We start from the raw sequence: 503,828 nt of genomic DNA, 5'->3' as shown, positions 1-503,828 counted from the left end.
GTTCGACCCCCCACCCTAGTGTAGACCAGGCCTTAGTCTGTATCCACAAAAAGAACAGGAGTACTTGCGGCACCTGTGATTAATTTAAGCAAGAGTGTTGTCAAGCTTAAGATGAACAACAGTATTGCCAGTGTTAGGCTTAAAACTTCCAGAAGCTTTATAAAGTAAGCTTTGCAAAATAATCTTTAAAACAAAACAAAACAAAAAAAACCAAGCATTGCAAAATTAAGCTGTAACTTGTGGTCAAAAGACACTTAACAACCAAACAACATTTTATGTTGACTCTTATATGGTATAATAGGTCATGCCCCCGGGTACGGCTTATTAAAACCACCTTTGGAAATTGTGGTTAAAAGACGCTGCAGCCAAAAAACTGATTCCTATGTGGGTTTGATGGGCTAGGCATTTAGGCATAGGTCATCAAGATAACCTTACCCACAATCAAGCCAATAGCCCATTTAGAGATAAGTTACCTACAAAACTAAGAAAAACCACAGTCAAGACAGTGGGCTATGTAAAAGTAAGCTATCTCCTTAAGTATAACTTATAAATTAAAACAATAATTGGCTACAAAAAAAATAAGTAAGCATAAATTATACAGCCAACGCAATAACACTAAATTTGGCCTAACCTAATAGGTTAACCTGCTTCAAAACACGGCGGGTAAATAAAATTGAATGTGTAGAACCTCAGGTGGGGGTGGTGTGTGTGTCTTGGTCTAGGATGTTGTTCTCTTTGACCGTCTCACCCACACCCCCTGAACCGAGAAAACCTGAATCACACCGACTATCTGTACCTGGCCAGTGCAAAGAGCGGTTGACTAAAGGGTAACGTTTTAAAGTAAAGGGTAAGGTTTTAAAGTAAAATAGTCTGGTTGCATGCAAAATAAGGTAACAAAGTAAAAAAGCCTAGGTTGCTCAAGCTGTTTTAATCTCAAATTGTACTAACACTATAGTATTAAAAAATAACAGTGTCGAAATAATTTAATCTCAAATTATATTAGTACTGCAGTATTAAAAAGAGTAGTAAAAGTTTAATACTAGTGTTAAATTGTTTAAAAATAGTAAAAAGTTGTTAATCAATTTATAATATCTTTGTTTGTACTTATAATTATTAAGGGCAAAAATAAAACTAGTAAGGTTAATAGTTAATAAGTAATAATAGCTTTGCATGTACTCATGCCTGTCATCAGTAAAAACTGGCAATGTTAAAAACATGCTTTTATAGTAATAAGTAGCTAATGCATAACATTACCTGTACTTGTGCTTGTTTGCAATATAATTTGTCATTTATATTAATCCTTATTCAATGCTGGTCTTTAATTTTTCTTTTCGTATTCTGTCTGTGTTGCATTTATAGCCATAAGTCATTAAAGGCCTATCTTAAAAAATAATCAGTAGTTTTAATTTCTTTATACGAACACCACTTAACCGCATTACATCTGTGTTGGGTGGTGGGAAGTAGCGATCACCCAAAGCCTCATTTGGGCCCTGATGTGTGTCCCCCTCTTCCTATATCTCTGCAGCACCTTAGAGACTAACAAATTTATTTGAGCATAAGCTTTGATGGGCTACAGCCCACTTCATCGGATACATAGAATGGAACATATAGTGAGGATATATATATACATACAGAGAACATGAAAAGGTGGGAGTTGCCCAACCAACTCTAAGAGGCTAATGAATTAAGATGAACTGTTGTCAGCAGGAGAAAAAAAACGTTTGTAGTGATAATCAAGATAGCCCATTTAAGACAGTTTGACAAGAAGCTGTGAGGATACTTAACATGGGGAAATAGATTCAATGTGTGTAATGGCTCAGCCATTCCCAGTCTCTATTTAAGCCTAAATTGATAGTGTCTAATTTGCATATCAATTCAAGTTCAGCAGTTTATCTTTGGAGTCTGTTTTTGAAGCTTTTCTGTTGCAAGATTGCCACCTTTACATCTGTTACTGAATGGCCAGAGAGGTTGAAGTGCTCTCCTACTGGTTTTTTAATGTTATGATTCCTGATGTCAGATTTGTGTCCATTTATTCTTTTGCTTAGAGACTGTCCAGTTTGGCCAATGTACATGGCAGGAGGGGCATTGGTGGCACATGATGGCATATATCACATTGGTAGATGTGCAAGTGAACGAGCCCCTGATGGTGTGGCTGATGCGATTAGGTCCTATGATGGTTTCACTTGAATAGATATATGAACAGAGTTGGCATCAGGCTTTGTCGCAAGGATAGGTTCCTGGGTTAGTGTTTTTGTTCTGTGGTGTGTGGTTACTGGTGAGTATTTGCTTCAGGTTGGGGGGCTGTCTGTAAGCGAGGACAGGTCTGTCTCCCAAGATCTGTGAGAGTGAGGGATCATCTTTCAGGATAGGTTGTAGATCTTTGATGATGCGCTGGAGAGGTTTTAGTTGGGGGCTGAAGGTAACGGCTAGTGGCAGTCTGTTATTTTCTTTGTTGGGCCTGTCTTGTAGTAGGTGACTTCTGGGTACTCTTCTGGCTCTGTCAATCTGTTTTTTCACTTCAGCAGGTGGGTATTGTAGTTTTAAGAATGCTTGATAGAGATCTTGTAGGTGTTTGTCTCTGTCTGAGGGATTGGAGCAAATGCGGTTGTATCTTAGAGCTTGGCTGTAGACTATGGATTGTGTAGTGTGTCCTGGATGGCATGTAGGTAAGTATAGCGGTCAATAGGTTTCCGGTATAGGGTGGTGTTTATGTGACCATTGCTTATTAGCACAGTAGTGTCAAGGAAATGGACTGCTTGTGTGGATTGGTCTAGGCTGAGGCTGATGGTGGGATGGAAATTGTTGAAATCATGGTGGAATTCCTCATGGGCTTCTTTTCCATGGGTCCAGATGATGAAGATGTCATCAATGTAGCGCAAGTAGAGAGGGGGCATTAGGGGACGAGAGCTAAGGAAGCAATAGGACAGTATTTTTTTAATCATATAAAAGTACCACAGTAGGAGGTAGGGAACATACCTTTTAACTTTCAAAGGCCCAAACATGGCCCACAACATGTGACAAAAATCGAGAATGAGGATGACTTGTGGAAGAAACTTAAAATGCTGTGGAACTGCTCACCTTAGTGTAAATAATTGTGGTATGTATGAGTAACAGTGCCTGACTGCACAGGGTAGGAAAAGATTAATAATAGAGACCAGAGCTGCTGCAACCAATTAAAGCCTCAGTCCTGCAAAGATTTATGCATCTGCTTAACTTTATCCCCTGTGAATAGTTCTGTTGCAGTGAATGGGACTACTTACAGTGGTCCAGACCCTCAAAGCAATTAAGGTACCCAACTCCCACTGATTTCAATGGGAGTATAAAATTAAACATGTGCATCAATCTTTGCAGGACTGGAGCCTGCTATTGCATCTAACACTATAATTCTTTTCTAGGACCTCAATTCCACGAGTCTTTATTTCTGATGTAAATAATTTCCAATAATAAAAGGGGTGGGGGTGCCCAGTTTGTGTGGAACATATGCAAGTTTGGGACTAGATTGACTGATGTCTTCAAAATGGGCAACAGCTGAGATGTTTATTTGGGAGAATTTGTTCAAATGTAATTAAGACTATTTTCTTCTTTTATTTGAACGCTGAGCACATGCAAAATGCAATTTGTGATTGACCCTCCTGGCATGTGTTTGTAAAATGATTTTTTTTTTAAAAGGTGAATTGCCTCTCCAATAGCAGTGGAGTTTTAAGACCATTGAAAAGAGACTGGTGAGTGGAGGGTGCTGAAATTTCTGATATGCGCTTTACAAATATTTTGCCGAAAAATGCAGAACTTTCCCAAATGTAAACTAACAGCCAATGTAAAATTTAACTAGGTTTCACCAATTCATCGTAAGTACAAGAATTTTGCTGAAATTTTGAAATTAATTTTTTAAAGGGTTCCTCCCCCCCCCCCCAGTTTTGGTAATATAACAACAGATCAAACAGCTGGGATACCAGCCTTACTCCTGGATTACTGCAGGGAAACAAGTAGAATGACCAACCTCTTGTTAGTCTTAAAGGGACTGAAGTGAAAGGTGTATTTCACAACGAGTGTATCATACGGATTTCCTGGTTCTAACATAAAAACTGTGAAATGAGAGTATGAAAGTATAAGACTAATGTAGAACTGTTGCACCCATTTTAACAAACAGAAGTAAATTCAAGGGTCTGAGCATTACTTCTGATGTCACAATCCTGCCATCCAATAACTGTGCATAACTGTCTTGATATTAAGTGAAATGGGTCTATACTTTTGGAACACTCAGGATCAATTGGCAAACCCACCACTCAATCAAATTGCTCCTTATGATGCATTTCTGCCATGGTGCTTACAGTAAACTGCCTAATGACAGTGATCAAGCAGGTGGCCTGTTGGGGACTGATTAATTATCTCTTATATAAAAGCCTGTAAATTATAAACATGTGTAGCTTGTGAAACCCTCCTCTTCTTCTAACGCCACTCATTGTGTGCTATGCCCATGTGCTACATCTTGTCTTTATCTGGGCTGTGCACTCTCCAGGACAGGGCCTGGTTCTTTTATAATATGTTTGTCCAGAGCCCAGCACAATGGGTCACCAATCTTGATTGAGGGCAACTGGCTGCTAGAATAATACAAATGATAACAACTATGAGAGGCAGTGGAATTTTCAGTTTCGCTGCTGGGGTCACAGATTCAGCCCTTTCAGATCAGACATTGCACTCTGATGAGAGTCTCTCTTTCCTCTCTGCAATTTTATTCTTGGGTTCTGTGGTTGTTTTAATGGCATGTTTAATGCAAAGAGCCATAAATGCGGAAGGAGAACAGATGCCATGGAAACAAAATGCTTGATTATTTTTTAAATGGTAAGTAAATTGGCCCCCAACCTCCCTGCTTTTCTACTAAACAATATCCTGCCAATAATTCAGTAAACTCACAGGAGGACTGAAGGCAAAGGGGCGTTTTGTAAATGATTTTAAGCAAAACATGTTTTTCTCACTGAAATATCCTGATCAAGGCATAACTCAAGAGAGAACACAGGCCAACAGGGTTAAGTCTATACACATTTCACATCAATACGATGACATGAAAGCTTTGTCCTTGAACTTACAGCCCTTACACACCCAAAATGCCCCTCCACACCATGAATCTTGTAAGGGATGTGAGAGCACAGCTCCCCCTGGCTATTTTCTCATGAAAGCACTTGTGGTCTGTCAGAGTTGCTGAGCACTAGCGACTCCTGTTTACTCTAATGGCCGCTACCTTTCCCCCCAGTTGTGTGATGCTCATTAAGACAAGAATGATCAAGCGGGGGGCAAGATTTACATTTTCTATAAGAAAATAAGGCCAAGATTTTCAACAATGAGAGCCCAAAATGAGGCTCCTACATCCATATTTATGAAGGGTATGCCTACATTGCAGGTAGGCACCTGCAGCTGGCCTGTGCCAGCTGACTTGGGCTCTCAGGGCTCGGGCTAAGGATTTACAACCGTACTTAAGCTCATTAGTTTTTATAGTGTGGTTATTTGGGACCTTAGACATTGGACACTGACCAAAAGAGTGGTGCTTCAGATGAGGTGGTCACTGACTCATTGACAAGGAGGCCAGGGCTGGAAAGCACACAGAAAGGCTGGGTCTGAGGTGAGAAGGTCTCCAACTTGACTGGGGGAGTCCTGAGCTGAAAACTGCCTCTAGGGCAGTTTAATTGAACTCATGGAGATGGCATCTGAGTAAGGGAGAAGGGAAGCTTCCTGAATACCAGCCCCAAGCTGGAGGTCTCTAGCTGAGCTGTCCTTTATCAAGCACTTTGGGGAAAGGAAAGGAAATTACCCAGTGTGGTTCAAGAGCCAGAGGCCGTTCCCTAAGTGAGAGGTGTTGGAGACAACGTCTCATAGGTGCACATAAGGACCACTTACCAGAGCTATTTAATAACATTTATTTTTCCTCCTTTTTCCTGGGTTGCATCAACTGTAAACAAACTCATTGTCCCATTTGTCTGCAGTTGGTGCATCCCAGGAAAAATGGGAAAGCGATGCAATTTTTGTCCCAGTGAAGATATCCCGTGTGGAAAGTGGGGTTCTGCTCTCTTCCAGGGGCTGTGAACCTGGGTGTGCTGCAGCTGTGTTACAAGGTGAAACTCCCGCTGTGCAGAAAGCCAGCCCATGGCCTCGGCCTCGCTTGAGTCCCCTGGGGGGTGGGCAGCTGAACCGTAAGTGTGGAGATCGTAGGAACGCCCAGGGGGACATGTTTCTCCCACTTATGTGCATGCTGCACAGGCATTTTAAAGCTCCTCACGCTGGCAGAGGTAGCTTCAAAACACATAGGCTGGCCCCGGCACATGGTAACTGAAGGGAAGGGGATGTGCAGGTCTCTGACTGATGCTGAGGTATGTAAAGTGGACTGGTTGTGTGACACATAATGCCTGTTCATCACCCAGCACACAGGAACACCGACTCACACCTGGGTATGTTGCTATTTCAGTCCATCATGCAGTGTGAGGGAATCACACAAATGGCCCAGCCCTTTGACCAGCACCTGTGCCTTCTTGGCCTTCCACCACATTCATGCTAGCCGCTGAGCCATGTGCCTTTGCTCTCGGTGTTGGTTGTGGTCGGAACACGACACCCACTCCGTCCCATGTCAGAACAGAGTGCAGCCAGCTGTGCTCCGGGGAGTATAGTAGACATAGGGTTTGAACCCTATTGCTGCTATTCTGCCAATTCTCTGCTCTGCCAGCATTGCATTGCACCCAGCTATATAACTAAGTATCCTGGCAAACGCATATTTTCTTGCAGCGAATGGGCCTGCAGTAGCAGAAGCCGGAACTTTTAAGATATTGCCATGTCAATTTCCCCTTGCCAGGTCTGGGCACACTGGGATCCAAGGGACTCCAGCTTTAGACAGAGATACTGCAGTGTTTGCTGCCTACTTTGATGGGGACAATAGCCCACAGGACACATGCTTTCTTGTGTGTGCTCATTTCCCCCACCCCTTGCTTGCTAGCCCATTCTGGGAGGATGTTGGCCATAGCATACATTGTTTTCCTATGAGTGCAGTCTAGTCATGCATGTTTCTAGTACCTACTTAGCCCTTAGTTTTGTAATTGACCTTAATAAATGTGTTTACTCCATTTCCCTTCATCATGTGCTTTCCAGGTCTAGGGAACAGTAATTAAGGAGAACAATGGCACATACGTAACTGCTATAAACCCCAACTACACAATGCACTGGCTGCTGGAGTTCTGGATTGTCTTCCTCTTTAGTTGTTTAGCACCGGCAACGTGCTCCGCACAGCGCAGAGTGAGACTCCAGCCCTGCCCTGCGACACTGACAATCTATGAGCTCGTTACTCAGGCCGTAAAGTTACGCGGCTTCCAGCCACCCAAATGCTTTTAGTTGTTATGAGCGAATGCCAGCAAAATAAAAGGCCTGTCTATCACTTCACTTCCCTAAATTGCCATCGGCAGCCCTGCCTCCATTTGGAACATGCCTTGAATGAGTATTGCACAAACCCTACTGCTGGCAAGCAAAAACAAGGCACCGCTCATAACAGCGGTGTCATCAGAGGTTTACATTGCACTAGCTGAAGCACATTTGTTTGGATCAGTTTTCACAATATATTAACCAGGATTGCAATAGCCACAGGAGCTAAAGTTAGCTGGGTGCTGATTTGCTGAATTACCACAAATGTCATCATAATCTCACGCTCCAGTAATATGGCTCCAACACAAACATCTGAAAATCAAATGGTTGAAAGCATGCAAGTTATATTTGCGATGTTTCCTAGATCACACTAGAGCAGGGCTTACCTGAGCTGGCTTTGGACCCTGCCACTGCTTCAGTTTCCCCTTCTTCCGCACATAATCAACCTCCACATGGTGTTTTCAGAGTCTGGTTTAGTGGCATCAAGTTCTAAATATAACAGGTCTTCCCCCCAGACTCCTGCTGGGTCACAAACCTTACAAGGTCCCAGGTGAGGCTTTCCTCCTGGACACCTGCTCTTCCCCATCCACCCTGGATAGCTGCTGCCTGCTCCCCACAGGCTTGCACTCCCCCAAACTCATGCAACCTGCCTGAGCCTGCAGGCACTTTATAATCTGTAGCCCTGTAAGACATCTGAGTCTCACTCCCACTACCTCAGTGGTAGCTAAATGAGGCACCATCCTTAACGGGCCAGCCTTGGAACAGGTGCACTGAGACGTGCGTGTGCTCCAGAAGCAGAGCCCTGTCACAAGCCCCCATTGCATTCGTCCCCACTGGGGACAAGCCATACAGAACAAATGAGTTCTCATATCGTTCAGGGACTGGACGGCGCTGGAACTGTTTGTTTCCCTGCACACTAATCGCCAGTGTCAGTGTGACTGGGGTCTCGGTGGGGGCCAACTGTGGTCACTCAGTTAAGGAGAACTGCAAAGAATGGGACAGACAATCCCCATAAAGCTGGTGGATATTCCAATACTTAGATTTACCAAGCCAGCATAAAACAGCTTCTTTATTACCTTACCGGTTACTCAGAAGTCCAAACAACGCAGTCCCCTTAAAGTGATCCAGCCTCAGGCCTCCATCCAGGTACCCACGTCAAATATGATGATTTCTGAAAATCTTATTTCATCCTATAAAAGAGAAGGTTCTACCGATCCCAAAGGATCGCACACATTACCTCGCAGGTCAATGAATGTTTCAGATCTTACCCAAATACACGCTACAGCCAAGTCTTATTAACTAAACTAAAATGTATTAAAAAACAAAAGAGAGAGTATGGTTAAAAGATCAATATACATACAGACATGAGTTCAATCCATTGAGGTTCAGATTCAAAGCAGAGATGTTGAGCTTCGTAGTTGCAAAGAGTTCCTTTAGTTCATAGGTTATAGTCCAATGTCCAAATCTCATATTCAGGGTGTACCAGCATAACTGGGACCTCAGTCTTGTGACTCAAACTTCCCCTGATGAAGTTTAAGCAGATCTGATATGACAGAATCAGGACCCAAGGATGTTTTATACAATTTCATGTCTTTTGACAAGTTGTAGTTCAAAAGGTAATTAGCATGACTTTGAAGGAGGTCCATAACTGGTGCTTAGCCTTAGAATTAACATAAGGCAATTTGCTTGTTCCTCCACCATTCACAGATTATTTGCTATACATTTCAAAGAGAGATGAATACAGAGATATCCCATGTTTACAATTAATTTAAATGATAGGATGTTCTTTTGACCTCTGACTTGGGCTCGCAGGGCGCAGGCTTCAGGGCTGTAAAAGGGTGGTGTAAACGTTCAGGCTGGAACCTGGGCTCTGGGATCCACCCACCTTGTGGGGTCTCAGAGCTTGGGGTCCAGACCAGCCTGAACATCTACACTGCAGTTTTCCAGCCCTGTAGCTTGAGCCCCATGAGCCCAGGCCAGCAGTGGGTGTTTAACTGCAGTGTAGACATACCCTCAGTACCATCCGGGACAAGTGTGTACTGCAACAGTGCTGATAACATTCGTCCCGCTGCTTCCAGGAAAGCCCCAGCTCCTCATTGAGCCATAAGAAAGAGGAAGAGTTCCAGGGATGCAAAACATGAATCTGTCCCGGAGGAGACCAGGACCGGAGCCAGGCTTGGAGACAGGGGCGGCTCTAGAAATCACACTGCCCCAAGCAGCGCGGTGTGCTGCGCCGCCCTTCCCCGGTCCTGCGGCGGGTCCCTTCTTCCCGCGGCTCCGGTTGAGCTCCCGCTGCGGCAGGTCGACCGGAGCCCGGGACGAGTGGACTGCGGGAGGTCCAGCCGAGCCGCGGGACGAGCGCCCCCTCCGCAGTCATGCCTGCGGCAGGTCCACTCGTCCCGGGCTCCGGTCGACCTGGCGCAGCCATGACGGCGGCAGGTCCGCCGGCCCAGACTCCTCCCTAGGGACGCCCCCTACATTTTGCCGCCCTAGGCACCAGCTTGTTTTGCTGGTGCCTAGAGCCGCCCTTGCTTGGAGATAGTCACTATAAGAGCACTGTTATTTTGCAGTGGGACTGGGATTTTCAGAGAATTTAAAGGGAGGCAGGGCCCAGCTCCTATTGCCTTTCTGTGGGAGCTGAGCACCTAATTACTGGAGGCCCCCGGGGAAATCCCAACCTCATTTTTTCACCAATTCATCCTCTGCCTTTTTGTTTTTTCCTCCTTGAAAATGCACAAAACACAGACAATCTTCTCTAACACTGGCTTGCAAAACCCACTACCAGCATGAAACTTCACCTTTGCTTAGCCATGGCAGACATCTTTCAGTAGAACAGGAGAGATCTTGGAGAACAATTGCCAGTAGGACACAATATACCAATCTGATCCAAGCAGGAGAAGAGTGAAACATGGAACACCGTATGGTCCTGTCAGAACTGTTGGGTGCCCTTCCAGACGAGGACACAGACACACACCCCAGGACAGTGCCCTTTGTGAGTCTGGTGACAAAACCCAGGGTCAGATCCAGGACAGCACTTTCCATGTGTCTATCCCTACAGCACTCAAGCACATGCTTAACTTCAGGCATATGCTTGTTGCCATTGCTACTGTGCTGTTTGGACTGGGGACACTTTCCAGAATTGGGACCAAGGCAGGCAGCAAATAAAGGCCAAATTCAAGAAAACGTAGCCAGGTAGTCATGCGACTGGAGGACTGATCAAAGGAAGGGTAGACAGGACACTGCAGCCAGATCCTCTGCTCACAGGGAGGAACTCCTCAGGCACCATGGTGTTGAGCATAAAAACTAGATTGATCAGACAGAATTCTGCAAGGCAGAGCGGCCTCTGCTAACATTTCAGAAGCGAGGAAAGGAATTGAAGTGGAAGGCTGGCTGCCCTTGGGACAAGGATACACACCAATGGAAGAGATGAAAAATAAAAACAAGGGGCACAGCAAATAAATAACAAAGCCAGTGGAGAGGCACCTGGACTATTACCGGAAGGGTTGACATGACCTAAGGAAGGCCGGCTGGTCAGTAACAGTGGCCTAAGAAGGAGCACACAGAGATGGGTTTAGAACTCGGCTAATAGATTACTAAACATCTAGGAATAATCGCTCAAATTAAACATTCCGTTTGCTTCCATCGTCTCTGCTTACTGCCAATATACTAGTCAGCACGTCGACAGACAGGAATGCTCACAAAACCAGCGAGATTTAGCGGACTCATATATTTTAACTCAGTTTTGGATTTGATGGAAAAAAGAGATCATCAGTTAGTTCCCACTCCTGTTTACATTTTTTTTCCATTGCAATTTTCCCCAGTATCTTGCAAAAGAAGAGGAACTACATCCTCAAGGAAACACAGTCAAAATGGCATCCATTAACCCTCAGAACAACATTGGTCAGCCAATCAGAGGATGAGGATCAATACTCTGTGACCAGTCACAATCAACCAACCCAACTCTAAGTTAAAACACGTAACTCAAATGTTTGCACCCTTGTTTTAATAAGTGACAACATATGACACAAACATTGCCAACATTTAGCTCAAATATTGTGGAAAATGTCACAAAACTGCTGCCAGCCTGAGTTCAAAACCAGGCAATTTCTAACAGTGCATCTCTTCCCCAGGAATACTTCACCCAGCTCTGTACTGTACAGTCTGCTGCTGCCATTTGTCAGAGTAAGGGCTTGGCTACACTTGCAACTTGCAGCGCTGGTAGGGGCTTTCCAGCGCTGCAATTAGTAACCGTCCACACCTGCAAGGCACATCCAGCACTGCAACTCCCTGGCTGCAGCGCTGGCTGTACACCTGGCCAGGTTGGGGTGTAGCGATTGCAGCGCTGGTGATCCAGCGCTGCTCATCAAGTGTGGACACACACCAGCACTTTTATTGGCCTCCAGGGAATAAGGAGATATCCCAGAAAGCTTTTAACTAAATTACTCTCTTTGTTTTGTTATGCAGCCTCTCTTTGTTTTGTTGTGAACTCCGATCGGAGCTCCGTTGAACTGCTTATCTAAAAAACAAACACTGATCACAGCAAACAGGAGCTATCTGTACATGGCTGTGAATGATCAAATGAGAGGCAGGGAGTGAATGTTTGCTTGACAGAGAAACAGCGTTGGAGGCAGGCTGTTTGCAATTAAGACCAAGGGTTCGCGAACATTTTGTGATTTTTCAATCCAGGAAGCTAAACTGTTGGCTCCAAAAATCCACTCTCTCTCTCTTCCCCGCTCCCTGTCACAGTACACCACAGGGAGTGAGTGAAACAGCGGGGAGTCCGTGTTGGAGGCAGGCTATTTGCAATTAAGAGTTAAGACTAAGGGGTCGGAAACATGTTCTGATTTTTCAATGCAGGAAGCTAAACACACAGTGTTGGCTCCAAAAATCCCCTCTCTCTCTCCCCCCGCTCCCTGTCACACTAGACCCCACTCCACCCCCCTCTTTTGAAAAGCACGTTGTTGCCACTTGAATGCTGGGATAGCTGCCCATAATGCAGCACTCCCAACAGCGCTGCAAATGTTGCAAATGTGGCCACACACCAGCGCTGGTAGCTGTGAGTGTGGCCACACACCAGCGCTGCTCCTACACAACTGGATGACCAGCGCTGCAAACTAAGTGTAGCCAAGCCCTAAGAAGCATAAAGGGAGGGAGTTGGATTCTGCTGGTGCTGGTGATTCTTTGAGAACTATAGCACCCCTTGCAGCCACTCCCTCTCATACTAACCAAGAAGTGCTTGGGGGCTTGAGGGCAGGACCCTGGCGACATGTTTGTGAGGCTGGCAGGCCTGGTGTCAGCTCATACCAAGGCTCCTAGGTCTCACTGAACACTGACAACTGCATAGCTGGAAACCAGTCTGGCTCACCTGTGTGTTAGCATTGTGAAAATAGACATTAGGTTTGTAAGAATGTGTTGAGTGCTTGGACTTTAGGAAATGCTTGTGAGTTGCAGCCTGCATTAATTTGACTTATAATATCTGCAGCCTGTGTTATAAGGTAATATTTAAGTGTTTGCTTTGTAATTATGAAAGAGCTTGCTATGAGACTGGAAACCCACCCAGTCAGGAGAGAAGCATTACCAAGTCTGAAACACTAGCTTACTACACGAGGTGTCATCTCCTGCCCAACAAAAGAAGGTGAATAAACACCGGATGAGCCATTGTAAAACATCAGTGGACAAAAGACCTTGTTGATTACTCCCCCCACACCCAGGAAGCGGGGACAAACCCTCATCCCATCCCAGTTTGAACTCTGGGAGAAGGGAATAAAAATCTCTGACCAGACGGCACTGTATCACTGTGCTGCTCGGAATTCAGAGAGGGCAAATATTTCTAAGCATATGCAAGGGATCCCCGAGCTGCTTCGCTTGGGTTAGCCCTGAAGGAGTTACAGTGTTTGCCCATTACAGCAGCTTCTATTACTTTTTGAAACCTAAGATGTAATTTATTTGCATTTACCTGCTTTAACCTTGTAAATAATTTATGTGCGTTTTCCTGCTTTAAGCTTGTAAATAAGTCTCATGTCTTTATCCTGGTTAATAAATCTTTAGTTAGTTTATTACAGGCTTGGCTACAGGCTTTTGTCTTTGGTGAGAGATCTAGGGTACAACTGACCGAGGGTACGTGGCTGGTCCTTTGGGACTGGGCATAACCTGAATATTGTGATTTTTGGTGTAAGGGACCCTCTATCACAAAGGCAGGCTTGCTTGGGTGGCAAGATAGACTGGAGTGCCCAAGGGGACTGTCTGTGACCCTATGTCAAGGCTGTTACAGTGCTTGAGGAGTTCACACTTGATACTTGGTTGGTGAAATCTAAGTATAGAGCTCACAGCCGTTTCGGGGTTTGCGCCCTGATCTGTAGCCGTGTGCCCTGAGATTGGCACCCAGTTCTTGAGCCGCTCCGGACAGTGTGACTACACTGCACCAGACAGTGAGCCTGCCAGGCTAGTGCCCAGACTCACACTAGCTGTGTAGATGTTGGGGATGGGGATGGGGTTCCGAAGTCTGGGGGTGAGCTTGAGAGCCCAAGCTCCAGCCCAAGCCACGACATCAAAGCACCATCTATGTAGCTATTTTCAGAGCTCTGGCTCAAGCCCCGTTAAGCACAAACCTGTGGACCCGGGCTGGGAAATTTCCTCCCAGCCACAGTGTAGACAGACCCTGGCATGCCTCCAGCTAATGGCGTTGTAGTGATGCAGGCAGCTGCTACGGCAAATGCTCCAGTTAGTGAATTCCTAGGCGTGAGAGCCTTGGAGCCTGACCAGATTGCTGGTGCAGTGTGTGCGTCTCTCATTGTTCCTGTGGCAATGAGTGACCCAGTTAGGCTTAGCCCCTGCTGTCTGAGCTGCTTTTCTGCTACTATCTCATACCTTGAGACCAGCTGTGTATACACACACACACACACCTTTCAGCCTGCACCGGGTGCTCCACAGCCAGGGGGCTGACCCCAGACTGTAGCCTCAGTGAGTGATACAGCTTGCTCCAAGGTTATTGCTTTTGGGCACTGATTGCTGCTGCTGACCTTCCGCCCATCCCAGCTGCATGAAAATCAGCTTCTCTTTCCGTCGTGAATGTGCCCGTTGTATGGTAGTTTTCAGTGTAATTATTGTCCCTCTTAGTCAGCAAAGTTTGTGAAGCTGGACGTTTGCCCTGTCCGAGTCAGACAATGAGGCCTTGTCTACACTAAGGAACTGGAGGAAACAATTCCCACCAGTGCTCCCACTAACTCAGCTGGTCTGGTGGGAATTATTGTCTAAACTTCCCTAGTGTAGACTAAGGCAAACCATGGCCGGTTGGAATTGATTGGCACATATCTCAGCGCTGGGATATACAAAATCTAGAGGGCCTGGGTACAGCAGAGAGCCTTAATTCTTTTCCCCCATAAAATTTGAATTATGCTAGTTACAATCAAGTTGGGCAGCAGCTTTAAAGCACGGTCTCATCACCCGCGGAGGAGAGGGAGGCTTTTTGTTGTTGTTTTGCTTTCCTTAATATGGGCATACTGCTCTCCTTTGCAAAGTGCTTTGAGATCTACTGACAGGAAGCATTGTATAAAAGCTAGGTATTATACATTATTAATTATTATGATTATTGCACAACCCTTGCAATATGCTACCCCTATCCTACATACCTGGCAGCAAAAGCCTATTTCTGAACTCAGATTATAACAGTGTTAGATCCCATCTATATTACAACACTCCGCATCAGAGAATCCATTTGGAATGCAGGTCCCCTCCCCCTGCAACCAGTTAAATCATCTTATAAATATATATGAACCTGTGTTTGAACTGTGTTCCTGAACTGTGCCAACACCGGCCCATTCAAGCTTAGATTGGCCTGTCTCAACCTGGCCCAGGACCCATCTCTAGACAGCACCAGTTGTAAGTGGAACCAATCACTAGATCCCACTTGATCCTAAGCCAACTGGGTCTAGGCAGAGCCAGGTCACTGTGCCAAGACCTGGGCCTCTAAGGGTACATCTACACAGCAACTAGACACCCATGGCTGGCCCGTGCCAGCCAACGTGGGCTCAGAGGGCTCGGGCTGCGGGGCTGTTTCATTGCTGTGTAGACTTCGAGGCTCAGGCTGGAACCTGGGTTCTAGAACCGTGCGAGGTGGGAGAGTCCCAGAGCTCAGGCTGCAGCCTGAGCCTGGAAGTCTACACAGCAGCGAAACAGCCTGAGTCCTGCAAGCCCGAGTCCAGCTGCTAGATTTTTCTGTGCTGTGTAGATGTGCCCTAAGGGTACATCTACATTTGAGCTGGGAGGAGTGATTCCCAGCTCACATAGACATGCCCACGCTAGCAAAATAGCAGTGCGTCTGCAGCGGCACCGGCTGCTGCTTGGACTAGCCACCACCCTAAGTACAATCCTGCGCATCCCCCTGGGTACGTATTCAGGCAACTAGCCCAAGCCGCCACCCATGCCACTGCCTCCACATTGCTATGTTTAGATACTAGCTCCAGCAGAGCTAGCATGGGCATGCCTATGCAAGATGAGAATCACACCTCCCAGCTCAAATGTAGACCTACCCTAAGGCACACGCCCAAGTACATATCTCATGTCTGCCGTGGGACATGAGGTGCTGCAGCCCAGCTACCCAATCCCCAGATCCAGTGCCTCGGTCCTCCCAAGCCCCTTGTTGCTTATACACACTTCCTCAGAAGTCCACCTCTGAGCTTCTTGCCTAACCCCCCCTTCAGGGGCAAGAAGACAGGTGAGCAAGGAGCACATGCTTATCCAGGGACTTCCTTAACCACAGTCACTTTACTCTTGAAATCACCAGAGTTACAGGTCTTTGCAAAATAACAGTCCTAAGAGGCAACCCCCCTTCACTGAATCTTGAGTTCAGCCCTTCCATGAGTCTGAGATCTGGTCAGCATTTCAGGCTAGGCAGAGTTTCTCCTGCCTTGTCTCTCTCCTACCTGCTATCCTGGCATGTGGCAGTGGATGGCTTCCCTTCAGAGAGAGCATTCGCCCTTAAACATAGTTTCCAGCCCTATTGGTCATGTTCCCAGGCAGAGGAACTCTCTCCCCTTCCCCCAGCCAGACTTCTGTGCACAGAGCTCATTCTTCTTGTGCACAGGTAGGTAGCTGAGAGACAATCAAGGTCAATGGCTCTTTCATTGCAAATCTTCTCTGAGGTGTCCCACTCCCCTTCTGGATAGGGCTGTGTCTGGAATAGACAGTCTTGGCAGGGCCAGGCTGGTTTTACAGCACAGAATACAAACTGGCAAGTTGGCACACAAAATGGAAGACTCAAAACAAGATCTGGGAACATTACACACCACCCCCTGGGCACGTCTAAGATAAGGTGACCATTTTTTTTCAAATTTAAAACCAGGACATTTAAAATAGCTCAGCCAGCATGAGTAATAGTCGCTGTCGTAGAATATAAATTGAAAAAATATTGCGGAGTATGCTTATCTTTTTTTTTCTTTAAGTGAAAGAATACAATAAAATGTACTTCTTTTATTTATATTATATATTATGAAAGTAATTTTGCGAAAAAAATATTTGATATGGGTAGATTAGTACATAATTGTATACTTAGGATTTTGGGATCCAAGTAATAAAGAAACAAGTGTAGCAGTAAAACAAAATGGTTTTAATAAAAAATGGTACAAAAGTACTTAATCTACATTCCTAATTTTGCTTCTTATATTTTTGTGAAGAGTGGATTGATTTTAATAATAATTTGTTTTCCTGGATGTTTTTATAAAATTCCATGCAAGTTTGGTTAAAATTATATTTAGTAATTAGCAAACATTTCAAAGTTTCAACATGTACTTGAGTGTTATCACTGGACCAGATATTGTTCATCTAAGAAAAAAGACGTTCGCAGGTGCATTGGTTCCTGGTAAACAGAGACAATATTCTACTAATTTGCCAATATTTTTGTAGGAAACATCATTTTCACTGAAGGCTTTGAATATTTCAATCCATCTGTTCGATAGTGGTACAGAATTTTGTCTCCAGTGGGTAATTTTTTCATCTGTAATGTAGCGCAGGACAAAGCAGGTTTCATCAAACAGTTCATCTTCTACTAAATTGATTTCAGAAAAATACTGAAGAATGTAATCACTGCAAACTTGAATGTTGTCATGGGTGAGTTTAGTGTTTAACAAAACCCAATTGAATTTTTCGGTATGCTTAATAGGTCCTTCCCATTCCTCTAGATATTGAATACATGTGTCATAAAATTCTACCACTTTTTCTTTGAAAATAGCAGGTTTTAATATGCCTTCTTCCTCAAGCTGCTTCAAATTTTGCCGCACCTGTAACGGCAAGAAAATGTTGGCTTTTCTGTCAGCTAATTTTGTTTTTAAGTCACTGTAAATATTGCTAGTTTCTATAATAGAAATCTCCTGTCCTTCTATTTTCAAAATAGCATTGTGGAACATTGATGACACGTTATGCAAAAAGTAAAGCCAAGACTCTGTCTCTGAATTATCAAAATAATTTGTGATAATTGTGGGGCTCTTCTCGTTTGAGGCAAAATATGATTTATGGGCAGGATATATTTGTAGGACGCTCCAATCGCGGTCGTAACACCAACCATCATGTGACACTGTATCCCAAGACTTTCTTATATTCGATGTCCACGAATTCACAAAATTCTTTCAATTCATTAACGCGCACTGTATATATATAAAAGTATGAATAAAACTTGGTGATGAAAGTTTGCACATCAATTGGTACACAGTCGCCTGTAGTTTGTATAGCATTGTTCAAAATATGAGCGGCACAACCAATTCCCACAAGCTCTCTTCCACCCAAATTTGATTTCAGCTTGGTAAATGTTATTTTTCCCACTTCTTCGCATTCCTTCAAAGTTAGTATTGGTGTTGTCAGCACAAAATCCAAGTACCTTGGTATCTAAACGATACTTTTTTAACACTTCCAAAATATAATCAGTAACTATGTCAGATGTTTCGCCTGGCAAATCTCTTACTTCCAAAATTTTGACGTGTATTCCAGACTGGTATGAAAAATATCTTCTTATTATGGGAATCAACTTTACTTCCTTGTGGTTTGATGCATCTGAATAAATAGAAATAAAATTTGCAGCATCTAAATCCTCTTCCAATAACTGTTTCGCATAAGACACCAGCACATCGGTAACTATTGCCTCGCATTTTGTTCTAGAACATGTAAACCTGGCATCAAAACATGTTTTAATCAGTTTGCAGGTACAATCCATTGATCGGAATGAGTGATTATGCATTACTGTGTGGTACGCCCATAAACCTTCAGCTGCAGCTAGTTTTCTTTCAGCATCTTCAAATTGTTTTTTTCTTAAAATATGATGTCACACTCGTAATTGCAATTGCTGCAGACACGGCCCGTTTATGTTTGACTGTTTGTATGTGGTTTTCAATGTCGGTTTTTCCACTGTTTGCAATAGAAAATATACTTCTGCATTTTACACATTCCACCTCACTATTGTCATTATTAGTACTTGCTTTGATGAATGTATATTTCGATTTTAACTTGTCATTGAAGACGCACTTTCGTCGTTTTGGCGCCATGGGTGTCCAAAAATAAACAATTATTACAAACTTCGTCGGATGTCGGTCTTGGTCCGAGGGGGTGAAGTCACCGGTCCAGGATCGAGGGGGGCGAAGGCGTCGATCCTGGTCCAAGGGGGCGAAGTCATCGGGTCCTGGCGAATCAGCGAGTTGCGCCGTGAAAACGGCGGAGTGAAAAGCTCGAGTAACCGAGAGAGCGCGGAGCTCTGAGGGCCAGTGTCACGGTCCGAAGATGCCAGATCACTGGTGCCTGTCTTGTGCTGCGGAGGGCCTTTTATAGTCCGAAGCTAACACCGAATTGGTCGATTTTGGCGGGCTCTGTGTGATGACATCATCATCGAGTTCCCACGGTTGGGCTGTATGTAATGCGCGGGAGTATTATCGAAGAGTCGCCGCGGCCACAATATAGTGAGAGTGCGTGTGCTGAATGCTGAGTATTGCCGAGATCCAACGACAAGAACTGTGGTAAAATAAAACTAAAACTAGGATAAATTAATAAAATTGATTTAGGCTGGTTTATCAAGGATTGATTTGATGTACTCAATCTTTTGATAAATTAATAATTTTTGATTTTGTAGTCCTAAACTGTACTGGTTACATCTCACGACTAACCAGACCACTGTCCAAAAAATCAGTACTGTACTGGTAAAACCAGTACGTATGGTCACTTTAGGTGAGGGGGAAAACTGCCACCCATCAGTGGGGTGGCAGTGGGGATGCAGGCCCATTCACTCCACTGCGTCCCGGCCCGGGGTCCTAGGCAGCGGCTACCACGGCTGACGGTCAGTGGGGATCCTGACCGCAACACACTGACATGGGTATGGGTTGATCTGCAGCCTGACTAGGGTCGGCTGCCCCCGGGCCACTTCCAATTTCCCCCTCTGGGCCTACCTGGTCCGCGGCGTCCACTCCTGGGAAGTCCCACAGCATGGGCTCCTCGCAGCCCGGGTGGGGGGTAGATCCAGCAGTTCCTCGGGGAAGTCCGGCCAGTGCTGCTCCGGGGGTTCCTCGGGGTAACAACAGTGGAGAGGGGAAGTCTCCGGTGGCTCCTCGTCGTAGGTGGCACGGGGAAGCTCTGGCGGGTCCTCCCGGTAGCGAGTGAGGGGAAGCTCCGGCCAGTCCGGGCAACTGCTCTGGGCCCCAGTGGCTTCCCAGTCACGAGCTCCCTCGGGCAGGTCTGCTCCCAGCGGTGCCTGGGCTCTGACTGAGCTCGGATGGCCGGCTTTTATACTTCTGGGTCGCCGCCTGACCCTCTGAGGGGCGGGCTCACTGTTCTGTAGCCCCGCCCCTTCCGGTGTCCGGGGCTCAACCCTCCCAGGGGAGGAGGGGAGCCACACCGGCCCGTTACAGAGTAGTTAACCATTTGATAGCTTTCATCACCATACAGTTTTTGGCAGGTTTCCACACCCCATCCCCATTTCTGGCGCCGTCAGCCCCTTTGACCATGCCCCTTGCTACGATACTTCTGGGGGTACCTTGGTTCAGGGGACAATTAGCTCAGTGTTAATGGCTCTAGCCTGCAGTCAGACCAAGTAACGGTAGAGAGTCTGTTTGCCCGGGACCCTCAATCAGGGCAGGGCGTCAATCAAGAAAGGGCTCTGGCCTACAGTCAGGCAGGCAGAGCAGCAGGAGGTCCATTTGCCTGGCCCTTGATCAGGGTAGGGCAGCAGTCAAGTAGGGGGGCTCTGGCCTACAGTCCAGCAGAGCTGTCACAGTCCAGGAGAGGTTAGCTCTCTGGTGGGAGAGTCAGCACAACCGTCTGGCATCCGGATTCAGGCGGGTGCCAGACCAATTCAGGCCTCCTGACAACCAGGTGGGGAGGCTGCCGCTCCTGACGTTGGGGTGGTAGGGTTAGAGGAACCCAGGCCCTCTCGTTCCACTGCGTCCCAGCTCAGGGCCCTAACAGCGGTGGAGTGGTCCGCCACTGGGTCAGCAGGGAAAGTCCAACCATAACACACTGGCTGGCTTGTAGTCAATAACACATCTGAACCCAGTTCAGCTTCCCTGGGCTCCTTCCTACACGCCAATTCCATGTGTGCATGGGTTCCAGGGTTGTTGTTCGCTTGGACCATGAAAAAGTTCAAGGAGCTGAGATTAGAGAAAAATCACATAAAATGTAAAAGGGCGTAAAGCCAATAGGGCTATCTATCTATCTATCTATCTATCTCCATACACCACATCTCTCTCTCTCATCTCAGGAAAGATGCTTTGAGCCTGTTTTTTAGATAAGAATAAGGCAGTTAAAGGGGTGGGTAGTGAGGGGAGGAGGAGGAGAGGGCTATTGATTAAAAATCTTGGATTGATAGGTTTGGTTCAGAGAAATTAATTCTATGACGCAGCTGTAGAACAGTTTCTGATTGGTCCGCCCGAGAGGCGGAGATAACCATGCTGGCGGCTGTGAGCCTCTTTTCCCAGAGGCAGCCACAAGGGTAAGTTCTCTCTTCCCCCGTGTCCCCTCCCTGCAGCTTTCTATACTGTCCTTCTCTCACTAACCAAAAACGATCTCTTGCTGTTTTCTATACTCTCCCTCTCACAAGCCTGGTCTACACTACTCATTTATTTCGGAATTAGCCGAGTTAATTTGGAGAAAAAAAAATCATTCCTTCCACATGACCAAACTGGTTTCTTCGATTTAAAGGGCTCTTTAATCCAATTTCTGTACTCCACCTCGGCAAGTAGAGTAGCGCTTAAATCGAGATCGCAATCCCGGATTAAAAGTAGTGTGGATGCAATTCGAAGTTATTGGCTTCCGGGAAGTATCCCAGAATGTTTCCTTGTGACTGCTGTGGACAACACTCTCAACTCTGATGCACTAGCCAGGTGGGCAGGAAAAGCCCCAGGAACTTTTGAATTTCATTTCCTGTTTGGTCACCAGCAGCACAGGTGACCAGCAGCACAGTCCACTATCATAGGCAATCATGCAGAGAGCACCATCACAAGAGACCACGCAGTCCCGGATTCGCAGATGAGCTCCAGAATGGTCCGAATGGGAGGTACTGGATTTCATCGAATGTTGGGGAGAAAAATCTGTTATGGCAGAACTACGTTAAAAAGAAAAGAACGCAAATACGTACGCTAAAGTCTCCAGGGCCATGACGGAAAGAGGCTACTCCAGGGACACAGAGCAGTGTTGTACAAAAATCAGGGAGCTCAGGCAAGCGTACCAAAATGCCAGGGAGGCAAATGGGCGCTGTGGGTCACAGCCGCATACATGCCACTTCTACCGTGAGCTGCATGCAGTTATGGGGGTGACGACACCACTACCCCACCACTGTCCGTGGATATCTCCAAGGAGGAAGTTGAACGGAGCGAGGAGGATGAGTTATTGGAGGACGAAGAGGAGGAGGAGGAGGACAGTGCACAGGCGGTAAGTGGGGAATCCATTTTCATCCCTAGCCAGGAACTATTCTTAATGCAGGAGCCAATAGCCCCCACCCCCACGTCCATGATCCTGGAGAAGGTACTTCTGGCGAGTGAGCCTGATCGGAGCCATGCGGTGGCGGGGTGGGGGGTGGGTAAAACACAGCCACGTTGGGCTGTTTGCGTTTAGTTTAAAGGGCTCATCCCTGCTCAGAGCCTCATCAGAGCCACGCAGTGGGTGCGAGTCTGTGTGTGTGTGTTGTGTGAAGCAATCATCCCAGAGAGCCTGCAGGACCTCCTTTTATACTGCAAACCTACCAGGCATTGCTTGCTATGAGAAAGGGGGCCCAGCAGTTTGAAAGTATTGAAATGAATGCGGAAGAAACAGAACCCCGTGTGCCCCTAGGGCTTACCATGGCTGGCTGCAAGCTGAATTCTGTTGCCCGGCTGTGTGTGATGTGCTGTGTACTATGAATTGCCTGTTTCACTGAGAAACAGTGTGTCCTTTGTTCTCTGAAATGTATCTTTTAAAATACTACTCTTCCTTTTTCTCCTCCTGCAGGTGCAAATGTTTCAACGCAGCCCCAATCTACTCCATCCAAGAGGCTGGTCCAGATTAGAAGGCAGAAAAAAGGAACTCGGGACGACATATTCGCCGAGCTCATGCAGTCCTCCAGCGCTGATAGGGCCCCGCTGAATGCGTGGTGGTAAACAATTGCGCAGTCACATAATGCATTACAGGAACACGAAGAGAGGAGGGACGCGCGCGATGAGAGCAGGCAGGACACTATGGTCGAGCTCATGGGGGAGCAAACTGACATGCTGCCCTGTATGGTGGATCTAATGCAGGAAAGGCAGAAAGATCACAGATTGCCGCTGCTGCCCCTGTATAACTGCCCTCCCTCCTCCCCAAGTTCCATAGCCTCCTCACCCAGACGCCCAAGAACACGATGGGGGAGGTCTAAGGGGACTCACACACTCAACCCCAGAGGCTCACCCAAGCAGCAGAAAGTTGGCATATGTGAACTTTTGATTTGGTTTCTGGACTTCTCCTTCCCTTCTTCTCCACCCCCATAACCCAACCCCTCCTCCCCCCATTTACCTTCTAATTTCTCTCCATGTGTTGTGCAATGAATACTAAAGAATGTTTTTTAAACAATTGTGACTTTATTTCCTTTCATATATATAGGGGGCGGGTAACTTCAAGATAAACAAACACAAGTGTCACACTGTACCCTGGCCAATCATGAAACTGTCTTTCAAAGCTTCTCTGATGCACAGCACACCCTGCTGCACTCTTCTAATCGCCTTGTTCTCTGGCTGTGTGAAATTGGCCACCAGGCAAGTTGCCTCAACCTCCCATTCCGCCATAAACGTCTCCCCCTTACTCTCACAGATATTGTGGAGCACACAACAAGCAGCAATTACAATTGGAGTATTGGTTGTGCTGAGATCTAACCAAGTCAGTAAACTGCGCCAGCGCTCTTTCAAACGTCCAAAAGCACATTCGACCACCATCCTGCATTTGCTTAGCCTATAGTTGAACTGCTCCTTACTACTGTCCAGGGTGCCTGTGTACGACTTCATGAGCCATGGCATTAAGGGGTAGGCTGGGTCCCCCAGGATAACTATAGGCATTTCCACATCCCCAACAGTAATTTTCTTGTCTGGGAAGTAAGTCCTTCCTGCAGCTGTTCCAACAGACCAGAGTTCCTGAAGTTGCAGTGTCATGCACTTTCCGGCCATCTCACCTTGATGTCAGTGAAATGTCCTTTGTGATCCACCAGTGCTTGCAGCACCATGGAAACGTACCCTTACAGTTTACATATTGGCCGCCCGGTGTGCCGGGCCAAGATAGGATATGCGTTCTGTCTATCGCCCCACTGCAGTTAGGGAACCCCAGCGCATTAAAGCCATCCACAATGGTCTGCACATTTTCCAAAGTCACTACCCTTGATAGCAACTGGTCAATGATTGCATTGGCTACTTGCAGCACAGCAGCCCCTATGGTAGATTTGCCCACTCCAAACTGATTCCTGACTGACTGGTAGCTGTTGGGCATTGCAAGCTTCCACAGTGCTATGGCCACGCACTTCTCAACTGTGAGGGCTGCTCTCATTTTGCTGTCTGTGCTTCAGGGCAGGGAACAGCAAGTCACAAAGTTCCCTGAAAGTGGCCCTACGAAAGTTACGCAGCCACTGGGAATCATCCCAGATCTGCAAAACTATGTGGTCCCACCAGTCTGTGCTTGTTTCCTGGGCCCAAAATTGGCGTTCCACGGCATGAACCTGGCCCAACACCACCATGATCTCCCAATCGCTGCATGCTGTGCTTCTAGGAACAGAGGTGTCCATGTCCTCATCAGTACAGTAATCGCTCTGTCGTCGCTTCCTCGCCCATTTTGCAGAAACTTCACATACTGCTGGATAATGCGTGAGGCATTTACAATGGTCAAGACTGCAGCAGAGATCTGAGTGGGCTACATACTTGCCGCGCGCTATGGTGCCTGCATGGGTAATCCTGGAAAAATGGCATGAAACGTAGGAGAGCTGTTCGGTTCAAGATGGCTGATAAAAGGCGGGAAATGGTTTCCTTCTGTAGCTTTCAGTGGAGCCCAGCACCGACAACATGGAGAAATTTGCTACTGATGCAAGAATGGGAGAGCAGAGTTTGCAGCGGAAGCTGTGCTGCTCGGTTGACGATTATTCTGCCAGGTGAGTTCTTTCACCCGACCTTCTCAACCTTCCTTTATATTTCCTATTCTATTTAATTAGCCTTTGGTTTTTTAAATTGAGTTCAATTTTTTTTACTCTTATAATTTTTTAGTCCCAACAAAATAACCTTTTACCACGTTCTTACAAACTCCTCTCTCTGTTGCTTTCTCTAGTTTCCTCTTTCTTCTATTTAAGATAACCTTTCTTTCCTTTTTCCTCTAAGCCTAAGCAATCTTTCTTTTTAAAACTCCTTTCTTTAAGGCCTCTGTAGCGAGATGGCATAGTCTCCTGTCCTGACAGACAGGGAGGGATCCGTGAACGCCCCCCTGGTGGGTAGAACGGGGACTTGCATGGCCTCCCCGCTGGAAGCAGAGGGGTGGGACAGGAAGCGGAACTATAAAAGGCTGGTCCTCCAGCTCAGTCGGGGGAGGGCTGCCTGAGGAGCAGGACGTCTCTTCCCCGTTGCGTGAGCCCAGACCTAACGGAGACCGCTCTCCTGACAGAGACCCAGAGGTGCTGACAAAGCTGCCAGATGCCAGGATCTCCGAGGAGCTGGGGGGGCTGCCACTAGCTGTCTATCCCAGCGAAGCGAACAACAACCCTGGAACCCATGTACACACGGAATGGGTGTGTCGGATGGAGCCAAGGGAAGCAGAATTAGGTTTGGCTGTGTTATTGACTACAAGCCAGCCAGCGTGTGGCGGCTGGACTTTCCCCGCTGACCCAGTGGCGGACAACTCCACTGCTGTTAGGGTCCTGGGCTGGGATGCAGTGGAATGGGAGGACCTGAGTTCCTCTGCCCCTACCACCTCAACGTCAGGAGTGGCAGCCTCCCCCCTGGTTGTCAGGAGGCCTGAATTGGTCTGGCACCCACCTGAATCCAGATGCCAGATGGTTGTCCTGACATTCCCACCAGAGAGCTAACCTCCCCTAGACTGCGACAGCTTTGCCGGACTGTAGGCCAGAGCCCCCCTACTTGACTGCTGCCCTACCTGATCAAGGGCCAGGCAAATGGACCTCCTGCTGCTCTGCCTGCCTGACTGTAGGCCAGATCCCTTCTCGACTGACGCCCTGCCCTGATTGAGGGCCCCGGGCAAACAGACTCTCTACCGTTACTTGGCCTGACTGCAGGCTAGAGCCATTAACACTGAGCTAATTTTCCCCTGAACCACCGTACCCGGAAGTATCATAGCAAGGGGTGTGGTCTCCCACCCAGATGGACGGACGGTGGGGCCTGGGGGGGGGACTGCAAACCCTTTACAGCCTCTCTTTCTACTCATTCGTACTTTTTCTCTAAATATGTCAAAACACAAGCACACAACCTTCCCCCGGCCAAACACAGAAAAATAATACAAAATAAATTTTCAAAATGGCCGACAGCATCAAAAACGTACACGACTGGAAATGGGGACGGAGGGCAGGACGTAAATGCAACACGGTGCATGGAAACCTGTCCAAAAGTACATGATGATGAAAGCTATCGAGCAGTTAACTACTCACATGGCTGGGCAGGGCAGGCAGCCAGTTGGGAAGAAGCCATGTGTTCCACCTTGCTCCAGGTGGGCTCTGATGCACCAAGCCCCCAGAGAAGGGAGGCTGGCTTTTCCCAGACCTAGGGCAGCTGGGCAGCTTCAATGAGCTGGCTCTCCGCAGTGCACATTGTTCTTATCCTATGGACCAATGTCCATAGGCTGCAGCAGGCTGGAGGCTGGTTCTTGAAGGCCTCCAGGATGAAGATGGTCTGAGAAGCCAGGCATCGGACTGAGGACTTGCTGTCCTGTTGCAAGCCTTTGAGGTCTAAGATTGAAAGGAAGGAAATGGAGGTCAGAGCCATGGCACTCTGGAGAGCCCCGGCAGGCCAAGCCAGCTCTGTACCTCTCGGCCCACAACAAGGAGGCAGCAGGCCAGGTGGCAGGAGGCAGGGGACTAGCGGGAACAACCAGCAACCCTCACTAAACATCCCCGCCGCCCTCCACAGCTGGGGGAGCCTCCAGAAACAGGCAAGAAGTCCCAATGAACCCCATTCACTCACTATTTCTAGGACTGCCTCCTCCCTGCAGTATCTGAGAGCCTCATCCCTGCCTGTATTTACCCTCCCCCTTCCCCCCCCAATGCATAGATGGGCACTTAGGCCTAGAGAGGGGGAGAGTCACAAAAGGGGCTTGGGCATTGTTAGGCGCCGCCTAACTTCAGGTGCTCTGCTGCCCTCCAGGAAATGCCGAGGAGGGAGCTCAGCCATTCTCTAGCTCCGGTTGGGAGGCCCAGCTGTGAATCTGCTCTGGGAGTGAGGAGTCTGAGCTATGTCACCCACCCTTCCCTTTTCCCGAACAAATGTGGTGGAGATGCTGCTCTGCCCTGTGCTGCCCAGGAGTCCGGACACGCAGCAGGGAGGTAGGTGACCGGACGTCACTTCAGCCTCATTTGGAGCAGTGGCTTGACCCCAGGTGTCCCACATGGAGGTGACTGCTCCAAACACTGGGCTAGTGAGTGCAAGGGGGGAGGCAGCACCCCACTTTGGCTGTGTTTGTGGGGGGCAATCATCTGCGAAGGCCAGCCAGCTCAGGCCCAGTTTGGGGATCTACCAGGCCACAGCTCTGAGGTCAGGGCTAAGTGCCTGGGCACATGCCAACCAGCAGACACGACAGGGTGAGGGGGCAGCTGATCAGGGGGTTGGGGATTGACATTTTGCATCCCCTTGTGGCTCTCGCCTGTGACCACGTTGCTGGCGTCGGAGATTGAACCCACCCTGCAGCCCTGGGCCATTCATCCCCCTAGTGCTCAGTACTCAAAGCGGGACCACTCACTGTCGCAGATGGCGTCCAGCTTGTCCTGGCTCCCCTGGTCCAGCTTCCGGGCAGTGAGCCCTACACACACAAACAGCTCATCACATCCCCGCGTCCCCAGCAAGGGTGTTAAAGAGCCTGACACCCTCCAAGTACCGCGGCTTTCCCCCGCCCCTCACTGGCCAGGACACGCTCCTGAATCCCCAGGGGAAAGGGTGAGTCCCCAGAGATGGCTACAGGGCTGGTTGCCAAAGGAGAGCACAGCGCCTTGAAGGTCCACTACCAAGAGCCCATGGTGGGGTGGGGGTGGAGAATGGGGACTGCATGAGGAGCAGTGGGCTTAGAGGGGTCCCATCAGCCGATCAGGGCAGTTTGGGGTGAGCCTGCTCCTGTGGGTTTCTGACACCCCTTCGCCTTCATTAGGGAATCAGGAGCCCAGGGATCACTTCTTGCTGCTGGCAGGGACTGAGGAGAGCCTGGGACCAGATCCAACCCCTCTGCTAAAGGGACCCCTCTGCTCTGTGGTTACCTAGGAACCTGATGGCTGCTTCCCTAACTGGAGTCTGTGGGTTCTGCAGGAAGGCCATGGTCTGGCCCAGGAAGTCATCAGCTCTCTCCTTGTAGTGGATCATCTAGGAGCCAGAACAAAGGAGCACAAGATTATTAAAGGCCTTTCCATCCCACAGGCCAGCTTGCAGGTGTGTGGAGCGCACGTCCTGTTTTTTCCCCTCCTTCCTGTGCTGGGAGGATCACGCAGAGGGACCACACCCATGGCCAGGTGTGGTCCCGGGGCTGGGGCTCAGTGTGGGCACAGAGCCAGGCAATTGGGGGTGCCCTATCCACTGATTCCTCCACTTCTGCTAGCGAGGGCTGTGCAGTGAATGGCCAGAGGGCTCCCTCACCAGGCAGTCACAGCTTCGCCAGGTTTCCTTGTGCTGGATGAGGCCACTGAGCTGGTGCCACCTCAGGAATTGGGCGGCACTGCTGAGGGTGTCCCAACACACCTGCAAAACAAGAGGGGCCGGGGTGAGCCGGACACAGTTATGGGAGCTGGAAGCCACTAGCCTAGTTACCGGAGGCCAGGGAGGCCGTGCGTGCTGAACGCTTCCCTGCCCTGGCTGCTCACGGAAGGGCGGCGGTGTGGCTAAGGCAATGGCTGGAGACCTGACTCAATTCCCAGCTCTCTGTGCAGGAACTCAGGCAAGTTGCTTAGGCCCAGGGCTGCAAAGGGATTTAGGTGCCTAATGCCCATGGGGGTTGAATATTTTGAGGCTGCGCCTCAGTTCCCACCTCATGGGGTGAATTCATTCGTGCTGGTGGCATTTGTGTCCCCTGTGATGGGGGCCTTGAGCACTAGCATGTGCAGAGGCATGGGGGGGAGGGGCTTGGGCATGTCATGGCTAGTACGGGCTGTCCGGGCCACTTGGCTAAGGGCACATTGGGTCCTGTGCACCATCTGGAGGCTGAGTAGCCCTGCTCCTGGTAGGGATATGGCCAGGGTTGTGCTCTTCCCACCAGCACAGCCAGGGGAGTGTGCGGAGGCCAGTGGCTGTAGGAGTGGTGAGGTGACCACTCGCCCCACCCAATCTCTCAGCCTGGCTGCAGGGGGGTGTTGAGCTCAGAGGATGCAGAGAAGACTCAGCAGTTGGGTGGGGTGCCATGGTCATGGCACTACTGGACTCAACATTCAAGTGATTTTGAGTGCCTGATTGTCACAGCTCTGAGCACCTGCCCTCTACCGGCCAGACCCTTTAAAGGGGGGTGTCACATGTTGCCCCCCCCAAACAAATGGTCGCTCTGTAACTATCTCAGATGCAGACTCCACCCGTGGCCTCACCTGGGACACGTTGGGACGCTCATCATGCACAAGGAGGAGCAGTGGGACCAGGCTCTGGAGCACATGCTCCTTCATCTGCCTCCGGTTGGGCCCCCTTACAAGCTCCAGCAGGTCTTTAAAAAGGGTGATGGAGAGCACCTGGAGCTTGCTGGTCACCTGCAAGAGATGATATAGGGAGGGGAGGAGACACTGTGACAGTCATTCTCATCCAGCGGGCAAGCGCACACTGTGCCAGAGATGTCTGCCCTGCAGGGGGTATTGGTAACTCACCCCCAGCCATACAGCCACAGCTGGGGCCAGAGTCTCATGGGCATAGCGCCATTGAAGGCAATAGAGATGCAGATTTCCACCAGCTGAGGGGCTGGCCTGGTAACTTCTTGGCCAGGGAGAGCAGTAAGCTGGGGTGAGACTGCCCCTGGGCTCTCACAGCCAGCTCTGGGTGCACTGACATCAGCACCCGCCTGTGTCAGCCAAGGGGAAACATTCAGGGTGGAGCAGCGCCAGGACAGGGGCGGCAGAGAGGGAGCGATGAGGAAAGATTCAAAGAGCGAAGGGGGGGTGTAGTTTGTCCACCCGCTTTGCAGGCCCAGCTCACACTGGTGTTGACCCACAGCAGCCCTCTAGCCGGGCCAAGGAGGCCAGGCATAGGGGGCAAATTCCTACCATTGGTGTTTGTTTGGGCCATGCTCAGGGACCTGGGGTGAATTTAACCAGGGCCAAGGGGTGGTAAATGTGCAGGAGCTCCCAGATAGGGGGCCTTGGATGCCATGACTGGAAGCCACCCAGCCTCCAGGGGTTTGGGGTGGGGTGAGGGGTCAGCTCAGATGGTCAGCTGGGCAGCTGAGCCCAGATGGTCAGATGGTCAGCTGAGCTGGTCAGCTGGGCAGGCTCTGTACAAAACACGTGGGAGGGGTATGGGGCATCAGGGCTGCACTGCAGTGGGCACAGGCAGATGTTGAACTGGCACCTCTCTGGTCTTCCTCCAGTTGTTGAGGCCTGTTTGCCTTCCCTGGTGATGGGTGTAGTAAGTGCAGGCCATGATAAAGGCCCAGTATGAGGCCTGAGGCCTGAACTAAAGTAATGAACAAGACTTTGCTAACATAAAGCAAAGGTAAGCTGTGAGCCAGAGGCAGGCCCTGCTCACAGAAGCTGGCAAGGAAAGGGCTGATACGTACCTAAAAGGTACTGAACATTCACATACTTGCACATTCCACACAGATAACAAAGAACAGGCTGGCCCATCCCAATGACAGGGGCAAAAGGGTAAAATGATGGATAGAGTTGTTTTGATCGAACCAACATGTACAAGGTAGAAGTTGGCACCTAAATACGTAGAAAGGTTGTACAATTCTACGTGGAGTGGTTGTACCTCATAGGTCAGGTGTGATGTGTAACTTGTTTGTGTCTGTGTATAAGAATGCATCCTGGGGCGGTGCCTTTGTCCGCCGAGGGGCAGTGGAAAGTCCCGCCACTGAGCCGGGTCCATTGCCAAGAGGCACTTTCTCGTAGTATGCCCTGAATTAGGCTAAGAAACCTACAGGGAAGTGCAATTGTGTCCGAGGTCGCAATAAACCTAGCCGACGTGGCTTTGCATCTTACTGGACTCTGTGGTTATTGGGGGTTGTCGTCGGGTCTGCTGTGTCAGCTATCTGCAGAGCTGGGGTAGCACACAGAGGGAACACACGACGCAGCCGAGTGATATCAACAAGGAGAAAGCAGAGCACCACACCGTAGCACTCTGACAACACATTTCTGACAACAATGGGCGTTGTGTTCATTAACACTATTTGGATATAACCCCTGCCCCATAAAGAACCTGTTCTGTTCCCGGCCTGAGAGGTTTGGTTTAAAGGGCTCACCCCAGGGCGAGATCCTGCATCCTTGGTCCAGGCTGCCCTGTCCCTTTGGCCAGCTGGGGATCCAGGAGACCCTGGGAACAGCTTTAGCCAGGCCTGTGCCACTACTAAATAAAGAGCACGGTCCCAGCAGAATTCGGGAGGGCTGAGAGTAGGATTTACCATTATGAGAGCTGGGAGTCCTCCAGGAGCCCCCACTGGGGCATTACCCTGGAAGGCAGTAATGGATGGGCCCTTTCTCCTGCCCGCTTGCTGGATCTCGCCACCCAGTGTGGGACTGAACATCAGTCTGGTGAATGCACAGAAGGGGGCTAGTTTGTGGGTACAAAAGATCTGAGGAGAACTTTCCCCTCCTTTGACGCTGCCCTGCCATGAGAACGAAGAGGAGAGGAAAGGGCGGTAGCTGTAGAACCTACAGACAGAGCCATTTCCTTATGGAGCTGACAGGCCAGCTGTAGGATTCCTGGCCAGGGAAAGGAGGGGCAGATTTTCACCAAGGTACCATCACTTGTCACCCTGGAAGCCAGCAAGAGCATTGCAGCACCCTGTGCTGCAGAGGCCCCCTCGCTGCATGCAGGCTCAGGAATGCACGTCCTTCCCCAAGGGGAGCCTCGTCCCCAGGCTGCCCTCATCCTTGTCAGTAGGCCTGCGGGACACCAGGGTTCCCATCCTTTCTGCCATGTGCTCTCATGGAGAGTGAGAGGAAGGCGGGAATAGGCTCATGATTTATGACAATCCGTTTTCTGGCTAGGACCATAGCACAGGCCCTGCTAGCCCACCCCCTAGCCCCCACTCACATGTCTGCAGTTTGATGGGATCTCCTGTGAGCTGCCAGGCCTTACATCATGAAACAATGGCAGGAGTTGCGCAGCCACTTGCACAGCCGCGCAGCTGGCGCTCTGCCTGTCCATGCCGGCGAGGAGGTGTTTCAGCACGGCGATGGCCTTGCGGATGAGGTCTCTGTCTACCTCCTGGAGTCGCTCCAGGACATCTGGCAGCAGATGCTGGAGTTTCCCCACCTGTGTGAAACAAGGAGCTGCTTTACGAAACACCCCCCAGTGACCCAACAAGCCATTTCCAAAACAATGTCTGCCTCCTGCAGACAGAGGCATGGGAGCTAGGGGTGCTGGGGGTGCTGCAGCACTCCCAGGTTTTACGCAGGGCTCTGCTCCTGGCCCCACACACAGGGTCCCAGCTGCCGGCCCTGTGCCAACCCCCAGCTATGGCCCCAGCCTTGGTCCCCTTGCCCCATCCACCCCCCGCCCCCGCCTCCTGGAGCCATGGCCCTGCTCCTGACCAAAGCTCTAGTGGTGGAGGGGTGTGTGGACAGGGGTAAGGGGGTGTGTGTGCAGCACCTCCACTATAAAAAGTCTTCCAGCGCCCCTGCCTCCAGAGACATATTACAGCCTCAAAGCCTTTGCACAGCCAGCTAAGATCACGGGCAGTGGGTCCGCAACCTGCAACATAAGCAGCTGCTTCCTTGTACTCCAGATCTCAGGGGATGGTTTTATTAGCAGATATCATCCGTGGAAAGTTCTCTACACAACACGTTGACCCCAAATAAATCAAGTGTATTATTGTTCGAATAGCACCTCGAGGGCCTGTCTGCAATGAGGGCTTGTGCTGGGGCTTTCCAGGCACAGGAAGAGACGGTCCCTGCCCTGGAGCTTACAGGCTAGACACACGAAGGCAGGATTTCTATCCCCATTGTACAGACATGGAACTCGGGCACAGAGAGGTTATGGGACTCGCCCACAGTCACTTAGGAGTCTGGCAGAGCCAGGAACCGAACCTGGGTTCTCCTGAATCCTGGTCCTTACAGCCCAGCCTAGGGAGGGAGTCGATTTTGCACACTAGTTCTAGGGTTAGGCTGTTACTAAAAGCCAGATTCAGTCATTTCTGTGTTTGGTTTTTCAACCTTTCAAAGACAGCCCCACAAAATCTCAACCGGCATCAGGGAAAAAATAGGTCATATACAGGCTAACTGGTTCCGGAAAGGAAAATGAACCACAAGCAAGTGAAAACCAGGCTGAAGTGCATGGAACGATGGGAATGGTGTATAACAAAGAGAATTACAGTCACGCCCTCTCCATGTCTGATCTAGTCATAGTCCGGGTTTAATAAACCGGACTGACCCCCCTATTCTCAGGCAAAGTAAATTATCATTAACGAGAGTTGCCTTCAGATTGTCTCCTCTTTACCAGGCTGTCAGATCTGTGTATTTAAGTCCCAAGGGCTTTCTCTGCCTTCACTATATTGTGGGTATCAAACTTGTTATGAGATCTTAGCAGCAAAAGGCCCTTCCAGAGCTCTTCAGAGGAGCGAGTGCTGCAGGACAGAGCCGTGACGTCAACAGTTAAAACCTATGAGGCTTTAAAAGGGGATTTGTAGGAAAAAATGGTTTCTAATTGTAGTGAAATGGCTCTATCCAAGCGTCCCTGATCACTGGGGTCGCCAGCATTCCCTGGGGGTCTAGAGTCTGCAGCTCTGCTGCTACTCTAGTGCTAGGGTTCTTTGGATCACAGAGACCCCAGACACAATCAGGCCCAGCTGTGCCAGATGCTCCACACACCTAGAGACGCACCCTGCAGGAGCCAGGCCCTGCCCTGCAGAACAGCAGACAAAGGCCAGGCAGGGGCTTGCCCAAGGGCACCCCGCAGGTCAGTGGCAGAGCCAGGAATAGAAGCCAGGGCTCCTGACTCCAGGCCAGGGCCATACCCCCAGGGAAGGTTTCAATGACCCCAGCCCTGCAGCAGCTCCCTGCGGTTCTGGGTTTATCCCCCAGCCCTCCTCCCCTCTCACCTTCTCTGGGTGAAGGGCCAGATTGAGGAGGCCTTTGAGCGCCAACCAGCGCACCACGGTCTTGGGGTCTCTCAGCAGCCCGCTCATCTCCTCCACGATGGCGTCTTCCAGCTCGCTGCCAAGGTCAGGGCACTTGAGGAGCTAACACACCAACAGCAAATCAAGCTAGAGAACGGGGCTGGCCTCTCGCGACTCATCTCTGCCACGGGGCCCTAAGCTCCACTGGCCAAGGCCCGGCATGGGCTGCATGCAGGGCATCGCGATTGGTCACCGTGTGGGCCCCACTGAAAGCCCACTGAAGCCGTGTGGGCTTCTAGCGCGACGGCCCCTCGAGGCTCCAGCTGAGATCAAGGCCTGCCCTGCTCCCTCACTAAGGCTCAGCTGCACACGGAGCAGTGGTGTGTGTGCGGGGGAGGGGGGGGTCTGCAGCCTTGTGCTCCAAAGGGTCGCCCGGTCTGCAGGGGGCAGGTGAACTGGCCATGAATGGGCAGGCGGCTGCCCGGCCTGCACATGGCACACGGATGTCAGAGGGGGCTCGAGGGCCGAGGTCACACAAGGGACCATTCTATGGAACTGAGTCTTGGGGAACAAGAGACACCTGACCCTGGGCCTTGCTCCAGCCCCGTGACACCAGCTGGGACAGGTAACAATGCCCAGACTGAGTGACTCCACCCCTAGGGTTGTAGGAGCTTTCCCTGCCCCTGCTCACCCACCCACCCCCAGGGCCTTCAGGGCCACCCCTCTCCTGGCCATAGGCATGAGCGGCAAGTTCCATTGGCCCATTGGCCCCAGATCCGCGCCGCACCCTCCCCCCTCCTCCCCGCGCCGGCCCCCCCACCCCTGGCCCGCACCCCCCTCTGGCCCCCAACCTCCGTCCCAGAGCCTGCACCCCCTCCCTCCACACCCCCTCCTGTCCCCAAACTCCCGCCCAGAGCCAGCATCCCCACCCACACCAGCACAACCACCCACAGAACCAAACCACACCCTGCACCCCAGGCCCCCACCCCCCCCCCAAAAACCACCCACAGAAATAGGCAGGGTGGGGGCCCAGTTTATGGGGGCAGAGTTTGGGGCAGGTTCTGCTGAGCACCACCAAAATTTCTACAAATCTGCCATCCCTGGCCATAGGTCAGCCCCATGCCCCAGTCACCGCTGGGCCGGGCGCTTCACGACCCTCACCCGCTGGTGAGGCTCACCTGAATGAAGAGCACCACGGCCGGGACGTACCGCCTATCGTCCCGATCGTTGAGGATGGCCATGACATGGTGGAAAATCCAGTTTCGCTCCTCGACATTGAGCGAAACCATGGCCCTGGCATAGGAAACACAAACACCACATCATCAAGGTGGGCAAGGACTGGTCCTCCATTTACGAATCTAACCAGACCAGTGCCACAGGACAGGGGATCCCGGGCGACTAGTCACGCGCAGCTGGCACAGACTAGTTCCTGCTGGCTTAAAATGCCCAGCGGCTTATGTGCTAGAGACCCAAACCCTTAATCACTCGACAGGGAGCCCTTCCATGAGGCCAGCTCTGAGCACGTAGTGCTGGGGCTTCAAGAGAACTGCAAACAAAGAAGGGTGTTGGTGGGGTCGGTGGTCTTCCTCATGTGCCCAGATATTGGGTGATGAGAGACAGAAGGGTGGGTGAGAGAATATCTTAGATTCACCCAAGACAAGCGCTGGAGCTTTCTGTGTTAGCTTCTCTCTCACCCACAGTCACTGGGCCAACCAAAGACATTCCCTCCCCCACCTTGTTTCTCTCATGTGCTGGGTCTGACAGGGCTACACCAACGCGGCGGAAAGACATGGCGGAGGCTGTCTTTGCCCAGCCATGCCTGCCAGAGCCATGCAGGAAGCGGTTTACGCCAGGCAGCGCAGGGTGGAGAAGTAGCCGACTGACCCCTTGGCCAACAGCACAGAGGCTGCGGCCTGTTCCATGCAGGCGATTGGGAGCCGCGTCTCACCCAGCAGGGAAGGCAATGTGGCCGTGTCCTGGGCCAGGAGGAGCTGCTGCTGTGATCGGTTCTGGGCAGCACTCACCGGGCAAGCAGGCAGACACCTTTGTGGTGCGTGTCGGAGCTCATGAGCAGGTCCCAGCGGCCATGCTTCATCATGAAGGTGGCCTGCTCCTTGTAGCCAGCGCATAGAAGCAAAGCTTCCATGGCCTTCACCGCGAACCTGTGTGCAGAGCGAGCCTCTTGTTACTGAGTGAGCCCAGGCCAGGCCCTGCTGCGTGCCTGCGGGCGACGCTGCAGAACCCAGGCTGGGTGTCGGGCTGGCGGTACCTGACGGGGCTGAGGGGTGCGGCCGTGTCCTCCTGGTTATGCTCCCTCTCCTGCGAAGCAGTGTGCTGCACTGTGTGGGTGACGTGGAAGAGCAGCGCGACGAGAGCTGAGGGAAGAGCTCCTTCACTTCCTGCCTGCAGGCCTGCTCCTGCAGGATCACATATAGGGCTCTTGTGGCCTGCAGATAAGAACAGGAGACAGACATTGCTGCAGGGATTTCATCCTTCCCACGCTCCCCCCGGGCACCTCGCGGGGGGGGCTGGGCTGGGCTGGGGGCTAAGGCCTGGGATGCTGGGTTCAATTCCTAGCCTGTGAGACCTTGGCTAGAACCACACAAGGGACTTCGGCCCAGCGTGGCCATGCCCAGCTTCATGTGCCCTGCTGCCCAGTGGACTCACAGCCCTGGGTTAAGTGCCCAGGCTCCGTATATGCTCCAGAGAGAGAGTCAGTTGGGCCAATTGTTAAAGCGGGTGAAAGGGATGGCCTGGGTAATTTCAGGCCTGTCAGCCTGACATCGATCCCAGGCAAGATAATGGAGCAGCTGGTATAAGATTCAATTAATAAAGAATTAAAGAGGATAATTTATTTAATGCAAATCAACAATTTTTGATGAGATTACAAGTTTGGTAGATAAAGGAAATGGTATTGACATAATGTATGTAGACTTCTGTAAGGCGCTTGAGTTGGCGCTGCACTCCAGTTTGATCGGAAACCTAGAAGATACAAAAGTAACGTGGCACACTTGAATTGGATTATAAAGTGGCTGATAGGTCTCAAAATGTAATTGTAAACTGGGAATCAGCATTGCACAGGTGTGTTTCCAGGATGGTCCTTGCAGGGATCAGGTCTTGGCCCTAAGCGATTTAACATTTTCATCAATGACCTGGAAGAAAACATCAAATCGTCACTGATAAAGTTTGCAGATGACACAAGAATTGGGTGAGTGGTAAATAATGAAGAGGATAAGTCACTGATACAGAGCGATCTGAATCACTTGGTAAACTGGGGAGCAATCAAACAGTATGTGTTTTAATATGGCTCATTGTAAATGAATACATCTAGGAACAGGATGAGGACTCTATCCTGGGAAGCAGAGACTCTGTAAAGGACTTGGGAGTCCTGGTGGATAATCAGCTCATGTGATCCTGGGATAAATAAACAGAAGAATCTAGAGTGGGAGTATTTGGCACTGGTGTGACAACTGCTGGGATCCTGGGTCCAGTTCCAGTGCCCCAATGCAAAAAGAATGTTGATGAATTGCAGAGGGTTCAGAGAAGAGCCATGAGAATGATTAAAGGACTAGAAACCATGTCTTATAGTGATAGGGTGACCAGACAGGACAGGGGTTGGGGGTAATAGGAGCCTATATAAGGAAAAGACCCTAAAATCAGGACTGTCCCTATAAAAATCAGGACCTCTGGTGAGAGATATAGTGAGAGACTCAAGAAGCTCGATCTATTCATCTTAACAAAGAGAGGGTTGAGGGGTGACTTGATTACAGTCTATAGGTATCTCCCTGGGAAACAAATATTTAGTAATTGGCTTTTCAGTCTTGCAGAGAAAGGTCTATCATGATCCAGTGGCTGGAAGTTGAAGGTAGACATTCAGACTGGAAATAAGGCATAAACGTCACAGTGAGAGTAATTAATCATTGGAAGAATTTACCCAGGGTGGTGATAGATTCTCCATCACTGACTGTTTTTGAACCACGACGGGATGTTTTTCTTCAAAGACCTGCTCTAGGAATGATCTGGGGGCAGTTCTCTGGCTTGTGTCAGGCAGGATCTGTCTAGATGATCGCAGAGGTCCCTTCTGGCCTTGAACTCTATGAAGCTAAGAGTGAGGAGCTGCCTAAACCAACCAATAGGAAATGCGGCGGAGAGGGATGTGGCCTAAGCCCCACCCCTAAAGGGAATTTGGTATCTATCTCTACTTGGGAACACTTAAATAGTCATTGGAGCAGAGTTTTGACCCCAGGTCTCCCAGTTGGGTACCCTAACCACTGGGCTAGAGACAGTGGTGTAGTCGAAAATATGAAGGTCCTGGAATGCCACTAAAATACTGATTTTCTTCAATATGAATTATAGAAATTCACATTTTATTTGTCTACTGTTTATTTGATCCAGAGGCGAGTGACAAAGGTGATTAGAGGGATGGAACACAAGCCATAAGAAAAAAAGGCTGAAGGAACTGGCTATGTTTTGTTTGGAAAGGAGGAGATTAAGGGGGGACTAGATAATGGTCTTCAGATACTTGGAAGGCTGCCATAAAAAAAGATAGAGAAAAGTTGTTCTCTCTTGCTACGGAGGGCAGGACAAGAGGTGATGGGGTCAAACTACAGCACAGCAGATGTAGATTAAGCCTCAGGAAAAACTTCCTAACTGTAAGAAGAGTAGGACGATGGGAAAGATGCCTAGGGAGCTTGTGGAAACTCTTTCGCTGGAGGTTTTCAGAAAGAGGCTGGAGCCATCTGTCCAGGGTGGGTTAGAAACAAGAAGTCCTGCATTGTTGCAGGGGGCTGGACGAGCTGACTTTGCGATCCCTTCTCACCCTGTTATTCTATGAGTGCTGCTGAATAGCACCAGGAGAGCGTTTCGGCGTGTTCCGGCTCGAATATAGCACTGGCTAAAGTCACACTCTCTCTCTCTTTGGCCCAATGACTATACCCCGTGGGAGACTGAGAGACCCCCTCAGGCCATGATGGGGACACACAGCACTCCTTCCCTTGCTGCAGGGGCTGGTACTTACGGCCAAGGAGGCGACGCCGGCCGGTCTCTGAGAGAGCTGATGCCGTCGTGGAGCCTGCCCCTGCAGCCTGCTGACCAGCTCCCTAAGGATCTTTTCTGTGCTCTTGGGCTGGGATGTCAGCATCTTCCACATCTCCGCAGCAACACTGCAAAGGGAGAGAGCCAGTGGCACCCGATCAGAGCCCTGCCAGCCTCCTGCACCCCTCAGCACTGGCACGCCTGCTGGGTCTCCCCTCACCGGCCGACCCTTTGTTGCCCTCCTGCTCCTGCAAGGACCCCGTTGGCTGGTGCAGGCTACATGGAGCCAGGTCTGAGTGTCAGCCACAGGAGAGGCCGAGGGATGCCGTACAGGGTTTTGCAGATTGGCCTGTGTCCAGGGCAAGCCAGCCTGCAAAACCCTCCAGGAGAAGCAGCAGCTCTGCAGGGAGCAGGAGATCTCTGGAGGGTTCTGCACTCCCCTGTCTCTGGCAGCGGGACCAGTCCGGGGGACCCAGAGTGCAAGTGGTGGTAGCCGCAGCCCCGTACCTGTCACATGACAGTGAGCAGCCCAGCAGGGTTCCGACCACCTCCTCGCTGAACTGGGAACCCAGCAGGAGAAGGGCCCTGAGCAGCTCCTGCCGGGCAAGTGGCTCGCTGATGGAGTCCAGGTGCTTATGAATGCTCCTCACAGCCTCTGACACCTGGAAGGAAAATGGGGAGGTGGGGCCTTGGCTTCCTCGCACGGCTATTGATTGGGAGCCAAGGACCTGCTGCACCTGAGAGCCATCTGCCCTCCCAGAACCTCTTCACCAGCCCCAGGCCTAGAACACAGCACCAGTTCCCAGCCTATCGATTCATAGACTGCAAGGCCACAAGCGGTCATGGTGATCACCTAGACCAGGGGTAGGCAACCTATGGCATGTGTGCTGAAGGTGGCACGTGAGCTGATTTTCAGTGGCACTCACACTGCCGGGGCCTGGCCACGGTCCAGGAGATCTGCATTTTAATTTCATTTTAAATGAAGCTTCTTAAAAATTTAAAAAAACGTATTTACTTTATATACAACAATATTTAGTTATTTATTATAGACTTATAGAAAGAGATTTTCTACAAACATTAAAATGTATGACTGACACGTGAAACCTTAAATTAGAGTGAATAAAGGAAGACTCGGCACACCACTTCTGAAAGGTTGTTGACCCCTGACCTAGACTGACCCCCTGCATTTCACAGTTCAGAGAACTGCCCCCCAATAATGCCTAGCACCCAGAGACAGAGTCTCCCACGGATGGGCTCCCCCAGCACGGTGTTCTCACTGCAGCTCTTACCCTCACCAAGCCTAGGCCGGGAACCTCCAGGATCTTATGCAGCATGTTCCTGGCCGTCACTGCGTCATGGACGCTGGAGTCTCTCACGCCGTCGATAGCAACGAGGAGGAAGTCCATGCTCTCGGATGGGTTGAAGTACTTCCCAAACAGCTGAAACAAACTGCTAGTGAAACCCCTTTTGCTGCCCAGCGCGGATCTGGTCAGTGGCCAAGCAGCCAGGGCTGGCCCGGCCAGGAGTGCAGGCAAACCCCATTCTACTGGGACAGGCCTGGCTTACTGCACCTGGGCAGCACAGTACCCAGCCAGCAATTGGAAGCTGTCATGCATGGCAGAGGCCAGCGTGGCAGTGCACGGGGGCACAATACTGCGCAGCACGGATACACTCTCTAGTGCTCAGCAGGGGCTGGTGCTCGTACGCAGATGCAATGATGCCTTTTATTGCATTAATCTCTGAGGAAGCTCCCAGCAAACCTGACAAAGAGCTGGGATCAGGTTTGGATGAGCCCCAGTGCATCTTGCGGTGTGTCATGTAGGCAGGTATATTGGGCTGCATTAGTAGAAGCATTGCCTGCAGATGGAGGGAAGTGATTATTCCCCTCTATTGGGCACTGGTGAGGTCACATCTGGAGTATTGCGTCCAGTTTTGGGCCCCATACAAGAGAAAGGATGTGGACAAATCAGAGAGAGTCCAGCAGAGGGCAAGGAAAATGATGCGGGGGCTGGGGCACATGACTTGATAGCAGCCTTCACTACCTGCAGGGGGGTTCCAAAGAGGATGGAGCTCGGCTGTTCTCAGTGGTGGCAGATGAGAGAACAAGGAGCAATGGTCTCAAGTTGCAGTGGGGGAGGTTTAGGTTGGATATTAGGAAACACTATTTCACTAGGAGGGTGGTGAAGCACTGGAATGGGTTACCTAGGAAGGTGGTGGAATCTCCATCCTTAGAGGTTTTTAAGGTCAGGCTTGACAAAGCCCTGGCTGGGATGATTTAGTTGGGTTGGTCCTGCTTTGAGTAAGGGGTTGGACTAGATAATTTCCTGAGGTCTATTATTCTTTGAGGTGGAGTGGGCCATAGGCAGGTCTCTGTCCCAGCTGGATGGGGTTAGTCACATCCTGGGTCTGTCCCTTCCCCCTGACTCCTAGGGTGTTAATTTCTGACTCCTGATAACTCTGGGCACAACAATCCCAGGAAGCACTGACTGTAGTTACCGATGTGATATTGCTGATGTTGGTGACCCAGAAGGCTCTCTCAGTTTGACTGTCCTTGAGGATCTGCCGATACTCTGCGCCGTGCTTCACCAGCATTTTGGCTGACCCAGGAGGAAACAGACAACAGGCAATATAAATCAGACCTTCGGTTAGCAAACGGGAGTTTTGCAAGGAAGTTTAGAGAGGGTGTGTGAGAGACAAGTACATCTAACAAACATACTGTAAACTCAGGCCAATAACCTGTTCCCCCATCCCTCCCCCAAACTAAACAAACTAACCTCCTGGAAGAGTATTAATAAACCACGCAGAAGGGCAGCAGCAGCGTGGGGCTCTCCAGTTGATTGCACTGAATGCAGCATGTACAATTACCAGCCCTGTGGGTAGGTAGCATTTGTGGGCATTTGGCCCAGGAGCTACTGGCCCTCGGAGACCAGGAGACCAGAGGGGCTGAACTGGTGGAGCCAAGGGAGACAGTGAGGTACATAGAGGAGACTTTTAGGGATGCAGTAGAGTAGTCCCACTCCCAGTCTGACAGCCTCTGTGCTGCTGAGGAGGGTGAAAGTTTCGGGGAAGGAGAACATCGAGCTGGGGCAGAGGGAGATGATCCCATAGTTGGGACCCACCTTCCAGATGAAGTCATGATGTCCTCTCACACTGAGGCTACCCCTCCTGAGGTGGGAATCCCACTTACAAAGAGAAGCCAGGAAATAGTAATGGGGGATTCAATCAATAGACACATAAACAGTTGGGTTTGTGATGACTGGGAGAACCGCATGGTAAATTGCCTGCCTGGTGCAAAGGTTGCAGCTATCACGAGACATCCAGACAGACTTATGTGCAGTGCTGTGGTATGTAACCTAGCGTTTAAATCGGCCTCTGTATGAGATAGCTAATGTGAGTGAATTTTAAAAAGTCTCCAGATGTGATCCCTGGTAAGCCTGACTTCAGTACCAGGCAAATTGTTGAAACTATAGGAAAGAACAGAATTATCAGATGCGTCGGTGAACACAATTTGTTGAGGCAGAGCCAACATGCCTTTTATAAAGGGAAATCATGCCTCACCAGTCTACTAGAATTCTTTGAAGGGGTCAACAAGGATGTGGAGAAGGGTGATCCAATGGATATAGTGTACTTGGACTTTCAGAAAGCCTTTGACAGGGTCCCTCACCAAAGGCTCTTAACCTAAGGAAGCTATCATGGGATAAGAGGGGAGGTTCTCTCATGAGTCAGTGGTTAAAAGATAGGAAGCAAAGGACAGGAATAAATGGCCCGTTTTCACAGTGGAGAGAGGTAAATAACGTGGTCCCCCAAGGATCTGTGTTGAGACCAGTGTAGTTCAACATAGTCATAAATGATCCAGAAAAAGGGGTAACCAGTGAGGTGGCAAAATTTGCAGATGATACAAAATGACTCAAGATAGTTAAATCCAAAGCAGCCTGCGAAGAGCTACAAAGGGATCTAAAAAAATGAGGACTGGGCAAGAAAATGGCAGATGAAATTCAATATTGATAAATGCAAAGTAATGCACATTGGAAATCATAATCCCAACTATACATACAAAATTATGGGGTTGAAATGACCACTCAAGAAAGAGATTTTGGAGTTATCGTAAATAGTTCTCTGAAAACATCCAGTCAATGTGCAGCGGCAGTTAAAAAAGCAAACAGAATGTTGGGAACCATTAGGAAAAGGATAGATAATAAAACAGAAAAATATCATAATGGTTCTATACAGTGGTGAGCTGGAGCCGTTTCCCACAGGTTCCCAAGAACCGGTTGCTAAAATTAGACCTCCGTGGAGAACCGGTTGTTAAAGGGCCAGGGGGTGGGCAAAGAACTCCGGTCCGTGGGCGGGACCATCCTGTTGCTCCCAGGATTCCCAGCTGGGGAGGCTGAGGTTCCCCTGGACCCTCCCCCGCTTCCCCCCAGCTGCAGCGTGGCCAGCTGCCGGCGCCAGCTGGGCAGCTCAGCTGAGCTCGGGAGTCGTCCTGCTGCCGCTTTTTGAGTAGCCCGGCAAGTGGGGTGGGAGAGGGGGCTGCTGCAAGCTCCAGGGCTAGCCAGAGGGGAGGGAAGGGTAAGGGGCAAGTGGGGCAATTGGCCCAGGCCCTGCAGGGGCCCCTGGCCCCACGAGGATGTCTCCCCCGGGCTCTCCCCCGCTTCCCCCACCCCGCAGAGCCGCAGCATGGCCAGCAGCTGGGCAGCTCAGCTGAGCTCTGGGCTGCCGGCAAGGTAAGGGGACGGGGGGCTGCGAGCTCTGGGGCTGCAAGGTGGGGCAAGTAGGGCAATTTGCCCCGGCCCCTCGGCCCCACGAGGATGTCTCCCCCGGGCTCTCCCCCGCTTCCCCCACCCCGCAGAGCCGCAGCATGGCCAGCAGCTGTGCAGCTCAGCTGAGCTCTGGGCTGCTGGCAAGGTAAGGGGACGGGGGGCTGCGAGCTCCGGGGCTGCAGGGTGGGGCAAGTAGGGAAATTTGCCCCGGCCCCTCGGCCCCACGAGGATGTCTCCCCCGGGCTCTCCCCCGCTTCCCCCACCTCGCAGAGCCGCAGCATGGCCAGCAGCTGTGCAGCTCAGCTGAGCTCTGGGCTGCCAGCAAGGTAAGGGGCGGGGGGCTGCGAGCTCCGGGGCGGCAAGTGGGGCAATTTGCCACGGCCCCCTGGCCCCACGAGGATGTCTCCTCCCGGCCCCACGAGGATGTCTCCTCCCGGCCCCCTGCAGAGCTTCAGCGTGGCCAGCAGCTGGGCAGCTCAGCTGAGCTCCTGAGTCGTCCTGCTGCTTTGAGATGCCGGCAAGGTAAGGTACGGGGGAGACTACGAGCTCCAGGGCTGCGGGGGGGAGGGCAAGTGGGGCAATTTGCCCCAGGCCCTGCAGGGGCCCCCAGTCTCTCCTCTGCTTCCCTCCCTTAAATCAGAACTTTTTATAGGGAACCGGTTGTTAAGATTTTGGCAGCTCATCACTGGTTCTATATAAATCTATGATGCGCCGAAACCTTGAATACTGCCTGCAGTTCTGGTCGCCCCATCTCAAAACAGATATACCAGAATTGTAAAAGGTGCAGAGAAGGGCAACAAAAATGATTAGGGGGATGGAACAGCTTCCATATGAGGAGAGATAAAAAAGATGGGGGACAAGGGTACACTTCAAACACTGTATCGCCATAGCTGCACTGGCGCTGTAGCGTTTAAGTGAAGATGCTCCTATGCAAAGAAGCTCTTAATCCACCTCTCCGAGAGGCGCTGGCTAGGTGAGTGGGAGAGGTGCTCCTGCCGACAGGGGTGTGGATTTTTCACACCCCTGAGCAATATAGTTATAACAATATAGGTCTGTAGTAGAGACCTGGGACTATTTCGTTTAGACAAGAGATGACTAAGGGGGGATATGATAGAAGTCTATAAAATCATGACTGGTATGAAGAAAGTGACTAGGGAAGTGTTATTTACTCCTGCACATAACAGGAGAACTAGGGGTCACTTTATGAAATGAATAGGCAGCAAGTTAAAAACAAACAAAAGAAGGTATCTGTGCACACAATGCACAGGCAACCTGTGGAAATTGTTGCCGTGGGATGTTGTGAAGGCTAAAAGTATAATTGGATTCAAGATAATCAGGGCATGTAACCCCATACTCTGCATGTCCCTAAACCTCTGACTACCAGAAACTGGGACTGCATGTCAGGGGATGGATCACTCAGAATTTCCCTCTTCAGTTCATTCCTCTGAAACATGAAGCACTGGCCACTATCTGAAGACACAATATTGGGCTAGATGAACCATTGGTCTGACTCAGTATGTCCATTCTTATGTGAGTTATGAAGAGTAGAATACGGATAGAGGAAGCTAAAGACATCGGGGGAAACTCCATGGCTTGCAGGACTAAGGAGGGTTTCTTTAAAAAAAGTGAATTAGGAACAAAAGAAATCGTAGCAGTGGTGTAGGCTCATTACTAGATGGAGACTGTTTAAAAGGTTGCAGAAAAGGTGGAAGTGTTCAATAAATATGTTTTTCATGTTGGAAACCCCATGTCAGTGTATTTAGGAAGGACAAGGGTCTCCAGTGCTCTTACATTTTAGCAGCTGCATGAAGGAGAAGAGGTGGTGAAGTCCCTCCACAGCCGATTGCCAGATCTCCTGCTCCTGCTCCACACAGCACAGAGTGAGACACCCCACCAGCTGGCCCAGGACTCTGAACTCCTCCACTTCCTGACGGAGAGAAGGAGCAAAGGGAGTCACTCGCCCCTGCAGACCTAGCGCAGTGAGTCCCCCTGGCATTGCCCTAGCAGTGGGTTAGAACAGGGGGAGGCAGAGGCCACCGCAGAGAGACTGGGGACAATGAGAGCAGGAGGAGCTGTGGGGCCCATCACCAGGGGCTGAGGAAAGCTCAGCAGGGACGGAGAAATCTGGGCAGCAAAGTCAGCAAACGTTACCCCCGAGTGGGGACCCAGGTAACGAATGAACTAACGTCCAGTCTCCATCTCAAGGGCAAGTTCCTAATCCCAGCCCCTTCTCCCATCCCCCTCCCTTCTTTGACCTCAGGCCCAGGAGCTTGGAGTCACCTTGGACTCCTCTGCTCTGCCTCCTGCCTCTCTCACTCCATCCTGGAGCTCCCCAGAGCCCTCCCTTTCCGCGCCGCCCCCAGCCTGCCTGCTCTCTCCTGCCGGCTCTCTCCTGCAGCCTTGTCCTCTCGTCTCCCCCTCCTGCAGCCCCTGCACTGGCTCCCTGCTCTTCCCCACCTGGCACCAAGCCCCTTGCCCTCCTCTCCCGGGGTCTGCACAGCCTCCCCACTCCCACTCCCCAGTTCTCTGGCGCCTTTGGCCCCGCCCATCCCTTTCACTGTGTCCCCTCCCACCTCCCTCCTTCTGTTCTGCTGCCCCAGCCTCTGGGGGCACATCATCCGAGCGCCCCCGTCCAGCTGCCGGAGGGGAGGCCCTTCCATAGGGGGGATGGAGCATCTGGAGCAGCTCAATGGCCCTGAGCATGCAGAGCAAGGGGCGTTCATCTGGCAGCCTGGCAGAAGCTGATGCCAAGGCATCCCACAGGCGTCTGACAAAGGGGGTGAACAGACACCTGGGTTCGGAGGCTGCTGTCAGGGCAATCCTGTGTAAATGCATTGACCCTGCAGAGCAGACTTTGGTGCTAGGGAACAGCGGGAGAGTCCTTGGAGACAGAATGATGGAACTCGACCCAAAGCCCACTGGAGTCAGAGGAAAGACCCATCGACATCAGGGCTCGTTAGATTGGACTCCTACTGAGGATCTTGCTGAGTCACTATTCTAGGCCTGCATTTTCCATGCCAGGGCATGCTGCACCGCAAGGCTGTTCAGTGTAGTTAGGAGGTGGCCAGGGTCACAGGCTGCTCACCTGGAATTTGCACTGAGACCCCATGAATTCCATCAGCCACCTGATCCTTCCCACTGCCCTCAGCCGCTCATGTACCTCCCTGGATGTGGTCCAGGGGAGCAGGACCTGAGAGAAACAAATTGGGACAAATTGCTAAGGAGAAGTACCAAAAAATAGTCCAAGCACATAGGGAGAAAATCAGCAAGGCAAAGGCAAAAATGAGTTCTAACTGTCAAGGGACATAAAAGACAATCAGAAGCAGCTCTATAAATGCATTAGGAGCAAGAGAAAGACAAAGGAAAGTGTGGGGCTACTACTCAGCAGGGAAGGAGAGCAAAGAATGGATGACACAGACAAAGCCAAGGTGTTTAATGCCTTTTTTGCTTTAGTTTTCACTAAAAGGTTAATGACGACTAGATGCTTAACACAATATTAACAACAAGGGGCAGGAATACAGGCTAGACTAGGGAGAGAACAGGTAAAAGACAATTGAGGTCAGTTAGATGTATTCAAGTTGGCAGAGCCTCATGATATTCACCCTAGATGGAGCTAGGCAAAGAAATCGCTGAACCTTTAGGAGGGTTGAGGTCCCAAAGGACTGGAGAAGGGCAGACACAGAACCTGTCTTCAGAAAGGGGAACAAGGAGGCCCCAAGGAATTATAGACCTGTCAGCCTAACTTTGGTACCCAGAAAGATACTGAACAAGTTATTAAACAGTTTGTAAGAATCTAGAGGAGATAATAGGGTAATAACAAATAGCACCATGCCAAACCAATCTAATTTCCTTCTTTGACAGGGTTACTTGCCTAGTGGATGGAGGCAGGCAGTATATGATGATGTATATGAAGTTTAGTAAGGCTTTTGACACAGTCCCACAAGACATTCTCCTAAGCAAACTAAGCCAGTCTGATCCAGATGAGATTACTATAAGGTGGGCTTTCCAACTGATGGAAAGATCGTACTCAAAGAGGAGTTTTCACTGACTCGCTGGCAAAGTGGGAGGGTGTCTCAAGTGAGGTCCCCCAGGGGTGTGCCTGGTCCAGTACTAATCAATATTTTCATTAAGAACTTGGTTAACGGAAAAGAGAGGATGCTTGTAAAGTTTGCGGATGACACCAAGCTGGGAGCGGTTGCAAGCACTTTGGAGGACAGATTAGAATTCAAAATCAGCTTGCTAAATTGGAGAGTTGGTCTGAAGTCAACAAGATAAAATTCAGTCAAAACAAATGTGACGTAACACACTTAGGAAGGAAAAATGCATAAAAACAAAGTGGGGGATAACCGGCTAGGTGGCAGTACTGCAGAAAAGGATCTGGGGCTTATCATGGATCTCACACTGAATATGAATCAACAGTGTGATGCTGTTGTGAAAAAGGGAAATGCCATTCTGAATTGTGTTAGCTTGGAGCTCTGTGTCCAGTTGCAGGCACCACGCTTTAAGAAAGATGTGAACAAACTGGGGCCAGTCCAGAGGACAGCGACAAAAATGATCAGCAGTTTAGAAAACCTGACCTGTGAAGAAAGGTTGAAGGAATTGGGCATGTTTCATCTTGAGAAGATGGAGGGGGCACCTGTAACAGTCTTCAAATACGTTAAGGGCTGTTATACAGAGGATGGTGACAAATTGTTCTCCATGTCCCTGGAGGTAGGACAAGTAATGAGCTTAATCTGCAGCAAGGGAGATTTAAGTTAAATATTAGGGAAAAGTCTAAGGGTGGCTAAGCACTGGGACAGGTGTCCTAGGGAAGTGGTGGACTCCCCATCATGGAGGTTTTAAAAAACAGGCTGGACAAACACTCAACAGGGACAGTCTAGGAATGCTTGGCCCTACCTCAGTGCAGGGGGTGGAGTAGATGACCTCTTGAGATCCCTTCCAGCCCTGCACTTCTGTGATTCCCTCTTCCCAGGTTCTGGGATCGAGGAGACCGAATCTCTGTTAAGGACATTTCCCTCTTTTGGGAGCACAAACCACCCACAGAATCTACTTCCTGTGGCCCCAGAACTAGAATGTTGGGGGAATCTAGCTCCGGGCTTTGGCCAGGTTGGTGGGGCCCATGGTGAACACAAAGGAATGCCAGGTTCACATGAGGGCTCAGTGGAGAACACAGCAGATCCCGCCCATGCTCCTCCACCCCCACCCCATACAGACTTTTTCAGATATAGTGGGGGCACTTGGCCCTCCAGCCCAAGAACCTTTGTAGAGAACGTACTCTGAGGAGCCGAAGGCACGGGGGTGTCCCATGCTTGGGATTAAACAGAGCCTTGGTCCCTGAGCCCCACCCCAGCTACAGGACTAGTCCCCTTCCTGCCCCCACGCCTCCAGACCTTCAAGATGATTTGCAGCACCAGAAGGTTGGGCTCCTGATCCTCGCACACCAAGGCCTTCAGCATCTCATCCATGGTTTTCAAAGTCTGCATGCAGAGCAGAGGAGAAACCAGAGCAAGTGGAGTTACCCAGCCAGGTGATGAACCAATGCCCTGGCGTGTGACACCCCCCAGGTCATAGCAGCCCCTGGTATTACAGCTCACCCACTCACTTGTATCCGCAGGGGACCTACTACAAACTCCTCTTGGCAACAGGGCCCCACCTGTCTTTGCTCTCCCCAAAAAGCCCACTGCACACAGTCTATCCCACTGGGAGAGTCAGACAGGACTCCACATTTGGAGGGCAGATTTCCAGCCAAGTTTCGGCTCCCCTGGCCTATGTGCACCTGAAGCAGCCGATCTCAGGCCTGTGCCCCCAGCCACGCATGGGGGATGAATGTGCTTGTGAAGGGAGTGTCTGTTCCCCACTAATTGTCAGTGCATGTGAAGGATAAATGCCTACTACTGCTACCCTAGGAGGGAGTTACTCCTTTATCTGGGCCTGTGCTTTGGGGCCTGTGCTTTGGTGCTGCAGGTCCTGAGCTGAAGTCCTGTCGGGGAGCTGTGATCATTACACTCTTATGCCAGTGCCAGGTAACCCAGGGGACAGTACACGAGCGAGTGGCAGGATTCCCACTCAGTTTGGGACAGCTCAACATGGCCGGTTTGGGGCTTACTTTGGTGTAGAGAGCAGCCTCCACCTCCTCCATGGTGTGTGCTGGAGGCAGGAGAAGATGCTGGAGAAGCAGGTGGCGAGCAGGCTGGGTTGTGTCAGGATCCGCACCGGTAGCTTCATTTTGCTAAGAGAAGAGACACATGCGGATTTGGGGTCTGAGGCGGGACTGATGTGCTAATATTGCCCTCAGGCTCCCAGGACATGGAAACACCTGCGGGGGCTCCAGCTGGCGGGTGGCAGATGAGAACAGGCCAGGGGGTGGTGGAAGGAGTTGGTGCTGCCTTCTCCCATACCAGCAGGCAGGGACTTAGTGTAGCCTGCAGCTGTCTGCTGTGACCCCACCAGCACTCACCGGCTGGGGCAGAGATCGCTGCGCTTCACCGAGAAACAACATCCTGCAAATGGCATGGACGGGAGACTAGAGCCTGCTGGCACCAGCGCCTCTGAACCCAGCGGCCACAGTGCAGAGGAGCCTGCCAGTCCTGCCCGCTGGGGCAAGAGACCCTCCACCACAGCCGTCTGCACTGCGGCTGCACAGTCCAGGCCAGCACCGAGATGCTGCATCAACCCGCAGCCGGGCAGAACCGAAGCAGAGATCTAAGCCCTGCCCCTGCCCATTGCTCTCAGCCTGCTGGACAGGGCACACAGCTGTGTGCAGGGGGGCAGGAAGGTGGGGACAGCCCAGACAGCATTAACCTCTTCACCCCCACTGCCAGAGCATGGCCCCAGCACATGCAATGAGGTGCCAGGTGACTACTTGAGCTGCCCCTGCAGCCGCGCCCCTCGTGGCAGGCGGCAGCCAGTGAGGAACAGCTACGCCCACTGCTGACGCAAATCCCTCCCCCTCTGACCCCCGCAGAGACGCGATCATGGCCAATGCCGTCGCCTGCCCCATTGTCAGGAAGCCAGTGTGCAGTGGGGAGAGCTGCTCCAGCTCCTGCCCCGCCTCCTCTTCCCATTCCTGGGGAACCTATTGAGCCAACAGCGAGAGCCCAGCTCCAGCCCGCAGCATCCATCACCTTCCAGACACCTGATGGACAGGGGAAGCTCAGAGCAGGGCGCTAGTGGCACTGAGAGAGAGCCCCCCATGGCACAGGCAGTGCCAAGTGCCAGGGCTCAGCCTGCCCAGCCTCTCAGCCACTGGGAGTCGCTGAGCTGCCAGTGTGACGCAGCTGGCACAGCTGGCACCGACTCCAGTTGCTCCGCTCCAGCAGCACCTAACTGCCCCTCTCCCCCCAGAGGGGACTGGTCCTGCCTCCCATGCCCCCTCTACCATATCTTCATAAGGCCACGTGGAGAGGTCACCAGGCACCGAAGGATCCTCCACCACCTACCCACTGGTGCCAGTCCACATGCACCAGCACCATCATCTGGTGCCACATTTCCTGGGGGAATCAGAAGATGGGGTAGGAGCAGAGGGGGAAATGCCCTGGAAAACTGGCCATGCCAAGAGGCTGGCGTGTCTGGCTGCATGTAGCACTGGCTGGGGCTGGGCCGGGCAGGCTGGGTACCTCAGCTTCATGATGGCGAGCATAGCTTGCTGACGCATCACGCCGGTCAGGGAGTCGACGGACTCGTGATCAATCAGCTCCTGAGGAGACAATGTGGGGAAATGCCAGCTGGGCTCCAAGCTCCTGCAAGGCTCCGACAGGGGATCAAAGCGCAGGGCCTGCAACACGTGGGCTCGGCAGCCAGGTCGTCCTACTGCAGGCTTGATGGTGTGCAGGGCTCCAGCCGGGGAGCGCAGTGCAGGGCCTGTGCTCAGTGTCCCAGTGTCACGCGCCAGTGCTCTGCAAAGGCTCCATCAGCATTAGCACCCAAGGACTCCACCTGAGATCAGGCCCCCTTGTGCCCGGTGCTGCACACACACAGTGAGAGCCAGTCCCTGCCCCAGAGAGCTCACGAGCTAACTAGACGAGACAAGGCATGGGAGGGAAATTGAGGCACAGAGGGGGAAGTGACTTGCCCAAGGTCTTACTGCAGAACTGGGAGTAGAACCCCGGTGTGTTGAGCCCCAGCCCACTGGACCACCCACCAGCCCACGCTGTCCCACGTTCAGGGAAGGGAGGTTAGCTCTGGAAAGCTTTCTGCAGCGCTGGAGAGCAAAGACTTTCCAAATCTACGGAGCAGATTTGTTGCTAGTTCCCTAGTGGGCACTGACTGCGGAGTGTTGGGGCTCTGGGCAGGGAGACTGGCGTACACAGAGCGACCCGGTGACTTGGGAAGCTGGGTGCAAGGGAACAATCTACGTTTCAATACAGTTATATGTTTAGGAACAAAGACGGCAGGTCACACCCACAGCATGGGGGGTCCTAACCTGGGAAGCGGTGACTCTGGAAAAGACTTGGCAGTCATGGTAATCAGCTGCCCATGAGCGCCCAGTGTGAAGTTGGGGCCAAAAGGGCTAATGCCATCCCAGGATGTACAAACAGGGCAATCTCCAGTTGTTAGAGAGGTTATTTTCCCTCTGTATTTGGCACTGGTGCGACCGCTGCTGGGATCCTGTGTCCAGGTCCGGTGCCCACAATTCAAGGAGAATGTTGATAAATTGGAGGGGGGTTAGAGAACAGCCCCAAGAGTGACTGAAGGACTGGGAAACATGCCTGATAGTGAGAGACTCAAGGAGCTCAATCAGTTCAGCTTAACAAAGAGAAAGTTACAGGGTGACTTGATGACAGTCTGTAAGTACCTACAGGGGAAGCAAATACTGGATAATGGGCTCTTCAGTCTGACTCGATCCAATGATTGGCAGCTGAAGTTCGACAAATCTGCAAAGATCTCCAGGACAATCACTAAACCCGCCAAGTAACACAGCCCCAGTGTGTGTTTTACTCACCTTTATCTTCTCCACTAGCAGGGCTTTGTTCATAAAAGCAGGCAGGCTTCTGAGGGTGCTGATGGAATCCAAGAACTTGAGTTTCTTGGCCTCGTCCTACGCCCGCAGAGATTAGACACAAACAGGAAGGTTAGCGTGGAAAGGAGCTGCCAGTGGGAGAGATGTCAGAAAGCTTCCCCCCAGTGCTGCTCAGGCTTTGATATGCCAAATGGCAGAAGGCCATTCATCCGGCAACAGGAGTGACTATCTGGGGAGGGCAGGGCAGCTCTGTATGATACCGACCAGAGAGGAGCAGATCTCACGGGGTAGGTGTCCAGAGAGGAACTGCAACATGGCAGCTAAGCAGCCAGACAGTGTTAGCAGGGGCTTGACAGAGTGGGAGGAACATCTGGGTGGGATACCCTGACACCCCAATATTCACCACTGTCATGTCATTAGGATATGTTTTGTACAAAGTACATATTGTAAGGTATTGTAAAAGTCTTTATCTGCTAGACATTAATGTCTCATTGGATTGTATGTGCTATCGCTGTATGTGCAGTTATGAAGTTCAGCTATGTATGTGTTCCTGAAACACGTTGTGAGGTTCAAAACAACCTTTCAGGTACAACAGTAAAAATGCCAAACAATGGCTTCTTGAGGAAATGCACACAAACAGCATAGAAACCTCTTCGAGATAACGCTACACAGTGGGAACTGTTGGACCCAGGTCACAGCAAAAGAGTTTTCCAGCAGGTGGGAAGAGGAGATAAAAGGGGAACAATGACATCGGGGGGACCTCACGCCCCTGCAATAAGACACCTGGAAACACCTGAGGGACAAAGATTGAACTATGAGAAGTGATGGTCTCAGGCTGGAGAGAGATTCCTAACCTGTGTAAGAAAACCTGGGAAATCCAAGCTGCACAGCAAAGAATCTTAAGAATCTGCCAGCCTGAGAATTTGCTAGTGTAGATCCTATCTATCTAGTGTGGAAAGCTTAGTTTGTATGTTGTGTTTATTTACTAAGGTAATCTGCCTTGTTCTGTTTGCTATCTCTTAGAACCACTTAAAATCTACCTCTTGTAGTTAAGAATCTTATTTCTTGTTTGTACCATAACCCAGTTTGTACAATTAGTAACTGGGGGGAGGGGCAAAGAGTTGGGCATGCCTCTCTCCACATCAAGGGAGGAGGCAAATTTCATAAAACCTTTGGGTCTGTACTCCAAAGGAGGTGGGCACCAGAGTACTGGGACAAGCCCTTCAGCTGAGTCTTCCCAGAGCTGATCTCAGGGTCTGTGTCTTTCTGCAGCTGGGCATGGCCCTGCCTGAGTGTATGGCTGAAAGTGGCTTGTGAGCCGAGCCCAGGGCCGCCCAGAGGATTCGGGGGGCTGGGGCAAAGCAATTTCAGGAGCCCTTCCATAAAAAAATAGTTGCAATACTATAGTGTCATGTATTTGGAAATGTAAAAATAACCAGTGAAATACATTCAAAAATAATTTTTAATAACTCTACCTCGATATAACGCTGTCCTGTGGAGCCAAAAGTCTTACCGCATTATAGGTGAAACCGTATTATATCGAACTTGCTTTGATCCACTGGAGTGCGAGCCCCACCCCGCAGAGCACTGCTTTACCGCTACATCCGAATTCGTGTTATATTGGGTAGTGTTATATCGGGGTAGAGGTATACACGAAATACATGATTTTAAAACATTCAATGCTTTAATGTGTGTGTCATAACTATAAAGGGAAGGGAACTGCCCTCCTGTGTACAATACTATAAAATCCATCCTCGGCAGAGACACTAAAATCCTTTTACCTGTAAAGTGTTAAGAAGCTCAGGTAACCTGGCTGACACCTGACCCAAAGGACCAATAAGGAGACAAGATACTTTCAAATCTTGGCGGCGGGGAGGAGGCTTTTGTTTGTGCCCTTTGTTTTGGTGGTGTTCGCTCTTTGGACTAAGAGGGACTGGACATCAATCCATGTTCTCCAAATCTTTCTGAACAAGTCTCTCATATTTCAAACTTGTAAGTAACAGCCAGGCAAGGCGTGTTAGGTTTAACTTTGTTTTCTCAACTTGTAAATGTTCCTTTTTGCTAAGAGGATTTACCTCTGTTTGCTGTAACTTTGAACCTAAGGCTAGAGGGGTTCCTCTGGGCTCTATGAATCTGATTACCCTGTAAAGTTATTTTCCATCCTGATTTTACAGAGATGAGTTTTACCTTTCTTTCTTTAATTAAAAGCCTTCTTTTAAAGAACCTGATTGATTTTTCCTTGTTTTAAGATCCAAGGGGATTGGATCTGGACTCACCAGGAATTGGTGAGGGAAAGGAGGGGGGATGGTTAAATTCTCCTTGTGTTAAGATCCAAGGGGTTGGATCGGTGTTCACCAGGGACTTGGTGAAGAAGTCTCTCAAGACTATCTAGGAAGGGAGTTAGTATTTAGGAGTGGTGGCAGCAAAACCAGATCTAAGCTGGTAGTTAAGCTTAGAGGTGTTCATGCAGGTCCCCACATCTGTACCCTAAAGTTCAGAGTGGGGAAGGAACCTTGACAGTATGTATACATTTGCAATTACATAATGGGCTGTCGCTGGGTGATGGTGATGGTTGGTGCCAATGGGCCGGCGCTGCCTGGGGGTGGCGCTGCTGTTGCCCAGGGCTGGGTGGGGAGCTGGGCTCAGGGCTGGGGGGGCCTGTCAGGAGGGTGTCCAGCTCAGAGGGGCTTACCATGCTGCTTACTCCCACCTCCCCACTCTCCCAGAGCCTCAGAGCGCGCGCCGCCCAGGAGCTTTCCTGGCCCCTGGACAGCACTGCAGCAGCCTGGCTCCATCGGGACCTGAGCTCACAGCCCCGCCCCCTTACCATGTGGTTCTGAGCAGGAGGTGCTCAGGCCATGCCTCATTACCACGCAGCTCTGAGTGGGAGGAGCTCAGCCCCGCCCCCTTACCAGGCAGCTCAAGCAGGAGGTGCTCAGGCCATGCCCCCTTACCATGCAGCTCAAGCAGGAGGTGCTCAGGCCCCGCCCCCTTACCATGCGGCTCTGAGCAGGAGGTGCTCAGGCCCTGCCCCCTTACCATGCAGCTCAAGCAGGAGGTGCTCAGGCCATGCCTCCTTACCATGCAGCTCAAGCAGGAGGCGCTCTGGCCCCGCCCCCTTACCACGTGGCTCCAAGTGGGAGGAGCTCAGGCCCCGCCCAAGCCACGCTGCTTTAGCTCTGTCCAGGGCCACTCCTGGAGGCGGTGCGCTGAGGTGCCGGGGGATGGGGGCAGGCGGAGGGAGCCTCCGGCATTCTCGTGGGGGCCTCTGCGTGGCCCGAGGCCTGGTGCAAATTGCCCCACTTTTTCCCCCCTCTGGGTGGCCCTGCCCAAGCCCAGCAAGACAAGGTAAAGGGGGCCCAGGCTGGCAGAACAGGCGGGCTCAGTGGTATCCCAATACATCAGGTGGCACCTCAAAGGGGCTGGAAATTGAAAGTAGACAAATTCAAACTGGAAATGTACGTTTTTAACTGAGAAAGTAATAGACCATTGGAACAACTGAGCAAGTGGCATGGTGGGTGACCTTTTGTAACTCAAGACAGGAGATTTTTAAGATGCTTTAGTTTAAACAGGAATTATTCGGGGGCTGGTCTCTGGCCTGTGTTATACAGGAGGTCACAGTGGTCCCATCTGGCCTTAGAATCCATGCGTCTCCCAGAGAAGGGCGGATGGTGCATGTGGACAGGGCACTAGCTGACAGGTCAGAGGAGGGCTCTTAGTACCTGTTCATTGCTCGTGAGAAAGGCTTCGATGTAATCCAGAGCCTCTTTCTCCTCCGAGTCTAGCCTCATCAAGCAGGCGTTACAGTAGGCTGGTGAATCTGATCAAAGACAGAGCGGTGGTAATACCTGGGTCTACCAAGCTGCAGGCTGGGTGACAGAGATCTTAGAGAAAACCCTTACCCCTCACTTCCGCCCCAGCAGGGGAGCAGCCCCGATGCACAGCAGGGTCTGGCACAGCGATTCCTGGATTCCTCACCTCTTTGCTGCCCAGCCCAGCAAAGATCCAGTCAGAGCCCTGGTTCCCAACAGCCACCCCACTTCCCCGCCCAGCATGCAGGCTCAGTCTGGGGATTTGGAGAGTGTCACATCTGGAAGGAGGGATGATGTCAGGCCATGAGTGGTGTCCCAACTCTCCAGGCCATTGCTGGAGGGGGCAGAGGGACTGGCAGTGAATTGGTCTGGTCCTCGTGTAGGAGAGGGAACAGTTGCCCAGTCTGTGTGAGAGATGGGGACCCAGAGCCTGCCCGTTCTGCTTGTTCTGACTGCCTCTCCTGCCACCAACAGCCAGCCAGAGCCATCGGGTGTAACCTGGGCAGGCACTGGGCTCCCATCGTCAACACTCCCCCCCAAATGCCCTGTGCTGGGACATGCAACAAAGGAGCCAGCAGATGGGGCTGCAACACCAGGGGGCATCTTATGCTCTGGCCGGTGCCCTGCAATCCTAGGCTTTAACAACCCACCCTGCACCAAGCAGCCCTTCGATGGGTGGAAAATATCTTCCAACCCTGCAGCGTGACAGATAAGGGTGGGCGATTCAGTCAGTCTCCACCCCATGCTTCGGCTGCCGTTTCTAATGCCCCAGTCAGCTCTAGAGGCTGCAGCTGCTGCCAGCAGGAGGGGCCATTCCCCCCTGCCGGGGTTTTCCTGTCTCTCCATCTCATGGCAGCTCAGAGCAATACAAGGTCTATGGAGTCTTCTCCCCCCAGTGACACCCTAGTCCTGCCACCCAACCCCCAGAGGGGCCAAGCCCCACCGCAATGCAGGGCCATGGCCCCGGCCATTTCTGCAGCCCCCTCCGCCCACGCAGGAGGTACCCACTCACCGGCATGGAAGGGCTGAGGCACACACAGCTCCTGCTTCTGCTGTGGGCGCTATTGCCAACACTTCCATTGGGGAGGTTTCGTCTCCTCCCAGGCACCGATGGGCTTTGAGGGGTCCTTGGGGGCTTCTTCAGCCATCCTGCAAGAAGCCAGGACAAGGCATTGCTTGTGAGTGACGAGAGGTGACTGCCCCGTTCAGCATCAGGGCCAGCCCAATTATTTCTGTTCCACCTGCGCCTACAGATGCCAGCTGAGATCAGGGCCCTGTTGCACCAGGTGCTGCAGACAATCGCTGGGCTGTAGGGCTCAGACTCTAACTAGCCAAGGCAGCCAGCAGAGAAACAAGTGAAGGGATGTGCTCAAAGTCACCCAGCCAGTCAGCAGGACAGGCAGGATTAGAACCCAGGTCTCCTTATGCCCAGCCAGCACCCCATCCCGCAGGCCAAACGGCCTCCCTGGGTCACTCCCACCTCTCCTTCTGCTGGTTCACAAGCTGCACAGCAGACAGGCTGGATCCAGCCACTCAGGATTCTTCCTGCCCAGGGAAATTACCCTAATCCCTTCCCCCAGGAATATTGGGGCCATGGCAGTTCCCAGGTGGGCAAGGCCAGGGGGGTGGGGCAGCTGGGGCGGGCTCGTGAGCAGCAGGAGTTGCTCACCCCCCCCCCCCCCGTGAAAGGGCAGGAGCAGAAGGTGGGAGAGCAGCAGAGAGGCTGGTACCTTCTCTTCCAACGTGCCCAACCTCAATTGCTTTTATCCTGACCACCCCCTGCAGGGCAGGGCCTGGCTGCTACCCCCACTGAACAGACAGGGAACTGTGGCACAGAGGGAATAAGGGACTTGCCCAAGGCTACGCAGACTATCTCTGGCAGAGCTGGGAAATGGCCATGGGTCTCCTGGGTCCCAGGCTGGCACCTTCTCTTCCAACCTCCTGCCCCCTTTGTCCCTGGTTCAGTGTGAGCTGTGAGAGCTCTCTGGGGCACAGGAGCTGGCTTGTGCCCAGATGGAACAACGTTGCCTATTGCACAGATCTCACTTTTCCCGAACATTGAAAATGCTGCTAAAACCATACCAGGGCCCGCCAGGATCCCTGCAGCTGGTCATTGCAAAGTTGTGAACTGTTCCCTGGCCTCCCAGAGTGGGGCAGTGGGAGAGGGTGGGGCTGGCCCAAGGCCCTGCTGGATGGCGGCTTATGTGTATGGGGTCCCAGTGCTACAAAGCTGTGTGCCAGGGGCCGCGCTTTCTGGGGGTTTCACGGATCATCTCTCCAAGGCCTGTGTGGCAGCAGCCGCTGGAGAGCATCCCAGGCCTGATTCCCCCCATGATGGGTGTCCTGAATGGCCCCTGCTCTGGGGGGCTCCATTCCTCACTCAATGTCTCCTGCTGACTCTACAGCAGCTGCACGGCAGGTGTCCTAATGCAGCCCTAGCCCTGTCCAGAGCTCAGGGGCACTGTCCTGGCATCGGACTGTCTTGGTAAATAGAACAATGGCTCCTGGCAACCTGAGAATGCCAGTTCCCCTGGCATCCTCAGTGCCATTCCCTATGGAAGTGATGGGGTCAGCAAAGGTGATGGAGGTGGTCAGGCCTAGCTCGCTAATGACATTCCAGGTGCAGGGGGCGAGGAGCAGAGCCAGGGAGGAGATTGGGGAGGCAGGAGTGGCACATTGTGATGTGGCGCAGGCGGGAACTAGCTTCCCACATCTGAACGCTCCGCAACACTGGCGGATTCAGATCCAAACCTAGATCAGGCTCCAAATTCACAGAGGGCCCCTCCCCCTGATCTGGAGCGGCTGAGACTCCAGCGCTCTGTGGAAGAGACCAACAAACGCCAAATCCTGGGGTGGGCTTCCCCCAGAGACAATCTTGTGCTGGGAAGGGAGATGCCTAGAGCCGGCAGCTCCACCACTCACGCTCCCAGCTGCCTGGGAATGAGCCAGGATCAGAGCATCGGATAGCACGCAAAGCCCGGATCAGCACCCCCAGGCCTGCAAGGGACCTGCACCATCTGGGGGTGGTTGATTTCACCAGAAAGGGAGCTTCCCACAGACTCTCCAGCTCCCTCACTTCTCATGCTTCTTCCCATTTGCCTTTCATCACTGCCACATGGACCAAGTTGGCCACCAGCTGCCTCCCTGTCTGGACACTTACCTGGCCCCATCATGGCAGTGGCTGAGCAGAGGTGGCCAATAGAAGATTCTCCTACCTGAGTCAGGAGGCAAAAGCCGGTGTGTATATGGTCCACCCACTTTCTGCTGCCGGTGGCAGAGCTGAAACGGCTGGCTCAGTGTTCCTCAGCAGCACGTGAAAGCACTCGCTCTGCCAGAGCCAAGCCTGGCAGTGAGGGGATGAGGCTGTGCCAGCCAGCAGGGGCATGTCACAATGGGCAGGTGAGTCACAAGCCAGCCAGTGTGTGACTCCCCAGCCATGGGATGCCCCAGCCCAGACTAGTTCTGGCCTCGCAGGGTTTAAGAGCCTGTCCTTCCCCACCAGGGTCATGGGAGGGACCTTCCACTACCACAGTCACAGACGTTCGGCTGGAAGGGACCGCTGGACTTGTCTAGTCCCAGCTCCTGCAGACCCCAAGCCAGAGCCCTCCCTGCGTCCATGCAGCTGAAGCCAGGAGGTTGCCGGATGGATCCCTGAGTGGGAGAATCACTTCCATCCCGGCTCCTCCTCCTCGTGACAGTACAGAACGGGGGTTCCCGAACTCTCTCCTCCTCCAGCTCCCAGCCCATGCTTTAAGAGCAGGCCCCCACCCAACTGAGTCTCAGGCCTTGCTAGCCACTCAGTGCCACAGCAGCCCCAGGAGATGATTGTTGCGGGGTCTCAGCCCAGGAAGGCAGTGACTCCTAGAAGCAGGGAAAGCAGCAGCACCATAGCTCAGGGAAGTCTGGCAATGCCAGTGGCTGGCTGGGGTCTGACAGCCCAGGCACCCAGAGCAGATTGTCAAAGGCCAAAACCCTCTCACCACCGGCTCTGTAGCTCCCCCTTGCTTTTGGTCTGTCTTAGGCACCATCCTGGCCCTCATCCCCATGGCATCAGAGCACTGCCCAACCTCGATTGCATTTAATCTAACTACCTGCAGGGCAGGGCCTGGCTGCTACCCCCCACTGAACAGACAGGGAACTGTGGCACAGAGGGAATAAGGGACTTGCCCGAGGCCACGCAGAATATCTGTGTCAGAGCTGGGAAATGACCATGGGTCTCCTGGGTCTCTTCCAACCTCCTGCCCGCTTTGTCCCTGGTTCAGTGTGAGCTGTGGGAGCTCTCTGGGGCACAGGAGCTGGCTGGTGCCCAGATGGAACAACGTTGCCTATTGCACAGATCTTGCTTTTCCCGAACATTGAATCTGCTGCTACAGCCATACCAGGGCCCACCATGATCCTTGCAGCTGGTCAGTGCTAAGTTATGAACTGTGCTAGGTAGGGAAGATGAAATAGATCTTCCATCACTAGCACAGCTCTGTGTTACTGTGGACTCACTGCGGCTCAACCCAACCAGCCCTCCTCACAAGGAGCCTGTAAATCCTCCAGCCCTGCTGTTCTCCTTTGTATTTCTGTAGTGCCCAGAGGGCTCAGTCCGGGATCAGGGCCCCGCGGTGCTAGACATTGTACAGACACAGCCCGATTCCCCCCACGCTGCATCTCCTGAATGGGGACTGGAGGGAGACCAGGACTGGAGTAGGACTAGGAACAAGGCTGGAGCAGGCTCAGACTCTTGCCTTTGTCAGGCAGGAGCAAGTTCCTGGCCCTGGAGTGATGTTGAGCAGACTGAGCTGCTGCTGTGAGACTGATATAGCTGCTCTGGGAGTCACAAGGCCAGTTCCTGGCTTGTGGATTGGCTGGAGCCCAGCACAGGAGGGACTCAGCCCCTTACAGATGGCTCCCAGGGCGCTTGGCTCCCGGCCCCCTGGGTACTGACATGCCAGGTGCCGGGGGCGAGGTTCAGCGCCAGGGAGGAGATTGGGGAGGCAGGCGCACTGAGGTGGAGCTGAGCAGGCAGGTGCTGAGGAGCTGCGGCTGGCTGGCCAGCAGAGAGGAGGAGCAGCAGCTCGGCTCTGGAGGGCCCAGCTGCAGTTCCACACTGGGCGCTGCCAGAGCCTGGCAGGTGGCTGGCTGAAGTGGCACGTTGTGCTATGGCGTGGGCAGGAGCTAGCTCCCCACATCTGAACGCTCCGCAGCACCGGCGGATTCAGATCCAAACCCGGATCTGGCTCCAAATTCACAGCTGGCCCCTCCCCCTGATCTGGAGCAGCTGAGACTCCAGTGCTCTGTGGAAGAGGCCAACAAATGCCAGCTCCTGGGGTGGGCTTACCCCCCGCCACAAGGCAATCTCATGCTGGGAAGGGAGATGCCCAGAGCTGGCAGCTCCAGCACTCACATTCCCAGCTTCCTGGGAATGAGCCAGGATTAGAGCCCTGGGTAGCGCGCAAAGCCCAGATCAGCACCCTCAGGCCTGCGAAGGACCCACACTGTCTGGGGGTGGTTGATTTCACAAGAGAGTGGGCTTCCCACAGACTCTCCAACTCCCTCACTGTGACAAAGTGGGACTGTTCTTAATGTTGCCTCTGAATACTGTAGGGGTGCCTCAGTTTCCCCTATGCATTTCTTAAGTCTCTAGGTGGTGGGATAAAGGCCAGTGTGCATAAATGGCTGACACTGTTTCCGTGCAGCTAATGGCCGGGCCCTTCCCTCCTGCAAGAGGATAGCTAAAGGTGTTGGAGAACAAAGGCATCAGGTGACTTCCTGGCTCAGGAAAGAGACAAAGGCCAGAGAGCAGGGGCTGGAGAGTTTCACTTTGGAGCTGGCTGGGGATGAGGAGTGAAATGCAGACGTGGGTGTCTGGCTCACTGCCCCCCAAAATGGACCCGGCTGAGGGGTCCTGTTCTCTGGACCTACAAGCTCTGTTTTAGACCGTGTTCCTGTCATCTAATAAACCTCTATTTTCCTGGCTGGCTAAGAGTCACGTCTGACTGCGAAGTGGGGGTGCAGGACCCTCTGGCTTCTCTAGGACCCTGCCTGGGCAGACTCACTGTGGGAAGCGCAAGGAGGGGCAGAGGATGCTGAATGCTCCAAGGTCAGACCCAGGAAGCTGGAAGCCCTGTGAGCTTCTGGCCCAGAAGAGCCTGCTCACAGAGAGGAGACTTCACCAGAGTCCTGACTGGCTTCAGGGAGCAGCTCCAGAGTATTGCCCAGGGACTCCATGACACACACCTCTTATGCTTCTTCCCATTTGCCTTTCATCACCCCCACATGGCCCATGTTGGCCACCAGCTACCTCCCTATCTGGACACTTACCTGGCCCCATCACAGCAGCAGCTGAGCATGCGGGTGTTGTTGTATTTAGCATCTCAACCCCATGGAGCAGGGACTTGCTCACCCTACTTTGCTCAGGCCCAGAGTGTCAGGGCCTCACCTGATCTCACTCAGAAGACTTACAGCAGAGTCCCAGCCCAATGCCTCATCTACCAGCCTGTGCTGCCTTCCCGTGCCGTGCCACCAGCCCCGCTAAACCCTCCTCCTTGTCTCCATCCCCTCTGGGCTTGACTGGTGCGACCCCTTCTGTTTAGCCGCCCAGACTCCCTCCTGTGCACATGCCGCTGCCCACTTCCTCACTGGCACCGGGCTAGACAGCCAGCACCAGGGCACTTGGCAGCCAGGAGCTCGCAGAAGGCTCGGTGTGGCTGGCGATGCAATGGAAAAGGAGGTGGGCAATAGAAGATTCTCCTACCTGGAGTCAGGAGGCAAAAGCCGGTGTGTATATGGTCCACCCACTTTCTGCTGCCGGTGGCAGAGCTGAAACGGCTGGCTCAGCGTTTCTCAGCAGCACGTGAAAGCACTCGCCTGCCAGAGCCAAGCCTGACAGTGAGGGGATGAGGCTGTGCCAGCCAGCAGGGGGCATGTCACAATGGGTAGGCGAGTCACAAGCCAGCCAGTGTGTGACTCCCCAGCCATGGGATGCCCCAGCCCAGACTGGTTCTGGCCTCGCAGGGTTAAGAGCCTGTCCTTCCCACCGGGGTCATGGGAGGGACCTGTGACGGGTTGGATCACAGAAACCCCCCCGGGAGCTGCCACCTGATGTGCCAAGACTACCTCTGCTCCTGTTTTCCCTGCCAGCTCAGGACTCCAGCACCCTGTCTTGCTAAGCCAGACACTCCCGTCTGCTCCAACAAAGACCCAGGGTCTGAATTACTTGCCCCAAAGCTGCAGGTTTACCTGAAAACAGCTCACAGAAGTGTGTTTGTCTTTAGCACTCAGATGCCCAACTCCCAATGGCGTCTAAACCCAAATAAATCCGTTTTACCTTGTATAAAGCTTATGCAGGGTAAACTCATAAATTGTTCACCCTCTATAACACTGATAGAGAGAGATGCGCAGTTCTTTGCTCCCCCAGGTATTAATACATACTCTGAGTTAATTAATAAGTAAAAAGTGATTTTATTAAACACAGAAAGTAGGTTTAAGTGGTTCCAAGTAGTAACAGACAGAACAAAGTAAGTCACCAAGCAAAATAAAATAAATGCGCAAATCTATGTCTAATCAAACACTGAATACTGATAAGATCCTCACCAGTTCCGGAAGGCACCCTTTTACAGACTAATCTCCTTTTAGCCTGGGTCCAGCAATCACTCACACCCCTTTGTTGCAGTTTCGTCCAAATATCCTGGGGGTGGGGAGGCTCTCTCTTTAGCCAGCTGAAGACAAAATGGAGGGGTCTCCCAGGGGTTTAAATAGACTTTCTCTTGTGGGTGGAGATCCCCCTCCTCACTCCTATGGAAAGTCCAGCTCCAAGATGGAGTCCTGGAGTCACCTGGGCAAGTCACATGTCCATGCATGACTCACAGTCTTTACAGGTAGAAGCCATTGTCCACGTGATATCGTGTATGTCTCCAGGAAGACTTCTTATGTGGACTGGAGCATTCCAAGAGGCATTGTTCCCCAAGTGCTTCCTGATCGGGTACTTAGCCTTGCGAATTCCTTCCTAAAGAAGCTGACCAAATGCCTCACAAAGCTTACTTAGAAATCAAGCAAGTATACAACCAATATTCTTAACCTCAAGTAGAAAATGATAGATGTGTACAAATAGGATGACTAGATATAGTAGACCATAACCTTTACAGAGATATGTTACATGGCACAGGCAGCACAAAACATATTCCAGCTATGTCCTATTTTCATAAAGACTTATGGGAGGTACCGTCACAGGACCTTCCGCTCCCCACAGTCACAGACGTTAGGCCAGAAGGGACCACTGGGCTCATCTAGTCCCAGCTCGTGCAGACCCCAGGCCAGAGCCCCTCCTTGTATCTATGCAGCTGGAGCCAGGGGGTTCCCCAGATCCCCGAGTGGGAGCATCAGTTCCATCCTGGCTCCTCCTCCTTGTGACAGCGCAGAATGGGGGTTCTTGAACTCTCCTTACCCCCAGCTCCCATTCCCAGCTCCCATTCCCAGCTCTTTGCACCTGCCCAAGCTGCTGGGTGCCTTGGCCATGGGATGTAAAACGGCCCCATCTCTGCTTCCCCTTCCACCACGGCAACAACGCACAAGCTGCTTTAAGAGCAGCCTCCTACCCTCCCCACCAGCTGAGTCTCAGGCCTTGCTAGCTGCTCAGTGCCTCGGCAGCCCCAGGAGATGATTGCTGCGGGGGTCTTGTGTGACATTATGAGTCTGATCTAATATCTCACTGAAGAAAAACAGGGCCAGAAAGAGTTAATTAACTCGCAGACTAACCTGACCCAGGGCTGAACTTTAGAAACTGGTTAGGAAGATGTGTAAATGAATAGAGCTTTGAAATGCAGGTCTGCATTGTTAGAGGTAGAAGGGTAGGTGTTTGCTCAGGTCTTGTGATGTAAGCAAACAAGACTTGTTTATTGCTATGGCTTTAATTTAAAGATCAAAAAAGGAATATTAACATTTAGGAAGATGCTTGAGTGAAATAGTATTATTTTCTATGTGTCTCTTTGAAGGTTGTGGTAACCCGTATCTGAACTATTTAATGGCTAAATTACCCTGTGTTAATTGCCAGGATGTTTGGGAGAAGGAGCATTAGGCCTATTGTTTTCTCAAGCCAAAAGGCTGCTGGAAATGTATAAGAACCCTAGGACATGATCCTACTTCATCTCAGATCTGCTTTGGGTTTCAAGAGGGGGGAACCTTAAGCCATAAGGATTGAGATCCCCAGACACTGACTGGAGTCACCCTGAATATGGACATTGGACCATAACCTATGGACTATTTCTAAAAGGACTTTTGGCAACTACAAGCTCACCTCTACTATGTATCTGAACCTCAAGAACTGAATTCAAGTCTGTATGTATATTGGTCTTTTAACCAACACTCTCTCGCTTTTCTTTTGTAATAAACTTTAGCTTAGTTAATAAGAATTGGCTATAGCGTGTATTTTAGGTAAGATCTAGTTATAATTGGACCTGGGTATGTGGCTGATCCTTTGAGATTGGAAGAACCTTTTCTTTTGTATGATGAGATAAGATTTTCAGTAATCATCATCATATCTGACGTGTGTGTCTGGATGGAGGCTTGAGGTTGGTCACTTTAAGGGAACTGCAGTGTTTGAACTTCTGAGTAACCAGTGGGGTATGGTAGAAGCTGTTCTGTGCTGGCTTGGTAAATCTAAGTATTGGAATAACCACCAGCTTCTGGGGTTTGTCTGCCCCGTTCTGTTTGCAGTTCACCCTAATTGAGTGACCTCAGCTGTCTCCCACGGGCAGCACTGTCACATCTTGGCCCAGGGGGAGGCAGTGACCAGGGGCGGCTCTAGCGTTTTGGCCGCCCCAAGCAGTCATGCGCGGGAGGCGCCCCGGAGCCGCGGGAGCAGCGGACCTCCCGCGGGCATGACTGCGGAGGGTCTGCTGGTCCCGCGGGGCTCGGCTGGACCCCCCGCGGCTGCGGACGGTTCGCGGACGCGGCGGCTCTGCTTGAGCTGCCGCAGTCATGCCTGCGGGAGGTCCAGCCGCGCCGCGGGAGGAGCGCCCCCTCCACAGTCATGCCTGCGGCAGGTCCGGTCATCCCGGGGCTCCGGTGGACCTCCCGCAGGCATGACTGCGGCAGGTCCGCCTGCTCAGCCTGCCGCTCACCCCTGCCGCAGGGGACGCCCCCTAGATTTGGCCGCCCTAGGCACCAGCTTGTTTTGCTGGTGCCTAGAGCCGCCCCTGGCAGTGACTCCTAGAAGCAGGGAGAGCAGCAGCACCATAGATCAGGGAGGTCTGGCAATGCCAGTGGCTGGCTGGGGTCTGACAGCCCAGGCACCCAGAGCAGACTGTCAAAGGCCAAACCCCTCTCACCACTGGCTCTGTAGCTCCCCCTTAGGCACCATTCCGTGCCTGTAGATCTTCCACCATAGGGGCATGTGCACCCAGGGCACTTGAGTCACAGACATTTGCCAGCAGTACCATGGAGCGATGCCTGCGCCCCCGCTCTCCCCATGTGCTCAGGCACGGGCATCAAAAGGGCACGTCCGCCACCTCCCTCTCCAGTCCTTCGCATCTGCGTGCAGCCAGGAGAACATCCCCATTTCTACTGAGGCCTCAGGGACAAGGTCTATGATGAACTGGCTGGGGTTGACCACCCTGCCCCCCCCGTCCCGCGTTGCACCCTTACGGCTCGCTGAGGATCCAAACTGACACTCATCGGTTTGAGCCCCTACCTAGCCAGGCCCTGTTCTCTCCCCCGAAGCAGTTGCTGGCCCTGAACCCCTGCAGGCAGCCATGACACACAGGCACTCAGGGCTCGAGAGAAGGGCTATCGCCGGCTGAATGACCCCTGCCTGCGTGGTGGGGATCGAGGCCACTTTGCCAGCAGGTGCCCCCCAAGTCCTGGGCTATGGTGAGTCTGGGGAGATGGGAGGATTCAGCCTCATGAGAGGAGATGTGGCTGGACAGAATGGCAGAATCGGGTCTCCGAGCAGACACTAGAAACTGCCTAACACCGGGCAGGGGTCTGGGGCTGGGAGATGTGTAGGGTACAGAGCACAGCACCCCTAATGCCAGGCAGGGGGGTTGGGGCTGGTTATGTGTCAGGTATGGTGTGCAGCACCCCCTAATACTGGGCAGCAGGGCTGGGAGATGCGGGGTGTAGGGTACAGAGCACAGCGCCTCTAATGCTGGGCAGCAGGGCTGGGAGATGCGGGGTGTAGGGTACAGAGCACAGCGCCTCTAATGCTGGGCAGCAGGGCTGGGAGATGCGGGGTGTAGGGTACAGAGCACAGCGCCTCTAATGCTGGGCAGCAGGGTTGGGAGATGCGGGGTGTAGGGTACAGAGCACAGCGCCTCTAATGCTGGGCAGCAGGGTTGGGAGATGCGGGGTGTAGGGTACAGAGCACAGCGCCTCTAATGCTGGGCAGCAGGGTTGGGAGATGCGGGGTGTAGGGTACAGAGCACAGCGCCTCTAATGCTGAGCAGCAGGGCTGGGAGATACGGGCTGTAGGGTACAGAGCACAGTGCCCGCTAACGCTGGGCCGGGGGGCTCAGGCTGAGGATGGGTAGGGTACCGAGTGCCACGGAGTGTGGGGGAGACAAGGCCCTGCACCTCAGGCTTCCTGTGATTCACCATGACTCTCAGCCAGCCAGTAAAACAGAAGGTTTATTTAGACGACAGGAACACAGTCCAAGACAGGTCTTGCAGGTTCAGACAACAGAATCCCCTCAGTTAGGTCCGTCTTATGGGGGGGCAGGAGGCCAGAGCCCCGTTGGGAGATCAGAGCCCCATCTGGACTCCTCTCCATTTTCCCAGCCAGCTCCAAACTGAAACTCCTCCAGCCTCTCACTTAGCCTCCCCGGCTCCTCTCCCACCCTTTGTCCAGTTCCCGGGCAGAGGTGTCACCTGCCCTCCAACCCCTTCCAGGGTTCTCATGTTACCTGCTCAGGTATCCTCCTCAAGGAAAGTCTCCCATCCCCAATGCAGACAGTCCCAGCAAAACTCCCTGCAACCTTCCCAGGCCAACACTCCCCACTCAGCATTCAAAGAACACATTAAGAACATTCCCAGTTCGACACACAGGGCACAGCACCCCCTAATGCAGGTGAGCTGGGGAGAGGCTGGAGAGCACATGGGCCTAGCCCCATGGGGGGATCAGCCTGTGCAATCAGCGGTGCCCAGGTATAGTGCTCGGGGCTGGATCCAGCTGTGCCATGGGCTAGCACTGCAGGCCTCCCTGTGCTGAGTGGAGGTGCGGGGCAGGTAGTAGATCCCTGGACCAGGCTTGTAATCCTGGGTCTCTTTCTGAACACCCCGGTTCAGGACTTCGGACGTTGGCTTCACATCTCCTCATCCTCCCACCAGGCCGTGCAACAACCACGACGTCTTCTCTCGCCTCACCAGCAACCAGAGCCAGGGCTCCGCGCTGGACAAGTAAGAGCCTCACGGGGGAAGGAGCGGGTGGGAAGGTGAATCCAGGGCCGGCTCTAGGTTTTTTGCCGCCTCAAGGAAAAAAGAATTTGGCTGCCCCCGTCCCAGCCCGGGGCTCTCCCTACATGCACCCCTTCTGCCCCAGCGTTGGGCTCTCCCTGTCCCCTACCCCACCCCATCCACACCCCTTCTGCACCAGCGCTGGGCTCTCCCCCCCCCGCACCTCTTGCTGCCCCAGCCCGGGGGTCTCCCCCACCCCCCCACCCCCCCCCCCCCCCCCACCCAGCCCCCCCAGCCCAGGGCTCTCCACCACCAGTGCTGACTCCACTCTCTCCTCCCTCGGCTCCAGCCGGCCTGGCGCTGGCAGGGTCGAGGGATGCAGTGGGGCTCCCGGGCTGTGCCTCAGCCCAGGGTCCCTCCAGCCAGGGCTCCCGCCTCCAGGACCGGCCGGGACCCAGGAGGGCAGAGCGTGGGGACCGCCCCGGCAGGGGGCTGAGGAACCAGGGCAGGGTAGCCCCAGAGAGCAGAGCCCCAGAGAGCGGGATGTGGGCCCCGCATGGCAGCGCCCTGCCCTCTACGTCCCTGCTGCTTCTGGCTGCCCTGCCGCAGTCCCTGGGTGGCTCGGGCCACTTCACTCAGCTCCGGCTGCGGCGCTGGGGGGTGGCCACCCTGTGGCACCTGCAGGTGGCTCCGTGCGCCCCGCAGGGCAGCCCCCAGCCTGAGTGTCCCCTGCTTGGAGCCCACCCGGCCCAGCCACAAGGTGCGGGTGCTGCTCCCCCAAGGCGCGAACCGCAGCGGCCCCAGGGCACCCCCTGCACACGATGCGCTGCTGCTGCCAGGGCCGGCTCTCGGCGGTTGCCGCCTGAAGCAGGAAAAAAGCTGTCCAGAATGCCGCCCTGAAAATGTGCCGCCCAAGCACTTGCTTGGTTTGCTGGTGCCTAGAGCCGGCCCTGGGTGAATCTCCAGGGAGCCCAGCCCCAAGAGCAGTGAATGGCAGACAGTGACTCCCATGGCTGGCGCCGGGAATGGCCCCAGAGCTGGCAGTCCCAGCTGGGCCTTCGATGCCCCCTCGACCATCCCCACCCTGCCCTAGGTCCCGGCAGTCCCAGCTGGGCTCTCACCCGCCCCCCTCTGCCCCCAGCCAAGGTAGGGTCTGCACGAGTCCCTGAGCCATTAGCACCAACAGGGTGTGACCTGCCCCCGGGGGGCCTGTCTGGGGAGCCAGCTTCCCCACAGCCACTGTCTGTGGTTTGCTTTGCTCTGGAGCGCAGGAGCTGGTCCAAGAGGTAACTATAGCAGGACCGCTTGGAAATAGTGACCATAATACAATTGCATTCAACATCCCTGTGGTGGGAAGAACACCTCAACTGCCCAACACTGTGGCATTTAATTTCAAAAGGGGGAACTATACAAAAATGAGGGGGTTAGTTAGACAAAAGTTAAAAGGTACAGTGACTAAAGTGAAATCCCTGCAAGTTGCATGGGCCCTTTTTAAAGACACCATAATAGAGGCCCAACTTCAATGTATATCCCAAATTAAGAAAAACAGTAAAAGAACTAAAAAAGAGCCACCGTGGCTTAACAACCATGTAAAAGAAGCAGTGAGAGATAAAAAGACTTCCTTTAAAAAGTGGAAGTCAAATCCTAGTGAGGCAAATAGAAAGGAGCACAAACACTGCCAACTTAAGTGCAAGAGTGTAATAAGAAAGCCAAAGAAGAGTTTGAAGAACGGCTAGCCAAAAACTCCAAAGGTAATAACAAAATGTTTTTTAAGTACATCAGAAGCAGGAAGCCTGCTAAACAACCAGTGGGGCCCCTGGACGATGGAGAGACAAAAGGAGCACTTAAAGACGATAAAGTCATTGCGAAGAAACTAAATGGATTCTTTGCTTCAGTCTTCACGGCTGAGGATGTTAGGGAGATTCCCAAACCTGAGCTGGCTTTTGTAGGTGACAAATCTGAGGAACTGTCACAGATTGAAGTGTCACTAGAGGAGGTTTTGGAATTAATTGATAAACTCAACATTAACAAGTCACCGGGACCAGATGGCATTCATCCAAGAGTTCTGAAAGAATTCAAATGTGAAGTTGCGGAACTATTATCTAAGGTTTGTAACCTGTCCTTTAAATCGGCATCGGTACCCAATGACTGGAAGTTAGCTAATGTAACGCCAATATTTAAAAAGGGCTCTAGAGGTGATCCCGGCAATTACAGACCGGTAAGTCTAACATCGGTACCGGGCAAATTAGTCAAAACAATAGTTAAGAATAAAATTGTCAGACACATAGGAAAACATAAACCGTTGAGCAGTAGTCAACATGGTTTCTGTAAAGGGAAATCGTGTCTTACTAATCTATTAGAGTTCTTTGAAGGGGTCAACAAACATGTGGACAAGGGGGATCCGGTGGACATAGTGTACTTAGATTTCCAGAAAGCCTTTGACAAGGTCCCTCACCAAAGGCTCTTACGTAAATTAAGCTGTCATGGGATAAAAGGGAAGGTCCTTTCATGGATTGAGAACTGGTTAAAAGACAGGGAACAAAGGGTAGGAATTAATGGTAAATTCTCAGAATGGAGAGGGGTAACTAGTGGTGTTCCCCAAGGGTCAGTCCTGGGACCAATCCTATTCAATTTATTCATAAATGATCTGGAGAAAGGGGTAAACAATGAGGTGGCAAAGTTTGCAGATGATACTAAACTGCTCAAGATAGTTAAGTCCAAAGCAGATTGTGAAGAACTTCAAAAAGATCTCACAAAACTAAGTGATTGGGCAACAAAATTTAATGTGGATAAATGTAAAGTAATGCACATTGGAAAAAATAACCCCAACTATACATACAACATGATGGGGGCTAATTTAGCTACAACGAGTCAGGAAAAAGATCTTGGAGTCATCGTGGATAGTTCTCTGAAGATGTCACGCAGTGTGCAAAGGCGGTCAAAAAGCAAACAGGATGTTAGGAATCATTAAAAGGGGATAGAAAACAAGACTGAGAATATATTATTTCCTTATATAAATCCATGGTACGCCCACATCTCGAATACTGTTTACAGATGTGGTCTCTCACCTCAAAAAGATATTCTAGCACTAGAAAAGGTTCAGAAAAGGGCAACTAAAATGATTAGGGGTTTAGAGAGGGTCCCATATGAGGAAAGATTAAAGAGGTTAGTTAGGACTCTTCAGCTTGGAAAAGAGAAGACTAAGGGGGGGATATGATAGAGGTATATAAAATCATGAGTGATGTTGAGAAAGTGGATAAGGAAAAGTTATTTACTTATTCCCATAATACAAGAACTAGGGGTCACCAAATGAAATTATTAGGCAGCAGGTTTAAAACAAATAAAAGGAAGTTCTTCTTCACGCAGCGCACAGTCAACTTGTGGAACTCCTTACCTGAGGAGGTTGTTAAGGCGAGGACTATAACAATGTTTAAAAGGGGACTGGATAAATTCATGGTGGCTAAGTCCATAAATGGCTATTAGCTAGGATGGGTAAGAATGGTGTCCCTAGCCTCTGTTCATCAGAGGATGGAGATGGATGGCAGGAGAGAGATCACTTGATCATAGCCTGTTAGGTTCACTCCCTCTGGGGCACCTGGCATTGGCCACTGTCGGTAGACAGATACTGGGCTAGATGGACCTTTGGTCTGACCCGGTACGGCCGTTCTTATGGTCTTATGGAGCCCCACTAGCAGGTCCTGGCAGCCTCACGGGGTGGGATCTGGCTTTGTCCTGGGTCACCCAGCCAGCGAACCCCTGCTGACACCCTTTCTCTCTCCCACGGAAGGGGCCTCATTAACCCCGTGGGCGGTGCCAGGAGTGCCTGGACGACCCCCCTGCAGTGCAGTTCCCTGGCGGAGGGACAGTCCAAGCCCATTCTCTGTGTGGATGCCACTGACGAGCTGCTCTTCTCCAGATCCAAAGGTGCGCGCTCGGGGCGGGCTGGCTGCTGAGCTCTGGGTGTGATCGCTGGGAGTGAGCCTGTTACCCCAGGAGTGCCTGAGCCGCCCTGAACTGCAGGGACAGGACACGAGCCTCCTGCTCGGACAGCGCCGGCCTGCCTGAGAGCCCCAAGCCCCACAACGGGCCGGTGCAGTTCTGGCTCCCCCCAGCAGAGGGCAGCCATGCTGCATGAGTCATTAGGCTGAACAGCTGTGTGGTGACATCCCTGAAGCCAGTTGTTGGGGCCTCTGCCCAGCCTCTAGTGGGCAGGTGTTTACCTGGCACTGATAGACCCTCCCTCCGTTGGCAGGTCCGGCGCAGGTGCCAGGGGCTGGGTGGCCCACGGGGACTGAGCTCCCCTCTCGCCCCTGGGAGCAGGGGGAGGCAGTGACGGGGGGAGCTGTGGGGTTCCTGTGCTGAGGACGGAAAGGTCCTGCAGTGTCATGTGCTCCTGCTTCCTCTCCCAGACTGGAGCTGCAAAATGTGGAACCTGGTGACGGGCCAGGAAATCGCCTCGCTGAAGGGCCACCCCAACAATGTGGTGTCCATCAAGTACTGCAACCACTCGGGGCTGGTCTTCACCGTCTCAACCTCCTACATCAAGGTGTGGGACCTCCGGGACTCAGCCAAGTGCGTCTGCACCCTCACGTAGGTACCTGGTGCACGGAGGCTGCTCTGGGGGCCTGACCAAGCTAACCGTGCTGCCCTGCCAGCGTCCTGCACCCAGGGCAGCATTGCAAAGGCCAGAGGACTGGGCCTGTCTGCAGGGCTGAGTCTAGGAATGCTGCAATGCTGGCTGCTCTAGGCTGGCCTGGCATGCGGAGGCTCTGTGGCTTGGTGCTCTGCTGGGATAGCCTGTCTCTAGGAGCAGTGTCTGTGAGTTTAGTTGTGATGGTTAGCGCCACTACTCAGGGTACCCACTAGGAGGCATAGAGCAAGGAGGTAAGTGTTATATCCTTGGGGGCAGCCGGTTTAGGAAGAAATCACTTGAGGCCAGACAGCAGACAGCTAACAAAACCACCATTTTATTTACAGACTCAGAGAACTCACCCAGCCGGCTGAAGCTGGTTGAGCTATCCCCTAATAATCTAACTCAGTTACCATAGGAACCAAAAACCATGACAACCAAATACACAACAGTAAGGGTCTATGTGAGCAGAAAGCCAAGTTGGCATTCGCCTTCACCCCACCCTGTGTGTGCTGGGTCTCTGAATCGCTGCACAGTGTGAGCGATGGGTTCAAGGAAAGACCCCGGCTAGTGACTCTAAGAATCCTCAACTACCACCACTGTTCCTGTCTGATAGAAGGCGGCTCATGCCCTGAATCAAGCAGAAGGATCCTTTCCTGAATCTCACTGCACTCCCGGCCTCGCTGGTATTTAACGGCAAGGCATTGCACTGCGATAAAGTAAAATAGAGCCCCTGACTCACCCAAAATGGTCTCTGGTTGTTCAGCAGACAGAGGGCATTTGGATCACCATGTCCAATCAATTCCCACATTCTGAGGAATGTTCCAGGCAGCCACAGCCAGAACCTGATTGACCTAGGGGGAAATCAGAAAACTGAAAGGGAGGAAATGGAGGTCAAGGAGCCTCTACTAGCTCTTTGGCGCAGCCCCAGCCTCCAATATCGCTGCAATTGTCTAGAGATCAAAGAACTGGTTGACGGGACCATGACCATTTATGCCTTCCAGCAGAACTCTGTTAAGGACTCTGGCTCCCTCCTCTCTGGGCTGGGAATGGAGAAAGGAAGGCTGTCACTGTGCTATCTTTAGCTGCCTGGGAAGTGCTCAGAGGCTGCAGTAGTGGGAGTCAGAGAGAAGGATGCACCAGAGGGTGTTATACATAGCCAGGCGTTTGCAATCCATGGGTGAGTCAGAGAGGTGACTCCATTACTCCTGTCAGCCATCATAGATTTAAATTAACAGACATGTCCTATCTCCTAGAACTGGAAGAGACCTTGAAAGGTTGTTGAGTCCAGCCCCCTGCCTTCACTAGCAGGACCAAGTACTGATTTTTGCCCCAGATCCCAAGGTGGTCCCCTCAAGAATTGAACACGCAACCCTGGATATAGCAGGCCAATGCTCAAACCACTGAGCTATCTCTCCTCCCACAGCACCTGCTAAGTCCTGCTGAACCCAGCTAGTGGCTGGGAAAGGATCCTGGGGCAGAAAGGCTGATCTACACCATGCATCTGACCCTGCATGATGTCCCAGGCAGGGGCAGCTGCGGTTCCTTGAACCACCCTGGGAGGCAGCTGGGCTTCATGATGTAAAGGCAGAATTGATGTTCCCATTTGGGCCCATGCATCCTCCCTCCCTGCCTCCACATCCCAGAGCAGTGGCTCCACCAATGAGACCGTCCTCTGGAGCGAAGGAGGTGCCGGAGCTGACTCCTCTCCGGACAGCATGGCTCCGCTGTGGCTATGAGCTCAAAGGACCGCTGATGACCCCTCTGTTGGCAGGCTGGTACCTGGATTCCTCCTTCTCTTACCCAGAATGAGCGACTGACTATTTCCATCCTCAGTGATGGTCTCGCAAACTCTTTTTTCCGTCACCACATGCCAGAGCCTCGGCGCCCTCCTCTCCCTCCCTGACCGCATCAGTACTGCAGCCTCTGGATCCTCCCTCCCACACCCCGCACTGTCTCCAGGCCACAGACTCCTCCGCACTTGGGATCTGAGGGCTGGGGGGCGGGGGGGAGGCAGCTTTTAATGAAGTGGCTCTAGGACTGGTAAAAGGAACTGGGTGAGAGTCCTGGAGACCAAAGCTCCCTGGTCTTCCACAGCTTGGCCTGGCAGGGACACTGGGCTGGCCTCACCTCTTCTCCCCAGGTACCTCAGCCCTAGCCTGGAGAGCCCACAGCTGGGCTTGAAAGGGGAGTTCACGTTTCCAAGGCCCATTTTCCATGGCCTCTCTGGAAGGTGGGTCCATGGTGGGGATGCCTGGCCACTGCACTGAGTCCTACCAAATTCATTTCAGGTATGGGTCACCACAAAGTTGCAACTTCTGGTACCTCCTAACCTGGGGCAAAAGGCTCCACAGACTATTGGTGGTTCCTCAAGCCATGTGCTTCTGTGGCATTCAGGCGTTTGGAAGTGATGGCCTTCTCCAGGAGAGGGATGAAGGACTGCATCCAATGGCCAGACCCTCAACTGGGGAAGCTCCATGGAAGGCAGCTGAGCTACTTTAAATTACACCCGCTGGGGGGTCTAATCTTTACTTCTTAACACCCATGGAAGGACATGGGCTGGATGGGATGTTCTACCAAAGCAAACCTCCTTGTGATGAGTGACCCATTCCATCTGTCCCCATTGCACTTGCCAGTCACATGGCCAGAAGCTCCAGGGATGACACGAGGAGTCCGGTGGCACCTTAAAGACTAACAGATTTATTTGCGCATAAACTTTCTTGGATAAAAAACCCACTTCTTCAGATGCATGGAGTGAAAATTACAGATGCAGACATAAATATACTGACACATGAAGAGAAGGGAGTTACCTTACAAGTGGAGAACCAGTGTTAACAAGGCCAATACAATCAAGGTGGATGTGGTCCACTCCCAATAATTGATGGGGAGGTATCAATTCCAGGAGAGGGGAAAGTTGCTTTTGTAATGAGCTAGCCACTTCCAGTCCCTATTCAAGCCCAAATTATGCTGTTAAATTTGCAAATGAATTTTAGTTCTGCAGTTTCTCTTTGAAGTCTGTTTCTAAAGTTTTTTGTGTTGAAGGATGGCTACTTTTAAATCTGTTATAGAATGTCCAGGGAGACTGAAGTGCTCTCCTACTGGCTTTTGTATGTTACTATTCCTGATATCCGATTTGTGTCCATTTATTCTTTTACATAGAGACTGTCCGGTTTGGCCAATGTACATGGCAGAGGGGCATTGCTGGCCCCTGATGGCATATATCGTCTTAATAGATGTGCAGGTGAATGAGTCCCTGATGGTGCGGCTGATGTGGTTGGGTCCTATGATGGTGTCGCTAGAGTAGATATGGGGGCAGAGTAGGCAACAAGGTTTGTTATAGGGAATGGTTCCTGGGTTAGTGTTTCTGTGTTGCGTGAGTATTTGCTTCAGGTTGGGGCTGTCTGTAAGTGAGGACTGGCCTGCCTGCCCTCCCGGGTCTATGAGAGTGAGGATCGTTTTCCAGGATGAGTTGTAGATCATTGATGATGTGCTGGAGGTTTTAGCTGGGGGGCTGCATGTGATGGCCAGTGGTGTTCTGATATTTTCCTTGTTGGGCCTGTCCTGTATCTATCTCTAGGGACACTTGTTTTCTGTTTCCCTGCTGCATGCTAGAGTTTGGGTTACCTGCCCTCCTTGGCAAGTGATGGGGTCTTGGCTTGTCCTACCAGGGATCCACAGGCATTTCCATTGCCTATCCAGCACTGTGATGACATCCTGGTCACTTCAGAGCATTACTGACTCCTAAGGCAAGGTGGACTGTGGTGAAACAAGGATCAATGGACCCAGGGAGGGACAGTTTAGGGGAGACAGGGATGGGAATGGGCTGGGGAATGGTTGCATAGAGCTGGCCCTGGGACAATGGAGTCAGGATGTGGGTGCATTGCCAGAGCTGAGGGATGGCGGCGGGAGAATCTGGGGCTGTGGTGTGGGTAGGGATTGAGGGGCATGGGCAGAGCTCAGGGGGTGGGGTGGACAGTTGGGGTGGAACCCAGGTTGGGATAGCAGTGGGTGATGGGTCGTGCTTTTGGGGAATCAGCAGAGCTGGGCTGAGAGAGCTGGTTGAGGTGATGCTTGCTCAGCCTGGTAACTGTCTCCCCCTTTCATTCTCTCTGGGCCTTGGGGATCAGGTGGTGTGAGAGGGGGGAGCACGGTGCATGTAGGGGAGGCCAGTACTGGGAAGAGAACGCTGGCTATTGCCAGTCTGGGGATCCTCTGCAATATCTGAGCATGCTGGCCAATTCACCAGGCCGGCGGGGAAGCAAATGGTGCTGGAATTCACATGGGGATGGATCCAGGATATGCTGAGGCATCCTTCTGGGCAGCTAACTGCCTGTGATGATCTGATCCTTTGGACGTGTGCCTGGGGCTCTTAGGCAATGTTTTCCTTGGGTCTAGTGATATTTAACCAATGCTTTGTGCAACAGCCTCTTTCGGAGAGGTTGGGCAATATCAGAGGCACGCATTCGGTACCAGCTTAGCAGCCTCCCTTGACTTGCATGGTCTTGCGCTGCTGCTGCTTTGACCCACAAAGGTCCTGTAGCCTGGCACCCCCTGCCCTAAGCACCCATGAGCCTGCCTGCTGCCCACGTCTCTGCAGTAAAACGCTCAGTCTATGAGCCAGCAGAGGGGCTTGACTAGAGATGGGCTCCAGCGATAAGGACTAGGCTGTGGATGGGGGGGCCTTCTTCTTGCTGGGTGGGGAAAGCATCATTACAAGAGGCCTGAAATTAAATGGTGGAGGTGGGGGGGCAGGGGGTGATTTCATGGGGTGTCCCCCAGGCTTTGCACAGCTGGATGCTGGGGGCTCAGCCTGGATCCCAGGGTGTGGGTGGCTGGAGCGTAGCTTCCTCCCTTACACGCTCCCACTGGTGCTAATTCGCCCCACACCCCAGTTGGCATTGTGACCAGAGAGACCCATGGACTGTGGAGACTGAACTGCCCTGGGACCTCAGTAGTGGGTCTCAGTGGCTCAGAGCTGAGGCACATCGATGCAGGCTGGTGTGGGGCTTCATTCACAAGGGCTCCCTCGCCACCTCTTCTCGCCAACCAATGCCAGGGATGGGGCTGGCCCTTGGGTTATGCTGAAGACAGGTTCCCACATGATTGGCTGATTATTTCCCACCCCCCTGCTCAAACATGTGCTCTCCCTGCACCTGCCTCCATGGATGGGGATGCTCCACTGATTCAGCACTGGACAGGGGCAGCCAGGACTTGGCCAGGCCTCTGGGAAGCCACTTACAACAAAAGAGCTGTTGGAGGCTACTTCCCTTCCAGGTAGGAGGCTGCAGAGAGAGATCCGCATGGGGCGAGTGACCCTGGAAGGCACAGGGTAGCTGGGTCCTGCAGAGGCTCACCCACTGGGCTCTGCGGCGCACCTAGGGCTGGGGTTGGGGTCCTCTACTCAACGATCAGCTTTATGGAGATGTTGTGAAGCCCAGTCATAGGCTCCCAGACTCAGGGTGAGCTGGGAATGGAGGGGAGATGAGTGGGCAGTGAGCATTGGCCTGCTACACCCAGGGTTCTGAGTTCAATCCTTGAGGAGGCCACTTATGGATCTGGGGCAAAATCAGTACTTGGTCCTGCTAGTGAAGGCAGGACTTGATGATTTTTTGGGGTCCCTTCCAGTTCTATGAGATAGGTATGTCTCCATATATTATGATTTAGAGGATCCTCTCCATCCCTGTGGCATCAAGGAGATCTGTCTGGAGCAGGACATCAGGAGGAGAAAGTAGACAGAATCATAGAATATCAGGGTTGGAAGGGACCTTACGAGGTCATCTGGTCCAACCCCCTACTCAAAGCAGGACCAATCCCCAGACAGATTTTTGCCCCCAATCCCTAAATGGCCCCCTCAAAGATTGAACTCACAATGCTGGGTTTAGCAAGCTAATGCTCAAACCACTGAGCTATCCCTCCCCCCTAACTGTAGAAATTCAGAGGAGGGTTTGGGGTGGGAGCTGGGAAGCCCGGCATTCTTGTGGCCAGGTTGGTTTGGGGAGTGAGCCAGAGCTCTGCAATCCCGGCCTGTGGCTGGAAGGTTGGGAAGGGGGAGCTGTCACAGCCATTTCATGTGGGTTTCCTTCCTCATCTCCTTGTGGCTGTTCACCCTGGAGTTATTAAGCAAGTTGCTGTGGTCTAGGGAAATAGCTGGCACTCACACCTTGTGCTGCAGCTTCAACCTACAAGGGACCTGACTCCCATCCTGTCCCTTCACAGCCTTGTGCCCAGCTGGCACCCATGCCCTGAATGCCTGGCTGCCCCCGCCCCCTCCGAGAAATGGCTTGGAGATGAAACCAGGAAAAGTTTCTGAGTCCAAATTCTAACCAGCCGTGACCCAGCTGGCCCAAATCAACCCAAACCATAAGAGGCTGGATGGGCAATTTGGCCTTGTGTGGCATGCTGCAGCAGAGCCAGCCCAGGCTTATTGTTCTGGCAGGTGGTGCTGTTATACACAGACCTAGAAATCCCTTTTCTTGGGGTGTGAGTGGCACACAGTCTTGGAAGACACGCTTAGGAAGTCCTGGTTAGCTTTGGGATGTGGGTTCTTTCATGGGGGAGCTGTTGCAAGCAGCAGGAGAGTTGTTTCTCTGCCTTGAATGTCTCTAACTGAGTCAGTTCTTGGGAGCGGTTGCTCCTGGGAAGTAGGCATTGGTGTCTGGCCTGAGGATTCTGATTGCGGTCTGACCCCCGCTGTCCCAGGACTGGTTTATACACAGCAACTAAACAAGCGGCACTAAGCCAGTACCCTGACTCCATATCACTGGCTTCCTACTGGAGGAGAAATCAACCTGTAGGGCCTGATACCTGCTCCTGCTCAGCAGAGGAGTGGCGTTATTAGTTAATTAGTTCGCTGCACTCAGGCCCCCACCGTGCCAGTTGCTGAGCGAACACAGTAAAACACAGTCCCTGCCTGTAACTGTGCGGACTCATCCCTGCGGCACCTCCTGTTGGTTGTCCTTGGGAATTAGCTCGATTTCCAGCCCGGAGCGCCCTCTGCAGGCCGGTGATCCACCTGCCACTTGGCCCCCCATGTCCCTCCTGGACCCGGTGCCCTGTTATGTGGGGCGCTGCCCTGTGGCAGTAACCCCTCAGTCTTAGGGTCTTCCCCCGCCCCGGGGAACCCCACCCATTATTCCCACCTCACTTCTGTATAAGGCTACTGCCAGTCATTGTCTAGCCCCAGGGGCAGACTGCAGTATCAGCCTACTCATCACTGGCAAGGTTGGGTTTGGACCTGCTGCCTTGCCTACCCCTGGGCTGCCCTCTGCAACCCCCAGTACTTATTGGCCTTTTGCTAGGCCGCAGCCTGGGGCTTTCCAGGCAGGAGCGCCCTGGCTCCTCTCCCTTTCCCCAGCCCTGCTCCACTCAGGTACCCTGTGTCTAGCTCCCTGCAGCCAGGCTCCCTCTCTCTGAATGCAGAGGGAGAGTATCTGAGCTTCTGGTTCCCAGCCTTTTTGTACAGGCCAGCTGTGGCCTGATGGGGTATGGCCCAGCTGCGGCCACTTCCTTTTACCACTGCAGCCCTCCCAGACAGGAGTAGGGGACCACCTCACTACACTGCCCTAAAGGGATCACTTAGCAGTGGGCGGGCTTCCGCCCACCCAGTTTCCCAGAAACCCAATAGATACACTGCCCTAAAGAACTTGCATTGAAATAGTCAGGCCAAAGGAAGGATTCCAGTCTCACTTTGAATTGAGACCAAGAGCCTTAAGTCCTCTTCAAGGTGCCATTTGCTGGGAACACAGGGCAGCTGAATATGGATGGAGTCCTGTAGCTGAAGGTTCAGATTTGCTGCCTTCTGGCTATAAGCCAACTGGCTCCCCCACCATCATCACTGACATAGGTGCCAACTTATATGGGCTCCCTGGGGCTTTAGCCCCAGGAATATTCCCAAGCAGGGGCTCTGCTCCACCAATGTTTTCTCCCCTGCTTGGAGCGCCCCCCCGCCGCCGCCAGGGCTGGAGCTTCCCCCCTCCCCTCCCCGCCCGGCCCCAGAGCTTCCCTGCCTGAACACAGCGTGTCTCTCTTCCTTGCCGCCCGCTGCCTAGCATAACAGCAGTGAGTGCAAGCTGCTGTTGCTGACTGTAGCATCTCGGAGGGGAGGGGGGGGGCCCTGCTCGGCAGCCCTCTCCTCCTCTCCTCCCCGCCCCGGAGGCTGGAGCTTCCCTGCCTGAAGCAGAGAGAGTGTCTCTCTCCCTTGCCTCTGCTGCTGCCGGCTGCTGCCTAAGGTAAGGTGACCATTTTTTTCAAATTTAAAACCAGGACATTTAAAATAGCTCAGCCAGCATGAGTAATAGTCGCTGTCGTAGAATATAAATTGAAAAATATTGCGGAGTATGCTTATCTTTTTTTTTCTTTAAGTGAAAGAATACAATAAAATGTACTTCTTTTATTTATATTATATATTATGAAAGTAATTTTGCGAAAAAAAACAAATATTTGATATGGGCAGATTAGTACATAATTATATACTTAGGATTTTGGGATCCAAGTAATAAAGAAACAAGTGTAGCAGTAAAACAAAATGGTTTTAATATAAAATGGTACAAAAGTACTTAATCTACATTCCTAATTTTGCTTCTTATATTTTTGTGAAGAGTGGATTGATTTTAATAATAATTCGTTTTCCTGGATGTTTTTATAAAATTCCATGCAAGTTTGGTTAAAATTATATTTAGTAATTAGCAAACATTTCAAAGTTTCAACATGTAATTGAGTTTTATCACTGGACCTGATATTGTTCATCAAAGAAAAAAGACGTTCGGCAGGTGCATTGGTTCCTGGTAAACAGAGACAATATTCTACCAATTTGCCAATATTTTTGTAGGAAACATCATTTTCACTGAAGGCTTTGAATATTTCAGCCCATCTGTTCGATACTGGTACAGAATTTTGTATCCAGTGAGTAATTTTTTCATCTGTAATGTAGCGCAGGAAAAAGCAGGTTTCATCAAACAGTTCATCTTCTGCTAAATTGATTTCAGAAAAATACTGAAGAATGTAATCACTGCAAACTTGAATGTTGTCATGGGTGAGTTTAGTGTTTAACAAAACCCAACTGAATTTTTTGGTATGCTTAATAGGTCCTTCCCATTCCTCTAGATATTGAATACGTGTCATAAAATTCTACCACTTTTTCTTTGAAAATAGCAGGTTTTAATATGCCTTCTTCCTCAAGCTGCTTCAAATTTTGTCGTACCTGTAACGGCAAGAAAACGTTTGCTTTTCTGTCAGCTAATTTTGTTTTTAAGTCACTGTAAATATTGCTAGTTTCTATAATAGAAATCTCCTGTCCTTCTGTTTTCAAAATAGCATTGTGGAACATTGATGACACGTTATGCAAAAAGTAAAGCCAAGACTCTGTCTCTGAATTATCAAAATAATTTGTGATAATTGTGGGGCTCTTCTCGATTGAGGCAAAATATGATTTTAAGGCAGGATATATTTGTAGGACGCGCTCAATCGCGTGTCGTAACGCCAACCATCGTGTGGCACTGTATCCCAAGACTTTCTTATATTCGATGTCCACGAATTCACAAAAAATTTTCAATGCATTAACGCGCACTGTATATATATAAAAGTATGAATAAAACTTGGTGATAAAAGTTTGCACATCAATTGGTACACGGTCGGCTGCAGTTTGTATAGCATTGTTCAAAATATGAGCAGCACAACCAATTCCCACAAGCTCTCTTCCACCCCAATTTAATTTCAGCTTGGTAAAAATGTTATTTTTCCCACTTCTTCGCATTCCTCCAAAGTTAGTATTGGTGTTGTCAGCACAAAATCCATGTACCTTGGTATCTAAACGATACTTTTTTAACACTTCCAAAATATAATCAGTAACTATGTCAGATGTTTCGCCTGGCAAATCTCTTACTTCCAAAATTTTGACGTGTATTCCATACTGGTATGAAAAATATCTTTTTATTATGGGAATCAACTTTACTTCCTTGTGGTTTGATGCATCCGAATAAATAGAAATAAAATTTGCAGCATCTAAATCCTCTTCCAATAACTGTTTCACATAAGGCACCAGCACATCAGTAACTATTGCCTCGCATTTTGTTCTAGAACATGTAAACCTGGCATCAAAACATGTTTTAATCAGTTTGCAGGTACAATCCATTGATCGGAATGAGTGATTATGCATTACTGTGTGGTACGCCCATAAACCTTCAGCTGCAGCTAGTTTTCTTTCAGCATCTTCAAATTGTTTTTTCTTAAAATATGATGTCATACTCATACTTGCAATTGCTGCAGACATGGCCCGTTTATGTTTGACTGTTTGTATGTGGTTTTCAATGTCAGTTTTTCCACTGTTTGCAATAGAAAATATACTTCTGCATTTTACACATTCCACCTCACTATTGTCATTATTAGTACTTGCTTTGATGAATGTATATTTCGATTTTAACTCGTCATTGAAGACGCACTTTCGTCGTTTTGGCGCCATGGGTGTCCAAAAATAAACAATTATTACAAACTTAGTCGGATGTCGGTCTTGGTCCGAGGGGGTGAAGTCACCGGTCCAGGATCGAGGGGGGCGAAGACGCCGGTCCTGGTCCAAAGGGGCGAAGGCGTCGATCCTGGTCCAAGGGGGCGAAGTCATCGGGTCCTGGCGAATCAGCGAGTTGCGCCGTGAAAACGGGCGGAGCCAGCTCGAGTAACCGAGAGAGCACGGAGCTCTGAGGGCCAGTGTCATGGTCCGAAGATGCCAGATCACTGGTGCCTGTCCTGTGCTGCGGAGGGCCTTTTATAGTCCGAAGCTAACACCGAATTGGTCGATTTTGGCGGGCTCTGTGTGATGACGTCATCATCGAGTTCCCACGGTCGGGCTGTATGTAATGCGCGGGAGTATTATTGAAGAGTCGCCGTGGCCACAATATAGTGAGAGTGCGTGTGCTGAATGCCAAGTATTGCCGAGATCCAACGACGAGAACCGTAGTGTAAAATAAAACTAAAACTAGGATAAATTAATAAAATTGATTTAGGCTGGTTTATCAAGGATTGATTTGATGTACTCAATCTTTTGATAAATTAATAATTTTTGATTTTGTAGTCCTAAACTGTACTGGTTACATCTCACGACTAACCAGACCAATGTCCAAAAAACCAGTACTGTACTGGTAAAACCAGTACGTATGGTCACTTTAGTCTAAGAGGCAATGCTGCCCCTCTCGCAAGCACAGAGTCTGAGTGCAGAAAAGAGACTTTTAATAGAAGGAAGGAAGTAACCCGGCATTAATTCAGGAAAACACCACGACCACAAGCAGGATTCATGAACATAAAACCATGGGCAAAACACCCTCCCCAGAGTAGATTCGGCAGTGTCTTTTGCCTCAGGTTATTGAGTTTTACCACCAAAAATTCCTTTAATGTGCCCCTCCCTTTTCCCTACACCACAACCCACTCACAGTTATTGTCCTTGGTCCGTGAAGTCCCAGAGTTCAGAGTTCACCTCCCACCCTGGCGGGGTGGGGGGAAAGGCACCTTGCTCGCTCTGCTGTCAGAACAAGTGCCTGGACATCAGCCTCCCCACTGACCACTCGCCTCTCCGCTCCGTCGGCCATCACCAATGCACACCATCACCTTCTGCTGCCACCTGCCTCCCTACTGTGACCTCAGTGGGTTGGTCTCTTGAGGTTCCACCCAGCTCTCAGTGATTTTCAGCTCTTGTGGGGGAACCTCACTGCTGAAGCAGGCTGGGCAGAAACTTTGTCCCACAGCAGATGATTTCAGCTCTCATGATCACTAAAAGCAAAAAGACTCCTAACGGAGCCTTAATTACCTCTATCTTTGAACAGTGGGGAGGGGCAGGACTCTTAGGCCATGTCTACACTACCACTTATGTTGGCAAAATGTATGTTGCTCAGAGGTGTGAATATTCTGCCCCTCTGAGCAACAGAAGTTTCACCAGCAAAAGTGGTAGTGTGCACAGTGCTATGTCAGCAGAAGAGCTTTTCCTGCTGACATAGCTACTGCTGCTTGGTGGGGCTGGTTTAATTATGCCAGCAGGAGAGCATAAAGTGGCTACACAAGAGATCTTACAAGGGTACAGCTGTGCCACTATCAGGTCTCTAGTGTAGACATAGCATTAGGCAGAGCCTACACCTCCAGGCAGGAACACCTATCCCCACCCCCTCTTACCTTTCACAAGCGTCTGGCATCTGAGTCCCCTGCTTTGCGAGCTCAGTTCAGCTAAGGGTGATCCCCTTAATCAGGACAGGCTATGTACAGTTATGCTGCCCTTTACCCATACAATAAGGATAACATTTCATGATCCCCGCACTCAAAAAGTGATTTGTAACCCAACACCAGCCAAAACTGGTTACTTTGGCAACACAGCTCAGTCTGCTCATACCTAGGCAGAGTGGGTGTGTTCATGTAAATACAGTCTGGTCCTGAAGCTTTCCCCACCCCCAGCTCATCACTAACTAGGGTGACCAGATGTCCTGATTTTATAGGGACAGTCCTGATTTTTGGATCTTTTTCTTATATAGGCGCCTATTATGCCTCCACCCCCCTGTCCCGATTTTTTACATTTGCTATCTGGTCACCCTATCACTAGCTGTCAAGGGAAAGCTCATTCAAACCTTGCTTACATCTATGTAGCCCCTTTGGAGTTTAGAGAGCATGGCCCCTTTGAATCTTTTTTCCTCACTCTCCCCCTCCCCCCTAGGAAAAAGGAGGGAAACTCCTGGGGGTGGCTCTGAAGCTGGGAGGGAAAGAGAGGCAGCAGCCTGCAGGCCCTTACAAAGGAAGCAGCAGAGAACCTGCCTGGAGCCTGGGAAGGCCAGGGCGGCTGATTGGGGACAGCCCAGGAGGAGCCCTGTGCCAGGGAGGAATCGCTCGAGAAGGAGAAGCCGGAGCTGGACCCAGTATCACTGCTGCCCAGAGCTGCATGGGGCTGTGAGCACTGGGGCTTGTGACTCTGCGTTGGGAACAAGGAGGGAGGCTGCTAGATAGTTATGTGGGGAGGTGGTCGCTCTGTGTGGCTTTGCAGAGAGCAGCAGAAGAGGGCACTGGAGGGGTTTGTTGGGGGAAAGTTCACTGGTGCCAGAGACGACCAGGAGCACCCAAGACTCCCCACTGGACTGGAACTTTGCTCAGGACTCCTGAACTCTGTGTGCAGACACATTGCTCAGTGTCTGCCCTTCCAGACTGCTCCCACTGGGCCCGTGGGGCCTTGGCTTGGATGCAGCCCTGTTTTACTGCTCCCCTTATATTTCCCCTTGTTATTTTTCTCCTCTCATCCCTCTGTAAATAAATACCTCCCTTTGTTATATCCATTGTACTTCTCCTGTAGGGGGGTGTTCGCTCTGGGGGGTTTGGAACAGCTGCCCCTAGGGTGGAAGGAAGTTTTCCTGCTGCATTCCTGTGTGCGCTCTCTCTTGGCCAGAGCTGCCTGCAGAGCAGACTCCATCTTGGCCACGAGGGCGCTAAAGTTGCATCTACATAGCCTAGGGAAACGAAACACGGGAGATGCTCAGCATTTCTCAGCCTATGGCCTTGTGCTAGCATGAACCATGTGCCTAGAAAGGTGCTAATGAAGTTTTAAATCTCAGTGTAGTCAGGGCCCAAGGCTTTCATTGTGGTTGACAACCATTTCTAGCACCGCTATGAGCCCTGCTGTGGAAAGGCTAAAATGACTCTTCCCATTGCTGGGACCTGGGAAGAATGTACATGGGTGCAACAAGATCCATTAGCAACAAGATGGATAAATAAATAAGGAGCCTTTACTAGGTCATTTGGAATAGGACAGGGACACCCAGCATCCAGAGGACGCCTCTATGTGATAGTGGATTGAAAGAGGCTATCATGAGGATTCCTCTGGGTACATATTACTGCTGTTCTGGATTTCCCCAGGAAGGTACTTCCCTTGTAGGGTGGGGTAGGAAAATTCTCTTGCTGTACTTTCCACCCCAGTCTCTCTCTGCAAGATGATGAAAATGCATGTAGTCCCATTCACAACACAGTTGGTGCTGGCCAGTTGCAGAAAGGAGTGTCATTGACAGAAAGCACCATTCATTTAACTGGAAAACCACCACAACAGAACACCTCAAACTAAGCCACTGGGAATCGTCCCACACCTGCAACACAATGCGGTCCCACCAGTCAGTGCTTGTTTCTCGGGCCCAAAATCGGCGTTCAATGGATAGAATCTGCCCCATTACCATCAGGATCTCCAAAGCGCCGGGGCCCGCGGTTTGAGAGAATTCTGTGTCTACGTCCTCATCACTGTCATCGCCGCACTGCCATATCCGCCTCTTACTCGCCTCGGTTCGAAGGTCCTGGTTCAGCATATACTGCACGAGAGTGCGCGAGGTGTTTAAAACATCCACGATTGCGGTATGGAGCTGAGCAGGGTCCATGCTTGCTGTGCTATGGCGTCTGCATGGTTCACCAAGCAAAAAAGGCGCGAAACGGTTGTCTGCCGCTTTCAGGGAGGGAGGGAGGGAGGGGTGAGGCTGTACCCAGAACCACCCGCGAAAATGATTTTTGCCCCATCAGGCACTGGGATCTCAACTCGGAAATGCCAAGGGGCGGGGGAGGCTGCGGGAACTATGGGATAGCTACCCACAGTGCAACGCTCCAGAAATCGACGCTAGCCTCGGACCATGGACGCACAACACCGATTTAATGTGTTTAGTGTGGCCGCGCGCACTCGATTTTATAAAATCTGTTTTACAAAACCGGTTTATGCAAATTCGGAATAGTCCCGTAGTGTAGACGTACCCTCAATGTACTGCTAACACAGGAATGCACAACACAGTTGGTGCTGGCCAGTTGCAGAAAGGAGTGTCATTGACAGAAAGCACCATTCATTTAACTGGAAAACCACCGCAACAGAACACCTCAAACTAAGCTCGTTTACCCAGGGCTACAAAGAAAGAGCATGGATAGTAGTGACACCCTGGACAGAGGAGCAAGCTTCGCTTCTGGGTCAGGGTAGACACTGCATTGCTTACATCAACTGTTACTGGCCTTCAGGAGCTGTCCCACAGTGCCCCACATTCACAATACAATCAGTCCAAGAGCTCCTGGTGAGGATGCATACGGCCGACACAAGAAGCCAAGCGTGCACACACCCAAGCGATGTAATAACCGCAGTGGCTATATGCCAGCATAAATTAGGTTGACAGTTTTGCAGTGTAGACATGGCCTAATTCTGACCTAGCTTTTTACAGTGATAGTTAATACAGAACCCCCGTTAAGGTTGTCAGTTTTGTGTAGTTATTTTAAAACAAATTATGGTTTTACTTTCTTAAAATAAATATTGAAGAGGGTGTTTAAAATAGTTTGCCATCAAATCCACAGCTGGCCTTCTCTGTAGCTCTGCACTCCCAGAGTGTGTGGAGATATGAAGGATCAGGAGGATGCCACATATTATCCATTAATGCTGTTTAATATTGATATTACAGCAATGCCCAGAGGCCTCTGTCAGGACTAAGGCCCCTTTGTTCCAGGCACTGGACAAACACATACAAGGGCACGTTCCTTGCCCAAGAAAGCTTACACCCTAGAGACAAGCGATGCGCTATGGACTGGAGAGGGGTGTGATCATTAGGTATGTTATAGACACATGTGCACTTCTGTTATTTGTTCTACTAGCCCCATCTTCCCCTCAAGCCATCACTGACCCCTAATAGGGATCCCCGGAGAGGGGTTGAAGGAGTCGAGGGGTTGAAGGAGTCGAGGGTAGGGGCCTCACAGGAATTCACGGTGGCTGCTCCATACATGAATGGGGTAGGAAAAGGAGCCACTGGAGTGAGGCTTTAACAAAGTTTGATAGCCACCAAAAATGGTACAATTGTTGTGTCTCTTATACAAACCCATCCTGCCATATAGTTAATTGACTGGGTTCCAACCCAAAATCAGGAACTTGAACTTCAGTTTGCTAAGGGTTCCCCCTTGTGGTAGGCGTTGAGAACTACATGACCGTTTAATGCTTTAAATCCCCTCCACAAAGCCTTGTTTTGTGAAATGTCAGCCAGTGAACATAATAAGCTGCGCCAAACATACGTGTTTGGTTGCAGTTGTTGCTCCAGGCTCAATTTTCCCTGCTCAGTACAAAACTTAAACAAATTTTAAAACATATTTTCCCTACTGTTCAGCTATGGTTATTTCCCATAACCTGCAGCACCACAAAAATATGTTCAGCTTTCTTCTTGAGCCCACTTATAGTTCATCTGCCAGCTGGCCACCTGCAGTGGTGCTCATGCAACCCAGAAAGATTTGCTTTCCTCAGTCCCAGTGAGAGCAGCACCCAGGCTTCTGGGACATATTGGGTAAGGTTAAAAACTCCTCCTGTGTGGAATCAACTCCCTGATCTTTGTTCCCCAAGAGATTTCACACCCTATGAACTCCCACCCTTCCCTTTTCCCAGCCCTGATTTAATCCCACCCGTTTTCCCATCCTCCCTAAATCCTGCTGCAATTCCTTTCCCCTCCCTTTTCTAGCCAGCTAGGTTGTCATGTCACATTCATCACCATGGTGCAGCCTTTGATAGTCTGGGTGTTAGGCCGTAGAGCACTGCTAAGGTACGTGGGCTCTGTTGCTCCCCCAGAATGCCCAGAGACCCTGTAGGCGCCTATCAGAAGTGACCCCATTTCCAAAGGTGCACAGCACTTAGCTGCTGGGTGCTGAGCTCCTTAGAAATTCTGGTGACTCCATTTTTTATGTGCCCAAATGGGAGCTGAGTGCTTTTGATTAAATCACAGTGTAGCAAGTCTCCCAATCACTCCAGAGATTAAACTGACCCTGCTCCTAGCCCCCTCAAACTTCAGGAGAGTTTGGATCAGACTCAGGTTCTGAATCTTTGTTCCTGACCCGTCATTTGTAATGGGCCAAAGCAAAACCCAGGATTCAAACCCCCTGGGCTGTCAGGAACATGGACCTTGGACTCTGCTGCTTCGCCTCAGCAGTAATTTAAATGGGAGAATGTAACAAAGACCGCAGCCCAGACTCTAGTTCAACTGGGTCTTTCGTTGGTTCACAGAGATTCCAGCTCACCCCGCTGGGTGGTGACTGGCCATCAGCCTGTCTGTGGGAGCAGGTGAAGTGAAACCCAGTGTGTCAGCCAAGCCCCAGAGCAGGACTCAGGGACAACTGTGTTAAATAGGGAGCACCTAAAAGAGGCTCAAGGGTGGAGGAACTACACTGACTTGTTGGAAGCCAGTAGCTTGTTCTCAAAATATTCCAAAGAGAAAGTTCTTGATGCCACTATTCCGATACAAAAATACTTAAAAAATGTTGCCATGTCCCCTTCTCCTTCCCTTTACAGACATAGTAACATCTGGCTATTATAGTCTTTTTCTCCATACGTAGTATAGATACTGCAAGTAGTCTCCTAAAGTCCAGTTGTCAAAGTGCCGGCCATGGAGTTTTACTACGCAGTTCACAGCCACCCTCAACTTCCACAGAGATTTCTCCTGCAGACACTAAACTTCCAGCATGTGACGATGCATCATCTCAAATCAGGGGCATCCTTCTGCTCCCATGAAGAGAGATGGATGCATATTGGAACCAGTAATCTCTTTGGACTGCATCTCTGGATTGAAGACGAGAGCAGCAGCTTTCTGCTCCATTTTATGCAGAACACATACATCCCAGATGGAAAGCTAGCTGCTAATATAGGATTTAATTAGGCAAAGTTTAATAATATAGTAGTATCTAGCTTTTAAATAGTGCTTTTCATTCATAGAACTCAAAAGTATCAATAGCTCCATTTTACAGATGTGGTAACTGAGGCACTGGGATGTAAAATTGCTCACCCAAGGTCTCCCAGCAGGCCAGTGGCAGAGCTGGGAATACAACCCAGGCTTCCTGCCTCCTAAAGGATTAGGCACCTTTACCCTAAGCTAAGCTTTTCATTGTGACTGTTACTGTGTTTTTGTTTTGAGTGAAAATTCATGCCACTTGCTGGGTTGACCTAGCAGTCACAAACTAAAGTTCATGATATGATAGTTGCTTGTCAGCCTAATGTGGGGAAAAATGGACCATGGCATTGCTGAAGGAAAGTGGCGGGGGGAGCAGACTGATTGGACAGGAGAAAGCTGAACCAGCTGAATAAAGAACTAGCTAGGCAGCAGCAATGCTAAGCAACGGAAATAAAGAAATGCTACAACAGGCAGTGGGAATTTGAGTTATATCATTATCTGTGAGTGCCATAGGCTCTCGAAGAGTTCTTGTAGTTTTCAATTGACCTAATGCCTTGGTGGTAATGGCATCTACTCTTTGGATTAAGGAGCATGAGTTCCAGTCAGATGTAGCCAGTAAGAGTAGAAGTGGCGCTGACATTCTCCTCACCCCACATTCCTGAGCAAGCAAAAACCCTGTGCACGAAGCCCTTGACTGGACTCCATATGATCTTGGGAGATGGAACGGAGGAGCAGGCACCCTAGGATGTCTTGGCATAGAACAAAAAACGCTACAGAGGTGTTAAGTGTTATTAGACACTATTCCCCACCAAGCTGGCAGCTTTGTCATGGAAATCCACCAGAAATTAATGCTGCTTAGAGCATTCTGCTACATGGGGATACAGAGAAGGCTGGGCCACCAATGGTAGCACAGCTCATGAGCAAGCCATGCTGTCAACCAGTTTAGATCGGAGCCATCGGCATTCCATGCAAACATGCCAGGATCCACAGCGCTGAGTTTGCCATTCCCAGCAGTTCCTTGGGATCAGCAATAGCCACTGAGCCCTGCTCCTCCCAGGGAAAACGTTAAACCTTCAGTTAGCCCTGGGGAGTTTTCTGACCGGTTCCTCTTCTGCCCAGAACTGGATTCTTTTGAAAAAGGGTTCTAAGCAAGTGTCACAGGACAGATGCCCAAAGTCCTAATGGGGAACTGCTCTTGGTCCATGGGAGATGTGTGTCAGTCAGTGTGCTGGGGAGAGGGATGATGATTATACTTTCATAGCACTATAGCTTTGCTTTAACTAAAGGGAAGACTGCAAAAGGAAGTGCTAGAGGTAGGATCCTGAGTAGAACAGCTCATTGCAGGAGTGCTGCCTACTGCCAATCCAGCCATTGAAAGGTCAAGCCCTGAGCATTGGCATAGAAGTGAACAGGATGGGAAGTTTGCCATGACAATGCTTTTTGACAGAAAAGAGCTTTGTTAACACAGCAGAAAGTTTTGCAAGGAAAAAAAAAAAAGCGCATCCATTTAAAAAAAATTCTTTTTCCTAAGAAAACCCAAACAATTCAAAGAATTTTTCTTTGCAAGGAAAAACATGTTTTGCAACCAGTTCTAGTAAATAATAATATAGAGCATGAAGACTGATCTTCCCATGGTTTGGGACTGTAGCTCCATGGGACTTCTTAGGCCCAGAAACTTACTTCCTCCAATTAAGTGAAAATTGTGAAGCTAATTTCTGAGTAACAAATAATGAATTCTAGTGGATTGCTGAATAATTTATTTTCATCCTACTCCACAGTCAAACTGGGGTTGTTTTTTTCTTTTCATCCAGAACTACTCCATAGTTTTTGCATTTACATGGTCACAGCCTTATTAAAATGACTGGGGACATTCAAATCCCTTCCAGTGTCAACCTTTGGCAAAGATGTGAGCTGTCATACTTAATATTAAATTAGTATTTCTTGCTGGAGTCTGTGATGGGGTTTTATGGGCTCTTTGGGTCTCAAGGAAAAACCCTTCTGGGCAGAGAGCACACATCATAAATTGACCCTGAAGAAGAAACACCAGTTTCCCTGCTTCCATGAGACTAGCCAGGGATAAAAACATGAAGTTTGTTAGATAGGGCTTGGAAGCTGCTCTCTGGACTTCTTCACTCCCACCCAAAAAGATGGCAGCAGCATATATAGCCTTAGTTTAGCAAGGGCCACCTGCCACAGATCCCTTAAATACAATCTTCAATCTATGCTGGTCCTGGACGAACCTGAAAGCAAGAATCTGGAGTTTTCTCTACACTGCTGTTGCTCCAAAAGGGTTCCTCTCTGAGCCCTAAAGACACCGCAGTACAGCCCATTAGAATGGCAGAGTTAGCACAGCCAAATGTAGCCTCATTTAGACATGATGGTTCTGCAGTCTGTACAAGAGTGGTACGAAGTGACTTAAAATGCCCTCAATCTGCAGGATGCTCAGGCCTGGAAGTAAATATGGAAAGCTACAGGGCTACGAACAGACAAAATGAACCAGCAGACAGACTCCAGCACACTGCAAGAGTGCAAGTAAATTGCAAGGAAAAGAAGTGTTGAACTTGGGGCTGAGGTGAGAAAGGAGCATAAAAACGGGAAAGGAGAGAAAACGAAAGCAAGTAAACAACAGATGAGACAGAAAAGAGCACTGAGATAAAATGCAGTAATAGTAAAAATTGATAAGACAGAAAAAGAGAAAAGTAAGAGACAGTACATCTTTCCAGTTTATTCATTTTCTTGTGTTTGATAAGTAGTGTGTGTTTTTAACTTGCATATATAAATGTAGTAGTCTTTGGGCTTCTGAAAAGCTGCTTTTGCTGCACTTAAATGCCATAAAATGTAGGCACTCCTCGCTGAGGATAGACTATTATTGCCGATGGTTTTGCTGCTGCAATGGAGAAGCCGGCCATTAATGCATCTATCCATGCCAGCAAGACAAAACAGTCAAAACAACTGAAAATAGACCCTAAAAAAGAGCATCAGCGTTCCGCCTGCTTATATTCTTGCTCTAGTCTCACAATCTCTCACCCCAAACCATTTGTTTTTAAATTGTTTTTGATGCAGTTGGAAAAAAATGCTCAAATGTGTACGTCAGTAACTGTGCCACTGCAGTAAAACACAACAGTAGAGAAGCAAAGCCTCCTTGGAAACTGTCTGATCAAATCTTGAAGACTCCCCACTAACAAAAAAACACTCCCCTCTTTTACATGAGAAGCTGATATTTGTTTTTGATTTATTGGAGAAGCAGAGAGATTAAAATTAAGCTCTTTGGGAGAGGGACTATCTTTTTGTTCTGTGTTTGTACAGCACCTGATCCATGACTGGCGCTCTCAGGCGTTAGCGCAATACATATAAAATAAATACAGAGTGCAAACTATATTTAGAAAGACTAAATATTTCTAGTTCTGCTTGATTGTGCAATTTCACCTGCCACCACCAAGACAATTAATACTTTATTATTCATCCCATTCTCCTTCCCTCCCTCCCTCCCAATAATAAAAGCTTCCAAAGCCAGTTCCTGGTTGAACTTGATTGGTTTATTTTAGTTTTACACTTCCTCTCTCTCACATACAGTCATTGAACAGTCCTGTACTGTTAGATTTCTACAAAAATATCAATTTTTCAAAAGCTGAAAAGAGGGAAAGATATATTTTTAATATATAAAAGGAAAAAAGCTAAATCTGACATTGCATTATATTCTTAAAAACATTTTGTCTATTTACAGACCTGTCTAAAAAACCAAACAAAATTTCCAGGACTCTTGGTCTAGTGAGAACGTGCTCCTTGCAGGGGTTTCTATTGTTCTCCTGATTCCAAAACCCACTCGCTACAAAAGTAACACATTCTTGCATTACTGACTCTTAAAAATAGTGGGCATAATTTCCAAAAGGTTTTTTCCAAACCAATTGATTTTGGGGCTGTGGGTGAGAGGGGATTTGACATTTTAAATGATAGTGAAATGCAAAGATGACATGTGAGGGTTAGGAAAAGCAAAGGCGAATGAGCTTTTCAAAGGGGCTTTGTTGCTAGGCAGAACCTGCCAAAACCTTTCTTGGCTGTGCCCCTATTGGTTCTTTTGACTTCGGGGTCTGTTCTTGGCTGACTTACTGATAGTTTTCTGGCATCAGGCAGGTCAGCTTTTATCTCAACAATATGCTTTTGTTACAGCAGGAATTCCTGATTGCTCACTGCCAAACAGTAAATGTATAGCTAGGCATTTTCCATCACCTTGCCCCTCAAGGCAGGAAGGGTTATTTTAAAAGAGTGTTTGAGTGACTTTAATGCTATCTGTGCCCTATGAAATGTGAAAGGCATATTTTTCTTAATGTACAGACATGGATTAATGCACACTTAATTTTAACACTTAAGTGAACAGCAGCCATTTTGGATCAAGAAGCGATAGGAGACAGAGAGGAAATTTAGTGGTTTTTTTGTGTGTGGCACCATCAGTGCAATGCTGATGGCTGTTTCACACAGCGAGGAGTTGAATTTAATGGCAAATCAAATTGTTTTGGGCAGAATGATAAGCAACTGCAGCCAATTTAAAATACCCAAGGCCAAATTCTCAGGTACATCAGTGTAAATCTGGTGTAACTCAACTGAGATCAATATAGTTACTCCAGATTAATACTGGTGTAAATGAGGTTCGGATCTAGCCTCTAATGTCTAAGGAGTAGGTGTAAACATGTATTTATAGGCTAGTTCCCTTTTCTAAGGCATTGAATGATATCTATAAGGCTTTGCATGACTCTCATACTAACCCATACCCTCTTCTTCAACCCTTTAGTGCAGGAAGGAGATTAGCATTTATGACACAAACTGAGGTTAAACTGTAAAATATGCAAAGGCAGTAGAAATGATACACACCTGTCCAACTGTTTTCAAACATGCCTTGTAGAATCCCAAGGTGAAGACACTTCCATTACACAGAGTCTGGAGCAACCTTATGCATACCCAGCTTAAGACCGCTCTCTTTGCTTTGCAGCCCAATAGAAAATTGTAACAAAGAAAAGGAAAGAACACAAGATATACATACCCAGTGACACAGCCATTCTAGACACAGGTCCAGAAGCTGCAGCTTACTGTATAGGGCATACTTCTGCACTAAATGTAGAGTTTGCCACTGCTTCTGAAGAGTGGAAGAACATCACTTACAGCGCATGCATGTGAATGTCAGACACACAGACACAGCCCTGGCGCTGGGAGAGATGAAAGCTCCTGCAATAGTGCATCATGGGGGGGCAGGGGCGCGAGCACTGGGGGCATGTGGAATCCCAATTGCTGCTGCTGAGGCATTAAGAGCAGGGATTACATTCCTAAATACAATTATGCAGGAAAGGCAAAATGCGCCGTTTCCCAGATTCGACACAATTTTCACAGCAGTGATTTTCACTTTTGAGGAGCACCTAAGAAGCCCCTGAAGTCCACCATAATTCCTATTATTTACAAACTAGATAGGAAAAAAAATCATTTATACACTCATTACCAAATCGTCTCTTCTAGACTGAAAATTTCATTCTTCAAGGAAACTAAGAAAACAAAAATTGTGTACAAAAATATAAATATCTTTACAGTCTGCAGGCCCTTCACTTCCAACAGCTTAACAGTGAAGAGTAACTACAGTTTATTGAATAAGTGGTGGCAGAAGAGAATAAAAAATACATCTTGTGATTCAAATACTGCCCTATTTCCCTGGTAATGAGCATTGTTTGTTTTTTTGCTATACACATCTTGCATAAATGCAATGAGAACCTCTGAGTACCTTTCCTGAATTCATTAAGAAATGGATGGTTTGGAAGGACCCGCGCGCGCACACACACACACTTTCATGTCCCAATAATCCTGAAAGGGTCACTGCCTGTAAATGTATTCGAGATGTATATGTCTTCAAGAACCACGAGGAAGGGAGGAAACAGGGAAGGAAAGAGAGGAGAATGGAGACAAATGACACTCAAACTACCTCAGCGATGCTTTTAAAGAGTTAGCAATTTGGTACCCAGATGGATTTCTCCTGTCTGAATCTGTTCGTTCTGGATGCTGTCTCATTCCCAGGATGCTCAAGGAAGAACATTGCAAGGTTTTATCTTTTTTAAATTAGCTAACTAAAAAAACCAACACTGGGGTGTTGCAATCATCACTATAAACATTTCCTTCTTCACCTTAAAATGGGAGTTTAAGATTTCATATGGAAATGATGTAGGTAGAAACTAACTAGAGAGAGTTGGAGCAGGAAGATAATTCTCACTCACTGAAGAATGGAAATTTTTGACATTAGCATTCTGGGAAATCTATCTTCAATCTCCCTTTCCTCCACCCAGGGCACCCAGTTTGAACAAGCTTGCTCCAATCTCATTTACACAAGCTCATTACATTTTGTGGGCTGTGCACAAACTGCAGATGTGAACACCCCTGCTTCTGCATAGATAGTTAATTTGGCTGGTAAAATGCTAGTACTCCTGATTTCTCCTCATCCAGAAATAACTGCATCTCTGTTAGGGTATGAATCTCTCAGTGGCCTGGGTCCATCAGACCTCTAGTTTCATAAACTCTTTGTGAAGGACCCACTGTTGGAAGGATACCATATGCCCAGCAATGGTAATACATCATCATCTTTCTTTCTGGGGGATAAACATCCAGAACACAGTAGTGAGGTAAAATTTATGTTAGCACAATTAAAGTTTCATAGCATTGATTTCTCAGCTTGGGGCCTGCCCTCAGTCAGAAGAGTGCACTGATACCATATTTTCTTTACAGAGATACAGGAACAAATGTCTGGAGACAAGGGAAGATGTTAAAACTCAAGATACCAATTCCTTTCATAGTCCAAATTGCTCCAGATTTTCCTTTCAGTCTCTGAAATATCCAAGCATTCATTTGCCTGCAGAATTTGAAGGCAAGGTCCCAATACTGTTCAATTTTGCAACCACAGATGCTAATGTGGGCATTATTTTGCTGTCCTGTCCTTCCAGCTCAGTTGAAGGTAATTTAGTTTTTAAACCAATGGGTGGCAGTTTTGCAACTACAGGTGCCAATACTGGCATTACCTTGGTACTCTGCCCTTCTGAGTCTAACGGAAGATTTGCAATTTTTAACCCAAGTGGTGCCAGTTTGGGCATAGGCCTCCACAGTGTGTCAGTGTTACCAGCTTCTAGATTAGTTTTCATCTGCAGGATTGGAGGAGACACATTGGTCTCTGCCTGGGGATCTAAGGTTTTATCACTTACGCCACCAGTTACTGAGAGGTTGGCAAGTGAGTCCTTCATTTCAGAGCCTATCACTATCTTTAAAATATCTGCTTGAGATGAAGGCTCTGCAGAGTTCCTCTCACCATCAGTAAGGTCATCATCTTCCAGGTGAAGCAGGAGGGGGCTTATGGAGCCACTACTCTCTCGAACTTCAGAAAGGCCCTTGAAACTGCTACCCAAATGACCAAACTGGAAGGAGGCTCCATCTGCAGTGGTCAGGTCACTGGCAGTTCCCCTCCGTGTTTCGGAGTCTTCTGGAGAAAACTCTGAGCTCAGGGTACCAGGCAGCTCTGACATGCCAGAAGTGTCATCGTTCAGCTGCTGATTGAGAAAGGCAATTTCATTGAGAAGTGAAGTGAGGGTTTCATCAGTGTCATCACTCTCCTCAATGCTGCCCAGTAACTCACTTGGGTCTAGTTCTGCTTCCTCTATTGCAGAGGCTACCTTCCTCAGTTCCATTTCTATCCTGGAGTCTTTGAGATCTTTAACCTGCAGCTTGCAGAATGGAGAATCCTTTGGCTTCAACCTTTCCCCTCCCTGATCAGTCTCTTTCCTCCTCCCCTGGCTTCCAAGAAACTCTCCAATGCAAGACTTTTTAGCAAAGGACTCTGAGGAGTCCTTCACACTGGGTACATTCCGAATCTGTGGAAAGCCGTTGTCTTTATTTTCAAGGAAAATTTGTGTGGGCCCTGTGGCACTTCTCCCATCTCCACAGCTGTCTCCAGGAGATGCCTTGTTTTTTTCTTCTGAAAGGATGTCCTCATTCCGCCTACTTTCATGAGATCCTGCTTTCAGAGACGGCTCAGATGTCTGGGCACCAGCACCTTGGGTTACATGAGAATTCTTGTTTCTATTCAGGTTTAAATTCACACCCCCTTCAGCAGCCAGTGATGTCACATTAACAATCTTTGGCATCATGAATGAATCTTCACTCTCTGCAAAACCAAACAAAGCAAAACCCATCAAGATCAATGGTGACTGAAGCTGGAGACAATCTGCCCCCTCCCACATCATCTTTCCCCCCAACAAATCACCCCTACAAAGAGTGTAAAGCATCTGCCCAAATACACAGTCTTGAGCTGTTTGTACCTTCTTTTTTTTCCCCTACAAACTGAACATTCAATCCACTCTGAAGAGTGAGTCATAAATAACATGAAATCCCATGATGTCTATTGTCTGCAGAATTTTTGTTTTTGTTTTTCAGTTGAGCATGTTTGATAGAGATTTTCCCCCCTAAGGCCAGCCCCTGCATACTCATCTTAGGATCTTTTCCCATCTGTCAGCTGACTACTAGTAGTAAGAGTTCTGTAGACAAAATTCAGCCCTCAGGTACACCTGTGTAACCCTGTATCTTCAAGCTATGTCCCTCAATGCCATGTGTGCAATTCCTCCTGCTTTCAGTTGATTGACACAAGCAAAACTGATTGGAATTTAGCAAACAATTCTTCTGGTGATACACAACACAGAAAATTCTCACACACTGTCCCTTAGCTGTGCTTGCTCTCCAGAAGCAGAAGTAAAAGCAATACGTTTATTTATTTGCCCTGAAGTCAGTAGCTATAACTACTACAGAGAAGGCCTGTGAAGAAGTGTCACTTCCACATTACTTTTCAGAATAATTATTAGTTCATTCTAATTATTAGTGGAATTACTGCCATCATTCACTAAGCTAAGTTTATCAGCCTCTCCTTTTCCAGAGCTTCTTCAGAGAAGAGGAATTTTCTAAAGTGGATTGGTGAAAGCCATGTAATGGTCACTGCCATCAAGAAATACCACTGTATTTTCACAATAATTTATTGTACACTTGAAAATTATGTTTCCTGCATGTTTTGTCTCTCACCATGATCCTGCATATTTCAGGGACCCTATATACTCACTTACTGGTAGCATGTGCTTTGGATTCCAAAACAGGTCCCAAACACGGTAGTCAGATTTTCCCCAGCCCTACATCTGAAACTAACCTTTTCCTTTCCTCCTTAGCTCCATATGCCCTATTATACAGGTATCTCCAGTAAGATGGTGAGTGGCCTCTTCTTGGAGTTCTATGCACTGGATCAGGAAGCTCTACTAATATAAACATCCACTATCTTCTGCTTAAACCCCATGCACAATACTTCTGTCAAATGTTTCAGCTTTAATAGTGTCAGACATGAGAGTTCCAAGATGGCTCAAACCTTAAGTGCTGCTGAATAGGAGGTTAAATAAATGCCCCCTCCATCCCTGCACATAATTTTACTGACAGCTACAAAACTGTGAAGGTGAGATGCAATGTTATTTACTATCCTGAGGAAAAGCTGAACCTAAATATTTGCAAAGAGAGCTTTTCATACTCCCAAACATAAGGATTTGTAAATGAAGAACTTACCTGAAGCAGCTTCTGTAGCTGTTCCTACAGCGGGGGGCACTGGGTTACTGGCAATGGTTGACAACGTAATGGGAATGGCTGAGTTAGTGAGGATGCCTTTCACTTGGACAGGAACTGTTGAGCCTGGTAGCTGAATCATCACGGATGCAATACCTTATTTGGGAAGAAAAGCAATTCTTTTTTAGATACTGGCTCAAAAACAGAAAATACAGCACTTAGCTCCATGCTGTATCTGATACTATACTACCATCTGAAAGCGGTCTAAGAAATGGTTATCTGATTGTTCTATTTCTAATACAGATCAGCCTGATACTCTCCCTTCTACACATTTCAGATATTTTTCCTCTCTCTTTCCTTTGGAAATACTAACATTCAACAATAGATTCCATTTACCTGATGATAAAAACAAATAGCTCAATTGACTTGATTAACATTTTGACTGCATAATCAAGTATCTCTGTGTTATATAACAGATATATTTCAGTAAGGATCCACCACACTCAGTGAAGTTGTGAGAATACAGAAAGAATTATATAAAGGACACTACTGGTGAGGCACACACCTTCTTACAGGAAAAATTATTATTTTATAAACAGAAGTGCATAAATGAACAGAGATACAGATTCAATATCAATTCTCATCTCCCAATAAACCTGCTATCATGCGACTTTACCTGGCTGTGTTGTCACTGTGTTACTGGCAACTTGAGGCTTTAGCTCAGCTTGCAGGAGTGTGGAAGGAACAGCGGCTACCTGTCCTGGCATCAGGGGGCTCTTCAGTGTAAGCACCTGCCCTTGTGGAGTCATTACTAGGCTGGCAGTAGTTAATGTAATAGGAGAGGATGTGGTCTCGACTGTATAAAAACACCAATATAAATCATACACTGTAAGTGATATTTCTGACACTGCGTGCCAAAAGGCCTTTAACCAATACAAACTTACTAGCTGACAGCAGTTCTCTTTTGGGTGAATATCAATGCTGGTGTCCTCAGCCCACTTTGTTCAATTTGGACAATTTTCTTGGCTACAATCAGCTAGTAACAGGCAAACTCAGATTACCTTAATTTCCACATGTGCAGACCTCAGTCCCCACATAGCCAATCGCAGAAGAAGTTAATGTGTTTTAAACTGCCAGACCTTCTTAGACTGTACCATAAAACGTACAATATACATAACATCCACAAACATTCTTGTTTTAATACTTCACCTTTACTTTGTACTAAATTAATAAATTTATAGCAAGATGGCTACACAAAGCAGGCTGCTATTCCCCCCCCCCCCCCCAAGATGTCCAATTATACATTTTTTCCCTTTGCAACTAGACCAAACAGATATCTTTCCTAGCCTACCAGCGGCCTGGCCTCCTTTCCTGGCGAGTATTAGTGGCTTCCCCCGCCTATTTGTCACAATCATTTGTCCCAGCTCTTTGGAGGAAGTGGAGGATTCTTCTTGCTGTCTGCTGGGCTTGGGGGACACAACAAGCTCCTCTGGCTCAACTTGTTTCCTCTTCTTTTGTGCTTCTACTGCTTTCTGTTTGGCATAAATGTATTCTAGCTTCTTCAGGACCACCTCTTCTGTCTTACCTACAGAAAGATTAGCAGAGACAGAGAGTCAGCATGTTCTCAGATTCTATTTGCTTCCAGGACTTGGAATGGAACCATGCAGATCCAGCAGGTTAGTCCCAATGCAAATTTTTTTTTGGCGGGGAGGGGCAGTAAACCTCCTTCAATCTCCAAAGAACAGTCTAGAGCACACCACAGAAACAAGAAAACGTATCAACATTTACCCAAAATTTCCTTTCTTCAAGGAGAAACATTAGATCTTAAAATAGGTCTTCAGCCTGTCTGCACCTTTGATAGACAAAACTCAGACCTAACAATCAATGGCTCAGGGATATATGTCCCTCCCTGACGGACAGGTTGCCAGTTGAGAACTTTCACAGCTACAATGAAAACTGTGTTGTCCTTAACTATGAATACGCAGACAGCTGGGCATGAAAACATTATTTACTTAGCTATGAATGGGGATCCCTCATCTTACCCAAAGTTGTTCAGAGCTGTAGATCTTACTATTCAAAGAAAGGAAATTTTAGAGTAAGCTCATATAAATTTTAATATTACTCAGAACAGTAAGATCAACAGACTGTACAAAGGGATTTTATCAACAATGTGTATGTATGGCGAGAATTTAGCTTAATATATGATTAAAACTGACATAACTCTACACAGAAAGACAAAGTGGTGAGGTAATATCTTTTATTGGACAACTTCTGTTGGTGAGAAACACAAGCTTTTGAGCCACACAGAGCAGATCGACACAGCTACAACTACACTACATGTAACTGTACACAGGCTGTTTCCCAAATGACAGAGGTACTATATAATCAATACCATCCTTCCAACTACAGCAGCAGGGGAGGCTTATCTCCCAGCTTTGAAGCATATTATAAAGGACCAGGAGGGTGTCTTGCAGATTTCTTCTTAAGAACAGTATGTCTCCATCTAGAGGCATGGACTGCATTTACGGAATGTGACCAGAGTTCACTAAAAGACAAATTCTTTGCCTCATGTGGCTCAAGTATATGCCACCTGATCCACCTAGACATGTAAGATTCTGAAAAACAATCACTCACTCTCCTCCCTGCTTACACCCAAAAGATAGACTGCAAATACTGAGCCTGATTGCTTTAACGTTTTAAGATTTGTCTAGATACTTTTTTTGTGCTAGGTGGACATCCCATGTGCCACAGCTTTTCCACGAGACACAATGGTTTGGGACAGAAGGACTTTAGTCCTATCACCCATAACTTATGAAATATGAAGTTGACTTTACATGCCTAGATGAATATCAGGATCATCCTGAGAACCAGGTCAGCATGGAATATGCAATACTTGTATTCTCAGGACAGTGCTAATTCCATATCCCATCTGGCTGATGCAGCTAGTACCATAAAAGCCAGCAGACAGAGTGATAGTATAGAAACAGATCCCTTGGAAGGTTGAAAGGATGTCATGAAAGGAATTAGCACCAGACTGATGTCCAAAGTTGAAGCCCTGTGTTGCTGTTGAGGATATAGGAGAAAGGCTCTGTGGACAAAACTCTATTTCTGGAGAAAGTGAAATATTCTTCTCTCTGGATATCCCCGGTGCATTGGATACTAAGATCCTAAAGCTCTGCAGCAGGAAGGTATGGCCACACTTCCTTTACCTGTGGAGGTGAAACAAAAGTAGCGGGTCTCTTCAGCAGGAGGGTTGTTTCCCTGAGCCAGTGATTGACAGGTCTGAATTCTGTCCTCAAAGCTGCATATGAGCTGAAGATCCACTTTAGAATCTTTGGCCCTTACTGCTTGAAGAAATAAATACTTCCTTTTCTATGTTTATGACACTGTACCTTTTATTATCACAGATACACCCCAATTCCCAAATCAGTCGTCTTCTTTCTTAGAATCCATGGGCCAGATTCTCAAAGATATTTAATGGGAGTTAGGCACCTATGTACCTTTGAGGAGCTGACCCTAAATCTCAAATCTGCACATTCTACCACCTCTGTATACATCCACTAATGGCCACCCCACTCCCTCAAGTACTTTCTTTCACTATTCCAACCACTATGTCCCCATAAACTACCTCACCTGAAAGTGTGGATACTTTACGGATCAGAATGTCTTGTTTGCGAGTCAGTAAGTTCTTCTGCCCAATCAGTTTATCTGCCTGATCAGTCAACCCCTGGATCTCTTCGTAGGCCTAAAGCATGTCAGAATACCAGTTTAGAGACCAAGCTAATGCATACTACGCAGAAATAAGTAGTTCTCCTTTCCCAGTCAAAAAGGCATTTTGAAAGTCTCCCTACAGACATTTTCCATCATTATTTTAAGAAATCAGGAGACAGAAGAAGAAAGTTCAGTCACCACATGTTGTAATGTTTCTCTGAATGCAATTGAAATAGGATGAATCTTGGTTTCTTCCACTTCATGTTTATGCACATCTAGTGTCACATCTAGTCTAACCTGTATAACAAAAGCTACTGAACTGCCCCAAAATAATTCCTAGATCATGTATTTCAGAAAAACACCCACTCTTGATGTAAAAATTGTCAGTGATGGAAAATCCATCACATTTCTTGGTAAATTGTTCCAGTGATTAATTACTCTCGCTGTTAAAATTTATACTGTATTTCCAGTCTGAATGTGTCTTACTTCACCTTCCAGTCACTGGATCATGATATACATTTCTCTGCTAGACCCAATATTAAATATTTGTACTGTGCAGGTACTTTACACTCATCAAGTCACCCCTTAACCTTTTCTTTGTTAAATTAAATGGATTGAGCTTTCTTTAGTCTATCACTATAAAGCATATTTTCTAATCCTTTAATCATTTTCCTGGCTCCCCTCTGAACCCTGTCCAATTTATCAACATCCTTCTTGAACTGTGGACACCAGAACTGGACACACTATTCCAGCAGCACTTTCGCTGGTGCCAAATACAGAGGTAAAATAACCTCGCTACCCTATTTCAGATTTCCCATTTATGCATCCAAAGATTACATTAGCTCTTTTGGCCACAGTATCACACTGGGAGCTAATGTTCAGCAGATTATCTACCATGACTTCCAAATCTTTTCCAGTCACTGCTTCCCAGGACAGAGTTCCCCATCCTGTAAGTATGGCCTACATTCTTTGTTACTAGATGTAAACATTTACATTTAGCACTATCATATTGCATATTGTTTGCTTGCGCCCAGTTTGCCAAGTGATCCAGATCACTCTGTAGCAGTGACATGTCCTTTTCATTATTTACCACTCCCCAATTTTTGTCTTACCTGCAATCCTCATCAGTGATGATTTTATGTTTTCCTCCAGATCATTAATAAAAATGTTAAACAACACAGGGCTAAGAACCCATCCCCACAGGATCCCCCTAGAAACACAGCCATTTGATGATGAGTCCCTACTTACAATTACATTTTGATTCCTATCAGTTAGCCAGCTTTTAATTCATTTAATGTATGCCATGTTCATTTTACATCTCTCTCATTTTTTTAATCAAAATGTCATGTAGTACCAAATCAAATGCCTTTACAGAAGCGTACATATATTACAACAACACTCTATCAACCAAAACATCAAAAAAAGATATCAAGTGAGTGTGACAGGATCTATTTTCCATACATCTATGTCTAGCAAGTAGTTGACACAGCCCTAGGAATGCAATGTACAGATGAGCATAATTATTTACGGCTCTTCATTATGTGCGTTTTTTTTCCTTTCATTTACAGTTTTGTATCTAAATGCTATGCTGAAATAAAATATTTCACCAAGGGCTCTCTCTTCTTACATTAGGGAGATTTATCTTCATTATAGATCAAAACTGTCTGGTTGTACAATTTAAAATTGCCAAGGCACACTGGCAGTTACTTTCCAGAGTTAAATTCACAACCCTAAAATTTTGCTCTTGAATTAACCCATTTCTCCCCATTGTGAAATAATTGCACTCAGGAGAACAGAATTTCTACTCTCACCACTAAAATATTTTTCATATCACTATACTGTTTTTCAAAGACCTGATGTCAGTTTTGCCCCACATTAAAGGAATTTTTCTCCAGATGAGCTTGGGCTGTAAAATGCCTACCTGTTTGAGGATGTAGCACTTGGAGACCTTCGGAAGGCTATGCAGTCCCAGAGCTCTTTTCAGCTTTTCAAAAAGATCCCTCATTTCATTGCGACGTCGGCGTTCATTTGCTGTGTGTGTTTGGCGGTAATGAGCAAAGGCCTCTGCCTCATTCTTCTGTTTTCTGTTCCAGAACTGGGGTTTCTGTTGGAAAAGAAACCATGTGACTATTTCAAATCAAAAACTAACTCAAGGGGAAAAAAATGCAAGCCTGATTTACAGAGTCATTAAGACACATTTCTATGTAAGTCACATCACTATTGAATAAAACTCTGCTGTTTAGCTAGAAGATCTTAATGAAATCTGAAGATTCTTGAAAGCATAAAACACTACAGGATATGTGGAATATAATGAAAGGGGGCCAGAATATCAGAGTCACCAATGAAGGTGAAGGTCCAGCAACCCTGCAGAGTGTCTGGTCAGGCTCAACTGGACCCTGACCGAGCCGGTCAGCTTCAGGTGGGGAGTGCGGCGGGGGTGCCCCCTCTCGGGCCAGCTGTATGCCCTGGCGATCAAGCACTTCCTCTGTCTCCTCCGCAGGAGGTTGACGGGGTTGGTGCTTCGGGAGCCGGAGCTGCCGCTGGTCCTATCGGCATACGCCGACGATGTGCTCCTCGTGGTCCAGGACCCGGGCGACTTGGCGCGGGTGGAGGCCTGCCAGGCCGTGTACTTGGCGGCCTCCTCCGCCCGGGTCAACTGGGTCAAGAGCTCTGGCCTGGTGGTCGGGGACAGGTGGCAGGCGAGCTCCCTCCCACCCACGCTTCAGGCCATCCGGTGGAGCGCGGGTCCGCTGCTCTATCTCGGCGTTTACCTTTCTGCCACGCATCCGTCTCCGCCGGAGAACTGGCACAGTTTGCAGGGCAGGGTGGCGGAGCGGCTCCGGAAATGGACAGGACTCCTCCGGTGCCTTTCCCTCCGAGGGAGGGCACTGGTGCTCAATCAACTGGTCCTGTCCATGCTCTGGTACTGGCTCAACACCCTGGTCCCGGCCCTAGTGTTCTTGGCCGACCTCCGGAAGGTGGTTCTGGAGTTCTTTTGGCCAGGACTGCACTGGGTCCCTGCAGGGGTGCTCCACCTGCCCCTGGAGGAGGGAGGACAGGGCCTGAAGTGCCTACGCACTCAGGTCCACGTCTTCCGCCTCCAGGCACTGCAGAGACTCCTTTATGGTGCGGGTAGTCCGGCGTGGAGAGCCCTGGCGCACGCCTTCCTGCGACGCTTCCGAGGGCTCCAATACGACCAGCAGCTCCTTTATCTCAATCCGAGGGGTCTTCCGTGAGACCTCTCCGGGCTGCCGGTCTTCTACCAGGACCTCCTCCTGACCTGGAAGCTGTTCTCCGCGACCAGGTCCGTGGCAGCCACCGAGGGGGCGGATCTCCTCGCGGAGCCCCTGCTACACAACCCCCAGCTCCGTGTGCAGGTGGCGGAGTCCCCCGTGGTGCGCCAGAGGTTGGTCCTGGAGGAAGCTACCAGAGTCGGAGACCTCCTGGACTACGACCAGGGAGACTGGCTGGATCCCCTGATGCTCGCTTGGCATATGGGGCTCTCCAGACCTTGTACTCCCTGGCGCGTACTGCAGGAGGTGAAGGTCGCTTTGCCGCCCGCTGCTCGGGCCTACCTCGACCGGGTCCTGCGTGAGGCACACCCCGCCCACCCCCCACCCCGAGCCCTCCAGACCTTTTCATCGGGCCCCTGCCCCGTGGACCCGACCAGCCCCCCGGCCCCTTCTCCGCCAGCCGGCTGCGCTATCTGCAGCTGGTCCGTTTCCAAACCGCGCCAAAGAAGCATCTCTACACGCTCGTGCTCCACACCCTTCACTTCCTCACCCTCGTGTCCCGCCCCGACACCAAGTGGCGGGACCTCCTGCCACCTCTGGAGGGTGAGGAGCCCTGGTGGGCCAGACTCTACTCCACTCTGGTCCCGAGGCCCGCCGGGGATATCAGTTGGCAGCTCCTCCATGGGGCCGTGAGCATGGGTGTGTACTTGGCGCGGTTTACCCCGTCCCGGACACCTGCCCATTCTGCAGTGTGAGGGAGACCCTGGTGCACGTTTACTTAGAGTGCGCCAGGTTGCAGCCCCTATACCGGCTCCTCACCAATATCCTGTTGCATTTCTGGCTGCACTTTTCCCCTCACCTCCTTCTCCATGCACTCCCTATCCGTGGCCCCACAAAGTCGCGGGACCTCCTGGTCAACCTCCTCCTCGCCCTGGCTAAAATGGCCATCTACGCGACCAGGGAGAGGCGGTTGGCCAATGGAGACTCCTGCGACTGTGGGGCTTGTTTCCGATCCTTAGTCCGTTCACGTCTACGGGCGGAGTTCCTCTGGGCGGCGTCCGCTGGCTCCCTTGACGCCTTCGAGGAGCAGTGGGCGCTGTCCGGGGTTCTCTGCTCGGTGTCCCCGTCAGGCTCCCTTCTTATGACCCTTTGACCGTACTCCTGTCCCTGTTCTTTTATTAGTTGTCCCCCACAATTAGTGGGTTTCTGAGGACCTGCAGATCCTCCCCTTAGGCTGGGGGGGGGGGGATATCCCGGAAACCCAATAGATACAGCATTATAGACAGACAGTGATCCCATTACTGTTGAACTGATTCGGCAAAAATGTTTTTATTCCCTTCAAACAAACCAAATTAACTGTTCTTCTCCAATCAAAGGTTATATGTTACTACACAGCCAAATTATTATATAAAGCCAATTATTTTTCTAAAAATAAAAAAAACCCTTTCCACTCAAAGGCATTCAGAAGATAACAGCTTTTCATGTATGGATACATTATATATCTTCACATAAGACAGACTGTGCACTTAAGACAGGCTTGACTTTAATATTATATAACACACTTGTAACCTCCTCTCTCCAAAACCTAACTTTTGTCTAACCTCTCAAAAAACCAGTAAACTTTGAAAACCATCAAACAAAACACATTAATTTTCCTTGCAGTTAAGCCAATTTCATTCATATTTAAGTGAGTGAATATGGAGGGAAGGGGACAAGAAGGCACTTTAGATAAGATTGTGGGGGGAAGTTAATAAGCAAATTAAAATTTAAGATACTAATCACTTCATTCTATGATTACAACTAAATTAAAAATGTATCACAAAGCAGTCTCTGATTAAATCAGCTGCCATCCATCATGCTCAGGCATGAATTACTCCTCTCCTCACTCTAGGCTGGTAGGTCTGTTATTTTGTTACTCTGACAGGTGCAGTATGTATTCTATTATTTTAACCTGTGAAGCAATACTGTACTCCTTACAGGCCTCTTCAAGCAATAGGAAGTTAGTCTAAATTTTTGAGGTGATTTTGAGTCTATGAAAAGACTCTTTTTGAGTTTGATGGTCTTTGGATCAAAAGATCTTTGTGAGATCACATTAATTTTGCCAAAGTGTAGGCCATTTAAACTAAGCTATCATTTCCAGCAATCCAGTTTCCTTTTGACAGCAGCAGTTGTGTTTATAAGCCCTATACTCCATTCCCAGACACAAAAACCATAATTCTCCATTTGATACATGATATGCATTTTCACTGCAAATTGCATGTGCCACAAACAGGAAATCTAAGACATCTTAAGAGTTAATAAGATGCAATGGCAGTGAAGGCAGTTATTTCTTACTGTTCAAATTTAAGCCCTGATCCAAAGGCCATTGAAGTCAATGGCAGTCTCTCTTTTAAAATGAATGGGCTTTGGAATTAGGCTCCTACCCAGTTTGACACTAAGAGGAAAAAGAAGAGTAAACATATACCTTAGTAGACTTGTCTGCCACCTTCTCATCCGAATGATTATGAATACGGTGCCTGGAAGAGATGCATGAAATTTTTCCCAACATCGCTCATTTCATGTATTCTATTCTCATTAACTACATTCTCAACAGCCTTAGAATTATCCATGCTTATCCCTTGAAATGAATTTTCCTTGCAACTAGATGGAGGTGGTATACTGCTGCCAGTGCTGCTCCAAGAGTGGGCTCCATTCTGGACACCACAGACTTTAGACAAATCTGTTTCAAAACTGTAAAATTACCTTGTAGGGCAAAATGGCAAGCTTATACTTCTCCATGTGTCAACAAAGATAATAAAATCTGCCAATGTCTGCCAGTAGCAATCTCAGTAATGCATAGGCTACAGGTGGACTATAGAGCAAAAAAACAGTATTTCTGGCTTATTACTACTATCTTATGACATAAAAATATGGACCCCAAATATCTACTCTTAAGATTTTTTTAAACATTAGAAATATTCACATTTAGTAAAATCGTATCTTCACTTCCCTGTTTTTACTGAAAGATTTTGGCAATGTTTAGAGAATGGTCACATCACTGTCTGAGGCTGAAACATAAGCCGTACCTCTCAAAAGAGGAAAGGAAATGTTTTGAGATGTGCGATACCACCATCCAGGTTCTTCAAAGATCTTGCCAAAATCCTTCAGCAAACAGAGGGAATTCAGAGTCTGATATTCCTAATGTAGCAAACCAAAAGAAATAAAGGAAAACATCTGAGGCCACCTTTATACACCGTAAATGAGCTTTTTTTGGTCTGTGCCTTTCATTTAAAAGTAACAGCAGCAACAAAGAATGAACAAACCAAGGTGGATTTTAAAAGTAGATAAAACAGTCTGTCACTAAGGTGCTGGTCTCTCAACGAAGTCAACAATGCCCTGCTCTGTTCTTTCTGTAGGAATGGAGCCTAAGACAACAAAATGCCACAGCCTGAAACTAACGGGCAATCCCTCAGATACAGCAGTATATCTATTAGTGAGGACAGAGGATCAGCAGAAAGGGGGCTGCAAAAAAACAAACTAACAATCTCAGACATTTCTGCTTATTTTCAGTAACTAATTAGACAGACCATTGGCCCTGTTAAGATAAAGTGCTCATAAGACAGATATCCTAATGGCCATATTGATTAAAATGAAAAACAAACAGAGAGGCCACAATTCTTCAATAAGATCTGACAGAAATGGACCCCTGAGTCAGTAAATGCGGAGTCCCACTGCGCTGAGAGATCTGACTATAGAATTGGGGTCTTACAATTTCTTAAAACCTCTTGTTTAACCAGTTCATTTTCATGCCAATTCACTGGTAAAACAGAACTTTAGTTCTCTTGGTTGGTACAAAAGATGCTTACTTTTGTTTGGAAGATCCGATAGTGGAAGCTGTGGCCTTCAGACGAGCAATGTTAATCTTCTCTGAAAGCTCCTCCACGGTCTCAATGTCCACAGGCTCATCATTCTCACTGTACTCACAGTCATTCTGAAATAGTTAATTTTTTAAAAAAGCAAGCATGAAGTCTGCACCTTAACTCAGGCCAAACATTTTGTTTCACTCCAAACTCAAGATAGATTGCAATATAACGTTAGGAAACAAAGCTTTGAAGATTGCTGGAAATACCAAAGATTACTGTAACTGGCAGAGACTAGAGAGACACTGTTTGTTTACTTTGTGAATTTAACAGCACTTAATGCATAGTCAGTTTTACTCATTGATGATCCACTGCTCTTCTTTCTCATGCCACTAGCATGTTATCACCAATCTCGTACACTGCTGCAGAAGCAGCTTGTGCCTGTGGTCTTCTCCATGCCAGGCAAGAGGATGTTTAACCAGTGACAGAGGCAGTAAAAATGAAACCGAATAGTTATCAGGCAGGCACATTAAGAAAATAAGGAGGGTAGGAACATGGGTGGGCTCCAACTATGTCTGGTACATACTGGAAAACCCTCCAAAATAAATATCAAACACTGAGAAGAAAAAGACATAATAATGTTTTTAAACAACATACTATTTAAAAGGTGCTTTGTCAGAAAACTTGAATTTTTTGAAATTTGTCTATTTAAAAAATTCAAATTGCCAGTGTCCCTTTAAAATGTGCTAGGATGAAAATTAAAGGACACGGAAGTCTGCTGGTGCTGTCAGGCACAGAGAAGCTCACTACTGAAGGATTTATGGCTGACCTGGAAGAACGCTTCCTCAGCTCTCGTCCACTCACGCCCCTTCTCTACCTACGTTACACTGATGACATCTTCATCATCTGGACCCATGAGAAGGAGACTCTGGAAAAATTCCACCACGATTTCAACAGCTTCCACCCCATCAACCTCAGCCTGGACCAATCTACACGGGAGGTCCACTTCCTAGACACCACGGTGCAAATAAGTGATGATCACATTCACATCACCCTATACCGAAAACCTACCGACCGCTATGCCTACCTTCATGCCTCCAGCTTCCATCCCGGGCACACCACATGATCCATTGTCTACAGCCAAGCACTGAGGTACAACAGTATCTGCTCTAACCCCTCAGACAGAGACCAACACCTACAAAATCTCCACCAAGCATTCTCAAAACTACAATATCCGCACAAGGAAATAAGGAAACAGATCAACAGAGCCAGACGTGTACCCAGAAGCCTCTTACTGCAAGACAAACCCAAGAAAGAAACCAACAGGACTCCACTGGCCATCACATACAGTCCCCAGTTAAAACCCCTCCAGCGCATCATCAGGGATTTACAACCCATCCTGGACAACGATCCCACACTTTCACAGGCCTTGGGTGGCAGGCCAGTCCTCGCCCACAGACAACCTGCCAACCTGAAGCATATTCTCACCAGTAACTGCACACTGCACCATAGTAACTCTAACTCAGGAACCAATCCATGCAACAAACCTCGATGCCAACTCTGCCCACACATCTACACTACCAGCGACACCATCACAGGACCTAACCAGATCAGCCACACCATCACCGGTTCATTCACCTGCATGTCCACCAATGTAATATATGCCATCATATGCCAGCAATGCCCCTCTGCTATGTACATCGGCCAAACTGGACAGTCTCTATGGAAAAGGATAAATGGACACAAATCAGATATTAGGAACGGCAATATACAAAAACCTGTAGGAGAACACTTCAACCTTCCTGGCCACACAATAGCAGATCTTAAGGTGGCCATCCTGCAGCAAAAAAACCTTCAGGACCAGACTTCAAAGAGAAACTGCTGAGCTTCAGTTCATCTGCAAATTTGACACCATCAGCTCAGGATTAAACAAAGACTGTGAATGGCTTGCCAACTACAGAACCAGTTTCTCCTCTCTTGGTTTTCACACCTCAGCTGCTAGAAGAGGGCCTCATCCTCCCTGACTGAACTAACCTCGTTATCTATAGCCTGCTTCTTGCTTGCTTATATATACCTGCCCCTGGAAATTTCCACTACATGCATCCGACGAAGTGGGTATTCACCCACGAAAGCTCATGAACGTCTGTTAGTCTATAAGGTGCCACAAGACTCTTTGCTGCTTTTACTGAAGGATTGTGGAAGTAAATGCGTAGCAGGGTCACCCTTCACCCTCCAAGAAGAGACTGTGTTCATGTTATAGGTAAAAGTTCTCAAAGCACCTAAGTGTCTAAGGTGCTTAAGTCCCATTGAAAAATCAATTAGGTTCACTTTAAAATGTTTTCCTACAGCTGTTTTTAATAATGACAATCACCATGGACGATGTGATGTTAAAAAATACTCTCAATAATATGGTCATCTCCAAATGTCCTCAGTGACCTTAAAAAAAAAAACCCGAGAACACCAGCTACAGAGATGAAAATCTTTGGCCCAATGGTTAAAGGGCTGGAATAGTGAAGTTTGATGTGGCAGCCACGTAATTAGTGACATATAAAAACAAACAAACAATTTGCAAAATACAAAAAAAAAAAGTCTTTATTTTTTGTATTTATGATCAATAGTCTACTTATACACTATAACACTCTTTCTCTTAATGGGATAAACTATAATCATGCCTCCATTCTAAACTTTATTTCACTCAAATGCACTGAACCACCCCTAGCTCACTCTCTCTTCCTGCTCTTCTCTTCTGTCTCCTTTCCTTCTGTCTGCCCTTTCCTTCTTTATGCTGAGATGCTTCCTCTCTTCTGTGAACTGTATACTTACCTGAAACCAACGAAGACATTTAATCACAAAAAATAGCAGTCCACAGATGGAATAAAAGAATAGAATACAATATTATTACAATATAAAAGTGAGGCCTGTAATAACTAGTTCTCACTTTTTACGTCACCATCTTGCTACTTATTATTCACTTCTTATTACTCAGAATATGCAGAGCTACACATCTGCTTTAAGAAATTCTTGCTACTGATAGGTAGGAAAGAAAATTAAAATGTTGTACTAAATCTCAAGATATTGGCAATTGGCCATGGATGAAGCTAAACTGTGCATTTAATCAGCAAACTTGAGATGCAGCAGCAGAAAGCAACCACACCATCATTTATTAATTACACTACCCCTTGATGCTTGCAGCGTAATACTTCCAATTGTCAATCATAGAATTTCTGTCAGTGAAACCTCAGATTATGTGGATTTAAAAAGTGATTCAATTTATAAAAGGAAAAATAAAAATTTCTTAGCTGATAATTTCCCTTCTACTAGCAGCATCTCCCACAGTTCTGTGATGCCTGGGCTTTGCCTCCTTTCTGCAGACACCAGAGGCTGTTCAGCACTATTTCTAGGCTATGGTACTTGGACATGCCCCCTCATGCAGTCCCATCACAAGAGTTGTCCCAAAGTTGAATAAAAAACTCTCAACGGGTCATTACTGTACCAAGGAGGATCGAACTGTAGGAGACATTGAGGGTAGAAAGGAATTTAACAACAATTTTTTCCCACTTCTGCAGCCCAGCTTCTCTCACATGGGAAGCACCAAACAGTCAAACTATGGAGTAGGGAGCAAAGAAGGGGGGGGGGGGGAACAACCAGAAGAAACGGAACCCCCGTATCTCCCCTCCAGTACAAAATGTGTCTGAACAGATCACCACAATATGCAACACCCTCCTACCAATGGATGCCCTCCACAGAAGACCGAAAACCTACTTTGTAGAGTTTGATAAATATATTCTATGAAGACTAAGATGGTGCTCTGCATATTTTCTCAGTTGCTTTCTACTCACAATGCCATTAGGAACCTTGTAGAGGGAGCCTGGATTCCCTCTGGGATTATGTCCTCAATGCCTAGTATGCCAACCAGCACACTATTTTAATGTCTTATCTGCAGCAATTTTGGGGTCCTAAACATGTAATGAACATAACAAGATTGTGATGGGATGTCCACCTCATAACAGTACATAACTTAGTACCAGGAAGCAGAGAGCAACAAGGGCTGCAGGAAGGAACTCTGCAGTCACTCCCTAGAGAGGAGGGGAGTTGGCAAGAGACCAGGAGGAGTTCTAGGGCACAGTAAACCCTGGGATCCTGCCTGGGAATACAGACTCTGGCAAGAACCAGAGTAAGGGTCAAGGAGCTGCAGGGAGCAGAGGAAGTTTCAATGGTAGCCCAGAGGGAAGCCAGAAAATAGGGAAGAAAGTAGGAAGAAGCCCAGGGAAACAGCAACATGGTCTGACACTGGGTAGACTATGGTTGCTAGAGATAGGGTCCCCCTGGGCTGCAGTCCACAGTAGAGGATAGGCCCGGGTTCCCCATCAACCTCTGGGGAAGAGACACAGTTTGGGCAGTGGCTCAGAAGACTGCCTGAGACAATTCATCCAGTGGGACTTTGATATCCTGGAGGGAGAAAACTACAGTGACCTGGCCAGAGGGCCATGCTGCGAAGAAGGAGCACCTCAAGCCATGCAGAGGGAATAACCTGACTCCAGAGAGACAGAGTGCGAGACAATGGGGCGAGAAACCGAAGGAGGAGACACCTGACTAGTCGAAAGCTAATCTCCAGATTAGCCACAGTATCAAAGCTCTGTGCCCGGCAGAGCAAGGGTTGGCTGGTAGCAGCCTCTGACGCTTTTGAAAAGCTGTAATCACCCCTTAGACTTGGCTCAATACCTGCAGGGTTTCTCTGATGCTCTGGTGGAGCCCACAAAGTGACCTTTATAGAAGTACTCAACTGGGAGGACCCACAGAGTTAGAGCCTCAATACTCCAGTGACTCCTCAGCTAGGGAGAGGAGATTTAAATTGAAATGAACTCACTACTGCGTGAAAAATGAATAAACATTACAGTTAAAAAAAATGGGGTTAGGAGACACTGAACCACCAACGTGGTCCACTTGCCAGATAAAGAATTTCTGATGGGCTTCACAAGAAGATATTGTTAAGTGACATAGCTTACCAACAGTGCTGAACCACCTATGGTATCTTCAGAGAGGAGGCACAGCCCATCCGGAACAGAACTGTGGGAGACCCTGGGCTGCAGAAAAGAAAAAAGAAAACTAACCCTGTTTAACATATACAGTTATTAAAAGATACACTGGTAATGAACTGATATTTTTTGCACATGCAACAAAGGTCTAAAATAATTTAGGTATAAACAATTTGGGGCGGGGGGAGGGGGAAGGACCTCTTCCCCATAATGGAGCTGCAATTAATGCTCTAGATGGCCCTCTGCTCCCGCATCCCTTCTCCTGACATGGATGGTGAATGCAAACTGACTACCCTCCTGGCTACTAAAATATTTTCTACAGCTTTCCCAATGTCTACATAAAGAACATCACTGTGATTCTAGATGGCAAGGAGACAGCTGGGTTCTCCAAAACAAGCAGCAAGGACGTATTTAGGCACAACTGTTATGCTGAAGGGAAATGTCTTCAAAATGGGATGCAAGGATCAAGAAAACCAGCACAAGAAACTTAACCTTTGTAGCGGGGATACATCTTACAGAATGTGGTGCACGAAAATCTCAACTTGCAATTTGATTAAGGGTAGCCAGAATGGTTCAATGACAGTCTTAACAGATATTAATGAGGTGACATATAATGAAAGTTTAGCTTATGTACTGAACTGTTTTTCAAGAATCATCTGATTAATGTACATTGGCAGAGATTAATGGTTACAGTAAAGAATCATGAAATTAGAGGGGAAATGAATACAAAACAGGTTTAACAGGCAGAACACTGGCCAGTTCTAATGTGTTTTAAACATCTAGGACTGACCAGTTTCCCCAAAGGGAGAGAGAGAGGAAAAGAAAAGTGTGTCTGGCGTACTGCATCAGAGAAGAACAAGTCTCTGTGGCTACTAGGAAGTACAATCAGATAGGAATTCTTAGGTTTACTTAGTTACAGCATACAATAGCTCCATCACCATGGGAACCTCCATCCCTCATCCCATTTTCTGCCCTCCTTACTTTGCTGCTACATCCTCCTACCTGAGTCACATGGAGAAGAAGCTGAACAAAGATTCCCTGGCAATGAAGCCTAAAAGCTGCTCCACTCTAAGAGAAACAGAACAGGAGCACCCTGAGAGTCACTGACGGCTGAGGGTTCTGATGGTGGAGATAGGGAAGGACTACAAGAGAGCTCTCTCATTTGAGAGGGAGACAATAAAAAGAAGAGTAGAGAGAGGGGTTAGATTGTTGAGGGAGAACACTTGAGAGAGTATGGAGAAGGACAGAGAGGGAAACAGCCCAGTTTTATCTGCTTTTACCTCTCACTTTAGAATTTTAAAAGACAAGTACATTCAGTCTAAGAACAAAAAGAAAGTGTAGTCATAGACTGAAGTTTTTCAAGTTGGAACAGAGTAAAATAAACAGAATACCCTGATTATGTTTTGCATTTCCCCGCCCCCCAGACACAGTGAAAGTTATAGCAAGGATCCAAAACAGTAGTGCCTCTTATCCCACAAAAACCCTATAACCAATAAAACATGAAGGTGAGTGAGGAGTGCAGACACATACTAGTGGGCTGACTGCATGGTACTTTTCAAGAAAGTTAAAAAGTTTAAAAAGAATTAAACTACTTTAATTCTACCCTTCCTTATCATCTTAGCGCTATTTGTCTCTGCAAAAAGCATGCAAAAACATGCACTATGTAACACGTTGGTTTTGCTCTTTTCATGTACGTGTTCTGACAGCTTGATCTGAGCATATGAAGTTTATATATGGAAACATACTGTGTTGATGACACTTAGATAACTGGATGCTACATGAAATAATATGCCCCTATTCTATGAAGTCCTAAGCATCTTTCTTTGAGGAGCGGGGTACTCAGCATCTGGCAGGACTGGGCTTTTACTGAATAGTGGAAAATGAATGCTTTCAGTATTCTATTTGTAACGTGTGTGCACGCATGGCCATAAATGGGGCCCTACCAAATTCATGGCCATGAAAAAACTTGTCACAGATCATGAAATCTGGTCTCCCCCCATGAACTCTGGTTTTTTGTGTGCTTTTATCCTATACTATACAGATTTCATGGGAGACCAGCATTTCTCAAATTGGGGGTCCTGACCCAAATGGGAGTTGCAGGGAGGTCACAAGGTTATTTTAGGGGGTGGTCATGGTATTGCCACCCTTACTTCTGCACTGCCTTCAGAGCTTGGCAGGCGGAGAACAGTAGCTGTTGGCCAGGTGCCCAGCTGTGAAGGCAGTGCCCTGCCAGCAGCAGCGCAGAAGTAAGGGTGGCAATGCCATACCACGTCACCTTTACTTCTGCACTGCTGCCTTCAATGCTGGGCAGCTGGAGAGTGGCAGTTGCTGACTGATTCAACCTGATTGGCTCAGTGGATATGGGGAAAGAGGTGGATGTGATATATCTTGACTTTAGCAAAGCTTTTGATATGGTCTCTCACAGTATTCTTGCCAGCAAGTTAAAAAACTATGGATTGGCTAAACGGACTATACGGTGGATAAAAAGCTAGCTAGATTGTCGGGCTCAATGGGTAGTGATCAATGGCTTGATGTCTAGTTGGCAGCCGGTATCAAGCGGAGTGCCCCAGGAGTCGGTCCTGTGGCTGATTTTGTTCAACATCTATATCAATGATCTGGATGATGGGAGTAATTGCACCCTCAGCAAGTTTGCAGATGACACTAAGCTGCAGGGAGAGGTAGATATGCTGGAGGGTAGAGATAGGGTCCAGAGTGACCTAGACAAATTGGAGGACTGGGCCAAAAGAAATCTGATGAGGTTCAACAAGGATAAGTGAAGAGGCCTGCATCTAGGATGGAAGAATCCATGCACCGCTACAAGCTGGGGACCGACTGGCTAAGCAGCAGTTCTGCAGAAAAGAACTTGGGGATTACAGTGGACGAGAAGATGGATATAAGTCAGCAGTGTGCCCTCGTTGCCAAGAAGGTCAACGGCCTATTGGGCTGTATTAGTAGGAGCACTGCCAGCAGCTCGAGGGAAGTGATTATTCCCCTCTATTTTGGCACTGGTGGGGCCACACCTGGAGTCCTGCTGGTGAGGCCATACCTGGAGTCCAGTTTTGAGAATCTCAGACAGCTCAAAGCCTCTGCAAATTGCACCTTTTTTAAAGTTCAAGCCCTACAAAGATGAATCAGGGAAAAGAAAAATACAAACACAACTAAAAATCTGGAGATTTAAATCCACAACTACTGAATCATACCGTGAAAAAGAAAGCAGAAAAAGGAAATGATGATAGAGATGATTGGAGGATCACTTCTCTCATTGATTTGAAACCTCTTTACCCAAATCTCTCTCACAAAGGATTCTCTGTCCAGCCCTTGGTAAAGAATATATAGAGGTGAAAAAATCTTAAAATTTCAGATATTTTCCTGCTTGATCATTAAAATACACCAAGTCAATCCCTATAAACAAACAAATGCTAATAAGGCTCCAAAAAGTGAAAAGCAAAGATGTATTAAGTAAGAAAGCAAATGCATACGATGCTTAGCAGATTTGTTTACAGTGTCTGGTCCCAATACTGTAGCCCTTACTCATGTGAGCAATCACATTCACCTCAGTGGATGTAAAGGTTGCAGGATTAGATTCAATAATGTGACTTGTCTGTGAAGACCGAGGCAAAACAGTAGTGGACTGTTTTGAGCACGATATCAAAGAGTGGCCTAATCTGATGACAGTTTGTGAACAAAATTGTGAAAAAATAGATGGCACTGTCACAGCCAAAGTTCTCAACATTGGACTTAAGACAAAATGTTGAACACATGCTGAGTACTCTGAAGCCTGTTTCTGTAGCCTTGAACAAAATGCAGATAAACAGCTGTTTTGTTGCTGATGCTGTAGAAATTTGGGAGGAACCAAGTGAGATCTTAAAAAGAGAAATATGCAATGACAGAGTTAAATTACAAGCATTAAAAAGACGAATGGGACAAGCACTATCTCCAGCTCATTTTCTTGCAAATATTCTCAATACTCAGTACCAGGGTCAAATCTTAACTGCTGAAGAAGAGGAGTTGGCTATGACATGGACATCCAGCAATCATCCTTCCATAATGTCAGCTACAATAAACTTCAGAGCTAAGTGTGAACCATTCAAGAAATATATGTTTGCTGATGCTGTTTGAAAGAAAGTCACACCAGTGAACTGGTGGAAGTCACTTAAGCACTTGGATTCAGAAACTGTTGAAGTGATAATCTCACTTTTAACAGCAGTAGTTTCTTCTGCCGGTGTAGAAAGAATATTTTCTTTCTTTGGACTAATTGATTCCAAATTGAGAAATCGTTTGGGACCTGAAAAGGCAGGAAAGCTTGTTTCTCTTTTCCAAATTATGTACAAACATAGAAATGAAGGTGAAGACGACTGAGTTAGCTGAAGAAGCCAATATTTTAAGTTTCTCATGTTGACCTGGCTGACATAGTTGATTTAATTTTTTTAAAAATATTTAATTTATTTTAGTTAAAAACAATTTTAACAAAAACAAACCTGATTTTAAAAAGACTTGAATGTCTAACTAAACTCAAAAATTCACATGCTTGTTTTGTTAAAATATTATATGTTTGCTGTTGAAGAAAAATCCAGAATACATAACATTGTTGTTTTAGTTAAATAGAACAATTTAAATGTCTGTCTGGTGACGTTCTCCTCCTAATACAGCATGGCAAGAAAATCCTCCAAATATTAATGATTAACCTGCTGAATTGGAGATATTTATGAAGTCTTTGGGAGGTGAACTATCTGCTTCAATTACCTTTGGTAAATGAAATAACCAAAACAATCATTTATTTTTTGATATAGCTGTAAAACTAATCTGAAAAGTTTTCAAAATAACTCACTTTAAAAAATGTATAGTATTTACCTTCTAAAAATGAAACCTACATCTCTAAGTTGCGAAGAATATGTATTGAGGTTACAACAACCAACAAGAATGCACTTTTATGTATAAATCCATGATTAAATCGAGTCTTCCTTTAAATCATAATTTAAATCAATTTGATTTAAATCAAATCCATCCTGATCCAACAACTATGCAGTTAAACTGGGATTCTAGTTTTTGTGGCCTCTGATAAAAATGAAAGGTCTTTATTTGCACAGATAAACCAGTAAGTTTATATGATTTTTTCCCAAGATGTTGCTACAGGAGTACAGTTAAGGTAGTTTGGATACCTTGTTCATGAAGTGCAACTTTAACTCTGCATTTCATAGATATCCAGTATTTGAGGTTTATTAACATTCTTGAAAGGTAATATGCCTGCAAACCACTCATGTGAATGTGCCTGCAACCTTAACTTCCCTTCAATACACTGTGTATGAAACTTTCCTTAAAGAAAAATAATAGTTGTTCCAGAGAACTAGGCAGCAAAGGAAGCTTGGGGATGGGAGGCCTTCCCTCCCCTTTTCATGACATCTACAGAAAGGAGGCCTCACTAATGCACACCTCCTAAGGATTTCAGGAGGGTAGTTTATTACCTGCGAGCATTAGGAGTTGCACAAGAGAAGGGTTCCATCTGGATAAGCATATCAATCCTTTAGTGAGGCTTGTCAAGGGCTCAAAAGAGCTTGTTGAAGACACTTCTAATGCCATCCGCCCCAGCAGACTCCCCCCCCCCCCCCAAAAAAAAAGAAGAAAGAAAAAAAAGAGGCCTTGGAGCTTGAAAGGCAGGATATGTCGGGGAAGGGGGGAGTGCAAGGACCAGAAGAGAAGCTCAGAACTGCAAGGGAAGGTGGTGAGGAAGTGAGGGAAGCATGAGTACTCCCTCTGCCCCTCTAAACACTTCAAACCTTTTACTAAGCACACTCTAATTACGTGGATCCCCCTGCTCCTGGCAGCCCATCCATGCCCCCAGCAAGAGAACAGTTACATACCCTATTGTAACTGTGGTTCTCTGAGATGCTGTAATTAATCTGGATCCCACTGACACTAGTACCTCATGTGCACAAGAGTGGAGTATTTTGTACAGTAGTGTCTGCTGGGACTGTGCATGCACCTTGTACCTCATTGTGCTCCCATGCAAAGGCACAAATCACAGGGAGTCTGACCCTCCTTCAGTTCCTTCACAATTTAAGATGCATGTTAGCAGAGGTCTCAAAAAAAGCAGAGATGATGGGCAGATTGTGGAATCCGCATTGATGACATCATCTCAAAGAACTTGTTATTGTACTAGTAACTGTTCTTTCTTTCTCCAATAAGTTTGGATGGGTGTCCCCCTGTAAATGACTGGCAGGCAGTGTCCACTCTGGATAGTGAGAAGGAGGCGCATCAGCTCCTATTTTATCAAACAACAACAGAGCAAGGCTCTGGAAATGTCTATACTAGGTAGCTTCTTCTCTCTCAGCACTGAGTGTTGTTTCAAGAACGCCACTGATGGGTTTGATTGATTGGATTTAGGCATAACTGTGAGACCACCTTAAGGTCAAACTCAAGGTGTGATCTCAGGACTACCTTATTCCTATGAAAAGATGCATGAGGAGGTCTGGCCATAAGGGCTTGGAGCTCACTGATATTCTGTGCTGAGGAGACCGCAACCAGGAAAACCATCGTAACCATCTAAAGTGACGTTATCAAACAATCAGAGGCTCCATGAATTTAAAGAGAATGATGCTGATCCCAAGTAGGAGCCAGAGCTCTAAGAGGTAGGTAAGTATACAGGAAAACCTTGAGTAATCTGGATACTGTGGGATGTGAAAAGATAGAGCCATTGGTGAAATCTAGCATGCAGCATCAAGTGTGTGCATACCAACATATGGCTTAGTAGTCCCAGATGTGCGCACAGTTGTTGCGTTTGAGTTTAGGTCCTTTACTATCAACTGAAGGGACCAGAACCTGTTCTCTGGCAGGTAAGCTCTCACTGACCAGGAGTCCTAGGAACTCTATCTTCTGCAATGATGTTAGACCATTTCTTGTAATTCACTAGAAATCCTTGTTGGGAGAACAGGGAGAGGATGTACTCTGCTGCTGGGACCTGCTTCTCGTTAGCAAGTCATCCATGTACAGATAGATGTGGACTCCTTTTCTCCTTAAATGTGCTGCCACTAGCGTCAAACATTTTGTAAACACCTTCAGTACTAGAGAGAGACCGAAGCATAGAACCCTGTACTGGTAATGAGGGGGCCCCATCATGAATCTTAGGTACCTCCTGCCAGCCTCCATCCCAAACCCCGCTTTGCCTCCATCATTTATAATGGTGTTAAATATATAAAAAAACTGTTTTTAGTTTATAAGGAGGGGTCACACTCAGAGGCTTTCTATGCGGAAGGGGTCACCAGTACAGAAGTTTGAGAACCACTGGGGTAAAGAGTGGAACTGGATGGGGTAGCCCTGGGTGATGATCTCTAGATAATCTCATTCATCTGTCCAATGTTATGGCAGACCAAGCCCAGTGGAACAGGGTGAAGCAGCTTTCGAAGGGACTGGATTTTTTGCAGCTCGTGACAGTCCTGTCAAATTTGTTGACTTGTCAGGGGAGTGGTTGTATGTGTCACTGTCCAAAAGGAAAGCAGGCGACCCCTGCTGTATCTTGACATGATACTCAGGCTGCCTGGAATGGTAGGATGATGTCTCTTGTCTTGACTGGGATTAAGGATGGTATAGTTTGTGGTACAAGCCTGGCTTGTAAAACGTAGGGAGCATGGGGTGGCTTCAGATTCTTTTAAGGAGCACAGTGCTGTCAGTTTGCTTGCTCAATTAACTCCATGCCTTCAAATCTAGGTCCTTGATCAACTCCCTATGTATGCCAATGCTTGAAGACAATACTCTGTGCATGTTTACTGCTGTGGGTCACGGATCTGGCTGCAGTGTGAAAGGCAACCACTGCTGCCTGTAAGATCTTGGCCACGAACGTACCATGCTTAATTATTTCTCTAAAACAATGAGGAGTCCTTGTGGCACTTTAGAGACTAACACGTTTATTTGGGCATAAGCTTTCGTGAGCTAAAACCCACTTCATCAGATGCATGGAGTGGAACATACAGTAGGGAGGTATAACTACACAGCATATAAAAAGATGGGAGTTGCCTTACCAAGTGTGTGTGTGGGGGGGGTCAGTGCTAACGAGCCAATTCTATTTAAGTTGGAAGTAAGCAATTCTCAAGAGTTGACAAGGAGTTGAAATCACTTTTGTAATGCTAATGAGGCCAATGTAAACAAGGTGACCCATTTCAAAAGTTGACAAGAAGGTATGAGTATTTGAACTCCTCCCTGTTGTCATGTGTGAACTTCAATTAAAAAGATGTCACCCTGTCGCAGGTTAAAGAGTCATACTTGGCCAGTGGGACCTGGCAATTTGCCTCTCAAAGTTGTAGGGAGACGGAGGAATAAGATTTCTTTCCAAATCGGTTGAGTCTTTTGGGTTCCCTGTCTTTAGAGGTACTCTTGTTCAATTTAGATTTTTCCTGTACTACCAACACAACCAAGGAGCCCAGACTTGGGCTGAGCATAGAAGAACTCAAAGCTAGTTCAAGGGTACCATTTTTCTACTCATTTTACCATAGGTGGTATAGCGGTTGATGTCTGCCAGGAGGCTTTAACAGAGTCCAAGCAGTCTCTGATTTATGGGACAAGTGATTCTAAACAGACCAGCAATTGTCAAAATATTGATCAACACATTACATTTCCCAGATATGATAGAGTTTCTGTTGTTCTCATAAGGAGCTCCCGGAATGACTTGTTGTCATCCAGTGCCAGTATTGGTGCCAAGGACACAGCTTCATCAGCCAACAACGATGAGAATTCCTTTGGCGGTGAAGTAGAATGCTGGTATGGCTCAGCCCCCATGTCTGGTTCTTCCTGGTGGTCCTCCCTGTCTAGCATAGGTGATCTGACCAGACAAGCTGATGGGGAAAGTGATATTTCTTAAATGGGAGACCTGCTCCTAGCAGTTTGAGATTACAGACTCAGTAAGCCCAACATGTGGCCACAGTGACATGCCTTAGCAAGACAGCTGGCTAGCAAGGTATTGACTAGTCCAATGCTGTTGCTGTAAGGATGCTGATCAAATCGCGTAGGGAGGGCTGGCAGGCCTCTCCATGACACTGATCACAGATCATAGAGGAGAGTATTTCTGCTAAGATGGTGAGAACATATGCCCCAGTGATGAAGAGGAGGAGTAAGACCTCCTCTAGAGACACCACTGAAGTCTGTATCGGTGCTGGTAGGTGCCTCAGTGTTGAAGATAGTCCTGGCTCTTCTTCTAGAGGCAATGATACAGAAGGGTGCCATGCCAGATCTGGGGTCAGTGCTAGAGGAGTCTTCCTCTGCACCACAGGCTGCTCCATATCACCAGCTCTCTATGTGGGTCTTGGTGGATTTGTCTTCAGAGGCTTTACATGGTCTGTCCCTGTGTGAAGGGCCAGAGTTCCACCTGGACTCATTACCCGTATTTGGCACAGCCTAACTTCAGTATCAGCTTTAGCGCCATGTTTGCGATGCCAGTGGAGTGTCGGTGTTAATGCCATATCTTTTCTCAACGCCATCTTCTGTGTTGGTCTTTGGGGTAGCCTGCCCATTAGACAGGGTACAGCATGAAGTTAGTTTGTCCTGTCGGGACTCTGCAGCCTGCGTTCATAGGATCTGAAGAGACCTTCATAGATCATTCCAAGAGATGAAGCTTCAACCATGAGTTACATTATTTATGTGTTATTGCAGAGAAAGATAGGCATACTTAACATCTACTTGGTATAATGGCCTCTTCTAAACAGAAGAGATACCTGCTTTGTCCATCTTTCAAAGGAATTTGTCCATCAAAGGACAGACAGGACTTGAACCACGCAAGTTTCAATCAGCCATGTTGAGGAGCTCTTTTGGAGGGGTGTATGGGGATGGGGGCGATATCTGACCATCAGTAATCAGTCCAGATAAGTTGAGGAGGTTCAAGGTGGTTGTATATCAGTAGATCAGAGGACTTCTGAAGATGCTGAAAAAAGCATTAAGAGTTTTAGCCGGAGTAAAAAACTAGGGAGCCAGGTTCCATTTCGCTGCCATGGATAGCAAGAAAGAACTGAGGCAGAGTCACAGCCACTCCATGCTTTATGCACTTGTATGGGCACAGGAAGCAGAGAGCACATGCATGGCCCTGACAGACACTGCTATTCAAAAGACACTGATTTCGCAAATGAGGTACATGCGCTCCCATGTTGGGATCCACATTAACACATACTTGAAGAACTTTTGTTTCCCCTATATCCACATGGCTTCCCTCCCATGAATTCTAGCCAGAAAACTGTTTCCTCCTTGACCCTCACCTGAGATTCACACCTGGAGGGGAGATTATTAGCAAAGAGATGCAGGGTGGCAAGGGGGACACACAGGATCACCTCACTGGTGCAAGAAAAGAAGGCAGAAAAACACCCTCTCCTCCCTGTCTCATTCACCAAACCTACGGTCTGTCAGAGGGGAATCACACTGCTGGGATCTACAGGGTCTTCCTAGGATGGTGAAGGGAAGAAAGCTCTAGCAAATCCCCTATGAATTACTCCTGAGCTCTCCCACAACTACAAACCACTAGGTGCCTGGTGTGGGGCTCATGGGGGAAGAATGGATCTCTGGAAGGTGAGAGTGTACGAAGATATGGTGGAGCAAGTGACTTACTGAAGAGCATAGAGAGCTGTCAGTTGCAGTGGTCCAGATACAGAGTGCGCACTCCAGTGCAAGTTTAGACATATAAGATGGGAAAGCAGAGGGGAAGCACTAACACTTCCCTTCCTTCTCCATCCAGCATACCTCTTGTGGTTTGCAGCAGCAGGGTTCCCCATTGATGAACTATAGGTGGACTTAACCAGAGGTCCTCATGAGTTCTGCAGGGAGGGGAGGACCGGATGTGCGCTTTGCACACAGGCATTCTCCTGATCACCTCCTTAGTTCAATGGTAAGGAAGAAACCCCAAAAGACCCCTATGAGGTTTCCTGGACTCCTTCTGAGAGGGCAGGTCTACACTAACAGTTAAATTGATCTAACTTATGTTGCTCGGGTGTGAAAGCATCTCCTGCTGACATAGCTTATGTTTCTCGCTGAAGTGGAGTAATTATACTGACAGGAGAGCACTCTCCCATTGGCATAGCACTTCTTCACCAGATGCGCTACAGTGACGCAGCTGCACTGATGTAGCGCTGTAGCGTAGACTTGCTCTCAGCCTTTGACGGAAACATTCCCTTTGTTCCTCCAATTGACAAGCCTCCCTAGTGACCAGATTACAGAAGTAGATCTCACAGGGTAAGAAAAAAGGGTAGATATTTATTTATTTATTTACAGTTTAGTAAGTTTAATTCTCAGTAGGCATTTACCATGCTAAACTAAGCTTACTGGAGCAGACAGTCTCAAGCAAGATAACTAATGAAAAATGTTAAGAGCTTTTGTAATTTGACAATAATAGACTAAAACCTGGTTACGACCACCAGATATCAGCTAGGGGAGTCCAGTAAACAGTTTTATTTCTCTCTTTCTCTTTTTTTTTAAATAATAAAAAGGCTTTTTTTAATGGAAGGCTTCTGAAACTGTGTTTAAGAGTTCTGTGTCTTGGGTATCATGATCCAAGAACTCACTGCCCAAGTCATTTCAAATTTTATAGAATTGCCCCCAGATCTAACATATAAATCTGGAAGCAGATATTACTTTGTTGCAGTGTTCTTTGGGGAAAAGAACACAAAATCAGGCTTATATTTAAAACTCAGTTGTAACCTCAATTATGGAGTGATGGCCGTCACATCATAATAAAACAGTAAAGACGACTTTGGAAAATGATATAGCACAACTATATCATAATGAAGCTAAATATCTGGATACTAGCTCTTTTTTGGTTTTAATTCCTCCACAACTTCCCCATAAAACACAACAAAAAATAAAATCAAAATAAACAAAAACACCCACTCCTCCACATACCCACTTCATGGGGGGGGAATATCTCAGTGGTTTGAGCATTGGCCTGCTAAACCCAGGGTTGTGAGTTCAATCCTTGAGGAGGCCACTTAGGGATCTGGGGCAAAAATTGGTCCTGCTAGTGAAGGCAGGGGGCTGAACTCAATGACCTTTCAAGGTCCCTTCCAGTTCTAGGAGATTGGTATATCTCCAATTATTACCTTTATATATCAGTACATCTCTGAAAAACAATGTCAGGTTTGGTTTTAGGGATATTTTAATATATATGCAAGTAATTTGAATGAAAGCTGAAAACAAGATCTCCAGCCTTGTACAATAAACTAAACTTGGAGGCAAAATGAGAAAGGAGAAAAAAATTAAAATTAAACTCTAATGAATCTGGATAGTTTAGGTGACACATGCCAAATGAAACACTCATTGAGTTTAGCAATCAGGAAAGTCCTGTACTGTCAATTGAAGAGACCATTGGCAAATCACTGAAATCATCATGTTCTAGTGCACAGCAGCGGTACAAAAGGATACTAGGCTGTATTAACAGTTTGAGGGATGCTGTTACAGTACAGTGCACTTGTAAGACCACCTCAGGAACACTATAATGCAGTATTGAGCACCGTTCCACAGGGAGGGTATTACAAGATTTAGTGTAGGACAATACAAATGAAAGATAATGTGCGTGACAAATCAAATAATGAAGAGATGTAAAAGGAGCTTGGATTATTCTCACAGTAAGACAAAAAAATATTTTAAAAGGTTTGATAAAATTCACAGATACTATTTATAACCTAGTAAGAGTACAAAAGTACTAAGCCATCTAAACAACTGGGAAACTTGGGCAGAACTCTTTCATGGAGATGAAATAACATCCTAGGGAAGACAACACTAAAGGAGGAGTTCAAAAGACACCTAACACTTGTTTCTAGAATGGACCAAGGGATATTGTGCAGGAGGTCAGACTGGATGATTATAATGGTCCCTTCTGACCTCAGAGTCTATGATTCTATATGGTGGAAAGGCAGTAAGACGAAATTAAAATGGAATTCGAAAGTCTGGCATGTTGGGCCAGATGTTTTTTTCACTATACTAAAATTTCTTATGTTCTAAGGCAGGGGTAGGCAACCTATGGCACGCGTGCCGAAGGCGGCACTCGAGCTGATTTTCAGTGGCATTCACACTGCCCAGGTCCTGGCCACTGGTCCGGGGGACTCTGCATTTAATTTAATTTTAAATGAAGCTTCTTAAACATTTTAAAAACCATATTTAGTTTACATACAACAATAGCTTAGTTATATATTATAGACTTACAGAAAGATACATTTTAACATTTTTAGAAGGTATTACTGGCACGTGAATCCTTAAATTACAGTGAATAAATGAAGACTCGACACACCACTTCTGAAAGGTTGCCGACCCCTGTTCTAAGGTGACAAACAGAATTAGCCTGAACCTATATACTGCAAGAAGGCAATGAGTATGGCCCTACTAAATTCATGGCCATGAAAAATGTGACATAGACTGTAAAATCAGACCTCCCCTGCGAAATCTAGCTATTAGAGACTGGGAGCAGGGCTGGGGGCGCCCCAGCCAGGGGCTCCTACCGTTCACCAGGCTCCAGCTGCTAGTCTGCTGGGCTGAGGAGGGACAGGACTTCCTCTTCCTCTGCAAGGCTGCTCTCAGGGGGAGATCAGACCCACCTTCAGGTACCTCCCCCCACAGCTGCAGGAAGCTCTGTGGCTGCTGCCAGCTCTGAAGGCTCCCAGCAGCACAGGGGAGATCAGACCCACCTCCACCTCTGGGAATCTCCCCCGACTGCAGGAAGTACCGTGGCTGCTGCCTTCAGCAGCACAGAAAGAGGGTGGCAATTCCATGACCCCCCTACAACAGCGTTGCAACCCCCCACGACCTCCTTTTGGGTCAGGACCCCCCCCCATTACAACACTGTGAAATTTCAGATGTAAACATCTGAAAATGCTAAATTGACGAATTTTTTAATCCTCTGGCCATAAAATTGATCAAAATTTGGTAGAGCCCTAGCAATGAGCAATATTCGTACCAGAGCTCTGCCAATTCATCCCAATCCTTATCTGTGAAACAGACAACTCTATTTCCAGTCCTGTGAATTTCTCAAATAGAAGAAATGCCACTAATAGTGCCAAGTTGTATCAGGAGTTTGCATAACTAGAATGAAACCAAAAATATTCTCACTTGAGACCCGTATTCAGGTCTTCTGAAGTAACAGAAGACCAGTACATTAACTACCAGTGAGCCTTCTAGGCGCCTATTGTGCCTGGACACATGATTAGTTTGTGGAATTTTTAAGTCATTTATCTTTAAAAAATTCGGAGAATTTTTAGTTTTAAAAAGAGAGATACTCACCAATTTTTCCACATCCACTTCCTCTTCACTCTGGAAATCAGAAGCTCCATCCAGCATCTCATCAGCAGAATCATCAGTTTTTTCATCATCATCTTCCTCCTCCTCTTCCACATCATCAGTGGTAATATCAACAGCAGGAGTATAACCCTTTTTGTGGTGTTTGGATTCTTGTGATCTCTGTTCTGGGGTCATGAAATAACCTTTAACAGATTTCTCAACTTTGTTCTCTCTCTCGGTGTTACTTTTGTTGTCTAAATCAGTTGTCTTACTAGATATTGTGTTCAAAGAACTGTTGACATGAATTGAGTTATCCTTAGCATTTTCACTTGCTTTCTGAAAACCAGTGGTGCCTTGTTCTTGGTTAGGAGCATTAAGTTTTTCCTGGATATCTAGATTTTTTTTACACTCATCTGTACTTTCCACATGCATCTCCCCTGAATTATTACCATGTTCCTTGGTATAAATGATCTCAGATTTATTTTCCTGTTCCTCCATTATATTCTCTGTCTCTATAGAGTCCTCACATTCCTTCCTTTTGACATCAGGCTGTGCAGTGCTCTCCTGGAGCTCTTTTTGGTTCTCAAGTGGTTGAGTCCCTTCCTGATGCTTGTCTTTGCTTTCCAGCTGTGCATAAATCTCTTGCTTTTCCTGTGGACTCTTTGACTGTGCAGCATTCACCTTCTCTTCCTCTTTTTTCTGTGGCTGTGCATTTCCCTCCCGTTCAGTATCTGGACTCTCTGCTTCTACAGTGCTCGTGTACTCCTCTACATGGCTCTTTAACAGTGCCATCTCTTCCTGCTCCCTGGGACTCTCTGGATATGCAGTATTTGCAGGAGCAACTACTGCTTGACCTAGTAATTCTGAAATAGTCCCTGAGTTATCTGAAACTTCCTCCAATACTTCTTCAGAATGTACAGATTCCTCTTTCTTTTCAGTGATCACTTTGTTTTTCTCACTGATTGGCTTCTCACTGATGTATGAGTGATCTGATGATATGACATCGGCAGAAACATCATGCTGGAAGCTCGGAATGTCGTCTGCGTAATCCTCCAGCATCTCTGGATCCTTCTCAGCCATCTCTGAGGCAGTGAAGTTTCTGTCAGATAGGATCACATCAGCTGCAGACTCCTCAGTACTATTTGACTGATCTGATGGCAACTCATTTTCCTCTTGTTTGCTATCTGACACTGTTACCTCTGACTCCATGACTTCTACATCTTCTGAATGTGAAGCCTTCTCAGGCTCCTGCTGCTTAGTAGGACTAGACTCATCCTTTTGGCTTACATTCTGGGAATCTTTCTTTATCTGGAGGGATGCAACATGATGAAGAATAGAGTTTGGGACAGACTTCTGTCCTGGGAGCTGAAGCAAGGCAAAACTGCCAGACTGAAGGGGTATGAGATTGGCAGCATTAGTTGGTTGACCACCTGAGTTACACATTATTTTAGATTCAGAGCCTGCTTGACCTACAATGCTGCTTGCTCCTGGAGGAGAGATCCTCAGAGTCAGGGTGCCTGCTTGTGACACAAAACTGGGTACTGACGGAAGGATGGATGATGCTTGAGTGACCAAATTAGCCACAGGTGCAGACTTGGATCCAACCATTTGTACTGCTGGGTTTTTGGCAGGGGAAACCGAAGTAACAGAAGTGGAGGACATAGGTGATACAGGTGTCTCAGGAGGCTTAGAGGGCCCAGGGAACCGGATTCCTACAACAGAGCCTATGAGAGAGATGAACCACAATCAATATTTCCTAGAATCACTCCTCCAGATGCTAGTATTTGATATTATATAAATTAAAGCAGACAGAACTTCTTCCAAGGATTATAATATAATGAATTACGAAACCACAGAATTTCAATAAAATAATTAGTGCTGTATAAGAGGTATGCTACCATAAGATTTCCACAAATGACGCGTTCTTCCATATTTTGGCAGTTAATGCACAAGTTTCATCAATGTGTTGGAAAGGTGGTTATTGGACCTGGTGAAAAAAGTTTTAATAAAAACAATTCAAAATAAACTAACTTTCTTTCCTTTACAAATTTTGTCAGAAAATTTCAAAACAATTCAAATTTAAAATATTTCATTTAATTTTGGTGGTGGTGGGAAGGAACACTCACTTTTTTCTTTACTTGTCCCTCTTTCTCTTCTTTAAAATGTAAAATAGTGTAATTTTCCTCACCAAAACAAAATGAACAGTTCTGAAATTTGATGAAAAATTAATTTTTCACAATTTTTTTCATTTAATCTAAAAAGCCATTCTTTGTCAAAACAATTTTGGCTAGTGGCAAATGGTCAGATTTGTACTCACCAAAGCGATCAATCTGATTTCCTTAATATAATGCTGAGATAGTATATTGACCCTTTGCTAGACATAAAAAAAAGTCTTTACCTAGTGCACAAAATTCCTACATTTTGGGTAAAGGAAGTACTGACAACACTTTTTCAGTTTAAGACAAGTGATATTTCATCCTACATCACATCATATCTGAATGATTACACTTTACTCTCCCAACCTACACAAGCAAGACACATTATGGGCATTTTTTTCTTGGCAGTGTGGTAGTGAAATCTCAAAACACAAATAATCCTAGTGTCCTGTACTAGTTCTATGCAATTACTTTGACTTTCAGTGGAGAAAGGGGCACGTGACAAAGGAAAGCTGATCTGCTACAAGATTTACCCTCCAAACAATACACTGAAGAATCAGGAAAGAATGGCGAAGACTTTGTACCTGGATTGCGGAACATGACTGGCTGAATGTTGGATTGAGTGCCAGCAGTTCGGAGCTGATGCAGTGGAACAAGCTGGATGATCTGTCCATTGGGATGTCTAAATAGGTTTACCCCACCGGGGCTCCTGAGAGGCTGCAGGATCATCCTATGTCCCTGAGAAAGCTGCACATTATGGAGGGGTCGTAAAGCAGGAGAACCTTGATGTACTGGAATCAGCAGTAACCGGGGTCCCCCACGCTTCTCTGTTCCAGAAGACAGCCCTTGGGGGCTTGCAGTTGTAGTCTGAGAACCACCATCTTCTGAAAAGTTAGTACAAAAATAGGATTCACAATATGATTCATAATACTCCTTGACACAAACAATCACATAAATCATTTGGCTTTACTTGTACCAAAACAGGTAAGATGTTTTCAGACAGAAGTGTCATTCTTAAACTAACAAAAAACTATTTTATAACATGTAATTTCAACATCCTCCATTTATCCACCAAACACATATAGCATGGACCAGAGCAGTACAATCTTCTCCACTCTACTCTGTCAATAATCTTCTCAACCACACGGAAGAATCATGGACTGAGAGGGTAATTATCTGCTTCCGTGCCTAGTTCTTGGCCTTTTTACCAAGATTACAATGAGTATACCAATCAGAGTCAACTGCTGTAGTGGTGGTTTTGTGATAAGATATTTATCAGCTAGGAAAAGGACTGAAACCACCAACTCATTTCATATTACCCAGCAAACAATCATCACATGGCTACAGTTTCTGTTTACTAACAGCCTGACCTGAATTCAAAGCAGAAACTTAAGAAATGAAGGCTCCATACCCCATTCTGCTGAGATGCCTCGTCCCACTATTTTCTCTCTGATGGAACTGTACAGTTGCAGACTTATTCCAATTCTGATGCAACTGGTGTTTCGGGCAACAATTAGCCAGTACTGCCTGAACCTTACCTGGTCTTGGATTCAGTGAAGGACTTGTATTAATTCCAGAGAGTATAATAGGAACAGAACCAACAGATGAGGGTGGAGTGGTCACCATGGATGTGACTGCAGTTGTTGTCACCACAACAAGGGATGAGGTGGTGGTAGGAACATGATGATTAATGGTTGGTGTAGTTACTACAGATTTAGGAAATGATATGGTCGCTACTGGTGTAGTCATTCCAGTTGCTTTTGTTATGTTTACAGTGGCTGTAGGGGTAGTGGGTGAGACAGTAGTACAGGCGCTGGTTTCAGATGTTTCAGAAGCACCAGTAATGGCAATGCCAGGAGGAGAGTGGGTAGATTCATTAGCTCTTGTATGGCCAGTAGTGGTCACAGTAGATGATGCCACAGTGGTAACACTTTCTAAAGCAACTGGAGAGGTGGTGGTAGTTGCAGTGATGGGAGGAGAGACAGTGCAGTAAACTGGAGATGGCCTTGTGGGAACCACTGGAGTGACGACCATTATTGGTGTAGGCCTGACATTGAACTTCTGTGGCCCTGTCAGGGGTTGAGGTGTGCTAACTCCAGGAATCTTCTGCTGCAGAGCTCCCACTTTACTCATCACAAACTGTGTGAACACACCACCAGGTGAGGGTCGAGCAGCTGCAAATAAAAACTTGCAGGTCAAAATCTCAACAGGTTCCCTCTTTGCCCTGCATGAGGTGCTGCAATAGTCAATTTAACAAAAATTAAGGCCTCAATGTTGTTAAAGAGCACCTTGTATATGAACTGAAACATTTCAAAACATGGCCATTCACTTTATTGTTGTCATGAACAGGCTTTATATTATTAAAAATTTATGTTTTATTCAAGATTTACAACTTTCTGCTGCATTTCTTCCTAGCCATGCAAAAGAACCAGTCTCTATGACATTACGATCTTTATTGTGACACTACAAATAGAGAATTACAATTTCATTACATGAAAAAAGGAACAGGAAATAACTGGCTCATAAGGGATTCTCTAATTCTTAAAATCTTCCCATAAAAGCTTCGCTGTGAGGTCTTCCTCCTTTCACTGCGTCTTGGTCTCCATCCCCTTACCACTGCATCCACTTGTTATGCCAGCCACTTATTTCTAAGTTGGGGTAGGGTTTGCCATGCCCCTCACATTGCAATCACCACCCTTCCAGCTGAGGACTGGATGGGACTCCCCTTTGACACAATGTTCAAGCAAGCAGAGGGAGTCACTATTAAGACACTCCCTCCCCTCATCCCTTGCTCTCCAGGGCTCAGAATGCTGACTCCATAGCACCAGGACCCTTATCAGTTGGGGAATAGAATCTGAACATCTAGTGTGACAAGGCAAGCCTAACTCTTAATTAAAAATATTATAATCTTATATGTATGTAGCACCTTTAGTCCAGAAAGATGCCAAAACAGTTTTTACACATTAGAAAAATTACTTCACCCACCATTGAAATGCAGCCACCTCTTCAAAATTGCATAGAAATACAATGCAAAAGTTTACTACAGGAAGGAGAAAACAGCACAACCAGTTTACCCCCTGCAGTGTATTTAGGTAGCAAGAACAAAACTAACCACAAATTGGAATTTTGCCAAAACACAAATTAACACCCCCTTCTCCTGGCTAGAGCTTCTTGGAATTGTTAATGACCAAGTTGTCGGGCTCCTAGATTTCACATCTTACCCAAAAGATAGCACTTACAGCACAGTATCCCTTCATGCCATGCTGGGGGTTCCATTTCAGTACTGACTCAGATAGAAGAGTGCCACACATGTCTTTCAGAAGTAGTTACTCACCTTGTGCAGTAACGGCCGTTCTTCAAGATGTGTGTCGCTATGGGTGCTCCACAGAAGGTGTGCTTGAGCCCCTGTGCTGCTGATCGGAGAACTTCGGTAGCAATGTCCATTTGACCTGCACATGCATTGCTTATTCTTGCGCCCTGCCACAAGGCTAACCACCACATGCAGGCTAACCCTCCTCAGTTCCTTCTCTACCTCAAAGTCATAGACAAGAATTATGAAGTAGAGGGGGAGGAGGGTGGGTTGCGGAGCAACCATAGGGACACACATCTTGAAGAACCATTGTTACTGCACAAGGTGAGTAACTTCTTCTTCAAGTAGTGTACCTATGGGTGCTCCACTGTAGGTGACTCTTGAGCAATATTCCTACTGGAGGGCTGGGGCTTTGGAGTCGGGTCAGTTACAAATGGCAGTACTGTGGAGCCGAAGATGGCATCGGAGGTGGAGTCCCCAGTGATCACATAGTGTTCCGTGAAGGCATGGACAGACGTCCTTCTCACCACTTTACACATTTCTGAGATACGGACATTCTTGAAGAAGGGAACAGATGAGGAGACCGATCTCGTGGAGTGTGTGTGAATACTATCTGGAGAGGTCATGTTGCAAACCAGATAACTGTCCTAGCCTGGTAAAAGGCTAGGGCTCTCCTGACATTTAGTGCATGCAATATAACCTCCCTGTTGTCGCAGTGAGGCTTGGAGTAAAAAATTGGAAGGTGAATCAACTCGTCCATGTGGCGCTGGAAGGTTACCTTAGGGATGAATTTTGTATTTGGCCTGAGCTTAACCTTGGTTCCAAAAGAATACGACCCCTCCGCTCCCTGTCCCCCTGACTGCCTGCCTCCTATCCACCCCCTCCCCCGACATGTCCCCTGGGACTCCGATGCCTATCCAACCGCCCCTGTTCCCTGTATCCCCCACCCCCGGGACCTCCTGCCCCTTATCCAACCCCCACCCCCCACCTTACCATGCAGCTCAGAGCACCAGGACTGGCAGCTGTAAGAAGTGCACCATAAGTAGCACATTCCTATGGGGAGCAATTTAATACACTACACCAGCCCTCCATACAGTTTCGGAACCCTGATATGGCCCTCAGGCCAAAACATTTGCCTACCCTTGCACTAGGTGGACCTGAAGAGAACTGAGAGATAGTCCCGATATTTTTTTGAGTCAGTACATAGTCTCAGATCTTTGGAAGAGCTGCAGATGTTGGGGAGATTTTTTGGGAAGTACAGCAAATCTGGAACCTGGACCATTTTTGCAGGTAAGTACGGCATGTTGAGGACTTTCTACTGTGTAGCAATGCCTCTTGTACCTCCTTCGAGCAGGAGCTCTCTATGCACTGGAACCATGAAGGAGCCATGCCCTGAGGCAAAGAATCCCAGGTTGGGATATAGAGTGCATCCTCTGTTCTGTGAGAGGAGGTACGGAGTGGCATGGAGAGAGATCAGTGGGCAAGTCACGAGTTGTGACAGGTAAGGGTACCAAGTCTATCTTGGCCAAGTGGGAGTGATCAGTATGACATGTGCTCCTTCTCTTTTTATTTTTAATAGGACTTTTGACAGCAAAGGAAACAGAGGAAAGGCACAGAGAAGGTCCCTGTCCCAGGGAAGGAGAGCATCACCCAGGTAGTGTTACCCTATCTCTACTCTGGAGCAGTAACACGGACATTTTCTTGTTCAGGTGAATGGCAAACAGGTCTGTGGTCGGTGTCCCCCACCGCCTGAATAGGTCTTATAGTACTGCTGGATTTATCTCTCATCCGTGGTCGTGTGAGAACATGCAACTGAGACTGTCCGCTATCGAGTTTTGTGTGCCCTGAAGGTAAGCCTCTGATAATGTAATGTCATGGGAAATGCACCAATTCCATACTCTTACTGCTTCTGCCCACAGGGAGGGAGGACTCCTGTGTGCGATACCTTGATCAGCAGGAGGAAACGGGCGCAGGCATTCCTGACCACCCTGAGCTCAAGGAGGTTGATGTAGAGGGATATCTCCATGGATGACCATTTGCCTTGTATTGTGAGGTCATTTAGATGTGCACCCCATTCTATGATGGAAGCACTGATGGTGAAGAACGACAGGGGATGGGGGTGAGGTTTGTGAAAAGGGGATCTCTTGGCAAACATTTTTGCAGGTAAGTACCAGTCCAAGGAGTTTTTGATCCTGGTGGGTCGTGACAGGGGTTTGTCTAGTCTGTCTCCATTTGGTCTGTAAATCGAGTCAAACCACATCTGGAGACATCACATACGAAGCCTGGCATGTGGTACTACCACTGTGCCCGCTGCCATATGCCCCAAGAGTCGTAGGCAGTGTCTCGCTGATGTTTGTGGGTTGTTTTGAATGGTCTGAGTGTGGCCAAAGAGACGAATCTGTGTTGAGGCAGGACACTCTGGCCTGTAACAAGTCGAGGTCGGTGCCTATGAATTCCAGGCGCTGCACTGGAGTGAGGGCTGACTTCTGGTCATTGATCTGTAGGCCCAGTTCCATGAACAAGTCTATTGTGGATTCGGTGACATGGTGAGCCTTTTGGAAGGACCGGGCTCTGAGGAGACAATTGTCCAGGTAGGGGAAAATCGTGATCCCTTGGGAGCATAGGTGCATGGACACTACTGAGAGGACCTCGGAGAATACTCTTTAGCCAGTGATAGCCCAAATGAGGAGTACTCTGTACTGTTAGGGGTCTTGTCCCAGGGTAAATCTGAGTAAGAGTCTGTGGGACGGTAGGACTGCAACATGGAAGTAGGTATCCTGAAGGTCAAGGGCCAAAAACTAGTCTCCCTGTTCCACGGCTGGAATAATCATAGCTAGAGTGACCATCTTGAATTTTTGAGCTTTGACAAACTTGTTGAGTGCTCTGAGGTCTAGTATGGGTCTCCAACTCCCTTCCTATTGGGTATTAGAAAATAGCGAGAGTAAAAACCTTTGCCTCGTAGACGTCAAGGTACTGGTTTCTAGGTCTCCTAACCGGAGGAGACAATCTATCTTGTCATAGTTAACTCTTATGAGAAGGGACCCTGAAAAGGACCACAGGGTAGGATGTTGTGGAATAGGGAGGGAGGTAAAGTAGATGGAATACCCATTGTGAACATTTCCAGGACCCATTGATCCAATGTTACATGTTCCCAGGTGCTGCAGAACGTTGCAAGACAAGCCAAATGGGTATGAAACGTTGGTCAGCTGTTGTGGGGAAATGGTCCGTTGATTCCTTGACCAACACATCAAAATTGGTGTTTGGAGGTGAATGGTTGTGACGTGGAAGGCTGTGGGCCAGATTGTTTACACCTGGGGAACCTAGATTTCTTCCTCTGAGGTCTGTAATAGCAGTGACTTGTGTACTGGGAGTTGCGTGGTTTGTGTGAGGCTGTGGACTGAATTTTCTCTTTTGTTCAGGCATGTAGATCCCTAACGAGCAGAGAGTGGCCCTAGAATCTTTAAGGGTATGAAGAGAGAAGTCCATCTTCACCGCAAACAGCTTGGTGCCTTCAAAGGGAAGGTGTTCAACTGCAACTTCTTTAGGGAAGTCCAAAAGGTGTAACCATGACGCATGTTGCATAACCACTGCTGTGGAGATGGACCGGGCCACTTTATCAGCTGCATCGAGGGCAGACTGTAGTGCTGTTTTGGCTACTAGCTAAGCCAAAATATTACGTCCTGGTTAGGGAGACAGAATTTCTCTATGACTCGGGAAGCTGATTGATAAAGTTGCTACGTTTCGAATAGTTGACATGGATGGCTTGATAATAAGCGATTTGGAACTGTAGGGTGGCCAAGGAATAGGATTTCCTCCCAAAGAAGTCCAAGCATTTCCAATCCTTGTCGTAGGGAGTGGACCTCATTGGTGGTGATGGCCCCAAGAGTTTACAGTGTCCATGATGATGGAATTGGGGGGAGGGTGGGAGAAGAGAAATTCTGTCTCCCTAACCAGGACGTAATTTTTTTTATCAGCCCGCTTACAAGTAGGCATCACCAATGCTGGGGTCTGCCATACGTTTTTTGCGGGGTCCAGGACAGCCTCATTAATGGGGTGGACTATTTTAGAGGATGAGTGTAGTGTGTCAACTAGTTTGTAATGGGTTTCCTTGACTTCCTCCAAGGGTATCTGCAGAGTATCTGTAACTTTCTCTGCCAAGTCCTGGAAAAGCTGGAAGCCACCAGCTAAGGAGGTGGAATGGAGCCCGGTGGTAGTGCCTATGGTTAGTGTACCAAGGTAGTGGTGGTGGGGCCATCTGAGGGTATGCTCAGGGGGCCTCTTGATAGTGGGCACCATAGGGAGCACGAGAGGAACAGTGGGAAATGGTCTTCTCTGGCTCACTGTCTGAGTCCACACTAGAGAGCAGAAGTGTGTGGCAGGTAGCAGCGAAAGCTCCCTGACTAGGAGAAGACTCAGTGCCAAGATCCCAGTGCCAAGAAGAGGAGATTCCAGTTGTCATGGATTCCCCGGGCAATGCTCTGGAACTGCTCCCTAAAAAGCCAGTCAGGACTCTGGTGAAGTCTCCTCTCTGTGAGCAGACTGTCTTCAGGGCAAGAAGCTCACATGGCTTCCACCTTCCTGGGTCTGAGCTTGGAGCATTCAGCATCCACTGACCCTCCATGCACTTCCCACAGTGAATCCGCCCAGGCAGGGTCCTGGGGAAGCCAGAGGGTCCTGCACCCCCACTTTGCAGTCAGATGTGACTCTTAGCCAGCCAGTAAAACAGAGGTTTATTAGATGACAGGAACACGGTCTAAAACAGAGCTTGTAGGTACAGAGAAGGACCCCTCAGCGGGGTCCATCCTGGGGGCAGCGAGCCAGACACCCATGTCTGCACTCACTCCTCATCCCCAGCTAGCTCCAAACTGAAACCCCCTCTAGCCCCTTCTCCTCTGCTGAGTTCCTTTCCCGGGCCAGGAGGTCACCTGACCTCTGTTCTCCCACACCTTTAGAATCCCCTTGCAAGCGGGGAAGGGCCCAGGCCATTAGGTGCCAGGAGACGGAGTGTCGGCCACAAACTGAGGCACCCACACAGTATTCAGAGGCAACATTAAGAACAGTCCCACTTCGTCACACCGGTACATCAGATACTGGAGGTCTCTCGAATGCCGGAATTCCAGTGGTTCTGACCAAACTGGTGCCGCTGGTGGTACTGAGGGAGTCTGGGATCTTGCCTGTACCACGTTAGTGCTGGACGTGGCGTTGATGACAGCGCCAATGGTACAGCGTGTACTGGCAGCATCTTCTTACTGGAGTGCTTGCTCCTACCTTTGTTTGTCTATACCGCTGACCCAGTGTCCGTGCCTTAAGCATGTTAATGATACCTGCCATTCCAGATCTTCATGAGCCGTGGGTACCAGGCTGGGATTATCTACGGACAGATGGTATCGATCATACCTAGCGTCCCTTTCGGGGCTCACTCTGGGGACTTCCCACTCTTTTTTTTGATGAATTACAAGAGGGGGTTGCAGCTGATTTCTTCGACCCACAGTCCTTGGATGTTGAGGGCTGTGGGGAAGACTCACATCTGCCAGGTGACTCTCGGTGCAAGTCTGGGGGAGTGGGGAGGGAGTTTGAGGGCTGCCTCCATGAAGATGCTCTTTTGTCTCAGCTTCCTGACCATTCGAGACACGGGTCTGACAGATACCACACTTCTGTGGAATGTGGCCTTCCCAGAGGCAGTGTATGCGCCGGGGAGTGCTTGTCTGCTACAGGGATGGCTTCTTTGCAGGAGAGGCACTTCCTGAAGCCCGATGAAATGGGCATACCCTGCTGGGGTAAGAGTCCCCAACAAAAAACAGGGGGAAATAAAGTATTTTTGTTCAGGAAGAAAAAATAAAGAGGAAAAAAAAAACTACAGCTAAGACTGGGGAGACTAACTACAGAAATGTTAAAGAAGCTAATGGTCACAAATGGACTGCTAATGGCTCCATCTCTAGCCGGGGCAATTGAGAAGGAACTCAGGGCAGGTTAGCCCACGCATGCTGGCTAGCCTCATGGCAGGGCACGAGGAAAAAGACTGCACATGTGTGGGTCTAATGGAGATTGCTACTGAAATCCTCCGATTAGCAGTGCAGGGAGGCAAGCACACCCAGAATGGAGCATCCATAGGGACACTACTCGAAGAACCTTTTGTTTACACTTTGGAAGGTCTCCCATCCAAGAACTGACAAGGACCAACCCTGCTTAGCTCGTGAAACCTAATGAGATTAGAGACCAGTGTGATATGGCTGCTCACATTTTGTTCTCTTATTCCAGATTTTGAACATCTTGTTTTTCATTGTGTCTCTTCATGTGTCTTTGCTCTTTTCATACATTACACTGACCTGACACCTGAAGTTCAAGTGTAATACCACCATTAGAAAAATAAAAATACAAGTGAAGAACCACAGACTAGACTCATCCTAATTCTTTTAACCCTTGGGTTTAAGAAATTCTCACCAATAAAGACAGATGATAAAGATAAGAAGGTTCAAATCAGAAACACCCAGTCAGAACAAAAATCCAACTTTAAACACTCAATTAGTGCTTTTCCATTCAATCTCCGTTGTCCTGACTTTTTTATTTAATCCTACCGCAGCACATTTTCAACCTTTGCAAACATAATTCTAACCTAAGATAAAATTTAGTGTTTTAGGTAAAGAGGTTATTTATTGCAGAGGCAGTTTAGGTAGGCAACTTTAAGAGCCAAAGACAGTGTGCGCTGTTGGACAGAAATCAACAGCAATGCTGTACACTCATTCTCTATTTTATGCTTCAGGCAACTTAAAATACAGTAAGTAAGTTCCAACCTACCTATCTGTCTCTGTGCTGGGACATGAGCTTTCAGAGTCGTCACAGTGGGGGTTGAAGTAGTGCTGATGGAGGATGTAGTTTGGGGAGTTGATGTGGTGGGCACCTGGACTGATGGTGTCCCGGAAGCAGCTGCCTTAGCATTGGATGCTACCTTGGAGATCACAGTACTGAGGGTTGAGAGATCAAGTACTGTGGGTCGCAGCCTGCCTGTGATATAAGCAGCTAGCCGATTGGCTGGATGTAATGCCCCCATCAGTCCCAAAAGGAGTTTGGCCTGAGGATAACTTTTACCATTAACCTGAAAGAAGTGGAAAAGGGAAATTCTGTGAAGAAGAAGGAAAAAAAAAAAACTTGCTAATTTACCACCTTTAAACAAGGTGTTTCATTCCATGGGATTTCCAAAAGTGCTTTTCAGAGTAACATTGCAATTCAGAATGGGCATTATTAATCTGCTTTCTGCTCAGGATAACTCCAAGCAATTATTTCACATCTCTTTATAACCCATAGATTTTAGATGCCATTCAGACTCTAGGAGGAAGGATATTCACAAAGAACCATAGAGTCTAAAGATACTGAAATGAAGTAGAATGAAGCTGGCACATAGTTTTCCTGCATTTTGACTTGTGTCTCAGTCTTGACTAAAGATGGATATTCAAACTATGTGAGGATGAAGCTTTGAATGTATCACTCTAACTAAACTAATTACCTTTGGTGGCAGTCCGGAGACGCAGAAGAAAGAATACTTACAGTGCCATGCACATTGGGACAAGTCTTTGAAAAGAGACTGCAAAACAATTTACTTTGACAATATTTTTCATTATTACTCTTGCTATTATTTGTTATTGTAATAGGATGTAAGACACTACTTGGTCCCATTTGAATAAGGCGCTAGCTCCAACTCAGCTTCTCCCTCCCATTGCACAGGAGTTAAAAGGAAGGGCTACAAGAGTGGTTGTTTGGGAGACAGATGGAGTAGAACATCTTCAAGAAGAATGGACTACACACCTGTGGTCACTGCACTGTGTCAAACTCTAAGCTGTAGAGCTTTATTGTTTATTTTCTGGCTATATTAAACTATTTTAATTTTCATGATGTCAACAGCACCCTCTAAGCTTCCACAATAAATCTCAAAGAGACCCTACAGACTAAAGTCAATATTTAAAAAAAAATGGACTGGTTATTTTCGATGCTCAGCTTGAGACACATTAGAGGGGACTGATTTCCAGAGAGATGAACATTCATCTTCTGAAAATCAGGTCTACTTAAGGTGTCCCAAAAATGGAAGTACCCAAGATCAGTAGTCACTCTTGAAAGTCTTATAATAATAATAGGAGATATTCCTATCTCCTAGAACTGGAAGGGACCTTGAAAGGTCATCAAGTCCAGCCCCCTGCCTTCATTAGCAGGACCAAGTACTGATTTTTGCCCCAGATCCCTAAGTGGCCCCCTCAAGGACTGAAATCACAACCCTGGGTTTAGCAGGCCAGTGCTCAAACCAAGACTGTTTTTGCTGATGAATTAATTAGAAAAGTTAAAAATGTATATATTTGTCCGGCTTCTCCTTATGCTGGCACTGTATTTGTATAACTTCATGCAAACACAGTTTGCTCTTTTTTCATTCATATGCTTTTCCTAACATGTTCTCACTGCTTTCTCTATCAAAGATATCGGTATTTAACAAGAGGTTTCACCTGACTTCATAGTTTATCCTCTCCTACTTGATCCTACAGTTAATTCATAATGCTGAATTTCTGATACCAATAATTTCCAAGAAACCAACTGATTTCAGATTCAGGACTATGACATCACTTCAAGATCAAAAACCTGGTCTGAAAGGGATTAGCAGACAGATAAGGATGCTAAGTTATTGCACGAAGCAATTAAGTTTGTTCAGTCTCCTTTTAAAGATCTTCCCCAGCGTGCATCTTTCTCTAAGTTTGTTTCTTCTGTGGCCCTGGGCACCCATTGATTAAAGACAGAGCCAAGTGCATCTGTTGTAAGTTTTCCAAACACAGTATCAGAAAGACCCTGATAAAGTTTTTGCATCTTGGCTATCCAACCCCCAGAACAAGCAACAGGACAATCTAAATGACTATGCTTCAGATTTCTAATCTGCATACAGAATGTTACTACTGACTAACTCCTGAAAATGACAAGCCTGTGTAACTGACTGAGGACTTAACCGCAACATCTCCCAGATAGTATGAAAGTCTATTTGATAGACAAAGGGCCAGGTAGTCAGTAAGTTCTTGTATCATGAAGGAGTTCAGGAACAGTGGAAGAAATGGAATCTAATCTCCACAGTAAAGGCAGAAGGACCCACCTGAATCAAGCCTGAGGGGCTCAAATTAGCTTTGCGTTTGTAGGCGACCAGCTTTCCCGCAGGAGAAAGCCCTGTATAAAAAGGCAAGCCTTTTTCCCCCTGCAACGTCTCCCGTAGTTTGTCCAAGGTATCTGCCCGCAAGAACTTTATGTTTTCTGATATTTTGCATGATGACACTGAACTATCAGGAATCTCCAAGACAGGCATCTCAGGCTTCTCACCCTTGTCCTGGCAGGAAGGCATTGAGATTTTCACTCTGGAGGAATAGATGGGAGGGTTCTTCTCATCCCGGGACTTGTGTTCTGAAGCCAATTCAATAATGAAGCTACCCACTTTGAGGGACTGTGGCATGTTACTGTTGATGTGTTGTGATAGGATGCTTAAGATCTTATTGCGATCCTCCTCCCAGTTGCAGTCAGAGATAATCTCGATAAGTTTGGCTGGCCCACCTGGAGTAGTGTGACGAACGTAGGAGGCGGAGGAGGATTCCCCCTCACTACGGGAAGACCACCAGCTTTCCTCTGAGAAAGAATTGAAATAGGTTTCTGCAATACTATGGAATTTTAATACCTGGACATTCAATATAGTTTTATTCTCCCCACCTCCACCCTTGTATTAGCAGCAGGGAAACAGAAGTCAAATAATAGCTCAGAGCACCACTCCCTACTTCACAGTGATACAAAAACCGATAAAACCTCAATGGAGAACTAACAATTCCAACCTCCTTATGGTTCATTCCATGCAGCCATACCACCTTGTATTGCAACCCCATCACATCTCACAAGCTAAACAAGGCTGGGTCAGTTCAGCACAGGGAGGCAAGGACTCCAAGGAACACCAACATGCAGCTGAGAGTGGTGTTGGTGACTCAGTAGGTGGTACTTTCCCCTGGGAGTCAGAAAAGAATCAATGTCCCATAATGGCATTAGGGAGCAAGCACAGTGCTGTCTTTTGTAGGAGACATAAAACAGAGGCTTGACCTTTTGTTGTCATTAGCGATTCAATGGCACTTTCTGAAAATGGTAAGGATGTTGAGCCCTGCGTCCTGGCCACGTTTAAATCTGGTAATTAATTTCTGCCTACCCAAATTCACTGGCATTTTCAAATGGATGTATTTTTTCCACTTCCCATCCTTAACTGTAAATAGCTGCCAGATTTCATGTCAAAGAAGGCTTATTCAGTGGTGGATGATGTGTTCTCTTTAGACTGTATAACATTTTTAAAGCTCGTAGCACCCTATAGGACACTCTGAGTTGAAAGATAACGTATAAATGCAAGATATTATTCCAGACGCTTATTTAATCTATTTCTTTATGGACTGGAAGTCTCAAATTCAGTTTTATATTATGCACTGAGAAAAGTCAGTTTATCTTAACCTTTCAATTCAAACTAATGGAGGTTTGCTGCAAAACGGTGCCAAGCATAATGGTGAAGGCATCCCCTTGCCCCATATAACTCTAGTTGGAAAATTCTACAAAGGACTCCACAAGCCTGACAGTGTAACGTGGGTGTCAGAGCCTTCTGTAACAAGAGTGTGGTAATAAAAAACCCCAAGCATCTTATGGTCACTTGTGAACACAAATCTACTGTGCAACAAAGCCTTGTACTACTAACCAAGCCATCATAATAACTGCCATTTTAAATTTTAGAGCAGCGCTTGGTCTAGACATTTAACCTGTTTTGCATTCCACTGTACTTGTACACAATTCCTGACAAATCAGGTGACTGAATCAAAAACATAAGATAATTTTATTAATAACTGTAATAACACAAGACCTGAAGTGTTGAAAATTACAAATAGAGTACTTTGGTACACCATTTAAAGGTACCATACCTGGTTAAATGGGTCTCAGATTGCCTTATGAAAGTTCTAGGCACATCACCTTCTTGGACTCTCCCTGCATGGTTTCATCAATATCTACAATATTTTTTACCAGAAACTTACAGGTAGCAAGCAGTTAAGTTTAGCTCAAAACTCAAATCTTACCTCCTGATTTATCAGTGTCTTTCTCCATCTCACAAAGTTCTTTTTTAAGGGTCTGGTGCTCAGGATCATGCTCCTGGGAGAAGAAGAGAGAATAAGTTGGGGCGGGGAGGTGAAGAAAGAGAAAAATTTTACTTTAAACGTGACATCACGTTTTCTTCAACATTAAAACATGTTTTAAAATAAACTAGTTCACCACTCCAGAGCTCAACATAGTAAAGAAACATATCCACTAGCATTTCCAAAAATACAGTTCCAATCTCATGATGGCACTATGAATGAATGGACATTTAAAGCACTACACATAATCCTACATCTGGCTGCAGGAAGGTTCCAGATAAGACAATTTCATATTGAATGTGTGGATAAATTTTTCAAGAACATTTACGTGATTTAGGAGCCTAAGTCCCGTCTTCAAAAACAACTTAGGTGTTTATGAAAATATTATCCAACATCTTAATGCATGAAATGGTCAATAGAGGAGTTTGTGGACAAAAGATGACATCTCACCTTTCCTGTACGATTATTTGAATTACAGATATACGGGTCCTTCTGCTGCTTTTTTTCCTCCCTTTTGCATTCATACGCTCGGACCCGGGCACAAGTCATCATCCTCTCAAAGTACAAGTAAACAGGATCCTTGTCCTCATCCCGAATCTGCAATTCAAACAGAACCACTTCACTCAAGATATATATCGGAGCTGTGAAACAGCTACATAGTCTAGTATCCTTTACCTCCAGCAGTGCTACAATAAACAGAAAAAATAGCAAGGGGCGCTCCTGCTTTAAAGGTGCATTTTCCTTCCTAGTACCAGACGACCTCCATCTAGGTTTTACTTCTGAATTAGGTTTTAAGTAAAAAATCTAGGTGCAAAGACAACTATTCTGCTTAACCTGGTAGATGATAAACAGAGAGATTTTGCTTTGAGGCAACCTGCTGAATTCTGGTTACATCTCTAGATGCTTCTCTACTAATATCACTGTGGAAGGTTTTATATTTCACATTTTCATGGGCTAAAACACAAAGCAGACTTTTCAATGCTTTGGCACTGGAAATCAAAATGTCTTCATGGTCCAAAACAAAAATCCATTAGCTCAGTGGTTTGAGCATTGGCCTGCTAAACCCAGGGTTATGAGTTCAATCCTTGAGGGGGCCATTATAGGGATCTGGGGCAAAAATCTGTCTGGGGATTGGTCCTGCTTTGAGCAGGGGGTTGGACTAGATGACCTCCTGAGGTCCCTTCCAACCCTGATAGTCTATGATAAGCTACGTTGAGTAGCTCAAGTATTTAAGGAAATGGTATGTTCTATATTTTGCAAAATAGCATGCATTATTGTGATTTTATACAAAAGGTTGCTAGAAATTCACAACCCCTTTCATCCATACTTGTACTGATGCAATAATGTGTTTATAAAAGACTGAAACTGATTTTTAAAATTGGGAAGAAAAAAAAAATCAATCCCACCTCATCAAAATTCTATTTACAAAAGTATCCAATTATGGACTTAAATCTCATATCAACCTACTTCAGATACTGATTTGTCCAGATTTTTAGGTGAAGACTGGTTTGTTTTCTTAACACAAAAGGAGGTTTTGCCCTCTTCCTTTGAAAATAGAGCATCTTCCTTTCCTTACTTACCACTGGGTTGGGTTTGGGAATATACACTCTCCCTGGTTTGACTCCATTGGAAGATTTGTTCTTACTGGAAGGCAAGACCTCTGGGGTAGGCAGCACCAAAGGTTTCATTGGTTCAATGACAGATGGTGTTGGGATGTAAATTGGTTCTGGATCTATCTCTCCTTCTACTTTTATCCATAATGGACAGTTCCTAATAGGCTGCTCTGGCTCTGTATCACAGATAGCTGAAAAATGAAAGAGGAAAAAATGTTTTTTTAAAACAGCTTATTTTTGCACTGAAAATGTCTAGTCTAATGCTACAGTAATTACAGAAATATCCATCTAAGTCTAAGCACTGCCTACATAGTTAACCACTCACATTCCCAGGAAATAGCACTAGTTATCTTTCTGGGCTCAAACTCTAGGCAAGAGTGACTGTGCTTGTCCACACCATGGAGAAGGGGAAAGGAACCAAGGTAAAAATTACATTAAACTTCATCTTAATTTACCAAATGCCAAAAGGAAGAGAGAATGCTGTCACTGTTTAAATATTAAACAAAAACAAAGAAAGTAGTTCTACACATTGTGCAATTTTCTTCGGTGTTGTGTAATAAAATCAAGACACCCAAGACTTTGTGATGTTTCTCTGTAGCGTGAGAATCATATTCATTCCATAAATCAAACTGACTGGAAAATGATGAGACAGTGCCATCAATATTTTAGAGTAGGAACAAAGTATATTCCACATCAATTTCAACCTCTCTTTAGTGGTTAATACATTACTGACAGATGTCATCTTATTTCCCTGAGTATACATTAGGGGCCAGCCCCTCAGCTGGTATAGAAGTCAGCATAGCTCCACTAACTTCAATGAAGCTAAGACAATTAACATCAGCTGAAGATATGGCCCTAGATGTTCAGTTGTTGTGAGAGGGATTAATGAAATATGGGGAAAAGCAAACAAGGAAGTGAATAATACTGAAGTCCCAAATTACATAATGATCAACCTGTTGTGACTCACCTCCTGGGCCTTTGAACTGATTTAGGAAGATAATCAAGTGACAGACTTTTTACAAGTACCTTGAACGATACCTGGCTATATCATAAACACATAAAAAGTTCCAAAAATGTCAACCATGAAGTTAAATGAATGGCAGATTTCTAAAATATCAATAAAAGTAAGAAACAAGATTTGCTTCTAGTTAGTTTCTGGAAAAGTAGGTGGAAGTTGCATGTACAGAAATCTCTTAGAACTCACCCTACTTTCTTGATTCAGCAATGTGCTTGCTATAAATTCAGCATAAAAATCTCATGAAAAAGCACATGGCTTTGAAATTGCTTTGAGTGATCACTCTGCCGCTAGTAATACTCACTGTATTCCACCTTCTTTCTCCTCCTCCTATCTTTCTGTTTCAGCTCATCTTCCTCCCCATCACCCTCTTCTTCCAACTCCTCCTCTTCCTGCTGATCTTCCCCTTGTGGCCCATAGAATATAAGGCTTCCACGCACAGCTTTCTTCAGGATTTTCTTGTGTTTGGATCCTCCCTTTACTAGTAACACCCTTCTTTTCAAGCAAGTGCAGCCAAACATACAGTCAGGCCTGCGACAATGGGTAGGCTGACGCTTTTCCAGTGCTAGACTAGCACAGATACAACCCAGACGGCAGAAATCATTGTTGCAAGGTGGTGCTCGCCTTCTGATTATTTTGTGGATAGGTTTATTTTTAAGAGAAGCCTAAAGTTTAAAAAAAAATATATACATATACATTTGAAATTCTACTGAGATAAAAAACATGCATGCATACATGATCTGCATACACAATCAATGCCACCACACAATTTACATGAGGTACAGAATTTGCAATTTAAACTGAATGATAGGACAAAGAATGGTGTCTTAAAGGTGATGGTCGGGCCCATCCCACCCTGTTTGACAGGTCTGGTTCTGCCTTTGAGCAAGCTGCCGTCAGGAGAAGACCAACTATAAGGAAGCTGCGGACTTGCCCTGCGCAGAAGAATTTGAAATTTACACTGAATGACAGGACAGAGGACAGCTGCACTAAAAGTTGCTGTGAGGTCATGTCAGCTGATGTTCTATAGTGGGTAATCCGGGAAGCAGAAGAGCTAAGACTCATACTTAATGATTAGGGCACTACCAAATTCATGGTCCATTTTGGTCAATTTCACTGTCATATGACTTTAAAAATAATAAATTTCATGATTTCAGCTATTTAAAGCTAAGATTTCACAGTATTGTAATTGTAGGGGTCCTGATCCAAAAAATGAGTTGTGGGGGGGAGGGGGAAGGGTCGCAAGGTTATTGTAGGGAGGGTTGAGGTACTGCTATGCTTACTTCTGCGCTGCTGCTGGCAGTGGCTCTGCCTTCAGAGCTGGGCAGCTGGAGAGCGATGGCTGCTGGCCGGGAGCCCAGCTCTGAAGGCAGAGCCACCGCCAGTAGCAGCGCAGAAGTAAGGATGGCATGGTATGGTATTGCCACTGTTACTTCTGCACTACTATCTGCAAAGCGGGACCCTCAGTCAGCAGCCACCACTCTCTAGCCACTCAGCTCTGAAGGAAGCAGCGCAGAAGTAACAGTGGCAATACTGTGACCCCTCTCAAATAACCTTGTGACCCCCCTGCAAATCCCTTTTGGGTCATGACCGCCAATTTGAGAAACGTTGGTCTCCCCCATGAAATCTGTATAGTATAGGGTAAAAAAATACAAAAGACCAGATTTCACGGGAGACCAGATTTTACAGTCTGTGCCGCATTTTTCCATGGCCGTGAACTTGGTAGGGCCCTATTAATAATACACCTAGGAATTGACATAAGCAGGACTTATTTTCAATTAATTACATTAAAGCAATGTCAATTTTGTGCAAAGTTAAAAAAAAAAATCAGGAAATGCCAAGTTACCATGTACCTGTATGTTTTATGGTACATGGTTAACAAAATTAACAGACTATATTAAAATACATATCAAAATTCTATGTTTATATAACATTGTTTGCACACTGAAAATTCCAGGACGTACAAAAGTTATGATTCCTAGAGCAACATTAATTTCTTTTCTTTCTTTTATATGTATCTTTTCCCATGCTAGGTGTCTTGCAACTGTCACTTCTACTGGGCAGACAGTAGGCTTTCACTGTATCCCAGGTGGGTAGTGCCTCTTGCCAATACCATTGACAAATCCAACACCATTATTGGCAATGTAGGTCCCAGAATAGCAGAAATACTATTAAACAAAAAGAGATGGCTTCTCTGGGTTAGAAATTCTTCTTGAAGAGGACAAAAGCGTCTTCACTGGGGAGTCCTGATTAAGAAAATTATATTGTATCAACAATTTTTAATTCAAATTATAGCTGTTGCTACAATAGAAACATGAGGCCAAGACAAGACAAGACAAGACAAGAAGTTAATAGTGTGGACGAGGGTGGGGACTGCCAATAGAACTATTCACTTTTGCTGGGTAACTGTTCTTCTGAAATGACAAATCCCTTCCTCCTTTACAGTACAAGTCAGTGAATTGAGTCAGGAGTTCAACTGTACTATTTCCAACTGTCTAAATTGCCTGGTACAGATAGACAATTAAGAAAACATTTTCTTGACTTTTTCTATAGAGCAATACATCTAACTGGTAAGAAAAAGTGATCCCTCACCCTGTATATTTTTATTAGCATCGTTATCTCTTTGTTAAACCTTAGCTACGAAGCACTGGAGTGCAGAAGTAGTAGGTATGATAGGGAAGGGAAGAGAGGCAATTACAGTAGCTTACCTGAGCAGTGAGCAGAGTTGCCAGGGATATGTCTGCTCGTTCTTCTGTGATGTAGGTCCGTGGTTTCCCATCCCACAATGCACAGTCCTCTAAGTCCATCAACTTCACCTGAGACTTAGACAAACCTGGTGGGCGAGTAGCCTGTTGTTGCTGGTGTGCCTGACGCAGACTGATCTGCTTTGGCAACATGTTTTCATCTAGAGCTGGCACCATAAAATTATCCACCTGATTAGCCATGTTGCTACTTGGCAGAGACTTAGTGACCTTCTCCCCTGGGACTGAAAAGCTGTGTTTCTGCTTTAATACAACAGGTGAAGGAAGTATGGGTTTGTAGGATGGTTTTACTCGGGTCTTTGAAGCTGTCTGTTTATTCTGAGTTTTCATCTTCCTAGAGGCAGAAGACACAGAGAGAGGCTTGAAAGTATAAGAGGTGGATGGAGTGCTGGTGGATTGCTTCTTTAGAACACTGTCTAGTGTTCGTACATAGCTAGTGCTCTTGGTTGGAAGCTGATAAACCACAGGAGAAGTGGAAGTGCTGGAAGAGAATCCCATGCTTGTTTCCATCAGCTTCCCTTCATTTTCCAGGTATTCATCCAGCTTGTCGCTGCAGAAAGCAGAGCGATTCTTCAAAGAGCCCTCTGAACCACTACCTGAATAAATATGGAATCCAAATACACAGGAAATAACTCCAGAGAAAGTACACTGCCAGTTCTCCTAATAAGTAGAGTCAACAGAGAACAGTAATTTCTTTACCTTTCCAAAGCTTCTATACAACATTTGGGTATGAAATGGGTGATCGTAGCACAGCATGCATGCCAAATATGGCCACTCAGTTCAGCAATGCACCTAGCAGCCACTGGAATCTTTGATATGGATGGGTGGCTCATAGAAGTTACAAGTCTCAGGGTGCAGTGTTCCATCTCACTCTGAATGGGCAACTATGAAGACCTTTCTGGAGCACTACAAACTAGGATATGTAGTCCAAGCTACACCTTTGCATTAAAAAAGATTAAAGTGGTTGCAATCTAACTACAGTTTATTTAAATTCAGTGTAGCCGTCTGGCTCCTGACAAGTTGCCAAAAGCAGCTTCCTGTTAGGCAAAGGTTGGGTTTCCCTCAACGTATGAAGTATCTACTCCCATTAAAATTGTAAACATATATACTGAAAAAAATTGCCTTTCTTCCCCCAAAAGACAGTCTAAAGCAGTACTGAAGATAAGAGTTCCCACACTTCTCCAAACAAGGGTTGCTTATATAGAGTCCAAAATGGATCAGTAATAAATCTATTTCAGTTAGCTTTTGCCTTTTCTCAGCAGTCATTTGTATAAAATAAAAAAAAAAATCACACTTTTATCCTATTTCAAAGTAGAATAAATCACAATGGGAAAATAAAATCTCTCTCCTCCCACAAAACCCTATTCAGACCTTTGAAATCTGTACCAATGAAATCACAGTAACCAGAGGTTCTTTACTCATGACCATTTCTGCTCCAAAAATTTCACTAATAATTAAAATAAAGCAGTAAGTAAACTGAAAGGATCTGGACAGAAAAAGGACCACATTTATCACATGGAAACACTCTTTTCTACCTCTTACCTTCATTTCTAGAAGCACCGTGAAACTTCCCTCGCCAGCCCTTGATCTTGGTGAAATCATTCGTTTTCCCTGTCCTGGAAACAAAGGGAAACCCAGCATCTGGAAAGAAAACAAGCCAGGCTCACCTTATCAACCCAGGTGCAAAAACAACATTACACATGAATGAATAATGATCCTCTACATGTGGAACAAAACCACTTCTAACTCAGCCCCCCAATAACATGGAAGTCTAACTGACTGACTACAGCACCCTAAAGCAAAAAGTAACAGAAAAAAAGGCTTAGAATGGACATTTGGGGCCTCAATTTCAGCGGTCAGGTCTATATGAAATATCACCAATACTGTACACACAAATGACTCCATGCGTACATGCAAACTGGAAATTTTCTTTGCGCTCATGGCTATATGCGTCCATTAGGGAAAACCCAATTTTATACACATACATGTGTGCGTGCACTAGGTAGGTGTACAGCTGCATGCCAATGCCATTACTGAAAATCAGAGCCTGACAGTCACATGGCAGACCCTTTGATCAAGAAGTACATAGTAATTTAACAGCAAGTTTATGATACGTGGCTTTCATATAAAGATTCCTCATTAAAAACAAAAAATTCCTATGCATTACCTTCTCGTCACTGATATTCAACTTTATTTAAAACATCTATTCCACATACACAACTAAACCCATCCCTTCCAACCCTCAACAATAATGCTGAAAGAATAAATAATGTATTCTGAAAGCACTGTTTACCTACCCGAACAGCCAGGAACAACTCTTGGGTAGTTCCACAAAGAGTAGTTTTTTGAGTAGGAAAGCGGGAGCTGCACACCCAAATATTTCAGGTCAATGCTCATTGTTGGGTCCACAGAATTCAACTTCAGTCCCACTGCAAGAAGCAAATACCAGTGAAAATCACATAGCCATGCAAACTATGTTAGCAAAAAGAAGCAGCAAATCTTTTAAGAAGATACATTTATCAACTTCTAAAGTAATTTTTTATTACTTGTATAAGAGTTTGCATTCATTCCGTGTTTTAACAGATTTGAAAACGGAAAAAAGAATGGCCAGGGGTTCCAGTTTCCCACCAGACTTCAACTCCTATGCAATTTACATACTACAGTATCTGAGATCATACCACCCTATTAAGATATGCTTGGGATGAGACAAAAAGGAAAAATCAGTTCCATCTCTCTGTCCTGGATAGAATGTAAAGATCCCTTTGCACTTTTTGAAAAAGAAGAAAGGGTTAACCCTCTGTTCTCCTGGGCAACTTTCCTTATCTCAAAAACAGGTGCTAATATCCAAAAGCTGGGTGTAAAATATTGCTTAATTTTTAACTGGACACGGTATTCCTTATTTCTTATTTTAAAACTGTTACTTACTGTTGTTGTCCACCACTGAACAGCTGTAGTGGGTGAAGTGGTTCCTGAATACTGTATTTATTTTATATCAATTTACTTACACACACTAACATGTTTTTTGGAAGAAAAAGTCCTATAAAATGGAATTAATGATTATGGCTATTGTATTTACATATTCAGTCACTGCACAATCAGTATCTTATTCATGGAATTCTCATTTTTTTGTAAAGTATTATGGAATACTGTTACTTTGAGAAGCACTGTATAAAAATAAACTTTCTTAGTGCTTGTCTACATTACCCGCTGTATCGAGAGGCAGCACTCGATCCAGCGGGGGTTGATTTATCACATTTAGTCTAGATGTGATAAATCGACTGCTGAGCGCTCTCCCGTCGACTCCAGTACTCCACCAAGGCAAGAGGGTCAGGTGGAGTCAATGGGAGAGCGTCAGCCGTCGACTTACTGCAGTAGACCAATGTACGTAAACTTCAGCTATGTTATTCACGTAGCTGAAGCTGCGTAACTTATATCGATCCACCCCAGTGTAGACCAGGCCTTAGTAAATGAGCAGAAAAACAAAGTGAAAGAAGTAACAATTGTACAGAATAAGTCAGCAGAGCAAGCTGCTAGGTACAAAGGAATTTCTAGACTCTAATCCCCTTCCATTCCCCATGTGCTTTTCCTTTAAGGAAGCTTGCAATGTTTGGGGTAAAATAAAGGTATACCAACCATCATATTCCCTTTCTCTCAATTTAAGCAGCAGAAGGGGGATACTAAGTGAACAAGTTGATCAATAACATGGTTCATCTGGAAATGTACAGCTGAACAATTTAGGATCTAGGTAATAAAAGTTATCCTTCGTATATGCATGATTATTTACATTTGAATATGTACATATTGTGCTGTGGAATTTTTTTTTCTGAGAAGCCCCAGACTGAACAAGTTTGTGGAAAAGTCCTCATCTCATCCCAGAATACATCAATTCATGTCAAAATTAAAATGACAAGAGATGAATTTTAAAACAAAAACAAACAACAACAAAACAGAACAGAGTTTTCTTCAAGCCTCCAAATTAAGGAATCCCAAGCACGATCTTTTCTTTATTTCATGTGTAACATTCATTTCCTCACATCCATGAAACTGACAATCTGCATGAATCCTGAAGATTATTCATTGGTGGGATTGGGGTAATACCAGAGAAAGAACAGTTACTCTCCCTACAGTAACTGTGGTTCTTTGAGATGTTGTAGTCAAGTGTGGACCCCACTGCAGTTGCACGTGTACCACATGCACACTATCTGAGTCCTTTGAATAGCAGTGTCCTTTAGGGCCATGCATGTGCCTGTGCCTTGTTGCATGCCTGTGTGAAAGCATAAAAGGCAATGGCCACCACCTTCCCTGAGTTCCCTCGCAACTTGAAGTCAATGACAGCTGAGGATTCCAAAAAGCAGGGATAAAGGATGGGTCATGAGATCCACACTGACTACAACATCTCAAAGAACCACAGTTGCAGTAGGGTAAGTAACCTTTCTCTCATCTTGAAGTTTGTGTGAGTGGATCCCACTATAGGTGACCAGCAAGCAATATCCTTTCAGGATGGTGGGAATAAGGCGTTTCAGCTGCATCCAATAATATATAGTAACTGAAGAATTGCTCTTCCAAACTTGGCATCATACCTGGTTGCTAAGCCCAAAGTAAAATGATTGACAAGGTCAGCGGTCCACATTGCTGCTTTGCAAATTTCGGATATCAACACATTCATGAAGCAAGAGAAAGATGTTGCTTGTGATCTGGTGGAGGGAGCCTTAATGTTGGATGGGAGAAGTACATCAGCCACCTGGTAACACAGTGAGTTGCACTGTGTTACCCATTTCTTAAGTCTCTGTGAAAAGGTGGCCTGACCTTTAGAATGCCTGGCTATTGCCAGAAATACCCTGGGAGACCATACAAACAGTTTGGTCCTGCAAAGACCTGGATACATCTAGCATATGCAACTTCTCTTCTTCCAGTGTGGAGTGTGGTTTTGGAAAGAAGATTGGTTTAGATTAAATTCTAAGACCACCTTGGGGATGAATTTTGGGTGAAGTTTTAGCACCACAATATCCCTATGGAATGTTGTATAGGAAGGTTCATCCATAAGTGCCTGGCACTAACTCACTCCTCTAGCCAAAATGATAGTCACTACGACGTCTGTCTTTGTAGTGAGGAAGTATAGGGAACATTCTGGAAGAGGTCTAAAGGGAGGCTTCATAAATCTAAGGAGGACTATGTTGAAGTCCCAGGCAGGAGTAGGTTCTGAGACTGGTTGGTAGGTATGTAATAGCCTTCTGAAAAACTTTGATAATGTTCAGTAAGAAAAGACCAAGCAAAACAGTTCAAGTAAATGGCAAGCTGAAAATTATGCAAGGTGGATCTTAATAGAACTGACTGAAAGGCTAGTCTGTTTAAGTGCAATAGATAGTCATGGATCATTAGTACTGCGGCCTGGACCAGGTCCAGGCTATGCTGGGCTGCCCATATAGAGAGGTTCTTCAATTGAGATGAGTAAGTCTTCCTGGGAAGTCTCTTCCTGCTTTATATCAGGATTTCCTGTAACTGTAGGGAGCAGCCTTGGTCTGTAATACTCAACCAGGCAACAACCACACTGTCAGATGCAATGACTTCGGGTCTGGATGGAGTACCTGGCCATGGTGCTGTGAGATCAGATCTGGCCAATCTGGGAGCTGGATAGGTAGCAGAATGGATATTTGTAAGAGGTCTGTCAACCAAAACCATCTCAGCTATTAACAAAAGATAGCTCAACAAAAAGATAGCTATGTCTTGTTTGATTTTGAGTGTTACCCTGGGATACAGAAGTTCTGGCATGCTTTCTTTCTGCAGTGATCCAGTAGTGACCCCCAGCTTGTGCCCGGTCTGGAACAAACCATCTGGCACTTGATGTTGGTGGCAAACAAGCTTATCATAGGGGTCCCCCAACAAAGGAATATCAGCTCTATAAAGGACCTGCACAGTGATCACTCGTGTGGTAAACAGATTACCTGCCAGGTTGTTGATGACACCCAAGAGGTGAAGAATGAACGGTTTATCATTTGTTGGTGTGACCCTGTCCAGAGCTTAATACTTTCCAGACAGAGGGGAGGCCAACTGTGCACTCCCTTGGTTGTTTACACAGTGCATCACATACATGTAATCTGCCAAGATCTGCACTGTATAGTTTTGAAGAAGAGATAGGAAGGCCATGCAGGATAGCCTGATGACTCTGAGCTCCAGGACACTGACATAGTGTCCTATGTCTTCGGGAATCAAGTCCCTTGTATTTGTAGACAGCTCAGGTGGACTCTCCAACCTGTCCCTGATACATCTGTGGTTAAAGTCATTATCAGGGAGGGAGCAAAGAACAGTACCCTTCCATGCACTTTTTTGGGTTCCTTCCACTATCTCAGTTCTGAGATGACATGATGAAATTACAACCTTCTTGTTCATCTGGTGTATTGTTGGGAAATAGATTCACCAGAGCCAGAGCTGAAGGGACTACTGGTGAAGTCTGGCAAGCAGCAAGACATACATGCTTGCTACATAGGGCCTAGCAGACCCAGACACATCCATACCATTGCAATCAGGAATAATTCTAACCTAAGTAATAGCAACTGCATCGACAGGAACCTGTCCTTTGGAAGATATGCTCTTGCTAACCTGAGTTGATCAATATTATTCTTATGAACTAAGTCTGTGATGGGATAAGATGATGTTTCGTAGTTCACCATGAGGCCTCGCTGAGAGAATAAAGACGACATATTTCAGGCTTGCTGCCATGTCCTGCTGGGATCTGCCCTGCCCCCCGTCCCGACTGATCATCCAGGTAAGGGTATACATGAATGTCTTTCCTTCTAAGATCTGCTGCTACTACCTTTGGACACTTCATGAAGATATTTGGTGCCATGGAGAGTTTGAATGGCAATACTTTCCACTTGTAATGCAGCCTCTAAGAAGGAAGTGGGTTAGCCAAAGAGTTGGGAAATGGGCATCCCCTAGAGCACCTGGGCCTCTTTCTTTGTGATTACTCTGGTTGTTAACTCCAGGAGTAAGATAATGTCCTCTGTCTCTGCTGGGGCTGGTACCTGTATGTTTTTCTATAGGGTGTCAGTATGTGGTCTTTGAGGAAATTGAATACTGTTCTCTGGCTGAAGTGCTCCATCACTGACTGCTCCCTCCTGGTTTTGGAATAAATGAATCTCACTACCCAAGGCAGTAAAGGGAAACTGAAGGAGGGCTGCTGCATCTCTGCCATTTATGCCCTCACACAGACACAAGAGGAAGCATCAGTGGCCACATCAGACACTTCTGTTCAAAAGTCTCTGATTCCATTCACATGGGCACCTACAGTGGGATCCACAGTGAAACATACTTGAAGAACCAGCCAAACTCAGGTCCCCACTGTGGTAGGCACAGTATTAAAACACAGTAGGAAACAATTCCTGCTCCAGAAAGCTTTACACATATACCTTCCTGGAGACTAGGATGTATCACTTGCTTATGCCTCAAGGACTTCAGATCTTCCAAGAGTTCTTTCTCCAACAAGCGTATTCTTGCTCGACAACCTGCTCAGAGAATGAAAGATATTATTGTGTATGAAATGAGACAGCACATGCTATGCAAAATTCTGATACACTGTTCATTTAAATAATTATCTCCCACTGTGTCCTTACACCACCTTTTATCAAGGCCAAACCACACAAATTCCACCCATCTTTAAAAGAAAAAAAAAAGTTGAGTGTTACCTGGATCACTTGTAGCTAGCAAGGAAGTCTGCAGATTCTGTGATTCTTCTCCTCCAACTCTATCAACAGCATGAATGTCAAGAGCTTCCTACATGCAAAAAGAGCCTCACATAAATGTAAAATGCTTTAAATTCAAGTGTTCATCTTGACACAAGCTAGACAGCCATATCATTAAAACAGGTTATTAGACTGGCCTAATAATAATGCTTTGCATAACTATGCACCAAACTCCAGATCCCAATCACTCATTCTCTCTGAGCCAGTGAGAACCAAAAGTGCTATAAAGGCAGCAAACGCAGACAGTGCTACAACTACAAACTTTTAAAATAACTTTTTCAGGGATTCCAAAGGAGAAATGTATTATTTTCAGCTTGTGACCACTGAGAAGCTAAGTTAAGCCACTGCTCCTTTTGAGCATATTACGTTTTATTGAGGACACTGAAGAAAGAGTGATTTACCTTGGATGCAAAGGACACAAAGAGGACTCCATCCACATCCTCAAGATCTGGCTTAACATCTGGAAGGATACTCCCTGATCCCAGGGAGGCATTCTTGCTTGTCATTACATTCTTCCCTATGTTTTTTGGGGGTCGTCCAGCCTTGGAGATCTTTAGCTTTCGTGGCCTTCCTCTTCTACTTGGGCCTGATGACATAGGATTTTGATTAGTACCAGTACCCTTCTGGGACATGGGGTTCCTTAGTACACCTTTTTTTCTTCCAGCAACGTCTTTGGCTGAAAAGGGGCCTCCTGTAGAGCTCCCAAGCTTGAAACTAGATGATTTAGATATGGTCCATGGTGCCTCTTTGATGGAACAGTACTTCTGTGGCACTTTGTTTCCAGAGAACTGTTTTTTCACAGCTACTTCCTCAGTTTCCATGACTGTGTCTAAGCAAGAGTCCTTATGATTTTCAAAACAAATAGGAAAGGAGTCCAATATTGCACTCACTGGGGATTTATCCTTCTTACAAGAGGAAAGCATGGTCTGTGGCAGCTCAGAGATCTTTACTGTGCTCTTGGTGACTGCACAGGGCTCTAAATAGACTACAGGCATCTTCCCACTATCCAATTTTAACATTTTGGCTTTGGCAACACCTGAAGGGTTGGCCAGCATTCGTTTGGTGGGCCTGATTCCTGCATCTTTTCTGTCCATCTCACTGTGTTTTCTCAGTTGTTTCTCTAATATGGGATCATCATCACTATTGGAATATTCATCTGTTTCCTCATCTGTCTCTTCCTGCTTCACAGTTATCCCTTCGATGCACACACTTGATCCATAATCATAGTCATCTATTGGCTCCTCTTTAATGACTACATTGAAGTGTCCATTTGGGTCCAATGGGGATGCTACCCGGGAGCTGCTTTCATAACTGCTAGCAATGGGACTGGAGAAAGTAAAGAAGAACTTTACCACACAGATTAAAGATACAAAATTCAAAAATCAAAAGATATCTTGTCATATCAATTGTATTTTCCTTCCCTAAAACAGATTCCTCAGTACTGCACAATAAATGGTTATCACAGTAGGAAGATACTACTTTAGCAAGTGTGAAAGCTGGGCAGCTGGAGTGCAGCAGCTACAGGCCAGGAGCCCAGCTCTGAAGGCAGAGCCACCACCAGCAGAAGTAAAGGGTGTCATGGTATAGTACTGCTACCCCTTACTTCTGTGCTACTGCTAGCGGGGCACTGCCTTCAGAGCTGGGCGCTTGGCCAACAGCCGCCGCTCTCCAGCCGCCGAGTTCTGAAGGCAGCGCAGAAGTAATGGTGGCAATACCGCAACCACCCTAAAATAACGTTGTGACTCCCCTGCAACTCCCTTTTGGGTCAGGACCCCCAATTTGAGAAACACTGGTCTCCCCTATGAAATGTATGATATAAGGTAAAAGCATACAAAAGACCAAATTTCACGGTCCATGATGCGTTTTTCATGGCCATGAATTTGGTAGGGCCCTACCTATAGGTAGGTGACCTAAAGTTTCACTCAACAACCCCTCAACACCAAGGACAAGATAAAAATCAGTGGGCTTTCTAGGCAGAAAAAGATTCATCTGACCTTCTGGGTTAAGATCCTTAGATATAAGATGGAACAAAACAAACACAACCATACCCTTTTTAGCTAACTGACTAGAAAACATTAAGAGTGAAGTACTCAGCCTCACTTCATCAGGTGAATCTGGAAGCCAGTTTCTCTAGTAGTTCCACAATACTAGTTGCTAGACTGTCATTAGATTGTAAACTCTGTGGGGCAGGGATCATAGAAAACTGAAGCAGGATTAGAGGAGCTCTGCCATAGTGGAGGCATCAAACCAGCAATAAGCAGATGATCAGCTGTCTTAAGTTTAAATGACTCAAAAGTCTTTATTTAGCAAGGTGGAGCAGGATAAACTTCTTACAACATTTAAATAATTTCAATTTGTTCCTTACTTTGTAAAATCGATTAGCCATATGTATATTAGATATTGATTTATCACAAGAACCAAAGGTTTCTGTTAAGAAGCTGGACCATGCAAGTTTGCCCACTTACCACCTTTTTGCGATGTTGGAATCCTTTGCTCAACAGTTTGAGATTATCCAATACCAGGTGTGTATATATATATCAGCTGACCACAAGACAGTATTGTTTTCTGTATTCAGACAATGTCCCACTTTAAGTGAGCCTCATGACATACTACTTTACCAAGAATTTTAAAGTCTAGTACAGTGGCTCTTAAACTTTTTTTTTTCCCCAAGGACCACTTGAAAATTGCTGAGGGTCTTGGCGGACCACTTAATGATCTTTCAAAATGTTGTTTGTACCGTTACTAACTATTGTAAAGCGCTCTGGATAAAAGTGCTATATAAAATAACTTAATAATTAACATTTTTTTGTTCTACAAATAAAAGCACACAACTCATATTTTAATATAAGTAGCCTCTCCCCCCCGTGGCAGCCCCCGAGCTGGGCTGGGAAGGGGGAGTGTCTCCCTTTCTCCCCCTCTGCAGCTGCCCCCGAGCTGGGGCTGGGAAGGAGGGGGTTCTCTCCCTGTCAGCCACAGCCCTGGAGCTGGAGAAAGTCGCCTCTTTCTCTGGCCCCCACAGCCCTGCACATACCAATTTCCCCCTACCCACTCTTCTCATCCCACTGCCCCCTCCCACCTACCCCCTATTCTCCCCAAAGCCATCACCTCACCTTACATGTGCATCTTCTCCAGGGTCCAGGCACCTAATTAGTGGAGCCATGCCTGCCCGGCTCCACTAATTAAGTGGGCAGCCCTTTATTCCCTCATGTGCAGCCGCCCAGGCACAAACCTTAGAAGGAACTATCTGCGGACCACCTGAATGGAGCTAGCAGACCAAGTTTGAGAACCTCTGGTCTAGTAGATTTTCAGGTTTCCCATACTAATATGGGAAACAGCACAATGCTAAACTTTAATTGGGATGGTAAAACCATTGAAAAGGAAAATTAATAGTTAACTGTTCCTTAAGATATTTAGCAGTAGCTGTTGTCCATAAAAATTATGAGTTACATAAACTGAATTAGATAAATCTCTCTTTTTAGGGAAGAAGAGAGGGAGGAAAGAATAAAATGAAAGGATTACGTTTTTTAAAAGGGTGAGATATTTGTGGACAAGGAAAGTCAGAAAAATCTAAAGTAAAAGGTATTTAAAAAAACTCACAATGCAGATAAACAGAGGAAAAGATTTAAGGGGATGGAAGGAGAGAGAAGCAAAAAACACACTTTCTGAACAATGCAAAAAGAGATACAACATAATCCAAAATAGGAATGGCAGAGGGCAGTAAAGCCACAAAGTAGAGAGACGGTACATCAAAAGCGCAGGACACAGAGTAAATTACATTTTGAAGTTTGTTAGATGAGAAGTTGATTGGCAATAGTTATGTACAGTAAAATACTCCTACATTATTGCTTTATTTCTTTAAAATTTATGGCCATGATTTTGGGGGGAGGGTGTTTTTGGGGAAGGGGAGGTATAGTGGCATCTGGGCTCATAGGCTTAGTACTTTAGTTAGTTGCTGTTGTGAAAATTTTTCAAGTCTTGAACACTTCATTCATGGAGATCTGAATATACACCACTTTTAATAGAGTAAAATTCTTCTTCCTAAAATGCACTTGATATAACTAAATTTTTTCCTCATTATAATAAAATTAAATTACAATCATATGGATACAATATCAAATCATAAAGCAGTGTGGTCCCCAACCTTTTCAGGGTCGCTCACCCCCCCTTACCCCTCTCCATGCTCTCCCCACCACTGGAGCTGGGCCAGGAGGCAGCAGGGTCAGGAACAGAGCACTGGGGTCAGAGGCTGCAACTGGGGGTGAGGCCAGAGCAGAGCGGGGTGGGGTGGTGCTCCCTCCCCGCCCCTTGTGGGGACTGGCCTGGGCTGCAATGTGCCCCCACCCCGAACATTCCTCCATTCCTCCCCTAGGGGAGCATGCCTCATAGTCTGGAGACCATTGCCATAAAGAAATGTACGGGACACATATTTGAGACTCTCAATGCCTTGGAAGAACGAGAGAATTCTTGTGCAAACATGAAATGCAGCAATAAATGAATTTCAAAAACACGATCAAAATTCTCCATAAGGATGGTTCATTAGGGTAACCTTCTAAAATAGGATTCCAATTCTTCTCAGAAAACAAAAATGTCTGCAAATATTTTCTTCTTGTGATTTTTTTTTAATATATCACACAACAATTAAAGTTAAAAAGGTACTGATGGTATCTGAATAGACTTCAAACATTTTATAATGTATCACCAGTGAGAGACTGATTAGAAAACCAAAGCCTTATTTATACTAAATCACTTTACAAACTGATTTAGATCCATTTTAACATACAAAACAGATACTAGGCCAGCCACAAAAAAGGAAATCAAAATGCTCTCCACCTCAAAACCAAAGATGTTGAGATGGTCAAGCTGCAAAAAAAATAAAAAAAAATAAAAAAAAATGTGGTTGTAAGGAGCCTAGCATGGGTGCTCCAACTGAAAACCAATGGAGGGAGGCTGGGCTACCTTAGAATGGTCATATGCAGCAGAGACCTGAGAGATGTATCAGTAGAATGGCTTTTGGAATGACTGTGGACAGAGGACAACCAAGGGGGAGATCAAGGACTCGGTATGTGGGCTGGATATCAACGGATCTCAGAGAGACCAATCTGCACAATAGCTTGGCATACGATCATGAGTTTTGGAAGAAAGCTATAAAGTCACCGACCCTGAATAGGGAAGTGGCAAGAAAGAAAGCTTTTGAAACTGATTTAAGTAAATTAGTGGTAACATCCTGCGGTATACTATATCAGTTTAAGTATACCTTATACCGGTTTAGCTTATGTTGATATGGAATCAACAATTTAAATCGCAGTAAGGCATTCTTAAAACAAAATAAGAGCATCCATAAGAGGGGGCTGCACTGATTTAATTGAATCAGTTTCTAAGCAGATTTAATTAAGTCACTACAACTTTCTCATGTAGACAAGGCCTGAGAAACAAGAAGTTTTTTTAAAAAGTGGAATTAATAGCTAGTTACAATGTTGTAAAATAGATCCTTCCTTACAGTGTACTTCCTTTGATTGTGAAACCAAGACTCCACTAAATTTAGCAAAATATGATACTCCTTGTATATTCTAGTAAATAAGAGAAATTATGAAGGTGTCCATCATGGCACCATAGTTAAGACTGAATTACATTTCACACTTAAAAGAAAATATTCAATCTCTGTTATGTATTAAAAAAAAATACACATCCTTTCCTTCCCAAATCACTCACTTTTTTAAGTACTGAGGAATTTTTTGAAAATTTACAAGGAAATCCATTAATTAGTTTGACTTAAAATTATGCCTTTTAAGAAATGCAACATCTTGGAATATATATATTACACACACACACACACACGTAAAGTCCTATCAGCCATAACACATGCCATTTCTGCACAGCCAACAATAAACTATGAAAAATGATCAACAGTGATTGATAGACAGTGTTTCCCCTTAACTGCAGATCATGAGAATGAGGAACAGATTTAATGGAAAAGGCAATGCAAGATCCTTGATACCTATAGAGCATAAAAAAAAGACAGAGTGGAGCCATTTCTTGAATGAGTTATGGAATATTTCCAGTTCTAAATTTTGGTTCCAGAAGTGAGAGAGTGAATGAAGATTGTCATTCCTGTGTAGAAGGCGGATACTAAAAACTTAAAGAAAATACCTGGACAACATTCTGAGAGTAGCACTAGGACTATGGTTACAAAAATACTATATATTTATACATATATAGCATCTTTAGTTTTTAATAGAAATGTACTAGCACAGAAGATAAAAGAAAAGAGGAAAACACTGTATATTCTAGTACAGTATCCCCTTTTGTATGAATTTTTAGTATGTTTTGGGTCTGAGGTGACAACTGTTCTGAAGAAGAAAGGAAAGTGTTTGATTTTCTCTTAAGACTTAGGACACCTTAAGTCGACAAATTTACATGATCTGTCATTGAAGGAGTACCTGTGTCGATCTTTGTCCTACAGAGCTGAAAAAAAAATTCCTGACTCCAAAAAACAAACAAGATATCTGGAAGAATTGCTTGTTGTTCATCTGTACATTTGATACAAAGTTTTTTTTTATCCCCGATGAAAGAGCTGAATTGAGGAAGCAAATTGTTCATTTTGAACAAATCCTTTGAGAATATCTCCACATCACTTTCTAACTAATTTTTGTCAAGTTGAAAAGAGCAAGAATGACAGAACCATAAGAAAGATCTTGTTGGTTTTAGGGAATTCAAATTTCTTAGATTTTTTTTTTTTGTGGGTGGCCATTTAGACCAAGATAAAGTAGTTTTGCCTAAAATTATGCAGGACATTCCTACAGCCCCAAAAAAGAAAGAACTCAGTAAAGCCCCTTGTGCCTACATGTGTCCAGCTGCAAGATTGGGGCTTCTTATAAACTTAACATTTTTCCAAAGACACCTGCTCCAAGTTCTAATCAAAATCTTTTGGGACTGACGGTGGCTCAGGCTAAAGAGGAAGGATCACTTTTGAGAACATTTTTCACAAGATTAGTTTTTTTTTTTTTTAATCTGAATTTCTGAAAGGTGATATTGAAAATAAAGCAACAAAAACATGACAATAAGAAACACATCTGACCAACACCTTTCCACTTTGGTCATAGGTGCTCTTAAAAATTAGAATTCTCTTACTCTAAAGAATTAGTTTGGATACAGGTCTCTTGACCTGGAGGTTCTCGTTAGGAGACTTCTGCCTTCTGTTTATGAATGCATGAGAAATTTAGGAGAAACTCTTATTTGTCCTGCCTTAAAACCGGAAAAAGTTGCAAAATAAAGATAGTAATAATCCCCTTGGTCCTCGCGTGATTCCAACATTCTCATGAGGTATTACTGCTGCAGGGTTCAGGTGGCCTTAGGGGGTTAGAAAACTACCACTTTTACAGTTATTCATTGCTGCCCAGATCAATGACCACCTTGAAGGGACTGAGGAACATCTTTCATAATTTCAGCTTTAGCAGAAGGAGCACTGATGTTTGGGAACCTCTCCTGGTTACAAAAGGCACTGTGTGTAGTAGGCGCTGCTGCAGTGGCTTTACAGCTATGCCACATGTGGGACAATTTTTTCCTTACTAGTGACTTTCACTATAGAATTACAGTTATTTTGATTGTTCACTGGCGAACTAGTGATATGAGCTATTGGCTACTCTCTGCTGCACTGATTGGCAGAGAACTGGCAGCAATCCCAGTAAGGTGGCAGCCTAGCCTCTGGCATGTATGCCAAGGAACCTGGGAGGAGAGAAAATCAGGTATATTTCATCCTGCAGGTGCCAACTATGTCAATAGTATGCTGGCACAGGCAGATTGACAGTATGTGTAGACCGTTCTGCTGCATTACTTAGGGAAACCAGTGAAAGGTACAGTAAAAAGCTGGACTTGACTAGGCTGCACTAACACACGCACATATAATGGGAATTGTTAGGAACACAGAGATCCACTTGGTACAGGTCATCTGGCAGTATGGGCTAAACTGCTTTGCTACATTGCTGAGAGAAGCCTGTGGAAGGTGTCAGAGGGTGGTACGCTAGGTAAGACCATATGAATACACACGCTTTATGGGAGTTGGAAGAAGAGTAGATTCAGCACACAAGTGCCTCAAACTGCCCTAAATGGAAGATCAGTAGGCTCGGATTACTAAAAATCTGATCTACTTAAAGTTCCTGGCAGTTTGAGATGAAATTTTCATCCTCTAAATCTCTTTGTTGTGGGGAACAGTGATTCCCCAGCTTCTCTCTCAAATAGTCACAGTAAATGAGTCAGAGTGCAGTACTGCAGCAGTCCAGCAGAACGAAGATGAAATCTCCAGATCAATGGATGTCCATGTATGAGAAAAAAGACCTTCTGTAAACCCAAAATGTTCTGGAACATCAGTTCAACCAAACTCTGGTTGTAAATCCATCTTCCCTCTCACCCCCACTGCCAAAAAACACACCATTTGACATTTTACTGGGAGTCCAGCCCAACCCAGTCCCCAATACACAAAAAAATGAAATGTACTCCTACCTTTCAGATACCTCTTGTTTTAACCTGGGCATATCACTATGAGGCAGGTCTGCATCCAGGAAATCCAGGAAGTCCCGTTCTGCATTAAAAGATTCTTTCTCCACATCAATGTCTGATGGATTCTGACCACTAAATGAAAAATCTAGATCTCTCTGCTGTGACTCTAATCCATCAGTTTCAGTATGTCGGCCACGATTGCTGGGAGAGCTGGAAACACTACCTCCTTCATGCTCTGAGCTACTATTTTGCTTCACATCACGCTGAGGTCTACTGTTCAGTCCATCATCTCTGAATCCTTTAGCAAAAGGGTTGTAATCTATCTTTAGCTGGGTAATCTGGATGTTCTGATAGGCTGTCACTGCAAAGAACTCTGTCTGTGGGAAGGTGAAGGTGTGTACATCAGGACCATTCAACTGGATAACCTCTGTGGCTTTGTCTGCAGGTACCAGGTGAAGCCGTGGCAGATAGCGGTGCATAGAATGCAATATGATATGACCTTCTTGGTCCAGAGTATTGTTGGTAAGCTTGAGTTTGTAGAAGGATACCGGCTGGTGCATCCAGTACTGACCAGTGGAGGGTGATTCTGGATGAATAAATACCCGTCCCAGAACATGGGGTTCTGCCTTCCCACTAGGCTCCCACCAACGACCATTCCATTTATAGCGGTGATTGTCCACAGGAGAGATATCCATGACTAGGATGTATTTCAGATTGGAATCTAGGCCTGTAATCCAGTACCGACAGTATGGGAACATACGCCTCCCCTGTTTGGTCAGAATCATCTCTGTGCTGCGATGGTAGAACTCATTCCACATGCTGTTGTTGTCCAGGGTGACAGTGATGCTACCTGAGGTACAATCAGCTGGAAGGCAAGTCTTTACTTTGGATTTTACTGGAGTTGACACACTACTGGTAAGAGTACAGGCATCCCGGTTTGCTACTAGAATTCCTTGATCAGCTTTACCATTTCCCTGCTGCTGTTTCAGGATGACAAAAAAAGCAGGTGCTGCACCAGACACTGTCCCACTGTCCCGGTTACCCAACACAATTTGTTGTTTCTCCATGATGATAACGGGCACTTCTGTAAATTCTTTCAAATTAACTGCAAATTTGAAACGGTTCTGACAGCCTTTCCCTTGTGTTCACCATCCTGGAAACAAACAAGTAGACCCAGTTAGCACTAATCAAATGCAATATACTCCTCCCTTTACTTGAAAGAACTGGGTCACTACAGAAACATTTTTTTATAATATATTTACACATATAAAATTACATTAAAAAGACGTGAAGGTTGCAAAGTCAAGCACCTAAATGTCAGAATTAATGTTGTGTGGGAAACTAATTTGCTCCTCTTTTGCATATGTACAGCTGTTAATTATATGATCACACACTATTTTTTTCCACAGGACCCAAAGCCTCATGCAATGCACAGGATGGACTGTACTCCTGGGATTAATCAGGGTTATGCAGTGAAGGAGACAGTTGTCTGTAAGACCCTGGCCTCAGTTTCTTGCAGAAATATGTGTAGTGAATGATGCAGGGAACTGCAGGAAGAAAAAGAATGGTCTCTTGGCAAAGATAGTTGAAAGCTACTCCTGAGAAGGAGATTCTACACCAGCCTCTACAAGAGAGTTGCTATGTAATGCTGGACAAGTAATTTAAAATCAGACGTTTCAAGGATGGTCACTGTTTCTCCTTTTTTAGGAGCTCAATGTGAGTCCCTGTTCTGTCTGATTTGCAGAAGTGCTGAGCACTCTCAGCTGCAACTGAAGTCAATGTGAGCAGTATTTTGACTATATAAAGTGGTTTTAGCGCTAACTATTCTCAAATATCAGGCTCTAATCATCTCAAATTGACCATCCAAAGTTAGTAGACACTTTAGATCTTACTCTCTGTGTGCCTCAGTTCTCCATCTGCAAAGTGGGGATAATACCATCCCTCACCTCACAAGAGTGTTTTGAAAATAAATTCATTGTTTGTGAAATCATATACTACTGTGATAAGTGCCACAGAAAAGCCAATGAAAAAATAAAAAATTTGGTCTTTAGAGCAGGGTTGGAAAAGTGTGCAGTCAATAAGGCATCGTTGTGTCAGAATTAATGACGACTCAAGATTGTGAAATTAGAATAGCGTGCAGTAAATAAAGTATGGATCCACATACTGACAATAAGGATAAAACAAAACATTGGGTATCTACTCATTAAGCAAGCACCATCTATCTTATGCACTGAATGAGGTGGCATCCTATAAAAAAAAATACTATTTGTTCATGTAACTAAAGATTGTATATGCACGGGGGGGCAAATTAAGGTCACACAGGCAACCTTAAACCTGACATTTCCTAATCTGAGTGCTTGATCTTGCAACATTAATGTTCTTTTCACATAGGAAATTACACACAAAAACCTATGATTTTAAAAAAGCAAACAAAAAAACCCCAACAGAACAGAAATATCGTTATGTAGAATCATACTGACTCCCACACATGGATTAGCAGCCAGTTGGGAACATTTAGATTCACCACACAGACCTCTGCCACGAGTGGTGAACAGATAACAGTAGGTTAACATCCTCTGGGTAGAACAGCCACGAAAGGGGGATGAGACACACTTTGCCAGTGTGTTGCACAGATATTTGAAAATGACAGAGGAATGGTGAATGACAGGAATCTTGGGTTTCATTCTAGGTTCTGAGGCAGAGTTTTGCCTAGTGGTGACAGATCCTTCTTCCCTGATCATCCACACTTGACCCCTTCTTGCTCTGTCCTTTTGCCTCCCTCTCCTCAGCTCCTTGTCTGATCTCATTCTCCCCTCTTCACTAACTCCCAGCTCAATCTACTCCCTCTGCCCTGTTGGTTCAGATACTCCCCCTTCTTCTTTTCAAGTCAAGATGAAAGCCTGAGTTCCAGCAAAAAGGATACTGAGAGAACGAGAGAGTCTACCTACTCTCACTTAGCACCCATTGCCACAGAAGTCCACAGCAGCCAGGAGTACACCTAGTGTAAACAGAATCTTCAGAGAACTTAGCTGCCAAACTAACATGTTGCTAACATGTTAGTTTGGCAGCTAAGTTCTCTGAAGATTCTGTGAGGCAAAAAGATTATTTTCCCCAAGAATTAGGCAAGCACAGACAATACTGAAAGGGATTTATTTATGGTACCGGGAAGACTGACAAGCAGCTTTAAAATATGGTGCCATAGTGGCCAGTTATATACTTTTTGTATTAATTTATTTGCATTTATTTGTACATCGAGACAGACACTGTTACAAACAAAAAGAGAACTTTTAACAAAGATAACAGTAGGAACAATACATACATATTAGACCCATCGTGATTACATCAATTATTTGTGACTACTTTCGGGGCAAAGAGGTGGGATGAGGGGTAGGCAGGGGTAGGGATGAGTGCTTACAGATATCCGGGGGCCTTGAGGGTGGTCAGCATTGTTCTTTCTTACTGATAAGCTGAACTAAGTTATCATATATTGACAGAAACTATGTCCTTGCTTCTCAGCAGTTTCTGTCTTTTCTGCTGGCTAAATTTTAACTTCTTCCTGACACTATTAAGTATATGCAAACTGAGATTGGGGAGGGTTATAACTTTGCCAAATTTGGATATTTTTTCCACACAAAAACAGGAAAAGGTACATCCCTTCACAAAGGCAAGCCCATAGCCAAACCTCAAGTCTCTGCTCCAAAGCAGAGAGAGATGGGGTGCTAGGTCTTCTCAATAAAAGATTTAAAAAAAAAAACCATGGAAAACCCCAACATTTTCCCCAATCTCATTCTTGGAAATGGCAGAACCATTTTTGCTGAAACCTTCCACAAAAATTCAGTCAAAGCAGGCAATCAGCATGGAAATTTTCAGCCAAAACTATTGAAGAGTGGCAAAGTTACAAGCAATTAAAAACAGGGGTCTTATGGTGGCAAGTGTCAGGCAACCTCAACTATAAGGCAGTGCTATCAGTTCTGCCTATAATAGTGTCACTGTAAGATTATGAGATAGTTATGCAAAAAATGAAAACAAGGACTCCCATCCTGCTGTAATTACTCCCACAGTTTTATATATATGTAAGAGACCCTATCTGCATATTCATGGTCTTTCTACTCCCCCCATTACGCAAATGTTGTATCACTTTAAAAAAGATTTTTTAAAAAAATTGAAAATCCACAAGTGGGCTTGTCAATTTGTATGCTCAATTCCACCCTATCATCACTTTGTAGATACCAATAGAGTTTTTTAAACTTTATTAAGGAACAAAACCTGAACTTCATCTTGATATGGTGTCATTCCTTTACTTTTAGTTCAGCTCATCTGCTTTTCATATTCTGGAGAACATATATTTGCAACTTTCATAGTCCACACTAAATATCAGAGTTTTTCACCCTTATATTAAATATGTAAGAAATGCAGTGTGGTAAAATACAATACTAACACAAAATTCATTCATTATGTACATGCATAGTCTAAAGGAACCAGAACAAGGGAGTGGAGTTGAGGTCAGTAGCACTAGGTCACTTGGGGAAAGTGATGTCTCTGCCAATACTTGCCCCAAATCCAAACATACTTTATATGAATTAGATATTTAAGAGCAGTTTCTTTAACTGTGGAACACCGATAACTGTTGTTTATGATCTGATTTCAAGGGTGGCAAATGCCAGAAAAGTGATTAAGTTATATCATTCCATATAACAGATCAACTCCTGGTGTTTCTGCTAGTGGAACTTTATAATTCAGAGCAACTCAGCATGTCCTGACTCTTCAACAAACCTCACGCCAATGAATGCAGGGATGCAGTCTCCAGGCAAGAATAACCAGCAGCTGACCTCAATCCACAGTAGGTGCATGAAACTGAATGAATTCCACTGTTTTTGAAGACTGATGAACTTGTACAAGGGGGAGCAAGACTTCCCCATACGCAATATAATGGGAAATTTCTCATTAATTGGGATGGCTGTGCCTGTGTTTCAAAAAGGGATTAACAAACTACAAGAAAATAAGTTCCAACGAAACTAAAAAAAAAGAGAGAACTAAGTGTACTAGTTCCAACATGTGTTATTCTTATTTATCAGAAAATATTCAAAACTATTCTCAGCTTCTGATTTAGCAATCTCCCCCTCTCCAACCATACATATTTAGTTAATTATATACACAAAAGCTAAATTGCTGTACTACTGGACTATCATTTCCATTTCTCCTACACAATCTACTAAAATGAAAACAGGAGATTTCACGTATGGTGAATTTCCCAAACTGCAAGGTCCCCAGACTTTTCATGGATCACCACCAGCATGCCCATGCTGATCATGTGAAGAAGCAGAGCTAGAAAAAAAAAAGACAGTCAACCCCAAACTGTTCATATTCTCCTTTCATAAGAGAAGTTTGTTTTATTTGTGTGTGTTAGCATGCAGTAGTAACAAAGTTACATTTAAGTCTGAGGATACATTTTCATCCTGGGTATGTTTTCAGATACTTAAGTTTCAAGTTCTTGTGGTTTTATGTTGGTTTTTTGAAAGTTGAGAGGGTGAAGAATGGATAGTATAGGAGTTTTGCATGTATTACAAAATTTCCAGATCCTTTCTGGGGCTTGAACACAAAACCAAATTGCTTTTCAAGTTTTGAGCAGTTGTGTCGTGAAAATTTGGCCCTGATTCTGCAATAAGATCTGTGAAGGCCGACCTCGTGAACACACAAAAAAGGATAGGGGCCACTGTAAACTGGGTTAAGATTCTTATACGGAAGATACTAGAGAAGTGCAAAGTCTTAAGGCCACTTATTTGAAATTCACATGCCAAATAAATAAATTTACTAATCTACAAACAGACAACAGGTGCTAAGATCCAGAATTCCTTATATATGCACACTGTGCACATGTTCAACCCATGCCACTATTTTAGGACACTTCTCACGACACATTCAAAATAATACTGTGCATTTTATCTGCATTCTCAATCACAAATCCCTCCCACTGTCCACAAAAGCAAATGACAGTGGGAGACTGGCAACGAGCTGGACGTCACAGGCCCAGTAATGGCAGGAGCTGAGAGTATTTCTCTCCAACTGCCAATGAGAGCCAGGGAGATGAGCCCAATGACAGCAGGCGATGTGCGCAGAGCGCTGCTGTTGAAGTCAGCGGGAACACTTGTGGCTGGCTGCCGCAGGGTGGCTGTGTCGGGCGGCGCCGCGCTGCAGCCCTGCGCACTCGGCAGCACCTCGCTCTGCGAGCCCCCGGCTGGCAGGACTGGCGCAGCAGGTGCCGGCCCCGCACGGAGCTCGGCGGGAGCAGGTGGCTTCTGGGCCGGGTGCCGGCTGAGCAGACGCTGCTTTCTGGGGCGGAGACTGGATGCCGGGAGGCCTCGGGGCGACGAGGCTGGGTTACCCGGCGGGCGGGCGGGCGCTCATCGGCTTCTACCAAGAGTCGCCGCGGCCAGTGAAGAAGCAGCGGCCCTAGCCCGGGTTTTTTTTCGGGACGGGGAAGCCCCGCAGACTCCGCCTCACTCGCGCCCAGCGCACAAGCGGGGCCCGGCAGACACCCCGCGCCGACCCCTACAGCCGCCGCCGATTGACCCCGTCATCAGCCGGGCCTGGAGGCCCTGCCCACCGGGGGGGGCGCGGCACGGGATGGGAGGCGCATCGCGCTGCGCTACAGCTGAGGCCGCAGCCGTGGGCCGAGAGGGCAGCTAGGGCCAGCCCCGGTGCTAGGCGCGCAGGGCCTGGCCCGCCCCCAGTCACTCGAAGGCGCTTCGCGCCTGGCAGCCCCCGCCTGGGCCGCGCCAAAGAGGATACGGTGCGAGGAGCCGCGCCACGTGCCCGCTACAGCACCGGGCCGGCGCTTCGCGCTGTGCCTGGGGTCTCGGGGAGATGCCCGCGCACGGGCCCTGCAGCCTCGTGGCTGTGCCTGGTGTTAATTTTCGCAGCTGACGCGGCCAGCAGGAGGCGCATGAGAGGCATGCGGACCTGCGCGCGCCACCTCCGAGGCGGGGCCCGGCAGTCCCGGTCCTGGCACCCCCACCCCCGCCCGTTCCCCGCAGTTACCGTGCGCCGGGGAGGGCGCCCCCTCCCTTCTCTTCACACGGACCGTGTGTCCACCAGCTGGGGGGAACGTGCGTGCGCACCCGCATGACGTAACGACGCTGCACTGCGCGCAGGCGCACTGGTGGCTAGCACTCCCCCTCCCTCCCGCCTGGCCGCCTATCCGTCACGTGCCAGGGTCGGGGTCCTCCCCGACATTGGGCCCGGGCCTACCCCGCCCACAGGCGAGGAAAGGGGAAGATTCTCGAAGAGACGCCGCTGTGTGGTCCCCGCACGCGCTGCGCCGTCCCCGGGGAAACGCTGCGATCGAAGCCCCGCAGCGGCACTGTCCGCCGCCCCTGCTGCTGGAGTCAGCGCGCTCACTCGAAGCCCCGGAGCTGGCTGCTCGCCCCAGCAGAGAGCGGCCGCAGGCCGGCCCCCTCCACCCGTAGGCGCGCTCCGAGAGCGAGGGGCCGCGCCCACGGGCTGCCTCTGCAAACGGGGCTCTGCTAGGTTTACACAAGCGCTGGCCCCTCTCCATACACAGAGTCTAAGCCTCCGGGGCACTCAAACTCGACTGTGTCCCTTGTAGAGCTCAGCCCGCTGGGTGCCCCACTGGCCTCCTGAGCATTTACTCCCACAGAGCTACCGTGAAGTCAGGCAAACCTGCAACAGCCAACCATCAAGCACTGTAAGGTCTGCCCTTCCGGGTGTATTGAAACACTGCTCCTCTTCAGGTCAATACAAATTTGTGTTAAGCTGTTTTGTACAGCCCTCCAACAACATATTTCATCTAGGGATCACTTCTCTTACAAACTATATTTAAAAAGGGGTGAGGAGCCAGCATAGCCCAGGCTGGATGCTCTTGGGCATGCTTTTCTAACAAAGATCCTGTAAAACGTTTTAAACTAAAAATCATTAGTGGTTAACTACTAATCTGATGGCAAATATTGCTTCTCACAATGGCTACTTTTGTATTTTATTTGTATTTGCAGGACGCACAATTGCTCATTACACACTGTAGGTATTAAAATTCCAGTCAATTCCTTATATTATGTATCTAAAAATTCTCCTAGACCGCCTCCAGGGTGGAGGTGCTTGGGCATCTAGAATAAACCAATATCAAATTTTGTGATCAGAAACAAGCCAAATACTTTTGAGCATAAACCCAGCAAAGGAGGGTTTATAGGTCTAATAGGTGAAAACCTGTTTAATGTCTGGAAACAAAAATCTCAGCATTAAAAGCTGGGGTTAATAAAATACACCTTGATATATTTTGTTTTGCAGATTTGCAGATATAATTTGAACAGCCCTAAAACAAGGAGTGTCAACCTGGTAATTTAACCTTAAAAACACTATGCGCACAGCTTGGGAGAAATGGTTATTATAGGGTGCCAAAAAAAGTCAAGGAAACCTAACTGATAGTTCAATGTCAAGCTACCAAAGCACCAGCAACCTAGAAATTTGAGTTGAATAAATGACTAATCATAACAACTAATGTTATCAAAGCATCTTTTTCAGTTTTGTTAGCATTATTTTCCTTTTGCCACTGAAATCCAATTTTCAATACTGAGAGTTAGCAGGCCTAATGTAATATTAGGGAAGGCCAGTCCTCCCATGACTGTTTCTAGGCAACAGAAGCTTATTCATATGTATTTGGGATAATCTCTGATAGTTTTGATTCCAAGAACATCAGAATAAAGAAACTGCACAAACCAATCCATTTTTTCAGGCACAATAGACACATGTGCATCAGATTTAAAAACATGGATAGTCTATCATTCTCTCCAGAACAGACAAAATATTTCCCCTTTGCTCTTTTAGATCAAAAAGCCAGGAACGGTAAAGTAAGACTTGAAAGTAAAATACTAGGAGGCAGCACTCTGAAGATTATTAGGCATTGGCCTGCTAAACCCAGGGTTGTGAGCTCAATCCTTGAGGGGGCCATTTAGGGATCTAGGGCAAAAATCTGTCTGGAGATTAGTCCTGCTCTGAGCAGAGGGATGGACTAGATAACCTCCTGAGGTCCCTTCCAACCCTGATAGTCTATGATTAAATCTATCACCACTGTACAAAAGAACCATTTAAGTACCTAACATCACTGCAAAAGTCAATGTGAAATACTGGTTCTACTACTAAAATGAAGCCCCCTTGTTCTACGATACTAAATTACTAACACATCTTCACCAGAAAAATACGCTGGGTTTGTTTGTTTCTAACATTACAAGAACCATGCAAATCACAAGGGGCTGCTGTTATTTATTTAGCATGGATCTGGTTCCACCGTCTTTGGAAAGGCTTCTAAGAATATTCTTAGAAGTTACTAGAACTTCTTTGCACAGAAGACCAGTTTCATCTAGAAAGCAGTGAAATGCATCAGTGGTTGTTTTCCAAATATCAAGTGGAAGTAGGATGGAAAACTGGAAAGTCAAGCAAGTATCCCAGTAGCCTTAATGTAAAGACATTCATTTAAACCATATATACGTTTAAAACTGGGTTAAGAGTCCTGCATGCCTCCTCTTGATTTTAATTCTTTTGCATTCTTTTGTTTTTTACTCATTTTCCTCTTTATTGTTTTCTCCCTTGGGTTTATTCTCCTGTTTTCTTTGAAGCTATATAATTTGCGTAAATAAATATATGCAGTTATAATGTTCCCTCCTAGATAGCAAAAAGATGTATCCAATCTAGTATAAAGGCTCTATTTAGTTGTAAATCATTCATTTATATCATGGATTTTGATCAACTTTTCCATTTGTTCTTCAGTTATCTGCTAAAGAAAGGTGTCTTCTCATTGGTTAATATAACCATTTAAACATGTTGATTTACAACCATTTAAACAATTTATATAGCTTTAATATTTTGATTCTTATTAATTGAGCATTAGTATATTAAAAATGGCAAATGATATATTGCTTATTTGCTAGATAATTAACTTTGTGCTCATGATTTGTGTCAAGCTGCATTAAGATAGTAATTGAAGTTTAATTAACAACAAAACACTACATACATTTTTATTAAACAAAACAAGCCCTTAATGTAGTACATGACCTATTGTGCCATACTTATAAAGCATGACCTCAAAAGTTAGAATTGGACGAAAAACACATTTCTTTATATAGAAAAGAAGCCTTTAATGCGGGGGGTGAGTAGGTGGGCTCACTGTGCAGCCTGTGGGGGGTGATAGGCAAGTGGTGGGTGAAGGAGGGGGGCTGAAGAGGCGGGCAGACAGTGGCAGGGGGTGAGGAGGCGAGGCGGGGGACTGAGGAGGCGAGTGGGCGGGCAGTGGTGGGGGGGCAGGTGAGTCGGCGGTGGGGGTGAGGGGCTGAGGAGGCGGGCAGTGGCAGGGGGTGAGGAGGCGATGTGGAGGGATAGGGGGCTGAGGAGGCAAGCGAGGAGTCAGTGGCTGACCTGGTCTGGCTCCCATCCCCTCTCCAAGGGTTGCAGCTGTCTGGAAGTGCCTGCCTTCCACACCTTCCTCATTCACACCTCATTCATTCAACAGGGCAATTGATTACAAAGTGTGGGGGGGATCTTATTCTACTTCTAGCAAAAAGAAATTTTTCTTTTACCTTAATTTTACTACCTTAGGGGCCCGCTATAACATATTACCAAGGTCCAATACCGTTGTTTCACTGGGGCACCGCTGGGGAAGGAGGGTTTGTTTCCACGGGGCGGGCAGTGCTGGGGAGTGGGGGAGTATTTCAGGGGCACTGGGCAGCACTGAGGGGGTGTTGTGTTTCGGGGGGGCTTGGTGGCCCGGGGGGGGGGGGTCGGCCCTCAGCTGTTTTCTTTGGAGTAATATGGTCCTCGCCGCTTTACGAGTTGTGCAGGCCTGCTTTAATGCAAAAAGAAGAGCATGGACTGGAGTCTTAGTTGACAATCCACACTGCAGTATTGGCTGATAATCAAATGAAGCACTCCTGTGTGAATTCAAAGTGGATTTGAGGTGCATTACAGTATATTGATCTCTTTAATGCAGACAAGAACCAAGAGTGTTCCATCCTATATAAGCACTAAAAAAAATTAACTAATGTAGCTATTTGGGTCAGATAATCTTTTGCCACTTTGGAGAACCTGTAACAACGAACAACATATTGCAAGTAAATTTTGTCACCTCTGGAACCTTTGGAATCCAGATATATTAACATCATAAGAATGGCCATACTGGGTCAGACCAATGGCCCATCTAGAGCAGTATCCTGTCTTCCAACAGTGGCTAATGCCAAGTGTTTCAAAGGGAATGAATGGAACAGGCAATCATGAAGTGATCCATCTGGTCGCCCACTGAAACTTTTGGCAAACATAGGCTAGGGACACAGAGCATGGGGTTATATCCCTGACCATCTTGGCTAATAGCCATTGATGGACCTATCCTCTATTAACTCATCTAGTTCTTTTTTGACTGTTATGGTTTTGGCCTTCACAACATCCCCTGACAAGGATTCCACAGGTTGACTATGCGTTGTATAAAGTACTTATTTTTGTTTGTTTTAAATGTGCTGCCTGTTAATTTCATTGGGTGACCCATGGTTGTGTTATGTGAAGGAGTAAATAACACATTCTATTCACTAATGTTTGGAGATATATTTGCAACATAAACTGATCTAAATTCATCCTTTGGTTATGCTCACAAAGCCACATGAACTTTGACAGGGTTATAAAGGTGTAACTCAGCGCACATCTTGGCCTATCATTGTTATCTGGTGAATCATATCAGAAACTGGCATAAGTAACTGATTATTGTATAGAAATTAGAGCAGGAAATCACCAGATTATAAACTCAGTCAAATTAATGTAACTGCAAAAGGTATAATTTAAATCTAAAATTAACTAGAAAGTCTTTTAGGCAAGCAAGAGGTTTCAGAAAATATTTTATATAGAAGTTATAGTTGTGTAATCAACTGTACAGAAAAGCAATTTAGAGGGAAGGGTCCATCGGTTTGGCAGGAGAAAGCCCAAGTCCTTCACTCTTGCTGTGTAGTAACAGGGATTTTTCAGGGGAAGAAAAAAGAAAAGGGTAATTTTTCACCAGTCCTAAATTCACTTAAAAGTATGAGATTAATTGCCCTGAAGTGAAAAATCATCTTTGTAGCCTCAGACCAACTACAATATGGCAGTGGCGATTTAAACTTTCTCATGCTGCCCTGTTATTTTACCTCAAATCTATAATGGAAGGACCAACTCTCTAAGAAAGTAGTGTAGTCTCCATGCTCGTTAAATATTTCCCCGCTACTTACAGATCAGTAGTGGACACATGTCTAATGGAGACTAAAATGAACTCACCAACTTATTCCACACACACTTCCATTTAGTGGTCTGAGGAGTAATATCTTTCAGTCTCTACCACTTCAGGCATTATCTGTATACTGATCTAGATGTGACAAGGCTTTGTACTCTGAGCCATGCAGTCCTCTCTTTAAAAATAAGAAACCACTCTATAGCCCCAATCCCTCAATTTACAATGTGCAGGCATACCTGCACAAAGCCCCACAGCAGTTCAGGTATCTACCTGGGCATTGCAGGATTAGGTCTTACAACAAACCAGTGTGCACAAACAAGTGGAAAAAATTGTAAGAAGTTAGTTTTCACTCAAAACAGTGGTGATTATTTTTAAGTATATAGATAAATAGAATGCTCTTTTAATTGTATTTTTTAAAAAGATATATCATTATGATAACATTTGCTGAAAATAATACAAAGTCATTCGTACACTCTCTATTCAGGGGGTCACCATAAGTCTGCTATATTTTTAACCACTCCTTACCCTCTCCATTCTGAAAGTTATAGAACAGGGGAATAAAGTAGGAAAAGGTCATGTTGTGCTTCCTGTCATAGCAACTGTAGCAGAAGGAAAATGAAACAGACAAGAATCATGCAGTTCTCATCAGTTTCACTCTCTTATTACAAGCATGCCAAAAATGTACTATGTGCAGGAGTTTTCTGCAGGGGGCACTCATCCAGAGGCATAAATGAAACTGAAAGAGAACAAGCCAGGAGTGAAAGAGACACAACAACAAAAACAAGTGAGATAAGACACAGACCAGAGAGAAGGCTCATTTGAATTCAGAACCAAGTATTCTCTCTCCAGGTTGTTAATGTCTAGCAACCACCTTGAGCCAACTAAATAAACAGTATAGACAAGCCCTATGGCCACCACTTTTTAGCTAGAGGGAGAGTTACCCTGACTTTTTAAGGGGTGAGAAAAATGGGAAGGATGGTCTTTTGACTAGTGCACCAAGTCAGGCGATCTGGATTCTATTTCCACCTCTGTCACAGACTCATTATGCATAACCGTAGGCACATTACTTGATTTCCATGTCTGTTTTCTCATCTTAAATTTGAGATAATGAGGTGTAATGTTTGCAAAGCATTTTGAGATCCCTGGATGGAAAGTGTTACAGAAGGAAAAAGGTATTAATACTATAAAAGCGTGTCAAAGTGGGACAGTATTCCACCAATTAAAAAAAAAAAAGTACAATTTTATAAGGGGCATGCTCTCCTTACCTTCTGTTGTATTCTTAACTCAAATTAGGTTAGTAATCCTTTCTCTACTTCTCTAGCCCTCCCATTTCCAAAATGGACTTTTCTGGAGGTAGTGGTTCTTGTGATGAACAAATGATACTTTTCTAGTGGACACAATTTTATTTAGGTCCCTTTCATGTATCTACCCCCGATTTTCTGTACTGTCTTTTTCGTCTCTGTTCCTTTTCAGATTATTCCCTCCTATTATCCCTCTTGCAACTTTATTCTTATCCCAAACCTCCATCATCCTTCTTACTCCCATCCCATTGCTACTCCCCCGCCCCCCGCTTCCTCAACTCACAGAAATAAAGAAAATGGAAAGGACTGCAATTTAAAAAAAAAAATCCACATGAATATAAGTATTTGGGATACATCATCTGACTGTAGCAGATTGTCCCGCTCTAATTTTCCAATTTATTGGAAAATGGAAGAGCACCCCTATCATCATGACCAGATTCTTGCTAACAGTCACACAACAACAAAAAAACAAAAACAAAAACCACCCACCCTTCAACCCCAAATCTGACTACCAATTTAACCCAGAATATGTCTTTTAAAAAGTCACAATGGTTTAATATCTAGACCCATCCCCCTTCTCTAGGAACCCTAATAAGGAAGAATGTGCCAATACCTCTGAGACTGAGAATTCCAATCACTGATCACGTTCTGAAAGAAAAATCCCCCTTGTTGGATTTTATCCCACAGTATAGGTCCAATAATGCTCCACCAACTTTGGATCCTGTCAACTACAGAACCTAGATCGCCTTGCCATTCTCCCTCTCCACCCCAAGCATCATAGGGCTCACATGAACCGTGGAGTCTGATACATTGAATACTGGTAACACTGCTAGTAAGCGCTGCCTTCACTGCTTCTAATAATCCCCAATAGGAAAGTATATCATAATTCCCAAGGGAGACAAAATTAAAGAAATATCTCTGATCAGGACTGTACAGCCAAGGGTGCATTCTCACAATGTGAAATTAGATTTTTTAAATATATCAACATTCTGCACTTTATGCTGCCATAACCTAACCTATGAAAATAAAGGAGCAAAGAATATACTAGAATGTGTGACACATGGAGCAGCAAAGTACTAAACAGAATATGCAAGGTAAAAAAAAAATCCATGCAACAAAAGGATGGAAATAGTGGCTATAGCTCAACAATAAATGTCAGAAGAAAAGTGTTTCAGCAACACAGATGAAAAGAGCAAGAATCACCATCTTAATGAAGAGTCCAGTTACATACAGGATGCCACATACACATACAACGTACAAGAGGAGATGTGGCCCTGTTATGCCTGAAACTAGAGATGTCCTTGTTCCCTGCCATGTGTGTGTGGTTTCAGTTCGCAGCAGCATGCCAGCTCGGTGATCTTCAGGACAGATTTCTGAGGGGGGCGTTCGCTGTTGACCATGGAGGCTTTGCACACTGACACACTGCTGTGGTTTCACCTGTTAGGGCTCCAGCAGCACCGGAGGCCCAAGGAGATCTGTATAGCTCAGACTGTGACCGAGATAAGCCAAAGGGACTGGTTTAAGCCCGAAGCTCCCTAGATCCTCAACTCGCCCCTCTCATCCGCAGCCCCGAACCCCGTGGAGATGAAGCCTCAGCGCTTCGCGCTCCCGCAGCCACCCAGCCCGTGCGGAGCAGGGCGCCCTGCGCTTCTCGGGGAGGCTGTAAACTCGGGGTCCCATCTGCTCGACGGGGACATCGACAGCAGCAAGGCGGCTCCTGGCGAGGTACCGGCCTCGCCGCAGCACAAACCCTTCAGACTCCCGCGCGCGCTTAGGATCGCTCCTTGCGCAGCCAGCGGAGAATCGCAGCCGCCTCCCGGAGCGGGGCTAGGTCAGGCCGCGCTCCCCGCGCTGGTGCCCGGATGCAGCCGGCGGCGGTGCGGCTACGGTCTGTCTCTCGACTCTGCCCCGAACTCCCTTCCGCCCCCCAGCAGCGGGGCTCGGTCACGTGGTCGCTCTCACGCCCCGCCCTGCGCCTGCTGTTCGCGTGCTCGCGGTATCCGTTTCCCGGGGGCTGAGGAGGGGTCCAACCTGCGCGGGAATCGCCGCTCCCTCACCGCGCCCCCTACCACCGCCCGGGGAGTCGCCCACCTCGCTCTCGCCTCAAAAGCGCCCCCGAGAATGGGAGGCCGAGCCGCCGCCGGCAGGCGCAGGGGAGAGCGATCCCGTGTGATTGGGCCGCTCAGCTCACGTGACACTCCTACCTCCTCGAATAAAACTTCAAAATGGGGGCGAAAATGCCGGGCGGATCCCATCGCGCGCTCCGAGTTCCTACCTGCTTCCCGCCGCCAGTTCCACGCGGCGCAGGGCCACACCGCAACCCACGAGCTCAGCTCTCAGCTCCTGAGGCCTTCGCGTGCCACGCGCAGCCTCTTCTCTCATTGGCTGTCGGCCTTGTCACGTGCTCTCACCCCCCTCGCCTGGTGGGCCCGCCCCCACACCGTGGGAGCTGAGCCTTCCGGCGCGAGGCAGCAGCCTGGAAGCAGGCGATGTTTGGCGCGCGCACTGAGGTGAGACAGGCCCCAGCAGGCAGGCAAAGCAAGCGGGCCTCGCGACGGCCGCACAAGCGCCCTCCTGATTGGCTGTGTGACCAGTACACGTATTTTCCGTTCCTTCTCTTGACCACGCCCTTCCTGCCCCTCCCTTGCGCGAGGGAAACACGCTGTTCTCGCGTGGGCCAAACAGAACTCGTTCCTCATTGGTTCCCTGTAGGGCTCACGTGATTCTCTCCTTCACCGGCATGTCCTGCCCCCAAATAACGTCCTAGCCCTGTCACGTGGTCGCCTGCCGGGTAAGGAGGGGGAGGCGAGACCAGGCTCGGTGTGAGACGAGCTGGCGGGAGCTGCCGAAGCCGTGGGCCGAGCCGATGGACCGGGCGTGCTGAGCAGGTGCCTTCATGTTCCAGGTACCTGAAGGCCTCAAGTCATCCCCCTCTGAGCCTCTCACCGTGCCTGGCATAGTAACCCCCCACTCTGCCCTTCCCTGGAGCGCCAGCCCCCTGGATCTACCCGAGCGCCACTCCCCCCCGAAAGCCCAACCTCTGCACTGCACCCCAGGAACGGGCACGACACCCCTGCTAAAGCTGCAGATGACAGAGGAGTCTCCTGGTGTCTCATTCACGTCCCCTGGGCTGGCACTTCCATGTAGATTTGTGGCACCTGAATTCGAGATGCTGCTTTACAGAACAGAGGGATGAACATTCCAGAAGACCAGCAGCCTGATCCGGGACTCTATTATCAATTGCAGAAACCAGTTTAAGGGAGTAAGGAATCAGGATGCTGATGCTGAGCAGTGGATAGACTGCCACAAAGCAGACTAGCTGGGGCTTTGCAAGAGAACGACAGCTTTATGTTGTACCTCACGTACATTTATCAGATATGTGATATTTCTGAGGAATCTCTTAACTTTTTAAAACCAGCACCCCATGGACACCTCTGGATTCCTTGGAGGAGCCTGAGAAAGAGATCCCTGCCAAGAACTGTGAGGAGAAGGAGAGAGGGGGAAGACATGAGCAGGGACTCCAGCCATGCCATGAGCTAGGTAGGGTCTATTTGCAACTCCACCACAGTCTAGCCCAGGGATCAGCAACCTCTGGCATGTGGCTCACCAGGGGAAGCACCCTGGCAGTCCGGGCCAGTTTGTTTACCTGCCACGTCGGCAGGTTTGGCTGATCGTGGCTCCCACTGACCGCGGTTCACCATCCCAGGCCAATGGGGGTGGCAGAAAGCCAGGGCCAGCACATCCCTCACCCGCGCCGCTTCCCGCCACCCTCATTGGCCTGGGATGGCGAGCTGCGGTTGGCCGAACCTGCCGACACAGCAAGTAAACAGACTGGCTCTTGTAATGGTCCTTATGTCTGGTTGTTTAAAGTCAGTAGAGAACTGTTCCACCTCTGCCATCCACCTTTGTGGCAGCTTTTCCCACTTTGCCTCACAGATATTATGCAGGACACAAAATGTAGCTATAACTAGGGCCCTACCAAATTCATGGTCCATTTTGGTCAATTTCATGGTCAGAGGATTTTAAAAATCATAAATTTCATGATTTCAGCTATTTAAATCTGAAATTTCAAGGTGTTGTAATTGTAGGGATCCTGACCCAAAAAGGAGTTGTGGGGGGGAGTTGCAAAGTTATTGTAGGGGGGTTGCTGTACTGCTAGCCTTACTTCTGCACTGCTGCTGGCGGTGGCACTGCCTTCAGAGCTGGGCAGCTGGAGAGCGGTGGCTGCTGGCTGGGAGCCCAGCTCTAAAGGCAGAGCTGCCATCAGCAGCAGTGCAGAAGTAAGGATGGCATGGTATGGTGTTGCCACCCTTACTTCTGTGCTGTTGCCTGCAGAACTGGACCCTCAATCAGCAGCCACCACGCTCTGCCTGCCTAGCTCTGAAGGCAGCAGCGCAGAAGTAAGGATGGCATGGTATGGTATTGTCACGCTTCTGTGCTGCTGCTGGTGGGGCGCTGCCTTCACAGCTGGGCACTTGGCCAACAGCTGCCGCTCTCCAGCCGCCCAGCTCTGAAGGCAACACAGAAGTAAAGGGGGCAACACTGTGACCCCCCCTAAAATAACCTTGCGGCCCCCCCTGCAACTCCTTCTTGGGCCAGGACCCTCATTTGAGAAACGCTGGTCTCCCCCATGAAATCTGTATAGTATGGGTAAAAGCACACAAAAGACCAAATTTCACAGGGGGAGACCAGATTTCACAGTCAGTGACACGTTTTTCATGGCCATGAATTTGGTAGGGCCTTGATATTTTTCTCAATGAGATCTAATCTTGTGAGTAAATCCTGGCAGCATCCCTTCAGTCTACCAAAAGCACATTCAATTGTCATTCTGCACCAGTTGAGCCAGTAGTTGAATCTTTCCTTCATGCTGTCAAGGTGGCTATTGTATGGCTTCATGAGCCAAAGGAGCAAGGGGTGGGCTCTCCCATTTCAAGATCACCAATGGTAATCTGCCAGTCAGAAAAGAATATTCCAGTTTACAGCTTTCTGAACAAGCCTGTGCGCTTAAAGATGTAAACAGCATGCACCTTCCCTGACCAGCCCACACCGATATCGGTGAAGCATCTACAGTGATCCTCCAATGCTTGCATAACCGTAGAAAAGTAGCCCTCTCTGTTGATGTACGTGGTGGCAAGGTGGGCTGGTACCAGTAGGGATATGCGTGCTATTGCCCCTCCTTAGTTCAGAAATCCCATTGCTGCAGATCCATCCACTATATCCTGCACATAGCTGAGTCACAGTCCTGTGTAGCTGGAGACAATGGCCCTACACACTTGCATAATAACAGCCCCCACTGTGGATTTCCCACTGACTGGTAGCAAACCAGCATTGCAAGTTTCCACAGTGCGACCACCACTTGCTTCTCCACTGTCAGTGTAGCTCTCATTCTGGTGTCCCTGTGCTGGAGGGCTGAGGCAAGCACACAGATCCAGGCATGTGGCCTTTTGCATCCAAAAGTTCTGCAACCACTGCTTGTCATCCCAAACCTGCATTATGATGTGATCATGTGACAAGTCAGCTACTCATTTCTCGGGACCAGATGCGGCGCTTCACCATCTGCAGCTGGTCCAACACCACCAGCAACCTTGACATTTTTTTCTGCTATGTCCCTCAGTAAACTTTCTTTGAAGACATTCTCGTGTCCCTGGCTATTGTGGCACTTCCTGTGGGTCTGAAAATACAGGATATTCATGCATCCTGTATTTGCCATGTTCATGAGAATAACACAGAGCTTTTTGTGCTCCATGCTTCTGTCAGACACCAAAAAGTGCCACGCAAGTCTGTGAGATTTTTTTTTTAAAGTGCAAAAATTGTGGGATATGGTTGGCATTATGGGATGGAGAAAGTTCCATGCTGGGAACTTGACCCCTAGCTCCCAGAAATCTCTGGGCAAGTAATTTCTATTCCACAAACACATTGTAAAAATTTCCCAAAAGGTGTGCCAGATTGTGTGGCATGGCACACTGGCATACCTACCCATCCATGGTGCACTTTATATTGACATAAGCAGTCCTGATGTGTTAGCACAGTGTTGACACAAGCAGCCAAGTATGCATACGCCCAAGTGATATACAAACTTTAGCAGCTGTACACTGATGCAACAGCATCAACCACATTTTGTAGTGTAGATGTGGCCTTAGGTGCCTAAATCACATAGGCATTATAGAAAAAATGTCCGTAGGTCTACACCAGAAAAACAACTGTTTCAGGGAATGTGGCTACAACAGAGCTTTCACATAAACCATTTCTAAACATGGTTGAAAGTTATAGTGTAGATTGGACCTTCACTGGGTTTTGCAATCAGGCTGCCATCCTGGAGGCTTCTTGGTGGGCTTTAGCCTGGTTAGAAAGTTTTGAAGGCTAAATTTTTAGAGGGTTTAACTATATCTACACTGTAAATTGAAACCTTGTTTGTAACCAGGTTAAGGGCTAAGCATGTTTTAACCAGCTCCTTGACACAATTGCATCTTTAATGTAAATGAGGCCCAGTTCCACAAGAGATAGATGTTAGATCCAATTTTAATTAACAAATTCTTTGGTTATCAAGAAGAATGGAGGAAATAGCACATGTATTAAATTTGCAGATGATACTAAATTGGGAGGAACTGCAAACACGAGAAAGGAAAGAGAAGTAATACAAAGGGACCTAAAAAGGTTAGAATTATGGACAGAAATATTTCAATTGGACAAATGCAAGCTAAGACATACAGGGGGAATAAAATAAGTCACAAATATTTATTGAGAAGGAGACACTTGGAAAGCAGCAACGCTGAAAAAAATTAGGGTCAATCATAGACAACATATTAGAAATGAGCTTGCAATGCAATATGGCTGCAAAAGAAGGCAACATGGTTTTGGTTTGTAAAGGCAGAAGAATCCCATCTCAGAGAAGGGAAGGTCTTTATACTGCTCTGGTGAAAAGGTTCCTAGAAAACTGCATTCAGTCCTGGGAACCTCAATTCTAGAAATTCAGAGATAAATTGATGTTTGCAGTGTTGGAGCCATGTTGGTCCCAGGATATTGGCGAGACAAGGTGAGCGAGGTCATATCTTTTATTGGACCAATAAAAGATATTTCCGTTGGTGAGAGACAAGCTTTTGAGCTTCAGATAGATTGAAGCCAGGGTGATGCCCAAAATAAGCTTGTACCAAAGCCCACAGTCCTCACCAACCCCTTCACTGCCCATTCCCACCCTTGTCCCCCTTCCCTCTGTAGGCTGATCAGATTTTCAAAGCAAAGTGCTAGGAAACGAGTGGGGTTGTCATGGAAAGGGTTTTGGTGGGGGACCAGGAAGGTTGATAGGACAATGGGACAAAAAAGTAGACCTCTTGTCCCATTCTCTGCTTTTTTGAACAAAGAACTGTACACATGTGACAGTAAAGGGAAAAGTAGGACAAAACTACATTAGAAATTAATACATAATTAATCAAATGTGAGAACACTAACAACTATTTGGGTTTCCTACCTTACACACAAAAGGGTTTTGTTGTGTTGTTCATAGACTCAACAATCCATAGTTCCCCAGAGCATTCCCTGTGGGAGTCTGCAAGGCTGTCAACGCTCTTTTATCCTGTGGGTTTCCCTGACCAGCTAGTAGAGATGGTCCCAGGCACTAGTGATGTGTGAGAAAGACGTCTCTCATTGCTGTGACATCACAAATCCTCTTTTGCCCGACTTGAGGTTCCCAATATAAACTCCAGCTTTTTCTGTTTTTGTAGAAATTAACTCACGTGGCCTAGCATGGTTGCCCAAGGAGAAGAAAGGATGCAAGGAGCCTTCCCCTTTCACAAGTGACCCTCTCCCCCTACCCTAGCACAGAGGTCAGGGACAACAGCAGTTCCTGAACTCCTCTGAGCACAGGGATTGCCCCCAGCTAGTGTTCCCTGTGGTGCTAGCCACCCTATAGAAGGCAAAGGGGAGACAGAACTACTTGGCCCCTCATACACTGGTCAAAAGTGGAGCTGGCTGCCCACAGAGGGGACCACATGTAGCACTACCAAGAGGGAGGGGATTAGTGAGTTCACTTCCCCTTTGTACTGGCTTGTTCCTGGAGGGACTGTGCCTACCTGAAGCACAAATCCTCTGGAAACTCCCTCTGTGGTGGCATGACTCAACAGGGCTCCTGCCGTGGGAGTCCCTAACACAGGGGTGAGGAACATACAGCCCGTGGGCCAGATCCATGCCACTGAGTCATTTCATCCAGCAACCCTTCACGCCATAGGCTGGAAGCCCCAAGTGTCGGTGCCCCCAGGCAGGGCTGGAGCCATGAGCACAGGGTTGCCAGGCCATTAAAAGTTGGGTCAGCTCCCGGAAATGACTGGTATGTCCCTGCAGCCGCTAGGCATGGGAGCGATCAGGGAAGCTCTGCACTACCCCTGCTGCCAGCACTGGCTCCGCAGCTCCCATTAGCCGGGAACTGTAGCAAATGGGAGCTGTGGGGGCGATACCTGTGGGTGCAGGCAGCATACACCATGCAGAGCCCCCCGTCCCCCTCCACCTAGGGGCTGGACATGGCGGGACCTTCTGGGAGTAGCACGGAGCCCTGGCAGAGAGGGAGCCTGCCTTAGCACCACTGACTGGGAACTGTCTGAGATAAGTGCCGCCCGCACCCCAAACACCTGGCCCCAGGTCAGAACCCCCTCCCACATCCTAACTGCCTCCCAGACCCCACACTCCAACCCCCAGCCCAGAGCCCCCTCCTGCACCCCAAACCTTTCATCCCCAGCCTCACTCCAGAGCCTGCATCCCCAGCCAGAGCCCTCACCCCCTCCCACACTCCAATCCCCTGCTCCAATCCCAGAGCCTAGGGGAAGCCCCAACCCTCCATGCCCGCTCCCCTGCGGGGCTGTGTGTGGCCTGCAACTGATTTTTTCTGTGGGTCAGTGGCCCCTGATAGAAAAAAAAGTTCCCCACCCCTGCCCTAACAGGCACAATCGTCCCTTATTATTTGACTAAACCTGACTGTTCCCTGAGGCAACAATAAAACAAATCTCCAAGCAGTGCCCACTATTTTTTGCCAGTCACCCCATTCCCAAAGGGACGCTTTACATCTCCATTGGGTTTGTCTTTTCCCCTTTTTCAGTTGTATTTAGCACTTTCCCCCACAGATCAGTTTTCCCCTTGTTCTCCAACTGACTTTCCCCAACTGCCATAGGACCTTCCAATCCCAATCGCCTGTCCTTTTTCCAGTAGAAGGGGCATCAGCCAAATATTCTGTTGCTTTCTGAAAAGCAAGAGAGAGGGATAATATACCACAGATATCCCATCATACTACCCTTTAGTTAACATAAATGATGAATCTTACATTTGTGGGTGAAACATTCTTTCCTTATCAGAATAAATAATAACGCAACTCTATAAAAATTCATGTTTGCTTGCAGGCATGTTACCTGCAGGGAGATCATTATTCCATGGTGACATGGAGAGAACTGGCTAAGATTCTGAGATCAATGAAAAATTGCCTAACCAGTAAAGTATTGCAATGACTTTCAATGCCTCATAGTCTGGAGGAATTCCAAGCCAATCATTCCGCTTTCACACCAGATGCCCTTTAAATTAAATCTGCTTCACTGTTGCCGTTTTTTAAAAATTGCTTTACCATTATTTTCTATACATAGACCGACGCACTCCAAAAAGCAATACATAAGTTTTCCTCGGCTTCGCCGCACCACCACCAGCAGTTCCCTGACAAGCACTGTCCTAAGAGCTGTGCACATTCCTATTCACACTGTGCCGCACAAACAGATGGGCAAATATACCGCTTTGTCTATTGAAAAAAGAGAAACAGGGCAAAGTGAGCTCTCAGTTATATTAGTGCATCTCCAATGAAATGGGTAGAATTACATCGGTGTCGGTGAGAGATTTTGTCTGTGAAAATCTGGGCTACAGGCATCTTCTTTCTCAGCTGCCCTGGATTTTTTGATCTGTACCTCGTCCTCTCACCATTCAGGAACTCATGAAAAGCATCTGAATATTTGTTTAGGATTATATGTGGCGGTGTCTTGTAATGTGTGAAAGATGCTGACATAAAATGGCTGGCTCCAAATGTGCTTTTTTTTTTTTTTTTTTAAACACTGGCTCCTGAGTCCTAGATCGTAATTGCCTTGACTGATTGTGCAGGCTTCCAGCATGCAGCTCTTTGCTGTTGTAAATACCACATGCATGCCACTGGGGGCATTCCCAGTGCCTGGCTGGCAGCTTTTCTTCTTTACAGCTATGGCTGCTTCTGCCTCTGAGCACTCTCTTCGTTGGTGTAGATGTAATTTTTCAGAAAAACTTTTGCAGCCCATTTATAGAAGCTTGGAGGCAGTTAACTTACTTTACTGGCATTTTGGTAGTAACCCAAGAGAATGGCTCTTTGAATGTTCCTCTGGTGACACATGCTTCCTGTAGCATCTTATGCAGACTGGTACATTTGGATGAGCCAGTCTTTGTTTGCAGCCAGGATGTGTGTTGAACACAATTTCAGCAGAGCCTGAGATTTCTGATCCTCACAGTGAGCTCTTTCTTTGTCAAAGGCGCACAGAGACAGCATTTCATTGTTTAAGGGCAGCAAAACAGGCAAAAATGTAAACATTTCCCTCACACTTTGCTTTTCTTCCAAAGGCAATGAGCAGACACACTGGAGAGCTAGTTTGAAGGAGCTATCAGTAAAATAATGTAGAAGTATTTATATTTGCATCTGTTAGCTTCTTTTTGCACTAAAATTGCCTACATACATATCAGTGTATATTATTTTCATGCTCCTAGCTGACCTCTGCTTGCAGTCAAAAACTGCTGGCTTGTTGCTAGAAATAATTGCTGTAAATGCTTTTTTTTGTGTGTGCTGATTTCTCAGATTTGTGAAAAATTATTTTACAGAAAATATTTTTAATTCTATAATATTCATATTTTAAAATAATAAGAGGTCTGGAGCCCTGCATCATACACCCACAGGGGTGATGTGGAGATAAATTAACAATTGTGAGGGACTCAGATGTTGTTTGTAGTGTTGCTGTAGCCGTGTTGGTCCCAAGATAGGAGGGAGACAAGGTGGGTGAGGTAATATCTTTTATTTGGCCAATCTCTGTTGGGGTGAAAGAGAGACATTTTTGAGCACCACAAAGACCTGAAGAAGAGCTCTGTGGAGCTTGAATACTTGTCTCTTTCACCAGTAGAAGATGGTCCAATAAAAGATATTACCTCATCCACCTACAAACATCCTGAAAGACAAATAACCAGCAAAAGCTGCAAAGAATAAAAAGTGACAGTTGTAGAATGTGTTTGGTAATTACTGCTTTTCCTTCCCTATTTCGGTGGTGACCATATAAATGAGTTCTTTAATAGTTTATATATGGCTGTCTCTCTAGGCTTTGCATGCAAAAAGGTTAATGCAAAACAGAATGGCAAATTCTGCTCTCTGTTACACCCTGTAGCTCCATAGAAGGCAATAGAGTAACAGAGCAGAATTCAAATTAATGCCATTGGAAATCTCCTTGATTGAACATTCCATGAATACGGAGAACAGGGTTTTCTCTCTAACAACAGATTATTACATCTTCTTCACAATTAATCTTGATACTTAACTCTCTCTCTATATATGTTAACAGTGTTATTGTTATTACTACTAGTCTCAAACAAACTTATTATACAGATTAAAGCATTCAGATGGTAAAACTGGCTTGGACAGCATGCACTCTACTATGTTGAACCAAGAAGTGGGCGATCTGTATAGACAAAACAGTACAATTAGATTAGTATGGGAAAGTTATTTGATCAGTCACAATGATGAACACTCCATCTGGTCTTGAACAGCCTCCCATCAGAACAGCTTAAAGGCCCTGATTTGAAAGCCCACTGAAGTCAATGGGAATCTTTCCATTTACTTTAATAGGCATTGGATCAGGCCCAATGAAAGCCATTTTTCCCCTCACTTATACTGGTGCTTCCTCACTGAAGTAACAAGGTTGCAGTTTACGTAACAGAGGAGAGCATGGCCCAGAGGAAGGTGTTCAGATTACACAGAAATTGTTAAATGGGATTTTAGGGATAGAAAGATTGGAAGGACAAAAACAAGCCTGAAGGCAGGTTCAAAAGCAAAACAACCTGTGGCAAATGTTGCGAAGGATTTTGCTTCTATATCTATGGACCATTAAATTAACATCTATTTTTTTAAAAGGCCCAATTTTAAATTCTTTTACAGGCATATTTGTGAGGAATGTAAATAATGAAATGTGAAAGATTTGAAAACTGGAGGCCAAATTCTGTTCTCAGTGAAATCAGTGCCACCCCACTGACTTCTGGTATATGAGAGGTTGTTAAGGTCAGGCTTGACAAAGCCCTGACTGGGATTATTTAGTTGGGGATTGGTCCTGCTTTGAGCAGGGGGTTGGGCTAGATGACCTCCTGAGGTCCCTTCCAACCCTGATATTCTGTGATTCTATGATGGGATAAACATTTAAATAATTTTTTTTTCTTCAGGGCATAAACCAACCACTAACAGCCTGGGATCATATTATGCCATAATTGTCGATTACAAGGTTTCTTGCACCCTCCTCTGAAGTATCTGTTATGACAATTCCCATGTTCCTAACCAAAGACAGAATTTGGCCCAAAATGTTTTAAAATTGAATTTCAGCAACTGTAAGTATGTATTCTTTGTGGATAAATACTTTAAAGTTTTATGCCAGAGTTTATGGCAGAGCAGGTTTAAGTCTCAGTTTTGAACCCCCTATGATCTCTGAAACCATGGGTTCAAAATCCCAGCAGGATTGACTGTGCCCGTAACCATCTCAGGAAGAAAGTTGGCATCATGCTGTTTACTCTTTGGGTGCATCTTCACTATAAAAAATGATGTGTTTTACCTCACGTTAGCTCACCAGACATAAACTAGTGAAGACAAGGCAGTTTGTAGCTTTCATACATTAGCAGGTTAAGGTAAAGACTCTGGGGGGAGTGAAGGATTTACCTTTACCTGTTAACTCATGTGAAAGTCATAAACTGCATTGTCTTCATCAAGATTATGTCTCATGTTAGTTACCACATATTAGTTACCACAAGGTAAGAACACACCTTTTTTTTCATAGTAAAGTCACATATTTGGTGATGCTTTGTTGCTGTGATCATTGACAAGAGGTTTACTGAGTAAAAACCATCATTGTATTTTTTAAATGAAAGCTCAGAGTCAGTGGGGACACTTGAATGTGCAGATTTTCTAATGCTAATAAAAATGAATCTAGCAACAGGCTAGACATAAGGGGTGGGTTCCATGAAGGGATTTAGGCTTCTAAGTCCCATTTTTTAGGCACCACTGTGATCCACAAAATTCCTGCTCGATTGTTGCCAAATTCTGTAGACATCTAAAGGTATGTCTACACCACAGCGGCACAGCTATGGTGCTTCAGCTGTGCTGCTGTAGTGTAGATGCCTCCTAAATCGATGGATGGGATATTTCCATTGCTGCAGGTAATCCACCTCACTGAGAGATGGTAGCTAGGTTGATGGGCAAATTCTTCCATTGACCTAGCTGTGTCCACAATGGGGGTTAGGTCAATCTAACTACATTTCACAGGGTTTGAAATTTTTCATAGCCCTGAGCAATGTACTAGGTAGACTTAAGTTTTAGGTGTAGACCAGGGATGTAGTTAGGTTGACAAACTCACACTGTAGATGCAGTGTAGACCCAACTAGTTCAACAGAAGAATTCTTCCATCAACCTAGCTTCTCTCAGAGAATTGAATTATCTACATCAACAGAAAAAAACTTTCCATCAATGTAGGAAGTATCTACACTACAGTGGAACAGCTGCAGTGCTGCAGCTGTGTCACTGTAGCATAGACATACCCTTAGTGTTTTCCTCTGTGCATGCACACTGCAACGTTGCTCTAGGCTCCTGGACACCTCTCTTGCCTAAGCAAGTCACAAACAGGGAAAGATAGGTGTTTGGCTGCCCAACCCAGTAGGCAGTCTCTGAGTATACCTACCAAATTGGGCCCCTCAGGCAAGTTCACACAAAACAGCTGTGGGAGGGAAGAGCACCCTTAGAACCTTTAGTCAAGTGGATAATGTACTCATCGAGGATGTGCTTCAAGTCTCCCCTCCTTCTGAGGAGGAGAAGGGATTTGAACAAGGCCCTACCACCTCTAAGGTGAGTGTCCTCATCACTAGGCTATGGAATAGTCTGATGTGAGAGCCCCCTCAATCTCTCCTATTGATGTTGTTCTACTTTAATTAAACAATGGAAAACTTAAATATTACCTGAGCCAGAAAAAAGAGTTAGAATGACTCTATAGCCTAGTTAGCCACTAAGCTAAAAAATATAAAGGAGTGCCGCTGCTGCCTCTTTTGTTTCAGGTCCTGCATGCAGCTTAGGTGGTCAAGCGCCCATCCTTCCACAGTTCATGGATCACCAGCAGAGGTGCCTCTGTGCAGCCCAGGCTTAGACTACCTTTAAGAGAAGGGTGGGGCTTAGCACACAGACCTCTGGTCGGTATCTCTTCGCCTAATGTGCTGGCTTTGTGAATCACATTCTTAGGTGCCTACTTCTCCCTACTCATTGTATAAGGAGCCTAGGTGCCTAACTCAGACTCTGTGGATCACAGTGTTGCTCCTGTGGTTTCTTAGGTGCATGAAAGCTAGGCGCTGTGGTGCTCAGCCTTGCAGCCCTAAGTTCCTTCGTGGATCCCATTCAAGGTCTGATTTTGAACTCACACCAGTTTTACAGTGATGTAATTCCGTTTACTTCACTGGAATTAAACCACTTTCATCCGTCAGCAGCTTACAACACAGTCTGCATGGATGGATTGCTACTAAAACTGGCCAAAGTGATCCCCTGCCTGTGCATTCTCTGGCTGCTGAGCATCATGCTTAGCAGCAGAGCAATGCGTACATACCTCAGAGGTCAAACCAGCAAGCCACACTCTTTGAATAATGGGTTACCACAAGGCTCTGTAGTCACTTGGACATTCTGCAGTGTTTACATGAGTGATATACCTGATAGTGCAGAAGTTTGCATATGCTGATGATTTGGCACTTGCAATTCAGACCCATAACTTTAAAGAACTTGACATGACCCTGACATCTGACCTTAAGATCATAGAGGAGTATTTTTAAACGTGGCAGCTGAGATCAAATCCAAGAAAATCAGAGCAAATTGACAACAGAATCACATAAAACACTTTAACTATTGAAACTGTGCATTATGACCCAAAGCCAACATATCTTGGTGCCATTCTTGACCACACACTCACCTTTCACGATCACCTCAAGAAAGGAGCCTCCAAAGCGAAGACTCGCATCAGTAGGATCCAAAAATTATCGAGAACAAGCTGGGGATCAATTGCCCTGGTGCTACAAACATCGGCCGTGGGGCTGGTGTTCTCAGTTGCAGAGTACAGTGCACCAATGTGGACGAGAAGCTGCAATACAGCTGAATCAGACCATGCGAATCATCATGGGAACTTTAAGATCAACATCTCTACTGTCTCCAGCTATCCATCAAGCTATAGCCACAGCACAAGATCTTAAACGCACTGAAGACTGTTGGGATGGTGCCAAATTGGTGTGGCCGTGCTGAATGAATGGTGTGAGCATAACTTGACATGACTTAAACATGGCTGAAGAACTGCAGAGGACCCTAGGAGCAGGGCCCCTTTAAGCAGAAGCAGATTTGACAAAAGACTGGCAAAGCCTGCATGTGCAATCGATATTGAACCTATCAATACATTTATAACACATGTATAAAGTTCCGGCATGGAGCACAGGCTGACCTGGTTATAGTGACCCTACAGCAAGGACACCACACAGAGAGCCAGAGTGAATGATTGATGAGTGAGGAAACGTGTTATGGTCTTTGTTCGATACCACCCCATACCCCGCAGCCCCTTCCAAAATATGAATCAGCTAAAATTAATAACTACATGCCCACTGGGCATGTTTTTGAGACATGTGACTCCTTTAAGGAAAAAGAGTATAAAATCAAGCAAAGTAAATTACTGGCAGAGAGAGAAAAGGGAGAGGAGATTCCTTAATTGACACTTGAAGAAGCTGCTAGACAGAGTAACCAAAATGCTGCTCTGTGGGCTTGAGTAGGACTGTGAGCCAGAGGGGTTTCCAGGCAGCCAAGGCCTTGCCTCAAGGGAATCCGAGACAGATCAGAGGGCTGAGAAGACCAGACCCGGAGGGAAGAAGTCATCCATAGACTTGGTAACCACCTTCTCTGTTTGCCAAGCAGGAACTGTGTGAGGCTAGGACAGGACCTGTTTTTGTATGTTTGTGAAAGAGACTCACTAAGAGGAATGTATAGCTCTTAATGTATAGTTCTTTAATGTCTAACATAGGAGTTATGTGCTTAATGTAATCCTTTACTGCTTGTGTAATTCCTTCTCAGTGTTAAGTTAATTACTCAATGCAAGTTAATTACTGTGGACCTTTTTCAGTAATCTGCTCCTTAGGGAGCCATTAAAGATCCATTCAGGGGTAGTAGCCCCTGGGGCCAACAAAGACTATCTGGAACTTCCCATCGGCAGGTTATGGACAACATTCCCCAACAACACCTGAAATCACGAAAACCACTATGGACTCCATGCGACCACCTCATGTCTTTGGATCTGGCCAGGGCATGGCAAAGTATCAGAACCTCATCCACCATTTCAAGCAAGCACATTATCACAGGCCCAACAAGCCACTCTCCCAGTTTCAACCTGCCACGTAGACTTTGGACCACACTGAACCTCATCCAAACAAACCATGGAATGTGTGGCTACTTTGTGCACAAGTGGAAAATCAAAGACTCTCCTTCGTGCGACTGCGGTGAGAACTTCCAAACCATCAAACACATCGTAATGCAGTGCCCCAAATAAGGATTCAGAGGTGATAGGGAGGATATCATCAGTGTCACAGAGGCAGCCTTGAAATGGCTTATGGACCTGCAACTGCATCTATAGAATGTTGCTTTGCTGATGCTATATGCGCACGTGAAACAGAATGGAATTACTACTGATTGACACTGATGTGATATCAAAATCAGGCCTCAGTGATACTAAATGAAGTTTGATTAGGTGAAAAAGCAAGAGGCTGATTCGATCCTTACAGGTCTCTTCATACAAGAGAAGTCAGAATGTGATTTCAGGGAAGACTATTTGAATGGTAGATTATGGGCTTGATTTCCTCTCTCACATATGTTGGTTTTACACCATTGTATCACTTCTGACGTCAGTGGAGCTACTCCTTATTTACAGCAGTGTGACAGGAGAATCAGCCGGCTGTAAAAGATCCTATTATATAAGTCACGCTTCAGTAACATAATGATTCTCTAGTGCAAGTACTATACACCCTGAGAAGAAGTCTCTATGGGCCAGATTATTTTCCTCAATTACGGTAGTGCAGCCTCACTGACTTCAAAATTGCAGAATTCAGCATACTAGGAATGTTTGCCTACGTATATTTAGTTAGAAAAAAAGAGAAAACTTTGAGCCAAATTCTCTGCTTGTGGAAATGGAGTTTTGCCCATTTGTGCCAACAGAAAACGTGGCTCACTGGCAGTGCAACAGTCCCAGGAAACTTTAGTGATGTCCCACATAGACTTCATCAATAGATGAATTTGATTCATTACCTGAAATATTTTCCAGCGTCAAATATTTCAGGTAACGAATTAAATTCTTCTCTCAGGTACACATGTGCAACCCAATGTATTAACTTCAATGGAGCTGCATTGGCATAACTGAGATCAGAATTTGGCATAATACCTTTAAAACCACACAGTGGCCTTCTGAGCACAGCTGAAGCCAGCATCTGACCCATTATATTTGAAGATGTTTAAATGACTCAGAGGCAAATATGTTTTTCTGGGAATTCACTTCAGATCCTTCATATATTTATTGTGTCCCCCTTATTCAAATTTGCACTTTTTATCTCAGTAACATATTACACCTTAGGCATACGCTCCATGATCACTGAAGAGCTATTACAGCACCTTCAGAGCTCAAATTGGTAAGTAAGCAGAGCATTAATGGTGGATTTAAACTCCGAATTAATGCTTTTTATTGTTCTGGGCATATTGCACATAGCTAGCCAAATTCTGCTTTCATTTGCACTGCTGTAGAGCCAGAGTAACTCGGATGAAATTGGTGAATTTCACTGTTGCTTTACTCTAGATTTACACCAGTATAACTGAGTAGAATTGGATCCCGTTGTGAAATGTGCTCCTCATTGTCACTTTATTGTACTAGAATGTGAAGAAAAATAAAGAACGTATCCACAGTGAAGGACTATATTTGGAAAGGTATATTGCACCCTGTATTTTTATCTCAATACTCTAAAATTAGAGGTTCTCAAACTTTTCCACAGGGTAGGCTAGATCTTAGTAAAGCAATTCTCCCATGTACATCTCCCTCCCATACACAAATGTGCAAACTACCTCCCCACCCTTTCATGTTTATGGAATATCCTTGTGGAAACTACAGCAGTTGCTTACATGGAGAAATAGTATTAGGAAAATACTTATTTAATAGGCCAGCTCCTTAGCTGATGTCAATGGAGCTCTGTCTATTTACACCAGCCCAGAATTTAGCCCAAACTATTTTGAGCTTCTTTTAACAATTAGAGACAAGGAGAGCCACCCTCATGTGACCAACCAGCTCTCTGCAAACCACCAGCAAGTGCTCCGTGAACCATCAATGCTCCACTAGGCAAAACCAGTTATAAATGTAATAATAGTCTGAACACAAGAGAAACACCACAGCAGTCTACTGTCCAGTTAATAACAAGGTAGCAATCAGAAACCATGTCTTATATGTCAGCTAAGTGTGCAGTGACATGCTGAATCCAGTGTATTAGTTATGTTAAAGTTACAGAATGTTTTCTTAAGAGCTCTCCGAGTTGTCTCAAGGCTTTCATAGCTGTCAGTTTTGTTTCTTTGGGGAAATGCTCTGAGCATTATTTAGCATCATGTGTATTTCCAGCAGGATTTTCCACATACAGACCAATCCCCTTCCTGCTCCTAATTCCCATTCATTCATATAGCAGATTGGCAACAGTCCCTAAAAAGGTTTAAAAAAAACTAGGCCAACCCCTTTAAATCCCTATCCTATTTCTGAGCACTTCAATTAGCAGGTGCAACACATTTCCTAAGATCAAATATTTCTTGTAGTAACTTCTCAGTTAGAAAACAGAAGCTTGCAAAAACAAACCCCCAAACATTTTCATCATTTTCATGTTACAGTTGGAAACATGCTAGTTGTAGCCATGTTTGGAAAGCTCTCAGAATAGTAGTCAGAGAAGCTCTGCTAGACACAGGAGAGCGGCAATGGTGTTTAAATACACAGCCCCTCTGCAATTTCAATGGTACTGTGGGCAGAGCAGAGAATATCCTATTTCCCCAGCCCATACAGATTTAGGAATGGAACATCTTATAGTCTCTCAAGATTGAGGCTATATGGAATAGGAGACTGTGCCAAAGCAGAATCACAGCCATTTTTCACATTTTACCACTGTCAGGCTCAAAGCCTACAGTCATTAAAGTCTTAATGCTCATTGACACTAAGGTCCTTTTACACTGAGAGAACAAGTAAATGAGAAGCAGGGCCATTTGTCTTTTCTGTTCTTTGATTGGATAACCGATTATTTTTTTTAAACGGGAGCATAATGAATGTTGACTAACGAATTATGATCAGTCCGTGAATGTGGGTCTCAGATAACGATGAGGAGCGTCATAGAAAAGCTTATAAACAAACTTCAGCAATGGACTCTTGAAACGCTGGCGATTGGCAAATGCTGGCAGTTGGCTGAAAACTGACACAAAATGAATAGTGTGAATAACAGCCAAATGGAGTTCAAATCATTTATTCAGGAATATATTTGCAAACATGCTTTTTCAATTATTTGACCAGCTCAAGATTTTAGCCAGGCAAAACAGTGGTTGATTTCAGTAGGAGCTTTTACCGAGTAAGGCCTGCAAGACTTGGCTAAGTGCATGCCAAAAAAAAAAAAAAAAGAGGGGGGGGGTGGCGATGGTGGGGAGAATGGTTCATTTGCATAGGTTAGTGGTTTATTCTCATATTGCAGACGTGACCGGCCACATCAATAAACATCTATTCTATCCCATCAAACTTGTGGCCCAAATTCTGACTTTAGTTACACTCATGCAGTTCTATCCAAGTCAATAGGACTGACGTCAGAGAGGTTGCAATGAGTGCAGGATCAGTCCCTATGTATAAACAAGCTGCACAAGAGATCATGGATGTGCTACAAGGCTCCATAGGCGCCTTTACTAGACACAATAGCACAATGTTTCAAAAAGGGGGCCTATTCTGGCCCAAGTGTTACAAGAAGGTACTGTAGGAAGAAGGTGAAAGAATCATCCCAGCTTGCCCAAAACTGTAGCTGCTAACATAAAATAAATGATCATGCATGGTGACAGGTTGAGGTTATTCCCCTTTGGTGAGATGACCCAGGGCTAAGAAATTCTGTTGAGATTTAGAAATAAATCAACATTTTAAATAACTGGGTTTTAATTATTTCCCAAAGGGGAAAGTGTCTAGGTAAACAGGCCCCAAATCTGGCCACCACCATAGTACATTTTCTCTTTCCTCCTTAAAGGGGCATATGCTTCCCCCTGTGCCGCATACAGGGACCTTCAGTAAGGGATGGGGGCATGCATACACAGAGGAGAAAGCAATTTATGCAGCAGCAGCATCCTCACCACATAGCTGCCTCTCTCCTCTTCATAGCCAGTATGCTATAGCTCCACAGACGGGAGAACCATGCAGCAGGGTATGGTCCCTGCTCCCAGGCAGAATTTACTTTGCAAAAAGCATTGTAAGTGCCACAGCCACTGAGTGGCCTGAGCAGACCTTATAAGGGGAGAGAAGAGTCATGGTCCCATTGCTGAGGCAGGTTTAGGGGTAGGAGGGAGTGCGATCAGGTTTAAATCTGCAGGCTGGATTCCTGTGGAGCTCCCATTTCTGTAAGAACAGGCAGTCCAACCTTCTGACTGCTCTGCTCTGCCACCAGAGGGAATGCTATGGTGAAGCTGCAGCCCAAGCAAAACTACCATTATAGAGGAGTCTGCGCTATTCTACTGGCTCCATGCAAGGAGGGGGAACAGTTGGTTCAGTTTTGAAGACAGTCAGCCTTCCAAAATGATGGCAGAAATGGCAAAATCAGAAGTACTCAGAGTCTTGCTGGGCGTGGTCCGGATCTCTCTGCCACGGAATTCAATGGCAAAGCTCCCAATGGCTTTAATGGGAGCAAGAACAAGCCAAGTATATGAAGCCCCTAACAATCTAACACCAAAATATTTGAGCAACCCGCAAGGCAATTGAGATTGGCTGGGATATCTCTGCTGTCCGTCCCAAAGATCCCCTGGACCCATTTGGGGCACAATCTTCTCTGATCAGGTACTCTCTGTATGGAAGGTCCTCCCTGAGTCTGTCCTTCTGAATCACTCAGCTGCTACTTTCAGAGCATGGGGCAAGGCCTGTCTTAAGGTATCAGTGCACCCGTGACTGTTTTTAGCCTCCTTCCTCTTTTGGCACCAGCTCTTCTTTGTCAGGAATCGTCCTGCAGCAGAGCCACAGCCAGAGCTAGAGCCAGTCTCCACAGCGGGCCTGCAGTAGGCTGCCTAACTGGCAGATTGGTTGGAAGAGTCCACAGGGGGGCTCCTAGCCCAGCAGCAGCAGGTCAGTGGCTGCTCAAAGCATTTTCCAATGGCTCCTGCACCTGCTTGTTCCTAGCCCTGCTCCTGCCTTGCCTCACTCTAGGTAACCCAGTTCTGCCCCTTGGCTCTGACTTCTGACCTCTGACCCTTGGCTCTGATTCCTGAACCGTAAAGCCTGACTCCTGCTCTGACCATTAGGAACAACTGCCAACATCCCAGTCACGGACATTCTTTATAGACCATCCCCCAGTGGGGCTCCCTCTGAGCTCCTTCCCAGTGGAGTTGGAAGGCTCAGGCGGCTGGGCTAGAACATCCGTTACTCCACCAGCTCTTGCCATCACAGACTGGGGCACCACAGCAGGGATGGTGGCAGTCTCAAGCCTGCAGTAGTGACACAGAGAGGTTCTGGAGTCTAAGAAGGCTGGAAGTTTCCTTCATCCCCATCCCACTCCCAGGAATCCCCCTGCCCTGAGCTCAGCTCCTCAGGCTTGGTGAGGAGAAAGATTTGGCTCATTGTGTTTTTATGTGAAGGGGAGGGGGGAAATCACATATGAGGCCAACCAATTTTATCAGTGCCTCATTTGAATGAGAAAGCCCTTAAAGAAAAACATCACCAGTTGTGAGATGGAGTGGACACAAGGCTGGGGCTCGGACACAGTACACGTTTTATTATTAAAAAAAGAATAAAAACGAATGAGATGCTTCCAGAAGTTAGATTCTATAGGTACATCTCCATTTCCCAAATGGCTGCAGGGAACGTGGCCTTCAGCTCTCACAATAAACATGTACATATCTGCACAGGTACTGTGGTAAAACAATACCCTTTGTTATGTGTTATTTGCTCACTTATAACCAGAGTTTTCTGTATACCAGTTAAACAGAGAAGAAAAATCCTACATTTCCTGGTCTATAAGATGGTGCAGTCTATTGTGTGGGACTTCTGGGAGGTAGCTTTAGGACATTGTTGTTTTGAGTTTCAAAACCCCAGCGCCAACTACACCAGACTTTGTTCTAAATTAGGACTTGAATGTGGCTCTGAATTTTGCTATCAGCACCTCTCCTACAACGGGTAAAATGGAAATCATAGTCGGCAAAGTTTGGGTATTCGTATTCCAGATCTGGATTTGAATTTTGCAGCTTGGTCCCATCTTTAGCACTTCATTTCAAAGTATAAACATTGAATTTTACAGCATTCGCTGTGAGGGGAGTGCAATGTGGAAGCTCAAGTTGCACGATACTGCAAAGTTCTTCAGGGCACAGGAAGTCAAATGAGCTAGATCCTGGTCTTGTAAACATTCAGACAACCGGGGTAAGGTGTACTGCATGCCTCTGGCAGTGCTGGGGACCACTATACAAAACACTTGCTCATTTACATTAAAATATTACATTATTTAAAAAAACAAGACACATGACTGTTTGCAGTTATAACGTATCTGACATGCTGATTTCGGGGGGGAGGAGAGAGCTGTAATATGTATCTCTCCCGCACTGGAAGGCTGCAGTGATAAACGGAATATGTTCCAATGTGGTTGATCTTTTGCAGATGCCTGAAGACCTCCTAAACAGCAAGGCCCCTGGTTCTCAAATTTTTTCATAGTGAGGACTGCTTTTTTTAGACAGATATCCCCTTATTGACATAGGTGCTAGAACTAGGGGTGCTGGGGGTGCAGCAGCACCGCCTGGCTTGAAGTGGTTTCCATCATATCCAGGGTTTACAGTTTGGTTCAATTGCTCTCAAGACCCCAACTATACAAATTGTCCCAGCACCCCTGCTTGTTGATCCCTTTGCCCCCAACAATTCCACACCTTTTCAGTGGCACCTACAGTGCTTGGTTACATGAAAAAGATCAGAAAGGGACAGTTAAGGGGGAAGATTAAAATAAAGCAATAAAGCAAATGCTGGATCCTGCTTCTGCTGAAGTCAATGCATGGTTACCGGCCTTCATTTTGTATCTGTGCTGTTTCTTTCCTCTCCACTTTATGTTGTTGAGGAGGGATTCTCCGCACTGCTGCCAGCCCGCACAAGGGCTCGATTTACTTCCCTGTGAAGTATGGTTCTATCCTCTTGCATGGTTGCCCCAACCAACTCATTTTACAACAGCTGCACATTTGATCAGGGCTGCGTTAATACCAAACAGAAGACAACTAAAGATACAAGGTGCACAGGGTGGAGAAAGGTGTTGGATTTTCGTTGGTTTCAGTTTAGTTGTTCAACAAAAGCATCTGGAAATTCTAAGAGAGCCTTGGGCGGGGCTACTTCTAGCAACAAGTGTCATTGCTTGAAAAACACTGGCTGTTTTATCACCGTATGTAAGCAGCTCCGTAGATCACAGATTGAGAACCACTGAGGTAGGCAACAGGTCTAGGCAGTACTGCTGAGTGAACACAAGGGGGCTTTTCTTCCCCTATGTCCTGAACCACAGCGTAAATATTCGCCAGTGTTTCCAGATCTACTGGTCCAAAGCTCACACAGCCAGAATTGAAAAAGCATCCAAAAAATAGCGAGCACTGATGGACTAGTATGTGCATTCAACTCTGTGGTGGCAGCCAATGAGAATTAGCCGAGCAAACAAACACTCATTGGTTGCTGTAACTTTGAACCCACTCCCATTGGATGCGATTGACCTTTAATCCTACCCCCCAAAAGTCAAAGGGGTTATTATGATTTGTGATCTTTCTGAGCTGTCCGCAACAGCAGCCCACACAGATGGTGCTAGCTACAGAAGTAGCCCTAATTATAGCTACCCATGCGGTTTAAAAACATCCTCCAACTGGCTTTAGAAAGCAGTGTGACATGGCAATCCAGCTGCACACACCCCATTGTAGAGAACTGGAGCGTCTTTTTCTTACAGGCTAACAACTTCTCTCTCCTTCTGACTCCAGCTCCTGCAGAAGGCTCCTGGCCTCCCCTTCAGCTGCATTGGGACGCCTTTCACTTCCAACGTCATTTCCAAGGCACAAGGGGCTCATGATGTAGCGATAGTCACTAGTGACAGCAGCAGCTGCTCCAGCAATGTTCTCTCCGCTATCCAAATTTCTAAATGAAGTGTACAGGGCAGGGTCGCTCCCAGAAGTCTCTTTGGCCTCCTCAATGTTGACATATAAAGGATCCTGACTGGACGAGAGCATGGACATTCTCCCCTGAATCATTTTCAGCTGTAATTTCAGCATTCCAAAGCTAGGGCGTAGCTTGGGCTCAGAATGCCAGCATCTGCACATGAGATCATAGCTGCAATGCAAACAGAGTAAAGAGAGCTGAAAAATATAGAGAGTCTGTGTGCGAAGTAACCCTGCCCATTAACCATGTGGCAATGCCACTAACAACAAAACAGGACCCAATTCTTCACTCAGTGACATGGTACAACCACCACTTTAGGGGTCAGTTGTGCCAACAAGCCATAATGGGGGTGGGGGCATGCAATTACACCCTATCCCAGTGGAAGTTCTGGGAATAATTCTGTTATACCACCCCAAAATCTCTGTGTATAGAGGCAATTCAAGCAGCCAGATCTGCAGAGGAGTCACCCACAGCCCTCAGTGAATATTCCTAGGATTTCTCTGGGGTGGGTTGAGTGGGAAAAAACAGGGTGATGGGGAGGGGAGAGTTCTAGTTTTGGTGTATTGGAGAGTTAACAAGGGCATTTGTCAAATCTGACTTCTGGATGCTTATTTTTTGGTTGAGCTAGATGTGTCACTAGAATGTTTTAGAAGCAGTTAGATGCTTTTTTGGGTAGTAAATTGACATAGCTACAATACCAACAAATAAAAAGCTCACATCCCTCTCCAGAACTCACTGACACAAAGGCCATTTGCTCAGGCTTGGCACAGGGTGAGAGGATTTGCCTTCAGTATGTTCAATAGTATCAAATTCCTAGTCTCCTCACATTTTCCAGAGTATTTTCACTTTGGTCAGAATGATTGTTGCCAAGAAGCAGGGTTTTCAGGAGTCGCACACACAAAAAAATCAAAATCAAAAGGCCAGTCCAACAAAGCTGATTTGGTAGAGCATCAGTCCGGCCATGCTGCTTGGCATGAATAGAACCCCGAATAAATGCAATGGTTAGTAATAGATTTTTATTCTCAGCAAGAGTTCTCAACCTTTTTCTTCCTGAGGCCCCCCTCAACATGCTATAAAAACTCCACGGCCCAGTGGGGGTGGAGAGGGGGAACTCAGGGCTCCAAGCCAGGGGACCCTTGGGCATAGGCATAGTTTAACTTCTATTTTGGGGGACAAGGGCTGGCAGCTGGCAGGGCTTGAGCTAGCTCCACACAGCGGGGTCCATGGAGGGAGCACCACCTCCAGCCCCTGACTCGCTCAGGAGCTGCTCCTAGCTTGGGCGGGCGGGCGGGGGGGGGGAGGGGCAGCTTCAGCCCCGCACCGCTCCTGGCTTCAGCGCTGGGGCCCAGGGCACCAGATTTCAGCCATAGGGCCCTGCAGGCCCCCTGAAAGGGCTCACTGACCCCCAGGGGGCCGCAGACCGCCGATTGAGAACTGCTGCTCTTTGTTCAATAGTGTGTGTATTATACTCTCAACAGTGGATCAGAGATTTTATTGTTCCAGATTCTAATCAAATGATAGATAAAACCGTGAGGAGGAAAAATAAAAAACCAAAACCAAAATAGAAGCCAGATTTTTAGGAGCGACAATTTCTGGTCAGAGTTCTAAAAGGTTCTATCTAAACTTTGTTATCTCAGCTCCTCGGGCATAATGGAACCAATCCACTATTCATGGGCTGCGGGTATGGAAGGCAGGGGGAGGCTGTGCCTCCCCAACAAGCCTTGCGTGGTCCTGCCCACGCTTCACCCCCAGGCCCCTTCCTGCTTCCTGGGCTGTGCCGCAGGGAGCTCTTCTCCCCCATGGACGGATCCCCAGGCGGGGGGGCTAATCGGGGCCGGCCTGCAATCCAGGACTAGGGGAGCGAGGCCATGCCACCCACTCACCCGCCTGGTGCTCCGGAGCTGGGGGGGGGGGGGAGTGCTGTGCCACCCACTCACCTGCCTGGTGCTCCGGAGCTGGGGGGGGCTGTGCCGTCCACTCACCTATCCGGTGCTTTGGGGCTGGGTGGGGGATGGGGGGCGTGCGCCGCCTACTCACCCGCCTGGCATTCCAGGGATGGGGGTACTCCGGCAGCCTGGAGATGGGGGTGGGGCTGGCTGCCGCACCGGGAGGTGGAGGGACTCTGGGCTCCGGCAAGAGGGGCGGGGCCTTGGGCAGAAGGCGTGGTCTGGGCCAGGGTCTAGCCTCCCCGAGCCTGGGGTTCACCTGCCACCCATGCTATTACTGTTACTATGACGGAATGCCAACTTGATTGGTAAAAGGCACCATCCCCATGTAACATGGGCATTATTATTCTAGTTCAAAGGGCTGTAAAGAAACAGACAAAGTCTTTATTGCTTGAATAACTGAGCTTAAAATGGCCTTGTCTGCTCTGGAAAAAATTACCAGGATTACTGTGTGTTCCCCCTAGAATGGCTGTGACACACTCCATCTCTGCATGCAAAACTCTATCAGTCATTTATCAGCCACGGTACCAGTCATGCTACATAGACTGCTTTTTCTGAGGTCAAGTATCAATTGAGCTTCAGTCATTACAGGCAAAGTTGTATGAGTGCCAGAGTGGATGAAGGTCAGAGTCAGGAGTGGAGCTATTAGCTCCGCTCCTGACTGTGGCTCAGCAGGAGAACCTCTTACACTTCACTGGCTGACAACCCCCCTCCCCACTCTGTCTCCCTCCATCCAGTCACTCCTCCATGCAGGCACTGTAGTTCTTGCACCAGGAGTGCTAGGTCATGTTAGAAGAGCAAAGAAAGTGAGGAGGGAAGATGAGGTCTATGAAATGGGATAAAGAGAGTCCATGGAGGTTCTTAAATAAAACCAGGGCTTTTGAACTGGGTCCTGAAATGGACAGGGAGCCAACAGAGTTGGAGGCTGGGGATCACATGGTTGCTCCTCTTTATTTAAATAAAACCGTGATCTACTATCCTGAGTTTGTGAACTTTTAGAAAAACCTGGTCCTAATCAAACTGACCAGGTGACCAAATTGATCACAACACTGACCACCCACTCCAGGGCTACTAAATATCCTCCTACAACCGGTACATGCTGAAGACATGGCACACACATGCTTCCCTACTCTCCAGAGAGCATCTTCTCACTTAGCGCAAGACATGCCTGGGAAACATCTGCTGCAGTGGTCACAGACAGATCTCCAGTGAGACCTACTCAGTACTTAATTTGTAATGAAAGTGGTGCCAGGGCTCAAACAATTTTTTTTACTTTCATAACTGTCACAGCAAGCCCAGAGGTGCCAGGGCTATGAACTGCCAAGCCCAGAGGTGCCAGGGCTCAGCCCTGGCACAAATGAAGCACTGGACCTACTGCACAGCCGACAAAGGGAGACGGCCAGGAAGGAGCTCTTCCTTCTTACAATGCAGCACAAGAGACCGAGGGCCAAACTCACAGAACTTAGTGCAGAGAGGCATACATCAAACCTCCCAGAGCTAGGCTGGCCCTTTTGTGCCAGGCAGGAGTCACCCTCCAGAGGGCAGGCAATGGTGGTATTGCCCCTTATTGTGGTGATTTTACTGGGAAAGGCACCTTTAGCTTACCCCAGATACTCCAAGGGTTAGATACTGTGGGGTGGCCAGGGTGATGATATAGTCTGAAAAGTGGGATCTTTTTGTCACATATCTGCTTCATGTGGATCAGAACCCACAGTTCTCAATCACGCCAAACTCTCCCTGACTTCAGTGCGCATTTTACTCAGGTAAGGAATAAAGAATCAGGTCTTATGTGTTTTATACTTAACTCAGCTCTGCTCAGCCTGGGAACAAAACAAGTTCGTAGTGTCATCAGCACAGCAGAACTCATTTAGCTGGAAAAAAGCCAGATCTCTTGTATTCTTTGTGCGTCACCCACCAAGCTGGCAACTAAATTCCTATTCCAGAATCTTTATTGTTGTGATCTTATAGTTCTGACAGTGAAAAGCAGCCCAAAACAAATAGACCTGTAAACTTGTAAACTGAGCAATCCGATATGGGGCTTACTGAGAAATAAAGAATACAGAATTGCATGATGGTATTTTTAACTCTTCTCACTGTAGCTAGACAGCACTTTAGTGAGCCTGTTACTAATTTTGCAGTGGAGCAGTTGGCTTCCATGGCATTACTCCTGATTTACACCAATCAGAAGCAGGCCCACATACTACACAAACACTCTGTACAAAAGAGTTGACCAAAGCCTGGTTACTCTGACTTGCTCGCTACTTTGCAGTGCCACATTCACTGTATATTTTGGCTTCATTGCCAGAGTCAAACCATGGGTTGACAAAAAGATATACAAATGCTAGGAAACAGTCAAAAAGTGATCTGCCATGAAGACGAAGGTGAATGACTTACTAACAAGAGCCAGATCATGCCCTTATGTGGAACAGCCAATGTGGGGGACAGACAACTCCGTGAAACAGGGACTCCTCCAGATCATTCTCTAGGCACCACTTTACAGATGGGGAAAGTGAGACAGAGAGGGGAAAGCCAACATTTTCAGAAGCGTCCCCTGCACTGGGCTGTGTGATGGAGTGGTCTGCCACAGAGGACATGGAGACCTTATAGGGCAGCAAGTGAAAGGGTTAAATGGAGAATATATTATTTGTACTAAGATGCTCAAGGAAAAATGGGAAAGTAGAAACCAACGGCTGGGAGTGCTCAGCATGGATGGCTTCTCATTTCCTCTTCTCAAATGCCTTTGTCCAGAATGAAAAGGCTTTTACCTTAGGAAATGCACTGGAGTAATCCTCTTGGAGCTGAGAAAGATGGCAGTGTTTGCTGCCAGCTTTGAGACTCCTTTTTGAGTCAGTTAGAGGACACTGATTGGTCAGCATGTATTAGGGGTGGAGCTAAGGAACTATAAAGACTGCTTCAGCCCCAAAGGATTCACTCCAGCTTGATAGCTCAATCTAGACAGAAGTCTGTTCCAGCACTGGGGGGCTTATGCCAGCAGCTATAGAGTGAAAGATCCAGATACACACATTCCATGTACTTTTATGAAGAGGGAACACTTCATCACCCAGCAATGCAGTGTGGAGATGGCCATTTGGAAGCTACAGCTGGTGCAGAATGTGGCTGCCTAGTGGCATTAGCTGCAGGGTCTGAGGATATTCCAAACACTGGCTTGGCTTCCTTGTTATTTCCAGCCGCAGTGTAAGATGTGGACACTTATCTATAAAGCCTTACATGGCTCAGGTTCTGGCTACCTGAGAGGCCCCCCTCTCTTCCTATATATTCTGCCAACTGCAGTTGAGGTCAGCAGAGATGCTTTTGATGACAGTGTCTAGCTTTGAAGGGAAAATGCAATAAAGGGTCCTCTGCTCTGAGATATGCTTCCCCCATCGTTATGCCAGATTATTAATCTCCTGACCTTCAGGGCATGGCATGCGGCCCATCTCTTTGCTTAGGCTTTGGCCTGGAGGAGGTGGGTGGCAGTGAGTTTCAAGGAACACGGGTATTGTTTCGCAAGGGGGGCAAAACTCTCTAGTGCTGACGCTGTCCAAGCTCTCAGGCCAATTTAGCTGTCAGTGTAACTACCCTGACTTCGGCAGAGTGACGCCAGCAGAGAAACTGGCCCCTTCATAGTGTGTAGCAACCCCCATGACTGTCTCTAGCAGGTGTCTTCAAATATTGAAAAGAAATAGCCGGTGAACAGAAGCCATGCCAGCTGTCTCCGACTCTCTCTGTCTCCATTAAGAGAGGATTCTCCATGGGGGTCAAAACAAAGCAAGGAACAAGTTACTCACATGTCTTCCAGGCACTCTGGGGGCTGTTTCAACCTGTTGCCACTGATGAGGTAGTTGTAGATTTCTGCATTTTCGATGCCAGCATAAGGGGTTTGTCCTCGTGTCACAATCTCCCACATTGTCACACCAAATGCCCACTGAAACAGAACAGCAAACAGAGCTAGCAAATCGTAGGTTCCCTGTTTGCCAGGGCAGGGGGCATTATTTTTTCCAACGGTTGCTGTGAGCTAATTAGCTTCTTGCGCTGCACCAGATTTGGGGCTATTGGGGGATGTGCAGAGTTTGGCCATGATGCCCAGGGCAGTGAAGGGAATGAGCCACTTTTGGCTTAGTATGTTCGGACCCGTATCTTTGGAAAATGCCAGGGGAAGTCTAACCAGCAGGATTTGCTGTGTGCAAAAAGACTGTTTCTCATAATCAGCGATACACGCAGCTGTGTCATCAGTCACTCATTGGGCGCACTCCGCAGCAAGGTCGAGGGCAGTACTCATGCAATATTGCAGTCAGGCTGTACAGCAGGGGTTCTCACACTTCATTGCTCCGCGACCCCCTTCTGACAACAAAAATTACTACATGACCCAAATCTGAGCCTGCGCAAGCATCACCGCTCTGGGCGGGGGAGGGGACCACAGCTGAAGCCCAAGGGCTTCAGGCCCAGGCAAGGGGCCTGTAGCCTGAGCCCCACCACCCAGGGCTGAGGCCCTCTAGCTTTGACCCTGGGCAGTGGGGCTTGGGCTTTGGCTCTGGGCCCCAGCAAGTTTAATGCCAGCCTTGGCAACCCCATTAAAATGGGGTCACGACCTACTTTGGGGTCCTGAACCACAGTTTGAGAACCACTGGGGAATCACCAGCCACCTCTTCAGAGGCAGCGTCAATAACTGGTAATTGGCAGTGCAGGTACACAGGTAAAGGAAGGAGCCAATGGGAAACCAGCTCAGAAGGCAGCAAGGGAGAGAGGAGGGAACCAGAAGGCAGACCTAGAGGAAAGGAAGAGGAGCTCCAGGTGCATGTGCTTGTCCTCACTTCCTTAGTGAAACGTAATAAAGAGGAGTATCTAAGGAGTGAGTGGCCTTTTAATCCACATAACAATATGGCAGGGATGTGTGGTATCATTCTCAACATAGCCCTCTGCTGGATGAAATAGCATTGCCAGAGCTACTCCAGTGGGTGTGTGTGAGATCATGTCACCTTCTGGTGGCAAGGAACAATGACAGAGAAAAAGGGAGAAGAACAAGGGTGAGAAAGGAAAGATGAAACTGGAGGAATAGAAAGGATGGGGTGGGGGAACGAGAGAGGCAGAGGGAAGTGAGGGGAGGAGGCCAGGGATGAGAAGTGACGAGGGGTGAAAGAAGAAGAGGGCCAGGAGAGAAGGATTCATCGCTTTCACATTTGCACCCCAAACTGCTCTGTTCAGCTTCAAAACATTTCCCAGATTCTCCAGTTCTGATATCATGGTCCAAGCCAGAAGGCAGGGATGCGCCCATCCCTTCACACAAGGCATCAACCATTCACATGGTCCTCTTCCGTCACCAAGGGCCTGATTCACTGTCCGGTGAAGTCAACGGAAAAATCCCCACTGGCTTCTAGGGGAGTTGGACCTGGCTCCAAACACCAGAGCAAAACTTACCACATCACTGTGTGTTGTGTAAAGATTGTCTGCAAGGCTTTCTAGAGCAAGCCACTTCACTGGCAGCTTGGAGGCACAGCCCTGACGGTAATAGTCTCCACTGTAGATTTTCTTAGAAAGCCCAAAGTCTGCAACGCACACGTTCATATTCTCATCCAACCTAAGGGAAAATGTGAATGAGTAAGAAGGAAACTACTGGCTACATTCAGACAGCTAGAAATATATCCAAGACTGGCCAGCTCAGGGCAGTTGTAATGAGGTAGAGCACGTTTCAGCCTTAGCTCACCAACTCAAACAGGGTCTGGAGTTGGTGGTGTCCCCAAGTTATCCCGTTTGGTGGCCGGTGTGAAATAGACTGGAGGTCTCAGTACAGTTCCTAGAGACTAACAAGGGAGTCACTACAACTCTGGAAGTGCGGGAGCAGAGCGACTTCCACTTAAAGGAGTCCAGAGAGAATCGCCTCCCCTCCCCACAGTGTTTGTGCAAAACTTAAGCTTCCGCTGCCTGGGCCAAATTTTCAAAGATATTTAAGTGCCTAAAGATGCAGACAGGTGCCTAGTGGGTTGGAAGTGGTTTTATTTAGATGTACACCAGTTTTACTGAAAAAGAGTTTGGTTCCTTCCCTTGCTCCATCCCAAGTAGCCAGGGGAGGAGGAGGGATGAGAAACAAAGCCCTCTCCTTCCTCGCAGCAGGCAAGTGGTTGGGAGAGAGAAACTGCAATGCTGCATCATGCACAGTTGTCAACAATTTAATTATTTCAAGAGAAATCCTCCACGTGGGCCAGGGTCCGCATGTCACCAGAGGGTTCCATGTGCACTCTGGGGAATCCTAGATTAGTTTTTACATCTTCATTATCAAGCCCTCAGAGCTGATACAGTTTTCTGGCAGTTCTAAAAGCTCCTCTCTCTTATCACAGCCCAAATCTACTCTCTGCTCCATATGTTGTATTGTGACCTCACAGCGATACCTGACAATGTCTCATCAAAATGACACAATGCTGCAAAAACATAACATGCGCCCCACCAAACATTAGCCCTGCAAAATACACACAGAACCCAAATAGGGTTCAGTTTGGGTGCTTTGCTGAATCTTAGGAGTCATCTGTGAGGATATGCCTCTCCTCTGATGGGAAATAACGGTGAGAGTGATTAACCATTTCAATAATTTACCAAGGGTTGTGGTAGAGTTTCCATTTGTAAATCAAGATTGGATGTTTTTCTAAAAGCTCCGCTTTTGGGGAAGTTCTCTGGCCTGTGTTACACAGAAGGTCAGACTAGATGATTACAATGGTCCCTGCTGGCCTTGGAATCTATGAATCCTTACACGGCTAACAGGTCCTAGCTTCCCCATATCTGTTGACACTTTCTTGGAGGAAAGGACTGTATCCACTTCCTGTGCTACTGCCACTTCCTGTGACTTCATGGGGCTTCTCTCCCCTTTCTCTCTTATCTCTCTCTTATGAAGGCTTTGCCTCCTTCTCTCCCTAGCCTTTGTTTGGTCTGAAAGCGCCTGGCCCACTTACATGCAGTTCCGAGTAGCAAGGTCCCTGTGTATGAAGTTTTTCGAGCTCAGGTATTCCATCCCACTGGCAATATCAATCATGAACTTGAGTAGTGTCTGAAGAGGCAAATTCTGCAAGAAAGCACAGTTCTAGATTGGTCCCTGGAACATTCCAGTCACTCAGGGCCAAACTGGGGCATTTACCCCCTGGTCTACACTGGGGGCGGTGGAGAGGCAGCTTGTCCTCAACGCAAGTGCGACAAAGTAAAGTCATTTCAGAACCTTGTGAGCCCGGAGTCACCAGTGAGATCAAAACCTTCTAGCCTCTTGCAGGTACCTTTGAGAAATAAAAACCTGCACCAGTGTAAATGTGATCTTCCCAAACCCACCCCATCCCAGGAGGGGTCATACAAAGAGAAAGACTTACAAAGGGGTTTTCTCCAATCCGGGACATCAGCAGAAAAGCATGGAGGTCTCCGTGCTTCATAAAGGGCAGGATGACCATGGGAATTGGGAGCCGACCTTTAGGGCGACTCCGCAGGCTGACTCCTGGGGTGAGAGAGCACACAGCAAAGAGCAGTTTGCAAACAGATCTATCCTGAGCAGGGCGTTACACTTGCCTCTCCCTCTTCTTAACAGTCTGGGGGAAACACCGTCACCCACATTTCTGGAGGGTTGAATTCCATGTGCCACCCTCCCGCTCAGGGCCTGACCCTATGAGGTGCAGAGACTCCTACCTCAGGGGGAATTGCAGGTGCTCAACACAACTCAGGAGGCACTCAGCTTCTTCCAGGCCTGGGCCCTAAAGTTCCTAGGATCCTTCCAAAGGGGGTGGTGACCTGCCCCACAGAGTACTCAGAGTTTTGCTTGCATTGCCCCATGTCCCACAATGCCTTAGAGCAAGGCAGGAAATGTCCTGCTGTCTTCTTCCTCACTGTTTAGGAGTTTCTAATCTGATGGATAACAAAAGGTTTATTTTTTACCTATTTTCCACTGACCCATCTAACATATCCCTTTCACAAGCCATTTCTCAGCCAGGCCATCTGTGGCTAATGTTGCCGAATGGATTTCCAAAAGCCAAGGAAGAACGGAGAAATGGTTTAAGAGAAATCAATTACAGCTGCATTAAAAATATGTGTGTGCATGCACACACTTCAATTCCCGGTAGGCCTGGAAAGGAGCAACATCCACATCCCGCAGAATGGCAAGGGACAATTGAACGCTGCGGCCCACCACTCCAGAAGGTGGCTGCATCTCAGTGCTGTTGCACAGTCTGCATACATTTATGTGTATAGTTTATTTAGCAGTTTGGGATCCGGCAAGACAGGAGGAACTACATTGTGCCATAGAACTCTGCTGCTGGCTCACCGATCAGTTTAGTAACGTGTGGGTGGTCAAACTCCTTCATGCAGGCAGCCTCTCGTAGGAATTCTTCAATGTCACTTGAGGTGAAGATATCCGCTGAAAGGCAGAAGCACGAGATTTTTCCTCAGTGACTCAGAGGAGCATTAAGAGACATGATTATCAGAAGCTTGCTTTGTGAGGCATAACACATTGTCTCAGACGCACAATTAGATAACATTTCACAACAAAGCCTAGCCTGCCACATTCTCCTGGGATGTGGGGGGAGAACAGAAGTTGGAACAGGGAGAGAGCCTCAAGCATACATCAGGGACATCTGGTGACTTCATTCTTGGCAGAGCAAAGACCTGTCGATTAGCAGCTCTTTTCTCAGCAACAGCTTTCATTGGAAGCCACAGAAATCATGAGTGGGGCTTAAAGACGTGGGAATTAATTAGCTAAAAGGAACTGAATTATAATGGGGGGGGGCGAGGTGATAGCCTGGCAGAAGGGATTAAAGATGTTGCCAACCAACTAGATAGTCTGGAATCCCAGTCCAAAATGGGGGAGACCATTTAATACATGACCTTGGTGACACAAAAGATCAATGCTTTTATATCTCTTAGCAGTATTGCTTCTTTTAATTTGCAGGAGCAATGATTTCTTTGGCACCAGCAGCCTTGGAGATCTTGGACCAAATTCAGCAGTGACATTAAAGGGCATGAAAGTTACTCATTGACCAGTTGCTAATCCAATCACAGCAGTATAAATCTGAAGCAGTTTCCTAGATTTTTCTGCTGTTATTCCAGATTGTGAAGTGAGCTAAGGGTTCAGTGCAGCATGTCATTTCCCCTTCCTTTATGTCACTGCTGAATTTGGTGGGAGTTCTTAAGACCTGCTGGGAGATCACATTCAGACCCAGAGGTTTACAAGCTGGTCAGAAAAATGCTTGTAAATGGCAAAGCAGTGTAACTTGCACTAATCTGGCATTCAATAAATGCAAAGTGAGTGTTGTTTGCAGTCTTGTATTCAGTGGGGACCAAACTCAGCTCCAAGCATAAGCAAGAATAACTTCTGTTTAAGTCAATGGCAGCTGCACCCATTTACACCACGTCTGACTGGCTCCAGGAGCGACAGGGATGGTGTGGCGCAGGCTAGTATGTGAGTGAGTGTATGTGAGAAAAGGTCCTGCTTTATTTTATCTGATTTATCTGGTAGTTGCTTTTCCAGCTACAACCCTACTTCCCAATCAACATGGAAGTTGGGCTTGTTTTGTACGTCCACTGAATGCCAAATCAATGGGCATTCTGCTATTTTGTCACTTACACCCGACACATAACTTATGTTACTATTTACTTCACCACGGAATTTGGCCCAGAGACTTTCATCCATTTACTTCAGGATATATTTGGATGGATTTGGCCCTTCATTGCTACCTGTGTAGGGCCAAGCAGACTTGACAGAATTGTCCATGCCATTGGACTTACTATGGTGCAGAATCAAGGAATTGAGTGGCATTTTCTGTACTTAGTAGCAATAATATTTACTATTTGCTTCTGCTGGTGCCCAGGATGTGCTAGGAGCTGTACAAACCATAAGGAGGCATGGTCCCTGCCCTGAAGAGCTTATATTTTTTAAAAGACGAAATGGACAGAGATGACGGGGAAAGAAAAGGGATTAACAAACAAGTGAGGTGGCTCAGTGGGAGCATGTGTGGTAAAATCAATGTTGACGGACATTTACCAATCAAAATCAAATCTTTCCAAGCCTAAATGTAATCTTTCCAAGTGATTTTATTTAAAGCATTTCAAGTGGCCCTGCTTTCACTCACCTTTCAACATCTTTACTGCAACCTTCTGGAAAGAGCCATCCTCCAGCTTCAGTAGCGCCTCCCTAACCGACCCAAACTCGCCTGTGGAATAACCAGAGCAGGAACTAAGGAGACAGCACTAGCACAGATGATTCACATCACGTTTACGCCAGGGATCATGGAAGGAGCAGCTGGGAGCTGAAGAGCTATATAAGAAATATAGCTACCAGCTCCATTTCTCCTACAGCAGCCTCATGAGCATGTGTGCGCGTGGGAGGCCAGAGCAGCATGACCAAGGTAAAGAAAATACCATGATGGAGGTATGCTAGGTAGGGGACAGTTTCAACTGGCAATCCTTTGCTGACTGAGGATGTGCAGAGCTGGAGGGAGGGTCATGGATCATACCTGAGGAGTATTTCTGGAAAGGGGATATTGCGAGGGGCATGGCTGAATCAGGCTTGGCTGGGGCTGAGGGGTCTCTCAGCTGAAGAACTAAGAAAGCTTTCATCTGAGGAAGCTCTCCAGGGTGACAGCTGTCAGAGATGACAACCCAATGATTGTGCCAGTGGGATTCATCAATAAACCAAGACACAATCAGGCCTTATCTCTGCAAATTCAGGGATTAACATCCACTGACTATAGCTGGCCTGACAATCTATTCAAGCACTTGTGTGTGGACAGGAGGCACATGTCAATCGATCGAGGGGGGTGTTTGCCCCAGTAAATTTCTCCAGTGGAAACAAGGCCCCAGTGTAGACAAAGTATGGCTGGCTACACCATGTTAAAGTTGTTTTGGTCTGAAGTGGTTTTAAATTATAACACAGATTTAAAACAAATATAATGTATCAGTTTGCATTAGTTTCAGTCTAGCTTTGATTTGCCTGATGGAATAAGTCCCAGCTGCTAAATCCACATGATTTCATAACCGCTTATCTTGTAGACGAATGCACTTGGTTTGAGGTATATTGTTTCAGATCGAAATGCTGCCAAGTAAGCAGGACTGGAGCAAGAGTGAAAAAATGGAGCAAGGTGGTTCTGGCATCTAGACCACAAGTGAAAGGACCTGATAGAAGTCAGCTTTTCCTGCTAGCTTTTCCCAGTGCTGTATGTGGTCATTCCACAATCACAATGCACAATAGAGCAAGTCACAGGACCCAAAGTGGCAGGGGGTAAAAGATGGTTGAAAGCCATCTTTATGGTGTCCCTAAGAGCAACCAAAGCATGTTACACAGCCGGGGATCACCAGAGTGCAAGGCACTCCACCCACTGCACCCATGCCCTCTCCTACCCCCACAACACCCCTGTGCTGAGAATTGGGGTTGGGGGCCTGGAGCAGATGGTGTGGAACTGGATGCACCAGGCCAATGCCAGCTAAGGATTCTCTCAGACTAAGGGAATGCCCAAGTGTCTTGTTAGGGCAACTTTCTAGCTCATGGAAGCAGCCCAGGAAGGTCAGAGGATCTGGCCAGATGGGTCAACAGTGGGATGATCCTCTGTACCTGTCAATGAAATCCAGACACAAGAGGCAGGCACATGTTGCTTCCACACCAATTTTACCCAAGTTCTATTGCCGAGCGGCATCAAGATCTGAGCCCTTTTCTTCTGCAGAAAGATCATCCTCCTACCATGAAACTGACTTTCAGAAGCACATTTTTTGGAGGCAGGGGAGGTGGGTGTGGGGGGGGCGGAACAGTCTCACTGGAGCAGGATTGAAGAGAATTGCTTTAAAGCTAATCTTAGAAATCTATTGTTTATGTCAAAACGAAAACCAGATCCCTTTTCCATTGCCTATGCCGCCTGATTTCGGTTTCCCTTTGGATTAATTGCCGGCCTTTTGATTAAATGCTTTATGTTTTTCTAGCGATTAATCTGAACTAAAACGCTAGAGCTGAACATCCTCAAATTCTGGTAAAATTCAGATCCAGCTGCAGACTTACCCCTATAATGCTCTAAACCCAAATCCTGCATTCAAACTGCCCCAGACTGAGAACATTTGAATCTGGATCCATATAATTTTTTTGGTCTTGAGTTGTTTTTTTTTGTAAAGTGCCTAATATTCTCTGTGCTGTCTTATTTCGTTTAAGACTCTAAAGCATATTGGAATACAATTTTTATAGAACTCCTTTCATATCCTTTAGTTGCACTATGTACATTTGTAAGTTGATGGGATGGCTGAAATTTAAGCAAATATTCCTTAGCTTAAAATACCTGGGAAGTTTGCATACCAGTGGACCAGGAGTACTGTGTAAAACCTTATGTGTGCGATAGCTATAAATAAGTCTTGTGACCTGATTAAAAAACTCTTAACAGCTGTAATGTAGATGAGGCCTAATCACATCCCCATAACAAAGCCAAAGCCTTGAATTGTTTTAACCCAGGAGATGGTTAGTGCCCATCTAAACTACAACGTTTAACCACATTTAACACAATCAAGGGACAAACGGGTTGTAACTGCTTCCACTGATTTGGTGATGGTTGAAATAGATGGGGCATTAATCAGAGTGTATTAGGTCTTGTTCAGGTTTTGGTACAGACTCACCCTTGCCTAGCATCCTTCCCAGAGTGAACTGCTGTTCCTGGATTAGAACATCCTTGAGTTTGGTCTTCAGCTCATCACTGATCCCTAAACTGTCCACTGGAAAAATGAAGGAAGGATCAAAAGAGAGATGCATAACAAAAAGGTTCTATGAGAACATGCAGTGAGTCCAGCCCTTTAGCACACTCCCATAATCCAGCCCTTCAGTCCTACTCCCACATTATATGTTGGTGACCTGGGAAAAGGGAGAGCTCCTCCCACATCCTTAAGCCTCATGCGAGACAAGAAGCCAATAACTTTCAGGCACGTGAAAATTGGTCTTTCAGTGCCAAAGAGGCAGTGATGGAAATGCTATGAAACACTGCTTTCGGGAACCACAAAAGCAAGTGGGATACAAGAGTACAGTAAATAACACTGAGGAACCAGACTTGCATCAGTTTCCCAGAGGGTGTTTGGGACCTCAGCTCGTATAAATCAGCCTATCTCCACCAGTTTACAATGGTTGAGGATCTGACCCTTAGCTGTTATTACACACAGTACAAGTCTCCCTGTGCCTGATGAGGATGGATAAGATAATACCCAATACATGATGGGCATTAGGGCAATAGAGCAATTTCTGACTCCACAAGAACAGACTCAAAGGAATGTGTGCAACCATCCCAGTCCAGCAATGCAGCACCACTCCAAGGAATCACCCCTTTGCACCCTTTTGAGCGTGGAGCAGATTAGTGGAAGATGGAATTTCTAATCCTGGATCTGACTCTTGCACAAATCACTTAACTGTGACTCAGTGCCTCATCTGTAAACAGCAGCCTAATATTTCTTCCTTTCCGCATACTGATTAATTAGTTCATGTTTGTACCACATTTTGAGGGGCTATTTTTAATGCTACAGACTGTTCTATTATTATTATTAGGACAGATTGATCTCCATTACACCACTGACATTAAATTCAATGGAGTCATACCAGTGTAACACTGGTGCAGGGGAATGGCGAATCAGACCCATTGAGCTTTGCACTGTAGTATGGAATGATAGCGGCCAGAAGATGTTCTCTTAGTGTAAACTCAAATGCTAGAAGCTATGTAACTAAGTAGGCTAACACACTAGCCTGTCACCTCTGTAGACTTTGTTTCAAATCCAACATGGTGGCCTAAACCTAGACTCCTGTGGACAGTCCATCCCTATTGACAGCCTTTTCCCAGAGATGGATTAGACAAAGGTGTAGCATTTAATAGCTATGAGAACGGTGTAGGGAAACATGCTCAGCACCTGCTCACACTACATCTGGAGCCTCATTCAAGTTAATCCCAGTTTTTCATCCTAAAGAGTGAGTTTTAGGGAAAGGTGAGCGAGATCAAGATATACGTGTGAATGGGACTTGTTGGAAAGAGTCACTCAGACCATTTTACCTACATGTTGCCTCAATCTGCTCTGGGCCTTCCCTGTTGAAAGACCTGGCTGCTCTGAAATGGACCACTGGCTCTCCCCTGCCGATCACAGTGCCAAAGACGTGTCTAGGAGGCAAACAGAAGCACAAAGTTACAATGAACAGGCCATTCCGTGCTACAGGGGTATCTCCACCCAAATCTATCAGACAATGCAATAGCTGCAAACAAGGAGCAGAAATGTTCAATCTGCCAACAAGTCTTCAGTATAAAAAACAGTGAATGAAAAACCCAGTGGAGAGGGAGCTGAAGACCACCATCTCCAGCATCCATAACCATGAAAATAATCTATCTTACCCAAACCGAGTTTCTTTTCTTCTTTTTCGAAGGAGAATGAGTGCCAGGGCAACAGCTGTAACCAGGGCAGTGAGAATGCCCAAAGCTACAGGGACCCAGGATGTCCCATAGTGTGGTTGTCTCTGGCCATCTAGGTGGAAGATAAGACACTGGTTAGAAAGTAGGAGACTACTGATGCTTGACAAACAAAAGCTGAATTAATCCACCTCATCAAGATATTTTTCCTCTACAAGTTAATAGAACAATCTTGCTGAACTTTGTGTGCCTTGGGGAATCTTATCAACACAGAGACTTGGCTTAAGCAACTACTGAACTGATCATCTAAAACCTGGTTGCTTAACTGAGATGAACTTCTAGCAAAGGTGAAGCAGACTTGTATCATGTGGGTGGACTCTATTCTTAGTTACACCCGTGGCAATTAAGTAAATTAAGTTGTTCCAAATTACCCTATTGAAAATGAGATCAGAATTTCATTCAGAATGTATTGGGGTGGATTCTTAAGAGAAGAGGTTGCTTAACAAGGGTGGTCTCGTGTACAGGTTTCATTCTGTTTTATCTCTGAAGTGAGTAGTCTTGTCCAGGCCAAGATATCTATACATGACGCCAAGCATACCTCACAGGCTTGGTGGCCTTCTGAAAGACAGTAGAGGAGCTTGGCATTAATTGTGACTGATGTTTTTTGTAAGCGAAATGGAGTAAGATGACTTTTTGAAAGTCCACCATGAGTCCATTCTTGGAGGAAACTAATCATAACATTGGTTCTAGCTTCTGTTTTGACAGTGCTCTTTGCTGCATGCTGTCCAGCAAAGGATGGATATGTACCCATTTCTGACTGAGAGCTGCCTCCAGAACAAATATCTTTGTGAATATACTTGGGGAAGGGGTGTGAGGCCAAAGGATAGGCCCTATATTGCAAATGTCCCTAGCCACAGGAGAACCTTAGAACCTGCTTGATCAGGAAGTGTATGGAGCAATGGAGTGACTTCAGCAACAAGATATGAGTGCTGATATATGGTCTCTAAATACCCATTGCTGTCTCAATTGGAATTGTGGTATTTTTACTAATTTATTCCAGTTCTTCAAATCCAGGATAACCTTAATGCTTCTCAACTATTTGGGAGTGGGAGAAGAATGTGGAACAGGTCCCTGGCATCTCTCCAGCCTTGGCACTGGCTTGATAAACTCCATCATCTGACTGTGGCTTTACCAGGTTCTGGGAGAGGGAGGCTGAGGGGAATGATCCGTGAGGGGTCTGAGGAATTTTATGGAATTCTTGCTGACTACTCCAATCACCATTGGTTGGAAAAAGTAGCAGTCCAATGGGCTGAGAACAGGAGGAACCTCTCTTCATGGGTCCCATCTGCTCTGATGGGTGCCGGGGGAAGAGAGTCCGGCATTCTTATAGCTGATGGAGCCTTGTCTGGTGAAGGCGTTTCTGGGCCTTCTGTATCGGTTGAATTGTATACCCCTGGTGTGGAATTTTTAATGGAGTGAAGAATAATTAATGTAACGAACTGGGGAAATGTAAGGAGACAGTGTAAACTCCTGAGCTGGAATAAATCCAGGAAACGGAGGCTAATACCCCTATGCTTTTATAAAAGCTATCAGAGCTTTAGTTGCACCGGTGTAAACGGAGATTTGCTGTCCATTTATCAGCACTCACATCTTCTTAATCACCTTCAGACCATCTCTGGAACCTAATGATAATGCCACATTGAGACAAAGGAGGGCAGTTCACAGCTCTCTCAAAGCTATTGTTTCAGTCTGTTTGAAGGTATCACTTTGGGTCACATGCAGGAAGTCTCCTTCAAAACCAGAAAGGCTAGAAACTTCCTTCCTTTTTTGTTTTGTTTTTGTTTTTTAAAGGAAAACTAAATTCTACAGAAACTTCTAGGATGAGCAGAGACATATTGGAATGGTGAATCACCATGTACCAACCCTGCCTGACCTCTGTGCATGATGGAAAGGATTAGTGCTGCAGAGTGACCATCCCCTTAGCTCTGACCCCTCATGAACCAAGGAGTGTCAATGGCACAATTTACCCATAGGGTTGGAGGGAAGAGAAGTGCGTGTCCTAGAGCTACTGGACCCCACTCCAGATGTTCCCAGTTACATCCCTTCTTCCTGTTGAACTAGAGGGAAGCATTGCAGCCTGAGTAAAGACAGCTAGAGTTGCCTCCTCACCAGAGGTGACGCATGTGGAGGGGGCATGTGGGGTCATGTCACCCCAGATTTGCTACTTGGCTTGTACTGAGCATGTTCACACTGACTGAGCATGCTCAGTAACACCGCTGAAGCTGGCTGCTCTGACTCCTCCCCCCTAATATTGGCTGACACGGATTGTGTCTGCTCCTCACCCTGCAGCCCATGTCTCTGTCTGTGGAAGGTGTCTTATTGACAGCACTGTGTGAGGCAGAATTATATATTTGCTAACATGAGCATTTAGATGCATTCTGGTGTTATGAGAGCACTGGTTTTTATTAGCTTTGCAGTTCTTTCACCCCAAGGATGTACAAAGAGTACATCCTAAGGGTCCCCCTGAGAACATGATCACAAACATTAGAGATAGAAAACCTGTTAGATCATTCTGCCCATGTCTCTGCAGAATTTCTGTCAGGTGCTTCTATCAAAGCAAGAGATTCCTATTGTAGAAAGCAGAGCTCCAACTGGCTCTCTGCAATATGACACAATTCAAAGTTTTTATAAGCTTAGCCGCCCCTAGCACAGCCCAGGGAGATGTTAATGACCCACTCTTGGCATTTTGCACACAGAGCACCCACGCAAAGTGTATCCAGTGCCAGCTAGCTATTTTTGGAAAGTCAGCCGCTTTTCTTTTCTCTCAGGCACAGGCCTGGAACAAAATGACATTAGTTCTGCAGTTCTATAGTTTAGGGCCTGTCAGCATTTCTATAAATAACCATATTTCCCTGCTTTTGTGCCTTTGGTCATGGGCCAACTCTCGGCCACAACAAGCATCAGTCCAGAGATTTTTTTATAAAAAAGGAAATTTTTGAGACAAAAACAAACAAAAACCTGTTTTGTTCTTTTATGGTGATCTTATTCCAATTTAAAAGGACATCATCCCCTGGAAATCTAGTCAGTGAATGAGAATAGGCTAAACACTGCTTCAGGCACAACACCTGCCCCAGAGGCCCCTGCCAGTTTCAGTGATTTTCCAGTCACATTTTCCAGTTCTTGAAGGTGATTTTCTCGTTGTGGCTGCCCTGGGAAAGACACGCAGGGGACGCTACCTAACACTCACCCTGTGCGGGGAGCCAGCCCTTCAGTCCCACCTAAGCCCTATGTTGAAGGCCTAGGCGCCGATCCTGTCATGACCGCTGCGTGGCACAGATGACCACCATTGCTGGCCTCGCTGCAAGCATGGGGCTTTAGAGGGCTACGTGGCTGGCTTAATCATCAAAAGCATCATTAGCAGCAACAGAGAGGGTGGTAGTTGGTGAAACCTAGCTGGGCTCTCCCCACCACTCCCCCCATACCTCAGTCCACCCTCTCACCCAGAGCACCAGGGCTCATGCTTCTCCCACAAACCTTAGTCACATGGGCTGGGGAAGAAAGAAACCACAAGTGAAGTTAGCCCCTTGAGAGCAAAGAGCCTCCTCTCCCCAACAGGAGCTGGGAGCAGCAACAGCAATTCTGAAGCTTTTGGAACCTTCAGGGAGACTCTCCCCACCACCTCACATCCTGATGCTGGACATTTTTCTTCCCTTCTGGTTGGTTGTTTGCTTCATCTCCCGGCTCCAACACAGTGTGAGTCTCTGCCCTCCATCTGTCCCCCTACGTATTGCCCTTCCTTTTCCCACAGCCAGGCCCCTATTAACCCCTCCCTTACCCATTCCCCAGCTCACACCAGGGTATATCATTAAAACAAGACAAAACAAATCCCAAACCAAATGGAAAAAATAAACATGGTGCAAACAGGACACGTGCCACCCATCATCCTGGCAGCACTGCTTTCATCCTTCGTCCAAAAGCCAAATACAAGTTCCTTTATCTGGAGCTCATGTCACAGACCTGGCAACATCTGGATTCATGCGAGGACATGGAACTGCAACCGCTTTAGTGGCACTAATGGATGATCTCCTCCTGTCAGTGGTTAGAAGCAGATATCCAGTCTCATTCTCCTGGACCTCTCTGCAGCATTCAATGCTTTTAACAATAAGATTGTGCTGTCTTGCATGAGAGAGTTGGCAGGGGTCCAAAGTAATGTACGAAATTAGTCTGAGTCCTTCTGGAGGGACATACCCAAAGAGTAGTGATGGAAAACTGCACTTCCATCACTTGTGGAGTCCTTGGAATCTCACAAGGATCGATTCTCTTCTCTGCTCCTTTTCACCATCTGCATGCAGCCATTAGGTGAATGGTTCAGATGATACAGACTCAAATGCCAGCAATATACAGATGACACACAGCTCTACCTATCCTTCACCACATCTCTACCTATCCTTTACCACATACAACCACACTGCTACTGCCACGGTGGACCAGTGCTTGGATGAGATCATCTCATGGATGAAGAACAGCTGGTTGAAGTGGAACCTGAGCAAGACACAGGTGATGCTGGTCAGAAGAGGCAAGTGCTTTGAAAATTTTGCATCCACAGTGCAGGCTCCACAAAATTGGCCTGTTTAGTCGGTAGTTTAGGAGTACTCTTGGATTCCTCACAGATGCTAAGCACTCACATAGCAGCATCTGTGCATAACACTTCCTTTCTTCTCCAGTTGGCTCGGAGACTCTATCACATCCTGGTGAACCATGACCTTGCCTCAATTATTCACACCTTCATCACCTCTCAGCTGCACTACAGCTATCTGATATACCTGGGCACAAAGCCTTCAGCATTTAGGAAGCGCTAACTAGTACAGAATGCTGCAGTGCATCTCCTCAGTGACACAGGCTTCTTCAGATCTGTACTCCATTCTCCACACTGGCTTCCCACAGAATTTCAAATCAAGTTCAAGGTCTTGGTCCTTATTTTCAAGGAGCTTCATGGCTTGGGCCCAGTTTCTGAAAGACCACCTGAAGTTCTGGGATAAAGACTGTGGTTGACAATTTCACTTCTCCGGCCCAATAGAACTCTCAATAATACGGGTAAAGCTCGTCTATGTAGGAGACAGAACTTTCTTGGGGGCCACCTCAGGATGGTAGAGTGAACTCCCCCAAAAACTAAGTGCAAATTGCATTTCTTTGACCTTGTCTTCTCTATTATAAATACATTGCAATCTGTATATTTTAAAAACAAAAACACCCACTCCCCCAAATCCTACCAAGATAAGATGCTCCATAGCACACATTTCTCCCCTGGTGGAGAGAATGATAGGACAAACAACTCATGACAGATGTTAGTCATGTTGCTTAATGCACGACTAGAAGGAGCTCAGATGCTACGGTCAGGAGAGCAATCTAAGAACTTAAATAAAATAGAATAGAAATCCTGATCACCTGTATATATGCCACATTCTTTCCTCCTGATCTTTGTCTGTCTTGTCTATTTAGACTGTAAGGCCCAGATTTTGAAAGGTATTTTTTGGGCTTTGCTCGGTCAGCATTGCAAGACCTAAGTGATTTAGTCCCACTTCCAAAAGTGAAGGCATTTAGGAGTCTAAATCTCACTGAAAATCAGTGGGGCCCCAATTCTGATTTGCAAATAAATAAATAAATAAATAAATAAATAATATCATCATCATCGGGCATGGAAGGCCATATGTCATCAGAATCAGTATGGAACGACGGATGGGAGAGGTAGGATTTCCCTTGGAATTCAGGATTTGCCCCAATATTATTAGTCTGTCACTTTCATGACCGCCAGAGCTACACAATTCATTATATTTTTAAATGAGACCCAGCCAAGAGTTGATTTTTAATGCAGGAAATGTGAAAAGTGACACTGAAACAGCATACGGGGTAAGGGTCAGTAAACACTACCACATTCAAAGCAAACACAGTAAAAAATAATTCACAAAGATGAAATAGGGCCTGATTGCCCACTGCCCTGCGCCTCCAAAATCATTTATGCAAAGTGCAACACAGGGGAAAAGTGCTTCCATATCTCAGCTCCAGAGTTTTACAGCCCTTTTGCACTCACTAGGCTAGATTCTCCCCTGCATTCCGATTGAGGGCCTTTGCCTAGGAGTAGAGGATCACACACGATGAAAGCAAATGGAGAGGACAGGTCCATCAATTATTATTAGGCAATATAGTCAGGGACACAACCCCATGCTCTGAATGTCCCTAAACCTCTAGCTGCCAAAACCTGGAACTGGGCAACAGGGGATGGATCTCTCGAAATTGCCCTGTTTTGTTCATTCCGTTTGATGCACCTGGCATTGGCCACTGTTGGACGACAGGAGACTGGGTGAGATGGACCACTGATCTGACCCAGCATGGTCATTCCTATGTTAGGCTCACTGTGCCCGAGCCTTCTCCCAGTTGAACCACTGTAACTCCACAGTGCCATGTCCTCAGCTGATATAAACTGGCATTGCTCCATTCCACTGACATGCTGATGTATACTAGCTGTAGACCTGGCCCACTGACTCCAGTGAAATAACCCCAGATTTCCTCCAGTATAAGGACGTGTCTACATGCAGAGTTGCTCCAGTTTAATATAAGGTGTGATTTTAAACTGATTTAGTTAAGTCTGTGCAAAAGGCTGTATGGGGACTCGGTTTAAACCTGGATGATTTTGGTTTAAACTAAACCCAGAGAAGAGACTCCACATGGGGGACTGCACTGGTTTCACTAAATCAGGGCAAATGTGTGTGGACACAGTCTAAGCGAGAAGAGAACAGGCCCTGGCCTTTATCTCTTGAATTGTATCTCCCTCTCCCCTCCATGTGCTACCCACTGCAGCATCAGCTAAAGAAGACAGCAGCAGGTGGGAATTGTTTTGCTCATGCCAGATCTTTAAAGGGTATTTGAATTCTGTTTTCTTCAATGAAATGTACTGTGTATGTAGCCATGCTGCTTGGTCAGCTGTGTGCACTGAAAGGCACTGGGTCAGCGAGATACGGTGGTACCAGCAGCAAGCGCTGTTTCCCAGCTTATGAGAGAACATTGCCAGAGCAAAAATAAACTAAAATCATCCTGCTACTCACCTACAACCTCCTGGGCTGCAACCACTAAGGTGTCACTCCAGGGTCCACAGCCAGCGGCGTTCAGTACGCACACTCGGATTATAAGGTCTTTCTGGGGATTCCATGTCGTCAGATTGGCTTTTGTCTCTTGCACTGTCATTTCCCCCTGAAAGCAGACAAGAACAAGTAGTAACCTGCACTCAAAGGAATCAGGGGAAAACTGTGCTTTTTTTATTATTATTAAAATAGATCATTGTGTCCAGACGTTAGAGCAAGTCCTGGAGTCAGGACTCCTGGGTTCGCCTCCTGTTTCTGTCACTGACTGGCTGTGTTACCTTAGGCTTCATCTCCTCTGTGTTTTAGCTTCCCCATCTCTAAAATGGCTAACACTAATATCTTTCTAGCTCATAAGAACGTTGCGAGGCTTAATTAATGAATGCTTTGAGGTCTTCAGATGAAAGTGGCTACAGAAATGTATTCTTCTGTCCTTTTCGAATACACAGTTCCTCCTGCTTCAAAGACATTCAGCTGCTGTAACACGCTGCAAAGCCACTGCCAGTTTAATCAGAAAAATTAATTCCGTTTGTTTTAATGTGTTGCCAAATTCCAGTCACCATCCAGCATTCGTAGCCAAGTTTCACTGAAGAGCACATGGCCAAGGTATTTGCTATAATTTTTAAGATAATTTTTACATGCATCACTTAGAATAGAGCCTTGAATCTTTTTGGCTACCAATATTGGGCCTGATTTTCCTCTCCCACTGATATAATTCAGGAAGAATTCCACCAAAGTCAGTGGACCTGTACTGGTGTGAAATTGGTGCATGTGTGATTCCCTCCCTTTGTCCATTATTGCAGGCTTGCTCATCATTACGGAGTCACTGGCAAAGCATTTGTATGGAAGTGGGAAACTCCCATAAAGAATCACATAAATTTCAAAAGCAGATACCAGGGATGTTCAAACTTAGGGTCCAGACCCTTGGCAGTGCCCTTTTAAACTCCCTTAATCACTGAATGAAATAAAGGATTTTAACCCCCTTTCACATAATTTGCAGTTGTTAATACTACTGTATCACTGGCAAACGGAAAAATAAACAAGCCACAGAAAATAGAAGGCCCAGATCCAACACACTGGCCAAACTGCTTGGTGCGGGACCTTAAGAGGGCAAGGGGGGTGGTTTTCCTTCACGCGTCTCTGATGCAGGGAGCAGCTGAGAACTGGTTTGGGCCTCGATGTGCATCAGAGTTCAGGGCTGCGCTAAGTTACTCTGGCCTGCTAGAGGTAGTTATGCTGCTGGGGATCACTAGTGCCCAGTGCATTCAGCCATGCACTGGCACATGCTGTCAGGGGGCAAGTGGGGAGAGGAGGGCTTGTAGTGGTGCACCCCAGCTGTCTCGGTAGAAAAGCTCTGGGGTGCAAAGTGGACATAGTGGGGGCCCAAGGAAATGTGGAAATATGGACATTGTAATCATATTTTGCACTTACACACCACTTTCCATTTTCAAATGCTTCAGGACTTGATTCTCCAGTGCCCTGTACCCATTGCTGTGATAGCTGAGCACAGTCCATCTTACATATAATAAGTGATCAATCCAAGGGACTGCTTGCCTTGCGATGCAGCCACTGTGTGTGATTACGCACGCGCGCGCACACACACACACACACACACACACACCCCCGATGCTGCAGATTGTGAACACCCAGAACTCCCATTAATTTCAAGTGACTGTGTTCACGGATTTACTGATGGTATTTAATTGATATGAATGGGAAAATGCAGAATTTGGCCAGATCCTCAGCTGATGTAAATCAGAGGGGAGCTCCGCTGAAACCAAGGGAGCAATGCTGATTTACACCAGCTGAGGATCCAGCCCAGCGACAACAGCACACAGGACAGGCAGCGTGGTCTAGGAGACTCAATTTGAACATTCCATAACTCTGTCCTGAAGGAGTCACTGTCAATCTCCTCAGGGTTGATGTCTGGATACGTTACCTGCGTGACGTTATCCTGACTCCACTCCAGCCTGTATCCCAGTAGATTTTCTTTCAGCATGTCCGGAGCCACTCCTTCCCACTCCAGAACCAGGCTAGTGTCTCTCTGGATGACGCAGATGTTTTGTGGAGTGCTGCCTGGAGCTGGAGACAAAGGATGATACCCAGTCAATTGCACTACAGAACAAGAACTTCTGTCCCCCAAGGCGCGGGAGTCACCAAAAGGCTCGGCTCACCCGCTCTCGGAGGAAAACCCAAAGGAGAGAGAACGGGGAGAAAAATAAAAGTCTCTGCAAGGTTCTTTTCTCTACGTTTGCTTTCAATTCTTCCACTGGGCAGTTTGGGGTTTGCCCCCACCCCCTCACTGCTACAGAAGAAGCAGGCGGTTAGCCCCCTCTCCCTTTCAGATCTCTACCCTACCCCCCACTCTTAAGGGCCACATGGCTCTCAGAGATCCACCAGAGCACAGGCACATGCAAACAGTAGCCCCATGCCTGCACACTGGCTCAACGTATCTTCCACCAGCACAAAGGGAGCTCCACAAGAAAGCCGTTAAGCCTGCTAGGCCTGCCCAGCTAATACAGCTATGAGGAGAGGGGGTGAGTTAGTTTCCATTCTGTTTTGCCGATCCATGTTGCCAGCCATTTTTCAACTGCAGAATTTTTATTACTGGGGATGATGTAAGAAGCGGAATGAATGGGCCAAATTCATCCCTGGTGTGATTCCATGAACTTACACCAGCAATGAGTCACCAGATGTACCATTGGCCCCGTATACTGATTTTATTTTCAGATCCGAAGCGCGGTTGTAGCTTTTACATTTGACTTATAAACTTGCATATATGATCTGGAAACTAGTGGGTGAGAATAAATATGGAACCACCTCCCCAAAATATCCTGTTTACAATCATTTTTCTGATAATAGCATCACTCACAGTAAGACAAGGAATAGGAGCAGGACTTTAGGAGACTTCAGAGTGGATTCCCAAAAGGATGACCTACAGGTTCCTTGTCTTTCTGACTCAGTGAGGAGTTCAATGAAATTTATCAATGGTTTGTCCCGAGCTTCCCCCCCGATCAGAACAGACTCGTTATATAGTAACACTTCTTTTAACTTTTCCAACCTCTGTCTGACATCTGCTTACCTATTTCCAGGGTCTGAAAATAAACCCAGTCTGTGAAAGGGGAGGGGCCCATCTCATTAGTGCACTGAACCCGCACACTATAATTGGTGGAGTGCTTTAATCCTGGTAAACCACAGGTAAAAGGAGGGACAGGGACAACTTCTGTAGAGCCTTCGTGATCTTCGGGTGACTCAGCAACCTGTTTCGTGAGGAAAAGCAGGCAGATATATTAGGATAAACAGAGTGAACAGCAAGACCATGCTGTACAATGGGGCATTTGTTTCATGCAAATGGCTAATTTCTGAACCAGTTCAGGACCAAGTAGCAACAAATGCTGAATCAGCAGTATAATACCATCTTCAAAGGGATGCTGTCAAATTAAAAATCATGGACTATCCCCTCCATTGACTTCAATGCAAGTACAATGATTTATCCCACCTGATGCTCTGGCCCCACATTTAAAAATGTTTCCTCACCTGCATTACAAATCACAATTGGATTATTAAAAGTGAAAGGCATTTTTTAAATCGAAATGTACTTTATGCTACTGACGCTGCGTGTTGACTTTTTGCATTTCTCTAAGCTTAGACAAAGAAAACAGACCAGTCAGCTCCCTTCTTTTTCATGGTCAGTTTCTAATCAATGTCACTTTCAGGATCTCTTGCATTAGCACAATGCTACAGCCTTTGGGTTGCAAACGCAGCAGAAAAAGCACTTTTCTTTCTAAACCAAAAAGCTTTCGACTGGAATTAAAAAGAAAAAGAATCTTGCCGTTATTTCTACAGGCCTTAGTTTCTCTAAAACTGAAGTTTTACCAGACCTGAATTTTGGATCCCATTTACCCTCACTGTGTCCCTTTTGTAGGCAAACAGGTTCAACACGAGCACTCCCTGAGGGCCTGAGAATAGTCGGACTCCACTGGGCAGCTCCAACTCAGCACATCTTACTCAAATGCATGCACCACGAGGCAGCAGCGAAGCTGGGGACCGAGCCCAGGACAAAGGGGAAACATCTTTGCTAACTTTATCTCCACTACGAATGTAACAGCCCTCCACCTCATTTTATCCATTAATTTATTTTGCTAATAATAATGACGCTCTGGCTGTGTACAGTATATAATAGGCTGACTTGTTGTTCCTGTTGCCAGTCAATGTCATCCTGAGCTGGGTGGGAGCTAGCAGACTTTTACGTTTAAATTCTGTCTTTCTGCTTATGCTTCTGGAGAGTCAGAGCAGCTGCATTCATTTCCCACCCCCGCCCTCTGAAACACCTCTTGCATTGAAGTGAGGAGAAGTGGCACTAGTTTAGCCTTTCCTATGAGAAGCTCCCTGCCCATCTGAGCCAAGGGTGCACTGATCCATAGTGTATCCAAGGTGCCCAAGAACCAGAGCCAATGCGCCCCCCTTTCTGCACCCTCCTAGCAGGAGGACAATCATTCATTCACGGGGAGCCAGAGGCATGCATTTTCACATGGAAATGTGGGTCAACAGCTCGCACAAAATCAGAGCTGTGGGGTGAGGAGGGAGGGAAAATGAAACACGAGCTCGCCGGTGCCAAAACCACTGCGGGAACCCCAGCTCCCTCGGTCTAAAGATTTCCTGTAACGGGCGTATTATTGTCCAGTTCACCGGATCTGAGATACAAACATGGGCATAGAAAGGGCTGGGAAGCTTAAGAAATGCTAAAGCCTGGTGAGCGGATGGAATCTGAGCTGTTTTGATTCTGCTCCCTTTCTGCCGCTCTCTCCCCCTCCAAAGCAGAGAGGAGGAGCTCAAACCCCAGAAAGATTAGCATTGTTGAGGCTGATGAGCATGCACACCAGGAAGAATGGGCTGTACCAACTGGGGCTAACTCAGCCTTGCAAAGCATAGGAAGAAATTCATTTTGAACTGCAAACAGCAGCAGCAACAAAATACTACCAGAGATACAGAAAGCTACGTACATCCAGGCATAATTTCTGCCGGGGCGGGAGGAGGGGGAGGGAAATGTCTCTGCAATGATGATTTATTTATTTATAAAAGGGAATAAGCATCAGAGCATGGACTCTCCTACTTCCTTGCCCCTCCCCAAAGGGGACAGGAGAGAAAGCAGGTTAGTAGATGCTTCATCTGTGCTCCAGGTTTATGTACGTGCTTCTAATCCCCTCCTCCCAATGAAAGTGTCTCAGCATCACACAGTGATTCCACTGAAGCTCACATCAAGCTGTGACAGGGGAGGGGAGTCAAAGGGGGCTGTGTGAACGCTGCCAAGTATTCATACCTGATAGATGCACAAACTGAGGGAATGAGCCTGGTTTGACTGGCCTGGGTTGTTGTAGGATTGATTGTGTCTCTCCGCTTGGCACATTGGCACCAAACATATGGCTCAGCTTCCAAGTAACACCAGGGCCAAATGTTGCAAACTTGGATACTTAAAGCTAGGCCCAGATGTAAGTGGGCTGATTGTCAGAGGTGCTGAGCGCCCAAAATTTCCATGGTCTTCAACTGGAGTGACAGGAGCTCAGCACCTCTGAAAATCAGGCCACCTGTTTCAGGGCCGAGATCCAGACGTAGGCTCCCAAGTTTGAAAGGGCTGGCCTACAAATCTAACACTCCCACAGAAGATTCGAGTGTGAAGGATGGCCTTGCTGCAAGATCAATCAGAGGGATCCCATTGTGCATGCAGGCCAGAGGAGAGTCCCGAGGGCCATACCTGAACTGTGCAAGAATGAAGCGGGGAGCGGCCATCAAATCCCGGGACCCAGGTCACGCTGGCATTGCTGCTGGTGACTCGGGTTACGGTCACGTTGAAAGGGGGGAGAGGCATGGCTACGGAAAAAGAACACGGAAACTCTTTAATATACACAGAACTGAGCAGAAGGTCACATGGAAATAGGCAGAGGATACAGTCTGGGGATTTGGGACTTGAGCACAGGCGGTGGTTGAAAATATTCTTTGGGGATGCTGAGCCTGCCCCACACTCACCCTGCAGCAGCAGCTGCTTTCCCACAGGGCTGAGCCCAGCTCCCTGCTCTGGCCCAATGGCGCTCACTGCTCACAGATCCAGAGGAGCCCACCACAGCATCACTTGATGCGCACATCTATGCACAAGTGGGGCCCTCCGCCCATCATGCTCCACTCTGCCTTCTTCCTGGCTATAGCACCACCAGCCATGGGGCTTTGCCTGCCGATCTGGGCAGGTGTGCAGGATGGCTCAGATAATAGATTTGGGACAGCTGAGCCCCCTCTAGTCCTAGCAACCCACTGCCTCTCATCTTGAGGCCACTGAAGTCAGGCCTTTGGAGATGACCCCTGAGAGCTGCCAGATGGGCTTGCTCACGCTATTCTAATTCCTGCTTATTCACTGTTTGGTTATTAAAGCTATATGCAAACACATGGCAGTTGTTCCAGACTTTTCTCTCAAACATTTTCAAATGGAACTTGAGCTGACAGTCCCAGGCTTATGGTTACTGGCCCACAAGGTGCCCTATTTTATGATAGGGAAACTGAGGCATGGAGCGGTTAAATGATTTGCCCAAGGTCAGACTCCAAGTTAGTGGCAAAGCTGGGAACAGAACCACACTCTCCAGACTAGTAGTTTAACATGACTGTCCTTCCCCGCATAACAACGCATGAATGGAGCTTCGCTTCCTAGTTCTTACTATGTCACTCTGCCCATTCACCTAAATCTTTTCATTGGCTTCCAGTCTTTTAATGCATTAATGCAAGCTCCTTGTCCTCACTTTGTCCCCTGCACTTTCTCTCCATCCATTTAATCCTAATCTCCCTCTCATTCCATTTGTCTTTCCCAAGCCTTGCCCTGTAGCATCCCCTTGTCCTCTTCTCCCACTACTGACTTTGTCTCTCCATTCATGCTGCATCTTACGCTTGAACCAAACACTAACTTCATGCCTGGCAAGTGCCTCTCTCACCTACAGATCCCTTCTTAAAATCTACATCTCCCTTGTTCTCCTATACAATCATCTCCATATCACCCTCTACTAGGGGTGATTTCATGTGTCCTGTTTCAAAGACTTTAAAGTCCTTAGGGCAGGGGCATATCTCAGACTATCAGCCAGAGACATCCAGGGCCAGCACAACCCATTAGGTAACCTAGGCGGTTGCCTAGGGTACTAACATTTGGGGGGCGGCGACCGCGGCAACCGGGTCTTCGGCCGCCCCAGTTGTCGTCGGTATTTCGGGGGCAGGACCTTCCGCCGCCTCTGTCGGGGGTGGCATTTTGGGGGTGGGACCTTCCGCCTCCTAGGGCGCCAAAAAAGCTGGCGGCGCTCCTGGAGACATCACCATTTCTCCCAGGCTGTGGCCACTGGCGAGAGGAGGAGGAAAGGTGATTTTAAATCACCTTTACACCTGCCCCATTCTCGGCCCTGCCAGAGTCCCATGGTACCACTTGCATCAGTTGAAGGAGCTTCAGGTCTACTCTTGTTTATGCTTGGCTGCAACAGCCCCCAAGAGGCCAACCTGCAGCTGAAGTGCAGCACACCCTAGTCCTGCCCAGCCCTCTCCCACATACCTCTGACACTGAGGGCTGTGAGAGAGGGTGCCATACACTGGAGCTGAATGTCTGCTTCTTTCCAATAGTGAGCAAGCCTTCATCATTCTATAACTAGCTACAGGTTCCAGGGCTGAGACAGGGCCTCCTGGAGAGAAGGGACTCTCTGGTGGTTAAGACCATGGACGGGGAATCAGGAGATCTCCGTTCAGTTCTCAGCCTTTCTATAGACTTCCTGTGTGAGCCAGAATAAATCGCTCACATCTCTGGGTTTTGGTTTCCCTGTGATAAAGGGGATGATAATTTTTCATGTCTCCCAGCCCTGTGTCCTGGCTATTTAGGTTGTAATCTCTTTGGGGCAAGAACTGTCTCTAGGCTTGTCTTCACTGCAAACTAAATCGAATTATAAGTCAAGTGTTGCCCCTAACTCGAGTCCTGTCCACACACACAAATCCTTAACTCCAGCATGGTGGTGCTTTTAACTCAAGTTGGCTGTTATTTCAGGGGGTACAGACTGAAACTCTAGTGAGCACAACTCTGTAGCATGGATGTAGGTAGCGCCACTCGAGTGACACTAGTCCTCCAATGCCTTCTCACAGTTCCCCTGTGTGTCCAGAAAGGACAAACAAGTTCTCCCACAATTACTGGGATAAAATTAATAAGAGCGGCTCAGTTTACTGCAGTGCTAAGAACCATGGACTATGTTCCAAAAAGTCCACAGGTAGCACCAGTGTGGACACAGCAGCCGGAGTGTTACTTGGCAGGGTGGCTGCTCTCTTGTGAGCTGAGCTAACTAGAGGGGAATAACTTGGAGTGTAGATAACTGAAGTTAAATCTGCAGTGAAGACATAGCTTCTTACTGTGTGTTTGTAGATTGCCTAGAACAATGGGTCCTTGAACTTCAGTGGGGCCTGTAGATGCTACAATAACCGCAATTTTCTGTTTAGAATGTACCTAGCACATTGGGAGCTCTATGGCGAACACATAATGACAATAATAGGAGGAAAGTGTTTGTAAATGTCCCATCAAAAATGTTTGTCCCTGGAGCCACAGATGAAAAGAGTCAGTAATAAACTGGGGAGAGACCCCAGAGTCCCCACCAGCCTCTATATCTGTGAAACTGTAAGACCCCAATCCTGCCCCTATACATGTGCTTTCCTCTACTCATTTGAGTAACCCATGGAAGCCAATGGGACTACTCACATTCTTAGAGTAAAGCATATGTGTGTTTGCCGAATCAGGGCTAAAGGAGCCCCCTCAATTCTGCTCTTCCTCCCACTGAAGCCATTGGAGTTTTGCCAGTGTCTCAATGGGAGCAAAATCAGATCTGTAGACACTGGACTTTTTTAAAGCCTCCCCGCTTCCTTCACTTTACTGCAACTTTCTTAGGCATATTTGTGAAGAATACCAGCTAGGACACATGTGGCTAAAGCACAGGACTGGAAGTCTAAAAATCTATGTTCTTTTTATGGGTCTCTCACCAATTTGTGTGACATTTAGTGAACATTTAACATCTCGTGCCTTGATCTCCTCATCTATAAAACGGGAACAATGCCTTCCTCACAGGGGTGTTGTGGGGATTCATGCATTGATTTCTGATTGTGAAGCATTTTGAGAACCTTGGCTAGGAGGTGCTACATTGTGGCAAAGTATAATTATTATGAAATATATGAGAACTCTAGATCCATTAAGGATATGTGCCAGTCTTTACCCAGCCTAATTATTTACATGGTAATTTACTGTTAAAGATGTACGTCAACTTTTTTTTTAAGTATATTTTTTTATTTATGGATTGTTTACAACTTGAAAACGTTATTTCAGATGAAGCTAGGAGGTGAATGTATAGCACAATAGCTTTGTGGAGTGAGCTACATAGGAAAAAGGCACTATTATTCTGGAATCCGAGTGTCCAACAGGGGAGCTGTTCCAGAAGAGCTATTGTGGGATACCTATTGTGCATTAGCTATTCCAGTTAATTTCCCCATGTAGACAAGCCCTTAAGCTGACAACACTAAATGCTTTCTAAGTCAGTCATAAATCACAACAGAACAAAGTGTTGCATTCTTGGCCTGGATCTTGCAGATACAAGTGTCAACATAAAGAAAAAAAACACCCCACGCAGGGTATGGTCTATAGTTGCATTTAAAGGGGTATTTTAACACATTAACTACAACAATCAGAAATTCTAGTATGGACTCAAACATCTGCTCTTAGTCGCATTCAACTTTAGGCTGCAGCCTGGAACAAATGTTTGTGACATGTCTATTCTAGAATTTAAACTGCGCACTTAACACATGTTCAAACACAACCAAAAACTCAAGGGCAGACAGGACCTAAAATGAAGGGGGAAAGCTGCCACTCCTGGGTCTCTATTGTTTCAGTTTGTCTGAAAAGAAAACATGACAAGGGCTCAGGGATTCACAGAATGACAGATATTCACAGAAGGGTTAGAAATTATTTATTTTAAATGAGATTTTAAAGGGTATAGAACACAGAAATCCATAAAATCAGTGTCAATCTGTTGATTTTAATGGCTCCTGGTGATCTCTGACTTTGGCCTCTCTCTTTTCAGCAGCTAATGAGAGGCCAGTGCATTGGCACAAGAGGAAAAGGCATCTTCAGCTCCAAAGAGACCCATCTATCTCCAGAAAGGGACTATTTCCCCATTTACACTTTAGATTATGTCTAGCCACATCTCTTGTGAACAACTCTGCTGCCCTGACTCTCTCCTTTAAGGGGAAAATCTGCTATCTGACATCATGTTTCCATTCCTGACCCAGTTGTGGTTTGTTTTCAATTGCCAATTTCATTGCTGGGGTATGGGCCCGCGTATCAAGCAGCACGCAGCCATTACAGCACAGTGTGTTGTTCCATCTGCTGAGGACTCCTCTCAGCTCGGTTCTAAGGCATGTCAGCAACAGCTTCTCCTCCCTTCTCCCCCACCCCCAATTCTTCTCCGCTGGGGCTCTCTCACCTTTAATCCGAACAGTGGCTGCCCGAGAAGAAGACAATCCCTTTACGTTGTGGGCTTCACAGGAGAAAACCGTGCTCTGGTTAATACCTGCATATTAGCCAAGGCAAGACAAAGAAAGCAACACAAACTGCTGTAGAGTCCAGCTTCAACCACAAGCAAAATCATGGTTACGTCTGACATCCAGCTCACGCTATATGTGCAACTGGGGGCAAAGCTGGGGACCAACCAATAGCAGGTGGATTTTAGTGTAATTAATGTGTCAATTGTTCATTATAAAAGGGAGAGGAATGTAGACGAGCCCATATCAGCACAACAAAGGAGAAAGAGGGACCTTGGGAAGAAGGAGATCAAAACGCTAGGCTGGCAGCTCTCTCATCAGGGTTGCCATCTCATTATTGTTAACCTCGGCCTTCTTCCCCACCCTGTGCCTCCTACTGTTTGTGGCACTCACTGTTTGGGAGCTCTTTGGGGCAAGGACCATGCCTGGAACAATGGGGCCCTGATCTTCATCAGGACCCTGGGGCACTATCACAATCCAAATAATAATAATCAGCTTCAAGCTAGGGTAGGAATCCAGTTTGGGCCATGAGTAAACAGAGTTTTGTACTGTCAATTTAGGGCCTAATTGTCCCTTGCCTTACACCGTAGGTTGCCATTAACTCCAGTGCAAAATGAGGATAAAGTGCACGTCAAATGCTACTAAATCAGAATGGAGGCATTTTACATCCCTTTGCACTGGGGTAAATGACTACACCAAGGGCAGGGCAAGGGAGGATTAGAACCTTTGTCCCCAATGACCCTTTGTCCACATCTCACACCCAAAATATAATGCAGTACTATTGGCAAGCTTCTCAGGGGAAGCCCGGGATTGATGCTTACAGATTAATCAGGATTGAGAGGCATTGGCAAAGCTGCCTGGAGAAGTGCATCCAGCACTTGCCCTTGCTACACATGGCCCTAGTCTGCTTTACAGGTTCTGTTCAAGCGAGGTCAATGACCACTGCAGCAGCTGTGCGTGCAAGTTAGGATGGAGATGCCATCTCAAAGCTGTGTGGAGTAGCTTGCATAGTGCCTGCCCTCGCTGTGCTTGACTCATCTTCACGGGGACTGAAACTGACAGGGATTGAAAAGGAGGAGGGATGGCAAAGGAGGCAGAGGAGGAAAGGAGAGACTACAATGAGCGATAGAGAGAATGGCACGTTTTAATACCTTCCACTGATCCCACCAAACCACGGCGAAAGACATTCCAGCTGGCAACAAAGCAGGCACTATTATTGTTATTATTTGGATTGCAGCAACAGCGCCCAAAACATGGCAGGCAATTTCCCAACACAGAGGGAAACATAGTCCCCGCCCAGAAGATTGTGAACCAAGCTCCCATCACACTCTGGTTTGGCAGCTGTGCTTTCCCAGTCCACCAGTCCTTCCCCTGTTCAATCAGGGGCCGATTGTTGACTTGGATCTCAAGACATTCGCTTTTTAGTTACCGCTTTATTATTATTTTCCTTAGTGATTTGATACTTTCTTCTGCCAACACAAGCATGTCCTCCTACCCCCACAGACCTGCTGTTTTGACATGCTTGGGAACTCCGACCACCTGGTGTCAGCATACACAGCTTCACACAGGGAAATCTATTTTCTGTTTCAAAGGCAAGACCAACGGGCAAAGGCCAGAGGACGCTGGGGAGTTAAATTTTGTAAGTAACCACTAGCTGGGTTGCAAGTCAAGAGGATTATTTTTTTAAGCCTCCTCATGGTTAAAAAAAAAAAGGTATTGAGTAATTCCCAGACTGCTCAGGGCTTTGGAGTGGAGCATTGCTTTGCCTGGCAGGGGGAGCTGTGTCCCAAGGGTGAGAGCAGACACTAGCTTGCTACCTCCACTGAGACTTTCCACAAGAACAGAAGGTGCTGGATCTCCAGTGTTAACCTTGTTCCGGCATAACGCAGAGCAACGCTGCCCTACGCAGGAAAAGCTGGCCTCTTGGTGTGTGCGTGTCTGGGGGGAGGAGGGGCAAACGAGGCCACCTGTGGTGAATGAAAGCACTAAGAATGGGCTGGAGACTGCTCTACCCCTGGTGTTCTGAGGACTAGACAGCCCTCTGCTGTGGCCCCAAGTCACTTTCCCTAAGAGATTAAAGCTCTGTGAGGTGCCATGAGATTGGGATCGTGGGTGTAGAGAGACCATTTCCTTGGCCTCTCTCCTTTCCTGATGGTTTGTCACTCACTCCTGCTTCCATTTCCAACTGACAGATTATACCACCCAGATATACATTTCCTTCTCAGAGCAGCACAAAACAGCAACCCAAAAGAGGGCACAGCAGAGAAAACCATCATGAATTTGCAGCCCTTATTTTGATTTGCATATAAATTAAGCACTATGCAAGGGTTAATATGACTGGCGGTTTGGATAGCCCAAGGCCTGGTCAATAGCATACAGACCCAAATTAATCCCTAGTGCAACTGCACTGATTTAAATGGATTTCACCAGGGATAAATTTGATGCATAGAACCTATTGTCCGTGAGGTGCTTGTTCAAATCTGGCCCAGGGCTGCGCTGATCACACAGTGTTACTTTCTGATGGCTAGCTGGTGCTCAATGTGAAGAGTGGATAGTAGCAGTCCAGTTCCTAGTGGACAGATGTTATTTTCTCTGTTGGACATAGGGTGACCAGATATCCCGATTTTATAGGAACAGTCCCGACCTTTGGGTCTTTTTCTTATATAGGCTCCTATTACCCCCGACCGCCGTCCCGATTTTTCATATTTGCTGTCTGGTCACCCTAGCTGGACCCCCTTGTGGGCCATCTCAGCAGAAAGGCCAAACTTCCCTTTCACCCTAGAGTTTTCCCTCCAGCTCAGAGCTCATGCGCACCAAGGGGGAGGCCTGTGGTACATCGGTCCCCACTGGACCTGTTCTGGGGAGGACAGAAGACTCTGGTCTCCAAGGCTGTCAGTCTGCCACCTTTAGCAGCAATCAATTCACTCTAAATTTTCCAGCAATGCAACTGGGTGACAAAGGTTAATTGGGCAGGTGTCCAGCATGCTGGGGTAGAGGGGAGCATGCAGCATGGTTGCAGGGATGAGAGGGGGTGGGCCAGTGTCCAGCAGGGCTACATAGGAGTGGGGGAAAAGCAGCATCTGGCATGGCTGTGGGGGGGGAAGAGGGTGACACGATACGTCCAGCAGGGCTGTAGGGGGGCGGGCACTGGCTGCAGGCATCTGGATTCATAAGACAAATATTACAAGCAGAATAATCTAATTAAACCAAGAACACACCCAAGAGGTGAAGCTACAGTAGAGGCCTCCAACGTGTCATTTTCCAGCAGCATGTGGCCAGCGCTGCAGGGCCTGTGCCTTGTATTCCTATGGAAGATGTCCTGGGGAACAATTACCCCTTTGGGTGACCTGTGCCATATCCTGGATATGTGTTTGTCCTAATCTCCAGCTTTTAGCATCACAGCGCGGCCAAGGCCCAGTCTCATATTACATGGGTCTCTGGGGTTGCTGCCTTGTCACGTGGCGGCGAGAGAGCTCTCCTTTCCTCTTCCCCTCGTTCTCCTTGCACTGCATGTGATGTTAATCTTGCAGGCAGCCTTACCTGACACATTTAGGATGGAGGGGGAGATGTCCGGAAGCCCCACTCTGGAGTCTCCCATCCACCAGACAATTGTCACTGGCTCAGGAGGGCCAATGGCAGCACAGGCCATATGGAATGGGGAGTTAGGGGACACAGACAAATCTTCCGGCTCCACAGTAAAGTAGGGTACACCTAGAAAGGCAAACATGAAGAAGGTGTAGTAGCAGAAGAGTTTCCCTCTGCCTCCACCAGGACATTCCCCACTTTCTTCCATTAGCACTAATACCGAGCGCTTATAGAGCAGTGAGCCACCCCCTGGAGATCTCAGAGCACTCTACAAACAGCCAGGGATACATTTTCAAAAGCACCTCAGGGCATTAAGGCCTCCAGCTCTCACTGAAAGTCAGTAGGACCTGAGCACCTGTTCCCTGAGGTGTTTTTGAAAGTCTCCCTGTGACTGAATGCACCCCTGTATTCACGCCCTACACACTACAGTACTATGATCATCTTTGGCCAAAATGTGCCTTGTGAGGTATTTTTTGAAAACTAATTACTCACTGGTAAATAATTTCATGGTGAAATGTACATAGCAACATTATGTGCAAAGTTAAGAAATCTCCCCGGTATGATGCTAAAGGCACATGTTCAAACTCATGTAGCTCTGGCAGAACTGGTCAGGCAGGCCTGTCTTAAACAAAGGGATGTGCCTTTACCTCAATTTGCATATAAGCTGTAAACAGACAGTGAGAGGGGGAAGAAGACAAAGAAAAGCTGTATTTCAGTATACATTGTTGAAAAGAAACAGCATGAAGCCCCCTTCCTCTGTCAGGCTCCATGTCGCCTTGCTCTCAGCTGGAAAGAACGTTAAATAGAAGTCACGCTCAGGAAAATGTTTTCAAAGGATGACTGAGCTATAAAAATCATGTGCAAAACCACCCCAAGTTCTCTCTCCTTAAACATCTTTCTCTGTTCACTTAAGAAGGCAAGAAAAGCAGCTGTTGGGACGAAAGGGCTCACAGAGTCATTTCAAAGTGACAAAGTGCTAGAGGAACCTTAGCTTTTCTTTTTAAAAAAGTCATGTTTACCACAGTGCACCTATCATGTTACCTCTCCAGGTATCACCTACTGTCGTATTTTACATAAGACAGACTCTGCTTTCTAAACTGGAACCAGTTTCAAAGTCATTTTGCTTTCTCAAATTCTTGGATAAAGAGTTTCTCAAAAGGCCAAATCCCCACTACAGGCAATAAGATTTCTGCCTGAATATAGACTATGAGATTTTGTCTTAGATTTTAGATAAATAAATGCATATGAACTCATTCAAGTTCACCCTGGCTAGATAATTCTAATAACCTATATCTGTGTAGTGTTTTCTCCTGAAGGATGTCAAAGCTCACCGAAACTGTATATACAGGGATCACACACTCACCACTCTACTGCAGCCACCTCTGGAGTGAAACATGTTAGCCGTTGTGAACCAACAACACTACACAACTGGGGATATTTTTATCTATAACATTTTTTCTCCAATTGAAGCTGTAGGAGAAATGTTACATTGACAAAACACCGGAATTGAGTCAGGACAGATAGCAGGATGAACACCCTATTATTGTGAAGACCGCTATGAAAGCTTTAATGACTATGAATGATTAGGACCCTGGTTTCACATTTCCATCCAAAACACAGTACCCCCAGCAGCACAATGCCCCCTAGGACTATGCAGGGACACTCATTCAGCTCTGGCCTAGAGAGACAAGTACCACCTACTAAAGAAACAGTACAACTTCTTGGTGAAAACTGGTTGTTTTTGCAGATCTCCTGTTCAAATACTAAGCAGCCTTAATGCTTGAGACCTAATATGATCATAGACTAAAGAGGTATGGCTGCAGGCTATATGGTGCCACCTATCCACTCTGGCTTGGATAACTATTGAACAAATGAGTAGAAGCTTTACATTTACCAGGCCAGATTGCTATGCAAAATGCATCAAAGATTATACACTTAACTTGAGTAAACTCTGCTCCAATCCAAAAAAACTTCCATTTGAAGCAACACTGGTCATGGAAATTCTAAAGGAAAGTGCTTCTCATGGAACTAAGAGAATGGTACTAAAACTATGGTCTGTGGATAAGCAATGGTCCATGGTGCTATTCCTGGTGACCTGCAGAATGAGCCATCTGAAGACCCAAGCAACGCAGGATTAGGAGGTTCGAGGGGATGTTTGTCCATGAGACAATCCCTCACTTATTTCCTGGCCTGCAGAATTAAAAACTGAGAACCCGTGAACTAATACTCACTCTTCCAGCGCAGCTGCCACCTCTATCACTTCCTATTCCTGCGCCGTAATTAGTTTACTGTGGCACTTTACAGTTCCTGTTACTGTCCCCAGCTGTGAAAAGACTGGAGAGCCTGGCGCAATCTCCTCTGACCAGTCCTACTAGTCTGATCCCAACATGAGAGAGCCCTAAAGGGAAGCTAGCACTCCTCCTCCTTACCTTCCACTATGAGCCACACTTGTTGTGATTCTTCCTTCTTCCCCTTGTTCTCAATCTGGCACCAGTACTTCCCAGAATCCGTCCGCTCAACGGATTTCAAACTGAAAAGAGTGAAAAACCATATTGATATTTTACATTTATAAAGCAACTTTCATCCCACAGAATCCTAATGCACTAAGAAAACTAGATACACACACAACACCACTGATATGTAGCCACCTCTGGGGAGGAGGGCAGTAGCTAACCAGCACAAAGCATGCGGCACAAGAGTGGATAGAGAACAGAGATACTTTGGGTCAAGCCCTATTTCTGTGAAAGGTGTTGGGGGATTTTTAGTACCCACACAGAGCAGAGACGCCCTCATCTGAAATATCTACAAACAGGAAACAGCATGGTACTTAATTCACCTATCTTGAAATATAAAGGGGCTACTTAACCCACTTGATTCTGAACTTGTGATTCCAGAGAGTCTACTTGAACTACTAAATCATCCCTAGCCAGCAGCTCCAATTCATACGCCTGCTGAGAATGCAAATGCTGTGCTTTTGTTAGGGACAGGATTGATTGCACAAACCCTCACACAAGGACTGATGGATCAGAACTGGCACTCCTTCACTCTGCCCCTACTCAGCATTGTTCTTATCCGAGGAACACTTCTAGCTAACTGATCTGTTCATACTACAAACCACCTAGGGCTAGTGTTTTCAGTGGAGCCATGCTGATATACACCAGCTGAGGATCTGACCCTGAGAGCCATGTCTGGTCTCACTCACACAGGTGCAGCTCCCACTGACTTCCAAGAGAGGTGGCCCATGCAAGTGAGGGCCGAACTGGGGCCTAAGTGGTATCAGAGTTTTAGACCTCAAGGGGGGAATTCTGCCCTCAGTTATAGGGCAGAATTTGCTCCAGGAGTTGAGGCTTCAGGGTCTCAGGTACCAAAGACCTCAGAGAACATGAGAGTGCCCTTTGATTATACAAATGCAAAATGCACCCTTGTAATGTTGCAGCCATGCATCTGCTGCCATGCAGGGACCCCGAGCAGATCTGATGCTCCCTTTTTTTTTATGCCAACAGTTGGTCTTGGTGATGGGGTGAATGTGCAGGGTGGAAGAGAGGAATGGGAGAGTGCTTGCTGAAATGCACAAAATGCTCCCACTACAGCCTGATTTTCAGAGCTGTACCTTCAGATGAAACCAGCTGTCCTGCCCATCCAGCCGCTTGTTCTGAAACACAGTGACTGTAGGAGAAAGTCATAAAACAGTGGGTGGTTGAAATGATCACTTTAGGAGGAAGAAGGAAACAGAAAAAGAAAATGGCCATATCTAGATCCAGCATCCAGAGTCAGCTCTGATGCTGTGGAGCTATTGTCAGTGGAGGAGTATGAGGGGTGAGAAAGGGCTATGGAGATCAGACCAGGAGAACAAGGGAGTGTGGGGAGACAAAAAAGTCCTTAATCTGGGGACGGGGAAGGGGTATATAATGGAGATGGTATATGATGCAGTGCTGCAGGGTGGATTACTGCACACAGATTTTTCCTACCAGAGGAAGGTTCATTGCAGCTTATTTGTCTATAATCAAGTCTCATGCTTCAAAGTTTCAGACAGTTCACTGCAGGGGTCAGGAGGAAGTTCCCCCCTCCCATGCACAATTGGCTAGATGTATTCTGTTTGAGGGATTTTTAGCATCAGAGATTGACCATAGCTGAAGATGGGACACTAGACGGGGTGGATGACTGCTGTGAAGTGGTACAGAGAATCCTGTGTCTAGATGCCTGGCTGGAGGGGTCTTGCTCAGATGCTCAGGGTCAGGCTGATTGCCAGGTTTGGGGTCGGGAAGGAATTTCCCCCTAGATCAGATTAATTTGGACTTTGAGGTTTTTGTTTTGCTGGCCTCTGCAGCATGATGCATAGTTCACTTGCTGGGATCATCTGGGCATATCCTACCTAATCACTTCCCTGCCATTGCAGGGACATTGGTGGCATCTTGGTCTCTCCTGTTCTCTGCTTGTGGCACACAGCAGCTTAGTCTCCTGAGAACTGAAATGCTTTAGCCTATTGGGCTCACTCAACATAGGGGCAACTGAGTGAAATGTGATGGCCTGTGTTATACAAGAAGTCAGACTAGATGATCTACTGGTCCCTTTTGAATGGATCTATGAAATCCCAGGGACTTGTCTAGGGTTGCCAACCCTACTGGTTTCACCGTGAGTCTCCCGGAATCGGGCTCTATCTCCCGGAGGCTACTGAAGCCAAACTGGGAAATTTTAGGCCACTAAAAGTCCAGTCCCGCGTGCCAACTCCACAGCTCCCATTGGCTGGCAACTGTGGCCAATGGGAGCTGTAGGGGCAGTGCCTGCAGGCAGGGGCAGTGCCCCCTGCCCCCCACCCAGGGGCTGCAGGGACGTGCCGCTTCTGGAGTGGTGCGGGGGCAGGGCAAGCAGGGTGCCTGCCTTAGCCCCATTGTGCTGCCGACTGGGAGCCGCCCAAGGTAAGTACTGCCCAGCCAGAGACTGCACCCCTCACCCCCTCCCACACCCCAACCCCCTGTCCCAGCCCTGAGCCCCCTCCTGTCCCCAAACTCCCACCCAGTGCCTGCACCCCCTCCTGCACCCCAATCCCCTGTCCCAGCCCAGAGCCCACTCCTGCACCCAAACTCCCTCCCAGAGCCCGCACCCTGCACCCTCTCCTGCACCCCAACCCTCTGCCCCAGGCTCAGCCTGGAGCGCCCTCCCACACTTGGAACCCCTCAGCCCCAGCTCAGAGCCCACACTCCCTCCCACACCCCAACCCCCTGCCCCAGCCCAGTGAAAGTAAGTGAGGGTGGTGGGGGAATGAGTGACAGAGGGAGGGGGGATGGAGTGGGGCAGGGCCTTAGAGAAGGGGCAGGGCCTCGGGGCAGGGGCAGGGTGTTTGGGTTTGCGTGATTAGACAGTTGGTAACCCTATTAGAGACAGGTATTAAACCCCAAAATATGTTAATCCAAAGGAGGCGAGGAGGCCTGTGTTTGCGAATGGGTGATCCTAGACTGAGCCTGGCAGTTCCAAGCACATTCTCCCTCAGAGCATGCTGTTTGTAACAAGCTCCCTGGATGCATGGGGGAGGGATAGCTCAGTGGTTTGAGCATTGGCTTGCTAAACCCAAGGTTGTGAGCCCAACCCTTGAGGGGGTCACTTAGGGATCTAGGGCAAAATCAGTACTTGGTCCTGCTAGTGAAGGCAGGGGGCTGGACTCAATGACCTTTCAGGGTCCTTTGCAGCTCTAGGAGATAGGTATATCTCCATATATTATATTATTATTATACATGGAGAAAGGAGTCTGAGATGGAGCATGGGCCCTTACTTAATCCAGTACTACTCCCAGGACACACGAGAGGCTACCTCCTGCTGAAGAAAACATATAAAAGACTGGCTCTACAGGCAGCTTTTTGGGCCTCTGACAAAAGCAGGCCTGATATAAATGCTGGAGTAAATGTGCTGGAATGACTAAGGGATGGTGTGTGTGACAAATCCTCCTCTCCAAACAGGATTGAAATCTGGTCCCAGGAGTCTAATTTTAATTAGGACATCTAACCCTTTTAGTCAGAGAGAGGGAGAGGAAGAGAATTAATGATTGCAAGAGAGAAAACTTATTTATCCAGGTCAGAATGTAAGCTTCCAGCTGCACTGCAGAGCTTATTAGAACAAACAAGGTGAAAGCATCCTACCATGCTGCTTTTTGTTTTGTTCGTTTTCCAGTGCTGGTAAAGGAGCTGGACTGAGAGCCCCGCATTGATTATCCAGATACAGCATGGACAGAACCAGCAAAAGCTTCCCCTGACTACGATCCTTGGCTCTGGCCAAGGAAGAATTTGATGAGGTAATTCAGTCTCAAGATCTATTCAGTCCTCTGCTGAGATTAGCGGCAAGGCTACCAACTGTGGTGGTGAAGAACTATTTACAGGTAACTGGGCTGAGACAACTAACCCATCTCTGTGACCACTGAAGAGACTTCAGATGGCAATGACCATTAGACACAAGTGACTGAGGTTGGATTTGAACTGGAGATTTACCACTTCCCTTTAATAATCCTTTGAGCCATTCTGTACCCATGATGTCATTCAGGTATGCATACAACACAGAATGGGAGAGAAGTTTTAAATTTCTTTTTAAAGGGAGAGGACAGAAATACAGCTAAATATCTCTTCACAATTTCAGCATAGATTCCACAGGACTGGATGGCGTAAAGAACTGCTGATAGGATAAGCAATACCTTTCACCTCTTGGTCACCTACCTATCACAGGCATTTCCAAAGTATCCATCACAGCAGTATCTAAGAGCCTTGTCAGATTCCCCCAGCTACAATCCAACCCTTCCTTAGTGACTTAAACACAGTGGATCAAATTCCACTCTCAGTTATGCCCAGGCAAAATATAATCACATGGTGGTCAGTGGGGTTCCACTGAGGTAACTGACAGCAGAATTTGGCCCTGTAGCTTCCATGATAGTCTATCTCTTCCACAGCTGTTGTACCTGAGGAAACTGATCCAGTGTTCTTCATCTACTGGAATGTACACCTGGTCTACACTCTGCACCACTGCTCCATCCTTGATCCACAACATCTCTGGGTCCTCCATTCCCTCGAGGCTGCAATTTAGTTTCACCGACTGACCCTGGGACACCTTTAATTTGATTGGAGATCCTGTCAATTTCATACCTAAAAAAAAAAAAAAATACTCCTCCTCCCCAGCCCCAAAAGAAGTGGGGGTTGGAGTACAGCAAATTAATCTAGGTTGGTGGTCTGTAAAGACATACCATACAAGAACACACTGCACAGTTTTCTAACTGCCTGGCCAGAGCCTTATGATGTTTGTTTCATGATTATAAGATGAGAACACTGACATTCCAATTACTTGAAAATGGCGGAAGCTTAATCTAGGGCTTCTTCAAAGTCAGTGCCAATTTGGATAGCAGCAGGATGAGCTTCCACACAGCAGCACCCTGTTACAGCTAGATAGGAATGCTGTGAGCTTCTTCACAGCAGTGCTCTGACAGTGGTGATGTGTGTGTTCCCTCAGAATGGTATCATGCTGCCCCCAAGTCCTCTCTCACTTTTCAGCTGCTATGGTATGCTCCTATGCTACTAATAAGTCATACTTCTGTTCCACTGTACGCATTTGTAAAGAATTGGGATTTTAGACTCAATCACAGCAGGTTACTCAGTGTTCCACTGCATTACAAAAGCTCCAATGCAATTTATAAACCCAGTGAAAGTAAAGCCTACTTTAAAGGATTCATATCAGAGGGAAAAAACTGTTCAGAACACATTTTTCCATAGTATGTGGTGGGAGAATACTTCAGCCAGCCACTCTGTATCTCCAGAAAAGAGACAAAGGGCCTGGAATAACTCTGCTGAAATCAGTGGAGTTACTGTGACTGACATTGGTGTAAAAGTGATCAGCATTTGGCCCAAAGTGCAGTTGTGTGTGGGTGGGAAGCACTCCCCTCAATGAGAAGTGAATGTGTGGAATATGTCACCTTGTAAAAACACAGAAACCAACTGGATAAGTACATTTTAAAAAGACAGGCATGTATATGAGGAATGGGGGGAGTAAAGGAGACATTGGATAAAGCAGGAAGGTGGAAGACAAAGGTAGAGTATTCAGTCCTGCTGAGGAAAGTAGCCTTTTCCTTTCCATTAGCACAGGGACTGGCAGACTAGAATAGACCAATGGCTCAGTCTAGTCTGGTATCCTACCCCTGGTAGTGGCCTATACCAGATCCTTCAGAGAAAGGTTAACCTGTCCACCACTATATTGCCCTCGACCAATCGTGCAGAATTATGACCCTATCTCTGCTCACGTGCAGTCTGCTCTATCACCAGATGACATTCCAGCCCACCACACCCCGATAGAAAAACACCATGAAGTAGGGTGACCAGATGTCCCAATTTTATAGGGACAGTCCCGATTTTGGGGTCTTTTTCTTATATAGGCTCCTATTACCTCTCACCCCCGTCCCGATTTTTCACACTTGCTGTCTGGTCACCCTACCATGAAGCCAAGATTGCCTTAATTAAGCATGCAGCTATGCTGTTCTCACTTTTTCATAGCACACATTGCATTTGAATACAGAAATAGTCTGGTGCCCCATTTCCCGTTTGCCATTACATGGCATCCCACTGGTAAAAGTGGCAAATGCTTCCATGGCATAGTGATATCAGAAAAATATTTTGTGTATTTTAAGCTGTGTTTTAGCAACTGTAAATAAAGATAACAAGCTGTTAATTTAGCAAATTTACTAAGAGCACTGAAACTAGTAAAGTGATCATTTAATTTTCAATGCAGCTTTGGTTGGGCAAACCAAACTGAGTGAGGATGATCTAACCTCAGATTACTTAACATGAAAGTGGCATAAATTACACGTCCCAGTGCGTCCCAGAAAGCATCCTCCTTCTCACCACGCAGAATACTGAAACAGAGCATTACAATTTCACAATACATCCATCTGTTTTATATAAACCTAATGTAGCCAGGTATCCAAATGCACACACAAATTGGCAGACACTCTTTCATAATAGGTGCCTTACTGAAACAGCAAATGACTTCGCTTGCTACAGTCTGCTTTGCAGTAAGGGTTAATCACAATGTACACAACAAGATATCTGGAATGCCTTTAAAGATTTCAGTTCCCAGCCAAACTGATTATGCAAGAAATTAAAGGACAGTGCTAACTATACTCTCTTTGGCTATTTTCAACAGCACTTCAGTGTAATGCACAAGTGGAGCTGAACTGAAAGGAAAGGGAAAATAATAACATGGGGATTTTTAACAGATACACATTTCTGTCCCCCATAAGATGCAGTTTAGCTGCAGCACCTTTTTCTGAAGAGACGGGAATGGTGCACACAGGTTGGCTTGGACTTTTTGTACATTTGAGAGGTTAAGATTAATGTTTACTTCCCAGTATTCCTCCTCCTACTCTCCCACTCTCCATTGTTACCTCATTACATTTGTGCAGGAAATAAAAACTAGCTATTTTGTTTTCCAAAATGTGATGACTGTAGAAGTAAAGATTTATAACTGATTAGGAAATGAAATCATATTAACGTCATGCTGCCCGTCAGACAGAACTGACAACAAAAGGAGTGCACCAGTTGTCTCTGTGCACAGTGTATTTTACTTGTCAATTTATCATCTCTGTACCTTTTGATTACTACTGACAGAAGTTTTTTGAAGTTGTTTTTGGAGTGGAGGGAGAAACAGATAACTGCAGACTTTTACCTACTAAGGCAAAAAGATCTTCCATTCCTTTGATGCCTGAGGTCCCCAATCTAGCAATCAAAATCTACAAGGCAAACCCTTGAAACCAACAGTGCTCCACCCATGTGGATCTAAATGTAGGATTGAGACCTAAATTCCCAGTGAAGTCAATAGGAAATGTGTATGTGGAAGGATTAGGCTATAAAATCAAACCTTTGTATGTCTACTTGTAGGTGAAACTAGGAAAATGTAGGCTAGAGGGAAAACAAACAAAAGCCATGTAAAAATGGATTATCACCTGGCCTTCCTATATAGCAATTTGAGCTCTGCAAATACAGGAACAATACATTTGCAAACATTCCCACTGACTCACTTAACTGGTATTCAGGATTCTATTTATTTGCCACCATCTAGGTCTTATTCACAAGAATATTCACAGCAAGCATAAGGTTCATAAATGTGAGTGTTGAATCAGTATTCCCACAAACATTTGCACTAGAAGTGCTCTCTTCACCATTTTGGAAAGCTCTTGTTATTAGTCACACATAGTCGAACATTGGTGGATAATTCACAAACAGAAAGGGGACGTCTTTATGTTTTTAAAGCTTATGGATAAGATTTTAAAATATGGATGCCTAAAGTTAGGCTCCTTAATCCATAGAAATGTAGGACTGGCAGGGATCTCAAGAGGTTATCTAGTCCACCCGCAAACAAACTGAGGCAGGATTATGTATACTTAGAGTCTTAGACCCTCCCCAAATACAGGCACATATATAAGCAACCTGAATTTCAAAAGAGCTGAGCGATCAGCAGATCCCATTGAAGTCAACGTCCACTACAATGGAAATCGTGTGAGGGAGATAGAAAACTTGAGGGCAACATTTTCAAATGTAGCTGCCTACTGTGGCTCCTCAACCCACATTTAGGCACAGATGGCCTGATCCATAAATGGTCTAATTGTCAGAGGTGTCGAGCATCACTTTTGAAAATTAGGCCACTTATTTAGGTGCCTAAATATGGATTGAGGACCCTCACTTTAAGCACTCTTTATGGCCCAAGTCATCCCATCAGGGGACAGAAACATTACCATGCCAATTGGGTGACCAATCACATGGTGCAAAGAGCAAATAAATGGTGCATCCCAACCATTTGGAGAACGTATACGCTAAAAATTGTTCACAAAAACTGTTATGCCATTGAAAATAGCACCTAAATTCATCAAAATCAAGACCTATTTACAGGCAATTGGACAACAATAAAAAAAAAGCTATGTTTTGTTTTGTTTTTAAATTAGTTTGATTAAAACAATTCATGCAGAGTAACTCACAATCATAGATTGCACAGGGAGACCACAGCCCTCCAAAAATCTAATCCTCACCTTCCCTCTCCTCCCCCATAATATATAGTGTTCTCCAGCCCAGTGCAACTTGTCTCAGCTCCAGCTGATTAGGACGTAGGTGAGGATCTGAGCAATACACTCAAGACTAGAAGAAGGCCTCGTCAAGTGTTGTGTACAGGTCTTGAAAGGGACTCTCCCCCCCTCCCCCCGTAAGGTGACCAGACAACAAGTATGAAAAATCGGGACAGGGGGTGGGGGGTAATAGGAGCCTATTTAAGAAAAAGACCCCAAAATCAGGACTGTCCCTATAAAATCGGGACATTTGGTCACCCTACCCCCGGGGAACCCCTTCCCCGCCCCGTCTCCTGCGCGCAGTCCGGACCCAGCAGTGGAGTTAGTGCAGTGTCAGCAGGAGCTTTACACACCTCTGAGGTGGGGCGGACCCAGCGCTCCGATCGGTACGAAATTGACGATCAGGGCAAAAGCCAAGAGCCGCTGGCTGGGCGCCCGGTTCAATAACAAGGCAGCAGCAAAGCAGCCGAGAACCTCTGGGCCAAACGTTTCCACGTTACCCCTCGGAAGATCAGCCCCTTACAGAGCCTGCCAGGGTCGGCGCTCAGCCTCCAGCCCGGGGCGAGCGGCAACTCTCCCTCCTGTGCCCCTGCAGCCTTACCTGCTTCAGCAGCGGCGTCCCGGAGCGCCAGAGCCCATAGTCCCGGCAGCAGCAACAGGAGCCCCGGGATCCCCATGCTCCGCTTCATCTCCATCTCTCCCGCATCTTCATCGTCAGCAGCCTCCCCCCCAGCTCCACGCTGGCGGCTGCTTCTTGCTCCGAGAGGAGGAGGAGGAAGGATCCCCCCTCCCCAAAGCGGAGCCTTTCCCAAGAAGCTCCCAGGGGAGGCTGCAGTGCAAACTTCTCACGCCGCTTCCCCTGGGCTCGCTCGGCGGGAGCGGGCCCTGCTGCTGCCCCGCGCCAGCCCGGGAAGAAGGAGTGTGTAGGGGAAGTTTCAGGAAGCCCCCAAAATCCCGATCGCTTTTTCCTCCCTCCTCCCAGAGCGGGTCACTCTACACGAGAGGGGATGCCAGGCAGGGCGGTCTCCCTCTGCTGGCCTCGGGCTGCATGGAGTCCCCGCAGCCACGGCTGCTTCTCTCGCTCTGGGCACCCTCTGCTGTTGCTGCTGCTAATTCCTTCGGCTCTTCTTATTCCTGTTCTTCCTCCTCTTCCTCCAGGAAATGGCGCTGTCAGGCAGTCACAGAGCTGGTTTGCACCCCCCCACTCCCCACACACCTACCTATGACATCACTCCTCATGAATATTTATAGAATCTATTTATTATCCAAGCTTCCTGAACTTTTAATAAAGTGGAAAATAACAGATCCGCAGAGTCAGTGTCTCCCTCAGGAAATTCCTGAGGGAAAGGGATATTCGAGGTTGCATCATTCAAAATGTAACCTACCTTCCTGGCAAGAGTTTATTTGCAAGATTCAGGTAATTCTTTATATGGCTTCCCCTCCCCTTCAGGAAATGCTTTGGTGCTATTTATTATTTTACATAAATGCCAGCAGGCCACTTCTCGGTTGAGCAACCCTACAATGCTTATAGGGTGGAGGAAAACCATTTTGTGGTTAGCGTGTCCACTACACAGGGGAAAAAAACATTTAGGAGAAGGAGATTAAAAGCAAAAAATATTCAAATTTGTGTGCTCATTAGGGTCCTAAGCCCATATATACACTCCTAAATAAGTGGCCTGATTTTCAGAGGTGCTGAGCACTCATACCTCTTAATTAAATCAGTGAGAGTCACTGGGGGCTTAGTCAGTGCATGTGAAAATCAGGCCACTAATTTTGGTGTCTAAGTATGGCTTTAGGAGACTAATTTTACTAGGTAACTTTGTCTGAAAGTTTTGGCCTTGGTTTCCTCCTGCAGAAGTTCCTCTGACTTGCACTCTCTGGGAGCGAGGGAATGGATTGTGCTGACACAAGCACAACTAGGCAGGTCAGACTCAAGCCCAGAAGATCTCCCAAATACTGAAGAGGCCTGGTCATCCACACCGTGCACTTGTGCTTCTGCACTGCTTTTGGGACCTGCATCTCCTCGTAGCAAAGCCCTCAACCTTCCCCTCTAGGAGTGCCTGCAGCAGTGAGGCACAGAAGGTAATGCTGACTAATGAGGCATTATGCTAGAGAGGTATTTCCCCACAAGGCTTATGGTGGGGAAATGATACCAAGGCCAACCTCCTCCCAATATGTGAAGCCTAGTCCCTGCATCTCGTCTGCAGAGGAGCTTTGGCACAGTTGGGGCATATTCTGTGTCCCCCAGTTCTGGTCGGCTTGATTAGGGTCCCCTTTGCTTGTCAAAATGTAAGGGATGATGTAGCCTATGAAAAGGGAACCGATTTTAGCTTCCAGTTTCCATGGAGCTATTTTTGTGAGGGGGAAAAGAATCCTGTAAAGGTTATAACAAATAGCCTGACACATAGGTGCTGGAACTAGGGATGCTGCCTCACCCCTGGCTTGAAGTGGTTTCCATCCTATCCAGGGTTTACAGTTTGGTTCAATGGCTCTCAGCAGCCCCACTATACAAATTGTTCTAGCACCCCTGCCCTGACACTGTACTTTCATCATAATCACCCTGCGAATCATAGCTGAAAGGCACCATAAGTATCATTATAGCACAGTGCAATTTTCAATTTGTAATCATAGTTAATATGTGTGGCACTTATATGGTGCCTTCCATCTCAGGCTTCCCCAGCAAGCATTTGTGAATTAAGTCCCTTGTGAGGAAGAGAGTTAATGCTATCCCCATTCTACAGATGAGGAAACTGAGGCACAACAGGATTACATAATTTATGTCAGTGTTTCCCAAGCCCCGGGCTCTGGTCTCTGCACTCATACTAATCCTCATCCATTTGCATTTCTGTTAGGAATCCCTAAGGTGTTGGAACAATGCCAAGTGGGGGTGCATGACTGGAATGAAAATGTGTTTTCTCTCCCTCCTCTGTTTCTACGATCTGAAATGAAAAGGCAAGGAGGAGACACTGACAAATCAGGTATATCAAATAGCTAGCAGGGAGCCATGGTGCTCTTGGAGGGTGAGGAATCTATGGCAGATCCTTTGTGGGGACTATGGTGCTCTTGTCAGTTCTTGGGCTATGATGCTCAGTGTATATGATTGCTAAAAGCATAAAGCATTTCCAGTATAATCACTGTAGCTAATCTCTATCTCTCCCTTAAATCCATATGTACAGATCTAGCTATATATGCTGTAGATTGATGCACACATTTATGTGGGTCATTGCTTATAGAAAGTAACTATAGACTCAAGGTTTAGCAGCCTCATGTGAAGAGTAATGGGCATTATATGAACTCTGTATTTCTACAGCATCTTTCATCTAAGGATTTCAACTGTTGAGGTTTACAAATGTCACAATATCCCTCTGAGTGGGTATAAATATTCCCAATTTAGAGAAGGGGGAATTGAGGCAGTGATAAATGAGAAATTCAGATATAGATAAATGAAGTGAGTTGATCAAAGTCACACAGAGAGTCAGTGGCATAGTTGAGGTCTGACTCATTTTTCCTGATTCCCAGTCCCATGCTGTAATTATTAGACAATGTTTCACATACAAGTGTGCTCAGGGCCAAGATAATTGAAACAAACTGCAGCTGAACAGAGAACAAGATGGAATAATAGAAAAACTGACACACAGAAAAAGAGATCTGCTGCCCAAGAGATTTATATGAGAGATAAACAATTGTACATAAAGATTTTTATCTGATGTGCTATCTTACACACAGCCCTGTCTCCTCATCTTGGCAGTGAGTTCAGGTAAAGGCAAGGAAACTATAGAGAATGCACGTAAGAACTGCTGGGTCCCTAAAAATGAGCCTACAGGAGCAGCTTTTTCTGCAAACGTGAGTATGTGATATGAACTTTTTGTTAAGGGCCATAGGCCTGACTCTCAGCTGGAATAATTCGGCATAGCTCTATTGAATTCAACAGAACTACTCTGACTTACACTAGCTGAGGATCTGGCCTCAGATCGTCTCAGAAGTCGGTTATATCCGCAATGATAAGGAGGGAGAACTATGTGAAAATTGGACTGAAATCCTGGATGCTTTGCCAGTTGGACTGCAGACTGCTGTGGGAAAACGTACGGGGGAGTGCTATATTACCATGAAGAAATCAAAAAGAACTGGTGACTTTAGAATGCTTTTAAGATTCAAAGGATCATGAACAAATGTTCCTTGCTTTTCAGCATCAATGATTTTGGGTACTGGTGCCCTTGTAGTATTGGCCCTAGACTACCAATGACAATGTTCATTACACATCAATTTATAAAGCACACACCACAATGACTCATAATTAATCTATCTCCTTCCTTCCTCTATTTTGATATTGTAGTGTTATGTTTCACCTGACCCATTGGATGCTTTATATGCATTTTGGCAAAGGCAGAAAGAGCTCAGCCCTACAAAGGGTCACGTGCATGTTGAAATTTTTTGAATTTAAAAATGTTGGTGAAAAATTTAGTGATGAAATTTTCATGATTCCCCCCCTCCCCTCCTTTTTTTGAGCAACTACAGAGCTGGTCAAAGTGTTGACAAATTTCTAAAAGTAAGGGGGAAATTTTTCTTTTAAATATTGGCCAGATTTTTTTGCTGTTTTTCAACCAGCTCTAATTACGAGGGTTGCTGAAAAATTAGCCTACAAAAGAAGAACAGGCCATCAAAAGACAAAGCAGCTTTGTCTTCATTACCATTGCAGCCTTTCTCTGATGGCTTCAAAATAAAGACCTCACTATAGTGTCACACAGTGTCCCTGTTGTATGTCAAAAGGGATCAAGTTCTGCAAAGACTACTAGATTACATCCATCTGTGTCGTTGCTGCCATTATCCCCCTGCAGTTGTATGCACATTCCCCGTGTTTTAAATGAGGTGGTCTCCAAACAGCTGACATAGTTCACACTCAGATGTGAATGTCCAGTTCTTTCCATTCTCTGACTCTAGCTTCAAAGGGCACAAGTTGTTCCCACAGTCGTTAGAAGACAGGCCTGTCATCCTGCATTAGTAAATTGAAGTGCTGGCAAGAGTGACAGTGAAGTGACATTCAAGTAGCAGGAGTAGCTCTGCTCTGTGGGGAAGGAGATCCAGGATGACTGTTCAGATGCTTCCTGAGCTGGCTGGGGATGGTTGAACCAGCATGTTCAGCCCCAGGTCAGAATGGGAGCTGCATCGGGCTTTTTGTTTTGTCAAATAGCATGAATGAGCTCTGAAGCTAGCCCAGCTGTGTGGGCCTGCTAAGCTAAGGTATAGCTTCCTCGATTATTCCCCAAAGCATGTTCAAAGTGGGGGGAGGAAAACTTGGTGGGAATCCTTAGGGCTTTTCAAGCCCTGCCAAAGATATAACCAAGGAGGTGAGGGACATTCTGATGGAGGTAGTGCACATACCTAGTGAACACATCACTGAAAAGATTAAATTCATTGGTTTGGCAACAGTTGTCTCCCATGTTCTGCCCAACCCATCAAAATAATGGATTTGTTACAGCTTGTTTATATCATATAACAACTTTGCACAGTAATAACCATGTCTAGGGACCCACTTATAATACGGCTGTCCCTTGACATAGTTGAAACACGGGTCAGTCTCAGTCTTGCACCTAAATATCCTTTTAACCATGTCCCCAAACTCACTGCGCTAGAGCCTTGGACGTGACTGAGGCTCTCACACAGTTCAGAGATGTAGGCTCCAGCTACGCTCCAAGACTGAACCACATTTTAACTGTGTTGGGGGTACTCGCACTGTAACCATGTTATCTGACATGGCTGTGATCGCAGGCTGAGAGCTATCTTTATCCACATCTGAGCCCCTTCCTTTCACGTAGTGTGTATGCCTCTATCATCCCTTTTCTGTCTCCTTTCGTGTTCCCTTCTCCCTCTCCTCTACCTCTCCATCACTTCTTCTAGTAGGAACTAATGCTGAAATGTGTCCAGTTCCTGTATTTGTGGAAGCTGCAGCCTCCTCCAGTTCTTAAGTCTTTCATATGCTCTCAGTTTAACTCTGTGCGTGTGTGTATGTAAAGGAGAAAGGGAATCATATTAAACAGTCTCAACTACTCCATCTAAAAATAATTAGAGATGAGCTCAAGCTATAGAGCTCAGATCTGACTCTTGATCTGGATTTAAAATCTCCCCCTGTTCTGAGTGGTGGTGGGGTATGCCGTTGTTCAGATCTGAGGTTTGGGTGGCTCATTATAGTGTGAATCTAGGTCTGAATTCTTCCTAGGTTTGAGGTTTATCACAACTGAGATTTTGGGTTGAGTCCATCTCTAAAAACTCCCCCAAACCTAGATCTGGCTCTTCAAAGCATTGGGGCAGATAACTCTATGCACTTTTTTTAAGGTAATAAACTAAAAGCATCAAATATGTTTCCTAACTTTTATAATTAGTACCCAGCTGTCAGAGTGGCAGGCACTTACATAAAATATTTAAGAAATAGATAAATTCCTGTAGACTGAGACAACCTTTTGATTGCAGTCACCATCATTTACGGATTAACTTTGTGTTGCATATGTGAAAGCAATCCCTATCTCTCTTGTGTTGAAATAAATGCAATATTACAAAACAGAATAATTAAACCAAAAGGATTTTTACATGATGCAACAGTCAATGCCATAAGAAATCACTGTATATGTATAGATACAGATCTGATCTACACATACCAAACAGACAGTACAGATTTCAAATTACAAGTAGATATATAAGAAACTGATTTGGGAGTAAGCATTTTTAACAGTCCCTTAGTGGACAATGCTTCTTATTTATTTGCCATGTGGTATTAAAACACCTTGTTTCTGAAAAATACCGTATTGCATTCTGATCTCCACTGTAAGCCACTGATAATCATGATGTCTGTGATCCACCCAACAACATTTCTAGGTCTTGTTCAGTGTTAGACGATCACTCATTGGATTTTGGATGCAGGGTTGCATTCTGAGATGATCCCCTCGCAGTTCCTGAGAACGGCCAGCCGCCTTTGATTCGTTCAGATCTTGGAGCTAGGAAATGTTTAAAAAATGCTGACTCCCCAGATGGGAAAGCAGGAATGCCACTGACAGAGCCTAGAGCCTTGTCTAGTGTTGCTAACCGCAGTTCAGCTCCACGAATAGTAGAGTACCCTGTTGTAGATGTGTCATGGGGTGCCACCGCTATTTTAACCAGTGTGTCATTTAGACCTGCTCTGAGCAGGATTAGATGACACGGGGCCAATCTGGCATTACACTAAGGCACCTTTACCATGGTCTGGCAGCATAAAGGGGCCTTATGGGGAGCAGAAACAGCACCCCAAGGATACCCCTGCAAAATGGGTCTCCTAGCCAGCATAGAACTAGCCTGATACAGCTGTGATCCCAGCCCCTGATGTTGGGGTCATGGAGTGGGATGCTGAGAATGGGGCAGGGGATGTAGCTTAGTAAACAGAGCTACAGCTGTTCTTTGTTTCCCAGGGCTCACAGAAGGCATGGGAAGCAGAGTTTAAGTTAGAGCAGCTCTGAAGTTGCTCTAACTTACGCTGAGGGCTGTGGCAACCCCCAAACAGCCCCAGAATATGGGGAGCACAAAGGTGACAAAAGACCACCATTGCCTTTTGGCCACCCCATTCCTGTGCCAGGTGTGGGAATGGAGTAACTGGGAAACGAGGTCACAATGCTAAAAATGGTGGTGCCAACCAGCACTCAGTCTACATTAGCACCCCTAACATTGCTAACTTTGAAGGGTGGAAATGGGGCTAGCAACAAGAGGAAATTTTATTGACAAGGCCCAGGAGCATGACAAGGCCCAGGAGGAAAGGTGGGATGGAGCATGTTCTTTCCTTTTACTGGTAATCTTCAGTATTTTGGGGCTTGACCCTTCAGCGAAAGTGCTGGGTGTGCAGCATCTTTAAGTATCAAGCCCTTTGTTTATACAAATGGACCATTAAACTTGTGCTGTGTAGATATAATTTCTTACCAGTACTAAATGGCTGTACCCAGGAGCGGCACCAGGGTTTCTGGTGCCCTAGGCAGAATTCGGGGGGGCGGCATTTTGTGCGCCCCCCACGGGGCGTGCGGGAGCTTCCAGTTCCACTCCCATCGCGCCGCCGAAGAAGGACCCTCCGCCGAAATGCCGCAGGCGACAGCAGCAGTCATTGAGCTGCTCAGTTGCCTGCCGCTGTTTTCCACGGCACATCGGCAAAAGGTCCTTCTTCGGCGGCACGACGGGAGCAGAACCAGAAGCTCCCTTGCGCCCCGTGGGGAGCGCACAAAATGCCGCCCCCCGAATCCTGGGCACCCTAGGCAATCGTCTAGGGTCGCCTAATGGAAGCGCCAGCCCTGGCTGTACCCAGAAAGCAAGGAAGACACTTTGATTAGGCAAGATCCAGCTCTCTAAGACCCTGGGAAGGAAGGATGAGAACTTAGGGAGCAGAACTGAAACAGCCGAAAGAAAGACAGGCATGGACAGAGAAGAACAGGAGACAGTGAAAGAGGGAGGGAGTAAATGAGAGAAGGAGGAGGGAAAGATAAGCCTGGTCTGGTGGTAATAGCAGGTGACTGGGAGTCTGCAGATTTGAATTCTGCTTCTGGCTCTGCCACTGACTTGTTGTGTGATCTTGGGCGAATCACTTAACCTCTCTGGGCCTCAGTTTCCTTTCTTAAAAGAGACTTGAGAGGCTAAATGCATCAGTGTTTGCAAAGCACTTTGAGATCCTCAGGTGAAAATTGATGTTGTGGTGCAAAGTATAATGACTGAAATGTGAGGGGAGGATGGAGATGGGAATGAGAGAGGAGACAGAAACAGGGGATGAAAGGAAAAGGGTGACTGATGAGCGGAAGAAGGGGAGGAAAGAGGAAAAAAGAGAGGGGACACCCAGTAATGGGGAAGTAATGGAAAGTGTGAGGAAGAGAAATGAGTAGCTGCTTGTCAGAGCGGATATATTTTCTTGCATTGGCAGTGAGGGGAATTAGAATTGGAGAGTTTGCCCTGTGGAGCTAGTGTGTGATGGCACAGTCTTGAAGTTAACAGTTTCCCTGCTGATAGCATCTCTGTCAAACAGCACTAGTGCAATGGAGCTGTCCTGGGGAGGGAGGAGCCATAGAACCATAAGGCCTGATCACAGAGCCGTCTCCAGGCAGGATGAGCGCCGGATGTAGAAGCGCCTCCCCTCGTGCCCTTCAGGCCTGTGCACAATTAACACTGGGAAGAAGCGGGCATCCTGGTAGGTGGGTGGGTTTTCATTGATGGCTAGCTGGCTAGAGTAAGAGCAACATTGTTCATCCTGGCAGCCACGGTCCGCAATGCTGCTGCTGCAGCTCCTCCCGAGGCCTGTCCTGTGGGAGCCATGAACCCGGCACAAAGAGAAGCGGCTGGTGTTGAGGGAGAGGCGTGAGTTTCCGCTGCCACTGTGGAAGGCGTAGCGGGAGAAGATGGAGGAGTTGCTGGAGGCCTGGTTGCAGCATTCACAGCCATGAGCTATTTCACTGTACCCACACATGGAGTAGCCGTTGTACACAGGGGAGTGTGTCAGGTCCAGGAGCATGGCCTCCGAGTAGCTGGGGATCAGCTGTCGGTTGGTACAGATGTGCCATTCCAGTTCAGTGCTGTCCTGAGTGTGATCCCGGGGCATGCGATACCTATACAGGGGCTCCTCTGCTATGCCAGGCACTGTGTACTCTAGGCCTAGGAGCTTCTCAACATGGTAGTGCACGTACGCAGTCCGATACTCTATGAGCACCCGCAGTGGCCAGGAAATCATCAAGACAGCTGCCACCCAGAAAGTATAGTGGGACACGTACCATGGGAGATGTTCTGGGTCCCCATAGGCCATCATAAGCTCTTTGAAGTCTATGTTTTTGAGCTGCATGCCTTCCCTGACCTCCATGTAGTCATCCAGCCCCTCAATCTCTGTGAAAAAGTGAGTCCTCTGGGTCAGGTAGGAGTTCTCTGACTCTGTGTTGGCAAAGCTGAAGCACTTGGTGAACTTCAGCTTCGTGGCTGTGTAGCATTCTAGGCCTAGCAGCTCCTTGGAGATGTCCTTGAATCCACAGTGAGAGTAGTCAAACTCAGCTTCAGCCACATGTGTGTTGACCCGCTCATGGTAGACCTGCGTGGTGGTATAAGCATCACCATTGCGGTACTGGGTCACCTGCCGGGTGCGTCGCACAAAGTGGTAGCAGATGGCCTTCCACCAGATACAGGGAGTGGCTTGCTGCATGCGGTTGATACGGTCATAGACGCTGTCCACATCTGCCTTGTACTGGAGTTTGCTTTTGGCATGGCAGTGCCAACATTCCACCAGGTAGGCCATGTACAATATGGTGAGGAAGGCTAGGGGGATGTAGACATAGCCATCAGAGCACGGGCTATCATGGTAGATCATAGACTTGCCTTTGAAGGAGCTATCAAAGCTGAGCTTGGTGACTCGGGCTAGCTGACACCAGGCCACAGCACCCACGCAGCCATACATAAGGATGGAAAGGAGGAGGCATTTCCAGTGGGATTCTCTGCACATGGAGGCACTCAAGGACTGCTTGACAGGGCGTTGCTGAGAAGCAAGAGAAAGAGTAGTTTATGTCAGTGGCGTCATTTTACATAATACATGACTCTTACTTTCAAGATTGTGTTTGGCTTAGCTGCTGAATGCCTTAGGGCTAGCTTGGGCCTATAGGCAGAGCCCTCAGTAAGGTGTGGTTTATAAACTGCAGTCACAGGAGTAGCCCCAGGAAGCACTGCGCCTCAGAAACCTCTCTCCAAGGCACAACACCTTCCCTTTTCTCTCCTTGCTTCACAATGGGAGTAACATGCGGCTGGCCTATACCAACAGGAAATCTACTGCAGACCTCTCTCCTTCTGGTCAAACTAAAATCGCAGCCTGTCTCTCTGACATCTCCTTGTGGAGGTCTAGCCTTCAGCTCAGGCCAAATATGACTAAACCAGATCTTTCTTCCAAAATTCTCCCCGCTACCTCCTTTCACAGTCTCCGAGGACACCACTATTCTTCCTATCACTCATGCCTATAGCCCAGATGTCATCTTCGATTCAGACTTCTGTCTAGGTCCTCATATCCAGGTTTGTACATTCTTTCTGCTTAACATCTCTAAGATATGGCCATTCCTATCCATACACACAGCTAAAACTCTCATCCAGTCTTCTTATCATCTCGCGTCCCAATTACTGCCACATCCTTTTCTCTGGCCTTGACAAAGGCAATTGTGCCCTTTTCATATCCATTCAGAAGGCAAAGATCATTTCCTACCCTGTCTCTTTGACCATGTCACCCCTCTCTTCGTATCCTTTCATGCACTCCCTCTTCTCTGTTGTATCAAACGCAAGTTGCTTGTCTTCACTTTCAGGCCCTTCATGACAGAGCCCTACCTAGGGTTTAATTTGTAATGAAAGAGGTGCTGTGGCTCAAGCAATTTTTTTACATTCACAACAGATGCAGCAACCCCAGAGGCACGGGGGCTATGAACTGCCAAGCCTAGAGGTGCCGGGGCTCAGCCCCGGCACAAATTAAGCACACTACCTGTCATCTCTTATTCAGTATGGAAAAGTCATCTCCTGCCTCTGACCAGCCCGAGACCAGCCTCCATCACCCATGTGTTACATTTCAAAAAAGCACCTTTTGTGCTTTCTCCCCTGTTGCCCCTCATGCCTGGGAGATGCTCTCTGTAGCCATCTGCAAACCCTTCCTTAAAACTTTACTGTGTTGTGATGCCTGCAAAAGACATGACAATGGTTAGGCTGCCGGTGTGCTGAGGCCAGCGTCGATCATGCTGACCAATACTGTCTCACTGTGTCCTTGTACTATCCTCATGTGTTAGGGGAAGAGCCAACGCTTCACCCATTCTCACCTCGCCCATGTGCTCAGGGGTGAGGATAAGCAGAGGCACAATACCTGCTCACTCCTGTGTGCCTAGGCCCCAGATCTAATAGCCCACACAGGGTTCTTATTCTCTGTTACACCCCTATAAGGACACATAGTCCAACTTCTGCCTTCATGTACATCCTGTGCAATCCCACTGAAATCAATAGAGTTGCACAGCGTATGAATGAAAAGACAATTTGGCTGCTGTCTCGGCCCTTACATTCTGCAACTGCTAAATTTCTGAATCCATGCTCTGTTGCTGAGAAGCCTCGGGAGCACTCTTCTTTAGTGGTTTTGCACCCACTCATTCTGGCCACGCCCCAGAGTCGGCAGAGACCTGCCAGAGCAGCATGAAGCCGGAGGAATGTAAACCAGAACCAGGGCCTGTGCCTCCAGCAGCATGGAGCTGACTCAGAGGTAAGAGCGACACCTACCAAATTATCAACACCATGTGTGCAGCAGTGTTGTCTTGGAGGTCTCCCATCCAGAAACTGACTAGATTCAACCATGTTTACTTTCAGTTCTGACAGAATCACAGTTCCAGGTGGCATGGTAACAAGCTGAAAACAATATTGGCTAGAAGCAAAAAAAAGGGCTTATGCTATGTAGCTAATGGTATATATATGAATAGTTCAAATCCAGGAGATCCCCCTGCTTTTGGGGCTCAAAAGGCAGGACACATATCACAAGTGTTTACAATTTACACTCGTACACTCCCACCTGTGTTCCGTGAGAGGACAGGATTAGCGTCCTCACCCTGATGATGTTGCAATGAATCTGTTGCATGTCATGCTGTGCTGGGCTGTAATAAGAAACAAATCAAGCCAAGTAGCCAGAAACTGTAGCAACTGAGCTGTCTCTTTATAAAGAGCAGCAGCAGCGAGAGTTCCAGTACCGGCTGGCTCCAGTGTATAGGCTGGGAGGAGCACACTCAGCAAGAGCCTTACACCTGATGTGTCTCTGTCCTGGCCTCCCTCTTGCTACTGATGCCATTTGACCCCACTCTATAGTAAGGGTGTTGCAGCAATAAAAACAGTGAAACACACCAAGACACATACACCATCTCTCTGCTTTTCCACCTCTGATGCAAAAATAGAACCAATTTATCTCCCAAGGGGCCCCCTCTAACTTTCCAAACTTCTTAACAGCTTCCAACAGATGCCATGTTTTTGTTTCCCCTTAATATTGGTTGCCTGAGGCCCACAACAGGCAAGATTCAGTTCTGGACCAGTGATGAGTTTAAGGTCCAATGCTTCATGATCCTGCAGAGCTAGAAATGGGAGCTTTATGCCATTTGAAAAAAGAGTTTGCCCTTTTCCCAGTGGGACAGCAACATTTGCTTTTAACGTTGCAAGGCTGAGGTTTGACTTTAAAGTCATTCATTTTTAAGCATGAAAGAGCTATTTTAGGTCATTTTTAGAGGTCTTTATTGCTTCCTTTGAGGCTGAGCCCTGTACAGTTGGACTCATGGGACTAGATTCTAATTTCATAGATTCTCATCTCACTCTGGTGTAAACTCAGAGTAATTCCAGTGATTTCAGTGGAATTACACCAGTGTAAATCTAGAGTATCTAAGATCAGAATGCTTCCAGGAGGAAATTATGACAACCACTGGCAGTGTAAAGGGACCAAATTTATAAAAATGTAATTTACATCCACTTTAAGGCCCTATTATGCTGCCATAGTGGTGTAAAGGGACCTTATTACAAATGTAAATCAGGCCCATTTTTCCTCATCTCCTTTAGGGAACTCTGAAGAGAGCAGTAAAATGGTTACAACCAGCACCCAGAACTCTGAATGATAACTGCAAAACAGCAGGAGCCATGTAGGTATATGATTGAGTCAAGATCCAACCACGGAGGGTATGTCTACACTGCAATGTAAGCCCAGGCTCTGACTCAGGTTCAAGCCTTAAGCCCCCTTCCATCTACACTCAGATCTCTCAGGCTTGGACCCAGGGTCCTAGGAGCCTGTGAAGTAGAGGGTCTGAGCCCAAGTCAAAGTAGGACCCAGGGTTTGAGCCCTATCATTTTGCAGTGTAGATGCAACCCCCCGCCACTCAGGTTCTTGGAGTCCACCAAAAGTCTCCACACTGCTGTGGGCAGACTTCATTTGTCCTCTCTCTCCCAAGAATAGTCAGTCGACTCCAGGGAAAAGGAAGCACCCCACCTTGTTCTAATACAACAGCTTAGCATTTTATTCTGACAGCCAACCTGCAAACAAACCATCGGAGGACCTACAGTGTTTGCCATGGATACTGACCAGAAGTCCTTTCCAAAGCATGCTGCATTGTGGTTACAGGAGCACAGATTTTGGTTAATCTATTGTGTGAGGCCATGAGAGATTAACCAAACAATTAATTTTATTAGTAAGAGTACCAGAAATGACCACGCATACCAGAAGACGGCAAAGAAGCTGGTGGTTCTGGAAATTTACCGTAGGGGTGATCAGTGCAGGGAATGGATTAAGTGGATCAAGACCAAATACCAGAAAACCAGAGATCACAAATGTGCCTATGGCAACTCACCAGCATTGTACCTATTTTATGATGAGTTTGACCCAGTGCTGGGGATTGCACTGAGCACTGGGCCATCAGCGGTGCACGATGATCTGGTCAGCTGGGATGATGTCCTGCTGGCCCCTGTAGCCAGCATGGGAATTGATGGGAGTCAGCAGTAGGCACTGAATGAGGCAAATGAAGTGACTCTGCTGATGAAACCAGTCCCAGAGGAGGTTTTGCTGCAGGAGCAACTCACCCTGGGGCCATACTCAGAGGAGCTTTTTGATGCTCTCCTGGCCCAGAGGAACAGCCCACTGTGGATCCGGCAGCAGAAATGGAAGAGGGAGAAGCTGCCCTGGAGCCAGGTAAGTTTCTGAGGCCTGGTCTACACTAGGACTTTAATTCGAATTTAGCAGCGTTAATTCGAATTAACCGTGCACCCGTCCACACCATGAAGCCATTTAATTCGACATAGAGGATTCTTTAGTTCGAATTCTGTACTCCTCCCCGACGAGGGGAGTAGCGATAAATTCGACATGGCTATGTCGAATTAGGCTAGGTGTGGATGCAAATCGAACTTAGTAGCTCCGGGAGCTATCCCACAGTGCACCACTCTGTTGACGCTCTGGACAGCAGTCCGAGCTTGGATGCTCTGACCAGCCACAGAGGAAAAGTCCCGGGAAAATTTGATTTCCTTTTCCTGTCTGGACAGTTAGAATCTCATTTCGTGGTTGGACATCGGGGCGAGCTCAGCAGCACCAGCAGCAATGCAGAGCTCTCCAGCAGAGGAGTTCATGTAATCTCTGAATAGAAAGAGGGACCCAGCATAGACTGACCGGGAACTCTTGGATCTGATCGGTGTGTGGGGCGAGGAGTCTGTGCTTTCGGAGCTGCGCTCCAAAACACGGAATGCAAAGACCTACGGGAAGGTCTCCAAAGCCATGAGAGACAGAGGATACAGGCGGGATGCAACGCAGTGCCGCGTGAAAATCAAGGACCCCAGACAAGGCTACCAAAAAATCAAAGCGGCAAACGGATGCTACGGAGTCTGCCACCACTGCCCCACCAGTGACCGTGGACTCTGACGATGGGACAGTGTCAACGGCCAGTTCTTCGGCGATGTTCACGGACGGGGAAGATGAGGAAGGGTTTGTGGAGGACGAGGCAGGCGACAGCCTTACAACGCTGGTTTCCCCGACAGCCAGGATCTCTTCATCACCCTCACGGAGATCCCCTACCAACCCTCCCCGACCGTTAACCCGGACCCTGAATCAGGGGAAGGAGCAGTCGGTAAGTGCTTTAAACATGTAAACTTTTATTCTTAATATAACAGGAATCTGAAGTATGTGTAAAGGAGGTCTCTCTATATATGGGGATAGAACAGAAATCATCCAGGGAGATCTCCACGAAGCTCTCCAGGAGGAAATCAAAAAGCCTCCACAGGAGGTTCCTGGGGAGAGCTGCCTTACTGGGTGCTCCGTGGTAGCACAATTTTCCATGCCAGGCTTTATTGAGGTTTTCTGGGAGCATTGCCTCCATAATACTGGCAGCATAGGCCCCTGCTTTGTGCTGGCTTTCATGCAGCATGCGCTCTCTATCTCCTTCAGTGACCCTCCTCAGGGCAATCTCGCTCGGCGACTCCTGCATCTAATTAGGAAAATTACCATAATGTTATGCCTGGTCCAAAGTATTTTTAAAAAATCTCCGGACAGACGGCGTAGCAGAGAGTCAGCACGCTGCTGCGTGACAAGCGTAACGGAAAGCCAAAGAATCAAATGGACGCTCATGGAGGGAGGGGGGGACTGAGGATGCAAGGTATCCCACAGTTCCTGCAGTCTCCGAAAAGCATTTGCATTCTTGGCTGATCTCCCAATACCTGTATGGTCAAACACATTGTCCGCGGCGGTTCAGGGCATAGCTCGTCAATGTACCCCCCTCTCCCACCTCCAGAAGGAAAAGGAAAAAAAATCGTCTCTTGACTCTTTTAAATGTCACCCTATGTGTACTGAATGCTGCTGGTAGACGCGATGCTGCGGCACTGTACTGATAACCATCTCTGCTGTCATGCAAAAGCAAATGAATGCTGCTGTGTAGCGCTGCTGAATCGCCTCTGTCCGCGGCATCTAGTACACATACGGTGACAGTGACAAAAGGCAAAACAGGCTCCATGGTTGCCACGCTATGGCGTCTGCCAGGGTAATCCAGGGAAAACGGGCTCGAAATGATTGTCTGCCGTTGCTTTCCCGGAGGAAGGAATGAATGACTACATGTACCCAGAACCACCCGCGACAATGAAATTTGCATCATCAGGCACTGGGATTTCAACCCGGAATTCCAAGGGTCGGGGGACACTGCGATGGGGTGGAACAGGGGCAGAGTTTATGCTTTCCGGATTGCCTGCAGCAGGAGTGCGCACGAGATAGGTGCTGTGCATGCTCTTGTTCACAGACACAGACTAGACTGTGTTCATTGTTCACAAAAATGTATCTTTGCAAGGAATTCACTCCCTTTTTCCCATCACACAGCTTGACTGTCTCCAGACCTGCCACAGCATCCCCCTCACAGAGGCTGGCAAAGATTAGGCGGCAAAAGAAAAAGACATGGGACGAGATGTTCGCTGAACTTATGGGCTGCTCCCGAGACGAGGCGGACCAGCAGAGCCAGTGGAGGGAGACCCTCTCTCTGTACCAGCGCTCACACAGTGAACAGGAGGAGAGGTGGTGTGAGGAAGACAAGCAGGCGACTCAAACGCTGCTTGGACTAATGAGGGAGCAAACGGACACGCTCCGGCGCCTTGTGCATGTTCTGCAGGACCGCAGGCAGGAGGACAGAGCCCCCCTGCAGTGTATCTGCAACAGCCCTCCCCCGCCACAAAGTCCCATACTCCCCTCACCCAAAATAACCAGAAGGAGGGGCGCCAGGGGCCGTGAAAACTGTCACTGCACCCCAGCAGAGTGCTCAAGTACCCAAAAGCTCTCATACCCTAAATTTTGAGAAGTCCTTTCCTTCCCGCCTCACCCAAGCCCCTGTCCCAGTTTCATCCCCTAACTGTCTAGTTGATAATAAAAAATACTTTTCTGTTAATTACTGTTTCCGTCATGTTCTTTTAGAGGAGACTGTGTTTTAAGGGGGGGAAGGGGGTTGGTAATTGGATAGGACAATCACCTTTACCAGGGTACAGACACGGGGGCAGGATCAGCAGCAGGTCACACACACAGTGTAGTCAGTAGGCACCCTGGTCGGTATGGGAGGTGGTTTGCAGGTTCTGTGTGGGTGGGGGGGTACGTGACTTTGTAGCGGGGGAGGGGGGTTACAGATCTCATGCAACGGTCCCTGTCCTGGACCACAGAGCCACGCAGCAGAGGAATCTGTATCCGTCCTCCCCCGCCACAAGGCCACATAGCCCCCGCACACAGAGTCCCAAAAAGGAGGGATGGCAGGCTCCGTTGAAACAACCAGTCTGGCACTGCAGACCGCTCTGGGAGCAGGAGCCTGTCATTCCTCGAGTTTAGAGGCGGTCTTTACATCACCACACACCCTACCCAGCACAGTCTGCGTCCCAGTTTCAACCCTTTAACGCAAAGTCATCAATAAAGAAACCTTTGTAAAGTTACAGTGGAACATGTATTTTATTTTTAAACGTGTGTTGGAAGTGGGGGAAGCGGGGTGGACGGGGTATGTAACTGCAGATGCTAGTCAACAGTAACTTGGTAAAGAAACAGGGGCAGGTTCAGCTTCTCTGTAAAGAAACTGAACAGTCACAGGTCACGCTGCTCGCTGCTCGCTGGTACTTGAAGAGTTCCTTGTCGCTGTGCAAGGCGCCTGCATAGGGCTTCACGAGCCAGGGCATTAGCGGGTAGGCTGGGTCCCCGAGGATCACTATAGGCATCTGCACATCCCCAAGAGTTATTTTGTGGTCCGGGAAGAAACTACCTTCCTGCAGGCGTCTAAACAGACCAGAGTTCCTGAAAACACGTGCGTCATGAACTTTGCCTGACCACCCGACGTTGATGTTGGTAAAACGTCCCCCATGGTCCACCAGTGCTCGCAGCACCATTGAAAAGTAGCCCTATTTCTCAGCAGCTGACTGTGGAAGAGGTGGACGATAAGGTGCAAGGAGTTGACAACGGCCATAACTGCAGCGGGTTCCATGCTCGCAGTGCTGTGGCGCCCGCGCTGTCACTGAGCAGAAAAGTGCACGAACAGATTGCCCGCAGGCGCTTTCGGGGAGGGAGGGAGGGCGTGATTGACGGTTCAATGATGACAGTTACCCAAAACCACCCACAACACATTTTTTCCCCCACCATGCATTGGGGGGAAATCCCAGAATTCCAATGGGCAGCGGGGAGTGCGGGAACTGTGGGATAGCTTGCCACAGTGCACCGCTTCCAAATTCGACGCTGGCCCCGTTACTGTGGACTCACACAGTCGAATTAGTGTATTTAGTGTGGATACACAAATTCGACTTCATAAGGTCGATTCCACAAATTTGACTTAAGTTGATTCGAAATAGTCTTGTAGTTTAGACATACCCTGACTCTATTTGTATATTTCTTACTGTAGGAATGAGATGGATTTTGGCTCTATGAACCAATCCAAACCCTGGGAAGCAGTATATATCTGCTAATGCATCCCCCCTCCCCACACTGTGGAATTCAAAATGGAGACAGGGAAACACAAACAGTAAAACAAACATGTAAAAGTGAGTTTTTACTGGGAAGCAGAGGCGGATTACAGTTTGTGGGGCCCTGGGCCAGGACAAAGGGGGCCCCTCCCCACCCGTTCCGCCTGCAGTCCCCCCCACCCCTCGGTGCTCCTGCCAGTGAGCAGGGTCAGGGGGCAGTGGCTTGCCCTGCTCTGACCCCCTGCCTGGCATTCCTGCCGGGGAGCAGGATCGGGGCACGGGACTTGCCCCCCTTTGCCTGCCTTCCCAGCACTCCCACTGTAGAGCAGGGTCGGGGCGAGGGGGCTTGCCCGGCTGTGTCTATGGAGCATCAGTGGTGTGAAGCAGCCCTCTACCAATACACTGAAATTCAGTCCTTGAAATTCCGAGATGATGTTTTCTGGGCTCCTGCACTGAGCTATTTGAGACAGTAACCCTCTGAGTCTCATCCTATTCCAAGAGGAAAGACAATCTGAAAGGCAAGCAGCAAGGCTCGGTCTGGCTGCGCAGCTTGAGGACAGGGTAGTGGTGCAGGAGCAGGCATTTGCTTCACAGTTCCTGGAACAGGAAAGGCGGTGAAGGGAGGACAACTGAGCACAACAGAGAGAACTCTTTGAGCAGCGGCTGTCTCAAATGGCCGCAAAAGTAAAGGCTCCACTGGCTTGCGTCCGCTTCATGGTATCCTGGCCTGCATTCCAGGAACAGCCTGGACAACTCCATGGCTGGGTGGGCCATGCAATTGAGCCCTATCAGCGGCTGGGCTGGGCAAATGTGCCCTGTGCAGTCTTCAGTGCTGAACCCCTCTGTGGATGCCTCCACACCCCTGCCCCAAAAATCAGGACTGTCCCTATAAAATCGGGACATCTGGTCACCCTATGAGTGTATCAGTTCAGGGGGCCTTTCAGTCACAGGTTCATTCAGGGGAAAATGGCTCACCACTGGCTTCACAATGATCGTGAAGAGCTCAGCAAGCCACAGAAATGTGGACAGCATTGATGACACTAGCATCCAAATAGGTCTATAGATATCATCTGCGGGATTTCAGTCTGCCTGTAAAGGAGTCCGGCCGAGGTCCGTCCCTCGGCGGGGCTGTGGGGTATCCCACCGCCTATTCTAGCTTGCTGTCCATCTGGGCTCTGCGCTAGTGGGGGACCGCGGACACACGGTTAGGGCCGCAGGCCCTTTAAGCCGGGGCTGAGCCAAGAGTTCTAGAGCAGCCCAGGCCCTAAGTCAGGGCGGGGCAGCAAGCAAATAGTCAAAGACTCAGGCCTTTAGGCAGGGCTGAGTCAGTAGTTCATAACAGGAGGTCCTAGCCTCTCCAGGCCAGGGAAAAGGGGGAGTCTGCCACCCAAGGAGTGAGTGACAGGGGGGATGCAGGCCCTCCCACTCCACTGCGTCCCAGCCCGGGGCCCTAGCAGCGGCAGAAACTCGCTGCTGTCAGTGGGGATCCTGGCCGCAACACACTGACATCGGCTTTGGCAGTGTTGCAGCCAGACTGGGGTCGACTGTCCCCAGGCTACTTCCACACTCCCCCTCGTAGGGTACCTGAGTCGTCGTAGCGTCGCCGGCGGTCTCAAACACCATCGGTTCCTCTGAGTAAGTAGCAGATGGTAGGCTCGGCTCCTCCTCGGGGTAGCTGGCAAAAGGCAGGCTCGGCTCCTCCTCGGGGTAGCTGGCAAGAGGCAGGCTCGGCTCCTCCTCGGGGTAGCGGCCAAGAAGCAGGCTCGGCCAGTCCTCCTCGGGGTAATGAGTGAGGGGTAGGCTCAGCCAGCCCGGTGCGACCTCAGGCTGGCTGCGGCCTTCTGCTGTCTCCCCAGAGGGGAGCTCGGTCGCAGACATCTGGCCTCTCCGGCGGCTGGTTCCCAACTGAGCTCTGCCGATGAGCTTTTATACTTCCGGGTCTGCGCTGTGATCTCTGAGGGGCGGGCGCAGGACCCAGTGACTCCGCCCACATTGGTGTTAGGGGAGGTCCGTCCCTCGGCGGGGCTGTGGGGTATCCCACCGCTTCGTTACACTGCCATATGCACATTCAGCCACCATTCTACACCTGCTAAGAGTGTAATTAAACCTTCTTTTGCCGGGGCATCTGAGATCAGAATATGGTTTCATAAGCCAAGGCAAAAGGGTGTACACAGCATCCCCCAGAATAACAGTGAGGATGGAACTTCATATGCAATAATGTCATGTGGTGGAAATCATGTCCCAGCCTGTCCATGAATATAGACTCTCTCAATCAGCAGAAAACCGTGGCATCATGAACTTTTCCAGTGCAGCCAACACTGATGTTCACAAATCGACCTCTGTGGTCCATGAGGGCCTGCATAACAATGGAACAGTACCCTTTGTGGTTTATGTACTCATATGCTCCATGATGAGGGCAAACTATGGGCACATGGGTCCCATCAGTGGCCCTGGCACAGTTTGGTAACCCCATTCTCTGAAAGCCAGCAATTACCTCAGGAATATCTTTTATACCTACCATCTTGTGGTAAACCACATGCCTGATTGCCTCAGAAACCTCCACTGGCACTTACCCACAGTCGACCTTCCAATACCAAACTGATTGGCCACAGACCTGTAGCAGGTTGGGGTAACCATCTTCCAGATGATTATAGCAAGCTGCTTGTGGACTGTCATGGCCAGGCTCATGCATGTATCTTTACGCTGTAAGGTTAGGGCAAGCTGCTCAGAAAGCTCCAGAAATACAGGGGGTTTTGTGTGAAAGTTCTGGACCCACTGCTGGTCATCCCAGGGCTGCATGACAATGTGATCCTACCCAGGGGCGGCTCTATATTTTTTGCCGCCCCAAGCACAGGGTCACACGGATTCGGCGGCGTTTCTGCGGGTGATCTCCCGGTCCCGTGCCTTCGGCATAGCCGCCTCCAAATTGCCGCTGAAACTGTGAGACTGGTGGACCTCCTGCAGGCATGCCGCCAAAGGCTGCCTGACTGCCGCCCTCACAGCAACTGGCAGGCCGTCCCCCATGGCTTGCCCCACCCAGGCACGCGCTTGCTGTGCTGGTGCCTGGAGCCGCCCCGATTGTGCTTGTTGCCTTGCTCTAGAAGTGCTGGTCTATGGAAGGGATATCAGTGGCTATACCGAGTGTCATAAGCAGCATCAGCCAGTTCAAGTTTGCTATGTCTGTGTCCTCCTCCTCCTCCTGCTCTGTCATTATCTCTGTCAGGTACCTTCCGTGGGTCAGAAAACACTGCTGAGCTGCCCACCAGTGCCTCACATTTTGGGAGGGCGCTAGGAAGCTTGAGATACAGTTGGTTGGATTCATGTCTGTGTACTCCAGTGTGGATGCCAGAGCTTCAGGTCTGGGCCTGGGTTAAAAAATTCTTAACCTAAATTTGGCAATCATTGTATATGCTCAAGCCCTGAGTTCTCAGACCCAGAGTCTGCTGACTCAAGTCCCACTAACCCTGGGCTTACATTGCAGTGCAGATGTACCCTGAGTGGTGGAACAGTCTTGTGAAACTCCCTCTAGAGCACCTATCTCTAAACCCTAATCCCATTATCACTCTGCTGTGCATTTCTGCAGGGCCCAGCAAAGCCCACAGCCCTAGGCTCTCCTGATATGTGGGAACTATGGTGGGAACCTCATGAAGAATCTCAGGTGTCTTTTCTATATTTTAAAATAAGTTTCTAGCCCTCTTTTTTGTGGGGGGACTGTAAACATCTATAAACCACTCTCTAGGCTTGGACTGAAGCAGCAGCTGGGCTTTCCTTCTACAGCAGAAGGCCATGATGGAACTTCAAATCCACACTCACCTGCACACACAGGCACTTTTTGTGTAAAATGAGGCAGTTATGTGTGAATCCTGGAGGAGATTTTCAAAGCAGTGCAGGGGCTCCAGCCATCTATTGTAATGGAAGATGTGTAGCTAAATCCCCTGCACAGCTTTGAAAATCTCAGCCCTCCTCAGTAGTCCCAACACCTCTCCAAATCCCCAGTCTGGGCTTGAGCACAATGCAAGGGTGGACTAGGATTGTTTAAGGCTGGCTATGATACCTGAATGCCTAATACCAGAATCACCAAAAAATGGCCGATATTCATGCTGTTTGGCAAGCTCATTTTGCCCATCCCTACAGCCTATCACTGTCCCTGTACCATTGCCCATACATGCCAATGCTTCCACAGCAGCTCAGCTGTAATCCCCAATCACGCCTCCATCTCTTCCCTTGATTGTCTACAATTCTGTTCTCAAGGGCCCACTCTCCACACACCAGCAGGTACAGAATGCTGCTGCCCTCTTCCCCACCTCCTCACAGGCACAAAGAAGTGCAGCTATATCACTCCCATCCTCAAACAGCTCCCCTGACTCCTCATTCACTTCAGAATCCAGTTCAAAATGGTCTGTGTGTTCAAAACCCTCCATGGAACTGCTCAGGGAACCTTGTCATTATTTCTCTCCTTTTGTTCACTGTCTTATTCCTTCTTTTTGTCCCAATTCTCTCTGCAGCTCCCTTGTATCTTTCTATCTCCTCAGCTGTTCATTTTATCTCAAATCCCAAATATATTTGCCCTGGCCTATACATTTTCATGTCTCCCTTCCTTTGGTATTACAATTATTTAATGTTGTAATTCTATTGGCATATGAGCATTTTGGCTCAGTTTGTATGAAAGATGCTAGATATAATAAAGAATAAAAAAAATAATAATAGTAATAAAGTATCACCCACTCTCAAAATCTAATAAAGAAACACCCTTCTTTCATACAAATTCATTAGATATTAAACTACAATCTATGAGCTTCATATGCTGTCATGGCTTGTTTACTATCTGTTGGTATCTTTGGACCATTGCTTTATGTGATAGATGTTATTTAATTTGTTCCTGTGGTTATTAGAAAATAGTCTGGAAAGTCACAATCTGCAGATTAAGAACTGGAACTTCTGGTACATGTACCAAACAGGTGTTTCTAGGTTGGCACTTGAAGAGATTACCAGAGGTGGGGCAGGTGTGTGAATCTACAATTACATTAATTTTCTGCTTCAGGACACACCTAGAGAATCCTGTGTGCAGTTTCATTTTTAAATCATAAAGTATCAAAGCCCTGACTTGATGGGCAGTTGCCTTCAAAGACTCTGTGGGGTGGAAGGTGCCAAAAATAAAGAGCAGCTATGGAAATGGTTTTGGTTTACCGGGCACACCCAGTGCTTCATGTTCCTTGCTGAACTGCAGCTACAGCATGTTAGTCTTTTTGCTTCTGCAGCAGTAACTTAGTACTTGCCCCAGCTCCACCCCTTTTTAAACAATATTTTGTGTTGTAACAAGCTTGGGGTCAGACTTTGGCTTTTACTCCTAGATACCAATGACGAGTGAAGGAAAAAGAGAGTCTGAATATACAAGCTGGCATATTCTTCCACTTGCCTATCAGGGATGGAGTGTACTCTGTTGGCTAGAGCAAGGAACTGGGTACCAGGGCACCTGGATTCTTTTCCTGATGTCTATTGTCCTTGAGTAAGTAGTTAGGAGCCTGTTAAGGTGTGCATTGTTACACTCATTCTGAATGTCTTCAGCAGAAATGTCTCTAGCATGGCCATGAATTCCAAAAGTATAGCTGTTGTCTCTTTAAAAGATACAGTCCAAAGATGAGATGGAAGTTAGAGGTTCAGGAAAAATATTTATTCCAGTCAGGAAGTGTCTTTGTAATTCTGCTTCCTGACAGTCTCATGAGAGGTAGAGTTTTAATGGAGCTGATCAATAGCCCAGAAGGATGCGCTCATTTTCATACGCTAGCTGAGTGGTCAGAATCATTGACTTCTGAGGAAAAAAGTCAAAATGTAGGATAATATTTTCAAAAGCTTTCACTGATTTTGAGATCCTCACTTTTTGGGTGCCCAACTTGAAACAGTTTGGGCCTGATTTTCAGAGGTGCTGAGGATCCACAGCTGCCATTGACTTCACTTTGGAGGTAGGAGCATGCAGCACCTCTGAAAACAAGGTCCACTGTGTGTCAAGTTTGTCATCCAAAATTAGCAGACAACTGAAAATGTTGGCTGATGTGAAAATGTTGACCAAATGACTACATGACAGGTCCCAGCTAACAATGAGCTAGGATTTTTATCATGTAAATAATAATCAAGGATATTCTCAATTATTCTTGGATATTTAAGGATATTCTTAGGCATCTAAAATATTTATGAATATTCCTGGTTTTGTAGGGATATTCTGGACCAGGGAGCTTCAGCCTCCATTAAAACTAAAAGCAGATTCATAGAGTTTAAGGCCAGAAGGGATCATTGGATCACCTAGACTAACCTCCTATATATCACAAGCCATTAAATTTCATCCAGTTACCTCTGTACTGAGCCCAATTGTGTTTGACTAAAGCATAACTTCCAAAAAGGCATCCAGCCTTAATTCAAAGACATCAAGTGATGGTGAATCCACCTCTTCTTCGTAATTTGTTCCAACAGTTAATCACCTTCACTGTTAACAATTGTGCATAATTTCTAACTGGAATGTGTCTGGCTTCATCTTCCAGCCATTAGTTCTCGTTACACCTTTCTCCTCTAGATTAAAGAGCCCTTTAGTATTGTCTCTCCATGAAGCTTCATATCCACTGTAATCAAATGCCTTTTCCATCTTCTTTTTGACAAGCAACCCAGATGGAGCTCTTTAAGTCTCTCACGGTAAGGCATTTTCTCCAGCTCTTGAATCATTCTTGTGGGTCTCCTCTGCCCCCTCTCCAGTACCTCAACATCATTCTTAAAATGAGGACACCAGACCTTTTCAGAATCACCGCTTTCCAGGATACAGTCGCCCACTCTGTAGGTATGGCCTTCACTCGTTGTTCCTAGATGTATGAGGAGGGGGTGTGCGCTCAGGGGAGGGGATGGAACTGGGTGGAGCAGGGGCAGGAAGAGGCAGGGCTAGGGTGGGAAGAGGTGGGGCTGGGCAGAAGGCGTGGAGTGGGGGCAGAGCCTGGGGAAGAGCAGGGGGTCGAGCACCCCCTGGCAACTCATAAAGATGGAGCCTATGTTTAACTGAATAACTTATTATTTACTTTCTGTTCTAAACTGTTATTTAATGTTGCTGTATGCTGTTTGACAGTAGTAGTGTTCTACTCCAGAAACAATTGCATTTTGGTGATGCATGAAGCAATCCCTCTCTGTATATCTTTTTCTAGCTAAGTGCAGCTTATAGAGAGAGGATAGCTAAGGTTGCAAGCAGCTTCCATTATAAGCCTTATATTTAGTCCAGTTGTAACTCTGGCTGGCAAAATAAATTTGACCTGAAATTACCATTCTTACTCTGAAGGCTGGAGAGACATTTTCTGCAAAATTCAAAGGAAATTGATCAAACTGGTTTTGAGTTATAGGTCATTAAATATGTTACCCTAACAATGATGACCTATGTTTATTTCTTTTTCTCTCTCTAGTTAAAAACCGCCTTGTTACTACCAATTCAAATTTTCCACATCTTAAATCTTGAGAACTCTTGCAGTGGGTCTATTTGCAGAAAATGTGCTGCAGGTAAATTCAATGACCCATTGCATTTCTTTTGTGGATAGTTTGGGGCCCAGTGCTGACTGTGCTGTACCTGACTCCAAGCCAGATCTGTTGGTTCCCCACTTTCAAAAGCATTAAAATTCACACTTAATTTAAAAAAATCACTGCAAAAGCATTCCTAAAATAGACCTCTGTCCCTTTTAAAAACTATGCATGCCTTTGATGGCTGACCTCAAGAGCTGTAATTTTGCTGAAGCAAACTGCTATCATGTCTAAAATGAAAGATTGAGGGAAAAGACATAGGGTAACCCAGACGTGGCCTGAATGGAAATAGCAAAAATGACAGGGAAACGGAGAAGAAAGGAGAGAGAGGGAAGTGAGCGAGAGGAGGGAGAAAGGATAACCCAGACGTGGGCAGAATGTAAATGGAACAAAGGCAGGGAAATAGCAAAGACAGACTGTGGAGAGAGCGAGCAACTAACCTACACAGGGAGAGACTGGAATATAGCACAGAGCTGGGGTGCAGGTAAGAATTAATTGGATGGCAATGAAGATTACACCACTAAAGCTTGATATACTGTAGTGATCCTCAACGTGTAGCTGTAACGTTGCATGTGGCCTTTCCAGGTACCACATATGGTTCCTGTGGAATTTGCTGGATAAGAGCTTTGAAAGAAAGAAAAAAAGAAACTCTTTCCTACAAATTCCATTTTAGCAGATGTGAGCAGTGGGGAGAGATTGTGGCAAATGGAGTCAGAGAGCCTCATAACAATCAGTCATGCTGGGATGCCTCTGCATTCCACTGTGATGTTTGCATCACAGCGTTGCAGAAATATGGATTGATTGTGTGGCCACATCCCCTTCCGAGCCTCATGCAAAGTCAGGACATCACTCCACAGTGCCTTTATGACGCCATTCAATGGTAAAACAACTCAACAACTCAGCAAGGCTAAGGATTAACTCATGTGGGCAGTGATCCAATGTTACTGTTTACATGGGGGAGCCCTTTTTTAATATACTGGATAAGAGGCAAATAAGTAAAAGATTGAGGAAACAAACAAAGGAAATCAGAGAAGAGGAAACAGAGCTAGATAGGGAACAAGCAAATAAAGGAAAATATGATGGGCTAAATTAATCCCAGGTGTAATTCTACTGACTTTAGTGGGTGTACATCTGGGATGAATGTGGCCCAGAGGATGAGGGCAGTGAGATGAGGAAAGGACACTGGATTACCAAACATTACGCTCTACAGCAGGATGGTGCGTGACATGCCTGGGTGGAGATGGATTTTTGCTATAATTCTGTGAGTCTTTTCACCTTGATCTAGAGAGAGCTGTGGAAATGCTTTACCTGAGAAGAGAAATGTTGTGCAAGGCTACCTGTTTGATGACCAGGGTGTTAATAAAATGATATTGTACAGCACAGTGGCACCGTACATGCAGCAAGGTGCTGCAGTATTCCAAAGTGTCCCACCCTTTAGAGAAATATTCTCAGCTTGCTTCAGTTGGGCTTTGGAAAAGAGAGACAGAAAACTCCCTGTGAAGCTGCCAATGAGAATTGCAGTACAATCCACTTTTCTTCTGACCATTTGGGAGTTGGCATAACTGTGGTCTAATGCTGTGGAGGTGGGGATGTCTAGAGAAGAAAGTTAACTGACTGTGAACCATTCAAAATCAGTGCACATGCTCCTTTTTCAATCTAGTTCCAGCTGAACCCCTATATCAGGTCTAATTTGACATCCTTATAACTAGAGAAGATCCTGAACCAAAATTCTAGCTCCCAACATCCCTGAATTAGGAAGCTGACCACTCCTGAATTTCAAGGTGTGGACCCATATGTCATGGCCTTCAGCCAACAGGAAGTGCTGAAAGCATAGCTGCCAAAGTGTATAGAGAGGAAAATATAAGGGGAGAATTTAATGGAAAGAGTCATATAGCATCCAGGAGGATTTCCCCACAGCACCTGTTTGTTATTGGGTATATGTTAAAAATGCACTGTTTGCTCTTCTGGGATGGAATTCCAATCAAAGTGAAATCTTTGTTCAATAACTCTCCTTTTAAAAGCTGTGGTGTCAAATGCTGCTCAGAAATGTTCTTTCCTTTGATCTAAAAAAAAAAAGTCTTCACACACTCCGTGCCTTTGTAGTGTCAGAAACCTAGAGGTATTTATTTCTGCAGAAGATTTAATCCTTATCACTCCCATCTGCTTCTTGTGCTCCTGAATCTCTTTTGGTTTTAAATCTCTGCAGCTTCTGTTTTCCTCTCATTAAATCAAGTTATCAGTCTGATTGTTTAGAGAGCGAAGGCCATGCAAAATGGAGGGGGGCAAATTCTCTCCTCAGTAATAGCCTGAAACAAGAGGGCAGGTTATAGTACCCAGCAGAGAGAGGCAGAGCTCTTCTGCTGATTGGTCCGAGTGGCAGGCTCTAGGACCTTCCATAAATGCACAAAGCTGTTCTACTGACTCACACTGGCCACCATCCCAGATGGGCCCTATTGACTTCAACCTATTTTATAAAAACATTTGAGCCTCCCTCTGAAGAAGAGGGAACCAGAGGCAGGGACAGAAGGAGCCTCCAACCCTGAAAACAGTCAAGTTAATGGGCAAGCTCTTGCGGGGTGCTTGTTTGTTTTTCAAATTAGAAGTAAAGGAAAACCCAGGAGAGAAGTAAATTTGGATCTTAGCCAGTGTATGTAATATATTAAGAACAGGTGGGAATGCCCCCTACTTCAACACCAATGCCATGAAGAAAATAATTTGGCCCAAAATCCATTTTTGAGTTTAAGGCATTCAGATTCTACAGTAGCGAGGGCCAAAAAATTAGGTAGCTGTCTAAGCAGAGGATCCTGATCAATAAGGTGACCGTGATTTTTCAGAATTTTATAAAAGGCCCACTTCTGTGGCAACTTTTTACATGGTCACAAAACATGAATGCACAGAAAAGTACCACCTTTTAAAATGTGTGCTGCTGCTGCTGCATTCTGACTCAGCAGCAACACAACTTGTATATTTCTAGGAGGAAGACTTTTTCCAGTAATTTTGTATTCCAAATGAGTTCATCATCCAGTGCTGAACAACTGTTAAAGCTACTCTTTTACTCAAAGTAGATGCTGATAGTGACGACACTCACTTAAATTTTCAGTCCAAATTCTGCTCATCAGACTCATCATTCCACGGGACTGTTTGTTATCTCTGATAAGGACAGAGCAAGTTTTATTATTTATATAGCACTGTGTCTTGAACATAGATTTTGCATTAAAAGAGATTTGATTGATGAAATGAAAAAACAAACAAACAGGAAATGTAAGATGATCTGAAAGAAATTCCTGAGACACCAGGATGTTATATGAAAAATGAGGACTGTACCAGTTAAACTGGGATGCATGGTCTCTACACCTGCCGGTGTCATGCATATCTGTTCAGGACTATCACTATAGCTTTCAAAGGAAGTAAAATTGGCTTGTGGGTTTCACAGGGGTGTGGAAAATACAACTGCAAGGCTCTGTGCCTCACCTTACCATCAATTCACTATCCTTAGACCAGTCATTTGACCTCTTGTGCCTCAATTTACCTAGACACTTAGAATAAAATAATAATAATAATAATCATAATAATCCCTTTCTACATCATGGGGATCCTGTAGGACTTAATTTGTGAATATAAAGCTTGGTGAAATCCTCAAAAGTAGTATTCTGTGGGACTGATCCACACCCCACTGAAGTCAATGTTAGTATGTGTATTCATTTCAGTGAGCTTTGGCTCAGGCCCTATAAGAATAATTGTTCTGTTTTCACATAGTTTTTATTCACACCTCTTCAGTTATTTCCTCTTTTTAACTGGACAGTTTTCAATTTTTACCCTATGTGATGACTCTCTGGTTAGACTCCACACGCACCTGTCTTGTGAATCCATGTAACAGCTTCCTCACAGTAATAACCTGTTTGTGGCAGCTAATGCTACTGTAAGGAAACTTCTATCACTGAAGTGTCTACAAGGGTCAGGCATCAGCTGTGGTAGCTTCCTCACAGTGCTAGCAGTGTGTGATCCTCACAGTAGTGTTTGGCCATTGTTACAGCATCAGTAATGCTGCCACAGAAAAGTGGGGTTTAAGGAGTACGTTTCCTTGCATCCACACCTTGTCAAATGTAGCAAGGACCCTGGCAGTGTGGTAATTATAACAGTGCCCCCGTTAATACCAGCTAGAATCTCTGCAGAGAATCTCTTGGAGAAAAGAGAACTGAAAGGTAAATATTGCCTCCCAAAGGAAGGTCACACAGACAAGTTCTGCCAAAGATTCTGACAGCATAGCACTTAGAGGACTTCAGCTGAGGCACATCCACGTAGCAGTTTAATTTTATCCAGTGTGTCCGAGCCAGGAGTCTTGGGTTTTGTTGTCACTGACTCATTGTGTCCTCAATTAATCTTGCTGTGACTGAATATACCCATCCATAAAATAGAACACACACCACCTGCCTCAAAGGGACATTGAGAATTCATGTTTGTGAAGTGATTTAAAATCACCATATTAAAGGCACCCGGAAAATGCAAATCATCAGCCTGGGAGCTGGCTATGAAGAGAAGGCCAGGCAGCTTGGGAGCAGTCATATCCTGCAATGGGGTCAGTTACAAACTTGTGGTAGCTATGGGACTCCAACCCACACCCCCAAAGCCACAGGACCTTGTGGTGGGGCCAGCAGACTGTTATAAACCATCTTTCTTTGGTGTTGAAATCCCAGTAGGGTAATAGGGTCCACTCTATTGTACACCTTGAGCATGGAGGTAGGATGTCATTCTCCCCCTCCTAGGACACACCTACTGTTACCCCGCTGTCTCATTTCATCCAAAGAACAGTCCTCTGGAGGTTTGCTTCCTGCACCTGGTACTTGTACTTCTGACCAGCCATTCAACCTCTTGCCAATTGGAAGGGTTTCTTCTCCTCTCTTTTGAGCTATTGGTGGGATCTCAGTGCTTCCACCAGTTTGTTGGGGATACACCAGTTCCTAGGGTGGCTGGTGGCGGGTTCCACATGGTCAGGGGCAAGTGCTGTAGGTGCACCAAGCATTAGGCTTTTCCAGCTCTAACCCCTAGAACACTGATGGCTTTGGTAACAGAGGATTTCTTTACTAGAGCTGCTGGAAATAGGCTGCAGATTACCTAGGCACCATTGCTTTAAGTTACAGCACAAAAGAGATGGTACTCTACAGGTCCTAATGCAGCCCCTAGGTGCAGTCCAGTGGTGTCAAAGTGGGGCTTCTCATGCCAGGAATAATCACCCCAGCCCTCCCCTTTCCTGCAGACAATCACACACTGGCCTGCACATCCTCCAGTCAGAGTCCAGTCCCCTTGTTCAGCACCTGTGGTCTCATTCAGGCCACTCCACATAGCTGCCCCAATCTGCAGGCTCTTTCTGGCTGGCCACAAGCTGTAGATACCACTAGTCCCTTTGCCTGCAACTGGCTGCTTCCCAGCTTGGTTCTCAGCCCTTCAGTCCCAGTTCCCAGGCTGCTTCCAGCCCACTGCTCTAGCTCCCATGCAGCCTCTGCTCCCTCCTCTCTGAACTCAGATGTCACTTCCCTTTCCTGTGCTTTAGAGATTATGGAGCCCTCAGAGGGCTGGAAGTTGAATTGGGGATTAACATAGTGCTCTGTAATGAGCCAGCAGGTATTATATTAGTACTCAGAACCACAACATTGTTGTGAGTTAGGTTGCTCTGCACATAACATACCTAATCGAAAAATCACAAAAGCAAAGGAATAAAATGTTAAGGCACCTAACAGGACACCCCCTCTACTCCTCCTCCCAGACATCCACGCACCAACGGAACCACCACCATACACCACAGACAACATGTCACAACCTTAACACTGCCCCAGTAGAGATGCCAGCCTTCCAGCACTCCCTTCCCCAAACCCATCACCAGCTTTCTGCCAGCCCTCACCCTGTACTATGTTCTGCATGTTTCTGGAACACCAGACTCTCTCATGTTTGGGGAACGGAGGGCTGGGATCCCTACTGGAGTGGAGTGAAGGTTGTGATGTATGTTGTCTGTGGTGTATAGTGATTGTTCCAATGGTGGGGTGTTGTATCTCTGGGTGGAAGAGGAGGAGTAGAAGGTGTGTACTGTTGGCTACCTTCACTTTTCATTTCCGTGCTTTTGTGGTTTTATGTTAGGTATGTTATGTACAGAACAACCTTGACTGATGCACAAAAGTGTGTATTAATTTCCCAGGGATATTGAGATTTAAAGTAGCCATTGCTCAATTACATAGTACCCAGACGACTTGGTGACTCCAGAACTGGATGACCACTGTGACAGAGCTCCTGGTCCAAGATGAACCAACAGCTACTGCTTGATAGAAGGTCCTGGTCATCATAAACTACCAGCTAACTCGGCTCATGGCCATGTAAACCAACAGTTTTAATATAAAACCACATTTTTCTTTTTAAATTAATAACATAATTACATAACCCAGAGACCTCACTGAACTGAAAAGTGAAGGTGAAAAGTGAAGGTACCCATCTTGGACCAGGAGCTCTGTCACAGTGGTCATCCAGTTCTGGAGTCACCAAGTCATCTGGGTACTATTTTTAAATTTACTTTCTACAGATTGACAGGTTTCAGAGTGGTAGCTGTGTTAATCTGTATCAGCAAAAACAATGAGGAGTCCTTGCGGCACCTTAGAGACTAACAACATTTATTTGGGCATAAGCTTTGGTGGGCTAAAACCCACTTCATCAGATGCATGGAGTGAAAAATACAGAGGCAGGTATAAATACATAGCACATGTATCTTTCCATCTTTTCATGTGCTGTGTATTTATACCTGCCTCTGTATTTTTCACTCCATGCATCTGATGAAGTGGGTTCTAGTCCACAAAAGCTTATGCCCAAATAAATGTGTTAGTCTCTAAGGTGCCACAAGGACTCCTCGTTTTTTCTACAGGTTGTAATTTTTAAGCTCGAAGGGCTCAGCACACTCTTTTGTGGACCAATTTTTCATTTATTAGAATTTGGAAACTAATTAACTGATTTTCTTGAAACTTCTAAGAAACTTCAAGTTTTCCTCAGAGATTATGTACATAAAATTTGGGGAAGATGCACTGGCTTGTTCATAAAAAGCAAAGTGCTTGAATTCCTTATTTAAGTGAACACAATGTTAGCTATGGCACTGCAACTGTGTTGTCATAATGACTCAACAAACCTTTCAATGGTTATTGTTTCAATTGTCGTCTAACATTTGTCAGTGTTAATGTGCTACAATATACTAGAAACTCACCTAAAGACTCGTGCTACTCACTAGATGCTACTTCAGAGCTTCTCAGTCTTTTTGCCTCCATTTTTTGCAACATCTCCTGATGAGATTAAAAAAAAAACGTAGCTACCATCTTTTGCAAAGAGGCAGAAGGAGATGGCAAGAAAAGCAATATCAGGCACAGATACAGAGTCTCAAATTGTACTGGCTGGAAGGATTAAAATAAGGAAACGATTGATACACTCTTATTCAGGGGACCCAAGGTGGGTCCCTTGCACTGAGGTAAGCAAAGGCAGCATGCTCTGCTCCCAGGGAAAAGATGTACCTTACACCACTTTCTAGCAAAAACTTCCACTGGCTTGAGAAGCAGCCTTTGTGAGCATCAGAGGGAGACTGGTCCAACTGTTCTCTGCCAGAGAAAGGTTAGCCACAGTATGAGGCCCCTGATGAAGCAGGGGAAAGTAAAGAGAAAAACAAGTAGCATTCATGGGGTTTCAAGCACGGAGAGAGCTTTCTCCATCTGAAGTGGTGGGAGAAGAGGGGTTAGCAGGGCATAATATTGTCTTCACTTTTATTTATTGTGATTCCATTTCTCCTTCAGGGATATATTCCAAGATCACTCATGAGTGGGGAAAACCAGGCCTTCCACAAGGGTCGTATTGATGTTGCATTGTTGGATATGGCCCAGTAAGAAAATTTACTGCTCCTTTGAGTATCCAATAAGTAGCAGTTATTCCTATCCATTGTCACACAGTGGTTACAATCAATTTGATTCAGTCCTATACCATTTAAATTCATGAGCCCGATCTTCAGCTGGTTTAAACTGGCCTAGATCCATTGAAGTCAATGTAGCTACTCCATTTACACCAGCTGAAGATTTGACCACATGTATTTAAGGACTTACCTTATATGTTTCTTTGAGTCTTAGGCTATGTCTACACTTAAAATGCAACAGCTACACAGCTGCAGCACTGTAATGCTTCAGTGTAGACAATTACTACAGTGACAGGAGGGGTTCTCCATCACTGTAGGTAATCCACCTCCCTGATGGGTGGTAGCTAATTCTTCCATCAACCTAGTGCTGTCTACACCAGGGATTAGGTTAGCTACACTACGCTGCTCTGGGGTGTGGATTTTTTCACACTCCTGAGAGATGTTGCTATGCCAATGTAACTTTTCCGTGTACACCAGCCCTTATTTTGTACTTTATATTTTAATGCTTGGAACAATGTGGAGAGTCAATTAGAAAGGCACAATGAACTTTAGTCCTAAAAAAACCAGACACATGAAGCAATGAAGATTGTTTATTACATTAATGAGGTTTTCAGGGGCTAGTGCAATTTTGATCATGTAGTTCCATCAGATGGTGTCTCATGTTTTTTTCTTCTGAGTGGTATCCATAGCAGAGCATTATTGAAAGGAAATCCAAACTGATAGAATTTCATAGGTACTAAAAAACACACTGCTAGGAGGAAGCCCACACTGCTAGAGTCCTGTGGCAGGACACTACTGTTAAAATGCACATGTTGCTGGAGTTATAGCTGCCATTTGAAGCTCAGACACAGGCAAGTGCAGTTTCTTGGTTGTTTTTTTTTCACTATCATAAACTTTTGGTGAGGAGGACAGAGTCCAGAGCCAACCCCAGAACACAGAGCATAGACACATGATTAGAAAACAAAGCAGGACAAAAATACAGGACATAAGAAAAGTTAAAAAAAAACAAAAAACCAGAAACTCTGAGAGAGGATGTGAAAAGACACAATGGCAAAGCTAGGACTAGCTGTTGACAGGATATGCAGTGCAAATATTCCATTGAACTACAAGAACTGTAAAGAAGGGTGTTCCATTTTCCTGCATTGCTGCTACGGTTGGCACTTTGAACTGCATTTACAGTGAGGTTATCCGTATCAATAAAGCAAGTTTATTCCTTGCATTATGTTTGCTTGGGGAATAGAGGTGGGGAGGGGAAGGGATCTTTCCTCTTCCGTCCTGATTCAAAAGCATTTGGATGAGTGAGGTGATTGGGCCAGCAGGTGGCAAATACACTTCAGTGTCAGAAAATGTAGAATTAGTATATGATTGTCAAGGTTCCTACCTCACTCTGAACTCTAGGGTACAGACGTGGGGTCCCGCATGAAAGCCCCTTAAGCATATTTCTACCAGCTTAGGTTAAAACCTGATACTCTGCCACCACCAAGAGCTTTAACAAGAAACAGGGAAAGGACCACTTGGAGTTCCTCTTCCCGCAAAATATCCCCCAAAGCTCTTACACCCCCTTTCCTGGATAGGCTTGAGAAATATCCCCCCAAGTCCCTACACCCCTTTCCCTGAGAAGACTTGGTAATCCCCTCACCAATTAGTCCTGGTGAACACAGATCCAAACCCTTGGATCTTAGGACACAGATAACCTGAAGCATATTCTCACCGGTAACTACACACCGCACCATAGTAACTCTAACTCAGGAACCAATCCATGCAACAAACCTCGATGCCAACTCTGCCCACATATCTACACCAGCGACACCATCACAGGACCTAACCAGATCAGCCACAACATCACCAGTTCATTCACCTGCACGTCCACCAATGTAATATACACCATCATATGCCAGCAATGCCCCTCTGCTATGTACATCGACCAAACTGGACAGTCCCTACATAAAAGGATTAATGGACACAAGTCAGATATCAGGAATGGCAATATACAAAAACCTGTAGGAGAAAACTTCAACCTCTCTGGACACACAATAGCAGATTTAAAGGTAGCCATCCTGCAGCAAAAAAACTTCAGGATCAGACTTCAAAGAGAAACTGCTGAGCTCCAGTTCATCTGCAAATTTGACACCATCAACTCAGAATTAAACAAAGACTGTGAATGGCTTGCCAACTACAAAAGCAGTTTCTCCTCCCTTGGTGTTCACAACTCAACTGCTAGAAGAGGGCCTCATCCTCCCTGATTGAACTAACCTGGGAATGGTTGGGTCATTACACCAATTGAATCTATTTCCCTATGTTAAGTTCTCCTCACACTTTCTATGGGCCATCTTAATTATCATTTCAAAAAGTTTTTTTCCTCCTGCTAACGATAGCTCATCTCAATTGATTAGACTCTGCCTGTTGGTATGCATACTTCCACCTTTTCATGTTCTCTGTATGTATAAATATCCCCTGTCTGTGTGTTCCATTCTATGCATCCGAAGAAGTGAGCTGTAGCTCACGAAAGCTCATGCTTAAATAAATTTGTTAGTCTTTAAGGTGCCACAAGTACTCCTGGTTTTTTTGAACTAACCTCGTTATCTCCAGCCTGATTCTTGCTTGTGTATATATATACTTGCCTGTGGAAATTTCCACTACATGCATCCGACAAGTGGGTATTCACCCATGAAAGCTCATGCTCCAATACGTCTGTTAGTCTATAAGGTGCCACAGGACTCTTTGCTGCTTGTGCTAATATGGGACAGTCTTCTGGCAAAGCAATCAGGTAAGGGAATTGGAGAGGTGGAAATCTCAGCCTAGTCTGTAGCAGCTGTGTTTATATAAATAAAACAAAAATGAACCAGTTACTAGGACACGTTAGCAAAGGGATAGAATATGAAACAAAGGGTGATGCTGTTGCTGTATGACGCTCTGGTGAGGCCCCTGCTAGTATCGTGGATGTTACTTTGGTAGATCTTGCCAGTGGGATTCAGAAGGGGCCAAGGAGGGAATGGTGCTTCTCTGGCATCATCACCCCCTGCCCCTGATCTGGGAACCCCCAAAAGCTCCTCTGCCAGAACTCTGTGGGGATGGCGCTTTTTGGAATTTTGGAGGGGGCAAAGATGAGAGACACCAACTGCTGTCTGCAAGATTGTTACCTACTGACCCTTGTGATACCTGATTGGGAGCAGCACGAATCTTCCCCCCTCCCTCAGCATTGTTTCTACTGAGCAGAGAAAGGAGAGAATGTAGCACAGCTCCTTCCTTTAAGTTTAGAAGGAGGAGGACAAGAGGGGAGCATGGAGGAAATGTCCCTCTGTGGGACTAAGGGGGTTCCCATCCCTGCATATTCTGGAGATCTACAGTGTTGGGGGGGCTGTACTCCCAGTTTACTCTACATGGCCCATAAACCTTTCTCCAAAAGGGAAGATTTGATGAAAATGCCATGAATTTCCTGGGCCTCTTGTCACCTTCCCTTGATTATGATTCAGTCCATAAACAGGGTACAAATTTAGAACATGAGAATATTAGGTCTAAATCTAAGTCATAAAGAAAGGTAAAGGGAGTTGATCCAATTCGTAGCATTTCCAAGGCTGTGAAATGGGATTATTAACATTAACACTATACGTGACTGAAAATTTAGGGCATTCAACCTAAAATTTATTAAATGACATAAATTAGGATACACAAGGGACTATGATAAGACAGGGAGAGAGTGGGCAAATAAATATTATAAGTGCATTTGAGATGCCTAGATTTATGTCAGAGAGGGGGGTATGGTGAAAAATCAGGATGCTGTGATTAAAATAAACCCCAAAATGGAAAATGTTGTATGGCCTTTTATGTGTGTGAGAGAAAAGAGTCACACAACATGCTGGCTGCTCTAGAGTGAGACAGAAGCTCACACATAAGCAATATTTTAAAAAGTTGCAATACCGTATTTTTAAAGGTAGCAATACTAAATGGTGCTGTCATGACCATAAATGGCACTCTTTGATGTTATAAGAAATAAGCTCTCCATGTACCTGCACTGGCACCAGGAGATGAATGAGATGACCTAAGCGGTCTCTTATCTGTAATGTTACAATCATGTCACACAGCCTTGAGTCTGTGGATTTCAGTAATGTCTGCTCATGGCTTCTTGTAGTTTTCTCTGTCACCTGGAGAGCTTAACTGATTACATTGTATCACACTCAATTAAAGTTTTTTAATACAAAGGACAAGTTAAAAGCAGCAATGGACAAGCACTATTTAAATCTGCAGGAATGGATGAGACAAATATTTCAAAATGCCAGTTACCTGCTGGTATCCTGATTCCTTGGCAATTATTTAGCTGTGGAAGGTTATAGATAACTTTTTATTCATGAAGTTTAACAGGCTAAAATAAAACTTCCAATTAAGCTTTTAAAATTAAGGTATTTAAGGCCAAATCCTGAACTGGTGTAAATTGGCATTGCTACTTTGAAATCAATGGAAATACATTGATTTGCACCAGGTATGGGTCTGGATCTCACAGTAATTTCCAATCTGGGAAACCTGGCCAGCCAGCAGTTAAAACATAACAATGGAGGAGGGTAGGTTAGAGCAGGAAAGGCAGTCAAGGAAGAAGAAGGAAAATATTTCTGGAGAATCCATGTAGCTATGGAAACACTTGCTGAAATATCTGGAAAATCATTTCTCCTTCCCTACCAAAACCTTTGTTAATGAGTCTGTGTTTCTTTTGCAACAGCTGATGGCATTACTAAACAATGCAGAGCGCCAACTCTAGGTCTTGCTTTAATTGTCAATACCATGCAGGTAAACCACAGAATATTGGTCTTAAGTCCTAGGGCTTGTTTCTACACTCATTGAAGTCAATGGTGAAGATCCACTGACTTAAATAATGCAGGATCAGGGTCACAGTAGGTAACTGAGAACACATTATTCTTCAAAGGGTCTGTTTTAAATGGTAATTGTTTAGACTCAGCTGTTTCAAACATCTATTGCTAGCTTGGGAACTTACCAGTTTTGTTTTGTCTTTTCAATTAAAAGCTTTTCTAGTCCCCGTTAAGATTTTCTTCCATGATTTATAAAGAAACCAGAACATACAAATTGTGTGAATAATAGATAAGCACCCATGTTATACCAGACACTTAAGAGGCTGTGGGGGACCTAAGAACATTACACAGAAACTGTCTGTGCAGGCAGAAGGGGGAGGAAAGGACTCATTACATAAGGCTAAAATAATGAGACAAGGAGTTAGTGTAAACTTAAACACAGAATGTTTGTATTGGACCAGAGGAAAAATTTAAGAGTGGGGATCATTTAAGCATGATGTAAGTGTGGAGATCAAGTACTCTCATCTTCAGAAATGTCCAGTAAGAGTCTAGACATTTTTGTGGTGGGATTAATACAGTGAAAACCCTCTCTGGTTCAGGAGCACAGACTGGCTAAATCAAGAATTCCTTCCCAGCTCTACCCAGTTATTGACCTCCTATTAGGCTGTAATTACATTGGGGAGTTCTAGTGATATCAGCAATTGTAGAATGATAATAGTTGAAGTTTACAGTTGTGAACTATGCCTCAAGTTTAAAAGTGACTCACTATGGGGATAAAATACTTGAAGTCACTGACTGATGACATTATTGTCCTGTAGTAACTTTTTCAACCTAAGCTGAAAGGTCAGTTTTATACTCTTTAGAAATGTTTGTTTTTTTTTGTTGGCGATGGTTTACTCTAAATATACCTGAACTTAATGTAGGGTTTGCTGAGGCTGCTTTATTTAAACTTACAAGATCATGTGGCCCTCTGAATCAGAGACAGAGCCTCAGCTATCCTGAATAAAAGTGGAAATGTTCCTTGATTGATAGTGTATGCCTCTCATATTAATTTCCTTTGGGGAGGAGGTAGCACTTAAATTTGTTAACTTCATACTACTTTAAAACTTCCTCTCCCTCCTATAATTCATGTCCCATAATGGGGATGACAAGTGTATGAAACTGCAGCAGAGCAAAGAAGTATACACCAAATGCTGCACTAAGTGTGACAAAAAAGCTTAACTATCTCTTTGCTCTAAATGTATTCTAACATAGGATGATGCTCTGGTGCTTATATTTACAATCATTGAGTCATGTGACTGTCTCAGCCAATGGGTTATGGGTCAATATGTTTTATGTCAAGCTTCAAATAGACAACACAAGTTGATTAGAGGTGATCATCCTGGAGGGCAATAGTACAAAGCTATTTTAAGTCACCTGAGGCCTCAGCCAATTGGATTGTTGCTTGGAAATTGAAAAGGGTGTGGGGGGAAAGTATGTTTTTGTAGGCCAAATCCTGAAATCCTTACTTAGGCAAAATTCCTATTGAACTCGGTGAGTTTTGCCATAATAAGAACTTCAGGATTTGGTTCTATATTATATTGCTAGATATTTAAACACAAAGCTTAAATGTTTCTATTTGAAACTTCCTGGTTTGCATTCCAAATACCCAGTACATTATATTGCATCACTGTAATGTTATAACAATAATCATGTGAGAGTGTAGTATGGGTTTTGATATTGTTTGATCTTTAGGAGTTTTTTAGAACTCATATTTTTAGTACTTGCCTAAAGGTGCGGTGTATTGTAATTGTGTAGAGGCCAATTAAAAATGCAAATGTTAGTGGTTAGGGTCAGCAGGCATTAAGAAACATAGATTATTAGGGGTGGAAGGGACCTCAGGAGATCATCTAGTCGAACCCCCTGCTCAAAGCAGGACCAATCCCCAAATGGCCCCCTCAAGGATTGAACTCTCAACCCGGGGTTTAGCAGGCCACTGCTCAAACCACTGAACTATCCCTTCCCTACCAGTACACCAGTGCTTGTTCTGCAGGGTATCCATGTTTCAGAGAGATCACAGCAAGAGACATTGAAACGTCTGGAGACAGTTTCATGATTCTGTCTGGAGACAGTGATTTGTTTAGGACAGTCTATAAATCTGCAGCAGCCAATGGTTAGGGGAAAAAAAAGAAACTGTAATGTCAGCCAGACAACCACAGAGCTATTCTTGTGACTCCCTTACAGGAGAAGCTGGGCGAGACTCCAATCCCTTCTCGGGACCTGGTGCTTGGGTCTGCAAAGGAGCACTGGGTGATCCTGCCTTGTCTTTTGGGGCGGGTGGTGGGGAAAGCACTGCCCCTTACTCAGCTCTCTCGTCCTGCAGGGTGTGGTGGAGGGTAAATCCGATGCTGTCATGGGGAGAACCCCAGCACCGTGGAGAGCTCCCGGAGCCTGCTGGGGGCATGGGAGGATATTCTCTACTGTGTAGGGTGGGATTAAATCTCCCTGCACCGGCTTGTCCACTGATACCGGCTGACTGGTTACTGCCTCAGTAAAGGGGCTGCAAGAAGCCAAGCGAGGCTGCATTACAATCACTTATTTTTTCTCTCCTTTGCATTACAAACCACATACAGGTCCCCAAATGCCCGTAAGCAGCGACAGCTCCTTCCGTTCGCTCCCTGAGACTGTTTTTCTTGCATCGAAATCCCCCCCCCTATTGCCGCTCGCCGTTTCATTTGTTTAATCCAATTCGGACGAAGAAACACCAAACCCCGCAAGTGATCGAGCCCTGCCCGCAGTCCGGGTTTTCCCGCCGAGTTCAGGAACCAAGACCAATTACCGATCACTTTTCCCTCGGGTTTGCATACACTACATACGTGTGTCTCCAGCCGCCCAGCTGGGGCTGTCACACACACGCATATATATCCACACAGCTACACCAATGATACCCCCACCCCAGCCCCCGGCACGGAAACGCCCTGGGTTGCTCACCTCCTCTCGAACATCTGCAGGTGCTGCTGTTCTTCCCCCTGGGCTGCTCGAAGTTGTTTCAGCAGCTGGTTCTGTTTCCACCTCCGAAGACATTCTTTGCCATTCCTGTCTCCCAGCCCCCCTCACCTCAAATAAACCCGGGGGCCGCAGGGTTTCCAAGTTCCTCCTCCCAGCAGGACAGTCGGATTTTACCAGTAAGGAAGCCCTGGGACGGCAGGTTTCTCCCCATCGCCAAAGCAGAGTCCTGCTCCTGCAGAATCCACACGATTCAGAGCCGGGTCCCCACACACGCATCAGCCGCCACAATCCGAATGAAGAGGGAGGGGAGGGGGAGTGTGTGTGTGTGTGTGTGTGTGTGTAAGTCACTCGCACTCCCTTGGCGTTGCAAGCACGGTCACTTTATCAGCCAAAGCCAGAAGCCGCATTTAGGGAAGTGCCTCCCAGCAACCTGCGTGAGAAGTCCGCCTGGCAATCCAGTACAGCCGCGGATTGTTAACCGGAGGGATCAAAAGCCAGGACAACGCAGGCCGCTCTCGGAGCTGGGGAGGTTGCTTTGCAGGCAGCCAGGGTCTCCTTTCCCTTCGGGGGGTGCAGCCTCCCCGCCTGCGCTCCCTGTCAGTGCATCGCCTCAGCGCGTGCAGCCCCGGAGTCTGCAGCGGAGCTAGTCCCCGCCAACTTCGGAGCGTCCTTTCCCAAGCCCACCCTTGGCTTCCTTGAGACTGGCCGTCCCGTTCCTCCTCGGGCCGCTGGCCGGCCAGCAGGAGGGGTGTCGCGCTTGGGCAGCCTCCCTGGTTTTAAAAACAACCTTCTGCATGTGTCGCCACCTGGATAAACAAGCCACAGCTCCTGTTTGCCGGGAGTACAGTGCGCGGGAATCTTCCCCGCGCCCAGAAATCCCAGTGTCCTGCTAGCGTCTCTGTGCACGGGGCCAGCCAGCCGCCAGTGACCCGGGAATATCCTGGGCCGCCTTGGTCCGAGCACAGCACAGCTCCAGCCTGTTTGGGTGAGTTGTTCCCTCCTGCCGCGAGGCTCTCAGCGCCGCGCGAGGGATTTGCTGTTTGGAGCGGTATTAACACGCCCCACGAAAGATCCCATGCCTAACTCTGGGATCACACACCTGCGCCCCCTACAATAACCAGCCCAGCCCTGGGCTTGTTCTCCGCCTTCTCCCCACGGCGGTGGCCTTGATTGTTCTACTGCACGAGCGCTTTCATTCAGCTGCACCACACTCCGGCGCCCATCACCTCTGCCTCCTTTCACCTGACATGCGAGCCTGCAAGGAAAGGCCCCTAGGCTCGCTTCTGCCTCCTCCCTTCCCCCACCACACACCTCACTGCTTCCTTAGCCTCTCTTGTTCGCATTAGTTTCCAACAGATCCCTGGTCCCCCATTCCCCTCCATACAACTGCAGCCTCCTGCAAACTGGCTGCCCCTGTCCATATTTCTTCCTGTTCCCTGCAGCCGGAGCTCAGGGCGTTCACTCCGTACAGTACTTCCCTCAGTCTGACCAGGGATGTCATGCTGCATCCCTGCATGTTTGCTATATGTTTCATTAGGCTCCGCGCCTGTGAGACTCATCTCCTGGGATCCCTTTCTCCCTTTGTGCCCTGGAGGTGTATATATTTTTTAAATGCCTTTTAAAGTCTCACAAGCAGGCAAGTGAGCAAACATAAAGCATCTCTATTGGCTTTAGTATCCCCACACCCAGTCCCGCCATATAATGTTACTTTTTTGAAGCTGGCTCCCTTTCTGATAAACTCCAGTCCAGTTTAAAGAAGTTGGGTCCATCAGGTTGTGTACCAGGGCCAGGAGAGTTCTGGAGCAGAGAGGGATGCTTGGTGGGTGAGTTCACTTGCACAACTGAAAGCAGTGAGTGGTGCTGGGATTTCCTAGAAGAGTTAGTCTGAATGACCTAAATGGGTTAAGGGTACTTGTTCATTCAGTGTGGGTCAAGCACTAGCTGTACACTCCTTGCATATCTAACAGGAGTCTGCTAGAAGGGCAAGTGTGAGGCACAGAACTGCTCCAGCTAACTCTGGAGACCGGGCTATGGAGTGTTGGTTCTGGAAAGGACCTCGAGAGGTCATCTAGTCCAGTCTGCTGCACTCAAGGCAGGACTAAGTATTATCTAGATCAGTGGTTCTTAACCTGGGGTGCGAGATGCCCTTTCTCCGGTGTGAGACATGCCAGATTTTTTTAGAAGGTAAATCATCAAAAACACAAATTAAGCACAGGCATGTAAGTACAACTACTTTTTCATCAAAGCTATGTATTTATTAACATTATAAATTTTTTAATGATTACTGCGTTAAATTTTAACTGCAAAATTAAAATAAATATATAATTCTCTCTTTTTCATTCTATAGTTTTGATATATCTAGGTTTAAATAACTGACCTACTTCAATGATTTTTATAAGGGGTGTGAGAACATATTTTTGAGAACCAAAGGCTGCAGTAAAGGTTAAGAACCACTGATTTAGACCATCCCTGACAGGTGTTTGTCCAACCTGCTTTTAAAAATCCCCAATGATGGAGATTCTAGAATCTCCCTAGGCAATTTATTCTAGTGCTTAACCACTCTGACAGTTAGGAAGTTTTTCCTAATGTCCAACCTAACCGCCTTGCTGCAATTTAAGCCCATTTGCTTCTTGTCATATCCTCAGAGGTTAAGAAGAATAATCTCCCTCCTTGTAACAACCTTTTATGTACTTGAAAATTATCATGTCCCCTCTCAGTCTTCTCTTCTCCAGACTAAACAAATCCATTTTTTTCAATCTTCCCTCATAGGTCATGTTTTCTAGACCTTTAATCATTTTTGTTGCTCTTCTCTGGACTTTCTCCAATTTGTCCACATCTTTCCTGAAATGTGGCACCCAGGACTGGACACAATACTCCAGTTGAGGCCTAATCAGCGTGGAGTAAAGTGGAAGAATTACTTCTCGTGTCTTGCTTACAACACTCCTGCTAATACATCCCAGAATGATGTTTGCTTTTTTTGCAACAATGTTACACTGTTGACTCATATTTAGCTTATGCTCCACTATGACCCCCAGATCCCTTACCGCAGTACTCCTTCCTAGGCAGTCATTTTCCATTTTGTATGTGTGCAACTGATTGTTTCTTCCTAAGTGGAGTACTTTGCATTTGTCCTTATTGAATTTCATCCAATTTACTTCAGAGCATTTCTCCAGTTTGTCCAGATCATTTTAAATTTTAATCCTTGTGATGTTGTAATGCTTTATAGAAATATGCGTATGAATGTAAATATGGCATAACTGGAATATGTTTTATGCTAGATATGCCATGTAACATATCTTTGCAAAGTTTATGTTCTTCTGCATGTATTCATCCTATTCGTATGCATGTTTCATTTTTATATCTGAAGTTATGAGCGTCGGCTCTATGCTTGTATTTAAAGTGTTTGCTGTAGAAAGCACCTAATGCAGATTTGATCAACATAGTATGAAGGGGTTATTAAAGTAAATGGAAGTACCTGGCGAACAATGGACCTTGATAGACACCAATCCACATCTGAGCTTTCCTGGGAACATCCCTGTAGAGAACTAAGTCATGCATAGACATGTGACTTGCCCATGTGACTCTAAGACTCCATCTTGTAGCAGGGATTCTAGACGGGGGAGGGAGGGGTTTCCACCCCAAGAGAGAAACTATATGAAGTCCTGGGAGACCCCCTCGATTTTGTCTTCAGCTGGCTCAAGAGGTAGCCTCTCCACCCACAAAGGGTACCTGAAAGAAACTGGAACAAAGGACAGTAACTACAGGGGTATGAGTGATTGCTGGACCCAGACTAGAAGACTAGTCTGTAAAAGAAGCTTACTGGAACATCTCTGAGGGTGAGATTTCATCTGTAATCACATTCTTACTGTATTAATTCACTTTGTTCTGTCTGTTATTACATGGAACCACTTAAATCCTACTTTTTGTATTTAATGAAATAATTTTCCTTATTAATTAACCCAGAGTATGTATTAATACCTGGGGGTCCGGGGGCAAACAGCTGTGCATATCTATCAGTGTTATAGAGGGTGAACAATTTATGAGTTTACCCAGTATAAGCTTTATACAGGGTAAAACAGATTTATTTGGGGTTTGGACCCCATTGGGAGTTGGGTATCTGAGTGCTGGAGACAGGAGCACTTCTTAAGCTGTTTTCAGTTAAGCCTACAGCTTTTGGGGGACGTAGTTCAGACCTGGGTCTGTGTTTGTAGCAGGCTAGTGTGTCTGGCTCAAACCAGGCAGGGCACTGAAGTCCCAAGCTGGCAGGGAAAACAGGCTCAGAGATAGTCTAAGCACATCAGGTGGCAGTACCAAAGGGATTTCTGTGATTCAACCCATCACAATCCTATCCTCCAAAGCACTTGCAACCCCTCCCAGCTTGGTATCGTCCACAAACTTTGTAAGTGTACTCTCTATGCCATTATCTAAATCATCGATGAAGATATTGAACAGAAGCAGTCCCAGAACCAATTCCTATGGGACCCAACTCGTTATGTCCTTCCAGCATGACTGTGAAGTAGCTCCATCTAGGTTGTATTTCCCTAGTTTGTTTATGAGAAGGTCATGGGAGACAGTATCAAAAGCTTTACTAAAGTCAAGATATACCACATCTACCACTTCCCCCCATCCACAAGGCTTGTTACCCTGTCAAAGAAAGTTATCAGGTTGGTTTGACATGATTTGTTCTTGACAAATCCATGCTGATTGTTAGTTATCACCTCATTATCTTCTAGGTGTTTGCAAATTGATTTCTTAATTATTTGCTCCATTATCTTTCCGGGTACAGAACCGAAGAAGACTGGTCTGTAATTCCCCGGGTTGTCCTTATTTCGCTTTTTATAGATGGGCACTATATTTGCTCTTTTCCAGTCTTCTGGACTGTCTCCCGTCTTCCATGACTTTTCAAAGATAATTGCTAATGGCTCAGATATCTCCTCAGTCAGCTCCTTGAGTATTCTAGGCTGCATTTCATCAGTCCCTGGTGATTTGAAGACTTGTTCTTTCTCTATTTTAGACTCTGATCCTACCTCATTTTCACTGGCATTCACTATGTTAGATGTCCAATCGCCACCAACCTTCTTGATGAAAACCAAAATAAAGAAGCATTAAGCACCTCTGCCATTTCCACACTTTCTGTTTTTGTCTTTTCCCCCCTCATTGAGTAACGGGCCTACTCTGTCCTTGGTCTTCCTCTTGCTTTGAATGTATTTGTAGAATATTTTCTTGTACACTTTATGTCCCTAGCTAATTTGATCTTGTTTTATGCCTTGGCCTTTCTAATTTTGTCCCTACATACTTGTGTTATTTGTTTCTATTCATCCTTTGTAATTTGATCGAGTTTTCACTTTTTGTAGAACTCTTTTTTGAGTTTTAGATCATTGAAGATCTCCTGGTTAAGCCACGGTGGTCTCTTGCCAGACTTCCTATCTTTCCTACGCAGTGGGATAATTTGCTCTTGTGCCCTTAATAATGTCTCTTTGAAAAACTGCCAACTGTCTTCAATTGTTTTTCCCTTTAGACTTGCTTCCCATGGGATTTTACCTACCAACTCCCTGAGTTTGCTAATGTCTACTTTCTGGAAATCCATTGTCTTTATTGTGCTGTTCTCCCTCCTACCATTCCTTAGAATCATGAACTCTACCATTTCATGATCACTTTCACCCAAGTTGCCTTCCGCTTTCAAATTCTCAACCAGTTCCTCCCTATTTGTCAAAATCAAATCTAGAACCCCCCAGTAGCTTTCTCCACCTTCTGAAATAAAAAAATGTCTCCAATTCATTCCAAGAACTTGTTGGGTAATCTGTGCCCCGCTGTGTTATTTTCCCAACAGATGTCTGGGTAGTTGAAGTCCCGCATCATCACCAAGTCCTGTGCTTTGGATGATTTTGTTAGTTGTTTAAAAAAAGCCTCATCCACCTCTTCTTCCTGGTTTGGTGGTCTCTAGTAGACCCCTACCATGACATCACCCTTGGTTTTTACCCCTTTTATTCTTAATCAGACTTTCAACAAGTCTGTCTCTTATTTCTATCTCAACATCAGTCCAAGTGTGTACATTTTTAATATATAAGGCAATACCTCCGCCCTTTTTTCTTTTCCTGTCCTTCCTGAGCAAGCTGTGCCCTTCTATACCAATCTTCCAGTCATGCGTATTATCCCACCAAGATGGGGAGGTCCACCTGGTTTCAGGTCTGATCAAAGCCCAGGGAAGTCAGGGGAAGGACTCTTCTTGAGGTCTATGGACTTTGGATCAGAGCTGCAGTGTACACACCCCTGACATACTTGAAAGGCATCAGCCCAGGTGGGCCAAGCGGCATAGGGGAGAGCTACCTCTGAGTTGAAAGCTGTCAGACTGGAAGGAAAAACAAGGACCTGGCTGAATTCTGAATATACGATATATATTCCCCCAACTTACTGAATATTCATTCACCTGTACTAAGCAAGAACCTACCCAATGAGGGTTGGGGCAGCCTTGGACAGTGGTATGAAGCATAGTAATTTGCTTTCATTTCCATAGATTCTCTCATATAGTTTTGCATGTTGAATAAACTTTGATTTGCTTAAATTAACCTGGCGGTTTCTAGGATTATTGCTGCCAGCTGACCACAAGGGCTGGTAACTGAAGGGATCGGGTGCAAAAGAAGTAGAGATTCTGCACCTAAGCCCAGGGTTCTTGGTCTGAGGCACAGACGTGGGCATCCTGGCATACTGTCAGTGCTCTGGCTGCAGTTGAAGCAAAGTATAGAAAAAGTCGAAAGACAAGAGAAGAACTGAGATTGGGGAGGAGGGGTGGAAGGAATGGCTGTTACTGTCCCTGATAATTAAGCTTCAGAAAGTGGTCACATCACACTTATTTCTTCAGTCTTGCTAGCTGCAAACTCAGTCCATCAGTTTGTTATCAAGGTTGTCTTCACAACCAGAAGGGACAGAAAAAAACCCCCAAAGCTTAAATTCTAGAGAAGACAGCAAAATCCATGCAAAGAAGCTCATTCTGCAATTCCATAAATCAGAGGATCAGTGTCACTGGCGCTATCTGCCTGAAGGGGCTATTTTTTCCCTTTATAAGCCTTTCTCTCTATTTTATCACACATTAAATATGCATAATTATGTATATAGTGCCAAAGTATGATAAGTGCTTTACAGGCAGATACACAAAACTCACATGCCCTACCCTAACGTTTGCCCCCTCTATCTGGGCTTGATGCCTAGACTCTTTCTCTTTATAAGGCTAGCATAACAAGGAACAAAATGCATTCTCAGTGACACCTCCTCTCTGGAGAGAAATAAGAAGTGGGTGCAGTCAGTATCTGCTGCTACTGTAAGGTCAGAATCAACCACTCAAGAGTGGGAACACAGAGCATGTGTTAATTAAAGTTTTGATGACCCTTCCTCCAAGATTAGCCAGAGGTTATTTCACAATTTAGTAGGTAGCATGTTGTTCTATACTTTAGTTAGAGAATTTTGGGGCTAAATTTGCAGAGCTATATCACTGTCTTAAGTCGCTTTGAGCATGCATGTTTGTTTTCTGCCTTTCAGATGAGACAGAAACAGCGTTCCTGACCACTTATGATTATTAGAGATCCTCTTCTAGAACTTCATCAAAAGAGAGGTGTGAAAGCTTCTGTCCTGATCCAGTTCCAATTTGGATAATTAAATTATGACTACTTAATTTTTTCCCTCCTCGGAATACTGGTGAGAACTTGTTGTGCACTGCTAAACAGCTACCACTTTCTGCCCCAGAGGTAGCTGCATTTCAGTAGGGGGCAGAGTAATTTCTATATGTGTGGTCTGTAAATTAACATATGTATACAGGTATATCGGGATCATCCTGGATGAGAGGTGCTATTATTACAAGTAGATTACATCACATTGTTTTACAAGTGTTGCATTAGCAGTCACAGGAACTGTAGGGCCTGATCTGCAGCCTGTTAAAGTCAGTGAGAGTCTTTCCATTAACTTCAACAGGCTTTGGATCGGGGCCTTAGTGTAGGGATGAGTATCTGGTCTTAATTACATGTTAAAGCAATTACTTTGGGTGACAGTGGAGCCGCCTTTAACCTTTGTCTCTTTATCAGAGCATAACCCAAAACATGTCTCTTACTATATGCAAAGACAGTAAAATTGCTGCAATGCTAACACTTGGGCCCAGAGCCTCAAAGGCATTTTGGCACCTAACTCCTATTGAAATCAATGTGAGTTAGGCACCTACATACCTTAATGCAATATCTGTTAATCAAATTGTGGATATGTCCAAAGAAAATCTGTCTGGATGATTTACAACAGGGGTCGGCAACCTTTCAGAAGTGGTGTGCCGAGTCTTCGTTTATTCATTCTAATTTAAGTTTTCGCGTGCCAGTAATACATTTTAACATTTTTAGAAGGTCTCTTTCTATAAGTCTATAATATATAACTAAACTATTGTTGTCAAGTATCAGAGGGGTAGCCGTGTTAGTCTGGATCTGTAAAAAGCAACGAAGAGTCCTGTGGCACCTTATAGACTAACAGATGTATTGGAGCATAAGCTTTCGTGGGTGAATACCCACTTCGTCAGACGTGTAAAGTAAACAAGGTTTTTTAAATGTTTAAGAAGCTTCATTTAAAATTAAATTAAAAAGCAGAGGCCCCCGGACCAGTGGCCAGGACCCGGGCAGTGTGTGTGCCACTGAAAATCAGCTTGCGTGCTGCCTTCGGCACACGTGCCAGAGGTTGCCTACCCCTGATTTACAAAATGAACTTTGATATTCTTTTTGTAAGTAAAAAGCAGAAGGGGGGCATCAATAATTTATCAGAACTTGAATTGCATCCTCTATTGCTTTTACCTTGCTGCCTCTTTGGAGCAAAAGAGGACAAGTGCAATATTCCCTCTTAGTCTGTAAAGACTTCCTATTTTCTCATGGGTTGGCACTGGGAAAGGATGCATCCATTATGAGGGATTTTCTGATCTCAATATTAACCATTCTGAATATTGAGGAGCTGTATAGTTGAAGGGATTGGTAATGGAATATGATCATTGGGTTGGTTGTTGTCATATGATGACTTTTCAATGAACTATGTAAAATGTGCCGGGGGAAGGGGGAGGGGCATGGCTCAGTCCAGTTTCTGGTGGACAGGTGTGTCCTTATCACAAATACCACTAACTGGAACCCTGTTGGAAATCTCAGTAGAGAGGCTTGGGATTTAATAGCAAATGTGACAGGATGTATTCTCTGTGTGGGTCCCATGAGGCCCTGAGTGGCTGCGCTGGGGCTGCCCAGGTAGGACTAAAGCCCACAATTGTATTTTCCCTGTCCATTCTGGAGGGGTGTGGAATGCGCCTCTCTCCTCTCCCATCTCCTGGCAGCTGCATCTCCCACCTCTTCGACCTTCCCCTCTTTGCAGTTCATATCAACTCTACTTTCTCTTTTCTCCTTTCCATCCCTGTGCCTCCCTTCCCACCTCTACAAATGTCTATCTCACCTCATTTTTTTTCCTGCCACTTCTTCCTTGGTTCTTGTGACAACTACTCCAACTCTGGTCCCTCCTTCATCTCCTCTCCTCTGGCCCTTCCTTTCCAAAACTCATCCACACTCTTCCACTTCCTTCCCCTGCTTCTCTTGCTCTCTCTGGAATGCCCACCCCAACTACATCACTAAAAAGATCCCCACCAGCCATGACCTCTTCCTCTCTCGCTCCCTCCATCTTGCACTCACAGAAACTTGGATCACCCCTTTTGACACTGCCTCTGAGCTGCTCTCACTAAGAGCAGCCTCTCCTCACATACTCCCTGCCGTGAGTAATCTCCAGAGGCACAATGTAGTGGGGAAGGGATACTCCTCTCCTAGTCCTGCTGCTTCCAATCCCTCCCTGTTCCTACTCCTTCAGACTATAGGTCCTCTCCCCTCTTTCAAGGTGTGCTGCTCACACTGCTGGAAAGGGAGAACATACCCTACAACAGAGATGGAAAGTGAACTATTCTCTCAGCTCCAGAAAGGGTGACCAGATGTCCCGATTTTATAGGGACAGTCCTGGTATTTGGGGCTTTTTCTTATATAGGCGCCTATTACCTCCCACCCCTTTTCCTGATTTTTCATATTTTCTATCTGATCACTCTAGCTCCAGGCAGGATAGAGTTACACAGGTGAGCTCGAATGAGGAAAGTCACTGCCCATGTGATACCTGCTCTCTGCAAAGAGGACTTTGTTCTCCACAGATGCCAACACATCACATTCCATGAGCATTAGACTCACATGTAGTGAAACCAAGTTGAAACTTATGGACATAGGAGTGTGACAAACATGATGCTATGGAATCATGGAATATTCAAAGACTATTGTGTTAATGGTATAAATATTATATGTATCTTTACGAGCTGGCTAGTGATTGTATTCCTGGCTAAATGGATAAGATAAAGAATGTTTTCTGCTGGAACTAAAGATAACGGAGGGCTGGTAATTAATGCAAATTCCCCATACTGAAACAATGCAGGTAATAAGCTTTTTTTTTTTTTTTAAAGTTTTGTTTCCCTTGGGGAATTGCATGCAGACTGGTTTGACCTGGTTCAAAGGCCTTGTCAGACAAAAGACTTGAAATTGTATAAAAACTGCCCTGACCTGAGGGGAGGGTTATTCTCACTCCATCTAAGAACTGGCAAGCATGAGATTGTCTAGCAGAATCAGGCCCTGCAAAAGCACCTGAAGTATTTTAGATCTTTCAGGATGCTATGTGGAAGATGACTGACCACCTGATAAGCTAAGCATGCATATAAGGTGATTATTGTTTTGAAGATGTGTTTTTGTTGACATTCTTTTGTTCTGAATAAACACAAAACTGGCTGGTCACTGGATAACCCTGTCATTGCCTCTGAGAAAACAGGACTGTAGGTGCTCAACTGCAATCAGAGTTGCTGAGGCAATCATAGTGAATTGCAGGAGTCTCCAGTGTAAGGTCTCCATCTGTGGGGGGAGAGGACTGTAGGATTCTGTCCCGAGAAAGGGGATGGCTGGAGGCCTGAGACTAGAGTTGGGGGCCCATATGGAAACAAAGAGGGGGCATGGGGTTAGAGGTATAGTTAACTCAGGGGCTGTGACAAGGGAGCTGGGAAGAGCCAAAAGCACAACTAAATAACAAATAGAGTAGTCAAGCCAAAAGTCTCACCAGAGGAGCAGCCAAAGGGGTAGATGAACTGCCAGTGGCTCAAGACTTGGGTGACCAGACAGCAAGTGTGAAAAATTTGGACAGGAGTGAGGGGTAATAGGTGCCTATAGAAGAAAAAGCCCCCAAAATCAGGATTGTCCCTATAAAATCAGGACATCTGGTCACCCTACTCAAGACACTAAAAACAAGTGGACTTCAGCAGTTATGGGTGAATATTCATCCTGTTTTGCATCTCTGGGGAGGGATGCTGAATTGTGGTTCATACCAGGTGCTGTTTGGCCAAACACCATCCCAGACTAAACTCAAAAGGCCAAATCTACCTTTAGACCTCAGCAGAGTTACATCAGGGATGACCTGGGCCCAAGGTTTCTGATCCAGAAAGAGCAATCTGGACAATGCCATCCAGTAGCCAAGCTGATAGCTTGGAGTGTTCCTAAGATTGTGCCCCAGGGAAGAAAGCAGGGCAGTTGCTGCTGCTTTTATTTTCTCAAAGGCAACATGCCAGCCCTCAGAGTATCCGCTGCCAAACAGACTTCAGTTTTAAAATAGAATCTCCCTCAGTAATAAGATGAGACTAAAAGTTACTGCTTAATTTAACTATTAACACACATAGCAATCAAGGCTCTAACAAAATTATGGAGAGCAACATGCGGTCAGAAGGACTGTACTCTCTCTGGTGCTCCTCGTTACACTGCTATAGGGAAAAGAGCCTTCTAATTTTAATTTTGTTTGTGTACTGGGTAATCTTTGCTAATTAACTTGAGGGAAGCATTGCTTGGCTATTCTCCAGTGTTATTGTTGTGTGAAGCTAATAGCAAAGAGAGGAGATGTACCTTGCACTCTGAAGGGGTCAAGAGTTGGTGTCAATCTGATTTCTGAAGGAAATCTGTAGGTAAAAACATCTGGTCCAACGCCTGTGAGTTTCCCTCTGGACACTATCTGCTCCATAGTTCCTGATGGATGCAGCTGTCATAATGAGTCACTAAGCTAGTCATAGCCAACCCACTGATGGCTTCGAAAATTAAGAACTGAGCTTTGAAGTGGCTCTGGTATTGGACAGGAGGCTAATGTAGCAAGCAGTGCACTGGAAAAATGTGCTCCCATCAATCAGTGTAGCTTGGTAGATGAATTACTGTGTTTTGAACTAGCTGGAGCTTCCCTGTGACTTTCATTTTCCTCCCCAGGCATAGTGCATGGCAATACTGCAGTCTGGATGTGATGAATATGTAGATCACCATGACTAGGTTTGCATCTACTCAGTGCAAGATGGAGAAGGGCATTTACTATTGCTATTTAGGTATCCCAGAGGCAACCAAGAACACAGTAGTATCCTGAGACTGTGTAACAGACATGAGAGTAGACACCCTTTAAGGTAATGGCAATTTTAAGCAATCTTCCTCTTCCAACCATCACCTCCATCTTGCCTGGGTTTCATTTTAGCCAGCTATTTTTTCATGCAACTGCTTATCTCTTCTCGGCCTAAAGGTCTGGGTGATGGCACTGTGTGCAGCTGACATAAAGAAGTACAGATGCGTATTTCCATGCGTATTGCTGGAGAAGGCTACAGCATCTCACGGTTTCCCCAAGGTGACTAACATATATGTAAACGGGAGGTGAGATCAGCTTGAGGCTTGTGGGACAACATGGGTGAGCAGACATGAGGAGGAGACACAGTTGCCCATCACAACCCTCTGAGTTCTCAAAAATGACTGAGCAAAGCCCATTTTGTGTGATTCCACAGTCAGTTTTGCGAGGTCACTTAAGTCAGCACTTCATGATCAGCAGTGTCAGTGGCTCTTGCCAGATCTAACAGCATTAGCGTAGTTGTACAGTATTAAATACTTTCTGATGGCTTGAGCCTAGTCACAATACAATATAGCCGTCACAAAGGGGATCTACATTCATTACTGAGCTTCCTGCGCTGAGAGTGTTGCAAAGGCAATGCAATTTTAGTGTGTGTGTGTGTGTGTGTGTGTGTGTGTGTCTCTTAAGCCACTCCATCTTACACTCTGAGTAACATTAATGGGTTATGGTGGGAGCAGCATTTAGACCTCTATCACCCTAATCAGCCGGAGAATGGATTTCTATGATGTGTGAGACAAAGTAACAGAAGGAGAATGGGAAGAATCCTGGAGTACCTCCAAAATGAAAAGTTCTTCAAGAGATCCCCAAGGATAATTTGATATAGGGAGCAAGCCCAGTGCATTAAACTATTTTAAGTTGTATGAAATGTCAGGCTTAGGCACTTTGACAGGATTCCTTTAAAAATCAGCCACAGTAGACTTAAATACATCCGATATATTACTCAGACTTTGGCAGACAGGTCCAACGGCAGTAGCAATGAGGGAAAACCTCCTGTGCACAAGAGGATGAAATTTAGAAGCATCTATTTCATTAGTGGTAGTTCGGGGTGTGTTGCCAGTAAAAAAATGTGACTCAACCCTCAGTTCACAGATTTTTCCTTTAGTCATTCTGTGTATTGATGAGGATGTGTTCGCCATCTGTACAAATGTAGAATTTCACCTACAGTTCTCTCCAAATCAAGTGCTTGACTTATGTACAGTATAAGAGAAGTAAATCCACTTTGATTACACCTTCCTGTTTGCAAGGGAGTCAGCCCTCAGGAGTCTCAGCTATAGGCTGATTTTGGAGGAAAACTCTTTCCTAAGTGGGAGTTATTTTGGGATTATGATGGGGATGGTGATAAGGCAATGAAGATACCTTAATTTGTTAAGAGTAAATTAAATCAACTTCTCCAGAAATATTATATTTTGTTTTTAAAGACTTGTATTATTTCAGAGTCTGTCCTCGTAGCCTGATAACATTATATACAGGAATCCAATAAAACAAACAACTAAGAGGAAATCCCACACTAATTCTCAGAAGCCAACATACTGCTTGGCAGATGCATTGCTAGATATGAGCAAATATTGTTTAAAAAAAATCCACACATCCCCATTCATATGTTTACATTAATTCACTTTGGCCATGGATTTTTTTTTTTTTGAAGTGAGTTAAGTAGAAATTTTACAGAAAACATCCCTGTCTTACATGGGCCTATAAATCCACAACAGTCTGTTTGGTGAGGTGTACCTGTTGGGATTAGTACAGTAGGCCTGAGTTCAAATCCCCATGAAGGCTGGAGATCTAAAACAAAAGCCATCCAGAACTCTGTAGGTGGATCTCTGGGTATATATGGACATGCACACTGGCTTTGCTTGCCTCTTAATTTGTCCCACTTGCAACAAAGCTGTCATTGACTCCAGCTATGCTCATATGGATGTGTGCGACAGGGAGTCTGCCCTACACTGGCCCTGATAGGGTTAAAACAGGCTGGAGGGCTGCAAGGAAAGAGCCAATTAGGGCAGCAGCTGGCCTAGGCAATCAGGGCCCAGCTGGCCTATATAAAAGGAAGCTGCAGGCCAAACCAACTGACTGTGCTACAGGAAGCCCAAAGATGGGGGACTAGTACTGTGAACAGGGCTAGGACTTGCAGGCCTGAGGCCCTGGGAATAGGGTGAAGGAGCCTGAAGCAGGTGCTGGTAGTGGGAAGCTGTTGTTTACAGGGTCCCTGGGCTGGGACCCAGAATTGTGGGTGAGGCTGGGTTCTCTTCCCCCACTTGCCACTGAAAAGGTGGCCAGGCTATGGACTGCCAAGTCACTGTGAGGAGCAACTAGGCTGTTGTGGAAGGAGTCCCCTGGAAGGTGGGAACCTGGATTGTGACACAGCTGGAGGACTGTGCCACAAAGCAGAGGCAGTGAGTCTGCAGGCAAAGATTAGGATGGGTGAACCCCTACCTCTGGAGAGTGTACCTGCTGACCAGAGCTAATTCCTGAAACAGCCAGCAGGAGGTGCCAGTGTGGTGAGACCCTGTAACAATGTGCATAACTTTAAGCATATGAGTAGTCCCTTTTGACTTCATGGGGGGCTACTCATTCTTTAAGTTACACACATACTTGTGTGCTTTGCTGGACTAGGTTATAAGTGTTCCCAGGGGGTTCATGTATGGCTTTTTCTGTGAAGTGCTGAGCACTCCTCTGCAGTCTTCAGTGCCTTCATTGTTACTGACTTCAATGGGAACTGATGGCACTCAGCACCTTGCAGGATTAACTCCACAGAGGAGAGGGCTGACTAGTGCTGCATAACTTCCATCTTTTTGGAGGAAGAACACCCCAACTGTGGCTGTATCCCCCAGCCAGCCCCCTTTCAGGCAGCCTGTCACTATTTTTACCATGTTGCAGCTCTGCGACAGACTATTGGTGGACATACTGTATATGTCCATTGCCTTCTCTTTTGTACAATCCTCCAAGCCTGTTTCCAAGAGATCTGTCATTCTACTCTCTTCCATGTCACTCAATGGAGGGGAAGCATATGGCCCTTAGGGACAGACTGTCATAGCCATCCCTTGATCAGAAGATGAATAGCTTCTACTACAAGGTGTTGAACTGGGGGCTTGTGGTGGGCTAGAACTGGGAATGAAGATGTTTATCCAGGTTTGTGACTGAAGGGAATGAGTCCATAAAGTCTAGTACAATGTCTTTCTTTAATTCTAAGTTAAAAAGCATTGAAGTTCACCTCTCAGGACTCCTGGAACTGGACTAGGGACATTTTGTTAGCCAGAATAATTTAACAATGCACAAAAGTAAGCTGGTACTTATAAATTATAGGACAAATATGAAGATGCATGGGCATGATTTATTGATAGAGCATAGACTATATATAGTATCTGACTGTATTATTAAAACTGATGATAAAAAAATAATGAGCGGGGAGGATACATACAACTCTGGCAGCTTTGACAGGAAGTCATCTTGTCTGGGAGAAAATTATAATTAAATACTGAGTATTTTTTTATACCTATCTGGCAGAAAATATTATGGACACTTCCCTATTTCATACCTACAGTACCTGTCATACCATACAGACCTCAGAACTTGTACAGAAGATTTGAGATAAATCAGAGATGAAAAATACTTATTCCTGTTAGATCACCTTATCCATCCCTTTTTCAGCATAGTATTGCTCTCTGCAGACTGTTAGCCATGCTTTGACCAGTCTATTCTAGAGATTAACTAAAGCCTTATAACAAACTAAAATGCAGCCTCCTGACTTCAAATGAACCTGGGCAGGGGTAGGCAACTGCCTGGGTCCTGCCCACTGGTCCGGGGGGCTCTGCATTTTAATTTAATTTTAAATAAAGCTTCTTAAACATTTTAAAAGCCTTATTTACTTTACATACAACAATAGTTTAGTTTTCTATTATAGACTTATAGAAAGAGACCTTTAAAAAAGTTAAAATGTATTACTAGCAGGCGAAACCTTAAAGTGAATAAATGAAGAGCCGGCACACCACTTCTGAAAGGTTGCCGACCCCCTGAACTAGGGGCATAATCCAAAACCAATTAAAGTCAATGGGTACAGATTTTGGTCCTAGAGGTCCAATACCAAGCAACTGAAAAAATTATTTCAAACTCCATCTACATGCCCCCCTACCCAAGCTGATTTATCTACTCCCCCATCCCCAGGACAGCAGAAACTGGGAACTACAAACTAAAGGTAAGAACCTGATTGTCCATTCAGTTTTACGCTGGTGTAACTAGGAAGGTTTCAAGGCAGTGCAGAATAAGGCCTTGTCTCCCAGGGTGCAACTGGGAGCATGCCTCCCAGCCTGGGTACACAGACATACACTAGCTCTGCTCAAGCTAGCACACTAAAACTAGCAGTGTGAACACCATGGCACAAGCAACAGCCCAACCCTCTGGGTTTATACTCCGGTAGCTAGCCTGTGCTGCAATGTCCAGGCTTCTAGAAGCAACATAGTTCTCTGTGAACGAGGATCATCTTTCACTCTCTTCTAGTTCCTTTAGCAAATGCAAAGCACAGCTCTGCCAGCAGAAGAGCTGCACTCTGATAGGGCAGCATCAGAGGAGCTCCAAAGATTCAGGGGTTTCCTTTCCTGGGAACCCACACAGGTAGTTAGGTGTTCCTAACATGATGGATAAATATAGCAGCTCCTAAGTACACTAGATGTAGCATTAACTGCTCAACATGCAAAGGCCAACAGCCATGTTGGCCTTAATCAGAATCAGGCAATGTTAGTTCCAGAAGCAGACTGTAGAAGGGTGTCAGATCCTTGGGTCAGAATCAAGATTGTGCCTGTGATCTCTCTGCCTAGCTGGTGGGTTGGACTGTGCATCTATAGGATATTTTCTGTGCTGGCCACTCTTTTATTTAAAAAAATACCCTCAAAGAACCACAATGGAGGGGTTCTTAACTTTGCCATTCCTAGAAGCAGCATGGCCTTTTGGAGGACTTTAATGGCTGAGGAGAAGGAAGTTCTCTGTTTAGTGTTTTTGGTGCACAACTGAATTTCTCCACTTTTGATATTTTAAGTTTATCATGATTACAAAGGTTGTAGAGCAGTTTTTAAACTAGGAGATGGGGGAAAGCCGACTGCTGCAGAGGAGCGTGTGGATCGGACACAGATTTCTCTTAGGGGAGAGTCTGATGATAGAGAATCTCCAGGTTATAGTCAGGAGCAGAGGAATGAGAAGTATAATGTAAGGGCCGGATCAGATGATAAACAGTCACATAAAAAAGAATCTGGCACATCAGAAAAAGGCAGGCTAATAAACAGGGACAAGTTTTTAAAGTGCTTGTACACAAATGCCAGAAGTCTAAATAATAAGATGGGTGAACTAGAGTGCCTTGTGATCAAGGAGGATATAGATATAATAGGCATCACAGAAACCTGGTGGACTGAGAGCAATCAATGGGACACAATCATTCCGGGGTACAAAATATATCGGAAGGACAGGACAGGCCGTGCAGGGGGAGGAGTGGCACTATATGTTAAAGAAAGTGTAGATTCAAATGAAGTAAAAATCTTAAGCGAATCCACAGGTTCCATAGAGTCTCTATGGATAGAAATTTCATGCTCTAGTAAAAATATAACAGTAGGGATCTATTATCAACCTCCTGACCAGGACAGTAATAGTGATGATGAAATGCTAAGGGAAATTAGAGAGGCTATCAAAATTAAGAACCCAATAATAGTGGGGGATTTCAATTATCCCCATATTGACTGGGAACATTTCACTTCAGGACGAAATGCAGAGATAAAATTTCTCGATACTTTAAATGACTGCTTCATGGAGCAGCTGGTACGGGAACCCACAAGGGGAGAGGCGACTCTAGATTTAATCCTGAGTGGAGCGCAGGAGCTGGTCCAAGAGGTAACTATAGCAGGACCGCTTGGAAATAGTGACCATAATACAATAGCATTCAACATCCCTGTGGTGGGAAGAACATCTCAACTGCCCAACACTGTGGCCTTTAATTTCAAAAGGGGGAACTATACAAAAATGAGGGGGTTAGTTAGACAAAAGTTACAAGGTATAGTGACTAAAGTGAAATCCCTGCAAGTTGCGTGGGCCCTTTTTAAAGACACCATAATAGAGGCCCAACTTCAATGTATACCCCAAATTAAGAAAAACAGTAAAAGAACTAAAAAAGAGCCACCGTGGCTTAACAACCATGTAAAAGAAGCAGTGAGAGATAAAAAGACTTCCTTTAAAAAGTGGAAGTCAAATCCTAGTGAGCAGGGGCGGCTCTAGAAATCGGGCTGCCCCAAGCAGCGTGGAGCGCTGCGCCGCCCTTCCCCGGTCCCGCGGCGGGTCCCCTCTTCCCGCGGCTCCGGTTGAGCTCCTGCCGGCATGCCTGCGGCAGGTCCACCGGAGCCCGGGACGAGCGGACCTGCCGCAGGCATGCCTGCGGGAGCTCACCCGGAGCCGCGGGAAGACGGGACCCGCCGCAGTCATGCCTGCGGCAGGTCCGCTCGTTCCGGGCTCCGGTGGACCTGCCGCAGGCATGCCGGCGGGAGCTCAACGGGAGCCAAATGCCGCCCCCCGGGAAACGGCCGCCCCAAGCGCCTGCTTGGCGCGCTGGTGTCTAGAGCCGCCCCTGCTAGTGAGGCAAATAGAAAGGAGCACAAAAACTGCCAACTTAAGTGCAAGAGTGTAATAAGAAAAGCCAAAGAGGAGTTTGAAGAACGGCTAGCCAAAAACTCCAAAGGTAATAACAAAATGTTTTTTAAGTACATCAGAAGCAGGAAGCCTGCTAAACAACCAGTGGGGCCCCTTGACGATGAAAATACAAAAGGAGCGCTTAAAGATGATAAAGTCATTGCGGAGAAACTAAATGGATTCTTTGCTTCAGTCTTCACGGCTGAGGATGTTAGGGAGATTCCCAAACCTGAGCTGGCTTTTGTAGGTGACAAATCTGAGGAACTGTCACAGATTGAAGTGTCACTAGAGGAGGTTTTGGAATTAATTGATAAACTCAACATTAACAAGTCACCGGGACCAGATGGCATTCACCCAAGAGTTCTGAAAGAACTCAAATGTGAAGTTATGAACTATTAACTAAGGTTTGTAACCTGTCCTTTAAATCGGCTTCGGTACCCAATGACTGGAAGTTAGCTAATGTAACGCCAATATTTAAAAAGGGCTCTAGGGGTGATCCCGGCAATTACAGACGGGTAAGTCTAACGTCGGTACCGGGCAAATTAGTTGAAACAATAGTAAAGAATAAAATTGTCAGACACATAGAAAAACATAAACTCTTGAGCAAGTCAACATGGTTTCTGTAAAGGGAAATCGTGTCTTACTAATCTATTAGAGTTCTTTGAAGGGGTCAACAAACATGTGGACAAGGGGGATCCGGTGGACATAGTGTACTTAGATTTCCAGAAAGCCTTTGACAATGTCCCTCACCAAAGGCTCTTACGTAAATTAAGCTGTCATGGGATAAAAGGAAAGGTCCTTTCATGGATTGAGAACTGGTTAAAGGACAGGGAACAAAGGGTAGGAATTAATGGTAAATTCTCAGAATGGAGAGGGGTAACTAGTGGTGTTCCCCAAGGGTCAGTCCTGGGCCCAATCCTATTCAATTTATTCATAAATGATCTGGAGAAAGGGGTAAACAGTGAGGTGGCAAAGTTTGCAGATGATACTAAACTACTCAAGATAGTTAAGACCAAAGCAGATTGTGAAGAACTTCAAAAAGATCTCACAAAACTAAGTGATTGGGCAACAAAATGGCAAATGAAATTTAATGTGGATAAATGTAAAGTAATGCACATTGGAAAAAATAACCCCAACTATACATACAACATGATGGGGGCTAATTTAGCTACAACGAGACAGGAAAAAGATCTTGGAGTTATCGTGGATAGTTCTCTGAAGATGTCCACGCAGTGTGCAGAGGCGGTCAAAAAAGCAAACAGGATGTTAGGAATCATTAAAAAGGGGATAGAGAATAAGACTGAGAATATATTATTGCCCATATATAAATCCATGGTACGCCCACATCTCGAATACTGTGTACAGATGTGGTCTCCTCACCTCAAAAAAGATATTCTAGCACTAGAAAAGGTTCAGAAAAGAGCAACTAAAATGATTAGGGGTTTAGAGAGGGTCCCATATGAGGAAAGATTAAAGAGGCTAGGACTCTTCAGTTTGGAAAAGAGAAGACTAAGGGGGGACATGATAGAGGTATATAAAATCATGAGTGATGTTGAGAAAGTGGATAAGGAAAAGTTATTTACTTATTCCCATAATACAAGAACTAGGGGTCACCAAATGAAATTAATAGGCAGCAGGTTTAAAACAAATAAAAGGAAGTTCTTCTTCACGCAGCGCACAGTCAACTTGTGGAACTCCTTACCTGAGGAGGTTGTGAAGGCTAGGACTATAACAATGTTTAAAAGGGGACTGGATAAATTCATGGTGGCTAAGTCCATAAATGGCTATTAGCCAAGATGGGTAAGAATGGTGTCCCTAGCCTCTGTTCGTCAGAGGATGGAGATGGATGGCAGGAGAGAGATCACTTGATCATTGCCTGTTAGGTTCACTCCCTCAGGGGCACCTGGCATTGGCCACTGTCGGTAGACAGATACTGGGCTAGATGGACCTTTGGTCTGACCCGGTACGGCCTTTCTTACGTTCTTATGACCTTGGTTTTAGGCCAAGAAGTGTCCCAAATCTGCAACACTGACAGTCATGCTGGTTGCCTGCCAGGAGACTAGGGGCTCTTTGCATATAGATGTACATGTTTCAGTAATTCATACACACTCAATCTTTGCTTTTACTTCTATCCTCCTTTATATGCTGGAAAGAATGTTAAAATCCTGCAATCAACTTGGTTCAGACCCTGGAGGGACAGGGTGGCCATGAGGAGCAAATTAGAATTCTACAGTTTGCATTTGCCCCTCAGGCCACAGTATGAGCATCCCTGATCTAAATCCTTGGATTGGCATTTATAATCCCACCCCCACACAATACCTCTACAAAGCGGAAAACAAGGAAAGCTATGGCAGTTACTCCTTTTTTTTTTTTTTTTTACTCTCATCAACAGAAGTTGGTTCAATAAAATATATTACCTCACTCACCTTCTCTAATATCCTGGGACCAGCACAGCTACACCATCAGTTACAGTCATATTGCTATAGACACCTTTTCTCCTTTAGTGTTTCCAGTCTCCCCATGCAACAACATAAAAAGCAAGATTGTAAATTTGCATAATTTTTAAAGGATTTACATAAACCCAGGCGCAAGTATTAAAACCCTGGGTCCTTAACGTCTTGAATACCAAGAACCTGAATTGGGACAATCTACATCATAAGAGGATTCAGGGAAATATTTTAGTGCCACTGTCTCTCACTGAACTTGCAGGCCAGCACTAGCAGATTGAGTTTTTGCCAGTAGGCTAGTGTGCCAGGCCAAAAAGCAACTGTCTACTGGGAGAAGCAGGAGGCTTGGCAGCGCTTCATGGGCGTACCCAGGAGATCAGCTTTAATTAACATTAATATAACCTGCCGCGAATCCGACACATTGCAATGGGGAATTCAGTCCCCTTTACTGCCCGGGCTCCAAATGTTCACAGATTCATGCACAGGGGAGCAGCCCGGCTGAACTCCCAGGCGCAGGAAGTTAAGCACCTTCCCCAGGGAGGGATTTGCAGGCTGGTTATGGCCACAGTTGGTATCTCCTCCCTTCCGCGGGGAACGGGGCTCTGGCTCCCTGGGAGCGCGAGGACCGCCCCGCCCCGGGCGTTCCGCCAGCCAAGCGGGCTCTGGGCAGCGGCGGGGAGTGGCCGCGTTGGGCTCGCGCGGGGCAGTGGGAGGAGCCAGGCACGCGCTGCGGGGCCCGGGCGGCAGGGATACGCTGTCGGGGCGGGGGCCTAGCCACGTGCAAGTCTCACTCGCGGGCGCAGGCGGCAGCTCCCCAGCGGGCGTTGACTGACAGCCCTACGTCAGGGAGGCGGACTCCCGGCGACATACGCTACTTGCGTCACACATTCGGACCGCCCCGCCCCATCAGCCGACGTGAGCCCGCCGCCCTGCCTCGGGCGATTCTTCTCGCACGGCTCCAATATGGCGGCGGTGGGCGGGGACAAGAGCTTTGGAAACCGCTCAAGCCCGGGGTGAAAGGGCGCGGCCGCGGGGCGGAAGTGACGGGTGCTGCGGGGCGGAAGTGCTGCGGCTGGCGGGATAGCGGGGGCGGCTCATATGCTCAGGTTAGTGTCAGCCGGTGACTGGGGCAGGGGCTGGTCCGGGGTTGTTCCCCCCGGGGCGGCGGGGAGCCGCGGAGCCGCGTTTGCCCAGGGGGCGAAGGGCGGGGCTGAGAGGGGACAGGCAACAGGAGCAGATCTCCCGCTCCGCACGCGGCACGGACCCGCTCCCGGCCTGGGTCACTGGTGCGTGGGCAGCAGTAAAACCCCTCGGGGGGGGGGGGTGTCCGTCCTGCGCCCGGGGAGCGTGTGTCAGACAGAGACAGAAAGTTTCACTTCGTTCCTTGTTATAACCCCCCCCCCCCCGCGGCGTCTCATTCCGGAGCGGAGTGCCCTAATGCTGCCCGTTTCCTTCCTTCCCTGCCGCCCCCACCCCCCAGCAGATCGCAGCCAGGGGCCAGTCCTCCCCGCCAGCACCCGGAGAGAGACACACGTGTCTAGTAACCACCAGAAACACAGTGGTTCGCAGTAATGCTGTGGTGGCAGAGTGCTGGGTCAAAGCCGGCAAAAGTCTGAGATTTAGGGTTATCCTTTCAGGGATAAATTGGAAGTGACCCGCCAAGGGAAGGAAAAATTCTAACCCTCCCCACCCCCGTCACCACCAGGGGACCCTTTAAGGGATATAAAAGTGCTATTGGAGATTATATAGGCACTCTCTGCTATTACTGAGAAATTGGAGATGCTTAGGGTATGTTCACACTGCAGTTAAAAACCCATAGCTGGTCCCCTGCCAGCTGATTCAGGCTTGTGAGGGCTAAGGAGCTGTTTAATTGTGGTGTAGATGTTTGGACTCACGCTGGAGCCCAACCTATAGGACCCTGCCAGGGCTGCGGGTCCCAGAGTTTGGACTTGAGCCCAGAGCACAGTTGAACAGCTCCTTGGGCTGAGCCTGAGTCAGCGGGCGTGGGCATGCAGTGGGTGTCTAATTACAGCGTAGGCAACCTATGGCATGGGTGTTGAAGGCGGCATGCAAGCTGATTTTCAGTGGCACTCACACTGCCCGGGTCCTGGCCACTGATACGGGGGGGCTCTGCATTTTAATTTAATTTTAAATGAAGCTTCTTAAGCATTTAAAAAACCTTATTTATTTTACATACAACAATAGTTTAGTTATATATTATAGACTTATAGAAAGAGACCTTCTAAAAATGTTAAAATGTATTACTGGCGTGCAAAATCTTATATCAGAGTGAATAAATGATGGTTCGGCACACCACTTCTGAAAGGTTGCCAACCACTTGTGTAGACATACCCAGCTACTATCTTGGACACCTAAAACGGACATGTAGTCACAGATGTGAGAAATAAAGCTTGCTAGGACATATCAGTTTTGCCCTGGCTTATGAATGTATGTTGGAATGTTGTGTATGTTTAGATTTACAACAAATAGTTGGAAAATGGGCACTTATCCTAAATTTTTGGTGCCACAGACAATGTTTTGAAAGCACAACAAAACATTAACCACCCTCTTCCTCCAACCAGCAGCAACCTCCAGCACATACAGTAGCAATAAATTTCACCATATGGTGAATATCATTATATAATCATAACTAACCTGTCTGTGAGTTATTTTGACAAATTATTTTTCAGACCAAGAGCCATTTACTTCTACAGGTTCTAACCTAAGCCTATTTTTATAATCTGTCTCAAAATCTTCACATAGAATGACTTGTTTACCAAAACCCCATCAACGTTGCGTACTCTGAAAAAACTGCTGAGTACTTTAGTTTATTCTACTGTAATCTATTAACAGCAGATCTCTTCCTTTATTTGAACATTTGGCCCTCTGCAGTAACTTTTGAGGCTTCCGTTACCCCAAAGACCCAATCGATAGTGTAGGGGCACTAATTTTTCCTAAGGCATTCACTGTTACCTGGTCCAAATGCAGGTATTAAATATTCTGTGACAATATAAACCTCATTTTTTCTCCTCCAGGTGGCCCATTCAGCAGGCCCTCTTCCAGAGTTAGACTGGTTATAGCCCAGGATATTTGGCTACCTGTACTGTTGATTACAGGCTACAATTACCACCCCCCTCTCCATATCTGTCATGGGTTTTTTTTTTTGGAGTCAGTTGCCACAGTCTGTAGGATGAAAAAAGCCTTTCATGAGGGGCAATACGACACAGCACACATTGGTTTAGTATCTGTTGGGTTTCTGGGAAACTGCTAAATGCTAAAGGATCCGCCCCGCCCCAGCCTAAGGGGAGGATCCACAGGGCCTCAGAAACCCACTAATTTCGGGGGACAACTAATAAAAGAACAGGGACAGGAGTGCGGTCAAAGGGTCATAAGAAGGGAGCCTGACGGGGACACCGAGCAGAGAACCCCGGACAGCGCCCACTGCTCCTCGAAGGCGTCAAGGGAGCCAGTGGACGCCGCCCAGAGGAACTCCACCCGGATATGTGAACGGACTAAGGACCAGAAACAAGCCCCACAGTCACAGGAGTCTCCATTGGCCAACCACCTCTCCCTGGTCCCGTAGATGGCCATTTTGATAGATAAATAGCTCAGTTAGTCTTTCATTGACTTTGATTTAGAGCACTAATGCTGTGACCTTCCTTGATCTCTGCACTGCCATGAGGGAGGCCTGCCTGAGTGCAGTTCTCTGCCTCGCTCCCTTCACTCCCCCACTTCAAGCCCAGCAGGACAGGGCTGGAGGTGTTGTGGAGAGAGTGTGCTCAGCCTCTGGCTGGAGGAAGCACTTTATGTTGCCCTGTAGTGATCCTTTGTCTGATTTAGGAGCTGTGATTGAGGGGTGGGTCTCTTCTGGTCCACTTTGGTGACTAAGATGGTAATCTCCATTGAAAGGAGTTAACAATGTCATATTGGGGATGGGGAAAATAAGGGACCTTGGGGTTCAGAGACTCCTCACAATCAGAGAGGAATTTTCCTACACTCCGGTACGTATGGGGTGCCCTTCCTCATTTATTAGCTACATCTAAATCAGAGCTGCTGTCTTACCACTTACAGGCCGCTTATAGTTTTCCTTCTGTTCATGCTCCCACAGTATAAGTACAGTTCATCTGGCACCTAATCAGAAATCACTATGGTAGTGGCTCACATCAAATCAGCAAATATTTTCAGGCAGATGTCTTAAACTGAGTCAGTACCTATCACCAAAGTGGGAGGTGAATTTAGGAGTTGCTGGAAGAAATTTTCTAAGTATGGGATGCTCCAGTAATGAAGTTGTATGCTACACAAAAACCTCTCAAATCAACAACTTCCAATTGTTTTGTATCCAGTGAGAGGAGGGACAGAGGGACCCGCTCACTTAACAGACTTTAATGCTGATTCTGGGAAGCTTTGCAACTCTTAGGCCTGGTCTACACTGGGGGTGGGGGGGTCGATCTAAGGTATGCAACTTCAACTACGTGAATAGCATAGCTGAAGTCGAAGTATCTTAGCTCGAATTACTTACCCGTCCTCATGGCGCGGGATCGACGTCCGCGGCTCCCCCGTTGACTCCGCTACCGCCACTCGCTCCGGTGGAGTTCCGGAGTCGACGGGAGCGCGTTCGGGGTTCGATATATCGCGTCTAGATGAGACGCGATATATCGAACTCCGAGAAATTGATAGCTACCCGCCGATCCGGCGGGTAGTGAAGACGTACCCTTAGAAACATATCCATTTACCATTATAATGGTAAATATTGCCTCATCATTGGGGCCCTACCAAATTCACAATCCATTTTGATCAGTTTCATGGCCAGAGGATTCTAAAATTGATCAGTTTCAGATGTTTACATCTGAAATTTCAGGGTGTTGTAAGTGGGGGGGTCCCTTTTCTGGCAGTGGGGATTCGCAGCTAGGAGCCCCCGCAGCTGGGGTGCTTCCAGCAGCAGGGGGAAATCACAAGTCTCCTCCAGCTGCAGGAACCTCTGGGTCTGCTGCCCAGCCTCACAGCTTCCTGCAGCTGGGGGAGGCACATAGAGGTGGGTCTGGTCTCCCCCTGAGAATGGTTGTGGAGGAGAAGGACAAGTCCTATTCTCCCACAGCCTGGTGGGGACTTGCAGCTAGGAGCCCCACAGCTGGGGTGCTCCCAGCAGCAAGGGAGAGATCAGATTTCACTGGGAAGGTCTTATTTCATCGTCAGGGACACCTTTTTCAGGGCTGTGAAATTGGTAGGGACGTACTCATCATCTACAGCAAAGATACATGGATCTACTTTTGGTTTCAAATATGGCTCCTACTAGCCTTACTCTCCACTCTCATGCTTGGCGATCCTAACAGAAGAGACCTGGTTGGCTGACTTCAACACCTGTAACAAAACATCGTTAAACTAGGGAAATACAACCTAGATGGAGCTACTATAAGGTGGGTGCATAAGTGGTTGGAAAATCGTTCCAGAGAGTAGTTATCAGTGGTTCACAGTCATGTTGGAAGGACATAACGAGTGGGGTCCCGCAGGGATCAGTCCTGGGTCTGGTTCTGTTCAATATCTCCGTCAATGATTTAGATAATAGCATAGAGAGTACACTTATAAAGTTTGCAGACGATACCAAGCTGGGAGGGGTTGCAAGTGCTTTGGAGGATAGGATTAAAATTCAAAATGATCTGGACAAACTGGAGAAATGGTCTGAAGTAAATAGGATGAAATTCAGTAAGAACAAATGCAGATTACTCCATTTAGGAAGGAACAATCAGTTGCACACATGCAAAATGGGAAATGACTGCCTAGGAAGGAGTACTGTGGAAAGGGATCTGGGGGCCATAGTGGATCACAACCTAAATATGAGTCAATGGTGTAATGCTGTTGCAAAAAAAAGCAAACGTCATTCTGGGATGTATTAGCAGAAGTATTGTAAGGAAGACACAAGAAGTAATTCTTCTGCTCTACTCCACGCTGATTAGGCCTCAGCTGTAGTGTTGTGTCCAGTTCTGGGCACCACATTTCAGGAAAGATGTGGACAAATTGGAGAAAGTCCAGAGAAGATCAACAAAAATGATTAAAGGTCTAGAAAACATGATCTATGAGGGAAGATTGAAACAATTGGGTTTGTTTAATCTGCAGAAGAGAAGACAGAGGGGACATGATAACAGTTTTCAAGTACATAAAAGGTTGTTACAAGGAGGGAGATTGTTCTTCTTAACCTCTGAGGGTAGGACAAGAAGCAATGGGCTTAAATTGCATCAAGGGCAGTTTAGGTTGGACATTAGCAAAAACTTCCTGATTGTCAGAGTGGTTAAGCACTGGAATAAACTGCCTAGGGAGGTTGTGGAATCTCCATCATTGGGGATTTTTAAGAGCAGGTTGGACAAACACCTGTCAGGGATGGTCTAGATAATACTTCATCCTGCCTTGAGTGCAGAGGACTGCACTAGATGACCTCTCAAGGTCCTTTCCAGTTCTGTGAATCTCCTACACCTGTTCCCATCCCTCCTGTCATATCTAGTCTAAAGCACTGGTCTCCAGGATGTTTATAGATCATTACTTTCTATCAACAGCGCTGGTAGGTGTTTTACCAACAATAATTATAATAAAAAAATGTATATATGGACATTCCTAAGAGTGGCAGATAACTGTGTATTAAGGTTCTTGTAGTGCAGATGGAGGCCTGAGTTGCAAGGCAATTGGGACCAGTCTTTAAGTCCCTGCTGCACTGGGTTCAGAGCTCCACTAGCAGCAATATGGTTATTGCTGGCAATGTTCTAGCTTGCTTTTTCTGCCAGCTGTGAGAAGGGCTTCCTTACTCTCTGACAGCTGTGCAAACCAAACTGTGCTGCAGTCCTCCTGTAGGTAGTCAGGTGAATGGTCTAGATCAGGGGTCGGCAACCTTTCAGAAGCGGTATGCCCAGTCTTCATTTATTCACTGTAATTTAAGGTTTCGTGTGCCAGTAATACATGTTAACGTTTTAGAAGACCTCATTCTATAAGTCTGTAATATATAACTAAACTATTGGTGTATGTAAAGTAAATACGTTTCTTAAAACAGGACCCAGGCAGTGTGAGTGCCACAAAATCAGCTCACGTGCCGCCTTCGGCACGCATGCCATAGGTTGCCTACCCCTGGTCTAGATACAATAAAAGTTTTGGGAAAAAATAATCCCGTGCACGCTACTCCTGCTCACCTGCTAGCATCAAATGTATTTAAACCATTTCTGGCTCATCCACACCAAACTGGGCAAACTGGTTACAACATGTCAGCGTCTTGACTCAGTTACAACATGGATGGAATAGGGAATGTGGGTATTCAAGGCTTAAGCCTGGTTCCAGAACAAGATTAAATTCTCATCCACACGATATCTGTGATGTTATATTGTTACTCAGCTCTCTAAGGAGCGGTAGTTACACCCATGCTGAGGGGAGTGGCTTTGGCTTGTTCCAGAAACCCCTCTCTCTTTCTGAATGTCTTCTGTGGCTGGCTTTCACCCCACAGTGTCTGATGTTTTTTCTCTGGACTGTTCTAAAGTGACTATGTGACCCCATTATTTTCAGATGGTGAAAGTAATGCACAGAATAGCCAGGTAGGCATGTGTAAATCTGAGTGCTGAAGGCAGGGCAAGGATGGAGGAATTGGTGAGGGATTTATTTGAGGGGCATCTGCAACACATTTTGATTCTAACCAGTTTGTTTCTGATACTCTAGCACCATTATAATTTGGGCTTTGATGGTCTTTGAAGTCCATTATGGTAGAGCATGAAGTCCTGGATTTCTGATGTCATGTGGTGCTGCTTATGCATATCATAGGGAGAACCAATCAATCAAAATGAGATTATTGCAGCCCTTGCTGTGGCAGAGAGCTCCATAAATAAACTACAAGCATGTGTGCTTGTGTCATGAAGTGAAGAAGTGTCTAAATAAGTCACAGGTGTTGTAGTGCCGTTGGAAGGAAGCCATACTGTAAGGCAGCATTCTGCCTTCTCCCTTTAAAGGCAATCCAGCACCAATACATGCTGTTTTGTGATATAAAATCATGCTCTCTTGTGTTTACAAAGAACATAGCACAATGTTACCTCCCTATTGCCTAATATCGGGCAGCCTCATTCCAGGGCCCCCAAAAACCTGCCAGCAGCCACTCATGGGACCTTTGTTGGCAGTCTCAGAGGAGAAATCAAGGAATTTCCTTCTTGCTTCTAGAGATGGTTCTGTTGGCAGGGTAGCACAGGGAAGTTCACCCTGCTGTTGCCTATGCTGTAGGCCATTGTGTTCAAACTTGGGTGTCTAAAATTTGGCACCAAAATCCTCCTTTAGGCATCAAAGAGGTCTGACAGTCAGAGGTGCTGAGCACTCACAAGTACCATTGAAGTTAATGGGATCTGAGGGTCCTCAGCACCTCTGAAAATCTACTTTATTAGGCACCTAAAGATAGCCACTTGAATCTAAACATTTTTGCCTAACTTCTTGTCTTTTTTTTTTTCAAAATAGAGAGGTTTTAGCCCCCCTCCCCCACATAATGGCTGCATTTATATGGGTCTTTGGATAAAGAACAGTGAGAGAATGGGATGGATCCATCCCTAGTCTAATGCCATTGAAGTCAATGGTGTTCTACCAGGGTGAACTGTGTCCCCTATTCCAGCTATTTCCTTCTAATAGATTCAATACAGGTGATCCAAATATAGATTATTTAGATTGTAAATATAGAGTTGAGTTATTTCCTATAGCATCCTTCTCCCCAAACATTAAATCCCAGGCTGAAGGCCAGTGACAGAGGGAGGGCAACATTAAGAGGGATAATCAAGGGAGAAATCATTCTTTAGGTGAGATGGAGAGTGAAAGAGGCAGGAAGATATAGGAAAGTTGTTCCAGTTTGCAGGAGCTGCAGAGGCGATGGCTCTTGCACCAAAGGTGGACAGAGAATGGTAAGATTCTGAGAGGAGGTCAATGCTAGATGGGTGGAGAGAGGTGATTGATTCCCAAGAGGGGATTTTAAGTTTGTTTGCACCTTCTGAGTGACCTTGCACTAATTTTGATGCTGGAAAGTAGGATAAATCCAACTACATCACCTCAGGTTAAACGCTAACAGCCTTACACAATTAAAGGCTGTATGCAAAGTTTGTTTTTAAATATCTTGGAAAAGAGCAATGCCTGTTGGCTGGCTGTGTTTGTTGGACTGATGGTGTTTTGCTCCCAAATGTCTGGCAGAGCAGATATCTGCTTGTCTGGTGGTGCATTGACTGGCAGTGAAGACAAGGTCACAGTTCATTTTCGCCATTAATGGGAAGAATGGTGGTTGGGGTGAATTCAAGAGGGTGGGGTACTGCAGTAAGAGTGTAGGAGAGCTGCGTGTGTCAGAAGGAAACGGGGGGGGGTTCCTCCCCAGAATCCAAGTCTCTAATTTGTTTCCTTTATGTGCACCAGGTACCCTAGGAGTGACACACAGCTCTAGGGCAGGCAGCAAGAGTGAGGAAGCAGGATGTTGTCAAGGCCAAAGCCTGGAGAGTCTGAAGCAGATCTGCTGCGATTTCAGAATCAGTTCCTGGCAGCAAGGGCTTCCCCGGCAGTGAAGGTTGTGAAGAAAGCAGACAAGAGGCGAGGAGCTGGTGGCAGTGGAGATGAGGAGAGACCCCCACTGCAGGACAGCAGGGATGTGGTGTTACTAGACGGTAACTTTCTTTGGGGTGTCGTTACTTTATGTTAATATGGACATCTTCCCCCTTTATCTTTGGGTAATCACCCCCACCTCAGCACTTGTATGCTTTATGCTTTCTACCTCCTTGCCCTCAACATCCATCTGCTTTTCCCCTGCATTTGTATCCTGCTTGTGGTATTCTTCATCCTTACGCCTATATCTAGGATAAAGTGCTCCTCTTACGATCTGTGCTTTTGCTTGCACCTGTCCTCCAACAGCGTCCATCAGAGTTATCCCTGCAATACATGTCTGCCTCAAGTGCAATCCTGGCATCGTACATCCATTATCCCTGCAATATTCCATTTGCTTGGACTCATATTTGTAGTAGCTACCTCAGCTGTCTCATGTACATAGCACCAGCTGTTTTACCCTGCATTTAGACTCTCTCCTCAGCGCCTCTGTTAAATTCTCCACACAGTCCTGCCGGCATCCAGCTGTTTTAGTGTGCTATATATTCCTTCCTCTAACATCCATCAGCCTGCCACTGCACTGATAACAATAAGCAGTTCTATAGTACCTTTGATCATCGAAGTTCCAGGTGCTTTTATAACATCAATGATTTAAACCTCTCAGCCACTGGTGAGGTAGGGAAATATTGTTCCCACTTTTAGAGATGGAGAGACTGAGGCATTGACTTGTTCAAGGTCCCACAGGGAGTCACTGGCAGAGTTGGGACTAGAAGCTTGGTCTCCGGACTCCTCAGCCTGTGCTCTAACTGCAGAACAGTGCTTCCTCTTTGTTTCAGTATGTTGTCTTAGCATTTGTGTGTATTGCCTTTGTACCTCTAGCTTTCCCTTGTGACCTGCAATTTTGAACTCAGTGCTCTTCCCTGTGCACACAGTTCTTTAAAGCCTTTTCCCAGCAGTGATGCCTGTAAATAAATCAGCAATAAAATCTTTGAATACCTAAGTTCAAACCCTCTGCTTCTCAGAGAAGTTAAGAATTCTCAACTTGCTGCTTCATCATGTTCAGTTCTTGCCAAGGTAATAGGCACCTTAAAATACCAGAGCAAGATTTCCTAGTACATATCTAGTCCCTAGAAGATATGAGTAACTCCCGCGCATCATAAATAGCCTCATGGAATGTGCATTGGGGTTCTTTTGTTGTTGTTGTTTTTGCCTCTTCAGACTTTCCTGATGTGCTCCCGGCCCTAACTCCAGCACCCCCAAAGAAGTCCAAGTTCAAAAATGCCTGTGTCCGCTTTGATGATGAGGATCCAGAGGAGCGATTGGAGTGTCATGATCGACACATCACAGCAGTCTTCAGCAAAATCATTGTGCGTTATGTGATTGTGTGTTGTAATAGTGTGTCAGGTTGCTGTGAATAGAGCACTAGGGAGGGAGTGTTATCAGATGGGAGGAAGCCCTTGCTGTCCTAGAGTGTGGTGAATCCAGTAGCTGTGGCACTGCAGTATCCTGGAGCACCTTGAGAAGAACAAACAGTTTGTGCGTGCACATGCAAGAAGTAGTTTTAGTTCCTTCTGTTTTTCTTGTCTGCAGGAACGAGACACAAGCATGGCAGCTGTGACCATGCCAGTGCCCACTGGAGACCCGTTTCCCAGAGCGTTTCACCGGTCTGAAATAAAAAATGAGGTCAGAAATGCAGCTTCACCCGAGTCTTCCCTCACTTTCTTCTTTAACCACCAGAATTTCCCACTGTAGAGCAGAATGCCTGCCAACAGTATTGGTGCTTCTCTGTGCTATAAGCAGGCAGCTCAGCATGCTGGAGATCAGGAGCTAACTCCCATATCTACTGAATTTCCTCCTCATCACAAGAAAGAGCTGTCCTGCCAAATCAGAGTCAGGGGTTGCCTTGTATCCTACAACTAAATGAGACTGAATTCCCCTAATCTAGAAAGAGAGAGGTCCCTTCAGAGCTGTTTGCTGAGGAAGCGTGGGAGAATCCAGGTCTCACCATGTACATGGCCTGTTCTGTTCTGTTTTGTTTTTTAACCAGCGAAAACACCATATTCTATTAATAAAGTATAAAAGACTTTAATGATTGGATTTATACCAGTTCCCCAGGGGGTGGTACTTCTTCACAAACCCTCTTGTCAGGTCATTTGCATTTGTATCTGTTGCAGCTTTCTGGGTTTTGATTTAGTTTGGCCTGAAATCTGCTAGAGAAGCTAGAATCAGGAGCAGTAGCTTCTGTCAACCTAGTTTTGCAGTAACAGGAGGCGCAGGCTAAGAAAACAAAACTGAGCGAGAGTGGGATCCAGTTTCTGGGGCGATGACACATGATGGATGTGCTGGTGCATCTGAAGAGATGGCGTTTTAGAGGGAAGACTATTAAAAAGGAATAGCTTCTATTAAACCATCAAGTTTTTTACTATAAATATGTAAGCATATGGAAGCAACTTCTTAGAGTTTTATTTTAATGGACTCTCATTTTTTAGAAACTCTTCTCCCGTCACTGGGCAAGAGAAGTGCAGGAGTCCTGTTTCCTTAGTGTGCATCGATTGCCTTCCTTAGCACAAGCAGCGCATTAATTTAGCCAGGATTATTTTAGCATCACTCGCCCACTTATTACTGTGTAAATCTTCTCACCCCACTGCAGTCCAATAATCTTGTAAGAAGCCTGTTCCAGGCATGTGGTGAGTACAGTACAACCTCCACTTATCCTCAGAAATGCAAAGCATTCAGATAAGCAGGGTTTCAGATTAACTGGACATCGTGAGCTGTTGTGCTCATTGATATTGAGGTGTATCTGCTTTCTGATTTTCCAGAGTTCACCTATAATTAAACCCAGTTAACTCTAATCAGCAAACAACCAGGGCAATTATTTTTCTCCTTCTGTTCTACCTTCAAACAATACAGTAAAAAACTGTCATGCATGTGCAGGAGAGAGAGCAGACACTGATATTTATTTCCCTCATAAATGTCCTGTTCTAAACCCCCTGTTTTGGAAACATGTTTGTAGAGTGTATACCCGGTTGTCTGTGATATGAGGGTGAGGGCATCTGGAGACGAGGTAGTGTTGATCTGGGAATTTATCTTCCTACAGGTGAAGGTGGAATCTGGAAGAAAAAGTATCTTTGCACAGAAGATAGCTGCTAAGAGAGCAGCTGAAGAGGCTGTGACAGCTCCACCTGCTGTTGAGACTAGGCATACACACAGAAAATTAGCAGTTCCAGGTGCCATCTGTTCCCCTGGATCAGCAGAGGAGGAGCCACTCCACAGCACTAAGGATAGTGAGTCATGAAGCCTCTGTCTGTCTCAACTGTCATACTGAAATGGCCGCCAGTAATATAGATCGGGTTGTTCTTCTGTGTGTCTAATGTTAAATGGCTGGTGACTCTCAGATGGTCAGCTGTAGTGGTGGGAAGCCTAGAGTTTCTTCCGATAGGCCATTCTGCCCATACTTAGCTCCTCTCCATCTGCCTCCTCCCCCTCCCCCCACTCCCAAATGCTCAATACACAAGGCTTTTAGCCGCTGTGGAGACAGTACAAAACATGATTGGTACTGTTACAGAGATATTACTTAAAACTGTTTGAAGAGCAGTCCAATGCCTGCAGGATTTCCAGTTTACAGTATTAGAGATGCTTTGGTATTGTATGGAGCAGATAGAATGTGCTGTCCTCCCAGACAAAAATAATTGAATCCTTGAGGCCATGTCCTTGTGGGATGGACCAGTTGAAGGATCTAATTCACTATCTGATAAAATGAGAATTTTATACCACTGTTAGGCTCATTCCATTTAACTCTTTCTTTAAGAAGGGAGATAGATTGGCAGATAGCTGGGGTTTGCTCAGGGCATGATCCATCTGCATACTTAGAGCTCTGACAATATATATATATTTTTAATTTTGGCAGGCTCTAGTGCAGAGCGTGTGTGTGTGAATGCGCATGTGCACAAAATGTGCCTCAAAAAGCAAATTCCTTCTCCCAGCTCTTTGGTGCGCATGGGCATTTTTTTCCACTGCTAAGGGATCCCATGGACTGATGCAGAGTGGGACAGAGCCATGAACTTGTCGTCTTTCTTTCTGTGCCTGCCTTGTGATTTGTGCCGCAAGAGATAGTATGAGATAGCATTTCCTGGCCCTCAAACAGGAATGGAAGAGGATAGAAGCAGCAAAGAATCCTGTGGCACCTTATAGACTAACAGATGTTTTGCAGCATGAGCTTTCATGGGTGAATACCCACTTCTTTGGATGCAAGAGGATAGAAGGTTCTTGTAGCATTTCTTTCTATCTGCACAAGGGCCAGATACAATATCTGACATTCAAAAAACAGTAAACAGAAAAGTGTATCCATTTGGCTCATCCCAGAAGTCTGCAAACAGTGTCAAATCAATAGCTTTTCCTCTCTAAGTAACTTTAACCTAAGATAGCACCAAAACAGAAGAATGAAGTCAGTAGCGCTTTGGTGTGAAAATGTTCCTTGTCTATGACAAAATGCCCTATTTTGGGGATCAGTTTGTCTATTTCCAGTTTGTAGTAGTGGCTCAGACCCAGTTGAAAACAGTATTTCATGTTTTTAATGGTATTTTATGTTTATCACAAGCTAAATATGAGTCAATAGTGTAACACTGTTGCCAAAAAAAAAAGTGAACATTATTCTGGGATGTATTAGCAACTGTGGGGTAAGCAAGACATGAGAAGTAATTCTGCTCTACTCCAGTTGAGGCCTAATCAGCGTGGAGTATTATGTCCAGTTCTGGGTGCCACCTTTCAGGAAAGATTTGGACAAATTGGCGAAAGTCCAGAGAAGAGCTACAAAAGTGATTAAAGGTCTAGAAAACATGACCAACTGAAAAAATTGGGTTTGTTTAGTCTGGAGAAGAGAAGACTGAGAGGGGACAAAATAGTTTTCAAGCACATAAAAGGTTGTTACAAGGAGGAGGGAGAAAAATTGTTCTTAATCTCTGAGGATAGGACAAGAAGCAATGGGCTTAAATTGAAGCAAGGGCAGTTTAGGTTGGACATTAGGAAAAACTTCCTAACTGTCAGGGTGGTTATGCACTGGAATAAATTGCCTAGGGAGGTTATAGAATCTCCATCATTGGGGATTTTTAAGAGCAGGTTGGACAAACACCTGTCAGGGATGGTCTAGATAATACTTCATCCTGCCTTGAATGCAGGGGACTGGACTAGATGACCTCTCGAGGTCCATTCCAGTTCTATGCTTCTATAATTCTATAATCAAGGAGAAGAAAATCAGTAGATTAGCAGTCCCCAACCTTTTAAGGCAAATGTGTCTGTTTAGCAGACTTTCACCTGTTAATTTATGTGCTGTTTGTTTATGTGCACTCTAACCTACAGTGTGGTTTGGGTAGTGCTCCATCTTTTACAATCATGAGAACAGTGTGAGTGTTGGAGATTGCAAAAATGGATAGGCTGGGGGCAGTGGTGGTGTACCAGGGCTTAGCAGAGAACTAACATTAAACCTGGAGCAGGAACCTAAACGTCAGGTAACAGTGGCTGGAAAAGCTGTAATATGTTATATTCACTGTTACCTTGGATAATAATCCATTGTTAAGTACTGTTTTTATCTGAAACAACTGGAGAGTAGTTGATTTCTGTGCAGTGACATGTTTTTGATTTTTTTGATTTTTTTTTTTTTCAGATTTGGATGAATTAATAATGCTACAGACATTTGACTCACTAATGACTTCTGTTGCTGGATTTTCTAGGCAAACCTGATGATGATGTGAGCATTCTGCGACCTCGTATCATAACTGGAGAGGGTCTTGGAAGCTTGGAGAGTGAGCAGGAAGCTCTGGCTATCCATGAGGAGAACCTACAGAAGTTGCACTCCATGACCCAGGAGGAGATCCTACAGGAGCAGAGGAGGCTGCTGGTTCAGCTGGGTATGAACACCAGTATCCTGCACATGAACACCTTGCTGCCTATTCCAGGCTGGAGGAGGGTGAAGGAGATATAGAGTGTACTGGATAGGCCACAAAGGGATGGAGTAAAGCAGTTGCAGCCAGAATCTTGGGGGCACCCTTAATTCAGAGAGCTGCACTGACCAAACCTCTGAGATGAAATTAGTCTTTATTTCTATCGCTTTTAACAAGACTGTGTAAAAGGAAACCTTTCTTTCTGCACTGTGGAACTCGCCCCCACAGAGTATTAGTGAGGCAGAAGACTTAATACGTTTCAAAAAGCATTTATTTATTTATTTATTTATTTTTGGAATAAAAATACCTGTAGTATCTATGTTTACGCCAAGCAGGATAAAATTACCAGGACTTTCAGTCTTCTGGTTTCAGGGAATGAAACCGGTCAGATCTGTGGGTTGAATTTTATGCCCCCAAAATATAGTGAATTGTCCATGAAGAATGGCTCGCATGGAGGCAAATCCGAAGCCCAGGCTCCAGCCTCAGTTTGTGGCCCGATGCTGGTCAGACACAAAGAAGTGGAAGAAAAGAATCCTCCCCTTCACTGCAGAGGGACACTGTGAGGGCTAGTGCAGCCCAGTAGCTAGGTTAGCATCTGTGTCCTTGGTGTGGAGGAGATCATAAAGCTTCATGCCCAGCTGCACTGTACCCTGTATAGCCCCTTCAGATTGTAGGGATCTTTGCAGCAAGACTATATTGATTCTATCACCGGAGAGACTATGCTGAGGCAGAGCATGATTTTGACCACTGTGTCTTCGTAATCAGCGTCTTCGAATAATATTTATACATATCACTCTAGAATGATTAAGAAAACCCTTTTTCCTTTCTGTGCAGTGAAGTACAGGAAAGCACAACTCTACTTGCGTTAATAGAAATAATGGGTGTTATAAGATGGTCGGACCCGACACACAGTGTTTGATCCAGAGGGATCCCTCACTAAGGGAGGTTTAGATTGAATTGTGGGGTGTGTGAGAGAGAGAGAGAGACATGGACAGGCTATGGCAGACAGGGGCAAAGGGTAGCTTGTTGTGTCCCGATTTCTTCCGTTCCTTTCTATAAACTGATTTCAAAACATGGAGTACATTTACCAGAGTGAAATTTCCACAAGCCAATGTTAATCTAACAGTATAACTCTCTGCAGGGTTAGAGAATTTCCTAATACCTTGTGCCTCCTCTCCCTGAGTAGTAATCAGTGTGATTGTTGTTGTTCTCTAATAACATTTCACTTCTGTTACCGTCTGTTGGAGGATCTCTCTGCACTTGATAAACACTTAATGAACTGAATCTCACCATGCCCCCATGAGGGATGTAATTATCATTGTCACCACTTGACAGATGTGGAATCTCTCACATAGAGAGGTTATGTGCCTGGCACAAGATTATATGACGTCAGTGGCAGGGCTAGAGGTAAAACACAGGTCAGAGTCAGGTGATCTGAGTTTTAGTCTGAAGAATATTCTCTCCCCTCCAAACACCTTCCCCTTCCAAGCACCCTTTCCCCCCAAACCATGAAGAGAGCTGCCAGTGTTTATATGTGGTATATCTTGACACTAGTAAGGGCTAGAGGTAAAACACAGGTCAGAGTCAGGTGATCTGAGTTTTAGTCTGAAGAATATTCTCTCCCCTCCAAACACCTTCCCCTTCCAAGCACCCTTTCCCCCCAAACCATGAAGAGAGCTGCCAGTGTTTATATGTGGTATATCTTGACACTAGTAAGGTTTTTTGATACTGTCTTGCATGATCTTCTCATAAACAAACTAGGGAAATACAACCTAGATCAGGGGTTCTCAAACTGGGGGTTGGGACCCCTCAGAGGGTCGCGAGGTCATTACTTGGGGGGGTCATGAGCTGTCAGCCTCCACCCCAAGCCCCACTTGCCTCCAGCATTTATAATGGTGTTAAATGTATTAAAAAGGGTGTTTAATTTATTAGGGGGGGTCGCACTCAGAGGCTTACGATTTAAAAGGGGTCGCCAGTAAAAAAGTTTGAGACCCACTGACCTAGATGGAGTTACTATAAGGTGGTTGAATAACTGTTTGGAAACCCATTCCCAGAGAGTAGTTATTAATAGTTCACAGTCAAGCTGGAAGGGCATATCGAGAGGGGTCCCGCAGGGATCAGTCCTGGGTCCGGTTCTGTTCAATATCTTCATCAATGATTTAGATAATGGCTTGGAGAGTACACTTATAAAGTTTGCGGATAATGTAGGGTGACCAGACAGCAAATGTGAAAAATCGGGATGGGGGTGGGGGGTAATAGGAGCCTATATAAGAAAAAGACCCCAAAATCGGGACTGTCCCTATAAAATCGGGACATCTGGTCATCCTAGGATGATACCAAGCTGGGAGGGGCTGCAAGTGCTTTGGACGATAGGATTAAAATTCGAAATGGTCTGAAGTAAATAGGATGAAATGCAATAAGGACAAAGGGAAAGTGTTCCTTCCGAAGTGGAGTAATCAGTTGCACACATACAAAATGGAAAATGACTGCCTAGGAAGGGGTACTGCAGAAAGGGATTTGGGGGTCATAGTGGATCACAAGGTAAATATGTGTCAACAGTGTAACACTGTTGCCAAAAAAAAAAAAAAGGCAAACATTATTCTGGGTTGTATTAGCAGGGGTGTTGTAAGCAAGACACGAGAAGTAATTCCGCTCTACTCTGCATTGATTAGGCCTCAATTGGAGTGTTGTGTCCCATTCTGGGTGCCAGGTTTCAGGAAAGATGTGAACAAATTGGAGAAAGTCCAGAGAAGAGCAACAAAAATGATTAAAGGTCTAGAAAACATGATCTGTTAGGGAAGATTGAAAAAATTGGGTTTGTTTAGTCTGGATAAGAGAAGACTGAGAGGGGACATAACAGTTTCCAAGCACATAAAAGGTTGTTACAAGGAGGAGGGAGAAAAATTGTTCTCCTTAACCTCTGAGGGTAGGACAAGAAGCAATGGGCTTAAATTGCAGCAGGGCGGTCTAGGGTGGACATTAGGAAAAAATTCTCAACTGGAGAATAAAGCACTGGAATAAATTGTCTAGGAAGGTTGTGGAATCTCCATTCATTGGAGATTTTTAAGAGCAGGTTAGACAAACACCTGTCAGGGCTGGTCTAGACAATACTTAGTCTTGCCATGAGTACAGGGGACTGGACTAGATGACCTCTTGAGGTCCCTTTTGTTCCTATGATTCTCTGGATGTGAAGTCCATGGCTGATACTAGGGATGGTGATCCAGTTCAGATAAAGAGAACTCTTCTCAACTTATACCCAGAACTTGAACTTAAACTTTGTTGTGGTTCAATAAAACATGAATAATTCTTCTTACTATGTTCTGTGCTTCCTATTCATGTGGAATTCAGGTTGATGTCAATGAGAAATCCATATATAGGGAGAGCAGAATGTCAGAACTGAGATTACCAGGTGGATCTGAGAGCAAAGTTTTCTCCGTAATTAATAGTGTGACTTGTATGTGCCTTTTTTGTAATACAGGGGGCAAATTACTTTGTTTATATTTGCAAACTGGGAGAATTAATAGAATTTTGGGTCTTTTCCCTGCCTTGAAAGACATTTATCAGATCAGTTCTTCCTGTCATTTTGACAACCAGTTGTCCCCATCTTACATGATCAAGAGGTCCTGAAGCAGTAAGTGCCTTACAGAGGATCACCAAGAGCATTTGGGACTGGAGTGAAAAAGACTAAAACATAAATAGTAGGAGTTAGACCAAGAAGCGTTTTGATGACTCAATTTTGCTGTTCTATTTGTCTGTGATTACTTTCAGATCCCAGCTTAGTTGCTTTCTTAAAGTCACGACATGGTGTTGACGAAGGCCAGGAGAGACAAGCGAAGCCTGGACATCCAGAACCTCGGACTGAATCTCAGCATGGTGCAGAGGAGACTGTGAAGGATTTCTCTGTAGGGGCGTCAGGCATGGAGGAGTCTGTGCGGCCTGAAAAAGATACAAGAATGGAAATCTCAGGTAACAAAACTTGTACTTGGTGGCATGCTAGACCTAATTATGTGGCAAGATTGTCTGTTTTTCTGAATCATTCCAGTGCTGAATTCTGCAGCAATTCGTTAAATACCCAAATTAGCCTTTGCTCAGAAGTTTTTGAAGAAATCAAATTTTGGGTCCAAGTGGAACAACACCACTTATTTTAATTTGAGCTCCATGCATTGCAAGGGTGCTTTTTTTTAATACAATGTGGCCGGTAAATGGGGAGAACCCATTAATCTCTGTAACTCATTCAAAGATGCATTGAGAGGAAATGCATTTTATAGGGTGAGCCTCCTTGATCTTCTGAGCAGGGAAAGGAAAGGTCAGAGTGTGGCAAAAAGAAACAGAGGCAGCTGCTGCTGGAATACCTTTCTTTAAATGGCACCGCTACTTCATGAAGAGCTGCTTTCTCTGGGGATGACTGATTCCCTTTGCTGCTGATTCATTTGTAGCATGGCCCAAGGATGTCAGCAACCACTGTTGAAGCGCAGTGAATCCGCACAACTACAGGGTGGGTATTTACAGCCTTTGGGGCTCGGCTTCTGCCTTCAAGAGTTCAGCTCTTGTGGAAGGTGCAGGCCCTACTTATAAGACAAGATGTCAGTGGGAATTCTGCTGTAAATAGTCTTGGTCAGGTTGGGTGACCTAGCTGGTCTTTTCTTACCTTACTTCTCATGATCTTACTGTATGGCTTGGAGCTGAGAACCAACTGAGTGGATTTCCAGCAGATGCCTGCCTGGTGCTCACGCAGGGGTGGTAGTTGTCGGGGTGCTCCACCATTCTTTGGGTGACAGAATGGTACAAAGCAGCAAGGGAGCAATGGTGCTGTAGAATTGTCATTTACAGAGTGAAGCTTTCAAAGAGAATCCTACTAACTTCTCTGTGGTGTTTCCTGTGTTTTGCTTTGCCAGGGCTGGTCTTTGAAGTTCAGACAGAGAGGAGGCAAACTGTGTATGGGAGAGGGTGTGGAAATGGCAGTTTCCTGTCAATGAATATCTTGGTTCCTGGGTCAGCAACAATCCCCTCAGCCCCTTGAGTTCCCACTCAGGTGTCTCCTACCCTGGCTCAGGAGATGTTTTGCTGTCAAGTAATCAAGTATTGTTTCTGGTTCCCCTCTGAGCAGTGTTTCAGGGGCACTCTATAGTGTTCCCTTGGGTCATATTCTCCCCAACCCCCTACTAGCAAACATCTCTTTCCCCCAACTCTGTCCTCAAGGTCTTCTACTTTTTCTCCTGTCCATGGAGATGAGGGGCACCAGTCAAGGTTCAGTTTTTCTTCCTCTTTCAGAATGGGTGGGGGAGGGGGAGGGTGTCTCCTTTTCTCATCAAACCCCATAGAAGGGAAACGGGAACTGGGGGCAGGAGTAAGTCTCCACCCTTTCTGCTCTCCCAAAAGGAGGCTAATTTCTATCCACTGTGCATTAAAAGGGGCTGTGGCCTTCCAGGCTGGGAGGAAGGTGAGATATTGGGAGCTACGGTGCTGCCAGTGCAGAATAAGTGCCCACTGAATCTGGCCTCAGTCTAGCCAGAGTCCTATTCTCGGCAGAGCCACAGTGCAGATCAGATGCATGGCTACTGGATTTGCTGAGATCACCAATCTGTGTGTCCTCTGCATACTTTAATTCCTATTCCTATTCTCCTTTTTTTAAAAGTTAAATGAATTGATGGGTCTCAGCTGAGCTGCTAGTGGTCCTCACCAAAGTACCAATGCAACTGGTGGTAATTGTCCCCTTATTTCCAGTCTCAGCAGAGAGGCCAAGGAGAGAATGGACAGGGAGACAGAAACACCCTCCGACTGTAGGTCCTTGTTGGGGCACTATGGGAGGGCACTGTGGGGAAGCCAGCACTGCTACTGCACCTGCTGCTGTCCCTGTCCTCTTGACAACAAGAAGACCTCTGTCTCCAGGAGTCTTACATCAGCACTGTATTCTCTTTGAGAACAGGACTACTTCTGCCTTAAATTTCTGTTCCCAGTCCTGCTTTCCTCCCTTTTGTTTGTGCCTTTTCCTTTTCTCCATCTTGTTGCCCATTTCTTTCCCAACACTGTGCCTTTGTTTAGATTGCTCCCTCGCTGGTGTACCTCTCCCCAATTTCACATTGTTCCTTTGCTGTCTCCATCTCCCGATCCTCTCTTCTGATGTTTTCTCTGGGTCACAGTGCAGCGTGCAGGCGGCTTAATGAGATCTTTGAATTGCTCTTGGATTTCAGCAGTGTGTTTTGGGAAGATAACGACGGTGTTTACCATTTCTTTGGTGAGAGAGAAGCTTGTGTGTGTGGAGGTGAAGGAAAGCTGTTTTAGCATCTATTGAAGAAAACGCCTCGCCCAACAATCCTTCTGCTGTTTCTCCACAACAGTTTTCTCCCTCTCTGCTTCTTTATCTCCATCAGCCTTAATATAAAGGTTATTTTTAGCTCTTCAGTTCCAGAACAATGGAGTGCACAAGCTGCACCTTAATAAGTGACACTCGCTTGCCCCACTCCATACCAGGCACCAGCACAAATTAGTTGCTTAGGAGAAGTGGTCTTTAAAGGGTGGGCAGGGTTGTACAGGAGCTCTTGGGAAAAGTATGTTGGTTGGGGAGGGTGCTTTGCTCCCCATAGAAGCCAGTGTTGGAATGGGGAAAAGGGAATTTTCTATGGGAAACTTCATATTTCAAGGAGGAGAGGAGCAGGAGAGCAATTTTACAGAAAGAAGCAATTCTAAAAATCAGAGAGGCATTTCCAACTGCATGAGGTTATGCACGCAATGCACTGTGCCTAGTAGGAGATGTAATATTAATTTTCCATTAGCACTTAACATTGGGAAGCTGCCACTGCAGATGTCAAGGAGTATATTCATCATGAGTAAACTCGCAGAAATGGTAGCCCTGAATCCCACAGGACAAAAAACAGCCTGGTTCAACAGCACTAGGGGAGGCATTCATTCAATAGTGGAAACTTCCTTCTTAATGAGAATAAAAGGCTTCGATTTCTGGTAAACGAGGTTCCAAGTCCTTTGCCCAAAGGCTGTACTCTCATCAGAGGAAAAAAGTGCCTACAGGCTCTAGGAAGGAGAGTGGAGAGAAGGAGAGTTGGGTTTGTAACCCTTAAAGCAATGGAAGCCCTGCAAAATTCAGTACATATGTTGCATTTGGGCTACCAGCTTGTGTTTCTGTAAAGGGATTTCTCAGTAATTGAACAATCTGCTGATGCCTTGGAATATGTATCTGTCTTTTCCTGTTGACAAGATTGTAATGCAAGGGCCATCAGTAATATTAATAATCCTGTTCATGGCATGATTAAATTAGCCCTTTCCATTTAGTGATTAATGGAGAGAGGGAAAACAACTTGTTGAATTAGAAATGTCAATAGATTTCAGTTTTCTGATGATTTTACTTCCTCTTGTTTCACACCCACCACCCACAAACATGCCACCTTCTTTCATTTCATATGCTTTTTTTCTTTAATTAAAATGTGTACTGGGCCTTTGGCTGAAGTTCTGTGGAACAGTTTTCTGGTTGGGGTAGATAACTCTGCACTTGGTTCCTTGCCTTATTCAATACTACACTAATCATGAGTCTGTGGCTGTGTCTCAGAAATTATGGAGGCCCTTTCTGAAGATTAAGGGGCTAACAGGAGACATGAGCCAGGAAAAGGTTAGGCTTCAGGCCGGGCCAGTTATCTGTGGGGAAAGGACTGATCAGGAAAAAGGATTTATGTGTATCTGTTGTTCTTCGCAAGGGTGCTTCAGTGCTCAGGATTACAGCAGTAATTTAAATGTCTCCATGTCCTGCTCTTGTTTTGTTCAATCAGAAACAAGGCTGCTACTCTTCAATGCCCTCTGGTCACAACAACCAGTCCTGGTCCAGGCAACCTTGAGCTAATGTTTGTGCGGTTTCCTGGGTGGAATCTGGAGATGGAAAAGCCTGGTAGCTCATCCATCCTCAAGCCAGTATGGGACAGATTTCTACTGTACCTTTGCTAGTGTTTAGTTGGCTCCAGTTACATGTCCCAAGCACCCCTTCCCTTTGGAGAGCAACTTGCAGCTTAATTCATCTCTCTGACAAAAAGTTTTCCATGATGTTGAGCCTAAATTTCCCCTCTCTGTTTCTTCTAGTTTAAAGCTCTGTTTATTATGCTAAATAATTGATCTTCCTCCGTGGTGTTTACATCTTTCAAATACTTGTCAGCTGTTGTCGTGCTTCTCCACTGAGTCATGGCTCAGCCAAGCTCTCTCTCTAGATGTATTTAGCTTTGTGAAGGGTGTTCGCTTGCCTCAGGATCACCTCTTCGTGGCCAGATGTGTAGCATACCAGTGGTTTCCCCACATGGTGCCCTCTGCTGATGATTGCTCCGGTGGCCTCTCTTCTTGTAACTCAGTCCTCTGGCCAGGTCATGATTTCATCCACCCCTTCCGGGGTAACAAAGTCTGACCTAGAATAGTTCAGTGCCTTCACCAGAAGGTCTTTTGGCCCCAGCTCTAGGCTCCTGCCACTTTCCCAGGGGCTGGGTGGGGAAACCAGGCCCTCCCACTACACTGGATTCCAGCCCAGGGACCCTGTAACCAGCAACCAAGGTCTGTGCACTCCCACACACAAGAGATGCCTCCCCAGCTGCTTACCAGCCTTCTCTAGCCAGGCTAGGATCCCAGGGTTTATCCCCACCCTACCCTGACTCTCTCCCTGCAGCCCCCTTCTGCTACAGATTTCTGCTCTTTATTCTAGCCAGCCTGCTCTTGCCCAGCTGGGCCTCATGATCAGTTAAGTTTGGCTCCCCCTCCAGGAGCAGCCAAGTAACAGAACTGGCTTCTCAGGCTCACACTGACCCGCTCAGGGCCTGTGGGATTTGCACGCCATCACAAGTTTGTAATCTGTTCTCAGAAGTCAATCGCTTCAGCTTCTCACTAGGTAGCCAGAACTGAATACAACATTGCAGGTGTGGGTGCATCAGATCTGTGTAGTGAGGGACTGTTACCTCTCTGTCCTGTGATGTGATGTCTCTAGGCAGCTCAATATTGCACCGACCTTTTTGTTACCATAATTTACTGCAGGCTAATAATTTACTGTCCGTTCTTATCTGTTTCTTTCAGCATTACTGCTTCCTAGCTTTCTACCTCTTTGTTTCAGATTATTTCCCCCAAGATGATGTTAGCTTGCAGTTCTCAAACTTGAATCTAATTTTTTTTCTGTCCATGTTTCTAATCTTTGTTTGTATCCTGTCTGGTGTTCAGCTCCTCCCAAATTAGCATCGTTTGTGAATTTCATTGCAGTGCTGTTTACTTCCTCTTCTAGAGCTTATGAAAGATTAAAACAGCAGTAAATCTTTGATGGTTATGCACTAGCTATGAGTCAATTTGAAGATTTTTTTTTTGTTACTTTACATGAAAACTGCACATGAAATACTCTTAAAGCCAAATATTTGGCTCTCTCTCTATGCCCAGGAAAGATAATGCCTCTGATGCTTTCTCTCCCTCCTCAAAGAAGTTGACCTTCCCATCAAGCCCCAGAAGGAATGGATCCACATGAACAATGTGGAGTTTGAGAAGCTAGAGTGGATAAAGGATCTGCCCCACCCCCGGCAGAGGAGAACCAAAAAGGTTTGAAAAGTAGAAACTGATTTTCTCCCTTTTCGTTTGTTGGTGGGACATGTGGTTTATGCTGGTGAAGTCTTTAGAGACTGATGTTGCTGGAAAATGAGACCTCTCTTCTTCAAACTATAAATGATGCTAACAATGGCATCTCTCCAGATCTGTCCCTGTCCTCTGAGTGTGATGAGAATCCAGTTACCATGTTCATCCAGTCCTAGCATTTTCCATAATACTATGCAGGGTAGATCTGGAATTAGAGGGGACCAGGGATTGAGATGGGAATTTAGTGTCTAGTGGCTGAGAGATCTGGGAATTTGAAGTTTGGAAACTGGAATATGTGGGGAAATAGCTCTGGAAGTTAAGAAACCAGGGCAATGGAGATAAGTTCTAGAGAACCTGGGACTTCGTGAGCTAAGAGCTTGAAACTGTATTGAGGAAGTAAGATATAAAAGCTGGATGGAGTGGAGTGGAAGGCAGTAAAATAACTTTTTTTTTTTTAAATAGGGAATGCAAGCACGATTCAGTTTGAAAGGAGAATTGATTCCTCCCGAAGCAGATTTACCTACTCATCTTGGTCTACACCACCATGGAGAAGAAGCAGAAGTAAGGGAGATACCAGAATAAAGTGGAAATGGAAAGAGAGTACACCTTATTCTGATTTTCATGTTTAATTCTCAGATTCTTTGTGTCTGGATATCCTAGTGATGTGTACCTTAGGAATGCGTTGATGATTTTGAGTTGAAATAGGACCCAGGAGAGAAATCAGAACATACTGAGCCGCTATTTTCCTCCCGCCCCCACAATCCCATTTTAAAATGTATCTACTTGCAAAAGAATACCCCCACACCCTGTCAAGGTGAAGCCTCCCTTTAGCCAGTCTCTCAATGAAGTAGAATCTCTTCAGTCATTTGCATAAAGCAGCACCCATAACTCTTTTGCAATGCAGTTTATCCCTCGTGCCATGTAGTATTTTGTAACTACTCTAAGGATCCTGTTTTATCTTTTTTTTTTTTTTTCTTTCCCCTCCCCCTCTGTGTAGAGGGCTGGTTACTCCCTCCAAGAGCTCTTCCACTTGTGCCGCAGTCAGATCATTCAGCAGAGGACATTGGCACTACAGGTGCTAGGCCATGTTGTCCAGAAGGTGAGTGACCTTTGTATGAAGTTCTTCCTCCTAGTTTACACTGCTGGCAATGTCAGAGTCCAGATTCTCTAATGTGATGCGTTCGCTTTGCACTGCTCAGGCAGCACAAAGTGGATGGATTCCAGCCAGAAGTCACCAGCAGAAAATTCCCCAACCCCTCACAGGTGAGAAGCTGGCAGAGCCAACTCCTGTATCACCTGTCCCTGCTGCCGTGGCAAAGGGGCAGGGTGTGTGCATGGACATGTCAGGGGTAGGCCTGTGTGAATCCAAGTGGAATTGTGCTATGGGAGAACTGAGCCCCCGCTATCTCAAAAGTGCTGTTCAGCAGTGTCACAGAGCTTGCATATTTGGTCGTTCCATGGTTTCATCTGACGAGGGCTGTCAAGCGTTTAAAAAAATTAATTGCGATTAATCGCGTGATTAAACACTAGAATACCATTTATTTAAATATTTTTGGATGTTTTCTACATTTTCAAATATAATGATTTCAGTTCCAACACAGAATACAAAGTGTACAGTGCTCACTTTATATTTATTTTTGATTACAAGTATTTGCACTGTAAAAAAACAGAAATAGTATTTTTCAGTTCACCTAATACAAGTACGGTAGTGCAATCTCTTTAGCATGAAAGATGAACTTAGAAATGTAGAATTAAATACAAAAAACCCTGCATTCATAAATAAAACAGTGTAAAATTTTAGAGCCTGCAAGTACACTCAGTCCTACTTCTTGTTAAGCCAATCGCTCAGACAAACAAGTTTGTTTACATTTGCAGGAAATAATACTGCCCGATTCTTGTTTACAGTGTCACCTGACAGTGAGAACAGGCATTCTCATGGCGCTGTTGTAGCCGGAATCGCAAGATACTTATGTGCCAGATGCACCAAAGATTCATATGTCCCTTCATGCTTCAACCACCATTCCAGGGGACATGCGTCCATGCTGATGATGGGTTCTGCTTGATAACCATCCAAAGCAGTGCGGACCAATGCATGCTCATTTTCAGTATCTGAGTCAGATGCCACCAGCACAAGGTTGATTTTCTTTTTTGGTGGTTCGGGTTCTGTAGTTTCTGCATTGGAGTGTTGCTCTTTTAAGACTTCTGAAAGCATGCTTCACACCTCATCCCTCTCAGATTTTGGAAGGCACTTCAGATTCTTAAACCTTGTGTCAAGTGCTGTAGCTATCTTTAGAAATCTCACATTGGTACCTTCTTTGCGTTTTGTGAAATCTGCAGTTGAAAGTATTTTTAAAATGAACAACAGGTGCTGGGTCATCATCAGAGACTGCTATCGCATGAAATATATGGCAGAATGTGGGTAAAACAGAGCAGGAGACATACAATTCTCCCCCAACGAGTTCAGTCACAAATTTAATTAGCACATTTTTTTAACGAGCATCATCAGCATGGAAGCATGTCCTCTGGAATGGTGGCTGAAGCATGAAGGGAGCATATGAACGTTTAGCATATCTGGCACGTAAATACCTTGCAGTGCTGGCTACAAAAGTTCCATGCAAATACCTGTTCTCATTTTCTGGTGACATTGTGAATAAGAAGAGGGCAGCATTATGTCCGGTAAATGCAAACAGACTTGTTTGTCTTAGTGATTTTGGACTTTGTTTTGGTTTTGAGTGCAGTTATGTAACAAAAAAAATCTACATTTGTCTCTTTCAGGACAAAGATTGTGCTACAATACTTGTCTGAGGTGAATTGAAAAATACTATTTCTTTTGTTTATCACTTTTAAAGTTAAAATATTTGTAATAAAAAATAATACACACTTTGATTCCAATTACAACACAGAATATAACATATATGAAAATGTAGAAAAACATCCAAAATATTTAATAAATTTCAATTGGTATTCTATTGTTTAACAGTGCAAATAAAACTGCGATTAATCACAATTTTTTTTTTGAGTTAATCACATGAGTTAACTGCGATTAATCGGCAGCCTTACATCTGACATAAGCTATTTTATTGCACTTTCTCTTCCATTGGCTGAGCTAGATCTGTGACGTGCTTGTTCTTATAGCAGGTGAGAATAAACCATCCTACTCCTAAAGCAATGCACCAGCACCGGTGGCAGAATGAATTGTCTGCCTCAGTGGAAAGCAGCACAACTTCCTACCTGGCTCACAGAGAATGTACTGCAGGGGATGTCAGCAATGAGTGATGCAGAGATGCCTTAATGTGAAGAACTTTGTGGGATGGGGTGAGGAGCAGGAGTTTGGTCCAGAAATAAAAAGTATGATCTCTGAGGTGAGGGAAGGGGAGCCATTCACATACAGAAAGCAAAAGAATAGAAACCAAAGGATTGAGTCTTCCTACTCCTGCTGTACTTGCTTTTCACTCTCCCTGCCCCACACATTGATAGGGTTAGTGCAGAGGGACTAGACCACAGTGGGAGAGCATTAGTTCAGTCATAGGGATACTTTCTCATGCTTAAATAGGAAAGGCGTTGTGATCCCTCAAACTAAGTGTGAAATGTCAGCAAATGGTGGAATGGCATGAGGAATGTGGGACCACTCCCCTCTAGTGGAGATACAAAAGGAGTATTTTGGGGGGGATGTGGCTTATGAAGCTGCCATCAGTCTGGTGTTCATGATGTGCCATGGCAGCACGACCTTCCTCATGGATCTCCGTGTGTTTGTAGTGTAATTGCTCATGTATATTTATCCAGTCGGGGCATTTTGATAACCCTCCTATGCAGAGAGGGGAGTAGAGGGGAAGGTTCAAAAGAAGCCATGGCAGGTTGTTAGTTGAAAACATTCCCAAAGTGCACAGCATGGTGGGTATCTAAACTGAATATGACCCTACTGAATTTCTCTGCATCTTGCATGTCCATTGGAGTCCAGGATGACTGCTGGATTCCCTTTTTAATTGGTTCTAAAGTCTCCTTGTGGGCAACTGCTAGGGTCATTCTGGAGTTAATTAGCTTTGGATTAAATAGTGTGAAATTGTGTTGCCACTATGTAATGTTCCAGCCTTGCTGTGCAGCTCCCGCTGGACAGGGTGCTCCATCGTTGTCACTGACCAAACACAGCCCTCTTAGCTGCTTTACATTTAACATAGGCAACAGTAAGTGTGGTGCATGTTAACACACACCTGGCTTTAATGGGGTGACCCTGTTGTTGATGCTGAGGTTGTGGATGGCATTTCTTTCAGGCCAAGGCTGGGGAGTTTGCCTCCTCCCTGAAGGGTAGTGTCCTGCGCTTGCTGCTCGATGCTGGATTCCTCTTCTTGTTGCGCTTTTCCTTGGATGATACGGTGGATAATGTCATTGCGGCATCTGTCCGGGCTCTCCATGCACTGCTGGTGTCCCCTGAAGATGAGGTGAGAGAGTGGTGCTGGGTGTAATACCGATTAGGGTGTGGGAATCAGAAGGAAGGGGCCTATTAAGTCATTTGGACCAAGCCATATGGTGGTCAATGTCACATTATTCTCCACAGAACACTGTTTTCATACTTGATTCAGTCTCGCTATAAGCAATGGGGCTTCCACCACTCCTTTTCCTTGGCCTAATTACTCTAATAGATCTGACTATTCAGAATTTGTTCCTGCTGTTCAGACTAACTCTGCTTTGCCCTAAATTCATGTCAGGGCTGCTGAACTTCTCTCCTTTTCTGGTGTTCATGTACACTGTGTTATTTCACAGCCCCGTTTTCAAGCTAAATGTATCTAGTTCTTTTAATCTGACCTCTTACATCAGTGGTTTCCAGCCCTTTATTGTGGTGCCTCCCTTCCAGCCAGTGGACTGGCTGCTGGATGCTCTCCCCCTCATGCCTTAACCCAGCACAGTTGCTGCTCTCACTCCATTCATCTGTTTATTTTCTCTGGTTCCCTCTCCTGGGCCCTTTTGCTCTGTTTTCTTGGTCTTGTTTCTCATTCTTTCCTGCCTTTGTCCCCCTTTCACCAGAAGACTACAGGGTTTTTTTTGCGCTGTAGATATCATTGATAACCCTCTGGGGTAAAGACCCACATGCCCTCCTGGCTGGGCTTACCCTGCAGAAGGAGCATGGGTGAGCCCTGCTGCCTGAATCTGCAGCCTTTTGACCAGGCGCTGCTCCCCTAGGGGGGCTGCAGTAGGACTGCCATTGAAGTAGGCAAGGAAAGCAGGTAGCTTTCAAGCAGTCCCCCGCAACTTCCTCCAATCACAGGAGCGTAGTCACAGTGGGGAAAGTGAGGGTCATGTAGCTTTCTCTTTCATAGAATGTCAGGGTTGGAAGGGACCTCAGGAGGTCATCTAGTCCAACCCCCTGCTCAAAGCAGGACCAATCCCCAGACAGATTTTTGCCCCAGATCCCTAAATGGCTCCCTGAAGGATTGAACTCACAACCCTGGGTTTAGCAGGCCAATGCTCAAACCACTGAGCTATCCCTCCCACCTACTGTTTCTTTCCTCTGCTCTGTCATCCCTTGGTCTGATTACGCTCTCCTGGGTGGGCCCTGCCCCCTGCATTGGAAGCAGTGCTATAAACCAATCCAGCCTCTCAATGATTTTTTTTCTCTGACTCCCTTTTGAATTGTCTGCATGTTTCTGGTAACTAGGTGCCCAGAGCAAAATGTAGTAGTCAAGGTGCTCTCTGCTGGAGCCATAAAAGAAGGAATATTGCCGCCTTGACTTCTGGTATGATGTCTTTGCATATGCAAATCCAGAAACTCTACCAACAATTGCACTATAAAGGCATCTGTCTGTGTTATGATTTCTCATTTTGAACATCCTCAGTGTGTCACTCATGTTATCAGGCTTCGGAGGGTGGCTCCAGACCTACGAAGAAAGGATGGTCTTTTGTGTAGAGCTCTAGACTGGGCATCTGCCATCATGTCCTTGGCTCTGCCACAGACCTGTGGCGTGATCTTTGACAAGTCTCACAGACTCAGTCTGCCTTTGTCAAATCTGGATAAACAATACTGCCTTGTCTACCAGGGATGTTTGGAGGCTCCATTTATTAATAATTATCAAGCACTCTGAGATCATTAGCTGGAAGATAATTTACATGTGCAAAGAACTTGTTATCCAAGGGGAATGCTCCACAAATATGTCATCATTAACTTGTCTCACCTTCATCTGTGCATGACCTCACTCTTGAGGAGTACTCCAGCTTTTCCAGGTGTGCTAGGTTTCTGCCTAGTTAAGGGTCTGTTAATACATCTGTTATCTCTGTTATAATTTCAGGTCTTTATCATTCTAGCTAAATCTTCCCTTCATCCATAAATTAGGTCTTGCCTAAGGGAGGTAACTTATTTCTTATTAATTATTTGAAGACTGAAATAATCTATCTAGAGCTTTTTAACTTCTAGGTTTACAAGAGTGGATCCCAATTTCAGGGTTTCCAGCTGGAATCCCAGCCTTCTGTCTGAGCCCTTGACGTCACAGTTTTCCCTTCATCTTGTCAGCATTGCTTTTTGTGCCTAATAATAGTTCAAACTTCTATAGCACCTTTCATCCGAGATTGTTCAAGAACTTTACAAGCATTAGCTAATTCGCACCACACCTTTGTTTTACTGATTGGCAGACCAAGTGATATGAGTTTAAAGGGACTCTGTCAAGTAGTTTGAAGCCTCAAATTTAGTTTTCGTTTAAAAAAATAAGTTTTTCTGCAGTTAAAAATATTCATGGGAAAACAGGTCTGGCTGGTTGGAAACATTTCTCTGAAGTGGTGGAAGCTCAAATAGTTACAGCCTTGTTCTAGAGCAGAAGAACCTGAATGTGAAATGGGATAGAAACAAAAGTAAAGCTGTCTAGTCTATATGTTCATTGCCCAGGCTGAGAAAGGTGCACAAAGTAAACAAAGTTTAATGTAGAAGAAAATAGATAACTCTTATTTTAACATACGTTTTAACTCGAATGCCTAAGTGACCCATTTGAGGTCAACAGTGAGCCAGCGGTTGAAACCAGAATAGAACCCAAGAATCTCACCTTCCAGGTAACCACTAGATAACTGTTACTACCCATCCTGCATATCTGTTTAGAATGCTTTTGTCTCAGTGGAATTTGGACCAGTCTGAGCTTGGCATCCTCCCCTGGTCCCGTTAGCTTAGACTTAGGCTTTGTGAATACACCATGGTTTCTTGTTCCCATTTTGGGCTGCACTGGCTTGTATTCAAAAGCATTTTTAAAATGCTTCCCTTTCCACCCTCCCTTTGCTATAATTTACATATGTGCTTTTCTTTTCCTTACAGGAGTATCTTGACCAGACTTTCTCATGGTACCAGGGGATGGCTGTGTTCCCCTTCACCCCCAACAGTGAAGAGGAGGAGGACGAGGAAGAATTGACTTTAATGGAAAAAACACGAGGGAAAAAATCAAAGGTTGAAAACAAGCCAGATCCAGATGTGGCCCGGTATGATGTCATAAAGGTAAACCCATAGCTATGTCTGGAATCTCGCCAGCAAAACCATATCTGCATGAAGGCTGTATGTGCTGTTAAAGCTAGCTAGACGGACCTGTACATTGAAATTCCAATGTGATTTCTGGAACATTGGTGACCTTGATGTCACCATCATTTATGGCATGTCACCTAAGTGAGACCACCTAATAATTCATTCACCTCCCTCTTATACTTGCGTCTTGCAATTAAACCCTTATAACTTTAATGTGAATTCTCCATGCACTTCTCTTCATCCCTGTCCTACTGATATGAGACCTAGAAACACAGTCATTTTTGTTATCTCAGAGCCAACCTTCTAGGTAATGATAGCATGGCCACAAGATGTTAGCGACAACCTTAATCCAAAAATGAGCCCAGGAGAAACAGGCTGATGACATTAAAGGAAATGCTGTTTGCAATCCAACAGTTACAAAATAATAAAGTACCTGGTCTTAACAATATTTCATCAAAACTGCTCAAGAGTGGAGGTCCAGCTTTTAATTGTCTTGAAAGTTTGGGAAACCAGTCACATTCCAGAAGATTGGAAAAAGGGCTGCTTCATCCCCTTTTAAAAAAAGGACAGCAGTCAGCTTGTACAAAATGAGAGACAACCAGTGTGGTTTCCGTACAGGTCAATCCATGCTATATATGCTTTGTGGAATGTTATTGACAAACGACTAGAGTGACAAGAGGAAGTTCGGATTGTGTTTATAGACTCTGTGGCCATTCTTAACTCAGTGCATCGATCAGCACTGAGGGTACGGCTATGCTAGTATGGGATGCCTGAGGTTTTAGTGTGCCTAGTGGTGGAGTTGTACCACAGTATGTTTAGAGGTTTGAGTGTCAACAGTTGTATAGTTTGATTTTTCGGTAGAATCAGGGATGTGCCAGGTGTGTGTTCACTCCCCAGTGTTATTTACTGTTCTAATAGACTGTCTGATGACAAAGCTGGTTGAGGCCAAAGTAGGAGGTCTGAAATTTTAAAGATTCATCTTTAGAAGATCTCGTATGTGGATGATGTTGCCTTACATGGAGAGAGTACTGGCCAACTACAGTTAATGCTGAAAGAGCTGCGAAAAACTCTGGATTTAAGACCAATGGTGATAAAACCAAAGCTATGCATGCCTCCTATAAAACAGAAATGAATGACCTGCCGATACTTTATGTAGATGGCAGTGACATTGAATGGTTAAATTGTTTTATCTATCCGAGTTGTCGGTTGATAGCAGGAGGTTCTATAGCCAAAGAAGTCATACGTTTGATTGGTCTTGTCAGTGGCATTTTAGCATCTTCAGAGGTCTGCTTGGCTGGATGCATGTCTTTGTGATAACTAAGATAGGAGTGTTCAACATGATACTGATGACAACTGATGAGCAGAAACATGGCTGTTAAAAATAGCTGAGGAGAGGAAATTAAACTGTTTTCAGTGCCAAAAATTACGGCAGCTTCTTAACATCTGTTGATTTGATTTTTGTAACAAACTAGGAGATACTTAGACAATCCCAGCAAGTTGCAGACTTGCACTAGTTGGGAACAAGACGACTGCAGTGGTAGGGTCATGTCCAATGTGCGTAAGATGGTGGTATGCTTTTACAGAACATTTATAGAGCTGCGGTCACAAGAAGTAGAGCATGAGGGTGACCGTGAATGAGGTTGGAAGGTGCAATTTTGAGGGATTTAAGAAGTCTGCATCCTCCCATACTGACTCTTACCAAAGGAAGATGAGTTGCAAGGGACCTTTCAAGATACAAGTCCATTCTATGCACCTCCATATGAATCTGCTGCTTCTTTGAAATTCAGTTCCCTCTATTTTTATTGCAAGTGCATTTTATATGAAATGCTAGAACAGATCGCCAAGATGTTACCAAAAACAGGAGTAGTAAATCCACATGTTTTTAGAAATGCCTGCTTTCCAGGTCCAAAAATGAATAAATGTCATTGAACTTCAGATTCTGTTCCTGCCTTTGACACTGACTCTGATCTCCCACTGTTTAACCCTAAAAAGGTCACTTAATCTTTCTGTGCCTCAGTTTTCCTACCTATAAAATGGGATTAACTGTCCATTCTCAGTTTCTGGTACTGGCCATTGCCAGAGACAGGATACTGGACAAGAAGGGGATCAATGGCCAGTCTCAGCTGTGTCAAAAAAAGGTGGGAGAACCTGTACAGGCACATTATTTCATAATTGTTATGGTGGAAATGTCTTCCTATCCCCCATCAGTCTGTAGTTGGCTTATGTGCTGAAGCACGTGGGTTTGAATCCCTTGTGCACTGGTCTGATCCCATATGGAAGTCCAGTTGCTCTTTCTCTCTCTATCCCAACTTATACTTGTTTGTCTTCACACTGGCTGCTCTTAGCGGAGAGTTCTCCCTTTAAAACAAAGGATGGTTTTAAATCCTGTTCTTATAAATAGACGCCTATTTCACAGGACTTTCTATCCAGCAGCTGTAGCATGAACATTGTGTGTAGAGCTAATGTTAGGAATGTGATGGGTTTGTTTTTGTTTTCTTTGTCTTGCAGGGGCTTCTGAAGACACAGTTTCTTCATCGACTGAGGTACATCCTTGAGGTGGTGCGACCAGTCCCTGCTGTAGTTCTGGACATCTTGGATATTCTCACCCGGGTAGCAAGGCACTCCTCTGAAGCATGCAGTCAGGTACCCACCTATGCAGAAGGTTAGAGAGAAGGGGGCGACGGGTGAGGAGGGGGAACGGTGAGGAAGAAGATGGAGAAATGGAGAGGGGATAGGGTGACTGTTGGTATTGTTGTGCTACTTGCTCCTGCTGACAATCAAACTGCCGGAGTTGCTTTCCTGCCCTGAGAGTCAATGTCTATGTTGTTTGCTTTTGTACAGCTCCTGGCCTGTCCTCGGCTGATTGAGACCATCGTTAGAGAGTTTCTCCCTATTCAGTGGGATCCCCGGGTAGCTGAACCAGGCCACTTGCTCACCAGCCTCCATGGCGTTGCGTGTGCCACCGCCATGAAGTTAATCAGAGTCCTGGCATCTGGGGGAAGGAATGCAACAGCCAGACTGGTAAGCAGTATGATTCAGCATGGCCTTTCTGCTCACAAGGGGCAGAAGTGGAAGCACTGGTTTAATATGCCTTGTTTTCTAAATAAAGGGAGGGAATTAACTAGGGATGGGTCTGAGCTGTAGAGTTGGACCCAGAGTTCATGTGGAGGGAAGGTTGGATCTGGGTTCTGATTTGGATCCATCTCTGGAATGAAGAAAAGCAGCTAGCTTCCAAACACTTAAATATTAGCAGTGTAACTCCCAGCCCCTCCATCTCTGAGTCTCTCAGTTGTATGCTGCCAAATGCATATGTTCTACATAATTTCATTGACTGTTAAGAGATGTCTCTGAAGGTCAGACAATCCTCATAGGAGGCCAAGAGTGTGTGTGTGGGGACGTGTGTTGGGTCCATCTCTGTGTCCCACCCAAGAAGGTACCAGGTGCTTTCTCGCATTCCCCCTTGAGTCCATTACTTAATGAAACCACATAAAGAGGATGAAGGGGACTGGATACTCGGCAGGTAATCTGCCTTCAGAAATAGTCATTCTTCTCTTATGCTATCCCTGCCTATTAAACTGATGACCTCACTTCCAACAACCAATCAGAAAACAAATGAAGTCAGTTATGCAAGGTAGCATGTGAAGTCAGCATGGCTGGCAGGTACCCATCATAATACAGCAGGCACCTCTTGGAGTTTTCAATTCTGTATTTATAGAGGCTCCTAGTAGATTGAGATCCAAGAAACTAAATTAAAACCTGAATGTTTCCAAAAGAGCAAGAGCCCATTATCAAATAAAGCACCTGAACAGACACGAGATACCCCATTTTGAAAGAGGAAAATCTATTGAACAAGCACCAAATATCAAAAAGTAGGTCACTCTTTTATATTAAGGTTTCATTTATAAATGGCTTATAAAGGATTAGTAGGCTTTTAATAAAAGGTTAATCAGTTGTTATAGAATGTTAGAGTCCCACAGTGGGTTGCTTATGCCATCTATAACATGTTTGTAACATCTATTGATCATTTATTAACCCCTTATAAATGGAGCCTTAATGTAACACAAACTAAACCGATAGCTTTGAATGTTACAATGAGCTGTGTGATTATAAAGGGGAGTTTAGAATGGGTTGAATTAAAATTAGCATTGCACTCATTAAATGAATAAGAAACTGGCTAACTGATAGGTCTCAAAATGTAATTGTAAACAGGGAACCATCATAGAATGAGGTATTCCTAATGGGGTTCCACAGGGATCGGTTGTTGGCCCTATGCTTTTTAACATTTTGATCAGTGACCTGGGAAAAACCACAAAATAATCACTGAGAATATTTGCAGATGACACACACATTGAGGGAGTGGGAAATAATGAAGAGGACAGGCCACTGATACAGAGTGATCTACATCACTGTATGGTAACCTGGGCACAAGCAAACAATGTGTGTTTTAATATTGCTAAATGTAAATGTATACATCTAGGAACCAAGATTGGGGGCCATCTTTACAGAATGGGGGACCTATCCCAAGAAGCAGTGACTCTGAAAAAGATTTTGAGATCATGGTGGATAATCAGCTGAATGTGAGCTCCCAGTGTGCCTCTGTGGAGTAATGCAGTCCTTGGATATGTAAATGGGCAAATCAAGTAAGAGCAGAGAGGTTATTTTACCTTTGTATTTGGCACTGGTGCATCTGCTCGAATACTGTGTCCAGTTCTGGTGCCTGCAATTCAAAGAGGATGTTGATAAATTGGAGAGGGTACAGAAGAGGCCTGAGAAAGATCAAAGGATTAGAAAACGTGCCTTATAGTGACAGACTCAAGGAAGTGGATCTATTTATCTTAAAAAGGAGATTAATGGGTAATTTGATTACAGTCTGTAACTACGTAGGTGAGGAACAAATATTTGATGATGGACTCTTCAATCAAGCAGAGAAAGGTATAACGTGGTCCTGTGGCTGGAAGTTGAAACTAGACAAATTCAGACTGGTAATGAGGCATACATTTTTAATGGTGAGGGTAATTAACCATCGAACCAGAGTGTCTTGGTAGATTCCCCATCACCAATAACTTTTAAATCAAGATTGCATGTTTTTTGAAAAGGTCTCTCTCAGAATTATTTTGGGGAAGTTCTATGGCTTCTGTTATATGGGACATCAGACTAGATGATCACAATAGTCCCTTATGCCTTTTGAATCTATGAATGGAGGCTGAAGCTGTCTCAGTGCATGAGGCTCTAGTGATAAGACCCAAAGACGAGACACATCTTACTACTTTATTTGTCTGCTTCTTCTTTCCAGCTTAATAAATTTGAGCTGAAGAGTCGACTGAGTCGGTTTATAGCTGAAGATCCCCAGGACCTGCCTCTGCGCAGGGAGGAAGCCATAAGGCTGAGTACTGAGGCTTTCCGGCTGTGGGCTGTGGCTGCTGGCTACGGTCAGTCCTGTGATCTCTACAGGTATGGCCCAAACCTGGAGAAATGGGGACTCAGTGTCTGTGTAATGAAGAAATGAGCTGCCTGTTCCACAGCAGGTAATTGCAGGGATCTGTGGAGCCTCCCCAGGGTGCTGTAAAACCTAGCTTCTATTAATTTCTCTGTTGTGACCTCAACTTCTTCCGTCCTTTCATGATCTCCCTCGTTTAAATGAGTATTAGCACCAGCATTGTGCTGCTCCTTCTCCACACGACAAGAAATTCCCACTCTCCCAACAGTTCACAACTGGATTCAGCTCTTGCATGTAACATGGGTGGCCTATGCATTCATTACCTCCAGGCTCAGTTGTTGCAACACACCTAGGAATGAACCCGACATCTGTAAGAAAGCTCTGAATGGTCCAACAAGCAGCAGCCTGCCTGCTAAATGACACAGGCCAATGCAAATTGGTGCTCTGCTGACTGCATTCTGCTCTCAGTCCACTAGAGGGTCAAATTCTCTGTCCTTGTACCTGACCTTCAAGGTCGTTAGTAGGCTGGGTCCAGGCTACCTCAGGGATCAACTCTTCCTCTTCATCTACAATCTTCTTCTGATAACTGTGCTATCGTGCAGCCCACAGGAATGCAGTTCGTAGGAGTGGAGGACAGAGCTTTTTCAGTGGCAGGGCTTTGCTGTGGAGCTCCCTTTCAGAAGAGATTAGTATAATAGGAAATTTCACGGTCTTCAGGCCCTGGTGGGAGACTTGTTGCTTCATAATAATGCTTCCACAACATCCATCCCCCAATACTCCAAACCGACAGACTAAGATCAGGAAGTTTAGGATTATCTTAAAAAAAAAATCTTAATGCCAAGGCGGAGTGGGGCGAGAAACCGAAGAGGATTCCTTAAAGCTGCATGTCTGTACGTATGTTACTTTGGGCAGGTGATTGAATGTTAGAGCAGTGAGTGTGGTATAAATACTTGGTTATGCTAGGACACTGTCCTATCTATCAGGAAGAGCTTTGCATTAATTGAACATTCCCATTCTGCTGAGCTTGGAATGACATTCTCCTGGTTTTGTTCTTTTACTCATCCTCCCCATCACAAACTGCAGGGATCTCTACCCCGTGCTGGTGAAGATTCTCCAGTCCCTGCCCCACTTGCTTTGTGATTGCCAGGAAAACCCCACATTTCCACTTTCCATCCAGCGAGCTACAGCTGTGATCACCCTGCTGACCCACGTGACTCAAACTGCAGGCTGCACGGCAGAGCTGCAGGCCCGGCTCAGCAGGTAGGCCTGTCACTTTCTGTCAGCTGTGGTTTTAAAAGGGACACTGTCCAGTTCTCTCCAGGGCATTGTGTGCAGTACCATCGCAGAAGCATGGATGTAGAATGGCCTACCCTCCCACTTTGTTTAACCTTCACTTTAGATAGGTCATGTTTGGAGCCTAAAGTATGTGACAGTGTCCTCTTAACAGTCATGTTTTCCAGAGGTACCATCAGTGTGCTCAACAGTGTGTAGTACATAGAAGAAAGCAGGATCCCTGTCCCAAAGATGTTACTGGGTTTTGCAGAAATTCTGCAAAAGGATACATGTTTTGAGAGTAGCTGGAGTAGCTGAAGTAGGTTATCTAGTGCATTGAGTGTGACATAAGGAGGAACAAGACAGTAACTAGAGATGGGGATGTATGTGGAGATTAGAGACAGAGTTGATCTGTCCTGTACCTGGTACTTCTGTGTAATGAAAGTTGTAGTCAACTGAATTTAAAAAGTGCATCATCGAAGCACTTTCCCAGGAACACTAGTTTCTCCCATTGAGGACCTGGTTATTGTCCTCCCATCACTCCACAGGTGAGAGTGCTGCTTATGCATACTGAAGGTCACCTGTGCAGGAGTAGTTAAAAGATAGGAAACAAAGGGTTGGAATAAATGGTCAGTTTTCAGAATGGGGAGAGGTGAATAGTGGTGTCCCCCAGGGGTCTGTACTGGGACCAGTCCTGTTCAACATTATTCATAAATGATTTAGAAAAAAGGGGTAAACAGTGAGGGGACAAAATTTGCAGCTGATATAAAACTACTCAGGATAGTTAAATCCCAGGCACACTGCGAAGAGCTACTAAAGGATCTCTCAAACTGGGCAACAAAATGGCAGATTAAATGTTGATAAATGCAAAGTAATGCATATTGGAAAACATAATCCCAACTATACACATAAAATGATGGGGTCTAAATTAGTTATTACCAATTAAGAAAGAGATCTTGGAGCCATTGTGGATAGTTTTCTGAAAACATCCCCTCAATGTGTAGCAGCAGTCAAAAAAGCTAACAGAACGTTGGGAGTCATTAAGAAGAGAGAAAATATCACATTGCCTCTATATAAATCCATGGTATGCCCACATCTTGAATACTGTGTGCAGATGTGGTTGCCCCATCTCAAAAAAGATGAATTGGAATTGGAAAAGGTTCAGAAAAGGGTAACAAAAATGATTAGAGGTATGGAACGGTTTCCATATGAGGAGAGATTAAGATTGGGACTTTTCAACTTGGAAAAGAGATGACTAAGGGGGATATGATTTGAGATCTATAAAATCATGATTGGTGTGGAGAAAGTAAATAAGGAAGTGTTATTTACTCCTCATAACACAAGAACTAGAGGGCACCAAATAAAATTAATATGCAGCAGATTTAAAACAAACAAAAGGAAGTATTTCTTCATACAATGCACAGTCAACCTTGAGAACTCTTTGCCAGAGGATGTTGTGAAGGCCAAGACTATAACAGGGTTCAAAAAAGAACTAGATAAATTCCGGGAAGATAGGTGCAGCAATGGCTGTTAACCAGGATGGGCAGGGATGGTGTCCTCTAGCTTCTGTTTGCCAGAAGCTGGGAATGAGTGACAGGGAGTGGATCACTTGATGATTACCTGTTCCCTCCGGGGCACCTGGCATTGGCCTGTTGGAAGACAGGATACTGGGCTAGATGGACCTTTGGTCTGACCCAGTATGACTGTTCTTATGTTCTTAAGTGAATTCCCATGGTGGTGCTGGTCAGCTGTAGTTTAAAAAGTAATACCTGAGGACTCGTGAGGGGAAATGGGCATCATTAATAAAGCAGCGTTTGGTCCTCCATAAATTGCCACTCAAATAAACCTATTCCATGGTGGTTTTGTTTTTAATGAAAAGCAAGTTTTTTATGTCTCTTTTGGATTCCCTTTGATTGCTCCCTGTAAGGGTTAGAGATTCAGCTGCAACAGCTTGCATTAGTGTATGTGAGAACCAGGCACTTGATGAGCAGTAACAAAGTGAAACTGACCTGCCTCATTTTATTGTCCAAATCTGTGATTCTCAACTTACTTACCATTGTGGGATGCATCCACTACTATCTCTATGGCCCTGAGGATGTTACATGGGCCGCAGCTCTTTGCTGATTGGGCCACAAGCAGCCCGCAGGCCACAGGTTGAGAATCACTGGTCCAAACTGAGTGAGGTGCAGAAAGTGAATGGTGGAAAGCAAATTAAATTTTAGAAATTCCTTCACCTTTCAGAATCTGAGTGACAGAGAGATGTGAGAAAAAGGTATATGAATTTTAACTTGACAATGACATGAGTATTCTTGTTTGCAAATTCCATAGGGATAAAACACCTCATTTCAAGACCATATCAAAGTTCCTCAGGGGGAATGAGCTAAACCTTTTACTACATTCCTCACCACTGCTACTCATCTGCCTCCTGCCCATCTCAATTTTTTGCAATGAGTATTGTTCCATGAGCTGGCAATGCATTCTGCTGTGTGTATTCTCCACAGCTCTCCCTTATTTGACTGAATACCAGACTATTACTGTCTATCTCCTTCCCCTTATTTCTATGAGGATGAGTGGGAGTAAATAGCTAAATCTCATAGTGGAAAAAAATTAATAATGGGTTCCCCCAGGGAATCAATATTGAGTCCAGTGTCTCATAGCGGAAGAGTAGACAGCGAAGTAGTAGAATTTCCTGAAGGTGGTTGGTTGGAAGAGAGCCAGGAGCTCCAGAATGATCTATCCAAATTGGGTGATTGGGTCAGCACGGCAGATAAATTTAAAGTAGATAAGTAGAAGGGAATGCAGGTAGGGGCAGTAGGATTGGGTGAGAATATTAACACATACTGGTACGTTCTGAATTAGCTGGAGCCCCTTAAGAGAGATCTGAAGTTGTTACAGATTATTCCACGAAGGCATCTGCTCAAGGCACACCAGCAGTTAAAAAGCTGCTAGTAAAGGGGCAGACACACACAATGCCGGCACTGTGTACATCCATGAAGCAGATTGGGCAGGTTTGTGGTGGCTCTGAGCTGGTACCTTTCCATAGTATCTGCCAGTCTTTAAGACTGCACATAACTGGAAAGTCTATTTTTAGCTGTGATGGTTCAAAGATAAGATTCTTGCTGAGAAATTCCCCTTTGCCATCATTCTTCTGTTACATTGCAGCAGTGGCCCAGGAGATGGAGAGCAGATTCCTCCTCCACCAGTCACCTGGAATCAGGTGTCAGGCCTGAGACCCTTCCTGGAGACCAATCTGAGGAGGTCTGTCCAGGAAATATCCCGGCTGGAGACCTGGCAAGCTCTCCAGCCTCTTACAACAACATACATCATCTACTTGGGGGTTTACTACAGCGTTTGCAGCCAACAGGTAAGGCCTGTTAAAGAGCCAGGACATCCTTCATTGTTACCTGCCTGTGTGTTTTCTTCCTAACTCCTGAATTCCAAGCAAGGCTTGAAACGAGAGCAAGTTGGAAGGAAATGTAGCTGACAGCATGTTGAGGACTATACACTGATCGCCAGTCCTTAAATCCAGGTTGGCCAGTCTTTAAGCTGCAGGCAACCATTGGCTGAACTGCCATTATCCTTCACATTCAGCAGTGCCCACAATCCTGTTTGCCCTGTGACTGAGTGTCATCCCATCAGTATTTGGAGAATAGGAACAACGAAGATTAGTGTATTTGCTGCCCAAAGGGCATTTGAGGTAAAGTTCTGTAAAGACAGGGAGAGGAACCCAATAACTGACATGGTGTATGACCATCTTTAAAGTGAATTTTCTGAAACGTGTCAAGCCTCAAAGTACATCAGCCTGACATCTTACATTTATTCACAGAAAATGTATCAGGCAACCACAGTGTAAACATCCTCTGCACTGTCCCGCCAAAAGGCCTCAACCCTGGCCTGGAAGAAATATCTCTTAAGTGTGGGATAATTTGGTATCTCTGGCCATTCAGTCTTTGCTACTGTAGTGCCTGTTCAAGTGGTGTGGAGACTTATCCACTAGGAAGTGGATGGAGACCTTGGAAGCTCACTTCAAATAGGCCACCAAATAGCCAAAAGATGCTAATGACTGTCAGTCACTACAAACTTGGGGCTGCATTTGAATTGGTGGCATTAGTGTTTTTGACATCTCCAGCATTTATTGTCAGACATTTATGCCATCCAGTCCTGGGATATTTAAAAATATTTTTTTTAGACTCTTGAATTCTAATTCTAGATAGAAAGAAAATTGTGTGTAAGACCCTGCCAGTACAAAGATTACTTACCCCCAATAATGTTCTTGTGGTTACATGAGATGAAAAAATATGCAAAACAGTATTTGGCTGGTACGAAAATCTGTCTCTGTTATTGTCACAGTTCACAGCAGTTGCACCTTTATTTTCCCCTTCTGTGGTGTAGCAAGGGCACCTCATCTAGCTCCCCAGACATTCCCTCTCTTGGAGGGAGACATGTCTCTTTCTCCCTTCTGACCAGGTATTTCCAGGCTGCGCAGTCCCCTGACTATACTATGATATCCCCCACAAAAGACAGGCTGCTTATGCAGACTTCTTTTGCCTTCTCTTTAGAGACAGTAGACCGTGTAATTGCTAGTTATCAGTTACCACACAAGCTCTCTATAAGCAAGCACATTTTACTCTTAAGGTAAAAGCATTACAGAGAAAACATACAGAAAACAATAAAAGAACCTATACGCATGCTAATAAGCTTACCACAGATCACTCCAAGAACAAGTCTTCTGACAGGTCAGCAGTGCTTCAAACCCCCGTGCAGGAGTTTTCCTGTAGCTTCAAGTTCGTAAGACCCTTTGCTCAGAATAAGAACCCTCATGACTCGGAGAGTTACTCAGTTATCTGATTTGGGCCTTTGAAGACACCGTGAATAGGTAATCAGCTAAACAATGGTTTTCTGCTCAAGGTGCAGCTTCGAAAGGATGGATTTCAAGGTGGATCATTTGCATTCCCCTGACCCCAAGTGTTTTCTAGGCAATCCACTTCACATGAATTGTCCAAAAAGTCCTTTGAAGTCCCCAGTACTTCCCTGAAATTGCATGAATCCTGTGTTCCTCCTTAAGAAGTTCTATATAGTCCACAATAGTACAAAAATATTTGCATTTTTAATACAGTGGACTCTTCAAATACTTAATTCCATAAGGTTTGTCTGGGATATTGAAGGATATTGTCATATCTGTCTCAGTAGCAATGATACAGTGCTGACTATCATGGCTTCCTTATGCCATGCCCATTAGAAGGCGCAGAACTGAGGTGTGCATCTCCACTTCACTAAATAATCAGCTGAGTCTCTTTCTTGAGAGGGATTTAGTTTGTTCTTTGTGGGGTGACTGCATTCTGGTGAGGTGAAGGAGATGCAAAATTCTCTGCAATGCTTCTTTAATCTCAAGTGTTCCTTCTTGAGGGCAGGAGAAATGGAAAGGTCCCCTAAAGGCCCTCCGTTGGGAATGTAAAATGTTATCATGTGCATTGCTCATCTAGGATGATGTTTGGCCATACTGGGAACTATTCAGCCTCCGTGGCTAAACTGATCTCCTTGTGTGCTGCTGATTCTCTTGAAGTCTTTGATAACACTGCACTAGAGCTACCCACCTTTAAATAACAAGGTAGTTACATTAGCTCTTGTGTTGTAATTGCAGTCCTTCAGTCCTGAAACAGGCAACATAGTTTTGTATCGGTGTGTTTAATGGAAAGGTCAGCACCTTGGGGTCTCTCATTGGTGTAGTGGGAGGCTTATCCACCTGTAGCAACTTACTGTAACCCATGGTATTATCGCTAAGCAAAAATCTGTGTGTATAGGGCAAAGAGCTATTTTAAACAAAAGGTGGGTGGTGGGGGTAGAAATCTAGCTGTCTCTTCCCCAAGAATAGTTTGTTCACTTCATTTGAATGTCTTCAGATATGCCCTTTTTTCAATGATTTCTGCAGCCGTCACTCAATCCAATTGACTGCCTGGAGGAAGTAGAGCGTTTGACATCTGAGGTGCTGCTGCCTCTCCTCAGCCAGCCTGCCATGCACAGAATGTGGGATCTGCTCAGGTAAAACCACTGTAAGCCAGACTGCTGCTACAGCTTGAGAAGTTAGGTGCAGTCTCATTTCTGACCTGTTTGAGCAACAGTGCAGGGAGAGGCGCAGTTGTGTGACTGAGAACATTTCTTATAAAAATAAAGAAACCCCCTAGCATGTGCCTTGAATATTTGAAAAGTGTAGTTTTAAGAGCGTTACAAATTCCTACTCTGCTGAAAGTGCAGAGCTTAGCAATTCTGTGTCATGAGTATACCCTTGTGATCCATTAGTTTGGAAGGTGGGTGATGTGCAAACAGCCTTCTTAAACAAAATTCTACGATGAAGATTTATTTTAAAGGAATGAGAGAATGCTGAAGCGCTCACTTCTTGCACACCAGAGATGTGTGAGGAGGCACTCTGAAAAATCCAGCATATTTTCCAATTCCTGTGTTCTAGGTAGGGGCTGGCTTCCTCAGTCTTTGTGGGTAGGATTTTCTTTGGCAATCTGGATCACGCTTACCTATGGAAAAATGTTAGTCTGTTTGGGTACCTATGGCTAGTAGTGCTGAATGCACAACATAAGAGATGCGGTTTTGTGCTCTGTGTTCCTGGACCCTGTGAACAGTTCAGCAAAAGATTGGAATCCATTAGAACCAACATGTTACATTATTTGGCATTGCAGTACTGCCTAACAGCTCCAATTAATGCCCCATATTGCTGGGTATTGTACATGCACGCAATCCCTGGGATACTCCATTTGGCTACAGTTTATTGTATGGGTGTTTCTGAGATGTGGGATTCTATCTGCAACTTACTACCAAAGCTGTCAGTGAAATGAGTGCCCATGACTTGATCTCCCTGTCTCTCTTCACACAGGCCGTGCTCTGCTCTATGCAATCCCCTGTCTTGTTGCCCAGCACCAGAGTCTGTCCCCAGCATTGTGTCTTTGAGTTGCACTGGAGGGAAACCCCAGATGAGTTTAGTTGGCTCCAAGTCACCCTTCCCCTTCCTCACTGCCCTCCTCTTCCTCATCAACAACGTCATCCATATCCATAAAGGGCTGGTCAGCAAGGTGAGTAGTGGCTTCTGGCTATGAATGCTGAATAAGCGATAGCCCAGCAAGGGGTAGGAACTGCACATGTAATTCAAGGGTAATAGTGTAAGGTAACTTATGCTGAACAATAGTTTCTTTTTGCTGAAGAGAAAACAAAGTAGTTAGTGGCAAGGAGTCCCCTCTCTATTCAGATCCTGTGAGACGACACCTCAAATAGCATGTTCAGTCGTGGGATCCTCAGTACCCGAAGGACTTAGAGATGCTGGAAATAACTTAGCGAAAAAATGATCACAGTGCTCAAAGGATTGATTTATAGGAAAAGATCAGAACAGATAAACATTTGTAGTTCAGCTAAGTGATGGCTAAGGTGCAGGATATACCTGAATATTTGAATAATCTAAACAGTGTGGAGTAGGGGTAGAGAATAATTGTTTAAGGTTGTCAAAGGAGATATAACTGGAGTAAGGGAAGAAATTAAAGAAAGAGACACTTAGGATGGGTATCAAGAAAACCCTTCTTCTAGCTAAGCCACTACATTGTGGAATAATCTCCTTAAAGAAGCAGCAGTTCATGGCCAGAGACATCTAACAGTAGCCTAAAGCACTGGAGAATGTATTGTGTTGAGATTTACTCTATATTAGCTCCCTGGGGATGAACTGTGTGACCTAATAGGTTTCTTCTAACTCTGATTTCCGTTAATGAAAAGATAGTGGCAGTGAGTAAATTCAGATGCATGTGAGCAGGTGATGACATCCCCCAAACCATACTCCTGTACTTTGCTGGAGAGAAAATGATGGTACAGGCCCACCTCAAATCTGCTTTCTGGTCTTCTGCTCAAGTGACTTTGCAGCTGCATCCTCCTCGTATAGCAACAGAAGCCATGTAAACCATTATGCTGATTTTCCCCATGTGCCTTCTTTTGAAGTACTGTGGGATCTGGTACAGATGATTCTGATGCTCATACAAGGAGGCCTAGTTGTGATTGGATGCATGCAAGGTAAAGAAGTTAAAAGACTGGCAATCTCTGAAGTAGAGCCTCTTTCTGCAGTGGAGAGGAGGGAAGTTTCATCAGGTCATCCGAGTGCATATGAATACCCTTGTCTGAAGTAGCCTACAGCTATTCTCTGTGGGGGACGAGGTGGCAGATACGGGAGAGGATTCTCTCCCTGAGTGAGGTGTTGTTGATGGTATTTGCCTCCATTTCTGGTTCTACAGTACACCTCTGTGCTAGACTTCAAAGGTCTGAAGGACTATCTGCTCCAGAGCTGGCCCACCGGACCTCCCTCCATAACCTCTTCATCTACCTGGATCCTGCGGCATGAATACCATCTGCAATACTTTGTGCTAGCCTTGGCTCAGAAAATGGTAACCCCCTCAGCACCTTAATCATTCTTACCCCGACAACTAGCCTCGCCCTTGGCTCCCTTACCAGTTAACATACCAGGCAGGCAACTAATTATTGAATCATCTGGTCTTTGTCTTGCCTCTGACGGCCCAACTCACCTACTAGCCAAAAGTATCATCGTTTTACAGTTACTTATACAGAGCCTTAGATCCCAAATCACTTTGCAGACTGTAACTACAGGAATCCTTTCACCCATTATTGAAAGGCAGCTGCCTCTGGACTTGAACATAGAGGCTGTTTTATTAATGTACAGAAACACTACCTAAAGGTCTAGGACAAAAAGGGAAGGAAAACTATCTCCATATGAAAACTGTCTGTTCCCGTGCTCTGACTCAACATCTAATTGATGTTCCACTGATGCCCCCGGGCCAGCTAACTGCCCCCTGACTCATTGTAACTGCCTCCTTGAGACGCGCTGCAACGTTCTCATCTGTTGGGTTTTTGTTTCCTGTGCAGGCAGGTATTTGTCCGGATTACGCCCAGCATGCCTCGCTCCATCACTGTGTTGCCATGGCATTGTTAAGCCGTCTGTTGCCAGGGAGTGAGCATCTGGCTCATGAGCTCCTTTTGGGTCTCGCCTTTAATCCAGAATTCATTCCGTAAGCTTTGCATTTTTTCCCTTAAGAACCTCATTCCTGCCTGTAGTTGGGATGTGGGAAATATCTTGGAAAAGAAGGGGGAAAAAATGGATTTTTACATTTGATCGTAGTTATGATTTTCTGCCTTTATGGGTGTGACTACAGTGCAGTTTAAAAGCCCACAGCCCGTGCCAGCTGACTCCAGCTAAGGGGCTGTTGAATTGCAGTGTACACATTCAGGCTTGGCCTGGCACCCAATCTCTAGGTGGGAAGGTCCCAGAGCTTGGGCTACAGCCCAAGCCCAAACAGCCTTAGCCTGATCCCCACGAGCCCAAGTTGGCTGTCAGGGAGTAGCCCCGGATGTCTAACTGCAGTGTAGACATGTATGGCCTGAGTGAAGACAAACACTGAAGTGTGTTCCTCTGCAGTGGGGCCTGATGGTGAAGGCTGGAGGCATGACCTTCAGGTTTCTCCCCAGCACACTGGTAATGAGAGAGACATGATGGTTTGCTTTCCCCCTCCTCTTAGTGGCAGGTGTCCTTCCATGCCCATCTAGTGGTCTCACCTTCCTTACAGCAGCGAGGCACCAATGCAGAGTCAAGATTTGGTAAGATCTGTGAAGCAGATGGAAATCTTGCCCACTACTGTTCTCTGCCCCCCATTGGAAGACCTTTCTAAATCTCCCTTTCATCCTTAATGTTTAGCTGCCTGCACAGTTTGCTCCAGTATGGTAAAGCTGAAGGTTTAAGAGGTAACCACAGATATTTTCTACCTCAAACTAGTGGAGACTGAGCATCACAGATGTGAGGCTTTCAGTGTTTGGCAGTGGGGACAGTTGAACCTTGTATTGCTTCTGAGTGTCTCCTTGTAGCTTGCTGTGGAGCAATGGTACATCCCTGGAAGAGGCTGGATGAAACCCACCTTAAAAATACTTCGGATTTCTCCGGTTCTTTTTGTGTTCAAAGTGCTTTACAAACACTATCTAATCCTCCACAACAGCCTTCCCAGTAGTCTCCATCTAACAGTTAAGGAAGCTGTAGTTGGAATCAGGTACTGATCTGAGATTAGACCTTGGGGAGGGGGCGGAGGGTTGATTTATCTGTCCTGTAGTCTAAGCACAAGAGCACATCTCTCTCTCTCAATCCCTTATCAAAGCCAGCTGCAAAACGAGCAGAGTATTGCCCTGTCAATGCAAATGGAACTCCTGCGGTGTGTGTTTTCTCACATCAGTGCCCTGACAGCACCGTGTAGCCAAGCGTGTTATCTCTCTAGACAGATAACACCTGCTGGCACGTCATCCGGCACTGCAAGTTTCCAAAGATCATTGCTTCCCTTAAGAGTAGCAAGAAGTCTACCGGTGTGTGTGTTTCTTTATGGCAATGGGCTGTGCTCTTGCCAGCTGAGAGCGTGTGATCTTCCTCACAGCAACGCCCTGCCAATGGCATCTGGGATGCCAGAAGTGTCATGTCATGCTAGCTGGGAGCCATAGATGGGTTCAGTGATGTTGGGTACTCCATTGTTCCTGACTTTAGAAAGGAAATATAGAGGCGCACAGTCTGATTTTTGTGTGCACACGGGCAGGGGCTAAGTACCAATATTTGTTTGTCTTTATTTTACAGAGAAGGGAAAACTGGAGGGCCAGAAGCAGCTGATTTCTCCGATATCCTACATCTGGGCACAAGCATAAAGCTGGCACAGCCTGGCTCAGTGGCTGCAGGTTTCCCCAAACCCCGCCGCGGTGTGTTGCTGGGAGAATCATACCAGCATCTCCCTTTCATTCGTGCCTGTTACCTCTCTCAGTTTGTTCACTTGGAGCCTGCTCTTGCCCGTTCCCAGGTAGCCTACCAAGGGCGAACTTACCTCATCCAATCGTTGCTGCTTCCTGAAGTCAAAGGGCCCATCCTACCTTCTGATTGGCCATTCCTTCCTCTTATCAGCCTCTACAACAAAGTGACCGGTGCAGAGACACGGGGGGCTGTACTGAACACTCTTCCACCTGATCTAGTGAACACTGTGACCCGGAATCTGCAGTGGGTCCTGCTCCTGGAAACGTGGCGTGCCAGAGTACTTCAGAACATCCCAGCTGCTGCCAAACTGGCACGGCTTATGTGTGTGTTCCTCACAGGTGGTGACCTGTTCCTGGAAGGACCTGTTCATTGCTACACAGCTGCCCTTCTCGCTCTCTATTGCCAACCCAAGGTCCTGGACTCCCTGGAATTGGATGCTCCTCTCCCTGGCTTGGCATCATTCCATGACCTCTATATAAGTGTCCTGGAGCAGTTTGAAGGAGTCTCCTTCGGTGACCCCCTTTTTGGAGCCTTTGTTCTCCTCCCTTTGCAGAGGCGGTTCAGCGTTCAGCTGCGGCTGGCAGTTTTCGGGGAACATGTGAGCACCTTGAGAGCCCTGGGAGTGCCACTCAAACAGGTAACCTCTAGGCACGCTACTTGGCAGTCACTTTATTCCCCAAACTGGGATATTGTCACTATCATTATTCTTCCCTTTCTGCATTGGGCAGTCTAGCTGTCTCTTTCCTGTGTGGCAGTTACACTCTCTTAGTTGGCAAGTTTCGTTCCTGCTGAAGAAATCCAATATGTAGAACATTAAATGTCACATGGACTGAAGGTGATATTCCTTCAGTTCAGGGCTATTGTAGCAGTTGCCGGTGGTGCCTGCTGTAGTCAAGGTCCTTGGTACTCTCTGCCAAACTGAACCTAACCTCAAGGTGGGTGGAGGGCTGGTTCCTGGATTCTGTGGCACTCTGTTGCTGGAGTGCTGGAAATTCTGCAGCAACTTCAGTTAAATAACCAAATCAGAGGTTTTTACCGAATTCAGTGGGAAATTGAATAATACAACCTACATAGAAGGTTGCATTAATACAATACAACCTGTATTAATTTCAGTGTATTTTACACTCTGTATATCTTCGGTATATTATATGCCACAGATTTTTCTATTGACAACTCCACTTCTATGATTAAGTTTATTGAGGGCTGATGGAGGTTTTAGCCACTAGGGAGGGATTGTTTGGGGCTTACAGCAATGGGGAGGAGCTGGAAAGGTGTTAGGATTGTGGCCTGAGCACACACGCTGGTTCTTTTAATAAAATGATTAGGAGTGCAATAGCAACATGTTGGCATGTAAGTTGTCATCCATTTTAAATGGAGGCTTTAATTTTGGAGCACAATGCTATGTCTGGCATGGATTCAACAGCCACAAAACTATGGAATACAGGGGCTTCTGACTAGCAAAGGTTACAGAAAAATTTCAATTCTGATCCCTTGTTTTCATATGCTCATACATTTATGGAGCATTAAATATTTAGGTTGATATTTTCCATGCTTTGTCACTGCTCGAAAGTTAATTTTGTTTTGGAAAGTTTGAACAAAATCCCTCCTTTTTTTAAGTTATAGGAGAGTGGTGGAAAAAATACTTTAAACAAGGGGAAAAATTCCAGTGACACTGTTGCCACAACAAAGACTGAAGTTTGAAACTTGGCACGGACACCCTTTCTGTCAGTGAGGACTGTTGCCTTTACTTGATTTAAAAAGTAATTGGAATTGATTTAACAGAGATGACCCTCCTAACCCTGCATAGTTGAGGAAAATCAGCTGAAAATTATATTTTCGAAGACCCTAGGAAGTTAGGTCAAGAAGCTTTGTTAATGCTTTTTTAAGGTGGACAGTTAAGTCAGGAAATGCAAAGTTGAAGCTTCCAACAGTAGTGTAGACTCTTCCCCATTGTCTGCTTGCCCCTTTCTGGTTAGATGCATCTATCAATGTATTAACTCACTGGTACATTAGCGGGATGCAGTGATGCTAGAGTGACTCTCCTTCATAACTTGAATGTGCTTCACCTGCCAGCTGGGGGGGAGGAATAGCTCAGTGGTTTGAGCATTGGCCTGCTAAACCCAGGGTTGTGAGTTCAATCCTTGAGGGGGTCATTTAGGGATCTGGGGCAAAAATTGGTCCTGCTAGTGAAGGCAGGGGGCTGGACTTGATGACCTTTCAAGGTCCCTTCCAGTTCTAGGAGATTGGTATGTCTCCAATTATTACCATATTACCTTTATATTACCTATTAGCTCCTCGCTGTTTCATTCACTTTCCCTGAGCATAAAGGCAACCAAAATTTTGTATCCAATAGAATGTTCTTCAGCCTAGCAGGCAAAGGTATAACATGATCCAATAGCTGGAACTTGAAGCTAATGAATTCAGGCTGGATATAAGGAATACATTTTTAACAGTGAAGTTAATTAACCATTGAAACAACTGGAATTGTGCTGGATTCTCCATCCCTGGCAATTTTTAAATCAAGACTGGATGTTTTTCTAAAAGACCTGCTCTAGGAATTATTTTGGGGAAGTTCTATGGCCCGTCTTAGACACAAGGTCAGACTAAATTATCACAATGGCCCTTTCTCCTCTTGGAATCTGACTATTTTGTCTGTAAGCAGAGGAGGTATTTGAGGACGCTCTGCATAGGAGCTTTTCCTGTCGGTCAGTGACACAAACCCTTCGGGAAGGGTGATGGTGCTGTTTTGGCTTTATTGCAGTTTCCTGTGCCGCTGGAGCGGTACACCTTGCCTCCCGAGGACAACCTGAACCTCTTGAGACAGTATTTCCGAACACTGGTCACTGGTGCGCTGCGTCATGCCTGGTGCCCTGTTCTTTATGCTGTGGCTGTGGCTCATGTGAATAGCTTCATTTTCTCTCAAGATAGCACAACAGAGGTATGTCACGGATAATCTTGGGGTTCAGCTACAGGGCTAGGAGCTGGGCAGTCCATGCTCGTGGTCCCTTGCTCTATGCACTAGATTGCTCCTCTCTATTATATAATGCATGAGGCCTGAGAGTTGAAGTTCCAAGAGGCAAGAGTAGAGTTTCAGCTGTGGCAATTTGAGAGCGACCCTATTGACCCCACTGCCTCCAAAATCTTCCTCGCTTGAGGAAGGAGAGGAGAGGTGGGGTGGGGCCGGGCCGGGTCACAGCTACTGCATATTCAGCTGTTCTGCTCTAGAACAAATTGTTGTCTGATGCAGCATAATAGGCAGGACTCCCTCAGGAGTGCTGCACCGTCTGAAGTGCTGCGTTGAGCTGAGCATCTCTCTTTTGCTCCCAGAAGGCTGATGCTGCTCGGAAAAGTATGCTGCGGAAGACCTGGCTGTTGGTGGATGAGGTAGGCTCCTCGGCACCCAGCTCTTGTACTCAGAGCAGAATTATACTGGTGTTGAATCATCATAGATTCAGCTTTAGCTCTTGGATTCCCCATTTATCCACCCGTGGCAGATTAAATATGAGTCACTGTTGTCTTGAGCAAGTGAAAATTTAGTGACAGGATTTTGGCTTCTAATGCCTAAACCTGAGCTCTGACAGCACTATACTGACCCCTCTACGAATGAATGAATGGCATAGATGCCTTTGGGGAGTGAGATGGGTTTCCTGTTCTCTCATTCCATGAAACTGGCTTGAGCACTATTCTATCTGGATACCTCGAGATCTGAGGGGAGGTTCCATGCTAGCCCAGCCATGAGCAGGGGGTCAGCACAGGTTTTCATGGCCCACTCTCCTCTGCTAACCTTCTAAACTAGACTTATAAAATAAGTTCACATGTTCTTCCCCCTTACCAGAAGTCATCTTTTCAAAGAAACAAAACTTCTTCCTTCTCAGCCCGACTTGTCATGAAGCACCATGCCAGTTCGTGGTGCTATATTTTGTATTACAGAGATGATAAATATATAAAATGTTAGTACCCATTGTCTAAGGTGGGCTCCCTGTGACTCAGTCAGACCCCATCTCTGAGTGCTGATGAGAGCAAGGATGTGGGGTGGGCATGGTGGTTGTATGCAAATGGGGTAACCTCAGGCAAATAGAGCATAGAGGAAGGAAGTGAATCTTCCTCAGAGAGAGCTAACACTCCACAGATTTTTCTCTTGTGTTGGGTGTGGGGTAGTAGTTACATCTGGGCTTCTAGCTGTCGTGAGTGGGTAGAATTTTAGAATCTCACTTCCTCCCACCACGCTTCATGGCTGCTTCTTTCTTCAGGTATTGAAAAAGCATCTTCTCTACTACAAAGTGCCCAACCCAGAGAGCCCGATAGGCGTCGACCTTTATGAGCAGCTCCCTCCCATTCGACTGAAGTACCTGCAAATGGTGACCAAGAAAGAGCCCAAGGAGAACATGCAGATGTCGGATCCAGAATGAAGCATCTCAGCGACAGAAGGACTGAGGGCTGGGAAAGGTCATTTTAGACAAGCTGATGGAAAAAATTTAAGTGAACTCCATGGGGTGCAATGTTGCCTGGGCAACCTTGCCATATTGGCAAAGGGAAAGGCAAATAAACCCTTTCAGCACTGTGGCACATCACATGGCTTCTAAGGATGTGGATGACCTGTACGTGGCCTAGGTATGTCTAGTGCTGGAACATCCTTTTGGATTCTGTCTGACTTGCTGCTGCTTGGGGCTGGAGAGTGCGAAAGAAACATGCCTGTGTAGTGGAATGTGAGTGCAGACTGATTTAATAAACTAAACTAAGTGAAATAAAGTTCAATCCTTTCTGATGGAAGTCTGATTTTCTTAATGTGATTTCCATGGCCATCCCCACTTTCTGAATGCTAGCCTCTCTCTCGCTTTTCTGGATCCTGAGCTTTGCAGGGTTTTATTTATACACTGGCAATATGAGAGAAGGAAGAAGCTGGTTCTGTGGAAGTGTCCTTTTCTCCAGCAGTCTCTCTCAGAAAGTGCTGCATGCACTCAGTAAGCCACACAGTTGTACTGTGTCAAACTTCTAAGGAAGCTATGCTAGAAACCTGGGCTCTGCGCAGATCCTCCTGTGGCGCTCTCTTGAATGGGCTGAGAGAAGCTTTTTCTCCCCTTATTTTTTAATCTTACTAGATTTAACAAAATTATCTCTCTGCAGGACAAGATGTTTAGCAGCTTCTACCACTCCCCATAAGAAAAAATAAGTATCTGATTGTTTGACTAGAATGTGCATTGATCGTCTTTTGGTGAAAGGAATCTAAGGTTTAAAGTGGAAATTACTAGGCTAAAGGAGCAATATGTTTAATAATACTAGCCTCCCTGTCCTAATCCTATATTTTAACCTTAACTACCAGGGCTAGCAGTGTCGTGACAAAAATAACTGAGCCCATTGCCAGGCACAGCACTTACTACCATGAGCAGTCACACTGGAGTCTGTGCTTACTGCTCTGAACAATCCACTCCCTTGTGGCAACTAACTTGTTTCGTGTAGGCCACTGAGCTGCTGTGAGATGGTAATGACTTTGTAACTTGCTGCCAGCTGGACTGAATTTGAACTAGTAACCTATACGTACGCCTCTCTTCCCAGTTCCAAGTCCCCAGAAGGATAAAAATCTCAGATTCTCCTGCAGCAGTTTCCCCCTCTTGTATTTCAAGCAGGATCTGGGCAGTGCTAATGTTTCTTTTTTAATCCTTTTTCTATTCTTATCCTTTTTCGGTTGCAGTTTCTGATCTGAGGTCTTTCACAGCTGAAAATCAATAGCTCATAAAGCCAGACATGCAAGAAGTAGCCAGTATTGATTTTTTTCTTTTAAAGGTGCTAGCTATGATAAAACTTTTACTGAAACCTTTTCCACTTTAAAAAAAACAACAACGAGGAGTCCTTGTGGAACCTTAGAGACTAACAAATTTATTTGGGCATAAGCTTTCGTGGGCTATAATCCACTTCATCAAATGCATAGCGTTGAAAATACAGTTGGCAGGTATAAATATACAGCAGGTGAAAAGATGGGAGTTGCCTTACCAAGTGAGGGGTCAGTGCTAACGAGGCCAATTCAACCATGGTGGATGTGGGTCCATTCCCAACAGTTGACAAGAAGGTGTGAGTATCAACAGGAAATTTTTTGTAGTGACCCAGCCACTCCCAGTCTTTATTCAGGCCTAATTTGATGGTGTCAAGTTTGCAAATTAATTCTAGTTCTGCAGTTTCTCTTTGAAATCTGTTTTTGAAGTTTTTTGTTGAAGAATGGCCACTTTTCAGTCTGTTATGGAGTATCCAAGAAGATGGAAGTGCTCTCCTATTGGTTTTTGAATGTTGCAATTCTTGATGTCTGATTTGTGTCCATTTATTCTTTTGTGTAGAGACTGTCCGGTTTGGCCAATGTACATGGTAGAGGGGCATTGCTGGCACACAATGGCATATATCACATTGGTAGATGTGCAGGTGAACGAGCCCCTGATGGTGTGGCTGATGTGGTTAGTCCTATGATGGTGTCCCTTGAATAGATACGCGGACAGAGTTGGCACTTTCCACTTTCTGTGTCTCACCATGACAAGAGACCCAGCCATACTCTTCCAGGAAAAATATGGAGAAAGATTTAAGGGCTGCTAGTTGCCCATTAGATAATTGAGTTAGCTAATCACATAACTTGATGGCACAACCTCCTTTGCCAAAACCCTTCCAGAACTTTGTTCTATGCAAAGTGGAGTTTTGGAATGTACACAAATTATAAATAAACATTTATAGTTCTGTAGCTTTTTCGGAACTAAGGGGATGCTCATTCTCTCTTTTTATTTAACCTCTTACATGGGGTTGGGTGGCCCTGTCACAGGCAGATGGTTAATACATTGGGAATACCATACAATATGGGAAATGATGGTGGCCATGGAGCAACACTCTGTGGGTTCCTCTTCAAGTCAGAGGTTTGGAGTCCCCTGTGCTGGTATATGGGGCTTGCCTTGCCTACAGGTGGGGAGTTTGAATCCTGGTACTCAGAAACCTGGGTACTGAACCTTGGGTGCACATACAGTGGAGGGTTGTGTACATATGACTCGCTGGAAGACCATGATTTATTTCTGGGAAGCACTGCTTGTTCTACTGACCTTCTCTCGCCATTCCAAGAGCCAGTAATAGGGTACGTCTACACTACGGGATTATTCCGAATTTACATAAACCGGTTTTGTAAAACAGATTTTATAAAACCGAGTGCGCGCAGCCACACTAAACACATTAAATCGGTGGTGTGCGTCCATGGTCCGAGGCTAGCGTTGATTTCTGGAGCGTTGCACTGTGGGTAGCTATCCCGTAGCTATCCCATAGTTCCCGCAGCCTCCCCCGCCCCTTGGCATTTCCGGGTTGAGATCCCAGTGCCTGATGGGGCAAAAATCATTGTCGCGGGTGGTTCTGGGTAAATGTCGTCAGTCACTCCTTCCTCTGGGAAAGCAACGGCAGACAAGCATTTCACGCCTTTTTTCCCTGGATTGCCCTGGCAGATGCCATAGCATGGCAATCATGGAGCCTGTTTTGCCTTTTGTGACTGTCACCGTATGTGTACTAGATGCCGCTGACAGAGGCGATTCAGCAGCGCTACACAGCAGCATGCTTTTGCTTTTGCATGACAGCAGAGATGGTTATCAGCCATACTGTACCATCTACCAATCCATAAATTGGTAATAAGATGATCGTGGCTACCAGTCCTTTTGCACTGTTCCATTTGCTGCTGTCATAAGTGCCCCTGGCTGCTCTTAGCCAGGCGCAAAGCAAAATTGGGAATGACTCCCTGAGTCAATCCCTCCTTTTTGGTATCTAAAAATAGAATCAGTCCTGCGTAGAATATGGGCAAGTGTACTAGAGAACCACTGTATCAGAGAACCAGAGAGCACAGCTGCTCTGTGTCAGATCCTGCAGAAATTATGAGCTGTATTCTATTCACATTGGGTGCTCCTGCAACAACCCCACCTGTTGATTCCGTTCTTCCCTCAGTCTTCCTGGGCTACCGTAGCATTGTCCCACCACTTGTGTGATGAAGTAATAAAGAATGCAGGAATAAGACACAGTGACTTGTTAGTGAGATATGAGTGGAAGGCAGCCTCCAGCTGCTATGATAGTCCAGACAGGACAGTAAGGAGTGTGTAGGAGAGGAGCCCAGCATCCCTCTGCTAGTTCAGGGGCACTTGAATCTTTTCTTTACACATGAAGGGTGGGGGCTGATGGAGCTCAGCCCCCTGTTGCTATGACGACGATGGTTATCAGCCATACTGCACCATCTACCAGGAAAAATTAGGACCAGGCGCCCTTGATTGACCTAACAGATGCTGGTCATCATGGTTACCAGTCCTTTTGCACTGCCCCATGTGCCAATAGGCTGATGACGAGGACAGATTCCAGTCGTATTGTACCATCAGCCAGCCATAGCGTGGGGGGAGCAAGGATGTTGGTGTTGAGTGCTGCACCATCGCGTCTATCTGCAGCATTCAGTAAAGATAGGGTGACATGTAAAAGAGTCAAGAGATGATTGTTTTCCCTTTCACTTCTGGGGGTGGGTGGGGGTGTGTGTAAATTGCCGAGCTATGCCCTGACCCACCACGGACACTGTTTTTGACCCTAGAAGCATTTGGAGCTCAGCCAAGAATGCAAATGCTTTTCAGAGACTGCAGGAACTGTGGGATAGCTTGAGTCCTCCAGTCCATGAGCGTCCATTTGATTCTTTGGCTTTCCGTTACGCTTGTCACGCAGCAGTGCGCTGAGTCCCTGCTATGGCATCTGTCTGGAGATATTTAAAAAATGATTTTGAATGTCGTCTTCTGTAATGGAGCGCTGATAGAACAGATTTGCCTGCCCTTACAGCGATCACGTCTGCATCGTCCATGCGGGAGCTCTTTCTTTATTTTGATTTTTAACTGCATCACCACCCGTGCTGATCAGAGCTCCACGCTGGGCAAACAGGAAATATTCAAAAGTTCGCGGGGCTTTTCCTGTCTACCTGGCCACTGCATCCGAGTTCAGATTGCTGTCCAGAGCGGTCAGTGGTGCACTGTGGGATACCGCCTGGAGGCCAATACCGTCGATTTGCGGCCACACTAACCCCAATCCGATATGGTAATACCGATATTAGCCCTACTCCTCTCGTTAGGGAGGAGTACAGAAACCGGTTTAAAGAGCCCTTTATACCGATATAAAGGGCCTCTTAGTGTGGACGGTTGTGGCGTTAAATCGGTTTTACGCTCCTAAAACCGGTTTAAATGCATAGTGTAGACCAGGCAATAGTGATGTTTGTGTGAGAGAATAGCTGCTGGAATGTGTCATCTATAGGTATGTCTACGCTGGAGTTTGAAGGTGTAATTTCCAGCTCAAGCAGACATACCTACACTAGCTCTGATCTAGTTAGCATACTAAAAATGGAAGTGTAGCCACCATGATGGAAGCCATAGGAGGGGGCTAGCCACCCCGAGTACAATCCTGTCTGAGACCCTAGGAATATAATCAGAGCTGCTAACCCAGTCCGCTGCTCACACTGTAGCAGCTACACTTCTGTTTTTTAGTGCACTAGCTTGACTTTCATGCCTTTAACAACAGGTGTTTAGGTGTTTTGAATCCAAATCACAATGTTTGCCCCACTGGAAGAGATTCCCCACATACAGTGTGCAGTGAAATGATACCACTGAGGTGACATGTGAATGATGGTGGAAGAGGTTGGGTGGCATGTATTGGTGTACTCACAAACATGCTTGAAGTTTTCCAGTGGTCCTTGTTGCAAAAAGTGGATCAGCCTATTTTTCGGCTTCCTCTGCCTCCAATGGTTCCTTAAATCACCAGTGATTGCTGCCTCTCTCCCTCCTGCCCTGCCCACCTTCATCTTTTTATGGGGATCTGGATTGCAAGTAGCAACCATGAAGTGGGAAACAGTAGATGGCTTCAGAGACAACATTGTGTTACAGAATATGCTGACAATCTGTATCTCTACATAACTGTAAAAAGTTTGACCATGCCTTGGCATTGGCCATGGCACAAATGTAACAAAACTTCACAGCTTCAATTTTATAAGGCTTTGGGTAGCTGTATTCCCTCTGCAAAGCACCAGAGGGCACTGCTTAACCTACTTCAAATCCAATCTTTCTGGGCAGCTGCATATTCTGGGTTTGGGGAAGGTGGTTTAAAATTATTTCTGCTTCTTAGGTTGCTGCAAACTTTCACTACGTTTTCTTTAAAAGTCTTTGAAAGCTTTTGTTTGGTTTTAGTTTTTGAGTGGTTGCTAAGGATCAATCAATGTTTTGCCAGCAGAGAGAGAGAGAGAACACTTCTGAAATACCCATTGGTACAGTACATGGAAATTGAAATGTAAATTGCCATTTTAAGCAGGGACGAAATGTGCTAGTTATGGTAATCCAGTTTAATCCTCATCAAAATAACATGTTAGAGGGGTTTGGTTATTGTGTTGGCGTCTTTCGTTGGGTCAGTATACAAAGTAAAAACAAACAAGTCAACCACTGGGCAAGGCTTGATATTTTAACTCCTTCTACACACAGTTTTTACCAGAGGTTTAAAGGTGCTCCAAAAAGAGGGTCTTCTTGATGCTTCTGCTTATACATCTAAAACAAGGCCTTAATTTCAGATCACGTTTTTGGGGTTGAAGTCATTCTAACCCAAGCACTGTATGTTGCTTGGTAATTCTGATCAGAGGACAAAGGGAAAAACTAGTGCTACCTTCTACTTCCAGGGGAGGATAAAAACACCTTCTGGCCGAGGCTGGCTGGAAGTTACTTGGGGTCATCCCAGTGCTTATGTCTCATAAGAGCAAATCCTGGGAGTGGTGAGGTGTGGCTCTTGATGTAGACAGCAGCAAAGGTGGTTAAAATATCTTAAATGAAGGTGAGGGGGGGAAATGAGGCTAATGCTTATTTTTGCTTCTATATGAGATTCTAGAAAGAAGGCCTGACATTTTAAAAACTTTGTTTCCTATTAGGAAATCCTGGTTCTGGTGAGGCCAGAAGACTCATTACTGAAGAGCTAGTGAAGTGATGTCAGCAGAGGAGGTAGAAAAGAGAAAGTTGAGGAGCAGGGATTTTCGTTAAACATGTAAAACTGGGGGCTTAGTTTTTATTGTTACCACCTATTTAGTTAAATTCTAAGCTTTTGAATAAAGGAAGAACTTCGTAAAGATTCAGCACTTTTGCTCCTTCAGTTAAAGTGTTAAAGTTCCTAATAAACATTCCTGAGACTTTCAGTAAGTCCTGAAAAAACACAAACTTGGGAAGACCAGATTTGCTGATATTGCTAAGGTAAGAAGCACGCAAAGGGTGAAGAGAGAAACAAAATTTTCAGGCTTTAATTTTTCAGCATAAAAAATGGGGAAAAATCCAGTTTTTTCCAAAATTCTTTGCAGGTGACCTTTCAGAGTTTGCAGCATACACTCTGCTTTGTAACTGACCAGCTCAACTGACTGGGGCTAAGAGACCCTCTATAACAGGTATACAGCCGTATATCGTAAAGTAAACCCACAGGGCTGGCTGTGCAACCTTAAGGACTCAGGAGGAGTTTTTGGATAGTGAATGTTGATGTTAGCATTTCTGTAAGGGTGAAAATAAGCTCTCATGTGTTGGGAAAAGTCTGCTTCTCTCCTTTTTTTGTCATTACTCATCTCCTACCTCTGCAGCATGTGTGGCAGATGCTGACCTTCTCCACAGAGCACCCATTTCAGTCCCCCTGTAATTCCCAAGGGTAGAATCTACCTCGGTGAATCACAATCCTTCATTTGCATGAGTGGCAGTTCCCAGTGAGGGCAGAAGTGCCCATCTGAGCTGGTGGCAGGTCTATGCCACATGCCTGGACTTAGCATGGCAGAAAGTCATGGAGGGTTCAAAATGTGAAAAGTCTAAAAATCAGAATTTCATTGCAAGAATTTACATATTGGGCATTGTCAATGCTTATATGACATTGTATCTAGTGACCCATATGCTGGACTGGGGCAGTTAGTTGAGAGATGCATACTGATTCTCTACAGTCACATGTTATCATTCCAGCTTGATATTTAATATGAAAATAGTCCAAGACACATGTTGTTTGTGAAGTGATGTGCGAATAACACAGGCCATGCAAGCTGGGGAAATAATTACCCTGTATATTCCTCTCCACTGTCAGATATGAAACACATTTCTAGAAATTGAGCAGAGGGGCCCTTGCTTTCCCCCAGTTTTTGAGAGCCCTATCCACAAATTTATCATAAAGGAAGTGCTCCAACCTCATCCATTTTTAGGGCAAAACCTGTTTCTCTTCAGCCCCACAGAAGCTCTCATAAACTCTCCATTCACAGAGCTGGTCCTCCGATACTCCTCGTGTAAATAGTGCTATGGAAATTTCTCAGCCTTTGCCCTGGTTCTCAAAAGTTGCTTTTCTTTCCCTGCACGGGACCGTATGTACGTGAGCAGCCGGTCTGCTCTGCCCCCCATGCTGCCTCTTCGCTGCTGCTGTTACTTGATTTAGCGAAGTCAAAGCTAGCACATGTAGATGTACCTGAGCTACAGTTACACTTCTGACTGCAGTGTAGACATACCCTGAGAAAACACCATACATCTCCCCTCTAACTTGCTCTGTCAACTCTGTCTTTAAAAAATGGAGGCTATCCTTGCAGCAGGAACACACTACAGGGGGCAACTCTAGTTTTTATCATCTTTGCTGGTCCTCTTCCACTAGCATGGATGTCAATAGGCCCCCACAGTTTCATCATGCTCAGGTGACTGGAGCCATTTGGAGAAGAGCTGACATTGTTTCCCTGCTTTCTGTTTGCTCTTAAAAGTGGTGCAAGAAAAGGGGAAGATGTGATGGAGTGAGAAGATTGAATATTGTGTTTGTTTAATATCTCATATATTTAAATTATTTATACAGGGAAGCTTGGCTTGCTGACCATGCTTGCAATGAAATCTTATCAGCAACTCACATGCTTTCAAATGGTATGCAAAGCTCAGCAAAAACAGAAAAAAAGTTCTGAGGTAAAAGTAGGGCACCTGAGGTTGGATACTTGGCCCCGTTTGTGGTTGCAAGATAATGGGAAGGGCCCTGTCATGGGGTGGGACTCACTGATGCGGCACCTTCTACTGGTCGTCCAGGGAATTAGTTTCCAGCCTCTGGAGCGCCCTTTGCAGGCCAGTGTCCCGTTGCCACTGGGCCTGAGTCCCTCCTGGACCCTGGTGCCCCTTTCAGGCTGGGGTGCTCCCTCTGGCAGTACCCCCCACAAATCTGGGTCTCCCCTCCCTGGGGAACTCCCACCCTCTATCCCCACCTCGCCTCAGTCTATGGTCACTGCCAGTCATCAACTAGCCCCCATTCCCTGGGGCAGACTGCAGTGTAAATGCCACTCATCACTGGCAAGGAGGGTTTGGACCTGCTGCCTCTGCCTACCCTTGGGCTGCCCTCTGCAACCCCAGTACCTTTCTTTGGCCTTTAACAAGGCCTGCAGCTTGGGGGAGGGGGGGGGTTCTAGGCCGGAGCTCCCTAGCTCCTCTGGCTTTCCCCCAGCCCTGCTTAGCTCCTAGCAGCCAGGCCCATCCCTCTCCACATCTAGAGAGAGAGGGTTGCAGCCTCAGCCCTCTCCCAGGGCTGATTTAAGCCTTTTAAGGCAGGAGCGGTTGACCACTCCCTACAGGCCCCCACATGGGGGATCAGGGATGGAGAGTTGCATGCAGGGAGCGCCCTTGATACCACAAGCTCCCAGAATAATAGAAATGTAGGTCTGGAAGGGACCTCAAGAGATCATCTAATTCAGGCCCCGGCACCGAGGCAGGACCAAATATAAACCTAGACCATCCCCAAGAGGTGTTTGTCCAACCTGTTCTTAAAAATGTCCAGTGCTAGGGATTCCACAACCACCCAGTGCTTAACCATCCTTAGAGTTAGATTCTCCTAATATCTAACCCAAATTTCCCGTTCTGGAGATTAAGCCCATTGCTTCTTATCCTACCTTCAGTGGACTGGAGAACAATTGATCACTGCTCTCTTTATTACAGCTCTTAACATAGTTGAATATTATTACCAGGTCCCTCCTCAGTCTTCTTTTCTCAAGACTAAACATGCCCAATTTTTTAAGTCTTTCCTCCTAGGTCAGGTTTTCTAAACTTTTCATTGTTTTTATTGTTCTCCCCTGGACTCTCTCCAATTTATGCTCATCATTCCCAAAGTGTGGTGCCCAGAATCAGACACATTATTCCAGCTGAGGCCTCACCATGTGTGCCATGTAGACTGGGACCATTACCTCTCGTGTTTTACATACGACGCTCCTGTTAATACACACCAGAAAGATTTGCCTTTTTGCAACTGTATCTCAATGTTGCTCATATTCAATTTGTGATCCACTGTAACCCCAGATGCTTTTCAGCAATACTATTGCCTAGGCAGTTATTCCCCATTTTGTAGCTGTGCTTTTGAGTTTTTCTTCCAAAGTGTAGTACTTTGCACTTGTCTTACTGAATTTTTTTTCTTGTTGATTTCAGACCAATTGTCCAATTTGTCAAGGTTGTTTTGAATTCGAATCCTGTCCTCCGAAGTGCTTGATACCCCTCCCAGCTTGGTGTCATCTACTGATTTTATAAGCACACTCTCCACGCCATTATCCAAGTCATCAATGAAAATATTGAATAGTACCTGACCCAGGACTGACTCCTGTGGGAGCCCACTAGATGCACCCTCCCAGTTTAACAGTGAACCACTGATAACTACTTTTTGAGTATGATCTGTCAAAGTTAGACTCAGGACTCACAGTTTGTCAGACCACTCTGTTTTATTAGCACAGCGCTTCTGCTAATAACACCCAGATAATGTGAGCCCCATGCAAGACACAAACTATCTTATTTATACAGATAAAAGGATGAGAACTTAACAAGATAACAAAGGGAGCAGAATCAGATAAGTTTACCTGGGCTAGGCATGCATATTTTATTTCCTTACTAATTACTACCCATCTTCTGTTAATGTTTTGCCATTAGCACCATTGTTTATGCCTAATGTTTCTTTTCCTGGCACCTGTATTTCAACATTTCTTATTTCTGCTTAAAGGTACATACAACATTTCTTTAATCCATTCTTATTTTTACAATATAATTCATTCTACTTTCACAGATCTTTCAACCAGTTGTACACCAACCTTATAGTAACTTAAGCTAGACCACATTTCCCTCGTTTGCTTATGGGAATGTCATGTGGGACAGTGTCAGAAGCCTTACTAAAATCAAAATATATCACATCTACTGCTTTCCCCCCATCCACAGGCCCATAATTCTGTCAAAAAAGACAATTAGGTTAGTTTGGCATGATTTGTTCTCGATAAATCCATTCTGACTATTATCATTTAGGTGCTTACATCATAGGTGAGAGGTCCTGATGAGAGTATTTGGTGGGTCATCCACTCTGATCATATGTAAGGCTCCGTGGGACTAAAACTCAGGTCAGCAGTGCCTGGGACAGCTGATGTTATACAGGAGGCTATGCAGCTAAGAAGCACTGTGGAGATTAGGCACCACTAGAAGTACTACCCAAAGAGTCCAAAGTGACAGCACCCTGTGGCCCTCTGATTGGCCTGTGCTCAGTCTTTAGCTAGGGAGGGTGGCTCAGGAAGTTGTTTGAGCAATGACACAGACTTCGGGTCTGCTGCGACTCCAAACTTCACCGCACCTTGCTCTCTGATCTCCAGTCTCCAACCCCAGCCTGACTCTGACCCCAACTCTTGCCTCCCTGATTCCAGCCTGGTACCACCTCTGATCTCCAGTCTCTGACCCCTGCCTGAATCTGATCCTGGCTCTTGTTATGGATCTTGGCTCTAGCGACGACTATGATCCTTGCTTGCTGTCTACTGCCACGTGGCTATCGCTGATCTGTGGACATCAGTCCAGCTCTGACCGCTAGGCCAGAATTCCTATGCCACAGTCCCTCACACCATGTGCATTTTGCGGGGACTCCTCTGCAATCAGCACATTATTCTCACTAGTGTCTTATGGATGGTGCCTCCACCACCTCCCTTGGAGGTCGCTTTCACTGTCAAATTGCTCTGACTGTGAAGGAACAGTTCTTAATGTGGAAGCTTAATTTTTTCTTTCCTTAACTTTAAGCCATTGCTCTTATCCTAGGGTCTTCTGCAGCTGCTTGCTTTGACTGCTCCTAAGGCTGGCTGCAGATGGAAGGCATATTCAATAGGCTGTTCCAGCCAACTGCACCAAATCAGTAGCTCAAAGCTCATGCAGACACTTTCTTACTGGTTGCTGTAAGTTAGACTTTCCTGGGTGTCTTTTTGGCACATTTTCTTTGCCAGTCTTTGTAGCACCCTGTCAATTTCATTTCACTCCTTGCATGAAATAGACCAGGAAGACTCAGCATGAAATCATCCTACCTGGGTTGGGTTCCCCTAGCCTGCAAAACGAGGATGGAATTTCTACCAAAGAGTCCCATAGGAAAAAATGTGTCCTGGTGAAGTCCAAATGTTCTAGTCCTACATACACTTTACTAAACAAGTTTCAAATTGGTAAACAGCATCGTTTTTTAATCCCTTTTGCTAAGCTACTCTTGGCTCGCCTGGCTTTCCTCTAGCCCATGTCAGAAACGGCTCTATAATTTTGACAGTAAATGGACAAGAATCTGTCCTAATATTATTCTCTGTGTGGCTTGCTCTTGCTCCCAGGGAGTCAATGACAAAACTCCCATAGGCTACAACTGGAATTAGGGTGACCAGGGGACCGCGCAGGGGGTGCGTTTTTTACACTCACCCGTCTGGGAGTTCGGCAGCAATTCGGCAGAGAGCCCTTCAGTTGCGGACAGTCTTCAGCAGTATTTCAGCGGCGGATAGTAAACCTTGCCACCAAAGACAGAAGCACCTACTGCTGAAATACCGCCGAAGACTGAAGGACTCTCTGCCAAAGACCAGGAAAGAAAATTTTGCGACAAATGGCATCCTGACCATACTCTGGTCGGGACGCGGGACAAACTCCTTAAAATCAGAACAGTCCCAATTTTATCGGGACATCTGATCACCCTAACTGGAATGGAATTAGGCTCTCAGTATAGTGAGAGTTTAAATGGCCACGTAAGAGAGGCACATTTGAGCATTTCTCCAGTAATGAACTCCTCTCTTCATCTAACTCTCAAATAGTAAGTTAAGAAAATGTATTGGTTTCTGCAGATTGAGACAGGAGAATTTAATTTAGAATACCAGTCTCTTGCTCAACTGCTAGCCAAATGAATGCTTAGGGCCAGGAAAATGTAAGTGGATGGATATCCAATGTCTGCAAAGGGTTAATACTTTCAGTGATGGATGCAGATACTCTTCTGCACTTTGATTGGAGTAAAAAACTCTCTGCTTTATTTCATTGGTATATCATGTCTTCTGTAAATTAGTCTGTGACTCTCTAGGAGATTTTATTGCTGCTTAATATCACGAGGTTCTGCACTCTCCTGGGGGTGGATTATTCCACATGCTGGGGTCTCACTTCTTCCTAGGTAGTCCAGGTAAATGATTATTCAGTCTGTCTTAAGTTATTTAGTTTTCTTCTCCCTCCCTCTTTGAACATTCTCAGGTGGGATTATTCAGTGGAAATGGCATAAACATTTTACCTTTTGAGGTTGCAGTTTCTCATTAACCGATGAGGGAAGATTGGGGCGGGGGAGGGTTTGTTTAGTCTAGAGAAAAGAAGACTGAGAGGGGCCATGATAACAGTTTTCAATTACATAAAAGGTTGTTACAAGGAGGAGGGAGAAACATTGTTCTCCTTAACCTCTGAGGATAGGACAAGAAGTAATGGGCTTAAATTGCAGCAAGGACAGTTTAGGTTGGACAATAGGAAAAACTTCCTAACTGTCAGGATGGTTAAACACTGGAATAAATTGCCTAGGGAGACTGTGGAATCTCCTTCATTGGAGATTTTTAAGAGCAGGTTGGACAAACAACTGTCAGGGATGGTCTAGGTAATACTTAGTCCTGCCACGAGTTCAGGGAACTGGACTAGATGACCTCTTGAGATCCCTTCCAGTCCTACACTTCTGTAATTGCTCAGCACTCTAAATTTCAGAAATCCCAATTACTGACCCCAATGTGGAGAAGGTTCACACAGATGTAACCATGTTGAAGTCTGTAATTCTCTCCTCATCTATAGCACCTCAAAGCCCTTTACACATATTAAGCCTCCTAACACACCAGTGAGGAAGGCAGAGTATGTACGTATAGAGATCACTTCATCTAGTACTGAAATAGAGAGAGGTAATGTAGCAGTCTACAGAAATACCATACAATACTTTAGCTCTGAAAGTAGAGGAGAATATCATAGTCAGTTGATGATTTAAGTGGCTACCTAAATTGGAATGTTTCCAGGCCACTGGGGTTAACAACCCTATTTTTGCAAAAAGTGACATGAGATCTTAATAATCACCAGAGGTCAGGACCTCAGTTTTATGTCTCATTTGAAAGACTATGAATTTATAGCTGCTAACACTGTCACAACCTGATCTGGCCATCCATTTCAGAGACTGCTTTATGTGTGATGCCAGGAATATAAATGACCAGCAGGGTTCCCCCCCCTCCCCAGCACTCCTTATCTGAAGCAATTTCCCTCTGCTCCTTTTTATCCTTTCCATGGTAGGCTTGTCTGAAATACTGAGGCATATTTCCCAGTTTGTAGTAATATGTCAGTGTCATTAGCTGCTACACCCCACATAATTCTCTTATCCAGGGCTGAAAATAAATGAATTTCTGCGTTAGGTGCAGTGATTTTACAGAAGCACGAGGATTGTTGGCAACCAGTGGCATATGCATCCAAATCATTCCTGGAGGCAGAAACCAGATACGCACAGATTGAGAAGGAGCTTTTAGGAATATTGTTTGCCTGTGAGAGATTCAATTAGTATATTTATGACCAGACAGTGGACCACAAGCCCTTGTTAGTGTTATTTAGCAAAGCGCTAAATGATTGTACCTTAAGGATTCAAAGAATGGTGAGTAAGCGACAAAAGTATGATTTGGTTGTGACTTACACACCCAGTAACCTCATGTTCACCGCTGATGCACTTTCCAGAGCAGTGGGGCCCATGAAACCAGAGAAGACATTAGAGACAGAGCTGCAAGCCTACGTAGATCTGATTGTAAAGTCAATTCCCATAGCTAACAGGAAACTGCAATAAATAAGAGAGGGAACAGGGAAAGATGAATCGTTGGGAATCCTTAAAGAAATGACAATTAAAGGGTGGCCTGAAGAAATAAGCAGTTGCTGTCCAAGTATAAAAGACTACTGGAACTGCAGCCATGAACTTACTGTGACAGATGGGGTGATTTTCAAGGGTAGTAAGGTTGTAATTCCAATGTGCCTATGAAAATAAATGCTACAGAAGATCCATGAGGCTTATTTAGGAATTGAGAAGTGCAAACAATGAGCATGAGAGGTGTTGTATTAGCCACAGATCAATCACAACATTACTAATGTGGTAGGAAACTGCTTTTCATGCTTGAAATACAAGCCATGCCAACAGGCAGAGCCACTGAGGCTTCATCCAGTTCCACAAAGGCCTTACGAGAAGGTCAGCACTGACTTACTTACCTAGCAATCAAAGGTTTATTTAATAGTCACAGATTATTATTCTCTGTATCCAGAAATGTGCACACTGACCAGTACTAATAGTAAGTCAGTGATTGCCGGCTTGAAGGGAATCTTCTCCTGACATGGAATTCCAGGTGAAGTCTTCAGTGATAATGGGCTGCCATTTTCCAATGCAGATTTTAGGCAATTTGCCATAGATTGGGACTTTCATCACAAAACATCTAGTCCAAATGATCCCCAGTGAAATGGATTTGTGGAAAAGTCTATATAGACGGGTAAAGAACATTATGAAAAATACTTTTATTTTTGATGGGGGGTGATTTGTATACAGCATTACTAGTTCACTGAAGTACACCCCTGGAAAATGGCTCTTCTCTACCTTAGCTGTTAATGGGAAGAAGGATTGGATCTAATTTACCAATTACTGATAACTTGCTGAAATCTCATAACAATGAAACTATACGGAAGATGAAAGAAACTCAGAAGTGGAAGCAGAAATATCATTTTGACAAAAGGGCCTGTGAGCTCCCATCAATTAGCCCAGTTGATAGTGTGCCTGAGGAATCACACCTTTAATACTTGAGGCCAAAGGGGTACCATTAAAGAACAGCTGCATCCAAGGTTTTATGTAGTCCAGACAGGCCAGGGGGACACATTTTGATGTAATCGAAGGGATCTATGTGTAATCCCAGAAAGTTCCAACACATTGACAGTAGATGTGGACTCTGGCATTTCTCATATGACTGATCCTTTATCATGAACACACAAAGGAGAAACTGTTAAGGAACAAGAGAACTCCTCAGACCATAATGAAAGGATGATACTGAGAAGATCAGAGCAGGAGATTAAACATCCTGAAAGCCTCATAGAGACTTGCTAACCTGCCTGGAGAAGGGGTATTTGAGGAAAGTGAGTGGTACAGACTTACTCGAGAGTGATGTGCTGGTAACTTCTCCTCTCTAGATGGCTGACACATTGGGTTTATGGAAATGTACTACATGGACTGAGAATTTAATGAATGTGTTATTAGATGGTTGTTAGCTGTTTATATATACACATCTACCTCGATATAACGCGGTTCTCAGGAGACAAAAAATCTCACTGCGTTATAGGTGAGACCGTGTTATATCAAACTTGCTTTGGCCGGCCCTGTTCCTTGTTCTCTGGCCACCCCCTCCATAGACCCCCATCCCTAATCACCCCCAGGACCCCACACCCTACACAACCCCCCCCTCCCCTGTCCCCTGAATGCTCCGACCCCTATCCACCCCCCCGACCGCCTGACAGGCACTTACTGGCAACAGCAGGAAGTGGAGCAGCCTGGCCCCAGCCCGCTCCACCCTGCCAGCTCCCAGTGAGTGCGGAGGGCGTCCTTTCCCCAACCTCCCCGCACTCACCGGCAGCGGGAAGCGGAGTAGCCCAGCCCCAGCCAGCTCCACTCCGCCAGCTCCCAGCCGTGGCACTCCACTTCCTGCCGGGCAGGTGAGTGCAGGGCCTTTCCCCAGCCACCCCCTAGTGACAGGGCTTGGGCTGGGGCAAGGAAAGTGGAGCAGGCTGGGGCCGCGTCGCTCCGCTTCCCGCCGCAGGTGAGTGCGGAGAGGTTGGGGAAAGGACGGCCCCGTACTCACCTGCGGCGGGAAGTGGAGCGCTGCAGCTGGGAGCTGGCGGAGTGGAGTGGGCTGGGGCTGGGCTGCTCCGCTTCCGCCGCTGCTGGTGAGTGCAAGGTGGGGGATCCCTTCCCCCAAGCCCCCTCCCCCGAGTGACTCGGCTGGGGCCGGGGTGAGGAAAGCAGAGCGGGCTGCTCCCGGCCCCCAGATAATCCTCTGGGCCACTCTGAGACTGTGGGGTCCCCAAAAGTGCCTTCCCACAGCTCCTGCCCCCCAGGCCCTGGGGGGGGGGAGCCTCTGACCACCCCTGAGACCCTCTGCCCCTTATTGAACTCCTTGGACTCGGCCTGGCCTGGCACCCTTAACACGCTGCTCAGAGCAGCATGTCAGAGCTTTACCACCTTGTATGCGAACCCGCCTTATATCGGGTCGCGTTATATCGGGGTAGAGGTGTATGTATATAAGAGTTAATTTGTTTTTCTTTCAGAGAGAAGATGTCGAGATATGTTTGTAGAATATTTTAATTTAGTGACATTCAGTCATAAGAGACAGTATTATGAACAAAGGAATTTGAAGATGTGCCCTGGACGAGGGGTTGGGAACCCTGCATGGCTGTGTGCAGCAGTTCACCAGAGAGTATAGTGGCCAGGTGTCTGGTTTTCTAATAGAAAGTCCAGTTGAAAAGACCTGACAGTGGTGAGTACTACTGACCAGACACCAAAAGTCCAGTTACCTCAGTAACCATCTGCAGTTGGTTTCCGTTCTGCCACCTGAAGAGTGGGAAGAGCAGCTGCTGCTGGAGCTGGAGGAGCTCTCAGGAACTGCCTGGCTCCAGCAGAGAGAGGTAACGGCAGCCAGCGCCCAGGGGGAGGGATCCTGAAGCACGCAGTGTTTGACTCCAGAATAGTCCTGGAGGGTTGACAACCCTACCCAGAGCCTGGCTCTCCCTCCCCCATCCTGCCCCAGTTATCCCCCCTCCACTCCCAGAGTGCAGCTCTCCCTTCCCCATCCTGCCCCAGTCAACCCCTCCCAGTCAAATTATGCTAGTGCCCTTGCTCAGCTGGTGGGGGGAAGGAGGTCGAGAGAGCAGCGATCAATAGGAAAAGGGGAAAAGAGGATCAGAGGTCGGGGCCTTGAGGGAATAGGCGGAGCAAGGGGCAGGGGAGGTTCCAGTGCTCAGTTAGACCAACAAATTAGAAAGTTAGCCACACTATCAGAGAGGCTTTCCAGTTTATTTTATTCCTTTCTCATTCACTGGTTTATTTAATGAACACTAAGATCATTACAGTTCTAACTTCTAATCTTTTTTTCTGTAGTGCACGGAGCCAGGCATTTGCTTGACACATTACTTAGGAAGCTCTCCCGCCAGTGCAGCGTTGTCCACACCTGCACTCATGTCAGTGTAACTTATGTCACTCCAGGGGGGTAGTTTATTCACACCCCATGAGCAACATAAATTATGCCCACATAAGCTGTAGTGTAGACATAGCCTCATACTTTTTCTGTGTTGCTTTCCTCCCTTGAATCCCTTACTCGATCACTTATGTGCTCATCTCCCCATCTGGGTCTCCTCTCACATAAGCCTCCACCTTTTTTCTTTCTCCTCTTCTCTGCCACTATCTCCACATTATATACTTCACAATGCTTTTCATTTGGTTTTTAATGCTGTTGGGTTTTTTCATCTTTATGATCAATCCAAATATTCACCAGAATGTAAACATTTAACCGGCAGGGCTATGGGGTCCAGAGGCTGGAGACAATAGAGGAAGGAAAATATTCTCCTTTTTCGGAGTGCATAAGGAATTGGAAATGTGCCAGCTCACTCAATCAACTGATTACGATGCTACGCTTCATCCCAAATAGGTTACTGCCACACGTCATCTGCATTTTGAACTACTTGATTCAGCAGCAACGGAAGTGAAATTGAAAGCAGAAGGTCTTAATTTCAGAGATATGAAGGGCTTTTCTCTCTCAAGTCATCAGAATATTATTATTCTTAATTAGATTTTGAAGCTATTTAAGATTATCTAGTCACATGGTCAACTAGTGGCCTGTATAACGTCATTGTTGACGTCCACGTGAATGGTGAATTTTAAGGTGGACATACTACTCTGTCTAAATCAAGGGCTATGAAAGTCAGATGTTCTGGAAGTCCAGCCTATAGATCTAGGAATCAGGCTTTTGTTGGGTTTTGTATGACCAGTTAGTATGTTAGTGTTGAGTGGCAGATCTGGTACAGCATGAAGAATTCCTATGCCCTGGTCGTAAAAGAGATCAAGAGACTGGCCAGCTGTAATTCTAGCAATAGCCAAGTTCTAAATCAGCAAAACTAAGGCCTGGTCTACACTGGGGGAGCGCCGGGGCAGTGGGGAATCGATGTAAGATACGCAACTTCAGCTACGCTATTCTTGTAGCTGAAGTTGACTTATCTTAGATTGAATTAAAATTCCTTACTTCACGTCCTTGCGGCACGCCATGGCTCCCCCATCGACTTTGCTTCTGCCTCTCGCCGAGCTGGAGTTCAGCAGTCAATGATAGAGCGATCGGGGATTGATTTATCGTGTCTACACTATATGCGAGAAATCGATCTCTGATAGATTGATCGCTACCTGGCAATCCGGCGGGTAGTGTAGACATACCCTAAATGGTCAAGGACTCTTCAGAAAAACTGAACTGATGTGGCAAAGAATGTGAAGAGAAGACATTTTCAACTGCTTGTATACCAAGGCTAGGAGTCTTGGTAACAAGTAAAAGGAATTGGAAATTCTCATAGATGAGAAGAAATTTGATATAATTGGCATGAGTGAGACTTGGTGAAGGTAACAGCAGGTTTGTTAGGCTGACATCAGTCCCAGGCAAAATAATGGAAAAGCTGATACGGGATTCAATTAATAAAGAATTAAAGGAAAGGGATATAATTGACATTGAACATGTTTTTATGGAAAATAAGTCTTATAAATCAAATCTGATTTCTTTGAGGAGATTACAACTTTGGTTGAGGAAGGTAACTGTGCAGATTTAATATATTTAGACTCTCATAAAGTGTTTGTCATAGTACTGCATGATCTTCTGATTTAAAAAAATTCGCACTATCCAAAATTAACAAAGCACACATTAAATGGATTCAAAACAGGCTAAGTGATGGTTTTCAAAAAATAGTTGTCCATGTGGCATCATCACTGAATGGAAATGTTTCTAAATATGATGCACATTTTCAACAGTGAGGGTGACTGACCATTGCAACAAACTTCCATGGCAAGTACTGGATTTTCCATCTCTTGTTGCCTTAAAATTAAGACGGGATGCATGGCTGGAGGGTATGCTTTAGCCCAGGGATTGTCAAAATTTAGCAACCCAAAGACCCCCATTTTGATTTAAAAATTTTCATGGATCCCCAAACCGCCTGCTCAGCCCCAGGCCCTTCCCCCCTCCACCCCTTCCCCCAAGCAGGGGCGGCTCTAGGCATTTTGCCGCCCCAAGCACAGCAGGCGGGCTGCCTTCGGCAGCTTGCCTGCGGGAGGTCCACTGAAGCCGCGGGACCAGCGGACCCTCCGCAGGCAAGCCGCCGAAGGCAACCTGCCTGCTGCCCTCGCAGCGCCGGCAGAGCGCCCCCTGCGGCTTGCCGCCCCAAGCACGCGCTTGGCGTGCTGGGGCCTGGAGCTGCCCCTTCCCCAAGGTCCCATCCCTGCCCCAGGTCTCTCCTGTTCCTCCCCCTCCCTCACAACACCTCCTGCATGTTGCTGAACACCTGTTCCCCGACATGCAGGAGGCTCTGGAAGAGAGGGGGAGGAGTTGATCCGCAGGGCCTGCGGACCCCCTGGAGTCTCCTCATGGACTCCCAGGGGTCCATGGACCCCAGCTTCAGAAACGCTGCTTTAACCAAATACAAGTTATTGGGCTCATTACAGGGGTAACTGGGTGAAATTTAATGGCCTGTAATATACAGGAGGTCAGACTAGATGATCTAATGTTCCCTTCTGGCCTTAAACACTATGAAAACTAACATTTTTATACTAGCCTTTATTAAAGCATAGTGGCTGCCTGACAGCCTATTTTTAACTGGTATTCCCTGATCTTGCATGGTGCTCCAGCAACATGGACAGTTCTTCCTATGTGGTGTCCCATTTAAGCCTCTGCACAGGCACATCCCTTTGTGTGTTTGGGGACTAAGGTGGTTTTATATTTGTTTTAACTGTTGTGATGGCCGCCTGATGCCATGGCAGCAGCTCTGCATAAAAATACGTAAATATCAAGGAAGACATGGTTGCTTAATCTGGCTATAATTTATTGGATGAAAGGAATGCAGTAGATGCCATGTATTTGGATTCTATTAGAGAATTTGATACCCAATGCAAAAAGATCTTACTAAACTAGGTGATGGGGCAACTAAATGGCAGATGAAATTCAATGTTGATAAATGCAAAGCAATGCACACTGAAAAAAATAATCCAAACTATACATACAAAATGATGAGGTATAAATTGCCTGTTACCACTCAAGAAAGACATCTTGAAGTCATCATGGATAGTTCTTGGAAAACATCCTCTCCAGTGGTGAGCTGGAGCCGGTTCCCACAGGTTCTCAAGAACCGGATGCTAAAATTAGACCTCCGTGGAGAACCGGTTGTTAAAGGGCCAGGAGGTGGGCAAAGAACTCTGGTCCATGGGCCGGACCATCCTGTTGCTCCCAGGATTCCCAGCTGGGGAGGCTGAGGCTCTCCTGGCCCTTCCCCCGCTTCCCCCCAGCTGCAGGTAGCCAGCCGCAGGCATCAGCTGGGCAGCTCAGCTGAGCTCCAGAGACATCCTGCTGCCACTTTTTGAATGGTCCAGCAATGTGTGTGGGCGGGGAGGGGGCTGCTGCAAACTCCAGGACTGGCCAGAGGGGAGGGGAGGGGGCAAGTGGGGCAATTGGCCCAGGCCCTGCAGGGGCCTCCAGCCCCATGAGGATGTCTCCCCCGGCCTCTCCCCTGCTTCCCCCCTTAAATCAGAACTTTTTATAGGGAACCGGTTGTTAAGATTTTGGCAGCTCATCACTGATCCTCTCAATGTGCAGCAGCAGTCAAAAAAAAAAAAGCGAACAGAGTATTAGGAACCATTAGGAAAGGGATAGATAATAAAACAGAAAATATCATAATGCCACTATACAAATCCATTGAATGCTCACACCTTGAATACTGCAGGCAGTTCTGTCACCCCATCTCAAAAAAGATAGAATAGAATTGGAGAAGGTACAGAGAAGGGCAACAAAAATGATTGGGGCTATGGAACAGCTTACAGATGAGAACGAAGGCCAAAAATATGACTCGGTTTAAAAAAAAAGAATGAGAGAAGTTTCTGGAGGATGGATCCATTAATGGCAATTAGCTAAGATGGTCAGGGATGCAACCCCATGCTTGGGGTGTCCCTAAACCTCCAACTGCCATAAGCTGGGAATGGGTGACAGGGGCTGGATCATTTGATGATTGCCCTGTTCTGTTCATTCCCTTTGAAGCATCTGGCATGGGCCACTGTCAGAGACAGGATATCTGCTAGATGGACCATTGGTCTGATCTAGTATGGCCATTCTTAATGGCCTATAAAATCATTCAAATTAGCGTGGATAATAGCACGGTCACATGGACTAGAAACTGGCTGAAGGATCATGGACACAAGGAAATGATAAACAGCAATGTGCCAAGCTGAGGGGAGGCATTCTTTGGAGAAGTACAAGGCTCAATTGTGGGTCTATTTTGTTTAAGAATTTAGCTAATGATTTGGAAGAAAGCACGTGAATTAAGGTCACTGATGCTACTAGTAGAAGAGGCATTGTAGACATCAGATAAATACAAGGGGGACCAAAGGAGTCTTGAAATGAACAGAGCAGAATTCCGCCTGGAACAATAACGTGGGGGGAGTCAATGAAATGCAGGTGCAACTGGAAAAACAATCTTGGAAAACAGTAATGATGAAAGAGACCTTGGGGGACAGGGGGTTGTGAGCAGCAAACATCCTTTGATTTTTATTTCAGCTGTGTGTAGAGAGGCATCCCTTTGCAGACCAAGGTGCTGGTACTAGCCCTTGCCTATACGGCAATAGTGGAACACCACATAAGGTTTGATTCAGCTCCAACTGACTTCACATGGGCAGGCTGTTGCCCTTAGAACATGGCGTACAGTGATCGCAGCCCCAGAAAAATGGGGATAGGACACAGTGGAAGAAGTTCCGAGAACAGCAACAAAAGTGATTAAAGAGCTGGAAGGACTGACTTAAGGAAGATTAAAAATACCTGAATCGGTAGAGCTAAATTCCAAATAACTGAAGCTATAATATTGGTTTACAAGTATTGGAAGGGTAAAAATACCAAAGAGGGAGAAAAATTACTTAGGAGGGGATACATGGAGTATAACTAGGAGTAATGGGATAAAAATATGCATAGGAAAACAAATCTCAAAGGAGGAAAGAACCCCAGCTAATTTATTGGCTTGTACAGAATAGTCTCCCAAAAAGAGACCTGAGGCATCCATGACTATACTGGATAAAGCATTGGCAAATGCACAGCTTGGAACTCACAACAGATTGGAAGCCCATGTAACAATTGGTACAACTGGATGGATTTTATTTTGCCTGAACGAGGGTGAGAGCGCCCCATCTCCTATCACCCCTTCATAATCGCACTTGAATTTTTTTAGCCTCTTCTTAACAGCCAGGAACAATACCTGCCTCAGCTACAGTTTTAATTTTTGATGAGGCATCCAGCTCCGATGGCATCACACACAGCCGCAGGTGTGCCCAGCTGCCACCGAGGGGACAACTTGCAATCCCAGATCATGTAACCCTGTGCGGTTCTTCAGTACTAATGGGATGGCTAATACAACCTGGTGCTGCTGGCAGTGGGATTTTCAAGGGAGTGTTCTGCATGCATCCCTTTGTCTTCACAGGCTTAATAAGGATACTCACCACTAAGGCTATGGCTACACTACAGACCTTACAGCGGCACAGCTGTACCACTGTAGCTGCACTGCTCTCCCGTCAGCATCATTAAACCACCTCCAATGAACATCTGAGAGCCTCTCCTGCCAACATAGCGCTGTCCATACTGGCGCTTTTGTCAGTGAAACTTAGCTAGGTCAGGGGGGTGTATTTTTCACACCCTGACTGACAAAAGTTTTACTGACAAAAGTGCTAGTGTAGACGAAGCCTTAGTATCTTCCAAGATCTGAACCAATAGTGGCTTTTTAATACATAGTTTTCTCTTTGTTTGATGGGAAACAACATATTTTTTTACTGAATGTCTCTGGGCCTGTTTCTCGTGATCCGATTTTCAGACACTGTCCTACATTAGTCACACAGTCTTCCTTGGGGTTTACTGTCATCTGGGATCTGTTCTTTGAACAAGGCCCACACACATCTTTCATCTGTCAGGAGGAACCCCCCCGCCTCATAATTGTTGCCATTGTTTTGTGTGACGGCATCACTGTGAGTGAGTACACTTTGTATGCTTAAGCGAGAAAAAAAAAATCTATCCTCTATTTAATGAAAAGTACTACAGACAAAACTACTTGCCCGGAGGGTGGGGTGGGCACCCATGGCTTTAATGCCCCCTTTTCCCAGCTCGACTGTTGCTAATGAATGAGCAGCTTGTTTAGGGCTTTTAATGAGGGTTAAACTGCCGGGCCCACAGCAAGGACTGCCACTGAGGGAGAGAGGCGATAAAGAGGAGGGGGAGGGTGGTGGGGAGAAGAGCAATGCACAGTCACATTGGGGACTTTATCTAGGACTAGGCGACCAGTTCTATTTTATGTCCTCAAGCAGCCCCTCCATCATCAGCAAGGTCAGGATCCTCTGGCTCGATCAGAGAGGATGCTCTTTGACCAATGAGGCGCGAAATAACATTTGGAAAATGGCTTTATAAATATTGATTCAGAAATTGCTCTGGCCGCTGACTCCATGATTGGCCTGTTTATCCAGCAAGGGGTAGAGAAATGGAAAAAACCTGTCCATTTCCCAGATAAGGCCACACATGCATTTTTCATCAGTGTCCTATTTTCCCCTTGCTGACTCGCTTGCACCCCCTAAGCACCCCGCCCCAAATGGACATAGCAGCTAGCTGTAGGGAGTGGGAGGCGGAGAAGAAAGTATGGAGCTCAGCGCAGAATGGCATTAGCTCAGCACAAAAAGCATTTCAGTACAAATTCATTTTAATGGGGTAGATTCTGTAACTCTTGATCTCATTGTGGGCCCTTAGTCCCACAAGTAGTCCCATTGAACCCTCAAGGAAGGGTCATCCAATCTCTGTAAGAGGAGAAATGTCTTCTAAGCACACAGGCTTGGCATCTCCCTGTTAGAGAGAAATGTGAACCAAGCCCTGTAATACAAATACCCCAGAATGTTGTGGGTTCAAACCCAGACTTTAGGGCTGGTCCCTATTTTCTCCACAGCACTATTAACGTGACAGCCTTGCACATAGATGGCACTTACTATTCCTGCTTTTCTTGTTAAATGTAAAGTTTAACACATTTTTTGTTTTTTAAAAATAATACAATATAAATCGGGCAAGGTTGGCAAATGTCACCGAGTTAACATTGCTGTTGGAACTTCAATTTTAAAATGTCCTGATTGTCTGTTAGTTCAAGCAGTGCAACCGTAATGTTGTATTGACAGGTTTTGGTTTATTTTCATTTAATATTCCTGGCTTAAAAAAATTATTTGTATTACAGTAATACCTAGAGACTCCAATTGAAATCAGGGCCCCACTGTGCCAAACAGAATAAGAGACAGTTCCTGCCGTGAAAAGTTTACAATCTAAATAAAAAAGACAGAAAAGGAAATATTCTCTCTCCATTTTACAGAAGAATAACGGAGGCACCCAGAGATTAAGTGACTCATCCAAGGTCAATCAGGAAGTCTATGTCAGAAGGCTACCCCTTAAATTAATCTGGTGTAATTAGGCAGGCAAAAAAAAAAAAAGAATTTGAAGAGCAACGAGCAAAAGGCACAAAAACTAACAGCAAAAATTGTTTTAAGTACATCAGAAGCAGGAAACCTATGCCTCCATCCTGGCCTGCAGGAAACAATTGCTACAGAGGCAGTAAGTAATTCACAGTCCATATAAACTCGTACTGTGCCCTCTCCTGAACAAAGTCTGCTTAAAAACACGATGTGGTTCTCTTGTGATATAGATTGCACTCTTTTGGGGACAGAATTGAGATAACAATCGCATTTCTCCTTAAGATGTCTAGATAGATTTGAGATCTAGCCCCAGAGGTGGCATTAGTTAACCACTTTGTCACAAAACATGGATATTTCATACTACTGCTATAGCAAGTCTTCTTCTTACCTGTTAGCATTGACAAGTTCTGTGTCCTGACCCCTGGCCTTCCATTTCCTATGAAACTTGCATCTCGGCACCATTGCTGTGTGGCCTTTATAAGCTGCACACACAAAATGGCAGCCCCTTCCAGTTTGCCTAGGTGGAAATAAAAATCAAGGTACAGACCTGCTCTGAAAATCTGATGTTAATCTCAAACAGGCAGATGTTTGTATCCAGACACTGGGTGTCCTCTCACATATAGAACTCTCTTCTTGGAGCACAACCTTCACAGGTCATTGTGCAGAAATATACGGCCCTGTCTGATAATCTCCTTCAACTAGCTTGGTAATGAGTTGCTTCTGGAGAGGGAAACCAGTTTATTATATCTGATTAGAGGGAAAGGAGGCTTCAGTGGAGAGAGATAGAGCTGTGGGAAGGAGGGAGGCACATAGAACACACAGACAGATTCAAGTCTGATGGTCTGAGTTGCAAAAATGCTGGGCAAACACACGTGCCCTGAAATAACTGGGGGCTGTGTGTGTGATTTTTTTTGGGGGGGGGGTCAATATATTGGGAAAATCAGGCCATTAACAGAAAATTTGTGATACTGCACTACGTGCTAACCTATTTGAAAGAATTGTCATTGTTTTCATTGCCTTATTGCCCAGAGTTCTGTAAATCAAGACTACCCTATCTAATCTATCATTTATAGCTGGGCTTGCTGATGTAATTCATATTTAAAGAGGCGCAATCCTCTCTGATGTTAGCAGTATCCTGGCGGGTAGCAGTCCATACTGCAGAATTCTCAGCTGGCGCTGTTTGTGAATGCCGTGCTCTGATACAGTGTGTAATGGTGGGCTCTCAGTGTGGGACATTCCTGGTACTGCTGTGCAGTGATAAACCAGAGGGGATGCAGTTGTGTTTTCAGTGCTGGAGATTCCCAAATTCTTTGTACAATGGAAGTAATGCACTCATGTCTCAGTGCCGGTGGTTCTTGGGTACCGTACAGTAATACAGAAGGAGTCATTTAAATAACAGCGTCTCTGTGCTGGAGGTTTCTGGAAGAATGCCATGATATAGTGGTGTTGATGTTTTCAGATGTCTTTTAAGCTCTGTTTGTTGGTGAGCTATTATAGTAGCAAGAAAGCGCTCCTAGCCCAGGTAGAGATCATCTGCTAAGGGCTTGTCTACAACTGAAAAGTGACAGCAGCACAGTTGCAGTACTAAACTGCACCACTGTTGTGCTTCGGGGTAGACACTACCTAGGCTGACGGGAAGGGTTCTCTTGTTACTGTAGTTAATCCACCTCCCCAAGAGGGAGTAGCCTGGTCAACAGAAGAATTCTTCTGTCAATCTAGTGCTGTCTACACCATGGATTAGGTCAGCTTAACTATGTCGCTCAGGGATCTGGATTTTTTGCACCCCTGAGCAATGTAGCTGGGTCAACTTAGCTTTTGAGTGTAGACCTGGCCTAAGAAGAGGTCATTTGCTATAAAATTAGAATTAACCAAGCAGTGAATCAAGCAACTCGCTGTACGCATATGAAGTAGGATAACCAGGCAATCCCACCCTACCCAGATGGATTCCTCTCCTGGGGTCTTCCCCTGCTATCTCCTTATGGCTTTGCTCTCTCACCCCAGAGTAATCCCTGTGGTGAAGAACAAATGTTTATAGCCTGGGTAAAACATGTGAGGAGTGCCCCCCATTAGCATTCACGAATGTGCAAAGTCTGTTGAATTATTTGGCAATCAATTAACATGAGGTCAGAGTCTAGTGAAGGCAAAGCTAGAGGTTCTCCTCTCACATCTGACTGTGAGGATGCTTTTTTCCTGGAGACTACAGAAGTACAGCCAGCTGGGCCACACACTAGATATTTGCAGGTGCAAAAACAGTGGTGTTTCCTATGTTTATGAACTTGGGGAGGTGGGAAGAGCAAGCCTGTGCTAAGTTCTTAATGACTTCTTGTGTTCCTAAATGTTTGTTCAGAGCTCACCAGACCATAAGCTGTTTGTGAACTTGCCACAATAGATAAACCACTGGCCTTCATACCAGGGAATTGGGCCTTTAATCAAACTTTGTTCCCAGAATCCAGCCTCCATCCTACCTCCTTTACCCAAACTTTCTCAAAGGAGGCCCATTGCATTAGGTCTAGCAGTGCATCTTGGGCAGTTTGCCATCATCTTGTTTGTAATGACCCAGAAGTTGCAATGGAAGGGAGATGAGGTGGTGGCAAGGAGTTTATAGTCTCAGTTGATCTTTACCATAAAGGATGGGATCTTGTTGGAGGTCAGAAAATTATCAGGTTGTGTTGAGTCAACTTGGAGTGGAAGACCTCTCAAGAAAACACTAGTGTTTCAGAAAAGGTCATTATTGCTCTTCACTGACTGCAATGAACCAATCTCCTTCATGCCAGTAGGGTGCACCACATTTAGTAGGAGACTTAAAACTAATCTTTTGAGCACTTGAGATGCCTAGCAGCATGTTGGTTTAGTCCACTCTGAAATTTCTGACCTCTCAAAAAATAGCCCTGCACTAGTGTACTGTGTGTGCCAACTCTGCATCCATAGTACTCATTCTTGAAATGGCCTCAGCAACCCAAGTAGATTCTCCTTTGAAGTAGTTACACTGAATGGCCTGTAGCTGCTGAGGTATTCTCTTAATGAACAGAAACATGAGGTTATTAGGACAGTGGGTTGGAGGTTCTGCCAAGGGATTGCTATAATAATACCTAGCCAATGATTGAAAGTGCTATCATTAACCCTATTTTACAGCTAGAGAAATGAGGGGAAATGACTGTCCCAAGGTCACACAGCAGCAAAGCCAGGATTGGAACCCACTTTTCCTATGTTCTAGTCCAGGGCTTAATCCACTAGGTCACACTGCTATAACTGATTTCTATGGCACAATATATTGCTGAATCTTGACCATCTGGATTATGATGTGAGATGTAAACCCTCTGCCTCAGTAACAGGAAACTCGTTTTATTGTTAATAATTTTCAATTACAGCTGCTTTTCACCCAAGGATCTCAAAACACTAATGACTAAACCCTCACGAGTACCTGTGCAGTATTATCCTCTTCACTCTTATAGACTGGGAAACTGAGGCAGAGATGTGCCATGACTTGCCAAGGTAACACGGCAAGTCAGTAGCAGATCTGAGCACATTACGCTGTCCTCCCGCAAGCCTTGCATATATTGGTTAGAATTTAAAAGCTCATTGCTACTGAAAAGCCAGGACTCAGGAATTGCTAGCAGAGAACTGCAAATGTCATGATACATATGCACTCACACAATTCTGCTGGCATTTCCCCATTGCTCCCAGTGGCAGGCATTGAATGGAAGAGGTGTAGGATAGGTGGGAGAAGGCAGAAAGGAAAGGCTGAAATAGAATGGGGAAGCTAAAATATTAGCTTTAAAATATGTTTTCAATAAGGAAGAAGAGATGGGGAAGGGGAGATGGAAACAGAGGCAGAAAAACCTGACTGATCCTGATTATCTATATTCTCTCTCTGGCAGGGGTTTTGCACTTGTCAATAAGTGCAGCAGCTGGTTCAATTTGGACCTTTTCCTGCCTGGGGCTCTGGAGCCACTGAAGCATGTGGATGTTTGCATGCAGCCTAATTAGTGCCATTAGAATTGTCGTTAACAGCTTTTAATGAAGAACAGATGGTTCATTAAGGTCTCACGCGGTGAAGACCACTGACCCGTTGGTGCTAAAAGGGGGGAGGAGCCTTTCATCTGAGTCAAAGAAGTGTTGCCCGTAGGTTAGAAGCATTAGATTCCGCTGTGCAACTGGTTACACAGACACTGACAGATGACTCTCTCTCTTCCAGTAAAGAGATGCAGGGAATTCTAGTATTTGTGTGTTTTCTCATGATGCACTGCTGTATCCGTTATCTTAGTCATGCCTGAGCCAAGATTTTCATAGTGGAGAAGACAAGAAGAGGACTGGGAGGAGGCAGGGACCAATGTGATAGGACCTGTGACAGACCCAAACCAGTGGGGTACAGGAGTCTGGTAGAGGGCAAATATACTGGTCACTGGATGAGTAGTTTTCTGTTCCCTGAGTGACCAGAGCAGGGGCTGCACTAGAGTAATCAGGAACCTGCTAGAACCAATTAAGGCAGACAGGCTAATTAGAACACCTGCAGCCAATCAAGGCAGGCTAATCAAAGCACCTGGGTTTAAAAAGGAGCTCATTCCAGTCAGGCTAGGGGGAGTCAGAGGAGAGGAAGTGCATGTGAGGAGCTGGGAGTAAGAGGTGCAAGGAGCTGAGAGGGAGAGGGAGAGGGAGAGGGAGGACTAAGGGGTACAAGCGTTATCAGACACCAGGAGGAAGGTCCTGTGGTAAGGATAAAGAAGGTGTTTGGAGGAGGCCATGGGGAAGTAGCCCAGGGAGTTGTAGCTGTCATGCAGCTGTTACAGGAGACACTATAGACAGCTGCAATCCACATGGCCCTGGGCTGGAACCCAGAGTAGAGGGTGGGCCCAGGTTCCCCCCAAACCTCCCAACTCCTGATCAGACACAGGAGGAGTTGACCCAGACTGTGGGGAAGATCACTGAGGTGAGCAAATCTGCCAATAAGTGCAGGACCCACCAAGGTAGAGGAGGAACTTTGTCACAGACCATATCTAGGGAAGGGGTGGTACTAGCATGCTGAGTTAAAGCTGGGGAATGAAGGGAGAGACCGAGAATAAAAACACACAGGGAGGGATTTTCAATAGTGTCTAAGGGTGGAATTCACAAGGGGGACTTAGGTAGCTAATTGCCATGTTAGGCACAGTAATCCAACATCTAGAATGATCTTCAAAACTCCTGCTCAGATGCCACAAAACCCTGTAGGCACCTAAAATCCCTAGGTGCCTAAGTTTCCACTGGTGTCATCTCCTGCTTTTCTTTGGGTGGGCTTGTGCACCGTCGCCTCAACCCTGAGGCCCCAAACCGCTTGGTACCTATTGCACGCCTCAGCCCCAGCAGGACTCGCAAAGGAGGCACATCCTCATTAGTACAGGACCTCATGCCCATTATGTCAATCTGTTCTATCAAGTGCTTTTTAGACTTTCTGATATAAGAAGATACATTCTGGATCTGATCTGGGCTGATATTGGCCCAATCACAACCATCTCTATGTTGAAATTGGTACCTTTCCATTTTCTCAATAAGACAAAATAGACTTACTGTGGTGATACACCATAGGAGACTAATGAATCCCATCAGAATTATAGGGAGTAATATTGCCCAGCTGCTAGAGCAGAATACTGCGAGACCTGTAAGGACACTACAAGAATACAACTTGTGCAATGGCTCGTAACCGCCCCTTATTCCCACATCACCTTCACAAGACACCCTGGTTTTCCAACTACCTGAGCCAGAGACAGTAAGAATGGAGAGATTAGATTGTCACTGGCAAGGATCCACTGCTGAATCTACTCAGCTGCAGCACAGGACGTTTTTGCAATCCTGTGCCAAATTATGGCTGTGGTTAATGGTTCTTTCTATCCTCTACCCCAGCACATATTACGTCCCAACGAGATGCCTGATAAACCTAGATTTCCTTTACCAGCCTGCAGAATCAAATATTTCTCATTGTGAGACCTTTTCAATCTACCTCACAGATAAGACTTCCGTCAGCTTCCCAGCAGTCTCTCTGGCACTGTGAAAGCAAGGGGAGAGCAGTAGGGAGCAAATGCACTCTTGTTCTGGTAGAGTTCCATCCAGCCTCACAACTGGAGGGCCTCAGAGCTCAGCTACCTGCATGCTGGATCCATGCCTCTCAAGCCCGGAGAGAACAATGGGATAGCCTGAGGCCTTTATTGGTGAGGATTATTAATACCTCCCTAGGGGAGGGTGAGTTGCTGACAACCTTTAAACATGCTCTTAGAGGCATGTGCAAGGAGGGGGAAGCAGGGGCATGGGCCCTCCCAATCAGCAGGGGCACAGAACTCCTCTGGGGTCAGGGTGGGGAGAATGAGCTCCTCCAGCCCTGCGCTGGGGCTTGAGATGACAGCTTCTCCAGCCCTGGGACTGCAGGGGGAGGGAGGGAGGGAGAGGCAGCTCAGCTGGTGCTGTGGCCGGGAGAGACAGCTCTTCTGGTTGCTGGGAGTGGGAGAAGGCAGCTCCTCTGGCCGCAGGGGGCACAGAAAATACCCCTCCAAAAGTGGCCAAATTTTTATTCCTGTGCACCCCCCCCCCCCGGGTCCAGCCCTTGCTTGAGAAAAGTCCCTTGACTGTAACAACCTCACCAGTTGTCACTCTTGGCTGCCCCTTTCTGGGGAAGTTCATTTGATGGGCCAACTGTAGCAAAACACCTGGTAAAAATCATAAATACAGTTACAAATAGCAATGCGGGGCAGTTATTCATGTTGCTGTGGAACATGGCTGCACAGAGCCAACTAACAGGAATATGCTTGCATGCCGACAGCTGTTATTCACACACACAAATATGCCTTCATACACTCTGACACAAAGATGTGCACACTCACAATTGTCTGTGGCTCACAGTCTCCTGCACAAACGCCCATTGTCTCTCATTACTGAGCAAAGTATCTATGGTAGGGAAGCAATAGAAGATGGGGAAAACTCCCTGAAAACCCCAGCATTCTGTGATTGGCTAGTTTGAGTGAAAACACTTTCATAGGGATATAAGAACATAGGAACTGTCATACTGGATCAGACCAATAACACATTTAGGTTCTACCAGATACTTCACAATAAAACCCAGTATGGGGGAAGCTTCTTCATCACCCCAGGCATTTATCATTGGGTAGTCTTGGATTAGAAAAGCCAAGAAACACTGGACCATGGGGTTGTGAGAGAACATTGGTGGACTCTTAGTCTGGAGACCTGGACCAAGCTGTGTCCACACTGCAAAATGATAGTTTGGACCCATATCCCAGATGGACTAGTGCTCGGGCCCACCCCCATGGTGGGTCGTAGGGCCCGGGCCCTGAAGGCTTACATTCCACAGTCAGACACAGGGCCGGCTCCAGGGGTTTTGCCGCCCCAAGCAGCCAAAAAAAAAAAAAGCAATTGCGATCGCGATCTGTGGCAATTCAGGGGGAGGTCCTTCGCTCTGAGCGGGAGTGAGGGACCCTCCGCCGAATTGCCGCCGAATAGCTGAAAGTGCCGCCCCACTCCGGAGTTGCCACCCCAAGCACCTGCTTGATAAGCTGGTGCCTGAAGCCGGCCCTGGTCAGACAGATCCATGTGTGTACCGAAGGTGGGTTTGGGCTCAAGCCTGAGTCTTAGCTTGGGCTTACATTGCAGTGTAAACATACCCTTAGTGGCTGACTATGAAGCATGAGGAGTTTTTTTTAAAAGTCACTTAGTCTTTTCATCCTTTAGTCACATAAATGTCTATTTTTTTTAATCCTGCTAAACTTTAGACCCTTCTGGTGCTAATATGTGTCCTTAACGTTCATTCTAAATGTTTTAATTTCTCAGCTTTTGTCCTTTAGGTTCTTTCTAACTAAGGTCCTCATTTTTTTAGAAGTATTTTAAGACCCCTGTCCTACAATTTAGAGTCAGTGCTATTTTTTTTGGTAATGATCCTCCCATAAGGCTATTGGCAATAGTATAAGTTCAGTATTGCAAAGTGGCTTCCCTGCAGTGTTAAAGATTTCGAAATGCAGCTCATTCTGTTATAAAGCTCAGAATTATGGGCATCAAAGTTTGGAGATCTGCGGAGTGCACTTGAAGCTACCGAGAGAGATCATGGGGCCTCTATTCTGACCAGCTGGATGTCCCTGCCAGTGAAATTTAACTGTTTGAAGAAAATTGCGTTTGCAATGCTTTCAGCATTTGGATCCACATACCTGTGTGAACAGGTATTTTCACACATGAAATCTGTCCTCTGTCCCTCTTGGAGCCAGTTAACAACTGATCATTCAGAAGCCTGTGTGCAGCTTAAAGTATCCAAATACTTGCCAGACATTGGAAAACTCAGCAAGGAAAAGCAAGGGCAAGGATCACACTACACTGACAAGATCTGCATTTTAATTTAATTTTAAATGAAGCTTCTTAAACATTTAAAAACCCTTATTTACTTTACATACAACAATAGTTTAGTTATATATTATAGACCTATAGAAAGAGACCTTCTAAAAACATTAAAATGTATGACTGGCACGTGAAACCTTAAATCAGAGTGAATAAATGAAGACTTGGCACACCACTTCTGCAAGGTTGCCGACCCCTGTTTTAGAGCTTCTCTCACCCTAACCAAAGCAACACTAGTAACTGGTCTAGTCTCTGGCTGCTTGAAATTAGCAGTCAGCCCAGGGCTGGTGCAACCATTTAGGCGACCTAGGTGGTCGCCTAGGGCACTAGGATTTGGGGGGCGGCATTTTCTTCGGCAGCAACTGCGGCGGCCGGATCTTCGGCCACCCCAGTTGCCTCTGGCATTTAGGCGGAGGGAGATGGGGCAGGGGAACGTGGGGAGGGCCACCTGCAGGAAGTAAGGGGCGGGGGCAGCACACAGAGGAACTCCCCGCCCCAGCTCACCCCTGCCCCACCTCCTCCCCGAGCACGCTGTGGCTGCTTCACTTCTCCTGCCTCCCAGGCTTGCGGCGCCTAAGCTGATTGGCAGGTATGACAGATTGGATATTTTCCTTGCTGAGATCAAGTTATGTCACGAAATTCTTCTACCTGCCCTTCAGCCTTCCAAAAGCACCCTCCACATTCATTCTGCCCTGCTTGGGTAATAGCTAAATAGTTCCTTCCTTTTGTCCAGCTTACAGATATATGGCTTCATCCAACAGGAAAACAAAGGGTAGGCAGAGTCACTAAAAATCACAACTGGCACAGAAACCCTACCATCTGGTAGCAATCTGGGAGTGCAAGCTTCCATGCTGCAAGCACCTCTCGCTTCTCAAGGGCAGAAGCTAGTTTGACACACAACTCCAGGAATGGGGCCTTTTGCATTCTGAAGTTCTGGAGCCACTGCTGCTCATCCCAGATCTGCATAGCGATCACCTCTCCCCATTCAGTGCTTGTTGGATGAGCCCAAAAGTGTTGCTACACCAACTGTAGCCATCCCCCAAATAGATCAAGCAGGAGCCTTCACATGTGAGTCAGCTTGTAAAAAGCCCACTTGCCCATGTTGTCCTTCTCAATATAATAGGATCATACGCCCTAACAATGAAGAAGAGCACTGAGTTCCTCTGTACATCATTCATGCTGGCAGCGAGCAATTTGGAAATCATGCAGATGAGTGGTGAATTATTAGTTTAATCATCTGGGAATTTGTTCAAGCTAAACTGCACTAAGCCACTCTTTAATTGAAATAACAGGGGCTTGCACCGGTTTAAGTTCAACTGGTTCAACTGTCATGTAGAGAAGTCCTTCCAGAGGTGAGCTTAAATCCACCTAGGCCAGTTTTAAACTGCCATGAGAGTGTCCACACACAAAGCTGCTCTGGTTTAGCATCACACCTGCAGGCCATGTCTACATTACAAAATTATGTTGACCTAACTTACATTAGTATATAGCCACCACAGTTATTATATCGCTTGTGTGTCTTCACGCTTGGCTCCTTGTGTCGATGGTGCACATCCTCACCAGGAGTGCTTGTATTGATTGTAATGTCAGTGTGGGGCATTGTGGGATGGTTTCTGAAAACCAGTGACAGACGCTGTGAGCAATGCAATGTCAACACTGACACTGTATTGGCCTAATTACATGAACTGTGACTCTATGCCGCCTGGGGAGATGGTGTTACTAAATCAGCAGAGAGAGGCACGTACGCTGGCAGGAGCCAAATTTAAATGAAGACACTTCTACAGCTAAGTTGATGCAAGGCAGCTTACATCGACCTAACTGTGTAGCTTAGAGCAGGCCTTAGTAAAACCAGTGCAGTGTGTGTAGATAAGGCATAATCCTCAACCCTCTCTTGTTGTTGTACCGTTAGGGTGTGTGTGTGGGGGGGGTGGCCCTCCCAGGTCATGGGATATGCAATTATCTGCCTTATTTGATCTTTCCTGCGCCATTCCCATTGGTAGCTGTAACACTGATTGCATTCATATGGTAAAATTGCTAACACTCAATAATAAACAAGACATGACCCGTCCATATCAGAACATGCCAAGCAAAAAAGTTTCTAAAGGGGTTGGATTGGAGCCGCCCTAAAATCTGCTGCTTTTCTGTCAACAACAACGTAAGCCATCCAAAAGCAATTACATAGGCGCAAGACTGAAAAACAAAATGTAACAGGAAAAAACAATCGAGCGTGGAGTATGTTGTAATTTTCCACTAGGGGGAGCTAGAGGGTAGTCAGGCAGATTATGGTAAAAGGCTCAAACTGGATAATTAAGAGGATTGGGGAGCTCAGCACTGGAACTTTCTTTTTAAGAACTCCTAAGTGGATGCTAGAAGAAGTTGTTTCTGCTTTAATTTCAGGGCCTTGTCTGTCTTCTCACACATTCTCAGTTGTTTGTGTCCATATTTTGTATGTTTCAGACAAACACAGACAAAGACAAGAGCTGAGTAGAGAGAAAGGTTGATCTGGTAGTTACTGGACTAGGAATCTGGAGATCTGGTTTCAATGTCTGGCTTTGTCATAGACTCTCCGTGCAACCCTGGGTAAGTCACTTAGCTTCTTTGTGCCTCAGTTCCCCATCTGTAAAACAGGGCTAAGACATCCTTTCTCCCACCCTGTGTGTCCTGTCTCTTTACACTGCACCTTCTTCAGGGCAGGCATGGTCTCTTATTGTCTGTTTTGTACAGTACCTAGCACAAAGGGGCCCTGATCTTGGTTGGAATCACTAGGCACTATTATAATGCGAGTAATAAGAGCAGGCAGGGGAAGTTGCATGCATATAATGTGCCCATTGCTCTCCCTCCACCCCCAGAGCTCCTCATCAAACTCTGGACTGGAACCACAATGTTATGGACAGAGTAAACTGTTTGGCCGCACACATTTAGGCAGATTGTTGTTGAGATGGTGCACTTTTGTGTCCGCCCTCCCTCCCGGCTCCCTGTTCCACTGTCAGCCAATGAACATCCAGCCACATCCCCATTCTGCATGGGCACACATACATACAACATCCCAGCTGATAACAGTTCAAACTAGTGATGGACAAACCTTAAAAGCTTCCTTTTGGATAAGCACCTAGAAATGAGGATGGTTATCCAGCACGTTTAGGTCTATTAATCAGTGTGAAATCTCTCAGGAGCTAGGCTTTCCACCAATGGTTCAGTGCTGTAGCTTCCAGACGATGCTAGGAAGCAGAGAGGCATGAAAATAATAAAAACCAAGCCAAGTGGTAATGTGAGCTGGGCTCAGTCCAGAACAGTGGATTCCAACCCCACTGAACTTTGGGAGCTTCAGTTCTGAATCTGAACAACTTCACAACTCAGCCACAAGAAGCCAAACTTTGCCAAGTGCTTCCAGAGGTTGGGTTTGAATTTCAGACAAAGGTTCAGATCAATTCTCATTTTACCCAATCAGACTCGCCCATCCTTTGTTTAAGCCCCAATTTTCAGCAGCCAAAGCTGCTCCTGCAGTGATCTGGGTTACCTATAGCTGCCCAGTATCAACCAGTTCACTCACTCTGTCGCTTCTCTTTTAGTCTTATTTCTCCTTCACTCCCTCCGCTCTCCTTGTGCAGTTACCAGAAATCCAATTCCAAAAGCATTTCACACCTCTTGCCAAGCTAAACTTCCTATCAACATTCTAACTGGATTTCATTTGAGTGAGTGGCTGTCAGCACTGGGGCAGTCCCTCTGGGTCTTGCTCTGGCTGCTTGGATCACTCCAAGAGGAATGGCATCAAACTTCTGCTTTATTCCCCACAGCTCTCTCTCCAGCCAGCGTCTGTTTGCATAGCCAGCAGACGCCAGCTTGTCGTTTGTATGCGCCTATCTGATAGCTAATTGTGCAGTGCCCCTGCTGGCCCAGTATCATTGACTTTGCTTATTTTCAGTGGTAGCGGGCAGGAGACAGAGGCAGCAGAGAAATAATTGAAATAAATGAAGCTGGATGATGCCTCATTTTGGCACATTGCTTATACGTTAAGATGTAATGTTCAGCCTGGAATTTAAATCTGTTTCACAAACTATGATAGTCTCCATTTCTAGGGGAGAGAAAAGTGAGAGCAAAGAACATGAACAAGGGAATATTCTTTCTTTCTTCCTTGCTGGGTTATTGCCATTCCTGACTTTCAAAAGTTTAACCCTCTATTGGATCTTCCTAGTTTTGGTTTTGCCATTGCCGAGTATTACCTGCAAACAATCCACTGAGAGAGGCTGACCAGAGTGGCTCTGCCTATGGGTTTAAAACCTTCCAAAATGCACGTGGTGGAAGGGAAAGAGTTATTCCCCGCTGTCAGCAATAGCAGAACTAGATAGGTTCAACAGATTCTACAGCTTGAGCAAACGTACCTGGGCTAGCTCTGATCCAGCAAGCACGCTAAAAATGAAGTGTAGGTGCCATGGTGTGAATGCCAGGACAGGCTAGCCACGCCAGTACAATCCCATTTGAAATCCTATGTACATACTTAGGTAGCTTGCTTGTCCCAATGCTTGCACCAAAGTGGCTACATTGCTATTTTTAGCACACTAGCTCAATCAGAGCTAGTGCAGGTGTGTCTACTCTAGCTGGAAATTACACCTCTATAGTACACATGCCCACAGGCCATGCATTCGTCCTCCCAAAGGATCTCAGTCAACATAAACAGCTCAGTATGTGAGTTTGTTTTTACAGGCTTCTTCCCAACCCTGCTTTTCATAAGACTACTTATGGAGCCAAAACCAATACTTTGTATTTCTGTAACACCCCTAAGATGGAGGCAGGTGTTATAATGTCCTTTTTACAGATGAGGAAACTAAAACCCAGGGAGGGAAAGCGACTTGCCCAAGGCTACATGCAACTAAGAATAGAATCCAAATCTTCTGACTAGAAGACAAATGAAAAGACCCCCAAATTTATTATTTTAAAAAATTTAATTAAATTTAAGCCAAAGTCATGATGTGGGGAGCCTGACTTCTTTGAAGAATAAAGGTCAGTGCTTAAAGCACCAGACTGAGAACTGGGAGATTTGAGTCCTGCTTCTGGCTTTGACCCAAAGACAACTGCTAACCCATTACAATATCTAACTGATAACTTGCACACAGAGTTACCCAGTTTGTGCACAAAATTATGGTAACTGTATGTACATTAGGTGTGTAATTGTACAACATAAGATTCTGCATACCTAATTTGGAAAATCAGGCTCTTAATCAGTCCATGCTTCATTGTTCCAATCCATAAAATAGGTATAATAATACTTGGGTGTGGTACCTCATAGAAGTGTTGTGAGATCAGGTTTGTAAAGCACTTTGGCATTCGCAGATAGAAGGTGCTCTAGAAAGGCAAGTACTGTTCTTTTCAAAAAGGTGGGTCTTTGTTTCCTCACTGCTTCATACTTACGATGGCTGGTCCCAATTTCCTTTGGGGCTTAGTTAATGGCAGTCCAGCTGGATCAGTCTTGCCATCTCCAGGATCTGAACGGGTTGCTTCCAATCAGTAAGCCCAGATTTTTACAGTTTGGAGCATGAGTTACCAGGTTCAGGCACCAAACTGGGTTTGTTTGATTACCTGTTGGTTGTACAGGAGGTCACTGAAGCCATTCAAGCACTGTCAGAACAGGAATTCTATCCACTGCAAATTTTACTCGTAGAAAAATATTGTAACGTGTGCCTCCATTCCATTAATACGTGACTGACCACTTCATGGGGGCAGAATAAGCAACACATGGGCCCTCGCTTAGACATGAACCACAGACTTGGTGTCAGTAACCGAGGTAGGTACTGTAGTGGACCCTGCTGCAGGGAACTGCTGTGAATGTCACGGTACGCCAGGCCCCTCTGGATGCCTGGTAGCACACTCTGAGTACCACAGACTTGGAGGCAAGCGCTGTCGGTGCTCTGAGCACTAGGGCCTAGATCCACAAAGTTACTTAGGTAACTTGCAATCAAATCAATGGGAGTTAGGTGTCTAAATGTCTCTGAGGATCAGGGCATAGGGTCATCAGGCTCCAGGCCTTCCCATAAACGCTTTCATGCTGTGCGGAACTGAGGATTTGTTTAGCAGGGCTGCCAGAAACCAAAAGGGGCAAATCCCTTAGGCTTGATGACTTAACTATTTTGATTTTCATTGTTACTGTAACAGCTCCTAATTTGCTAATAGGCAGTATAATACAGCCAGGCAGTATAATACAGCCAGGGTCTAAGGATAAGAGTCTCATAACCCTTCCATAGTGGCTGGCCTGCCTGCAGGCTGCCATCCTGTATCCACCTGCTGTAGGTCCTGTGGGTCCCCAGCAACCAACCAATAGGGTGTGTTTGCCAAGCTCTCAGCCTTCCAGCCCCAGCACTCAGGCCATTTGCTGCCCACAACCAGCTCCCAAGCTGCTGACTTGGGCTACTGCTCTTACTCCCATGTGGCCGTCAGCTGCCTCCAGACACGGTGCTCAGGATATTAGTTTGTGTTCCTGTGCTCTGGGGATTATGGAGCCCTCTATTGGTTGGATGTTGAACTGGGTGACACAGTCCCCTCCACTGGTTAGAGCCTTTCCCTCCAGCACAGCCAGGGCGGAAGGAACATGCCTCATAATGAACCAGCAAATTCACTCCAGAATTATCCATCACCGAGACAGAGTGAAAAGCTGGATGTTTTCCTATGGTGTGTGAGCTTTCGGGTAGTGCCCGCAGCCAGCCTATGTTGGGAACTGTGCCAGGTTCTGTCTAATGCCAATACTGGGCTGACATTTTAGCCTCCACCCTAATGGAAACCGCAGCGGATCCATCTAACTCCCAAAGCCATTAATTAGAGCTTAATGACCTCTCTCCAAGCAAAGGCCTCGGAAATGAGCTTCAGAGAATTTCCTACTAGCAATGTGCACTGTGCACCAGCCTGTCCTGCTTTGGCTCAGACTCTAACTGCGTATTCTAAAGCCTGTCTGTCTGTTTACAAAGTCTGCCCTGGATGTGTCCTCTTCTTACTGCAACCTAAAGCCATACAATCTGCCCTCTGTAGAAAGATAACATCTTATACCAATAAAGGCATCTCGCATTCAGGAAGTGAAGGATTTAAACCTTGTTAACAGCCCCTGGGCTCTTGAGGAATAAAACTCCATTTACATCCAAAACTCCTCTGGGCATTAAACCTATTTACAGTGCCAGTCCCCTGCAGCATTGAACTGGGGGCAATTTCTGCCATAGCTGAGCTTTGCAGAAAAGCTGGTTGAAAAAGGGACCCATTTTTTGTGAAACCTAGTTAATAAAATGCTTTGTTGGTTTAAAATGTTGAATTTTGACATTTTTCAGCCAGCTCAGCTTTTGCACTTTCACACTTCCTGTGCTCACAACAGACATAGATTGAGAGGCTTCCACCAGGCATCATGGGCAGCTGCCAACTTTCCCTCGTCTTTGATTGTGTCCATTTTCCCTTTTGGTTACAGTTGAAGGGTTGGGGAAAGCCTTTCCAGAAAAGGTCCTGTTAAATGTCTGAGGCTTTAACCTTGAACAGTGCAGTTCTTACATGTGCGTCTTTGGTGGAGTATCTATCATACATGTTTGTCATTCATAAAGTGTGTAAGATGGCATTTGTGTGATGAAAGAGAGGGTAGATACAAGATGGTGAATGACTCTATATGCCTACATATTTATTTAAAGTGTCTTACCAAGTGACTGAGTGTATGCAATGGCTGGGGACCATAAATGGCTGTGTAATATGGTAGTAGTCAAATGTATTGTATTGGTGATTTGTTTGAAACCAATTGTATACTATTCTATTTAATAACTTTGTGTGTATGCAGGTCTTTCATGGTTTCTTTGCATTAATGTTTCTATTATTGAGATGCATCATGCCTGACCATGCTTTTCAATCTCATATAACAGGTTGAACTTTATTTAAAGTCCGTAGTTAAATATGCATTAGAATTAGATATTTATGTGTGTGCATGTACAAAAATAAAATACTATGATATGTTCTCTTCCAAGGATATTTACTCTTAAGTTTCAGTACCTCAGCTTTCATTTTAAGACACTTTGCCTGAAAATAAAGCTAGGATTTTCACAGGAGCCTAATGGACCTGAATTTCAATGGAATGGGTGCCTCACTCCTTTAGACTCCCTTGAAAATCCCAGCATAAACATATACTGGGAAAGAGACAGAAGAAAAACAGTGAGTTCCCCTTTCATAATGTATTTACAATAAGAAGCAAGAGCTAAAAATAAATAAAACTCAGAGTGAGAAAGAAAATCAGTGGAGAAGCCATGCTGTATGTGCACATAAGGAATGGGAAGAGGCTGGACTAGTTTGAGGCAGAATGAGAGCCTTTAACTAAGGATGGAGGAGAGGAGGGCTGGGAGATCTCAGAAAGGGTGTGGAATGATTCCAAAGAGGCCTACCATCTCCATAATCCTTGAGGAGAGATACCATATGTACAAACCCTGAGTCAAAACAAATGGTGTCCATAGCCGAGCAGTTCACCGTGGGTGATACTAAAAGTTCTCCTTGCTTTTGGACATAGACTCACAAATGGGTGTCTCAGTGGAGCTGTCATCTTTGCCTCTCTCACCCATTTCTTTCTCTTTTAAATTAATTAACCTCCTACTTTTGAGTCTCCGACCCCATAAATTTACCAGTGTGACTCACTGAATTAAATTCCCTCAGCACTTCAAGAAAAAGAAAATAGCACCCACAGCTCCAAGGCAAAAGGCTAATCGGACATGACTTCATGGTGAGTTTGGCAGTACATTCTAATCATCTTTCTCCAATGACAGTCTATCACATGGCTGATCCAGGAAGGAATTTTTAACAGCACTGATTCAATAAAGGCCTTCAATTTCAGGCTTAGAAGCGGACAAAGAGAAGAGAAATATCTACAGAAAATGCAACATCCAGAGGGGAGTAGGAAAGTGAGTGCTATAGATGCTTATTTTTCCTCACATGAGCATTACAAATTTACATTAAACCATTTTGATAGCTATATCTTTTCTTTACAGAAGAACCACTATTTCTTAATTACGTAGGATAGGAGAACTCAAAAAGGTGAATTCTGGAATTAGAACAAAACTGAGCTTTTGACATTTGAGTTGTATTTGCTTCTGGCAATGCATGAATTCTGATCTGAGATGTGATATATGCAATATAGTATTGTATTCTCCTGGCAGTAGAAGTGTGTCCTGATCACTGGGAAAGGTCCGTTTGGAATTTTCTGGCTTGCTCCCAACTTTATCTGGTAGCCTTCGAAGACAGGGGATGCTTTGCTTGCAAAGCACAGGCTTCAATATACCTAGAAATACAATTTTTTAAATTATATTTTTCTTGGTGGCGGGGGTGGTGGTGGTGGTGGTTAAATTTTGTTTAAATTAAGCACAGGAGAGGCAGTTTTGTGAACCACAAAGCTTTAAATTAAAAATATTGAAAGTTCTTTAGGTTTTACACAACACCAGGCCCCTCCGTCTCCTGATTTCCCCACACCCAAAAAATGACATGTGCCATTTTGGAGGCTCCTGCATACAGCCCACTTGATTTTGCGAAGCCCTTTTAAAATGTTTGTTTGACTCTTTAACAAAGCCTCAAGTACCTAATATTCTTCCTTCAACTGCTTGATTGCTGAATCCTGATACCTGAGATATAGGGCAAATCACCCATAAGGCAATGCCCTCTGGACTCAGTGCATCACTTTGAAGTGCTGACATTACAATGGAAGACCTACAGAACTTTAGGTATTACCAGGATGCCCACCATGACCGCAATAGTACCTAGGCTCTAATCTTGAGGTTGGCACTTCAAAGGAATGTGGCTTGCAAAGGGGTTAAAAAAGCCTGATTCTTGGCTACCGTGGAAATGGGGAGAGGGATTTTGGGTTGTAGGCATCAAAGCCCTTATCTGTTTTCTCACTTGCCATCTTCCTTGTTATGCCCCCAAATATAAATTAGAGATCACAGATAATTTATCACAGATAAATTAGAAATCACAGATAATGTCACCTGCCACAATTGCTAGAAATGGGCCCACGCTAAGCCGCCAGATCAGATCATGCTCAAACTTTTTTGTGGAAATATGGATGCAGATCTGAACACTGTGCGCCCTGCCCTGCCTCCCCTGCCACACTTCTTTTTTACAATGGGCCAAATGAAAGTAATGGATCCAAACTCCCCTGGACTGTGTGAAAGTTCTGGCATGGCAAATAGTTCAGCTCCTTGGGCCATCTCTACTCTTTCCCCCTGTTTCTGGGCAGGTCTGTTCATCCTTTAGTGTATTCCACTGTGATGGGGTGTAAACCATCACTGGGGTGTATTCCTCTGTGATGGGGTGTAAACCATACACGGGCACTGAAGTGGTTAAGGGGAGCTGCAGAGCTTCATTCGGGCACCTGGTTACTGGTGAGTCAGGCCCAATTAAAGATGAGTCCCAGCTGGGTGGTTACTATAAAGGAAGGAAACTTGGCTGAAAGAGCTGAGTGGGGAGATTATCTGAGCCCAAGTGAGATCATGCAGGAGTCTAACAAAAGTCTATTACAGAAGGAGAATGGATATAAAGAACGGGGGGAGGTAGAGGAAAGTAGAATCAGACGATGGTGATATTGGCCAAAAAGCAAAGCTGAGGAAGCAAAGAAACCAAAAATGCTATAATGTTAAGATTCCCTAGCCAAAGAAATAAGATTAGGTGATGTTAATGCTGTGAAAGAAACAGATTAGTTTTTTTAAATTTTTTTAAAGCATAGGGATATAGGAAGAGCCAGGAAGTTGTGAGATGGGGATCTTTTAGTTCAATGTAAAAACAAAAAGTAGGCTGATAAACAGCTAAAAATTAAAATGCTAGGGAAAGTTAAAATAAGTTACCAGCTTCCAAAGCATTTGACTGAAATGAGGGATAATATATGGGGTGCTTTAGAACTGAGCAATGATAGAGACAACAAAAAGCATAGGAGAAGATAGGGTTAGTAATTAAGTGACTAATAAATGAGGAGGAGAAAGCAAGCCACCAACAGCAGTGCAGATTATATTTAAGGGATGATCACTAACTAACTAAAAAAGTAACACTAGGGTTTCAGATCTCTAGAACCAAGCCATATATCCCACCTCCCCTAAGGTGCTATAAGTGCTAATGGTAGAAGAGAAATCTTTCTTTAAGGATTTATAATCTTTCTAACCCATGTAGGAAATTAGAAAGCTTGGCATTACAAAAAATACCGAGGAATGCTAAAATATATAGATATATATGGTGACCTAAATAGTCATCATAAATTGTGGTGCAGTAAGACAACTGATAACAGTGGCATATACTTAGGAAAGTTCTTTGATGAAAACAGTCTAGTGGTTTTAAATAATGGCACCCTAGCTAGATGTAGTGAGGCAGATGGTAGTTTTTCTTGCTTAAACCTGGGAATTATAGCAACAGATACTGCAAGTAAATGCAACTGGGAAATATATAAGGAAGAAGGAATGGGGAGTGACAATTTTGCTATGCTTATTACTTTTCAAGAGCAAGGGAAGGTGGGAAAATTGTCCACATGGAATTTTCAGAAAGCTAACTGGGAGCTCTTTACAAGTAAGTGTACTGAATTTGTGAATGCTCATTGGGTGAGTGATGACACAGAGAATTTCAGTGACTGTGTAATAAAGGGTTTACAGTAGCCATTTCTAAGATATTGAAATGCTACAGAACTAGAAACTCATTTCCATGGTGGAATGAGCCATGCAAAATGACAACTAAAGAAAGGAACAAAGCCTATAAAAAGGCAAAAAATAAAATACAATGAATGCATAGTAAAGATCTAATGAAGTATAAAACAAGTAAGGCAATAGTACATGGAATTATTAAAGAAACAAAGACAATTGGAGGAAGAACTGCACACTGATAAATGAAGATTCCAAGACATCAGAAATATACAGGCAAATTAGAAGAATGAATGGAATTCAGACCAAGTAATTACATGCCCAGGTCTTAATGGGACTGACAAAATAGTTAGAAGTTCTGATCATGTGAAAGCAAATGTTGTAGCAGAAACGTTCTGAAATGAAACTTTAATGAAAATGAAAGTGCAGTTTTCCACCAGGTTAAAAGGAAATTCATTGAAGAGAATCATGAACTATTGTGTAGGTGGGGTAAACATGAAGATACCATACTGAATGAATGGTTTGGTATATGAGAACTTTAGAAAGCTATTGATCTCAACAAGAATACATCCCTAGGTAAAGGTAATATATGCCTCATATATCTCTCTTAAAGCAGGTTGAGGGTTCTCTTGGAATTATATAATACTACATGGGGAAAAAGGAATGATACTAGTAGAGTCGAAATATGCCATAATAATTCCAATATGAAAACCAGGCAAACGATTCACAAAAGTGGAAGACCTATAGCCCTTATGTCCTATGTAGATAAAATTATGGAGAGAATGGTGAATGAAAGATTGATTCCCTACTTGAAAGACAATGGCATTGTAGATAAAGCGCAAAGTGGTTTTAGGAGAGGAAGATCACACACTTTTACATTTCAAAGTGAAATACAAAAAAGTCTGGGGACAAGGGTTTTATGATAACTGTGTTTCTAGATATTGAAAAGGTATATGAAGTGCTATGGAGGCAAGGCTTGTACAAAGTAAGTGCACTAGGGATAAGGGGAAGAATGTATAGGTGGACTAGAGACTTTTTTGAGTAAAAGGACCATGCATATCAGAATTGGGAAAGTTATGTTGACTATATATATTAACACTTCCTTGTGGTGTACCATTTTTATCAGCCTGACCTTATTTAATATTATGATAATTGATCTCCCAAAACAAGTGTCAGGGTAAATGCCACTCTAGATGCAGGTGATTTTGCTCTGTGGGTTAGGAGCAGAAATATTGAGGTGGCGGAAAAGAGAATCAAAGCATTATGATAGAACTTTGATTGGGAAAATGCATGGGGTTTGAAGTTCTCCATTGCCAAAGCCAAAGGACTGATTTTTACAAAAAGATTTTTACAAAAAGTACAAGGGAATGTAAACTGTATGTGTATGGAGAGCAAATAAGTATAGTTAAAAGGTTTAAATTCCCAGGAGTCATATCTGATACTAAATTACTTGGAAAGATCATATAGACTATGTTAAAGATAAATCTACAGGAAGTATTAACCTGATTAAAAATCTTGCTGGGATTAATTGGGAGGTGGAAAAGAAAATGCTGCTAATGGTCTATAGAGGGGAGGCTAGCTCTGTTGTCAGAGAAGGGATGGAGGAGATGGTTAGGAAAAGGGCATAGACCCAAGCCTGATTTTCCATTGCCCTGTGTAGTCGCTTCACACCAGGGCAAAATGAGTGTAAAATGCTGCTGCATCAGAATGGAAACATTTGCACTTTGGGTTGGTGTATGAGTACACAAGGGGCAGGGCAACAGAGAATTGAGCACAATGTCTCCTTTGGTGATCCAAGGTCATTCTTCTGTCTTCTCCACTCATGGGGACACCTCAGCCCATCCCTCAAATGCCTGGGGGGCTGCCTTCCCAACCTGCTCCGAGACATCCCATGTGAGGCAGCTGGGTACATAGAACGACTCAAGAAAGTCCTATGAAACTGCTGGATGTAAGAGGAGATCTCCATCCATGTGTCTGTGAACAAGACAGCTTTGTATTATCTGTATGTTAAAATACCCAAGGCCCTCCTTACAGATGGGCTCAAACCAAACAGTGATGGTGAAACTCCTCACCCAGATCTGACTTTTGCAAACAGCCTCTGTCTCCGTAATGGGTTAAACCCAAAACCTTGGATTCAAACTTCCTTGAATCTATGACTGCTCCTGAAGGGGGAACTTTTGCAGTTTGGACTCACCTCTGGTTCTTTCCATTTGTAACAGAAGCGTTAGGACTTGGTTAATGTTTATAACAGTGTGGTTAGTGTCTCAGTTGTAGAGTAATGGCCAAGGGTGCTCTGCATTACAGACACAGGAACTGATCTGGAGGGGTGCTGAGCATTCAGCACTTCCATCAGGCTAAATCCCAAGGTCTGCACTCATTACATCCCCCCATACCTGACCTCTCACTCAAGCAAATTCCCACCAAATTTGGCCCATCAACTAGAAGGATTTTGGTACCAAGTTATTATGAACCCAATCCTGAGTCCTTTACTCAGGTTTTACTGGGTCCTAACCACTGACTTCAGTTGGAGGGAGGGGCTTGACTGAGTAAGACCCTCAGGAGTTGGCCTGAAATAATTGTGTTATTTCAGTCTTGTGTGAAGAAACTCCTGTCTTGTCAGTGGAATACTTTGTTTTGCTGTTGGCTATCCTGAACCCAGTACAGGGAGAGGACTAATTCTTCTCTATGGAGACCAGGGCGTGGGGTACCCAGCTGCTTTCATAGACAGCCTAGAATATGGGAATGTTGGCTCTTTCCTATGGCTTCACCCTTACAGAGTCTGAATTAGGAGGATGGTGGATTTTTTCAATGGGGTGAGAATGGGAGATGGGGCTTACCTCTTCCTAGCAAGTCCAGGTGATGGTGGGAGGAAGGGGGAAATGCTGACCTTATTCCACAGTGCACAGGGGCAGGACTCTAACTCTCGGCCTTTCCAATCCCTAGAGCTGAAGGGAATGTTGGCCTTTCACAGGAACACTCCCTAGGGAGCCATCTGTGAAAAATGAAGCAGGTTGTTAATGCCCTTTTTATTTGAGGGGAGAGGAGAAAAAAGTGCCTAGGGCAGGGGGATGGCATCAGAACGAGTCGGAAGATTCATTCAGTCAGCACTTCTCCATCTCCAAGGACTGCTTTATGCACATCCATCCGATGCAGCTGCAACTTCACTTTGGGAAGAAAGAACAAGCCAAGCGGTAAAGAGCAGATAGGATCTGACAGCTCTCATGTCTCAGTCTTCCCTTTGCACTGGGCCACAAGTAGGACAAAACTCTCATCCATGTCTGTTACGTATCACACTGAACAGCACTGCTGGAGCAAATGCAAAGTGTAGGAGCGAAAGAGGAGCTGATGGAACTGTAACCCTCCCAGCTGCCAGAGCAAGTTAGGCTTTCAGCCTTACTCTGAGGCACGTGTTGATGCCAAACCTCCTCCTGAATGGGGCTGGAATTTCTCCAGAATGGCAGATAAAAGGGAGACTGGACCAGCCGCTCCTTAGCGCCTAGAAAAATAAATGACAATTGTGAATCCGCTGACATTTGGGTTCCAGTGAATATCTGCCATTAGCAGCCAGGCTTGTGGACTTCATGTGAGCAAAACCCTTTCAGCTGATGCAGAGTCCCAGCAGCGCTGTCTCTTTTTCCTCAGCCCCATTCCCAGCTATATCATGTCTTTGTATAAAACTCTAACATGAAGTAGAAGCAATTTCTCCCCACTGCAGGTGACCCGGAAGGAAAAGCAAAACCCTCATTATACCCAAAGATTGGCATATTCCTAAATCTGCTTTTTCCCCCTCTCTTGATTGCCCTTACTGAACATATCAACAAGCAGATGTGCAGCACATCTTGGAAAGACTGAAAAAGCTAAGTCACAGGCATGGAAGTGCCTTTTTCAGACATTATTTTTTGCCGAGTCCTTGGGTGAGCATGGCCATCCATAGGCAGCTACGTGGTCTTTTTGCTTTCAGCAGTTTCACTGGCCATCACAGGATGTTGGCAGAGGATTGCTGCACTTTCAGTGGCTCCATAGGCAAAAGTGGGCAGGGCACCTGTAGGCAAATGGAATCTGTTTCTTATACTCTCAGTGGGTCTGCAGACCACCGTGGGCACCTGTCTCCCATGGTTTCATGTGATCTAGCTAAGGTTTTTATACAGCCCTTTTTGTGGTGGTGTCTAGTGTTTGACACTGGTGACTCATCTGTTCTCCATCTGAGTGGCTTCATGGACAATAGTGCCAGATGGCATCTCTTCCTTGTACTTGCAGCAGGTTCGTGGGTGATAATGGGTGACAGAGGACACTCAGTGACATCGGATGCTTGTGTTTTCAGTGAGTTTGTGGGCAATACTGGACACCTGGCATCTTCCCTCTGTGTTTTCACCGGATCCAAAGTTGATAGTGTTTGATTCAAAGCAACCAAGAAGTGTTAACTGTGCTTCCGGCTGGTCCACTGATGATAGTGGACATCCATGGACAGCTGCTATCTAGTGTCAGTGCTATTTTAACACTCTGTCATGTAAACAGCCCTGAGATGACAGCAACAGTTTTGACAGCAGCAGGAAATACTTGGCCCTTTCAAATTTTTCTCATGTCCCTTCTGATTACTCAAGGTGACATTGCCCTCTGCCAAGTTGGATGTTCCATGACATGGGACAGCATATCTCAAGCCCTGGTTAGCACAATGCATTAGAAGGTCTCACATAAGCGCACATGTCCTTTTCCCCCCATGGCTCCTCTCTGACCTCTCACTCTTGTTTTAGATTAATGCTATCAACAACATTGAAGGTTCTCTGGGGAGGAGCCAATCATGAAGGGCTGTCACTCCAAGTACTTTGTATTCACTGAGTTGTAAAGCACAAAGATGGAGTATCTTGCCCCTTGAAGTCAGGTCTTTGCTTTGATTGTTTCAAAGTCTTCCTCAGAAATCTTGAGGGGGATGTCCCTGGGGTATCATGTGCACCTCAATTCCAGCCCACTTTTGTGTGTCTCTGAGCACTGCTTGGGTTTTTAGTGTACAAGCGGACAGTCAGGGTCAGGATATGGTAGCTGTGAATTCTCCCCCATTGTGTATCTCAAATGGACACTAGCACTCACCAGGCTATGTAGTGCTTAGGGGCTCCACCTAAGGTTGAAATCCCATTGTGCTAGGCACTGTACAAACAATGAGAAACAGTTCCTGCCACAATGAGAAAAGGGGAGCATGGCATAGGAAGGCTGACAGACTGAGAGGAAGGGGATGTGACAGAATGGGAGCAAGCAGAGAAGGAAGAAATATCCAGAGGAAAAGCTCTAAAAACCATTGGAAGCTGGTGAGATATGAGGTTGCAAGTCCCTGCTTCACTGGCTTTTCTCCGCTGCTACTGGCTCAGTTTCTGGCTGGCTCCTCTAAGCTGTTCTTGTATTCCTGGGCTTACTTAACTGGAGGACAGTTGGGAGTCACATGACTCCTGGTGCCCCAGACTGGGGCTGTTTCTCCTGTGCACTTCTGGATCAGAGGGGTGTTGGTGAGAGGGGTAACCCTATCTGGAGCTGTTGTATTAATCTAGATTAAATATTTAGGCCCAAAGATTTTAACATGACTCTGTCATTCTCCAACATTAAAGCGTGTTAAACAAGGGCCAGGGTTTGATACACAGAGACTTCAGCCTGCTTAGCACCAGGCAAATACACCATTAAACAGCCTTTCAACGTTTGTTTGTTTTTGTTTGTTTTTTTAAAGATACAGAAAAGAAGGAAAAGCATCTAAAATGTAAAGGATTGAATGAGGCTTTCATTTTAATATTTCTTTCTCCCATTAGCTGGAGAGAATTTTTGCAAGGAAAACCCACCTTGTTTGATAGTCTTAGAGTTGGTCTTAAAGATGGTAATAGCCCTCTCTTTTGAGGAAAAGAGAAGGAGTTAAGATGGGCTGGAGTTGTTATTGCTGTTGTTGCTAATGTTCAATCCTGTTTTCTACAAACAAGACAAATGGGGAGAGCAAAGAATTTAAAAACTAGAAAATAGGTATAGCTCCATATATTTATCTCATAGAACTGGAAGGGACCCTAGAAAGGTCATTGAGTCCAGCCCCCTGCTTTCACTAGCAGGACTAAGTACTGATTTTGCCCCCACTACCTAAGTGGCCCCCCTCAAGGATTGAGCTCAACTCTGGGTGTAGTAGGCTAATGCTCAAACAACTGAGCTATCCCTCCACCTGCTGGGTGTTAATTCTAATTTCCTATGGTCTTATCAGGAACTCTGGGACCTGGCAAACTTGTATCAGCATCAGGGTGTTTAGAGTCTTGCTTTTAGTGACATCTTGGCCAGTTGAGCCAGACTCTTATTAGAGAGAAGGAAGAAGGGGAGAGAGCTAGGAAAGACAAGAACACATTGGGTGAGGGAAGGGTGGCAGACAGTCTCAAATCCCAGGTGGTGTCTGGGATTTATCCAGAGCTGATGGAAGTGACAGTGTCATCTTTGGCCCTGTGTTGTCAGGACATCTCTCAGGATTAGAACAAAGAAGGTCTGGGGTCCCAGGAGGAGATGGATGTGGCAGCCATGTAGTCAAATTTTCTCCCCAAAGTCTTTCTTTAAGGACACCAAAAGGGAGTGATGGGTGGAATAGGCCATCTCCTCACTATTTTGTCCACCAATTAGGCCATATATCCAACGTACCAATTTTGGTTTATGAATTTTCATTCCTCAACTCCTCTTGTTTACCAGGCAGGATCTGATCACAGTGTTTGAGTTATATTATTACACCTTTTGTTTTGGAGTAATCCAGCCCGTTTCCCTTTTGCAGGGCCGGCTCTAGGTTTTTTGCCGCCCCAAGCAAAAATTTTTTTGGCTTCCCCCATCCCAGCCCTGGGCTCTCACCCCCCCTCCACCAGTGCCTCCCCTGCACCCTCTGCCACCCCAGCCCTGGGCTCTCTATCCCACTCCCACCCACACCCCCTGATGCCCCAGCCCTGGACTCCCCCCCCACAAGTGCTGACTCCACCCACTCCCCCCTCGCCTCCAGCCATTCTGGCGCTGGCAGGATTGGGGTAAGCAGCGGGCTCCCAGGCCGCGCCTCAGCCCAGGGTCCCTCCAGCCAGGGCTCCCACCTCCAGGAACGGCTGGGACCTGGGAGGGCAGAGCCAGGGGACCACCCCAGCAGGGGGCTGAGGAGCTGGGGCAGGGTAGCCCCAGAGGGAGCAGAGTCCCTGAGAGCAGGATGCGGGCCACACATGGCAGCGCCCTGCCCTCCATGGCCCCACTGCTGCTGCTGCTTCTGGCTGCCCTGCAGCAGTCCCCAGGCAGCTCAGGCCGCTTCGCTCAGCCCCGGCTGCGGTGCTGGGGGGCGGCCGCCTTGTGGCACCTGCAGGCAGCTCCATGCGCCCCGTGGGGCAGCACCCAGACCGAGTGTCCCCCACTCGGAGCCTGCCCGGCCCAGCAACAAGGTGCGACACTGCTCCCCACGGCACGAACCACAGCGGCTCCAGGGTGCCCCCCAGGCACACGACACACTGCTGTCAGGGCCGGCTCTAGGCTTTTGCTGCCGGAAGAAAAAAAAATGGCCGGAATGCCGCCCCTGAAAATGTGCCGCCCCAAGCATGTGCTTGGTTTGCTGGTGCCTAGAGCCGGCCGTGCCCTTTTGTACCTTTTCCCATCACAATTTGTTGTTATAGGTTATTGTGACATCTTATGAATTTTCACTTATGTTCTACAGGTGAGCTCACAATTAAGATAAATTTGTAGGGCCCACTTATCACAACAGATCTCAACTGTTCTTTCCCCTGTGGTATGGCTATACCTGCTTCAACATGGAATTTGCCCCTTACTATAGTCTAGTGGTCCTTAAATTGGATCCTGTGAGGGAGGTAACAGAGCACTTGCTAGGGCACACCAAGAGGTAGCTGGTCTGCTGGCTCCTCGGTGTGTCTAGTCACCATGTGACGTTAAATAGAACTTGTACACTAAACTTCTTAATATTACATTTCCCTGGAAGCCCGTGCTTTGGTTGCTCCAGAGATAGGATTGATTGTTCTTAGGATGGAAGGTGGCCTATGCAATGGAAGAGGGGGAGGGTTGGCCAGGACACTACATTGTCCAGGAAACGCTCACTGATTTTAAAATGTGGTCTATGCTCTGAAAAGATTTGGGGGACCCTGCCCTAACAGCTGTGTTTCAGGCTAAGGTATTCCAGTTCTCTCTCTGTTTTCATGCCTGATTCTCCTCTTACTCTCTGAAGTGTAAATCAGAAGTCGCTCCACTAATGTAAAATGGATATGAGGGGGAAGTCAAGACCACTGGTTTTTTTTTAACATAGCCAAAACCAAGTAAGCTGCCAAAGCCAACTGGCGATTGCTGAATATGAGGCTCCAGAAGGTATTGATCACCCAGTTTGCTCAAATTTCAGCTCCAAATCCTTGATTTTTAGTCCTGTTTACCTTTAGCCTTGACTTTGACTGTGTGGAGCAAGTAAAACAGGTGGAGAGTTGCTAGGAGAAGATGTTTCTTCTTTTAATGAATCTTTTAGGATGCTTCTGGCACACTGCTGCTGCTTGGTTTAGCGCTGTCCGATGAATTTTCTTCTCATTCCCCAGTAGGTCCATTTGGGTCAGCTCACCCTGCCAGGCTCCCTGATATCCAGTAGTTAAAGTGAGTTAAAAGAGGGGGAGCTCTCATCGTTCCGGTCGAGGAGGAGGGGGAACTGTGCAGCAGAATTGGCAGTACGTTGGAGAGTGGTCACTGAAAAATTAAATATTTATTATTAAGATGTATCAGTTACTGTGGTGTTGTCCTGTGAGGATCAGCCACCATATAACTGCCCACTGTGCACAATGTTTTTTGTCTGGCAGTAAAATTCCCCATATCATCATGGCTGTAGTAGCATGACCACTTACGGATCCCCAGAATCCTGGACATTCCAGTTTCACCCCCACCTGTGTGGCTCCACTTCCGCTGGCATGACCTCTCATGGTGTGTGCAAGGTCTTGCTGCATAGGGGATACCACTTTGAAGAGCGCCCTGCCCCCATGATTTCACATGCATGGTGCATGCAAGGTCACACTGGTGGGGATGGGGCAGCTCGCTCTTAAAAATAGCATCCCCCATGTGATCCCAGACAAAACAGCATCTGGTTTTGTCTCAGTACTGGATAGGGGACAAACCTTAGAAAAGCAGAGCTGTCCAGCTTAAAGCTGGAGGAATGGCTTGCCTAGGCTGTGGTGTGAAAGGCCTTTGGGCATATACACATTGCTGATGGGATAGCCTAATTTTGGCAATTAATCAAAGATCAATTGCCAAATTATCAGCAGGTAAGTATGCCCAGTGGTCTGTGATGGGATGTTAGATGGGATTGGATCTGAGCTACTACAGAGAACTCTTTCCTGGGTGCTGGCTGGTGAGTCTTGCCCACATGCTCAGGGTTTTAACTGATCGCCATATTTGGGGTCGGGAAGGAATTTTCCTACAGGGCAGATTGGCAGAGGCCCTGGAGGTTTTTCGCCTTCCTCTGCAGCATGGGGCACGGGTCACTTGCTGGAGGATTCTCTGCAGCTTTAGGTCTTCAGACCACAATTTGAGGACTTCAATAACTCAGACATAGGTTAGGGTTTTTTTATAGAAGTGGATGGGTGAGATTGTATGGCCTGCATTGTGCAGGAGATCAGACTAGATGATCATAATGGTCCCTTCTGACCTTAAAGTCTATGAGTATCCAACAGCAACAGGGATGTCAGAGGGAGGAAAGCTGCTCTGTGATGTTTTCATGCAGCTGTCTTGTATGGTTAAACTGGCTCAATTATTAATGGCTGACCTAGCGGCAAGCAGCTCTCAGAGGGGAGGTGATACAATAGCACAGGGGTCAGCAACCTTTGGCATGCGGCCCATCAGGGTAATCCGCTGGCAGGCCATGAGACATTTTGTTTACATTGACTGTTGGCAGGCACAGGCCCCAGCAGCTCCCAGTGGCCACGGTTCACCGTTCCCAGCCAGTGGGAGCTGCTGGAAGCTGTGGGCCGCAGGGACGTGCTGGTCTCCGCTTCCCGCAGCTCCCATTGGCCAGGAACAGCGAACTGCGGTCACTGGGAGCTGCAGGGGGCCATGCCTGTGGACAGTCAATGTAAACAAAATGTCTTGTGGCCCACCAGCGGATTACCCTGATGGGCCATGTGCCAAAGGTTGCCGATCCCGTTAATGCAGTTAATCCACAGGGCAAGGAGGGACTCCCTCCAAGAATGTATTTGCGGTCTGTGTGTGACTCTGTGTGTGGTGTTTTCATAGTTTGATTCATGTATGTGTGTGGTGGGTATGGGTGTGCATTCCTGTGGTTAAGGTATGTTTGTGCAGGTGGGTTTTTGTGCCCATTGGACTGGAGTCCAGTCTTGGTCCATGGGTGTGTTAGAGCTAGTCAAAAAACAGAATTTTCTTTCCACAATAAATTTTGAAATTTCCTTTCATCCTAAATTGGAACAAAAAGTTGAAATCTTGCTGTTTCTTGCAAAACAAATTCCAAAGCAAAATTGTTTTGGAATTGTCAAAACAGCCTTACCAAAACATTGTTCCGATAAAGGTCAAAACACTTAATTTTGACTTTAATATAAATGTTGAAATTGAAGTTGAAACAAAGCCCTCTGACATTGTTGAAAAGAAGTGCTTTGATCACTGAAAACTTCAATGAAATTGATATATTCTTGCAAAACAGTTCGTTTGTCAAATTAGCATTTTCCAGTTAAAAGCTCTTCCTTCGGAAAACTTTCAATAACCTCTAGTGTTTCTAAACGCACATAGCTATCATTAATGATTTTCTGTGTGCCTCACTCTGTGTATCTGTTTCTCCGTATGTGTGAGGATCTGTGTATGCACATGAGTCTTATGAAGAGCTCAGTCTCTTCTTCCTTTATCACTGCTATTGGTACTCCATACTGCACTACTGTGGTCCAGTCTCCATCCAGACCCCGCTGTTGCTGTGGTTGCACAGCAGATGTATGTACAGCCATTTTTTTTGGAGATACCTCTGTTCTAGCATCACTGCAACCTGCTCTTCCAACAATTCCGTTTGTTGGTTTGTTTTTTTTAAAAAGATCCTTCCATATTGGCATGGTCCTCCATGTGCTTCCAGACACTGTGGGGTTCTCCTTTTCACGGTAGACATTACAGGTGACTTATATTCTGTAACAAAATGGCTTCAGCTATTAGACGGCATGCTGCTTTCATGACCTGCACCACTCCAGCTGCTGCCATCTCTTCTTATTTCATACTTCAAACTCCCACTCTCATCTATTGGCTTTACCGGTTCCTTCATCTGTCTCTCTCACTCACTGTTATACCATCCCCTACTCTGGGAAGACTATTCCTTTTCCTGTCCACCATCTGCCCCCTTGTTCTCCTCCTTGTGATCCCTCCTTTAAAACCTACTTCCAGAAATGTCTTTCACCTTGTTATCCTCATTGATAATCTCTCCACACCCTCACTTCCCTGGATTGTTTTTGGTTTGTCTTGGGTTTGCTCTCATTATCTGTCTTGGACTAACAAGCTAGTTAGGGCAGGGACCGTGTCTGTCTCTGTAAATTGATGGCACTGTATACAAGATTTTAATCATCATAATTCAAAATCCATAGATTCAATTCTAGGAGAGAGGAAAAAAATGGACCAAGGCAGCAGGAGTGGAGGGTGTTGTGTTGTTTCTGAGGTGTATCTGCAGATGGTGGGTTTGTAAGGAAGCATAAATTAGTACCCCCTTACACTTAGCTAGAGTTCCCTAGTCTTACAATCGCAGTAAGGTGTGCAAGGGAAGCTAAGTTGACATGATTTACATGCTGAGGAGCTCTGGAGGCTTCTGTAATATGTATCTTGTTACATCTTCTAGTTTATCATGTAGCTGACTCCAGCCAAGACTCCTTATGTATCTATAGAGAGGGGCTAAGTAAGTTTAGGGGGAATCTAACTGTAGTGTAAGGGACTGTAACTTTTATTCCACCTTTCACATCACCTCTGAATTTGGTTCCTCAGATCAAAGCTGTGGAGTGCCTTGGATAAGAGGCTCCCATGGGTGTTTTTTGTCCAAAAGTCATTTGTTAGCACAAACTCGTCTAACAATAGAACGAGGCCTAACATTCTGGGTACCAGAGTTGTGTGAGTATGGGAGCTGGCGGGGGGAGGGGGAAGGTTTCATGCTGTCCTGCCAATAAGCCTTAGCTTTATTTTGGAGGGACCATTTCTATGGATGGTCCCTCCATTCATTCAGGCTCCATCCCATTCACCTTTGGCTGCTGCTGTCACCTCCCAGTTTTTGTGATGTGGACACTTGTGTACTCAGAACTGGGCTGAGATGCCCAAACTTATTTCACATAGGTCACAGAATAGCTGCAGATGGAAATGACTTTTGGCTGTTACTGGTCTGTGCTGGATTGAAATCAATAACAGGGAAGTGAGAGGGTTTGTAGCCTTTGAGCAGTCCCCAAGCCATCCATTTGTCTAATGTGGTATATTCTGGTCCCTGTGCTCTGTGAGCATCACGGAGCGAGAAGTACTGAACGTGACACTGGAACTGATAGGAGGCGCAGCATGAGGGGGTCTGGAAAGTACTGTGGCATTTGCAGACCTGTTATTGTGACCTAATCCCATGGCAACATGAGTCATTTTAAAGGACACATCAGTTGGAATTAAGCCCCCACCATCTGGTCTGCCCTATCATTACACCTGCCAAATAAAGGAGCATGACTCAAAATGGTACCATTGAAATTCCATATACAGCAAATGACTGAAATGCCATTGTTGGTTTGTCCTTCCAAGCACAGTGCGTTCACCTCCTGTACAGACATTCGTGGAGGCAGGAGAGACACTGTTATGAATGCCCTGATCAAGCGACTTTCTTTCCTGACAAAATAATAATTCCCTTTCTGAGTTTTTTGATGCTACTGGGGAGAGAGAAACTGAACCTCATGGGGCTTCAAAGTGTTAAAACCATGCTGAATGACTTGAGATTCCAAGAGCCACAGCTTCTCTTCAATGAATCACAGTCTTTTCCGCTTCATTAAATCTCTCACCTCGACGGCTACTGCAGCAGCAAACCTGAAGCAAAACTGATTAATTATGCATCACTGCTGTATTTAGGGACTTTAAAATTGGAGTTAATATAACTGGGTGCTCAAGCAGGTTAGAGTAGTTAACGCTGCGCTGACGGACATGGGGTTCAGGAGGTGAGGGTGGAGCCAGGCTGGGGGATTTGAGCAGGGAAAGAAATGGAAAATTAACAAGCAGAATTCTACAGTGCTTTTGGATGGTGGCTCTCTGTATACTGATGAGCCTTTTTTTAAAAAGAAGCTACCTCCCGCATTAGAAGCGGGAGCAGGAGCTTTGATCATGGGAAGAGGTGGAGGAGAACTGTGCACTGTTAATGCATCTCAACTCACTTTATCTCAAATAATAAGGGCTCCCACTGTGAAAAAGAATTGTGGGGCTCAGTCTGGTTTGTAGCTGACAGGCGTCTAGACAGCCATTATCCTAAACTGCTTCTAATTGATACTCAAGTTGCTAATCTCACCACAGAGGCCAAGGACTGAATGGGCCTCCAAAACTGAACTTCTCTCTTGCCCTCAGAAGTGTTTTCTCTGTATGGGGACTGAGGCCCTTGGCAGGACAGTGAGGGGGAAGCTTGCACTGCTGCTTTCCATTGCTGTGCGTGCATAGCCGCTAAAGAGAGGCCTTCATTCCTCAGGGCTGTCAAGCTGGCACTTAGAGCACTAAGCTCCTGTATAATATAAAAGTGTTTATAGACAAGAGTTGCTGGGGGTGAGAATGGGGACCTTTAAGATAGGAATTGCATAACCAGATCTCCTCTAAAAGAATGTAGTTTGCTCAAGAAAGCAAAAATCCACTGCTTCTGTCAGTTCTAGAGGTTCCAAGAAGACTCAGGAGAGAGAGCTTCTTCAGGTAGGTGCTACAGAATGAATCCAGCTACTCTCAAAATTCAGTATGTTCCTCTCACCAATGACTTGACTGCTGAGTCCCAGGTTACTGGAAAGAGCCTTTAATACTCAGTCATAAGGTAAAGAATTAGAAGCTTTTGATTACACCTAGCTTAGCCTGTGGGCTACATGGAACTAACTAGAACTCATGTCCCACCTTGCATGGGATCTGTCTGAGGTTAGTTTCCTCAGGGGAAGTCTCTACGCCTGTTTTTTCAGTGGTCAGGAACAATGCGAGGGATCTTTTCAAGACATTGCAACTTGGAAGCCGACATTGCCAGTTTTGAAGACTCTCCTCCTTAAACTGGGCTAAAAAAAGTAGCACCAACCAGGAACAAGATGGATGTTGAGTAGGGCTTTTTTATCTATTCAATACTAAAAATTGCCCATCCAAGGGATTCATGCATTGCATTTTGCTGGAGCCCTTTGGCTTCACCTAATTTTCCTAAAATGGAAGAGATTTCATGCACCTTCTTAATAAGAATTGCAGGCTGTGAAAAGTACAAGTCCCAGAGTGCAGTTCTCTAGGGGGATCCAAGAGCCAGGTTGAGCATGCATGCAGGGATGCATACTTGGACTCTCTGTGGCTACTCTTTTGTATTTGAGAGAAATATGGTGGCAGGCAGTGTTATAGAATTCCCTGGCCTACATGATGCTCACAGACATCACTTTGGCCTCCCTAACTTAATGTAACCTAGATTCTCCAATGTATTGTAAATGGTTGTGTGTCCTAGGGAAAATTTTCTTCAGATTTTAAACTAAGCAATACTTTCTCTAGATCAGGTTGTTTTACGTACTGGCCTCATGTGCTAAATGACTGAGCTGTGAGAAACTTAAAGAAACATAGAGATGATCATGAAATGCGGTGTTTAAAAATGTATATGTAAGAACTAAATTATATTTTCCTTCTCCCTCAGGACAGATTTGGGATTATATAACATTCTAGACAAAGTACTTTCAAGGTCATTCAACTATCTTTGTATTTTCTTTTACTGTAGTGTATGTTTGTACTTGGTATGTATCAAAAGGCAAGAGAAAAATACTGAAGTTTGTAAGACCATTAGCATACAATGGCATGGAATTTTGGAGCTAAATTCTGCAATTTTGGGACCCAATCCCACAATTTTTTACTCCCATAAGTAATTCTTACACAAGTTGTATAATTAACTTCAGTGGAACAATTCACTTCAGTGGAACAATTCACATTAGTAAAGGTCGCAGGAGTGGGCATTTACTTTGTAGAATCTTTACTATCAGCTCACCCCTAAATACATAGTAATATCATATGGTTAGTGTTAAATAATAATAAAAAGGAGAGATCAACTGAGCATGGGAAAGGGGAGAGAAGAGGTTGTCAGCTGTGACTTGCAGTGAGATGGAGAAGCAGTGAAGCAGAAATGTACAGGAATTCTATTCCATGTGGGTAGCACTGCAAAGGAGAAGGCTCTTGTATCAGCAATGGCAAGGAAGTGAGAGAATGTTGGTGCTAAACAGAGTGAAAGGAGCAAGGAGGAAAGGTGAGAGTCTCTTTGTATCATATATGTAGCATATTACCAAGACCCAAAAGAAAATGTTTAAGGGGTGGAGGGGAACTTATGGATTGGCAATGAGGTGGGGAAGAACTGCAAGCTGTCTAGCTGAAGATGGGGGTGTGGGGAGAGGAGGATGTGTATGCCCTGCTGCACAGTTCTTTGCTGGCTGTACTTTTCATGACAGTGGCAGACTTATCAGTTCTTAAAGGACACTCATATCTCTTGAGCTCTGGTGTTCTCTGGGGCAGTAATGTGAGAAGTATGTGGCTGCATTAGATCACTAGGGGCTGTTTTAAATTCTAACATGATCAAGACTCATGTAACAGGATTCTTTTTCTCTTGCACTTTAAGTCTTTAGTGGGAAGCTTAATGGACATTTTAAAGATAAATATGAATCTTGGAATATGCTAGTAAGTGATATTTTTAAGGAGATGCCCTATATACAACGATTTGTTGGGGGCATTTTTTTGGTGCATGAGGCTGAGACATAATAAAGGAGGAACCTCTATGTTTATCCTTCTCTAACCACTTCTTGTATTGTCAGCCTAGCATGGAGGTCAGTATCTGCCATCCTTAATGCAGGGGCCGTTCTTTCATAGGATAAGAGGGAAAATCAGACTTGAGGAGGGGCGGCGGGGCGCCTAGCGCAGCGCGCGCAAAGCAGGCGCTTGGCCGGGCCGGGGGCGGGCGGCATTGCTCCGCTCCGCTGGCATGGCATGCCCGCGCCACTGGACTGGAGCCCGGACGGACGCGGCGGCGCGCGGCGGCGCGGCTGCGTCTTCCGCCCGGCTCGCTGCTCCGCAGGCATGGCACCGGGCCGGCAGGAGCTCCGAGCAGCAAAAAGAGGGACCCGCCCCGGAGGGGAAGGGGGGCGGGCGGCGCGCCGCTGCTTGGGGGGGCGCATTTTTTAGAGCCGCCCCTGTTGAGGAGAACAGAGGAAGAGCTCTGTTAGATGAAAACAAGACTCCTATTCTCCATCAGCCTAATCCGTTATGTTGGCTAATAGCCGAGAACTTTAATACATCCCTCTTCAGTGCAGTAATCTCTGCAGCATATGGATTTCATCTCCTATCAAGAGGAGATGGGGAGAGGAGGATTGGACTCAGCTCAGTACAGGTGCTATTCCAGGTTGGTTGCACTCTTCCTCTCCCAACCGGGGCTGCAAGCAGCTCTCAGCTCCTTACTAACTTAACAACCTGCTATTCACCGAGGGAGCCCCCCACAATATTCAAAATGAACAGCCTTCCTCCATTTTCCTTCTTTCACAGCAGAAAACACAGCTAGCCTGTATCCTGACTTGTTCCTGGAACATGAGGCACTAGCCCACCTCAAAGCAGTCATGGTACCAAATTCTGCTCTCCCTTATGCTCGTGAAACTCATTCAAGCCAATGGGGTTGCTCAGTTGTAGCTGAGGGTAGGATTTGGCCATACTGATACTACAATAATTGCACGGCCAAAAGGACTTTGGGTTTGTCAGTAGGCTACACAACTTGGCCACTGAATTTCCTGTTGACAATATGGATAAAATCCAGACTTTCCTGCTTCAAAACCACAGAGCTCTATCACTTGAGTTGAGGAGCTTCCATTAACAATTAGCAATGTGCAGCCTATGACAGAGTTGAGCAGTTCTAGTTCCATCCAGTAGAGTGCACTGATAAACACTAGCCAGTTGACTCAAGTACACTGGAACAAAGGCTTATTGGTTTTGTATGGGGTTGTTTTGATATGAGGATGAATTAAAGGACATATGAGTTCTCTTCCCCTAGGCAATAATGTGTGTACTTGATTAGGTTAGGAGAGCTCTGTCCACAAAGCCCAACAATGGACCTGATCCAGTGCCCATTTATGTCAATGGCAAATCTCCCATTGATTTCCATGGTACATGATCAGAACCATGGTGAACAGCCTGAACTGGGGAGGAGGCAATATCTGATCAGAAGTTTGAAGGAAAACTGCCTAGTTATATGCTGAAGAGTAGGATGATGAATACTAGTGTGAATAGAGCTGATGACACTTTCTAAACATGTTCATTGTAAACAAGGAATTGAAAATTAAAATATTCCCCTGCAAGCATGGGAAACCCAAACAAAACATGCACTTCTAGATTGCCACACGTGAGAGCTACTCATAACCAACCCAGGGATATGTAGAAATAGAGGTAAGGAGAGAGAGAAGAACAGCGCTACTGCTCTTCCTTCTGTTTCTTGGTCTCAATCATACCAGTCTGAGCAAGAAAGTGCTAGGGTGAGTAACTGCCTGTAGTGAGGCGGCCTGGCTCCCAGCCGCACCTGAGAGGGACGAGCCAGAACAGCTGCCTCAGTGGGTGGAGCCACCGCCGCCTGTCCCCGCCCCTCAGAAGTCAAGGGGCGGGACAGGAAGTATAAAGGCCCGGGCCCAGCGCTCAGTTGGGCCTGGCCGCTGGAGAGGACAGAGGCTGGTGCCCGAGCTCCTGCTGAACCGAGCCTGCCCCGAGCCCGGTACCCTGAGGAGGACTGGCCGAGCCTGCCCCGAGCCCGGTACCCTGAGGAGGACTGGCCGAGCCTGCCCCGAGCCTGGTACCCTGAGGAGGACTCGCCGAGCCTGCCCTGAGCCCGGTACCCTGAGGAGGAGTCGAGCCCTCCCGTGCACCCGTATCCTGAGGAGCCGATGCTGGTGGACCCCCCTGCCGAAGCCACGACAACACAAGTACCAGTGGAGGGAGAGATTGGAAGTGGCCCGGGGATAGCCGACCCCAGTCTGGCTGTAGCCGACACTGAGCCTATGTCAGTGTGTTGTGGCCAGGATCCCCACTGACTGCAGCGGATCCACGCCGCTGCTAGGGACCCGGGCCAGGACGCAGTGGAGTGGGTGGGCCTGCGTTCCCCCTGCCACCCCCTACTTACGGGTGGCAGTCTCCCCCTCACCTCAACACTCTGGCGTAGAAGCCTGGACTTACCTGTGGGCTGCTCAGCCCTGCCTGAGGGTCTGAGCCCTGTATCTGTGTTGCTGCCCCACCCTGAGCTAGGGCTTGGGCTCTACAAACTTAAACTGCTGCTCAGCCCTGCCTGAGGGTCTGAGCCCTGTATCTGTGTTGCTGCCCCGCCCTGAGCTAGGGCTTGCGCTTTACAAACTGAACTCCTGCTCAGCCCCTGCCTGAGGGCCTGAGCCCCCGAACTGCTGGGTGTTTGCTCAGCCCCTGCCTGAGGGCCTGAGCCCCCAAACTGCTGGGTGTTTACTCAGCCCCTGCCTGAGGGTCTGAGACCCTGAACTGGTGTTTGTTGCCCCGCCCTGACCTAGGGCTTGGGCTTAAAGTACCGTTTGTTTGCTCAGCCCCTGCCTGAGGGTCTGAGCCCAGGACTACTGCCTGTTTCCCCGCCCTGATCTAGGGCGTGGACTTTAAGACTGAACTGCTACTCAGCCTCCTGTAGTGAGGCGGCCTGGTTCCCAGGCGCCCTGAAGGCGAAGAGTGACCCCTCACCTGACAAGGGGACCCATACACGGACCCTTACACTGCCCCAAAATCTGTACAGAGAATGGCACAGTAGATCTTTGATGGTTCAAGTTCAGCCATGTGTGGGGCAGGGATGGATGGAGTGGAAGTGACCACTGGCTTATCCTGGAGTCAGGTCTATTTGTACTTTTGAAGGGGGAGTGCACAGGCATGTGTTGTGCCTCAGGCTAATCTACACTGGGGCCAGGGGGAGTCGACCTAAGATACGCAACTTCCGCTACGCGAATAACGTAGCTGAAGTCGGTGTATCTTAGGTCAATTTACCTGGCCATGAGGACGGCGGTGAGTCGACTGCTGCCGCTCCCCCCTTGACTCCACTTCTGCCTCTCGCCACAGTGGAGTTCCGGAGTCGACGGCAAAGCGATTAGGGATCAATTTTATCACATCTATACTAGACACGATAAATCGATCCCCAATAGATCGATCACTACCCGCTGATCCAGCGGGTAGTGTAGACATACCCTTAGACACACAGGAGGGAATTGGTCTCTGTGCCAGCACTGAGGCCAGTGCAGCAACTGAGGACAGCTTGTGCCCCTCTGATTCTGGAGTTGCCACAGGCCAGCTCAACTCCCAGTGCATCTCCGAGCTACCCTAACTTGCACCTGCCGCATATTGCCCCTGTGGGGCTTGTGACAGGGAACAGGCAGGCACACGAGCACGCTGCCCACACCTCATCCTGCCCTGGGCCCTCTTGCAAATACACCAGGGGCTCCTGGAGAGGGCTATGGAACCAACATCTGGCCAGATCTGTGGCTCACACAGAGGCCCCTACACAGGGATTATTGTTCTAGAGGGGAGCTGGTCAGGGCCATATAGCTGCCCTGTGGTCATTTTTCACCAGCCAACTGGCCCACAGTAACCACAGAACAACAGTGAATCAGGCGGCAGGGGAGCAGGACAAACTACTGCTTTTGGTTATTTGCATCTCTATTCTGTGTAAAGGGCCAGAATAATCTGTCCTCTTGGCTTCCTGAGGGATAATGACAACAACATAGAGTAATAAACATTTCCTGCCATCTAGATACCACCCAGTTTTGCCTTCGTAGCATTAAAAATTACTCTTGGGTGAACTGATTATATTTAAATGCTCAGTTTTAAGTATTATCATAATCAAATACTATATTTACGTGTCCAGAATATCAGCTTTGAAAGAAATTTCTGATTCTAAAGTGATTGGAAAATGTCCCATGATTTTGTTTTTAAAAGGGAATTCCTTCATAACATTTTTCACTATTGTAATGTTTAATCCAGGTTGCTTGAGTTCAGTTTTTCTTTAATTTAATTTGATTTTTAAAAAAACTTTTAGATTCTCTCCATTCTGGCCTCATATACTTTTTGCTAGATGCAATTGTTTCCTTCTATTTCAAAATCTTTTTTCCTCTTTTTTTTTCTCCTAGGCTCTAATACCTTTTTCTGTGTGCTTTCAAACTGAGCCCCAGCCTGTCCCTAGACATCCCTCCCACCCCCAAAAAATCATTAGGCTGGGGTCTGCTGGCAGGGAGGAGCCCTATGCAGCTTCAGTTCCTTACCCTTCCTCCTTAAGGTTTCATAAAGCTGGCATCAATTTGTCAGCTGCTAGGAAAATAAAGAAACCTTGATTGAATCTGGCTGAATAGAGCTGTTTGTTAGTTTATGTTGTGGTCTGGACTCTTACTTATTGAGTTAAGGATCTCCGTGAAGGATCTGACAGTTTATAAAGCTGTTCTAGGCAGGCAACATTAAGTAAAACCCATGATTAAGAAAAATTACATTTCCTATAATTGAATAAAATCCAGCAGGAATGTTTCTAATCATCCACATTAGCCACTAACCTATGTCTAAGGAGTTGGAGTATGAGGCAAAAGCTGCGAAACTAGTGGAAGGTCTAAGTACCTATTAGGGCATGTAGCCCTGAGCATAGAATGGCCTACAGTATCTGGTTAATTTTGAAACATGCTGAAGAGCACCCTTCAAAGGAGCATCTGACACAATATTTTAAATATTTTCTAGAAATTGTTGACATTTCAAACCCACAGGAGACAGACTTTTATTGTAATGGCCTAAACAACATCATGCATAATCTTTCAAGAAACAAACTAATTGAACACAGTAGCATCTTAGAAATACGATCTAAGGGAGAACCAGTCTTCTAAAATTAGTTTTTGCTTTTTTTCATATGCAGCTGCACTTCAAGCCACAAGTGATAATCATAGCATAAGATATTATAGCATTCCCAGGCAGAGTATAAGGAGAGCCCAGAGAGATAATTGACTCAGACTTCAAATGACAAATATGCCAAGATAGGAAGGTCCTTTCTTTCCTTAAAAATGAAGGGGAAAATTCTTCTCTTAAAACTACACTTGGAATCTGTTACCCACCATGCAAATCACTATTGCATTCACTAGACTCCTTCCAACCACTGAACTCCCTTTGAGGTCCACAGAAATTTCATGCATGGGGTGTGTGTGCAGGACATCCACCAGCAATAATTGGAGAGGATCAAGATTGCTCATAGTGACGTTTGACTGAAAGTATATGCTTTGGATGTATAAGCAACAGCCCCTTGATTTCCTCCCCCCCAATGAATTATTTGCATTTAGGAGGGAGGTAGTGCAGTGGATAGAGCACAAGCTTGGGAGACAAGAGACCAAGTTCTCCTCCTGCTTCTGACTCTGGTTTACTATGTACAATTGAGGAAAACTCTGGGGCAGTGAAAAACACTAGTGCTAAGCATTATTAGTTGAAAACAGACAAGCTGAAAACTTGTTTAAATATTCCAAACAAACATCTTAGACTTTTTCATACAGAACATATACTCCGGATATACTCTTGTTGCATATTTAGGAGTATTTGACTTCTATACTGAGTGTGCAATGTACAGCACAAAAAGGGAGTTTAGAGGATGGCTCATCGCATTTGTATCTGGAGTGTACAATTATAAGCTCAGAAGGGACATAACTGGAAAGATACCTAAAAAGATGCTGGACCAAATTATTAAACGATCAGCTTATAAGCACCTAGAGGTAATAGTATCAGAGGGGTAGCCGTGTTAGTCTGGATCTCTAAAAAGCGACAAAGAGTCCTGTGGCACCTTATAGACTAAGACGTATTGGAGCATAAGCTGTCATGGGTGAATACCCACTTCATCAGATGCATCTGACGAAGTGGGTATTCACCCACCAAAGCTTATGTTCCAATACTTCTGTTAATCTATGAGGTGCCACAGGACTCTTTGTCACTTTTTAGAGGTAATAGGGTTATAAGGAATATTCCACATGGATTTGTCAAGAGCAAATCATGCCAAACCAATTTCGTTCTTTGACATAATTTCTGGCCTAGAGGCTTGGGGGAAGCAGGGGATGTGATATATCTTGATTTTAGTAAGGCTTGTGATATAGTCCCTCTTGACATTCTCATAGGCAAACTAGGGAAATGTGGTCTAGATGAAATTACTAAAGGTAAGTGCACAGCTAGTTGAAAGACCATACTCAAAGAGTAGTTATCAATGGCTCACTGTCAAACTGGGAGAGTGTATCTAGTGGTGTCCCACAGGAATCAGTCCTGGGTCTGTTACTAGTCAATATTTTCATTAATGTCCAGAATAAGGGAATGAAGAAGTGTAAGCTTATAGAATTTGTGGATGACCCCAAACTGGGAAGGGTTGCAAGCATTTTGAAGGACAGGATTGGAATTCAAAACAACCTTGACAAATTGGAGACTTGGTCTGAAATCAACAAGATGAAATTAAGTAAAGACAAGTGCAAAGTACTACTCTTAAAAAGGAAAAGTCAAACGCACAGCTGAAAATGGGGAATAACTGGCTAGGTGGTGGTTCAGCTGAAAAGGATCTGGGAGTTATAGTGGATCACAAATTGAATATGAGTCAACAATATGATGCAGCTGGAAAAAAGGCTATTATCTTTCTGGGGTGTATTAACAGGAGTTTTATATGTAAGACACAGGACATAATTGTTCTGTTTTACTCAGCACTGGTGAGGCCTCAGCTTAATTGCCCAGTTTTGGGTGCCACACTTTAGGAAAGATGTGGGAAAATTAGAGAGTCCAGAAGAGAGCAACAAAAATGATAAAAGGTTTAGAAAACCTGACCTGTGAGGAAAGGTTTAAAAAAAAAACTGGGTGTGGGCTTAATCTTGAAAAAAGAAGACTGAGGAGGGACCTGATATGTCTTCAGGGCTGTTACAAAGAATGAGGATCAATAGTTCTGTGTCCACTGAAGGAAGGACCAGAAGTAACGGGCTTAATCCACAGCAAAGGAAATTTAGATTAGATATTAGGAAAAACTTTCTAACTGTAAGAGTAGTTAAGCTCTTGAATAGGCTTCCAAGGAAGGATGTGGAATCCTTGTCACTAGAGGCTTTTAAGAACAAAACATTTGTCAGGAATGGTCTAGGTTTACTTGATCTGGTCTCAGCTCAGGGGGCTGGACTTGATGACCTCTCTAGGTCCCTTCCAGCCCTGTGATTCTACGACTATCTACTAGAAATCCGCAAAAATCAGTAGAAACATGGCCAAAAATGTCTGATCGTTTGAATGTTGTTGGTTTTTTTGTCTGCACATAATTTGTACATAAGCAATACAGTTAGCCAATACTAGTTAGCCACAATCACTTTCTAGGGAATTCTTGCACTAAACCAGAGGTGAAGCAGCATCAGCAGTCTGTTCTCTTGCTGTCTCTGAGGCTGTTTGGCGCTGGATTTCTAATCACATACTGACATATGTTTCTCATAGGAAGGTTCCCATTTTATTTTCACATCAATTTGCATAATTCTATAACTCCACAGATTTCACTCATGTATAATTTTGCTGCTAGGCAGCTTTGCACAACAGATGCCTAACTCGGTGTCCAGGGACACGGGGAGATTGGGAACTTTTCTCTTGCTGCCACAAGACACTGAGAGCAGCCAGAAGTGCGAAAGCCAAGGATGAAGGAATCCTATGTTAAAAGTTATTAATATTTGAGATAAAGCTGATCTATCCACTAGGTTTTGATTCTGAATTCCTTAGCTTTGGTGGGTAGGAAGAAGGTCTTTTACCCCTGGTAACACTTTCAGATATAGACATCTAAAGCCTGATCCTCCAAATTCTTACTGACACAAGTAGTCCCCCTGAAATCGCTATTTGCATGAATACAAGCTCGTAGAGCTGGGACTTAGATTTTAAGTTCATTTATGTTTATCTTTGTTGCAGATTTCTTTAGCACACTTGTTAATATTGGACGAGATATTCAATGGACCTATGCCAATTGACACTAGCTGAGGTTCTGACCAATTGTATTTAATCAATACAGAATGATGCCTTCATCTATAGGTTGATCAAGCAAGGGAATCCCAGCCTCAGCCAAAAGGAAGTCAAAGGAGAAACACAAAACTACTGCCACATCCAGTTCCTTAAAAAAAAATCTTTACATATGTCCACATTTGGAATCAAATGTTTGTGAAAGATCATAAAAGATGCAGTGACAGTTCTCAGGGTACCCAGGAATGTGAGTTATCTTGTTATCCCCCTGCCTGCAGAAAGAGGATGACATGATTATGCTTAACCGGCTGTCAGCTCCCTGACATCATCAGCCTGGTAGCCATCCAAGCACTCTCCTCTGAGCTATGCCAGCCTTTTCTTTCCCTTGAAGGTTAATAGGTGCACCCCAGTCCCTGAGCCCCTTTGAAGCATTCTCTTGTGGTGTTCAGTCCCTTATCCACTGATCAGTCACGAAAATACCAGGTCTGCTGTCCCCAAAGGAACAATGTACACACCAGCCTCCGTGGGTCAAGTCAGGATCAGCGCCTTGCTGAGTATTGCAGCACTGAGATATATTATTAGTGAAAACAAGAAGTTTATTATCAAAGACTCAAGAGATAATGAGTGAGGATATGAAAATGAAAGGTTACATATAAAAAACCCCATGTTTTCAAGACACTTAACAGGCTAAAAGTCCTTTGCAGTGTTTCAACCAATGCTGGCTGTGATTCCGTTTTCATGAATGTAATCATGCTGCCCAATTATTTCCTAAGCACAAGATAAAGTGGCATCTTCCTTTTCTTCTCCTATTCCTCAAAGTTCATTTTCTGTACCTGGAGGCAAGATCACGCCCCACATGACTTATTTTCTGGTGTGCTGCCTCCCTGTTGATTTTCTATCCCCTTGTTAATTTCATATGTAAAAGACTCTCCACTGTGTTAACTTACAATGCTTAATTTCCATACTGACAGGGAGACAGGTAAATAAAGATTTTTTTTTTATAAAGAAGTTTTGTCAACTCTGCCTTGATACAGACTTTAGGAACATATTTTCCGCATACATACATAGCTTCTTATGTAGTACCTGTACATACATTTCACAGTGATATTAATGACCCATGTGACCCTGGCTTTCATTTAAGACCTCACGTGACATTCTTTGGTAAACAAGAATGTAGAGATCAGAATCAGGATATTCTTATAACCCCCTTGACAGTTGGCATTGAAGGGTGTTTGCATCACAGATGTGTTAAAATGATATCTGAGCCACAAGTAAAAATTATACGTCTAAGCTTTTATTGTTTAATAATATTAATACTTTCCCCTTCTATCCAAAGATCTCAAAACTCTTTAAAAACATGAATGAATGAAGTGTCACATCACCTCCTGGCTGCAGGGAAGTCAGAGAGCATTGGGAATCTTGCAAAATATTTTGCAGGTGAGTTTAATAATGAATTTGGGTTTGCTATGATTCCTTTTTGTGAATGTGCCAGTGATGGAGTTTTGCTTGCAGAAAGCTAATTTTAAGCACAGACACTTGTACACTCAGAAATGGCAAATTTTAAACAGAAAGTGGTTTGCTTTATATGGTCCAGAATACAGCTTGATTCAGCAGTGTGGTATGATTCCCAGAGCCCTGGCACAGAAACAATTAAATGACTGCACCCTTCACAATGAGGATCCTGAGAACACACAGTAATTTGCATGACAGTAACAGGAGCAATTTACAATGAAAGTCTGCCCCTGGCCGTTAAATCTTACATTAGCTTCATATTTTAGTAATGATGCTTACTGGCCTGTCTGAGCCAGAAAAGAAAGGTTTAAAAATGTGTAAAAGTTCTAGGTATGCAGTGTTGTTGCCATGTTGATCCCAGGATATTGGAGAGGTAAGGTGGGTGAGATGATATCCTTCATTAGACCATACTTTCATTAGAGAAAGTACGTGCCAACTCAAGTCTGGGCACAATGACCTTTTTAAACTACCAGCTACATGTTTGCTGTCATGTCGGCCATTATGGTCTCATCTGCCACGCCAGGATGTTAGGGTGGAAACACTCTGGTGAGAGGAATGGATATCTCCAACCAGTCCCTCATCGCCAGTCCCACAATCTGCCTGCCTGGTTTTGACCTGCCCCGTTGCCAGTGGTCCCTGTTGAACAGGTCCTGGACTGGGCAAGGTCTCTGTGCAGCCAACCAGTATCGCTGGGGCCTTCGTGACAGCCCTTTGTGCAGCTGCGGCGCAACACAGACGATGACACACATTGCCGAGGAATGCCCGCTGACTAGGTTCAGCAGTAGCCTAAAAAAACTGCATCACGCCACTGAAGATACCATCACTTGGCTAGACGACTATGCACACGCTAAATAAATAAAATAAATTAGACCGACTTTTGATGGTGAGTGAGACAAGCTTTCAAGCTACGCAGAGCTCTTCTTCCAGTCTGGGAAAGGTACTCAGAGTGTCACAGCTAAATACAAGACCAAACAGCTAGTTTAGCATAAATTGTTTATCTTAGAATATATGCTAAGTGGCCCCTGTAGTCATAAGACAAAAAGGGGGATTGGTGGGTTAGACTGTTGTAATAGACCATCAATCCACTGTCTTTATTAAGAGCGTGATTTTTAGTGTCTAGCAAAGTCATGAATTTAAGCTTCCAAGCTCGTCTTTTGAAAGTGTTGCACAGATTTTCTTTTAGGATGGGGACTCATAGGTGAGATAGGCAGCGATTGCTTTGTGAAAACTGTTCACTCACAGGTGATGTGGTGTTTGTCTTATCATTTTCCTGTGCGAGTTTATTTGAGAGCATAGTGATTGTCTGGTTTTACCCACATAGTTGTTGTTATGGCATTTAATGCACTGGATGAGGTACACCACATATTGTGATAGGCACGTGTCGGATACATGCATCTTGAAAGGTGTGTTGTGGGTGGTGGTAATCATTGTAGCAGTGGAGATATGTCTGCAGGTTTTGCACCTGTTCTGGCAGGGTCTGGTGCCGCTTTGAGTTGCTGTGTCTTGGTCTGTGTGGAGCTTGCTTCTGATGACGAGGTTGGGGGGTGGATTTGCTTGAAGGTCAGAAGAAGGGGTTCATGAAAGATTTCTTTCAGGATGGGGTCACCCTACAAGTATGGATTGTATTTGTTTGATACCCTCTATGGGTTTCAGTGTAGGGTGGTAGGTGACAACTAGGGGTGTGCAGTTGGAGGGGGTTTTATTTCTGTATTGAAGCAGGTTATCTTAGGTAATTGGGTGGCCCATTCCATGATGCGATCTACTTCTCTGGAGTGTCCTTGTTTGGTGAACGTGGGTTTGAGTGTATTAAGGGTTATATCCCAGACTTTCTCCTTGGAGCATATTCCGTGGTATCTGAGTGCCTGGCTGTAGATAACAGATTTCTTGGTGTGTTTGGGATGGTTACTGGTGTGACGGGTTGTCCCACTTTAAGATGTCACCCTATGTACTGGGATACCACTGAGTCCCCCTGTTAAGCCTCCTCCAGCACACACAGGCAGGGCCACACCCAGCTGCAGAAAGACAATGACACTGAGGTCAGCTCTGGAAAGACTTAGCTTAAAGGACTTTCCCCAGCACTCAGGTGCCCACCTTCCTTGGAGTGCAGACCCAAAGGTATATTGTCTTGCACTGTATAGAAAGATCTGCACAGCCCAAGCTCATAAACATTCACCCTCTCCCTCAGTGTGAAGACAGATATGCATAGCTTCTTGCCCCTCCCACTCCAGATATGGATTGTACAAACTGGGTTATGTTATAAACAAGAAATGAGTTTATTAACTACAAAAGACAGATTTTAAGTGATTATAAGGGATAGCAAACAAAACAAAGCAGATTATGAAGCAAATAAAACAAAACACGCATATATGCATCTGACGAAGTGGGTATTCACCCATGAAAGCTTATGCTCCAATACATCTGTTAGTCTTTAAGGTGCCACAGGACACTTTGTTGCTTTTTACAGATCCAGACTAACACGGCTACCCCTCTGATACTAATCTTAATATCTTAAAGAGACTGGTTTCAAGAAATAATTTCTCACCTAAATGTTTTAGGCAAGTTGCTGAGTTTCTGTAACTTAGAGTTCCTGTTATTTCTTCTTACAGACTGGACCCCTGTCTCAGTCTGAACTCACCCCCGCCTTTTGCCTCAGGTTAGTGTGGAGATTAATGGAAGGAGGAAGCACACATCAGAGCCCTAGGGAGGCTCCTGTTAGGGCCTTAGTGGGGCTCTGGGTGATCGCTACTTCCCACCACCCAACACAGATGTAATGAGGTTGAGCAGTGTCCGCAAAAGAGAAACTAACAATTAATTATTCCTCAAGAAAGGTTTTTAATGACTTATGACTATAAAGGCAACACAGACAGAATGTGCCTAATGACTTTGTGTACTGTAACCATCTCCAACCAACACAATTTCATATGCAATACTGACACATTAATTAACTATAGTTTACTAATTTTAACCTATCTATAAACTTATTTAATCAACTTACAAACTCTTATTGACCTTTATGGTAATTTATACTGAAGACAGGCACAGCGACTTGTAAAACTACTATGATTTATAACCTACTAACTTTACCAATGCTGTACCCATTTCCAGCAAGGCACAAAACATGTATAGTTACTATATATTGATTAACTATTGACTACTACTATTTTTAAACAACTTAGACTTAACCTATAGTATTAATACAGACTTAAGATTAACCAGCTCGAGCATAATCAGACCTCTTTAGTTCATATCTCACCTTGCATTCATCCAAAGATACGTTACCTTTCAGTTGACCATTTCCTGCGCTGGCCAGGCACAGATAGTCAGTGAAAGGCTAGTTCCTTTGGTTCAAGGGGTGTATGTAAGCCTGACAAAGAGTGATTTCTTTTAGGTCAACACACACACACACACACACACACACACACACACACACACACACACACACACTTGCGCCTCTGCATCTTATTTATATGGTATTTGCTGGCCGTTCTTCAAAACAAGTCAACCAATCAAGGTGGCCAAATATTCCAGGGTGGAATTTGCGGTTGTTTTGAACTTTATGAACTGTGCACCTGTGCCCAGCTCATCTCTTCTCTATGCGGCTAGTTGTGGTCAACTTGCTAGACTCAAAAAAGCTTGAATCAGCTTAAAGAGGTGTCTGATTTCAGAGCATAGTAACCACAAGCCTGTATCAACCTTTACAGAGTTTCCTTCTTAGTCTATAAAGCTTCCTAGATAGATTATGCTTATGCTTGCAGGATTCTACTGTACTCGCTTCTTACAACTTCCGGAAGTTTGAGGCCTAACAGTACTTAGCCTGACACTACTTGACAAGGCTTATGCACATTAATCACAGTTAGTTCCTTTGTCTCTTCAGCTATTTTCAGCAGTCCTTCTTCTTGGGTAGTCAATGGAGGAGAGACTGGTTTTCCTTACTGCCCAACCTTAAATAAGATTTACATAAGGCGGGAATCTTTTGTTTCCCAGTCTTGACCTCCCGCTCCTTTTAGTGGAAAATTACTAGAAGTCCAAGATAGTGTTTTAATACCAGGTGACAGGACCACCTGACCTAGTAATGTCACAGCTAGGTCCCAGGATGCCTCTCAGGAAGATGAAAGATTTATTGTAAATAAAGTCTTATTGTTTCTTCTTATTGGCCCATTGACGCTGATGGCCTGTTGTCTGGTGGGTGTCTCCCAAATACATACCCAGTTGTAATTATTACATAGAAATATGGACTAACTTTAGATACAGAAATGATACATCCATACAAACTGGATAATCACATTCAGTAACTTATAACCTTTCCAATGATACCTTACAAGACCCATTTTGCATAAAATATATCTCACTTATGCCATTCATATCATACACCCCATATTCTTATAGAAATATGCTTAACGTTACATGTCCCCCCTTGGATTACTGCCAGAGGGTTGGTCACTGACTAATGCGGAGGCACTGTGCCCAACTTCCTCTTTTGGCTTTGGTTATACAACCTCCAAGTGTTACCAAACATTGTAATGTTATCCATAGGCATTTTTGTAAAGTTCTGGGTTTCTGTTCCCAGGTTGCCTGAAAACATTCTGGTGTGTAACATTGTCATTATAATGCAGATATCAATATCTTTTAAAGTGTAGGTGTTTTGATATTTAGCCACCAATGCTATGAGGTGGTGTGCCTCAGTTTCCTCTTCCATACAACAGTTTAGGTTGGTTATGCTTTCTCTGCTGTTCCAACCTCTAAGCCTGTTCACAGGTACTAGTTGAGAAGTAATATTTTATAGGACTTTCATGTTATCACTTCTAGCCCGTACCAAAGTTTCTTCCAAAAATCATTCATGTTACCTATTTTAAAGCATTTACTACCAGTAATACATTATTTGTTTTAACCCACAGAGTGTAGTAAGAGACATAAAATTACCAGCAAATTTATGACAAGGAGGGGCTTCCAAGTATGATTATCATACCATGCCTTCTGTCTAAACAGACCAGTTTGTTCAGCATTTATTGTATTCCTCCTCCCCTCAGTAAAGGTTTTTAGTTTAGGTATGTCTTTGGGGTTTTGGCAAGGAAAGGGTGTGTGGTGACCTTGTATATTACTGGCTCACTCCCTGTGGATTTGTATTTCCTCTCCAGGGTTAAACCCATGGGAAGAATGCACCCTCCTGGGATTCCTTTATGTTGCTCATCTCCATTACTCAGTGTTTGATGCTTAGCTGGTGGGTGGGGTTTACCTGCCTGGGAAATGGCTCTCTCCGCCCCTTCCTTGGTGGTTCATTAGTATTTTAACTGACAGTGGTGTGCTGGAACCCCCCCCCGCCCATCTTAAAGAGACAGAGTTAGTTTTCACAAGTATCACAGGGGTAGCCGTGTTAGTCTGGATCTTGCATCCGAAGAAGTGGGTATTCACCCACGAAAGCTCATGCTGCAAAACGTCTGTTAGTCTATAAGGTGCCACAGGATTCTTTGTTGCTTTTCACAAGTACAGCAGGAAAAACATTTTGCGTAAGTGGGACCTGGATTGGGGTACTGTCTGTCACCCCCTCTCTGTTCCTAAGAGGTTAGTTATGTGGCTGCTCTCCAAGAGGACAGTTACACAGTTCTCTCCTAAATCCTGAGACACAGATGCTACTCCAGCAAAATGCTCCTGGACAAACCTTCCCTGCAATAAATGGGGAAATATTTCTGCCCTTCCCTACGTCCCTTCTTAACTTCCTTCTCTGCCCCCTCCCCTAAAGCACACACACCTCTGTGCTCCCTAGAGAGGAATCTGCCCCCTGTTCAGCTGTGGACTAACAGCCAGAACAGACCCTTCACTGGTAAGCATTGTACCCTGCTCCTTCTTTGAATTGGGTTTGCCTCCAGTTACAGAGCCCATGGAATCTGCACCCACTGTAGCGTTTCTAGGATTCCATTACCCTTCTCTAGGATTCCCTCCAGGACACATTTCCCTTCTGTCTTGGAGCAAAACCTGTCTTTAGCCACTGGGTAAGAGCTGGTTTCAACCACACCCACCCTTGTCAGCCGACAGTGTTCCACTGCTGCAGAGGAATTAAAGAGACACTCTCCCGTTTCCCCCAGCAGTTTTACCCTTTCCCACTGGGGCTTCAGCACAAAATTTCTCCTTGCTGCTGACAGACCCCTGGACAGCCTGAGCCACATTAAAAAAGTCATTACCCAAAAGTATTTCTGTTGGGTTATGAGGGACAGCTACAACTGTCAACACAGCTTGCAAATCCTCAGTTTCCATGTGCACTTTAACCAAAGGCACAAGGATTTTTGTGACCCCCTACTAGCAAAAGCTCTGCCATTTGTCCTAGCAGTATGTCTTTCTCCTGAATCAGGTCTCTCCTGACCACAGATTTCTGCACCAGTATCTCTCCACCCAGGGAATTCTCTGCCATTTACTCCGACAGCCTTTAGGGTGTAGTGGCCACATTTACAAACCCTGTGTGATAAGTGGCAATTGCCTGAGCAGCATTTCCATTAATTGCCTGTGCCTGTTCCCACTCAGCATAGGGCATTTATTCCTCAGGTGCTCAGTGGAATTACAATGATAGCACCTTCTGGGCTCTTCTGCTTTTACAGGATATTTGGGATGAGGACTGGAGGAATGAACTTGGGGAGGTGAGTATCCAGCCTCCCATCCACCTTCCTTCTTCCCAGGGGTAAAATAGAGACCTTACTTCCCACCAAATTTAAACCCCTCTGCCTGTGATTTATTCCTACTAGGTGCTTGGGATCATTCAAATTTATCTGTAAAAGTTGCAAGTTCTTTGACCGTTTCTACCTTTTTATCCCATAAACACTATTTTACATCATCATTAGACATATTCAGGAACTGTTCCTGAGCAACCAAATGACACGTTCCTTCAAAGCTTGTAATACCCTTTTTGCCTTACCCACTTATCCAGTAGATCTTTCATTTGATTCACATAAGCCACATTACTTAATACAGCCCCTCTCTTAAGGCTTCTAAATTTTACTCTATGAGTTTCAGGTGTGATCTGAAACTATTTTAAAACCAAATTCTTAAATTTATCATAGTTGGAAGCATCACCAATTGGCATCTGATTGAATATACCCAGAGCCCTTCCAGACAACTTTGCAACCAGAGTGGTCATCTGTTGATGCTCAGGAATTGCATGGAGCATATACAGCCTCTCAAAGATGATGAAATATTCAGAAATATCCCCAGACTCATTGTAGGCTGGGCACAACTGCTCCCACTTGTGGATTTTTGGAGAGGGGACCCCCTGGTGTGGAGTTCTCTCTTCCACTCCATTATGGCCAGTTCATGCTTCATTTCTTTGTCTTTCAGTTCCAGGGCATTTTTACGCCTGGCTGCTCTGCTTCGATTTCTTTGTCAGCCTCCAGCTTTCTCCATTCTGGGCTTCCTCAGCCTCTAGCTGTCTCAGTCCATGGCTTTCTGATGTGCAGCATTTTTCCTGGCTTCTTCTGCTTTGGCTTGCATCTCCATGGCTAGCTTCTGGGCTTCCCTTTCCTTATCAGCCTCAAGCTGTCTCAGTTCCATGGCTCTCTGGTGGGCTGATTTTTGCTCATCTATTTCTGTCTGTTTTAATTCCACCTGTCTCTTACGCTTCCTTTCATTTTCTTCTACTTGCAACCTGTGGAGCTCCAACTTTTTGGTAGCTTCACTTTCACTCATTTTCCTGCTTTTCCTGTCCCTACTTCCCTACCTGAAATAAGCAAACAGAAAATAACAAACCAGTAACCATTTTGTCTGTTCTCCAGCCAACACACTTAAAACTCACTTTAAATCACCACCAGTGTCTTGGAGCAATAAGTTGTGCACATTACCCTGCTAGACTAAACCACTGTGATGGGTTGCCCCACTTTAAGGCACCACCTGATGTACTGGGATACAACTGAGCCCACCTGTTCTGCCAGCCTGGGCCTCCTTTACCCTGTCTTGCCTCTTCTTAACCCTCCTCCTCTTAAGCCTCCTCTAGCACACACACAGGCAGGGCCACGCCCAGCTGCAGAAAGACAGACTGGACCCCTGTCTCAGTCTGGACTCACCACTGCCTTTTGCCTCAGGTTAGTTCCTTTCTCTTTTCAGGAACTTTCAGCAGCCCTCCTTCTTGGGTAGTCAATGGAGGAGAGACCTCCCCCTCCTTTTTAATGGAAAATTACTAGAAGTCCAAGATAGTTTTTAGTATCAGGTGACAGGACCACCTGACCTAGTAGTGTCACAGCTACGTCCCATCCCAGGAGGCCTCTCAGGAAGGAGAGAGATTAGTATCTTTAAAATCTTATTGTTTCTTCCTAATGGCCCAACTGAGGCTGATGGCCTGTTGTCTGGTGGGTTTCTCCCAAATACACACCCAGTTGTAATTGTTACAAAGTCCATATTCCTAACTTTAGATACAGAAATGATATATGCATACTGAATGTGATTATCCAGTTTGTAACTTGTAACCTTTCCAATGATACCTTACAAGACAGGGTGTAATGTCACAACTGGATCTATGAAGATCAGTCCTCTGACAACATCCAGGAAGTGTGACTTTGCTGGTTGGACACCTAGAGAAGATGAATGAAGAGGATCTGGTGAAGATAGCATGGCAGGAGATGGTGGTAGGAAAGAGACGCTCAGGGCCGGCTCTAACTTTTTTGCTGCCCCAAGCAAAAAAGAAGAGTGCTGGCTCGCCGTACCTCCTCAGAGCGCCGCACCGCCCGAAGCCCCGCTCCCCTCAGAGCGCCATGCCAGCCCCCACTCCCCCAGCGCCGTGCCAAGCCCTGGCCCCGAAGCACCGTGCCGCCCAAAGCCCCGCCCCCCTGAGCGCTGCACCGCTGAAACAAAAAAAAAAACCCTCCAGCACTGCCCCAACAAACGAAAAAAAAAACAACAAAAAAACCCCCGAGCGCCGCCCCACCCCAAGGTGCCGCCCCAAGCATGTGCTTGGTCGGCTGGTGTCTGGAGCCAGCCCTGGAGACACTGAGGAAGCAACAGATGGATTGCATCAAAGAAGGCAGTAAGCAGATAGACCTTAGTGCCACCTTGGACAGATGAAGATGGCAGATGCTTGCATGATGCTTTGACCTCTGATGATAGAATAAGGGAAAGAAGAAAACTGTAATCCCAAAGTTCTAAGCATTTCAGAGGTGAAGTTTATAGGGGAAATACTGTGGAGGGAAAGTTCCAGGCAGCATTTCACTGCTTTAACATTGACCTTTAAAAGTGCCATTCCCCTCTCCAAGAGGCAACACTGATGGCTTTTGTGCATTTTGTGTGAAGATCTCATATTTACACAGACTCTTCCCTGCTGACTCCCCAGTAACATTTATTCACAGGAAACAGGAATTGTGCCCATTTGTGAGCCTTTAACAAATTGTCACACAAAGACAGAATATGAGACTGTTTGTTTTTAAAGATCATTTCTGACATCCAGGCACTTGTCACAGACAGCCCTGGTAGAGCTCCCCCTGTTGAACACTCACCAGGCTCTTGTGTTTGGGTATCAACACACTGGATCTGTGGCCTCTTACACTTCCCTTGGTCTGAGGATGCTGCAGCACTGTTTCTTTCCTTGGCCCCTCTGATGTATATCTTGGATACAAGCTTTCTATCTTTTACCCCTGCCGGGAAATGGTACCACACAGTCCAGCTACTTTAGGCCCACAGGACCAGTGCTGCTCCCCCCGCCCCCGGACTCTACAGTAGCTTAAGTACATCCTTTCCCAGAGCGCTAACCTTGGAAGTGCTCTTCATTTACAGTTCACCTCCTCAGGGACACATCACAGTGAAAGAAAACAGACACACAGGCCTTGTAAGGCTTTCTAAATGCAATTACTCTTTACTTAGATAGCATTGAGAGATCCAGATAAAACATCTATGTGCCATTCCCCTCACTGTAACTCACACTTCCCTTGGATGTCACTGGGCTCTGTGATGAGGTAGGCAGGGTTTTCCCCCCACCTCATCAGGCTGCCGTACAGTCTTGCTTCCTGCTCCAAACCCTGGAGTCATTCTCTCTCTCTCCTCCAGCCAGTTTCCTTGACCTTGGCTCATCTCTCAATCACACGTGTCCCCTTTCCCTCCAAAAGCCTGCCAAAGCTTCCTGTCTCCTTCTCTGTGAGTCCCTCAAGTTTATAAATCCTACCACCAATACATTTCATTTGTTCTGCTGTTGGAGATTTTCCACTTTCTAATACCCAGCCCTCTGCAAATAGGTTGGAAGAACTAGTTCTCCCAGCTTCAGCCAGTCTATTGTGCCAAGGTGTTTCCACCTTGAATAGGCCACTATTAAGGTTTAACAACTCACCATTGTCCCTGGTCTGGCAGATATATGACACAACCCCTGTCAATTTATGACCAATTCCCTACACATTGAGGCTTTCCATGATACAGCAATATCAGACCATCAACCAGAAGTCATAAGTTGTACATAGAGGGGTCCCCAAATCACGGAAAGACTCATAGACTTTAAGATCCAAAGGGACCATCATGATCATCTAGTCTGACCTCATGCATATTGCAAACATCTTCCTCCTTTCCCAGCTCTGCTTCCCTTTACCCACTTTTTTTTCTTTTGATTTGTCGCTGCCTCCCTAGGTAGAGAACAGTGTCTCTTTAGAGTCATCAGCCTGAGTGCCTGCGCAATGCTACCTCCTCTGGACTTTTGGGACTGTACCAAGACCCTGGTTTTGAACACCCATGAACTTTGGGAAAGCTTAGATCCGGCTGCAGACTTGAACTTCACAGCTGGACCTATACCCCTGTGATGACCAATACAAATGACAAAGCTGAACACCTTTGCTGTGTGGGAATGCTCAGAAAACTGGGTCTGAATGCTGAAGAATAGAAAACCCTAGGACTTTATCCTCTTAATTAGTGATGGTGAACCTCAAAAAGGCTATAGGTTAATTTCATATAAGAAACAAAGAGGCAGGTTCTTGGGTATGGCCAAGAAATGCTGAGTGCAACTGGGGTGGGGAATAAATTAGCTCTTTGTGCCTTTCCAAACCTATGGCCAAGTATGCTCTGAACAACACCTGCTGTCAACTGCCTGCAGGGGCTTATCTGCCAGCCAGGGATCACCATGGCCCCCAGCATGTATGGGGGGCATTGACATGGGGTGGCATAAGAACCTTGTATTCTGCCAGAGATGCCATCATTGGCTGGATCCATACACTAGATGGACCCAGGAATCAGCCCGCACAATTCAGATTTGATCCTATTCTATATAGGTTTCTATGCCACCCTGTCACCATATTTCTGAGTATCTGATTATTGTTCAAAGCATATCAGTCCTCTCTGAGCCCCTGCAAAGCTGGCAGTATCACAAGAACAGGCTTTCTGGGGAGATTTCTAGTGCTTCCTATAGGTAATAATTGGAGATATACCAATCTCCTAGAACTGGAAGGGACCTCGAACGGTCATTGAGTCCAGCCCCCTGCCTTCACTAGCAGGACCAATTTTTTGCCCCAGATCCCTAGGTGGCCTCCTCAAGGATTGAACTCACAACCCTGGGTTTAGCAGGCCAATGCTCAAACCACTGAGCTATTCTTCCCTCCCAATACAGATGTAATGGGAAATACCACAAAAAAGCCTTTCTCACAGTATTTTGGTGTCTGCTTCTGATCCTGGCTGGACATGCAAGGCAGAAGCACATGAGAATGAAAAAAATTGTATTTGGCAGGTTAATGGAACTTTCTGGAACCTTTAAAAAAGTTTGGTTTGAGCTGTGGCTGAGTTAGTGGAGTGGTCTCTGAGCCCAGGCAGGAACCCTCAGGAGAGGGCAGTATGTATCAAACCCTGAGGCTCGTGACTCTGGGGATGCACTATTCTCCACTGAGGGAGGCCATGACAAAACAAGTGAAGGGGGCAGATGCAGTGAGAAGAGAGTAGCATTGTTGATGGGATGTTTTCCCTTCTTGCTTCAGGATTTTTATTCAGACTCAGTAAGAGTAGAGCCATCTCTTCTGTGCTCAAAATGCAGTAGACATGGTTGTGCTTTTCCTGAGTGTGAGGTGGAAATGGCCAGGCAATTAACTAATAGTAACAGGCTGCCTTTCTACCATAAGAATGACACTCATAAACCTGACACTTCCTTTTCCCCAGTAAATCCCTACCAAACAAAAAACTAAAACCAAAGCCCTTTACCCAAACAGTGTTCTGTTGCCATAAAGGGGAGAATTGCCAGAGACTCCATGAAGCCCACTAGGGACTTGCTATTGCTATTGATTTTATGTGGAAGGTGCTCAGATATCACAGTGATGGACAGCAGAATAAAACCCAAAAGGGAGAGAGTGTTGGAGTATGGGATTGGAAGACCAGCCATCTAGATTTTATTCCTTGTTCTGTCATCAATTTGTTATATGCACTGGGGTAAGTCACTTAACATCTTTGTTCCTCCTTGTCCCTATCTGCAAAAATAGTATAATATTATGTACCTATCTCACAAAGCTATTGTGAAGTATGAAGCTTAATGAATGCCTTTATTATCCTTGGATGATGGGTGATATGTACGTGTATTTGTGAAGTATATATTACTATTGGGTGCCATACTTACACGAGTCATTTGTATACTCCTCCCTGAGACCGCCTTCCCTCCAGGTTCTGTTGATGGTGAGACACATGCCAATATTGTCCCATTGATTCCGTCTCCCACACAACCCACCCAGTTAGAAAAGAACAACAACACATGATGGACCAGATTAATCCCTGGTATAACTCCACTGATTGCAGGACAGTTCTATCAGGAATGAATTTGGCCTCAGCAAATATATGGAGATATATTAAAGTGGGTGATGAGCTTGTGCACAACTTGTATGTACATCCCAGGGGTCAGCAACCTTTCAGAAGTGGTATGCCGAGTCTTCATTTATTCACTCTAATTTAAGATTTCACGTGCCAGTAATACATTTTAACGTTTTTAGAAGGTCTCTTTCTATAAGTCTATAATATATAAGTAAACTATTGTTGTATGTAAAGTAAATAAGGCTTTAAAAATGTTTAAGAAGCTTCATTAAAAATAAAATTAAAATGCAGATTTCCCCCCCAGACTGGTGGCCAGGACCCAGGAAGTGTGAGTGCCACTGAAAATCAGCTCACATGCCGCCTTCGGCCCCCGTGCCATAGGTTGCCTACCCCTGGTATAACCCAAAGCACCCAGCAGGAGTTAGTGTTCTTGAAAGCACTTCAGGAAGTAATAGAGAGAGAGTGGCATGAAGCTGAAGGTCCTGAGTTTGAATCCTTGGTGGTAGTTGAGATATGAATGTGTCTAAACTTGAGCTGTTGCAGGAGATGGGATCTCAGGTGAGAAATGGGGAGTTGTACATACAGTTTGGGGGAATGGAGCAAGGCCTGTTGCTGAATCCAGTTTTGTGGGATTTTGCCCTGAAACCATGTTTTGCCCTGAAACCAAGAGCCTCACAGATCTTACACCAAAGCCAAGTTCAAGAGGGAAGTTGGTGGTAGCAATAAATACAGGAAGGCACTCCAATGAGCAGTGGGTGCAGGTGGTAAAAACAATCTATGCAAGAAGAGAAATACTTCTCTAGATGCACACACAGACACCCTGCGAAAGGGAGCATTAATCTATATCTGCAGTCAACCTATTTTTCAGCATGCCGGTACTAATCACTAGAACTATCAGGTAATTAACGTTTACAATGTTATGCACCTTAATAACCTCAGAATATAGTAGATTTGCTGCAATTGCCAGACTCCTCACAACCTCATTCCATGCAGTGTATGATGAAAGGTTTCACTCTGATGTCATCCTCTCTTGTACTCAATGAGACCAGAGTGGTCCAGCAAAGGTAACTCATTTATCTTGCTGTCATTGATGAGACCTGTGCTGTGCCGACTACCCACAGGCTTCTATTGTTTCTTGTCACTTGACCAGGCCACTGTCAGTTTTAGTCTGTTCACCAGTGTTGGCTCAAGGGGAGGCCTGCAATTTCCTATGTCTCCACAGGAAGAGCTGTGCTGGAAGGGGGATTCACTGCTGGGGGAAGTTAGGTAGCTGTGTAACCCATGTGCCTGATAAGGAAATATCTCTTTAAGAGACCCATTGGGAGGAGGTAGGAGTGAGTTGTGCCTGTCTGAGTCATTGTTGCTAGGCAGATTAAGCACTCCACATGCAGAAGCTTCTGGAATTGGGTGTGGTCGTTTTGAGTATGCTCCAGTAGGTTCCCTGTTGCTGGGGTCAGACTCCATGAGGGCAAACAGTCAGAGCAGCTTCTTTGCAGAAGGCCATGTGCCCTGTGTGAGTTGGGAGAAGCTGAGCCCAGGAGTAGGAAGCAGGCTGTTACATTTTGCATCAGGTTAGTGATATTGTTAACTCTCTAACAGGGAAGCCTGGGCAATGCTAATTATAGCAAAGGGAAATTGGGAGAGAAAAATAACTTTTATTTTAATTGTATGCTTTGAATGTTTTGATTTTAGCCAAACTGTTCTAGTTAAATTGTCTCAACTAGTCTGGAGTAGAGGCAGGCTGGGGTTTCCCTACCACCCACTGGGGAAGTGGCATAGTCTGGGCAATGTGACTGCAGATTTCCTGAGACATTTGTCAAGTGGGACTTTGATACTTTGGAAGTGAAAATCAACAGTAAGATGGCTGGAGGGCCAAGTCATACAGAGGGAGTGCCTTGAATTACCAAGAGGGAGCAATCCAGTATATATACACACACGCACCTCCGTCCAGCCTCTCTCTCTGAAGGAAGATGGTGTCAGACTGGTCCAGAGCTAATCCCTGGATATGGCCACAATGAGGTGCTATAGCAGTGACTAGTTAACCCTGTGAAAAAGTCTCATTGGTAGAGACTGTTCAAGAGATGTGCTGAATCATCACATTTTCCAGATGCCCTGGCTATGCTGTTTTCCTGATTAGCACCTTCCAATTCTGTACCAGTCAGCTCCTGGCCTCCCAAGGTGGAGGAGGGAGTGGTGGGCAGCTTATGCCACTGTACACTTCCCTACCACCTCTTGCCACCAAGCATGGTTCCATAAGTGGGGTGAGTCGAGTTGTCAAGGTGGGCTTCTGTGGTCGTGGTAACAGAAGTGCATATGCAATGATTCCAATCAAGAGGGTGCTTCCTCTCCAGGATGTGTGTGCTTGCACGTATATTAATAGAAGTTATTGTTTGTTATTTCTGTTGTGATGGCACCTAAATACCCCAATCAGGGTCCTGTTGTGTAAGGTGCTATACAAACACTTAGAAAGATACAGTCCCTGCCCTGAAAGGATTGCAATCTAAAATATGTTGAGGCTTGAATTCACCCAGGCTCAACTCCAGAGGCCCTGGACAGCGTTGCATCAAGCAGCGAAGATGAACCTCACATTTGAGATCTCAGCAGCTATGCTATATGCCCAGCTCTTCCTCCCTCTCCCACCCCCCCCCCATCTCCTCCCCCTTCCCCTACCCCTATATCCTATCTCTACTAAATTAGCAGCTTACATTCTAAGCCAGCAACCATAAACAGGTTAGATCATATCTGGCAAGTAACATCATCTTTAGTTAAATTCTTTTTTCAAATCATTGTTAGATACTTAGCAAGCCAGTCTGTCAGGTCTCAGTCTGTTCACACTTCCCTAGTCTCCTTTCTCCAGGTGCATTTTTTTCATTCTTTCCATCTAGCCTGTGGAGTTTATTATAGGGCCTAACCATGGGACAAGCAGAGGCCTAATACAGGCAGCACCCACAGCAACAGGTCTACCCTCCCTGGACCCTCATTCCTGCTACCATTGCCACAAACAACCTTTTTTCTCCTTTGTCATACCAACAACCTTTGAAAAACTGGTTATGTCTGTATGAGCTGGGTAACAATGAGAGAATGAACAAAGGGATACAATGTTCTATGGGAGGACCTGGAACACGAGTGACAAGTTTTTATGGAAGGGCAGTTAGAGGCAGAGGTTAAGGAGCAAATCTACATGGGGGTTTCTACTCTGGGCATCTTGGGTTAGAGGTTTGAGTTCTGTTCTGTTGCGTATTTTCTGGGGGCATTGGGTTCCCATGTAAGAGGGGAGCCTAGGCCAACCCAAAAGCTGACCTGTGGACTGGATCCAAGGCCTAACAGAGGGCATTCCCAAATACCCACAAAATAACTACAACAAGGCTATACTCACAACAAAACTAACCAACACAACCTACAAACTAACAACAACCTGTGACACAAACACCAAAGCCATAACTGTCTCGGTTCTAACAGCCCTGTGAAAGGCAACTACGGCCAGCTGCTGTAACTGTCCCAAGGGGTAACAGGAATAACAGCTGGCAGATAACAGCTTAAGTCCCAGCATGCTGCAGTCTGTCGGTTGTCTAACAGCTTAAGTCCCCGATCCGGGCAGTGAGCTCAGAGGCTTGCGTTGCAATGGGTCGGAGAGTAGTCTTTCCAGTTCTTTCAGTGATCAGGTGCTGCTGTGTCTTGTATCCCCGACTGGAGAGGCTGTTCCACTTCTTTTGGACGCTCCTCCTTCCCTTCCACTTCAAGGAGAGGTCGGAGTGCAGCAGGGACAGAGGAGAGAGCAGGAGGCCAGGGCTGGAGGTGTGAACAGAGTGCAGCAGGGAGAGAGACAGCAGACAGAGAGCACAGGAGCAAGAGCAGAAACCGCAGCCTACCTCCTCCCCCTCCCCAGTCGAAGCAGCCCACATGCGGCCACAAACTCCAGCCTCTAAAACCTAACCATCCACCACCTAGCAATGAACCTGCCAAACATAATCTCTAAGGGCATCAGGCCAAGGCGATAAAGCCGAGAGCCACTCTAACCGCAGAAGCGGTCAGAGAGATGAGAGAAGGTGCCAACAAAGACTGGCTGTCACTGGCCATGGAGTGTGCCTGTGTTCAGGGAGTGCCACTGGCCTGTCCAATCCCCTGAATGTGAAATGACTGAATGATCTGTAGAGGTGATGTGATGTGGATTCCAGAGTCCTGTAGGGGATTGCGATGAACTTGAGAATCCTGTCACTTGACAAACTTGTGGAGTCCACTTGAAGTTTCCTGTTGATCCGGCATGGCTGTTCGATCCACCATGACGGGAAGAGCTGCATGGGATCAGGGAGGATCCCCCTGTGAAGACCACCATCCACTGGAGGTACATGTCACACCCTCAGTGCCTGGGGTGGGCCCTGACAATCCTTCCAGTGGGGGGGGTCCTTTGGAGAGACAGGGGTGGACTGTGGTGAAGTTGGACAGCCCACTCTCTCTGTCCAGGTTGTCTTCCAGAGACTAGCTGTGAGAGCCTCTTCCCCTTAGAGAGTGGTCTGATGTAGTTTCTGTAGTACTCTTCCAGCGTGGTCTGATGTATCTTAGCTTTTGTTCTCTTGGCGTGATAGTATTTTTATTTTTCCTAGGCTTTCCTTCAGTTCCTTTTCTTTTCATTTCTGGAGAGTCCCTTCTTCCTGGAGGCTTCTGGACTGATGACTGGAGGCTGGGAGCTCACTGCTCATGCACATTCAGGGTGGCAGCTGGCCATGGTGGCAGCTTCCTCAGCCGCTTGGCTTCCCAGGGTGGCAGCCTTTCCGGCTTCCCTGTTGGGGCGTTGTTGCCCTTGGCTCTGTCCTGGTCTTCTCGTTGGGTCTTCCTGCAGTGCACCACTCTACCTCTGAGGAGCCAGCCCCAAGAGCCGGAGCGGAGAATCTGTGAGCCATGCCGGGACAGAGGAGCTGTAAGCATTCAGCATGTTTTCCACCCAGAGGGCTGGATCCACACCCACTTGTCCCCCCAAACAGTCCCCAGCTGTCAGTAAGCATTATGAGCAGTTGCACCCCAAGTCAGTTTCTCTGCTTCTGCAGCACCGCACACCAAGTTGTCAGGACAAACCTGGCTGCAAGGATGTGGCAACAGTCAGTTGTTTGATAAGCACACCCAGCTGCACTCCTTTTGATGCATGCACATACAGTTAACCACAGAGCTAAAGGCTTTCAGGGTGCACATTTCTTTCAAGCACATTAGAAACACTTTTGCTTTAAAGGTCAGGCAGGCTCATTAGCCTCTTTAACACTTCCCGTCAGTGATTCATTCCCTTAACACAGTCACATTCATACAAGGGCTCTTCCCACATTCATACAAGCAAGCCTGCCAAAAACAGTGCAATGCCCAGAAAAGCCTGCCCTAAGCTGCAAGGACAGAAACAAGAATTTGATTCTGCAAAAGCTTCCTTCCTTTTGCTTGAATCTCCCTTCCCTGTCTTTCAAATTCCTTGCTACTACTTCCTGTCTTGAAATTTGCTACTTGCTACTGTAGAACCAGGCATCCTCTGAGTCCAACAACTTCCAGGAGGCTCACAGTGGCGTGGAGGCAAGAGTCAAAGTCAGCTCGTGAGAGTCAAGCAACAGGCTTAGGAGGCCTATCCCTATTAACCAGTCACTATCCTCAGGTGGACCACCAGGTCGTGGGCCCACTCTCCAGGTCTTGGCCAGAGCCTGGCCGAACAGCGTGGGGGAGTTTGGCCCTACAGCAAACAGTTAACTAATTCCCTGTCTAAGAAAGAAAAGTCGGCTGAAAGAGAATCGAGAATTATCTCCAAAAAGCAGTGTGAAAGAGGAAAGGTGTGAAAAGCACTCTTGTGCTGAGAGACTATAGTAAGTGGGTGTCTATCAGGATGGATGGGTTGCGAACAAGGGTATGGGTTTGGAACAAGGGGTGCAGAGTGGTCCTGGACCCTGGACCAGCCGCCATTGGGCTTCAAACAGGCAGGAGGCTGACTGACATTCTCGCAGACATTGGCTGGGACCCGTTCCAGGCTGACTGTTCTCAGAAACTGTGCAGCCCCCCTCTGGCCTCCAACTGATTTATAGTTTCTCCCAGCCCTTCTTCCTCTTCTCTGCTTTGATTTTTACTGCTTTTCCTGCACCGACCTTTCCCCTTCCTGGGCGATGATGTACTGCCTTTCCCTGGACCCCTTTCCTGGGACTCCTCTGGGAGGGCTTCCTGGAAGGGCTGTCTCTCCCACTGGTTCTCTCTGGGGGGGCAATCTCTGAGGGCAGGTATCCAGGCATTCTCTGGGTGAAGTCAGGGGGTGGCACCTAGCGGGTGGTTCAGTCCCAGTGCAGGCGAGGGGCAGGGCAGTCGGGAGGGGCAGATCCGTGTGGGCAGGTGTTCTGTCAAGGGGGAAAGTTCTGTCTGGGGTGAGAGAGTTCTGGATTCCACTGGCACTTTCTGCGACCACTGTGAGAATCCGACCACACCACAGGAGTTGCGCCACACAGCTGGACAGAATCTGCCACAGGCAGCTGGAAAAAGTCTTTTACAGCGGTTCGAGCTTTATTTTTAGAATTTCCAGGGGGGCAGGATAGTCCGTCTCCCGCTGACACCCCGTCTGTCTCTCCTGCCCCATCATTGGGGCACTCTCTTCATGCTCATTTCTTTTCTCCCTCTCCTCCTTCGGCATATGGCACACTGATTGCCGCCAATCCCCCTTCCTGTGAGCCAGGGCACCCCAGTCCACCTGACTTCGGCCCCTTCCACCCTTCCACCTCTCCTTCCGGCCCCTTCCTGGCCTTCCTCCTCCAACTTCACTCTTCCTTCTCTCCTTCTGCCCTCTCTTTCTCTCTTCCCTTGTTTCAGTTCTCAAAATCTTTCTCCTTTAAACCCAAAATCTTTTCCAAACTTTTCTCCTACTTCCTACCAACTTGTCCCTCAGACTCCACTTTCACTTCAGTCAGTCAGGTTCAACTGGCAGAGTGATCTCAAAAAATGCAAAACATCCTGCTGCAAAAAGTAAAGAAACTGAAATAAAAAGCCTTATTGCTGCAGGCTGCCACTGGGTCTAAAAAGGCAGCTGCTAGTAAAACTAGGCATTAAATCCTCTGCTCCCCGCCCCCGTGCTCCAGTTAAACCCTAGCTCCCTCCCGAGTATGAATGGATAAAATCCCAGTCTCTGAAAATCTCTGAGGCTGAAACGGTGGGGACTGAAAGGGGGGGGGACACCGGAAGGTGGGTTACAACCTCTGCGGGGGGGGGGGAGAGGGGGGGGACACAAACAACTGCAGTTCGGGCCGGGGAGGGGAGACAGTGACTACCTCTTGCAACAGATCTGACCTATCTCTCAACATACATAACAACAACACCATAAATTCATTCAACAACATACACACATTCGCAAACAAAGCTAATTGAAGGCTGGAATCTACAAAGAGTATTGAAGGATAATGTTGGCTCCCTTCCTCTCCAGCCTCCTTGATACTGTCTCTAGCTCAGCTGATAGAACCTTACAGTTTCTAGCAATGGATAGACAGTCTTCACAGTCTCTTCATCATTTCAATCATCTAAGGGTGTACACCCATACATTGCCTGAACTGTGTCTGCACCCCCTCTGTATACTCTGTATTCAGTCCCCCCCGTCCTTAACAGGCAAAAAACCCAGGTCTTAACAGGCAAACAACTACCTTATTCACGAGGTTCTTATTCCCACCGTCGGTTCCTCTGCTTCTCCACCACGCCGCGCGCGTTGCACCGTAGCTGCCTCGAGTCACAGTGCAACCACACAACCACACCGATGCCCCCACCGAGGCCCCGCGGAAGTCACCCGGCGTGCGTGCGCGCGCCCGCCGTCGACCTCCGGAGTCGAGTCGGGGCAGGAGGGGTCCGCTCAAAGCGCCAAACCACCCCAGCTGCTGCTGTTGCTGGCCTTGCTAAGAGGCTGCTGCAGGCAGTGACAGTGCAGTGCTCCCATTAGACACACCAGGGTGGGACTAAAAAACAAAAGGTTGAAAAAAAAAAGTTAAAATTTGAGGAACACAGGAACACACATCAGCACACCTCACACACCTCTCTCAAAGCTTACCTGACTCTCTGACTTTATACATCTTCTTAGCTAAGCATGTCCTACCCCCCCCCCCCCCCTCTTCCCCCCTTCTTCTCCCTCTTCCTCCTTTTCCCATACAGCAAATACATTATATAGCAGCACAGCTCTAAACAGTACTTTAGAAACTTGCAAAAAAATATTATCTATAGTCTAACTTTGTCATTCCATTTCTCATTCTTCCCTTTAGCCAGCAGCCAGCAAGTATAATTACCTAATCTGGTACTGACTGTTGCCACACACACACATCACATTCTTTCTTTCCATCTAGCCTGTGGAGTTAAGTCTAAACATGGAACATGGTGACAAGAGCAGAGGCCTAATACAGGAGCCCTTCTTCATTTTGTCTGTCATTTTCCACCCCTCTGTCAACACTGGGTCATGCCTGGTGCCACCAACAAACCGGTCCCACCATGTTTTTGCTCAACACCAATACAAATTGTTGAAGAGGACTCCGAGGATGATGGGTTTGAAGAGTTTAGGAGGAGGCTTGGCATAGAACTAACTGAGCCAGTGCCACGTCATGAGCGTAAAAAAGTCATGCAGACTATTGTACGCATTGCTGTTTATGCTATGCTTAAACACTGCCTTAGGGAAAAGCTTTTTGAAGATTGTGAGTGCTGTGTCATAGATGCGCCAGGCCAACAGCACCATGACTGTGTGACTTGGACTTCAGTGGATATAAACTGCAAGCTCCGGGGCCTGTGTGCTGAGCTGTGTTCGGAAAGCTTATTAAACACTATTATTGCCATAGGTTATGCTATGCAATGTTTGTGCCTAACCCAAGAACATTTAGTGCAAGAGGTGACCTTGATAAGTGCTGTGCAATTCAGTGGAGACCCTGACCGTGTTTTAAAGAAAATGACCAAACTGGAAGATGCCTGCTTACAACGTTATATTGACCGTCTAGTTTGCACAAGAAGTTACAGAGCCCTGCTTAAGAAAAAGGCTATTTGTAAGAAATCTAAAAGGATTAAGTTAGCGAATGGTGAGGGGGCAAACATGCGATATAAAACTTGGTAGCTGTAAATTAAAAAAGAGGGGGGGGGTTGTGACTATCTGTGTTTTGTTAGAAGGCCTTTTTAATGAAGCATCTTGGTTTGTTTTCAAGGAGTTGTATGTCTTTTAAAATAATAAATAAATAGTTTGTGAGAATTAGCTCTTGTGTTTTTGTGTGTGTAAAAGAGATCCATTTATAGCAAAAAGCTGAAATGCATGTTGTGGGAAGGGGGAAAAAATCCTAAAAAATGTGCTTACAATAAAACAAACAGGGCTAGTTAAGACATGTTTGAGTACAATAGAGTTAATATGGAGATATACCTATCTCATAGAGCTGCCTTCACTAGCAGGACCAAATATTGATTTTGCCCCAGATCCCTAAGTGACCCCTCTCAAGGATTGAATTCACAACCCTGGGTTTAGCAGGCTAATGCTCAAACCACTGAGCTATCCTTAGTCTGTTAAACTGAATGGGTTTAACCACACACATACCCTCACTGAATAGCCAGGGTGACTGCAATTACTTACCCTTGTTGCTATAGGGTTACATTTGATTGGGGGTGGATGGTGAGTTCTGATTAATATGAAATGAAATAAAACCTTAGGAATTCACAGATGCTATTGGACAGTTTAAATATAACCCCTGGGGTTGGTGGAGAACTATTGGACAGTTTAAAGGACCCAGGAGTTGGTGGAATGCTATTGGACAGTTTAAATATGGCCCAGGAGTTGGTTGAATGCTATAGGTCATTTTTTTTCCAGGAAACACCCCTACCCCCCAATCTTTAAGCATAAAAGAAATGACTAACCCAAGACATTCATTGATCTTGCAAATGGCCCTGTAGTGGGCCGGTGTGGCTCCCCTCCTCCCCGGGGAGGGTTGAGCCCCGGACACCGGAAGGGGCGGGGCTACAGAGCGGTGAGCCCGCCCCTCAGAGGGTCAGGTGGCGACCTGGAAGTATAAAAGCTGGCCCTTCCAGCTCAGTCAGTGCCCCGCCACCGCGGGGAGTGGACCTGCCTGAAGGAGCTCCTGACAGGGGATCCGTTGGAGTCCAGGGCAGTTGCCCGGACTGGCCGGAGATACCCTTCGCTCGCTACTGGGAAGACCTGCCGGAGCTTCCCTGCGCCACATATGAAGAGGAACCACCAGGATCTTCCCCGCTACTGTGCTGTTACCCCGAGGAACCTCCGGAGCAGAATTGGCCAGACTTCCCCGAGGAACTACCGGACCTACCCCCCAGCCTGGGTGGTGAGGAACCCATGCAATGGGACTTCCCGGGACTGAATGCCGTGGAACAGGTAGGCCCCGAGGGGGATATTGGAAGTGGCCCGGGGGCAGCCGACCTCAGTCAGGCTGCTGACCAGACAATACCCATGTCAGTGTGTTGCGGTCAGGATCCCCACTGACCATCAGCGGTAACGACCGCTGCCTAGGGCCCCGGGCCGGGACACAGTGGAGTGGGTGGGCCTGTGTCCCCCCTGCTACCCCACTTATGGGTGGCAGTTATCCCCCTCACCAGACTGCTCAGCCCTGCTGCAAGAAGCCTGCGCTTCCCTTGTACTGCTTTCTGCTCAGCCCTGCTACAAGAGGCCTGAGCTCCCCGCCTTGTATGGTTTACTGCTCCGCCTTGCAGCCAAAGGCCGGAGCCCCAGTAGACTCTGACTCTGTTCCCTAGCCTTAAAGGGACAGGGCAGAGCCCACATGAGACCAGCGGGCCGGTGTGGCTCCCCTCCTCCCCTCAGAGGGTTGAGCCCCGGATGCACCCCGTTACAGGCCTCCCCCCCCCCCCCCGGAAATGGGTACTGTTTAATACTGTAAGAAAGCCACAAATGTATTTTAACTTACAGCAAAAAAAAAAAAGCCCTGATGTGTAGACAACATGGTTCCCCCACCTCAGATCACAAAAGAGTGTGCTGTGGGATCTATTATTTCAGAGCTGTGGTGATTAAATTAACCTGTTAGCAACTCTGTTTCAAACAGACTTCAACAATGGGCTAAGAGGGTATAAAACCTCAGGTATGTGAGTCTGTCCTTTTAACAGAAAACTTTCTTGGATAGCTGCTGGGCTGCAAAAAGAGGTAAGACTTGCTGTCTTTAACTCTGAAACTATGTATTATATAATGCCACTTTTTGCCCATGCTGTCTTAGTAAATAATGGTGCCTATGTTTATTGCAGTGTGATCTGTTTAACATGGAACCAGTAATTTTAAACTGCATTTTACCGCCAGGCCAGGGTAAAAAACATAGTTGTGCTTAATACTGTTAAATTAAAAAAAAAAAAAGTGTTACACAGGTTGTATAGGGATTTGGTGGTAATACTAACTAACATTTTTGCTTGTTCTTTAACCTGAAGGCCCAAACACACACGGGGGGGGGGGGGGGAAGGAGGACGACAGAACAAGCATGTGTCTGCAACACTTTATCCCATAGTGAAAGGTAACTTTTTTGCAAATGACTTTTAAATGCATGTGGGTTTTTGAAAAGTGTATGGCTGCAAACTTGGTTTGGTGTGTTTTTTATAAAGCTGATTGTGTGTGTGTGATGGCCCTGTGCAAGGCATAGGATTTTATACTGGTGGTATGTGTGTTTCAAACTAACAAGGGTTTTTTACTGTGCAAAATGGATTTTAAAAGCAGTTTTGGTTTTTATTCTGCAAAATAAGGTGTATTTAAAAACCTGTGTTTGTTGTAGGGCCTGAAATGGATTATTTTGTTGTAAAGCTCTGACTTTTTAAATAGAAAAACACCCTACTGAATATAGATGGTTTCATGTGTTTTTATAATAATGTTGTTTGCTCCACAGTACAGTCAAAACATGAGAGATCCTTAGACCAGAGGGAAAACAAGCTCAAAAGAAAAAGGAAAGACAGCTGAAAAGGAAAATTCACCAGCATCAGTGACGGATGGATGGATGAAGCCGAGTAAATATATTTTGCTTATTGGTTTAGTTGTTCTATGAGGTTTTTGTATTTTAAGTAATTACATAGGTGTGGGTGAGAAAGATGGTAAAGTTCAGTTTTGTAAAATGTTGTTGTTCTGGTTTTTTCCCCCTCATAGGCATGGGCAACTTTTCTGACAATGCTGTCAGAGCTACAAGGACACCTCCTCCAGAACCACCAAAGAACTAGGAATCTGCTTTGAGACCTTTAACAACGCAAAACAGCACAGGAGTGCAGATGAAGCATCCGGGTGGTCCAAACCTCATATGTCAAACCCAAGGACAAAACAAAAGACTCTGGTAAAAATACATACAAACAAACACAACTCCAGTTCCTTAGCGGCCACTGCCACACCAAGCCCTGAGAAAACTGAGAGCGAAAACGCCCACATTCACAAACCCAGAGCATGCACTCTAGGGGTTCTGAATGTGCGCAAACCTGGAGCATGGGCTCTAGGGGCTGCATATAAAAAAACAAGGACTGAAAGCTTCTGCAATGCCGATGTGTTGCAGCCACACAAACACAACTCCAGTTCCTCAGCGGCCACCGCCACGCCAAGCCTTGAGGAAACTGTGAGAGAAAATGTCCACGTTCACAAACCCGGAGCATGCGCTCTAGGGGATGTGAATAAAAAACCAAGGACTGACAAACCATTCTCTCAAAACCATAACCATTCCCCATATTCTAGTGTTTGGGAAGAGTTTGATGCTTCCATTAGAAAAGTGATGGATGCTGTATCCCCGGGGAGTCTAAAAGAACGGCATTCTAGAAAGACTTGGGAAAAATATGATGCTTTGTTCAGAGCAATGCTGAAAGACAGGAGGGCTGGAAAGGGTGGCTCTGAGCAGGCATGACTAGTTGTGGAAAGGGGCCTGGGGCACCCTCCAGGGTACACATCAGCTCATGTGTAAACAAAAGGGGGGACAGCGCTTGGGGGGATAAACAGATGGCTGCCAAAAAGTTGTAAAAATTTTAAAAAGGGCTAAAGAGGTAATGGGGGGGGGGGGAACAAAGATGCCTCCTACTGGAGGCTCTCAGACTGGCTTGCCTGAAAATGGGGAGGCAGAATCAGACTCTGGTTTAGCAAATTCCCCAGAGGGTTCTGTAGACGGGTCCTGTTCTACTCCCAATGACTCTCATGGAGAGTCTTACTCTCAAATAGCATCTGATGCAGAAGATGCTGCTAATGATCCTGTAGAGGAACCCCCCCAAGTAACCCCGAAAATGCAGAGGTGTATATGGAGAGAGTGAGAAGTTGGCAACATGAATTACCTAGATTTGGGGGGTCGGTGTATTGTGAGGAATTTCATTTTGTCAATCTTGAGCAAATAAATTCAGCTCAGCAGGTTGTTGAAGCCATACACTGGGGAATACAGTTAACGTTAATGGTAGGGTAGGCCCTGATGATTATGTTCAGTTACGTTTAGAGAGCCGTAATTTAACTAACCCTTTGTTTTCGGTCAGAAGAATTAGGGATGAGCTGTCTGCTGAGGATTTCTTAAATCAGACCTCAAAGCTGCTACAGAGCAATAGAGAGTTGCATGTCAATGGGACATTGCACCTCATTGTGACAGTTGTAAAACACAGGGGTGGGGGCGCTCGTAGAGTTTTAAATTCTATCCTTAATAGTCAAATTAGTCATAAAAAGAGACAGTGTTTAGTAGACCTGACTTACACTGGTACCAATCTGTGTTTTGCGGGTGGCCTCTTAGCCATCATGTCCGATCGTAAACCTATGGACGTGGAATTGTTAGCGGAGGTGAGAAAGTTGCATGAGAAACTGGGGTGGTCAGATCAAAAAAAGGTTCTGCTCAGTGATGTAGCAAAGTTTGAACAGCATTTAGGAGTGGACATACAGGTGGTGTTGTATACGGCGAAAGGCAGCTGGGCCTTTTTTAAAACGCGGGGCCTAGAGTACCCCAAAACTTATTTCATCCTGTTGCACGATGAGCATTACTATGGGGTTCTGGATGCGAAAAAGTTGTTCGGAGCAAAAAATTGTGAGTTTTGCCACACAGTGTACAGCCACAACCACTCTTGCAGGTATCGTTGGCGCCTCCGCTTGAGCGTGCTCAGAAGGCGTGGGCGTGCAGCTGCGGTGTCGTAGCTGTAGACTGTATTGTCGGTCCAAAGAGTGTTTAGACAGACATGTCGACTGTGCATCAAAAAACCAAGTTGAATGCCTGTCTAAAACTTTGTGTGATAAGTGTCAGTCATACGTGGACATGAGGCATAGGTGTAAAGGGAGGCGGTGTAAGCAGTGTCAGGATTTGATCGTTGGTGATGTAGACAGTCACCTCTGTTTTATGGACAGCCTTAGAAACACTTTCCTGAGGATTCGGGCTATTTTTTATTTATTTATTTATTTTATGATTTCGAATGCATGCAGGAGACTGGGTTGCACACTCCCAATTACATTTTTGCTATGTCCTTAAAGCCAGAAAAATCCTGGGAATTTAAGGGCGATGAGTGTCTGTTAAGACCTTTATTGGCAAGGTTTCGGGACTACACGTTCCTAGCACACAGTTCCAAAGGTTACAATGTGTACTTCATCATTAGGCAGTTACTGAAGGAAAAGATGTGCCTAGAACTGATTACTCAGGGTAGTAAACTAATGTGTGTGGAAGTTAAGGCCCTGGGCATTCGTTTTATAGACTCTTTATACTTCTTGCCCATGAAGCTTAGCAAGCTACCACAGGCCATGGGGTTTGAAGGGTGCAAAGGGTATTTTCCACATTTTTTTTTTTTAACACTTTAGAAAATCAAAATTACATGGGGCCTATGCCTGGTATGGAGCACTATGGTGTAGAAAGCATGATATCCAGGGAAAAAGCAGTGTTTCTCAACTGGTATCGGGACCACAGCTCTGAGGCGTTTGACTTGCAGAAAGAGCTTGTGTATTACTGTCAGCCGGATGTCAAAATTTTTGAGACAGGCTTGTATCCTATACAGAAAAGAGATTATGAAAATGACGGAGAAGGGAAAAGAACCTGGTAAATTCACTGAGATAAAGCTGTGTATAGATCCATTCCGGTACATAACACTGGCATCGTTTGCATGGCTATGTACAGGTTTGTTTTTTGGAGCCTAACCTAACATGGTAGCTCTTCTCCCTCCAGACAGCTATCACAGGCAGAAAAAGAGATATACACAACAGCCACTGAATAGATGGGGTCGAATATCTCTCACAAAGAAAATATACAAATACGGCATGCTTTACAAGGTGGGGAACTACAGGTAGGCCCCTACTTTTTAGACAGTTATGCTGATGTTGATGGGGTACGCACAGCCTTTGAGTTTAACGGGTGTTTTTTTCCACAGCTGTGTCACCTGTTGTGAAAAAGCACAAAATCCTATGATGGGGACATCTTTTGGGTTTCTTTATTACAAGACGCAGCTCAAGACCGACTATCTGAAACGACTTGATTTTGTAGTGAGGACTCTTTGGGAGCACGAATGGGAGGTGATGAAAGAAACAGACAGGGAGCTTGCAGACTTTTTAAACCGAGCCCAGTTACCCCAGCCTCTCATGTCTAGGGATGCTCTTTTTGGGGGGAGGACAAATGCTATCCGCCTATATTACAAGCCTAACCCCGGGGAAGAAATCCACTATTATGATTTTACCAGCCTGTACCCTTTCGTAAACAAAACCAAAGAATACCCTATTGAACATCTCGATATAGTTTGACAAATTTGGACCCCTTGCAAATTATTTTGGAATTGCAAAAGTTAGTGTACCCCCCACGAGGCCTCTTTTTCCCATTGTTACCTGTCAGAGTGGGTGGCAAGCTTATGTTTCCACTATGCCAAACCTGTGCAGAAGCCGAGCAGCGGGAGAAATGCACCCATACTGATGAGGAGCAGGCCATCCTGGGGACTTGGTGCACGGTGGAATTGAATGCGGCCTTAGCAAAGGGGTGGCTAAAATCTATGAAATCTGGCATTCTAATGAAAAATCTGAAACTCTTTTCAGAGTACATAAAATTACACCTCCACCAGAAACAAGAGGCTGCAGGGTATCCCAGTTGGTGCACAGACAAGGAAAAACAAAATAAGTACGTTAGTGATTTCTACCAGAAAGAAGGCGTGCATTTACGCCAACATGAGATCAGATCAAACCCTGCTAAACACCAAATCGCTAAACTGTTTTTTAAATTCTCTGTGGGGTAAATTCGGCCAAAGAACCAACCTACCCAACGCCAGCATCGTGAGAGACCCTGACGAACTCTTGCAGTACCTATTTTCCCCCAATTACGAGATTTCATCCTGCGAGTTTATCGATGATGAAACAGCATGCGTGTCTTGGAAGCACACAAAAGAACGGTACTCTCTCTGGCAATACCAATGTTTTCATAGCCTGTTTCACCACCGCTTATGTCCGCTCAGAATTATACAGCCTCCTAGATGGTTTGCAAGAGCGGTGCCTGTACCACGACACTGACTCGGTGATACTTGTGAAAAGGGAAGGTGACTGGAATCCCCCTCTGGGGGATTATTTAGGGGACCTCACGAGCGAGATCCCGCCAGATCAACACATAACCGAGTTTGTGTCGGCAGGCCCGAAAACATGAGTATAAGCTGTCTGGAGGAAAGGCCTGTATGAAAGTCAAAGGTATTACCCTAAATGTAGCAAACTGTGAAAAGATCAACTTTGACAGTTTGAAAGATCTAGTCCTGGACTACTGCACGGGTCTGCAAGAAAACAAAAACACCTAAAAAAAAGATAGAGGGCTGCTGCACCACTATCATAAGAAACAAAAACCAGTGGCAAATAGAGACAAAAACACTTAAAAAAACACAAAGTAGTTTACAACAAGAGGGTCCTAGGAGAAGGTTTTAAAACCCTGCCCTACGGCTTTTGAAAAAATGGATACGAGGTAGAAACACTCCTTTCCTGCAATTCTCGCGGGGCCTAGCAACTGTGGGAAAAGTTACTTTATAAAAATCATGTTTGGATAATGCCAAACAAACAGCGTCTGTTATGCCTGAGAATATCGTGTGGTGTTACAGTTGTTGGCAACCTCTGTATAAAGAACTACTCTGTAAATACCCCTATATCAATTTTGTGGAGGGGCTGCCTGATGCTTTTGACGATGACAGTTTGTTTCCTATTAATAAAGTAAATATGATTATCATAGACGATCTGATGAACTCTACTTGTGAAAGCGATGAAATCAAGAAAGCCTTTACCAAGTACATGCATCACAGAAACCTGAGCATTATGTATATAGTTCAAAACATATTTTGTCAGGGGAAAAAAGAGTCGCACAATTAACCTAAACACAAAGTACATGGTTCTATTCAAAAACCCCAAGGATAAATTACAAATCGCTACACTCACTCGGCAAATGTACCCCGGCAAAGCTCAATTATTTCTTGAAGCTTTTGAGGATGCTACCAAAAGACTTTATGGCTAACTGGTGGTGGATTTAAATGCTTCCACGCCAGAAGCTTATAGACTAAGAACCGGTCTTTCCCTCCAGACTAGTTGGCGGTTTATACTTTAAAAAGAAGGACAGATGGGTATAAAAAGAGATGACTTATCGGCAGGCCCCTTTTTAACAGCTGGGGCTGCTGACCGAAAACATGTCTAGCTGCGTGAAGAGAAACCTGGACCTTTTAAAATTACTTAGCATATCGTCCCTGCAGCAAAGGAGGGCTATACTGTGTTCAGCCTCTGACAATCTAGTAGCGGCCATCTCAGAAATAGCACTCAATACCTTAAAAGGAAACACACCTTTAACACAGAATCAAGTGCGTGTGCTGAAAAAGAAACACACACTTATAAAAACTTTGTGTAATAAAAGAGTTTCACTTAAAAGAAAAAAGCATCTGGTGAAGCAGTCTAGGGGGTTTATCAGACCTCTGTTAAGTTTTGCTATTCCTCTGATAACGGGGCTTTTAACTAATCAATAATGGAGTATGCAGAAAAAATGTACCTGCTGCCCAGCCACCAGTTGGAGCAATTAAGGGCTCCCCCTCCAGCAGAGGAAAATATCAGAATGACAGCAACTCGCTTACTGGACGCTGAAATGAAATCTGTTCTTCAAAGAACTAACTTGGCCGAATACGAAAAGTCTAAACTTTACAGTGCCGTGCTTCAAAGTACCTAACGTATGTGAAGCAGAGTGATGCGGATAAAAGGAGAATAAGTGTGTTTCTACCGGAACAGGAACAAAGCGTGACTGCCAAACCCTCAGAAACACCAAAGACCTCAGGCTCTGTTGCTCAGGAGGTGTTGGATAACATGAATAAGTGTTATAAGACAAATACAATAGTATTGCTAAATAAACTGGGCCAGGATAAAAATAAAGGTAATTGGTATATCTCCTAGAACTGGAAGGGACCTTGAAAGGTCATCAAGTCCAGCCCCCTGCCTTCACTAGCAGGACCAACTTTTGCCCCAGATCCCTAAGTGGCCTCCTCAAAGATTGAACTCACAACCCTGGGTTTAGCAGGCCAATGCTCAAACCACTGAGCTATCCTTACCCCTCTTCATGGAATGATAAAGGGTCTTTTTTGTGTACAAAGGCTCTGTGGTTAATGGTTCTAACATGCTCAACTTAGTCAGGGCCGTCACCTAGCCTCACTCTGTTCCTAGCAGACATGTACCTAAAGGATGGGACGTGTTTATGAATGCCATGGCGGAACTGAACGTACCATCTTCCATCATGGGCAGTGCAGCCAACAGAGATCTTTTGGAACGCCTCAAGGCCTCGACTGCTGACACCGGGGTGGATCGAGAAACCATGACCCCTTTTTTTGCCATCTGAAAAACAAAAATTTGGATAAAATTGCCCAATGGCTCAGTGTGTAATGTTTTTCACATTCTAAAAATTTTTAAACTGGTAATGTTTTGCTTTAAATAAAACATTTCTATACTTTAAAAAATATATATGTGTACTTTTTCTCAATTGGTCATTTAAAAAAAAACATACCACCAAACATCAATTTCTTTAAACCCCTCACCTGGGGTGCTTTATTGGGTAACATGGCTATGAAAATCATTGCAAGATACACATGTCCGGGCTTGTTGAAACATGTTTTGAGCAAGGCTAGGCATGACCAAGAAATTAAATTTATTTTTTACACAATTCATCACCATCCAGTCATTTTGCACTAAGTCATTAGAATACAATTTTTAAAATCTGGTCAAAAGATAAACCCTTGCTACAATGATGTAAGAAAAACACGCAGTGATAGCCACAGGTGACAAAGCGGGGGTTTTGTAATTGTCTATTGTGAAACACCATGTCTGTGGCATTTTTGTTTAAAAATTTCATAATGCTTTTAGGAAACAACACACTGTTTGGGGGGTGCCCATATGAGTCAAAAAACTCTCCATGGTGACGCTCCGCCAGATACAGAGCAAGCTAGTGTTCACCCGGTTGGTTGTGTGGATGCGTGTTCACCACCAAACCTAAGGGTCTCTGAGACAGCTTGCCTCCAGGGAGCCAATCACATGGGAACACATCTAAGAAATTCTTTTTCGTGTAAGGGTCCGTTAAGACATGTGAGAGCTGCACGGTGTCCATGTTCACATGTAGTCAAACAGAATGTTTCTCCTCTGATTTATCTCTATGACATTGTCAAAAACCCCATACACAATCATATTGACGGTAACCGTTAAAGGCTTCCCAAAATGTATTTCTGCTCTCAGGTTCCTGGTTTTAATCAGGGAATAGTGATCGGTGCATTCCTGGTCGGGAGACAGGTCAAAGGCAAACAAGGTGTAACTCTGTGCAAACTCCTCATGGTTGATTAACAGAGAACAATCTTTCATGTGTTTACCAGCCGTCTGTACCCAATTCACATATTCTCTCACGCAGCGTCCTGCCTCGAAGTCCGGTTGCAGAGGCTTGGTCGGTACCTGTTCACCATCCACATACAAGGCCACAAAATTAATATCGTAATGTTTAAAATGAAAGGGATTTTTAGTGTAACTTCCGCTAAAGGCATTGTTATTCACAAACCATAGGACAAGCATTTTGGGTAACTGTCCCAAGAACAGGTTCTCCTGGTTACTGACCCTGTTGCCCGCAGGGATGCTAAACACTTTCATTGCTACATGGTCCATTGGGTATTTAGCATTAGCAGCAAGCAGGGCCTCCGCGTGCCCCAGATGGACACTTGGGGCCACCCGTACTTTCTTCACAAAAAGGGACGCTGATACAATGCGCAGTTTAAAGCCTTCAGCCGCATTGCCCATTAAACAGAAAGCGTCTTTACTGCATGTCAGTTTAATTTTCAAATCTGTTAAATCTGTTAAATTGCTCCACAACCCCTGCTTTGACTTCATTATTAGTAACAAAATGGTGAACTCCATGCCGCTTTAACAATCCGCTTAAAGGTTTGTTTAAAAATTCTTTCCCGCTATCGGTTTGTAATTTTTGAGGCATGCGACCTTCGCCGAAAATAGCTTGGATACCTCACCACTTGCCTTGTCTTTTAGGCCTAAGTCCCAGGCATATTTGGATAGAATGTCTATCACTGTTAAGATGTACTTAAAACCACTGTTGTGTTTGGAGAACCGGTGCATATCCACCAAATCTGCCTGCCACTGCACATCCACATCTGAAACAATGGTCTTGTTTCTTTTAAAACGTATTCGAGCCCATCTGTGTAAAGTGTAAGCATCCTGGTCTGAAAGCCAAGCTGTTACCTGTTGTCTATTTAAAGTTTTACTATGCTTTCTGGCCATTTGAAAAAGAGGGTTCACCCCACCAAAGCTCCCAACTTCCCCAGGGGTGTAATATATTTTCTTTAACAGAGCCGTCTGTGTGGACATGACTGTTACTGGTACCATCTTTTACTACCAGAAGTATGAAAGGGAACACATTCATATTGACACATTTAAATATGTTTTATTAATCGGCTGGTTTAACACGACCTTTTACAGCCGCCAGTAAAAATGGACGCCATAACCGCTACCATAAGGAAGTCTGAGCTGGTTCATTCTTCCATTTTGTCCTTTTTGGCTTGAGATCTGTGTCTCAGACATGAGCAGAAACAGCTGACGCACGATATATTTACTCCCACAGGGCTACCGATGTGTAAGTTCTCAAAGTCGTCTAGAAAGGCATCGTCGAGCTGTTGAGAGATTTTCAGAAAAGAAACAGTGTAAGTACCCCAGCTGCTTGTTTTTTTTTTAAATTTACACAAACCCCGGTTCCTAGCCTCATTACTCACCCCTCCTTGACCACCGCTTCTTAATCATTCATTTACCTGAGCGCCGTCTTTTACATTCACCTTGTCCGCCGGTGACTCCCGTGAGCCGCAATCGCATTCCACCTCTGAGGGGGTGGACAAAGAGAGGCCTTCACACTCATTGGGGTGTCTCACAAGGTTTTGGGGTCGGGTTCTGACTTATCCATCAATGGCTGGGTCAAAGGGCTCCCCTCAGTCGCTCCCTCCTCCTCCTCAGAACTGTCACTGATGTAGCGTTTTCTCCGTGGATGATCAAAGACCCTCAGGCTAAAACAAAGTCCGAAGTTCTGATGAGGGTGATGAAGGAGTCCATGTTTCCTCTCAGCAGCCTTTCCACGCTTTCTAAAACACGTGTCCTTGGTAAGAAATGGCCTTCTCTGTCTGGCACTGGGACTTATGGAGTAATGGTGCTGCACTCTGATTGGCGGAGGGCCTTGGGAGGAGTTCTTAGAGGGGTCTCACAACGCACTTCCGGAGGGGTCCGGAGGGGTTAGACTAGCAGTGGCACCTAGAATATCAGCAGTACCTCCCTTCATGATGTTTCCATCTCAAGTCCTGCTCTTTGAGACACCCCAATGTACTGTCTTCGGGTTGTTCTTGGTCCTGACAGAGAGATATGGAAGTAGAAGGAGGGAAAGCCTAGAGGAGGACACTAGATGGGGAGGACTCTGAGTTACTATAGAGAATTCTTTGCCAGGTATCTGACTGGTGGGTCTTGCCCACATGCTCACCATCACTCACTGATCACCATATTTGGGGTCGGGAAGGAATTTTCTCTTGAGTCAGATTGGCAGAGACCCCAGGGGGATTTCACCTTCCTCTGTAGCATGGGGCATGGTTTATTTGCTGATTTAAACTAGAGCAAATGACAGATTCCCTGTAACTTGAAGTCTTTAAATCATTATTTGAGGACTTCAGTAACTCAGCCAGAGGTTATGGGCCTATTGCTGGAGTGGGTGGGGTAGGTTCTGTGGCCTGCAAAATACAGGAGATCAGACTAAATGATCATGATGGTCCCTTCTGGCCTTAAATTTGCTATACGGACATGAGTAGGAGAGCAGTGTTGCAGCGGAAGCGGTGGATGATGATAGGATGCACGAGAATAGATATTTATAAAGAACGACGTGAGGACCTGCAAGGTCGATTCATGGCACCAGGAGAGCACAGTTGCAGCAGAAGCGGCGGTTGGATGATGATGGTTAGCAGTCCTACTGCACCGTCTGCTGAAAGCAGTATGGTGTCTGCGCGGAAAAAAGGCGCAAAACAATTGTCTGCCTTTGCTTTCATGGAAGGAGGAGCAACTGACGACATGTACCCAAAACCACCCACGACAATGTTTTTGCCCCATCAGGCATTGGGAGCTCAGCCCAGAATTCCAATGGGCAGCAGAGACTGCAGGAACTGTGGGATAGCTACCCACAGTGCAACGCTCTGAAAGTCAATGGGGGGAGGAGGGAGAAAAAGGGACAAGATAAGGTGTGGGCACTGGGGGAAGGAGGCAGAGATGGGAGGGGAGATGATTTATTAAGGAAGGGGGATCAAAATGACAAAGGGTCTGATGGCTTCTTGCTGTAGAATCAGAAAGAGAAAAGTCAGTATTAGAGGGGGAAGAACAAAGGGAGACTGTATCTTGAGAGAGAGGGAGCAAAGAGGAGAAATCAGCATATGAAAAACAGAGGGAAAACAAAACAAGAGACTGCAAAAAGTACATAAAGTTTAGAAAATGCAGCAGCAGCATGAGGCAGAGAAGGCTGGAGATGAGAGACAGGGACTAGTAATGGAAAATCTGAAAGATTTTTATGATTTTACTGGGAAAACATAAAACAAAAAAGGAACCATTACTGAATTGCAAACAGCCCAGCACTCAACCTCAGACAATAAACAGGGCTAAACAATACTCAATAGGGAAAATGTGAGTAGACAACATAAGCTCTAGGCATATGAGAAACACTGGATTGCAGAGTTGAATTGCCTTTGCATCTTGAAAGAACCATTGGTAAAACTAATAAACATTTCAGTGATCCAATTACTTTGGAGAGGTTTTTCTTTGAGAGTAAGTGCTCCAAGAAAGAGGGGCATCTGGCCAATGATGACCTTGTTTAAGTGACCTTTATCTAAAGGAGTGCAAGTTAGACACCCAAGATGGAGGATTATTTATTATAGAGCCAGTACAATGCAAAACACTATTTGCCCATTAATAAAGTTCTATGCATGGTTGGTTAAATGCAACAGTTTGTTTTCTCTACTTGTGTAGTATTCAAACTCCTGGAATAGTAGTAGTAATATCCTACATTTCCATACATCTTTTCATCCTGGAGTTACCCACCTCAGTAGTGCAATGTTAGTACAGTTATAAAATGTGGTTCTCTCTCTTTTCTTTGCATTCTAGTTATGATTTCTCACTGAACACTTATTAAAAGGGTGCAAGTACCTAAGTAATGCAAACCAGCATCTAACAATACTATTTTTGCAAATATATAGTTCCTCTCATCCAAGTTCTCAAAGTGCTTTACAAAAGAGGGGAAATATTATCCCTATTTTATAGATGGGGCTACTGAGGCTCAGAGAAGTCTTGCCCAAGGTCATACAATAACTGAGTGGTACAGTCAGGACTAGAACCCTGGGTTATTAACCCTCTTCCAGTGCTCCAGCCACAAGACTGTAATTTGTTGGTGTACCTTATCGAATATATCATATAGTGTAGCTTTTATGTAGTAAAAGTTCCCCTTTGTCACCCAAAGGGTCTACGTTTGAATGTTGATAACCAAGACAACTGAGGGCTGGGAGAGCTGCATAAATAGTGTCTTCAGCTTTGAGGGCTGGAAGCTTGGAGTGGAAAGAGGCAGCACTATTCATCTATGGCTCACAAGAAGGAGCATCTTTGATGTGTTACATCCAGCCCTTCTTACAGTTGGTAAAATCTCTGTAATACAGTCTTTTGAAAGTGGTGGGAAGGGAAATGATAGATCCCAGAGGGCTCTTCCCACAGATCAGAGAGAGAGAGAGAGAGAGAACCAGAACTGAAAGTGTGATTCTGCAACCACTATCCCCACTTCATGCCAATCTTTTTTTCTTACATTGAGATATTCTCTTTGTTTATGCCCCCAGCTGTAATGGAATGTTCATCCAGGAAGAAAACAAATTTGCTGGGCACCAATATGGGCTCCCTGAGGTTCAGAGAGTGACACAAGATGACACTTGTGGAGGAAAAGTCCTTTATTGCTGAGGAATCCTAGCTGCTCACTGGTTATTGAATTGGACATAGAATAAATAACAGGAAGTTATTATTTTTGTGTCAGAGTTTTTAGGTGGGGCTCTTTAACTCACTGTATCTCTATACAGTCTCATTTATGAAGAACATGTTTGAAATGTCCCTTGGAGTTGGCTATGAATGACAGGACTTTCATTGAACAGCCTATCACTTTGAGGTCCCTGTTAAAATGCTTCTACCTACCTCCATAGTATACAGAGTAAATGGAGTCAAGTATCAGAGGGGTAGCCGTGTTAGTCTGGATCTGTAAAAGCAGCAAAGAATCCTGTGGCACCTTATAGACTAACAGACGTTTTGCAGCATGAGCTTTCGTGGGTGAATACCCACTTCTTTGGATGCAAGAGTAAATGGAGTGGAAGCAGCCATGTTTGCTTTTGGCCGCCTCCCTTGGTTGGAAATGTGTTGTCTACATCATCTCTGCACTTCATAGTTCATCTCTGTAGAACATGCTTCCTGAGTGCACATCTCCATTTTCATTCCTATACCTGTATGCTGGGTTATTCATGATGAGCATTGCTTCTTGGCACCAACCCTATATTCATAACTCAGGGACCACAGGGTAAAGAGGCAATCACCCTCCAGACTTGTAACTCAAGATACCCTTTGTTCCTAGTGCTTTATGGCTACTAGCCAGAGGTGTGTGTACCATTGCTTTTCCAGCAGTTCTGTCCACATCTTCTATGACCATGGGTGGGCATTGTCTGTTACAAGAAGCTCTGCCTATTCCTGATTCACAATGGGATAGCTTTATGCATGTCGCAATTGCGTGAGTTAGATTCTCAGCTGGTGTACATCAGCATAGCTCCATTGATGTCAATGAAGCTATGCAAGTTTGTACCAATTGAGCTCTGGTGTCATGTTCTATGAATAGCTTTTTCTCTGGGAGGGCATTTTGCACAAAAAGGGTTGATAGATTACTTGTAAAAGAGTTGTTTATAGTGAAATTCAGGACTGGGCCTCAAACTTGCTGTCTTACCGTATCAATTACTCTCTCTGGTGGGGGCTTTCCTGGGGCTATGGGAATTGGACGCCCAGCTCCAATTGAAAGTCATTGGGAATTGGACACTTACCTCCTTTTAGTGCCCTATGAAAATCCATCTCTGTGCCTATGTTTTCCCCCTGTGAAAAATGGGAATGTTTCCCCAACTGTGAAGCTAAATTACCTTGTGATTGCAAAGAGGTTTGAGCTCCCTGGATGGAAAACACTAAAATTAAGTGGATAATAGTATATTAATGATTTGATCTATTATTAATGACTAACAATAATGCAAAGATATTTTATTAAGTTGAGGGGAATAAATTTCAAAAGAACAAGGAAGGAAGAAGTCAGAGTGTGAAAGAGGTACCAGTGGAAACAAAAATGGCAGAGAGTTAAGGAAGTGCAAAGAAATGGAGGATAAACAATGCCACGCAAGTGAGAGCAAAATCAAGGAAGCAGGAAGACAGCTTATTTGTACAAAGCTTAGCACAATGGCATCCTGGTCCATGACTAATGCTGCTCAGGGCAGATCTACACTAGAAGCGCTACATTGGCGCAGCTGCACCACTATGGTGCATCTGGTGAAGACGCTCTATGCTGATGGGAGAGTGCTCTCCGTGAGAGGTGGAAGCTATGTTAGTGGGTGTCATAAGTTAGTTCGACTTCAGTGGTAGTGTAGACCTGCCATCAGTGTTACAGAATACAAAAGAAAAAATAGGAAAAAGTGGAAGGATGAGAAAGAAATAGAAAGGAGAAATGCCATGAGTAAAAGAATAGGAGACAGAAAAAGAGGCAACTAGATTGAGTGAGGGTCAGTTTATCACTGTTCAGGCCAGTTCCATCTCATTTCATGCTGAATGGTTCACTAGTTTTCATGTTATTGTATATTCTGAGCTAATTAATTAGAAGCATGTTGAGTAAAAAGGAAAAGATCAGTGCAGATAAATCCTCAGAAAATATCTCTATTTTGGGATTGCTTTCTTCTCCTCCAAAAATAATATCTGGGTTGCCTCTGTAAAATAAGGCACTTTACACATCAGCAGGATCCTATTTTGCTGCTTGCCTGAGCTACCGGCGTGGAGATATTTTGGGATTTAGTCTTGTCACTAGTCGGAAATGGAAAACAGATCTGAAAATTAATGAAATTGGTCAGATCAACTGGCTTAAGGAAAAACAACTTTGTGCTAGGACATCAGCGTAAAGCTGCCTTCATGAACTGGAGAAATGGTCCCAGATCAATTCTATCTTACAGAAGATCTATAACATGTACATGCAGCATAATATACATGTACACTAGCTTTCCAGAGGGAATGCATACAGTTCAAATGACTACTAAAGGAGATGGAGCCTTTCATCTCCATCTCATTGGTTTGAGCCCATTCCAAGTCAGTAGTGACTGAAAGTCATTAACAGCTGATGGTTGTTCAGGAACAGGAAATGAGTTTGGTGGTCTCAGTGCTATTCTATTCTATATAGGTTCTTATACTAGCTTCATGCATCACTATTGTATCTGAGCACCTTCCAATAGTGCATTAAGCAGTGTGACTAACCTCTATCGTGTGTAGTTTGTTCTTTCTGTCATCCTCTTCCCTGAGGGAAATTATGTGTGCCATGTAGTGTTTTGGTCTGACAGGGTATTTGCAAAAATTGTATTTATTGGTTTTGTAATTGTTTTTAATGTACACGTTACCCTATGTTAAGATTAGAGAAGGCAAGATTGAAGATGTGCCTTCCACTTGGCATGGAAGGTAGTGACAGAAGGTATTAGACATATATGTGACTCCTAATTTAAAAAACCACCATCATAAATAGAACTAATTGGCCCGGTCAGCAGAGAGGCCAAGGGCCACATGGTTCTGGAGACTGAACTCTCCTCCCACCCTTGAGGCATCTCTCCTCAGGAGGGCTTAGGCAGGCTGATGAAATGCTGATATGGGCAAAGCTTGTATGCCACTTGTATCCCATCCTATACTTGTTCCATTAGTAAATAGAGGACTTAATTTTTCAGAGTTGCCAACTGAACAACCTTCAGCTCAAAATTCACTCAGTAAATACACTGCTCTCAAATTTTGAACCTGGTAGCTAAAGAGCATCCTTATATAGCAGAAACCATGGGAGTTCTTCACTTTGACTGCAGGTAGCAAATCCTGGAGGGTCTCTTTGTCAGCATTTCCTGCCTTTTCTGAAGGAAATGTAAGTATGGGAAAGTCTGAGGCCTGGTCTACACTAGGACTTTAATTCGAATTTAGCAGTGTTAATTCGAATTAACTGCGCACCTGTCCACACCAGGAAGCCATTTAATTCGACATAGAGGGCTCTTTAGTTCGAATTCTGTACTCCTCCCCGACGAGGGGAGTAGCACTAAATTCGACATGGCTATGTCGAATTAGACTAGGTGTGGATGCAAATTGAACTTAGTAGCTCCGGGAGCTATCCCACACTGCACCACTCTGTTGATGCTCTGGACAGCAGTCCGAGCTTGGATGCTCTGACCAGCCACACAGGAAATGATCCGGGAAAATTTGAATTCCTTTTCCTGTCTGGGCACTTTGAATCTCATGTCCTGGTTGGACATCGGGGCGAGCTCAGCAGCACCGGCAACGATGCAGAGCTCTCCAGCAGAGGAGTCCAGGCAATCCCAGAATAGAAAGAGGTCCCCAGCATGGACTGACTGGGAAGTCTTGAATCTGATCGGTGTGTGGGGCGATGAGTCTGTGCTTTCGGAGCTGCGCTCCAACAAACGGAATGCGAAGACCTACGAGAAGGTCTCCAAAGCCATGACAGACAGAGGATACAGCCAGGATGCAATGCAGTGCCGCGTGAAAGTCAAGGAGCTGAGACAAGGCTACCATAAAATCAAAGCGGCAAACGGACGCTCCGGAGCCCAGCCCCAGACATGCCGCTTCTACGAGGCACTGCATGCCATTCTCGGTGGGTCTGCCACCACTGCCCCACCAGTGTGCGTGGACTCCGACGAAGGAATAGTGTCGACGGCCAGTTCCTCGTCGACGTTCGCAGATGGGGAAGATGAGGAAGGAGATGAGGAGGGGGAGGCAGTTGACAGCGCTTACAACGCTGATTTCCCCGACAGCCAGGATCTCTTCATCACCCTCACTGAGATCCCCTACCAACCCTCTGCAGCCGTTACCACGGACCCTGAATCAGGAGAAGGATCAATCGGTAAGTGCTTTAAACATGTTAACATTTATTTCTTAAAAGAACAGGAAAATAGACTAGGCGAACAGAAGGTCTATATGCAGAGGAATGGAACAGGAATCTTCCGCGGAGATCTCCACGAAGCTCTCCTGGAGGTAGTCGAAAAGCCTATGGAGGAGGTTCCTGGGGAGAGCTGGCTTATTGGGTGCTCCGAGGTAGCACACTTTTCCGCGCCACGCTCTCAGCTGGTACTCCGGGACCAGTGCCTTGACGAGCATCGCAGCATAGGGCCCTGGCTTGTGCTGGCTTTCATTCAACATGCGCTCTCTCTCTCTCCGTGACACCCTCCTCAGGGTGATCTCGCGCGCAGACTCCTGCATGTAAGTAGCGTGATTTGTGTACTATTACTATTGGTAGTGCTTCACTGTTCCTTAGAACAACAAGAAGCGTCACTTTAGAGCCACGTGCTGGAGGCTACAGAGTGGCAGCATACAGGGATCTTTTCCAAAGGAAAACCGTGAGGGGGTGGAACAGGGGCACAGTTTATGTTTTCAGGATTGCCTGCAGCAAGAGGACAGAGCTGGACATTGACTTTTAAGCAGCCAAAAGCCTTTGGCTTACCATGCCTGGCTGCTCCACAGATTCAGCGTTCCTGCCCCGCTTGTCTGGTCTCCAGTGCAATACCCCAGGCAATGAAAGCGAATGCAGAGAAATCGAACTTTCCCTGAGTGAGTGCTCAGGAGATAGGTGCCGTCCATGGTCTGGTTCACAGGCAATGAGTAGACTATGTTTCATTTTTAAGAAAATGCATCTTTGTAAGCAATTCACTCCCTTTTCCCCCTCACACAGCTGCAACAGTATCCCGACCTGCTCCACCATGCCCCTCACAGAGGCTGGCGCAGATTAGGCGTTGTAAGAAAAGGACACGGGATGAGATGTTTGCTGAACTTATAGGCTGCTCCAGAGCAGAAGCGGACCAGCAGAGCCAGTGGAGGGAGAACCTCACACAGCAGCAGCGCTCACACACCGAACGGGAGGACAGATGGCATCAGGAGGACCAGCAGGCGTATCAAACGCTGCTTGGACTACTGAGGGAGCAAACGGACACGCTCAGGCGCCTTGTCGATGTTCTGCAGGACTGCAAGCAGGAGGACAGAGCCCCCCTGCACTGTGTCTGCAACCGTCCTCCCCCGCCACACACTCCAATACCCACCTCACCCAGAATAACAAGAAGAAGGGGTACCAAGGGCCGTGAAAACTGTCACTGCACAACAGCGGACTGCTAAATTACCCAAAAGTTCTCAGTCCCTAGATTTTGAAAAGTTCTCACCTTTACTGTGTTGTCGAGTATTAAAAGTAGTTTGCTGTTAATTTCTGTTTCTGTCATGTTTGTTTGCTGAAGACTTTCTGTGAAGGGGGGAGAGGGGTTTGGTAATTGCATAGGACAGTCACCATGAACAGGGTACAGACATGGGGGCAGGATCAACAGCAGGTTACTCACTGAGTGCAGTCACTAGGCACCCTGGTCAGTCTGTGAGGTGTTTTTAATGTTCTGTTCATAGGCGGCAGGTGTCCTGCTCCAGGTATACTTGGAGGTGGGTATCTCCCCCGGCCCAGCCTGGATCGGGCCCTGGCCCACGCGGGTCTCCCCCCGCCCCGTCAATTCCCTGCCTGGAGCAGGTCCCAGCGCCCACCTGCCACCCCTCCCCCGGCGTGTCGTCTCCCCTCCCGCCCCCCCGCGCTGCGTCCCTACCTGACAGTAGAGCGGCTACCAGCACAAATGCTGTCTGCTGCCCCAGGGTACTAGCGCCTGCCATCCACAAATGACAAGGCAGGTTGCCATCACCCTGCCCTTCTACCGTTGCCCTGAGCCTCCACAATGCTCCAAACCCTCAGCCCCAGCCACAGCCCGCAACCCCCTACGCCTCCTCCCTCTTCCCACACACCCCTCACCCCTTCCTACGCCCCCACCCTCAGCCCAGAGGCTGCACTCAAACTCCGTCCCAAAGCCTACACCCCTCACCCCTTCCTGCACACCCACCTGTAACCATCCTCCCCCCAGAGACCACTGTAGGAGCAGTAGCCTATCATTCCTAGAGTCTAGAAGCGGTCTCTACATCACTGCACACCCTACCCACCACAGTCTGCGTCCCTGTTTCAACCCTTTGACGCGAAATCATTATTAAAGAAAAGGTTTTTAACTAACAATGCTCCATTACCTTTATTTTTACACATGTGTTGGAAGGGGGCAAACGGGGTGAATGGGGTATGAGACTGCAGAGGAGAGTCAACAGTAAATGGGTAAAGAAACATGGCCAGGTTCAGCTTCTCTGTAAAGCAACTGGACAGTCATAGGTTACCCTGCTCTCTGAGGAACCTAGCTTTCAAAGCCTCCCGGATGCACAGCGCTTCCCGCTGGGATCTTCTAATGGCACGGGTGTCTGGCTGAGCGTAATCTGCAGCCAGGCGATTTGCCTCAACCTCCCATCCCGCCATAAAGGTCTCCCCCTTGCTCTCACAGAGATTGTGGAGCACACAGCAAGCTGCAATAACAATGGGGATATTGTTTTAGCTGAGATCCGAGCGAGTCAGTAAGCTCCGCCATCTCCCCTTGAGACGTCCGAAAGCACACTCCACCACCATTCTGCACTTGCTCAGCCGGTAGTTGAAGAGTTCCTTCTCACTGTCCAAGGCGCCTGTATAGGGCTTCATGAGCCAGGGCATTAGCGGGTAGGCTGGGTCCCCGAGGATCACTGTAGGCATCTGCACATCCCCAACAGTTATTTTGTGGTCCAGGAAGAAACTACCTGCCTGGAGGCGTTTAAACAGACCTGAGTTCCTGAACACACGCGCGTCATGAACCTTGCCCGGCCACCCGACGTTGATGTTGGTAAAGCGTCCCCTGTGGTCCACCAGTGCTTGCAGCACCATTGAAAAGTAGCCCTTTCGGTTAATGTACTGGCTGGCCTGGTGGTCCGGTCCCAGGATAGGGATGTGAATCCCATCTATAGCCCCACCGCAATTTGGGAATCCCATCGTGGCGAAGCCAGCTATGATGACCTGGACGTTTCCCAGGGTCACTACCTTCGAGAGCAGGAGTTCAACGATTGCGTTGGCTACTTGCATCACAGCAACCCCCACGGTAGATTTGCCCACGCCAAAGTGGTTCGCTACTGACCGGTAGCTGTCTGGCGTGGCAAGTTTCCAGAGGGCTATGGCCACTCGCTTCTGCACTGTCAGGACTGCTCGCATCCTGGTGTCCTTGCGCTTCAGGGCAGGGGACAGCAAGTCACACAGTTCAAGGAAAGTGCCCTTACGCATCCTGAAGTTTCGCAGCCACTGTGATTCATCCCAGACCTGCAGCACTATGCGGTCCCACCAGTCTGTGCTTGTTTCCCGGGCCCAGAATCGTCGTCCCATAGCATGAACATGACCCAGTGCCACCATGATCTCCACGGCGCGGCGTCCCGTGCTTTCTGACAGGTCTGTGCCAGTCTGAGACTTCATGTCCTCACCGCGCTGCTGTTGCCTCCTCGCCCGATTTCTCAGCATCTGACTGTTGAAGAGGTGTACGATAAGGTGCGAGGAGTTGACAACGGCCATAAGTGCAGTGATGATCGCAGTGGGCTCCATGATCACAGTGGAGTGCTGTGGCGTCCGCGCTGTCACTTATAACAGGAAAAGTGCGCAAACTGATTTCCCGCCGGCGGGAGGGACTGTTGAATTCTGACAGTTACCCCAGACCACCCTCGACACAGTTTCCCCCCCCAGCATGCATTGGGGGGAAATCCCAGAATTCCAATGGGCAGTGGGGAGTGCGGGAACTGTGGGATAGCTTCCCACAGTGCACCGCTTCCAAAGTCGACGCTTGCCCTGTTAGTGTGGACTCACACAGTCGAATTAGTGTATTTAGTGTGGATACACAAATTTGACTTCATAAGGTCGATTCCACAAATTCGACTTAAGTTGATTCGAAATAGTCTTGTAGTGTAGACATACCCTGAGGCTGAAGAGATGTTGGTCAAAATTGGTACATAGAGAGGTTCTTCCGTGATTTTCTTCTTGTGATATGTGGCTGAAGAGATCACACACCAGAGAAGAGGAAGGTTTGTCCACTCGTTAGAGCAGCAGTCTGGCACTTGAGAGACCCCGGTTAAGTCCCTTCTCTTGCCTCAGACTTCTTGTGTGCCCTTGATCAAGTAATTTACGGTGTGTCTGCACTGCAGCCTCTACACATGTCCATGTGTATGGATGTGCCCAACCCCCCCACACCACCACCCCATATTGTCCACACCGAAATGTGCGTCTTGGGCTGAATAGATCCCAAGCTAGCTACCTCATCTGAGGGGTGTGGATATGTGCTTGGGTGAGCTGTGACCTGCCCTTGGACCAGCTGACTTTGCAGGGTGGCTGTTTCAAAGATGCTGGAACTGGTCTCGAGTCTGACTCATCCTCTACTCTCATTCCCACAATTCCCTATACCCATATCTTCCTGTTTGTCTGTAATGTTCCTACTCCCCCTGTATGCACTGGAAGTTACATGCTGCAGCCTACAACATTTACAACTGCAAATGGCTACAATCCAGTGAGCAGCTAGTTGGCCAGAGGAGGACACTTAATTTTAATTAATATATGGCAGGAGTATAGCCTGGAGTACAATTTTACTCTGAGCAGCAGCCCTAGAAACATCCTTCTGTAGACTCATACATTTAGAAGGCCGGCGGAGTTGAGCATTGAGTGTATTGCTGTTCAGTGCCGAGAGAGAATGAAGCACTTGGAGCAGTAGTACTGAGGGCCGGAACTCAAACAGTCAGGGAACACGCTCTCCACCTGCCCATTTTATTCTGAACTGGTGGCACTCTCAAGGGCCCAAGCACTGAGCCTATTGTTACCCTTGTCTTGATGAACATTGGTAAGCTCATTATGAAACAGGATAGCAAGAGTGATGCCACAGCTGGAACAATGAAGATCCCATGGATGAGGCCAGGATGTGGTTCTCCATTTATATCTGGAAGATCAATTTGAAGAAGTTTATACTAAAGATATGGAAAAGGGAGTTGTGCGTGACCAGGGACTGGAAGCCCAGGCTGGTAAGTTCTGCCTTGTGGTGTCCATCCTGCATGTCCTGCAACTTTCCACTTTTTTCTGGAGAAATTGTACTGAGGGCACTGGAAATTACTGTTGGATAACTTTCTTTCATGGATAATAGACTGTATGGCGATGGGTATAATACAGAAACCACATCATTTGAAAGAGGTATAGTACAGAAACCACATCATTTGCATGGCCTGTCCCCCTATCTCCCTCCTCCCCGTTCCCACCCTTCCAACTACCCTCTGCAATGCCTGGTCCAAAATGGACACTGAGGGGAAAAATTATTAAATTATAACATTACTATATATTAAAGAACCATGAGTACAGGTTGTGCTAAAAGGCACAATCCTTAGAAAGTTGGACAAGTGAGATCAGTATCCCTCTGATTCTGTCCATTTCATGGTGGGTGTGCAGGCAAATGAGGATGGGGGGAGGAGTGGTTTCAACTCTGCTTGAACCAGTGCTCGCCATACTACATCAACATGGGCCGAAACTCCTTTGGCAGCAATGTTTGTGCTGAAGTCTGCAGTCCTTTATTTATTTACTTCTTTACTGTATGGTCTTCAGCTATAATTTTTGGATGTAAATCTCCATTGTACTATTGATCTTTTAAAATGACTTATTCAAGGTAAATGAGTAAATTACTTCTTTTAGTGTTATCTTTAATGCGGTGATTTCATCTCCGTACACAACAGTGTAGGGAAATTGAATCAACACACTAAGGTACAGGAATAAAATAAATAATTTATTCATTGACCTTAATTTATTGGTGTAATTTCCCTACACTGTTGTGTACGGAAATGCAATCAATACATTTAAGGTACATGAATGAATGAATTAATTTACTCATTTACCTAGTATGAATTATTTTAAAAGATCAATAATAGAATGGACAGTTACATCCATTTTTCTAGCAGAACTCCTCATTCTATTACAGGATCATATTTAATGATTTATACAAAGTGAATGAATAAATCATCTCATTTAGTCATGTACCTTTAAATATTGATTTGATTTCCATACACAACAGTGTAGGCAAAGTAAATCAATACATTTAAGGTACATGAATAATTAAATAATTAATTTACCCTAATTTATTGATAAATTGAGGTAAATGAATAAATTAAATTATTTATTCATGTGCCTTGATGTGTTGATTTCATTACACTAGCTGTTGGGTACATTTTTTGTAAGGGCAGAAGAGTATAGTGAAAGGGTAATGGAAAAAAATCATTGTGCCATTGTCATGCAGTGACTGTTCTGGGCATTCTGAGTTTCTGTACATACTCCATCCACCTCCCAGTGACTGAAAGTTTTCTAGGGGCATTTGAAGGTGATATGTATGTTCTACCTCATGTCATTGCATTGAGTTACAAAGTTTGCAGGGATTCATTTAAATATTGTTCTGAATCAATTCTGACTTATTGGACAACTTGCTGTTGCTGTATTGAAAGGGTTACACTCCCGAGAAAGCCCAAACAGCAGCACATGTCATCTGTGCTATGTATTGTGCTGCAGATAAGCTTGTAAGGGAGCAAGATGTTTTGGAATGTCAGCGAGATGTTGTGCAAGAAAATTTGGAACAGGAATTGGAAAAACTAAAATTGCAGAACGAAAGCCTGAAATGTGACTTGCAAACTGCTGTAGAACAAAATGTAACCAAGGCTCAGCAGATAACAGCTTTATCCCATACATGTACAGGTGGAAGAGGAAGAGGAGCCCCTTCCAGGGCCTCCGGCAGCCCAGCCAGTAGTGATAGCAAAAATAAAACCCCTCACGGCATATACAAGAGGAAGTAAATCGTCCTCTGACTGAAACTAAAAAACAAGAACTGGCTAAACAAATGGACTCTTTAATTATGAGAACATGTTTGTCTTGGCTGTTGGAATACATGGTTAGAAAACCTTTAGATCTTGAAGATTTAAGAGAACTGACAATAACTTGTGCTGGCCCTACAGAAGGAACGGCTTTGCTGGCAGAAATGGAGGCAGAGTTAAACAAAGGTGACAGACACGTTGTTATCCAGAAGGTAGCCCGATACTTTCTGATCTCCTATGAATTGAGAAGGACGGCTTTGTTGATACATCAGAAGGAAGGAGAATCTGTTATGGCTTATTGTACTAGGTTGTTGTTGGTATGCTCTCTGGCTGAAATTAAGGAGAAACAGCTGACAGATTTAATCTATGATGGTTTAAGGAAACCTATTAAGGTGTTCATAGGATCCTGGATGAATTTAGATCAGGTTGAATTGATTAAAGCAGCTCAGGAGTCACAATGGGTAGTAAATGGAACAGGTAGTTCTTCTTGGAAAGTGATTAGTGAGGCTCCCTACAGCAATCAAGCAGGCTATAATGGCTCCAACCACACGGATATGGGATGCGGTAGTTGCAATGAAATAGGACAAGGCTGAGGACGGTATGGTAGAAGACTTGGGGTGTGCAGTGGGGGATTGTTGTGAGCACAGGTATGGGCTCAACTTCAGGAAAGGGGGCAGATATGTCCCATTTGGATGGGCAACCACTGAAGACTTTGCTAGCTGCTTTAAGTGAGTTGATGGCAAGGACTAGTCAATGCTGCAGTCAGGGGTTAAGGCTGTTGCTACTGTGGGAACAGGTACAGAAGATCTGCTGGTGAGTTCTTATGGCTTGTTATCCCCGGAATTGGCTCAGATGAAATTGGCAGCTCCCTGTCAGGGTGACTCCATGTTTCAGTAAAAATGCCTCGCCCTTAGCAACCCCTGTCCCCAAAGGTAATTGTTAGTAGACAAATTACAGCCCCACATAATTGGTAGATCTTACATGGAAGAGGGGACAGAAGGAAACATATAATGGTTGCTAGCATTAATTAATACAGGAGCAAAGGCAACTTTAAGTATTAAAACACCTGCCGGGGGTAGTAGATCAAACTAAATTTGAAATAAATACAGTGGTTTGTAACAGCATAACTGAAAAAGCTATATTAAAAGTAGAATGGCACAACTGGAAAAGTAAATGATTAATTTGGCAGAAAGGCTGGTTGTGAAGAAAAAGACTGTAAATAATCAGGTTGTTTCAGAAGGATTAAGAAAGTGAGCCTGTAAAGCTATGGCAGTTGTGGCACTGCCAGACAGTAAGTGGATAAGGGAATTTCTCCTGGTTGGGCTAAAAGAAAAGGCAGTGATAAAGATAGTCGGGGGAAAATGTGTAAAGTCAGCTCCTCAGTATTCCTATCCAGCAGAAGCTGTTCCCCACATAAAAAAACCTGTTGCAGAATCTAAGATCACAAGGGGTAGTAGTAAAGTGTCAAAGCCCCTTCAGCTCCCCAATCTGGCTTGTACAGAAACCAGATGGCAGATGACATTCCATGATTATATTATAAAATATAATGGTAGCCAACCTGCCAACTATAATGGCCAGAGCAGTGGCCAGGGCTAAATGGTTCTCTGTACTGAATTTATTTGTTAATTGTTTCTTTGTTATGTTATTAACCTCTTTGAATTAATAACAGGCTAAATTATAAGAACTCCTGAGTTCCTGTTAACACCAAAGAAACAAATGCCTGAGCAGGTACAGAAGAAGATCTGAGTAGCAAATTTGATGCAAACATTGGAAAACATTTGGACAGAGAAATCAATACAAACAAAAGGAAGAGCCAAAGGAATAATTAAAATATTGATGAAAAATAGAAAACACAGTGATGCTTAAAATTGGTAAATAAAGGTAAAATAAACTCTATATAAAGAAAACCCTTTCCAGTTAACAGTTAAGAATATGGCCAATCCCGTGGCAGTTTTAGTAACCACTCCGGATAGAGATGTGTAAAAACATTCTGATCAAATCTAACTATACTTGCCAAGGGACTAAATATAACAATTTTCAGAAATTAATGCCCAGTATGTACTAACCTATAAGGTCTGGTCAGAGGCCTTGTGTGTTTTGTTTTTGTTTGCTTATGTTTTTTCAGGTTAATCTATAAATTTATGGAAGCAAGAAGTATGCTGTCAAATTTGCTGTGGCTTGTTGGCAATGTGATTACTAGACCTTTCTGTGCTACAGAATTCCATCTGAAGAATAAGCCAGAAGATTAAGTTACTTAAATTTCAATACAGTGAGCACACTTCTTAGGGGCACAAGCATAAAAACATGCTGTGTCAAACTAAAGGTCCACCTAGCCCAGCATCCTGTCTTTTAACAATGACCAATGCCAGGTGTTTCAGAGAAAATGAACAGAACAGGCAATGATCAAGTAATCATTGCAGCCCATTCCCAGCTTCTCACAAACAGAGGCCAGGGACACCATCCCTGCCCATCTTGGCTAATAGCCTCTATTAATGTATCTCTTCCTTTTATTTAAAATCTGCTGCTTAGCAATCTTAATTGGTAACCCCTAGTTCTTGTGTTATAAAAAAAAAGAAGTAAATAACACTTATTTACTTTCTCAACAACAGTCAGGATTTCATAGACCTCTATTGTATTCCCCTTTAGTTATCTCTTTTCCAAGTTGGAAACTCCCAGTCTTGTTAACCTTTTCTTATTCAAAGTTGTTCCAGACCCCTGATTATTTTTGCTGCTTTTTTGTGTGTGCTTTTGTTTCAGATATGACTGTTGCACATTAAGTGAGTGTTTTTAGGGATCTATACACAGTGATTCCAGAACTTCTTTTTTGGGGGGGTGGGGGAGTGGTAGCAGCTAATTTAGACCCCATTCTTTTATATGTCTAGTTGGAATTACATTTTTCCAGCATGCATTACTTTGCATTTGTCAGCATTGAATGTCATCTGCTTAGTCACCCAGTTTTGTAAGATCCCTTTACAACTCTTTAAAGTCTGTTTTGGACTTGACTATCTTGAAGTTTTGTATCATCTGCAAATTTTTGCCAATTCATTGTTTGCCTTTTTTTTATATAGATCATTTAACAGTACTGCCTTTTCTCAGTACAGACCCCTGGAAACACCACTGTTTACCTCTCTCCATTCTAAAAACTAACCAGTTATTCTTGCCTTTTGTCTCTTATCTTTTAACCAGTTATTGATCCATAAAGGACTTTCTCTCTTATCCTATAACAGCTCACCTTGCCTAAAAACCTTCCATAAGGGTTCTATATCTTTGTTAATCCTCTCAGTGAATTCTAGTAAACTGTTCTTTACTATAATTTCTTAACTGTAAAGATGAATGTAAATTTCTTTGGTTCTTCTATATTGGCTTTATTCTTCTTGGGTGTTCCAAGGTGCGAAGGAGACCTTAATTACCCAGTGGCCTCACTGGTTGTGCAGTAGGCTTCCTGCTTTTGATATACTATCAGTACAGGAAAATCTCAAAATCCAAAAGCAGCCTCCAGGCTTAATTCTCTGAGGAGGGGAAAGTTTTAAAAAAGCTTTTAGAAAGTCTAAATTCCAATATTGGGATAGATAATGGTGCAGATTGATCACAGTCCTAGCCAGAGAAAACCTTACCGTGGGCAACAACTTGAAGCCAACCTCTGCAAAAAGTCCTGTACAAAAGTCATGTTATAGTTGTTTCCCTGATAATGTTCACTCTAGCAGCATTTATTTCACTAGGATCAAAGGGAGAAGAAAAAGTCTAAAAGAAAGCAAAGTAAAAGGGAATAAAAGAAATTTCTATCCAGACAACTGATTTTCCAGTACAAAAGCTCTCCACAACTCAATAAAGGACTATCAAGTTGCTAAACCCAGTAAAGGGGATGATAAGAAGGAAGAATGTGGAAGATGGGGAAATCTGGTACTCTATGGTAACAGAATCTGTCATTCCCTTTGAGGCCATAAAAGACACTCAGGGAATGTGGACATTTCATGTACCAAATAAGGCATATATTTCTGTGTGGGTACAGGGATTAACATCCAAGATATTAACAAAAGAGTGGCAAGAAACTTCAGAAAAACATACTTTAGTAGTTGAGGGAATATAATCCACCTAACAAAAGGTGTTTAGGGACCTCAAGTATAACAAATGGTGCATATGCATTGGAGGCCAAAGTATCCCAAGCAATTAATCCCAAATGTGGGGAATTATGGGACCCACCTACACCACATAAAGAAACCCTTCAGACACACGAACACCATCAGGAAAAAGCACGCAAAGAATATATAATTCAAGGGCCTTGGATTTAAAATAAAACTAAAATTCCAGTCATAAATATAGGATCAATGGTAAAATTGTATAACATCACTGAGAATATGGAAATGTGTCAATGAAGATGTAATTGGTGCACACAGAACACATGTTTACGGGGGTATGGTATTTAAAGTATCCAAACAAAAGTACCCTAACATAAATATGCTTTAAGATGCCATACCTCATATGGGGACAATATGTAATATATGGGAGGATAAACATGGGTTAATGTAACCAAATCAACATAAGAACGTCACAATGTTCCTAAACATATAAAATGGTTAATTCCAGATTGTAATCATAGTGTATATATACACAACAAATCTAAATTTAAGATTTCTGTAATCTTAGTCCCTAAGAAGTGGATAATCCACAGTCTGTCACAGAATCACCAGGCTAATGCTCTAAAACTGCTCTCTAAAAAGCCAGGCAAAACCCTGGTAAGGCATACCTCCCCTCACACTTTTTGCTGGGGCAAAAAAGCCTAGTCTTGCCCTTCCTGTGTCCCCTCGGGGCATTTGGAATCCCCTCAGTGAATTTGCCTGGGCATGGCTCCTGGGGAAGACACAGGGCCTGCACTTCAACTCTGTAGTCAGCTGTAACTCTCAGCCAACATTGTAAAATGGACGGTTTATTAATTAACAGGTACACAACGTGGAACAGACTTGTTGGCATGGGAATTAGTAACATTTAGCCAAGTCCATCTTGGATTCTCTGCCTCTCTCCCAACCACAGACTGCCCAGCTTCTAGTGACTCAACCTCCAACACGCCCATTGCCCCTCCTCCTGGTCTTTGGCTCAATTCCCAGGCAAAGTGTCAACTGGTCACATCCCCCCTCCCAGGCTTTAGGTTATGAAGAGCACCTTTTATAGCTTACGTGCAGGCAACTGGAGTAGGCTTATCTGCCCCCCAAATTAAGTTGTTCAATTATGCTACTAAAAATTGTAAGATAATGCTTTAAGTTTTATAAAAAACAGAAAAGGAGACACATGGTATAATAGTTAGCATACAAATTGGGGGTATGATTGATGCGATATTACAATGATCTTTGGTAATTGAATATTGAATAGGGGATTGTTGGGATGGTGTTGAATTGATGTGGTCATACTGAATGAATGGTGTGAGAACATGGCTTGACATGACTGAACTGTGAAAGAGGATTCTGGGAGCAGAATCCTTCTCTTAGCATCAGGCAGATGGCAGAGGTGAAACTGATTGGCTCCATGCTGCGTGTATGATCAATACTGATGTTTGAGTCAGCAAATAGGTCCACTTCAAAGCAAACAACATGTGTAGAACATCCTGAGTGGAGCATGGACTGACTGGGGCATCTCAACCCTGTTAAGGGACATCACGTAGGGGGCTTTTGCCAAGCAGGAGCTGCATGAGGCTAATGCAGGACCTGTTTGTGTATTTTTTTGAAAGAGAGAATGAAAGGGGAATGTATAGCTCTTAATGTCTAACATAGGAGTTATGTGCTTGATATAATCCTTTACTGTTTGTGTAATTCCTTCTCAATAAAGTACGGTACTGTGCATTGAAAATAATTACTGTGGATGTTTTTCACTGGTATGACAGTAATCTGCTCAGCTGGGAGCCAGTAAAGATCCATTTCAGGGGTAGTGGCGCCCACTGTTTTCGACAAAATTGAAGCCTTTTTCCAGAGTCCCTGACATTAGGGTACAGTTTCATGAGCCATGGCAGGAAGAGATATGCAAGGTCCTCCAGAATAACAGTTGGCACAGATTCATTGTTCATAACAGTACCATTCGTGTGGAAGAAGGTCCCTGCTTTCTCCTTCAGGTACAAGCCAGAGTGCCTCAGAACCCTGGCATCATGTGTCTTTCCTGTACTGCCAATGTTAGTGATCATGAACCTGCCTCTGTGCTTGACCAAAGCCCTGAAGAACAATGGAATAGTACCCTTTGTGGTTCACATACTCACTTGCCCCATCTGACGGACAAACCATGGGCACGTGAGTGCCATCAGTGGCCTCACCGCAGTTTGGGAACCCCATCTTCTGAAAGCCAGCTCTTATTGCAGGCACATTTCTTATGTCCACAGGGGTAAACCCCAGTGTTAATCACCAACCTCCACTATCACACCCCCAGCAGTTAACTTGCCAACACCAAAAAGGTTCACTGCAGACCTGTAGCTGGCTGGGGTAGCCAGCTTCCACAGGGCAATAGCAGCCTACTTCTGTACCGATAAAGCTTCTTTCAATGGACTGTTCTTGCACTGGAGTGTTGTTGCACATTGCTCCCATAGATCCATGTGGGTCTGTTTTCTCGTGCCCAAGTTCTGGAGCCACTGCTGGCCATCTCAAGAATGCCGCACAATGTGATCCCACCACTCCATGCTAGTTCTCCTGCACCAGAAGTGATGGTAAACCCAAAGGGGATTCCACATGACAACAGCAGCATTCCTCATGCCTGTGCAATCTGTTGTGACTGAACTGTCTTCATCTCCCAAGTCTTGCTGCCTTCAGTGTGTCAGAAACTGCACCTAAAATGCTATCCAGCATCTCACCTAGTGCCTACCCCACTGCATAAACATTTTACTCTGAAGAAGGAGCAGGAGCTGCTCATCCAATAGATCCATGGCTTTGACCCACTGTTAAATGGACAGAAATGAGGAGTGACCTCATCTGGAAGAGCCACTAGTAAATGTGAAGGCAGGAAAAATCTCTCTTCCTCACAAGGATCCAGGAATGACAGGAACATACTACCCACAATACACCACCACAAACTGGTTCCTATAGTATCCGCATCTGATGCAAAGAACCTGTGATATGCTCCCTAAAATCGTAGCGCTCAGCTTGTGTCCCTAGCGTAGCCATGTGGATGTGGATAAATAGGGTTCCATGCAAATGTGGACTCTAGGGTGGATTTGCCTGGCTTGCTCCTGCATGCACATGATCCAAGGGCATGAACATGCACACAGTGTAGACATACCTTTAGTCTCTCTCTGCCTCCGTTCCCCCTCTATTTAAAAAAAGGGGCAGGGATAATAGTATTTCTCTACTTTAGAGGGGTGTTGTGAAGACAAATGAATACTATGTTAATGAGGGCCATATAAGTATGTAAGATGGATGGATAAAGAAGGGAAGGGGTGAAAGAAACAACAAAGGAGAACACAACTCTTCCATATATGGGTGTCTCATTCAGAAAGGAAATCCCTATAATAGTATAAATGTCCTCATGCTTAGCAATGAGTGGGTTGCCTGATAACCCTATATTAACACTCAAATCTTACTGTCTAACGGATGTCTTGCTCTAGGGACAGAGATGGTAACAGGCTAGTAAGGGGTTGACTCTTCCCTATGCCCTTTCCTGTCAAATAATAGATTCTGATCAGTATGCATAAACACCTGCAATATTTGGTAAAAGTCTGTCCTAGGTTTGTTTGATGATAAGATCACATACTTAGCTTCCAGGTCAGTAGGCCAAATTGAATGATAATGATCTTACATGTAGACAGCCACACATCTTGGGATAAAAGTGGCCAGTTGTCTCCCAATCCACCAGGAATAACGAGAAATGTCAGAGGAGGAATTCTCCCTGGAATTCAGCCATGATGTCAGATGGTTGGTACCTCTCCTGTTAGAAATGTCAAGTGTCTGCTGGTTTTCCTTTGACCAGGAGTACTCAACACTCAGCCTCACATTCCAATCCAGAGCAGCAAGTCTATGAAGCCCACCTACACACGTTATCTTCCCCCAACTACAGGGCCAATGTACCCAGGGCCCGCTCTAGGCACCAGCGTTCCTAGCATGTGCTTGGGGCGGCACTTTTCAAGTGGCAGCACTCCGGCCTTTTTTTTCTTTTGCTTCAGCAGTGGCACTCTGCCCCTCCCCCCCCCCTTTTTTTTTGCTTGAGGTGGCAAGAAATCTGGAGCCGGCCCTGAATGCACCTTCTCGCTGCCTTCATTGTAGAGTCCCTTCCTTCTCCTGCTCCAGGATCTCCAGCTGCTGACTGCAAGAGAGAACAGATGTCTCTTGTATCCTCATGTAGCAGTCAGTCATATTCTTAGTTCTTTTACGAATGAGAGAGGCAGACAGATGCCGGGATGTTGAAGATAAGTGAAAGCTGTGTCTCTTGCCTGCTTTTGAAGGGACTTGGCTTTTATCAGCATCACTGTGTGCCTGCCTTTGTCCATGGAGAAGCTTCTTGTGGATTTTTGGACCAGTCTGCCCATCTCCTGAGGTACTTTCTGTTCCCAATCTCTCTGGAGTAATTTGTGCCTTGTGACTGACAATGTAGAGCAGTGGGTCCAACCTTCTCAGTCAGTAGCCCAACATATTGTTTCAATGTGCTAAGAAACCACAGCTCAGCTTCAAGCTGCCTTTCCCACCCCACCCTGCACCCTCTCTAGCCCCTTCTCTCTCCTAAGTTCTTAAGAAATTGAGCTGGGAGCCTAAAAGCAGTTCCTAACTTGGGTGCCTAACTCCAAACTCTGGGTTCAGAACAGTATCTCAGAGGTTACTTTGTACTTCATTTCCCTTTGTAATCAAATGCAAATTTTCTTCTTAACACAGTCTCCCTTGAGGGTCACAATAAAGAGCCTTGAGGGCCCCAAGGTCCAGAGGTTGGAGACTTCTGATCTAGGGCAAGATGCTCAGATAATGGGATAAATAAAGTATTAAAATGTCTGAGTCCCTATCTCCAACAGAGGTCACATCAAAGAGCCCAGAAGCTAGGGTCATGGGCTTAGGATGCCTTGACTCCTAAGAGGCCAGGAATCAAGATACACAACTACCTCACTGCTGCTTTCTCTGTTATTGAAGTTCTCACTAACAATGAAAAAAAACAGAAGGTTTTGTTTCCGTGACCTGGCGCGCACTCTCTCTCTCTCTCTCTCTCGCTCGCTCGCTAGTTTCTTTATTTTTTTAATTGCATCATAAACCCCATTTGTAGTTAAACAGAGCACTGTAGGTCTGTCAATATACAAACCAACCTTCCCGTTTATTATTAAATCTAAGCAAATAATTTGAGACTAAATTCTTGGCCTTTGGGAGACATCTGGAAGGAGGGAAAATTATGAATTAGTTACAGCTTTTTTAAATTACAGTGACAAGTCTCTGAGTTTCAGTCACTGCAACCTCACTCGGGGAGTTACACCAGCATAAAACTGATGAACACAGCATGGATGGAATTGTATCGGTGTGAAACTGGAGGAACGCAGTGATGAATCAGCCCTTAGGGCCTCACTCCTGCAAACACTTATGCAGCAGCTTAATTTTACATGTGAGTAGTCC

At 46.0% G+C, this 503,828-nt stretch overlaps 5 protein-coding genes and 4 long non-coding RNA genes across 20 annotated transcripts; 4 read left to right on the top strand and 5 right to left on the bottom strand.

Moving 5' to 3' along the window:
- Positions 1 to 26,056: 26,056 nt before the first annotated feature.
- LOC120403375 (maestro heat-like repeat-containing protein family member 7) lies at positions 26,057 to 56,837 on the bottom strand. Its single transcript, XM_039534378.1, has 19 exons — positions 56,769 to 56,837; positions 53,029 to 53,124; positions 51,704 to 51,783; positions 50,545 to 50,587; positions 49,468 to 49,564; positions 41,824 to 41,924; positions 40,617 to 40,754; positions 39,835 to 39,989; positions 39,307 to 39,455; positions 36,563 to 36,740; positions 36,318 to 36,455; positions 35,472 to 35,586; positions 34,276 to 34,416; positions 32,271 to 32,492; positions 29,618 to 29,773; positions 28,683 to 28,784; positions 28,310 to 28,412; positions 27,802 to 27,861; positions 26,057 to 26,794 (listed from the first exon to the last, which is right to left on the bottom strand). The coding sequence occupies exons 1-19, from the start codon at positions 56,835 to 56,837 to the stop codon at positions 26,610 to 26,612; spliced, it is 2,328 nt and encodes a 775-aa protein (XP_039390312.1). The 3' UTR covers positions 26,057 to 26,609.
- A 38,210-nt stretch (positions 56,838 to 95,047) lies between these two features.
- MGA (MAX dimerization protein MGA) lies at positions 95,048 to 185,410 on the bottom strand. Of its 8 annotated transcripts, none has more exons than XM_039538132.1 (27): positions 185,263 to 185,410; positions 169,437 to 170,586; positions 161,342 to 162,266; positions 160,884 to 160,971; positions 160,608 to 160,703; positions 155,499 to 155,630; positions 154,744 to 154,842; positions 153,148 to 153,797; positions 150,744 to 151,104; positions 149,392 to 149,615; positions 148,262 to 148,408; positions 147,755 to 147,827; positions 145,768 to 146,288; positions 143,445 to 143,742; positions 134,878 to 135,513; positions 133,924 to 134,223; positions 131,187 to 132,907; positions 116,922 to 116,999; positions 114,640 to 114,738; positions 111,922 to 112,046; positions 110,541 to 110,592; positions 106,765 to 106,947; positions 104,766 to 104,877; positions 102,484 to 102,717; positions 101,809 to 101,988; positions 101,136 to 101,288; positions 95,048 to 99,705 (listed from the first exon to the last, which is right to left on the bottom strand). In XM_039538132.1, the coding sequence occupies exons 2-27, from the start codon at positions 170,498 to 170,500 to the stop codon at positions 98,396 to 98,398; spliced, it is 9,861 nt and encodes a 3,286-aa protein (XP_039394066.1). In that variant the 5' UTR covers positions 170,501 to 170,586; positions 185,263 to 185,410; the 3' UTR covers positions 95,048 to 98,395. The 8 variants fall into 8 exon arrangements, with proteins under 8 accessions (XP_039394066.1, XP_039394067.1, XP_039394068.1 ...); XM_039538133.1 differs by lacking the exon at positions 185,263 to 185,410 and adding an exon at positions 176,472 to 176,599; XM_039538134.1 differs by lacking the exon at positions 116,922 to 116,999.
- A 167-nt stretch (positions 185,411 to 185,577) lies between these two features.
- Positions 185,578 to 207,637, top strand: LOC120404993. Its single transcript, XR_005598302.1, has 3 exons — positions 185,578 to 186,527; positions 195,447 to 195,608; positions 207,505 to 207,637. It is a non-coding gene; the product is annotated as an uncharacterized LOC120404993 (long non-coding RNA).
- On the bottom strand, positions 202,790 to 257,514 carry TYRO3 (TYRO3 protein tyrosine kinase). Of its 2 annotated transcripts, XM_039538141.1 has the most exons (19): positions 256,969 to 257,514; positions 252,228 to 252,411; positions 247,720 to 247,820; positions 245,246 to 245,416; positions 241,648 to 241,734; positions 236,874 to 236,989; positions 234,204 to 234,381; positions 233,061 to 233,203; positions 231,089 to 231,233; positions 223,974 to 224,103; positions 223,645 to 223,745; positions 222,232 to 222,327; positions 219,714 to 219,794; positions 217,910 to 218,002; positions 216,969 to 217,090; positions 216,564 to 216,673; positions 215,041 to 215,200; positions 213,414 to 213,550; positions 202,790 to 207,850 (listed from the first exon to the last, which is right to left on the bottom strand). In XM_039538141.1, the coding sequence occupies exons 1-19, from the start codon at positions 257,060 to 257,062 to the stop codon at positions 207,475 to 207,477; spliced, it is 2,625 nt and encodes an 874-aa protein (XP_039394075.1). In that variant the 5' UTR covers positions 257,063 to 257,514; the 3' UTR covers positions 202,790 to 207,474. The 2 variants fall into 2 exon arrangements, with proteins under 2 accessions (XP_039394075.1, XP_039394076.1); XM_039538142.1 differs by lacking the exon at positions 252,228 to 252,411.
- A 7,126-nt stretch (positions 257,515 to 264,640) lies between these two features.
- On the bottom strand, positions 264,641 to 298,941 carry LOC120402864 (transmembrane protein 151B-like). The gene is made up of 2 exons (XM_039533316.1): positions 298,557 to 298,941; positions 264,641 to 266,874 (listed from the first exon to the last, which is right to left on the bottom strand). Exons 1-2 carry the CDS (start codon positions 298,848 to 298,850, stop codon positions 265,444 to 265,446), a joined length of 1,725 nt encoding a protein of 574 aa, XP_039389250.1. The 5' UTR covers positions 298,851 to 298,941; the 3' UTR covers positions 264,641 to 265,443.
- A 484-nt stretch (positions 298,942 to 299,425) lies between these two features.
- Positions 299,426 to 309,380, top strand: LOC120402865. The gene is made up of 3 exons (XR_005597333.1): positions 299,426 to 299,559; positions 306,108 to 306,263; positions 308,664 to 309,380. It is a non-coding gene; the product is annotated as an uncharacterized LOC120402865 (long non-coding RNA).
- Positions 309,381 to 321,164: 11,784 nt separating this feature from the next.
- On the top strand, positions 321,165 to 375,073 carry RPAP1 (RNA polymerase II associated protein 1). 3 transcript variants are annotated; one of them, XM_039537962.1, is made up of 26 exons: positions 321,264 to 321,282; positions 328,975 to 329,076; positions 329,576 to 329,820; positions 330,974 to 331,122; positions 331,346 to 331,438; positions 332,853 to 333,039; positions 335,482 to 335,658; positions 339,460 to 339,657; positions 345,134 to 345,249; positions 345,745 to 345,843; positions 346,280 to 346,381; positions 349,551 to 349,718; positions 352,568 to 352,744; positions 355,277 to 355,411; positions 355,610 to 355,789; positions 358,062 to 358,219; positions 359,289 to 359,465; positions 362,640 to 362,841; positions 365,407 to 365,516; positions 366,361 to 366,556; positions 367,754 to 367,903; positions 368,400 to 368,542; positions 370,141 to 370,945; positions 373,070 to 373,246; positions 373,636 to 373,692; positions 374,559 to 375,073. In XM_039537962.1, exons 3-26 carry the CDS (start codon positions 329,631 to 329,633, stop codon positions 374,715 to 374,717), a joined length of 4,305 nt encoding a protein of 1,434 aa, XP_039393896.1. In that variant the 5' UTR covers positions 321,264 to 321,282; positions 328,975 to 329,076; positions 329,576 to 329,630; the 3' UTR covers positions 374,718 to 375,073. The 3 variants fall into 3 exon arrangements, with proteins under 3 accessions (XP_039393895.1, XP_039393896.1, XP_039393897.1); XM_039537961.1 differs by lacking the exon at positions 328,975 to 329,076 and having other exon boundaries at positions 321,165 to 321,282; XM_039537963.1 differs by lacking the exons at positions 321,264 to 321,282; positions 328,975 to 329,076 and adding an exon at positions 321,345 to 321,462.
- A 70,811-nt stretch (positions 375,074 to 445,884) lies between these two features.
- Positions 445,885 to 457,139, top strand: LOC120403108. The gene is made up of 3 exons (XR_005597475.1): positions 445,885 to 445,961; positions 448,643 to 448,689; positions 456,615 to 457,139. It is a non-coding gene; the product is annotated as an uncharacterized LOC120403108 (long non-coding RNA).
- LOC120403107 lies at positions 447,862 to 477,524 on the bottom strand. 2 transcript variants are annotated; one of them, XR_005597474.1, is made up of 4 exons: positions 477,414 to 477,524; positions 454,493 to 454,582; positions 453,096 to 453,735; positions 447,862 to 448,048 (listed from the first exon to the last, which is right to left on the bottom strand). It is a non-coding gene; the product is annotated as an uncharacterized LOC120403107 (long non-coding RNA). The 2 variants fall into 2 exon arrangements; XR_005597473.1 differs by lacking the exon at positions 447,862 to 448,048 and having other exon boundaries at positions 452,892 to 453,735.
- Positions 477,525 to 503,828: the final 26,304 nt, after the last annotated feature.

The sequence above is a fragment of the Mauremys reevesii genome, linkage group 4, assembly GCF_016161935.1.
Source record: "Mauremys reevesii isolate NIE-2019 linkage group 4, ASM1616193v1, whole genome shotgun sequence".
In the NCBI taxonomy this organism is placed as follows: domain Eukaryota; kingdom Metazoa; phylum Chordata; order Testudines; family Geoemydidae; genus Mauremys; species Mauremys reevesii.
This window is presented reverse-complemented; position numbering and strand designations above follow the sequence as displayed.

Excerpts from the sequence above, each read along its gene's own strand:
- TYRO3 (XM_039538141.1), bottom strand. The coding sequence starts at position 257,062 with ATGGAGATGAAGCGGAGCATGGGGATCCCGGGGCTCCTGTTGCTGCTG. Across the intron at positions 223,746-223,973 it reads AGAAAAGAAACTCGGTTTGG|ACACGTCTTTGGCACTGTGA; the intron begins GTAAGATAGATT and ends TTTGCCTCCTAG. Across the intron at positions 219,795-222,231 it reads GGGAAGGATGCTAGGCAAGG|GCGAGTTTGGGTCGGTTAGG; the intron begins GTGAGTCTGTAC and ends GTTATTCCACAG.
- LOC120402864 (XM_039533316.1), bottom strand. The coding sequence starts at position 298,850 with ATGCGTGTGTGGGGACCCGGCTCTGAATCGTGTGGATTCTGCAGGAGC. Across the intron at positions 266,875-298,556 it reads CTGCAGATGTTCGAGAGGAG|CAACGCCCTGTCAAGCAGTC; the intron begins GTGAGCAACCCA and ends CTTGCTTCTCAG.
- LOC120403375 (XM_039534378.1), bottom strand. The coding sequence starts at position 56,837 with ATGAGGCTAGACTCGGAGGAGAAAGAGGCTCTGGATTACATCGAAGCC. Across the intron at positions 39,990-40,616 it reads CCGGCCTAGGCTTGGTGAGG|GTGTCAGAGGCTGTGAGGAG; the intron begins GTAAGAGCTGCA and ends TTTTCCTTCCAG. Across the intron at positions 34,417-35,471 it reads CCGTGGTGCTCTTCATTCAG|CTCCTCAAGTGCCCTGACCT; the intron begins GTGAGCCTCACC and ends TTGGTGTGTTAG.
- MGA (XM_039538132.1), bottom strand. The coding sequence starts at position 170,500 with ATGGAGAAACAACAAATTGTGTTGGGTAACCGGGACAGTGGGACAGTG. Across the intron at positions 148,409-149,391 it reads TTCCCAAACCCAACCCAGTG|ATTCGGGATGAGGACAAGGA; the intron begins GTAAGTAAGGAA and ends TTTGAATTGCAG. Across the intron at positions 112,047-114,639 it reads GAGAAGAGCAGGAAGAGAGA|AATGACTGTGAGTACAGTGA; the intron begins GTGAGCTAGGGG and ends TAACTATTTCAG.
- RPAP1 (XM_039537961.1), top strand. The coding sequence starts at position 329,631 with ATGTTGTCAAGGCCAAAGCCTGGAGAGTCTGAAGCAGATCTGCTGCGA. Across the intron at positions 333,040-335,481 it reads ACTCCACAGCACTAAGGATA|GCAAACCTGATGATGATGTG; the intron begins GTGAGTCATGAA and ends TGGATTTTCTAG. Across the intron at positions 373,693-374,558 it reads CCTGGCTGTTGGTGGATGAG|GTATTGAAAAAGCATCTTCT; the intron begins GTAGGCTCCTCG and ends TTCTTTCTTCAG.